Raw genomic sequence first — 576716 nt, 5'->3', positions numbered from 1 at the left:
AAGGTAATGTTGACTTCGGTGCTTGTGTGGACATGCGACTCATTGCTCTACTGTACTAGCATCAAGCACATCAGTACGTAGCATCAACAGGATAGTGTTCATCACGAACGTGGTTTTGCAGTCAGTGCAATGTTTACAAATGCGAAGTTGGCAGATGCCCGTTTGATGTATGGATTAGCACGGGGCAATAGCCGTGGCGCGGTACGTTTGTATCGAGACAGATTTCCAGAACGAAGGTGTCCCGACAGGAAGACGTTCGAAGCAATTGATCTGCGTCTTAGAGAGCACGGAACATTCCAGCCTATGACTCGCGACTGGGGAAGACCTAGAACGACGAGGACACCTGCAATGGACGAGGCAATTCTTCGTGCAGTTGACGATAACCCTAATGTAAGCGTCAGAGAAGTTGCTGCTGTACAAGGTAACGTTGACCACGTCACTGTATGGTGAGTGCTACGGGAGAACCAGTTGTTTCCGTTCCACAGCAGCTGATTGGCCTCCACGGGTACGCTTCTGCGAATGTTTCATCCAACAATGTGTCAATTCTCATTTGAGTGCAAATGTTCTCTTTACGGATGAGGCTTCATTCCAACGTGATCAAATTGTAAATTTTCACAATCAACGTGTGTGGGCTGACGAGAATCCGCACGCAATTGTGCAATCACGTCATCAACACAGATTTTCTGTGAACGTTTGGGCAGGCATTGTTGGTGATGTCTTGATTGGTCCCCATGTTCTTCCACCTACGCTCAATGGAGCACGTTATCATGATTTCATACGGGATACTTTACCTGTGCTGCCAGAACATGTGCCTTCACAAGTACGACACTACATGTGGTTCATGCACGATGGAGCTCCTGCACATTTCAGTCGAAGTGTTCGTACGCTTCTCAACAACAGATTCGGTGACCGATGGATTGGTAGAGGCGGACCAATTCCATGGCCTCCACGCTCTCCTGACCTCAACCCTCTTGACTTTCATTTACGGGGGCATTTGAAAGCTCTTGTCTACGCAACCCCGGTACCAAATGTAGAGACTCTTCGTGCTCGTATTGTGGACGGCTGTGACACAATACGCCATTCTACAGGGCTGCATCAGCGCATCAGGGATTCCATGCGACGGATGGTGGATGCATGTATCCTCGCTAACGGAGGACATTTTGAACATTTCCTGTAACAGTGTTTGAAGTCACACTGGTACGTTTTGTTGCTGTGTGTTTCTATTCCATGATTAACGTGATTTGAAGAGAAGTAATAAAATGAGCTCTAACATGGAAAGTAAGCGTTTCCGGACACATGTCCACATAACGTATTTTCTTTCTTTGTGTGTGAGGAATGTTTCCTGAAAGTTTGGCCGTACCTTTTTGTAACACCCTGTATGTACGAACTGAATATCACAGAAAGTCGCTAATATTATCGCCAAGTACTCTGCACCAAGAACTGCACAGGGCCTTAGTGGCTTGCGATATGGAGTATATATGTAAGGGACGATCAAAAAATCTCTGTTTGAGGGCGTTCCTGCAGCGCATATGCAACGTAGCGTGAGTCCGACGCAGGTTATATAAACACTGACAGGTACGGAATGATTTACTACGGCATTCTTGTCTTTCCGACGAGCGTGCGGTCTAAATATGGGAAAGTGACCTATGGCGACGTTATTACCAAATGCGTCCAAACAGGACCAACGTGCTGTTATTCTTTGCAAAAACAGACATAATGTCTAATGGGATAACCGCAATCAGTGGTTTTACAATGTTACTTATGATCCATCTTGACTGCAAAATGTTTATTTACATGACCGGTTTTGTTTCCTCTAGAACCATCTTCAGATCTGTAGCGATGATGATACTAATTTACTATTTCACGAATGCAAACCTTTTTCATCCTACCCAATCAACATCAAATGTACCAGAACGTACCTGCACTTTCGGTTACCGAAGTAACCCGTCCACACACAGCAACCTATACTTGCTGCGTCACATAAAATTAGTTGGCAGAATGCACGTTGTTTATATTAATTACAACAGTATTGCCGACAGGTGGCGTCTGGTACATTTGTTACATTACGTATGCATATACTGTATTCAGTAGATTTTTGTACTTTACTTTTATCTCTAAAAGTACTTAATTAAAATCTATAGATGCCAAGGTTAAAATCTGTACTTGTCAAAATTAAAATACACAGTAGAACTATCATTTTTATAAGATCTAAAAAGAAAGGGCGATTTCTATGTGCATGGCCGGCCGGTGTGGCCGTGCGGTTAAAGGCGCTTCAGTCTGGAACCGCGTGACCGCTACGGTCGCAGGTTCTAATCCTGCCTCGGGCATGGATGTGTGTGATGTCCTTAGGTTAGTTAGGTGTAAGTAGTTCTAAGTTCTAGGGGACTGATGACCTCAGAAGTTAAGTCCCACAGTGCTCAGAGCCATTTTTTTTTATGGGGAAGCTGGAAGATGCGTGCAGCGCCTGGCGTCGTTGACGGGGCCCTCCTGCGCGGCCCTCTTGCCCACGGCGATGGAATTCAGACGACTGAGCGGATCGCGGCACAACGCCGAAATGGCGGGAACCACGGAAGCAGACAGTGGAGGAAAACAAGTCTGCACCAAGTACAGATTTTAACCTTATCTACAGATTTTAATTACGTATTTTTAGAGATAAAAGTAAATTACAAAAATCTACTGAATAAAGTACATGCATATGTAATGTAACAAATGTACCAGGCGCCACCTGTCGGTAATAGTGTTATAATTCATATCAATGACGTGCATTCTGCCAACTAATTTTATGTGACGCAGCATGTAAAGGTTGCTGTGTGTGGATGGGTTACTTCGGTAACCGAAATTGCAGGTACGTTCTGGTACATTTGATGTTGATTGGGTAGGATGAAAAAGGTTTGCATTCGTGAAATAGTAAATTAGTATTATTATCGTTACAGATATGAAGATGGTTCTAGAGCAACCGAAACCGGTCATGGTGAAAAAACATTTTGCAATCAAGACGGATTATAAGTAACACTCTGCTGTTATTCCTTTCTTGGCTGCCGAAGGATAAACACCGGTAAACATCCATCGGAGAACGAAAAATGTTTATGGGGCAGCATGTCTGTCGAAAACGAGCGCTGTAGAATGGTACGCCAAGTTCCGTGCTGGTCGCGATTCGATACAAGACACCGGTCTTAACGCAGAACTTAGGGTAACCAAAGCGGCAGACACACGAGCAACCGGCCTGTAGTTCTGATCTCTCCCAATCTGTACTGCCTTCGAACGGAAACTTTTTTATCGTCCCATATATATCACAAAAGAACACACACAGAGATGTTTGACACGAAACAGACCACAGAATACAACATAAAGCAGGAATAGGAAAGACAACAAGCGAACACATGCGAAGAATGACGTAGAAAAGATCACGCAAAGAGCAAAAGAAATGAGACCACTGAAAAAGAACACTAAACACTTACGGTGGGTTGCAGAATGAGAAAATGTACTACCTTCCAGACACACAACAGTGAAATATCTCCGCAAAACCTATTTCGCTTTAACGTATATAGAGAACATACAGCAAAACTCATTAAGCAGACCAAGAGAAAGTACATGAAGGTGCAACTAGATACTACAGAGGAAAATTTCTACAACAACAACACGAGAGAATTCTAAAGGAGTTTCACAAGTATAGTTTGTGGGTACGCACTTCAAAACTTATGCTTCAGAAAGCAAGATGGAAAACTCGCATAAAGAGAAAGTAGATGAAGGTGCAACTAGATACTACAGAGGAAAATTTCTACAACAACAACACGAGAGAATTCTAAAGGAGTTTCACAAGTATAGTTCGTGGGTACGCACTTCAAAACTTATGCTTCAGAAAGCAAGATGGAAAACTCGAATTAATTAATCAAAAGAATCGTCAAGAAATGGCACGTTATTTCTTCGATCTCCTGAACTGCACTGAATCTTAAACAAGGTTCACAACACAGGACTGCACCTACACTCACCCACAATCGCTCCCACTAACACGTGAATATATCCACAAAGATATACTTAAATTAAAGAACAACAAGTCATCCGGTGAACATGGCATCATTGCAGAACTACTAAAGAACCTCGGCACCAAGTCTTTACAGCATCTTTCACAAATAATCACAACCATCTGACAAACAGCAAAACTTTCCGATGACTGGAAATCTGCACTTACCCACCCGCTGCACAAGAAGGGAGACAGGGCGAATGCGAAAAACTGCAAAGGAATCTCCCTCCTACAATTCACTGTAAGATGTCTTTTTGTATGATGTTATTGGATGTGTTAATATCTGCAAATGAAAATGATATATTTGAAGAACTGAGGCCAGAGAAACAGTTGTTAGGCAACAATATCTGTGTCTGCGATGGCTGCACTGTGGAGTCGTAGAATATTTGACAGTCTGTAGTGGATAGATGCAGGCGGGGTTTCGTTGAGTGTATAGTGTAATGGATGGACCCATTTTTGGAACTATGTGAGTTGCAGATTTATTAAGAGGAGGAATTGTGACTCAGAACAATGGTTGGATAGCATACTGACATAAAAAATGGTTTTGAAATGAAGAACAAGGTATCGTTTTATGAGGTATTAAGTTTATTTTTATTTTTGTACACTTTTATTGTTGGTCCACTTCACGCTCGTCACAGGCGAGTTTTTGATAATTATTCTAGTAACTGATCTTCTGAGTTAATTTACTGTACCACGGAAGCTATTAGATTAAATAAATTTCCGTATTAGAGTCTATAATTGTTTTCTTTGATAAGTTTCTTCCTAACTGAAATTGCAGCACTTAAAGGTTGAGTCATGTGTTTCATTGGCATTCTGTGTCAAGATTATGAATCCAATTTCCCTGGACCAATTGCAGTCAGTTTTTAGCAATATTTTTTAGCTGTTGGGGATTCATGCTGTGTTGCTGTTTCTGCCAGTACTTCATTTTGCTGGTGGCATTCACAATACGTGACTGCTTCGTTTCCTTTGCGCGATGTGGGTTGTGTCAGTTTCTTTATTTTACCATGGCCATTTGAAGGGCTTATTTCAGTAGAGGTACAAGTCCATTTTTATTCATTTTGAGATACAGAATCCAAAAGTTAAATGAGCGCTGAAAAATCTGCAGTTGAGACACAAGAAATATTCAAGCATATAGCTTCTTGCTAGAGATGAACCTTTCTTTCTGTTTGTTTGGATCATTAATTTCAGAAGCATTATAGGCAAAAAAGTTGAGGTAATGGACGTGTACCACTATTGAAATAAACCCTTCATATGTCAGTGCAGAGATTTTCGTGTGCTTCTAGTACCATTCTTATACAGGTCGACATTACAGTTTTTTTTATAAAGTTACGTTTTTCGTTTTTTAAGAAACATTTCGCACCGGCCAAGTGTACTGAGCGTGAAATTATTGGTTTGATTATTTATTTGCTTATGAATGAGATCGGTTTTCACACACATAGGATTCCTTTCAATTTCATGTAAGTGATGTGGCTTTCAGCTGCATAGTACATCTAGGTGGTCAGTTTCACATTTTCAGGTTTGTATTTACAATAAACACACACACACACACACACAAGTAAAGGTTACTTACTTACCTCACCTACAAATTTTCTCACCGTGCTTACTCCAGAGGACACAAGAACAGTTAGAACACGAAATTGGTGAATACCAGGCAGGCTTCCGCTCTCGTTTTTCACGAACAGAAAAAATCTGTCAGGAATACTCCATTCATTTGCACTTTCATAGATTTCAAGAAAGCATACGATTCTGTTGACGGAAAATCCTTATTCAACATCTTGTAAGAACACAGACTCGACCCAATAACACGACAAATCAAACAGACATTGGTTGCACAACATCGAAACTTAAATTCGTGGGTGAAATCGTAGACCCCTTCATGATCAAGTCGATAGTTTATCCCCACTACTGTTCAACCTAGTCCCGGAAAAAGTAACGAGGGAAAGGGAGAAAGAACCGAAAATCCAAGGACACAGGAAACCAACACGACTAGGACGATCCCGCGACAAGACAGACATCCTAAACCTATCTTTCGCAGACGGCCTGGCCATACTCTCGGACAACGAAGCAACAGCAACCAAACAAATAGAAATACTAACAGAATGCGCAGAAAAAGTTGTTCTGTAAATCTCTTTCCAGAAATCATTCTTCCGCACACAATTAAATACATAAAAATTAGGTACAAAATACGGCAAGGTAAACAGAGTTACACATTTCAAATATATAAGTGAAATCCTCGAACCTACAGGAGGAGAAAAGATCTCACAGAAGAGTCGACTACAAAAAATGAAGAGAGCTTACGGCGGCACTCAAGACATATATAATGAGAAATGCATGTCCATTCAAAGCTCAGACACAGTAATCAAGCCTGAAATACTGTATACAAATGAGACACTAACACTCTACACGAAAGCGACATGGAAAGCATACTGAAGGAAGAACGGAAAATCATTAAAAAAAATTCTTGACCCAAAGCTGACAGGAGAGGGATATAGGTTACACCCAAGAAAAAACCAAATAGAAGATGTCAAACCTTGCAGCAGATGTCCGAAAAAGAACCTTAAGGTTTTATGGCCACATCATCAAGCAAGCACTAACAAGACTCAGCAACGGAATTCTGTCACACAAACAAGAGGTTAAATCAACAATACCATGGATCACACAAGTCAAACTTGACCTAGAAAAATCTTAAATCGGTCCAATAGACATTTGAGACAGGAGCACATACAGAGACAAGATACACAAGTAGAATGTTAGATCAGAGACTGAAGTCCCAAAGAAACCAGAGTGAAAGTGGACCGAGGATAGACAGAGGCTCCACGGAGAAAAGTAAGAGAACCGTGGAAGATCAGAAAGAATGTTGAAATGGGGCAGAATGTTTTACGTGATCCGTTAAGGTTTCACGTAAATAGTATGTGTGTGTGTGAGAGAGAGAGAGAGAGAGAGAGAGAGAGAGAGGGAAAGAGAGACAAGGAGAGAGGGAGAGAGAGAGAGAGAGAGAGAGAGAGAGAGAGAGAGAGAGACAGCGCGAGCGTAAATGTTTAGGGGGTCCATCAAGTCCTGCTATCATTTCAAAAATTCATAACTCGTAAAGTATCAGAGACAGATAACTGTGATTTGTTGTAAAACGTTTAGCAGCTCTCAGAGTTGTTTTTCTTTTGTTGCAGATTTGACTTGGAGTGCATCAAAATGGTCACTGACCACGAGATGACGCAATGTGTCGTGTGGTATGCAGAATTCAAATCTGTGAGAACAGCACTGCGGAACTGTCGCGCAAATATGGGAGGGCAACACAGGCAAAAACAAGCATAGTGAGGTGGTTCAAAAACTTTAAATAGATTGCCAGTGACAAAGACCTTCCTCGAAGTGGACATCCCCTGTGTCTCAAGCACGTGTTTCATCGCAGCCCCCAGAAGTCAATTCACTATGCATCAAGCGAATTGCAGGAAGCAAGATCAAATGCCTCAAATGGCTCTGAGCACTATGGGACTTAACATTTGAGGTCATCAGTCCCCTACAACTTAGAACGTAACTACCCCAAAGACATCACACACATCCATGCCCGAGGCAGGATTCGAACCTGCGACCGTAGCAGTCGCTCGGTTCCGGACTGAAGCGCCTAGAACCGCTCGGCCACCGCGGCCGGCTGAAGCAAGATCAACTGACCGTGAAGTGTTACATAAGCGGTTACGCCTTTTAGCCTAAAAAGTGCTAGTCGTCCACGCACAGCAGCCAAACGATCATACTCTGCAGCTTGCAGTTGCGTGGTCCATTCTGGCGTCCATAGATGCTACAGCGACTACCCGACCAAGTGCTTTCTTTCAGATGAAGCAACGTTCCAGATTTCTGGAAATGTGAATCGCCACAACATTGGGATTTCTGTCCCTGAAAATCCACGCACCCATACAACACACGTGAACACATCCGTGATAGCCCCAAGTTGGTGTGGCCTAGTGCACAACATGATGATAGACTTATATTTCTTCGCAGTGAAAACCTTAACAGGTAATGTTTACCTGTACATGCTCGAACAGATCCTGCTACCACAGATCGAAGAGCTGCAGCCGTCGTCTTCCTGCTTGACGCTACACCCCCACATTGGGGTTCGCGCTCTCCCGATGTCACGCCGTTAGATTTATTTTTGGGGGGTTACAGTAAGGATCATGTGTACACAACAGCAGTCAGTGACATTGTTACGCTTCGTGCACGAATCAATGGAGCAATCAGAACCGTTGATGCTCCAGTCCTGACCAGTACATGGGCAGAACTCGAGTATTCCTTCGATGTTGTAAGAGCAACGAGGGGAGGACACGTTGAAACTCTGGCATAACAGAAAAAACTCTGAGAGCTCGAAACGTATCACGACTCTAATAGTTTCACAGGTTATGATTTTTAGAAATGATAGTGGGACTTTATGAACACCCTGTAGATTGTTGCCATGGGAGTTGCCATAAAAGGGTAGGGGAGAGCAACTGCCTACCCCCTCCCTATCTACCCCATAGAAAAAAAAAATTCGATCACAAATCGCAGTCGCATCCTGCACTACCACACGGGTAGACATATCAGTCCAGTGTCTGTCTGAAGACTGTCAGAACGTGTGATGGACACTGAATAGTAGCAAGTGCGTCTTCAGCCATTTGTCATGACATCACAAATCTATTTCATTGATCGTCGCTATTCTCCTTCCTGCCGGCCGTTGTGGCCGAGCGGTTCTAGGCGCTTCAATCTGGAACCGCGCGACCGCTATGGTCGCAGGTTCGAATCCTGCCTCGGGCATGGATGTGTGTGATGTCCTTAGGTTAGTTAGGTTGAAACGTCCCCTTTAAACAATTATACATGACTGTGCTTAACCTGACACACAATATTTTTAGCGCAACGCAATTTGACTTTCAGAAATCCCTACAAAAGAATGGCCCTGACTAACATTAACCTATACCTTTCACAAATCACTTACCTCACCAAAAATCTTCGTTACTCGAACTACTGTAATACAGCGAGCGCCACTACTGCCAGCTAAATAAAAGATTCAAACTACAGAAGGCACTAACTACTGATAGGCATAGTTAGCAAATGAAAGATTTTAATAGAGAACAAACAATGTTTTTATCTTAATAGTCATAATATATATAGCAGTTCATGACAAATTACAAAACTCCGCCATCTCTCTCCCCGCATCCACCACTGCTGGCGGCTCACCTCCAACTGCGCAACGCTACGTGCTGTTCACATCCAGCTGCCGAACACTACAATGGCGAGTATTACAACAATGCAAAGCAGCCACAGACTGCACACAGCACAGCCAGTGATTCTCACACAAACCGCTACGTAACGTTGCCAATAAGAAAACATAAACAGCCTACTTACATAGCCCCCATACTCCCCACAAAAAATTTTACAAATTGTTTTGGGCACTGGCCAATACAGATTTGAAAAAATTTTTCATAATTACAGTAAGAAAAATATCAAATGCACACACTTATTAATACAATGTTGGTCAAAAGCTAAAATTTTCTCACAGTCCATAAAGACAGTCCTGATCATTCATCACAGTGAAACTGCCGTTTCTTTTCTCAAAGTCTGAGCAGTAAAAGACAATGCACACGGAAGCAGTGGATTTCCATGCAGTCTTGAAGAAGTAGTGTTGTCCTTCCAACGGAAAGACAGTGCTGACTCTTGACATGCTGACAGCTAATTGGCCACAACAGAGCAAACCCACAGCAGAGTCATTCGACGTTTTGAAGAATATTGGTAGGTAGGTCATCACAGAGCAGACCCATTGCAGTCCTTGTAGAGATTACGGTATTGGTGGGCCACCAGAGGTGCAGACCCACTGCAGTCCTTGTAGAAATAATGGTATTGATGGATCATCAAAGATGTAGACCCACTGTAGTCCTTGTAGAGATAATGGTACTGGTGGGTCATCAAAGATGCAGACCCACTCTAGTTCTTGTAGAGATAATGGTACTGGTGGGTCATCAAAGATGCAGACCCACTGTAGTCCTTGTAGAGATGGCCAGCAGCCATCTGTTGTGACTGTGCAGGTGCACAATCACCATTGAAGAGTCTTGTGGATAATATAGCAAGTCCATAACCACCACTTGTGCACTCACAAAGTTTTTGGAATTGTCCTTAGAACCAGCAATGCTGTTATCCAGTCCCTTGCTGAATTATTAACACACGTGCAAACACTAACAGTCCCTACTTCTCACATATTGTCCATATACTATGACCAACAGAAACGTGTGCAGTGAAATGTAACTTACAAGTTAATAATATGATGAACTGGTGACAACTACAATTTTATAACATAAGAATACAATTACAAAGGTACAAAATACATCATTAAAGAACATAACAATACAGATAACATTTGTAGTAACACAGGCTTTACAAAAGAATAGAAATAAACATATACATCAGGTTCACCTCCAACTGCGCAACGCTACGTGCTGTTCACATTCAGCTGCCCAACACTACAATGGCGAGTATTACAACAATGCAAAGCAGCCACAAACTGCACACAGCACAGCCAGTGATTCTCACACAAACCGCTACGTAACGTTGCCAATAAGAAAACATAAACAGCCTACTTACAAGGTTTAAGTAGTTTAAAGTTCTAGGGGACTGATGACCTCTGATGTTAACTCCCATAGTGCTCAGAGCCATTTGAACTATTTTTTTCCTTGCAGCTGTAAATGCCAGATGGCGGTTTTGCTTCATTTCTTTATTTGTTTCTCTTGTCATGAGCCAGGGTCAAAACCTACTAAAATGTGAATGTAGAAAGTATCCGTACGTAATTGAAGATTACCCATCTGACAGCAAAACAATGTGCGGAAATCTCATAAAAAAATACACTTTCTCGGTTAAATACATCCTATGTTTGGCTGTTTTAGACAGTTTTTCAATAGTTGTGAAATTTATTTTGTAAGAGACTGGGGTTCATTTCCTCTTTCCTCCTTCTATCTAAAAATTGATATGAATACATCTTCCGCCACTTATCTCAGATTCTGGGTACTTTCTACATTGTGGCATTCACAGCAAGCCGAGAATTATATACAAAACTCTGTGCGATTATGCAGAAACGTTGAAGGTTGGAGAGATTGTCTGCTCGCACAGCTTAATACCCAACGCACTGACTTGGGAGTTTCGGAATCGATCCAGACGCGGGCGAATTCGCGTGCGGGAGTTACTACGCACGGTCAGGTACACCGGCGACTGGCTTAAATCCAACTTGCACCATAACACTGACATACTGAGGCATTTGTTCCAACGACGCCTGACACAGGAAGTCGGACGCACTGTGCCCGAGCTGTGGGGGATCTTTATCTGTCGATGTATGTCGATGGAGTGTGGCGAACAGCGTCGGTGGCACTGTGACAGCAGCTGCTTTCACAAAGCTCCTGGCAGCGACAGGTGTGCAGGTGATTATTATATTCAGATATAGTCGCACGACTTCCCTCTCAACGCTGGTCATAGCAGCTGATGCTCCGTAGCAAGTCATGTAGCTGCGCGTGTGTTGGGGAACTAGATGTGATTGTCCTCCAGGCTAAATGAAACTTGAAAGGGTCCTGTAGCCACCTTTCATTAGTCCGGTAGCCCATTTTCATTACCATTTCTCTTTCTTTTCCTTGTTTCTCTTTTCTCTTTACTCTCATAGTGGCGTGATTGAATGAATGTGGTTGTGTGTCACGTTGCTTGACGGTGGCGTAGTCTGCTGCAGAAAGTCTGCGATAGTCGTACAGATGCAGCAGCAGTTGTACTGAATAGCCAACTCGCGTAGTGGTCAAATAGGCAAAGAGGTTTTCGCTACTTGTGAGAAATCCACCTGCGTTAGGTTGGTGGCGGAATTGGCATCTTTGGGTTTTCCGGGCCACGCGGAGCGTGGAAGAGGCTGGAGAAGAAGCGGGAGACAGTCGGCCGCCGGTACGGGAAGCGTCCACAGCTGTGCTCCTGTCGGAGAAGGGTGAGTTAGACTGGCCGCGTGGCGCGTTGTTACTTGGCGAGGGGAGAGCTGTTAGCTTTTGGTCTCGCTTTTCAACTCTGAAAGATTGCTTTGCCTTGTCGCAGCAAGGAATGCAAAACTTTGGCAGATGTTTCATTTAGTAAATTTCTATAGCAGACTTGGATCCACCGGAAGAGCGCCACACAAAGGTGTCGATAAGAAGTGAGCAGTTGCTTCTGTATGAATGTCTGTTTGCCTTCAGCTGTGCCTGTATAAGCTTTCATTTTTCTATATATTAATAGCTTTGCCTTCTCGTAAATTTTCCTTGCTTAATGTATCTTTCGTCCGTGGGGAACCGACCACGTGGTTGAACATTAAAGTTTTTCTGGGCTACCGTCATCACTAACTGTGCGGTCTCATGCTTGTTTTAAAGAACTTTAACCGCTCATGATTGTGTGATGTGATATTGTTGCAACTTGGACACGATACCTACGAAGTGCGTCTCCACAAACCACGTGGGCACGCGGGTGTACTGCGAAACTTGTACCGCTTTACGAGTTAATGCGATCAGGCAACAGCAGTGGTATGAATGACTCACACCAATGATTTTAGGAGTAGATTATAACGGCGAATGTATCGATGCTTTTCCTTAATGTCTTAGGAATAAACGATTTTATCCACAATTTTCTCTTGTGTTCCGAGGTTACGTTTTTGCACCTAAGCCACTCACCTCATAGCTTTCCCGTTAGCACATTCAACGCGTTTCCTTACGCACAGGTCCAGTGATTAGTTTCCTCTTTTATTTTAAAACAAGTGTTTTAGATTAAGTCTTATTTTCAGGCGTGTTGCTGTGAGCTGATCTTATGCAGTGTTCATGCATGTTCTATTTTATTTTAAATGTTTGATTGTCGTGAACAGTGCACAATGCACGGGCAATACTATTAATTACATAGTATCCGCTATGAGCGACATCACAACGTAGCATTTTTGTGTGTTTTTGGTCTGTGATCAAATCAATTTATTTTCCGACTCGACCAAACCTTCGATTAGTTGTATGGTTTGAGTCGGTGGCGACCCTAATCTTCTCACGTTAACTTCCCAAGCAATAAGTGTTTACATTCCCAATAATAACGTAATAACCCGTAGAAACAGGTTAGTTACAAACTTCATAAGCAAATTTGTAAAAACGACTTTGGTACAAGTTCTTCAATTACTTACAGATATCTCTAACTTTTTTCTGACAAAATTCACTAGTGTCCAAAATTAAGGCAACGAACCGCTATTTCCCCATCTTGTGTCTATTTCTATGTATAATCATACAAACTGTCAACAGATGCCCGTACAATCGTCTTCCTGCACGGAAAACGGCATTCCGGCCAACGGACAACCACGTCAACGATGACGTCAGGACACCTGTCAAAAGGGGTAATATTTGCCGCTGTGTACAGCGTCAAAGACGTGCGCCTACCAGACTCTCTGCGGTGGAAGGCCATAAGAAGAATGGAAGTAAGCCCGATGGCTTAATGTAAATCGTTCTGTTGTTTTTCGAATGTGGCAACGATTTATAGACACCGAAACAGTATCTCAAAGACCAAGGCGGACCGACCACGTGTGCTGTCAGAAAGATAGGACCATTATTTGGATGTAAGGGCACGATGGTACCGCCTTAACAGAACGCGGTAACTAGCATCTATACTCGCAGCATCCACTGGGCGTGTTGTATCGAGACAAAAGTTGTCCAAAAGGCTTCGGCAGAGTGACCTTTATCGTTCTATGTGTACCAAATCGCTCTGAGCACTATGGGACTTAACTTCTGAGATCATTAGTCCCCTAGAACTTAGAACTACTTAAACCTAACTAACCTAAGGACATCACACACACCCATGCCCGAGGCAGGATTCGAACCTGCGACCGGAGCCGTCGCGCGGTTCCAGACAGTAGCGCCTAGAACCGCTCGGCCACAACGGCCGGCTATGTATACCTCTGATGTGTCTTCACAGAAGGGAATGTCTAGAGCGGAGTCGTCAACATGCCACCTGGTCGGTTGGCCAACGTTCTTTTCACAGGTGAGTCCCGATTTGATCTGGAGAGTGATTGTCGGCGGCTTCACATCTGGAGGGAACGTGGAACACGATTTCGGGATCCAAACATTATGGAAAGAGGCTGATATCGAGGAGGATCCCTAATGTTGTGCGCAGGGACTATGTTGACAACATGAACACCTCTTCATGAAATTGTACAGGTGAATCGGAAAGGTTTGACTGCTGTCAAATATTGTGAAGAGGTCTTGGGACGTCATATGCGGTTGTTCAGAGGTCGTACAGACTTCATACTGATGGACGATGATGATCGACCTCATAGAGCAAAAGCGGATGATGTTTTCTTGGAAACGGAAGATATTGCACACATGGCGTGGCCTGCTCTCTCTTCCGATTTGAATCCCATAGAGCATGTCTGGGGTGCACTAGGAAGATGGATTGCATCGCTTCAGCATCCACCAACCACTCTCCAAGACATTCGAGCAGCTCTCCAGGAAGAATGGGCATTATTGCCTCAACATAAATGTTCAAATGTGTGTGAAATCTTATGGGACTTAACTGCTATGGTCATCAGTCCCTAGCCGGCCGGTGTGGCCGAGCGGTTCTAGGTGCTTCAGTCTGGAACCGCGCGACCGCTACGGTCGCAGGTTCGAATCCTGCCTCGGGCATGGATGTTTGTGTTGTCCTTAGGTTAGTTAGGATTAAGTAGTTGTAAGTTCTAGGGGACTTATGACCTCAGATGTTGAGTCCCATAGTGCTCAGAGTCATTTTTTTTTCATCAGTCCCTAAACTTACACACTACTTAACCTAAATCATCCTAAGGACATACACACACACCCATGCCCGAGGGAGGACTCGAACCTCCGCCGGGACCAGCCGCACAGTCCGTGACTGCATCGCCTAGGACCGCTCGGCTAATCCCGCGCGGCCAACATAAATGGTTCAAATGGCTCTAAGTACCATGGGACTTAACATCTGAGGTCATCAGTCCCCTAAACGTAAAACTACTTAAACCTAACTAACCTAAGGATATCACACAGCCGGCCGCGGTGGTCTAGCGGTTCTAGGCGCGCAGTCCGGAACCGCGCGACTGCTACGGTCGCAGGTTCGAATCCTGCCTCAGGCATGAATGTGTGTGATGTCCTTAGGTTAGTTAGGTTTAAGTAGTTCTAAGTTCTAGGGGACTGCTGACCACAGTAGTTAAGTCCCATAGTGCTCAGAGCCATTTGAACCATTGATATCACACACATCCATGCCCGACGCAGGTTTCGAAACTGCGACCGTAGCAGCCGCGTGGTTCCGGACTGAAGCGCCTAGAACCGCTCAGTCACAACGGCCGGCGCCTCAACATGAGATCACAGCATGCCCCGTCGTTGTCAGGCTTGTATTGCTGCCAGAGGTGGTCACACCCCATACTGAGCGCATTAACCAGTTGTCGGAATATGAGCCTACAAGATGAGGAATATTCAAGTGTTTTTACTTATTCGTTTCGTAAAAATAAATTTGGAGGGATTTCATTGCGAGAGAACCACAATCACATAGTATAATTTTTTTCCAGAGAAGTAGCAGATAACTTCTTTGGGGTGATGGTTACCTCTTGTCAACAACACTATGCCTCACAATGTTAGGATCGGTCTCCCAGATACTGGACACATAACAGACGACAAAATTTTGTTGGTCATTACCTTTGATCAGTCATACACATTGCCTGACAGTCATTAGGCCTGAATGGTTCCAAGTATCTCCATGTAAGCGGAACTGATTTTTTTTTTCTTTTCTGACGAAGTGTTTGTATGGATGATAGGGACTGATGGGTACTTCATTCTCTGTATGCGAAGCACACCAAAGTTGTCTGCTCTAACGAAATTTTTCAAGAGGAAAAAATCAGGAAAGTTGTAAACCAAGGTTTCTCGTGGTCACTACCGCTATTTCGTATATTAAAAAGGCAGAGAGAAAAGCAAGGATCTACCACAACGTGGGAGTTTATTGTTACAGAATAAAAATCAGCACGATGAAGTTCAATGATGACATAACAGTGGTCGTCGAAAGAGAACAGTAATTGCGCCTGGATCCTAATGAAATGGAACGTGTGCTATTTGATGGATGTAGCATGCATGCAAAAAAAGAAAGAAAGAAAACTGGGATAATGGAATTACTGGAACTGCTATGTTAAGCTTCAGTAAGGGATTATTTTAGAGATGAGCGAATTTTGGTACCACGAGAAGTAGCACAGATGAAAAAGGAAGAGGGAAGAAGCCACAGTAGCAAGGATTGTACAAAAAAAAAAAATATTTTCTATACAAAGAAACGGCTTATATCATCAGAATGAGATTTTCACTCTGCAGCGGAGTGTGCGCTGATATGAAACTTCCTGGCAGATTAAAACTGTGTGCCCAACCGAGACTCGAACTCGGGACCTTTGCCTTTCGCGGGCAAGTGCTCTACCACCTTTTTTCTTTTTTTTTGCATTTTGTTCGTTATTGATCGTTGTGTTTAGTCGTTGCGGACGTCGCAAGACATCCTGTTCAAGTTCGATGGTTGATCCTTCCACTCAGTTTTTTTATTACAGAGGCCAACCGGCTGCCATCTGAGCTACAGAAGCACGACTCACGCCCGGTCCTCACAGCTTTACTTCTGCCAGTATCTCGTCTCCTACGTTCCAAACTTTACAGAAGCTCTCTTCGCAAGAGAGCTTCTGTAAAGTTTGGAACGTAGGAGACGAGATACTGGCAGAAGTAAAGCTGTGAGGACCGGGCGTGAGTCGTGCTGCGGTAGCTCAGATGGTAGAGCACTTGCCCGCGAAAGGCAAAGGTCCCGAGTTCGAGTCTCGGTCGGGCACACAGTTTTAATCGGCTTATATCATGACTGAAGAGTGCTGCAACAAATTAACCAGAATAAATGATTAATAAAGTAATTATTAGAAGAATTCGAGAGGACGGTTGAGCACATATAACAAAATGAGTCGTTGCTGAAAAATGTATTTGAAGATATGGAGGAAAGAATCGGAGGAGCAGGCCTAGGTATGAGTAGATTACAGGGTGTTTGTGTCACAGGTTTCTACAGGAGATAATATTGGTCAAATCTACAAGAAATGTTCCTATAATGATATGTCTGGAGATCAGTACCTATTGAGATACTGGCCACTGAAGATCCACAGTTCTGAACTTGCATTTTATTTAAAAACCAGCTGTTACCCGCGGTTGCTCTCGCATATCAGTAGTTTTGTTATGATGAGTGATGGTGTGTAAATAAGCTCTTGTATGCGCAGTCTCCTGTCTCCCCCCCCCCCCCCCCCCCCTCACTTCCAAGCTGTCCCATGGCAGGATACACCGGCAACCGGCATGTGTTTACAGAGGGGTATGGGCAGGAACACCTATCTGTACGCCGTGCTACTGAAGTAGCTATACAGGGTGAAGCGAAATTCACGCACTCGGGCTTCGTAGCGCGACTCCATACATGCCAGCGATAAAAAAATGTCTGTCACAAAATTTCATCGGGCGAGTACACGCAGCAGAAAAAGGACGTTAAAGAGTGGCAATCTGGCAACACTGTAAGCACATGTATGTTAACTACCTCTGCCAGGAATTGTGCTGTGCAGTTGATGCAGTGGATAGAGTTCTGGGTTAGCATGCAGGAGGTCAATGATTCGATCACAGCCAAGATGATTGAAGGATACAAGCCCGCATCAGAAGAAGCGCCGGCCGACACAAGCCACATTCCCTTCAGAATGCGACACGTCAGGCTGCACTACGCCAACAAAAGTTCGTTCTGGACACCCTGGCGAACCCTAGCCACAGAACAGCTGAGAGAATATACTGGGCCTTCAGGGGGAAGCCGGCAGAAAACAAAATTGAACACAAACTCCCGCAATACAATTGGAAACAAATATGACGTTTCAAATGGTAAATCTGAAAACATAGCTACTTGTAACGCCACAGAATGTGGAATAGACACACTAGATAAGAAGTGCTAATCGTAAAACAAGAAGTTGGCCGTTGACTATTTTTTACCACATAGTGCCCATGACTGGATCACACCAAGTATTCTTTATGGGCTTTTTGCAGGAAAAAACCATATTACGTTTTTATTTCCTGAAAAGAGTTTGTCCGTATTTGGTCTACAATTTCGTGAAATTCCAACTGGCAGTCTCCAATCGGCCTTAAGAGCTACGAAATATTATTTCATCTGTAGAAGAAGAAGCAGCGAAGGAAAAACAAATCTTTAGTCAACGCCATAAATTTTTAGTTCAGGCTGATAATACATCAAGTCCAACAGACAAGTTTGAAAAAAGAAAAACTTGTCGAATTTTTCCATATCAAAAAAAGGAGATTCCTCCCAAATAAGATAGCGTAATGCGCTACGATACCTAACCACTAGCAAATGCAGTTGCCTACTATCCATACTAAATTAGGTAGAACTTGTACTCGGATTCAGTTATAAACGTTCAATTTCGGAGCTTGGATTAACAAATGTCGCAAGCAGTAAGAGCAAGAAGTTCCATGTCAGCGAAAGCAGTATTCAGACTCTTGCACTGCCAGTATTTTCCATTCTTAAGAAAGAAAGCCCGACTGCCAATAGCTTTTTGTTATGCAGTATGATTTTCGTAGAGCCTACGTCCCCCAGTAACTGACTACATTCTTCCACACTCCTCTACGCGCAAAAAGCTAGGGACCTTCCTAAGCACTCGGCGTGCCAGTGCTTGCAAACAGTAGCTGTCGCAGTGGTTAGCCTGCACACTTTTAACTACTTCGTAGAATCCGTCACAGTAACTAGCTCAACAGTGCTGTAATGGTAAATAAGACTGAATACTGAAACCAGGAGTTTCGCACTGTAACCTCGTTGCGTTGCACAGTCACAGCCAACCAGCAAAAATTTCCATTCACGCATCCCGGAACATCTTTCAGCCGGAAAGAACCTTTCTTGCTACACATAACTTTTTTCAAAATTTTCTTCTGGTGTGACAATGATGTTTAAGCTACTGTATCCTCTCTTTAAACCATTTACGAGACAGAAAAAGGGTTCATTTTGCATCTGACAGTTATAACTGACAGTTAGGTAAATCTCCTATGACCTTAGGAGCTCATTGCTCTCAGGATTTTTCTCTAAAAGAACGACTGAACTGGATTTCTGTACGGGAGGACGACAGTTCAGATCTGCGAACATCCACATTTAGCAATCCGTGATTTTCGTAAATTCCTAAAGGCTAATGGCGGGATGGTTTCTTCGAAAGGCCAAGGCTCATTTTCTTCACCAGTTCCAGCTCGTGCTCTGTCTCTACTGGTCTTGCTGTCGGCAGAACGTTAAATCCTATCTACTGCTGCACGAAGACGTTAAACTGTCTCGTATCTCAGTGAATAAAATCATATCTATAAAAAAACAGCAGGAGCGCAGCGTGCAGTAACATATGTTGTCACCAGCACACCTGCGTGCGGTCCTGGGAATTTGCCCGATTTTACTGCTCCCAAGTTACGTCATTAGCAAGCTCAACTGTTTTTTGAACTGACAATGCGCAATCAGCAGTGTGCGGTAGTGGTAAAAGCGGAGCGAAAGTGATAGCAGCGTACGTTGTCTTCTGCATTCTTTTATTTCCTTCCTTTCTGAATTGATAAAGCAAACTGTGAGTACCTAAAGCTTAGTTTTAATAGAATACTTTATACCGTAGAACCCACATCTCGGTTCTTTCGTTTAAAAGCACCGATGTATATACCAACGTCCGTATTTCAGTATGACTTTCGAGTGAAATCGGGGGTTTCATAGATGCAAGATATTCGCAGGTGTGGGCGTTTTTTTCGTATTACAGTATGTTTATTGGAAGATCAGATAAGCAGTGGAATTGGACAACAGTTACATGTGTGAAGGAGATAATTATATCAAGCCACTGGTTCAAGCTACAAACAAAAAGTGATGAGCCAAAACTGAAACAGCATTGCACGATATTTTACAATTTGAAGTTTTTCTGTGGAGGTTACTTACCTTTAGCTGAATTTTCATATTGTTGAACGAATAACTGTATAGTTAAATCCAGTTACCATTTACTCAACTTCGGTAAGAGGATACCTTGTCGTAAATGTATTTCCCTTGGCATTCCAGTACTGTATTGGAATAAGTAGAAAGAATTCTACTTTTTTTAAAAATATTAGTGTTTCTTCACCCATCCACATAAACGCTTCTTTATCAATAAGCTATCACTGCAGGACCAATACAATATTATTCGTGTTCTTGTGTATGTTGTACCATCATTCTCTCCCCCATAGAAAAGTAAAGGAATAAAATATGTTCGTGATGCGATTTTACACGATAGCGTGAACGCCATCCCTATGATGCATGGGAACTTGTTGGCAGATGTATATAATAAACTATTTCTTGCAAATACTTGTCAGGAAAAAGAGAAAACAAGTCTAATCGCTTCGGTCGCATATCATTGTAAAGCGAAGTTTTAAAACCAAACAACTTTTTACTTAGATGTGAATATGTGATAGTCACTCTGTTTCTGCTGTTCTTCAGAGCCGGACGTGTTGTACTCTATATCGTGCATAACTTAGTTGTGAATATATGATACTCTGTCTGGTGCGTGCCGGAGAGCCGGACATGTGTATCATATTTCGCAAGTTGGATGGAAAAATTACCATACAATTAAGAAAGCTATGTCGAGTGTCGTAAAAGACAGTGTAAATGTGTGAACACTGAATAATAACCAAATACGACAAATTAACGAGAAGTGTCGCCTATCATCATTGTTTTTGTAAAATTAGGATTAACGGAACACCGATGAAAAAGTGATGCTGAAATATTACTATGCATGTATACTGAATTCCGCATAATGGTAAATGTGTACAGTCGTTGGCAGGAATCAGAATATTAGAAACCCTGAATTTCATTACACAGGCTAAAAGGTACTGTTGTTTACACGTCAACTGTGAACCTGTTCCTTTATATTTTTAACAAGTGCCTTCAATATATTATAGTTGAAGTTTGTATACTGTAATCAGTGTCTTGTCTTTTCTTGAAGTAGTATACTGTAACCATTTAATTGTGCATGGTACTTCTCTTTAGTGAAATCACACGCTTTTATGATAATCATGTCTCACTTGGTTTCATTTGCTCGCCTTGCTGTATATGGCATCGAGCGAACATCGTAGTCAAGGCATCGACTCACACTGCTAAATCACAAATATTGTTGAATACGTACGTTTCGACCCTGTGTTTCTGTACTGTAAATGGAGTCGTATTACAAAATTAAATTTCGATTGTTTAAAGCAGTGAAAATTTTCGGATGTAACGATGCGATCCAGTAGCAGAAATTTGATGAGTACGTTACAGAATCATGAGTACGGTTAGTCACATTAGAATCATACGATTCGGAAAGGCTTGCTAGCTTAAAGTCGCAAATATTTAGGAATAAGCTTAAAGTAAATGCTGATGACTACAATCGTTAAGTCCCATAGTGCTCAGAGCCATTTGAACCATTTTTTGACGTTCTCACCATTTTACTAAATGCAAGTAAACATGTTGAGTACTGGACTGGTAAGTACAAAAAACTGATAACGTTCCTACAGCTTATAGATCGTGATGTGAAGTCACGCGAACGAAGTATACTGGCTTATGATGAATTTCAAGTGTTGAATCTAGCGCTATGTTAATTACGCTTAGCTATTGTCTTTTGTTCATACGTACGATTTTCTAACGGTTTACGGTTTAACAGGTGTATTCAGTGCTTATTTGAGTGACCAAGGACAAATCTAGGCACGTTTCTACAATACATACTTTCAACAGCAGAGATAAATTTGCAGGTAAGCCTATTTTGCCCAGTTTCTTTCAGGTTAAGATTTATTGTAACAACTTTGTAATCGATTATTTTGTTTTGCCTTTGTGCTTCCCAGAGTTCAGTAGATCACTTGCTTGCTATTTAATTATGAAGATGCCAACTAATGCGCAGTTGGCTATCTATGCTGCGGCGTCAGTCGAAAACGGTTATGGCGTGAGAAACTGTTCTTAAATCTTCGATTGGTTACGGTTATTTCAAGAAGTGTTTAATTGAAAATCATCACCGGATTCTTTGCCACCCTAAATCGGGAAGCATATTGTAGGTGTAGTCTTAACCAGAATGGTAAGTTACTTTTGGTGCATAACAGTTTTGTCACATTCGAATGGTTATTTCTTGCAATGTCAAGAACGCTACTTGTCTTTTCACAACTACGGCACTATGATTGTAGGCAACGTTCATAGAGAAAAGCCAGTTCGTGGACAGTTACGACACAGGTACAAATTGCATAGTTATCAATTTTTTTTTCTCAATTTCCAGAACAGTAAATTACATATTCCTCTAGGAACACCAGGCATGCACAAATGAAGCTTAAACAAACGCTTCTACAAGATTGAACGAATCTTTCTCTTCCATATCAAAGTCGTAACACACATAAATATTCATAAACGGCCAAAAGAATCGAGCATTGATTGTCCGCATGTCTTGCATCTTCCTTTTGTGTCACCAAGAGCGATGAATAAGACTTTAAAATGTTTCCAGAATGAGATTTTCACTCTGCAGCGGAGTGTGCGCTGATATGAAACTTCCTGGCAGATTAAAACTGTCTGCCGGACCGAGACTCGAACTCGAGACCTTTGCCTTTCGCGGGCAAGTGCTCTACCAACTTTTTTTTTTTTACCCATTTTGTTCGATATTGTTCATTGTATTTGGTCTGGGCGGACGTCACAAGACATCCGTTCAAGTTGATCGTTGATTCTTTGACTCAGTTCTTTTATTACAGAGAGCACGCAGCCCTCTGACCGAACACGCTGAGCTACCGTGCCGGCGCTCTACCAACTGAGCTACCCAAGCACGAGTAACCCCCCGTCCTCACAGCTTTACTTCTGCCAGTACCTCGTCTCCTACCTTCCAAACTTTACTGAAGCTCTCCTGCGAACCTTGCAGAACTAGCACTCCTGAAAGTAAGGATATTGCGGAGACGTGGCTTAGCCACAGCATCAGCGCACACTCCGCTGCAGAGTGAAAATCTCATTCTGGAAACATCCCCCAGGCTGTGGCTAAGCCATGTCTCCGCAATATCCTTACTTTCAGGAATGCTAGTTCTGCAAGGTTCGCAGGAGAGCTTCTGTGAAGTTTGGAAGGTAGGAGACGAGGTACTGGCAGAAGTAAAGCTGTGAGTACGGGGCGTGAGTCGTGGTTGGGTAGCTCAGTTGGTAGACCAGTTGCCCGCGAAAGGCAAAGGTCCCGAGTTCGAGTCTCGGTCCGGCACACAGTATTAATCTGCCAGGAAGTTTCACTTTGAAATGTCTTCACTGAGACTGTTTTTATTGTAATATTTATAAATAAATGTCATCTCTAGCTGCACGATGCTTGATTGTCACGTCGCGCTTCGGCTAGCAAACTGACATAAATCAGTTTTCCATGAAATGCTCAACTTTCCGTAGGTGGCGCGTATTAGCAGGAAATACAAAACTGACATTATTGCATATAGTATACATGTATGTCAGTAATACTTTCCGAATTGCCTAGTTTATTGTTTTAAGCTGTAGACAATCTGGTAGTGTATTTGTATTTTTTCCATATTCTGCTGCAGATCTGAAGATGGTCATTTTAGACCGAAACCGGTAGTCTGATGACAAAACATTTCTGACCATAGACGTGAAATAGAGGAAATTGACTTTACAATGTAACTGAGCTGTGTTCAGTGTGGAATTTGCTTCCTGAATTTGTCACAATTTGGGTGCCTGTTGAGAGCACCAGTGCAGTTTCATTCAGCTGTCGTAATGATTTACGTTAATTTATTGCTCTACCAGCTTTGGAACGTCCGCTACTGTTCGGAGAACATTATACATCTGCCACAGGCAGTGTGAAATTTCGTAAACTTTTCAAACAGTTTATTTTCGGCTCTGCTTTCAAGCGTAGTTTTTAATCTCCAGAATGGTTAGTGTTATTACATCGCATATTGTTGTAACTACCAGCTTGATGTTTTAACGTGTTATTTACTTTCTGTTCTAGAGTAACTAACTTTCTCAGCAGAAGTCCCTTCGCTTTTGAATTAAAACAATATTAGGGATCAAGACATCTAGAACGCTCTGTAATGTTTACACAGCTGTAAGATTATAGTGAAGTTCCACTTCACTGCTGAGTGAAAAAGGTTCCATTTCACAAAAAGTATAGTTATGCAGGAGACCATTATTTAAGGTTTTTACGTTGATACGTTTCACATGAATAATAAGCTTATTTTGTACGATTAATTACTACTGAATGATTTCTGTTAGGGATAAACTTGAAGAAATCATATAATTCTGGGTTGTTGATGTGTATACTATACAAGTCATTGAAATACAATTGGCACGTTTTCATTTGAACAGGAAGATCGTCTCTCCAACATTTTCTTCACTATCTCTTTCTGTTTACTCCTCACTATCTTCTCTTCCAATTCATATTCCTTCGTTCTCGGCTATAGTTGCTTCTCTCACTAATGTTTTAAATGCGTTATGTAAATTTGAACATCACGTTCCTAACTGTCAAGCATAAATATTTCATTGTCACTTGCAGTTCATCAGCCGTTTAAATGCTGTTTCTTCACATATTCATTTCACTGTAGTTGTTAATGGAACCGAGCAACAAAAGCCGCGGAAACAAGTGAGATTTGAGTTTAACGTGCCGCCACTGACGAAATAATTATTGACGGATTGCAAAATCGGGTTCGGCGAGAATATGCAACGGACACACTTGTACACTTTTCAAAGGAGTCATCGCAGCATTGGCATTAAATCATTTAGAGGAACCACAGGAAGCTTTGATACTGATCACTGGATGGATTGTGAACCAAACACCTGCTGAATTCGGATTCAGTACCTTAACGTCACTGCGCTACTGCGTCCAGTAACGTTCATATGAGAATCATGGGAACGCCTGAACAAATACCGTTTATAAGATGTTGGACCACATTTTATCTAGTTGTACAGCTGCTACTCAACGAGGAATTTATGCGCAAAATTTGTGGTTTATTTTCAGAGCGACTGTAGCTTTTACCAAGCTTAGTCACAAATTGTGTGAGTGTGTGTGTGTGTGTGTGTGTGTGTGTGTGATAGAGAGAGAAAGAGAGAAATACAAGAAGAAAAAAGATAAGAAAATTCTTTTGAACAAATATGTACTCTGTTGGGAAACTGAAACGTGAGGAACCAAGTCCCTACTCTCTCTATCCGACAACCTTACGAGGAAGACCAACAGGCTGTTTCCCAATGTTACGCCATTCTCTCTGCAGCGCGACTAAAAATCATTGGCAACGCAGAGCTCACACACGCCAGGGAGTGTTCAGTTTCCACAAAAGTGTTAACACTACACCGAATTCAGAATCGAGTAACTATATAACTAGCGCGGGAACGCACATCAACAGATTCTACTTGAATCACCGAACACTGCACAGCTAGATGGGAAACTGATTCTTAATCGTTTTTTATGTTTGGTACGTGCATAGAAAATAGATGAATCTTTAAAACTAATACCAAGCGAGGTGACGCAGTGGAACTGACATCGCATTCAGCAAGATATCGGCTGAAATCTTTTGTCTGGTCATCCATGTTTAGCTCTTCGGTTTTCGCCTTAAACTGTTTAAGACGAATGCCGGTATTATTCCTTTGGGAACGATGTAGCCGTTTTAGTTACCCATTGTTCGCCAATCGCAGCCTGTGCTCCCTCTTCGATGATTTCGCTGTCGAAGAGACATTAAGCCCTAATACCCTTTCCTTCAAAACTGATGAGATGACTGTGTCGACTAATACTCAAATACTGATTCTGTTCTTTTGATAATAATCACTGCTTCCCCTCCTCCAAAGAGTTAGCCATGCGTTATGGCAGTGTCTGACGATAAAACCACTTGACACGTTTGCGTCCGCACTGTAGTGGTTTCTAGGAAACCTAAATTTATTTCTGGAGGAGGGCGAGCAGATACTACTACAGGCACAAAGTATTAGATCACCTTATTAAAATTTGGACGAGACAGAATAATTAAGTTGCCAAAATCCGTCTCCACATGAGTGTCAAATGTACTTGTTACTGACGCTAAACTCCATAATTTTATTATTTGACACAAATAGTAGTCTATTCTCTGTGTACAACAGAGAATAAGCTTCGATAATATTCTGACTTTTAATACTACTCGCTCTCCTGGACCAGAATTAAGACAACGCTGTCGTCTTAAACTACACTACTGGCCATTAAAATTGCTACACCAAGAAGAAATGCAGATGATAAACGGATATTCATTCGACAAATATATTATACTAGAACTGACATGTGATTACATTTTCACGCAATTTGGGTGCATAGATCCTGAGAAATCAGTAGCCAGAACAACCACCTCTGGCCGTAATAACGGCCTTGATACGCCTGGGCATTGAGTCAAACAGAGCTTTGATGGCGTGTACAGGTACAGTTGCCCATGCAGCTTCAACACGATACCACAGTTCATCAAGAGTAGTGACTGGAGTACTGTGACGAGCCAGTTGCTCGGCCACCATTGACCAGACGTTTTCAACTGCTGAGAGATCTGGAAAATGGGCTGGCCAGGGCAGCAGTCGAACATTTTCTGTATCCAGAAAGGCCAGTACAGGACCTGCAGCATGCGGTCGTGCATTATCCTGCTGAAATGTAGGGTTTCGCAGGGATCGAATGAAGGGTAGAGACACGGGTCGTAACACATCTTAAATGTAACGTTCACTATTCAAAGTGCCGTCACTGCGAACAAGTGGTGACCGAGACGTGTAACCAATGGCACAACATACCATCACGCCGGGTGATACGCCAGTATGGCGATGACGAATACACGCTTCCAATGTGCGTTCACCGCGATGTCGCCAAACACAGATGCGACCATCATGATGCTGTAAACAGAACCTGGATTCATCCGAAAAAATGACGTTTTGCCATTCGTGCACCCAGGTTCGTCGTTGAGTAACACCATCGCAGGCGCTCCTGTCTGTAATGCAGCGCAAAGGTTACCGCAGCCATGGTCTCCGAGCTGCTGCAAACGTCGTTGAACTGTTCATGCAGATGGTTGTTGTCTTGCGGACGTCCCCATCTGTTGACTCAGGGATCGAGGCGTGGCTGCACGATCCTTTACAGCCATGCGGATAATATGCCTTTCATCTCGACTGCTAGTGATACGAGGTCGTTGGGATCCAGCACGGCGTTCCGTATTACCCTCCTGAACCCACCGATTCCATATTCTGCTAACACTCATTGGATCTCGCCAAACGTGAGTAGCAATGTCGCGCTATGATAAACCGCAATCGCTATAGGCTACAATCCGACCCTTATCAAAGTCGGAAATGTGATGGTACGCATTTCTCCTCCTTACACGAGTCATCACAACAACGTTTCACCAGGCAACGCCGGTCAACTGCTGTTTTTTGTATGAGAAATCGGTTGGAAACTTTCCTCATGTCAGCACGTTGTAGGTGGCGACAACCTTGTGTGAATGCTCTGAAAAGCTAATCATTTGCATATCACAGCATCTTCTTCCTGTCGTTTAAATTTCGCGTCTGTAGCACGTCATCTTCGTGGTGTAGCAATTTTAATGGCCAGTAGTGTATGATTGCAGACTGCGACTGATCAGCACTGCTCTCTGATGCAAGTACTTTCTCCAGCAGCGGTGGCTTATGGAACCTTTTGAGAGGTTGTTTACACCGTCTCATTCGTTGCTGCGTCAGGCAGCCGCTGACCATAATCGTTATTCCGTCGTGAGGTACCAAACTTGTCATGGGACCTCGTTCTTCGGACGACACCACATTTGTACACTAGACACGTTGAACAGGATAAATACTAGACGAGTATCACCGTCATACAAAAGCAGTGTAAGAAATATAACAGTGGGTGTTAATTCTGTATGTTACTTTTTAGTACTGTGAGACCCGTTGGAGGAAGAACCAGCCATAGGCTATCCTCTAAAAGTAGTTAAATTGATCTGAGGAGTAAAGACACAAATTAATCATCAGAATAAAACCGCACTGGCTTCGGGTATTAGCGTGAAGGCAGTGCACGCTATCCGGCGGGCGGCGCGCCGTCTGGTCTCGAGCCTGGGACCTATCGAGTCGCCGCGTCACGCCGCGCCGCGCCGGCCTGGGCCAATTATTGATTAGTGCTACGTGAGACATCTTGACACGTGGCAGCAGTCACGGTTGCCATGGAGACCACAGGCTTACGTCCTCCGTCCTCCTCCGGGAGGGGGTAGCAGCGGACTTGCAGTGCAGTGCGTACCCACCACTGCCCACGGTCCGCTGGAGCCGATTATGCCAAACGCGCTCACATTTCTGCCGTGAATTCTTGTTCTCCTGGAAATCTTTCCCCTAGATTATCGGAATTTTGCACTCTCCGCTCCCCCTCTTCCTCCGTTTCAACACCGTCGCTGCTTCCTGTAGTTAATACACATTTCCACCAAGGTATGGGATCAGTGGCGTCAACGTTATGGATCCCGATGGATTGATAACTATGGCTACTACTTTTTGCAGGTTTTCCCCACTCATTTAATCGAAAGCTATGTGGTTATACCACATGTAATTTTTCGGTGGGCAATAAGTAATCCACGTTTCTGCATCCTGCAGTTAATGCTGACGTGAGTTTGCAGTAGGATTTTTTAGGATAATTATACTTTGTTCGAACATTATCAATTATCTCGAGGAAAATGATCTGTTGACACACAGTCAGCACAGATTCAGAAAATAGCGTTCTTGTGAAACACAACTAACTCTTTATTCTCACGAAGTAATGAGTGCTTCCGAAGGGGATTACAGATTTATTCCAGATTTCTAGATTTCTTGATGGTTTTTGATACCTTTCCCCACAAGCGGCTCCCAGTCAAATTACGAGCCTATGGCATGTCGTCTAACTTGTGCTGCTTGATTCGTGATTTCCTATCAGAAAGATCACAGTTCGTAGTAGCCCCTAATTGACCCAAAGTCACCGTGTAAAACGAAAGTGATATCTGGCGTTCCACCAAGAAAGTGTTATAGGCCCTGTGCTCTTCCTAATCTATACAAACAATTTAGGAGACAATCTGGGCCACCATCTTAGATTGTTTATAGGTGATGTTGTCATTTTCCGCCTAGTAAAAGCATCAGAAGATCAAAACCAATTGAAAAATGATTTAGGCAAGATGTCTTTATGGTGCAGTTGACCCTATATAATGAAAAGTGTGAGGCCGTCGTCATGAGTACTAAAAGGAATCCATTAATTTTCGGTTACAAGATAAATCACACATATCTAAAGGCTGTCAGTTCAACTAAATACCTAGGTATTACAACGACGCACAGCTTTAATTGGAACGATCGCATAGACAATTTTGCGGCGAAGGCGAATCAAAGACTCCTTTTTATTGGCAGAACTCTTAGAAGATGCAGCAGTTCTACTGAAGAGACTAACTACACTGCGCGTATCTGTCCTCTGCTCGAGACTTGCTGTGCTGTCCTTACCAGATTAGATTGACGGAGGACATCTAAAAAGTTCAAAGAAGGGCAGCGTCGTTTTGCATTATTGCGGAATAGGGAGAGAGTTTCACAGATATGATAAGCGATTTGGGGGACAATCGTTAAAACAAAGGCGATTTTCGTTGTGGCGAGATCTTTTCGCCAAATTTCGGTCTCCAACGTTCTTCTCGGAAAGGCGAAAATATTTAGTTGACGCCCACCTACTTGGCGAAAAACGATCATTGTAATAAAATAAGAAAAGTCAGAGCTCACACGGAAAGATTTGTGTGTTGGTTTCCCCGCGCGCTGGGTGTGTGGCAGAGATATAGTGTGAATGTGGTTCAATGAACCCTCTGCTAGGCACTTACGTGTGGACTGAAGAGTAGTCACGCAGATGTAGATTGTAGATGTACACGTTCCCACAATTCCACCGCTCTCGACGCACGATAAGGGAAAGCTTTTATGCGTTATCTTCAATAGACGATGACTACAGCTTTCAGATAGTTGCCAAAAACCATAGTGTCTATGTTCAAAATGGCTCTGAGCACTATGGGACTCAACTGCTGAGGTCATTAGTCCCCTAGAACTTAGAACTAGTTAAACCTAACTAACCTAAGGACATCACGAACATCCATGCCCGAGGCAGGATTCGGACCTGCGACCGTAGCGGTCTTGCGGTTCCAGACTGCAGCGCCTTTAACCGCACGGCCACTTCGGCCGACATATAGTGTCTATGTCTACACCCTTCTGTACATTAGTAATCTTTATTAATACAACCAAGTTCAGTCATATTACAGACCATCTTCAGGTATACAAAGCTAATATTTCAAACATGAGTCTTTATATTTCAAATATGAGTCTGTATCTACAACTATAATCCATAAACCAGTGTATGACAGATGTATTTCTGCTAGCATTATGATTTAACCTCTTTCCCGTTGCAGTCGCGATTCGTGCGTAAGAAAAACCCATATCGGTAAGCATTTCTCTGATATGGTGTCCATTGGTTTACGTAAGACAGTATGGTTGATGCCATTCATTTGGTATGAAAATCTATAGATGCATACTTGAAGAATGTCTCTAATCAGAGTGAACTTGAGTGTATTTACAAGCATTGTGGACATACTGTCGTGTAGAGTGTGACACCTCGACTTTTGGAAAGCTTTTTCTTTTTTGCGAAGTTTCTGACACATTTCAGAAACTTTCCAGTGGTTACAGCACTTAGTCGGTCCCTTAAATATTAACTAGATGAACCTAAATGTGGAACTATAGTAGTTAGACTATAAGAATGACTTCTTAACATAATATCGCCATAATTTTCGGAAGTTCTATAAAGTTCTAGAATGAACTCTATAGAGCAGTGTGCGGTGATTTGAAAACTGACAAATTAAAACTATATACAGGATCGGTACTCGAACTTTGGACCCAGGTCCATGTCTAGATCCGGCACACATTATTAATCTTCCAGGAATATTCTATACAGGTGATTTATACAGAGATTTTTAATTTTCTTCTTGTAAGATTAAAATTCATCTGCTTGGTAAAGGGATCAGGTTTCGATAACCAATCAGGAATTCGAAATTCAAAGCTCAGGTATTTGGGCGCATCTTTTCGATAAATGACACGATGAAATGTGCTTAAAAATAGAGTGGCCCTGTCATATACAGTAAAATTCTACTGATTGTGTCGGTACATTACGTTGCGAAATGGAAACCAGCGTGTCGGTTTTGCTGCAACGTTCTACATGACCTCAATCTATGCACTTACGGCATCAATTTAATTTCATGACTTACCGTGGTCACAAAACCAAAGAATGTTAGTGGCATTGCCTAAGCTTCAAATAAAGTGTTGAACAATCTTAGAAGTGCATGGAATTAAGGACCGAGAAAAACTACGGTTAATGAAGTCTGCTAAAGCCGTACGTTCACAGAGTGATTTGCAACCAAAGATTTAACGAAACATAAATGTGTGAGATTCAAAGTCGTCTCTCTGAAAGGGTATTTTTTGTCTACAGTCATCTAATGGTGGTAATTTGTAGGATCGAATTATGGAGCAGTTAGTATGTATCAGACCACCTACAAAGTACAGTAGTGACCTATTATGAACGAAACTGCTGTTCGGAAACGATGCAATACTTTCGACGAACAAGGTATCGGCGCAAACCTTGCTTCAGGGAATATGGTGCTGAGATTCCCAGATGATTACAACAACGTTACCGATAAGGTATTTGCACAACAGCGACCTCAGCGGTTCAAATTTTATAAAAAGTGGTTACCTGCGGAAGCCCCGCACGATCTGTGACAGTTCTGAGACGGGATACAGATACCCATACTGTGCGTGCAATCACATCTGAACAGTATTTGTGGAGAGATCAGACAAACATATGATTCGTGGAAAAGGGGAGCAGTCTTTTCAATAGTTTCAGGCGCAACATTGTGGATGATTGACTGAACTGGCCTTGTAACATTATCCAACATAGCCTGAAAGCTAGGAGAAGCAAGGGCATGCAGCGCTACTGTTTTGCTTAATGATGATAGCATCCTCTTGGATAAAATATTCCGGAGTTAAAATAGTCCCCCATTCGGATCTCCGGGATGCTGTGATCAGGAAACCAAAATTATTATTCTACGTATCGGAGCGTGGTATGTTAAATCCCTTAATCGGGTAAGTAAGTTAGAAAAATTTGAAAAGCTGAAGGTAGATGTGGTGGAAATTAGTAAAGTGCGATGGCAAGAAGAACAGGACTTCTGGTCAGATCAGCACAGGTTTATCAACACAAAAGGAAATGGATATAATGCAGGGATAGGTCTAATAATGAATAAGAAAATGGAATTGCGATGAAGCTGTTACGTACAATATAGTTGACTTGAATCAGACTTTGCTGATGGAATTAAACTTGAAAATGAGACTCTGTAGGTAGTCGATGAGTTTTGCTGTTTGAGCAGTAGAATAGCTGTCTGTGGCTGAAGTAGAGCGGATATGAAATACAGACTGGCAAATCAAGAAAAGAATTTTTGAAAAGGAGATATTTGCTAGCACCGAAAATAAATTGAAATGTTGAGAAGTCTTGTCTGAAGGCATTTGTCTGCAGTGTTGTCTTGTAGAGAAGTGGAATGTGGCGATAAACTGTTCAGTCAAGAAGAGTATAGCGGCGTTTGAAATATGTTGTTACAGAAGAATTCTGATGATTAGATCAAGTAACTAATGAGGAGGTGCTGATCAAACTGAGGAAAAAATATCTTTATGGCTCGACTTGACTAAAGGGTGAGATCGATTGATAGGACACCTCTTGGAACATGAACGAATCGGCAGTTTGGAAATGGAGAGAAGTGTGCGATTTGAAAATTATAGAGGGAGATCAAGGGATGAATACAGTAAGCACATTCAGGGGAATGTACATCGAGGTTGTTATTCTAAGATAAAACAGGCTGGCACAGGGTAGAGTATCGTGGAGAGCAACATCAAAACAGTCTCCAGACTGAAGACCGCAATAACAATAAAAAAAACGACGACGAAGACATCTGTGGAAGTTACGATCAGAGAAAAGACTTAGAGATTGCTGGAGTTCTCGCTGAATCACACCGTGCCTCGCTGCTGAACGTATTTTACTGCAAGCAATTGTCGAAGTTCGGACTCAGCAGAGTTATTAGGATGCACTCAGTTTATTCTGACGCTGAATAACTGCACGTTACTTACCTGCCCGTTTAACGAATCGTGTAGAGCGTTATTGTGTGAGGTCAGGAGGTTACCAGAACCACATCGTATCTTCAGCTGTGATTGGTGTGCTAGTTCCCCATATTGGTGCCAGAGAACAAGGACATACACCGTTAAAACATTACACAATTAGCAGACATGTTGCTTTAATGGCATTCCTATACTAGGATATAACTGATCGTAAACGTTTTGTGATGTGGACTATGCAAAGGGGAAAACGCTAGGACAAGAAAAAAATATTGGGAGAAGAGTAGTGAGGAAAACGATGTGGATATGCAGTCACTGAGCGATTACATATCATAGGATAACCGACAGCATTGTTTCACTCATTCTTCAGAAAACAGAATAACATGCCTGTTGTCCACTACTGTAAATATTATTGACCACTGCAGCCTAAAACTGACAAATAATCAACCACCGAAGCTTTTGGCTCCAATGAGCGACGTCAATCCGGGCATAGTACAGATTTCCAGCAAACCATCTGAAGGTGTAACATGTAGTAGCCGCGCGAGTGTTCAATAACTTGCGACGCACATCCCCAGCACCCAGCGCTGTCCTTTGTGATACTGCAGCAGGTCAATGGTCGGTCCCACGATACTTAGATTGCGCTAGATATCTTATGCAGTGATGGGACTACACTGCATCCTCGACCGTTACGTCGGCGACTGAATATTTAACTATATACTGGTTATGAGAATGAAAGCATGGTCCAAGTAAGCTGTATTGTTTTTATTTCCCGTGCAGTTAGCCAGTTTCAAAGTGTGATACGTTCAGAAATTGTGACATTGCTTTATACATCAGTTGTTTACAAGCTCTCGCATATAAATGAACTTTATAGCTCAAGTTACGTAATTTAAGCTTCCAGCCTCATTTCACGTTCTAATACATTGCTGGTTCATGTGGACAGGTATATATCGTATTTCTGTGTGTATGTGGCACAAAAAATGGACGAAATCGTATATACTACTGTAGTGTTCTTGTGCTTCATACAAACAGAAGTACATTATATACCTGTCCACATGTACCAGCGACATATTAGAATGTGAAGTAAAGCTGGACAGGACACTTTAGACATGTAAGTAACTTGGCTTATAAAGTATATGTAAACAAAATTTTAAAATATGCTGGTTGCACAGAGCCGTTTCCGCAGGCACTGCTGTGAAGTGAAGATTTGCACTGAAGCGTTCAGACTGACTACCCAAGGATTAAATTCACGATGTATTTAGTTGTGTCGCCCCTCGATAAGTTCTTGTAGTTGCTGTGGGGGGGGGTTTCACACTAACTGTTTTGCCAGTTCAAGAGTTTATCTAATACTGGTCATAAAATTAAGTACACTGGTGTCCAAAATTAAAGCAACAAACGCAAGGAAGCGTTTATTTTGTCACAAAACAGTATAAACAGATGATAGTAAAGTAGAAACAATGTAAAGAATACCGAATGTAATCAACTGCGACAGGCATAACGGTAGATAAACACGTTCTTCGTTTTTTTCCAACTTCACGGATTTTAACACACATTCTGACTACTGATTAATGTGCTCAGTACGGGTAGTGACCACCTCTGGCACCGATACAGGCCTGACAACGATGATATCATCATTCTCATGTTGATGCAATAACGCCCATTCTTCCTGCAGAGCTGCTCACAAGTCTTAGAGAGTGGTTGATGGATGCTGACGTGATGCAACCCGTCTCTAGTGTATCACAGACATGCTCTATGGGATTCAAATCGGAAGAGCGAGCAGGCTACGCGATGCATACAATATCTTCCGAAAAAAAAGTCTGGTCCCACAGCAGCCGGCAACAACCGCGCATGAGATCCCAAGATTTCCTCGCGATGTCTGACAGCAGTTAAATCTTGCTAATTCACCCGTACAATTTCATGAAAAGGTGTGCGGGTGGTCAACATAATCCCTGCCCACACCATTAGGGAGACTTCTCGATATCGACCTCTTTCCCGAAATCGTGTTCCACGTACCCTCCAGATGCGAATCCGTCGAGAATCACTCTCCAGGCCAAATCAGGACTCATTTGTGACAAGAACATAGGCCCACCGGTCGATAGTCCTGGTGGCATGTTGACGGCTCCACTCCAGACGTTCCCTTATGTGAAGACCCGGCAGAGATAAACAGACAGCAGGTCTCCAACAATAAAGGCGACTTTGCGGAAGCCTTCCGTACACCGTTTGCCTCGATACAACACGTCCAGGGGATGCTGCAAGGTCAGATGCCAGCTGCAGTGCAGTACTAAGGCGGTACCGTAATGTCCTTACAGCCAAATAACGGCCCACTCTCTCTGATGTCACACGTGGTCGGCCCTGTCCTGGTCTCCGGGATATAGTTTCGGTCTCTATAAACTGTTGCCACATCCGAGAAACAACAGAACGTTTCACATTAACCATAGGGTTACATCAGTTTGCGACTCTCCTGCTTCCATTCTTCCTACAGCCCTCCACAGCAGAGAGTCTGTAGGCGACTTGTCTGTGCCATATTGCACCGTCTGTGACTGTATACACAGCGATTGTGGATGTGGGACTACCCTGTAAACCTACCCCGCTTGATAGGTGCCCAGATGTCATTGCTGGCGTAGTTGTCCGCTAATTGGAATGCCATCTTCCGTGCAAAACACGATCGGAACGGCGTCTGTTGACATTTTGTATGATTATATCGTGAATTAGACACAGGACGGGGAAACAGCAGTTTGTTGCTTTAATTTTGGACTCCAGTGTACAGTTTTTGGCGTCTGCAAAGTTAATTGGTTCTGTTATTCCCTTGTATCCACTAATTGATGGTGTAATTTTCACAGCGGACAGCTTAAAATCCAGAATTAGCACATCTGTTGGATATATACCAATGCGTAGTCGTTCATTACAATCAGAACTCTTTGGCCCATTTGTAAAGTTGTTCACGAGACATACTGAAATACTGAAGTGCGTCCGTGCTTTCTCCAGCGTCTTAAATTAAATATTCATCCAGGTTATGAGTATGATGAATGATTGTGCCACTAATAACACGGATGTTGTATGAGTTATGAATGTGAAAGGAAAAGACAGTTTTAGTACCCAGATCCTGTCACCGGTTTTCACAATCTTTCGACCTGTGGGAAACTACGGTGAAACTTTCGATCAACACGATACCTTAAAGCATACGGTGGTAGTAAATTTTTTTCCATCACTAGGATTCGAACAGCGTTCTTCTGGGGTAAGGCGCGATAATACTCGCGTATATTAAGAGTCCTACACAGCGGGTACTTCTTGTAGTTACGCATTCTAATACTGCACTTCGCATTGATTATTATATAGATTCCTTTCCTTTTTCAGTTTTATTGGCCTAATAGGGATGTGGTAACATAACACTTGAACTGCTTTATACTGCTGGTATACGCTGCATTATAAGAAGACTGTTTAACATTAGATATCCTGGAAAAAGTATGAAACTCTTACGAATTTTTCTTCTCGCCCTGTAGTAACACTTTGCTCAATGCTTGTCAAAACAGAAAGTAAAGATTACTCAGGGTGCCAGAAGAAATATTCATTACAGCTGTACTCTGGTGCTTCTACTGTTACATTTTACGTGGGAAAGGGTCGGTATTTCTTATCACTCGAAAGGGGAAACTTATCTGCTGTTCTGAAATGGAAATGACACTACGTGTACAATTATGTAACGTTACTTATAAAAGAGAGTACACTTCACAGTTTTTTCTTACTTATATACCTGTGGCATAGAAATTCCGTGTACGGTACTCCTTGGAAAGGGAGCGACCGTTCGCAGGGGTCCCTGTTCTTCCTCCAGCGGAAGGGGTTTTCCCGCGTCTCTACCTACCTGCTTGAGACGGGCCGTTGTATTGTTAAAAATGTTGGGTGCCCCACGGCTTCACCAGCTGGCTCGTTTCTTTGAGAACCTGCGTGGATACCTTTTCCGTAATATGTGTTGCAGATGTCTGCAGTTTCTCACTATTCTCTAATTTTTCGCTTCGTATTTTTTATAACATCCTTATTTTTCTTAAAAACTATCGGCGATCTGTATTTGAAGAACATCTGTGACTAAATTTTTTTTAAGAATTGTCGGTTATGTTCAAGAATTCACAATCCCTTCAAGCACTCATCACACTCATCTACATTGAAGAGAAACGCTAGTAGCACGACAATGACACATTGTGACGGGAAGCTGCTGACATGCACGAAAAAAAGAAATTCTTCCTTTGTGGTGGCCGACCAATGTCAAGAGGTTGTCAATAGAACAACCTTTCATTTTACTTTTTGTACCTTATCCGGAAATAAAGTATCCGAGCTCCGGCAACAAAGAACTCCGTTTGATCCGAATTAGATAATCTTCGCCGGCCGCGGTGGTCTCGCGGTTCTAGGCGCTCAGCCCGGAACCGCGCGACTGCTACGGTCGCAGGTTCGAATCCTGCCTCGGGCATGGATCATTTTTGTTTACGTATTCAAAGCATTTTTGTATCTTGTTGCTGGTATGAGACCGAAGGTTGCTTTACAGAAAGTATAGTAGGCCTACTGTCACAACTGATGGAAGTGTTGCGAAGTCCGACTTCACTCGGACCGCACATTTCCACAAGAAATTTCGATTTGTTAGTATTGTCAGACGTATCCAACCATCATGAAAATTAGTACCGCGGTTTGAATTATTATTTTGTCGACATAAAGAAGGATGATCACACTTCATTTGGCCGCATGCAATGTTTTTCGTCTACAAATACAATTCGTGGAATGGATTCCATTCTTAGCTAGATGAAGTATTTTCTGTTGTCCCATTCTTTTTTATTTATTGGCTTTTAAGTTTCTACGTAAAGTTTCTGACCATTAGCACTAAATTCTTAAAATTTTGTAGCGTGTTTTTTTATCTGGTCTAAGTAGATCTGTTACAACATTTTGGCGTAAGTAACCGTTTTCTAAATGAAGTCGATGACTGATAATGCGGAATTTTGAAAGCATTCCCTTCATTATTTGTGTCAACGCCCGCTGCGTTGTAATTTTGTTTCGTAATTGTAGGCGTTCTTCCTTCTGCCACCATTTTTATTTAATTTCCCTTGTTGTCTAGATTTTCCTTTCTGAATTGATGTTGTTGTTGTGGTCTTCAGTCCAGAGACTGGTTTGATGCAGCTCTCCGTGCTACTCTATCCTGTGCAAGCTTCTTCATCTCCCAATACCTACTGCAACCTACATCCTTCTGAATCTGTTTAGTGTATTCATCTCTTAGTCTCTTTTTACGATTTTTACCCTCCACGCTGCCCTCCAATACCAAATTGGTGATCCCTTGATGCCTCGTAATATGTCCTATCAAGCGATCACTTCTTCTAGCCAAGTTGTGCCACAAATTTCTCTTCTCCCCAATTCTGTTCAGTACCTCCTCATTAGTTATTGATAGCAATCGCTTATTACATTTCCTTATTTGACTTCAAGCAAAAAATGTTCAAATGTGTGTGAAATCTTATGGGACTTAACTGCTAAGGTCATTAGTCCCTAAGCTTACACACTACTTAACCTAAAGTATCCTAAGGACAAACACACACACCCATGTCCGAGGAAGGACTCGAACCTCCGCCGGGACCAGCCGGGACTTCAAGCAAAAGAGATATTATGCAGTATTTCATATCTCTTCTCAACTCTGAAAAAGCTAGAATCGTTGCAGACGGTCATGAAAGTATGTTTTGGTATCTTGTCGAGTAACTGAATAAAACAACATACTGATGCCTAACTATTTCAGTTCAGATGGAAACATCATAAATACCTGTTGTTCTCTGAAAACTGTAGGATGAGCGATCCTGTTATATACTGCAATTAATTTCGTCGCGAAAACACAATACTTGTTGTGAAGGTGTAAATATGTTTATGAACAAGAAACACGTACTCCAGTTGTGATGGTGTAAATATGTTTATGAACAAGAAACACGTACTCCAGCAATAAAACAGATGCGAAACTAAATACGCTGCAGCTCTTCTCAGACGACCTCTTTTCCTCTTAATGAGTACGTGGAAATGGAGACAAAACTGCCGCCTGTGTGTACGATGGAGCCAGCTACTATCTGAACGAAGGCGGGCTACCGGATATAGATAATGGAAAATCGTTGAGTACACACAGGCAACAGAAGCAACACCATAGAAAATTTCCTAGCTATCGCGACGTTGTCTGCCACGTGATTTACATTGTAAGATGGCAAGAACTATGCCCCTTACATGAAGTCATTAAAGATCACCTAACTCACGTTGAGCGAACAGTAGGGGTGAACAAAAATGACTGACAAGGCACAATGCATCTTGTAGAGGGTATAGTATGGACGTATTGGAATAATTAATGTTGGGTGATGGTTTTAAAGTAATTCACACGACATGAAAACTTTGTGGAAATGCGTCGATTCACTGGAGGCTAGTTTATCCCAGGGAAGTACTCATAATTGACCGTGACCGCCGGGGGAGCGGCTAAGGGAAGCGACAATAGACAGCTTAGGGCGGCTCAAGCTCTGAGAAAGCAGTAACGGGGAGCGGCCTCCAGCCGCCTTAAGATGAGTGACAGTGAGTGGGTGGTTGACCCCGACTCCATGCTGGTGTACCGGGAAACAGACGGAGAACTTGTATGCCTGTTGATAAATGTCCGTCATCCCGTTTTCTGTGAAACATGCGAGAAAGCCGCGCAAAGCTACGGTGGAGCGGTCAACAGAGGTCAAAATTTGCGTGTTTGTGACTATAGCAACTTCACGCTGAATTCATGGTCTGCAGAGTCTGAAGCAAATCAGGTGAAGAGCGACAGAATGAAATACGCCGGCCTCCGATGGGAACGTAGGACCAAGGAATTTGAAGTACTCTCCTGGGAGTCAGAATTCCGGAAAACTTGGTGTTGTGCAGACTCTAACCTTGATGGGTGGCCTGGGAGGAGCTAAATAACAGAAGTTGAGAAGAAGGGAAATTTTGTGGGAATTTGTTTACTTCCCAAAGCAGGGATTGGTCGGCGCTGGGAAGTGAAGCATAATAAACGCGACTTGCGCTGCAATTGGCGTAAGTGATTTTGCTGGAGGGGAAAGCGAGGCGAAGAGCGGACTGTGAGAAGTCTCCATAGAGGTCTTTCGTTCCCAGCTTGCCTAGAGTGCGGACGTGCCATTCTTTACTCAGCTTGCCTGGGAAAGAGTGAACATCTCTGCAGTTTAGGACCTAGCAAATGGAACGATTGAGCTTGGAGATAGGAAGTTTTGGTTCAGCTATATACTGAGCATGATAGCTAGGAGTGAATAGACGAGCGCAGCCTTGCAGCACCACGAGGTTGGCCGACGTCTGCACAACGACGACGCTCCTCCAGGCTGTATTCGGTGATATTGCGCCGTCTCTGGCCTCTGATTAATTTGTTGGATCACGTCGGCAAAGTTTCCATGAGGGTTTCATGGGCCGTGTATTGTAGAATTCTTCTCGCACTTCGCATTACACCTGGGTCAGTCGATAGGAATTACTTTTGAGTTATCGCGCTTTACTCCACGCAAACGCAATTTATTACCACTGCCTGATAGGAGAGTCTTGTAATGTTATGATTGAAGGTCAGGAGTTAAAATAAATTTGTGCTAATCGACTGCATCTGTTTTCAATGAAGTAGTTGAAATCCCGAGTCACTTTCTTAATTAATTTTATGTTCAACATTTGCATCTGGTGTTCAATAGCTGAATATAACATCAATGTGCACCCCTTTTTAAGTAAAAGTAATCAATTCTGAATAAATTAATGTCAACACTGTCACCGCAGTTCAATCAGGAGTCACAGGGCCATATTACTTTTTTGCGTTATCCGATATTGCGGCAGTTTAGCACTCTCTGTTGATCTGTTAGTCAATTAGTTGGGGTGAACACACGCCAAAACCAGCTAAGTGACTGGTGGGGTGTTACAACATTATCTGAACTCTAGAAAATTATTACAGTCTCAGTATATTAAGAACCCGGCTGCTTGTGTTTCTCTCAGCAAAGAACAAAGATGATCATTTATCGTGTACCATAAAACTAAATTACCCTCGTCTATGTGGCCCTCGTCTATGCGGTGCACAAATTTCCAGTTCCTTTCTGATCTGTGTGTACTGTCATGTCGGTTAATTACAGTTCAACTCTTACTGTCACAGATTTAAGACGTACATGAGCGAACCTGATATTTTTTTTTTCGAAAATTCAAGATAATACAAAGAGATTTAGTGAGGAGGTACTAAACTACCAGGGGTACAGTTTGTAACACATCATTACTTGCTCCCAAGTAGTATTTCCAGTTTGCCAGTCAAGCCTTATCTTTCGTCTGTGAGTGCGTTTTATTTGTTTCTGATCGTGTGAAATAGGACCACCGAACAAGAGTATGTCAGTAAGAACGCGGAAGAGTCTGAAAGAGACATTTTAGCCTAGATTGTAAACAATGTAATCTATATGACGGTAGAGTATGTTCATAAAATGGTTCAAATGGCTCTGAGCACTATGGGACTCAACTGCTGAGGTCATTAGTCCCCTAGAACTTAGAACTAGTTAAACCTAACTAACCGAAGGACATCACAAACATCCATGCCCGAGGCAGGATTCGAACCTGCGACCGTAGCGGTCTTGCGGTTCCAGACTGCAGCGCCTTTAACCGCACGGCCACTTCGGCCGGCGTATGTTCATATTTTCTGGTCTTATTGAGGTGGTAGTTATGTGTAAACCAGTCTGTTCTGGATAACCATACTCACTGCTCTCATTCGAACCAATGCTGGTTGTATCGACTGCTAATCGATGTCTCCCTAGTTATTTACCAGTTAGTACTAGTTTCATTTCTATTAGTTAAATGTGCCATTCACCTCTTGGTATGCTTCGTATATGTAAAAATATGAAGTTGCACCTTTTTTTTGGGTCCCACGTCCAACTCTCTGTATCTGGCTGACTGAGCCGGTTCTCGAGTCTGAGGAAGACAACGAACGGTACATCACCGAACAAGGGCCATGCCTAGTAAATCACTGCGCTGTTTTCTACTTGAGGACAGCTTCACCACAGGTGTGATAGTTTATAACGGGTGATTATTACAATACCGGTACTCTGGAGCCAAAACCTACATTCAGATAAGATACTTTTGTAAGGACATGCTGCAGACAGAATTTTTAGACAGATTTTATTGGACAGCTGTGAAATACCTAAAAACGAGACACGCTCAGAATGTACATAAAATTTAGAAAACAAATTAACCATGAAGTAATTTAGAAAGTCCGTAGATGACCTAAATCAGAAATTCCTTTTAGTTTCTAATGGAAGAAAGGAAGATGAGGGTTCATAGTCCCGTCGGCGACGTGGTATTTAGATATGGACCATAAGCTCAGATTAGGAAAGGACTGAGATGGGGATCAGCCGTGTAGTTTCAAAGAAATCACCTGAATGTTTACCGTAAGTTATTTAGATGGTCGACGGGGCTTTGAATGCTGTTCCTCCTTTAATATCACCTAGTGACGCTCATTGTCGGTTCTCCCTCACAGTCCTCCACGGTGCGTGAAAACAATAACATTAGTAAAGCATGGACAGCGTTTGAGGCAAAGAGAAAGTATCTGAGAAGTTCATCAGTTTCGCTAGGCAAGCTATTCCAAATGATGCGAACGCAGGTATTTTAAATATTGCACTTGGAATTCGCAGTTGTACATACGGTACCAGCCCGCACCTGTTGCAAGAAACTGAGTTAGGTATGGTAATATGAAGCAGTGGCGGTAACTGTGGCCTGTACGGTTCGTTTCGGGAACTTGTAGCGAGGGAAGTGGCGGTGAAGCGCGCCGCTGGCAGGAGAGAAGAGCAGCCAGGCGCAAATGTCAGCCAAGGAGGCTCGCCAAGCGCAGCTCGTCGCAGAAAGAACAGTTTTGCGACTATTATGAGCTGCGGAACAATATCTAAAAATACGCGCAAGCGGCGCGCGAGACACCTGCCAGTTATTAGGCAGCGCTCGCGCCCTTTGCAGGCGCACCTCCCGCTCTGCATAAAAACTCCAAAATTTAGCCTCCACTTTTTCTCCTTACAAACGTCCACAGGTTTAAAATATTATACTGTGCACGTCGCTAACCGTTATGCAAATAAGGGCCCGGGCACCTAGTAATAATGGTATGCGTATGAATCCGCCGGTGTGTGGAGCTAACGGTTGTCTTGTATAACGTCAGCAGCGGACTCACTTAGAGACGGATCACCAGTAACTTTTGCCGGCGTACGATGGCTTGCTAAGGCTTTTCTGATCTCTGTATGCTTGTCTGAAATGTTACCGTGCGTTTCGTGGTTTTGATCGGAGGAGGTTAGATATAAGGAATGAGAATAGCAGCATGCTGAATTGTGCCGAAAATGCCAACATGAGTAAAGTGACATGCCAGAACTACGTAATATTTACTCCGACGTTGCGAAACGAATAGGATTACATCACTCACGTCCAAGGAAAGTCTTGAACCTGCATCTTTAATTAAATCCAGATGACCAACATCTGGTGTTAAAGATAAATATTGAATAGATTCAAATATAAGAATTAAGAGAAGATTCAAAAAGCGAAATGATTAGAAATATTTTCTACAATTAAAGACATACTGTCGCACTTACGAAGTCGGTGAAGAAACACTCCGCAGTAACCTCGTCCAGAAAAAAAAGAGTAACTACTGTGATTAAGTGTTGCCTTTGACTGGATCTTATGTGCTTGATCTCAGTCTGTTGCTTGTGATGTACTTGAAAGATAGGTAATAATACTACGTAAATCCAACCAAAGGTCTGCATCGTGAAGTAGTGATGGTAGTCTAAAATAAACATCAGGCATTTCGCTGTCGCTCAGTTAGTTAGGTAGCTGGTTGCGTGTTCCATTGATCAGAGTCACGGTACGGAAGCCGTTATGATGTGGAACGTGTCAAGTGCACAAGAAATGCACATATGATACAAGATTTTTTAATATGTATGTATTATAGTACAGTGTTAAAGATTAATATTTCCATTATTTACCCCATTCCCTTAAATGGAAACACCAGTATGAGGGAAAAACTGATGACTCTAGGGTTCCAAGCTTTTACAGTTATTCGATTTTGATACAGGTGGTACTGCGAAAGTAATAAACATCGAAATACTCATCTTACCACGTATTTGTAGCAGAAAGACAGGCAAAATGATATAAATTACAGTAGGAGGTAAGAGACAGCTTTACACTAGAAGAAAAGACAATTCCACGCCTCGCTCGTGAAGGTACATAAAACCACTCGTCATTTAATTAAGACTGTTTACGCTATGTAAACGTTTTCCGCGACTAACAGCGTTTTTCCTATAGTTAAAGTTATACCAACGACGGTTACAAAAGTTTTCATTTTCCAGCATAACTAGCAACAGTTTGCTTTCAAAGTGTCGTGCCAGTCCATCCCACAAACTGCAATGCCAGCAGGGGAATTTTCTGCAGTTCACGGCACTGTCCTTGAGAACGCAAGATTTGTTATGCTTGTTGTACACAATCAACAGCAACGCTTCGGTAAAAAATGGTGTGCTTGTGAACAGTTGTCGCAGATGAGGGGGTGTATGAGCGGCCAGAATCTTTGGACGCAAAGGAACTAGCGTGGTGTTATCGTACTGGGCAGATGGTTTTCGACGTTCTGTAGAATGGTATCCATAGGAACATCATGTGTACTGGACTACATATGACACGTTGTTCGGTTCTGTCACTATTATAGAGAAATCAAGAAGAAACTACTCCCAGAAGACGACAGACACATAGAAATACTGCAATCAAAATGTTGCAACTCCCAATCAGCCAGTGACCAAATGGAAACTTGCAGTAGAAGTGGCACGTGGGCGAACACTAGTGTTCCGTATTTTTACAGTACACGAATAATCTTTCATTCACATGTTCAGTCATGTATGAAAGTTACCAGGAGCAACAAAAATCTAATTTTGATTCGCCAATGATGTCTCGTAAGTCTTGGGATATTATTACATTGCGTAGTTTCGTAAAAAATTCGTAACCGTCGATCTGCAGCAGCTGCTCGTGAAATGCAGCCGAATCGGATGACATGAAATCGAACTCCTCAAAAGATAATTTCGGCGTACCGTCTCGATGGCTGCCGAAAAACGCGCTTATTCAAAGGTACGATCTCGGATACGAGGATCATTCGGCAGAATAAAACGAAAGTTGCTTAGAATTTATGTCTTCGGTCTTAAGTGACCAAATCATTCGACTCCGTTGTTCAAAATACTCCTAACCGCCATTGTGATTTCCTTTATGTGACTTTAGTTTCATCTTACGGGGCAAAGCATTCAATACAAATACATCCCTTACCAATACACTGCCGGCCAGTACGATGTTCCACGCTATGTTGGTAGCAGATGAGTCCTCTCACTGTAAGACATCTGTGTCGCAATTAAATCCGTCATCAGCGTGCAACAGTCGAAATTTAGGTTCATCTGCTCAAGCTAGATTTTTCTAGTCAAGTATTTAGCAATTACTATTTCTACGAGAGGGACGTCTTCCTTTGTGGCTTAGTTTGTAAGGTCAGTCGCGTTGTTGCTGTACTTTATCGTATCCTGTAAACACTAAATGTAGATAAAATGACTTCATTGTAATAGCGATCATTTATGATTGATGGTACCTGATCCAGTACTGTTTGTTTATCAACCCGGACAATTCTGGTCGGCCATCATTTGCCATGATAATTTAACAGGCGCGAGCTACTACGCAGTCGAGGGAGGTAAAGAGTGATGAATTTTCGAACAATTTACAAAATAAAGCGTCTCTTGCAACTAGGATTCCACTTGTAAACTCCAGTCGTTCTTTTCCTATAATGACCTTCACATCAGAGGTCATTTCACAAGACACATAAGAATCTTACGAAAGAATCTGATATCGCTCTGCTTATTAATGCGCATTTGGAGCAATGAGATGCCCATTTCATGATGTGCATGCTGGTAGTCCGTAACTATCGCCTTTTGGTACTTCAGTGTTAATGGTGAGAGCAAATCCTAGCCTAACAGAAACCCGTTAACCTATTTGAGTATAACCAAGGACTGACGGGATCTAATAGATACAAAATTGTAAATGTTTTCTAACTTTTCTGTATATTGCAAAGCGAATGGGTAATTGTTCAGAAGAAAACGCGAGTTCTCTTGTCCTCTGATGGTGAATATTAAATACATGAGATAACATCGATAAGTTTCATTCGCATCTCTGCTCACACTCTTTAGCTACCATCTCTGTTGTTGAGTGAATGTGCAGGGTGGCGCAACGGTTAGTGCACTTCACTCACTTTTGGAAGGACTGTGGTTGAAGTACCTATTCATGCATCAAATATTATAGATTTACCGTGGTTTCCCAAAATCTCTTACGTCTCTTCGTTAGCCAAGTGCCGGGATTTTTTGCTTGTAGATGACATCCTTCCCCTATTCGAAATTGTGCTCCTTCTCAGATGACGTCTCCGTCGACGGGACGTCAAACCTGAGCTTTTTTCCGACCTTTGTATTGAGTGATATCATTCGTTGCTGGTAACCTTCGACACAACTCCCGTTCCAGCCATCCTAATTCAGGTCTTCCATAGTTACCTTTAAATCACTACAGACAAATTAGAACATGGTTCTTGCTATATGGACAGAGCCAATTCGTCGTTATATCTTTGTGAAATGATATCACAATACCTCAGATGGTATCACTGTTGACGGTACCGTACACCCTAACGAAGAAATACATCCGTGAAAATGATATGAAAGAACGTCCCGTCAACGATGAGGTGATTTGAAACGGATAACAAGCTCGGATTGGAGAAGAATACAAAGGTAAAAGTCCATGTACCAATGGAACCACCCCAATTTCTGCCTGAAGAGATTTATGGAAACCAAGAAAATATAAATCTGGATGGGCGAACAGGGTTTTAAACCCCCTTCCTCCCGAACACGTTTCCAGTGTCTTACCACAGCGGAACGTCGCTCGGTAAAACGACATATAGTGGATCAGTACTAATTCAATAAGAGGCCGTGCCCTATATTATTACAAAACTCTGCAAGAAACAGGGACAATAACCTCTGAATCAAGGCCATTATGACACAGATAAGCAGTAAAACAAACCTGTGTATGTATAACGTTCATAACACTGTCAGAAAATTTCAGTTCAAATTCTAATGGAACCTAAATGTGCTAATAGAATGCATCTAGACTCAACGAAACAGATAGTTAGAGATTATATTTTTCTCGTCATTTGTGAATGCGCTGCAGGTTTTTCAAATACCAATAGGAAAATATCTCGGAAGACAGAGATACTACAATCGTCCAGTTTGCTTCTCCGACCTGCCTCTGTAGGTGAAATCAAAAGCAAACCTAACTTTCATTCGTCTGATATTCTAATTTATATCACCAAAGCATTACATTAGTCTACAAAACGTTGTTGTCAAATGCATCAGGAATCTGCAAAAGCCCGCATCTCGTGGTCGTGCGGTAGCGTTCTCGCTTCCCACGCCCGGGTTCCCGGGTTCGATTCCCGGCGGGTCAGGGATTTTCTCTACCTCGTGATGGCTGGGTGTTGTGTGCTGTCCTTAGGTTAGTTAGGTTTAAGTAGTTCTAAGTTCTAGGGGACTTATGACCACAGCAGTTGAGTCCCATAGTGCTCAGAGCCATTTTCAATCTTCAAAAGAAATCAAGCCAGATTAAGGTGTTATGTCCCGTCGACGCGAAGTCATTAGGGACGAAGCAAAACTCCGATTGGGGAAGGAACTCTCTCGTAGCCTAGTCAAGGGAACCAGCCTTGCATTTGACGTAAGACATTTAGGGGATACCATGGAAAATCTAAACGTGGATGGCGGGACAGGGATTTGAATCGCATACTCCAGAATGCGAGCTCTGTATCTTTATCACTGCACCACCTCGCTCAGTTTGAACAATTTGAGGATGAAACAAAGAAGTTTTATTAAGTATCTGAATTACTTGGAATTACGCATCCGAAATCAGAGTTTTCGTGCGAACGACGCCATCAGAAAAAAAACATGTACCCGCGAGTCGTCAACACTGTATTTATTCACCTGGCAGGTTAGTCAGTGCTCCAAGACGTAGACAAAAAGGAATTCTGTCATATCATAAGTTAGTGAATTAAGTTCTATGACTGGGCCGTCAATTGCGCAGGTAAAAATTGTTTTCTCGTATGATGTCAAAAATCATGCTGTCGTACATGTTGGAGTATTCGCGTTCAGCGAATTTCGTAGTAACTGAATTCAAGACCTCCGCACAGAATTCGTCGAGCCATTCGAGACCTCCCAGCGTATCTTGCACCAATTACGAAGTAGGAGTGTTAAAGAACATCCTGCGTGGGTGTAATCGCGAAGACGCCGGTGTGATCGCCGTAATTAAGGCAGCATTTCTGTAGTGGCGGCTGCCCGTGAGATACGAAATCACTCCAGTTCCGCGCTGTGGCTGACAGATAAGGCCGCTGCTATCGGCTCCAGTTCCTAAAGCCCAGGAAGAGCTGTCAGATACACCGCTCCGCCGCGGAATTCCCTTCCTGTCACTAAACATCATGGCCGACACCCAATGAACATTCGGAAATGGCTATTTCGTGAGTCTCTGCTGACAAATAGCTTTCCTTGATCGAATTTTCCAATATAGCTTTCTACCCAGCGTAATTTCCGAACATTGACACTGCAAGTGACGCAGTGGTGTGTGTGTGTGTGTGTGTGTGTGTGTGTGTGTGTGTGTGTGTGTGACAAATACGGTAAAGAAAATGAAAATTGAGCAACTGAATTAGAGGCATGTATCTAGTAGAGTCTAGCTCCCGGTTCACCCTCATCATGGCTGCGTCACGCTGTTGTACTATAATTTCTAACAGACTGAAAGCGTCGGAGGGCCATCCAGCTCCATCAATGCTTAACCACCGTCCGCAACGTTAGTGGATTTATCGGAACTGGCTCCATGGCGCGCATATGTCACTCGGTGCCATCCAAGAGCTGCTCAATAGGACTGAGGTCAGGTGACCTGTGGTGCCAAAGGTGTGTTCCTCGAACCGAACTATTCACACACAGCTCGCGAGCGTTGAGATAGTGGCTGCACTTTTTGAAGGTACAGATGATCGGTGGGGTGCGGCAGGTGGACAAATTGATGCACATGATCAGACAGTATTCTCCTGTATCCTTCGCTGGTGAGACACGATAAAAGACATATTATAGGGCCCATTTCATCCCGTCTGTACATACCCCATACGAGAATACCTCCATCACCTTCATGAACGGTCTCCTATTGGCAAGTTGGATACATCGCGACGTCGGGAGACGTTTTTCAATTCTACGACCGTATAATTGCACCCTTGCTAGTTGCTGTATGCTGTGACGTGTAGTGAGCAAAAGTACACGTGTTGGGACTTCTGCATCCGGTAACGTGGAAAAGTTTCTGCATGATACGGCTGGTCAGTGATTGTATGTCGATGAAGTGGCTGTGATTTTCTGCGATGCAGCCCTTCTATTGGCTGTCATATCTGCAATAGTCGAGGGTGACGCTTGTCATGAACATGTATATGAGGACTCCAGGGTCTAGACTTTCTTTACATTAATTTCTTATCAGCGAGGGTACTTACTAGCAGTTCCGTTGCAGGACACTTTATGGGTACTGGGTTCATAGGAGCAGTCTGTTTCACGAGGGTCCAGGCGTGACAGGCATTTTAATCGAACTTGGCTTCGATGCTCAGACAGCGTCTCGCCAATGTCTGACAAAAGGCTGCACCAAGCTGGTGGCAAATCTATAATACAATAGTTGCTTAAATGAAATCCGAGCTCTCATTTTTAATTGTGTATTTGCATAATAGGTATAGGAAGCGCAATTGTAATAGGGACAGCTACTGTTTGGAGAGGCAAATCGAATAGTTTGGCGACTCTCCTGTCAGGGACGTCGTCACACCTTGAACTGGCCATCGGCTTTACCGTGACAGCGGCGGCGATTTTCGTAAAACGAAATAAATTAAGGTACACGTTTCACACAATGGCATGACTTCGGAAGTGGAGTGTCCCACACGTCGGGCACCCACAGTCTGGCTACTGATAGTGCTCACCGCGCCCATCCTGTCATCATTGTCAAGCCGACGGCCAGCTCAAGGTGTGACGACGTCCCTGACAGGAGAGTCGCTAAACTATTCGATTTGCCTCTCCAAACAGTAGCTGTCCCTATTACAATTGCGCTTCCTATACCTATTATGCAAATACACAATTAAAAATGAGAGCTCGGATTTCATTTAAGCAACTATTTTATTATAGATTTGCCACCAGCTTGGTGCACCTTTTGTCAGACATTGGCGACAAGCCGTCTGAGCATCGAAGCCAAGTTCGGTTAAAATGCCTGCCACGCCTGAACCTCGTGAAACAGACTGCTCCTATGAACCCAGTAACCATAAAAGTGTCCTGCGACGGAATTGCTAGTAAGTACCCCGGCTGATTAGAAATTAATGTAATGAAAATCAAGACCCTGGAGTCCTCATGTACAGAAAAAAAGTGTGAAAACTAACTACGAAATTAAATTCATTGCCCAGAATATTACAGTTTTAATGTTCCAAAAGGCTCCCTCAACTTTGCAAAAACTGAAGCAAATGCAATTTTAAAAAAAAGTAAACCGTACACGAGAACACACCATAATCAGAAAAAATAATTATATTAACGTTCGACTGAAATACTGTTAGGTAAGAACAAAGTAGGAAGGAATAAAGAAATGATGTCGGTTTTTTCGAATTTTTCTAGGTCCCCCTTTTATCATGTTAACACGGAACTTTAGCTTCATGAAAACATTGGAGTGAGGATGACCTCAGATGGTTAAGTGATTTTATTTGTAAGTAAGCTCCTGTTCTCTCTTTTAATTTACTTTAATTAATTTTAGAAATTTTAGCCACGTAGTTCCTTATCTGACATTTCAACCTTGATGATCCCCTCCCACTGTCTTCTAACACAATATTTTCATTATTACAGTTTACACAAGATGAAGGAACTTAAACTGTTCTGAAATCGATCGTGTATACAATAAAAGAATGTTGATTCAGCAACTGTTGTCTGGTTTCTTCATTTTACAATATGGACTTAGCCAGTTGCGGCTGGCCCGTAAGAACTCTTTCCGAAGGAAGAAACATAGCCCAGAGTCCAAGATCCTACACTGGTGAATCTCACAAACACGTATATCCACCATCAAACAAACCCACGTGAGCTAAACCGTAAATAGACAATTCCAAAAGTTTATTACTGACTTGGTGCTGCGTTGCCGTCATTGAAGATGCATCAGCATCCTTTATGAGACAGACAGATGTATATCGTCAGCTGCTTCCCTAAATTTCCAGGAGTCGTCAGCGCAAAAAGTACCGAATTAGGTACCAAGCCCAAGACTGCTTATCGTCGAATAGACCAAACTCTTTCCAACTCTGATGGTAATAAAATAGACCGCCAACTTCTCCCCTCCTAGAATCTGTGCTGCGCTTCTCGACAACCCTCAGAGCCGATTGGAGCGCTGGCTCAAAAGTTACCACTAACAAAAGATTTTACAGTAACATTTCAACTCCCACCGACTTAAAATCTGGGGAAAATCCGATTAGAAGTGTTCACGCGAATAGCAAAAGTAGGCCCAAATCTATTACCAGGCTCTCCGCCAAGGTGTAACTTTCCTCCCCCACAACCAGAGAAAAATCATGTGGCCCTGACTGCTCTTCGCTTTCATGAGACATGCACTATGTGATCAAAAGTATCCGGACACATGGCTGAAAATGACTTACAAGTTCGTGGCGCCTTCCATCGGTAATCCTGGAATTCAGTATAGTGTTGGCCCTCCCTTAGCCTTAATGATAGCTTCCATTCTCGCAGGTATACGTTCAATCAGGTGGTGGAAGGTTTCTTGGGGAATGGCAGCCCACTCTTCACGGAGTGTTGCACTGTTGAGAGATACCGATGTCGGTCGGTCACCAGGCATTCGCCGTACCCACACCCTGCCATCGGATCGTCACCTTGTGTACCGTGATTCGTCACTGCGCACAACGTTTTTCCACTGTTCAATCGTCCAGTGTTTGCAATATACCAAGCGAGGCGTCGTTCGGCATTTACCGGCGTGATGTGTGGCTTATGAACAGCCGTTCGACCATGAAATCCAAGTTTTCTCACCTCCCGCCTAACTGTCATAGTACTTGCAGTGGATCGTGATGCAGTTGTAATTCCTGTGTGATGGTCTGGATAGATTTTTGCCTATTACAGGTTACGACCCTCTTCAACTGTCGGTGGTCTCTGTCAGTCAACAGACGAAGTCGACCTGTACGCTTTTGTGCTGTACGTGTCCCTTCACGAGTCCATTTCACTATCACATCGGAAACAGTAGACCTAGGGATGTTGATGGGTGTGTAAATCTCGTGTACAGACGTATGACACAAGTGACACCCGATCACCTGACCACGTCCGAAGTCCGTGAGTTCCGCGGAGCGCCCCATTCTGCTCCCACACGATGTCTAATAACTACTGAGGTCGCTAATATGGAGTACTCGGCACAAGATGGCAGTCCAATGAATCTAATATGAAAAACGTAGGTTTTTGGGGGTCTCCGGATACTTTTGATCACATAGTGTAGGTATGATATTGTGTGTTCAAAACAGTCCTCAGTCACATTTCTGAGACTCGCCTTTTTAGCAACATAGAGGTGTTCCTGTTTTCTCTCGCTGTAGGGCGTCCTCTGATAACAGATTATATTGCCCAGATGGAGCCCTCGTATTGTCTAAAATCGCTATTCCTGAAAAACCTCAGTCCTGGAGTCAGCAACTCTCTTGTTTCGCTAGCAAGCTACCTGATGACCCCAACGACGTGGTGCCCGTCGCTTCAAACTTGGGCCCAGGCTGAATCTTTAGATGTGTGGCTTCCTGAGAGGTCGGCCCTTGGAACGGGTAAGCTTCAGCTGCAAATACCTCTTTATTCCACTAACACCGGGTCCCACACAGAGCTTCTCAGAAACCATGCAAACTGTAGCGTCAAAGCTATGCACAGAACATATTCGAGATAAAACGAAATAAGTATACAAAATAAACTGAAGAATTAAGTACAGATGAATCTCGTTATCACTCATTACCCCCGCGAAATCAAACTCGTGTTAATAAAACTGATTGGTGCTAAAATTAATATTACTTAAAGAAATAAATGGCAAAAATGTGAAGAGGAAGTCCAGCCTCAGGCTGAAGCCTCTTAATGTATTTCTGCTAGGGTTTAGCTTTGTCAAGTATTCCCTATACCTTTGTAACTTTGTACCAGGATTGTTCGTTCAACAGATTTCTGCAGTTCATTCCTTCTTCCATCTACGACGTTAAAAATCCAGGTTTTATACATGTATACTCTCCTCACTAGAGAATATGCGTAGAACATGAAGACACATGTGCTCCAAATGTACATTCCCAGCATGCCGTCGGGCTAGCGTAGATTTATTTGTCTTGATGTATTTTGTAGCTCCTATTTTCATAAATGATAGATACCTTCTTACGATGGCGCACAGGAACGGCACATATGGTTGACCAAGAGAAAGGAAGCATTTTACTTTCTATGGAAAATGGACTTACAATATTCTAATACAATTTTTTTAATCCATTAAAATGCCTAAATCTTACTCTAATGTACACATAATGTATACATACATGTGTGATGTGTATAGGGTTGTGGTACATCTTTAATTCTCATGATCGAATCTTTTTCGCTACGTAGGTAAGAGAGCCTGTATATAAGAACAAAGCAGCTTTATTCGGGCTAATCACTTGATCAGCGGTAATTTTCAGAGCAGGAATTGAGATTTGTCTATGTCATGAACCACATACATGCAACATACTGGAAAATAACCTGTTGTAAGAATTTAATTTCTTCTAGTGTATGTTTCATCAATTTCAGCAAAATATTGGGATATTAAAGAGATTTGGGAAAGCATTTATTCAGTAAAACGAGTAAAATGAACGAAACAACTTAATTTAAAACATCATGTTCAACTACTGATAAATATTTATAACTCAGGGAATGAGTAATTGTTTGCATTGTTGTATTGTCAGTCGTTCTCGTGCTCCAACCACTTTCTGAAATTTCGATGAAGTCTGGCCCGGAAGTTTGTGCAGAAAATCAATTATTGCTGCTAACTTTGCAATTCTATTTGCTCAAAATAAATTTAAAATATCGTATTTTCAATAACTGATATGTATTCAAAACGCGGATGACGAGTGATTATTTCCATTACTGTAATGCCTTTCGTTCTTATGCGCCAACTATCTTTTGAAGCTTGGGGGTATCAGTCGCTGTAGACTGTCAGAAAATCAACTATATTGCCTTAAAAGGACTTTCGCTGACTTGGCAGTTCTGTTCAATGATTTTAAAGAAATCGAATGTTATTTCATTGTTCTCGGCGATTCCCGTTTTGGTGGATTACGATCTGTTTCTCCATTTCCAACTCACGCAAATTGCACGCAAGCAGATAACTGTGGAAATACGAGACCTGAAACTACACCATTCCCACCCAGCTACTATAAACGACCCTTCTCCTCAATAGGGCAAAAGGCATCAGGGAAGCAATATTTCCGTATTCATTATTTTGACCCGAACGCCGTGACCAATTTACGTGCGTCCTCGACGAAAATAGTAATCTATTTAGGTATACTGAGACGTGGACAACTGTGTTGACCGCTAGTAGTGTGCTCGGTTTTACTGATTTCTGTATAACGGAATGAAAGGAAAGGTGGAAATACGGTGTTGGATATAGCGCGTTCCCTTTCCGAACAGCATGAAAATGGCTTCGGAGCTTACCTTCCCCAGCTATTAACGGCGTCTCATGTCCTCAGTCCGTGCGACACTGTAGAGAGCATTATTAGAAAATGCGCGTAAGTCTGGTGATCAAGATCTGTACGCGCCACCACGTCTCCTGCGTTTGCCGGTAAAGATTGGTGATGAGAATTTCTTCAATCAGCAGGATTTGAACCGGCTACATCCAGTCAGTCGTCGCCTCCTTAGTGTACTTCAACAGCCTCGGCTATGGAGTTGAGTAAGAAGGGTTTACGACCATAGAAGATGGTGACCAAAGGTCATGATGAGTCTTAAGTTCAGCTGACGAAAAGTACGAAAATGTCGAGAATGTGGTTGACACTTTTGGTGGGGAAGCGAATGGTACCACGGTTAATGAAGTCTCGAAATCATTAAGTTATGGAGGTAACCTCTCAGATATGCAGTCACTTTTGGTTGAAGTCATTAAATTATGTATATGATAGAAGGAAGCAGAATAAAGGGATCATGTCTGAATTTTGCTTAGATATATGTGACAAATATGTTCGAACGAGCTGTCGAGGACGGCCCTCGTTGGCTTCCGAGGCCCCGGATTCGAATGGAACAGCGTCGCAGCTTGCACCACTCTAGAATCGGCATTTTTGAAATGAAGAACGCTCCTTTCCTGCTCTGAAAGATCATTGTTGAAAAATTTAAATGACTCGACAGTCTGCTTGTATTATCCACGAGCCGTAGAGAGGAACAGTGATGTTCCACCTATCGTATAGTAGACGGTAGCGTTCGGAAAATGGAGTGTTACACGCGAAAGGTAAGGTCGGGCGTTAAAAAATGTGTAGGGAGGCGGTCGGTGCGGCAGCTGGGTGATCTGTGGCGGGCTGGCGGCTGGCGTTGATTGCTATCCAATTCCAGCAGGCGTCGGCGGCCGTGACTTCCTGTGCGGGTGCCGCTGACCCCGCGCACATGGCGCATACGCCGCCGGCCGCACATTCACCTGCCTCTCGCCTCAGCACTCCCAAAAGCTACACTGCCAGGGAGCTCCCAGTAACTCTACTCATGGATGCTAAGGGAAGGCTTAATTTCATTGCACGAACGCCGTGGCTGCTTCCAGCATTCACCTGACCCGTAGAACACGGTGAGTGGAAAAGTGTGTTAGAATTACATGAATTGTCGTAAAAAATTGTCGGAAGTCTGGATGGGAAGGTAGAAGACAAAAAACCGTTAGCACAGCAAAGATCGTAAAACTTTATGACCCCAGGATCTGGCGTCTCCTGCGCGATAGTAAAAAGAAGAAGTTAGAGAGCTCAGGTTTCAGAAAAGACGTCATACGTCATTGGATTGGAATAACGGGACACGTACACTACCTCTCAAAATTTTTCGATCCCCTACTACACCTTCGGATTTGTGATTAAAACAGTGATTTCGTTTTGAATATTGTCATACGCTCGTTCTGATAACAAAACAAGTATAAAGATGTAAATGCTAAGCACCTCAGTTGTGTGTTTGACTGGTTGTTCACATAGAGGGGCGCTGATGAGTATTTACAAAATCACTGACTTGCTTTTACCGAAGACGGTTCCACTTCAATAGGCCCCAATCCTTCCGTTGTCTGTGTAGCAATCAGTTCGCGTTAGTTATAGGTACTTGTGTGCACCTAGCAGTGTATTTGTATACCTGACCAGGTTCATACCACATTACCTCCTAATCGGACGGAAGCGGGAGAATGTAATTGTAGCCCTGCATCAGGAAGGCTATTCTAGTTGGACAATAGCAGCAAAAGTTAGCGTTAAAGTGGTGTATACACTGCGGCGGATCAAGCAAACTGGTGCCAGAGCAAGTGTTTCGCGATCTGGAAGATCACGAGTAACACCATGCAGGGAGGATCAGTTCATATGTGTACAGAGTAAATGTCAGAGGACTCGCACTGCCCCTGAAATTCATGAGGAAGTAAATAGTACATGAGCAGCTCCAACATCTGTCTCAACAGTGCAACCCATTCTTCGGAAACAAGATTTGAAGTGGTACATAGCGACCAAGAAACCTTTATTGTGCAAACAAAATAAGGTGAAAATACTGCAGAGGCCACATCAGCATATAAACAGGAGCGTGCAGCAATGGTTCAAGGTGCTATTCACGTTCGAATCTGAGTTTGAAGAGTATCGAACCTATTGTCGTATGTCTTTTCGTTCATGGGGAACGTATGAAGATGAAGCATGGTGGAGAGTCGGTCGTGGCGTAGGGATGTTTTTCGGGTGATTAAATCGGTGATCTAGTGAGAATGAATGGAACATTAAAGTAAGAAGGATAATATAGGACACTGATGAACAATGCAGTTCATCAGGCAAGAGACTTATTGATCGTGGGTTTTTTTCTGGAGCAGGACAGTTATCCCAAACATGCTTCTAAATTGTACAGAGGATATATCAGTCGACATGACAAATGTAGGGAACTGAATAATATGATTTGGTCAACCCAATCATCTGACTTAAATCACAAGTTTGTTTGTGTGACCATCCTCCGCAGCAAGCATATAAATACTTGTTTTGTAAATAAAACTACCTTTTCCTGCTGCTAGTTACTTTATTTATCCCATACGCGTTTCGCCTTCTCCTGTTCTAAGGCAGCATCAGTGGGATCTATAACGATACAGTTTTGTTAGTTTTAGATTATTAAACAGTCCACTTCGTGATTTTTTTTGTAAAAAATGTGATTACTCACGATTTGCTGATCTGCGTTTCCTCACATCTGGTCTGGAGGTTGCACTTCCACTTTTACCACTGCCATATAATCACATCTTCGACATCTTTGTGTTCTTGCCTTCCACACGCCGAGAAACATGGTAAACGGTGTGTGGAAGGCGAGAACACAAAGATGTGATTATATGGCAGTGATAAAAGTGGTAGTGTGACCTCCAGACCAGATGTGAGGAAACGTAGATCAGCAAATCGTAAGTAATTACTTTTTTTTTACAAAAAAAATCGCGAAGTGAGCTGTTTAGTAATCTAAAACTAACAAAACTGTATTGTTATAGATCCCACTGATGATGCCGTAGAACAGGAGAAGGCGAAACACGTATGGGATAAATAAAGTAACTAGCAGCAGGAAAAGGCAGTTTTATTTACGAAACATGTATGACTTAAATCACATTGAATTATGGGATGAACTTGACCGGGTGTAAGGAAACTGAGGTCGTCAAATGTTAAAGATCTGTGGAATAATTTACAAATGAGTTAGATTCTAATATCTCGAAAAACACTACAAAATCTTATCTCCAGAATGTCAATAGTTTGTGCAGCTGTTCCTGGGGCAAAGGGTGGATACTCTGAAGAGGCTAAAATCTAAACCATATTTTACTGTACTTTGTGTGAGAGAGAAAATATTTATTTGGTTGGTCTATTTAGTTCTTACATTGTGTTTTTACCTTGAAATAAATATGTAGTTTTTATCACGGGTGATCGAGAACCTTTGACCGATCTGGTCAACATGATCTTGTAGCTGGTATTGAAAGTTGCCTGGTACATAGATAGTTTGTAAAACATGTATCATGTGAAAGAACAGTGTGTACAAAGTGGCCTGTCAGAACGAGACATAATGCAAACGGCAAATATTCCGAAACGTTGTGTATTTGCTTATTAATTTTCCACAATATCTGGTAAACCAAAATAAGAATATGAATTGTTCAGTAGACATAAAAAAATTCTCTGGTCAGCGGGTTCAGTTCGAAGTGGGACTCATCACTGAAGAAAAATTTTCTGCAGTCAATCAGATTCCAGGTCGAAGACAGCGGTAGGATACCAACATGACTGTTGCCCGCCATGCGGCCCGAAAACTAGAGTGATGGTCTGAGGTGCCATTTCTTTTCATAGCTTTGGCTGTTATCCGGGGCACCCTTACAGCACAGCGGTAAATCGACGATATTGCACCCCCAGTTTTGTTGCCCTTAATGGCAACCCATCCTGGGCTTGCATTTCGGCAAGATCGTGCCCGCCTGCCAGGCCGCCGGATCTCTCCCCAGTTGAGAACATTTGGAGCACTATGGGCAGGGCCCTCCAACAAGCTCGGGATTTTGACGATCTAACGCGCCAGTTGGGCAGTGGCACGATATCCCTCAGGAAGATATCCAACAACTATATTAATAAATGCCAAGCCGAATAACTGCTTGCGTAAGTGCCAGAGATGGACCAACGCTTTACTGACTTGCTCATTTTGTGAAGCTCTTCCCGCTGAAAAAATCATTCAGTTGTTCTGATTTGTTTGTCTTTACATGTACATCTCATCTACCAGTTTCCGTCCCATTCGGCTATTTCCTTAGTGATGCATCTTTTTTTTTCTTAGAGTGTATTTATTACGTAAGGGTCGCCTAATCATAGGGAAGTTGTAGGACATCGGGATCTAACTCAGATGAAGAATACAAGACTTTTACATACTCTAATCAAATAAACAAGTGACAAAGGAAAATATAGAGCGTTGTTCTGAAAACTGTTTCAAACTAGACTAAATGTGGCTAAACTCTTTGGGACCCACATTTAATTGAAAGAATGAAGGAAGCAAAAATGAATAAGACTTGCACACCTGGGCAGCTCGCAAAAGCAAGACAAATTAGACATATATTCAACACAAATAACTGAACATACGAGATGCATAACCAAATGAGTTAAATACGAGCTGCTGAGGAGATGGATTGCGCTACTGCCTGAGCGAAACTTACATTCAAGTACAGCGTAAGGGCACCTTTCGACTTGGAGAGGAAATTGAATGCTGATAGTGACGACCGAACATGTTCCCATTTCTACATAAAAACAAGGGAAAGTAGCAGAATCTTCCCACCCAAACATTGCAAAGATCATAATTACGATTCATGATGTTGGTGCTTGTTTCGAACAGTCTCATTGCTGAGCACCGACCGCACCGCGTCTGGTAGCGGGAGCGCTACTTTGGATTGGGCAGTCCCTAATTTTGGAGAGAAGCAACAAACTTTCTCATGACAGGGAAGTACTGGTAGGCGGCCTCCTCTTTGATGTGCGGACAGAGAGGCAAGTTCCACCCTCACGCACAGACTGTTGCGACCTGTGGCACCGGCCCTGTGATAAGCGGATTAGCGCCAGGATGTGTCCGCAAGAAGCATTTCGAGAAACGAAACCATTTGTGCGAAAACTGACTATCATGCAGGAAACGCTCGTTCCCTGCTACGGATACACCGCGAAGGGCCTTCTGCGACCTTACAGGACTGCCGGGTTGTCTGAACCCACTCCCTTCTGACGAAAAGTCGAAGACTTGCCACTACCCAAAAAAAAAAAAATATATTATATATATATATATATATATATATATATATATATATATATATATATATATATATATATATATATCACTAACCACAGTTAATTATGGGGTACATGTGACAGAGCTGAAACAAAGTCGCAAAACGATATGTGACAGTCATGTACAAGAGTGTCCGGTTTTAACATTACTGTACATGAACTCGTGGATATAAGATAGCGAATTTGATACCAGCATCTCGGTGGTCAGTAAGGTTACCAGAAAATGTTGTTTCTAATTTATGAGTCCAAGGCATGAAGCCTCTGGCTTTGGAGAAAGCGCACCACGATCAACATTAATTCTTACACGAGACTACAGTCAACGTACTCAACCTTGTAGTTTTCGTTTATTATTCTCACACCTTTATGTATCTCGAGTGCGGTAAAGTAGTATGTGCATGAAAGTTATAATAAGCACCCTCGCTTTCATATTGCTCCATAAAGATGTAAAGTTTGATGTTATCATATGTTTTTCCAGTACATAGTTGCCATCAGTCCTTTATTTTGTTGTGCAGAATTCACGTTTTTGTGGCCGTTTGAGTCTGTAATGATCTTGGTTCTCTTTCACCTTAGCGACGCAGTAAACCATATTTAGAAATTGTGAATCGAATTTAGACGTTGACTGGAGCCATATTTCGCTGGTGGTTTGTGCCAGCAGCGGCCCTTGACAGGCGAGGACCTGCGATGCGTCACGTGACGTGCAATGAACCGAGAACAGAACGCTCTGACATGCAGGAGCATCAAACCTGAACGTGTTACATTCGAAACAAGGCAGTGAATAGCTGTCAGTTCTGTTACTGGTGAACCATATGAGAGCGTGAATATCATGTACAACTCGAAAACCTCAAAAGTTGTAAGAATGCAACATCATCAATCACGTTAAAATTAAATATAGCGTTGATTTTATTTTTGTGGTTTATTATGAAAATGAAAGTAATGAAACCGATTAAGACAGTGCCTACGACTCGACGTAAGAGTGATGAGACATCTGTTTCTAGAATGATAGATCTTTCCCCCGATCGAATGTTGAACATAAAATTGTTCTACGGAATATTGTGCTTGGCCCCCTGTCGGTATATGGGGTGTACCATGTATCTTGATCTCCCGAATAACGTTTTGTTCAGAAGCAAAATAAAAAAAATGTATTAATCAAATATTGTTTAGCTACCAGGGGAACATTAACCATCATGACTACCTTTTTTGTAACTTTGTTCGTTACGAAGATATGAACAGTATTACATCTTTCTAAAATGGTTCTGAGCACTATGGGACTTAACATCTATGGTCATCAGTCCCCTAGAACTTAGAACTACTTAAACCTATCTAACCTAAGGACATCACACAACACCCAGTCATCACGAGGCAGAGAAAATCCCTGACCCCGCCGGGAATCGAAACCGGGAAACCGGGCGTGGGAAGCGAGAACACTACCGCACGACCACGAGCTGAGGACTTACATCTTTCTCAACTCCAGCAAGTGGACGACTTACGCTGCTGCGGGTACCTGCACTGTATGCTACTACGGGAGAACGAAGTCAGTTCTGTGTTACATTTATAATAACGTCATGTTTACATGAGTGGTACACTGTGATATGTTCAAAAATGGCTCTGAGCACTATGGGACTTTACAACTGAGGTCATCAGTCCCCAAGAACTTAGAACTACTTAAACCTAACTAACCTAAGGACATCACACACATCCATGCCCGAGGCAGGATTCGAACCTGCGACCGTAGCGGTCGCGCGGTTCCAGACTGCAGCGCCTAGAACCGCTCGGCCACCCCGGCCGGCTGTGGTATGTTTTTGAACAGGTCTTGACGAGAGGAAGTTGATTACAGAATAAAAAATATAGGCTACTATTTAAAAAGACGTACTGCTGGTGATATCCTCGTAACGGACGAAGGCACGTGAAAGAACATTATGCTGGCTAATGTCCCCCTGTTGGCTAACATTTTCTTGATACACGTTTTATTTTGCTTCTGGACAAAACGTTACCTTGGGTGGTGAAGATAAATGGGACACTCTCGTACTGTGACAGTTAATATAACTTAAAACATGTTGTTGGGGCGATCTCTGTTTATAGATTTTTTTTTGTGAAAGCCAAAATTCTTGCTTTTAAGACCTTAAAACTATGCGCTTTAACTCTATTGGTGCTATGGATGTTGTCATTTTACCTTTTATTCATTTGACAACACATCTTGGTGCATTCTGTTTTATAAATAGCAAACCATGTGGAATTTTTAAAATGTATTTACACTGTGTTATTGAAATGTCGACGACAGATGTATGTGAACATAACGCAAACCGTAATACCAAACTGAAGATGACAGCACGATTCTGTCGAAACTACTAATTGGAATAAAGATCTTAAAATCAAGTGATTTTGGCTTTCACAAAAAATATATAAAAATATATGAGAACTCAGTCGCACCGAAATCCAAAGATAGTTGCACTCGTAGGTATTTCAGATACATAATCACAATTACCTAGCTTTAAGCACATAGTTGACGTCACAGTTCATTAGTGAATCTCAGTTTCTGCATTTTAAATCTAGGACATTGTGAAAGGATTAGATGAAAGAAGTTTATGGCCGTGTCATTTTTAAGTATCTATAATGGGTAAACAAACCGCGGTAGAAATATTTCAACACACGTGCAAAGAGAACGAGATGATCAGAAAGCGACTCCGTTGGTAAGCTATAACTTCTTCACCGGTAGGCGCAGAAGAACAAACAGCTTTTCACAGAAAGTCGTACATAACATTTTTCATTGAGAACTGAAAGGTTAATCTACGCTTGACGGCAAGACGCGCATCATCTGCTCAGTTCACAGGCCTCTGTTCATCATTCAGGTGAAAAGTACAACAAAGACTACTGCTTCGCGTTCTTGTCTTTACTGTAAATCTGCGCGTGTCCAAAACGTAATTCTTGATAGCTACGAGAAAAATTAGGCAGTTCTGCATTGCTCGCACTGTCCACGATTTACTGTGAGATTGCCATAAGCTTCCTTGGGTGTGGTGGTGTTCTTCACTGCAATGGCCTACTCGTCCGTCTGCCAGTTTTTTAACTCATTCACTTCTGACTTGGGCGTCACGTGCGTAAACAAGGGTCGCTTCGCATTAATGTCCCGCCGCTTTAGACACTCCCATCAATTAAGGAGCTTATGGCGCGCTCTGCTCATTAATTGTCCTCCACGTGCTCACACCTATCTAAATGTCTTTGACGCCATTCAGGCACACTAGGCACAACACGATGTCTTCGCTACAATCTCACTCGTAACAGCAACAAACTCTGTGCAGGTGTTTCCCTGGGTTTTCTTAAAATGTTTTAACGTTGATCTTGTACACCTCTCGAAGACCTTCAACCCATTTACACGCCCACAGTTCCTTGCATTAGGATGGGAGCTATCGTGTTATACTGTGCAATCTTTCACGCCGATAATGGAAAATATATATTCACCTCTGGTGATACAGGTGAATGAAATGCCCTCATTCAGCACTTGCTCGACGTATTATCAGGAAGTAAAAGAAAATCAGACGGCTTTTTAAATTTCCTCACTTCTCAGACAGTGATACTGGCATACTTTGTACAACTAACGTTTCTCCGCTGTCAGTTTATACTCCTGTTCATCACTATCGTTTCCGATCCGACACAGATAACAGATCGACATCACAAGTGTACAGCAACATCTTACGTACAAAACATTGGAAACAGAAATAACAGCTATATTTGACCTTTTTTTCGCTTTTTTGGTCATTTACATTCACACTGAAGTGGTTATTAGTGACGATGTTTTACAGGAAAAACTATAGGCTCCTGGTCATACTAGGTGGGAAGAATGGATAAGTTTGGGTGTTTGGAGAGGGTGTTATAGCAAAGATGTAGGCCTATATAAGGGAAAGTACTGGCGAATGACCGGCCACAGTGACCGAGCGGTTCTAGACGCTACAGTCTGGAACCGCGCGACCGCTACGGTCGCAGGTTCGAATACTGCCTCGGGCATGGATGTGTGCGATGTCCTTAGGTTAGTTAGGTTTAAGTAGTTCTAAGTTCTAGGGGACTGATGACCTCAGAAGTTAAGTCCCATAGTACTCAGAGCCATTTGAACCATTACTGGCGAATGGGATGTAGGTATTATAGAGCAACTAGTATTGCAGCTATGGAGAAAAGACGTGCTGTATCCTTCATTGGCGTGGAAGGAGAAGAGACGGTTATGACTTATACGAAAGTTAGATCTCGAAAATGAGTTCGTGTCTGAAAGGGGGAGGCTACTGAAGTTACGTTGAGAAACGATGTGCAGTATCTGGGTATGAAGGGAATGCTTGATCTACGTGTAATGCTTTGTTAATTTAAGATACTAGAACATACCAAATATGAGGAAGATGTGAATAATTGTGTTATAATTACTTCTTATTGAGAGGTGGCATGCCTTTAGATGCACACAGTGACTTGCCCCTTCTCATATTTATATCTTACTCTGAGTAATTCGATTTGGGGAAGTATGGCCGAGTATTATCATTACAAGGCTAGTATTGAGAACTCAGAGGATATGAATATTTTCCTTTCCAATTGCATGTGGTGAAAAGTTGCTATTGCTTCACACGCGGATTTTCCACGCAGCGTCACTCGTCACCCGGGTGGTCCGGTGACAGGCGGGTTCTGCTGATCTTGAAAGGGTTATGCCGACGGGTGTGAGGGAGTCGAGTGGATGCTTTCCAGACGCTGGCATTGTCATAAGAACCTGGACGACACGCCCAGAGAAGGAGCTGCTGGGGCTAGAGATTCCGTTACTTCGCAGAAACTTAGTGAAAACACTTTCTGACGGGCTGCCAGCGAGGCGTCGGAATGACTGGTGTTCCCAGGCAGTCTTGGCGGGCAAATTCCCGCGTTTTCTGCAAAATCATAACTGTGATTGGCTTGCTCAGGGGACAGCTACGTGACGTAGCAAAATTGGTGCCAAGTATCTCCATTGGTGGAATAATAGTGCTTCGGCAATAGAGTGAAATTTTCCACCGGTTCTCGAGTTGCAGATTGGCACGTTTAACCACGGCCACTGTGGTGCGGGCAGTAATGTTCTGTGTTCGGCTTTTACGGGTGCTCTTGGTAGAGTTGTCTCTCGCTTTTGGTTCGAGTAGGTTACAAGACTGAGCTCTCGCTGCTCTAGTCAGCCAGCCTTCCGTTGGCTGTCTAATATACTTTTATTTAATTGTGACTGTTTGACGAAGTTGCTGAAGTTTCGACTTCAATGTAACTTTCCGAGTACAGTTGGCAATTGAGCTTGCTGCGTACAAGCGGCCCATGTTGTCCGTCTTGAGCAGTTTTGGCTAAAGTTGATTGTATCGGAGTTACTGTGTGACTTAGCTTTTTAAAATCAATCACTGTACTGTCGGTGACTGCGTAGCGAGCCTTCTTCGTCTCCGTCAGAGGCGCATTTGTGTTGCTAGGAAGTCTTTAGTCTGGAACAACCAGACCAGGATAATTTGTTTTGGGCTATATGCGCGACATTATCATCACCACGACGGGACCTCGAAGCAACCAGCCATCGCCTCCGGTATGCCAGATCGTGTCCTTCCAGTTAAGAAGACAGCTTGTTAATGTATGTCCGCAGCACCGGCAGATTAGGGAATTTTGCCATGTGACAATCAGAGCTCAGCAGAGCAAACGTGGTTCTCTCTTGGGTGTTCATTGTCTGAGTTCTCACTACTGTAGCAGCAATTAATGTTGGGTTGGCTGGGTGTTTCTCTTAAGGTTTGAGTTGCAAGGAGCTGGCTCCACATACCACTTGGTCATAAATGTCGCAATCTAGTTTATGGACAACTTCACCTTCACAGCATTTATTTTAATATCCAATTTGACGTATTGTATATGTTTCATGTGTTTTGTTTATTATTTTGAGTTTAGTCATAATAAATCAAATTGTTATTTTGGACAGAACTTTCATTCTGTTGATCGATAGAGCAACCCTTTCATTTCTCACTACGTTAATGAAACTTTCCTTTATCAAATTAAATTATTGCATGTGCCAAACTCTTTTCCACTCCAATTGCAGGGTCGATTACAGTCAGTTCGCGTTTCTTCTTAATCCATGTACAACAGCAAAAGTCGGAGTTAGAAAAGGGGGGGGCCTTAGAGCATCATTTCCATATGAAGATTCTAGAAGAATTTGGTGTTAAATATACTGATAGTCCCGGCGCCTCGCATTATATATCAAATTTTGTGGAAATTGTATCATTTGGAAAGAACTGCGTGAGTAAATCCAAACTCTGAGGATGTTTTGACAATGTGCCAACAATAACTGAGTAAGATTGCTGAGAGATGGTGTACGCAGCGCTCCATTAACGCACTCTCCTGTGTTAGCGGAAAGATAACTATTACACCAAGGTTTGTGTATCAGGAGAGTTTATTTATGAGCAGATACTGTTTGAATTGAAAACGTAAAACAAGTGCCAGTATACCTGCAAGACGTCGAAGGACAGAATGTTAGCATATGAATGCGTCTGCACAGGATAGAATAATCGAGCCCGGGAAGTGGCTTTGTCATATTTTCACACATAATTTGGTATAGGGAATACTGATAGGACTATAATACGTATGTGGAGTGAGATAGAAATTGGTCGTTCGCATTGGTGCGGGTACTGAGTCCAGTAATGTGACCACAGCCGAGGAAAACTACCACTTTTTCTGCATAGCTGTAACGGAACGCACAGATTGGCCCACAATGTTGACCCGAAGGTGGAGCACCGCTGTAGGCGTGGATCTGTACGACGCTGTCTGCTGCGGGCTGGGCTGGTGGCACGCATACCATTGCGTAGGCCTCCATTGTCCAGAAACCACAAACGCCTCAGACTGCAATAGGCACGTGAACTCCGTCGCCGGCGTGCTGGGTGCTGAGCGGCTAACTGTAGAGTTCCGCTTCACTTGTCTTACAGTGACAGCCGCATACGCGCCATAAACGAATGCAGTGGCCGTAGCCTAGAGCGCCACTAGATACGACATACAACCTCGACTCGAACGATTTAGAGACATTTCAGAACAGCAAACTTCCATCGGAGGGTTTTCGGCACCTGAACAGTTCAAAGAAAACTTGTATATCATTTCAAGTAGTTATACCATTCATACAATTACAGTCAGTGGTGACTTCAATGTACCCTCGATATGCTGGAAAAATTAACAGAAAGATCCGTACCAAAGGACTGAAAAAAACACACCAATACCCAAAAAGGTAAATAGGAGTAACAAACCCATATCACTAATGTCGATTTGCAGTGGGGTTTATTGTGTTCGAACATTATGAATTACCTCGAAGAAAACGATTTACTGACACATAGTCAGCACGGGTTCAGAAAATTTCGTTCTTGCGGAACATAACTAGCTCTTTATACTCATGAAGTAATTAGTGCTATCGACAGGGGATGTCAAATTGATTCCATACTTTCAGATTTTCAGAAGGCTTTTCTACACCGTTTCTCACAAGCGTCTTCTAACCAAACTGCATGCTAATGGAATATCGCCTCAGTTTTGCGATTGGATTCGTGATTTCCTGTCAGAAAGGTCACAGTTCGTAGTAATAGACGGAAAGTCGTCGAGGAAAAGCAGAAGTAATATCCGGCGTTCCCAACGAAGTGTTATAGGCCCTCTATTGTTCCTGATCTATATTAACGGCATAGGAGACAATCTGAGTAGTCCTCTTAGACTGTTTGCAGATGATGCTGTCATTTACCGTCCTGCTAAGTCATCAGATGATCAAAACGAATTGCAAACTGATTTAGATGAGATATCTGTGTGGTAAGAAAAGTGGCAGTTGACCCTGAATTAAAATAAAACTGTGAAATTATTCACATGAGTACTAAAAGAAAACCACTAAATTTCGATTACGCGATAAGTCACGTAAATCTGAAGACCGTAAATTCAACTGAATACTTCGGGATTAAAATTACAAATAACCTAAATTGGAAAGGTCAAGTAGATAATGTTGTGCGTAGAGTAAACCAAAGACTGCGATTCTTTGACAAACACTTATAAGGTGCAACAGATCTACTAAAGAGACTGCTTACACCACGCTTGTCCGCCCTATTCTGGAGTATTGTTGTGCGGTGTGGGATCCGCATCAAGTTCAAAGAAGGGCAGCTCGTTCTGTATTATCGCGAGATGGGGGAGACAGTTCCACAGACATGATAAGTGAACTGGAGTGGCAGTCATTAAAACAAAGGCGTTTTTCGTTGCGACGGGATCTTCTCATGAAATTTCAATCACCAGTTTTCTCCTCCGATTGTGAAAACATTCTGTTGGCACACACCTACATAGGGAGAAATGATCATCACGATAAAATAAGAGAAGTCAGTGCTCGAACAAAAATTTAAGTTAACGTTTTTCCCGCGCGTCGTTCGAGAGTGGAACGGTAGAGAGACGGCTTGAAGGTGGTTCATTGAACCCTGCCAGGCACTTTATTGTGAATAGTAGAGTAATCATGAAGGTGTAGATGTTTAGAGCCCGCGATACTACTCCTTCTATGCGGCAAAGGATACGCAAGCCTGCTTCGAAGAAGGAAGGAAGGTTAAAGTTTAACGACCGATAGACGACGTGGTAATTCCGGATGGAGCACGAGCTCCTACTGGGGAAGGAATTTGGCCGTACCCTTTCAAAAGAATCATGCAGGCATATGCCGAAACCGGTTTAGAAAAAATCTTGTAAAACCTAAGTCTGCAATGCCCAATGGGGTCTGAACCGCCATCCTCCTGAATATGAGTTTTATCACTGCGTCACCATCTCGGTAGCCATCTCCGAAGAAAGAACGATGGGAGTCATTGCTTCGCTGGCCCGCACGTTCTCCGGAGAAGTCGCCTACCGAATATACGGGGGCGTGCTGTAAAGTAATGCCTCCTAATTATTTATATGAAAACTCTCAAAGCTTTTTAAATAAAACATTATTAACCATGTACATTGTTATTCTTGATTTCCACATATTTGCAGCCTTCTCCCGGTAGATGGCTCCGAATTATAGCGTGTAACATGGCGATGTGTAATGTAAGTATGTCGTACCGAAGGAAACAGCGTGTTGTAATCGAGTTATCTACATCTACATGTACCCATTTTCATACTACTTCCCTACAATTCAACTCTCGAGTAGCGCGTGGGAAAAAGGAACACCTAAATCTTTCCGTTCGAGCTCTGATTTCTCTTAATTTATTATGATGATCATTTCTCCCTACGTAGGTGGCAGTCAACAAAATATTTTCGCATTGGAAGAGAAAGCTGGTGATTGCAATTTCGTTAATAGATATCGCCGCAAAGAAAACCACCTTTGTTTCAGTGACTGCCACCCCAACTCGCGTATCATATCTGTGACACTCTCACCCCTATTGCGCGATAACACGAAACGAGCTGCCCTTCTTTGCACTTTTTCGATGTCCTCTGTCAATCCTACCTGGTAAGGATCCCACACCGCGCAGCAATATTCCACCAGAGGACGAAAAAGTGTAATATAGGCTGTCACTTTAGTGGGTTTGTCACATCTTCTATGTGTTTTGCCACCAAAGCGCAGTCTTTGTTTCGCCTTCCCCACAATATTATTTATGTGATATTTCCAATTTAAGTTGCTCGTAGTGTAATTCCTAGGTATTTAGTCGAATTGACAGCGCTTTGTGCGATTTATCGTCTACCCAAAATTTATCGGATTTCTTTTCGCACCCATGCGGATGACCTCGCACTTTTCTTTGTCTTGCCATTTTTCGCACCGTACAGAAATTCTCTCTAGATCATTTTGTAATTGGAATTGATCGTCTGATGATTTTACTAGGCAGTAAATTACAGTGTCATCTGCAAACAGTCTAAGGGGGCTGCTCAGATTATCACCTAGATCATTTATGTAAATCAGGAACAGCAGAGGGCCCATGACACTACCCTGCGGAACGCCAGATATCACTACTGTTCTACTCAATTATTTACCGTCTATCACTACGAACTATGACCTCTTCGGATTCGAAGAGTTGGTCCAGTCGTGGAGCTCCATCTCCTTCAGCGTGACAATGTCAGACCGCACACAAGCGCTCCTACATCTGCAACAATCTGACGCCTTGGATTCACTGTCATCGATCATACTCCCAACTTGGTCCCATCCGGTTTTCATCTTTTTCCAAACCACTGAAAAAACATTCGAGAACTTAGATTTGATAGTGATAAAGCGGTACAAGCAAAGGTAAAGTTGTGGCTCCGTCAACAAAATCAAACATTCTACAGTGACAGTATCAACAAACTGGCCTCTCGTTGAGAGAAATGTGTGCGTCGCCAGGGTGACTTCGTTAAGAAATAATTATGTAGATGTAAAAAATAAAGATATAGAATGATAGTAACGTTTGATTTGTTTAAAAAGCTTGAAGGGTTTTCGTATAAAAATTCGGAGACATTACTTTTCAGCACGCCCTAGTATTTATGCTCATCCACTCTCACGTGACACGCTATGTAGAAGTTTGTTGTCGTTATCCACTATATGAATGACCTCTTGTTGTTCCCCTATGCAACTTCCCGTTGAACAGCGGATAGACAAATATATGGAGACACCAAAATCATAACACATTGTCGTATAGGAAAACCGTTGACTTTCAAAACAGCTTCTGGTCGTTTTGAATGGATAGCTACGGCTCCTGTGTAGTTTTCAAGGGAATGTTAAACAATTCTTCCTGCAAAATAGTGACAAGTTCGCGTAACGATAATGGAGGTCGATAGCGATCACGCACACTTCTTCCAAAAGTAGACCACAAAGGCTCAATAAAACTGAGATGTGGTAACTGAGCTGACAAGGGGAGGTGCAACAACTAATCCTCGTGCTCGCGAAACTAGTCCTGGACACTGCGAGTCCGTGTGGACACTGGTCCTGTCGTCTTGGAACACAGCTCACCAGATCGGCCAAAATGGTCAGATAATCCTTCACAGTACTGTGACTTTGCAGAGTAAATATGGAGACCATGGAATACCACGACATAGCTACAAAAATCATCACCGAAAGCCACCCACGTTCTACTCTTACGACGCAAACTAGACTATAAGTTGAAAATAGTGTAAACAAGACTCATACGACCAAAAGATTTCCTTCCAATGTTCCAAAGTGCAGGTTTTATTTCGTCAGCACCACGTTTTCCTGTTACCGGCATTTGCATAATTGATCAGTGGTTTTGGTATTGTAGCTCGCTCTCCAATTCCTTTCTTTTGGATCTTCCTTCCTGTTATTTTGGTGCTGACAGGGTTCGTGAGTGCGACATTCAGTTGTGCAATGACTTTTGCAGTTATCATCGTCCTATTTTTCATCACATTCACCTTCAGTGACCGCCGTCATGACCATTGAATACACTTTCGTCCGCGTTGTGAAGAAGCGAATGATGTTTCTCCGCTTTCCCTGTATGCCGCATAAATCTTCGGTAGGGCGCCTCATGAAACACTAAATACTTCGACTACCGTGGATACGGAAGCACCCACCATGCGAGGGCCAACAATCTACCCACGTTCGAATTCACGTAGCTGCGACATAGTGCACTCACAAGGAACAACCATGAAACATTTTGCAACAGTTTTTACATAATTCCTCATGGGTCCAAATTAGTTCAGTTTCACACAGGTTGTAGTTTTTTTCATGGGACACAGGAAATGGTAATTGACTCAATCGATCAACATGTACCTGTGCCAGCAGATGCGTTAAATGAATCTGAAATCGTGTAAGTCTGCAGATTTTTGTGGCCGTTGTCACTGAAGTTAAAATCTTCTGGATTGTTGGGCCTTGTCATGTTTCTTCTGAAGTGATCGACGTTTCTACCCCAAAACGTTGATCATTTTAGAAGAAGTGTGGCGCGGCCTGGTAGTCCAGATGATTTTAACTTCAGAATCTGAAATCAGTTTCTACAGTGCCTATGTGACTTAGGCCACATGATCTAATGTCGCAGTGAGTGAGTCTACGAAGTGGAAAAAGTGTAGTTGTTCATTTATTAAAGGCTTGAAGTTATTGATTTTACTTTTAAGGAGCTATGGCTTGTGAACATAGAAAGCTTACAGTACAGCAGAAACTGACGATCATCCACGATGCTGATGAGAATCGTGCATACAACATTTCGACATAGCAAATAAATACAGTTTAGCAGCACATTCAAAATTAAGGAAGCATTCTTAAATGTAGAAGCTAACAATTCCTGTGGACAGAAAAGGAAGGACATTCTTATGTCTTCATTCAATGATACAGAAAATATTCTTTTAAAATGGTCTCAAGGAATGAGATGTGGCAGCATTCCTATAAGTGGAAAAGTACTACAAGAGAAGACTTGTGAAAACAACCTGACAGTCGACTTGGAAAGAATCATTAAATTTAAATAACATTATGATGTACTATTACTTCATTATCTGAATGACATGAACTAATCTATGTCGCAAGCATTTAACAGGTCATTGCTACTCTGAACCAGTAGAATGTCATCCACATCATTAGAGTCCAGATGACTGCGATGCTTGGTAACAACCAAACGTGCAGCTCTGAAGCTGTTCTCACTAGATCCTGTTGAGGCTGGAATACACTGCATGCTCTTAGGTACACTTTCCAGAGGAGGTACTGTCTTTTTATGTTCTTTCCACCATCCAAGAATATCAGTTTTCATCTCTGCATCTGTTTTGGTAGCACCAACTGAGAGGTACAGTGATACTTCGCAGTGTTTGTCCACATGGTCCAGACAGTCGTTCTTCCCGCGAACCATACGCGACTGGAACAGAAAAGCGAGGTAATGACAGTGGCACGTAAAGTGCCCTCCGCCACACACCGTTGGGTGGCTTGCGGAGTATAAATGTACATGTACATGTACACAGAACACGGTTCTCACCACGGCTGACACCTGATGCCGTTCGTGCTCAAATATAACAGTGTCACTTGCATGCTTGGCTAGCATCTGCATTTTCGTTCGAGCATGCATTTCTCACGTTGTATCCATAATTTTGACCTGCCGCTGTAGGCTCTTTTCTGCGTCACTTAGACAGTACGAGTAAGTTAACACAACGACTCCATGTCTCCCAAGACAAACATAAATCATTTCCGAGACAACGTGTATTGGAAATTAGAAGTGGGGTGGACGACGAAATATGTAGAGGCCAGTTATTATATTCTTAACATTGGTCGTGGGATAGTTACGAGTATGGCAGTCTTTTGGTTTGTAATCTTCTACAGAGTGCTGTGTTTTCAGGGACAAGTATAGGGATGGGTTCCGCATTTATTCACGAAACACAGTTCAGATCCAGGTTGACAGCATTCGAACATCTCCTACAGATACGGGTGTAGTACGAGCATAAACATTGAGTTTTAAGAATAAACGGATTTGACTGCCACTAATAATTGAGATGTGCAGTTTCTTTTTCTAGTGCGTTTCCACCCAGGAAATGCATGAAGAGAATAATATCGAAATAAATCATAAGTAATTGTGATTAAATTTCGCACCATCCATATAACTGAAGTGATATTTCGGTAATTTCCACTCATTTTCGTCAACCGTCCGAAAACGTCATGTTTTAAGGTAACGGAAACTGAACAAAAAAAGTGTTTTACAAACCGAATACTATTGTCTGATGGCGAAAGAAGATTCCTGACAGTAAAACCTTTTGAGTCCCAACAACATGAAAACAAATATAATTTAAATTTTTTTCACAAATGTGACATTTGTTGGCGTAGTAAGCAACGAATAAAAGAAAAAATTGTCAAAAGGTAAACCCTCAGTTGTTTTAAAGAGAGGGTTTCACTTTGGAATATAATTTTTTAAATTTTTCAGAAAATTTAACAACGAATACGAGAAATTGGCAGAAAGTAAACAGTCAATTGTCTTAAAGAGGTGGTGTCACTTTGGAATCACTTGGACATATTGTTTTCAACACCCAATATTTCGTGAGATGTATTTAAATGCAAATCCGCATTTTTCCAGGACGCAGTTCCATATTCTCGAGGCTTGCGTGAACATGTTGTTGTGCTGGACGAAAATACACTCCCCAGTACAACGGTGGGTTGTTTGGTTTGCTTCGGGAGGAGACCGAGTGGATACTACTAACGCATAACATATTAGTTCACTTTATTACAACGTAGATACGAATTATTTAACTTTGTACAAAACATTTCCACAGGAATGTGAACGTTAACGTATCACTTTATAGAAACAAATTACAAGTATCTCACTCAGAGTACATTTAACAATAACTTTCACACTAAGTTCTGCTTAATACATTGATCACAGTGCTGGCCTGCTAGGAGACGGACTGAGAGGCACTGTGCTTGGCCGTAAGTAGACGAGCGGATACGGCGGCTTAGCGAAACGTTAGTGGGCGTCATTATGCCGGGGTCGCTCATTCGTCGATGCACCTTGCAGCGACCCTCTTTTCGTACGGTTGCGTTGGGAGGTGCCAACGTTGCTTTGGCTCTCGCTCTTCGGACGACACTACACTCATAATGGCTAAAGTGTAGTGCCTAATAACAAGCTAAAATGGGTCCGAAATTTAATAAATTTTGTATCAAAATTGTAAGGGGTATAGCCCGCATCTCGTGGTCGTGCGGTAGCGTTCTCGCTTCCCACGCCCGGGTTCCCGGGTTCGATTCCCGGCGGTGTCAGGGATTTTCTCTGCCTCGTGATGGCTGGGTGTTGTGTGCTGTCCTTAGGTTAGTTAGGTTTAAGTAATTCTAAGTTCTAGGGGACTGATGGCCATAGATGTTAAGTCCCATAGTGATCAGAGCCATTTGAACCATTTTTTTGTAAGGGGTATTCAAAAATTAACGCACTACAGTCCAGAATCGGTATGCCAGTCACGGAAAATCGCCGTGTGCACTGAAGCCATCATCCATCGACGCTCCAGGTTGAAGATACTCGTTTGGTAAAACTCTGCGTCCCTCTTCGTGAAGAAGTCCATAACTGCCTGCTGCACATCCTCGTCAAACAGAAATCGTCGACCTTCCAAGGCCTTTTTTAAGGGATCGAAGGTGTGATAATGACATGGGGAGAGATCAGGACTGTAGAGAAGATGCGCGAGTGTGTCCCACTTGAGTTGGCCTAACTTCTGCGTTAGATTTATGATATGGGGACGTGCGTTATCATGAAACAGCGCCACACTTTGTCGCAGTTTTCCCGGACCATTCCAAAGCGGTGGTTTTAGACAGGCGTGCTGCCCCGTACACGTTCTTCATTCCCCAATGGATGTCGTCCGGTGTTAGTCCTTCGGCAGCCAAGAAAAGAATAAGAGCGAGTTGGTCCTGTTTGGACGCATTTTATAATAACGTCGCCTTAGTCCACGTTTCCGCATATACGGCACGCATGTCGCAAAGACACGGATGCCACACTAATCACTTGCCTACATGTCGCTGCTTATATACCCATATCGGAGTCGCGCTACGTTGCATATACGCTGCAGCAGCGCTCTCAAATTGATTTTTTAAAATTTTCATTTCATTCCCCCATATGGGTACGAACTGGCAGCAGCGATGTAGCCGGCTTGCAACCTACAGTTTTTTTTAACATAACAGTCGTGTTAATAAACATAGAAAGATGAACAAAACTGTGAGTATTGAAATTCTCAGGTTATGCTGATGCGGTGGAGTTGTTGCGTGACGAGCTGCTCAGAGGCTATGAGTTTCAGGAGATGATGCTGATGTTTTTGCTTGATGACCAGCCCCAGGTAATAGACGGAAAAGATCACAGAATCTCGGTGGATAGTGAGACGGAGGATGTGGAGAGAAGCTGCCATCAAAGCTGTGTGGTTGGAAGCGCTGCTCAAGGTTGAACAGGAAAGTATTATTAGACGATGTCGTCTACTCGTGAAAAAAAGAAGTAGGAGTGGTTTTGAGAGTGCATGGCAGTGGCATTTTTAAATAAAGGAATGGGACGCCAGTGTGGCTTGATAAAGGATATGTGGATGCTCAAATGGGTGGAATTTTGAAGGACAGTGGTTATGAAGCGGATGATGTCTTCAGCGGTAGGAGCAGGATGTAGGGAAATGTTTGAGTGAAATGGTGTGCCAATAGGGCGGATTGGGACGGTCACTTCAGATTTGTTGGGAGGTGGTTTGGATGTACACTTACAGGAGTAAGTGGGATGGAACTGGTGGAGAGTGTTACAGATGCGTGGAGATGAAGGTTGGAGTGGTGTTGGTACAGGTGGTTGGCTTTGCAATGGGGACAGGTAGGAGGATTTTTGCAATCAGAAGTTAAATGATCGTTGTAGATGAGGTATTTGTCGCTTGGGCTTGAAATCAAAAAGGCTCTACATTGTGTTTATGGTGATAGATGAAGGCTACATTGTGAAGGAGGTGATCTATGGTTGAGGGTTCTTCAGCAGAGACACAGATAAGGAAAGTAGGACTAGAATAGCGGTGGATACGAAGGGCTTTTCAGATTAGGGAGTCGTAATTGGAATTGAGTTCCCCCTCAACTTACCACACTGTAATCTCAGTGTCAGCCCACTTGATCACAGCAGTAAGAGTCGGTAGGCGGTGGGCCGGTTGCCATTGTATGGGTCGTGGTGGGCGGAGTGAAGATAGGAAGGCATGTGGACCAAAGTTGATGGAAGATAGTATTTGTTGTAGGTGGGTTTGGAAATCAGGATCAGAGGACTTGATGGTAATGGAGCCTTTGTCGGACATGAGTTGTGGTTTGTTGAGGTTTGGAAGGAGCTTTTTTATTTCTGGGGAACATGTGACTGAGGAATTTGACATTCAGATGTGAGAGGATGAAGTAATTTGTTGGTGTAGATGGGGGCTGATGACGCAACTGGCTGGTGCAGATCTGAAATTGGTGGTGGTGATGGATGATGGGTGATGGGTGGTGGGTGGTGGTGGCGGTGGCGGATGTAGCGGCGGCGGTGGCGGCTGTAATTGAGCTGCAGCGCATGCTGGAGTGATGTCATTTACAAGTGAGGAGTCAGTTAAGTCTGGGGTGCAGTGTGTGTGGGTGGTAAGTCGGATGACGTCATCCTAGTAGTGAGGAATGGGTGATAGGTGGGAAGAGCAGTAGGGGTCAGTGAGTCTGGGGTAAAGGAGCAAGTGGAAGTAGGGGTGTAGTACAGGTGCGAATAGATGATTATGGATGTTGCAGTTGTGGGCTGATACATCGTAGGATGATGGCAGAGACGGCAGTGTTAGGCAGGCGATGAAATGGTGGTGTCCGGCTGATGGAGGCGAAGACTGACAGCGAAGATGTGGACTGGCAATCACTAGTGTTGACCAGCGGCGAAGGCAACATCTGACTGCGTGGGTGGTGGTTGGCAGTGAGGACTGCTAGCGAAGGCGACGTACGTCAGCGAAGACGATGATTGGCAGCTAAGGCGATGATGTGCAGTGAGTCCTGGGGGCAATGGTGATGACATAGACGGCGGCACCTGGATTCTTTTCTCTATCGAGATTCCAACCGTGACAAGGGAGTTAGCGCAAGTTGCGATCGCAGTTGCAGTTGGGTTGTGTTTTGTGGATATGTTTGAGGTGATGATTACAAAAATGTGTAAACTAAGTGCCATCGCCAATTACACTGTGAGCTACGATGATGCGATATTCCGCTCACAGTGGACCATACCTAACGTAATAGAGTTGCTTTAGAAACTGTAGTCATCGTAAATAATGTTCCTCTAGTTAGTGCAGTTTTTTGCTGTGTATGCTATGGTCGACACACGCCGTGCCCTGGTTTACTTGATAAAGTGTCCGATATCGGAGAAACAGACAGACATTACGCTTAAGGGCAAGGAAACCAACATAATAGTGACCCCCGTCTGTGTTGATTTAATCTCGGCAGTTAAACCGTCGGTTTGTGGTGTTACCAATTTCGTAGCACGTCACATTACTCTCATTGTCAACGCATTCGTGTCATAATGAATCCTGCAAATATAATGAACACAATTGTTGGTCATTACAGTCACGAAAGAAGGTCCACAGAAATAACAGTAAAGGAGAGAAATATAGTTGCAATCATAATCAACGTGACAAGTGAAACAGTGGCAACCAATGGCAATAATATACGTCACTAAAATACAATAGATTATTTTGAAGAATATGAATACGCAGAAAAAGACTTGTCTGACTGTGAAAAACTTATGGATGATCCAGAACCTGATAGTGAAGAAGAGTTATTACTAAGTGATGGAAGCCAGTCGTCTGCGTATCTGTCAAGCCCACCGGATAACTATACGTGGGGTGATATATCTTTTGAAAAGGCAAAGGAGATTATTATATCCCAGGAGTCTAGGAAAACTAAAATATTAAGCTTAGTACAGTACAGAAACGATATCGTATGGAGCAAGACTTACGTCATCTACGATATTTACATCACGTGGTAGAGAAAGGGGAGAAAAGCTAGCGCTCAAAATTTCATATGCTTGACGATTATGTAACTGAAGGAGGTAATGTCCGTAATGAACACCATGAAACGTATACAGATTTACCATACCTATCAAAGTGGTACACGGAAAGAATTTCACTCAACGCGAACTGTGCACTTCTAGGGAGAGAAGTCGGTAAGAAGTTCGATGCGGAGTGGTCATTCAACAACTCATTCTTACACCATCCATCCCGTTACTTCGGCAAGTGGATACGCGTTTCCAAAGATGCTGGTAATTTACGAGGAACCTGGAGGGCAGTTTGGAGAGCAACACATGCTGAAACCGCAAAATCAGGTTCAAGTTGGCTCGAAGTCCGGCCTACTCACGAAGCAAATACTGACGCGGTTCTTTCTAGATGTCTACTTTTCATATGCAGGAAAGGAGTCTCTTCTTCTGGTTGATTCGCTTGGGACATATCGTGACAGGATTCATACCGATGCTATCCGATCACAAAACATGGTGTATACAGTCAGGATCATCCCTCATGGGTACACATCTTACATTCAGCCATCTGGCAGTTCAATGCGGTGCTGAAACAGGTTGTAGATAACTATCAGTTCACACCATCGTCGAGAGATTCCATTCCGTTGCTGATGTACGGGGTGGTCCATCTGAAGTTTCGGATGAGATTATCTCGAAAACTATACATCGGGTAAAAATAGTAGGTAAGACAAGTTCGTAAGCTCAAAGGGGGAAATCAAATGACCCCCAGCCCGGTGCCCTTGGGTGGGGCAGGGGGCAACTTTTAAATCTTAAATGGAAACACTCATTGGTTATTGCAGATTCGGATTCTCCATAAAAAAGTAATCAAGTTTTGTCTGAAACATTTTTTTAAACCATTGACAGATTGCGCTGAAATCGAAAAAATTAAATTTGGGGGAAGAACTCCGATTTCTTTAGAATGATCCGAGAAGGACGCATCATATCGATAAAAAATGTGCACCAATTCTTTCATTACGCCAAATTAAGCTATTGTTTTACAAAATGTATACTACCCGCCATGTCTGAAACATTTTTTAAACCATTGACAGATTGCGCTGAAATCGAGAAAAATTAAATTTGGGGAAGAACTGCGATTTATTTAGAATGATCCGAGAAGGACGCATCAGATCGAAACAAAATGTTTTTGATGGAGGGAGGGGAATAGTATTAAAATCTCGTTAGGGAACTCTTGACAATTGCATTACTCACCCGACTGTGGCGCTACCGTGGCCAGACTGTGAACTATGACACAGTATAAAGGTCGGTGCAATGCGATCAGACGTCACTTCGCTTTCACATTGTGAACAGTAAACACTAACTGACGGAAGTAAATTATTCTTTAGTGAAACATGGCTTACTATCCTCCTACAGAGATTGTTGATATGATGTTAATTTTAGGTGAATGCCATAACAATTACGCTGCAGCTACGCAATTGTATGCGGATCATTTCACAAACAGACGACGTCCAAGCGAAAACATTATTTGAAATTGCATTCAACGAGCTCGAAATGGATACATGCACTGTCCACCTCGTCATCGCGAATACAATGAAAATGACGCTCGTACCCTTACTGTTCTCACCTGCGATCAACTGGATCCCGAAGTGTGTAGTTGTGCGATTCAGAGACAAACTGGAATACCGAAATCAACTGTTTTTAGGATTTTCAAAATGGTTCAAATGGCTCTGAGCACAGTGGGACTTAACATCTGAGGTCATCAGTCCCCTAGAACTTAGAACTACTTTCAACCTAACTAACCTAAGAATATCACACACATCCATGCCTGAGGCGGGATTCGAACCTGCGTCCGTAGCGGTCGCTCGGTTCCAGACCGAAGCGCCTAGAACCGCTCGGTCACACCGGCCGGCTTTGATGATTTTGAAGGCACATATATACCATGCGTATCATATCATACCGACACAGGCATTAACGCCGAAAGATATGCAAATACGCGTGCATTTCTGCCAATGGGCCTTGGGAATGATAATAGGTGACAATGATTTTTTTTGATACGTTATGTTCACTAATGAAGCCACATTAAAAAATAATGACGAATTAAATCGTCATGATTGTCATTATTGGTCCCCTGTCAATCCACACTGGCACAGACCCGTTGACAATCAACACAAATGGTCGTTTTTTTCAGTTTTATGTAGTCACATTGTGAGGAATATTTCGGTGTTTAGCAGATCGAGAACTTCTACGGAAGTGTGTGCATCAGACACTCAAAATCCTAATAAAAGTTACAACATTCGTATAGGATAACTATATCCCATGACAACGTTTGCTTCAACAACTGCTGATGAAGTTGCAGCGTGTAGGCTTGTTTAGTTTTTAACTGTGCTAATTTTGGCAGACTACGGACTTTAAGGAGATTAGGATTTGATCCAGAGGCTTTCACACTGTCGATATTGAAGGAAATCGATAACAGGAGAATTGACGCAGCTGACATCATTGTTACACAGTTCGAAAATCAAGTTAACCTAAGAGGACAAGCAAAGAAAATATTGCTTGCGGATTAAGAGGAGAATGCATATGGTTTCCACTAGACCACCCAGATAAGGTAAGACCTAATACAAACACTGTCAAATCTTTGATTCATATTTCCCATAACTTACATTTTGGCAACTTTATGTCCGTTTTCCTCACAAACCACCTACATTATAATATTTAAATTTGGCGTTCAATTAGTTAGCACTATAGTGAAACATTATGTAGAAAGAATTTTCATTTACTACAGTGCTAAGCGATTTATATAAAAGAAAAGCTCTAAGATTTGGTAAACTTTTTTCACAGAAATTTTGAGAGTTGTACAATTCTAGCAAAAGAAGATATCAATATTCTGTTCCAAGATATTTGTGATAATGGATGTTAAATTCTGTATAAACATGCATTAAATTCGCTGTGACAGATTTTTCAAAAAACAATATTCGTAGTCACCTTGTTGAAAAAAATTAAGTTGTTTATAATTAGAAACATGTAACTTCAAGAAGCATGAGAACGTATCTGTATATCCTTACAATATTCTTTAACAAGTGGGCCCAATTTAGTTACATTGCCTTGAAAACTTTGGACTTAATCAAAGTATTGCAACTTCGCATACGTCCCCCCTAACGGGAAGTCTGGTATATAATAAAAAAGACACTAAATGGTGAAAATATGTTCAGTTGATGAAATACAAAATAAATTCAGTTTTGCAAAAAACAAGCGAAACCAATTCCTGTAATTAGTCTGGAGCATATTACTAAAAATTTATTGTATCTGTTGCTTCTGCTGTAAGATCTGTTTTGTAGTAATTCTAGTGCAGTAATCCGTGAGCGTGGCATTAGAAGTTATATTATTTTGCCGAGAAAGCCTGAACTTGAAGATGGAGAGGGAATGATTAAGTTTGATGCGTTAGAACATCAAAGGAAGCCACAGTATTTTTTCTTACCATACACCACAATATCACGTGAAAATATATTGTAATGAGTTAGCAAAAAATGGTTCAAATGGCTCTGAGCACTATGGGACTTAACATCTGTGGTCATCAGTCCCCTAGAACTTAGAACTACTTAAACCTAACCAACCTAAGGACATCACACACATCCATGCCCGAGGCAGGATTCGAACCTGCGAAATGAGTTAGCAAGTACAGCTGAAGACGGAGCACGAGCAGAAGAAAGAAGAACTGTGGACAGCTTGTTACGTACACGCGTCCTCGTAAATCGCACCTTTCGGCCGTTTGATTAAGAGCTTAAATTAAGTTTGTTGCTGGAATTACCAACACAGAAATCGAAAATACGGCGCAACGAGTACCGTTGTGTCTCTCAGATTACTGTAAATTTGCTAAACATAAACCGTTGTCCCACTCATGCACAGGTAAGTTTCTTGTTTCCGGAGCTAACCGCCGTCTGTATTTAAACCCCACTCCTCTCTCCCCCTCGCCTAAGCGACATCAGGGTAAGGGGAACGACATTTTAGACACTCTCAGATATCGTGCGTTACCGCAGCTGCATCACGAACTAAGTTTCTGAAAGCCACAAAGCTAACATAACGTTTAGGAATAACCGGAGAATTTTTTCAATATTCGACATCATTATTCTTTGCCAGCACGATCACTGTACGGATTACAAACACTCGAGATTTTTTTGTTGTTGTTTACACTTACTTTGGATATAAATTTCATAACCTAAGGTGTTTCATATGACAGCGTATAAAAAGGTCCTTTTGTTGGAAATCTCTGCGTGTGCTGCAACCAGATTTTTTTTTTCGGCGGGGGGGGGGGGGGGGGGGGGCGGGGGGGACGGGGGGAAGCGATGCGATGCGATACGCCTGACTTAAGGAGTAGCCAGTAAATCCAAACGGTGCGAATTTCATGGGGCACCTGGCAGCAATGTGGATGACAATAATTTTGACATGTGAACTGTCCGGAAAAAGTAATGCAACGAAGTAGATAGCAAAAGAGTGCGACGAATATCAAAAACAGCACTCTGTCACCACGTCTCGAACAACACACGTTTTAAAGGCTACTTTTTCCTACTCGAAACAGGAAACAACAATTTCTCATGTCTACCTTATGTACTCAGAGAGAAGTAGGAGATGCCAATTTTGCTAGATACTCATTTCATAGGCCATTAGTTGTAATAAGTTAAGCTCTCCGTAACATTTACGTAGAGTGCTGTTTCTATTCCACTGACATGCTTAATTTGCTGTTCGTGATGGAACAAGGACGACGCGCTTGTTTCGGCGTGTAACGACTATACTAAACTCTTTTGATGACTCGTTGAATTCATTTTTCTCATTCGGTCTGCTAGTCAGATCTCCAGGTCACGATACTGAGAAACTGCTGATAAATAACAGACTGGGCGAGCACAGCAGCATACAACTTTAAATCGCCGTGAAAAAAATGTCATTTATATTAACAACAATGCACACACACTATTTTTATATTTTCCGACGATTACTGTGAACTACAAACTTCTGACATCGCAATGTGCACGACATATTCCAGATCCTAACCTCACAAACAATTCTGAAATCCTGGCCAAACTACATGCGCTCATGTAGTCTCTTGTTCTGATATTAGATATAGGCGTCGAAGAATTTGCAGACTTGGTTCACGTTATGTTATGGCAGTTTCCTTCTTTACTGCAAATAATCCGCGATTTACAAAAACAGAACGTAAAAATATCTGCAGACTTCGAAAGGTCAGTTTACACTGACTTTGTTCTGCAGAAAGCCTGTTATGTTTCTGCTGACTTTTTTTTATTTTTCTTCCCTCCGAGCCATCGTTTTCCATTTCCGTACTTCACATTCGTTGCTTAGTATACCACAAATCCATACTAATTATATAATTCTTTATTTAGCAAAATATATAATAACATTATTATCGATATAAATCGAATAATGTTGCACATCCCAAACAGTATATCAGTTATTATACACTCACTGAGTAGTAAACCATAAATCCAGACTTTTACATAACTCATTACTTAACAAAATATCTGATAACATTGTTATTTATATAACAGTATATCAGATAATACACATTTTAAGCTGGGCCGATGTGGCCGAGCGGTTCTAGGCGCTACAGTCTGGAACCGCTCGACCGCAGCGGTCGCAGGTTCGAATCCTGCCTCGGGCATGGATGTGTGTGATGTCCATAGGTTAGTTAGGTTTAAGTAGTTCTAAGTTCTAGGGGACTGATGACCTCAGAAGTTAAGTCCCATAATGCTCAGAGCCATTTGAGCCAACACATTTTAAATAAACATTTGGTGACAGGTTTCTTGAAATTTCAAACTTTAGACATTTAAGCATAAAATCTCTCAAATACACTTTTATTGAATTACCAGTTACGAGCAATATACTTAGAATAATCACAGTATTTTCCCCACTGTTCAAACTTTAATATGGAAACATCTGAAATTTCAGATTACAAAGAAAAGCACAAAATCATATATAGGAAAATTGAAACGCACATAGCTACGCGAAGGGCAATGTGCAAAGCCTACAGTAACTGTTACAGTATTATGTTCTCCCAGAATTTCTTCCAGAACCGTTTTAAATTTGGGTCAGATGTAAAGATTGATAGTAAGACAAAAATGGAGAGTCAAGAAACTTGTGTACTAGACAGGGCAGAAATTTAAAATATTAGAAATAGAAAGACCAAAGCCGAAATGTCTTTCGGTGTACTGTAAGGAAGGATTTCTATAAAATACGACGTCTGTCCAAAAAGTTACGAAGCGATTTTATTCCTGACGTGTAAGAGGCGTTAGCGCAGTAACTACGGCGGCAGCATGAACAAACAACTGTGAACAACAGCTGTGCATTCAACCAGTAAGCTGTGAGCAGGCAGTGTGAAGTAGTGGACGTGCGGCCGCCGTGTGTCAACGTTGTTGCGTCACAAGTCGCAATGGAGCGACATCTCTTAATTCAGGTTTTCAAGACATTATCCTGAATGTTATGAAGAAGAGAAAAGTGTATGCAAAGCCTGTCCCGCACACCTTGACTATCGAAGAAACAACGATTTGTGGAAGCCTGCCGTGAACTGATTGAAATGCAAAACGCGGGCTATTCTTTTCTGGAAAAAATCTGCACCGTTGACGAGACTCGGTGGTATCAATACGAACCTACCATAAAAGAACGAATTACAGAAATTCACTTGAGGGAGTCAACGGTTTGACGACATAACCGACATTCAGGCCAATGTGACGCGCGAGATGAACAACATCCCAAAGAAGGACGTTTCTTACGTTTCTTCGTACGAGTATGAATCGTGTGTGCATTGTACCCAAATGCGAGGAGACTATGTAGAACACCCGAAGCATTAAAATCACCATCTCAGCTTTTCTCTATTTTTAATTAATCCAATCTCGAAACTTTGTGGACTGACAGGGTTATTCTGAGTTTAAACTTAATGGCCTACCCGCAGCAAAATTATCTGTTCCATCGAAACCGGGATGGACTTCGGAAAACTTCGCTCTTCTCACTTAATATAGAAGGTCCCATCAACAGAAAAGCAAGATGGATTTGGTGTTTCTCCAGTTTGGTATAGATTTTGACCACACAATGCTGCCTACTGAAGAAAATACACCGAGCGATGTGGTGCAGTGGTTAGCACATTGGATTCGCGTTCGGGAACACGACGGTTCAAATCCGCGACCGGCCATCAAAAATGGTTCAAATGGCTCTAAGCACTATGGGACTTGACATCTGAGGTCATCAGTCCCCTGGACTTAGAACTGCTTAAACCTAACTAACCTCTGGACATCACACACATCCATGCCCGAGGCAGGATTCTAACCTGCGACCGTAGCAGCTGCGTGGTTCCGGACTGAAGCGCCTAGAACCGCTCGACCACAGCGGTCGTCGGCCATCCAGATTTAGGTTTTCGAAGGTTTTCCGAAATTACGGGATGTTTCCTTTGCAAGGGCACGGCCGATTTCTTTCCCCATCCTTAACACAATCCGAACTTGTGCTCCGTCTTTAATGATCTCGATGTCGACGTGACGTTGAACCTAATCTTGCTTTGTTGAAGTAAATACGTTTGTATGGAATATGTAACCTGATTTACAACGTGATTTATTGTTCCTTGGAAGACAAAACTCGCTGCATTGTTGTATGTGGAGAGCCAGCTTGGCATAATAGTAGCCTGGTACCAAGACTAGCGATTAAACTAATTCTTAATATAGAGAAGTTTGAATGTGTGCACTTTACAAAACGTAAAAATGTAACGACCTTGGACTGTATAAGTTATAATTCAGAATTTATGTCGTGCAACTACCTAGGAGATTCAATGTATAATAGATATATGAAGGATCATCTTCGCATGAGTTTACTTAGAGGTAAAGCAAATGACACACTTGAATTTATTGGCATAATACTGGGAAACTAGTGTGTCTTCAAAAGAGATCGCATTCAATACACGTATTCGGTTCATGCTGGAATATTACTTGTATGCGTTTAGTCATAGGGGAAGGACTACTAGTAATTATAGTCGTTTACGAGGAAAGGTGGCTCGAATGATCACATGCTTTTTTTCGACCAGCAGAAGAATGGAAGTGAATTGGTAAAAAATAAACTGACCTTGTAGTCACTGCAAGAAAGATGCCGAATATCTCATGAAAATTTGATTATAAAACGCCAAGGTCTTCCTTTCAGGGCGGCATTTTCGACAATAAAATGTAGTATCAGCAACAAAATTTTATATTCAATCGCGTAGTACAGATGTAGATGGATTCTTCACCCATACAGCGAGATCGGACGCAAGGAATTGTTGTATGTCAGATAATACCTGTGACTGAAGTGTCTTCAGCCAAATCGTCAACTGATCACTAGAAAGTGTTCCGTTATGAAGTGAAACCGTTAAGAGATCGAAATTAGTTTTTCGACTTCTTTTTATTTACATTGTCCGACCCACGCCGTTTGCATATATTTAAAATCCACGTTTGTGACTTGTAGTGTTTGCGTTCTCTGCTGTTTATACTCAGCGATTCATCGTTACCTACTTTATTAACTGGTCATTCTTATCGTTGACTGTAAGTGGACACAAGAGTTTGCGTAAGTTTGTAAAATCGAATACCTTTCATGAGATCATATTTTCATCTTACATTGCGCAAAGGAGGATGAGCAAGTTTTGTACGCCGTGTTCCTACAAGATGTGCGAACTACAAACAGATGTCCTCACACACCAGTTGTTATATTTTATTCAGCTGGTCTTATGGGTCAGGAACACAACATCGAATAAGTCTGAACACACAAGCAAATAACTGCAAGAAAAACAAACACGACAATAAAACTCGGAATTATGAAATGAGAAAATGAAGATAGTTTCAAAACATTAATATTAATACTACACCATTAAGTCTTAGTAGCGTGTAAAGAAAGATAGAGGTGTTGACCATGGTTTAATTAGCAGCCTCCCATCATGTCTTTCACCAAGGTACATCCACATCAGGATCACTGGATCCGGTAACCAAACTTGTATACTCAGCAGGAACAGTTTCGAATTACCCCTACATTTTTACTTACAAGTGAACACATTTAAGTAAACGTAAAGTACTCATACTTGCACAGTATCACCCATATTGCATTCATTTAAATGATTTCACAGTTAACGCAACCAAGCAAAGTTGCATGCAATAAACTACTATTGGGAATAGTAGTAATTCACTAGATGAAAAGGTGTATCTTGGATTTGAATACAAATAGTTTGTCACTAACAGTCTTCCACTCCTGTGGAAGCGTAGTAGAACTGTGTGGTGTAGAGTGGAATACAATTTTTGAGCGATAATAAATATAGTTCTTCTGTCTTGTATTGTCTGAATGCCATCCGGTGTTCCTGTTAAGCAAGTTCATATTATCAGCCACAAATCTCATAAGCGAGTAGGTGTGCTGCGGTGCTGATGTGAGAACTGGTAACTCGTTACCTGGAGCCCTGGTTAACACCACCTGTGGACCGAATACTCGCTTTTGGGCTAAACTGCCTAAATTGAGGTGTCCCTAAACATTGTTTCATAAGGAATCAAGCAATGAAATTACGTAGCGTACGTAGGTTTTAGTGTATCATTAGTGCTGACTAGACAATACTCTAGTCGCATAGGTAGCTGCATTTATGTTGTGCTGGAGATGGTGAATAGATGCTTCCAACAAGTGCTTACCATTTATCCTCACTTCCAGAAATCGGGTGTCCTCTGTTCCACAAATCATGCCAGCACTGTAATAAATATAGACGTTAGCGCAAACAGACTTTTATGTACGGAACGGCATGTACTGTGTCTTCTTTCAACCAACACTGCGTCCATTACCTCTAACCCAAGAGTTGTTTCTCTCCAGAATGTGAGTTGCTATATTAGTGTCTCCCATGTATCTGTAATAATATTACTTGTATCTCCAAAAACAATACACCTTTAGAGTTAACTGCTATAACTGATAGCAATTCATTAATATAAATCAAGGAAAGAAGCGGTTCTATTGTGTAATCCTGTAGAAATCCTCACCTTCGACTACAGCAGTGAGACACATACGCTATAATATGAAAGTGTAAAGTAACCTGCTTTCTACTTTTCAGAAATTGTTGAACTCAACCCAATCTCTTGCTGCTAGGACCTAATATTCTAATTTACTTAATGCCGGCCTCCGTTTTTCATTGATGCTTTCTACTATCATGAAGAAAGAGATATAGTACCGGGTCAACTGAAGAGCCAGTCCTGAAACTAGACTAAGAATCTTGCCAGTTAATTATGCTAAGAGAAACAGGCAATTTCTCCTTTGTATTCTGCCTTAATGAAATTTATGGAAAATATGGGCCGCAATAATATCAACACTATCTCTTTGTCCGTCCTTTACTCATTTCTCAATTAATACTTTCTAACCTTGAGACCACTGCGTCTACGTTTGTAGTAACAGCTTCTACGCCTCCATTAACGAGACTTAAATGAAAACATCTGCTGCTGTACTTCTGCTAGTTTGTGTTCTTGTTGGGAAATCACAGTCGAAAAAATTAAAAAAAATAAGTATTGAAGTACCTACATGCAATTATACTATTATTCTCTTGTAGCTGAAGTTAATATTTTTAACGTGTGCTCAGGAAGATTGTAGGGTTAAATCTGAGGAAATCATCATAACTAAAATTTTGATGACAGTGAATCCAAACATTACTGCACAGCACTCTTAACACATGTTGACTACAAAATAACACATGTTGACTGAAAAATTTTAGAATATCAGTCTGTTTGAATGAAATGTTATCTGCAAAGCATACAAGGGAAAATTCAGTAACGTGAATCTCTGCAATGGAAGCCTCATAATATCTTCACTTCGAAGATATTGTTTCGATAAACATAGTATATCAGAGTCAAGTTCGACTTCTGATCTATTGACAATTACCTGCAGTCCCCAAATATTTTGATAAAATACATGTAATTCTCTGAAGGCGTCATTAAGAAGCCTTTCGTAGGCGGAAATACCTGTTGGCCATCGCAACGAGAATCTTATCCCAGTACAAGAGACACAACATTCCCCATCCGAGGCTTATTTAGGTATAGGCCATACTGTGTAAAGCCCCACCTACTAATTGTTCGAAAGGGCACCAAATCTATGTGGGCAACTTCCAACGGCGTATAACTCGCTACCCAGCAGAGGCTGGTCACGGTAACAAAACATCTCGACGAACCACACATTGCTCGCCATCTTCCCTATGATTACTCACCGTCTCTGAAGAACCATCGCACAGTGGCCCTATGTAATCTGCTAGCGAAACCGGTAATGTTTCGCAATTGCTGACTATGTATGGGAACTGGATGTATGTGTTGATCTCCTTCTCCTCCTTTCCATGTCCGTCTCCTCCCCTCTTCGTCCACTCCCACTCTCCCTCTTTCTGTCCACCACTTCCTCTCCTCTCTCCCTGTCCATCTCCTCCTCCCCCCTCTCTCCATTTATTCTCCCCTCGACTCTTTCCATCTCGTCTTCCCGCCTCTGTCTGAACTTGAGCCTTGTTTATTGTTATTGCAAATTCAGATTTCGTAGTAGTATTTTAATCAGAAGCCGATAAACCATAAATACAACTTTCATGTTTCCTGTTAAAACCGAATGCGAGGAGGAAAACAAAACAGCACGTTATTGGGTATACAGCTTTTGTTCAAAAATGTGTATAATGAGAAAGAAAATGTACGAGAGAAACAATTTGGAAATCGATGTAGAACTTCTAAAGATTTTTGCTAACAACGTTTCCTTAATATATTTATATATAGCTTATGTCCATCCACGCATTTATTTTAGTAACGTTAAAAATTTGCATTTAATCGGAAAGAACTTGTCGAGATTTTTGGTAACTACGTTTCCCCTTATGTGTTATATGTATTTATATATGATGTACTTTTAAAAGTATATAGCCTAGTTTTGTCCAAATATTCATTAGACATTAGCGTTTCGTGTAAGAATTCGAAGCAAATCGGTCAAGTAGTTATAGACATTTTTGATCCGTCTAAATGTGTATTAGAGTATCGTGTGAAAATTTGAAGTAACTCGGTAAAGAGGTTTGCTTGGTAATTACTTTCTAAAGCCAAGGTCGCATAAATATTTATTTTTGACAACTGGTTTCGACAAACTTCGCTGTTATCTTCAGGTCTTCAAAACTTTCTTGTTGCAAAAGGTGTTCGTTGTGAGTTGAAACATCATGCCTAGTTGTCAAATTAGAGGATAAGATGTAGCACATTATCCACTAATATGACAACTTAGCGTGTGGTTCCAACTAACAATGAATACGTTTTGTAACAAAACATTTTTAAAGACCTGAAGATGACAGCAAAGTCCGTCGAAACTGGTCATTGAAAGTAAAGAAATATTTATACGATCTTGGCTTTAAAAGTCTTCTATCGAATAAAACAGATCGTGCCTTCTCATTTCTCAACATGAGAAAATTAGATCAAGCGATTTTCGTGATTTTTGCTAACAACGTACCCCATTTATATATTACATACATATATATATATATATATATATATATATATATATATATATATTTTATGAACCTTCAAAAATATATAGCTGTGTCTGTACGAGAGTTTATTAGAGTATCGTGAAAAAATTGAAGTCAAGTGCTTTTCGATATTTAACGACTAGTCATTGTACTAGTATAGTAGTATAGATTACTTTCTGTTAGCCCAGCACGAGGTGTCAGTACATTAGCAACTTCGTGTTCATCAAAATGGTTCAAATGGCTCTGAGCACTATGGGACTTAACATGCTGTGGTCATCAGTCCCCTAGAACTTAGAACTACTTAAACCTAACTAACCTAAGGACATCACACACATCCATGCCCGAGGCAGGATTCGAACCTGCGACCGTAGCAGTCGCACTCGTGTTCATCTCTTAACATTTACTGCAACTGAACACCTGCATCACGAGCATGGCTACTACCATCTCACTATAGCCGAAATTTGCTACACAGGTGCGTCTACAGGTATTGTATTGTATAGTATGTTAACCGGGGACCTAGAAACGGCGGAGAGGCTCCGTCCCCGCCGCAGCCGCAGTGGTCCACAATCCCATGACGACTACCGCAGTCCGCTTCACCCCTCCGACGCCCCACACCAAACCCAGGGTTATTGTACGGTTCGGCCCCCGGTGGACAACCCCGGGAACGTCTCACACTAGACGAGTGTAACCGCTATGTTTGCGTGGTGGAGTAATGGTGGTGTACGCGTACATGGAGAACTTGTTTGCGCAGCAATCGCCGACATAGGGTATCTGAGGCAGAATAAAAGGAACCAGCCTGCATTCGCCAGGGCAGATGGAAAACCGCCTAAAAACCATCCACAGACTGGCCGGTTCACCGGACCTCGACACAAATCCGCCGGGCGGATTCGTGCCGGGGACCAGGAGCTCCTTGGCGCCCGGAGAGCCGTGCGTTAGACCGCACGGCCAACCGGGCGGGCCATCCTCTACAGGTACTTATGATTCCTCTCCGCTGCCCACTGAGAGCTGTTAGGACCTGTTTTTGATTGTTATTACGAAGCTGTCTAACAGAGGTCTATTTACACACCCTATTGTCCCAGCTGTCAGTTCCCGGCACTTCTGCTCTCTGGTTCTTTCTAAGCCTTATTCTTTCCTGCCGTCCTTCTAACTGTGCCGGAATGTTACACATCTTCCTTCCATTTTTTCTCCTCTCCCAGCCTGTTCATGCAACAATCTCAGTAAAAACAGGAGACAGAATTAATATCCTCTCTTCATACTCCCTGAAATAAAGCTACATCCAATGCATAGCATCAGATTAGTTAACAAACCTACAGCTGCTTCTCCCTTCCTACTGCAAATTCTGCGGAACCAATAAACAACAGAAATTGAAAGTTACAATGATTATTTGACCTTATAGAGAAAAGTATGCCTAATTCATACTTTCTGGACTGCACAAGGTCCAATAGTTAATTGTTCGCCTAAATGAAATTGGAAAACCACTTACGATATAGAGGTGTGCGTTCCAGGCAGAGGGTCGTTAATCTTTCACATGGAGCTGATCAAAGTCTGCCGCACGTCATTTTCCAGGAAGAAAACGTGCTGAACCGCCCGACAGACTAGTTAGGAATAAGTTGCTGCCATTACAAAATACGTTGCGACTTCTTCAGTACGTGGTCAGATATACCTGCTGCCTGTCAGTGATAGAATCAAGGCCGAATTGACAAGTGTTAAGACTGTAATTGGCAAGTAGCGTTAGTAGAAGTTGAATATTGTGAAGCCTTAGTGGAAAGAAAATGAGTAAATATTGTATGAAGAGAGAGAAAGATGATGCGGTGTCCGCGTGGTGCTGCGCGGGTTGCCTGCCTGCAGTAACTGCCGCTGCCGCCTCCGGCAACTGCAGCCTCTGCAGGGGAAGGGGGAACTCAGCCCAGTACTGAGGTTATTACGGACTAGTAATGATAGCAGAGCCAACGGATATTCTTCACAAAATTCATGTGGGGATTTCCTCTCACCACGGGGAACTGAACGAATAGAAAAAGCGACCTCCAAACATTTCATATTTACTACAGGAAATACACACGTACAAAAACTTCGAGCAATATTTTTAAGGCATTACATAGTGCCTTACTTTAACCTTTGTGACGTGTTTTTCTTCCTAACTGCCAAATAGTATCCACAAAAAGTTTTTTCTCTATCAACAGAACGGATTTTTTTCGCTAAAAGTGATTTTCATTAAAATCTGATTTAATTTGTTTACGTACTTTCTTATGTGCAGTACAGTATTTTTCATTGTTCAGGAATTATAAAATCTAAATCATTTCTCGATTTCAGGTATTTCTCCTCTTTGGGTAAACACTTGTAAGATCTTGTGCAATGTGCTACGAAACCAATAAAATGAAGATTAAGTTAACGTAAAATCACAAATCCGCTGTCATTACATGTATTGGTGTGGCGAAAACAGTTTAATTTCCGATGTTTGCCGATGACTACACCTTTCACCGTAAACTTCAAAACTTCGTTACCTGTAAACCTTGACGGTGACGGTCTTTGTGAATGCTATCATTTGAAATGCAGTGTGGAACGTTTTGACCTTCCGTCCCGTTCTTTGACACTCTGTACGAACCCATCGAAAATCAGCATCTGGATATGCAGTTTCTTCACCAACTAATTGTCACTCATTTTATCTTCATTTTGCCCATCTTACCATCGAATGTTGCAAACGTTATGACTTGGAATATCTGTGCCATTAACTTTTAAAAAGACCAAACAATTGGGCAGACACGTATTACGTGCTAATGGTACTGTTAACTGTACGGTATGTACGAACGAGACTCAGAAAGGATGCCCAGAACAATTCTTGGTCTTACTAGTCGAATCCTCAGCCTGTGTTCTGTTTTCAATCTTCCTGTCTGTTCTTAGCCACCGCACCGTGTCCCCCACCCCAGCTGTTCCCAGAAGCAAAATTTGTATTCAAAGTTATTGCAGCTGTTATGCGACCACTCAATTCTCCAAGGTCAGCAACAGTTTCGTCATACAGGCCTAAGATTTCTTGTGGCTACTATTACAATTCAGAAGAATTCGAAATTCACACAAAAATTAAAAAATACAGAATTTTAGTTTACATTACATTACATCAACTTTGCGCAAATGTCACGGTCTATTTCGCGTGTTTCCAGTACGTTTTTGCCATAACAAGAGAAACATGATACATCTCTACATAAGAAACAGGTATTTACTGATCTAAATTAATTGTGGTTCGATACATAGCTAGTCCCTACTCCTCCCATCTGCTTTTTCAGTGCTTATTTATAATACAACATATACAAAAATCGTAAAGAACTTGTACTCAGCAGTTAGGATATATTTAGAGAAAGTCATGATGATGAAATGCATCGACTAAAGGCCGTGTGGATTGGTATTTGCTTGATGACAACCGACCCATCGTCGAGCATTTCGCTAGATCCAATAACTAATATTAATCTAAATGCTAGATACCGCGTCGCCTAATAGCTATTATTTCATGCAGTCGGTGCATTCTCATCACCAAGAGATTTACACAATACTGTATGTGATCCTATGTGTAGTGTACGTAGGACTCACAGTTGAATGTCAGCATACAAAAATATGATGCTATAGAACCTCGAGGAGCCAATACAATGCATGTTTGTGGTACTGGAAAGAAGAAGAGCATGAGACACTGAAATTTACCGATGAGGAAAAAAATCATTCTTCACTAGACGTTAAGAGAACAGGAACTGAATTAGTTTGCTACATATATCTGTTATTGTAATTCAGCTGTGTTAATCCAAGTGTTCTACGTTTTGAAACTGTACGGGTGACAAACATTCATTCGCCATGCTACGGCTGATAAGCTGCTTTCGGTCTCGGTTTGCCTTATTGTGTTTAGTTACTCTACTCCAACGCGACATGATCTTGCTGCAATCATTGTCATCGGGGCCGTTTCATAGCCGTTAACCTTCCGTCGGCAGCTTCCTAACACGTATTGTACTAGTGCGAGAGGCGTCCGTAGTCGTCCGCTTGCGACTTGAGTGTACAGCCGTCCGCGTTTCGCCTCAGCAAGCGGCCCGCCTGGGTGGCAAACCATCAGCCCATTGTGATGCAAGGGGCCCAACCAGTCACATCGTTTATTCCACTACTGACCACTTCCAGCACAGCACTGGGGCCAACTGCGTCATTCGCCCTTGTCTCGAATTGCGTCGAGGCTGTAGACATCTCTAAATAAAACATTCGACAAGAAAAATTCTTCCGTGCTTTAAGGACTGCCGCTGTTAGCAATAACTACGATTTATTTAGAAAAATCATTATGTGCCTGTAATTTCCTTTTGGAATCGTCAAGTCAAATTTAAAAGTTGTTTCTATGCAAAACGACCACAAATATGCTAAAATTAGTATTTTCTGCACTAATTTGACAACATGTCACCATCTGGCAGACTTAGAAATTTTTAAGTGGTGTATACTACATGTCCAAAATTTTAAAATATGTTAAACACACTAGTGTTTTAAAATTTTGGATATGTGGTATACACCATTTAAAATTCTAAAACGTCGAAATTCTGTAGTGTTGAAACTAGTTACAGAACAATAAAAACTGTACCTGCTTTATCGCGATTATACAGAAAAAATTGTGGGTACGTCTTTATGAAGATTTCACGAACTTAAAAACTATTCCACTGTTCTGGTTTGGGTCCGAATTGTGCGGGGAAGAATATTTGGAAACAGTATCTTGGTGTCATTATGGATACGTTTAAAAAGTAATTCATTACATTTCTGGCATGCAGCTGCGCAAATACTACTTCTTCCACTGATATTTCGCCCACGTACCGTCCGGCTTCCAATCTTGAAAATTTTGGAAGAATTCCGTGGTCCTGGTGCTTCAATTAGAAACTCAAGGAGCTCGAAAATTTTGTTCTCTGGTGCGTAATTTGTCGAAACGGTGGACCCATAAACCATCTCCTTCTTGAAGAAGTACTTGATGTGCATTTTAACTTCTCGTGGCGTAATGAGTAATCCATTACATTTCGGGCATGCAGCTGGACCGTACGCGGTCAAAATATCAGTGAAGGAAGTAGTATCTGTGAGTCTGCGTGCCCGAAATCTAATGGATTACTCTTTACGCCGCGAGGAGTTCAAAATGCACACGTTTCAAAAGTTTTTCTTAGAGTATTGGCTGATATGATAGCTAAATTTTATATATAGCTGTTCGACAGAACAGACATCACTTGTAGAACTTTCACTGTGTACAAAGGGTGAGTAGCCTATAATGCTGTCCTCGCAAACTCAGGTTTTACAGGAATGAATGTAAAAACGATGGTAACTGAAAACATATTTTCTAATGTAATAGTTCACAGAAATACTTTAAAAGTGCAATCGACACTTATGATAGACAGTTTTCTGATATTGCCATACGGTAGCACGGTTGAACAGCAGTCATTACTTCTGATAAACATCTGCAGAAAAAAGTGAAACAAAATTCTACTGCATCAAAAAAGGAGAACTCATCACACTAAGTCGGCGCTAGATGCTGACGTCTCAGGTGTATTCCACCCTAATTAAAGTTCGCTGTATTTTACAAGAAAGGGACGTAACAAGTGAGAAGTGTTGTGTTTACTGTCGTTCAAGGGCACAGGATACTGAGTCAAAATCAATAATTTGTACTGGGATAGCTTTTGCTCAACTATGCATTAGAAGACCAGTGCTCACTGTATAAATAATGCACAGCCATTTTCTAATCGTTCGGAAAAAATGTTGATCCGAGCAGAGAAACACTCGCTCGCACCCAGCATATGTGGCAGCTGTTGCCTACGTGCTTCCCGGGCAGCAAGTGCGAAAGAGACAGTGGGAAAAGGCAACCGGGTCCCTTAATCCCACGATGTACGAGAATATCGCATTTCGAATCCGGGGCCGGAGTAGTGGGAGTGGCGGAGAAATCGAGAGCGGCCGTCGCCTTTTTCTCTCTTTGGCGCTCGCCTTGACGTCGACGTCGCAAGCGCAGCTCTTCTCACACATGCAGCAGGGGCATCGTAATTTTCTTTTTATCTGGCTGTTAATGTTCCAGAACTAAAGCGCACGCTGAGAACGCCCGAGTCATCTAAAACCGGCCCTGTACCTGATAATCACTTTTATCAAATGCACGGTCGTAGGTCAGTGACATATGTGCGTAAGGGTACGCCCACGTGTGCATTTGTTTTACCGCCATTGTCTGTGACAATTTAAATCCCCATTAACAAGCAGTAGCAAGATTTTATAATAGGAATAATCTCTTTGTCACAGAGGATCCTGGAACTTCACTAAAACGAAAGATGATTTGAGGAGGAACAAATCAAAGCCCATTCATGCCCAATCTGGTATCTACGTATCTGTAGGTAGCCTTCTAAGTGGATTGCTTAGCTGAAGGACGCATTTGGAAGAGGAAGGAAGGGGAAAGGACAGAAGAAGCAGGCATAGTATTGCAGCTACCTTTTGAGAGGAATGGGTTTTTGGAGGTAGATGGTGAAACGGCAATATTATTGTGGTAGAGGTGGATCGTGGCAAATATAGTAAAGTGAAACATGGACCCCAGCGTGTCTGCCGATTTCCATACCCGGAAGTGATCATCCTGCTTTAATAACGTTCCCACTGCTCTAAAAATAAACATAATTTATTAACATCGCCACATGAGCTAATTGCCTTTATCATGTACAGATTGTTCTAAATCGAAACAAAAGAGAAGTTCAATCGAATAGGAAGATGGTGTAGTGTGTATTTCCTAAACACAGGGTGCGAGGAAGACTGGCCACAACGCACAGCCAGGAAGCTTCTGATCGCGCCCACGACACGGCAGAGGGAATCTGGAGACCGTGGAGAAAGGTGCGACGAACGACGAGCAGTGTACCGCGTTCGTTACGTATATGCGTGCGATGACGCGCCGGCGGGCAGGCTATGAATGAATGCGGGTTCCCGCGGGGCGGGCCGCGTGGAGGCTAGGTGGGGGGAATCACCGCGTGTCGACTCGAGCGTTGCCGACGTAAGCCGAGCGCTCACGAAGTTCGCCGGCGCGGCGCCCCGCAACGCCATCTGTGATGCGCCAGTGAAAACTGGCACAAAAAAAGGAGGGGAGAGATAGATTTTAGGGGAAAGGAAGGATCTGTGTCGGGTCGGCCGCGTGGTAGGGGCGGTGCGCGCAGTGGTGGGGGGGCCACGGTATGCCTCGCGCCTGCGCACTCACACCCGGCGCAGCCCGAGACTTGGCAGTTTCAAATTGGAATGGGTTGAGTGAGTAAGGTTTTTAGCACGGTTATGGATCGAACGGATGGTCTGGGAGGGTTAGAAAGGAGCGAGAAAAAAAGGAGCGCGGAGGAAGGGGAAAGGTAGAATTGGAAGAAAAGAACCGGCGGAGGGGGAGGACCAACTGAGACGGACCTCGCTTTTTCACTCGATTTTCGTGTTTGCCTCAGTTCAAGCCTAGAGGGGTAACGAGGAGGAACAGAAAGGATTGTCCGGGGCATTATTGGGAGTAGATGTCTCCGCAGATGCAGTCGGTCTCTCCTCCTGGCCGCTTGCACACCTCCTCACACCGAACCGGACATACACTGACTTTTCTAATTTGTCGAAAAAATCGTAGTGCCTTTCGTGAAATAAGGCGTTTTGGAGTACGTCGCGTACAGTGCGAAGCTACTGTCAATTTTTAAGAAAAGCGCCAGTTTGCAAATCACTATTTTTTGCGAAAAGTTACACGTCCGCCTGCTGCATTGTTACGTGTATTGTGTTGACGTATGTGATTCCTTAAAGTTCTGGTTGTTGTGATGATACTGCGACATGACATTAGTGACATGTGAAGTAGTGTACCGCAGTAACACCCGGTTTTGAACTTGGCTTCGCCCCGAAATTTCAGCGTCCTGTCCGAAAATCCCGCTATCCTCAGAGCGTCTGAAGAAGCGAGGCGTCTGTGTGTCAAGCAATTGAGAGCCTGTCGAGTCGGTAAGTGACATTCTTTTCCAAAACAATCCGACGTGTTACATTGTTTCGATTGCAACTGCGTCTGTAGTCAGTTAATACTGTTTACATCTACGAATGTCAATGTTGTTTTGTATTTTTAACGCTGTGTGTTACCGAAGAGTGTAAATATGCCCTGCCAAACTTAGCATTTCTGTTGTTTACTGTCACAGCTAACAATTATCAGTAAGAGGATGACAAAACATAGCGTGCGTGTTGCAGAGGAAAGCAGGGAAATTTTCGGCAACTCTTTATATTAGAGTGACACTTCTCTTCATGTGTATTCTTCATAGCAATAGGAAAAACAAATTTTGGGAGCAACAGCTGATGTTTGTGTTTGTGCATGATAGGGTTGCATAAATTTTTTTGCGCATGTAATGTTTTTTAGAAGATCTCGAACAAACGATGTTTGAAAAATCTGTCGAGTGGAATTTAAAATTACAGAATGGTAAATCATAAGTATATATGAAAATAAATTGAAAACCCAATGAATACATACGAATCTTTTAATTGTCTTTGGTTTATGTGTACGTGGAGCGAATAAAAAACTTTGCGATCGCATCACACGACTCGGAGTGTTTTTGCTTGGCGCGTACTTTCAACACACCTGTTGAGTACATGCGTATAAAATATTTTAAAGCGCAACTCTTTCCAGTAACCTGATAACACGTTTTTGTATTGTGAAGTGAATATGAAGGCTCCATACTTCTTTAGTCCTGTTATTTAATAATCACTGAAGACTGATGATTTAAATGACATTTAGCTGAAGTTGCACCATTTTGAAATTAAACACATTCAAAAACTTTTAACTGGAATAAAAACTGACATATGGTCCAGTTAAAAAAACGGATGTGTGTGTATTCTGTGAAGTTTCACGACTTAGAGAGTCTTTACATTTGAGTGGAATAAGAAAATAAATTTGTAGCCCTGTGTCGTGGTGACGCTGAAAGTGTAAGAAGCTCTTATTCGATTGTGGGAGAAATATGAACACAAAATACGTGTAGGGTAAAGTTAAGAGAGTAGCGAGTTGGGAGTTAGCGATGCAAGGCAGCGCGCGAGGCAGATCCCGCCGGGCGTTTGTACTTTGGCGGCAGTCGTAGCACGCGGAAAAAAGAGCAAACCCCGGAAAGCGACGAGGGCGGGCGTGCAACAGTGCGGCTGCAACAATGCGCGCCGGCCGGCGTGGCTGCCGCCGACCACCCCCGCCGCCCCCGAATTTGGCGTGTTTTCGCCAGCGGGCGGCGCGCGCGCCATGCGCTCACTCCCCTTCCTCCCCCCCTTTTTCTGTTTTTATTTTGTTTTTGCCCGCGGAGAAGCGACGCCGGCTCGGCGTACGCCAATTTGCGACGTAATTTGGCAACGGCGCTCCCCTGGCACACAATTTGTATCGTCGTAGGCCTACATCCACATATTGATTGGTGTTGCTCACGAGCTTAGGCAATGGCGGTCCCGCATCTTGAGTACGGCCCCCTCGACGCCCGCTTGTCAGGTAATGCGTTGCAGCCTCGCTACTTTCGCGGCATTCTTGCTGCCTGGCAACCGACGCGAATCCTTTTTTTAAGCGCGTATACAAAGTCGACTTATAAAAAGTAGATCGTATTTCGTGTGCTACTGTCACTAAAACCGACGGCAAGGGCTGTCAATGGCTTTTTGACAAAGTAAACGATAACCAGCTATAAATGAGGTACATAACACTAACAATAAGTTATATATACTCGCAATAAATCATAAGCGTATGTTTTGCGTACTCTGAAATCGAGACACTGTTTGCATTTATCTCATTAAATCCTACGAAAACGGAAATCCGTTGCCACATTTCTCCGAAGAACTACGTCAGGCAGTGAATTCGCGAAGTTGTATACTACATAACAAGGCTTCATGAGGCAATCATTTAATTCTTTTACTTTCCTTACTTATTCGTCTGTCATGTCAAAGAATTGCATCGCGAAGAAAGATAAGAACATCTTCCGTTTTAGAGTTTTAAGATAGCGGCGTTGAAGGGGATAAATTAATAGACACGACTAAACTTTCGCCTTTCAATAAAGGTATATTTTATTTTAATTCCGTGGAGACGTCAGTACAGTCTTAGGCCGTCAAGTAAGAAAACCCATGGAATAATAACGAAAAATAAATGTTAATTATGTTTCAATATTCGGAATACATAAGAGGATAAAACAGTTTTTTATGCATAATTCGTTTTATGTCGTACAACGTTGTCGCTTGTTCTGGCATAATAAAAACTGATTTTTCATATCGTTTATGTTCCGTGTATGATAGTAATTACTTAGCACTAGCGCATATTCCACAGTTACGAAGAATTCGTGATCGAGGCTACGAAGCCGCATTTTTTATTTACTGTAAACATTTCATTAAGAGAGCGACAGTATTTTTACTCTGTCCATATGTATTATGTATGCTGTGAAAGGCGTTTTGTGGCTTTATTTCTTCGACCTTTTTGTCGAATTGTATGATGTTAACATTTTTACTATAAACTGTCGTGTTTTTATTTAAAATAAAGATTTGAAATGGTTGAAAAGTCGTGACTCAATTATTTACCAACTTTTAACGGACACCGAATTGCTCATGAGAAGTAAGAAAACACAGCAGTCCTCATATTTTCGTTATCCTGGCGAATTATAATTTGTCCGTTACCTTTCCTAATTTATAAACAATGAAAAATAAGTGCGATTATGCAGTTGAAGTATTAACATAATATGCGAGACGATACTGATCTCTTCTCAAGATTTTTACATGAAAAAACGTAAGACTCATTGATCACCAAAAACTTGAGCTGACGTTATGACGTCGATTAAATAGTCTGTTTGTTAAAATTGAAGGAACGCTTTTTTAAGTATACATTCGTAATTTTTTAGAATAGTGAAACAAATATTCGTAATTTTGCCACCACGATTTTCGCTGCGAAACAGTGAGCAATTTTGATTTGTAAGTAATTGGTAACTGTAAGTAATTAATAAGTATTGGTTTTCGTCCGCACCCTTTTATGTGAATTTGGTGAAGCAGGAAGTTTTGCAGTAGAAGGACTTTTCAAATAAATTGTGTCTTCTCTAGTTGCTCTTTCCATGTATAATGTGACGGCATCCCTTTTTCTTTAACCTTGTGGGAGTGTGTGAGGAGAGCAACACACTGGAAACTTACGTCTTCCGTTGGATAGTGGGATATGTGCTTAGAAATTTTTTCCGGACTTGAAAATAACAGTTTGGGTGAATTTGTACGTTACTTCATTCGTTTTCGCATCGAAATGGAAGAGAAATCGCATGTTGTTCTTTCTCTGGCAACATGACATGAAACAACAATTTTATAGTTATAGTACAGAAGCCGTCCTTCATCTAGTTAACATAAGCTTTCAGCCTACACAATTAGTAAAGTCTGACCTTAACAACAATTGTTCCTTTAGCCAAATGAATCTGAAAACGAACCGCGTCTCTTTGTGTGTAATATTTATCTATACCATCGTGGAATCGAAAATCCCCAATTACTTACGTTCGCCTTGCGTTAAGAAAAACGTATTGCAGTTATTTCTTTTGGAAAACGCTTCATGTAATTTCATGTGGTAATGTATTGTGAACCACTATGATTTATAATCAGTTTAAATGTTATACACAGTAACACATTAATTCACATTTGTGCCGTAGTATTTGCTATTTTATTCAATTACAAAGCCTGTGGAAACATTTTCCAAATTCTTATGGCACTTGATTCAGAAAATTGAGGGTACCTGCATTCCTTTGCGATAGTTTTAGCATGTACTAGGGGAGAGTATTGTTAAAACGGTGTAAACAAGGCAGTTACTTTTTTCATTTCATAAACGAAAATTTGCTTACAATTTTAGTCACTTCCGATGGTCGCTATAATTACGCCGGCATTTTCCGGTGAACGATTCAAAGTCAAAGGGTAGCAACAGTCGTTCGAACTACGTCGTTTCACTGTCCTTTTGAATCTTTTGCATCGTTTTCTAGTTCCGTGATGAGCGTAAACCCAGAAGCCTTGGGGACTTGGTGAGTATCGTTTGAAAGTTGAGGTCTCAACATGCCGTGCTTCTTCGTCGAAAATTCATTTATTTTACAACCAACATATCAGAATAATGGATGACACCTTTATTATTTTCATTTGAGTGACGTTACTGCAGATCTCAACAGCAGAAGTTTTTAGTAAACCAGAAATGAAACTGTCATATTTCATTACTTAACTTTTTGAGAATTTATTTACGTTCTGCAACGCAGATAGCAATAGCGTCACGTTAAGTGTCGGGTAAAGAACTCCATTCATTTTTAAATACATGTCAGCACATTCACAATGAATTTGAACACCAGTAGTATATTGAATTAAGTATATTTTTGTGTGAAATTCCTGGATCACGTATTGCAGTGTTGCGTTATTGGCTGCAAGCGTGCACTTGCATACGGCTATCATATTAAGAGTATTAGTTTTGAAGTCTGTTCCCAAGACAACGGAGAACTCACTGACGAAAAGCAGTTCATTTTATCGGTATTCCATGTGAAAATCCTTGCAGTCGCTACGCTTACGTTAGAAACAAAGTGTGTCTTCGAATATGACGCTCAGTAAAATGTGGAAGTGATGGGTTACTTCCTTACATTTTGATGTTGTGAAAGCACTGAACCACAGTTAAGTTACTAATTTCATATTCACGTTTTAAACTGGAGGATAAACAAATGTATCTGTCGAATCTACCTTCATTCTGCATTTCAGGTGTCCTTCGACGGGAGAAGATTTTATTGTTTTGTCGTGCTGGCTTGGAAACAATAGTTCATTTTTGTGCTCGCATTCGAAAAAATGAGCACGAGATATCTACTTAAAAAAAAGATAAAAATAAAAAAGCAATGTACCGTGAGTCACTTTTGGCAACAGTGAATGCTCCGCGCATCCTATTATCGGGACTCGAGAATTCATTTACGCGATGTGTCAACTAGTTCCCGTGTGACTGCACGGAATATAACTAAGCTTGACTTTAAGCTGCTATCTCGTCTACCGGGGAACGTGTAGCGAGATGCGTGAGGAGGCACGGCCAGAGAATTCCACACGAGAACTACTCCGGGCTCCCTAGCCGCCTCGTGACAGCAATTTCCGTGTCGGTGAAATAGTTTACCATTCTTAATTAAAATTTAATCATCGCACTGAGCGTGAGCCTATCGACGAAAATCAAGTTCACGTGTTGGGACAGGCGGCCGGCGTTTTTACTGATGCCGTGATCGCCTCCAAGATGGCCGCGCCCAGGAATTGGGAGCCCACCATGCCGCACTTGGTCAGACTCGTCGTCCCGTGGTCCTGCCACACGGATGTAACATTTGGCAGTACCCACTGTTACCCACAGGCATTTTTGGCATTGTATTTTACCAGAGTATGGGGGCATGGTCCACGCTGTCTTCTCCATCAAAGCGACCCTCGAGTTAGCAAATTTTCTTTACTGTAGAGTCTTTCCGGTATTGTACGGCTGCGGCGTCCTCCTGTTGCCTTAGAAGTTTCTCCTCATCAGAGGTAGCTACAGGCAAAGCGCTTAAATGAATTGTGAAATAAACCTTGACGAAGTAGTGCTGCTGGTAATCATTACTTCCATTTTAAAAAATAGGTATTCGTTGTTGTACATTAAGTAGCAGTCATGGGGTGGTTTGTAGCGTTCGGCGTTTCCAGACCCTTCCCGCTTTCGCAAGCCATTTTTTTTTTGTAAATTCTTATAACTGACTTGCTCGAATATAGTGTATTTTCTGCCTGTCAGTCGAAGACGCGTTCGTATTGTGTCGCGTAATGGAAAGTGTAAGGCAATGAGTTGATATCGTGTGATTTTCTCTCTTTCCTATCGTCGTGGTGGCTGATCTATTGGCAATTTCTTGGAGTATCATCTCGTGCGCCTTTGCCAAAATTACTGTCCATGTACGTAACTGTTTTCGTCGTTATTTTCGTAGGTATACATTTATTACTTGAAAACGGTCTCAACAGACAATATTGCCCAATAATTATACGTGAATAAATGTTAATATTTTTCAAAACGTTCACAGTCCACGCGGAACCATGATTTTAATATTAGGTACGAGGACGTGCTGAAAAGTAATGCTTTCGAATTTTTTATGTGAAAAATCTCAAATTTTTTAAAATAAAACTAGCGTTGTTAACATTCTACATCTTTATTCTTCTTGTGTACGTAACTGCAGCCTTTTGCCGCCAAAGGGCTGTGAATTGTACCATATAATATGATGCTTTATAACGTAACTGTCGGTGCGTGAAAAACAGAGTGCTGTAATCGAGTTTCGAATTCGAAGAGTTCGTCCACAAATGGAGCACCCTCTTCTACGGCTTGGCAGTGCTAGGCCACACACGATGCTGCGACATCTGCTACAATCCGACGCCTTGGGTCCATCGATGATCCTCCACACAGTCCCGACCTGGCCCCATACGATTTTCATCTGTTTCGTAAACTTACCTTCCAGGACTTCACGTAGATAGTGACGAAACGGTGCAAGCAGAGACGAGGTTGTGGTTACACCAACAAAATCAAACATTCTTCAGTGGTGGTATCAACAAACTGGTCTCTCGTTGGGAGAAATGAGTTCGCCGCCAAAGTGACTATATTAAGAAATAAATATGTAGAAATGAAGAACAAAGATGTAGAATACGAATAACACGTATTTTATTCAAAAAGATTTAAGATTTTCACATAAAAGAATTCGGAGGCATTACTTTTCAGCACGGCCTCGTAAGAACGTGGAAGTGCGTGCTTAGCACCGAGATGAGAGCTATGCAAGCTATTTTATTAATTCCTGTCCGACTTAGTTCAAATATTGATGTTGAAAAGACATGACCTGATTTTAATAAACGTTTGTGTCCTCTACTTTCAGTTACAAATTTTTTCTTAGCACTTTTCACTCACGCGAGAATATACTGTTGTAACAGCTATTCAGATTCGTTTTATTTCTAGAGGTTTTGGTTTGTGAAAGAATTAAAATCGACAACATTTCACCTGACTTTTGGAAATAGACTTTTCTTGAGACGATTGTGGTTGAAATTTGTGTTTCAAAATCAAGGAATGGAAAAGACAGCATTTAATTATACGACAAAGTAGTTAACAGAGGGAGTTGAACCTCGACTACTACAATGACGAGGAAATAAATCGGTCGTGTAAATCCTTACATTTAAGGCAACGACTGTACAGTAAAATCTCCTCCCGAATATTAGTCTAATGTGTTAATCACTGCGCCATCTCGTTCTGTTTCTGAATTTGCAACTCGTGACAGAGTTCACGATAAAATCTTGAGAGCCAAGGATGCCGTTGATAAATTAGTGACTAACTGTGGATGGTATTATTTTGCAGAATAGATGTACTATGGTATTGCATATCTATAATCCACACGCTTCGAATTTAGTCAAAGTTAGACTAGGACGATTTAAGTATTTCAACACAAGTCGAAAAGAAGTTTTTGTTTTTTTGCGGTATTCATAGCATACATTTATTTAGAGAACTCCTTCGTTTGCTGCTGACAGCGAAAATTTTGCTCGCGCAATTCTTATTAAAATGTTTTACTGACTGACTCCTCTCTAAGTCAGTAACATTTATTTGGAAAACGTACGTAGTAAATAAAAACAGATGGTTTTGCGTTAATTAGCTGGTAAGCAAGATGGTGCATTTCTTTCAGTACTCAGCCATCGTTTCTTACTGGTTAGCGGCTGGTATCACAAGGATGCAAGGTGGCCTCTGGATACATAAAAATCGAATTTTACTTGGCAACGGGAATTTTTCTGCATATTTAAAATCGTATGCCTCGAGATTAAGCAAAGACCGACCATACTTGAGGTCTAGTATAATAAAGTAGCAGATCGCGTCGGTTTAATGAGAAGAATTTAGTGCTCGTAGCTGTATCGAGAGGTGCTATTAGCGGAGAATCCACCGAGAAATATGAGCCAGTAATATTTTATCTTATAAACTGTACAGCTCTGCGCTCGCCAGTATCTTAGTTTATTACGAGGGAACTGTTTGTTTGAGAGTCGAGGACTTGAGGTCTGCCACAATCCGGTACGGAGCTTGGTCACATGTCGGAGTAGTAATGTCCGCTTACCAAAGCTGGGGAATACAAATTTTAACGTCGTCATTTCTTTTCTTTTGTGCTTGCCGGAGAGAACAACAGCTGCTCTTAGCCGTCGTGCCACAGTCTTGTTTTCTAACCCTTATTTCAAGAACTGTGAGCCTGCGATTTTCGGCCGCTTTGTTGGATATATATTGCGTTAAGTTCTTGTCGCGAACTGACAACGTAGACGGGAAATTATACATGTAGCAATGGTGGCATTTGTGGTTATAACTTGCAGCTTCTGAACTGACCTCATATGTTCTTTTGAAAACGTGTATATTGAGAGTTATACTGAGAACGTCAAGGATCAAACTCTGCATTTTTTTTGCGTTCAGATTTTTGCGTTCAGAAGGTGCGTTGTTACGTGCCAAACATACTTGTGCCGTCCGATTTCCTCACTCGCGTCGCTGACACACTTCTTTGTGGAAGGTACAGAAATGCGATTTCTATTGGCAGATTCACGTAGAGGGTACAGCTTTTATATCTTATAGGACACATAGCTGGAGTCCTGTCAGTTTCAGCAATGTAATGTTCCTGAATCTGCTGGTAACTGGTGTAATCTTTACAATATCCATAGAAAAACGTACAGAACGATTAAGAATTCACCATGATCTCTATATACAGTAGTAACATAACGTTGTGTAAACAATAATCAGATAAACTCGACGTTATACTCTGCATGAAGAAATTGTTCTCAGAAACACACCATGTGTTCACTGATTGTTATAAAACAATGGTTTGTAATTATTATAATAATGACATTGGTTTGCAATTATCAACAATAGTCATTATTATTAAAGAACGCATATCTACAAGTGTTGTCTGCAATACTTATAAAACATTGGTTTGTAATTATTATAATAATGACATTGGTTTGCAATTATCAACAATAGTCATTATTATTAAAGAACGCATATCTACAAGTGTTGTCTGCAATACTACAGTTTTTTTTTCAGGAATGAAGCACACTAACGTCAGATTCTCTTTATACAAACATAAAATGCGGCTACATTCTGGATTAAAATATATAATACCAAAAATGAGAACCTAGTACTGATCTCAATTTTTCTTCCCGCATTAAATTTAAGATCACGTTATCTTTAGTAGATTCAACTGCAATTTACGCAAGGCTAATTTTCTTTAATAGAACGCCACGCTGAAATGCTTGTTGATAATATTTTGCCTCAATAGATTTTTAGTTCATAACGTAAAAGGTCTCCAAAATGTTTTGCCTATGTCTGTGAGAGGAGCCCGGAAGCTTTTCTAGTCTTCGTTTTTGTTGAAAAATGTCCTTCGTTTACAACAGGAACGAACGAGTGTACCACAAAAAAAGTATTTCCTTTGCTTCTTCTATCCGTATCCAAACGAGTAATTTTCCATTTTGACTCAAGTTGGCAAGAAGAAAGGGGACTCATATATGTACACAACTACCAGTTGACTCTCACTTCTTACGAAAGTGGGAAAAATAGTGAAATCGACAAGTCTTATATATAATTATGACATCTCAGTCCATGACAACCATACAATGATTCGCGGTTCAAATGGTCGTTTTAAAGAGGCTTTTGTGGAATCTTGCAGTGTTATATCTTTTTATTAGATTGATGTACTGACACGCCAAAGTATTCATATAAGTATATTTCGTTGAAAATATTTTGTTTAACAAACAGGAAAGCGTCACACTTAACTGCCTGCTGAAGCATTCGTTTCGTAAAATGGCAGTTTTCGTTAATACAAACAGATCGTTTCAATTAGTTTTGTGGGTATTGAAATGACATATTTTTGTCTCTAGCAGGAAAACGAATATTAATCAGGTTTGCCTGTGGTGCTATACGGTCCGAAAAGAAGGTATGTTGTGTTGGTTGTTTCAGTGTCTAATTCAACATTCATTTTTAGTGGTTGTACCCCGACGAACTGTGGAAACTGATAGTGTTTCTCTTCGTTATTAGTTATGCTGAAGTCCATTTTTTTCTAAGTGAATCCGTTAGTGAATATTTTCCTGCCAAACAACCAATACTATAATTATCATTTAAGCAAATTTATTTAAAACTCTTTTTCACTTTTATTTCGGCCACACTTCACCTGGAGGAGTAATCACTGTGTGTACAACTACTGGATTTGTTTTTGTCTACGTCTTTCTTTAAGTATTAATAGAACAGTCAGGTCGCACCAGAGGCTTGGATAAAGTACTCATTGCCAGCATACCTTGAAGTGGTAAAACATTTGGCAGCCACTTAGTCAGATATTTTTGTCACTGAGGTGTATGGCAGGCAGTAACACTCTTCGCGTGCTGAAAGCAGCTAAACGAGAGTTACCATACGTGCAGTTTACCTTCCTTTCTTCGGACTCACGATATGTAAAAATACGACACACTGGATTTTGGTTATTCCAATACCTGAACATGTTTCGGCCAGTACAGGAGTCACTCGCAGTATGGCACATGCAAAGCTTCGGAATAATGTGAATTCGAGTCGGCTTTGCGTATAGTTAAATGAAACTTAACTCCAAAAAGTTGGCGGATTTCAAGTAGTTCTGTGACAAGTGGAACCTGATCGTTTAAAACGTGTTTGATGAAACGTTAATGAGAGGAGACAAGTGTAGGAGAGGAAAAATAACCTTAAGTGGGTTTTTTGATTTTTTGCGAAGTAATTTTGCAGAAAAGAACCTGTCTTAGTCGCCAAAGAGGCAAATTACATGTCTAGCACCAATACGTTTGGCAGCTATACATGCATCTTCTCTTTATACGCAAAATCACTAAACCAGAAAGAAAATACAGCCGTGAAAGACATTCCAGAGATGTAGGCAGGATGGTCGTTCTGTTGCATTGTACCTTTACGTAGGAATTCTACTAGAGCATTCTCCAGCTCGGCTCGTCAGTGAATTCAGAGAGCGCAGTCGGAGCGGTAGGAACACAACTACAAAAGTGCGTCACTCGCAGAGGGCGACCGGTGCCGTCGCAGCATGTGTTACGACGGTAAACAATGGGCTTTCCTCCTCAGCAGCTAGAGAGAGCAGGTGCCACTACATATACACGGAAATAAGTAACACTACGGCCAAGTCATTTCTCAGGAGCGTCACTCACTTTGTAGTAAAACCGTAGGGCAATGATAACGGATTCAGCTTTCTTTTTCTTTTTTAATTTGCTGAATCCCGTATGAACGGAATATGTGTGTCACTCTTCTGCACAACTTAACGCAGTGTCGCCGCATTCACTACTTCTACATGTACTCTTTGATGAGCGAACCAGTGAAAGCACCGATTTCTCTACATCCTCTTGCTCTCCTCTCTCTCTCCCTCTCTTTTTCTCTCCCTCCCACCAACCTCTCATTTTGCCTTTACGTCGGCCAAGCCTCATTACACGACGACAAGAAGACCGTCTCTGTGTGTGTGTGTGTGTGTGTGTGTGTGTGTGTGTGTGTAGGTAGCTCTTGCCAGCTCCGCGGGCACCTAAACAGGGAAAGAGACCGGCCTTCGATACATGGATATTTCCCAAAATTATAAGTTGTGAGGCGAGGCGTAATGAGGATCGGCCGGCCGTTTGGGATATTTGATTATCGCGCAGGTGGGCGCCCGTGTCCCCCTTCCGTGGCCTTTCTCTCGCGGGTGTCGGCTTTGCTTTCGGTGGCTTTTGTGAATGATTAATGAAACGCAGCCGTTTTCACTTGCCCGCAACTGCCTGTTCTGTGCGGCGTTAGACGCAGCCTAATTTTTTTGTTATGGAGCAGTCCCAAACTCCTCAGCACAGCGAAATATTTTCAAGTTTGAGACCACGTCGAAGTACCTACCATCGTCTCGACGTTTTCTGTTACATTGTTTAGCATGATTGGATTTCGCAATAAAGAAGAAAGTGCGACAATCGAGGGTTTTTTCGTTTTTTAGACGTTTTCAGTGATCGGCAGAGAGCTGCAGAATATTGCTGTCACTGCTGCGACTGCTTCAGACATTGTGTCTCAGATTGTGCAAGATCTTCTGCTAGAGCCTTCTCTGCGACTTCGAAATCTGTGTGAGACGACAAACGAAATTTTGTACAATTTTGATGTCATATATTAATAAACCTCTGTGGCGTAGTATTAGATAAGTGGCGAAAATGGTCGAGAACAGTGGAAAAAGGTTATGAAAGTCATGGCTCAGCGTACTGTACAAAAACCAAAAGTTTGAACTTGAAACACAAGGTCTATCAAAATGGGCAGAAGTCAGACATACTTAAATAGTTGTAGCACTGACACATCCTCAATAACATCAACAACGGTGTGTCAGGAGTTTGTAGTTTCATCTTATGGTGACACTGGAAGCTGTCTTTTTCTCGCACATAATGCATCACTTGTTGTCATTGTAGAATTATTCTAATTTGTGACCACCTTATCATATGTAACATACGGCAGTCTGATTGACTCACTTAGGAAAGGCTCTCAGTTGTTCCGGTTATGAGCTCCTGAGTCGCCAGTTCCCTTGGTTCTCATTGAAGCTCCCACCGCTAGAATTTGCATTGCGTGAATATTTCCACAGTACAGCAAGTATTGGCATTGTTCTCGCGACCCTACGTATCGCATCCGTTCTGAATCTTGTCTCTAGCTAGGTTGACAGGTTACGGCACGACTTCGGCGTACAGAGCTGTTTTCGGAGAAATTACTGTTGTGTGGCATAAACGTATTGCCGGATATATTTCACGGTCTAGAGACACAAAGCCTCATTTTGTATCGTGACACCATTAGTAGATTCGGGGAGTAGGGACATGTTATTGTCTGCCCTGTCGAATTGGTAGCACACACACACACACACACACACACACACACACATACATACATTCTCGCGCGCTATTTCGAAGTAATTCTGAAATATGTTCACATACGTACCCCCCTTCCCCCCCTTCCCAGGGCGATGTCGCTATGCCGTCACTTTCTCCTGCGCTAATCAACACAAGTATCTGTAGACATATGCAATCTTATGTGAGCACTTACTTGTCTGCTTTCACTGAGCCAGATGGTTATTTCCTCATTTTAAAGGCGTGGCTCATTAAGTTTGAGTGTATGCAAAAGAATCTTGAAATATAATTATCGGAGTGCAATTTCACAGTACACCGCGTGGTTTTCGGGGGTACATGATATTGTTTCGGATGTTGAGGAGACTTAACGGTTTACAGTGTCCAGTCAGTCTCTTACCGTTGTGATGCACATGAAGTGAAAATCTGATCACCTGCTTAGAACCTGAACGGAAGTACGACCCTGTTAAGCTGCTGAGAAACAGCCGTTTCGGTATTTCAGAAGAAATTTCTGAATTTCAGTTTTCTGAATTTTTATTGACTAAACCACATCTTACAAATACTTGCTCCGAAATCACCAGTTTCTTTGTCTCAGTGTCACTCAAACACAGCTGATAGATTTGGCAAAAAATCGCTACTTGTCTACAACTAACAGATATTTTTGTGACATTAACCAAGCCTGTGAATTTCGTATACGCTTTCCAGTTTTCTTAACACAGCGTAAAAGAGCAACCTCATATAACCAGAAACTACCACTGTTTTACTCGTTCGAAGCAGCTAAATTCTAACGGACTCCCAGCTTTGTCAGCGACATGTAAATCGGACTAGACTCTTAGTATGGAGAACACGACCGTCGCCGATTCCTCAGTAGCTGCCTGCGTTTCCAAAGTACCCGCCCTGACTTCAAAAGCGGTTAGGACGTCCTCCACGGAACGAGCGCTAAGAACGGCTTAACGCCGACGTCGTAATTGCGAACTAACGTATTGGCGCATTCTCGATAAAAAGACTAATTGCTCGGCAGAAATTTTCGTACCCTTCTTTCCAGCAGGGGAGTTAGCGAAGACTTGGCGGATGCAGCTCGCAGCGCAGGCTCTGGTGGGACACTACTTACGTACTTTGCTTCTTGCACGCACACACAACTAACACGGAAGGTGATGAATCGCTGAGCTTCGTTGTCAGCTTCGAATGTGCCATAGATGAACGAGGTCGTCCGTGTAAAGCGCACAACAAGTTATAGGCGCTAACGGCACTATTTCGATCACTGTGTAATTTTTGCGGTTCGCATATGGTTATCAATTGAGGCGGACAGATTCCAGATGATTTTCGACGCGAACGGGCGCTTATCACGACAGTCACCTCGCCGCCCTTTCTGCTTTTATCACTTTTCTAGTAACTGACTTAATGCACTTAAAGAGCGTAATCCGATTTTCCTGCAGCATCAAAGCCCAGCAAGTGCAAAATCGCGTTAGGAACAAATTAACATTTAGTTCCCCCTAATGAAGTCGCTCAGGTCACAGTGTTCCTGTACCCCTCCCTTACTCGTTTGAGTAATTCTTCTGAGTCGAAAAATTCTATTTATGTTGATGCAACCAATTCACGACCGTTCATTGTAGCACAGACGGCTGTTGTGCGTACCGGAAAGCCCGGCATTTGGCCGCCAGGCAGATCTTCAGCGGTTCCATCGGTCGCAGATTTTGCAGTCTGGAATTCCAAGGTCGTCGGCGGAAGGTGTCGGTCGCACTGCCAGTTAGAGAAATTTGCGCGGTGGACTCGTTCGTGATAGGCCACGCTGTCCCGCGAACAGTCGAAAACGGTGCGCCCTTGAAACTGGGATCGATTCTAACCGCAGGACGCTCCGCATCAAACTGCTCTCCCTCGGGGCCAAAATTTGTTAAGGTTCAGCCGATCCTCGTCTTTCCGGGGACATCCGTAGATGTATAGTCTTCTTTAGATTCGTAATAGTTCGCCGGAAAGTGTAAGGCTAATTTTGAAAGTGACTGGGGTGCCCGCAACTCCTCTGTATTCCACAGTTCTAAACTAGCGGCAACTTCCGAACACTCGTGAGGCATTGGACTCGCATTATGAAAGAGGGGGTTCGGTTCAAACCCTTGACGAACTTATGCTTTTCCCTGGCTTCATTACATCGCATCTTTTTGACATGGTTTTTGCATATCCGGAAATACTATTTTTGACTTCGAGATCGTTCAATATGGTTCTTTTGGAAAGTACACGACTTACTTTCTTCTCCATCCTTATTCAATTTGAGGTTGTATTCCATCTCTTATGACGTCACAGTCGACAGGACGTTGGCATAATCTTCCTTCCTTCCTTCCTTCCAACGACCTTGCTAACACGCAAGAGTTGATTCATCAACTTCGGAAATATGGTGCGGCCGGAAACATGGTATAACTAGAAGATCATACCAACAACACAAGACAACGATCAAAAAACGATCCTTAAAATGCGAGGATCAAGAAGTTCTGAGAGATAAGCCGTTATTTGATATACATATCTTAGTGAATTTCCATTGAACGAAATATTTGCTTTTGGAAATAATGTTACGGTTTTGGATACCGAGAACAACAAACACATTATGGTGCACAGCCTACTTGAGCGTGTGAGTACGATGTATATTTTTGTTTCATGAAACACAGCTACGTAATCTGTACACTCTGACATATTATACAACGAGATGTTAATAGACATTGTCTAAAACTTGACTTCCAGCAACGTGACAGACTGCAGTATGGAATTTTCTTTTCTTAAGTTGTGTGCCCTCACAGTGAATTTCACTTGGCATGTTCCTCATTTCATTTATCCACTTTAGTAAACGATTCAGATCTAATACTTTTATTCATTTCATTCTCATTGCGAATGTCGTATGAGATGGCTTAACCTGTAGCTTTGCTTCCAGAAATATAATTTGTATTGCATTTCGTTGTTTAATAAGTTCTACAATGGTGCGACAACAACAAAGGCATGCACGCCCTCTGTATTTGTTATTTCGATTATTATTTGTTAAACGATCGCAATACTTCATCTCCATCTGCATACATAAACCATAACCAACTATACGATCCATGGGGGAGGATACCTTGTTCCACTACTAGTCATTCCCTTTCGCGTTCCAATTACAAGGGGAGCGAAGGAAAACGACTGTCTATATGTCTCCATGCGAGCCCTAATTTCTCTTTATCTCGTTTCTTAGAGACATATTGGTGGCAGTAGAATCGTTCTGGTGTCAATCTCAAATGCCGATTCTCTAAACGTTCACAGTAGTGTTTTGCAAAAAGAACTCCATCTTCCTTCCATATGAGTTTACGGGGCGTTTCCGTAATGATCACGTATTGATCAAACCTATTAGTAAAACATGTAGCAGCAAGTCTGTGAAATGCATCGCTATCGCCCTTTAATCCGAACTATTGGAGATCCCAAACGCTTGAGGATTACTCTAAAATGAGGGTTTCAATAAGCGGTCTCCTTTATAAATAAGCTACACATTACTTAAAATTCTCCCAATGAAGCGAAGTCGGCCAATCGTTTTCCCTACTATCGTCCTTACGAGTTCGTTCCATTTCATATCGCTTTGCAACATCACTCCTAGATATTTAATCACCTTGTCTTTGTCAGGCAGCCTGCATTAACTAACATTTTTCTACATTCAGAGCAAGCTGCCACTCGTCATACTAAACATAAATTCTTTGTACGTCATCCATGCTTCTGCAGTGACTCAACGACTATGCTTTTACGTATACTACAGTGTCATCAGCAAAAAGTCGCAAATTGCTGCTCACCTTAACCGTCAGATCCTTTATGTATATGAAGAACAAGGCCGGTCCTATCACACTTCCGTGGGGCACTTCTGACGATACCCGTGTGTAAACCTATACCCAACAATTGCTAGTCAAATTTCTCGCTCAGTCATATAGCGTCTCCAAAGGAGACCTACAGTTCTGTTTACTTTTGCCGGACTTGATCTAGTATGTATTTAACGTTTCCCACGTTACTGCAGCTTTTGATTTCCGGTTTTATTTTTAGGCGGGAACAAATTCAGAGCTGTTTCTGATAGTACATCCAATATTAAATACAATCGGCACAATTCTCGGAACGAAGGTGAGCTGCGGTCTCATTCCGTGCTACATATCCTCTGTATACGCAAGAAGAACAAACCGAGTACTGATGAATAATGGAACATTTTTGTCAACAGTCGGCCCATTGTCAACGAACGGTACGGAGACCGTCACTGCGAAACAATGAACTACGTTTGTGACCTTACTTAAAAGCACTTCCCACATCCAGATTGGTTGTAGCGGGCCTTCCACGGGTTGGAGACAAAGATTTCTTCGCGCGGTATGATGGCGTCCAGCCAAGTCTGATCTCGGAACATTACAGTAACCGTGCTGACGTTTAACGATAAAACAGAAGATCACGTTTATTCATATCTAATTGACTACCACTAATGGGAAACGGCGTCACATTTTGACTTAAAACTGGCTAAAACGACGCTACGGATGAGTCCGTCTCAAGCTGCCTGTCTCAGAGTTTGTGGACCAGTCGGCTTATGGTATGTTAAGATGATGTTGGTAGAGATGGATTATGAACATACATGTCTGTTTCCAAGTTATCTTGGATAATTTAGCATGATACCATCTGGAAGTGCAAAGATTTCGACGCGGAAGCTTTGTTCGTTAACACAGTAACAGAATTAGATTCCTCGAAGGTTCCAATGATTTGCAGAAAGCTATTCATATGTGTTTAAGTTGTTGTGATGAGTCTTTTTATTTGTGTTGTATTAAGATTTATTATCGTGTTTTCAGTATGGTCGTAAAGGCAAAGTACTAGCTGAAGTTTTGTTAAGAAGGGCTGAATGACCTGTGTGGTCTTGCCGGAAAATCCTCCTCAGCACTCACCGAAAGACAGTAAGGGAAAACGGTAATCCTTATAGTGACTATAAACCTGTAACAGAAGGTAATTACAGCGAAATATTATCAGATAGTAGAACAGACATGCGTGCGATGAAGACAGTTCATATTTTCGCTTCATAGTACGATGTGCCGCCCATTTTCTTCTATAGAAAAGCACCCATTCCTGCTGGTTTATATTCAGATAAAACAAAAAAAAAACATCATGTGTTTCAAATTTTAAATCGACTAGGATATACTACGGGATTTGTTGGTACTAACCATTTGTTTGAAGCAGCAGTTTACTTTTCTTACTCGCCATACAGAAGCGTCATCTGTAAATCGTAGAAGTCTTCACAGTGAGAAAGCAGCTGTGATATTAGCTTAACGTTTCTCCTCGGTGATTCGGCAGCGAATACGGTATTGTTACTATGTCACATGGGCGCGGTTTTTACTGAAGGACTGTTTCTATTCTCGTAATGAAAAGAAGTTGTAGAGCGCAGAGGCGGTGGTGCAGAAGAGTGCTACCTACGAGCGAGTTTGCAAAAGATGTGGAGGATATCTCCTGTGCGTATGCAGGCAACAATCAGAACGCTTCAAATAAAAAAAATAAAAATAAAAAAAAACCGAATTTTTTTCTCTCTCTCTCTCTGTTTGACTGTTAACCCAGGAATATGGCGAGCACTTACAGTATCACACAGGACTGCAAAATTTGTCGAGTTTTAGGCCTTCATTCTTTTTGAACAAATACATAGTTTAAAGACTTCTTCATGTATAAAAATTGTCGTCAGGGAATTTTGCAGACGAATCGATTTAAACGTAATAAAAAAAGTAAATTCGTAACTGAAAACTTTTCCCAGTGCTCTAGCAGTTGATGAAAACGTTATATCGGCAGCTTTTAGCACTATAACAAAGGGCTACATTTCGCGACACCCTTTCGGTATTCCCAAGTCCGCTAACTACGCCTCTCTGTGGGCACAGCGCAGACTACGTGTTACGCGTACTAAAGTTTGCGATAACGAACCGCAGACATACTGTCGGAAAAAATTTGGCCAAACTGTTACATTTCCATTTTTGACAATGACGGCAGTCATAAAGTCACGTTGGTTTGGTTTTATACCCGTGACTGTAGCATCTGCTAACTTAAAGAGTGTTATTATCGAGAAACGTATTTAAATAGTTTTAAAATAACTGATCGAGAAGCATTTTGTATTTTGGCGTTTGACGCCTGTGGCTGCGCGTCGCAGCGGGCGGCGTATCGTTGAGTCAAATTTCCTGTTGCGCGTGGGCGCTCACACAGTGTTATCGCTTCTTCGTTGTTTTACGGATAAGTGAATTACGGAGAGAAAGGGAGAAGGAGCCGGAAGGGGGCAGAGGAAACAAACGCCAGATTAATTCTCGAAGCTCGGCCCAGTTCCTGCCCGCGCCGTCCGCCGCCGCGCGCTACGTATTTCAATAGGACGACGCGCGACCGCAATTACAGGCGACCTGCAAACTGCTCGCGGATTCCGCGACATTCGCTGGCGTTTTCCAGCGACAGCTGACCGCCTGCGCTAAGTAAATATTGGCGAACGCTGCGAGCCCGCGCCTCTCCAGGATCTGCACGCCGGCGAGCGCGGCCACCGTTAGCTCCAGCAGCGCCGGGGCTCGCCGCTAGTGGTGAAGGCCTTTCTTAAAGTCTCACAAGTTCACCATCCAAAAGAGTCTTGATATATTTAGCCCTTAAGTGATTCTTCAGAATAGTCCCCAAAGTCTTCTGTGTTTTTTTTTTCTATTGATGCAAAATGTCTCTCTTAAAGTTTATTTCAAAATGAAAGAAATGTGGAACTTAGGCACAGCTTCATTACCTGGTTTCTAAGTAACTCGTTTCAAAAAGCTTTTCGGAAATCCATTCGGAAACAATGTTTATAATAGGTGTCCGTACGCTATCGCGATACAGTATTTAGAATGTTCAACGGAGCGTGGAAGTTTTGGCCTTACACAGTTTTCATCACGTTCTTATGACGTTGGTTTGATGTGACTGCGTGTCCGAACTAATGAAAAATCATTCCTTATATCTCAAAAACTTACAGGATCATAACCTCCCAAACAGATGTCCATAATTTTGAACTCGTTTTATGTGTAATTTAGATGGTATTGGAACACTGAACGGAAATATTTCATGGTGTGTCTTAGGATAGAAACAGTTCGATCGAATTAATTCCTGTTGATTTGATTTTCTTCGTAAGAAAGTTCCCGCCTTGCCTAACAGTATTTAAGTATGAGCAGAACCTTTGTTGGACTTACCAGTATAACTCCAGAGTCATTCCTGTGCAGTGTGAATAGCATGTAATAAAAGTTACAGTGAAGTTCTTTAAGGTATTCGACAACATTCGCAAACAGAGGAGTAGCTTTTTTTCCCTAACGTATTTATCGGTTCAAATGGCTCTGAGCACTATGGGACTTAACATCTGAGGTCATCAGTCCCCTAGAACTTAGAACTACTTAAACCGAACTAACCTAAGGACATCACACTCATTCATGCCCAACACAGGATTCGAACCTGCGACCATAGCAGCAGCGCGGTTCCGGACTGAAGCGCCTAGAACCGCTCGGCCACAACTGCCAGCCGTATGTATTGAAACCTGAGTGTCTTCCAGATTATACATTTCACATACCTTTCGATCTGTGGCAAACGTGGGACGACGCCTCCTACGGAATTATACAGATCGTAGATGACGATTTTTGCACGCGAAAGAAAAATTTCAACTCAGTGTATTATTCAACATGTAGTAACTCGCACAGCTGTTATACTCGCCAAGTTGAAAAGAACAGTTACCATATATGTGTTACACATAAAACCAATAATACAATAATATGTCATAACCGTGTTATAAAAAATTAACTGCCAGATTGTATTGAACAACTCGAATCGGACCAGTGATCCAACTGAACAGACCATTTTAATTCTTGTGAGGCCGGCCAATGTGGCCGAGCGGCTCTAGGCGCTTCAGTCTGGAACAACGCTGCTGCTACGGTCGTAGGTTCGAATCCTGCCTCGGGAATGGATGTGTGTGATGTCGTTAGGTATAAGTAGTTCTACGTCTATGGGACTGATGACCTCAGATGTTAAGTCCCATAGTGCTTAGAGCCATTTGAACCATTTTGAAAGTTCTTGTAAGTCTCTTCCTCTTGTCTCTACGTCCCGTTTTGTTTCTGTACACAACGCAGACCCGAAGCCAGAAATGAATTTATGAGACCATTAGAGAAGTCTTTTTTTCGCTAACATGAAAACATTCAATGAAGATTGTCATTCAGCAGTCGTCTTTATCCACCGCGAACGCTTTTTTCCATATTTCTGTGACACATGTGAGTGCCTTTGCCTGTTTTTGACGTAAATAATGAATATGTAGACTTTCATATAATAGCATATTCTTTCAACAGAATGCCGGCCGAAGTGGCCGAGCGGTTCTAGGCGCTTCAGTCTGGAACCGCGCGACCGCTGTGGTCGCAGGTTCGATTCCTGCCTCGGGCATGGATGTGTGTGATGTCCTTAGGTTAGTTAGGTTTAAGTAGTTCTAAGTTCTAGGGGATTGATGACCTCAGATGTTAAGTCCCATAGTGCTCAGAGCCTTTCAACAGTATGCTCCAATGTGTGTCCAAATTCTTCCGAAGCGAAAGCTTCCCGTTTAGTGGCTTACGCGAAAATCATTCGCTCTGCAAGAGTAACTAACCACTGAACAAAATGTGCGAGTTTACGGCCAAACTATCCATGTTTGCTGCTTCAGCTTTGTGGCTGTATTTGTGATTATTTACTCATAGTCACACATGATCTGAAATATAAACATCGAGGATTGTTTGTAATAAACGTTTCATGGTTCCGTATACACTAAATAGAAAGGTAGTATTGAAACGTTCGTGGGATATTTTTCACGTTAATTTCAATCGATGATCTTATTTTTATCTCTCAGGCATTAAGAAATGCGAAGGAAAAGAAGCATTTATTTTTCTTGTAAGTTTTATCGAAATCAAGCCACAGAACGTAAACAATTACGTTAAGGAACTCCTCAATAGGCAGGCTATTTGCAGTAACGTCAGAGTAAAAGGTAAAAGTACGTTTGTGCTCTTCATTTCACCCATTCGATGATCTAAACAGTAAATGAAACTGATGCATCTCTACCGCCACGCCCGATACAATTTTTCCAGGACAGAGCAATTGACAGTAATCGGTTAAAATGTGTACGAACTTACCGTACCTGTCAGAACGTAATTTATTTGTCTGTTCTACAACAGGGAGACATTGCGTTTTTATGACAATAAACGAAAAATGTTGACTTTGTACTGATCAATTATTTCGGCGTTTGTGTTGTTGTTGTTGTTGATGATTACCTCGAGCAACTAGTTACATTTTTTCAATTTTTCCGATGTTTCCCGTATTTATGATGGATGTAAGTGGTGCAGAAATATGTAATATGACACATATTGTACTAAAATTCAGAGAGGAGAAGAGTTAAATATCCGCTACTGAAATAAACTATTACAAAGAAGCCCCTGACGAAATGACGAGAGAATACGTAACCATTCAGTTATCAGCTACGCGCGTAAAGTCGCAAGTTCACTGAATATGCAGCATCATAAAATTTTCCAGTGCCCACAATGCTGTAAATTTTGTGCCAAGTGCGAAAGTACTTATGCCTTACGACGTAGGACTGAGTATTGTCTTCTTGAAACAACGTAAGGCAAGGCGCCATCAGCTCTTTGTGCAAAAAAAGTTTTGCTTTGATATTATGGAATTCAACATGAAGCTGTGTAGTGAACATTTCCGACTGAGAATCTCTCTGAAAACTGTCTAGAATCGTATTCGTATGGACAGTTTCCATTGGGGAGCATGTCGCGTGGTTCTACATGAAAGCCACGCTTCTTGGATTATGCAGGGCATAGTAGAGCTTCCGGATGCTGCGGCTCGAGCTGGCATTTAGCTCAGAAATCGCGCACGTTTGTTCGTAGGTCTGCAGCCGCGGCCGCGGTTATTGACAAACCCATCAAATTCCGCGACTCCCCCCACCACCACCGTAACGTGTTGAATATGCGCGCCAGTCTTCACGTAATGCGCTCTGGAAAAGAGAGACCTACTTGTATTCGAATAGGTTCCATTTTACTGGGCTATTAAATTTACGCTCAGCCCACTGAAACCTCTATCCGCTACAATTTTCCTTGTTTCCCTTCATACCTAATCGACTTTGCGCTCTGAAATATTGGGGCCAATCAGTGGCATATAGTTTGCCCCCAAATCCCGACTGCTAAATCGTCATAGAGGATCGAAGAAGCCATTATAATTATAAATGACAAACATTGAAAAATAGAGTGAGTCCTCTTATTTCCGCATCTTGTTTAGTCACAAAATTTTAGACGCTGTGCGCTTTACAGTCTTGTAGAGGTTTCCATGCTGACTGTGTTCTCAAAATTGTCACTGCAACTTGAATCCCGCCCGTAATACTAACAGGCAGAAATGACGAAAAGGACGTTAACAAAGAATTTGCAGGAACAAAAGTTTCTCAAGACACAAACTAAGAGTCGGAGGCTTCCAGGGTATGTCATTGCAACATCAGATCGAAGAACTGATGATTAAAGGAAGCGTTTGTTCGCAGGTTTGATCAGTTAGTAATTAATGCAATATTATTTTCCGAATAAGTTGCCTAGTACACATTCGTGCTTTACCATTGTTCCATGAGATCATTCGCGCGAACATTTCCTTTAGTATGCAATTTTCGATCCAGTTGACACGACCTAAACATACCAGAGTAATATTGGGGAAGGATAATTATTATTTGATTCTTGGATTTTAATGAATATATTAACATTGTTTCCAGCTATACAATACCGATGTTTGTCTCTTGGATTTTCTTAATATAACACAATTTATTAATCGCTAGATTTACAATAAATGTACTGCTTATTCCCTTGAGGCCTAGCACATCGCCTACGACAATACAGACACTTGTAAGACGAGGGTGTAGCGCTCGTTTTTTTATCGAAATGTGGTCCGTTTCTTTTAAAGTAAAAATAGCTGCTTATAACCGTGGCATAAAACATGTCTTATCATTTATAATTGCATCAGTTTACAAATGTTGCGCTGGAATCGAAGTATTAGCATACGATGTGTGGTTTTGTCACCTCTTTGGTACCAGACTAGCGATTTGTTGAGAACAGGGTGAAAATTAACGGAGTATTGACTAAGCTTTTCATGATAACGTTGAAATATCCCAAGACGGCTGGAGGAATTCAAGGAAAGAAACTAAATTAGAATAAATGGATCATGATTATAGAGCCTCAATATAAACTGAAGTTTTCATTGATTATAATAAGCTTTCCCAGAAATTTCTCGTCCCCAAAGAAACAAAAATTGTATATAAACAACAAGGGCTTGGCTAGAACTGTTATGCCCTACAATCTTGAGCACATGCCCACTAGTTGAGAACACAGACTCACGTGTCATTACCTCATTTTACTTCAGTGCGTAGTGGTCCGGAGTCGCAATTTATGCTAATTTTAGGGCATTGTTGAGATTTGTTATTCTTGCATTATGTCTGGAATGCAGTTAATGATATTGTTTTTCATCACCTGTGAGGGCGTATCCTGTGACAAGAAGCTGCGATTCAGCAATGAGGAAGTACAGAGTAGTGGTTGATGAGCTTTCGTAACGAGAGCTTGACAGAGTTCACACAAGTTTCAGCGCGCACTTTGCGGAGTGCTGTTGTAGTCATTAGGCACAACCGTCGCACACATGCTCAGACAAGTTGTTAGCGTGCTAGTAAAAATATAGTTGCCTTCTGGGAGAGACTTATTAAAGAAAATTCCGGTACCTCCTGTAGAGACTAGCGCTACCGTTGAACCCTCTGTTAGGCGGACTTGCTTCTTGAGAACGCGAACGCACTGCTCAAAGTACCGAAATAGCCTCCAAGCGCGATCATCGATCCAGCGTAGTGCAAAACTCTCGAGGGAGGAGTTACGTGGAATCGTCGTGTCGTCAGCGTCTTCATTGCTGCGATTGAATTCTGCGAGTAACATAACGCATTAAACTCTTGCCATGACGACCCATTAACGCGTCCGCTAGCTATAACTGCACACGTTTTCCAGTGGAATATACAAGTGCTTTAGTTGTCTTTCCTGGGATGTAGACGAAACACATCAAGCAGTTAAGTACCATTCTTTGCCGTACACTGTTTTATGTGCTCTGTTCATAGTAGGAGTTAGAGATGCAGTCTTCACTTGTGGTGCGTAAGAAACAGAAAATGCGCCCTGTTTCTCATACGTAGCATCTGGTAATGTCTGTGTTTAAATGGCCAACTTACAGCCATTGCGATAGTATGAGATATTGCAGAGTATTTCCTAAATGAACAAAAACGATCCTGTATCGAAGTAAAATGTATTTTCTAGGAAAATGTTGAATTTGAATAGTAAATATATCTGTATATGATTACCTATTATCGCATCCAGAAATCTGATACGAGAACTTTCGGTTGCAATTCTCAGAAGTATTTCGTGTGGCGTGCAGGTATATTCTATAATTTCTGATCACGACTCAAGAAATAATTGTGTATCTTTTATATTTCACGTTACCGTATTACCAAATAACTTACAATCGTTTAGATGAAGTAGTAAAAATGAAGCAAGCGCGAAATGGTTCTATAAGGTAACATATTGTTCTGCCAATTTTAAGTACTTTTTTGAGCGATTGTTTCTATACGTTAGTTTTTTGTACTATTCTATTGTGAATACTTTAGAAGAGAACTGATATTCGTGGAATTCAGAACGTCACAATTGTCCAAGGTAGCACCAGTAACAAGGAGATTAAAGATGTTTTAGTAGCAAGGATACTACCGACAAGTATCCAATAGTTACATCTGAACCTGTTGCATAACTTCAATTTTGGACTTTCAGGGATGGAGTTTAATTTCTTGATGTTTAGATCTCCAAGGATTACCAAAGTAATTCTAGTAAAACAGTGCGAAACATCAAGCGATTTTCCAGAATAAGTTATCTTATACTCAAACTTTTTCACGTAAAATCATTTATGGCAAGATTTAGAACTTGAGTGACTGTCAAACGATTGTAACTCTGCACCGAATGGCTGTTTCAGAGACATTAATGGTGGCAGCGGGCCGCGTCGCGTGAACAGCGAGACGGTATGTACAAACCACATACTGAACATTTCTATTTTTGATTCAGAGAATCCTTCTTAGCTATGCGGTGACAAGGTGCCGTAAGATTTTCCTCCGCTTAGTAGCTCTGGGGTACTTAACGAGCTTTGCTTATTCATTCTCAATTCCGTGTCAAGAAGCTACCTGCAGCCTATACTTTTAGTTGTTTTAGAGTATTTTCCCTTTCTTTTATTCATAAACATTACTTAATATTGTTATGTTACCAATATGTGAACAAGATATCGGTAATATAATGAAAATTCATTTGTGAAGTGTTTGTCACGCATTACTTGCAAACGTTAAAATTCTGGACATTACATAGTCAGCCATCAATTGTTTACGACTGCTTTCGAACAATGATGAACGTAAGGTGGTTGTATGCAATGTGTTCTCTGCAGAATAAATATTACTAACGATTGAGAACTAATTCCGTAATGTGTGTGTTTTATGTCAGAAGAAGGGCACAGTAGACCTAAATGATCACTGATTTTTGTTTTTACATCGGCATCTGTGCTCAGTAAATCACAGTACTGTGTATTGTGAAGGGCACTCAGTGTACCAAAATTATTTGCTCTGTACTCCAGTTCAATTCATGGGTAGTGCGCGAGAAAAAGAATGTCAGAACCCCCTCTCCATACACCCGGCGTTGTTTAATTTTACCTTCAATGTCATTACACAATGTGTAATGTTGGAGTATACAATGTATTTCTTCAGTCGCATTGGAACGTATGGTTCGGATCTTTAAAAGTAAGGTTCTTCGAAGTGCAGAGCACTTTTTTTTAAAATATATATATAGCATCTGCCATTGGAGACCCATGACGATCTCGCATTGACTGTACTAACATCTGACGAAGCGTGTAACTATTTTTGAATATTCTCTGTCCCAATATTTCGTAACTGCCCCAAGCTGATTAACTACACCCACGAATTGGTGGAACAAGGGCTTTCTAAGCCCTCCCCTTAGTGGCTGATTACGCTTCATTAGCATTACTGCCGTAAATCGGTCTAGAATCTACCTTTCTCAAGGTTAGTTCAGCCGTAAATAGCTCGTGAGATGCTTCTAGATTCTGGGCAGTTGTGAATGATTCGAGTGACAGATAGCCGATCGTGTTTTCAAACGATATCTGGCCATTTGGTCAGTTTATTTGCATTATATGACATCATTAAGGTCAACTGTTAGAGACAAATCATTTTCGGGTGTTCCTGCATTTCTGAACATATTTCAGACAGTTTGATTGCCTTTCACGCAACTGCATCAGGTGAAAGCAGTCGCGGAGATGAAACTTTTGTATGCCAGGTCATTTATGTGTATAAAAAACAATAATAGTCCTTTCACACTTCCTTGATGCGTACCGGATGCTACTTTCGCTTCTGACACTGACACTATCTGTGCTTTAAAACTGCTGCACTGCGTTATGTTTGGTATGAAGTTTTCTACCATTTTTCACCTCTGTTCCTGAGCCGTTAATTAAGCGACAGTACAGAACTGTATAGAAGGCTATCCAGAAATGAGAAAACAGGGAATCAACGAGAGCTCCACTGTGTGCATCTTTCTATATATCGTGAACGAATACAGCAAGTTGAGTTTAACGCGTTCGGTGGTTGTACAGTGCCTTCTGAGTCCTACCGAAAAATCGTTGGGTATCCAAAAAAATCCATCATAGAAGGTCATGGTCGATTCTTAGACTTAAATTGTGCCCTCCATAGTATTCCGTCTGCATCGCTGTCGCTGTCGAAGAGACATTAGATACAGAGAAAAAAATTGGAAGTCTCCTGTCATCACATTTTTCTTGTTCCTTAGGAGTAGCTACTTGCAAACAAACTAAGGTTTCCGACGAAACATTGGAGTGTGAGTTAACCGGCTTAAGAGGATACAGCGCACTCGCTGGGCGGAATCCAATAGGATGCCTCGTATTTGGAAGTTATCGGGTAAAATTTCTTGTCATGCGATGTTCGTTGGCGTTGCAAATTTGTTTTTGCGTCCATGCTATTACATTACGTTGAATAATAACGATTTCAATCTCTCTAACAATTCGCCAAGTCTTGAGCCGTCGCGTTCCGTCAGACCAGCTACTGCACTGTTGTCAGTGCACATACGAAAGAAATGCGTAAAGGTTTGTACCATAGAAGGATACAACTTATTCAATAGTATTAATTGCCAAGTATCAGATATTCATATTTTTCGCGGCTCTGTCAGTGGGAAAGGCGTGAAGTGATGGTTTAGACAGGCCGAAGCGTTTACCGCCCTCACAGGCTGCGCGGAACTCCTGTGTGATAACCAGTGCCACATTACAGCCACTCCACTGCGCTGCTTACTCTTATCGCACTGTTTGGTTTCGCTGCTGTTGCTCCCAAGGATCCGCGCCTGTTTGTGTTCTTAATATAATTTTTGCATAATTAAGTGCCTTTTATTTAATGCATATTCGCCGTGTTTCAACTCTGCTTATCGGCCCGGGTATTAACTTTACAACGAGGCGTTACGATGTTGTATTAGCGGAGCCACAACTGTGCTCCCGCCTCATTGTTTTTGTCGCGTGGCCAGAAAACAAGGTTGCCTCCATTGTGGAGGAATGGTTTCTTTTAACGAGAAAAACGCCAACACAATTATAACAGCCCAGCCCCAGCAGAAGTCACGAAAGAAATACTATAGCTTTTGACAAAACATAAAAGTAACCGATCTCTGATAGAAGTATATTAAGAAAAAAAAGCTTCGTTTGCTTCGTTGTGACTGGAGACAGTAATTATTATGTTAGTTTGTTAACAAGCGCAATATATTTCACTTTTTTAGTGTCCATTACATATCTGTTACTCGTAACCTTAAATCTTAACCTACATTATGCCTTTGATCTGTACCTTTTCGTTAAAATAAATTCGTTGCCAAAATAAACAGTGCAGAGAATATAATTCCGAAAGGTTCTCAAATACGTTTACATTTAAATTTATTTGACGGTATAAGTAGTTTCGTGAACTTGTGGATGCCCTTAGCATTGGTAAATCCACACAAGCAAAATATATGTGTCATTTCACGTATGTAACAATTTACTCGATTCTCTTCTTCCGGCAGCGTCTAGCCGTGCTTAGAAACCGTAAAACACATAATAAATCTTTAAAGAAAGAAGAAAAAAAAGTTACTTAATCTTCTTGTACTTGACTGTATAACCACATGTGTAGCAAGAGACGGAACAAACAAGTACTCTTCTAAGTAAATACTCTATGTAGACGTTGGAGAATCCATTATCTACGAAACAAACAGCTTCGAAAACTTCAACGTACAGTTAAGAATGACGTAATCCCTTTGACTACTATATAAATACTTTCGTGTGTAAGAACGCTACGATGTGTTTCTTGCTGTTGTCTCTCAGGGTATCTTGTTCATCTCGTGCTGTTCTGATTTCGTAAGCATTACTTTCTTCAGATTACGACATTTTAGATACGGCTGAACTACATGAAACCGAATGAAGATGGCTTAATTCAAATTTCAGCCTACACTTTAACGCACTGCGCGTTTCCAACAAACCTGCCACAGAGAAGAGCTTGTTTACGCAAGTCTGTCTCTAGATATGTTTTCTGCAATAAAGAAGCACCAAAATTCATGGAGACGAAATTCGTCAAATTAAACGCGTTCCAAAATTTAAATATTTTGGTGAAACCATTCTGGAAAATGGAATCGATACAAAAACAAACAAAATTAGACGCCAAAATATGAACTGCATACCGACTTACTCAAAATATCCACAACAGGATATGTATCGCGAAACAAACAGAACTAAGACATTACAACACAGTAATTAAACCAGAATGCCCTATGGAGTAGAAACGCTTCATTTGAACGAGAAAACAGACATAGAAAACATGGAGAAATAGGAACACAAAACCGTAAGACAAATTCCAGGTCCAAAAATTGCAGACGAAAAATACCGACTCAGAATCAGTCAGGAAGGTAAACAATACACAAATATCAATAGTGTCATTAGAAAACACAGGTTAAAACTCTATGAACACATCAAAAGTATGAACCCAGGAAGACTTACAAAAACAGGTAGTTGATTTTTTTGGCAGTTGGAGGGAGGCCAAGTCGAACATAACGAAATTGGTTGGCTAGATCAAAACTGTTCTGAAATTGGATAGAGTTTCTCCACAAGATATGCGAAAACCGTGAAATCTGCAGATCCAAAATTAACAAATGGTAAGTTGCCCAAGAGGAAAAATCAAAGACGACTGGTTCAGCATGATATGAAGAGAGAAAGGAATCCCACAAGAAGAGAATAAGAGAAATATGCGCACAAATGAAGGCAAATGCCCACCTTCAAGTGCTTCGCGTAGTCCTAATGAAGTTATTAGCAAATAACAGTAATAAAAAATTAATAGTTAATGTAATACTAAATGCCTTCCTTATCTCGAGTCAACAATAGAACAGGTCAATTAAGTAAAAATTGGTCTTCTCTGACAACGTTCTCTACCTGTTATCTTCATGAAGTTTTTGAAGATAATGTTGAAACTTTTGACCGAACATTTTGCGGTCTATTAACCTCAGCAAATAAGTCTTACAATTTTCCTGCCGATATCCAAGAAACTGTTCCATTGTCAACAAAGGTAATGTACTGTGCCCTCATAACCTAAATATGAAAAGCTAATCTATTTGTACAGATTCTCCCTGTTCGTCTGAAATTCGAACATTTTACATCAGACTGACCTGGTTCGCTAAGTTGAGTTTTCAGTTTTAAGGTTTAATTGCACGGTCTGCCGGCTTCCGTTAAAAGTTTTCGTGGTGAAGCTAAAATTATAAATATCCGAGATTCCAGTACGCTTGGAGATGGGATGGGGAAGAAGGGGAATGAGCGAAATATTCTGAATTCTAGACTTTTGTCTCAGCTGAAAGTCAGCTCAAACGCAGTGGCAGTTTGTTGCTGAAAGAGAAGCCGTTTCTTTGAAACCGCTGCGGAAATGTGAGCATGCCGTACGTTGTTTGCATACCTCAAAACGCTTACAATTAGCTTTATAATCTTATGCTGAAGGGAAACATTTTCTTAATATAACGAACTTCTCATTTTACTTCACACCGAGGGAAATAACAATTGGCAAGTGTTTTCTCTCTCTCTCTCTCTCTCTGTCTCCCTCCCTCCCTCCCTCTCCCTCTCTCTCCTCTCTGTTCTTTCCCTCCCCCCCCTTTCTCAACCACTGTTTGTTTCCTCTCCTCCTGCCCCCCCCCCCCCCAACAACACACACACACACACACTCCATCACTCACCATCACACTTCCTTTGGCTTATCTGAATATCTGCTCTCTCTGGTTCTCTCTCTCTCTCTCTCTCTGCATGTGTGTGTGTGTGTGTGTGTGTGTGTGTGTGTGCGCGTGCGCCCGCCTTTCCGTAGTGTATGAAGTTTCTCACAAACGTCTTTATTCCGCCGTCTTCATCTCCGACCTCCTACCTTCTACGAACAAGTTCATTATCAATGCATTACCTGATTTCCTTTTAATACTTAAATGGAGTTGAGACAATTTGATAAATGGAAAAGGAAGGAATTCGTTTTTAAAAGAGCTATCTGAAAAGAAAACAATAGGTATCCATTAATGCTCCATTGTCCGTCGAAACAATGAGATCTGGGATAGGCCTATTGGAATAGCGTCTTGCCATGAGAGAGAGACAGCTCACATACATGCTGGATTCCAGATGTATTTGTCGATGAAAGACCGCCTTCCAACCAAGAAACACTGGCTTGCAGCGTTATATCCTTCTCCATGAAACCTTGCGCTAGAATTCCAGAAACTTGAAACTTTCCGAACAGGCATTGCATTAAATCAGAATTCTTTGTGATTGAATCAACATTCCATTTTAGCTTAATTTCTTTTATTAGTGGTGCTGTGCGAGTGCAGAGAGCTAATTAGGTTTCGAACTTCTCCGCATATCCAAAACAAACGTTGTAGAGAACCGCTTGAAAATGTGTAGCCTACATTGTTGTCACGACATTTCAGCTAATTTTCTAGTATTATCTATTGAGAGCTATTAATCATTTATTTATCCTGCCTAAAAACTTATTTTCCTGGGCATTAACGAACATGTGATGCCGTTGAAGGTTTTGCGTGAGTGCATCACGTCACATCGAGACTACATATCTTTTAGTTTTCTTAAATCACACGCATCATCGTATAATTAATGCAGTTTCAACCACACAGTTCTCCATTTAACCGTAAACGAAAGATGCTTCTCTATGACAACATTTTGCAGACCCTTTCAGCACAAGAAAAGTATATTTCACGCATTTTTTGTTCAAAAGTGTACGTTTCGTATGATTCCTATTTCTGTGGGGTTGACTCACTTGTGTTCACATCACGAATCAGGATACGACCCTAGTTGCATCTTAGATACGAAGTAGATTCAATTTTAGTTACAGTTTATCAGCCCATTAAAATTAAAAAGTAACAGTGACATGAGCAAAAACTATCGCGATGGTTTATTGCGGGACGGCGTAGCTGAGACCACATTTTGTCCTGTTTTCGGCAGATTCTGCATCTGAGTCAGTCTCAATGCGTTCAATAAATACTGTTCAATAAACTACCATATTATATAAATGCTATTTATAAATCTACTGTGTCTCAATTCTCACAGTTAAAGCAAAACTTGTGGAATTATTCAGGACAGGAAAATTCGGTATTGTCGTCTGTGTTAATGCATATCGGTCTATTATCGGAAGTAATAACATGCGGCTAATAATTCTTGTTTGAAATACACACAAAAATTCGTCAAACTATCATACTTGAAAAGAAAATCACAATTAACGAACAGAACGTTAGTATTATACTTCAATCAGTCGATATACGAACGAATCTTAAGATATTTAACTTTTTCCTCAGGTATTCTGCAACTTGCTCTCACAATTGGGTTACTGTTCCATGCACATTCATTTCACCGAGCATACTGAAGATCACTGTAATTTCACCTGCAGCACATAATCAAAATACATTTTAGGGTCTCTTTTTCGTTCCAGTATCTGTCTCATTCTGGAAGTAACTTTAAACGATTACCACGATATACGCTGTTTTTGCTGGGATGAAGGGAGTTGGATTTCTAGAATTGATTGTGATGTGGTAGGCAGGTCGACGCAACACCAAAATTTTGTATCATGTTATCCTAAGTGAAGAAAGAAGCTTCTTGACGACAGAGGCTATTTGCCAAACTTATCCACGGTACTTAACCGCGTCGTAGACTGTAATTAAGGGCGAAAACTAAATTGGTTTTGCAGTGGCACCCGTACTGCAGAAGTGTAGCCCTTAAAGATATTTTCATGTTATTCATCCTTTTGTAGTTCTGTTCTGGAGGTAGTGTCATATTAATCTTTATTGGTGACAAATATGTAGGTCTACTTTTCCCAACAAGGAAACGTGATTGTGGCGCCATTTAATAAAGAATGTCATTATCCTGTAATGTTTGTAAGAAGTATTTTTGTTGATAGTGAAGCACCCACAGTGCAGATAGAGGCTTGTTCTCTGTAAGCACTGTTCTGAAGAGACCATCATCGTCATCATCATCATCTTTACTGGATGAGATATCAACCTCATACAGCGTTACTCGTGTGACGAATTGCTCCGTGGAAGGACGTATCGGATGCCCGCGCTAGAAACGGTATTGTATTCGCTCCTTCGAGTTACAACACCGTCATCTCCGCTTGATTTTCCCAAAGGCCACGAGAACACTGGATCTTTGACACCTCCAGTTAAATACGTTTGTAGGAGGTCACTCGATTTAGAGCAGTCACTTATAACATGCGGCTGGGATGGCGCCCATGTACCATATACGGAATGAACACACAAAGTAATGCTGGGGACCATTTCGATACAAGATGAGAATACACGTGAGTGCCGAGGCAGCCACGCCCTCTACACACATATTTGAGGGCACCACGCCTGCCGCGGCAATCCCGTTGGCGGATACCGCGTTACACGTGCTGCGGCTCGCCCAAATTCTAAGACCCTCTACCAGCTCTGTGACATTTTGTTATCTTGTCTGCGGAGAAAACTGCCGATTCGAGGACGTGCGGCCACAAGGAGAAGTTTTCTTTTTATAACAGCACACATTGTGACCAAAAACTCAGTAAATAAAATTTAATTCATGCGCATAACCTGCATACGCATTGGGGAAATCATCCCTTGAGCGCTGGCACCCGGGTTGCTTTTAGAATTTATTAAGATATGTTTGCCATCCATGTATTCTGACACTTTAGACACATAAAAGTCATTATGCATACTGTAGACATAGTAACAGTACACTGGGGCTGTACGTTATTCGCTAGGGGTGACCTAGAGTACTAGCCGAAATTTCACCCACTGACGCCAACAAGAACGTCAACATCTACATGACTACTCTGCATTTCACACTTATGTGTTTGGCAGAGAATTCGTGGAACCACTTTCAGACTATTTCTCTACCGTTTCATTCCCTAATGTCTGTGCTGATTCTGTAAAGCTGGGAAATCCTCACAGGTCCAGCAGCCAGATTTGTAGACTATTTAGCCGTGATAAAAAATCACGTTGCCCAGGGTGCACCACTGGGAGGCTAGTCTACATTGCACCATATTTCGAAACATGGAGGCTCAGACCTAATACTTCTAAAACCCAAGTCTCCTGTTTCCACCTCAACAACAGACAGGCGAATTATGCACCCCACGTAGAGTTCAGAGGCCAGCTGCTTAACTACAATTCCCTCCCAAAGTATCTGGGAATTACATTGGACCGATCTCTGACGTACAAGGAGCACTTATACAAATGCGCAGCAAAAATCAAAACCAGAAATATTGTCCTACACAAACTCACTGGAAGTAGCTGGGGAGCAAGCGCCACAGTTCTCAGAACATCTGCTCTTGCACTTGTATATTCGGTGGCTGAATACTGCGCTCCGGTCTGGCTAAACAGCACTCATACAGCAACGGTGGATACCCAGCTAAACGGCACCATGAGGCTCATCTCAGGCACTATTAAACCGACGCCCCACCAATGGCTCCAGGTACTGGCTAACATAGCCCCACCTCATCTAAGGCGAAGATCTGCACTGAAAAGGGAATGGCAAAAGTGCGCTAACAACCGTGACCTACCCTTACACGAAGACTGCAAGAATCCCAGCCACAGGCTCAAGTCCCGTAAGTCATCATGGAGATTAGGGCAACAGCTGATCGAGGACAATTATGATATCGACGAAGCCTGGCGTCGGGAATGGGATATGTCTAACCCTGATCACCTTAACTTAGTCTCGGACCCAACCGTACGGCCCGAGGGCTTCGGTCTTCCCAGAAAATCTTGGACAACTTTAAATCGTATCCGAACAGGCTATGGTAGATGTAATTACTGGAAGCACAAATGGGGGCAGACTGACTCACCCAACTGCGACTGTGGGAATCCACAAACTCTACATCATATCGCAATGGACTGCCCTACGAGGAGATTCCCTGGCACAATGCAGGAGCTGCACCTCCTGGAGGGAGATGCTTCTGGCTGGCTGAGGGACTTGGACATACAACCATGAGTCTGGTCTACTCTTCTCCTTCTGAAAAACCTATTACTAGATACTATTACTATAATTTTTGTGTATTTTGTGTTTTACTTCCTTTTTTAGATCTAATAATTGTTTGTTGCCTGTAACATTGATCATTCATTGTTTTTATACGTTGTTTGTGTTACTACTTACTTACTGCTGTGTTCTATTAGCCATACGAAATATATATATTCCCTAATAGCACATGGGAAATATTTCCGTCCGAGCTTCGATTTCTCTTACTTTATTACTATGATCATTTATCCCTGCGTAAGTGGAGTCAACAAAATAAATCAGCACTCGGAGGAGAAAGTTTATGATTGACATTTCGTATGAAATTTCGTGAAACGATCTCTCCGCAACGAGAAACGATTGCCACCGCCACTCGTGTATCATATCATTGACACTCTCTCTACTTTTTGCTATAATACGAAACAGCTGCCCTTCTTTGAACTTTTTCAATGTCCTCGGTCAACTCCGTCTGGTAAGACTCCCATACCACACGGAAGTACTCCAGCAGATGGCGGACAAGCTTAATGTAGGCAATCTCTTTAGTAGATTTGTTGCATCTTTATTGTGTTTTGCCAATAAAACAGTCTTTGGTTCTCCTTCCCCACAACATTTTCTGTTTGATGGTTCCAATTTAAACTGTTCGTAATTTTAATCCTAAAGTATTGAATTGAATTGAAGCGCTTTAAATTTGTGTGATATGTCGTGTGCTGGAAATTTGACGGATTCCTTTCAGTTATCATGTGGATGACCTCGCACTTTTTATTGTTTCGAGACAATCGCCGCTTTTCGCACCATACAGATATCTCGTGTAAATCATTTTGCAATTGGTTTTGATCTTCTGACTACTTTACTAGACGGTGAACGACAGCATCATCTGCGTGCAGTCTAAGAGAGCTGCTCAAACTGCCTCCTAAGTCGTTTATATAGATCCAGAACAGCAACAAACGCACGGGGAACGCCAGATATCACTTCTATTTTACTCGATGGCTTTCCATCAGTTACTACGAACAAGGTACACACAATTCAGGTCAGATATCAAGATACAAACTAGTGTCGTCATGCTTCATGAGGTGTGCTCGGCCCCGTCGATGTCTTTACATTCTCTTGAGGCTTTCCTGTAATGCTGTGATAAGTCTTGTCTATGACAAAGTATTATAAGGGTTATTGTAAAGGATGCTTCTCTTCAACATTATTGCATTAAACGTCAGAGGCAACGTTTATGACACATTATTAGGTAGGTATAAATATGCATTTTGTACTAGTTCTTCGCATGACTCTTTTATAAGTCCGCTCGTTAGGTTATAATAACGATTTTTTTATTTGTAAACGTTGAACCGATCTTTAATTCCAAAATTATTTTGAGTTCATTCAAAATCCCCAGTTGAGCTACTTCATAAAATATTGATTACTCATATTGCTGAACCTGAAGCATTTCGTTTCGTCTAGAAATATTATGCCAACACAGTTTCACGTGGAGTGTACATGATGAAGAGAATTATATTCTTAACCGGAAATTAGACAATAATTTGACAAATTAAAGTTATATATGTCCACCATTAAGAGCACAAGCACGATCGGTGCTATGGTTTCCGTTTTCTACCAGTGCTGAAGTTGGAGGTGTGCATCTGAAGCTGCGTGTTCTGAATCCTTCGGAACTTACGTCTACAGACGGCTTGAGTCTTGAATAGTGAAACGTATCTTTCCCTAGAGTAGCTGAAATGTCTCGCCGGAGTATACAAAAAAACTGTGTAAAATGTCTCGTGTTTCGCTTTTACTGTGTTACTAAAGTACACACGTCTCCCTTTTTCTTCGACTGTTGTAACTGATATTTTCATTTCTTTTTTTTTTCCAATCCAGTGTTTCGTCATTGCAGGAGCAAGCTTGCCTCAATTCCCACCATTTCAGAAACTTGCTTTGTTTTTTTACCTGTTTATAAGATCGAAACTTCTTCTCTTCAACGTTGTCGACCGATTCATAGCATATCGTTTCTACTGTTTCTAAAAAGTTGGTTGGCCATCGACACTCCATGCTGTTTTTTTTAAGCATCGCTGCTTCAAATAAATAACTCCAGGTTTCTAACTAATTCTGAGCCGGATATGTGCTGAAGTTACGCTCGTTTCCGCCATCGAGCTACTTCTTCGCACACGGAGATGTATACAATAAACTTTGGAAAAAAGAACCCGACACTATCCAAAGTTTCGAGAAACGTTTTCGGACGTCCAGACCGGCTGACAGTTTCATTTTAATGTTTCATTTGAGCCGTCAACATGTAAGTTTCAACCCGGTTGGATGTCCGATGATATACCGCGTCAGAAATTTGTACGTTACATGTTTTAGTGCGTGCTCTTTGTTGGCGGTGTAGGGTGAGCCGCCCCGCGCGCCGCCTGCGGGCAGCCTGGGCCAGCCCGCATCACACGCTCCCCAAGCGGCGCCGCGAGCACCTACCACGCTCCTTACACCTAATCGCTTATATTTCTGCACGTCCCCACCTTTTTTGTAGCACTCGCATTCTCTGGCTTCCCATTTCGTTAATTACTCAGCCTGTGGGTAGCTACATTCTGTTCGGCGTTTGAACAGCGCAAAAGGTTTCGTATCCGGAGTGTTTCCTATCCCATTTGTTAACAACAGTGTGAAAGGGCTGATTCCTTCACTATAACGCATAGTAATAACGTAGGTAGCTTCTTGCAAGAGCGTGGAGACTATTTTATCCGTTGTAAAATTCATGACATTTGCCGTTGGCAAAAGAACCATCCCAGGGTTAGTCTGGAGCGATTCGCGGGAACAACAGAGAAAGAAGATGGCCCGACCAATTTTTTTTTTTTTATTCTTCCCCTCCCGAATACGAGTCCAATGCCTTAAACCATTGAGCACGTTGCTCGGTTGGTGCCTTTGTAATCACTGCTTATGTGATCCACTACTGCTGCGGTGATACGCAGTCACACTGTATATTAAAGCAAAGCCATACAAAACTCTTAGTGCTTTGAATCATCTCTTATTCTTTTTCGTGCCTTTGTGGAGTAATCGTACTTAATATCGTTTCCGTAATATCTGCTTCGGCTGGTTGTTGTACGTTTGGCCCCTCAAATTGGTTCAAATGGCTCTGAGCACTATGGGACTTAACATCTGAGGTCATCAGTCCCCTAGAACTTAGAACTACTTAAACCTAACTAACCTAAGGACATCATACACATCCATGCCCGAGGCAGGATTCAAACCTGCGACCGTAGCGGTCACGCGGTTCCAGACTGAAGCGCCTAGAACCGCTCGGCCACAACGGCCGGCTTAGGCCCCTCACTGTCCCTCCGAGGGAAAAGGTGGAATCGGAAATTTCTTGCCCCACAGAGAAATTCTACATTTTACTCTAGTTCCTGAAACTGATAGTGATGATAAAAGCACAGAAAGTAAAATTCACGTGTCAGTGTTGGGATTGCCTAGCGGACAGTAAATTCTAAAGATGTTACCAGATATGCTTATGAACACTTTATTTACTTTTCACGAAAGCTTATCATTTATCTGTAACGAGACCGACGACCTAAATATGACGACCACGGAGTAAGATCAGTCAAAGCCCTGTTATACACAGTGGTCAGAAGCTTTAAGGGTGTTGCAGGGTAAGTTGTACTGAGAAATAACTGTTAAGAAAAATAATTCGATGCGTTGCGCCATTTCCGAGTTAATTAGCATTGAAGTTAGCCAGTCAGGCCGTTGGACGCAATTTAAACGGCCCGCCAGATACAATTAATGTCGCTTGTTCTCATAGCGCAGTAGACTGCGCAGCCTTTGACACGGGTTCGACCCTTACTACCGTTCCATGTCCAGTTTGTGTATCATTCTCGTGTTAGGTTTTAGGAAACCAACGAGGAACATTTTTGGCGACACCGTCTCTGGCGGACCGCTTGAATTTGCGCGCGCAACGGCCTGATTGGCTAACTTCAATGCTAATTAACTCGAAAACGGCATAACGTATCGGTTATTTTCTCAACAATTATTTATGAGCACACTCTAATCTGTAACACACTTACAAGCTTTTCAGACTGTTTCTGACCACCCTGTGTTAGTAAATAAAGCTGAAGTATATTTTCTGCTCGTACAGTGGGATCGCTTTGGTAGCGAAGTAGCCGGCAGTTTACTCGATTCTGATTGAACACGATTTATTCTGTTTATAGCACTATTAATCTCGCATTTTCAGGACTTTTTACTCCTTTGAAGACTGTTGCGCAGTATTACTGATATTCAAAGTTTTCTTGCGTGGGAAAAGTTGGCGAAAGAAGAAATGTAATAGATAATAGAATTGCCCGTTTTCGACCTTTATTGTGCGAAACAGTAACCTCGTTTAATGCCGGAAGGAACTGTGATGGTAAAACGCCAGCCATTTGGAGCTAAAGAAACGGTGTCAATTTTACATAATATTAAATTTCGTGCGAATCATGACGCTGTACTAACCGACAGAAAGGTACCAAAACAGAATCCTGCTCTACTCATCCGTATCAAGAAGTGTGAAATCCAAACACTGATTCTTCAAGAGGTGAGCTTCTTAACGCTGTATTACATGTATACTACTGGCTTTACAACAGGATTCGAGTAACTGAAACAGTCTTCATTAACAGTCTACTTATTGTTCTAAGTAATGAAGCGTGGTTAATTTGCTACAACAGAATGTATATAGTAAAGTTAAAAAGATCAGTGCTGAAGTAATCTCCAGAACGTACTTAAAGGCAGTCGCTCCATTGCGGTATGAGAGTGGGTGTGGCACCTTCAGCTCGTCAACTTGTGGTATCAGCTACTTAGATTCGCTTAAGCTTACAAAAAAGTTCGTTCCTGTCTCCACGTAAATTCCTCATAGTTAATGAGGTAAATTGCCTCATCAACTTCCTGCACAAGAAATTTAAGACTGAGAATATCTAATACGTTATATGCTTTTTCCTTGTATTACCCTGCACTTCTTCACTTGCTGGCGTAATGGCGTTGTCCGTGAAAGTATTTGTCCTGGATTGATGAGCTACTGTTTTGCTATCTCAGCTTAAGATATCGTTTTCAGAAGGAAATATGACAAGTATTACGAAGTGTATCATGAAATTTGAATATAACTTCCGGCCTTCTGTCGAAATTTACCTCGTAAATACGATTAAGTTACTACCTTTTTTACCCTGTTATAAACCGATAACTTCGCATATTTTTTAATAGCCGTCGTAAGAGATATGTCTGATTGCTAGCGTTCGCCATACAGTATCGGAAACACTTCAACAATGTCTGTGAGTGGTTAAGAAATCCACTTTCAATTGCAGTCTATACATTTGTTACTGTCTTAAGAAAGAAAGCAACGAGCAGTTTTTAACGGCGTTATATCAGCCAGCATCACGGTGGATGGAAAATATGTCGCTGGATTTACTTGTGTTGTTAATTGTCTCGTTTATGTTCATGAAAACGAATGGATGCAGGTGGCCGATTCCTTTTCTCTCTCTTTTTCCATTTTTTTCAAAGAATGTATGGGACGTCAGCTGACAACGTGGATGCAGTAATAAAATTGTTAAGAGGACATATACAAAGACTACGCGCATTAGTTCAGAAGTCATTGAAGGCATCTCACACAGTACAATTATCTGCACACGTGTTATATAAAATTTTTTGTATTTCTAAGCAGCATTTCGCGATACTCCTCTTGGCGACCACCTGGGCTACATTCCGCCATTCTTAACACACATTTTACTGTACGTTTCTATAGTTAAATTTCCTCAGTTGGACTAGCATGTCTGGAGTAAAGTAGGCAAACCAGGGAAGTGCTAAATCAAATTGGGCTAGATATCAACCCTGGTCCTCCCAAATATTTATTTAACTTATTTCAGTATCAATGGATCCACCATCCAGAGACTGTAGCGATCGTATATGGTACTCATGTATTCACAAAAACTGACAACTTCTTAAGAATAAAAATTATAATTGGAAACTGAAATCTAAGTGTAATGTACTACTAGCACCAATCTAACCTATTCTGAAAATAACCTACGGGAAGAGTGGGTCAACACACTTAAGAAGGCATCCACACACTCAACATAAGTAGTGACCACTCTGCTCGTTTCCATGACTGCGTCCAATATCATGTGAGAGTGTACTGACTCAGCAATTTTCTCCAAAATTTGAACGTGCCATTAATGTTTCATAACATTACTATACTCCGATTAAAATTATTTTGAGATCGACGTTTCAGCGAGTCGAGTTCTCGGGGCGAGACGCCATCCAATCATAGTTCTTTTTCGAGCGTCATGTGCTCACTGTGTTGCCAGTCTTGTAGGTACCCTGCATCCAGGCCTTGCCTCGTGTAACTGGCTGCCACTGCCCCCCACGAATATATGAATGGCGCGAAAAGTAGCAATTGTCTTCAAGTAAGGAAAAGTGTGACGTCATCCACATCAAAATCCGTTAAATTTCGATTACGCGATAAATCACCCAAATTTAAAGGCTGCCAATTGAACTAAATATGTAGGAATTACAATTACGAACAACTTAAGTTGGAAGAATCACATAGATAATATTGTGGTGAGGCAAAACAAAGATTATGTATTACTGGCAGAAAACTTAGAAGATGCAACAGGTTTACTAAAGAGAATGCGTACACTACGCTTTTTCGTAATCTGCTAGAGTATTGTTGTGCTTTATGATACACTTACCAGACTGGACTGGTGGAGGACAACTAAAAAGTTCAAAGAAGGGCTGTTATTTTTGTGTTGTCTCGAAGTAGGAGAGAGAGTGTCACGGATATGATAAGCGAGTTGGGATGGCAATTAGTGTTTTTCGTTGCGGTGAAATCTTTTCACGAAATTTCAGTCACCAACTTTTTCCTCTGAATGTGAAAATATTTTTCTGTAGCCAACCTACATGGGAAGGAATGACCATCATTATAAAATAAGAGAAATCAGAGCTCGTACAGAAAGATTTAAGTGTTCATTTTTCTCGTGCGAGTGGAACGATAGAGAAATAGTGTGAAGGTGGGTCGAAGAACCCTCTGCCAGGCACTTAAGTGTGAATTGCAGGGTAGTAATGTAGATGTAGATGTACAGTCTGTCAATCATAAACTAATTTTAATTGGAGTATATATGACGTGGGATCTACAGCCTTCTTTTCATTTTTGCAAGCATCTTAGGCACTAGGTAATTATGTACCCATGCAACAGGACAACTGCGTGCAAGGAGCTTCGAACCCAAGACGACAGTTCTAAATCTGTATCGATAAACCTGACATTAAATATATGCTAGTAATTGGAAAGGCTACGGTTGAGTGCGATTAGGACGTAGCATGGATAACATAATCGTTTTGGAGTTTATTGTGTTTTTTGGCCGACTTCAGCCGATCGTCCAACTAGCGACGTATGTCGGCCAGGCAGTCTGTACATTACGGCAAGTGTGTTAATGTTAGAAGAGATTTTCCGCAGGGCAAGCCGTAGCAGCCGAGGGTTAACGGTCTCCGCTGCGGGGAAGTAGGCTCGCGGGAACATGGCAGCGCGGCGAAAATGTGCCAATTCGCGGCCGCGGCCGCCAATATGTTAGCAGCTACAAGGCGTGCGGCTTGTCACTACCATTACCGATATTATCCGTCTCGTATATAACACGGCGCGTGGGTTTCTGCGCTAAGCCGGATGTTTTCGCGGACTCCTCCTCCAGCGTTGTCTGTCCTCTCCGAGCTCTCGCTCCGAGGAACTCTAGCTCGAAAAGTAATCTGCAGCCTGTGCACGAACGTATTCTGCAGTGATCACGGTTCACATTTTTCTATATTCTTGTATTTGTCACACACATAAAAGCCTTTTGTGCCATTATTTTCTGTCACTCTGAAAGATGCACTTAGTAACGCCAGATATATAACCCACATCGTGTCCGACGCGGATATCGAGCCAACGCCTCTGCTATACGAGGCAGCAATAATAATCCGAAAATCAATGCTGCTCGTGTTTCCAAACAAGCAGCGCTGTATTTCCGACCGATAAATGACGTTTTATAACAATAATTGAGACATACCCCTTCACAGGAGGTAAGGCCCCTCTCGTCAGGCAAGGTAAGATCTAAAAGGGTTTTTTCCTCTCGTAACGCACATTGAGCTCGCTGTGGAACTATCAGTATTACTTTCTGTCACCTGTTGATATAGCTATTTTATTAAAAGGCTCAATACTACTGCGACGTGCATTTGTTGTGAAATAGCGTTCAGACGCAACTACCTTTCTAAACGGCTCCACCCATAGGAAGTGTGTCCTGCAATGAACTGACTGGGTACCTTTCGTCTTCGCTTGTATTTTCTGTGTGTGTGTGTATGTGTATGTGTGTGTGTGTGTGTGTGTGTGTGTGTGTGTGTGTGTCGTCTTGGGGATCGACCATTGCCATCATAATAAATATATTGACTCCTCACAAACGATGGCTTGTTATAGAGTTTTTCATTCTACCGACCGGTTTTACGGTTGTTTTCTGAGTAAAGAATTTTTAGTTACGCAAGCGTGCGCTGTGCATACTGATTTTCGCCCATTTCGTTTAATACTTGGACATATTTATTTGTCTCCATAATCCGTCAACCAATAGTTAGGTTTGTGTCGTATTTAGCCTGTAGGACGACTCCTGCGAACAGTGCTTAGAGTAGTGCAAGCTAATCCCGGTTGCGACAACACGCTTTACGAAATTGAGTTCCAGAGCAGTTTCTTGAAAGGGTGATGCAACAGAAGAGAAAATAAATATGCGTCTTTAAACCTACGTTGTATCGTTCTACGGCAGATCTCGACAGGCAGGTTAGAGTGAAGGATTACAGCGACTGTTCAACGTATCCATTTTCTGACTGACTTCTTCGTCAGTCCGCACATAAACACAGAGAAATCAGTTGTGGACAGGGACACCTTTGATAAATATTGCGAACTTCTAATAACTGTCACGAATGAACGTTTCGTTTTTTTTTCTGTCATACGTCCCAGATTTGTACATACCGGGTGTCGCTCCTAAGAGACGTCAGGCGCACTTTCTGTGATGTTTCGGGAGATATTTGCAATTTTGTTTTCGCAGTATGTAGCTGGGGTAGGCCCAAATGTATACTGCTCATCGCATCGTTCGTGCGACTCCCACTGCCGACGACGGAGAGCGTCAGTTTGTTTCCCGTTTCAAGCAAAATTACTTTTAAAGCGAAATGTTACGTGCCCATTCGATAGAGCGGTCCCCAATTAGTCTAGTGTGATATTTGTTTTAGCGGAAAGTATTAACAGGGACAGCAAATACGAAAAATAATCAGTACTCCAGCAGCGACCGAACAGCGCTGCTTGCACGGTGGTAGCACTCTGAGTGGGCCAGGATTATTCTCCGTCGTTTTACTGTCCATATTGACACATATCGTTAAAACAAATGTCACACTAGGCTAATTTTGGACCACTCTATCGAATGGGCACATAAAACTCTGCTCTAAAAGTCGTTTTGTTTGTAACGAGAAGTAAACCGACTCTGTCCGTCGACACTGAGTGTTGCGTGAAACACGCGATGAGCAGTATTTGTAGGGCTGACTGTTACTACACATTGCAAAAATGAAATTGCAAATATCTGCTGAAACACCGGGGAAGATGCACCTGACAACTCTTAGGAGGCATATTTATGATTAATTTACTGAACCAATATCTAGCTGCTTCCGAGTTTAAATTTGAGGTTATTAATAGCTACTAAAATTTTATGAAATTAAGTACTAATTTAATTCAGACGATATTAGAGACGTTTATTGAAGGAAATCGATTCCAATGCCTACGTTGTACTTTATCCACATCGCCTTATGGTGTGTTTTGGCATTCTGTACCGACGACCTTCTCTGTGCGCATGTGTCAGATCTGAAGTTCACCTCTCAGAGCAACGCTCCACTTTTTGTTGTCAGCCGCCTGCTTATTGCCCTGCCTAATCTCAGTCAGCGGAGCGAGATGGTGTAGTGTACGATACTAAACTATCATTCGACAGAACGGCGGTTCTAACTCCCGTCTGGCCATCCAAATTTAGGATTTCCTTGATTTTTTTTAAATTGGTCAAGGCGAATGTCGGTAGGTTTCTTTGAAAAGGAAACGGCAAGTACTTGGAAACTGACAATTATGTACGATATTGTAAGACGCGAAATGAGAGAGCCGAAGGTCAAACTACGTTTTGTACTCCCATAGAGTGCAAAATGGCAATTGCAAAAGCGTAATTTAAGAAGCACATGACGTTATCTGCAGTTAATTAACTGCTGCATGCATCACGATATATTCATAGCTCCTTTATTGATAAGCGTTATGAATCTGTTTCGATCTGTATGCCGCGGTATTCGAATGAACGCGACCATATTTTGTTAAAACAAGTCTGATCCGTGTTTTGAGAAATCACAGTCAAAAAAACCTAGAGAAGGTAAACAAAGAACTAAAAGTAGGTGATGCCATAAACGATTCTTATTCTCACTGCCCCTTTCAGTTAATTTTCTCTCTTAAAACAAGGCTGCTTACATAAAGACTAATGGAAAGTCTGATGCCAACCACGTTCCAATGCCCTTTTAGCCCTTTCGTTTATGTGTGTTTAACATAATTTATATTTTTTTAAGGTGAAACAAAACGTGGTAAAATGTTCACTGCTTTTCCGTATCTGATAGTTCTATTCGCAGGGCTTCATTTATGAAGGAAATATGAAGCTAAGAATAAAAGTATCCTCTTATCGTGCAGCTGTCGAGTCGTACTGTCTCCGGTGTAATCAGAAATTTAATTTCTTTATGCAAGGACAATCCTTGGTAAATGAGGTAGTAGCTCTGATGTTAAACATAAATTACGATAATGGTTTTATCGAATGGCAGAAATTTGTGCCATTTGACGCCAATATGCTGGTTTTGGAGATTCTTCTTTTAAGGTGTCTTACTCGCATTTAACTGAAATAAAATGTATCTCACATCTGAACCACTCTCGTTAACATAAAGCCCGTAGCACCATCCACATTATTAGCCTTAAATAAGTGGGTGTACAGTAGTCGTTATTCACCGTTGTGCTATAATCTTTTCATAAAAAAATAATTTTGTTGCTAAGTCGGCGCTGCTCGCGCAGCCGTACGCTGGGGCTGACGATAGTGATCAAAACGAGAATGTGTGGAAGAGATCGAGCATTCGGATTTTTTTAGGCTTACTGCTTTTTGATTGACTCGTGCAAGCGACCCAGAGAAGTTAAAGAGAGGTAAGCAATGCCTGGCAATCAACTAGACCGGTACGCCACTGACGCTGCTGGAGACGGTCGCTAATGAAGATGTACTCCGCCTGGTGGTTCGTACGGGGCGAACAGTGAGCAGCAGCAGCAGCAGGCGATCACTCGTGAGTCCTGCCACTTTTTGCGGTGGCGCCACGCGATGCGGCTGGACGTGACAGCACGCGCGTCCCCCCCCCCCCCCCCCAAGCACTCTCTACGCCCTCCTCCTCCCGCCGATGACAGCCCGGTCTTGGTTCGAATCCTGGGCCTGGCAGCCGTCCAGCTGCCTTTGTTCTTCGCGCGCTCGGCGACGTTTCTCTTTTGCGCTTCGTGGCAATCGAAAATTGCCGCCCTCCGGTGCATATTAAGATTTTATCTGGCTGGAATATTTTCTTTAATTCTGTACCACCCGTTCCTTTCTTTGTTTTTGTTAGTAGCTCTTTCGTGTGTGTGTGTGTGTGCGTGTGTGTGTGTGTGTGTGTGAGAGAGAGAGAGAGAGAGAGAGAGAGAGAGAGCCTACTTTAAATGCCAGCGGTGCACCTACATGCCAGAGACCCGCTCCAACGAGGTGAGTTTTTGAATTGTTCGAACAGAGCGAAAATCATGACATGTGTGGAAGAACAGATCTATATCTACTTATATATTCATCAAACTGCTGGACTGTACGTACCCGGGAGTAGTTCTTACTGTGCTTATTCGCTCCACTTTCTCATTCAGTTCGGAGACAGAGTGACGAAAAGGAATGTCTGTACTCCAAATCTAATAATATACTTGTACCCTCACATCAAATACGCAATGAAGACAGCAGAATCGTTCTACAACTTACCTCGAATGTTGATTACCTAAATTTACGAAACAACTTCTCGCTGATGGGTGTCGTCAAGTATAAGTCACACTACCGTCACATGCGCGTGCATTCCAGCGTTGTACTTCCAGTAATTCCAAATCTTGATAATCCCTCAACCTACGGCTGATTTTAACTGAAATATTATGGTTGTGATACACCAAAAGTGTATCACTAATGCTACTTTGTTTTTCCTTCTTACCCTGCTAATGTGTATATTACGCTGTGATCATTGTTCGTGAAGAAACAAGGCGAGTATGAAAATTACCCATTGTTGGGGTGTTAATACGTAGAATGACTAGTACTTAACGCCACGTTAATACATAAGTCATTCTTCTCTATTATAAAGAAAGAACAAGTCCTTGAAAATTCTGCTGAATACTAATAGTGATTTGAAGCGCGATTAAGGGTATCGTCAATGGAAAAATTGGAAATTTGTGGTAAGGACTATGGGACCAAACTGCAGACGTCATCGGTCCCTAGACTTACGCACTACTTAATCTAACTTACGCTAAGGACAACACACACACATCCATGCCTGAGGAAGGACTCGAACCTCCGACGGGGGGAGCCGCACGAATCGTGACAAGACGCCTAAGACCGCACGGCTACCCCCGCGCGGCTAACGTCAATAATTGTTCAGTATTAGCCCAAATTATCAAAACGTAATTGCATTTGTAGACCGCGCTAACCCAGCCGAGTATATCACAGAATTATGTCGTGAGAGAAAAACGATAGATTTTTGTTTTAATTGTCGCTAGTTTATTCCTCTTATAGTATGTTTTCTGTCCTCTGTTGCGTAACTTTTTTTTTTTTTCTAAACATGCTTGATGGGAAGAAAAGCATCACTGCCATTTGAGTATCTCAACCGAGAAAATACTAAAAAGTGACGCATAATATGCTCTTAATTTCCCATTAGAATTCACGAACAGTCCGATAACGCTACGTTTGCCGTATCCTTGAATTGCTTTTATTTTCGCAGTGCGATTAATTCCGTACAGTAAATTTTCATAAAGAGATTTAGTGAATTCAGGGAATAATTCCGTACAGCAACCTTTCATTAACAGATTTAGTGAATTCAGAGGAAACATGGGGCTACGCTTGACCAGTACTACGAGTTCTACACGGAAATGACAAAAGTCTTGAGATAGTGAAATGCACATTTACATATTGTAGTGGTATCGCGTACACAAGGTGCACTGGCGGAGCTGTCGTGGTGATTAATGCGAAAAGATTTAAACATGATTGCAGCCGTCCGATGGGAATTAATAGACTTTAAAAGAAATGTAGTTGGAGCTAGACGCATAGGATATTCCAATTCTGAAATCGTTAGGGAATTTAGTATTCCGAGATTCACAGTATCAAGAATGTGCCGAGAACGCCAAATTTCAAGCATTAACTATTACCACGGACAACGCAGCCGTCGACGGCCTTCACTCAACGACCGAGATTGGCGGCGTTTGCGTGAAGTTGTCAGTGCTAACAGACAAGTAACACTGCGCGAAATAACAGCAGAAATCAATATGGGACGTACAACGAACGTATCCGTTTGGACAGTGGCTATGGCAGCAGACGACCGATGCTAGTATCTTTGTTAATAGCACATCGCCTGCAGTGTCTCTCCTGGGCTCGTGACCACATGAGTTGGACCCCAGAGGACAGGACAACCGTCGCCTGATCATATGAGTCCCGATTTCAGTTTGTAAGAGCTAATGGTAGGGTTCGAGTGCGGCAGAAAGCCCACGAAGACATGGGACACAAGTTGTCAAGAAGGCACTGTATAAGCTGGCGGTGGCTCCACAATGGTGTGGGCTGTGTTTACATGGAATGGACTGGGCCCTCTGGTCAAATTGAACAGATTATTGACTGAAAATGGTTATTTTCGGCTACTTGGAGACCATTTGCAGTCATCCGAAACAACGATGGAATTTGTATGGATGACAATGATTCATGTCACCGGGCCACAATTATTCGTGATTCATTTGAAGAACATTCTGGACAATTCGAGCGAATGGTTTGGCCACCTACATGGCTCGATATGAATCCCATCGATTTTTTATGGGACATCATCGAGAGACCAGTTTGTGCACAAAATCGTGCACTGGCAACAGTTTCGCAATTATGGACGGGTATAGAGGCAACATGGCTGAATATTTGGGCATGAGGCCTCCAACGACTTGTTGAGTCCATGCCACGTCGAGTTGCTGCACTATACCGGATAAAAGGAAGTCCAACACAGTATTAGTAGGTATCGTACGACTCTCGTCACCTCAGTTTATTTTTTCTTGGCTGTTCATATAACATAAATGCATTCTTATATATAACATTCTTACATTTAGCATAAGATTTAACGTGATGTTCCCGTCTATAGTTGTGATGTGAATATAAAAAAATCAGGTTATACTGTGGTTTGGATTCCACATACAGCAATAGATGCCCGTAAGAAATAGGTCCTCTTGTAAGTGGCTGGATGAGTCGCTTCTCAGACTGGAGGAAGTGGAGAGTGAAGCACTTTAAGTAGGAACATGTCTTAAAGCATTGAGGTGTTGAGACCACCCTTTCTGTTGATTACAGCTTTACTTTCGGATAAAGAACCTAAAATATTTCCGATATTCTATTATGCATTTGATGAGTTCTTCCATACGGTATCACTTCGACTCATTATGCAAAGCTGACAACGACGTTCAGAGTCCCGAGGATGCTCGTTATGTAAGCCATCATCTATTGACCGAAGGAGGCGGTACAGTGGGAAGTGTGGGGTTTAAATGCCCGTCCGACTATCCAGGTTTAGGTTTCCCGTAGTTTTCTCAAATCGCTGGCGCATGCGTTGGTGGCTTCTGTGCAAAGGACACGCCCGATTTCGTTCCCAATTCTTCACCAATGCGAGCGTGTTAGGCTTTTTAATGACCTCATCTTCGACAGGACGTTCAACCCGAATCTTTCCTCCTTTTTTGTCAGCTCTCGAAAATTGTGTACCTCTGCCTGCGTAAGTATGTGCTGTAAGTGGGTACCGTTCGGTCATATACGCGAACATCCCGTTACATTACTTTATTAGGTAGACTCATAACGGCGGCATTGAAGATTGGTAATTGCCCTACGTGAACAACTTTTACCGCGTGGTTTTGGAAATTTTGGAGCGGCTTTAACTACAGTCACCATTGTGATCGTATTATTCGCGGCAGCACTTGAGGTCAGGCAGACAGGGTCGAGGCGCATTAGCGAGCGTTATCGAGCAAATGTCGATGCGTTTAATAAGCAACATATTAACAAATATAATTAGTTGCCGGCGGTAACGGTTCCCGCCCGTTAGCGTGCGAGAAAGTTGTTGCCAGAATGGCGCGAGTGTGAACACAAACGCGGTTTGTGAAAATAACGACTCAAAGTGTTTTGTTTTTTTCTGCTGGCATGGAGCCCGAGCCGGCTGTGGTCGGGCAAGGGGGAAAGGCCAAAGGGGAGGCGTCGGCCGGATCGCCTGGGAGGTCTTCCGATAATGGACTGCCGCCGCTCAGGTGCTGTCACGTCTGTCACGTTAAGATGCACCGGGTATCCTACCCGTGCACTTACTAAATCGTTGCTCACAACTATTCCCTTTTCTTGTGTCCGTCGTTGTAGCGAGATGCATGAACACTCTAGAACACATCAAACACTATGGGATTAAAACATAATTGTATTCATTCACAATATATTGTGTACGAAGAAACATAAATAGCTTTGTATCTTTGAATCTCTCTCTCTCTGTTCCACTGGATTTAGAATATTCATTAGCAGTCTGAATAGCAATAGCGCTGAGCTAGGTTTGTAAAGTTCTCACTACTTCGTACGATGTTCGTAAGATCTCACTGTCGGTGTGATCGGAGAGTAGTCTGATGATAATCTGCAAGATAATCCGAGGACGGTTTGAGACCGAGTTTGTGTGTGTGTGTGTGTGTTGTGTGATGTCTCCATAGTTCTATCTGTGTGGCCGGACCTCTGGGGTGTGCAGGTGAATGATTCAGAATATTTTTTTTTATTTGTTCGTGTTTGAGTAGGGTCTTGGGCTCAAAGATTCTTAGACCCTACTAGATGGTGGTTTTTTGTCTTTATATTAGTTCCGTTTATTGAGGGCCCTCGAAAATAGCACCAGGTACCTCTGCTTGTGTCACCGTTCTGATACCAGAGCCAGCGCATTCGAGGTGCCTTGATGTGAGGAGAAGATATTCAACTTTGTTGAAAAGTCGTCTGGTTGACGCTTGGAATCTTTTCCTTTATGGTTGACATATTGAGTTCTCTGCGAAGGTCTCGGATCCTAACCCACGTGAGTGCATATGCGGAAGCACATGTTATGGATAGTATGAAGACGTTTCGAGTTTGTGGGGCTGGCAGTGCCCCACGTCGAGCAGCCATGCAGTAGCGCGGGTAGGACCGTTGCAGAGTACTTTCGTAGCTGGCTTCTGGTGTGCGGTTGCGTACTGGCGAACAGTTAGAGGTAGGTTTGTAGCAGTTTCATCCGGTTCCTGCTGACATGTGGTTCGAAAAGCAGCTTGCTGTCTAGGAGACGGAACTCTTCCGTGGCGGCTTAAAAAGACTCGCGGGCCAATCACAACTAGAGACAGGAGATGAGAATTCGGCGTCCTCTGGTGGCGTGTGGAGCACCACCTGACTGCGTGTGGCGAGCCCTCTCTAGCAGCGGCTCGCGGCGGCCGATTTAAAAGTTTCTTCTGCGGAGCTGAAGCGTCGAGTGCGGTCGACGAAGACATCGTCATTCCCGCATCTTCCAGGTTTCATTCGATTGAACAGTAAAGGTCAGTTTCAGATCATCTAAAACATGTGGTATGCATTTGCGTCCGGTAACTCAGATATCTTGGTCACTATGAACAATTCAGGGTAAACTAACTCACGCTACAATAGTAACGGATGTTAGTGTAAGGAATTCAGAAACGAAAACTCACTGATCAGCAAGGGCGACATGTTTGAGAGAATGTCATGGGAGCGTTTCGTACAGGATTCTGGCCGTCTCATCAGCATGTCATATTACCGAAGCCTTTAAAAAATCGTGTAAGTGCCATTGCATTAGGAGATAGCCATATTTACGTGTCGACAAGTAATCTTCCATCGTCAAGCTAGGTTTATGTCATCATCGACGAAAAAAGTTCAAATTCAGAGACAGATTCACGTGAACACCCGAACTTCAATAACTCCTGGCTGCCACTTTAGTTGACAAATTTCTCTTAAGCGGTGGTTTCTTTTCTTTTCTTTTTTTTTTTTTTTTTTTTTACAAAATCCGTTGATATTTTTATAATATTCGGTAACCGCAGCGTAGCCGACCAGTCATTACGCCGGGTATTACCTTTGTCAGGCCGTTATATCAGAGTACGGCCTACACGGAATTAAATTGTTATCTACGTACAGTTGTGCGAGAGTGACGAAAGTACGCTATACTTCCGTCATAGACATGTAATTTTTCTTAGGCGAGGAGGAGCTCTCCTTTTACTTTAGCATTTCATTCGCATCGCGGCTCACAGTGCTCAAGGTGTCAGCGGACAAGTACACCATGTCCACATTCATCATCAGATCAGGTCGGGCCGTTATTCCAAGCGGCTGCCTACTTGCAGGAGTTTGTTTGCAGCACTTTCTCTAATAGGAATGGATGCACTGGAAGACGAAGAGTGTGTTGTCATTAGATGCGCGGACACTATTGTGACGGAAGTAATTAATATGAAAGTAGAAATTTTTGTAACATATTAAAACATGCATGATGTTAAAAGCAGTCAAATCCAGAGTCCTCGGACAGGGCCCTTTTAGTGAACTACTAGATTACGCTTCGTAGGCTTATAACTTCAGTTCACTGCTTTCCCTTATCTGCTAGTCCGTAGAATTTGTTCCTCGTTCCGCGAAGATCGACCGCTCTTGGGATGTAACAGTGACTCGCCTGCAATCTGTGGCCAGTTTCAGAGTAAAGGCTGTCGCTTAACGGAATACGCGGCGATGCGAGTCTGCTGTACGCTTCCGTCCCGAGGGGTACAACATTTCTCGGAAAATATCGCATGGAAGTCGGACGTGTAGTGTAGGGAAGGCACGAGTGTTAGAGTTTCGTGCTAAAGCACCACCCTGGAAGATGTCCCTGTCTGGCGCACAGTCTGAAGGTCGATTCACACTTCACGGAAAGGAATCGACCGTTAATACATTCCATAGTGCGTTTCAAATGGCAGCTTCCACACAGACTGAACGATACGGGACGTTAACGTGAATGTTTCTCAGAAAGAAAGTTTTGTCGTTGATGTTGGTGGGGAAGTGCTGTGCTCACACAACGTATACGAGTGAATTTCGTGCATTTTAGCCTTTATTTTATTCTTTGCTTTGTTTCCGTGAAGACCTGGAAATTTTTCCTACGGTTGTTCCTCCACAAAAGGGGCTAGATATCTGAAATCGAAAACTGATTTAGGTTTTACGATATTCCAGCAAAGAAAGAGCCTACGCTATTCCCAGATAAGAACATAAACAGTTGAAAGAATTTTTATTAATGAATTTAACGTTGAAAAAGTCATCTGTATTGAAGGAGAAAAATACAGATTTTATTGACGTTATTCGGTACTTAGAAAGAAAATCCTCATGGAAAAATCCTCTATGTATTGCCTTCTAAATATTGCTTGATATGTTCAAGTGTACGTATTTTCTCTGGCAACGAAATGTGAATGCTTTAAAAGTCGACAGTTTACCGTACAAACTTTGTCAAGAACATCCGGTTTGCTTTGGCATTAAGAAACTTTATGGAACTCCCTGGCAGATTTTAACTGTGTGCAGGACTGGGACTGTGAGTGTGAGTCGTGGGTCGTTCTCGGGTAGCTCAGTCTGTAGAGCATTTGTGCGCGAAAGGCAAAGATCGCAGGTTCGAGTCCAGCTCCGGCACACGGTTTCAGATCAGCGTACATTCCGATGCAGAGTGAAACTTCGTTCTGGAAGAAGCTTTATCATTCCTAGATCCTTAATTCTGCTCCTACGTGCCGGCTTTGTGCGGTATCTCGGCACTGGGCTAAGCAAAGTGACGTCGTGTTGAAAGTTCCGTCTATTGTGACGGTTAGGTGCTTTCCGTTCCGTTGACCTCCAGAACGAATCGGCCGAGAAGACATAGTGGGTGTTTTTAGGGAATGGGGGCTATGGGGCCACCTGTTGTGGAGAAACTGACCTAGTGTCGGGCGGCGAGCGCCCCCGGTGGGCGGCAGTGGCGGCGGCGGCGGCCCAGCGAGAGGAGCAGCGCCCCTCCCCGGCGCGGAATGCGGTTTACCTTGCGACCTGTGACCGCCGCCGCGCCACCGCCATTCATCAGACGCCAACTTACGTCACGGCGCCCCGCCACCACTGCGCTTCCTGTTTTTCCCCAGTCGCCACCGTCCACTTCCGAAACGAATGCTCCTCTTCATGCCTGAAAGACCGGTGCAATTGCTAACCGAAGGGGCGCAGGTTCGATTCCCGGCCGGGTCAAGGATTTTCTCCGGTAGGGGACTGAGTGCTGTCTTGTCCTCACGTTCGTATCGTCGTAATTGACAGTCCACTATTTAAATGGCTGTATGAACACGTCCTGAAAGCCAGTAATTTTTTTAAAAAATGAAGAAGAAACTTCTTAGTGAAAGTAGCCTACTATCTCATGACGAACTGTATTTTGCTTGAACACAAATGCCAAACGTAATGAGGGCGCAATATGTATGCTCAAAAGTCTGGAACATAATTTTGCTCATCTCAAAGGGAGTGGTCCGTCTCCACAGCCGGAAGGAGCTGGTGCGGAAGGACCTGGGGTCGACTCCCGCTACGTCCTTCGATTGTTTTGTGGTACTGATGTCGGGAACAGGGTCTACTCAGCCTTGTGCGGTCAAATGAGGAGCTGGAGCGTTCACCTACTAGCAGTAACATCTGGAGGGATTGGCGACACGCAGATCGCTTATTCTCCCCGTACTGCCTTGTAGGCAGGAGTCGGCCAGTCAGAACAGCCGTAATGCCTAATCCGTCAAAGAGAACGGCAATTCAGCCGGCCGCGGTGGTCTCGCGGTTCTAGGCGCGCAGTCCGGAACCGTGCGACTGCTACGGTCGCAGGTTCGAATCCTGCCTCGGGCATGGATGTGTGTGATGTCCTTAGGTTAGTTAGGTTTAAGTAGTTCTAAGTTCTAGGGGACTGATGACCACAGCTGTTAAGTCCCATAGCGCTCAGAGCCAGAACGGCAATTCGAATTAATGTACGGCGACAAGTGTTCATAAAAACGGAAAAAAATAAGAAATCACCACAGTCCTACTTTTCTTGCGTTTTTAATTCTCCCTGTTGCCGGTACATTGACCGCTTCGACATTGCTATACATAGGGTGCCTCAGCCTACCATTATTGCGAGGCAGGAACCATAAGAAAATGACCGTATGCTGTGTTACATACGAACATCGCTTTCTCCATTTATAAAACCTGCAGTTGCTGTAGTGTTCGTAAAAGCGACAGAAAACAATTTTCTTATTGTTTCCGCAGTCCTTGACTGCGCAACACGCAGCCGCTGCAGAAGAAGGCCCTGGCGAGATCTGATGACGAAAGCAGACACGTTGTTCTTGTGTGCTGACGCCTATAACATTACGCGCGAGCCACACTGCGAATGAACTGTGTAAGGAAAAAAGGCTGCTTGCTTGCATCAGTAAAGTCCAACTACTGTTCGATGACGGGAGTACGGCGTGATTGCGTCATTGCCGAGCATCCGTACGGTGATGGCAGTTTTTATTCGAACGCAAAGCAGATTACTATCTACCAGGTTTAGATAAAGGTAAGGTAATGTAGCTGTAGTTCGTCTGGTCGAGACCGATTTCTGTGGTAAATTATTGGATAACCATGTTTTTTATCATTTTGGTTTTATCATGGTGTAGCATCGTACAAGTTTTGTTTTATCTTTCTTTCTGTCCCTTCCCAAACACAGCATGTGAAATCATATTTGCAAAAGAGTCAGCAAGAAACAACGATTAGAGTACCCACGGCATTTTGTTTTTGGCTTTCGCTCTTCTCCCTAAAGCTGGAGGCCGCTAAACGTAACCCGCAAAAATCGAGGTCATAGTATATAGAAAAGCAGTTCGCTGAAAAATTTTAAGAAAATAATTTACCTATATTCCTGTTGGATTAGCTGTGACGACATCACCAGATTCCAGTTAATGCTGATGTTTTTTAGTTATGGAAATTCAGAGCACCTATGATTACTGCTGCTAACGGGTAGCCTAATAAATACTGGCACAGTACATATTTTTTGACACAGGAGAAATACGCTGTAGCAATCTGTGAGTGTGTGTGTGTGTGTTTGTATATGATAGAGAGAGAGGATAAACCCTTACCATCTAGTTAACGAGCTGATTATCCAAATCACGTTTAATAGCAGAAAGTACTAGGCTCTAGTGTAGACAATTGTTGCTAACTGAGACACAGAATAACGATAAAAACTCACACAAGTTTCTCCTGCAAGTGCTTTGTGTAGCGTACGGGTCATTGGACTCTATTGCCGAAATTATGTTTGTGCTTAGCGCCATTCATAAGAGATCGCTATCATTGCTAACGTGGCGGTACCTGCCAGCCATAAAACCGATCATCACGCTATGAATTCCTTCTGTTGTTCATTGAAGACATTTCGAGGGACCGACATGTCCGGCAACGCTGTCAGTCGAATGGGAGTTCTCCCTCCCTTAACACTGGACAATACGTCGGCCTAGGTACGCGCGTCATATGCAGTGTGAAAACTTATACTTAGCGAGCTGGTTTTTACTGTTCAGGTTTTGGGTCTATGTTAAAAAATTACCAGTTTTACTATTCTTAATACTTTGCTGGTGTTTCAGGCTTGTCACTATTTCAACAAGCCGGCCGCGGTGGCTGTGCGGTTCTAGGCGCTCCAGTCTGGAGCCGCGCTGCTGCTACGGTCGCAGGTTCGAATCCTGCTTCGGGCATGGGTGTATGTGATGTCCTTAGGTTAGTTAGGTTTAAGTAGTTCTAAGTTGTAGGGGACTGATGACGACAGCAGTTGAGTCCCATAGTGCTCAGAGCCATTTTTTTTATTTCAACAAGTTGCTTATTTTTCATAAGTTGATACGTCTAGCTATTATTAACAGTTCTTATATTTCTGAGACGACGTATAGGCCGTTTTGTTGCCCTGATTGACTTATTCTAAGAAAATGATTCAGTACGCATATCAGCACTCATCCAAGCATCATCATGTAGCCTTTCTTCTGTAATGGTGTCAAAAATGTGGCTAGAAACCTTCTGAAAGTAGTTATGCATTTTTGAGTGATCCTTAGACTTATAACTAGTCCTCGGAAAATGAGTTCGGTAATCCTTGTAGGAAACGTCCGTGAAACGTGCTTCCGACGCAGCTAAATGGCACATTTAGTCGGCTTTCTTTGCTTGTGTGCCCCGGGCCGATGTTCCGATGACAGTTGTGTGGGTAATAAACTCTTAGCGCGCTGACAGTTGCTTGTTATTCGGCCCTCCATCAGTCTCGGCAGCTCGCTTTTTGCTGGGCGCGTGGCGAACACACGCACACCCACCAGCGTGTCCTTTTGTTCTCCCGCACCAGTTTTCTGGATTCGCGTTACTTTACACGATGTACTATGCTGTAGAGCGGAACTGCTGGCGGCGGTAGGTCTAACTGTAAAATAACACCTTACGTACCTCTTCGTACGTCTTTGTAATGGACTGGAAGCGTGCTGACAGCAGCTCTGTTGACAACAGTTTGCGGGTCGCAGTTCGAAAATACTGCTTTCCGCTTTGGTTTATGGAAGAAACAGCCTTCCGATCCCGATCCGATCATCCATAGTTCTTTCACCCAAAACCGCGGTCGATTCGCTGTCGTCTAATCAGTAATTAGAATAAATGTTACCGTAACCATTATACGGACAAATATATAGCCTTTTATGAAAATACCAAGTGAGAAACGGCATCGCCCCGGTATGTATTGCCCCGGTATGTATTTATTCCAGTTCCATTAGTCCATCTCCTCTTTCCCGCTCTTTCTGTCCGTTTCTCAGCCCCCCTCTCTTCCTCTTCCATTTCCTTCTCCCCCCTCTCTCTGTCCACTTCCTCCACCTTCCAGACTTTATCCATCTCCTCCTACCCATCTCTCTGCCCATCTGCTGCATACCATCTTTCTCTCCATCTGTCCCACTCCACCCTCTCCGTCCATGTGCTCCTCCTGCCGTCTGTCCATCTGCTCGCCCGTTGGTCCATCTTCTCCTCCCCCTTCTAAGTCTATCTCCCCCTGCTCCCTCTGTCTTCTCCTCACCACCTCAATCTACTTCCCCCTCTCCCTGTCCATCTCCTTCTCCCCTTCTCTCTGTCCATATCTTCCTCCGCCCTTTCCCTCTACACGTTATCACCCCCACCCGAATAGGACGTTGCTGAATCTTACCCCCATAGTATTTCTTTCGAGACGCTAAGTAAAATGTGTACACCCCAATAGCAGGTTGCTGATTGTTACCCCCACAGTATTTCCTTCGAGACACTAAGCAAAATGTGTACCAAGTTCGGCTGATATTGCTCCAAGGCTTTAGGAAGAGTTCTTAAACCACGGCTTTTGAAGCATACGCACATGCCACGTACATTTCACATGTATTTCACACATATTTGTATACATATTTGAACCCTACTCCTCCCAGATGCGATTATGACGCCGTAAATCAATCCACTATCACACTTCGTAAGACTCGACCAAGTGTATTGTTTTCCTTTTGTGATGAGTCGGCTCCCTCTTGATGCAACACACGAGGACTACGAGTATCGTAATCTGGATGGACGGAAATTTTGGGTTTTGCTCTAGTACATTGATGTACAGTTTGGTGATGAAGATCTGTACTCTTTCTTGCTCCTATACTTCCGACCAAATTTCGGCACGAGGAAGTGTTACCAGAAAAGGAATTTGAAGTCGGAATCGAGCGGCACACCACGGCAGTTGAGCAGCCTGACCCATAGAGGAATTCAATGCATTAAAGATTTTCTTTCTTGAGAAAGGCTTTGCATGTACTTAGAAACAATAAGGGTAACCTGATTGCAAGCAAGCGAACGCTAACCTCCAGAGTTGGGGAATCCTGCGGGCTGCCGTAGCGTGGCTGAGACAGTGGCGCATCCCTCCCCTTTGAGGGGCGGTCGGCGCTTCTGAAATCTCGGGGCGGCGGTGCGCCGTGGGAAATCGATGGCGGCATCTCCCGACTGCCGGCGTAATGGCAAGGCTCGCGTCCGCCCTCCCGGGATAATATCGCCGGGAACATCACAGGCGACATCTGCGCCGCGCCCAATACGCCTGTAAACAACGGCTTTACCGCGCAAAAAAGGAAAACACTGCCGCACAAAGTCTCGAGCGGACCTCGCTAGTGCCCGGGTTACACTCAGCCATCGGCACATTTCCACACACTACCGAGGCAGAGCAAAACTAAATAGCTATTTCCACCATGAACAAACTCGAAGGAACCTTGTGCACGTAACACAATAGACTGCAAACATTCGTAGTGCTCGTATGATTGGGGCTTTGAGACTATCTTCGGGATCACTGAAAACGATTTGGAGAAAAATAAATATAGCTGCCTTTGTCTTTGATGGAACCCTAACCATTGAACTGCGACAACAAGCTCGTCAACTCATGAACTGGGCTAACCACATGCTACTCATAATCTGCCGTTTTGGGACAGATACATACTGAAACATTCTGCGCAAACTCTGTTTAAACGACTCTGTGTACCGAAGAAGGATGGCCACAACATGATGATCGTTTACCTTTCGTGTAATAGCTATTCACGTCCATTATGGCAGCTGTGCATTGCCGTACGCTACAGAAAAAGAATTTGAGCACGTATCTTAATAAGCTTCCTTCAAAGTCTATAGCTCTACTTCTAGTAACCAATGTCTTTTCGGGAAAACAATGATACAAAAGTGCAGAAGCAGCATCGACATCCTTCACGGAGAATGTTATGAAGTGACAGTGTGAGCGTGGGAGCTCGACCTCCTTGCAGACCTGGATCAGAAAATAAGTGATCACTTTCACTCAAAGGTCGGCTCACAATTAAAAAAAAAAAAATGGTTCAAATGGCTCTGAGCACTATGGGACTTAATATCTGAGGTCATCAGTCCCCTAGAACTTAGAACTACTTAAACCTAACTAACCTAAGGACATCACACACAGCCATGCCCGAGGCAGGATTCGAACCTGCGACCGTAGCGGTCGCGCGGTTCCAGACTGAAGCGCCTAGAGCCGCTCGGCCACCACGGCCGGCGGCCCAGAATTTGTTTTGTCGCTCACCCTGGTAGCGGGAAGATTATCTTGTTCGTGTTAGGCTTCCAAGGCGTCACGAATCAGTGGTAGTGTGCTAATTAGTGGTGTTTAGGTCTGTTTGCAACTTTTGAGTGTACGGTTTTGCAATGTGTTGAAATTTCCGTTACGACAGATTTACACAGTAGCAAGATTGCAGCGAAGCTTCATTTTCCCCGCCTCAAAACTACAACGTAACTTACGGAAACAACCATGTCCTGATTGGCCTGAAGTATTTTGAGGAACAAGCGACAACTGAAATCAGAATTTTCCTGCGGGCAAGTATATCCCGCTTGTCTCAGATCCGACTCAGATCTCTTAATCACTGTGTCACCGCTGTAGGTGCGAGGTGGGTACGCAAGTGTTTTGTGATGGGGAATGTGTGTCGCATTCCTGAGTTATATATTGTGCTACATTTTACAGGACTGCCTGAGAGAATAGGTCGCTAACATGATACATGGGAAGACTGAAGATGACGTTTTCTTTTACACAGGCACAAGCAGCCGTTGTACAGCAGCACCAAGTATAGCCGTATTGCTTACTGCAGGGAGAACGTGATTTGGGAAAAGAAATGTTCTGTACAGTAACATCGAAGGTCTCTGGATGTTCCCTGACGTCCGTGGAAAGGCGCAGTTCTCACTGTATTCCATCACTAACGTAACTCGAGGTATTTAACGTCAGCAGAAAGATCTAGTCCAATGATAAATTGATTTCACGAGTCTGTAATGGTCATATAGTGCCTATAATAATAATAATAATAATAAACCAACTGTTTTTTCGGTAGCTTGAGAAACAAATCTTCACTCAGCGGATAGACGTTACCGCTTAGTATGCGCAATAACAGGCATACCCACAAGTTTTTGTAGGCGTCTATAGCATTATTTAAATCAATTAAACAGGCAAGATCGCCGCTTCTTAATTAGTGACTAGACGAGTAGAACCCTAGTTTTTTCATAATTTTAACTAATAAATTTTTAGCACACCTGTGAGATTTTATTTCCTACCATAAAAATGTTAAACTTATCTGGTTGCGAGTTGACTGCTTATCTTCACTATTTTAATACAAAAATAGTACCTTTGTTTCCATTTTGGTCATTGCAGGAACCACATACTAAAAAAGAACTTATGTATAGAAATGCAGAATTATGCTATATTTGGTCAACACAGTGCGCTATCATCATTGTACAGGTGAAACAAATAATAACACAGTTGTATGCTGCCTGAATGACTATACACTGTAATTTACGGAAGTAGCTGGAGAACCATTCTGACTGCCATCCCACAGTGCTCTCTGACTCTTCTGGAGTCTGATGATGCTTGCAACATAACGGGATCTCGACTAATAATTCGACTGTGTGGAAAATTCCAAATGGGGATGTGAGTGGTATTTCGCTTTTAGTTGTAACCCTGTATGTACAATAAATCACTTTGACTTTACATACGACTACATTCAAATGTCACTCATCAAAAGCCCACACAACAGATTTGAACTTGGCACAAAAGATATGTTACTGACTTCGTGGGAAAAAAACCTTCTCAAGAGTTCTACGATCTGCAGAAATGTTGTCACATTTAATACAGATAAAGAACACAAGGTCACACGTGGTCGCGTAGTCATTTCAACGGAAATAATTATCATTATCAGAAGTGCGTATGCATTGCTTATGGGACTGTACCTTCGGTGAAGTGTGGGGGAGCCATCGATTCTCTTTCGCAAGTGTAAGTCTGCTGCGGGCAGCGGAGAGGATTTTATTGCCGGAAGGACAGCACGTGGCGAGCGCGGCTATTGGATCATCCTGTGTATCCGCCTCTGGCCGCCGCCGGCCGCGGGGGAGGGGAACATAAAACAAGCACGGTAATTATGTCTGGTAGTAATTAAAAGTACCCACTACACACTCCCTCATTAATCGCTCGATGGCCGTTTCTGCCCGCGTTTAGCGTGCTTTCCAGGTTAAAATGAATTTATTGGGTGTTGCTTCAAAGCACCGTCTCGAGATATCCTGTCGATCCCTAATAAACTCGGCGATCGACAAAAAATCTCTCCGCACGCGGTATGCATCTTAATGGTCGGAAATTTTCGGCGATTTCATCTTCGTCGCGCCCTCAACGTGGTGACAACTACCGTGACCTCGGTATACATGTACGATTCGGCGAAAGCGCATTAGCACTGTAAATAGGCGATTAGATGGAATTAATTAACGGAATAATTTCCGAGCGAGCCCGCGAACACGCTGCTAATATATTTTAACGTAGCTTTCACGCAGGCGGGCCGGCCTGTAATTAGTTGCAAGTTGTTCCGAGACAAAAGCACTTCCATGTGACCCACATTGAGCAAAGAGGAGCGAGGGTTCGGCTTTCTACTGTTTCGGCCGCCTAAAAGCCGCTCGGCGTTCAGCAAGACAGGCAAGAATCAATAACACTCCTGAGATAGAGAGACATCGCCTCTGCGGCTGCGTCCGGTTTCACGTTTTTGAGGAGCACCACGAACGTGTTGCCCTCCCAACTCAGTCTTCAAAACAGCTGTTTTATCTTCTCCATTCTGATGCTGATGTGAACATGTGCCTTAAGAAGTCTTTATCTAAAGAGAAATTTTCTGACAGGTAAGGCAGGATTAATAATTAACAGCAAATTATGTTGGGAAAGCTATTTTTGTTTTTCCAGGTCGCTGTGAAATGTTTCCGAATAAATTTTGATGCCATATCTCTATTTTTTTGTGTTACCCCTTCTCTATTGTTGTCCGTTGCATGTGAATAATCCAGTTAAGTGGTGTAATGCTACTGGAAAACGTCAAGCCGTTTTCGACTGGACGCTTCTCGTTATTTTCATATGTTAATCTAATCAAGCATCGACCACCGAGCGAGGTGGCGCAGTGGTTAGACACTGGACTCGCATTCGGGAGGACGACGGTTCAATCCCGCGTCCGGCCATCCTGATTTAGGTTTTCCGTGATTTCCCTAAATCGCTCCAGGCAAATGCCGGGATGGTTCCTCTGAAAGGGCACGGCCGACTTCCTTCCCCATTCTTCCCTAATCCGATGAGACCGATGACCACGCTGTCTGGTCTCCTTCCCCAAACACCAACCAACCAAGCATCGACCAAAATCATGTAGGCTGATCAGACTTATTTCTTATTTGAGTTATAGACCGTAGACGTCAAACCACCTTTTTCTTATCGTTATTCTAATTGGCTCTTTATGCATGTAGTGGTGGTTTTTCTTTGATTCGCTTGTGAGTGGAGGATCCTGGGAAAGGTAACTTCCAGCCGCGCAGGGTGAAGCCCTCACGTACCCCATCCAGACACCAGCTAGGTAGGCCACTGGACTCATCATTCAATTACATCGAAAGCTGTTGCAACTGGCAGCAGAATAATGCGTGTGACTTTATAGAAATTTTACTATTTGTAGCACCATTCTCATCACATGCTCCATGTATGCAAATTTAGCACAGAGTGCTTCTAGATGCAGAGAACAATGAATTCCACCTGCAAATCGTAATTTTTTGCTTTTTATTGTCAACTGAATCATTCTGCATGGTATTGGAAAGATGTTTCATCGTAAATTTGTAGTACCCGTCGACTATGCGACTGCATATTAGATATTGAGAATTCTGATCACTCTCTTCCGCCATTCCCACTCATTTTTATAGGTTCGTGACGATACAAATGGGAGTTTTACCAATGAATGTCCTTCGTAGGACGAACAAGTAAAGAAGGGTAAAGAACGCTGGCACCACCATTCTGCCGAACTAAAGAGACTTGCGCAGGCCGAAAATGCCGTATCCCAATAGTAAATGAAACGTCGCGCTGTAACGACTACTTCCGAGGTTGGTGTGAAGCTGATACAGCCGAGCTCCGGCCCGCACGCCTGGTACGGGTGAGGCGTGAGATTTGGCACGCAGTGGCCGGCCCTGATATGTATCATCTGCAGCCTGCTCGCCCACGTTCGGCAACTATAGTGAGAATATCTTGCCGGCATTGGCTTGTTAGGACGGAACGGCGTTTGGAGTTTTTCACCATTTTATTAAATTCAGATAGGCTCACCTGTGACCGGACCCACAGGCACAGTTGCACAGCTAATATCCTTCCTCTTTCTGGCACAATTACACAATCACTCTTCTTTTTCTGCGGCTGTGTGGCATAAATTAATTATGTTAAGAAGGTGATTTCTACCATCCTGCTTCACCATCGCCTAACTTTGCCTAACCTATTGGTGTTGTTACTATTAATTTCATATTAATCAGATGGTCTTTGTCATTACTGTGATTTAATTTCGTGGAATGCTTTTTTTATGACTTGTGCACACTGAATTCTTGTAACAAAGTCCGTGTTCATATTGGCCACATCTTTGATTTCATAGCTAGTGAATCCCTTCAACCAGTTATTAATACTGAATTATGGAAATGTCAACTCCAAGACTCAGTTCTAGGGCCATCCCTTTTCATTAATTGCGTCAGTTAAAATCCGTTACATAACTTTTTTTCAGTAACATCTGAGTTCTGGAGAGAAACCACGTCTCTCAGCAGCCGATTTGATGCACATCATGAAACCATTCCAGAGGGAAGGTTCGGCTAGATTGGCATTTCGCATTATGATTGCGTTGTTATGTATGTTTATGGGGTGAGGAGACAGGAGAGGCTGAGATATAGTTCCTGCACAAGTTTACTCTTCTGTCTTAGCACCCCACGATAACGTCGTCGTCCTAATGACTGATCGCCAGCAACAGTATACACTTCTGACAGCGGGCAAAGGTTTGGAACTGAATCAACGACAAACTGCTAGTAAGTGCAGTACACTTCCAACCTTGCTACACTTCCAACCCTGCTTCCATTGCAGGTAAAATACTAGTGACGCATGTTCCCTCCACTTCCTGAATGCACATCGCCTACCTGTGGGTAGAGCGCTACTATGTTAGTATTATTTAACGATCTCGATCACAGCGATCGACTGCAGGGCAAAAGATCGTTCAGTAGATAGTCAGCCAATGTCTTGTTTGGATCTCGTAATTCAGAGGAACCCGAACTTTTTTCCGTTGGAGGCATAATATTCCTACACAGCTCCATGAGTGAAGCTCCCAAGGGCGTCTTCCCATCTTTACTTTATGCGGTTCTTCCTTTTACCATGTTATTTTAACCATACAGTCAGTGTAGTCCTGCCTAACCGCTTTAGACAAGAGAACTGTGTCGACTAAGATACTGTTACAAGTACAAATGACGTAAACAGTTTTACGTTAACAGCAAATTTTTTAACAATATACATGTATTCTGTGTGTCCTACAGATTTATAATTTGGATGTGAATGGGGGGGGGGGGGGGGAGTAAGGTTCTAAATTCGCATCTGAGAAATATGTTTCTGTCCTTGTTAAACATTCACGTTCTGTTTTCAATTTTACTAAACTGAGAGTGACAAGGACACGTGGAAACTACCAGGTATAGTTAACAAAGAGACATGTAGGACAAACAGTGTGCTATCCTCAGCAGTCTGCTAGAACCATACAACAGTGGAAATGGTTGTGAGGCACTTTAAAATGTGTCCAGCAATCGCGTAACTTATTCCACTAATCAAACCATGTATTTGGTCCTGCCCTTTTATGCACGGTTTCATACAGCGCCGGAAGAAACTTGCACCCCACCCCCCTTCCCTCACACCAATTAAGAATTGTTGTTTAGCGGTTTTTGTTTTGACATGAGGATAGAAGTAAACTTACGAGGGGACCTTGTAAGTGGTAAATGATGCGATTTTGATGCAGAAATGTGAAATTAAGATGGAATCTTCAAAATTTTATGAGCCAAAGTATCAAATTCTCTGAATCGAAAATTAACCCGTAAATTGAAGCAGAGAGATATGACAACCGTTTCTAAAAATTTATTGGTTTCGTCGATGCTACTCTCGATCGAACATTGTGTCTGTGCCTTACACGTTAAATTTGCTACACGTACACTGAAAATTGGACTGACCGAGAAATTGCTGTGTGATAAGCGTTTTCAATAATGCTCACGGACGGTCTATGCCAGGCCGTGACTGTCAGGCGCCCACTGCGCAGGTTAATTGGAAAGCAGTTGGTAACTGATGGCGGTATTTTATCTGTGAAATTGTGTCAGTAGATAGGATAAATTCGTGTGCGTCGTGCAGGGAGATGTCGCTGCTGGGACGTAATAAGTGAGGAAAGAGCGCGCCGGCCGCTCTGCGGTGGACTCGCAAGTTCGCTCTGTGATCGATTAATAAGCGAAAGCGGCGACAGGAAATTGGCTGATAATGGAGGCGAGAAACGTTTTACCTAAGCTCCGAATGTAGAACAAAGGACTAGCTGTAGCACGTAATTTTCTTGTTGCTTGTTGACGAAACTCGGCAAGGCTCTTTTGCTTCTCTCCATTAGCATTCATTTATACCAATATGGGATAATCGTGGATGCTTAGTTAACGTTAGTTAGGGACAAAAATCAGCTCCTGCATTGTGCGCTCGCCTTCGGCCTGCCGCGGCTACTGACAGCTACTAGTCTTGCGTGTTTTATCACTACTCACAATTACGCATTTAAAAATTTTCTCATTTTCGTGGTGATATAACCGCTAAGCTTCACTTGCGCGCGGTAAAAATCTTAAAATACGCGCAATTAAATCGCAGTTGAAGAGTATAAACCTTCAGCTTGTGCTTTAATGGTCATTTCTCCTATTACATTTATTCTGCACTCGTGGCTTTTTTCGTCTTGATTATGTATTATATTAGTAGAAACGCTTAATTGTACGTCCTTCTGTGACTAACGTAGGAATGTGAACACAAAATGAACTTTTTGTGACAAGTGTACATGATAATCAAGACGTTCTTCGTATCAACGGTATTACGTGGAGAATAATATGAATATTTATTGTAACAATATTCACATTTTATATTTCTGTCTCAGAATACTTTATACCAAGTGGGTGAAAATTAAAATTATACTTGAGTTGTTCGACACAGATTTACACTTGATGGTATTTTCGGAACATTCTTTTCTTCCATTTTTTTTTTGTTGTAAAAGGATTAAGACTTGATACTCATCCGCAGGCAATACCAAAAGAAATACGGGAACTGACATAAAGAAACTGCGGTTTCATTTGTTTTTTCATTTGTAATACTGATGCTTCACAACTATTATTTCTTCTTTCGGGAATCAGAGATATTAACGAAAATGCGTCCGTTTTTTCTCTGCGAAAAACAATCTGCCAGTTTTGCAACTCCAGAGAGTATCGCAGTTGTCTGTTTCAGAATGGCGTGACACAAACGCCAGTGTCGTTTGAAACTGGCCGCAGTTCTACGTTTATTACCGAAGTGGAAACTGCGCGCAAATGCAATGACGCTGATCTGTGTTGGCCGTATTGGCTCATGAAGTCAACTATTGGGCTGCCGAATGGTTAGTTTGATGAAAAACTGACAAAACGTATTTGGCGCAGTTCGTTTGGCGGGGAAATCGTGTTGGGAAAATATGATCACTTTCATCGGTGGACGAAAATAGGTCATAAATATCAAGTGATGGCCGTTGTTAAGCAGCGTTTCAGCTGGAATTTGCCATCCCCACTTTGTCAGTTCACTCACACTCCGGTGATTGTCCTCGCACGTACTTTATACTTTCATCTACTGTCTGAATTCAGGACAGGTGCTTTTTTTGACATACGTCATGCCTTGTATAATGCTTTGGTTTACTGCAGTGTTAAGTGGAAACCATAGTATACTTCAGCCTCACTGGTTGTGTCGAATTAATAACTCTGCTAATGTATGTTCCTACAGTGAAATTCTGTAACGTGAGTGAACTAGATAGTATTGATGTAGTGCTTGCGCAGAACCTGCAGTAGATGGCAACTGCTAGTTTACTCATCATAATATTCTGTGATTTTGATCTCTGGTTTCGATTTTCAGTTTGAGTTATAATTTTTAAATGCTCATTAGACAAGAGTGAAGAATTTACACAGAAAAATTAAAACACTCCTACAATGATATTGGGAAAATTTGTGAATGTGTGAACACTGAAAGATTGGCAACATTTTGTTTTTGCTACTACCGAAAAAAAGTAACATTGTAACTCTGTAAGTTGTGTGACACCGATAGAAGTGAAAAATATATCATAAAATAATAACTACGTGGGTCTGATGCAGATATATTACCTCAGTGAAAAGTCATCCCTGGGATTTTGAAGGAGGCGTGCAAAAGAGACTAGAAATCTGTATGACTTACCCTTACGGACGTGTACCACGTCATTAGTGGATGAATATGATAGAAATGCATGCAGTATTATACACAATAACCTGTAACATAGTCTTAGAATAAGTGCGTGGCAACGTTATCACACCGTCAACAGCTACGAGTGGTTTAAGAGAACACACATTTGTTTTACTTATTGGAGCTAATACAGACCTGTGTAGAATCAGACTCACTAAACCGAAACAGTAGTTTAGCATAGGTTCTTTGTGACATTCGACGCAACTTTCATTCGTGGCATTGCTTTGTGTAGGTAAACCAAATAAAGTTGTTCCACGACTCGGATTCCATATTACGCCCCCCATACAGCTGGCTGAGTGAGCTCGTTGTCGGCCCGAAGAAAGGCAGGGGCAGATCGTTGCCTAGCAAAACACCACCGTGCTCAAACGAACTTGAGTGTTTTCCGTAAATTTAAGGTGAATTGTGGGATAGTTCTTTCGAAAAGGTCATAGCCGTTTCATTCCCCTTCCGCAGGCGCGGATGCAGGATTTGGTTTTGGGGTGAGGAGGGGGGAGGGTCACTGTTTGTGTTCGTGTTTCTCACCCTCCCCCCCCCCCCCCAAATCCCTTTTGCAAATAACTTATCACAGACGTGTACGATTTGAACAATAGTAACAATACAATATATAAATGTTATTAGAAGAAGAATTGTTCGATTATCATAAAGTATATAAGTTATTGTAATGTAACGGTAATAATAATAGTAATAATAACTTGCTTACTTCAGTGAATAATGATGCATTAATTTAGCATAACGTCGAAGAAATTGCAGTTTAATTTAGAAAAGAGCAGACTTTGAACCGCATACGTCCGAAGTACATGTGTTACGGAATTAATTTAAAAACTATGATAACAAAACATCTCTCAAATACTTGATAATGTAATGTACACAATACAAATCAAAGTGTACACTCACTATTAACAGTGTTTCGCTTAGCACTGTGTGCGAGCAGCATAAGAGGGGGAGGGGATGGATGCTGTTTCTTTCAGTCGTTTCTGCCCACGTTCGGGAAGTCAGTTTTCCTGTTACGTTTTTTGTTAGTGCTTTCCTACCGTGATCTACCGGTTCTGCCTGTGAACTCACGGACCGGGTCGCATTTGTTGCTGATAGCCTGTGCATATGCGCCTTTCCCTGGCTGGAATGTTCATGCAAGCCGCAAGCCCATCTGAAAAGTATACTGTGTTAAATTTAGCTTGCAATTTCTACACTTCCTCGTCATTTTCGAGACTTGCTAGTTTTCGCGCTACTTTACTTTCCAAAAGTTTCTTCTTCTTGTTATTTCATTCGGGACAGCCAAGGACCACGTCAAGATAACTATTTATTTCTCTTTTCTTTCATCCTCCTCAAAATTTCTTTCATTTTCTCGAAATGACCTCTTTTCCTCTCTTCGGTCGATTCGACTACAGTTGTTTTTCTGTTTGTTTTATCTTCATGAAAACATTTGAATTTCTTGACTTCTAGTCTGAATTTGTCTGTGTTGAGTAAGGTCTCTTGTGCAATCTGCATTTCCGTTCAGGTCCTTTTTTTTGTCTTGCCTCGCCACACATTTTTTTGTCTGTTTTCCTGTTTTGAAAGAATGTTCTCTGTGAATCTGTCTTCGCTCATTCTTTCTAGACGTCCGTAAAGTGTAACACGCCTTTTCCTGGTCTCATTTGTAATTTTAGGACAAAATTAATATATTTCCTAATTTAGACTCTAAGCCCGATTGCCTCATTGTTCTCGATTGAACGCAATATTTTTCGGAAGAGTCTTTTATGTTTCGGCCCGTTGGTGTCCTATTCAAGTTTGCTCTCCAAGTTGAATGATCTCATTGCCGATGAGAGGTAAGGGCCATAACCTACTGATTTCGAACTTTTTGAAATTTTGCTACATCGCTTCAGATCCCTCAACCCTTCCTATTAGTTCCTTCTGAACTAATTTCGCGCCCAGCCGTCAGCGGCCTGTCACCCCGACTAGAAACGAAAAAAAAATAAAACAAAATAAATTTGATACGGTGGTGGCTCATATTAAGCGAGACGTTAATGACACGCGAGGCTCTAGGTGTTGTACTCGTCATTAAGGAAAACCGTAGCAGGAATAGAATGCACGTGTAGTGTGTACGCGGTGTGCTGGCACGGTTTGGAAGGCTGCTATGGCGCGGACGGGGGCGAGGACGGGGGCGGGGGCGGTGTCCAGCGGCGGTGACGGCGCCGGCGGCCACTTTTAAAGGGGAGCTGCCTCGCCCGCATTCTGGCGAGGGCGCCTCCCGGCTGCTGGCTCCTGGCGACTGGCGCGGCCGCGGCCGCGTTCTTCTTCCGCCTCTCGTCAAATGTCTTCTGGGAGCTGCTCTTCCAAAATAACCCACACCCAGTACTGCCGTGCTCTGCCGTCCCTATACAACTTCGCAATTTTTGATCACGATGCGGAAGAGGTTGCCGTAAGGAATCTTCCTGCCGTTAACCTTCAATGATCGCAGTGGAAAGGAAATAAATATTTTGTGCAAATTAGTAGGTAAGGTAAGTATCTGGCGATTTATGGCCGCCAACCTTCTACTTTCGTCGTGAACAAATTAACAGGGATTTTTATTCTTCCTAGTAAGTAGTAAATTACCCTGTATTGTAAATGAGCTGACGAACAGACAGCAACTAAACAACACAGACTAGGTTACTGCCGTAGGGAAACATTGTTATACGTTTCAGCCTCACATCATGCAGTTTCGAATTACTATCCAACCACCATAGAGACAGGAAAGGGGATAGTAAAACACAAGGGAACTAAATTACAAATTTGGAACGGGTCATGTTCGAAACCGTGGTCGTAATTGTGTGCTTTTAATTTGTATTTAGAACTTTTCTTTGTACTTCACACTCTTATCATTGTTATGTTGTAAAAATTGCACTAATGTTAACTTGGCAGCGTTGTACGTACTGCCGGCTGTCTGGTGTTCGTCTTTCAGTGTTTGTGTTGTACATTAAGAACTTACGTTTGTACATCGAACTCTTTTTTTATTGTTCTGCTGTGTAAATTACAACTATGTTAATATGCCACTTTTGTAGCTACTGTTGATTGTATGATCCTTGTTGATCAAAGCCAAAAATAACTAAATACAAAACAAGAACAAAATTACAGATGAAATTACCTTCTATCACTTCTAATTTAAAAATTTTCTCGCAATCCTCAGTGAGTGTGTAGTATGGGCTTTGTCATCAGAGATGTACATATCGTTGTCGTCAGTTCTTTCAAATTAAATGCTTAGTAATTCTATCTTGAACGCTGATGATTTTATTCTACAGAACCACGGAGAGCCGTTCACACTAAGACCGTTGCCATTGCTGCCAAAAAAGGATCTGCCGATGGGTGAACAAATTTCGCCCTACCAAAAATTTGCCGGACTAACGAGATGGCGCGATGATTTCTCTGCTTGCGTAGCAGAGGATTTGAATGCAGGCCACGTTTGACAACCCTCACTTCAAGTTCCCACTATTCTCCGGCAACCTGGATGGTGCCTTTGACTACATCGTTGCCTATTCGCAATTCCAGCATTCCCAAAACGGCGAAGAAAGATCAGTGTTTAGAGATGGCCGAAAGTTGGCCAGTGTTTCGTCTCTAATGATCGACGGAACGATAAACTCGGTCAAAATTGGGTAAGAGGAAAGTGGATGGTGCAGCATGACGCTGTACTAGAACTAAATCACTGCCCGAAAAGTTTTAGGTTAGTTTCGTAAATAGCGACAGCTGAACGTTGGAACAGTTATTCAACAATATCACTGATTCTCACAGTCTTAGCAGAAGCTTTTATACTCTTGGAACAATCGAATAAAAACTACTTCAAAATATGACATGAATATGTATGTGTGTGTGTGTGTGTGTGTGTGTGTGTGTGTGCGTGTGAGAGAGAGAGAGAGAGAGAGAGAGAGAGGAAGCAAGGAAGATAGGAATTTTATTTTCTTATCATAGCTAATTTTCGTGGAGCAGCTCATTTAGCCTCGTACCGGTATTTATTAATGAGTATAAACCACTCGGGTAGGAAAATTGTCCCCGACGCGCGTCTCCAAATATTTAAATAAAGTAGGAAACTTCACTGGCACCATTAAAGTGCTGACTAGTCAGAAAGTTGACGTATTATCGTTAATTTTCGTACGGCGCACTTGTTACTTTTTTCCGTTTGTGACATTGCGCAGCTCGTTAACGCGCACGGTTTTCTCTTCTCTGCCGTTTTATGTTTTAATGCAGCGTAATCTTGTGTTGCTTTTTATCCGATGCTTTCCCCAGGGAGAAATTGTAGCTATGACTCTGCAAATAAAGTTAATGACGTCCCGTGTCAGCTGAATAACGGCGTGGCCCGCCAGTTCGTTCACATCGCGGGTTTCGCTAAAGTCAACAGCTTTCAACCTTCTAGACCTATTTCTCTTTCAATAGCATTCTTCTGCCAAGTAGAATGCGTCAAATGTGCAAAATGGCGTTTGCTTTTGCGATGCGTCATCAGGAGTGAGTAAACGGGGTCGGTATTGCCGCGTCTGCCCGCTCACGTATTTCATATGCTCTTTCAGGATCTGCGTGTTCCCTAAATGTGAGGCCATTGTTCTTCACCGCGTGACAGTGCGTTCACCATTTCTTTCTTCCGAGTGGTTCAAAAATGGCTCTGAGCACTATGGGACTCAACTGCTGAGGTCATTAGTCCCCTAGAACTTAGAACTAGTTAAACCTAACTAACCTAAGGACATCACAAACATCCATCCCCGAGGCAGGATTCGAACCTGCGACCGCAGCGGTCTTGCGGTTCCAGACTGCAGCGCCTTTAACCGCACGGGCACTTCGGCCGGCTCCGAGTGGTTCTACCTTCTTGCAACATGGCGATAATCAGGAACGAATTCACTTAGCTAGAACGTACTTAAATAAAGTGGCATTTTGAGCATAAACTTTTCGCAGAAAATGTAAAACCTGTTTTCGATAAGGCTTAATTCGCTTGCTCAAGCAATGGAAAATGTGCTAAAACAGTCCCCAAGCGACCATATTTGATTTCCGCGGGTTCTCTCTACCGATTAAGACGAATGTCGTGATGCTTCCTTCGAAATCGACACAGTCAGTTTCTTTCCGTGTTTCAAAAATAATGTCGTCATATGAGGAGGTCTTCGTAAAATACAGCACTTGTGCCCCAGAGGTGTTTCAAAAATAATGTCGTCATATGAGGAGGTCTTCGTAAAATACAGCACTTGTGCCCCAGAGGTGTTGCGCTCACATACCAGTGTGATCATTAAAAAATTTTGTTTTCTGTAGCTTGCCTGAAATGCGAATTTGGAGATGTCTTTGTAACCTGCCACGGCCGAGTCCACCTAAAGGAGGTACTGCTTCGTTCCTAAAGACCACTTTGTCAACAGAAGTTGATGCTATAAAGAAACAAATAACTAATTGAATACATGTTCATATCATTAGCACACATGTTTAGCACGGAGCAGGACCACGTAAGTTTGAAAATCGCACTGCAACCAGAACCGGTGGCAGTCTGTCGTAGATAATATAGTTCACTGGCAAATGTTCTACAGAAAGATAAAGCAGCCGCCGTCGGCGTTTTATCATCCAGAAGGTTACTGAGACAACTCACTTTTCTCGTTCCCACGGCTTCCGTTTCGCGTAATACTCTTAGCTGACTCGTTCTCGCACACTGTGTCATAAAATCTGTCTCGTCTCACGCTGCACATTCCCATTTTTACACGTGCCATGTCTTCTTTATTTGCTGTATAGCGCATCTTCTGTAAGCCTTCAAACGTTTTGTCGGTACAGTGTTTTTCAAGCAAAATTTGATCACACTTCAGAGGCCAACCTTATAATCCGTGTTGCATATTAAAGACATTTTTTCATTCTCTGTTTCTTTTCCTGTCTTTATAAACTAGTAACATATTCTGCTCACTGACGTTTAAGCGGATGATCACATATTTGTGTATGTGTGAGTGTGTGTGTGTGTGTGTGTGTGTGTGTGTGTGTGAGAGAGAGAGAGAGAGAGAGAGAGATAGAGGGAGAGAGAAAGAGAGAGAGAGAGAGAGAGAGAGAGAGAGAGAGAAACTTACATTGTCGTAACCTTCTGTTCAGTATTGCCACTTGATTCACTTTGTTGGGTGTGAGGAAAGCGAAGAAGTGTAGTTTCTGTGAAGGCCACACTAACGTTCTTTCATCAGAACTAGTCTAATTCATAAGATATGAAACTTAAAAATTTAGCTTACAGACCCTTTGTAATCATCTTGGAGAATTTTAATTCCTGGTATTTTTGTGTCGACGGTGTTTATGAACTGTTTTGCGCCTTCCTCAGGAGTCACAGTCACGATTCATTTACAGTTAGGGTGCAGTCTCTCGAATTTCACAGCGTCATAAACCTTTGAAAGAACTGTCGTGAGCCATATTGTCCTGTTACTTTATTATTAATATTACATGTCGTATAGACAATACTCAGGGAAGCGACGCCAGATAGCTATCAGTGCATTTGATTTCAGCACATGTCATTCTAGGGCCATGACATTTGACAGATTGCTAGGTACTTCCCCTGTTGTGTAGGTGCTTGGTATCATGAAGTATCCAGCTTGTGACAGACGTGCCTCGTATCAGTATGCGGTACTGCAGCAAGCTGTGGCGACATTTATAACATCACAGCTGCGATACGCGTCGTAGATTTTGAGTTGCTGTTCCTGCCATCGATGTGGCCTTCGTATCCTCTGTTTGGCGGTGTCGGGAACGGAAGCTCGCTACAAACGAACGAGAGTTTCGCAATCCAAATTAATTGCTTCGCCATGTGTTTGGCTCTGCGTATCGATGGACACGTTCTCACAAAGAGACCAATGTGTTTTGATGAAATGACGGTGAAACGTGTTGTGTGTAAGTCATCATCACGCAAGTACAAAAACTCTTGCTTAATGTTCGTTGATTCTTTAACTGATGGTGAACTTATTGTTTTCCCTTATGTTCCGTGTTGCACCAGCGGATCGTGTCACGTTCACGTTGCCAAAAGGAAGTTTGTTTTGTAACTTCAATCGCGAGTGACTCTTTCTGTAAACGTTGAGGCAGGCAGTGAAGTTTACATTTTTGTGTGCTAGGACGGGCCATAAGACGAGTGCCATTTTTCACGAACGGAAGCTTCAACAGTGAAGCTTAACTCCTTCTGTGCTGCTGTCGCATTAGTCTAAAAGCTTATAAATAATAAAGAAAAGGGAGACTAATCCTTCATACGCATTTGTTGTTCTGACACAAGTTTTCTTGTCATTTTTATCAAATATAGGCTATTGACATTCATGCCATTAATAACGACTGCTGTAACTCATTAGTATGGGAAAGGTAAATTTATGGCCTCTTTTAGATGTATTTAATTGTAAGAAGGGTATATGAACTCGAATTTCGCACAGTAGTATAAGTTTTTCATCTTTGTGTGCATGAACGTCCACATACTGCTTTACTAGCAGTGGGTTTTTTTCTTTTCACTCCACAGTTCCAAAGGGTAACGTAGTATATAATTATTATGCTGGAGATAGCACAGAAGATATGTAAATCGTCACGTTTTACTTCAAATAGGGCTAATGTTTTAGTCTCATGCCGCGTTTTCTATAGGATTTTTCCCCGTCTACAGCTGTGTATTGGAAACGCATTGGCTACCAGCTCTGCAGTTACTAATTTCAATCATTATTTCGTTGTTATCATCATTTTCCCGTGGTAATACCGATGTACAATCCCCAACCTCCTTTAGTGTAGTAATTACAGGTTTGTGTCAGGAATTAATTTTGCCTGGGCTAAACGTATTCTTACCGCAATTCGTTGCAAGATATGTAATACCGATACAAACAGCGTTTTCGTCCATTAATCATTAAATCTGAAATGTTTGCGTAACAACGAAAACAGGTCTAGGAGTTTGTGAGGCGTGCATAAGCCATATGATTTTCTCAGAAAACGTGGGAGGCAGGTATACATAACATCGTCGTCCCAATAAATGAATGAAAACAACAGAAAATTAAGTTTTTACGGAAACTATGTATTCCTGATACAACGAGAAATCCTTATTTTAAAACAAACGTGAAGTCACGTAATAATTCGGCAAGCGTCGTTTATTAATTTCAGAAGAGGCAGCGTTTATTAATTTTACAAGAGTTGCGCGGCAATAAGCCGAAACTTGGAAGTCTCGTTAATGAAGTATATGCTCCTCTTTTCTTTTTTTGTTTTTAACTTTTGGCGGAGAGTCGGAAATACGGTAACAGTGGCAAAGGAGTGCGCCGCTAGTGAAGCCCAACTTTGGATTAAATATCGTACTTGGGGTTTTATCTAATTATACCCTGCGCTGTAGAAATGCCTCGCCTCCGGCAACACACAAAACAATCAGACTTTAACGAGATCCCGCGCACTGCCAATAAACAACGGACCTTAGCCTCGCTCTCTTCCCTGCGTTCCGAAAATATAAATAAAAACTGGAAAATAATAACGTTTTATTTGGCTGTATAATTATCACCTGTATCGCCAGGAACGGTGATTCACGAAGCAGACATGACTAATCGAAGTAATTACTGTAGGCCTGTGGGTGCCCTCGGCTTGTTGGAAATATGTGACCTCCACATAAGTCTTCTACCCCCACAGCACAAAGACAATTACAAAATCTAATTTATTTGACTCGGGAGTTTTAACTCGGCTCGATAGTTGTTTCATTTTTTCCTCCTGATGCCGGCCGCGAGATAGGCAGGCCCCGAATTTATTAAGATCGATGCTGAAATTTGGAGGCGAAGCCGCGAGTCGAGGAATTAAAGAGAACTACCCGGAGTGGACACCCGGTCACGTGACGGTCAACAGTTACCGGTAGAGCTCGCGGCGCTGGCAATTTTCATAAACACTCGTTGCAAGTCCGCCCGGAGAGATTTGTAGTTAAGCACGTGTCCGTGAGAGAAAGCGAGGAAAAAGAAGCCTCGTTCCTCAGTCTTTCTTTCTTTTCGTAAGAACGCGAGATGTTCTCACCGTTTTATAAATAAGACTCTTGTGAGACGGAAAGAAAACTCGCGTTCAGCAGTCGTTTGCGCTCGTATAAAATTAATTGAGTACATACATATTGTGTCCCAGGACCCTCGTTGGCGATGCGCGTGGTCGCCGCTACTTCACTTAGAGGAACTTTCGCCTAAAAATATTTGAATACTTAGATTGGAAGCTGCCGCCGTGTTTATATTTAGACCCCTACTGCGTCGAAACAAACACTTTGTGGAATACAATGGACTGGACACCTGTCACTGCCATTCAGATTCACACTAGTCCGATCCTATTCTCGACCATCAATTCTGCCGTCGCGGATGGAGGAACAACTACGGATAAGTCTTACATGCGTTACCGCGTGGGCTTGTGTGCACACTCGGCGGAAAAAAGTGAAGGAATCTTCTAAATGTTGAAGACTGTTGAGTACCATATAGAATGCGAATATTTGACGTGACGCACTGGCTTAAGTGTATGAAATGTAGATGCTAAAAGAAAACAAGAAGGTCTAGTATAGGCACCTTCCTAGATATCCTTTTAGCCATAATTTGTGTTGATTTTGAGATTTTATTGTGTGTGCATGATATTTATAATGTTCCATGGACACCAGTAATACCCTATAAAGGGTTTTAAACATCGAAATTGGTGATCGTACACGTAGTAGCGACAACATGGGGTACAATATTTCAACATATCTTCTTTTTAATTAATAGGCTAACTCCCTGTACATGTCTTTGTCCCATTCATTTAAAGCATATATCTGTAATTAATTAGTTGTTCATCGGTTCTTGGGATTTTTATCTGTGTACTCACTGTATCTTTTGGCTGAGAAACGAATAAATCGCTTCCTGTCAGCTGTGTTATGAAAGAAAAAAATTAACACGAAACACAACTTGTATTGAACTTCTGTTGGGAAGAAAGCGGTCACCAGATTGATTTGTTATTTGGGGTATGAGCGCAAGTAACGTAATACAAAGAACAAAATTAATAAAGATAATTGGTGAAACGAGCTACCTAAATGTCACTCACACTAGTGAATGACTGAATGTGCAGATTCGGAAGTAGCAGCACACGGTTCAACTACAGTGTAACAATTTAAATTTGCGGTGCAAGAGAAAGTAGCTGCTAATTAGACGACATGCAAACTCAGACGAAGAATGTGTACTACGGGACAAATTAAAGACTGTGGACAGTATTTGCCTCTAGAGTTTTAACCCGTAGTCAATTCAAAAGGTACGCATGTCAGAATTTTCAAAGAAGAAAACGTCGTTTAGATTTTGTACTAAATTGTGGTCTTAGCGTTTCCACTATTTGTCTCTACGATTCGTAGAATTTTTGTGTTGTTTGACAGATGTATTGTTGTTCATGTAACGAATCGTCGCCTGAGTAAACTGACTAGAAGAAAATATGCTTGATAGAACCTACTGTTATTGGAAGCGACGAGTCATCAACGGAAATTAGGCTTTCTTGGCATCATATACTGTTCTGAATTATGATTGTGCTCTCGGTAATCATCCCAGGTCTTCCTGCTTGCTACACATAGAATAATTACCAAGTACCATTTCTAGTCATTACAACGAGGCAGGAAATAAGGTGGGAAAGAGTCAATTGTTGACATTGTGCATGTTATAAGGTCATCTCAAACGAAGCGTTTCATTTAAAACTCAAAGATTATTTTATTCTTGCTCTCTGCTTCAAGTAACCAACTGATTTGAGCGTAAAGATTATTTTAATTTGATTTGAGATAAAGTGAAGAAGACGTTAACAGAAGAAACAGAAAGTAGAGGATATGTACGCTAGAATAGGACCAAAAGACGTTCGTGCCATATCGCCTGTCTTTAGTAGTTGTTCTACGGTCTTCCTTATTATAAACACGAAAATTTTGCTACGTGAATTACAGGTGTAACACCGATAATGTAACTAACGAAAATATTTGCTTTCCTTAATTTTCGCCTCTACTAACGGCGCAGCACGTACGAGGCAGGATTTGGAGCTACCATCAGTACCGAAATAGCATTGATGTTCTGATTACGCATCTGCGTTCCATAATGCTCCTATGAACATTCTCACAGCTAAAAGAACGATGCAGAAGCGTTGATGTGCAGTTCGGAAGAAAAATTTCTAGTGAGCATCGAAGAAAGAACACGAAGAGCTCGTAAAGCCGGCTGAGATGATAGCTAGACGAATATGAAGCACACGGATACAAATAATATTGTTAGAGTTGGTAAAGGTTGGTGATCGTTAGAGGATGTGAAATGTTAGATGTCGTGTTATAGTATAGAAGAGAAAATAGTACTAACATAGCTGAAAGATGAACACGGGCTAGATGAGATAGCGCTGGCAAAATTCGGGAGCGGTCCGTGGGTAGGGAGAGAGGGTAATGCGCTCTCTCGTATGCAAATAGAGCGCCACCAGTGTGTTTCCCATTTCATGCCAGATCCCTTCCCTTCCCTGCACCATTTGAATACGTGGCCCATATATCATCTCCCTGTTAGGAATATTTTAATTTTTAGAATGCCCTCATCCGTACGGGGCCGCTTTTCTTATTCATTCCTTATTCGTCCAGTCTCATTGTTCTTTTTAGCCGTAATACTTTTTTCATTTTACTCGAAAATTAATGGTCGTGCGAGTCGTTTTGTATTTGACGAAACAAAAAGAACTGGCAAGGCGCTCCCCTTTGGCGCTCAGCCCCTGCCCGCTCAGGTCGCCTGTCACATGCAAATAACGTATTATGGGGCTGCGCGCGGCGCGCGTTTTGCATATACTGGTCAATTCTTTGTCTAGCCCCACGGTTTTATTTGTATTTCGTCCATTTCCGTGGGACGGATCGATTTCCCAAGCTAATCCGTCGCTGCTTTATCCTTCCCCGCTCCAAACGCGCGCCACACGGCCGCCATGTGCGCGTCCTTTGTTGCCAACTGCTGGAAGTAATGCGATTTCCATAAATTTCGAAATATAATAAGCTGCTTTTAACAACTTGGTTTGAAACTCGCTGTCGCTGCTGTCTGCTGGCGACGGAGGAATTTAGCGTAGCCTCGCGCGCGCAGTGTCAGCCGCGTCGCTTTTTTAATCGTTATGCTAAGTGGTACTAAATGGCAACGAGTCCAGAAACGGTAGCCTTCGAATAGATTGTACCTCCAAAAACGGAAAATCCTAGTCATTTTCACGCTAGGTTTGTCAGGTCGTTTTATTCGGATGCATATCCTGTTAAATGCAAGCATTATGTGCCTCTATGCACCGCTCATTACATCAAATTCTACAAACTTCTGCGCAATACGACCTCATTTCGCGTTTTCCTTATCGTGTAGCACTTTTAGGCTACCCTTTGCCTGTTTGCTGTACAATACGAATAACGTCGTTTCGTCTAACGCACCTCTAAATGCTGCTATTATGATGATGCTTGTGCAAGCAATTTGAAGTCTCGCAGAACACCGGTTTGGGTAACAGGCCGTAGAGTTATTCTAATACGATACAACACACACATCTGTCTCACAAATCGGATGCATCGAAAAGCATTCGCCACATTCGTCTTCCACAGTGTCGTTCTCTGCCGATTCGCTACACCAGTATCCATTAATATCCAATTTATATTTGCCCACCGGAAGCAATTGAATGGTAATGACATTAGAACGTCTTTTTGTGGTTTCAGCATCGATTAGTTCCTAAATGAGTGATGAAAATTTACGTGTTGCCGTAACCTGCGAGTCCTTCGTAATAGAACCATTAAGTAGAAGCATTTGACACCAGTCCATTGTTTTAGAGAGAATCGCAGCCTCAAAAAGTTCTGTACTAAAAATTTGTTAGGCAAATGAGACAAGTTTGCTATTTAAGTGGTATATCTTGACGATATACTGGCGGATTAATGAAAGCGGCGTACCTCGTGTCAGAAGAATACGAGTAGTTGGGTTTAGCCAACTTAAGTTGTTTTTGTTTATTCTTCTTATATTCGATAACGAGAGTACGTTAAGGAAGGACACTGGCCGTATTCAAACTTAGAAGAATGTGAATATCTCAAACTGAAGGTTGTATTTCTTTTATTTTATGCGTCTGAAGATAATTAGTATTGTATTTGAAAGAAAAACTCACGTGATTCTACATAGCGAGACGTTATTTATTCCGCTTTAGAATTCTGAATGAAAATTGTTGTTAGAAATATTACAGATATTAACGAAGATCAACAGATTTCTACCATACATTTTAGGATAAAAAATAGACCTCGCAGGCAAAAACAGTTTATGAAACTTGGAATAAGACATTGACAGGTTGGAATGAAGCTTCCACTAATTATTGAAGTATTCGGCAATGTTAACCTGCGTGACGTCGAGGCTGTATTGTGCACTCAGGCGTAAATCCAAATATTTGCATTTCTCGGTTGCCAGATAACTCGGATTTATGTATGAGCATGACATGAATATATCATTGTAGCCCAAAGAACTCACGACAGACTAGTTTTTAAGCACGTCTTGCCCCTGTTTAGCATTGAGCGTCACATAAAGGGCGAGTAACGTATAAAGTCAGTTGTGCTGTAGCGTTCGTGATGCAGCATGAGCGGACGCGCTCGGGGCCCCAGCCTGTGTGGTGCATTTGGAGTTGGCGACGGCGCACCGCCAGCTTCTAGAAGCATTGCGATGCGCCGAGAAAGCTTCCCCCGCTCCGCCTCTTTTATACGGTGTCACATAATAGCAACACTATTCACCAAAGTGGCCTTCTGTAACGCACTGCCTTTCTGGCAGTTATGCCCGAAAGGATCTCCTGCCATTCTAACCAGTGCGTCATGCTAGGTGTCCAAATTCATTCTGAAAAGTTTCGCTACGTCGCATCCAGATTTCTTTTCTACAGATATAAGGTGTAAGTAGCTCTTACGAGACTGACGGCTTTTGTATTAAATTTTCGCGTCATATGCAGGGTGGGCAAAAAATATTTATGGGACTGACGCGGAAATGACTCCGAAAAACTGCTCATCGCAGAAAATGCTGGAAACTGTGATTTCAGTGCATCAGTCGGTTAGCGCCACTATCTGCACATCCACGTCTCCCAGATGCTCTGTCCCGAGTACCTCGCCGTTTCATACGTTTGAGTGAGTGAGAGGAGCACACGTGCAACATAAAATTGTACTCACAATAAAACACCGCTTAATCATTGTCGAGTGTCGCGCACAGCACAATTCGTGGAAAGCCTGTGCGGAAATGTTTTCACAAGAGTTTAAGACTGGACATGCCTTGGTCAAACTTTCAGCAATGTCTGCAATGCAAAACTTAGTGAGAAAATCGCGTGAAACTGGATCTGTAGCGAACAAAACTGTAACTATCCGAAAAGAAACACCAGCAAACATTGCTCGAGTGAGGGAAAACATGGTACAAATTCCGACGAAATCGCAACGTCTTTCATGGGTGGAATTAGGAATCAAGAGATCGTCGTGCCGAAACGTTATCAAAAAGTACTTGCTCTGTATCTTTACAAATTTGCTGTTGTGCATGAGTTACAGCGTCCAGATGAACTTCGACGTGTTGAGTAGTTTCCGAGTGAAGTAGTATCAGGACTTTTCTCCTCAGTTCTCCACTTCTTCAGATGAGGCCTAGCAGAGACTCTAAGAGTATGTGGGGTCGCAGAACGTGTACCATTATACATTAGAAAATACGCATTAGTACTTTGAAATTCCGTTGCAAAATGTCGATTGGTGTTTCGTTCGCAGAGTGTGGTGTCCACATCGTAAAACGATTCTTTGGCGAAACTGTTAATGCTAAACGACGTATTCAGGAACTTTGTAATCCATATGTGGATCAACTAACAGGATATGAATGACCGTATTTATACCATCAGCTAGACACACCAACATCACACATCGTCTTGACAACCTTCGTCACGAGTGTCTGAGGTGTTAGGTGAGGAAAGGATAATCAGCAGTGGCAGAGCAATCTCCTAACGACCTAGATCGCCTAATCTCTTTCCCCGTGATTTTAACTTGTGGGGTAAACTGTAGGGCCAGGAGCACCCAGATAATCCTCACACACTGGAAGAGCTACAGCAGAGCACTGAAAACTGTCTTGCTGCCACCCCTCCTCGGGCAGGTCTACTAAGCGTGTCTCACAATTTGATGATTCGAGCATAGGGCTCCATCGACGTCAACAGTGGCCGTTTACAGCATGACTGACGCTCTTACCTTAAATGTCTTCTGAGCCAGTTTTAGTTTGCCCACCCTGTAAAACGCTCTGGGGACAAATGTAACCGTTGGTGTTTTTGTGGGTTTAGAATGTCAGCCAACTTCACGGAATATACTCTGGTAGCAAACATTTAGAAAAAAGGAAAAGAAATCAGCAATCAACGCAAATTTTGATTTGAACACCATAGTGCTTGATAAGAAGTAGCTGGTTTGGAGACGGTGATATCTTGCCATCCTCCAACTTGAGAGGAAGGAAGTCTTATAGGTTTCGTCAACTACTGACTACAGTATCCAAAATTAAACCTGCCTCGAGAATGAGTGAGAGATCCAGTTCCGTAGGAACAAATTGAGGAGCAAATCTTCAAGGCCATGGAACATGTCAGTACATGAAATTACAACATAAAAGTAGTAACAGATCAAAATAAAATGTTTATGAACCCGGAAAAAGTCAAGCCATAAGTTTAAGTAAACGCAATCAACAATACAACAAGAATCAGCTTAATTTTTCAAACAACTCCTCGACAGAATAGTAGGAGTGACCCATGAGGAAACTCTTCAGTCTCGATTTGAAAGTGCGTGGATTACTGCTACGATTTTTGAACTCTAGTGGTAGCTTATTGAAAATCAATGCAGCAGTATACTGCACACCTTTCAGCACAAGAGTTAAGGAAGTCCGATCCATATGCAGGTTGGATTTCTGGCGAGTATTAACTGAGTGAAAGCTACTTATTCTTGGGAATAAGGTCATACTGTTAACAAGAAATGACAGTAAGGAATATTGAGAGGTCAATGTCAAAATACTCAAACTCGTGAACAGGGGTCGACAAGAGGTTCGTGAACTTAACACTACTTACTGACCGAACTGCCCGTTTCTGAGCCAAAAATATCCTTTTAGAATGGGAAGAGTTACCCCAAAATATAATACCATACGACATAAGCGAATGAAAATAAGCGAAGTAGACTAATTTTCGTGTCGAACGATCACTCACTTCAGATACCGTTCCAATAATAAAAATAGCAGCATTAAGTCTTTGAACAAGATCCTGAACGTGGGTTTTACACAACAGTTTACTATCTATCTGACCACCTATAAATTTGAATTGTTCAGTTTCACTAATCATATGCCCATTCTCTGAAATTAAAACGTCAGGTTTTGTTGAATTTTGTGTTAGAAACTGTAAAAACTGAGTCTTACTGCGGTTTAGCGTTAGTTTATTTTCTACAAGCCATGAACTTACGTCATGAACTGCACTATTTGAAACGTAGCCAGTGTTGCGCACAATATCCTTTATTACCAAGCTAGTGTCATCAGCAAACATGAGTATTTTAGAGTTACCCATAATACTAGAGGGCATATCGTTTACATAAATAAGGAACAGGGGTGGCCCCAACACTGATCCCTGGGGCACCTTCCACTTGACTGTACCCCACTCAGGGCTCACATCACAGCTATTCTCAACATTGTGAATAACGACCTTTCGCTGTCTGAGGCTAAAGTAAGTGGTGAACTAATTGTGATCTACTCCCTGTATTACGTAATGGTCCAACTTCTGGAACAATATTTTGTGATCAACACAATCAAACGCCTAAGTTAAATCAAAAAATATTCCTAGCGTTCGAAACCGTTTGTTTACTCCATACAGTACCTCATAGAGAAAAGAGAATATAGCATTTTCAGATGTTAAACGACTTCTAAAGCCGAACTGTACATTTGATAGCAAATTGGGTGATACAAAATGATCAATTATCCTTACATACAGAACCTTCTGAATAACTGTAGCAAACACTGGAAACATAGAAATAGGTCTAAAATTGTCTACAGTATAAAAATAATTGGCAACCATTACCTTTCTCCCTTTTTATAAAGCGGCTTTACTACTGAATACTTGATTCGTTCAGAAAACTGACCATTCCTAAAGGAAAAGTTAGAAATATGGCTAAATACAGGGCTAACATGTGCAGCACAGTATTTTAATATTCTGCCAGGCACTCCATCATACCCATGAGAGTCCTTAGTCTCCAGTGATTTAACTGTTGACTCAATCTCCCCCTTGTCTGTATCACAGAGGAGTATTCCAGACATCAATCTCGGAATGGCATTTGCCAAGAAAGTAATATGATTCCCTGTAGAAATTAAATTTTTATTTAATTCACCAGCAATGCTCAGAAAATGATTGTTAAATACTGTACATATATCTGATTTATCAGTAACATAAATATTTTTACTAAAAATTGACTTTATATCATTGACCTTGTGCTGCTGACCAGACACTTCCTTCACAACTAATCATATGATTTTAATTTTATCCTGTGAATTAGCTATTCTAGTCAGCCATCCGGGCTACCTCCTACTGCTAGTACCCAGTTTAGAACGTTCTAGTGGAAAGCAACTCTCAAAGAGCATGAAATATGTGTTAAGGAAAGCATAATATTTGTCATCTATGTCATCGGCACTATAAGCATCCTGCCATTCTTGTTCCTTGATGAGGTTTAGAAAACTCTTTATTGCTATTGGATTAACTTTCCTACATAGTTTGTAATTATATGTGACATTTATTTGAGTGCGAAAGGCTTTAAGTGATAAAATTTGTGCATCAAGGTCTGAAAGCCCATTCACCCTTGTACCTAGTAATGAAGAATGAATAAAGATATTGTCTATGGCTGTGCTACTGTTCCCCTGCACCCTAGTTGAAAAAAAAAAAAAAAAACACACACACACAGTCTGCATCAGATCATATGAATTTAGGAGATCCAACAACATCCTTTTTCTTGCACCGTCATACACAAAATTTATATTGAAGTCACCAATATAACTTATTTCTGGTACTTCGTATAAAACGAATCAAGCAACCTCTCTAGCTTGAGCAGAAATGATCTGAAGTCAGAGTTAGGGGACCTATAAAGAACAACAATTAGAAGTTTAATTTCAGTAAATTCAACTGCCACTGCACAACATTCAAATACCTGTTCAGTGCAGTGCCGTGATACGTCTATGGACATTGCCTATCGTTCAATTTAGTCTCTAGAGCGGGACAGAGGAACTTGCATCAGAGGAGCAGAGTTGAGAAGTATGGTCGTCACTGTGTACGTTGTAAGCCACCGCACGGTCTATGGCGGAGGGTACATATGTGCACTATCATCTCTCTTCGATTCTATTCCAGGGTGGACGTCGGAACACCTCCCCGCGATCCTCGGATCTGTACCGTCGTGATGAGATGAAGTAATATTTCGTGACTTGTAGAATACGTGCCTGCGGATTTTTTAGAGTAAGCCTCTTCACCATTAAGAAAGGGATCACAAAGAAGAGAATCAACAGCGATGTCTTAAAAAAGAACGAAGACCACCGAGTGGAGATTGACGAACTGTCAGGGATGGGCCGATCAAAATTTAGTGGAAATCACCTTGATGCACCTTTGTGTCGATGCTCCCAATGAATCTCAGCGTAGCATCTACATTCTTCACAGCTAGATTTATGTTATTTTTGACGTTTTTGAGCGATTCCACAAATTAGTCGGCCATGGCGTTATCAAACAGTTTCAAGTCTTATCGTTTATTTACTCGCATTACATTAGGTTTGAAGGTTAGCTGCCAGTTTTAGCACAAAGTGTTGATCGCCTTCACGTCTTCCTACACTTCGCAGGAATTTCCCAATGATTCGATCTCTCGGTATAACAAATTGTGTTGTCGGCCAGTAGCCTCAGTGAGCTACCGACACTATCTACCGAGGCATTTGCATTGTGAATAGTAACTCTGTACCAGCAACGCTGGAGGTAAGAACGACAACATCCTGGGTAGGTTCATATGGGTAGGTCAGTAAGGCACGCAGTGCAAACGCGGGAGCGACGCTGCTAGCCGTACGTTACGGCCACTGTCATTGGCCGGTGCGCGCACCAATTATTTACTGGCACAAGTCGGCAGCGGCGGGATTTGACACGAGGCGGCCGTTCCCACAGCCCGGCTGCGTAATGAGTGCGTTTGTTAGCCCGTCCAGCTCCCCTCCAGCCGCTTCTAAATGACACATTCAGTATTTCGTATGCATAGAAAATCCCGTACTAATAAATCAGTCCCCGAAATGCGTCCGTCTATTCATAATGGAAATCTATTTTAATAATGCGTTACGGGCCAGAGCGCGGGTAGCGTTCTCATTTTCTGAAACCGATCATCCGCTCGTCTCTATCCCGGCTACTCATTCGCGCCGCTGTCCTGCGAACGGGCCTTTTGTTCTTCTCGCAGAATCGATGCGACGCCAATGGGCAGATGGTGGATTTTGCATCCACCTTCTCCCACTGCTCTTGCTCGTCGTTAGTGGAATAGGAGTAAAGGAGACGTTTTCGCTGTGCGAAAAATTGTTGAATACATACTTTCCGTTGATTACAAAGACTTCGTCTAGTGACATTTATATTTCAAGAATTCACCGCGCTAAATTTCAGTTTTTGTTAATCAGACCGTTGTTGTGATGTTCAGCCCAAAGACTGGTTTGATGCATCTCTCCGCACTGCTCCACTTTGTGCAAGGTCCTCATCTCCGAATAACAACTGCAACCTACATCCATTTAAACCTGCTTCCTGCATTCATCCCTTCGTCTCCCGTTACAATTTTTGCCCCCGCAGACTTCCCTCCATAGTCAAATTGACAATTCCCTGATACCTTAGAATGTGTCCTATCAACCGATCCCCACTTTAGTCACATTGTGTCAAAAATTTGTATTTTCTCAAAGTCAGTTCAGTACCTACTCATTAGTTGCACGGTATACCACCTAATCTTCAGCATTCTTCTGTGCCACCACATTTCAAGAACTCCAATTCTCTTCTTGTTTGTGCGGCGTCCCTCGTCGGAGGTTCGAGTCCTCCCTCGGGCATGGGTGTGTGTGGGTTGTCCATAGCGTAAGTTAAATTAAGTTAGATTAATAACAATTTGTCCATTTTATTTGGACTGTTAGATGAAGCAGTGTGTAAGCGTAGGGACCGCTGACCTAAGCGGTTTGGTCCCATAAGATCTTACCACAAATTTACAGTTTTTTTTCATCTTGTCTGAACTGCTTATTGTCCAAGTTTCACTCCTGTGGAAGATACACTCCAGACAAATACCATCAGGTAAGACTTCCTGACGCTTAAATTTATATTGACGTAAACCATTCCTCTTTCTCAGAAATGATTTTTGGCGTATACCCAGTGTGCATTTTATATCCTCTCTACGTTGGCCATCATCTGTTATTTTGCTGCCCAAACAGCAAAACTCATCTACTACTTTTCGTGTCTCATTCCATACTCTTAATTCCTTCTGAATCGCCTGGTTTAATTCGACTACATTCCATTTCGATTTTTTACTATCGTCATTATTCATCTTCTGAGATACCTTGTAGGGTCAGTATTGCCTCGCGTGTTTCTACATTCCTCTGGCACACAAACTGATCTTCCCCGAAGTCGGCTTCTACCAGTTTTTCCATTCTTCTGGAAGTCATTCGTGTCAGTATTGTGCAACCATGACTTATTAAACTAATAGTTTGGTAGTATTCACACCTGCCAGCCCCTACATTCTTTGGAATGGGAACTATTACATTACTTTTTGAAATCTGAGGGTATTTAGCCTGTGTCATACCCGGTTGAATAGTTTTGCCGTGATTGGTTCTCCCAGGAATCTCAATAATTTAATCCAGGTATCGTGTTTCTACTTAGGTCTTTGACTCTTGTGTCAAATTCCTATCGCAGCATCTCCCTTTTCATCTTCACCTACCCTCTTCCCGTTCTACAATATTGTCCTCCAGTTCATTTGCCTTGTATATATATATATATATATATATATATATATATATATATATATATATATATATATATTGTCTTCCACCTTTCTGTTTTCCTTTCTTTGTTTCCTTTCTTTGATTAGCAGTGGCTTACCTTCTGATCTTATGATATGCTTACAACTGATTCTCATTTCTCCAAAGATCTCGAATTTTCCTCTAGGCGGTATCTATCTTTCAGCTAGTGATGCATGCTTATACATCCTTGCACTGTTCGTCTAGCCATTCGTACTTTGCCATTTTGCACTTCCTGTCAATTCCATCTTTAGACGCCTGTATTCCCTTTTACCTGTTTGATTTGCAGAATTTTATGTTTTCTTTTTTTGTTACTTTTAATTTAAGAAATTTTTCTTGCATTAGCATATCTTGTGTTCACGTAGCTCATTTTCTTCGCTGTTCGACTACTGTAACTTCATTATATTCAGATAAATAATTTGTCAAGGTTTATAACAAAATCGTAATCGTCATAGCTGCCAAATGTTTACAGAAAATTGTGATGAGTGAATTAACCATCACTTGTTCATTATTTGACTATATTCTGTAATAGCTCAGGTATTGCGTGAACAATATTAAATGGAAATTTTCTCTGTCGAGTTGTAAGAAGTATTTGCGTTTTAGGAACTCTGTATTATCTTTATACAACCACCGGAAAGATACTAACAAGTGACAACACATGAGACATATTGAAATCAAAAAGTTACGGGACGTGAAGAAACCGTACAGCTAGTTGTGTGCTGCAAGGAACGCCAGTCTTACTTTAACTGAACTGTGCTGATCGGCTGTAGCACCAACCGGCACACAAAGTACTCCGAGTATCACAGATTTTGCGTGGACTATGACGTAAATTAATAATTCGACGCGTTGTATAGAGTAGAAATGAACAAAAAAGTGACATATGGTTAATACGTGTTGGGAAGAATTTAAAATTACATGCTATCCAGATCATTAAATGAGCGATCGATACAAATGCAAATCGGTTTCCAGGACACTACTTTCGAGATTAATTGTACGTACACTACGCCTATCTCCTAGATGGTTTTCTTATCCTTTCCTTCTTACAATGATGCCTACCAAGAATTAATATTTAGTTCGGTTTCTTGAAGTATTCGTAACATGCGGTCCTTCCAACTTAAAAAAGTTAAAAATCTACTATATCAGAGTGATTTAGGTGGAGATCGATGGTTATGTCGAGGAACCACGTCGCAGATTTTACAACTTAGGGGTTTCATTAAAGCACAAGACTGGTGTTTGCTCCTCTAGATAATCCTTCTCAGATAACATCTGCGTTGCGAGGTTAAATGGTGACCCGACAAAGCTAAAGCGAGAAGGCAAACCACAAATTATTAAGCAACCTAGCTGTACACTCAGCAGATGTTTTACTTTAAAAAACAATGCGCGGAGTGTGTGTGTGTGCGGCGCTGTTGCTGTTTTGATCGTTTGGCGGAGCCGAGCGTCGTTGACATTTCAGAGATCGTTGGCACGCAGCATTTGTGGAGCAACGCAGTTTGTCCTTTCAACAGCCCTTCGTTACTACCCCTTCCGACACTCCTCGCAGCTCCTTCTTTATAGAGCATTGCCATATAATTTCCACTATGTTTACACTGCATCCTTACCCTAAGAACACAACATTATGTCGAGCAATTTAAGCGTATCGGGAGCACAACGTCGCCATGAATACTTCCCTCGTGGCAGCAATAGCCAAGCCGACGAAAAACTGAGTTTTCAAACGCCTAAGCAATAACAGCGGCGGGACCTGCTCATGAAAAATCTGACATGTTAAGGTGGGTATCTGTCAGCTGGATACTCTCAAGAACAATTCTTGCATTACACAGAATGATCTACTGTTCTAATGAAATCGTGGCACTTGTTTGGAAAGTAAATTGGTTTTTGGAGTTTCGAAAACAGCTAGCCATGCACCACTCCTGTCCAGGCACTTAAGTGTGAATTGCAGAATAGTCACATAGATGTAATAAATAAAAAGCACAAACGCCAGGGGTCACAGCGTTTGAACCATATTGCACCATCTGTCAACATAGAGCACACTGACAACCAGTTACTAGAGTCTATTGTGTTTCAATTAATGTTACATTGAGCTCATCGAAAAAAGAATTTACAGCAAGCATTTGACAAAACGTATTTCAAATATGGCTCTCATCACCAACTGTAACGTCGTAACAAATCGAACGCTCTATTGAGTTGAATCAAAGAAAAAGAAAAAAAGCTTTAAAATCTGAAAATGGTTAGCGGTTGATTTAATACAATAGACATTGATAAAATGCTGTTGAATAATGCATGTTATGCAAAACAATCGCATAAGAGTTCACAAGCATTTCCCTTATGTTGGGAGACCTTCACAGATACACACAACCATATTAGAGAAATGTATAAGTAACGAACGCCACAAAATGTGCTAATGGGAACAATATTTGAGAGAAATTACTAGCTCCTGAAAACATTTTACCTAAATTACAGTGTGAATTGTGACGATGTTCATAAAGACGTTAGCTCACTGTCGAAACTGGTGGTACCAGCTCCAGCACAGACGAAAGTGAATCATTAATTTTCAAACTGTCGAAGTTGGACGCATGATACAGCAAATAACCTCTACTGTAGTAGCTGCTTCTTGAGAAGAAATCATGCTGTTTGCTAGTTCCTTTGCGTTAACAGTTTAGTTTCTGCAAGTTAGACTGTGAGGTTATACAGCAGATCTCCGTCATTGATTTGGATCAGCACTCCTAGCACTCAGAAATTAGTAAGTAGACGGTCTTTCATTTCATCGCAAATGTTTCACCTGCCCATCTGTGGAAAAATGTACCTGAATCTCTCGACTGACCTTCCTTTGTTCTTCCTGGAGATCATCACCTAATCTTGAAAATGACAAAATCATGGTGCAAAAGTACACATCTTATTAAAAAATTCAGGCTGTAATAACAAACGACCAATGGAAGGAGTTTGAAAGTTTCTTGTGGCAAAACGTGCTCAGTAAGGAAAAAATCCAGCTAACCTGCGTAAACATTATCTTTTTTTTTTCAGTTTACTCGTACCACTCTATTAATTTTACACTGCTCGTCCTCAGCAATTATTACATTCTTCTTGAAACCTGAGAGTATTTCGCCGGTCTCATATGTATTACATACCAGGTGGAGCAGCTTTGACGTGGCTGGCTCTTCCATGGATTTCAATAATTTGGCTGTCTTTGTCTTCGCATATATGATAACAAGTTATTTCACATCTGGCTGCAACTACCGACCAATTTTTGACATTGTTTTTAAAACTGATTATCTCTTCTTGTCCACGATTCACTGCCATACAGCGTTGTACCTTTATACTTCTTCGTAATTTAGACCAATATTTGACTTAAGTACATGTCTTTTTCAAGAGGGCTTTCATTGTTCACGCTAGTCTGATTTATTGCCGTCCTGTACATTATGCGTTGGGTAATTTCACCTAAAATTATTTTAATGTCATGCCGTTGTTGTGATCGGTTTTAAAATTACAGCTTCGTATGGCAGTTGTGCAACAGAGTGCTTATTACTTGTGTGGCTAGACAGTGTCTGGAACTGCAGCCTTGCCCGCGGTCTTGGCACCTGATACAAAGATTCTTACATAAGGCAACAGTCCGACGTAAGCTAGGTAAACTCCATAACCGGGCGTGTTTTGTTAGCTCATATTTACCTCAGCGGCAGTCTTCTTCCTTACACGGCACTTACGGTGGATGGAAAAAAGGAAACATCAAAAACACAAAACGTTGCCGTCCCTAATACGGCGTAGGAAAACATATGGCATTCAAAACAGCTTCCAGTCGTCTCGGCATGGAGATATATATATATATATATATATATATATATATATATATATATATATATATATATATATATATATATATATAGGTCCTGTACGGTTTTCAAGGGAATCTGATACCTTTCTTCCTGCAAAATAGTGGCAAATACGGGTGACTATGATGGAGATGGATAGCAATTACGCACCCTTCATCCGAAGTAGACCACAAAGGCCCAATGTTATTGAGGTATGGTGACTGTAGTGGCTAGGGAGATTCGACAGTTCATCCTCGTACTCACAAAACCAGTCGTGGACTAAGTGAACTGTGTTTATGGGAGCCTTGTCGTCTTGGAACACATCACCACCACTGAAGAACAAACATTGTACCGTGGCATGGACCTGATGAGCTGAAATGGTCACGTGATCCTTGACAGTAATGTGACCTTGCTGAGTAACCGTGGGGCCGATGAATTACCGCGATACGTCTGCACAAACCATCACCGAACCTCCTCCACCTTTCACTCTTGGCAGCAAGTTGTCTGCACCGTAGGCTTAGAAGGGTGAGCGCCACACTTCAACTCGACCTGAAGTTGGAAGCAGTGTGAAACAAGACTCATCAGACCAAAGCACTTTCTTCCAGTGCTCCATAGCCCACGTTTTATGGCTTCGCCGCCACGTTTTCCTGTTACGGCCATTTGGATCACTTATGTGTGGTTTTGGAATTTCAGCTCCCCCTGCAATGCCCAGCTTATGGAGCTCGCTTCGTGTTGTTTTGGTGCAGACAGTGTTCGCGAGTGCGAAATTCAGTTCTGCATTGACTTTTGCAGCTGTCGCCCTCTTATTTTTCATCACAGTCCTCGTCAATGACCGTGTCTCACGATCTACCAACACACACCTTCGTCCGCGTTATGACTTAGCTGACGATGTTATCCCATTTTCCCTGTCTGCAGTATAAATCTTTGATTCGACGACTCTTGCAATACCAAATACTTCAGCTTCCTTGATTGCAGAAGCACCGACGGTACGAGCACCAACAATTTGCCCATGTCGAATTCACCTAGTTCGAACTAATGCTCTCACAACTACATAGAACACTGTTCTGACCACGGCTGACACTTGAACGTAATGAGAGCGTTGCCCAAGTGCCGTTCGTGATCAAATACAACAGCGTCACGTGAAGGCCTACCTAGCATCTGCATTTATGTTCAAATTCTGGAGGCCAAAGAAATTAAAGAAATTATGCTCAACGATGCATTTCTCACAGTTTTCCTATATTTTTGTCCAAACGCAGTACGTCTATGAAAAACCATCCATTTTAAGTTCTATAGACCACTATCTTTGGAAGCTGTTGGTTAAAGAAAGCTGCAACTACTACTGATTTTCTTAGATGTGTATGAGCTAGTTGAGAATAGCTATAAACCTGAAGTCAGCCAGCTCTCTATGCCTTTCGCTCTTTGGCAGCTGAAAATTATGCGAATTAAACTATCCTCTTTCCCATCATATTCCTTTTTCTGATTACTGTCTCACCATTTGCCGTAACGTATTGACGTCTAGACGGCGACTTCTAGTGATGATTCTGACGTTGTGTTATACAGTGCGTATATAAGCTGCTCACAAGACCCGGCATAAACTTCAACAAAAAAGTTTCCTGCTACTTAAAAGATTGTGAACTTGTATGCCGCCTGCTTTCGTCAGCAATAAGCAAATTTTTGTGATCCATTATGGCGGCGGAGCTTGTGAAATCGTAAGCCGCAGTCATGTGGCATGTGGCGCGGAGCTGTAAAAACTGCGAGACTGATATTCAGTTTCAAAAACAGTTTACACTTGCATCACATGTTCCCGTACATCTGGTCTTGTGCGAATAGGTACTGAATTCCTTCGCTTTAATGCCTTCGCAGCTCCACCAGCGAATCGACACTTTTTCAGTGTTAGCGAGGATAAAGGGGGAACGAATTGCGCGAGTGAAATACCAGCGTGTGTTCATTTGACATTGGTTCATTATCCTGCACTGTATTCAAATATCACCATTTTCTAGGCTTCCGTGACATTCTCCACACGTTCTGCTTATTTGTGGTTGTCTCGTATTTCACTGTTTGTGGGTGACAAAGGACGTTTTGGACATTTTGCTTATTGTATTTTCAAGTGGGCTACATAAGTGTCTCTCTGGGCTTAGTCACTCATACTATTATGATTAGCATTCAATGGACATGAGTGTTGCAGTTGCAAGAATAGTTGTCATTTGTTACCCGATACTCCAGATAAAAGAAAAAGGTTAGTTCAGAGGATCTTACAATCAACGTGATAGTTTTGGATTTTAAGCAGGTTTAAACGCTCAGATTAGACAAATACTGAGTTAATTAACAATTTCAGTTCGTAAGTCTGTAAAATATAAAGTACCCATTAAGAAACGATATGATAGTTGATAATACCCTCCAGTTTCCTGCCGATTTATATCCTCCGTAGGCTCAGTACTTCGCCAGAATCCTGACATGTTTAGATAATGCAGGAAAACTGCGGCAACACTGATTTTGCAAGATATGCGTTGTACGACATAAATCGACTGGGTCTACGATGAGGTTTTTAGTAAGATGTTCGATAAAGAGAAACAAAATTTAGTTTAACAAGTTTGTATAAATCCACAAGCAAGAACATCACTTACGACGCGAAATGTTTTAAGTAGAAAGTTTTAAAATCGTAAAATAAACTAAACAATATACAGTACATGATTATGTTGGGTACGTGAATTAATTCTGGCTGCTTACTGGACGGAAAACATATGTCTATTTTAATAGAATGGTGTAATTAATTTACGGAAAGTAGTGTCGTTCGGCTGCTACAACCTTTTCCCACTCTTCGGGTAACAAATGGCTTCCACGCTTGAAAAAATTAAGGTTCTCTCGAGTTGATCCACTCATGGAGCCAATTCTATCCACTCACGCAGCCAATTTCGAAATCGCTGAAAGATGCGAAGTGTTGTTCAAAAAGGCCATGGTGCATGGACTGAAATAAATGTCTGGTTCCTCTACTCTGTTGGGGACATGTTGTTTGGAATTGTCATGAAGCAGAATGACTTTTTCATGTCTCTGAACGTACGGAAATGTGCGATTCATTTGAGTAACTGTGCTTCGTACGCCAGTAAGAAGTTATTCCGTCACTGACAGCTATGATTAGTAATTTCTCCCAAAGTTGTTCCATACGAGCAAAAGTATCGAGTTTAAATTTGTTAAGGCCGAAGAAACCAATCAGTGCTGCCAGCAGCGTATCAGAACGAAGGGAAGTCCGTGATAATCCCGACTTCCAGCCATGTTGATTACTACTCGCGACGTATTTCTCTGACACTTCAAGCAAATAACACTGTCCTTTCTTTAGAGAGGTCACTCGCAATCAAACTACGTATTTCTTGTTTTTTGGTGCATTTGTATTAATGCACCATTTAACTATAATTATGTGGTTGGTGATATATTAGAGAGGCAATATGGAATCCGTTCTTCACCATTTGTTACCAGATTAGCGAAGACTTAAGTTCTACAACGCCTATATTAATTACATGGCAGAACTTGAATATATCGCTGCAGAATTTTGAGGCTGATGGTTTATTAATGGAATCCTGTGGGGAAAGTCATGTGAGAAAAACTCGGGAATTCTCAGGGCTGCTACGTTCATTTTCTGTTTGAAAAACTGAAGACATTGCACTAGTGCACTATTTAGAGATTACAATAATGATTACTCGATGGGTGTGTGGAATAATTACTGTGTACGAATATTTTTAACACTGAACGTTTAGGTTGAAAAATTTTCTTCAATACAGCACTGAGTAGCTACGAAAAATATCAAGTAGTCTCGAAGTGATAAAAATGAGGCATTTTTTGAAAAAAGTAATCGCATCTCGAGTCAGATTTTATAGCTAAAAAAATTTTTGGAGCAATTGACCACCTTAATTGATTTCATTGTAAGTCACTGACGGACTGTTTCCAAGAACACGAATCGTGATCACAGCAATATATTGCTGTAAACGGGAGTGTCCTTCAATATATAAAAAATATGAGCGGTGGCATGCCTTTAGATGCACACAGTGACTTGCCCCCTCTCATATTTATATCTTACTCTAAGTAATTCGCCACGCGGGATTAGCCGAGCGGTCTGGGGCGCTGCAGTCATGGACTGTACGGCTGGTCCCGGCGGAGGTTCGAGTCCTTCCACAGGCATGGTCGTGTGTGTTTGTCCTGAGGATAATTTAGGTTACGTAGTGTGTAAGCTTAGGGACTGATAACCTTAGCAGTTAAGTCCCGTAAGATTTCACACACATTTGAATATTTTTCTGAGTAATTCGATTTGGTAAAGTATGGCCGAGTATTGTCATTACAAGGCTAGTGTTGAGAACTCAGAAGATACGAATATTTTCCTCTCTAATTGCATGTGGTGAAAAGATGCTATTGCTTCACACGCGGACTTCCCACGCAACGTCTCTCGTCACCTGGGTGGTCCGGTGACAGGCGGGTTCCGCTGATCTTAAAAGGGTTAAGCCGACGGGTGTGAGGGAGTCGAGTGGATGCCGTCCAGACATCGACATTGTCCTAAGAGCGGGGGCGACACGCCCACAGGGGCCTGAAGGAACGGCTGGGGCTAAAGATTCCGTTACTTCGCAGAAACGTAGTGAAAACACTTTCTGACGGGCTACCAGCGAGGCATGGGAATGACTTGTGTTCCCAGGCAGTCTTCGCGTGCAAATTCCCGCATTTTCTGCAAAATCGTAACTGTGATTGGCTTGCTCAGGGGATAGCTCCGTGACGTAGCAAAATCGGCGCAGAAATTGGCGCCAAGTATCTTCATTGGTGGAATAGTAGTGCTTCGGCAATAGAGTTGAATTTTCCGCCGGTTTTCGAGTCGCTGATTGGAACGTTTAACCACGGCCACTGTCGTGAGGGCGGTAATGTTCTGTGTTCGGATTGTACGGGTGCTCTTGAGAGTGTCGGCTCTCGCCTTCCGGTCGGAGTAGGTTACAAGACTGAGCTCTCGCTGCTCGGGACAGCCTGCCTTCCGTTGGCTGTCTAATATATTTCCATTTAATTGTAACTGTTTAACGAAGTTGCTGAAGTTTCGACTTCAACGTAACTTTCCGAGTACACTTGGCAATTGAGCGTTCTGCGTACAAGCAGCCTATGTTGTCCGTCTTAAGCAGTTTTGGCTAACGTTGACTGTATCGGAGTTACTGTGTGACTTACCTTGTTAAAATCAATCACTGTACCGTCAGTGATTATGTAGCGAGCCGTCTTCGTCTCCCTCAGAGGCGCATGTGTGTTGCTAGGAAGTCTTTAATCTGAAACAACCAGACCAGGATAATTTGTTTCGAGCTATACTCGCGATATTATCATCACCACGACGGGACGTCGAAGCAACCAGCCATCGCCTCCGGTATGCCAGATCGTGTCCTTGCAGTTAAGAAGACAGCTTGGTAATGTGTGTCCGCAGCACCGGCAGATTAGGGAATTTTGCTAGGTGACAATCAGAACTCAGCAGAGCGCGCCTCTTCCCGTCTTTTCTAACGTGGTTCTATCTTGGGTGTTCATTGTCTGATTTCTCAATACTGTAGCAGCAATTAACGTTGGGTTGGCTGGGTGTTTCTCTTAAGATCTGAGTTGCAAGGAATTGGCTCCACATACCACTTGGTCATAAATGTCACAATCTAGTTTATGGACAACTTCACCTTCACAGCATTTATTTGAGTATCCAATTTGACGTATTGTAAATGTTTCATGTCTCTTGTTTATTATTTTGAGTTTAGTAATAATAAATCAAATTGTTATTTTGGACAGAACTTTCATTCTGTTGATCGGTAGAGCAACTCTCATTTCTCACTACGTTAATGAAACTTTCCTTTATCAAATTAATTTCTATCAAATTAAATTATTGCAGGTGCCAAACTCTTTTCTACTGCACTTGCGCGGTCGATTACAGTCAGTTCGCGTTTCTTCTTAATCCATGTGCAACAGCAAAAGTCGGAGTTAGAAAAGGAGGGGCTTAGAGCATCATTTCCATGTGAAGATTCTAGAAGAATTTAGTGTTAAATACAGTGCTAACCCCGGCACCTCGCAAATAAGTGTTAAAATGCTCTAAAGGCAATTTCATAACAGTAGATCATAAATGCTGGCAGAGGCACAAGTAGAAGAGATGCGGCAAAGGACTTTAGCGCCAGCAACGCCCCTCCCGCTGAGCCCCGCTCTTTGCAGCCACGAAGAGTGAACTACCCGTGACGCACCGCACCTATGTATGCCTTCACCACGTAGCCGGACACCTTTCCATGCTTTCGTGCTCGTCCTCTATTCCAGCACGTGGTACATAACCGGCTGCAACAATGTGCTTGCGTACGAGATGGGAATTTGGTGCCCATCTGCCTCAGACTAGTATATAGTCTTCGTACATCTGATTTATGGATGACGGAAGATGGAGACTCGCGAAGGCCACAGTATCAGCAAAATGTCACGGATACATTAAGCTGTGCGTAGATAAGGAATAGACCACAACTAACCAAAAAAAAAAAAATAAAATAAAATAAACGACCAGTCAAAAAACGGTTTAAATGGCTCTAAGCACTATGGGACTTAACGTCTGAGTTCATCAGTCCCCTAGACTTAGAACTACTTAAACCTAACTAACCTAAGGACATCACACACATCCATGCCCGAGGCAGGATGCGAACCTGTGACCGTAGCGGTCGCGCGGTTCCAGACTGTAGCGCCTAGAACCGCTCGGCCACCCCGGCCGGCAATGAATAACAATTTTCACTCATCCTGTTGTGTCAGATGTGTGAGTGATGGATTATCTTGCTGGAGTTGGAATCCAGACGACACGTTTACAAAAACCATCGTCCGCATCATCTGAAATAAACAACTAGATTGGTAGTCAAAATACTATTCTTGAAAATTAAACCGTCATCCCAGCTAGGCACCCGGGCGAGCATGTGAGCTCCACTCTTTTTATATAGGAGACAAGAGTCTTACCCACTGCACCACATCAGCATGTCTTATGATACAAATACGCTCCCAAGAAAGGTATTATTCCTGTTTTCTCAGCCGATCCTCACATGGAGAGTTCACAGCACCTTCCGTTTACTACTGATAGTACACTCCTTGTCTCTGCATTGCTCGTTACTGCCGGCCGGTGTGGCCTTGCGGTTCTAGACGCTTCAGTCTGGAACCGCGTGACCGCTACGGTCGCAGGTTCGAATACTGCCTCGGGCATGGATGTGTGTGATGTCCTTAGGTTAGTTAGGTTTAAGTAGTTCTAAGTTCTAGGGGACTGGTGACCACAGATGTTAAGTCCCATAGTGCTCAGAGCCATTTTGCTCGTTACTGTATCACAACTCTTGCTGCTTATAATACGCGCGTGTATGTGCAGGTAGCGGAATTCCCCGCCTAACGCAGAGTTCCGCTTTAAATGACACGAATCAGCGCGGCGGTAAGAAAAACGGTGGCCCGCATTGCCTTTGTTCCATGACCGCTCTCGCGGCGCCTCCGGCTACATCCGAGGCGGCGCGTTTTTGTTAATAGTTTCGATTGTGTGCAGTAAATACCTGCAGGAAGCAGCCGCGATTGTATGATCTGTCGAGCGCGCTTCTTCTCGGAAATACGCTGCAGACGCGTTTTAACAGCTCTTACGCTGGGAGCAAACCCAATGACAGGAACAAAATAGTGCCACACACTGTCTCCGGGTAAGTCAGAAGACAGTGACACACATTTATTGGTAACTAGCGTACACGACCTGGGGTCCAACTACTCTGCAATAACCGCTGTAAATGTTTTATTATATTTTATGCTTTTGGTTTAAACCATGTCGAAACCACTGATTGTTTTACTTTCTAGTCGAATCTAACATTTTACTTTCAGTTTAGAATATAGTTTGTGCATCGTTAATAAATTGTGTTTGTATGCCAGCAGTGCAGTCTGTTCCCTGTACCACCCCATGCGATGGATTGTACTGTCATCTCCTTTCTGAGCAAGGTTTATGCATAACCGTCCTGTATTGTAACGTCTCGTATCTTAAGAAACGTATTATCACTGTGAAATGGAATTCATTTGCCCTTTGCGGAGTATACGTTTATACCGACTTCATTTAATAAATTAAAACAGCGTGCAGAACAGTGACTCGTATCTATATAACTGCGTCTAGAGAGACAATGCTCTTAGCAGTTACGCGACCCCATCGTGTGTAATCTACTCAAAGCTGTAACTCGCCTCTGATTTCCATCTCAGCAACAATCTTGATGCTGCGGACAAGCAAATATCGGCCGTATTGATCCTGTTGGAGACGTAGGACCCGTGGCATTGTGGACGAGCCTCTGCGTTGTGAAGAGACGGCAGCGACAACTAGGACCTTTCAGTTGGTCCGTGGTGCCTATCTGGGTGGTTAATTCCTAAGGGCGTTGCCGACAAAATATGTCTAGCCACGCTCCGGTACAGTTTTCTCGTATACAGGGTGGTCAGAAATAGTCTGAAAAGATTGTAATGGTTGTGTAGGGTAGGTTGTGCAGAGAAATAATTGTTAACAAAAAATTCGATACGATGCACCGTTTCCGAGTTAATTAGCATTAAAGTTAGCCAATCAGGCCGTTGAGCGATCAAATTCAAGTGGGCCGCCAGAGATGGTCGCCAAACGCGTTCTTCGTTAAGTTTCCTAAAACCGAACAAGAAAGCGATACAAAAATTGGACATGGTACTGTAGTAAGAATCGAACCCGAACCACAGGTTAAGCAGTCTCCTGCGCTCTGCGCTATGAGAACATTTGGCATTAATTGTATCTGGCGGGCCGCTTGAATTTGCGCGCGCAGCGGCCTCATAGGCTAACTTCGGTGCTATTTACCCCGGAAACGGCGCAAGGTATCGAATTTTTTCTGAACATTTCTTCCTCAGCACAACGTAAACGTACCCTACAACACCCTTACAGGCTTTTCAGACTGTTTCTGGCCACCCTGTATAGTCAGAAGCGTGGTACATTAAGATACTTTTTTCTACAGTAACTTACATATTACAGTGTAGGGCAGGTATCAACAAGTAGTTTTAGGAGGGGTGCGGATAATTCTGGAAATTTTTATCGAGGAGAAGAAAGAGCTCATATTCATTACCAATTTTTATTTTTATTTTCAGTCGCAAAATAAAATGAAATGCAATAGACAGGCACCATTGTATTTAAAAATCAATGGGAGAAGTTGCATTTGTCGTCTTGAGCCAGTTTTTTAAAGAAAAGTTCACGTGGGGAGCAGCTTATGCGATGAGTGTCATCAAAGTGGACGGCGGTTAATGTTGAATGATATTGGTTCAAAAACTTCATTTTTGAAAATGAAGTTCACAAAAATATGTGGAGCCAAACACAACTATGTATTTGATCTATCTCTAACCATGTAGGGCGTTACAGAAAGGTCTGAAATATGGACGCTGGTGCTTCTTTTCTCGGTACTAACTTTATGGTAAAGGTTTCTATACCACGATTTGCTCGACGCTGATGGCTTATCCGATATCTGCGAAACATACGATCCCCTACTCAGACGTCAGTGAAATTTTGCTCAAGAAGCACAGATCATACGGTCTGGATGCCATAGGAAATCATGACGGAATTGTCCATCGCCTGAAAGTCGTGCACTCCGTAAGCTTCGGACTACTTGTGCTGAGGAGTACGGCCGGAATAATTTTTATACTGTGAATATAACCCTCTAAAAACGGGCATGTTGTGTCAGTAGAAGTGAGGTAGAGATTCTCGGGAGAACGCACCTTTCCAAAACCGCAAATGACAGCGACCGGAGAGATGCATTAAGCGCAGCGTTTTACTCACAGTCTGACGGCGAGCGCAGATCGAATGGCAACCCTCGAGATTACATGGTTTTAACGAGAAACCAATATTCTGGCGCCAGCAACAGCGACCGGGCTTCGGTGCAACGTCAACTGCGTGGCTATCTCAGAAAACAGCACCCGTGTCCAACAAAAACGATCGGGTGTAGATAGAGTATCTTGTCTTGGCCATTGTGAAGTTGTAGAAGATTTTTAAAATTTATTTATATCTAATTCTGAAAAATGATAAATATCTGGCATTTTGACACTTCTGTAACGGCCGTTATCAGGTTTGACGACCTACGTCAGGATTGGTTTTGTGTTAAAAGATCGTCACTTCGGCAGGGTGTTAATAGGAGATGTATAAAATAAGACATTACGTGAGGTGCCTGCTGCTACAAAACCTTTAGTAATGATTATCATACACCATGAAAGCTCTACCATTGTCAACGTAAACGCCCGAAACTTATTTGTCAGTACATCGCGAAGAGTAACAAAGCACAGTTCAGAAAAAAGGCAAAAGTATCTATGCTGTACGTCAGGAATTTAGTTCTAGGTAATAGTGTACCATAACAGTCAGCTTTAACAACAACAAAATATGTTTTGAGAGAAGGTAGCATCATCAGCGTAAATCAGTTGCAGTGGATAAAATTCATGGTACCGATGGAAACTGCGCCATGTTAGATTGCTGGAATTGCGTAAATTTGTTGCAGTGGGTAAGACGACGTCGTAGTTTGGATTCTGTAATCTCAAAATCCACGTCTGGCCGTCATGATCTGTGTTTTATGTGGTTACCCTGAATAGCTTCAGACGAATGATAGGACAGAAGTGGTTCCCTTACCTACTACGGAACGTTAAATTTTGATCGATCTTCATGGAATTCTTGGTGTCGTGGGTCCGTATCAGACAGGGCAGTCCGAAGTAATTGTGCTTGTAGTTTTCCGAATATTTCAGCATCAAATATTGCTCAATTTTGTTACACATTTTGGTCCTATATCCTGATGCGACACTCAGAAATGTTTACGGAAACAGTCGCATAGCTGATGTAATACCAACCCGCTGTATGTAATGCGATATATTCAAAGAATCTTAAGGTTATACATATCATTTTATTCGACGACCTCAAATTATTGATGCATACATCTGAAGTTTTTTACAGAAATCTTGTCAACCACACATTAAGACTGCTGATGTATCCTGAATACTGATACTATATCGTAATCACAACCAATTACCCTCTGATTCTTTGCTAAAGCGGCTAGAAGGGACATCGAAGTCTAGACGTGGGATTCTTCGTGCTACCGGCAGCGAATTTCGTCACTAGTTTTCGCACATCAGCAGCATAATACGGAGGCAGTCTTCGAAAGAAAAACTTTAGCTGCCAGCTCATCACATTACAGAACGTTGACCGACTACCCGGGCCCGACACCAAATAGGTGCGTTGGCACTTGTGATGTGAGGCTTTTCTTTGTGCCAGGTTTCGCAAGCGAATGCTTACCATTTGGGCAGGACGTGTTGCGCACTCGGCCTGCCCGATTGCAGCGCTTGACTTTGACTCGCCTCCGAACGCGTGACTCGGAATCGGCCTAATTGTTTCCAAAGTTTCCGTTTCCGTGACCGGTTTGCCCTCGAATATTTAGACAGTTTATGGGCGCGCTTTCGGTACTTTAATCAACACTGCGTTGTATAAATTACATTACCACGATTTTTGTTCTTTTGTCACCCTATGTGGTTAATCAGCCTCTCTGGACAGAGGTCAGGGTCAGGTTTCTGGATTTGCAGAGGAGAACATGAGGATATACTTCCGAGACAGACTGTCGCCCATTGGTCTGGAAGATAAAACTACTGATCTGATATCTCAGCAAAGACTTCTGTGTCATAAACACAGCATTACTTTGCAAGGTTACAATAATTTGTTCGTTCCGCAATATTATTTCGGTAGCCCCTAAAGTAACTGCTAAATGCTTAAGATTAACTCATCCCCTATGTTTAAAAGAAACCCATTGTGATTTTTACTGATAATCCCATGTGGTTATAAAATAATCACGCAACTTAAGATAAGGTATTACTGCTGTGTTTCAATTAGATTTGAAATCACGTTGCCGATCGAGTTGTCTCAAGGGTTGATACACTCGGGAAGAACGGGGTACAGACTCCCTGTCTTACGTTTTCCATGCTTTTTCTAAATCAATTCGCGAGACCCCGTTACGGTGTTTTTTAACAAGCCACCCGCCAATTTCACACTTTACCCTATCCCAGTCCAATCAAAGTTCTTGCCTCCTGTGTAATAAATACTCTGTTTTGCCCGTTACACGTTTTAGTTATTGAATATTACGGGCTTCTTCACCGGTATGAAGTTATTTTCAGTTAAACAAGCGCGGCATGACAATCTCAGTGGGATGACACAGTATCCTCATCACATTAAAAATTTGTTAAATTACATAAAATATTATCAATTCTGTTGCTAACCTTTGCTAATAACTAGTGTGTGGAAATGTAAGATACTCCTGAATAATTGCTGCGACGGCAGGGACAGACGTCAGCGATCCTTTTTTTTTTTTTTCTCCTTTTCTTCTTTTAACGTGTTTGTTGCGGAATTTCCCTTGAATGAACTCACGTTTTTCGTTTCAGTGTATTTATTACTAGCCTTATAACCTAACCACAGGTGTTGTCCTTTTGTGTTGCGAAAGAGCTGGTTTCCAAATATCGGCCTTCGCCGCTGATTTGCTGGAGAAAATATGTTTCACCTTCTCGCTTCTGTTTGTGCTGAGACTGCGTACGCATCGTCAGCAAAACGTGTCTTGTTGGGGAACACACCGGCATATCTCTGAAACAATCGTCTTACGTCTTCTTCCGTGTATCCGCAAATGTAGTCGGGGATGTTAATTGATTGGATGTTCGTTGAAGGAAAATTGGGGGGGGGGGGGGAATGTTGATATATGCTTTCAGTTAGTGAGCGCTGCTGGCCAGTACGAGTGATACTACTCGGTTGTGGGAGAATGGGAAGGATATCGTCGATAACTAGGTTATTCGAGACGGAGCACAAGCGCAGATCGGCCATCAATGAACAATAAAGCGGGAAATCTGCCAAGGTCCTGTCGCATCTTATAAACAAATAGCAGTGTTATTTGCCCTCCCTGTTTCACCCAATCTCACTTATAAAAGCGATCATTCTGTACGGTAGTTAGCCGAGAGGGCCTGAATGAAACTCTCTTAGAAAACACTGAGTTTTGTGTGACACGGTAACTACCAAGTTGCCGTTCCGTTTAAGTTTCTTTCCTCTTTTTGTTCCGTAACGGGTATTCGTCGATTGAGGAACGCCTGACAAATTACCGGTTCTTTTGTCCCTGTATTCGTTCCTTGTGTATCACTGTGTTAACACATCTGTGGTGCTTCTTGCGTGTTGTCCTGCAGTCTAATCTTGCTCAGAAACATGTGTGTGTTACGTGTACACTGTTTTGAGGGATTTACCTCGTTGTGCTCATTGAATCTCAGTTGCTTCTGGAAAGTGAATTCGGAACACATGAGACATTAACCCGGTTTTCGTGTAAGCGGCAGTGGGACGGACCTTAGAAGAATCCGTGTTCGAATTCCAGTCCTGCACACAGGTTTAATCAGTCAGCATGTTTTAAATGTTCCATGTTAAAGTGACTTGGTCACCCAGCATTACTCTTCGTAAAGCTTCTCCGAGTGGCGCCGCCATTAGAACATTTTCGTTAAAGTCAGTGGTAGCAGGAATAAAAAGAGAAGGAACTCGTTAGTCTCGAGCAACAGGTTGTCAGCTGCCTCGACTGACTTAAATAGATTTCGTTCGCGTTTATAGGCGTGTTTTCTCCGAGCCAGGCGCAGTATCTGCTGTGTCCTTGCAAGCAGCAATGCGGATCTCGCGAGCGAGGAGGAATTTTGCATTTCTTCGCGCTCGACAGTTAGCAGCGCGATATGCCGAGTCGTCCACGCGGCACCATTTAGTCCTAAAGCCGCCAGGCTGCTGCCATTGCTCCAGCGGACGCTCAAATTTCGGATTCGATGAAGGGAGTTTCCCCTCACGAAGACAAGTGTATGTGTCTGCCGTCGTATGTTGGAATATGTCAGTTGGCAAATATAGCAGTAGTCTTTTCTGCTGCCGAAATGAATGTCGTGGGATGATAAGAAATGTATGAATATGTACACTGGGGTGCAAAACGTAAGGACGAAAGTAACTTCCGCTTGACGTGTCAGTGCCGAGTAAAGCCGGCCGGCGAGGCCGAGCGGTTCTAGGCGCTACAGTCTCAAACTGCGCGACCGCTACGGTCGCAGGTTCGAATCCTGCCTCGGGCATGGATGTGTGTGATGTCCTTAGGTTAGTTAGGTTTAAGTAGTTCTAAGTTCTAGGGGACTGATGACCACAGATGTTATGTCCCATAGTGCTCAGAGCCATTTGAACCACTTTTTTTGCCGAATAAAGTAGCTCGATGAAACTTGGACCACGTGTAGAAATAACTGGTACAGAAGGTAACTGATAGAAATACGCAATGAGACGAAGAGGAATGACGCTTTTATTCAAAACAATAATCACACAAAAGTCACAGCCAATTTTGATGGTCCCCTGCAGATTACAAAAGGCGGGACATAGTTCTCTTAATAGGGTGTGTGATCACCAAGCACATCAGTGCATGCTCTGCAACATGCTCCCATGCTGGCCACAAGGTTGGTAAGGAGTTTTTCTGGTAGGGCATTCCGTTCCTCCCCCACAGCGGTTGACAACTGCTTGATGGGCCTACGTGCATCTGGTCGTGCTGCAATACACCTCCATAACTCATTCCACACGTCTTCAATGGGATTTAAGTCGGAGGAACGGGCAGGCCAGTCCATACGCCGAATATCCTCTCGTCCCAAGACCTCCTTCACCTGCGCTGTTCGATGTGGTCGTGCATTCTCACCCATAAAAATTAAATCAGGGCCGAATGCACCCCTGAGAAGACGCACATGGGGAGGAGTACAGTGTCACAATAATAGTGACCTGTGAAAGTACGTGCTCAGGGAGTTGGAGGTCAATACACCTATACAACAGTATGCCTCCACACATCATAACAAGTGTACCACCAAAGCGATAATGTTCGACAGTGTTCCAGGGTGCATTAAGTGTTCCCACCTCTCACTATATGAGGGCACGTCTAGAATCACTACCCAGACTGAATATTCTCTCATCCGAGTAAAGTACGCGACCACTTGTTGGTCTTGTCGCTGTGCTCATGACACCATCGCAAACGCCGCCCATTTGCAGGTGTCAACGGAACACAACGTACTGGACGTCGGACAAAGTTACCACTCCTAGGCAGTCGCCACGCCACTGTGGAGCGTGAGATCACGAGACTTACAGGCTTCTTAAATGTGGATGCAATTGCACCCGCTGTTTGTCGTGGGTCCCTTCCCTTTTGCATTACGTGGCAGTCATCTGCTGCTGTAGTTGACAGTGGTTGACCGCCTCCTCTGCTTCGGGCAACAGTGCCTGTGGTTCGGAATGTTCCCCGTGCACGTGAAACAAAGTTGTGAGCAATACCAAACTCCTGGACTACATTCGTCACACTTAGTCTCTTCCAGTTTCCCGACGATTCTCCCCGTGTGAACTCAGGCGCTATAGTCAGGGAGGCATCTGGCAACATGCTCCCAGGCTTTCATTCATTTCCACTGAGTTGTTAATTTGTTATGTTACTTTATGTATCTTGTCCGTAAGTTTTGCAGAGCAGTGTACGTTACCTGCCAAAAAAGTGAAGCATAGCGAAGTCACGGTCGAATGTCAGTGTAACTTCGCACTCGTTCGCACCACCGGCGAGTATGTAAATGATAAAGAGTTGCATTTCCCTGTGACGTGTAGAACGGCCACCAGAGTGCATTAGTGTTGCACGTGTTTAGTGTCACTACCAGTCCAGGCAGGGAATTTATAGAGCGTGAATAGCGTCAAATGTTTAGTGATCACCGCCAGGGACACGGAGATGCCGCGTAAGCGTGTGAGACAGCGTTATCCACATCCAACGGAGTTTGAAAGGAGCCCCATTGCTGATTTTTCTTTGGCCGGCTGGTAGAATTGTGCAGTATCCAGGTTTATGGGTCATTAGTATATAACATTGACAAGATGCTGGACTGCATGGGACTGCGAGGGCAGGCACACTGGTCATCAAGGTTTCGGTCGGCCACGTCTGGCCACTGCAGGGGAGGATCGCCGTGTTGTGCTCCAAGCACGTCGTAACCCCTTCACATTTGCGCCTGCTTTCCAGAAACAAGTAATGGATTCCCTACAAAATTCTGTGTCATCCCGCACCATTGGTCGGAGACTAGCAGCAGCCGGATTAGACAGCAGTCGGACAAGGGAACTACCGTCCACGCGTAGGCTGCCTTTAACACCGGAAGCATAGATTGCTGATGAATGACGTCACATTGAGCTCAGTGGTGAACTGCGGAATTGCACTATGCCGAATGACCATAGTCGACGAGTATGGCGGGGACGTGGGTGGAGGTCCTATTCGTGCAATGACTTCGAGAATCAAAGCGGTGCTACTCCTGGCTTCATAGTGCGGGGAGCCATCTGGTACGACTTCAGACCACCGCTGGTAGTGATTGAGGGAACACTGACTGCACAGAGGTACGTGACGGACAACCTACGTCGCGACAGCCTCCTGGTGCCATTTTTCAACAGGTCCTTGCTCGTCCGCACGTCGAGACACGTGTCTCTGTGAAATGTCTGCGTGATGTTGAGGTACTCCCGTGGTCAACAGGATTCTCAGGTCTGTCCACGGTAGACCATGCGTGGGACCAGCTACACATGTTGAGCCACTAACTATTGCCATCTAGAACAACTCAGAAAGTATGGTAGTAGCTGAAAAGTTTGTGGGACAAAAGTTGCATGGGACAACGGGGGCCATACTATGATGTTGGTTTTTTGTTGCTAGGACATGTCCGAAAGAACATACACCATATCCATATAAGTATATCATTCTGGCAATACCGGCCATGACCTTCTTCTTCTGTGCGGATGCACACATATTCCCCGAACTCTTACGGGACTTGGTAAGAATGTCTTCCACAAGTAATGAGTGTGTTGGGGTGGGACACTACGAATGTAGTGTGTGGACATACAAGGTGGGTTTCGCGGGAGGCGTGCGCGAGATAGTACCTGCAGTCGCACTGTCCTCTGTGTCCTCGGTGGCTCAGATGGATAGAGTGTCTGCCATGTAAGCAGGAGATCCTGGGTCCGAGTCCCGGTCGGGGCACACATTTTCACCTGTCCCCGTTGATATAGATCAGCGCCCGTAAACAGCTGAAGGTATTAATATAATTCTAATTTCGTTCTAGGCGGCTGCAGGTCATCAATGGCGTCTGTTCTTTCGGACATGTCCATATAAGTATTTGTGCTGTCAAGAGGACTGCCCGCATCTCGTGGTCGTGCGGTAGCGTTCTCGCTTCCCACGCCCGGGTTCCCGGGTTCGATTCCCGGCGGGGTCAGGGATTTTCTCTGCCTCGTGATGGCTGGGTGTTGTGTGCTGTCCTTAGGTTAGTTAGGTTTAAGTATTTCTAAGTTCTAGGGGACTGATGACCATAGATGTTAAGTCCCATAGTGCTCAGAGCCATTTGAACCATTTGTCAAGAGGACTCGTAACAAAAGCGTACTGTGCACAGCGTAAATCGCATTTTGCGCACACATTCGGTAATGACAAACGACATACCACATCTCCTATTCTGTTGGTAACTAATGTTCACGGATCTCTTTTCAGTTACAGGGCTTTAATTCGGAAGCAGCAGTAGGAAACGGCCATAGCCCTGCATTACTCAAGAATATCAGTCTCTGTTCGAATGCTATCGGTAAATCGAAAACAGCAAAGAATACAGAACGGCACGTGACACACAAAATTCTGTAAACAGACGCCGTAAGACTGTGTTTCGAACCGGTTTTCTTCATTTTTTACTGTTAGAGAGAGCGGATAGTTGCTGCTAAAACTTGTTACTTCCCGCTGTTGCTTTTAAATGCGTCCCTTTCGTTCGTATTTTGTAAAATAACGTTGTTTCCTAGAACGAGCTTTACATGTATTGCTTCAGATGAATAAAATCACCTGACCTAAAGCAAACCTATCGCAATGTTCAAGGATACTAATCACTCAAGAGTTTTGCCCTGAAAACTTGTACAACAGCAATTTAAGGTAATAAAACGGTTCTTAACGACTGTTGCAATCAACTTGCTCCGAAATTTCGGAGCAATTACTGCGCAAGGAAAACCGCTTAAATGTCTGCCGTTCTTGATGTAAACCGAGACATAAAAACGGAAAGTACTAAGAAAAAGAGTTTCGGTGGTCACCGTACACGCGTACACAGAAATATTAGTGTGTATGTGTGCGCGCTTGTCATGTGAGGGGAGGGGAACAGAGCAGTTCTGTGCTAATTTAGAGACGTTCTGTACTGCAGAGGCATTCGCCATAAGGCTAAAGATGGAATCTAAGTGTGACGCCCATCAAGAGCTTGTTTTGGAAGTTGTTTTACGTTCTGATCTTCTCGAATGTCTAAGTCGAGCATAAATAGAGGTTTTATAAATATCACTGACACTTTCAGAAATCCTTCAAACGTCAAGATTCAACAATAATTGTACCTGGTTCAGCAGCGCAACGCGTACTTGGGTAACAGCAAATATGTGACTATCGGTTAGCACCTTTGTGAAGTGGAGGAAGAGGATAAACTTTGTGCCTCGTTAATTGCCACTGTCTTTTTGTGCTACCCGGTGACTAAGCCAGGTATCCCTTATCTCGCGCAGTAAAACAGGCGCTGCATTTACGGATCCTTGACAGTACAGGAGATGAGTTCGCTATCAGGGATGTTTGTAGTTATGAAGCGCTTACCTCTGTCAGTAACTAGTCTTTGTGCCGCTGCAGTGTAAGCGGAGGCGTTTTACCAAAGGTAATTTGCTGTTAACATTGGCTCTGAGCACTATGGGACTTAACGTCTATGGTCATCAGTCCCCTAGAACTTAGAACTACTTAAACCTAACTAACCTAAGGACAGCACACAACACCCAGCCATCACGAGGCAGAGAAAATCCCTGACCCCGCCGGGAATCGAACCCGGGAACCCGGGCGTGGGAAGCGAGAACGCTACCGCACGACCACGAGATGCGGGCGTAATTTGCTGTGCTTCAGGGCAAAGCCATGGTGTCTGCTACGAGGACCTGTTCTTTTGTGTCTGCTCTTGGGTCCGTTGCATAATAAAATGACGAAATAGCGAACTGAAATTCTAGGTTATTGGCAACCGAATGACAGAATTTGCTGGTAGTTATATTTTTTGTCTAATTGCGGTGCTCAGAAGTACATGCACTGTTTTTGTACCTTATGGATACTAATGGTGGCATACTGCACGTGGAAGTTGACGCGCAGGTGGCACATTCTAATTATTGATAGACTGTTCTCTCTTGCTTCTTGCATTCACCTTTATGTTTCTTGAGGTAACTGAGCGCAAGGTTTTACTCCCATTTCTCAAACTGATGTTGCAGGCCTAGTTTAAGGTTTGTTGAATTTACGGTGAACTTGTTTTCAGGAAGAAAAGATTTGTTAGGCGAATATTAAACAGAAATTTCACGGAAACTACCTTTTCACTTTGAGTAACAAAAGAACTTAGGGGATAAATATTACGATATATCCTTGACACATAACTTATTAAGTATGCCTTAGTGGTCCAATGAGGATGGTTAAAGGGATGATGGGATCCGTCATTTCCCCAACGTTTACGAATTTTTTGATGAAATACCCTGGAAGAAATCTCCTAACCCACTTCGCAAAGATTAACAGTTTATCATCGCTACATCGTTCATCATCATGGTCATCATTAGGAAAGTATTCAGTTGAGTGTGTTCTATTTTCTTTTTTTCTGTTTTATGTGGTAGAATCAGGAACATAAATGTAGAAGGAAATGTGTTGGTTAGTTGGTCGATTTGGGGGAGGGGACGAAGCAGCGAGGTCATCGGTCCCACCGGATTAGGGAAGGATGGGGAAGGAAGTAGGCCGTGCCCTTTCAAGGAAACCATCGTGGCATTTGCCTGAAGCGATTTAGGAAAATTGCGGAAAACCTAAATCAGGATGGCCGGACGCACGTTTGAAACGTCGTCTTCCCAAATGCGAGTCCAGTGTGCTAACCACTGCGCCACCTCGCTCGGTAAGGAAATGTGTTTCTAATATTTTGTTAAATTGCGGCACTAAGAGAAAGAAGTGATAACATTGTCAACTGAATCGTGTGAGAGACAGTCAAATGGAAACGAGGCAGATGGAAAAAGTAAGTAAACTATTTATTATTTCAAAAGCAATCCCATAACTGTTGGTACCTTTATCCCACTATGAGACAAGACGGTCAATGCCTTCATGGAAAAATGTTCGTGGTTGCCTACGGAACCATGATTGTACCCAGACGTGCGCCTCTTCGCCAGAAGCAAATTGTCGGCCACGAATTTCATTCTTTAGGACTCCAAAAATATGGAAATCGCATGGGGAGAGATCGGGACTGTATGAAGGATGTGTTAGGGCTTCATAGCGGAACTTCTGCAGCGTACTGGAAACAACCTTGGTAACACGTGGACCCACCCACATCCCCCATACAGTCCCGATCTCTCAGTATGCGGTTTCCATATATAGGAGCCCTGAAAAAAGACTTTCGTGGTTGTCGATTTGCTTTGGTCGACAAGGTGCACCCCTGGGTGTTATCGTAGTTCCGTAGGCAACTGCAAACGTTTTCTACCAAGACGGTGATCATCTTGTCTAACAGCGGGATAAAATGTAGTAACATTTATGGTGATTACTTCTGAAATAATAAAAAGTTTACTTACTTTTTTCATTTTTCTCGTTTTCGTTTGACTGCCTCTTATACTTCTGTGCTGATGCCACAGTGAAAATATTGAAACTAATTATTAATAAGCTGAAAAATGTTCTGCAAGATACTGAATGAGATTATGATGTGCAGCGTTTGGAAATCTGTTAATACTGAAGATAGAGCATTCTTCCTTTTTCGGGATGGCGCGTTCCTCTGCATTGTGATGATATCGGCGCGGTATGTTGTGTCAAACTTCTCCGTTCAGGTTTATCTCCTGACTGCGTATGAGGAGGATTGGTTTTATAAACGTATTTTTCGGTCGCCTGAGAAGAAAAATTATCAGACACAAGCATCCATGTCGTTTTGCAAAGAGTGTATGAGGAGCTCCAGTGACACACATACTGAACCGAACGCACAGAACTGTAGGATGTAGTGTATCATGTTATCGATTGGTCCCCTACATTAACGTGTTTGAAACTTATAATGTTTATGGTTTGAGTAATAGGGGCAGAACTAAGGACGCAAGCCTCACTTTCTTGAAAATTCCTGTGGAAACTACCGGAAACCAACCTGAAAAATTCAGAACGGCTCTTTATATTCAGGAAAATTAACAACGTGTGCACTACGTCGAAATTATTTTGCAGACAATTTTGACGTAGTGAAATATCGTAATATAAAGAAGGCATGCTGTCCTGTCCTATTTTCTGTACCTAGGCATGTTGCATTCGTAAGGGGCAATTATTCTTCCATGGAATTATTCTGTCAAATGCCACCTTATTAATTCGACGAGCAGGCACAAGTCAAGACGTTTGATACTTGTTGATATAATGATTACGAGTTAGTGCCTGTATTTTGAAATCTCATACAAGTGGTTACCGCTACATTAACCAGTGTCGTGGAATAGTCAAGAATGATAAAAATAAATGTCGTGTGACTAGGGCCTCCCGTCGGTTAGACCGTTCACCGGTTGCAAGTCTTTCGATTTGACGCCATTTCGGCGACTTGCGCGTCGATGGGAATGAAATGATGATGATTAGGACAACATAACACCAATTCCCCGAGCGGAGAATCGAACCCGGGCCCTTAGGACTGACATTCTGTCGCGCTGACCACTAAACTACCGGGAGCGGACGTCAAGAATAATGAGACGTTTTCACCGGAGCAAACACATTTCATCTCTCTCTCTCTCTCTCTCTCTCTCTCTTTCTCTGTATCAACCCGTATCGAATCTCCTCCCAGGCTCCATGATTCTTAACTTTTCCGTAGTTTCCCTCCATTTCTTACAACATATGCGTGTATGGGACGTTTGGCAAGGCGACCGTCGATTCCTTCCATCTGCCTCTCTTTGCACATCTTTTCCAGCCGTCTCTAATGAGCACAATACCGATGACGCTCTAAACTCTACCCTTCCCTCCTTTATCGGCGTGTTTGTGTATGCTCGTTATTTTCTGGCTGGCGATATGGTAACGATCTCTCGACCCGTTACGGCGCGTTACATCTTCAATGTCACTTTTATAGTAAAATGTCTTTGGGAAAATTGCATCGGAGACCATATTGTGTACGAACAATGCAATTCCTGAACTGTAGGGCTTGGCATCAGACATGTGACTCACTTATTTCGCGATGACAACGTTAGCTATGACAGTCAGAAATGGGCGTCCGTAGCTTCGACTAGGGGACGACACATACGCTACTTTCAAAATCCAACACGCCTGTGTTACGCGGCTATAAATTTGGACGTCATGCGTTGCGTACGAAATCGTTAGGCTTGGCTATGCGAGTCGCGGACTGCGTCGTGGAATGCTTGTTTCCTTGAGAGCACACTTATGGTGCTAACGAACAATAGGGAAAGTCGTCACAGGACTGCGTGTGCCATGTCGGAAGGATAGCAGCCGTATGTGTAAGGAAGCTCGCAATGGATCCTTACGTACGTACATGGTGTTGGCCATATCGGCAGCTGATTTCTAGCGCGTGACACTGAATAGTAAGCTGATTACAACTTATACGGGCGTGGGAGGGAAGACATGAGTGCTGATGTTTGTTCAGCCTCGAGTCTGCAAATTACCTGACTTTCAGTTGCTTTGTATCCCGACAGACCTCAGTATTTTCTTTAGCTGAAGGGCAAAATTTTTCACAATGTTCAGTGAGTAAGAGGGCCACGCATAATAAGCTTGTCCGTTGCAGTCGTATATTTAGAATCCATTTTTCATGAGTTGATTACTACTACTATGACTTTTTGGTAAATTATCTACCTAGTCCGGGAACTTATTGGTGGAAATATTTGCTGTTAGCGAATTCTTGAAGCGATTCTCTTTTCATGATCAACAGACGATGTTGGTGCGTGCGGTGGTGAAGAATAAGATTGAGATGTCAGACCTTAAAATATTTTTGTCCGAAGAATATGTATACCATTAGCTACAGTGCTGCAGCTTATACGAATATTAAGTACTTTTAAATTTATCAAAAAGATAAGATCATAAAATACACCTGCTCGTGTATCGTGTAAATGAAAACACGGCGAGTGTGAAGCGAACCCAACACAGAAAGTAAATCGTTTGAACATTTCTTCCGATACCTTCTGCTAAATGAAATGAGACCATGATGTAGAAACGTTGGTTAATAGTAGTTATGTACACCGTAAAGTGAGTTATCCTGCTCTTTATTTTGTTACGCTCTGTCTTATGTTTATCGTAGAAATCGTGTTATTTCAGTGTGATGAGCAACTAGACATTCTTTTGTGAAAAAAATCGTGATCTGACTTTGATTTTGGGGCAAACGTTACAAAACAAATACAGAATTAGATCCTCATTTGTTAATTTTCAGTTCGACAGCACGTTCTTACTTTACATTAACAGAAGGTACTAACGGAAAAATTAATTGAGTGAGATATTCCTGAGTTAGTACCAAATGTATAAGGTATGCTCAATTGAAAAGGTATCTTCGCTGTAGTGGCGTTGTATGTAATCTCAGTTGGTGAATATGTTTCCCGAAGGATGACATGGTGGTGGGTATTTCCTGTTGCACAAGTGAAGTTAACGGCTTCACAGCAATTTCCTCATTTCTGGCGAGTTGTTTCTGCAGTTCTTTGCATGATGGATTTCTCCCTATCAGCACAAAAAGCGGTTACCCAATTTCTTCGCGCAGATGGGGAACAGACTTCTCAAATTTATCGCGGGATAAAGATCTGTACGGAGCGCAGTCCCTCGCATGGTGCACAATATTTTGGTGGTGTCAGCGTTATGAGACGGGATATGTAAACATCAAGGACATGCCGGGCGCACGTTACCATCGCCAGTGCCACGATTTCGTAATGGAGGAGTTCATACGGACGAATCGTCGCATCACCACGCATTACATTGCTGTTGAACTGTCGATAAGAAAAGGAACTGTGCATCACATAATCCGTGACAAGCTTCTTTACGGCAAAGTTTGTGCCCAGTGGGTGCCCAAGCATCTTTCAGAGAATCAGAAGACGGCATGAATGAGTTTTTGCCTGACCCATCTCTTGAGATACACGAAGCAACGAACGGATCTCATTGCTCATATTTGTTGAAAAATGGCTCTGAGCACTATGGGAGTTATCATCTGAGGTCATCAGTCCCTTAGACTTACAACTACTTAAACCTAACTAACCTAAGAGCATCACACACATCCATGCCCGAGGCAGGATTCGAACCTGCGACCGTAGCAGCAGCGCGCTTCCGTACTGAAGCACCTAGAACCGCTCGGCCACAGTGGCCGGCCGCTGCTATTGGTGGCATGTGGTTAATGTGGTTTCAGCACTTCGACCCTGCCTCCAATCTGAGGCAAACCCTCGTCCAAAAAAAGCCCATTCTGCCCCGAAGGCCGGAAAAGTGATGTTCATTCCTTTCTCGACGAAGAAGAGCCCCTACTATCGACTGACTACCACGGGATGCAAAAGTTAATGCTGGTCAGTATCGCAACACGTTGGTGAGGCTCAAACAGGCCATCAAGAACAAGCACAGGGGCAAGGCAAGCTCTCGAATGGGATAGTGCATCTCCACACCAACGCTAGGCCTCATGTGGCCACCAGTAAAACCCTCGAGCTTGGGAGGTTCCGGAAAATCCTCCTTACAGTCCCGATACCTCCCCATGTGACTCGCATGTCTTTGGTCTCTTAAACAATCTCTGAAATGTCGGAGGTTCACCTGTTACCAGGAAATGCAGGACATCGTGGAAAGTTGGGTCCGTCAGCAACTTAAGAGTTTCTGCACTAGAACTCCACTCTCTTCCTACGTGCTACGTATGAACTGTAATTATAATATCGTTATTAAAATTTCTTTACAAACAAGTGTAGTCTCCTTTTCATTTGGTCACAAATTATACAATGTGATTGTAGGTCTATTTTTCATACAGGAAACTGCTCACAAGGGAATAAATAATTTATTATATGTTATCTCATTTTCACATATTATTCTGCGCCTGTCGTGGGCAAACTCCACTCCATTCATCCAGCCAAATTTTTTTGTCAGCAAAAACTGATCATTCTTCATTTGTCTGGTAGAAATAAGTTTTCCGGAGGGGACACAACGGACTGAAGTGGTAAAAAACTTAATTCCCTTCTCTCGCTTTCAGGGAGACCACCACCTGACTATCCCGACTTAGTGTTTTCCTTATTTCTCTTAATGTCGAATGTTGAGCTGGCTCGTTTGATATGGCCACTGCCGCATCCTCATTCAACTTAGATACTAGTGACAGCACCGTAGACGTGGCGTTGAACTCTAATGTCCCAGAGAGAGAGAAGAGCATCAGGTTTCGTGTTCGAAAACATAATTTTTTTCTAAGTTGGCTGATCTTACTGCAAAGACGTAGCCAGATTTGTCAAGAATATTCTGCAAAGCCCCATATCTGATCAGAGATCTATACCGAAATATATGTTAACATCGAACGGCTACAGTGGTAGTACCTTCTTGTTACTGCTGCTTCTTCTCAGAGAGCGAAAAAGGAAATCGAAATAGCGCACATCAGATATGAAATTTCAACAGCTTTAGTGATTTAAGCGGTATTTTTAGTGTGTCGTTGTGAGCCATTTCCAACAAGCCCTCAGTGCCTGGAAGTCTCCGGTCTGCGTTACACCCACGCTACCGTTCGCAGAAACGCAACCGGGGCGGAACTGTGGCCAAATGGTGGAGCGCGTTAACAAGCAACTAGCGGTCAGTAATTAGTAATTACTTGCAAATACGCGGTCCTTGAGGTGTGGGCAATGCAGGCGTGACAGTACGTGCTAAATGCTTCGCTCGCTCTGCGCCATTATGGAGAAGTTCTACTCTCAGACGAAGGCAAATGTGCGGTCCTGCTGCCGTAAAATACAGTAACTGTTCCTAGTACGAAGGTTGTGATAGATTTAACCAAGTAGATCATCATAAAATGTTGCAATGTAAGTTATGTGCTTTGAAAGGCATTTGTATCTCATTTTGAATCTCCTCACTCTCACACGCTGGAGGAAATTACAAAAATCGTATATGTGTCTTCAGCAACTGTGCACCTAAATAACAACTGACTGTTTTGTTTTGATGATGTACTAGCAGCGATCACTGTTTCTTTTTACAAATGTCTCTGAGCACTATGGGACATAACTTCTGAGGTCATCAGTCCCCCAGAACTTAGAACTACTTAAACCTAACTAACCTAAGAACATCACAGACATCCATGCCCGAGGCAGGATTCGAACTTGCGACCGTAGCGGTCTCGCGGTTCCAGACTGTAGCGCCTAGAGCCGCACGGCCTTTCTTTTTACATACTATCACATGTTTTCCCTTAGCTTATTGTTATACTCAGTTCCAAAACTCAACGCAGCCTGAGGTCAATGCGGAATCTCATTTGCCTTTCCTGAGTTAGCGCTTAGTGGACGCGTTACTAATTATTGCCTCTCCCTAGCGTGTCGATATTGTGCAAACTGCGTAAATGTAGCGAGCGAGATGCGCGCAGAGGTAAGACTCAAAACACGCATTATGGAGTACGGCAGATCAAATCCCCACCCGACTGTCCAGATTTAGGTTTTACGTAGTGTCCCTAAACAGCTTCAGGCAAATTCCGGGATGATTCATTTGAAAAGGGCAAGGCGTATTTCCTTCCCCAGTCCGAACTTGTGGTCCATCTCTAATGGCCTCGTCGTCGAAGGGACGTTAAACCTCTTGTATAAATCTAATGACTGCTTGTGTCGTGACATATTGTATTTGTGCTGATATGGGTGGATACAGAATAAAAGTAATGGAGAGATTAAAAACGGTACTTGGCACAAATACATACTTCCAGAAAATGCAACAAAAACAGGCTAGTGTCGCGTCACCATCTATAGAGGACGGCGTAGTGTTCCTAAGAAATGTCAGACTGCACTGAGGACACTCGCCGAAAATGCAGAAAGCTCTACAACCGGCTACCACGAGGTCTAAGGTTACCGCGATACTGCGGTCAACTACCTCATCTAGGAGTGTGCTGCCTCGTCCTTCACGACACCACAAATTAGTTGCTGTTATTACAGCAGAATCCTGCACCTAAACATGCAGCATTCTTAAAACTCCCATTTGAAGAAGGTATTTACTTAAAAAAATGTTATATGTTATAAGAAGTAGAAAGCACTGATAAAGGCAATTGGCCGCGTTCTTTCAAACGAACCGTGCCAGCATTTACACTAAGCGATTTAGGAAAACGTATATCTGCATTGCCGAACGGGTATTCGAGCCGCCGTCCTTCCGCGTGCTAGTTGAGTCCTCTACTGCCACCTCGTTCGTTTAATCTTTTCCAGGAACAGGACTAAATCTCATTTAGACTTCTGCTTTCATAACACAGCACTAAATCCCATTTAGAAACAAGGAAAACCATAGGCGTACGTGTTTAACCAGAACTTCATTCCAGAATTTCAGTCTAAACTCTGGTAGCGACGTCAGAAGTAAAGCGTGTTCTGCAACGCTGGTTGAGCTTGACTGGGTGTCCTCTGCTCACAGATTCATTCGTAGCTGTCCGAATTGAGCTCGGATCACTGCCGGCGGGACATTACTATTCAGAAGAGCCGCACGACGTGTTTATAGTAAAAGACTTCTGTGGGAGAATGAATGCGAGCATTTAAGTGCGGCTCCGCTCGCCGAGAGATAGGCTTTAATGCCGACGGCAAGCTTTCATTGGTGGCGCTGCCGTTTACAAGCTGTTAACTGTTGTAGGGCGAGCAGATAGCTGCATACAATAGCGCATCGCCTCCCATATATAAATTTTAATATCCTACATGGGAAGAGTCCACCGGGAAGGGGCTACCCATACACCCGCCAATCGTATCGCGCTTCTGCTTTCATAACCGACACATTTGGCGCGCAATATAATTAGTCAACTTAAGTATATGTAGTTTTTATTCCAAGTGTGTGATAATCACGATGTGAGAAGGAACGATTTCATGATGCTTGGCGCTTCGAAGGTTTATCTATGAACTTCTGACACTCATCTCAACGATAGACTCTTCAAATTAAAAAAGAGTAGTTTCTTTTGTTGATAGTGCCCTCATCCGTTACTGTTGAAATGAATTTTATCCACTCTTCTTCCCTACTTGTTCCTGGCTATAAGGACAACAAACACGGGACTCGATGAGGATTTACAATCTTATGCTTGAAATGTCAGACGGCGTACTATGTAAATTCCAATATCCAAACGTAATAATGTACGTAATGATAGCAAAGTGGAATGGATTATCATTAAAGATCTTTTCGAAGAGCAAAGGTTGAAAAATGCAAGAAACTGCAAAATGGAGAAAAAAGATGTGAAGGTACGCACGGGGCAGTTCCTAGCTCGGATAACGCCTTATATGGCCCAAACGTTTCAACTAACGAGAAAAACAAAAAGATATGACAGAGAAAGCACGCTAGAAGGTAATTGATAAATGCATGAAAGGGCGGGGAGACGCCAGTAATATATTACTGTGTAACAACGGAAGTAATTATGAAGGTGAAAATGTGACAAGTAAGACGAAATATGAAACTGGTGCTGATTTGATGTTGATCACTTACGTGAACCACGGACTGGCCTGTGAAAGAGAACTCTGTGCTTACACGAACCTGTGGCGAGCGTAAGAAGACAGCAAAGCAAAGATACCCCTTAACACGTTTGTTAATAATTCGCGCTATAAGATAGGAAGGAACACTAGGGTTCATTGAATTTGTAATATGATTTGCAAGAGAGCTTTCTCATAAGACAGTGTAGGTTGAACTGAAAGGATATATGTGTGGTATAGCCGGCCGGTGTGGCCGAGCGGTTCTAGGCGCTTCAGTCTGGAACCGCGCGACCGCTACGGTCGCAGGTTCGAATCCTGACTCGGGCATGGATGTGTGTGATGTCCTTAGGTTAGTTAGGTTTAAGTAGTTCTAAGTTCTAGGGAACTGATGACCTCAGAAGTTAAGTCCCATAGTGCTCAGAGTCATTTTATGTGTAGTATAAGAATTTTACGACAGAAACGTAGGTAACGAAAGGCTTCAAATTGAGGGAGAGCAACGTCTTCCAGAGAGTAATTTAAATTTTTTCTGGAAAACCCTACGGAACGGACGCAGTCAGGAAGTCAAGTATATTGCGAGCTATATGCTTATCTCTGATTATAGAAACGATATTTATTATCCGTGAAACTAAAACATAAACTTCGGAATAGACTTCCTTCTCAGAAACCCACAAAACAGTTGTACGACACGAGATAATGCGTAGTGGTTCGATGTCATATCATTTGTTGTGTAAGGTCTAACTGGTGAAAGAATTGCTCACTTTTGTTTACTGTTGCGCAGAAGTATTTCTAAAGAATTTTAACATTACGTGAAATGAAAAAAGAGATCACTGTCTTGGAATTTATTGGCATGCGCTGAAGTCATTTTAGAAAAGTACGGAGAACCTAACATCGTTGTGGCTGGGCGATGATTCGAAATGGACTCCTCACCAGCGGTAGTCGAGTGTCTTAACCAGTACACCAACCAGGTAAATAATAAGTACGTTTTCAACAAATACCCTTATCAGTGTTGTGGGAGGTGATCATACCGGAAAGAATTGAGTGTGTGCGTGGCAAGTTATCTCTTCTCTCGCCCGTTGGGTGGAAGTGAAGGGTGATAGCTAGGAAGTTTACACCCAGATTTGGGGAAATGTGGAAGGACGCCGGACGCCGGCGCCGAAATGCAGAGAAATGCGCTCGGCGGAGCGGCGGGTTATTAACGGCACGTCGTGACTCCTCTCTGAGCGCCGCTCAGCTGCCTCCCCCCACTCACTACCGCACCTTCTGTTGCTTTCTTTGCTTCGATCCTCTCACAATGAGGCCATCATCTCGTCCCCGGCAGACCGAGGCACTTCCATATTTGTAGCTGCAATCTCCGTCGTATTTAGTATATTATTCACGCACGGCAAAGGTTTCCATTGTTCCCCCGCTCAGTCTCTCTGAATCTGTTTAACTGTACAATCAGCGTCGTTGCCGGCGCGGTCTCGCGAGGGATTAGGAATCGGCTAAGCATTCGCGCGGCCGCTGCGCATAATCGCCTCCTCTCTTTATTCTATTTTAATTTTAAATCCTCTTACAGCGTATACTCAGTTTTGATTAGATATACAGTCGACACATTTACAGACCGCTTTTTAGTCGCTGTTTCCCTCCCGCGTCCCCTCGCCGATCAGCGTATGTATATCAGTTTGTCTAATAAGAGCCAATTCCATTGTTTGCCGTGGTGGAGCCTTCTTTTTTTAGGCGCCATTAGGTGATAATACGCGCGGGCTGGGCACTGATTACCACCTCAGCTGGCGACGTGGGCGTCCTCCGGCTGCCCGTTCCTTAATAAGGCCCACACTGATTGTCAAGTTTCGCGCGGCTCCTCGCTAGTTTCTCCGACCCCGATCTCTTGAGAGAAATCAGTCATTTGTATTCACTTATATGGCTCGTAACTTGCCAGAGCTATGGGCGGAAGCGTTCTGTTTCTCCAAAACGAAATGACGGTTTCGCCAGTAGGTCCCCGCTGCCGAGCGTGAGAGCCCCCGGAAAGCCGGACACGGTTCTTCCAGAGAAGTGGAGGACGCTGTCAGTTCCGTGAATCGCCGATGGACGCGCAGTTTGCTACGAAACCCCGTAGCTCAGTTGTGTAACGACTGCAAACCACACTGCCAACACTGATGGAAATTTACCGTAAAAGGAGTCGACATGTGCATAATTACGTCTGCGATGACCTTCATGTCTTTATGGACAAGCTGCCCCATTAGAATACTCAGTCTTCCTTTCAGTAGTATAGTGGTTTGAACAATCTTGCAGTGTCCAGATAATGCAGGACATTCGGTGCATATGTATGTAGAGATTAAGTCATTTCCGCATCTAGGTCATAGGAGACGGGGCACTAGATGAGTTACGTGAATCATGGTGAAAGTGATGGGATGGCACTTTTTTGAAGGAACCATTACCGCATCCGTCTGAAGTAATTTAAGAAAGTACATAACTTTCCATCGGTGTATGCTTGAAGTTAGACACACACACAAAGTTTTCAAAAAAAAATTGTGTGCGAAATCTTATGGGACTTAACTGCTAAGGTCATCAGTCCCTAAGCTTACACACTACTTAACCTAAATTATACAAAGGACAAACACACACACCCATGCCCGAGGCAGGACTCGAACCTCCGCCAGGACCAGCCGCACAGTCCATGACTGCAGCGCCTGAGACCGCTCGGCTAATCCCGCGTGGCACTCACAGTTTTAAAATATCTTTGGTATACAGGTGATCACGTACTACTGACAGAAAAAGAGGGCAACCTTCAAATAGGAATCCGCTTTCTGGAGAAAATGTTTAAGGAATATGAAATGAAATGTTGTTGAAGGAAACGAAAATTGTGGCATTTATCCGAAAATACTCTGAAAGAACAAAAATTGTTGCGAATAACCTAATAATACTGAGAAGTTAATCATCTCAATTACTTAGACTACGACGTTACGTACGACTGAGCAAAGATTTAGAATAACAGCTATCAGTACTCGGCATTATGTCAAGTACAGTAAACATATACCTAAAAGACAGGAACTAACAAGGCTGAAATTTTACAAAACAATGGCGGACCTACACCTTCATGTGGAAGCTAATGATGGGTCACAGGCTGACGAGAAGAGAGCCACATTTAGACATCAGAGGTAACGACTTGGGAATAGCGACGTTAGAATAGCCTTAGACTGAAAACTTAAGATAATAGAACAAATGTGACGAACATATGAATGATGAATGAAAGACTGTCTGTCAAAATGAGGAACTACAAATTATGAGGGCGAAGTAGTGTCGAAAGATCGAGAAAAGGATGGCTGCCCTAAAGGACCCATGCATATTACCTGTAGTGAAGATTAAGATGATTTTGTGCTAAGAAACTTACGTTTGAGAAAGAAGACGTAGAACTCCCAGGTTCTTATAAACGATTTATAGTTTACCCACTGTCGTTGCTCGTTGAAAGTTCCCTTCCGTTACACGTTCGATCTGCTCAGTGATTGGAACCATCTGTAAAGTCTTTGTGGAATCCTTACATTCAGTATTTTCTTTACCAAACAAATTTAAAAATTCAGTACACATAAGCGCATTACCATTCTCTCACAAATTTTTGTAACGTGTCTACTGAAACTAGTTTCTCCCCTTTCGGTACTTTTGTGCGTAGGTAAGTTTTGTACTAGATGGTAAACTGGAAGATTCATGACAAGCAAATTCCTGCGAAACAAGTGGAATGGAGGTGTTTCGACTATAAGAGATTTTTATCGCCGCATTGTAGTTGTTATCCTCAGCATGCCCCTGGCGCACGGAGAGATGACTGTGTACCGGTGCAATAGTGGTGCCTGTCGGGTAGCTCAGCGTCTTCGGTAATAAAAACAACTTGAGTGAAGTTTTTATCGATGGTATCTGAAAGATGCCGTGCGACTTCCGCACAGAGCCACAGACGGAAAACGACAAAGAAACGTGTCGAAAGAAAAAAGACAAAAAGTGGTTGATATTGCTGCCACTGTATGTCGTGATCCCAGGTTCGTTCCCCGACCGGGTCAGATTTTCATCACTCGGGAATTGGGTATTTATGTTCTCCTAATCGTTTCATTTCCTCTTCATCGACACACTAGTCGCCGAAGTGGCGTCAAGTAGAATGTCTTGCAAGAGGCGACCGAGCAACCCACGGCCAATAATCCCATATGATCTTTTCGTTTCATTTGTTGCAGGCTAGGCATGCGGTGAGGCCGCGCCATGTCGACGCTCACGTCTCCCGGCTTGCTGTCGCCTCCAGCTCCCGTCTATATTTGCCTGCAACCTGACGACACGCACCTTCCGGCCAGTCCAACAGGTACACCGCTAGCACCTCTTCCTATTTTATTGCCTGTGTGTTGCCAATTTATTTTTTTGTTTACCTTCTTCTTTTCGCTATATTCCACGTCGAATACACATTTAAGTGGGAAGAAGTCTTTCTTGAAGGTAATTTTCTGGAATGTGGCCTTATATGGACTGAATCGTGGACGATACGTATGTCAGACAAGGATAGAATAGTGGCTTTTGAAATATGGTTTTACCGAAGAATGTTCAAAGTTAAATGGAGAGACCGAATAAGTAATGAGGAGGGACAGAACCGAATTGGAGAAAACAAAATTTATGGCACAACTTGATAGCATACATCCTGAGGTTTCGATGAAGTATGATGGGTAAGAATTGTAAAGGGAGACCAAGACTCGAATGCAGTAAGCTGGTTCATATGGGTGTATGTTGCAGTTGTTATGCAGAGATGGAAAGGCATCCACAGCATGGACAAGGGGGTAGAGCTTCATCGAATTAGTCTTTAAACCGAAGACCTCAAGAGCAAACAACAACACATACCTATTCCACGTACCAACGGTAGTGGGCTAACGGTAGGGGCTGTTTCATTAACTTAACTGGTGTCTGGTTTAATCTGGAAAGCCAGCGCAGCTTATAGAGCTCCTCGAGAATTTATTTTCATTGTAGATATCAAAAGTCCAGAAAATTCAAACAGTCGTAAACACGGAAAATAGTGATGGAAGTGATATGCTTTGTAATAATTTCCACGCTTTAGTCGACCATGGTCAATTATGCTGTAAATGCTTCGAAAAAAATGCGGGTAGTTAGATGCGGGATGGAGTTAGTAACTTTACTAGTCAGTGTTATTAATCCTAGAACATTAAACAGGGGGAAATCTTACGTTATTATTACACCATCATAAATTTTACTAACCCAAATTTTAAACAACGGAAGTCACAATTTATGGGTTAAGCACTAATTAATTACTGTTATTAGATCTCCAGTTATGTGTTACACACAAAATAAGTACAATATGCCCTGTTTTATACCATACAATGACTATTATTCTGCTCAAAAAGTTATGAGAAAAGACGTCATAATTTATGCTATGTACTAGTTACCAATTATTATAATTATTTTGACTCCAAGAGCATTTTACATACAAAATAAGTAGAAAGTCTTTTGCTCTCTTCCACTGTCACCCAGGGATTCTTCATCCCCTTCTTCATTTTCTGATTCAACGCCTGGGTCTACGTCACTGTCAGCTGTACACACAATACTATCTTCTTGAAGTAAATCTTTCTCTCCTCTAAAACTTCCATTGCCTGTGTCTTTATCAGCTTTTTGAAGCAAATCCCACAGTATGTTAATGTCAAAATCAAACTCAGTACCACCCACATCTTTCTACTTTCAGTAGCAAAAGACGAGATCAGCACTGAAAAAGGCCAATATATACGAGGTGCATTCAAGTTCTAAAGCCTCTGATTTTTTTTCTAATTAACTACTCACCCGAAATCGATTAAACTGGCGTTACTTCTCGACGTAATCGCCCTGCAGACGTACACATTTTTCACAACGCTGACGCCATGATTCCATGGCAGCGGCGAAGGCTTCTTTAGGAGTCTGTTTTGACCACTGGAAAATCGCTGAGGCAATATCAGCACGGATGGTGAATGTGCGGCCACAGAGAGTGTTTTTCATTGTTGGAAAAAGCCAAAAGTCACTAGGAGCCAGGTCAGGTGAGTAGGGAGCATGATGAATCACTTCAAAGTTGTTATCACGAAGAAACTGTTGTGTAGCGTTAGCTCGATGTGCGGGTGCGTTGTCTTGGTGAAACAGCACACGCGCAGCCCTTCCCGGACGTTTTTGTTGCAGTGCATGAAGGAATTTGTTCTTCAAAACATTTTCGTAGGATGCACCTGTTACCGTAGTGCACTTTGGAACTCAATGGGTAAAGATTACGCCCTCGCTGTCCCAGAACATGGACACCATCATTTTTTCAGCACTGGCGGTTACCCGAAATTTTTTTTGGCGGCGGTGAATCTGTGTGCTTCCATTGAGCTGACTGGCGCTTTGTTTCTGGATTGAAAAATGGTATCCTCGTCTCATCCATTGTCACAACCGACGAAAAGAAAGTCCCATTCATGCTGTCGTTGCGCGTCAACATTGCTTGGCAACATGCCACACGGGCAGCCATGTGGTCGTCCGTCACCATTCGTGGCACCCACCTGGATGACACTTTCCGCATTTTCAGGTCGTCATGCAGGATTGTGTGCACAGAACCCACAGAAATGTCAACTCTGGAGGCGATCTGTTCAACAGTCATTCGGCGATCCCCCAAAACAATTCTCTCCACTTTCTCGATCATGTCGTCAGACTGGCTTGTGCGAGCCCGAGGTTGTTTCGGTTTGTTGTCACACGATGTTCTGCCTTCATTAAACTGACGCACCCACGAACGTACTTTCGACACTTCCATAACTCCATCACCACATGTCTCCTTCAACTGTCGATGAATTTCAATTGGTTTCACACCACGCAAATTCAGAAAACGAATGATTGCACGCTGTTCAAGTAAGGAAAACGTCGCCATTTTAAGTATTTAAAACAGTTCTTATTCTCGCCGTTGGTGGTAAAATTACATCTCTGGGACGTATTGACAATGAACGCGGCCTCATTTTAAAACAATGCGCATGTTTCTATCTCTTTCCAGTCCAGAGAAAAAAAATCGGAGGCCTTAGAACTTGAATGCACTCGTACAAGCTAATACTCTTCTAACTGTGACTGCTTGATATTTCACGTGCGCTGCTCCACTTGGATAAATTCTGAGCGATAAAAGAAATATCCTGATTATTAGAAAACAGGCACACCATCACTCAGCTAAACATTCCTAATATTTACGACGGGGGAACTATAGTCAGCAAATTGCTGGAGTCAGGCAATAAATAATTCAGCCATTGTTAAAAACTATGTTTTCCGTGAAGGTACTCGAGACCAGATGTTGATAATGTGCCCAGATTGGTGGTAATCCCGAAGAGATGCCCACTGCAGTCCTACATTTTACGAGGTTTTAGTAATCTGGGATTCTGCTAGGAAATGCGCAGTTCAGAAAATGCGTGGCATAAGAACCCGACCCAAAGACTCCGCGTTCGAAAACGACAGCGGCTGCTTTAGCCCTAGATTCAGAACTGTTTGTGCATGTGGGTCGAGCGCCGACACGAAAAATAAGATGGTGGCGCCTAGCGGGGCGATACAGCGAGTAGAAATGGCTTGTTATTCGACGTGTGAGAAATCTGGGGCCGTGAGCGTGTGGCGGGCGGCCAGGCTGCTTCCTCCTTATGCTGCTTCCTGGAACCAGTTGCCGGATGAATGGAAATTTGCACATTCTTACGTCGAGCGGTTGTCGCGGAGAAGGCGGTATCACAGTTTGTTTTAAGACTAATAGATTTCAATGTTCTACGTCTCTGTTGTGCAGCAGCTAGAGTGAACTGCAGCGGTTCTTTGCAGGTAACATTTGTTGACCTAAACCACAACAGCTGGCAGCATTCGTATTTTCGCAGTGATTTTTTCTGTTGAAAGTCTACAGTCATATTGTAGCGAAGTCGCTGACACTTGTCTGCTGCTCGTGGTCTCGCGGTAGCGTTCTCGCTTCCCGAGCACTGGATCCCGGGTTCGACCCCTGGCGTATCAGGGATTTTCGCCTGTTTCGAGATGGCTGGGTGTTTGTGTAGTTCTCGTCATTTCATCATCATTCATGAAAGTGGCGAGATTGGACTGAGCAGACGTTAGGAATTCGTACGGGCGCTGATAACCACGCAGTTGAGCGCCCCACGAACCAGACATCATCGTCATTGATGACACATTGGTCTGGGGTGCTGTTTCGTTTTTCAGTCCTGTTTGTCTTAAGCAGGAACCATGTTCAGTCTGAAGGTTGCTTGTCATGTAGATACACACGTACAGCCATATCACACATTTAGTGAATCTGGAGTAGTAGGAGTAGTTCCGGGACTTCTTAACTCCACATTATGAAATGTTAAGACAGCGACGAACATAGCTTTCAGCAGACAGGGAAATCTGCACTGGATCACTAACCATTAACGTGTGAATTTAATGGGACTGGAGCGAGGCAATCTTCTTATTTTTTAGTGTGTGTAATGTAATTGCACTATTTTATTTTCTCAATGGTATTGTTACGAATGCTGGCAGCTTTCACTCCTGATGCGTTTTTGGATGAGTTTTCAAGGTAACACACCCTGACAAATTATCATTAAGTAAAGCTGCCTTCAATCCGAAGACTGATTTGTGCACCTCAGTTCTTTGGTGGTCATAGTGCTACTTCGAATGGCATACCCTTGTATTCCTCTGTCCTTTGAACTGACCGACCCAGGCAATTACAGGAGGACATACAGTTTTATGTGTGCCGTTGTGTAGACTGAGGACTGAGGGGTAAATGACAAAAAATCCTAGGGCCTACTGACTTAGCCACGCAGTCACACAATTTATCGTGTTACTCGTTGGTTGCTGGTCAACTTTCAATTTTTATTGATCAACTTACCTACTCTTGACACAGCTTAGTGATACCGCAATTAAGATGAATGTTCTTATCAAATGGTTCAAATGGCTCTGAACACTATGAGACTTAACATCTGAGGTCATCAGTCCCCTAGAACTTAGAACTACTTAAACCTAACTAACCTAAGGACTTCACACACATCCATGCCCGATGCAGAATTCGAACCTGCGACCGTAGCGGTCGTGTGGTTCCAGACTGAAGCGCCTTGAACCGCTCGGCCACAACGGCGGGCAATTTTCTTATCCAGCCGGCAAAAATAGAACTGTTTTCCTGTGGGGTTCAGAAAACAATAAAAACGAGAAAATACGTACATATACACACGGATTTATAGTTGAAGAGGTATTTTAGACATTTGACAGGAGTAATTTGTTGTAGTGGCATAACCTTCACGTTGTTCAGTTCTCGCGTCTGTGTAACACTATACATGGCCGCACATGCGTCACAAATTCTCGGTGAGAATGCCAGTGTTAGGGTTCCCGAAGTGAAGCCCAAAAGCAGTTTTAAGCGACACACGGTTATACAGCCAGACAGTAATGTTGCGAAAGCTGCATTACTACTTGCCCTTTCCGCCGGAGACACTAAATTCGACAGTAATATCTGACGTCCGATCTGAGCCCTAGTCCGTTAACTGCATCTGCAGTGCTGATTTACATACCAAAATTGCTTTCCCTTTAGGAGTTCATTCGTCCGCGATCCCTACCGTTGCCCTCATGTCAGTGACCCGTCTTATAATTTTTTTTTCGCACTGTTGCTCAGCATTACGTTGTCCTCCTTTTTTGTCCGGAGTGAAGAAATGGGATTATTTTAAGATTGCAGAATAGCGGGCGGCGGCCATCGCTCGCGTTGCGCCGGCCTTCTTACTGTTCCGTTGAAAAAGACGTTAAACGGGCGCACGCTTGGCAGATTTTTAGGTGCTAAGTGGTAACGGGGCCTCTGGGTAAACACTATGCGGCTGCCTGCACCGTACTCTTCCCGTAATTTGTACAGACGGCTTCTTCGCCGCCTTTCTAGGTTACCAGCTGTCAGCCGTTGCTCGAGTGTCCGAGGCTATCTCGTCATTGCAGTGCTTACACAATCTCACATTTCCCTCCGTAAAAGCATATTTGCTGTTCAGAATTTGTTTGTACGTTGTTCTTCGTATTTATGCTAATTTGGAGCAGGTACACGCCTCAGCAGTTTACTACGCCAGTCTGGAATTCGTAAATAATGTCTATACTGGAGACCCCAATTAAAACTAAATATAATGTCAGTGACTGTCAAAATACCTTCACGATGAGTGTCGAAATACGCATGTTCTCTGGCAGCAGTAATTAACAGCGTTTTACGTCCTTCTTTTTTGTTTTCTTGTCTCTTCCATTTTTGCTCTTGTGATACACCGAGCCTACAGGTAACAATTGCGTGTTTATAGAATCTAATGCAAAGTCGTAGATGATTTAGTGGAGGAGAGCACTGCTCATACATGCCGTGAATACAATGTCTAAGAGTCTCGAAGTCGTATTCAGAGTTCTTTCCGTATACTGACCTAGAGAAACCAGGAGCTTGGCGTCACCTGTTTCTTACGAAATCATGGATACTATTGAGTACACGGTCATCAGGAAACACCTGAGTACACTCTTGCAGTCTTCTCAGCCTGCTGTTACTGTAGCCCAAAACCCATACCAAATGTTGAGATGAAGAAGTTGTTGTTAGTAGAACGAAAAACCAGTCCAGAGTTGCATATTTTACTTTTATGACAAGTTTCGGGCCGAGGCCTATTTTCAAATCATCGTAACATAGTCATAAATGGTATTTCCGATTATGTGAAAACCATTTCAAAAATATGCAACGAATAATTACAGTGCATATATCTTGTATGCGCTGTAACTGTACGTTGTACATTTTCGATATCGGTTTCACATATTCAGAAATATCATTTTTGACTATGTTACGATGATCTGAAAATAGGTCTCCGTCCGAAACTATTCATCGAGTGAATAAAATAGTAAAATTTGCAACTTTGGGCTGGTTTTTCGTTGTACTGATTAACAGAAGTTGCTGACCCACAGCTGTTCCAGCATGCTGGTGGGAGTTCGCTGGTTGTTGTTAGTTGGTTGCACTGTAAAATATATTCACCTTTTTAAACGCTTGTTTAACTTAAAAGCATTTTCTTGAAATTGCAAGGGCACGTTCCAAATTATAGTGGCACCAATAAACGGTCGACTGATGCCAAAAACGTCTATGACTCTGTGGAGCGCAGAAAGCTAAACTTAAATTGAACATGTGAATTGAAGGCATGTGCGGAAAATCGGGTTAAGCCTCAGATGTAAAAAGCTTAGAGATAAGTGTTGCCATCTGTTGCTGGGTACGGGAACTATCAAAGATGACAATGATCTCACTCCTAAATGTCATTTAGAGACTAGTATCTTCAATTCAACTAGAACTGAACAAATTCAGATCAACGTCATCAAGCCTACTTTGGTTCAAATGGTTCTGAGCACTATGGGACTCAACTGCTGAGGTCATTAGTCCCCTAGAACTTAGAACTAGTTAAACCTAACTAACCTAAGAACGTAACAAACATCCATGCCCGAGGCAGGATTCGAACCTGCGACCGTAGCGGTCTTGCGGTTCCAGACTGCAGCGCCTTTAACCGCACGGCCACTTCGGCCGGCAAGCCTACTTTATGAGCAGTAATATTTTCAGTAGTCCATATTATATACAGGGTTATTACAAATGATTGAAGCGATTTCACAGCTCTACAATAACTTTATTGTTTGAGATATTTTCACAATGCTTTGCACACACATACAAAAACAAAACAAGTTTTTTTAGGCATTCACAAATGTTCGATATGTGCCCCTTTAGTGATTCGGCAGACATCAATCCGATAATCAAGTTCCTCCCACACTCAGCGCAGCATGTCCCCATCAATGAGTTCGAAAGCATCGTTGATGCGAGCTCGCAGTTCTGGCACGTTTCTTGGTAGAGGAGGTTTAAACACTGAATCTTTCACATAACCCCACAGAAAGAAATCGCATGGGGTTAAGTCGGGAGAGCGTGGAGGCCATGACATGAATTGCTGATCATGATCTCCACCACGACCGATCCATCGGTTTTCCAATCTCCTGTTTAAGAAATGCCGAACATCATGATGGAAGTGCGGTGGAGCACCATCCTGTTGAAAGATGAAGTCGGCGCTGTCGGTCTCCAGTTGTGGCATGAGCCAATTTTCCAGCATGTCCAGATACACGTGTCCTGTAACGTTTTTTTCGCAGAAGAAAAAGGGGCCGTAAACTTTAAACCGTGAGATTGCACAAAACACGTTAACTTTTGGTGGATTGCGAATTTGCTGCACGATTGCGTGAGGATTCTCTACCGCCCAGATTCGCACATTGTGTCTGTTTACTTCACCATTAAGAAAAAATGTTGCTTCATCACTGAAAACAAGTTTCGCACTGAACGCATCCTCTTCCATGAGCTGTTGCAACCGCGCCGAAAATTCAAAGCGTTTGACTTTGTCATCGGGTGTCAGGGCTTGTAGCAATTGTAAACGGTAAGGCTTCTGCTTTAGCCTTTTCCGTAAGATTTTCCAAACCGTCGGCTGTGGTACGTTTAGCTCCATGCTTGCTTTATTCGTCGACTTCCGCGGGCTACGCGTGAAACTTGCCCGCACGCGTTCAACCGTTTCTTCGCTCACTGCAGGCCGACCCGTTGATTTCCCCTTACAGAGGCATCCAGAAGCTTTAAACTGCGCATACCATCGCCGAATGGAGTTAGCAGTTGTTGGATCTTTGTTGAACTTCGTCCTGAAGTGTCGTTGCACTGTTATGACTGACTGATGTGAGTGCATTTCAAGCACGACATACGCTTTTTCGGCTCCTGTCGCGATTTTGTCTCACTGCGCTCTCGAGCGCTCTGGCGGCAGAAACCTGAAGTGCGGCTTCAGCCGAACAAAACTTTATGAGTTTTTCTACGTATCTGTAGTGTGTCGTGACCATATGTCAATGAATGGAGCTACAGTGAATTTATGAAATCGCTTCAATCATTTGTAATAGCCCTGTATAATATTCATCTGTGTGAAAATCTCTATGAAAGTGCAAACTTTGAAGACCTATGTCACTGCACCGGTGGCACAGTGTGTCTCCAGTCCAAGAAACGATTTTTAAAGAAGTCGTGTGTTTAAATCGTCGGAAATATCCTTCAGGCTTTTTGACGCTGACCTTTTCTCCTGAAAATTTCTGTACGTAACTAGACTTTTTTACTTTTTACCTGACAGAAAGGAGGAGTTTATTTTATTGGGACCTTGCTCTACTCTGAAACACAAAAAAGACTCCAAGACAATATTCCATGCGGAGACATCAACAGAAAAAGACAGACGCTAAAACATAGACAAAGTTAGAAAATTAAAATATACATTCTGCAAAGAGACTCGATTGCCTTCCCAATGGCTAGCTACAACTATCTTAACGATCCCGAAAAACACGTACCTGAACTCTTTAATTATCCACGCCATGCAAATTGCCCAAAATTGTGTTATAATACACGCAGAACGACACACTCCATTGTTAAGAAACAGGTATAACATTTTTTTCCGTCAGTGATTGTCCTTCTACCAGTGACGAAGCAGTTTTGTTTGCTACGATCAAATCAAAAGTCGGAGGCAGAAAAGATTTCTTACTTGTTTTCAGTACAGATTTTGCTTGTAGTGCATGTAGTACCGGTGACTCAAGGTACCCGTTTGAAGCAGCTAGAATATTAAAAATTTCCTTCACTACGAATGAATCCGGGGTACTTTTGGGCATGATAATATTTGCTGAGTGGCACAGACAGCGCGGCATGCACTACATGCCTAATAAGATACAGGCGTAGGGACGCAGCCAGATGGTAAGGCATAAATTTAAATTCATCGAAACAGCGTGAATTGTATTACAAACTATGCTAACGTGACCCTGATACAGCAGTGGTGGCTTATTTTTGTTGAGCCCGTGCCTGATTTTAAAGATGTGTTATTCACCTCGTTAGTAAACCGTAGAAGCTTGAAACATTCTGTAATGTTGAAAGCTGAAGAGGTTTGGCTGATATTATATGCGAATGACACCCAAGATAACTATTCTGAGATAAAGAGAAAACTGAATTAACTTTCCTCATCTTCATGGTAACGAGTGAAAATGTATACATGTAATTTAAAATAGTTTTTGGTACAGTCTTCGCAGAGCGTGTTTCCTTGCTTCTATTAAGTACAGTTCATGACGGTTACCAACAACTAGTTGTTCTTCTTAGTGTTAAGTGGGGCGCCATTATCTGTAACAGCTTTTGTCAGGAGCGTTTTTATTTCATAACAGCATTGTCAGTTAGCTTGTTGCTCCCTCACATTCCACATTCATTTCAGATTCCGACCAGCCAATCCTTTATACAACTGTTCTGCACTTAGCAGCCTTCCTAAAAATCAGAAATTTTATTTTTCACGTTTCATTTTTTCTTTGATTCCGTTGCACGGAAAACTGAGTTGTGTGTAAACTCGGCTGAAAGTAAAAGGGGGAGCCGTAGTCCTTAGGCACCTACGCCCCTACATTTGAAAAAAGCGGAAAATCAATAGAAATCTCGTTTACTTGTTATTTCAAAAATACTACACAGAACTAACTGATTAAGCCGGCCGGTGTGGCCGTGCGGTTAAAGGCGCTTCAGTCTGGAACCGCGTGACCGCTACGGTCGCAGGTTCGAATCCTGCCTCGGGCATGGATGTGTGTGATGTCCTTAGGTTAGTTAGGTTTAAGTAGTTCTAAGTTCTAGGCGACTGATGACCTCAGCAGTTACGTCGCATAGTGCTCAGAGCCATTTGAACCAACTAACTGATTAACTAATTACTTTCAACTTAGTTATTAAATTTATTGTATTAATTGTAATAATTCAACCTATAACTCTACTAACTACATTGTTCTTGGGGTAAATATGATGAATAATTCATGTGTCCTTTTACAAACCTTTATTCTTTGATAAAGTCTCTTTTCCATGCCCTGCAAACCTAAGGCGGTACTCGGATACAGCGTGAAGTTGCTTCTGTTCCTCCTTTTTTGTAAATATTTTTTGTACTTCTCCATGAACTTGACACATTTTTCTGTCAGATTATTTACAACTTTCAGTTTATTGACTAGATGCAGAGCGTTGATGAAATCTTCATCATCACGGTACTGCGAAGATCCTATCTGAAGGAACTCGTTTCTCAAGTCAGCTCTGGTAAGAAGACTTGTTTTGTTAGAAACGAACTGTTCGGTCCAGTTATTGATGGTCTCTGGGATTTGATCGATTCCTACTTGAACCCTTTCAATAATTTCGTCTGATGGTCGTGCCTTTTAAGATCCACTTCATTGAACATTTTCGGTTTTGAATCAAGACAAATTACGATCAAAGAATACAAAGGCGACAGATTCAGGACACGGGTACCATACATGACTTTCCAGTTTTTGTGAAGGCATATGAGAAATATCATAATCGACAACCTCACATTTATGAAGATTGGAAAGAATGTTGAAATCTATATGCTGTGCCTTGTCTGCTTTTGACAGAGAACTACGTGCACACCGACAAAGAAAATGCAAATATCATAAACTGCAATCTCTTCTTGTCGTGATATTTCAGACTCATAACGGAAGACAAATATTTTCAAGAAGTAAATGGCTTCCACCATCCACTTCAGCGATAGATAGCACCTTGAGTAGGGATAGATATCGCATGAGATATCAGTTAATTCTTAAAAATACTCCATAATTCTCTGTAGGTCGCTGTTCTCTAAAAAGAATCTTGAACAAGATCGAGAAATGGAGACACACTGACGTGACAACGTATTTCTTGACTTTTCCATGCTGAATTCCAGTTTGGAATTCATTAAAATCGATTCCAGACCAAACTTTTTGATGTTTTTAAAGAGTGTTGTAGTTGGACCTGTGCTTCTACAGCACATCTTTGTCTCAAGAGAATACTTTTGACAGTGGTTTCATGTAAGTGACGACTGCAAGCTAAATACAAGACGAGGGATTTTTTAAAAACAATTCAGTCATAAAATGTATACCTCTAACGTTGCCATATCTGATGCTTTAACGAAGGACTGAAGCCTCTATTCAGTGAGATAGCCTGCTATGTTCCAGTCGCGACTGCAATGAAGGCATTCTGAGGAATTGCTCAGTACCACGATTTGAAAGAATTCCAGCAAGTTTTTCGACCGTATAGTTACTTTCATGGCTGTTACTAATTTACCATCCCATTGGACGATACTAGTCTGTAATTTCTTATCTTGACTGCAGCAGCCGTTTTCTCACGAAGTTTGTCCCAGGATCGCGAGGAGAACTACCGTTGACTGCAAGATTTTTGGTATCTTGACCTAGTGCTTTGCTTGTAGCTATCAGGATGTGATATGTTTCCTTGTATTCCTTGTCACAGACCTCACATTTATCAAAGTCAGCATAAAGCGTGAAAGTCATTACTGCTTGACGTCCTCTTCTCATTTTTATTTGTGGCGGGGCCGCGCGGGGTAGCCGTGCGGTCTGAGGTGCCTTGTCACGGTCCGCGCGGCTCCCTCCGTCGGAGGTTCGACTTCTCCCTCGGGCATGGGTGTGTGTGTGTTGTCCTTAGTGTAAGTTAGTTTAAGTTAGGTTATGTAGTGAGTACGCTTAGGGACCGATGACCTCAGCAGTTTGGTCCCATAAGATTTTACCACAAATTTCCAATTTGTGCCAATGGAATTTTAGAGACAGCGGAGCCTCGGAATTTACACTCCTGCAATACTTGGACAACAGAATGCTGTCCGTAAACTTCTCAAATTGCGACAACCTTCCCATGAGCAAAGTAGCTGACACGGCTCACGTCCTCTCAGAACCAAAGCCCAAGACGGAAGCCCAAGAGTCGAGCAAGATCGCTCTTTGCCTCTGTTTTCCCCACCAAAACTTTACTCACATCCCTAGAAACGCTCAAAATACCCAGTTTCCCAGCGCCGACCAATGTATGGCCTCGGAATCGAACTATTTTCCACAATCCTTCCCTTCCTACCAAATTTCACGAGTAAACTCCGCTCAAGCCACCTGGGAAGATCCACAGCTGCGGGCAACAACAATTTTTCCGATTCCTAAGGGACACCCGGCCTGCCCCACTTGAATTACTCGAAGGCGTAAAATTAGTGGAACGTAGGCGAGAGCACATCCAGCTAGCCACTGGCCTGCCCCACTTCAATTACTCAAAGGTGTAAAATTTTTTTGTAAACACTTGAGGTTACACACCTGGAGACGCGCTGTCACGCTGCTGGCCGAATGATGTCCCCCGTGCCTAGCATATAATGCATTGACACAAAATCTGATAATTACAAAATCGCGTAATTTTCCCTGTATTACACAGTCAGTGTGTCGATGCGTTTCCACAGACATTTCATACACCGTAATCGAGAGTATTACTCCAATAAACAACAACTAATTATCTACAAAGCGATCGCGCCGCTGTCAGTCGTTTTTATTGACCTAAAGTGCTCGCAAAGTGATTATAGTCACGTTAAATGGATTCATGTAAAGGGCAAGACCGTTGCCACCTTACAAATGTTTTTGTAATTACCTCCATTGTTGATACAAACTTTCTAATTTTCGTATACAGTTTCTCACTTCCTGTGACATAATTCGTTCTTTGTCAGAACTCGTTCTTTTTCCCAATAAATCTATACACAACTAGAGTGGCACTTTGGATCTCAGTTAACTTACACACTCGCAAGGTTTACAAATGGCATTTTGCATCCAGTTATTTCATGAGAGTAATACTCGTGTAGATATAATTTTTTTCCCGTAGACGAACTGAACGCGAAGACGCTGTATGTCAAGCCTGGTACCATCCCACGAAGATGAAAGACTATAAAGGTTGGGTCGGAAAAGGGAATGGCTCAGCTTGCTTTGCCCTCGCTCTGCCTGTCTTGGGAACACTGATAATTCATGGCAGCCAATTAGCATGATCTGAAACATGAAAACGATTTCAGTTAATGGCATTGAAGTAAAAAACTATATACATCGGGGGAATTTTCCGATTGTTAAGGACCGGGGCACTGTTTCCTTTATCTTACTCAGCACAAGTTTCACCCAGCTCATTTCTACATGAAATTGAACCAGACTGGTAGATAGCACAGTAAAAATGATAAACAATTAAATGGAACCAAATAAGAAACTCCCTAATCAATAAAATACAGTCGTCTTCTGATTTTCAACTATGACATTAACTAGCAAGATGCAAGGCTATAGGACAATGAACTTCTACTCCATGGCAAGTTCGGTGAAAGACGGAGCAGCTAAATTAGGTTATTTTTTTCTGGCTTTCCCACAAATGACAGGTACTTCCTGCAATAACAGCTGATTCTCTTCTTCACTCTTCTCTCTTTGTCCAGACTAGACAGTCCTTCACTCTAACGATTTCTATGTGACCAGGGCGTCAAAAACATTTTAGTTGTGAATCCATTTTATCTGCACAAGCCAGTATTACTCGATTATAAGCGTAAAATGGGAACTGAAGACAGATATGTTATTAACGTCAGCTGTCTTCCAACGTATGGAGAAAAATGACTTCTTCCGCAGTGACATATTATAAACCTGATATACAGGGTAACGTTGGTACCATTTAGCTTTTGAGAGACAGTGTATGTATATTTTCTGCTTGTTAATGTGTATTACGTATAGAGTATGTCCGGCAGCTGAAAGTTCGACATGTTCTGCAGATCTGCGACGGGCGCGGGATGCGATGCAAGGCAACGCTGAAGATCTACCCATGCTAGTGGAACGTCGTTATTTCCACGACTCCGATGCGGTAAGTACCGAATATTTTTTCCGCATTTCCATTGCCATAGAATAACATATTTATCGTTTCATGAATAGAGGGAAGAAAAGCATTTGGTTCTAAATAAATTAAAAAAAAGATAGTCGGCAACATGTTTTCCAATGCGTTTATGACATTGGGTCTTAATGTGTAACATACGAGCTATCACAGTTTGATTTCAAAAATTTCGGGTTCGTATCGTGCAATTCCTGTACGGAATGAGCTAGGAGCGACATCACTTCAGGGTCACAGAGTTCTGTTGCGGGACAACTCGACAATATTAAAGTAGTAGAAGTAGACGGAAAGCGATTGTGAAACTTTTAAGCAGCAGGATGATTTTGTCTAGCATGATACTGAACGAAATACTTTTTTTTACTAATAACTGAGGCACTTGCTTATCGGCATTCGTTAGCAGTCGAAAAGAGCGGTACGTCAGTAAACTCAATCTAGTGAAACATTTCTCAAAAATATCCCAGTTATTTGCTGCCTTCACGCCGCAGTTCCACTTCCACGACCATGTTAAATAACATAATGGGCTAAAATTGCACACTGCAGCTAACTTCGGTCTTACGTGATACATATTTCTTGCCTGTTTTATTGGAAAAGGATCTCTGAAAACAATAACAAACCACTTGACGCAGCTGGAAACTCGAAATAGTTTTATTAACCAAAACATTATATTGTTGTACACATTTATTTTAAGAGCAACATATATTCTCTGTTTTGATAGATACGGGGTTACACGCGTTAACTGTACTTAACATGGTTGTGTACCTTCATATTTCCCGGCGCAGTAGTGCTTGCAGTGTGCAACTGTAGAAACTCCTTTTCTTCCAGTGATATTTCAGCATTCCACCTTTCGACCATATAGCGACTGACTGAGGCTACAGAACACGTCTTCATCCATTTAAATCTTTGGGTCGTGCCTCGGCGATTGTGGGCACAAGTACTCATGCCTGAAAGATATTTGCTGGGTGGTAACAAAGTTCACTGTGCTCTCCTAACTGGCCGAGAAGCGGAATACGTGGTCTCACAGTCCAACTACGCCGCAACATAGATACGCGCCTCTGTAGCGTCGTCGTTGAGAGCTACTCAAAGCAAGGACCGGATTCCACGATATTATGAGGTTCAAACTATTATACCTGTTCGTTTGGTGATTCGAATAACAATTTTGTACTGCAAATTTTACAAACGATCCGTAAAAGCAGTTACTGAATTCTAGAATCTTGATGCTATCGTGAAACATAGAATGGCCCGTGTAAATGAAATGTCCTTCGGCTGCTGATTCATCGGCATGTAAGAACCAGGAGTAACGTTGATGTTCAGCGAGTCTGTCACGAATTGTTCACGTCATCCGTCCAATGCTTTACGTGCAGTTGTCTTAGGGTCTCTTGTGAATCCCAGCTTTAAAATTACTCTTGACGGAACCAAGGAAAGTTGCGCTTTGAATAGAGAATGGACTATCGCTTCTACTTTGTGAGGATTCTGTTTATCTTTGAGAAAAGACTTCCTATGCAAGGTGGAAAATCCCTTTACCTGAACGCCTCTACTTCAACTTCCTGATGCCATAGGACCACTTGAGGTTGTATCTATAGCACCTAGGAAATATGTTGTGGAAAACATACATTTGCGTCGAAAACTCTTTTTATATTGCAGACTGATCCTGAAGGCTGTCCTCGTTAGCGATGGTCTGTGTCTTATGATTCCCTTCGCTGGCCAGTTGCAAGAAACGTGCGGTGACGTTATTTGTCGCTCAGCATATATCTCTTAAGGTATAGATACACTATGTGATCAAAAGTTTCCGGACACCTGGCTGAAAATGATTTACAAGTTCGTGGCGCCCTCCATCGGTAATGCTGGAATTCAATACGGTGTTGGCCCACCCTTAGCCTTGATGAAAGCTTCCACTCTCGCAGGCATTCGTTCATTCAGGTGCTGTAAGGTTTCTTGGGGAATGGCAGCCCATTCTTCACGAAGTGCTGCTCTCAGGAGAGGTATCGGTCGGTGAGGCCTGGCACGAACTCGGCATTCCAAAACATCCCAAAGGTGTTCTGTAGGATTCAGGTCTGGACTCTGTGCAGGCCAGTCCATTGTTGTGTAAACACTCCGCCACAGACCGTGTATTATGAACAGGTGCTCGATCGTGTTGAAAGATACAATCGCCATCCCCGAATTGCTCTTCAACGTGGTAAGCAAGAAGGTGCTTAAAACATCAAAAATGGCTCTGAGCACTATGCGACTTAACTTCTGAGGTCATCAGTCGCCTAGAACTTAGAACTAATTAAACCTAATTAACCTAAGGACATCACACACATCCATGCCCGAGGCAGGATTCGAACCTGCGACCGTAGCGGTCGCTCGGTTCCAGACTGTAGCGCCTAGAACCACGCGGCCACTCCGGCCGGCGCTTAAAACATCAATGTAGGCCAGTGCTGTGATAGTGGCACGCAAAATACCAAGGGGTGCAAGCTCCCTCCATGAAAAACACGACCATACCATAACACCACCGCATCCGAATTTTACTGTTTGCACTACACACGCTGGCAGATGACGTTCACCGGGCATTCGCCATACTCACACCCTGCCATCGGAACGCCACAGTGTGTACCGTGATTCGTCACTTCACACAAGGGTTTTCCACTGTTCAATCGTCCAATTTTTACGCTCTTTAGACCAAGCGAGGCGTCGTTTGGCATTTACCGGTGTGATGTGTTGCTTATGAGCAACCACTCGACAATGAAATCCAAGTTTTGTCACCTTCCGGCTAACTCTCATAGTACCTGCAGTGGATCCTGATGCAGTTTGTAATTCCTGTGTGATGGTGTGGATAGATGTCTGCCTATTACACCTTGTCTGCCTATTACACCTTACGACCCTCTTCAACTGTCGGCGGTCTCTGCCAGTCAACAGACTAGGTCGGCTTGTGCGCTTTTGTGCTGTACGTGTCCCTTCACGTTTGCACTTCACTATCACATAGGAAACAGTGGACTTAGGGACGTTTAAGTGACACGCGATCACCTGACCACGTTCGAAGTCCTTGAGTTCCAAGGAACGCCCCATGCTGCTCTCCACGATGTCTAATGACTAGTGAGGTTGCTGATATGGAGTACCTGGCAGTAGATGGCAGCACAATGTACCTAATAAGAAAAACGTACGTTTTTGGGGGTATCCGGATACTTTTGATCACATAGGTCATATGAGGCCGCGTTCGCGGTGGTGCAGTTTCGAATGGTTGGAAGCGTGTCAGTGGGCCGGCACTCCTTGAATTTGGTAGAAAGGTATACTTCCCAAATATTAGTGACATGGGTTTCTACGTCTCCACGTCCTAAACCTAATGGATTGGCAAGGTAGTCGTCTCTTATTACATGCCTAAAGCATTATTACTGTATCTCGAACTATTTACAAAGTATTGGAGTGTGCGACTGTTCACGTTACTCAAGGAACCGTATACAGCATAGGAACTGTTTACAGTGCTCGATGATGTTAAGGCGGTTGTGTTACTTATTGGAGGGAGGAGGAGATTTCCATCTCTGGCTCAGTCAAATACGAGCTGGTGCTGCTCGTTAAATGGTAGCAAACGGAGAGACGAAGGTGTGTATTGTGTTCGCAGGAGATGGCGGCGACAGCGCGCGAGCAACTGTCGCTCTCGCCGGCACAGCCGCAGCCGAAGCGCAACAAACGTAAGAACTTCCAGCCGCGCAACATCGTGTGCGACGCGGCCGAGTCGGACTGCGACTGCGAGGCGGAGGTGCCGACGGCGTCCGCGGCCGGCTGCGGCGAAGCCGAGGTGGACGGCGACGACGACGACGACGACGGCAGCGCCGGCGCGCCCAGCCAGCCGGCGGCGCAGCGCCGCGCGCTCGACCTCAGCTGCTCGCGCACCAGCCCCGAGGACGCGCCCGCCATGAAGGAGTACGCCGAGAACACCATGAAGGAGCTGCTCAGCATCTACGGCCTCAGCGGCGCCGACATGGCCGAGACCATCACCAAGAACGTGCCCATCGCCAACTTCTCCTCGGGTGAGTCGCGCAGCTCACGAGAGATCGTGAACTGCCGGAAGATCAGTATGCCAACTACTTGCCCGCCTACCACTATAAATTAGCGGGAAGATCAGGCTAATTCCTTTTAGAGTGTCAGCGTCCCTCTAGAACGGTGGTAGTCAATGGTCCTTACCTCCAAGTCGGGCGTTCCAGCTTTTATGGTAGGCGGTTGGCGTTAGGGTTTTTAAAAACATTTTTATTAAGTTTTCACAAAATTTTGACATAAAGTGTTTGGTAGGTAATGTTATCACGTACTTCTGTGTGGACCAGCATTCAGATTTCAATCTGGCCATTCTCATTTGAGTTTTCCGAGCTTTCCGTAAGTCAGGTCATTCTAATGCAGGCTTGGATCAATAAATAGGTCAAGTACGCTACTTTCCCCAGTCTGTCTCAAACTTAGCTACTGATACCGACTTTGACGAAGTATTGAGCTCAGGTACGCTTACCGGGGGATGAAAGCAATGACGTCTTTCACAGCCCGTAGCTTGTCGATTGAGGTGCACTGAAAACGTTCGTGTGCGGTTTTGGAATTACAGTTTAAACTGAAACTTACATCTGTAATAATTTAAATCCCTACTTTATACACCTTGAGATCCAGAGTTGGACGTCACAGAAAGAAGTCGACTGTATGTATATAACTACAACACGACAGATGGCCTGATGGCCTAGCTCGCGAAATTGATATTGTGGTGACGATCTTCATTTACGAAAAATACTACGTATTTCTCTATTATTATGTTCTACAATGAAGTGATCGAAACAAGGTCCTTGACAGTTGCAGAGGCTGTTTCGCGCATCTGTTTCAGCCAATCACGTAACGCAATTTTGTATACGTCGCGATGGCAACGTGTTAGTCGTTTCGCAGCTCCATAGAGGACTGCAAAAGCTTTTGCTTCCCAGTTGGAAGCTGGCTACAGCGTTGCCAGGCTGTCAGGAATCTTCTTTTGCCGATTAGACGATAGATAAGCAAATATTCCCCCGCCCCCCCCATCATTTTGTTGATATAAGATTAATCCAACATATTTCACTGTACAAGTTATCACTATAATGAAACTTAAATATTTGTTACGACTTGATGTTAAATTTTCCTTTATCGCAGGTGGAGATCTCACTATGACCTATTAATAGCCATTTTGAGACAGAAATGTTGTTGATTCAGCTGAAAGAAATTATCTTAAATGTAGAGTTTTGAGGTATAGAGTAAAGTATTAACTTCCTTTCTTAGTAAAGAAATCAAATTCAGTACTCGGACTTCGGATATTAAGGTATTATTGTGTAAGGAAGACTAGCATACGTTTATGTTGGTAGAATCAGTTGGCCTTCAGATTACTGACAAAACGTAATTTGAAAGCTAGTCACAACTTAAATTGTATTTTAACTAAGTATAGCGAGAAAGTAGGAACTGAGTGATCGAAACTGCAGTAACTTATAATGTTCACTACTAATGTTACATACCGACTGCAATCCTCTGTTATGCAGCACTTTCGTTTTCACATAAAAACTCAAGCCAAGGAATGATAACCAAAGACACTCCCATTGACGCTACTGACCAAGAAACTTGGTTTAAAAGTTTTAAGGCTCTCGACGGCATGTTCCAGCAAATGTAGAACTTCCTTAACTGGAACGACAACTAAATGCGCTTCTGATCTTTTGCAACAACTTCATAGTCCCTAGTGTCCAAACGTCCCTGTATTTGCGATGTCTGTTGATGGTCCTTCGTCACATCTAGTTGCTTCACTTGTATGTACGAAAAATTTACGATCTCTTACATGTGCCTTTCTCTGCTGCTCCGTAAGAGAATTTGTTTGGCCAGATGCTGACGTTCGTGCCTGCCATGACGAACTTCACACTTTCTTCACAGCTATGTCACGGCCGTAGTTTTCGTATGATGACGGTATTTCCTTCTCGCTCCTCTGCGCTGTTATAAGAAATCCGTGATTGCCTCTGATTCTTCAGTGATTTCAGACTGCCAAACAGTCCAAGTTTCTCCTTTCTTCTTTTCTAATGAAACGATCTTCTTACCGAAGAAAAGTCAACTTTTTTAGATAGCCCTTATAAAGAAGAGAAGTAAAAAATTTGTTGGATGCCAACTTCTTTTGTCTGAGCTTGTTGGTGTTTGTATGTCCACATACTCACCCAAAACACACATGGCGAGCCAAGGGCTAGGATAACTGTTCGGTTCGTCACATAAACCATAAACATTGCTCTATGTATGGTTAGTAAGAGGCTCGAAGTTTTTAGCATTATTTGTCATACCACTGCAGAACGTTAACAGGCTTTTGCTGTTATGGAGCTTGCGCTTTCGGTTTACAGTCTGTCATGTCAGTCTTATCAGCGTGACATGTGAAAAGTGTACTAGCATCTTCCATTATAATTGTATCGAATAATAACAGATAATTGGGACGAACATTTTGTAGACCGTTGTCGTGATATAAGTTTTGACTAATAACACAAAGAAACTAATGTCATCCAATAAGTCGTTGCGTTTTGTACTTTTGCTAAAAGCAGTTACCGGTTGCAGCTTCATTACCTTCGCTATGTAATTAGTATTAGAAATTATTTAAAAACATAGAAATAGCAAAATCCGGCCACTAGTGGCAGAGAGAAAACACGCGAAGCACTTTGTACGTGTAGGAAACGTGCAGCCTGTGTGGTGTGCCTTTGTGGTTGATGCAAAAGCTAATAACCTCGTTTTACTGAGAAACGTTATGCTTTGAAATTACTTCTGTCTGAATTACTACTCATAATTTAGTTTAAAAATGCTCCCCTCAATGCTAAAATGATAACCGACGAAAAACTGTTTCAGTGGAATGTTGAACACGTAGATTTTCGACTGAAATATTAATGTTGATTTGAGAGCGAATATTGAAAAAGTACTTGGACACGAAGTAACAAGTATCTCGAATATGTCGTCTCTGTGTTAGATCTAAGCTACAGTAGCACAGCTCTCGGTGACCTTGTGATTGTGTCTGTGTTCCCAGGAAAGCCCGAGTCCAAGTCCTGGCGGGCCGGCACAAAGTATATCATTGGATATTAGAACGTTTGTGCCCAGTGAATACGACCGTCGGCCACCCCAATTTACTTATTCCAGACAATTTTAATCTCCTGTTCATTTCAGCAGACGGAATTGTTTTTGTGTCGCGTGATATTACGCCCTCAAAGCAAAAACCGCGCCATTCGCTTTTATGTTATTTAATTGGGCATTCTTTAATCTCTAGGTTGTCAGCTTAATGGGACAAGACGTTAACTTAATATTCCTTTCAGCCGTATCCTTTTAATTTAGTCTTTTAAACTGGACTATATTTCGGTGAAACTGTTTCTAAGGTGTGTTTAGATCCGCCGCAAAAAATGTAAATTGATCGAGCCTATTCGTTCTCTTTATAGAGGAAAATAACTGGTTGTAATTGGAACGCCGTTGTATTTCATACACCTCGAAATGCCGAATTACACTCTTTCTGCTGTAATAAAGTATGCAAAAACAAGAAAAAATGTCACTAGGCGGATGGAGGAAAAGAGCAGCTGCAGGGCTGCCCTGGGCTCGAATCCCTGCGGGCGGTAGACTTCTCAGGACAATTCTTTTGCGGCTAGCGATGACCACCTGAATCAGCTGCAGCGTTCCACACACTGACGCACTCGCCCAGAAGAATCTCTCGTATACAATCATCGTTGGTTGCATTAGTATTCAACTTCGTAAATATCCGTTTTCCATTACCACAAATAGGTGGCTAACGGAATTAAAAACGTTTTCTATTCCCAGAAATAGGTGGTTAACGGATTTAAAGACGAACAAGATTTGTTTCCTAACCCCAGTTTCTCTCATTCTTCTACGCGACAGTGGAATTCCTTGCCAATTTTTTTTACTCACCGACACGCTGGTTTTTAACACTTCTGGCATGGGCATCTTCAGCGCTGTCACTTCTGTTGATAGTAGGGCGGTGTTTCTGTAGCAGGTTGGATATAAATGAAACTTCTTTAAATTTTCTGTACTTCCCAGTTTAAATCAGTTTTACAGAATATTATGTTTCTTTAAAACTAATGTTTTTAAAATCGGCACCAGTTTCACGTGTCTTATCGGTGTGTGTGGTCGTGAAAAATTTAGAGAACCCTGAATAAGGCAATTTAATCGTGCATTTATTAGTAACTGCTCAGTGTCTTCCACTGATATTATGAGCACACAGTGATTCTTAACATTGTTTTTTGCTAATCAGAATGAAACGCCCGTCTTTTGAAAGTTTGTAAAGTGGACAGAGCACACATTTCACTTGTGTAAATTATGTTAGTTGTGCCAGTTATGTTATTCAACCATTGTTTAACGATTTCCCAGTTCCACTTTTTATGGACTATACATCTTACAAACACTAAGAACCAAAGCTTCAAATGACTGCCTCACAAGCGGGGTGGTCAGAAATAGTCTGAAAAGCTTCTAACGTTGTTGCAGCATAGGTTGTGCTGAGAAATAATTGTTAAGAAAGAAAATCGAAACGTTGCATCGTTTCTGAGTTAATTAGCATTGAAATTAGCCAATCAGGCCGTTGATCGCGCAAATTCAAGCGGCCCGCCAAATACAATTAGTGTCAGTTGTTGTCATAACGTAGATGACAGCGCAAGAAACTGCTTAGCCTTTGGCTCGGGTTCGATCCTTACTATGGTCTAATGCCCAATTTTTGATCACTCTGTTGTTCCGTTTTAGGAAACAAAATGGAATACACGTTTGGCAACAACATCTCTGGAGGGCCGCTTGAATTCGCGAGTGCAATTGCCTGATTGGCTAACTTGGCCACTTAACTCGTAAATGGTCCAGTGTGTCGAAATTTTTCCTTAATAATTATTTCTCAGCACAACCTACCCTGTAACACCCTTACAACTTTTCAAACTGTTCCTGACCACCCTATATATTTGCGCAGTCTCTACGCTGTTGTGGGTCGAATAATTTCGCAAAAGAAAAGGTTTAGAAACGGTCACTATCTATTAATCCGGAACAGGATGCCCTATCTTCCAGAACTGTGCTTCTCAGTTTTGAAATATTGGTCATGGACTACAGTTAGCACTTTTCATTCCAATGGATAACTCGTCTTTATGCGAGCAACACAGCGGTTGACAGCCTGTGTTCTGCGGGATCGTGAGGAAGCAAGCAAATGTTCCGCGTACGTACAAATTCGTGTCATTTCTATGAGCAACTGTGGCGAAATACTGTCATTGAGCTCTTGTGCGCCTCAAGTCATCCTTCTTATGAGCAGTGTTGTATGGAATGGGGACAGAGAAACATGGGAAAGCAATGTCCGGAATGCAGCTTCTGCCCCCTGAGAATATCAGCTTGCAAAGCAAAAACGTATTCACGATTATTGTTTCAGAAAAAGATACGGAGATGTTCTCGAGGCTTGCGCTTTTTTTTTTTTTGTTTGCAGAGATGAGGTTTACAGCCATCTGATTCACAAATACATGAGCACATCTGGCGGGACTGTTCATCATAAATGAACACATGTGTGATCGGCGTAAGACGTATCATCTCTTTCCGTCAGCACTGCAATTAGCATTTCAAGTGGAGCGTGCGCCCGATAGCTGTTTATGCGACCAGCCTGAAACTTCGCACAAGTTGTGAGCGATGGTAGGAAGTGATGTACTCATTCTATGTATTAATTACCTTTGTGTTCCTGTAGTCGTAAAATGTGACGGGTTATCTGATATTCAGTCGGCATTTTTCCTCCAGTTCTCAAGCATTATATTTATGGTGAAAGTCACATCAGTCAGCCGGCCGCGGTGGTCTAGCGGTTCTAGGCGCTCAGTCCGGAACCGCGCGACTGCTACGGTCGCAGCTTCAAATCCTGCCTCGGGCATGGATGTGTGTGATGTCCTTAGGTTAGTTAGGTTTAAGTTGTTCTAAGTTCTAGGGGACTGATGACCACAGATGTTAAGTCCCATAGTGCTCAGAGCCATTTGAACCATTTGAGTCTGAACAAAACAAATCGTGAGAAAATGTCAGTTTTAGTTTGTTGCCAAAATAGAGGATGTCCCACTCAAAGCTCCCTGATTTCAAGGACCGGGGGAGTAAAACCACAGTAGTAACGTCGTCAGAGTGCAGCATGGTCGCATGAAGCGAAAATGGCGACTTCACAGCAGCGCGCAAGCAGTGGTGTGGTTTGCAGAAACAGAATCGCCGATTACTGTGCAAAGAAATTAATGTCGTGTGTATGAATGTTATCCACCTGATGTGAAAACAATTAAGGAATGGCATAGGAAGTTTCTGGCAACAGGAAGTGTTCTGAAACGTTCTGGCGGTGCACGTTACGGAGTTTCAGAAGAGACAGAGGAGGACATCAGACAAACGTTACTCAGAAGCCCACGTAAGTCAATTCGTCAAGCATCGCATCGTGAATTTCACCAGCGTCTTAGTATGTGTGCTTACAAAGTGCAAATTCTGCAACATGTGACGCCGAACGTCAAACCACACTGACAACAATTTGCTGTGGATATGCTGCAGCATATTGATATGGATGCCAGCTTCCTAGAAAGATGTTTATTCTCAGATGAGGCAACCTTTCATCTATTAGGAAGGGCTAATAGGAATAATGTTCGGATTTGGGGTTCGCAAAATCCGCACGTTGTCGTTGAACATCTTCGTGATAGCCCTAAACTAAACGTTTGGTTTGGGCTAATGTACGACAGGATTGTTGGACCGTTCTTCTTTGCGGAACAAACAGTGAGTGGGTCAGTGTATCTGGACATGTTGGGGCAGTTTGTGTACCCTCAGATACAAGACTTGAAACGCAACATCATTTTTCAACAAGATGGAGCGCCGCTGCATTGGTCAACAGCTGTTTACAAGTTCCTGGATAGGAAATTTCCCAATCGTTCTACATCTTCATCTACATGGATACTCTGCAAATCACATTTACGTGTCTGGCAGAGGATATCGGAACAGAGGACCCATTGCCTGGCCACCACGTTCACCCGACATTACGCCGCTTGATTTCTTCATGTGGGGATTCGTGAAGAACCGCATGTATGTGAACAAAGTGGACGATATTCCTACATTGCGACATCCTATCACTAATGCGATTACAACAATAACAGAGGAAATGTTACAAAGAACTTGGCAAGAAATTGAATATAGACTCAATATTCGTCGTGCTGCAAATGGTTCAAGTGTAAAGGTGTATTGATGATAAATAAATAAATTCTTTGAGATGCTCTACAATGCGGTGCATTTTTCATTGTCGTATCTACTATGATTTTTTTTTCCTGGGTCTTTGGAATCAGGAAGGTTTGAGTGGGACACCCTGTACTATGCTATCATTGCGTCTTCATTACTAATATTCATGAACGACTGTATTACTTCCGTACTGGATTGTGCAGAGGGAACTACATTGCAGTTTTCGTTTGATTTAAGGCACTGTGAAGAACGTAGGTCGCGCATCTCTCTGCTGAATTGGAACACCCTGTAGAAGAATATACAGATCAAATTTACCCCTTTTTGTTCAGGAAGTATTTGGAAGTATTTGGAAGCACAACTGCCGGCCTTTTGCGGTAATAACCAAAGTATGCCAGTGTTGCAGGGAACTTACTTTTTGTGGTCGGATAGCCGCATCTCTGTGGCGCACTTATTCAGTTATGCCAAAAATCTTAAAAACCACAGAGCATCGTATTTAGAACCGGAAGCCTATGTTTCCCCAGTCCATTATTTTCTCACAAAAAATACAGTTTATAAAATAATCCGCGTATCTAATCTGTGTCACGTGGAAACATAAAATCTAGGTTTTCAGGTTGTCTCTATTATGTTGGACAGGGCAGTCGGTTACATTCGTGCCGATAATCGTCGGAAGCTCGAGCGCACTGTTCCGAAATGACACGCTTCAGTTAGAGGAATGCCGGCGAGTTGCTTAGCGCGTGCCCGATGGCAACAGTAAGCGCCAGACGGGACGGAGGCTTCTCAGCGAGGGGCGCATTCGGTCAGTGTCGGCCGTGAGTGCGGAAAATGAGAGAAAAGCCAGCGTGGCGCGCCCGCCGCCGCATTGTCTGAGCCGGACCCCCGCTGCCCGCGCCGCCGCCATCTTGAAATTAACGGGGAAAAATAAATGCGTGCTCATTTCTCAAGACCTATTTTTCTTTGAATCGTTTCGTTTCTCTCTGCTGACATTCTCCCTTTTTTTATTGCCACAACAAAAGTTCCAACGCTGCTCGGCTCTACCTCTCTCTCATTCTGCCTCTTTCTCTCGCTCACTCTCACTACGTTTCTCATTTTTCTGTTTTCCTCTCTCGCTCCCTCTTTCTTCATCACTGGCAAGCCTGTTTGAATTACCACAAGGCTAAATGGATCTCGTAATAAATCTTAGTCAATACTTGTCAGTTAATTTGGAAAAAGTTTATTCGGCACGGTGTGGCGGGCAGGGCATTAGTTTGGCCGTCGTGTCGGCGTTTCTCGCCTCCGTGGAAACGCGCCGCTCTGCCAGATTTGCATTCGCTAAACGCAAGAGTGTGTTCGGGGAACGAAGCCGGATCTCGCGCGACGCGGCCTAATCTTGCAAACGGCCCTCTTCCATGATACGCTATCTTTTTCTATGTCGCCCTAAGTTATTTGCGAGTCCATTTTAAATGGACGCTCTAAATGCCCGCTATATTTCTGCCTCACCTGTCGTTTATAGCGACAAGATGGATTTGTTCATTTCAGCCGCGAGCTGTGCCGCGGACATGAGCGTAATTTATATTCTCGCGACTCTTCCGCAGAATAGGATCGTAGCCACACTACACGCGTGTTCCCCACAGTGGTAGCACTCCCTCCACCGGTTGTACTTTGCTACGGGCCGAACATAGGGGCGTTGTATGTTACAGATATAAATTGATAGCATCTTTTATCAGAATTCATTGCGTTTCTCTGAATGGTATAACCAAGTAAAATTCTCGACCACTTGCTTCTGTAATATCGCAAAACTCGTTTCCCTTTACTTGGACAGCAAGACACATCAATTATAAAGGCGTGGAATCTTCTTTCCGCGATAAGTTGTGTAATTCCCGGGAAACTCTGTGACAAAATTAACTTTACATAGCAATTTTGTAACTTGCGGATTTTATTCCGTTCACATATAACAATGGTATGCCTTATTGAATATTGTGTACTTAAACGTGGAGTAGCTGAATTAACTATATGGAGGTATATAATTCGAGGAAGAGAGCGAGAGTGTTTGTGTTCAAAAAATGCCTCTAAGCACTATGGTACTTAACATCTGAGGTCATCAGTCCCCTAGACTTAGAGCTACTTAAAACCTAACTAGCCTAAGGACATCACACACATACATACCTGAGCCAGGATTCGAACTTGCGACCAGAGCAGCCGTGTGGTTCCGGACTGAAGCGCCTAGAACCGCTCGGTCACTGCAAGAGAGTGTGTGTGAGAGAGAAAGACAGAGAGGCAGAGTGAGATCTGAACTTATAGAAAACAGGCATCAATACTTCCTACGCCGACGTCAGTATTTTGAGAATTTCCCGTTCCTGTGTGTGAATTAAGAGGTTTAATGTCAGTCTGCAAAGTCAAGAGGTTCGATATCCTGTTCTAATACGCCTTAGGAAATTTTGATGTTTTTTACCAGCTGTCCACCCAAACAATGATGCTCGAAAATCTCAGTTCACATTATGACTTAGGTTTATACGTTTAAGTCCCCACCCCCCTTTCCTCCCTATAAACTGACACGAGAATAGCACACCGCCCGAAAGGTCTTTGACAGTAAAGTACTGTCGTGTTCTATCTACTGGATAATAACGATTTGGTTTCAGTATTTTCCATTTCTGCGTGTCGTGGTGTAGTATTGCTGAACGGTAGGTGAAGTACGCCGATGTGAATTATGCTTCGCATTTCATGGCTTCGTTTGGCGTCACAAGAATGTTCAACACAAATCCTGTTCTCACCTAGAGTTGGGAGGTCACAAGCGTTGGAGGGGGCACACTTAACAAAACAACGGGAAGTTGCAGTTTGACGTCTCGTCCATAGCGGTACCTTAAGAAACGGACCACTTGCTTCGTTGGAGAAGGATGAGGGATAGAGTCCAGATCGTGACTTTATCACAGGAACGTGAAAACATTCGCCTCAAATGAGTTTTGGAACGTACATCTTATTGGCTGGATAGGATTTGATTCCCGCTGTTCCGAAGTGCCTTTTCGATGCATTAAACTCTGTGTTTTGTACAGGGATTGGACAAAAACATGGAAGTACCGAGAGAATGCATGATTGAACATATATGCAGATGCTAGCCAAGCTTACTGCTTGTGTGGTGTGTATTTGACCGCGAAGGCACCTGTGCAATGCGATAAGTACGTTGCAAGTGTCACTCGTGATCAGAAAAGTGTTCTGCGTGGTAGTTGAGTGTACTGCTCGGAGCTCAGTGCATTCGAACGTGGGCGAGTCGTTGGTACTCGTGTGGTGGATACTTCCGTACTCAAGGTAGTCCAAGTGTTTGATGTTCCAAGAGGCGCCGCATCGAAGATTTATACCGCATACAGGGAAAGCGGAGAACAACAGCCACTCTTTCACAACACAGATAAAAGCGAGTGTTGAAAGATGGTGACAGGTAGTCATTGAAGACGAGAGTGACGAAAAGCTGCAAATGTCGCTGCAGAAATGAATGTGGCTCTCGCGAACCCTGTCAGCACCAAAACAATACGAAGCGAGCTCCGTAAGCAGGAGACTGCAGGAAGTGTTGGAATTCCGAAACCACTCAGCAGTGATACGAATTCCCCTAACAGGAAAACGTTGCGCCGAAGCCATAAACCCTGAAATATAGAGCAATGGAGCAAGGTCATTTGATCGGATGAGTCTTCTTTTCACGCTGCTTCCAACTTATTTTCGAGTTTACGACTGGGTTACACCGTCCTAAGCCTACGATGGGGATTGCTTGCTGCTCAGAGTGAAACGTGACGGGGTTCAGTGATACTCTGGGTAGCCATATCGTGTATTCCATCGGCCTCATGGTTACTCTGCAAGGTTGCATGATCGTCAAGAATAGTGTGACCATTTGGCTGATTAGGTTCTTCCCATGGTGTAGTGTTTGTTCCCTAATGGTAATGCTGCGTTAAAAGGCGACAGGCCCCCTGTTCGCACAGCTCGCATCGTCCAGGTCTGGTTTTATGGGCACGAGGATGAACTGTCACATCTCCCCTGGCCACCACAATCTCAGTATTAATGAGCCTTTATGGTCTACTTTGTAGGGAAGGGTATGTGATCGCTATCCACCTCCATCATCGTTACCTGAACTTATCACTACTTTGCGCAGAGAACGGTATAAGATTCCCTTGAAAACCATACATGACCTGCATTGATCCATTCCGAGAAAGTGGTTTTGAATGCCAACGGGTGTGCTACACAATATTATGCATGATAATGCGTTGTGTTTTTGCTGTTGCCATATTTTTGGTTCAAATGGCTCTGAGCACTATGGGACTTAAAATCTGAGGTCATCAGTCACCTGGAACTTAAACCTAACTAACCTAAGGACATCACACACATCCATACCTGAGGCAGGATTCGAACCTGCGACCGTAGCGGTCTCGCGGTTCCAGACTGAAGCGCCTAGCACCGCTCGGCCACAGCGGCCGGCGCCATACTTTGGCCAACCCCTGTATATCATAGCGCATCTGCTGTTGACGGAGATGGTGTGTATGGGAAAAGATTTGTATTAGCGCTAAACCACTACATGCTGCAGAGACCGGGTGTACAAATAATAAGGAAGGTGAGAGTTTAAAGTCCGGTCCACAAGTGCAGTCGTTCGCGTTAGAGCACAAGCTCGGATTAATAAAGAATGGCGAAAGAAACCGGCCGTGACCTTTTCGAAGGAACCATCCCTGCATTTGCTTGGAGTGATGATTTAGTGAAATCAAGAAGAACCTTCCTCTGGATGCCCAGACGGGTATCTGAACCGTCGTCCTTCAGATTGCAAAGTCCACTGTGCTAACCACTGCACCACCTCGCTCGGAGAAAGTAGGAAAGTAGAGATTTCTAGATACACATGAGGTCAGAAGGATGAATTGTCTCCAGTCACAGAATTAACGACGCGAAAATGCAGTGAACAACTTTTAGGAAATGCTGTAAACGAACCACGAGAAACACTGTGAAACCGAGCGAGGTGGCGCAGTGGTTAGGCACTGGACTCGCATTCGGGAGGACGACGGTTCAATCCCGCGTCCGGCCATCCTGATTTAGGTTTTCCGTGATTTCCCTAAATCACTCCAGGCAAATGCCGGGATGGTTCCTCTGAAAGGGCACGGCCGACTTCCTTCCCCATCCTTCCCTAATCCGATGAGACCGATGACCACGCTGTCTGGTCTCCTTCCCCAAACCAACCAACCAACCAAACACTGTGAAACTTGCTATGTGCATGAGGTTAACTGAAGTAAATCAGCGAGAGTAAAGTAGTACTCTTTAATAATGGCACGTATTAATTACGTGGCCTTATCTTGGGCGCTGTTCAAATGCCAAAATCGTATAGAAACTTCCAATAAACAGCACGATCGTGAAATGTTCATTCAGACCCCACAGGAGCATCGTACTACAGTTCCCATCGTAAATGGCATACTCTGGAGGGAACGTGTCACATTTAATAACATATTAATGTGGAGTAGGTTTTGGTACATACAGTTCTTCCGTTTGCGTCCTTTAATGACGCCTGTAGGGATTTCAGCTGTATAATCATTGACGCTGTCTCTTTCACTGGGCTCCAGCCGTGTGTGGAGTGCGCAAGAGAGCTGAGATTGCTATGGGTACATGTTCCCATCACTGCACGTTACGTATGTAAAGTTACCATTCTTTTGGTCGGAAAAGCTGGATCGTGATGTGCGACAAGGCGACCACGGGAACTCGTCCCCTAGAACTGGAGTCCAACCGTGCGCCGATTAGCGGAGTAATACGACCCCCTGGTGCAACCGGAGGAGTGCACAGTTAACACTGACGCGAGCGGGAAAACCTGTTCCGGGGAAAGGCGCCTTCTGCGCAAATGCTCGGATAGCGACGAATAAATCTGCGCCAGCCTCAGAGGCAGAACACGCGAGAGTACGCGCGCGTCCTTGGCTGCTGCCTTTCCATTAATTCTCCCAGATTCGGATGAAGGCGCTTCCGTTAGCTCAGTACGTCCGCGTGTCTATAAATCTTGAAGACCCGTCTTCAAGACTGTGACGGCAGTGGTCCGTATACATTCTTTTTCTTAGCACTGTCGTAGTGTGCTCTCTAATGTGTCAAAAAATTCGTAAACCCATTAATTCGTCCGATATTTCGGCAACAGAACGATACGTTCAAAATATGCTCTCAATATAGATGCTGTGACATTCTGATTCATCTATCCATGTCTACTAACATAAATACTGTATATTTCATGTTTCCAATATTTTAAGGAAACATTCCCAAACGTGTAAATAAATGATCTGGATGAAGCATGGTGGGTGTGTAGAGGAGGCAAAGTGATGCAACAAGTATTTTTTTGTTCGTGCCCAGTTTCACTTTTAAGGTGAACAAAATACCCTGAATTGTAATGTGCATTTTAGGTTTCAAAAATGGTTCAAATGGCTCTGAGCACTATGGGACTTAACATCTATGGTCATCAGTCCCCTAGAACTTAGAACTACTTAAACCTAACTAACCTAAGGACATCACACAACACCCAGTCATCACGAGGCCATTTTAGGTTTAGAGAGAATATCTTCGAAACCATAATAAATGTTTCTCATATAAATGTTGATATGTAATTAACGTTGTTGGAAACTGTATAATCAAATTTTGTAATAATTTGAAATTTTGCAAATTATTCTACCATTAACTTACGTTACAACACAAATAAGAAGCTTTCAAGCCACATACTTCCATGTGTAATAAAGCCGGTGTCTGAAATACCTTTTCTGGAAGTAAGCTGTACACAATGTGCTGTAGAATATTTTCAACATACCTAATTAAAGTTTCTAAACATTCACTGTTATTCTATTTATTTTACTTTCGTTTGTTTTATCTTTTAAATTGTTATTTTGCTTTTACATATTTTTTTAATTTGCCATTTCACATGTATGTATTTTGTTAATTGAACATAATAAGTAAATCATTATTATGATACAAAATCATTACAACAATAATAATTATCATTACTGTAAGCAGTAATGATACAGTATTAAATGATAGCATTTATATACAGATTATAATCAGTATATAAATGCTTAAAACATAACATCTTTTTCAACCATATATATAAAATGAATGAAATTTTTTCACATAATATACATGACAGAGAGTACAATGAAAAACAAATTCTGCAGGATTTTAAATTGTCTTGGCTGAGCCTTTAAATGTCCTGATTTGTATCAGGCTTCTTTCAGTACATTGGTAAGCCTTGGCAAAGAGATATAATTAAGTACTTGTGACAACTCCTTGATTATATTGTTTCTCAAGTGGAGATTCAGCATAATTATATCTGCAAATTGTCTCACAAAGTTCTTCCACAATCGAAATCTCTATATGTTCCACGACTGCCCTTTAGGATCACTAGATAAACAAGTTCCCTGCCCTCAGATACAAAGATCTAAACAGTTCTTCAGCACTGACCACCCAAAGAATTTAGGATAATACAGATTCTTCTCCCTCACTGGGAAAGGAAACATGTTTCAAATGTATTTCGATCTGGTCAGATGTTTGTTTATCAGATTTTGATGCTGTCAAAGGTCTTTCGGGGATTCAAAAAAGATTTTTGAATTCTCGACCCAAACTCACCATTAGTTTCTTTTAAAACTATGAAAGTGCAGATGGTCAGTGTGAAAAACACCGCTTTTAGTGTTGTGCCCGAGAACAAGAACTTGTTCATCAGTTGATCCCAAAGCGCTAGACGGTACAGGTACAGTTGTGCGACATATGCAGATTTCGATGTTGGAAGAACTTTGGGAGAAGATTTTCGGATATAGTTTTTTTGAATGATTATAATGTAAATCTCCCCATGAGAAACAATGTAATTAAGCTGCAGTCACTAGTATATAATCAATTATCTTCCCCAAGGCTTATTAATGTAATGAAATAATGCCTGATACAAATCAGGATATTTAGAGGATCACCTGTGACAGTTTGAAATCTTGCTGAATATTGTGTTCTCAGTCATGTTTATGTGAAGAAATTTTGTTCATTTTATCTGCATGGAGAAAAAAAAGCTATGTTTTAAGCATTTCTTTACAGCTCATCGTTGTTATCATGGTTTTGTATCATATTAATAAGTTATTTATTATTTTCAGTTAACAAAATACATTTATGTGAATTGATAAACTAAAAAAACAACAGAGACGTGAATTTAAAACGTAAAATTTTAATTTTAAAACATAAAACAAATATTAGTAAAATAAATACTTAGATTAACAGTAAATGGTAGCTATTTTAATTGGGTATGTTGAAAATACTCTGACAGCACACAGGGTATTTCAGAAATCAGCTTTATTACTTGTGGATGTATGTGGTTTGAAAGCTTCTTTAATTTATGTTGCGACAACAGTTTTCATTTTTCAAAATTAATTAATGGTGGTGAGGTATTTTGCAAAATTTCAAATTGTAAAAATAGTTGATTATACAGTTTTCAGTAATGTAATTATATATCAGCTTTCATATGAAAAACATCTTTCGTGGAGTGTTTCACCTCGTAAAAATGAAATTGGGCACAAACAAAAAAATATATATTGCATTATTTTGTGCCCTCTGTGCACCTGCCAAGTTTCGTAAAGCTCGTTTATTTATACTTGGGAATGTCCCCTTGTTAGATATGAGGTGTGTTTCTAAGGAGGCGTTCACATTATAAGCCTAATACATTTTGTATGTGAACTCCACTTGGGAAAACTCTCGATTATTTGGAGTAAAGAGAAACTGTAATTTAGAGTGCTGTAATATGGAGACGGGGAACACTTCTTCATTTGGTCAAGACACCGAAGGTAGCTGATAAGGCAGTGGTTATGGAAATATTCTGTCAGCAGTCTGAAGTGGTTCAGGAAAACCACAGAAGCCCTACTTCAGTATGTCTGGACGAGAATTTTCATTACACTCAGTGCGTTACAACCGTTTTTGACCCCAGAAATCTGTGGGCTTGTTCAGAAATTAGCTTAGAAGTGCGTGAATATCACACTTGTCAGCCGGGTGCAATCTTGGTTGCAGCATTCCCGCCACTTCTCTCCATTCTAGAAAAACAATGAACTTTTAGTCTGTTACTCTGCTGCATTCCAGTCCCATTAGGTAAACTATGCATACCTGATTTAGTTCTTAATACAAATACCTCGTTCACAATTTTTGTTGTTTCTTCTTTGTTTCACAGTTAGATTATTTTTATCTGTACATCTGTCACAGAATAGTGAGAACTCGATTTTGATTAATATGTATTTCCTTCACTCACATTTATCACTAGCCAGCTGTAACCAGATGCATCAGTTAAAGAAGACAAAATTATATGTTTCACAATTATTTAAAAGAAATCTGGATCTTATGTCTTGCTATATTGGCTTCGTTGAGTTTCATTGGCTAAAGATGTCTCCTCAGTATCCATATCGTAAACTACCATAGGCAAAGCATTAAACGTAATATTTACCACCTTTTTGAACAAAAATTGCCACAGAATGCTTACACAATATATGGTAATAGAATTTTTAATTTCGAGCAAAAGTTCCTCGTATTCTTTCATTTACTTTTATTCTAAACCAGTTTGTCGTGGTAGTATAGGTAAGAGAGTAACTGGTGGTTGTTCGGTGGGAGAGCAGAAATTTTTGCTGGCGTAATTCATTCTTGGTTGCGTGGCTTTCCAGAATCGCTTAAGGCAGATGCTCGGGAATACAAAAGAAAACTCTACAGGTTTCTCTTTTCTACGCACTTTATGAGGTGTAATTGAATACACACGCACTTTTGTTGTTATGAGCAAATATTGTGCGAGCGGCGCTATCCGATGCACAAACAGAGGTCATAATAATTATTTTTTCTCTGCGTCAGCATCACTCGTTTTGGTTTCGAACTTTTTATTTAAGTCTGGAGAGCATTTCTAAATGTCGAGAGCTTGTCTCGTAATAATACAACTCACAATTCTGCACTGTTTCCGGTTAATTTTTCAGCGCACTCCTTAACCCCAAATAGCTGCACAGGAAGTGAAAGCGGCTACCTTTCTCCCGTTTTGAGTGCCGGATGCGAGTCGTGCGCATACGGCGACGCTTCTGTCTAGCGCCTTGCTCGTGGAGGCTATGCAACCGACCTCGCACCGGTTATAAATCACTTATCACGGCGAGGCCACAATTATTCTTGCGAGAAAAAGTCAAGTGTAACAAATTATTGTCTTGCATTTAATAAACCACGCTCGTTTCGGAACGTTGCTCCTTGCTAATTAACGTCTGCCAAAACCTCGTTTTAAGCCGTCGGGTTTTTCTGTGTGACTGCCCGAAAGAAATGGCCTTTCTGCTTCGACTCTGAGTAACACACATTTAAAACTTGCGACTTTGTTTGTGATGTAAGCTACCAAGGTGCCACGTGCTGAATTGCAGCTGAAGAACCCAGGCTTTATAAAAATACTCTAACTCTCCTTGCGATCGATTTGCTTGGAGTGTAAATTGTTTACTTTGGTGTGGAAGAATTTGTTCTATAGCTACTTTTAACCGGCGGTGTCTCATTTTAGTGTGTAATATTTAAGTAACGGACATTTCTTTACATGGTATGATGTGCCTACTATAAACTCAAGCCATGAATCACTTTTTCTATATGTCACTTATTTTTACAAATAAAACATGTCCGTAGATTTCCGAGATTTCGTGGAGAATAGTTCAGTGTGTCTCCTGTCGGGCCTGTTCGCCATATTTTCCTCGTCTTTGTCGTTAAGCCAGTTACGCGTCATTGCCGTTATCAATATTTCATCTTCGAGCAGATACTAGGAAACTTCAAGGTCACAAACTGGACAATGTTGGGTTGATTCATATGCAGTCCAGGTTTCCAATTCTTTGTCATGAAATTACAAAAAAAGTGAAAAAAAGTCATTCAGCCGAAACATTGATAGATTTTATTAGCTTTCTGATCGTGATTTTCGCGTTTACAGTAGGACATAAATAACGGAAGAAAAAAGAGAAAGGACAGAAAGAAATGTTACAGCGCCAATCATCATAAAGTTATATAATTTCTGCCAAAAAAAGGCAAGTAGTGACACAAAGATTAGACTGAAATTTCAAACAAATATGTCTACGCGGCGACAACAGCTAGTGACAGACCTGGTGCACGGGAAACCTGGTTGGTTATGGCATGAAACGTGTCTCGGACGTAAATGTGGCCTTTACAAATTCGAGGTTGCAGAAGAGTGTACCCGGTAGTCGTAGCTGCAGAGATCGCCGATGGTGATTTGCACATGACACTTGTCCTGAACGATTCTCCAAAGCGCATGCTCTAATACGAGCGAGACTCATTGACGTCTGTGCATACGAAGAACAGTAGAAAGCAGTGATGCACAGGTTGGTAGCGAGTTGTGTTTCTGAACGAGATGTATCATTGCTGATGTAAAAGGAAGGGAGAAGGGGTAAACTTCGACGTCTTATTGGCAATGACTTCAGTGGAGACGGAGAACGTTGGCTTACTTACAAGAAGATTTTTGAGGGAAATGTTGTTAGTCTTGCCGAAGGAACCAATCCGGCTGATCTCTCCGATGCTAGTCCACCACGCCACTTCCCTCGAACATTACGGGTTACAATGATGGCCAGACAAGCGTCACGAAATTGTGCTTTCAGTATTCTGCTAAGCCATTTACGAGAAACCCGTGCCGTGCGGAAAAAAATAAACCAGTGAAAAACTGGACGTGATCGTGGCGTGCAAAAGAACACGAGTAGTAGTATTATATTTTATATTTAGCAACAGTGTGCGCATTTGTCGCAATACTCGAATTCAGGAATCGGAGCGAGAGCAGCAGCGCCCACGGCCTCTCGTGCTTGGGCGATCTGATTGGCTGGGCTGCGGGCGGAGGCTTCGCGCAGCGCTCTGGTAGCTGGGCCTCCGGCGCGCCGCCTTCATTTGTTATTCCTCTCGTGATTAATGATCTTACTAAAGTGCGTGCAGGCAAAAAACACTCAAAAACCGAAATAGAAAGGAATACGGTACAGTCGCTTTTGGTATCAAGTGGTCTCTCGATCCTCGGCGCTGGAGGCGCGATTGTGGTCAGCTGGGGGTCACTGGGGAAAACTGTGAGAAGCAACTAGGTGGAGGTGCGCTCGCCGCAGCAGCTGCTGCTGGTTCTGGGAACAGTAACACAGGGCACTTGCACAGGCTTAGTATCACAAACGGACTGCTAGGTTTTCGTCTAGTCCGCAAGCGTGAAACTTTGGAACCAGGGGTGGGCGGCGTGCTCCTATCGAACAAGTTTCAGAGCTGCTGACAGGTTACTTGTGTTTTCTATTTGTGTCGCACTTTGGTGGCCACGGAACCAAGACAGCGAGTGCTTACTGCATATATCAATGGCTCTACAATGTCGCTTATTGAAGATCATTAGATTTCACCATCATAGAATCATAGCAAGTAGGACATTTCATACAGTGACCCAACACTTCAGTAACGACTACACAGTGACGGGTCCATTGAACGGACTTCCGTCATTATTCTGAAGCAAGTGTCATTGAAGGGCATGTTAACTTTGCTAAAATATAATTTTTTACTTAGCTGATTGCTCTGAAGATGGCTCGGTTGTCGTATCTTCAGGATTATGATAATTTCTACAGGCCTTGCTTGTACGAAGAAATAAATTGATTCCAGGATTATGAATCATGAATTACGTAATGAAATAATATTCAACTCTTTCTATTTTGAACTTTTCGAATATTAGGCTGACAAAATCTAACAACCAGTTGTTCCTTTCAACTAAGAATTCCAGCCGAATACGTCTGCCTTCCGCCACATCTCTAACATGACTTGATTCGATTACATCAGAGTTACCGTCAAAAAATGGCTCTGAGCACTATGCGACTTAACTTCTGAGGTCATCAGTCGCCTAGAACTTAGAACTAATTAAACCTAACTAACCTAAGGACATCACACACATCCATGCCCGAGGCAGGATTCGAACCTGCGACCGTAGCGGTCGCTCGGTTCCAGACTGTAGCGCCCAGAACCGCACGGCCACATCGGCCGGCGACTTACCGTCAAGTGGGTGCAAGAAGAAGGACAAAGATAACTTTTGAGCGACTTCGAATCAAAATTCTTACCTATGGACTCAGCTGTGGTACTGGGTTCGTAATTTCCTATCCAAGAGGATAGTAATTGACGGAAAGTCATCGAGTAAAACAGAAATGATTTTTGTCGTTCCCCAAGATAGTGTTATGGACCTTCTGCTGTTACTTATCTATATAAACGATTTAGGAGACAATCTGAGCAGCCGCCTTCAGGTTACAGCAACAAGGCCATGGCCAATTTCCTCCCGTGTCTTTGGTTCATCTGAGCTAGTATGTGTAACTTAAGACTTCGATTTCGAATCGCTTTAAAACATTAAATCTCCCTAGCTCCAAAAGCAATGTTCAAAAAGTTTCCTGATTCATTGTCAGGTTATGAGGTATCTTGCAGTCAATGGCCAACGTAGTTAAGAGACCTGTCGGAAGTTAAATCAGCTGGTGTTGGTGGTCCGTCTAGAGTGCTGCCTGACTTAGTGTTTGCGAGTTCCCTTCCATTTCCTGTTATAGTCATTCGACTCCCATTGACAGTTTCTATACATCACAGCATACGACTATGGTCTAGCCGTTAAATCCAAAATATCGTTTCGCAAAATCAAAGCAGGAGTTATTCAATACAGATTATCACCAAGTTGTCAACCTCTATATATTATAAAATATGTTTGTGTATGTATGTTAAACATGTCCTCCTAAGCCACTGGATCGATTTCAAACAAACTCTGTACGTGCATCACTTCCTGTCTGGAAGGAAGCGCTGTGTGACTAAGAGCCACCATCCTATGAAAAGGGGTGCGATGAGACTGAAATAGAAGCGTAACTAACAGCACACAAACACATTTATTCCATATTTGAGGAGAAGACTTAATGACTAGCAACAAACTTCGCACACTTATTTCTTACCAGACAATATCTTCATACACCACTGACTAGACCTGCAAAATTGTCTCTGTGCGACCCGTACTTAGCAGATGACTACATGACACACTGAGATTCGTGAAAAACTGCCAAATCAGGAATGACGTTTTCATTTCCTGCGTCTTTACTAGAATTCTGTTCGCAACGTATTTTGGAGACGGGATCTATATATATCACTGAATATACCTACAAAATTATATTGTTTTATGACACATAGCTCAGTAGATATGGCATCACAAACACTGAGTCTCGCGAAAAACTAGTTTTTCTTAAAACAGAGCGCAAATTACACGAATTATAATTCTAAACCTTTTCTCGCTTTCCTGCTTCACGCATTAACTGTTTTGTAAAGTAATCTGATGTCTGAAGCTGTTTTGTAAAGGGGAATTCAGTTCTTTAAAGAACTGGAGTTAATTGGTTGCTTACTACCTAGAAAGAATGACTGTGCAGGTAAGAACCACCTACTGTCTCCTAGGGGTGTGAATTAAAAATGTAGGGGGGGAGGGATATACATTAAAGCAGCACTCAGAAATAGTTGGAGCAATTCCAACCAAATGTGTATGGTACATTATTTATTATTTTTATAAATATACTGTGGGAGTAAGATTCTCCAATGCTACTAGCTGTCCGGTGTGGATGAGGAGGGGTGACGTAAAAATGTTCGAAAATGACCTGTTAGATCTAAGATCAAGGCATAGAGCTAAATAGCATTCATGGATTTAACAGTCTCTGTGGATTCGTATGGGGGATGTACATACAGAAAAAATGGGGAGTAGATGGACAGAGAGAGGGGAAGAGGAGATTGACAGAGAGAGAGGAGAGGAAATTGATAGAGTGAGGGGGGAGGAGGTGGAGACGGACTAATGGAAGATTGAAATAAATAAATGCCCGGGCAACGCCGGATTTCTCTGTTAGAACTATAAAAATAACTTATTATCCATTATATCACGTAATACGCTAAGACTCTAAGCGGCCGAAATCAGAAGTTAGTACATTATTAAGATTAAGGGTGTAAACTAAAACTGAAAAAGATGGCGTGCAGCTGAAACTAGTTGCATAGTCATGGTATTGCAGAATGCTGTAAGTTGTGGAAGAGAACTACAGAGATGCTTCAGTGTGACCAGACACGTCACATCGTGTTTACAGACAGAACGAGGTGGCGCAGTCTTTAGCACACAGGACTCGCATTTGGGAGCAGGACGATTCAAATCCGGTCCCGACCATACTGATTTAGGTTTTCCGTGATTTCCCTAAATCGCTCCGGGCGAAACGTGGGTTGGTTCCTTTGAAAGGGCACGACCGATTTCCTTCCCCGTCCTTGAAACAATCCGAGCTTGTACTCCGTCCCTAATGACCTCATGGTCGACAGAACGTTAAATCGTAATCTTCCTTCCTTCCTTTTCCTTATTTACAGTCAGTTGTAGAGATAACAATCCAGGAGCAGTGGTACGGCAGGATTTCTGTTCTCAAATCTACGCCAATGTACTTTCTTCTAGTTGCGTGTACCGTACATCCTGTTTTCAGGGAATGTTGGAATAGAAAATTCTTTGCTAATTGCTCTAGAAACCGCTGTGATAAGTACTTGATTTATGAGAACCACAGCTTTTTGGCATTATACGGATCAGAAAGACACAGAAGTAACTTTCTTAGTCTTTATACGTATGGCTCTACATCCCATGGAGGAAAATGACATCTTTTCAGAAAGTAAGCATAACTGCTAAACTATCCAATGCATTACGTGCTATAAACAAAGTAGGGGCCAACTACCTGCTTGAATCCCTGTGAGAAGGAAGTCGGTGTTGCACAACTTGAAAACATCGCGTTTCGGGGCGTAGGTGATGGTTTGCGCTTGACTCTCGTTTAATTTAGAGGGCGAGTAAGTGAGATGTGGTTTATTTGGTTGGCGGTGAGCGTTGCAGGTATCGATTTCGCTGCGCCCCCGCCCCCGCGCCGCGAGCCCCTCCCCCGCTGGCGTGATTTATTGCGCTCGTCTTGCGCCTCATCTCCACGCACGCTCAGTTTATCTCGGCCGATATTCTTAACAGGCGGCGTCATCGCCCCCATGGCGGGCTTTGTTGCGGTTTTGCGCCGCCCACAGGCCGGCCCGCGCGCCAGACGCACTGGCGCCGCTCCGCATTTTGACCCGTTATTCACGCTAAGTGTTTGAAAAATGACAAGCGAGCGAAATTTGACCATTAAAACCAATTCTCCCAAGTTGGCCTACTGACGTCAAAGCCCTCTCGAGCGGCCCTGATCCCTCAACTCGAGCCGTTTCCATACTCTGAACTTTTCTCCTGGCTGGCTAACAACTTGACGGCATGCGACGCATAGCGGCGATATTCGGTACTATCCTTCTTCGGGTCGCCAGCACGTTCCTTCCAGACACGAGGGGAGATTTAGTATTCGCGTCCCACTGGAGAGCCTTCATTCCTCTGTTAGAAAACATTGTGTTCTGGTTTGCCAGCGGTTCACCTTCGACTGCAATTCTTCTCGTTTCTCCAAATGTTACAAAAATTAGTTTAAGTACTTTAAACACACTCAGGACAAAAATTAACTGTTTGAAATAAACTACAAGAGCATTGATCCATTTACACGGACGTGATATACAGTACCTGATCAAAAGTATCCCGACAGTTGTAGGTAATGCGGAATTGAGCACTAGGTATCACGAGAGGCAGGGAGTATTCTGTTGTCAGTAGAGAAGCAGTAACGGCAGACTGCGTCGCCCAGGAGAGCTCAGTCGCTTCGAACGTGGATGTCACCTGAACAACAAATTCGTCAGGGACATTTCAAGCCTTCTGAAGCTGATCAAGTCGACTCTTGGCGATGTGATTGTAAAGTGGGAACGCGAAGTAACAACAACAGCTACATTAAAAACGGACAGACCTTATGTACTGACGGACATGAACCATCGAGCATATCGGAGGATGGATGTAAAAAATCAGCCTAAGGAATCACGCGTGAGTTCCAAAGTGCTACCGGCAGTCCAGTTAATCATTTGTGCAATCATTGCTAAAGAAGCATGAGGTGGTGTAAAGAGCGACACCACTGAGGAGTGGATGACTGGAAACGAGTGATTTGGAGAGATAAGGCACACTATATCCTGTGGCAGAGGGACGGGTTTGGAAAATGCCTCCATAACGTTACCTGCCATCATGTGTAGTACCAACAATTAAGAAAGGAGCAGGTGGTGATACAGCGTGGAGGTGTCATTCGTAGTTAGGGTGTAGTCGCCTCATTGCTCTCAGGAAAGCGCTAAATGCAGAAGGATACGAACACATCTTACAGCGTTATGCACTGCGTAACAGTACAGGAACAATTCGGACACGATGACTGTTTATGTCGGCATGACGTTGTAGCCTGTCATAAAGCAGCGTTTGTGAGGCGATGACTTAAGGACGATAACATTGCTGAAATGGACTAGCCTGCCCGGAGAGTCAACACCTTTGGAACGAGTTAGAACGTCGACTTCGCTCCAGACCGCCACTTTCAACATCGCTATCTTCTCTGGTTTGGCTTTTGAGGAATATGGGCTGCCATTTCTACACAGCCGTTCAGACACCTCACTAAAAGTGCCCCAGCAAAGTTCAAGCTGTCATATTGGCGAAGGGTCGACATACCCGATATTAATATCCAATCGTAAGTGTCCGGATAGATAGTGTACATATAAAGGAAATTTTAGAAAGTACAATGTCACAAGGATTCCTAATTCATTTTGCTTTTTTTTGTGACTGTATAAGTGTGTGTGGCAGTTGTATCTTCTTCATGATTATGTGATGCAGATTACACTGCTGTCATGTGTTACGTCGTGTAGTGAAACTCATAACTTCTGTACTAAATAGAAAGACACAGTGCCACAAAATTCCCTGATAATATTAACTGCATCAGTATAATTTGTGAAGACTTGCTGCAGAAGGAAATAGAAGCAAATTCAACGTATGCCTACTCATAAGTAGACATGTAAGGCACCCAGTATGCGAGGCGAAGTTCTCCCCTGCAGTGCTTCGGGAACAGATTACTTAACACATCTGACAGGTCTGGCAGATCTTACCGAGAAAGAATACTGTATAATTTCTTTTTTGTGGTGTTAAGAACTATAAGGGACACGGCACCGCTGCTTGCAGAGTTTATTTCGCGAGAACAGAATAATCTCTTGTCATTTGTGTAATTAATAGCCTTTTAGAAATATGGTTGAGGATGTATTGCCAGTACGCCGAAGCGAAACTGCGCTCCCATCCAGAGGAAAGACACCCCTCCGTTTGGGGCACACCATCTCACATTTCCGTCCCGAAGCCGTATGAAATCCGAGCACAAGTGCTTCATCTCGGAGACTTCCGTAACTGAGTAACCCTTAGAAAGAAATTCGCTATACACTTTCAGTAGTTTCATTCTTATTTATGCGGGGAAGTTAATGTTTTCCTAGTCATATCTTGTTCATTTCGTGAATCTGTTTTCGCCCTACTCCTTGATATATCTATACCGGGAAAGTATTCTGCGCTCAGTATTTTAAGCAGGCGAAACGATAGCGAGAATTACGTTAGAAAGAATATTATCTTTCTTTCTCAGATATAACAGTTTCTACGTAACACCACAGAAACAAACATCAGACGGCAGTTAATTGCCGACTACGCATATCGATTGCAGAACTCTTGTGCGCGACCGTACATGCCCAGACGTTTTCGCTTAGGCAACGGAGAAAAAATAACGTAGGTTTCCTCCCAGACAATGCTATCTTTATTTACAAGGCGGCGAGTATTTATCTTTTTTCACATACTCAATGAAAACGAATTTCGTCTTCTAGATGCAAGTCATTGCACGAAATCGTTTCCCCCCATCTGTGGTGTTTTCCGTCTGTGCCTTAATTTGTGAGATAGCTGGGGGGATCGATGACCTTCGACATCGACTGCAAAACCCGTGCGTTGTGTTTGAAGTTACGCTGCTTAACTGCGTTTACAGAACGGGCTAGAGATTGCAGATTTCGGCACACTTGATCTGCCTTAAATTTGAAAATGCTAGAAAGTTAGCAGAACGTCTTCACCTTACTCGAGTTTAACGACCGAAGTATTTTTTTGTTTTCTTGTTCGAATCAGTTGTAGTCTTCATAATCTGTACGCTACATCAGCGTGGCTTAAAAAATTCAACACAGTGAAGGTTATCTAGAAACAACTCTTAGTTAAAACCTCTAACCCTTTCTGTATATTTGTTTGAGATATTGGTCGCTTTTGGGGAGTCGCATCCACGTTTCATATGTATTCCGTTCGGTGTGGCCAATATTTCTCTCGGCTTTACGGAGTATTACATGTTGTTGTGGTCTTAAATCCAGAGAGTGGTTTGATGCATTACATGTAGGCCGTATTGTAACGATATGAGTCTTACAAGCCACTCTGCCCCCCACTTATTCAATAAGCTGAAATAATCCACCACCAACAGCTCTCAGCAGTATAGTTATACTACTGAAGTACCATTAAGATTACAGTGAGGCAGCGGATTTGGGGGTTGCTTCGAATATAATTTGTTTTCCATTGGCTTAATCAGTTCTCTCGAAATTCGAAATACCTGTACTCTCCTAATTACAATTTATTATGCTGTTGTAACCGTCAGATAAACAGTCCTTAGTTGTGTTCATTGTTACCGAGCGCAGTGGTAAGACAGTACACATACGTTCTGGAGGACGGGGTTCAAATCCATTTTCGGCCATACGCATTTCCTTAAATCGCTTAAGATGAACGCACTATGGTTCCTCTGTAAAGGACACGACAGATATCTGTCGTCATCGTTCCCCAGTTGGAGCTTGTGCTCTGTTCCTAATGGCCTCGATGCCGACGGGACTTCAAACTTACTTTGATGTCGTTAAGCACGTATACTAAACAACCATTAGGCTTTTTAGAGACAACTTCTATGTATTATCGTTCGAAATTCAATAAGAAATGTGGGTTATAGTTGAGCGTTGCGAGGACATTGTTACCAGAGACTCATCTACATCACGTTCCGCAAACCACCAAACAGCGTGTGGCTCAGGGTACTTCTGGTACCACTACCTGATCCTACGTTCCCTGTTGCTCTCGCGAATAGCGCATGAGAAGAATAATTGTGGGTAAACCTCTGAATTAGCTCTAATTTCTCGAATTTTCGCGTCTTGGTCATTTCATGAGATGTACGTGGGAGGCGGTAGTATGTAATCCGACGCTTCGCGGAAAGTGCTGACTCGAAATTTCAATAGTAAATCTCGCCCTGATGCACAACGCTTCTCTTGTAACGCCTGACAAAGGAGTTTGTTTAGCATCTCTGTAACGCTCTCGCGCCGACTAACCGAACCCGTGACGAAAAGTGTCGCTCTGCATTCGATCTTCTCTATCTCGTCTATCACTCCTACTTGGTAAAGATCCCTGATTGATGAACAATACTCAAGAATCGGTCGAACAATCGCCATGTAAGCCACATTCTGGGTGGATGAGTTACATTTCCTTACTGTTCGTACGAATCTCAGTCCGGTTCTGCTTTTCCTACTATTTGTTTTATGTGATCTTTCCACTTAAGACTGATTTTTACCTTTACCATGTAATGCATGGTCGTTTGGTGAGAGTAAATGTAGATAAAGATGATGGCCTGTTACTTGTAAGAATTTAAATGAACAGTACCAAGCTAAGGTCACAAAAATTTCATATTGCTGCTTTGTTGCTTAACGGTGGTTTCCGTGAGATATAAATTACCCTGTATATGTCTATGAATAAAATAAAATTTGGGGAACATACCCAGATTTCCTAAAATTCATACTCGCCATGCCTGGCACGTCGATTCGTGCATCCAGTGAATAGCAAACCTGAAACATCCCATCATTCATGTGAAGCCGCTGATGAATGCACACAGCAGGGAGTGTTAGGTATTTCTTTCAGTCCCCTTCTCCTCATCCTGTACGCCCCGCAAGTGGCAAGGATCGCAAGAATCCACGTGAAAACTGTACGCTCGATACTCACGTGGCGAAGCCTTTGGCCAATCAGACCTTACGAAACAAGGGTCAAGAGTCTTTAAGGCCAGCGATGTTAACAGAAACTGTAAGGGGAAAAAGGGGGGGATGTTGCGCGCATTGCTCGGATCGCCGGGTTTAATGGTCGGATGCGAACGACCGTTGCGACATGGGCCGGCTGACAATTGTGTGCTGGTTTCGCAACTGGCGCAGCTTGCACGGGGCCCGGCTACCGCAGATTCCGTGAATTCTGTCGCAGCTGAAACGAAAGCCGGAAACGTGCGAGTTCGTCGCCTCAGCGCTGCACCACTCAGCACCAGGCTAACGACACCCAGCCAGCGGCTCCCCAAATCTTTCGTTCTGAGTACACGCGCTAGCAGTAATTCGAATAGTGAAGGCCTTTGTGAGCCATCCGTGTTCCTCGAAGCTACAGCGTTATTCCCCATAAAAAGTTATAATTCGATTTTGATTGAGATTGGGGCAGTGATTAGCTGTAAACTCGTTGAAGTCCCCTGGCATTGTCCCATGTTGATTTAGGACAACGACAAAGTGCCATATCGAGATTCGTACTTGGATCTCTTACCGTTAGAGCCAAGAATGACAGTACAATGATCCGAGAAATGTTGCGTGCAATGTGATACGGATTTCATAGAAATACATGCTTACAGTTGTCAACATTTCCTCTTACAGTAAGTGAACGTCCCCTAGCCGGCCGGGGTGGCCGAGCGGTTATAGGCTCTTCAGTCTGGAACCGCGTGACCGATACGGTCGCAGGTTCGAATGGATGTGTGTGATGTCCTTAGGTTAGTTTGGTTTAAGTAGTTCTAAGTTCTAGGGGACTGATGACCTCAGATGCTAAGTCCCATGGTGCTCAGAGCCAATAACTTCGGAACTGCTACAAACTGCTTGTCAATGGAAAAGTAAATATTCTATCAACATTTCTTCGTAATTGCTGATACAATGTTACGTGTTTCTCTGATAATTGCTTTGTGCTGCTGTCTCTACTTTTCCTTTGTTCACTTGTTTTGCATTCGGGTCACTCAGTGGAATAAAAGCCCAGAGGGTTTAACATGGTGCTGGCACATATAATGCCTCAGCTGCACATATAATGCCTCAGCTGCTCATAAAAGATTAACTTGTAAGTCATATTAATAGTATCTAAAGTCTGTACGTCTTTAGTTACAAATTTAGTGCAAAAGCTTTGATAGTACTTCTTACCAGAACATTTATTTCGAAGCCGGCCGGTGTGGCCGTGCGGTTCTAGGCGCTTCAGTCTGGAACCACGTGACCGCTATGGTCGCAGGTTCGAACCTGCCTCGGGCATGGATGTGTGTGATGTCCTTAGGTTAGTTAGGTTTAAGTAGTTCTAAGTTCTAGGGGACTGATGACCATAGATGTTAAGTCTCATAGTGCTCAGAGCCATTTGAACCACTTATTTCGAGATGCTTTGTTTCTTATGTTTGATTCAGCATAATTGCCTATTTTTGCAAATATCTCCAGAAGTAAACATGAGATTCAAAACAAAGAGTAAAATTTTTTACATCATTTGTAGGTTAGCCGTCGAAGCGGGGGAAATGGCTAGAATAAAGTCGTCGAAACCACTGTTAGTTAGTTCATAATAATCAAATATAAAGTAAAATAAAATAATTTCCTGCAACTTACTTTCAAGCAATGACCTTCACTGAAACCAGTTCATTAAGTGAGTACTGTCAAAGAAATGTTCCTGTAGCGTTTCATGGTACATCTAGTCGCATGTTGGCAGGACGATGTTTGAGTGCTCGTGCTTCAGTTTGTCAGTGGCCTCCATATACTGACGTCTGTGGTGACCCAATTGATTCGTAAGTCATTTCCATTTAGTCGTGCCTAAGACAGTGCCACTTTGCTGAAAACTGTGACGCTCACGCGACACAATTTACGCAGGCTGACGCTGAATAACAAGACGATAGAGAACAGCAAATAGCGTCAGAGCTATCGGTCACATTATGGTATATTCCCCCCCCCCCCCCCCTCAAGTATTTCGTGCCTTGTTTCCAGGCTCTTTCTGAATCGTCGCGACACAGGAATAAAACTAGCAGATGGATGTTGAAACTCCGTTAAAAGCTGGCAGGTGCGACGCGGAAGAGATCGCGCTGCTGCGCCGACAAATACGAGAGCAATTTGCTGACACAGCAGCAGCTGCCAGCTGCGCCTGCATTAAGCGGTGATTTCATATGGCTAATAAACACGCACTCGTTTCGGAATACAAGAAACATACTCGCAAGATGAGTGAAAGCCGAGCTCTCGCGTCCGCACCTTCGACGAATAGGTTACTGGAGTCAGCACCAGAGTTCACTTTGGAGCAAGGAATACGTCCCGGCGCGTTACTGGAAATTTTCTAGTTTTTACGAGTGGTTTGAGGAAATTTCGAGAAATGTGAGACTTAATGATATAACAAGGACTAGAGCCTAAAATAATAACACAACCGTACCAAAAGGTGCTATTCCTGTCTACACATTCTTTTATAAAAACTACTTCGCCGCCGGCCGGGGTGGCCGAGCGGTTCTAGGCGCTACAGACTGGAAACGCGCGACCGCTACGGTCGCAGGTTCGAATCCTGCCTCGGGCATGGATGTGTGTGATGTCCTTAGGTTAGTTAGGTTCAAGTCGTTCGAAGTCCCATAGTGCTCAGACCCATTTGAGCCATTTGAACTACTTCGCCGTTCCGAAAGAGTGATCGAACATCTGGAAACAGCTATCTCCCCTGTTATACACAGCAGGTGCCGTACAGTTTAATTTCAAAAATAAAATAGTTTGTATTTTCAGAACCGATGCAAAGATCAGCTGTTGAAAGAAATGACAAGATCTACTTTCTTAGTTATATAATGCCCTACATTCGGTGAACAAACAATATTTAACTGCAGATAATGAACGTGAAAAAAGATGATTTGAAAGTGCCATCGCGGCTCTCCTTTGCAGACTAGAAAATGGAAGAGCGGGGTATAAATCCCCATCTGACCACCGAGATTTGTGTTTACCGTGGTTTCCCTGAATCACTAAAGTGAACGACAGGATAATTCACTCAAAACAGACTATTTTGTGCTCCCTCCCTACTTTGTGGTCCGTCTCTAGTTCCAAAGTCACTGACTCTTCCTTCTTTTTCTCCTTTGGATACTTGTTGCCGGATTTTGAATAATTTGTTTTTTGTTCACTACATTGGCTACAAGCATTCACACGTAATTTTCTGCTGGTTTAGGGTTATGTCATAATAATCTGATTACGTGTGGTCCGAGGCCTTTATAAAAATGGAATAAGCAGAAGTGGCGCCTATACGAAGGCATTAAGCGGTGTTTTTCTTCACAGATTTATTTATTTATTCATTCATTCATTTATTCAGGGAACAAATCTTGGCGTTTGCGAATGATATAGTTCGGCCTTGGCATCTTTGCTGTTTATAGTTTCTGTCTTCTGCACATAAGTAACGTAAGATAACCATTCTTTGTATGGGACTGTGTTGTTCCACGCAGCATTATTATTCCGTTCTAAGCACATTAGCTGGATCCTAATCGGCTGTTTCGGCTTCCTGTGCGATTATTCGTTTTTCTCGCAAATGCCCATAATGGCCTTCGTATAAGTGACATCGTTTGCTGTGTAGAGAAGTAATTTGTGGCTTTAGGGCGGAGTATTTCAGAAAGCTTGGGTAATATTTAAAGGATAGCCGTCGCAATGGAAATCGAGTTCAGGGGATGAAAATAAACGAAGTACGGTGAACCACATCGTTTCGTTCGGTCATTGGTTTTCAGTTAATCAAAAGCGCTAAAGAGCTATTAGTGTCCAGCGGTGACGCCTCTCTGTGGCCACAAGATAGCTGGTGTGTTGCTGTAAAATACTTAACTTCTGTTCGCTTTATCTTTTAATTTAGGACCGAAAGCGCGAGCTATCAGGAATTGGATCGGCAACGCGCGTCTGTCAGATAACGTCCTTTATGCGAACATTTCTCGTGACGCACGCAGCCGCGGAGACAGCTTCCGGCCGAACGAGCTAGTGGGGCGTTTCATTTAACGACGAAACTGCGCAAAGGATCGCGTGACTGCGCTCAAAAACACGAGGAAAAGAAAGAGGAGCGCGTCCTTTTTGTTTGGGAATACCTTTGTAATTTGGCATAGTTTGAACAGGACGCCTGGAGCCTCTGCCAATACGGCAGGCTTTATTTTCATATTACATTCCGTAAATAACTTGGCATGGGCCGGGCAGAATGGAGACAGGCCTGGGCGCGCAGCGGCGTATCGGTCCGATTTGGCCCGCAGCGCTCTCATTACCGCTCTCGTCACACAATGACTGCGAGAAACTCTCTTAAAAAGCCCTGTAGCTGCTTCGGCGCTCCGCCTTCGCTATAGAAAGCGGAATATCGCTTGTCAGATACCGTCTTTTGTAATTTATCTCGAACGTCATTTTTTGCACGACGCGAATCGGTCTCGGATACGTCGGCTGCCGTGGGGAATGAAAAGACAACGATTTTTAGATTCGCAATCTGCGCAATTGATTTTCTCGTTAAGCGCGATTATAGAAGCCGTACATGGGATGCGGTCCCCTGGGGGAACTTGAGCGGCCGCTCCGCGCAGTCGATTTTCTTCGGACGGCCCTCTGCCTCCTTGCCATCACGCCGCGTGCACCAATGACTCGTACTTTGAGCAAATCTGCTTTTCAGTTCGTACCACGCCCTCAGCAAGATACATCGGTCACAGCCAGCCGGCGATCTACCTTTTCGGTGATTTCTGTATCGCTGCCGGTAATCGTCGTCCTCGTTACGGCAGCGAGAATACGACAGGTTGTTCGTATCGTAATAGTGTTTCAATAAAAACAAATTTTTATCTTCTTCCCGTTAATCTCGTGTAGTACGGGGTGCACTGCAAGATTTGACAAGTTTATTTTATTTAACTTTGCAGCCCGATGCCACAGCCCTCAGTTACCTGAGGGAGGGAAGCTGTGTGGGCCACCTGCTTGTGAATTGTGTAAACTTTGTTCCTCTACATCTACATGATTATTCTGCAATCCACACTTACGTGCCTGGCAGAGTGTTCTTCGAACCACCTTCAGACTATGTTTCTACCACCTACAGCCGCTGTACCACCTGCGCGGCAGAAATGTGTTGTCGGGCATGTCCGACAGAACAGACACTACATTCCTGTATATTTGTGTACCGTTCCACTCCCTAACAGCGCGTGAAAAGAATGAACACTCAAATCTTTCTGTACAAGGTCTGATTTCTCTTACTTTATTATGATGATCATTTCCCCCTATGTACGATGACTACAACAAAATATTTTCAAATTCAGAGGAGGAAGTTGAAATTACGTCAAAAGATCTCGTGGCAACGAAAAACGCGTTTGTTTTAATGATAGCCATCCCAACTCGCTATTCATATACGTGACTCTCTCTCCCCTATTTCGCGATAATAGAAAACGAGCTGCCCTTCTTTGCACTTTTTCGATGTCCTTTGTAAGTACTATGTGCTATCCCATACAGCACAGCAGTACTCTAGCAGAGGACGAACAAGCGTAGTGGGCAGTGACTTTAGTACATCTGTTGCAGTTTCTAGGCGTTCTGCCAATAAAACGTAGTCTTTGGTTTGCCTCCACCACAACATTATTTATGTAATGTTTCCGATTTAAGTTGTTCGTAAATATAATTCCTATGTATTTAGTAGAATTGACAGCCTTTAAATTTGTGCGATTTATGGTGTAACTGACATTTAACTGATTTCTTTTTGTGCTCATGTGGATGACCTCACAGTTTTTCTGATTGAGAGACAACTGCCGCTTTTCGCACCATACAACTATCGTGTCTCAAGTCGTTTTGCAATTGGTTTTGATCTTCAGGCGACTTTACTAGACGGTACATGACAGCATCATGTACAAACAATTTAAGAAGGCTATTTATATTGTCTCCTAAATCTTTTATATAGATTAGGAACACCAGAGAGCCTGCGACACTTCGCCGGCCGAAGTGGCCGTGCGGTTAAAGGCGCTGCAGTCTGGAACCGCAAGACCGCTACGGTCGCAGGTTCGAATCCTGCCTCGGGCATGGATGTTTGTGATGTCCTTAGGTTAGTTAGGTTTAACTAGTTCTAAGTTCTAGGGGACTAATGACCTCAGCAGTTGAGTCCCATAGTGCTCAGAGCCATTTGAACCATTTTGCAACACTTCCTTGGGGAACGCCGGATATCACTTCTGTTTTATTCGATAATTTCCTGTCGATTAGTACGCACTGTGACCTTTCTGACAGGAAATCAGGAATGCCGTCGCGCAACTGAAGCAATACTCCATAGGCACGCGATTTTATTAGAAGCCTCTTGTGAGGAACGGTATCCGAAGCCTTCTGGGAATCCAGAAATACGGAAAGTTTCAGAGCCCTGTCCGTGTGTGATCCTATTTTAACTGTTTGTGTATCGTATTTTCTGAGGCGGAAATTTATGTAAAGGAGCGCGGCATATTGCTTAGAAACCTCCATCAGGCTGATCGGTGCACCATCTCACGGTCGTTAATCTGCTACACGGATTCGATCCGGAAGCAGTTCACACAGAAGTGGCACGGCGTTCGTTTGTAGCAGCGACTACCGTAAAGATGCGACGTGTGGCGGAGACGTTAAAGTGACGCGTTTACATTAATCAGAAGTGTTAAAATACGAGATGATTGAATTTAACGTAAAGTTTTGTGAAATGGTAGAAAACTATTCTAAATTATACAATCATATTCGTGCAGACCATTGCAATCGTAGTGTGCAAGACAAAAACCGTATAGACATCGCATCGCTGGAGAATTAAACGAATATTTTTTGTAACAGTTATTACACAGTTGCTTATGTTATCTTTGAACAAATTAGCACTATTTTTTTCCTTTTCCTGGACGAACAGTGTTGTATCTGCATAGTAATAACGTTGTACTTCTGAAATACACTGGTTTTCCTGTGTTACTTATTGCAGAAGTAGAAAGCTTATTTTGAGAAAGTTTAAAAACACAGGTCAAAATACAATCTTTATTGCAGTACAAGTGTGCACAAGAATAGCAGAAGACATGGAAAAATTGAACACTATTCCTGTTGCAATTACACTCAGCCCCTACAGTCAGCATTAAATTTTCTGTCCTAAATCAGTACGTTTTGTCAGATAGACGTGAGAATCCACTACCGCGTAGTAGTTGATAACAGAAATTCCTTTTCTAAGCTGGGCTATACTGCCACATGCCAAGTAGGGCTTTCTTCTTGACACTTTTTATTGACAGAAGTTTATCATACAATATAGCAAAACTGAAATATTATTTTCGGCATGTTATAAATGTTCCTCTCCCTTAGTGTAGAAGGATTGTCAGATGAACTGTGTAGCCAGACATACTCAGATATTTTGAGTGAGCATCTGTATAACCCTTGGTCTAGTGCGCTAAGATTCTTGAAATCCTCTGGTTTCATCTTGCAGACAGGGAATCCGTTGTGCTTGGCTTTGGAAATGACTGGAATCCTGTCGGCTGGGTGATACACATTAAAGGACCTTTCGTTCCTCTTTATAATGGCAAAATCTCTATCACATATTAGGAAATTATACCTTGTATCGATGAATTTCTGGTCTACAGAAGTGAAATGTTTACGGACGGTCAGATTTTGCAAAAGTGTCCTAATATTTTGAACATCTCACACAAAATCTGCAATATTTTGCCTTACTTTCAAATGAAAACCATATGAACAATAGGAATTATGATCAAAACATTTCAGTTTTCCATGGATGTTACACTAATGCATTTGAATTCTATAAATATTTAACAGCTAGATATAATCTATTTATGTGCACCATGACGAACGTCTTTTCCATTACCAGCTGCAGTTATAACATTGCTTCACTCACGTTATCAGGTGGCCATTTCTCCGGAACAGGATCATATCTGCTCGGTATACAAAGGCATCGACCATGTTTCTGTGCTTTCCACTCACAAATGTTAACTTCGTATTTCCTAGCTTTATTCAAACGCTTTTGCGCTCCGCGTGTTCTTAGCCGCAACAAAGAATTTTATGGTTCGGAAATGGTAACACGACAGTCGTGCGTCTCTTTGACAGTGACTCCTTAGTGTGCATTGCCCACGTCCCGCCCACGCCACATCCCTGTTTCGCCGCCGCCAGGCATCCGCGCCACGCCATTTCTGTGTGAATTGCGCCCTACTATTACAACCGAGTGAAGTGACGAAGTGGTGAGACACTCGACTCACTCGACAGAGGACCATGGTGCAGTTCTTCGTAAGGTAATCCGGTTTAAGTTTACAGTGGTTTTCCTAAAAAGTATAAGTCAAAAGCCTGGACGGTTTCTTTTGGAAAGGATGCGCCCGACTGCCTTCCCCATCTTTTCCGTGTTTGACTGTTTACTCAGTCTCTAATAATGACCTCTTCATCGATGGGACGTTCAACCCTAATTATCCTTTCTGAATAATTACTGGGGATGGAAGGATAGAGTTTACCAGGTCAGCGACATCGAGCTCATTAGAAGCACTTCATTAGTTAAGTCGGACAAGTGGTAGGGGAGGGAATTAAACGTGACGTTGTAGAGGGAACCACTCCGGCATTCGTCTGAAGAGCGTTATGGAGGTGATGTTAGGAAAACCGCAGGCAACCAAAATCAGGGTTGTTGGAAGGGTATTTCAATAGTCCCTCCCAAATCGAACTTACAACTGCCCCACATAGCTCGGCTCCTAGAATAAAATAGCCAGCTGCAGAAGAAATGACTTTAACCAAGTATGGCTAGTACCATGAAAACTACAATCATCGTAGAAAAGTATCGTACACGTACAGATTAGTTGCTTGCTACACAAGTGTGTCGTTTCCTTCAATCGTTCATATCATTTAATGTCGATTCTTCGTTGAAGTACAAATAATTTCAGACATAGAATAAGTTTTTTTTCTCACCCGGATGGTAGCAAGCCTATAGTAAAAATTGCTGTGCTGCTCGTAACCGCTGTGTTTACAGAATATCTGCCTTTCTAACGGATTTCGGTATATACAGGCGTCAACAGCTGTAGCAGTAGCAAAACTAACAGTTCATCCCACATTCATTTTTCGGCTATAAATATTGAGGATTTAGAGCTCTTTTTTAGACCTTAGTAAAGGCGATCGTGTAGACAGCGACACACTTTAGGCGTCGAAGCGTAGCAGGAAGCTCAGAGACAAGGTGGTAAATCCTCGCTGTCGGCTGGACCGCGTTAATGGAGGGGGCACTCGCCAACCTCTTATCTCAAAAAAACGTCGCTAGCCACGTTAGTGCCACCTTTTGCCGCAGTGACGGCCGGAGGAATGTGACGCGAGCCTCTGGCATTCAGTCGCACTAGGCGCCTACTTTGTGCACGCCGGTCGCGCCCTCATCTCAAAACGGTGTATTTCCCGCTTCAGTCTCATTCTTTGTGTAAAGGAAGAGCTTTCGTAAATTTCTGAATATTAATTTTCTGAAACTCCAACATATTTGTAGGAGAAACAACTTGAAATTTAACGCAACAAGTGCTTGAGAATCCTATTTATTTGCACATACATGGTGATTCAGCAGCCCCTACCGATGTCTTATGCAACCAGCTGTGTTATATCTGACCTTCAAAAGCCCAGCGCGAGATTTTCATATTCCCTGACTTCTGGCTTGCTACGTGCAAACTATCAGCCCTACAGTAAAAGTGAACAAGACGTTTTAGTAGGATATTTTATGTAGTTAAATTTTGTACTGGGATACGTTTTCGCTTGAGGCTTAGTTTTCGAGTTATTCGAGAGAAATGTCCAAAAATAACTTTTCAAACGCACCTCCAACGCACACTCATCCGTCACTAGTCGGGATTTCTAGTAGGTTTTTCTTGGCGCTCCCTCCTACCACAGTACAACACGAACTATTCCCGATATTCGATCTTTTTTGGTCTCTGTTGATTGACCTATCCCAGCATAGTCGGCTCTTTTGTTAACATTGTTAATTTAAAAGTGCCCGTGAGGTAGTGAAAGAAAAACAACTTAAAATTAATTACGTTGACAATTCGATCGAAACTTAATCAGTACAAACACAGTATTTTCGTAGTCGGAAGGCCAGACGAATACGGCAATGTAATTGTTTATTTTTTGCTGCTGAAATTAAAAAAACTGTTAAGTAAAATTTACGCAAACGTCAGTTTCACAATTTGCAAGTACTCGATTAAGCCAGTGGCGTAATAACATTCCAAAATGGATTGATCAGCAGCGTTTGGACGATATTTGAAGAACCCAACTGATTTTGTGCCTGATTTATTACTATGTATAAGACGTATGTACACCACTTCATGCCGCAAAGAAACAAACATGAAGCTAGTCGACAGAAGACAACATCCATCTACTAAAAAATACTAAATCGATTTCGTCTGCCGAAGAGGCAGTGTTTTTTGATATGACAAAGGGATTCTTCTTATGAACTACCTTGTACAGGGTCAAACAGTAACTGTCAAATAGTGCGCAAGTGTTATGGACCAACTGAATGAATAAAATATTCGTGAGAAGAAGCGTGAATTATACAAGAAAAAGTCATCTTCCTTCAGGTTATTACATGTTTCCAAAAACTTGATTTGATATAGGTAAAAGTAAGGGATATCAAGTATAAACTGCTCGAACGACAAGAACACGCCTCAGATTATCGCCTATTTCTACAATAAAGAACTGTCCGTCCCCGGTAGCTGAGTGGTCAGCGCGACAGACTGTCAATCCTAAGGGCCCGGGTTCGATTCCCGGCTGGGATGGAGATTTTCTCCGCTCAGGGACTGGGTGTTGTGTTGTCCTAATCATCATCATTTCATCCCCATTGACGCGCAAGTCGCCGAAGTGGCGTCAAATTGAGAGACTTGCACCAGGCGAGTGGTCTACCCGACAGGAGGCCCTCGTCACACGCCATTATTATTATTATCAGAAGAAATCTGTCGCCGGCCGTGGTGGCCGAGCGGTTCTAGGCGCTACAGTCTGGAACCGTGTGACCGCTACGGTCGCAGGTTCGAATTCAGCCTCGGGTATGGATGTGTGTGATGTCCTTAGGTTAGTTACGTTTAAGTAGTTTTAAGTTCTAGGGGACTGATGACCTCAGAAGTTAAGTCCCATAGTGCTCAAAGCCATTTGAACAATTTTTGAAATCTGTCATTGGAAAACATTTACGAGTCTAATGAAAAGGCTGTGACAACCTAGGATTGTTGTTTTGCTGACTGTCGAGTGACTGAATGTACTTAGTGGAAAAATCTTTGGCATAGTGTGACGAAATGAAAAGGCAATTATGAAGAAAAGTCTACAGTGACCTTGTAGGTATTAAATAGAGGAGCCAAAACATACGACTGCATTCATTTGTAGCAAGAAGTAAAGTAGTCCGACCTTAGAAAAGTACGATTTCAGAATAACAAAGTAAGAACGCCGCTCGAAGCACTTGGTCTGTTGTGACGGCCAGGCAGTGAGGCAACGAAGTGGCTACAAGCACAAGCACCGCTTGGACGCTACCAGCTCATTTCATCTCAGGAAATAACGGGCTGTACTCTTTCCAGCGTGCTCAGATGCTATCGCCGTGCTACCTATTTATCACCTTTTGTGCCTCAAACAGAAATTACGTGTCCCCCGTTTTATTTTATACAAGTTTCTTTCTCGGCCGGTCGAGAAGATAGATGCGTTTCCAGATTTCGTGGCTGTCTTGTGTCGCGCGGAAACATCACTTGGGTATTTCTTTAGCGCTACGTGACTGGTACTTCGTATGCGGAGTACAGTTCCAGTGACGGCGCACATTTACTTTCTGATGTAGTTCGGGACGTCGATTAACGTCGCGTGTATAGCTCTATCTTTGCTTTCTGCCGCAGAGATGTATCTCGTAGAAATTGTTACACGAGACGTTGTACGGAACATTCCTGTATAATTTGAGATCAAATACGAGATTTATGTTAGTGACTTGGCAGGTGGGAAGTATTCCCGCGAAGAACAAATCAGTCTGGTCAACTCACTTTGACAAAAGTTCTTCCTGCCGTGCACAGCTGAAGCGGTAGGAATCAATAATTACAAACGTTTTGGCAAGAAAGTGTAACTATTGTTGTGCACCATATTGATATAAGTTTAGGGTATGGAAGTAAGATATTGCGCCAAGAGAACCTGTAGAGACTCCGAAATTTTATTATCGGCACGTTACTTCGTCAATCTTTCTTTCTCCCTTCAGAAACTGGATCTGCATAGTCCATTGAAGTGCCGTGTATTTGCTCACATTTTGACTGCGAATATACTCCTCAGGTAATTGTGTGATTACTATCTTGTGTAGGATACGATCTTTAATAAACTGCCGCGTAAAACTTGAAAGCGGAGCACGCTGCCGTGAGAGACGTTTTCGCAATAATACGTGTTTACGCAAGCGCCGCTGGCAGTCGCGTCTGTTGTGTTCCTCTGGGACTTCCAGGAATATCTCGTTCTGGAGACTTACCTTCATGCTTTCCCGCAAAAACTGTCAACTTTTGTCCTGATAGTGCATAGAGTTGTTACTTGTTCAATGTAACTGGTGGGCTAGGCAGACATCTCGCAGTGTAACTTCAGGACTACTGCCAGTCAAAGAGACGTGACACAGTATTTACCCTGTGAGCCAAGAGTCGGTAAGATATATGGTAGCAGTTTACTCGTGACATCTAATAAATATCTGTGCCAGAATTGTGTATGCCAGAAGTGTCACACCTGTAAGACAAGACGACATGTAATAATAAATGGATAAACCAAGAAGAAATTGAGGTCACCGTCACTGATGTACTAGTCTTCCAATGTTGCGTTTATATAATTGCTGACAGCTTCGATGTTGGATTTGGTTATTCATGCTTAACTGCATTGAAACCGCCGAAGCCAATCAGGGCGGCAGTGGGAAGCCTTAGAGTTTTGCCGACGTCCTATGCAGCTTAATTTGGCTAGCAGATGGTCGCCAGTCGTCACAAGAACGTATATCCGTCGTTCTTTTAACCCTCTTAGAAAATATCATATCACAGGTAGCTCCGCTGACACACATGACCACTGTACCTGATAATCTGTCAAAATAAAGTTGCCAAATGCGCCCAATATATATCTGCTGATCGGTGATCAATTAAAGCAGAGGCCTTATGCAATTCCTAAGAAAGGTCGAAGTTTCAGAGAAGAGCAGTAAATTTGCTATCAGCGTGTGAAGTTAATTCGAAACACTTGGCTCGTGCCATTTGACAAAAAATACTTATGAGAACCCCACGCCCTAATTACGAGACCACAATAATTAAAATAATAATTGTTTGTGGAAATGAATACATCTCACTGCACCGAAAACTGTACAGTAAAATCGAATTTTTGGTGGTTTACGTAAATCATCATTAGCAAAAAAAAAAAAAAGTGTAGTAAAAGTTGCTGCGTAGCACATAGAGGGGCCCAAAGGGTGTAAATTCTCAAGGAATGGCTGCCATACAGTCATCAAGAATGATTTATAAAATATGTTTGTAGCGATCACAGGTTTGGGCATCTATATCAGACTACAGGCTTTATCGCTAACTCCGTGCTCAGGTTTCTTTCCCTTCACAAAACAGGTCAGAAAGCATGCCACTCTTACAGAATGAACGAACTGCCAAGATCTAGTTCTTTCGGCGTATAATATGACCATATTAGAACCCTGACAGAAAAAATATGGAATTCCAGAATGCTGAACAATTACCAGATAACTGACGAAGGGCTTGGTTGCAAAAGAAATACGAAAGCGAGTACAATTCACAAAGGATACAAAGGTACAGAAAAAGTAAAAGTGGTAAGCACAAATTGGCCTTCTCATGACCGACGATTTCAAAATCCACAATAATTACCATTGAGAGGATTTTTCCTCACTCTTGTCTAATGTTCCCTTAGTAGGATTTAGATAATGTTACAGAGCTGCACACCTCGGCCGCTGTATGAAAAAAGCTGATTCACAAGAACGTGAATGCACTCTCTGGTACTCGAACGCACGACCCTTCGGACGATTCTAGTCTTACCCCCCTCGGGTTCTTATGACGCCGCGACCCACGGGTTTTCACCCTCGCACGGCGCAGGCGACTGTTCGTGGACGTCACTTACAGAAATTTTATCTGGGAACCTCAAAAAGCAAAGTAAATGGCGCTCGTTTGTGTAGCCGCGCGCCCCCTTTATTTGTAGAGATTTTTTTTTTGTGCTTCTGGGAGCGAGTGAGGAAGCACTTCCTGATTAAAGCCTGCGCGCCAGTCGCGTTGAGGGGATTTGTGTGTTTTGATGGGCAGCTGTTGGGAAGGGTTAGGGAGCAGCCGGCGCTATACGCCGTCTTCCAGCTTCCGTCCCTCCCCAAACAACTCTCACGTCTGCGAGAGTATCTTCCCTTAAAGTAGTCTCGCCAGCACCTGGCACCCGGAGTGTCTTAGCTTCATTTTCGGAACACAGTTCATTCCGATTTTAATAGCTATCGTTACAGGTCAAAGACCAAACACAAACGAAGCATATTTGTTACCTGCTGTCGATTGCTTTGCTGCACTGTCAGCACCTGTCGAGCGAGGTGGTACAGTGGTTCAGACACGGGAATCGTATTCAGGAGGGCCGAAGTTCGAATCCCACGCAGCCTCGTTGATTTATTTTTACTGTGTACCCTAAATCATTTCACATGTGCCAGTCGAGTGTTCCTTTATTATATGTTCAATAGAGGCAGAGTTCCGTCTAATTATTTCCACATTGACTTTACGTCAGATTCTAATCCAAAATCCTTCCATCAAGATAGAGATAATTATAAACGGAATAAACCAAGGTTCGACAACGCTTGAAGTAGGAAAAGCATGTAACGCAGTACGTTAATGAAAACTGTTCGTTTTATTGAAAGGTGGAACCTTATTTTTGTTTCCACACATGATGAGTGACACTGCATAACGAAACCGGTCCACGTTCGCTCCAGTTGACGATAGACACCGAAATCAAATGAAACTGTGGTCGAAGGTCGAAATACCATTCTTCTTTTAGCAGATTGAAAGCTGAGTTCAAAGCAACACGTTATAGAAACGTTACGTCAAGGCGTTGTTCGAAGAAGAGCTGCAGTATGATTGCGTTACAGAAATACTCAGTAAGCTGTAGTGGTATAGCGCACAAGAGAGGTACACAAAGAATAGTTCAACATCCACGAACGTGGTTGTACAAAACATGCTCCCCATTACAATTTACGCATCGCGCAGAGGTTACATTATTAAAATTAGAGAGATTACGATGTGTGGAGACTCTAAGGGAATCATTCTTCCCGAAAAGCATCACTGAATGGAGTGGGTAAGTGAGTGAGTGGGTGAGTGAAAAGGGAGGAGAGGGGGATATGCTGGTAGCCACACTTACAATTGTAGTTCTGCACTGGTTCTCAGAGGCTGAATGCACACTCGTGCCCATAAGTTGATGGATCTTCATGACCCTTGCAAAAACATTATGCCATGGCGACATTGTGTGAACTAAACAGTGGCGGGACAACAGACGCTTTAAACATGGTCGTGGTCTGAGACGATATAATGAATGCTGCTACTTTTCTTTTGTTAATACAGCGTCATGCTTGCTGTGGAAATTCATCTCTGAGGAATTGTACATTAACTTGTCAGTTTACGTGTATATTGCATTTTGAAGTACATATAAAAAGTAAAGTAAAAGCTGAATTCTGCAGCGTACAGCCCATGGCCGGGTCACTGGCCTGACCCTATCTAGAGTACAAGAGGGGGAGAGTGGCGGGCCCATTGCCCCGGCCGCCTTTTACCCGTGGCAAAGATTCCCGGTACTAATTCTGTAGGAGGCTGAATAGAGATGTCATCAACCTTTAGGGAGTGAAACGTGGAGCAATCTCCACCCCAATAACGACGAACCCGGGGCCTTCAGGGTCAGAGTGCAGTGTCCTACAAGCTAGAGCACCAGAGCATCACCAAAGTACATAACCATGGGAAAAATTGATCAGTTGTGATTTGATTAAAAGGTCACTGAACGACAAAGTAAGTCAGTTACATAGAAACCACACCACCATGGCAGAAATTCGCAGTGTTGTGCATATGCGTCTCATAAGTGTACAGTGGATACGAGTCAAACTTAGCTCCAAATGACCGCAAGATGTGTGATTGGCGAAGAACATTTCATTAATACACATGAAATCGAAATTAGAACTGATTCTACCAAAATTGTAAAATGTTAAGACAGTTAATAAGTGTATCTCAGTTATAAAATTGAGGATGAGGACCTTACTAACGTTGTGCTTGTTTAGCTCTTACTAATGTCTACTCTGTCTCTAGTAGATGCATATTATCATGCAGACTTGGGTTCGGCAGGATGACTTCGGGAGCGGGAGCACACAAATCGCAATGAGGTCTCAGAATCACTGTAAACTGACTACTTTTTTGTTCTTTGCTGCAGGGACGGAAGGCCGTAAAGAGCACTAAGCGACGTAGCTGGTACGCGTTTCCACACTTTAGTATGGAATCAAACTTGCGTCTGATTCTATAAGCGGTCACCCAAAATACTGGCACTAGTCCAGTTTGGAAGGAAGTCGCCACATTGACCGGCTCGGTCTGATGTATGTGACAGATCATTCATTAAAGTTTTGGAAAAAAGATTGTGCCTTGCCCTATAGTGGAGTGAGCTGGCGAATAAGCGGTCGGTATGCGAGCGTACGGGCAAGACGCATGCGGTATTTGGTTTTTGCTGCTCGTACGTCGTCTGTCTGTTGAGTAGCCTGAGTAAATACCAGGTTATTGAACCCGGGCCGCGCGAAGGGCACTGGTGGACACTTGAGTGCAAGTTGCCAATATTGCATCCAGCTCCAACTGTATTTCCTTTGCGTGTCACCTGCACAGAACCATTCTGAAGTCGGTCAAAAATTAATAAATTAGCTCTGTCACAGCACGGAACCTATTTAGGTTATTTCTTTCTGTAATCGCAAATATAAAATTTATTTTAATTTTATATTCCCCTCTTTTTCTTCTGCTCGCGTAATTTAGTTAGGTAGCGTTTAGACCAACAGGAAGAATTAGATAGAAAACAATAGAGAGAGGGTGAAAAAGCGGATACGTGAAAACAGGTGAAACGCTAGTAAAAATATTTCTCGTGAGGATGCGTTCAAACAATAATTTCTAAAACCCGCAAAGGAAATATATTTTGTGCTAGCTGTAGGTGCTTAGAAGAAAATCGAGCCCTATCACCGGAAATACAAAGTTCTTCGCCACCTTTTTAACATCAGATTTGTACCTTTTTATGATGTTACTTGTGCTTGATTAGAAAAAAAAGAATATCAGAGTTTAACATCTCGTCGACAGCGCGGTCATTAGAGACGAAGCACAAGCTCGTATTACGAAAGGGTGGAGAAGGAAATCAGCTGTTCCCGTTTCAAAGGAACCATCCGGTATTTGCTTGGAGCAATTTAGGAAAATGACGGGAAGCCTAAATCTGGATTGAGGATAACCACAGCATTTATGAAAAGACTGTGTAACATCAGTATAATCTTATCGTGAAAGTGTTTTTGTAATGCCATTTAGCCTGAAGATGAGGTATTCTCTCGAAAGATGTAGCAAAATAAATAAATAATACAATAGTTAACAAAGTTTGTGACTGGTAGCGGTAAATTAAAAAAACATTTACATAGATATTTCTTCCTACGCACACTTAACGAAAACATTGGAAGGTGGACTGCGGACTTTTATTCACAGTGTTCCCTCAGTTACACTTCCACTAGTGATTTGCGGAGTACTTGCGAAGATGCAGATAATAAATTCTGAGCTTAAGTATACTTTGCAGTCATCTGAGAAAAATCACGTCAACTGTACAGACATAAAGCTAGGAGAAAACTTCTCTGATGTTATTGATGATGCTCATTAATACGAGCTCCATCGATACGTAATATGTGGTGATCATATTATACATTAACAACTTAGCAGATGGTATTATTTTCATATCAGGCTTCTTATTCTGTCCGTTAAAAGGAACGTGGTAACATCCTCGCATCTAAATTAGATTCACATGTGACGAATCACGTGGAAACCAGTATGGGTTTAAAGAGACTCATTCAAACCCCCACCCCCCCCCCACCCCCGCCACCCACAGGATCGAATCTTGGAATCTTGAATCTGTGTACCCCATCTGTCTGCGTAAATCACTTGAATCCGTTAACCTTCGGTTACACGATAAATCAGTCAAATCTAAAGGCCGTAAATTCAACTAAACACCTAGGCTAGCCAAAGACTGCCTACACTTCGCTTGTCCGTCCGTCCTCTTTTAGGAGACTGTTGCACCTTGTGGGATTCGTACCAGATAGGATTGACGGAGTACATCGAGAAAGTTTAAAGAGGGGCAGCATGGTTTGTATTATCGCGAAATAGGGGAGAGCCATCGAAATGATACAGGATTTAGGGTGGACATCATTAAAACAAAGGCCTTTTTCGTTGCGGGGAAATCTTCCCACGGAATGTCAAATATCAACTTTCTCTTCCAAGTGCGAAAATATTGTGTTGGCGCCGACCTACACAGGGAGAAAAGATCACCATAACAAAATAGGGAAATCAGAGCTCGCACCGAAAGATACAGGTGTTCGTTTTTTCCGCGTGCTGTACGAAATCGGAATAATAGAGAATTATGGTGAAGGTGGTTCGGTGGACCCTCTGCCAGGCACTTAAATGTGATCTGTAGATATCAGCGCACACTCCGCTGCAGAGTGAAAATTTAACTCTAGAAACATCCCCAAGGCTGTGGCTAAGCCGTGTCTCCACAATATTCTTTCTTCCAGGAGTGCTAGTTCTGCAAGGTTCGCAGGAGAGCTTCTGTGAAGTTTGGAAGGTAGGAGACGAGGTTCTGACGGAATTAAAGCTATGAGGACGGGCGTGAGTCGTGCTTGGGTAGCTCAGTTGGTAGAGCACTTGCCCGCGAAAGGCAAAGGTCCGGAGTTCGAGTCTCGGTCTGGAACACAGTTTTAATCTGCCAGGAAGTTTCGTTGGATGTTATTTATTCAGTGTCTGTCGGAGAGAGGCGGTGGCGAAATTCACCAGAGAAATTTCTCATGACGAACTCACGATAGCCTCTGTTCATTGACTGAATTTAGCAGGAGTTCGTTTTTCACCGTAAAACAAGCATCATTTGTGTGCAGGATGAGACTACACTGAAATGAGACGTAATGTGTTATTTTTCGTGGCAGGCTGCATGCTAGAAGTGCGTGGCGAGGCTATAGGAGCAGCAGGCGCTGGGCGCTGGGGCAGCCCACTTCCCCGACATATGGCGGCCACACACTCGCCCAATATCCGGGATTTAATGACAGCCTTTCATTACCTCCGTAAAAATAATCCCCAGCACTCGCTCTTCTTCATGACTCGCCCCGTTCTTCTGAACCTCATTTACGTTGGAAACAGGGAGCGCAGCGCACGACGAGTAGCGTACGTGCCCAGTGCCTCGTCTACTGTTGACCGAACAAGGACTACTCGTAGTTCTGCATCGGATCGTCCGGCTAACTGTCGGTGCCTCCTCGACATGACAGTACCCAGACGGCATTATGTTGTAAGCCGTCGCTGCTCTCCGTTCTTGTCCCATGAATCCGCTTACGGACTGAAGTACAAGTGGAATGAGTTTTACGGTTCAGAAGTATTACCATGTATCCACTATTAAATCCACTGCTTTCAGTAGGTGGGTAGAAGAGTAGAATCTCACTAATAAATTTTAGGGAGAAGGTGACGAATGGATTGATCCAACTCTCAAATATAGATAAAGTAGACAGAGTAGTAACATTCCCGTGATGCATATATTTCGTGGTAAAAGTCTATGTTCTGGGCGACAGCTTTGATACCGACATAGATCGCTATCACGAGTCGTATTCGAAAAGTAAGGTCCGATTAGGCGCGAAATGGAAGCTGCTGTGAAAATATGATGCAACTTTGCACAGATATGTTGGGCAGTGTCTTTAGTGTCCTTTCGATCGCTTCACGTCGCTCTTTTCAGTTCAGAGCGCAAAGTGATCACGTTGAAATGCCTAAAACAACAGCATCTCCCGCCAAGTATGTGGATCTGGTGAGAGATTTCGCCTGAAGCTATGCACCCCACAAAACATAAATGTCATGCGATTCTTTCTTCAAGACAATTTTCGGTCGCATTCTGCAGGGGCAATGGAGACGCTCCTGCAGCGTTTTCGATGGGTAGTGTTTGATCACCCACAATACAGCCCTTAATTGGCTCCCTCCGTTGTTCATCTCTGCTCACATGAACCGCTGGCTACGAAGACGACATTGTGGTACAAACAACAGATGGCAGAACATCGTAGAGAATTGGCGGAAAGCACAGGCGGCTGATTTCTGTGACGAGGGTAGTGGAACGTTTGTACAACACCACGACAAATGTCTTAAGTAGGACCGGTGACTATTTAGAGAGGTAGCTGGAATGTGTGACTAGCTGTTGCGAATAAAAATTTTTTTATTTTCGCTGTGGCTTTTATTTCGCGGCCGATTGGACCTTACTTCCCGAACAGCCCTCGTTCAATAATTTATTACGTCAGCGTCACCTAATTACTACAATACTCACAATACCAGCTTCGCCAATGTATTGTCACCCTCAACAGTGATAATTAATCCACTAACAGCTCCGTCATGATATATAAAAGTTCAAGTTATTCACTCCGAACAAATTGAAATGGTATATGTCATTAACTTATTACATAACTTGATTTTTATGTGTCATTAAGAAGTTGTTAGTGGATTCATTATCACATCTGACAGCGGAAATAAATTGCCGAAACCCGCTAATGTGAATACTATAGTAACTCGACGAACCTGACAATAAATAATTACATAAAAATTTATAAGTTCGCATCTTTCAGTCTGACAATATCTCAATTTAAAAAAATAAAAAATTGATATTGTCAATTTTTTAAAAAAATAGTTCGTTGCTATTCGATGGCGTATCCAAGCAAGTACATACATTCATTATAACGGCGCTCAGTATTTGGTGTGCAGTAGAATATTCTCTAGTTTGCCGAGATACTTAGCGTCGGCTTGTAGTAGTGTATTGGACAACTGTCACGAGTGTTTCAGTTTCACTGTACGAGGGCGTGCTGAAAAGTAATGCCTCCAAATCTTTTAATAGGAAACTATTTGAGATTTTTAAATGAAATAAACTTTATAACATTCTACATCTTTATTTTCATGCCTAATATTTATTCCATATTTCATATTTATTACATAGTAACCCTGGCGACGAACACAATTCTCCCAACGAGTGACCATTTGGTACTGTCACCTGTGCTTGCGCCGCTTCATCGCTACCAAAGAGAAGTCCTCGAAGGTGTACTTTAAGTTCTGGAAGCAGATGAAAATCGGGGGTGGCCAAGTTGCGACTGTATGGAGAATGACCGATGACAGTGAGCCCCGAGGCGTCGGATTACTGCAGATGTCGCAGTGCTTTTGTGTGGTCTGGTACTGTTATGCTGAAGAACAGGTGCTCCATATGTGGACGAACTCTTCGAATTCGTGATAATCGATTACAGCGTGATGTTCCTGAGACATAAACATAGGTACGTTAAAAAACGTTGTGTTACACGCTGTAATTCGACCTATCTACCGGCAGAGGACTGCAACTTACGTCAGCCAGGCGGGAAAGTCGACTGAGTAGTATACATTCATCTAATACCCACGCTGATATTGAGCACAGAATAATAAATTTAGAGGCATTACTTTTCGGTACACCCTTGTAATATTCTCGTTTAAAATGTACCGAACGACGCGATACAGTGCATAAGACACGAATCTCCTAATCACAAGGGATGGGGTTCAGGTTTCCACCCAGCCATCTTATCCAGGTTTCTGTAAATCACTTCAAGGGAATCTCGAAATGATTCTTCAGCAAGGCCCGGGCCGATTACCTCCGTCGTCCTTGTACAACTGTGCTGATTCTTCGTCTCAAATGACCTCGACGTCGACGACACGTTAAACTCTAAGCTCCTTTTTCGTCCCTTTAAGCACAACTAAGTCAGGGCACCCTTTTCCTTCATTTCACTTCTTTTTATACGCTTGTGCTTCAACATTCCAGAAGCAGCTCTCTAAGCTACTTTTTTCTGGATTGTTTTATTCTAGCTAAACCGACCGTACTCCCTATTCTTCCAAGATGGTATCTAACTAAATGAAGGTGTATGTTGCTGGCAAGTAAGTTTGTATCGACCTTTGTGTTACATAAACAACTTGGCTCTTTCGATAGTCAGCTTGTAGATACCACGCAGGCCGGCCGGACCTGCCCTCTGTGTTTGGGTAACGCGAAATAGTTCGGCACCGAAACAAAGAAATGCTGGTTATTGGTCCCCCTTTCCTCCGTTGTATTGCGCCGGATGCAATTTGAGCTTTGAATTTTATTAATTGTAAGTAATTGGAGGCGCGTCGCGTTTTAATTAAAAATCCGAGTAAAACAGCCGGAAGAATTTGTTATTAATCGGCGGATTCTTTTCAGCGTTTTGATCAGCAGAAACTGGATGTCGAAACGAGTTGTGAGCTGCGGCGTGGGGGGTGTGGGCTGTGCTGCGGCCCTGGACTTGCTCGGTCACTGGGCCCTTTTATTCCCCCATTTCATAGATGGAAATATGGAAATAAAGAAAAAGAACGAGCATTCGCATTTATAGCAGGCTTGCTGTCGCGAACATCTCGTCAAGTTTCTATTTCTCGTGGCGTGGAGGTGGCCGTGGGGAGGGGTGGAGAGGGGGGGGGGGGTCGCAGGCGCCGAAGAGGCTCGAGCGCTTCCCGCGATGCGTCGCAGAGCCGCATGCTAACTCTGGGCCCAGAGGCGATTAGTTGTGGCCTTAAACAATTGTCACGATCTTTATCAGGTTAGCGGCGATACTGAGGCTCACAGCGAAGTGTGCTTCTTCGTTAACTTCACCGCCTCACGCCGCGCCGAAGCAGTAATATGCCTCTCCCTTTGGATAAGAATTTCGGGATTAACATCTATTTTTCTCATTTTCGTTATTCACATCGGCAGTGTAAGTGAATGAAGTGTATGTCTACTTGTTATAGGTCAGAGGTTAACAAAGCAATCAGTTACGTCACAAATTTTATTTGTAGTGTATCGTCATAGTAGCAGAACCTCAATTTCTTCGCTAGCTGCGGCAGTCCTGCCAATTAGAGGGGATAAATTCATCTCCCAGAACTGAGTTGGTCACGACAATAAAGACTTTGTACGTAGTGTTTTAAAAGGTGTTCACTACCATCGAGTGAAAGTTATGTTGCGGTTTCAGTATAATGAAACCAAATACGCAAAGGTACATTAATTGGAGTGGCGTAGAAAATTCCGTTTAAATTTGTCGATACCCTGCCTGTTTAGTTAGAGGTGCATGTGTACTTCGTCTTTCAGAGCAAGGTAAAGGTTATACTTCTATCGTTCACTTACTATTTAGTAAATGAATTTTGCTTTGACCTTCACGTCACTGAAAGAAGTCATTGCCTCTAAAACACATTTCTGTGCATTGTGATGTCGATTCTGTATTATTTCAACGTAAGTGAAACTAGCAGCGCTGTGGAATATTTGACCTTCAATCATCTTAGATCTGTCATAAGAAGAGACTTAAATGACGTAAGTTTCGAGATTCTTTCCGCTTGAGTTGCAGCAAATGTGGATTCGTGGCGACGTCATATCGCCGTTCCCAGTAAGCAGGTTGAATACGTGCCAAGCACGATTCTTTCATTGGCGATTAGGCACGAATGCTAAGCGCAGCGTGTCTTTTCACTATCAGTTTTCCCCACGCACAACAGCTCACTTTTATGCCCCCACTTATTCCTGTGAAACGTATGTCGACCTCAGTATCTTCATGCAGTCTTCCTATTAGTATCATCTCCGAGCGGCAATATTTAGTGTGCTTCTTACAACGAATGTGCGATAAATTAAGAGTTGGTTTTCCCTGAGATAAAACACAAACCAATACATCTATTGCAGAAAATAATCCTCTAATAAATCAACGAAGAGCTAGCGTGGTCGCAAATTCATTTTATTCCCAGTTGATACTGACAATGACTGTTCTAAGTTAGTAGTACTGAATGAAATCGAATTGAGCATTAGTTCTTTATTTTCTCTTGAAGAAGGACCGCTTCAAGCAGTCCAAAACTTGGAAGTTGTTTCTAAAAAAGTAGTTCCTATTTAGTTTTGCAGAATGATGCGTCCTATTGCCCAAAAGTATTCTATTCATGTGTGTGGTTTGTTAACGGTCAACTTCAGTAGCAATGAGGCAGACGAATATACTCCTAACCTGTTGCTATCTGTTTTCTTCCCACGACAGCTAGTGAGATCAGATTACTATTAAAGATCATCCAGAGCAGTTTTCTAGTGTAGAAAGGGAACCGGGATGCTGAATTTTCGTGTTGTTGTTGTGGTCTTCAGTCCTGAGACTGGTTTGATGCAGCTCTCCATGCTACTCTATCCTGCGCAAGCTTCTTCATCTCCGAGTACCTACTGCAACCTACATCCTTCTGAATCTGCTTGGTGTATTCATCTCTTGGTCTCCCTCTACGATTTTTACCCGCCACGCTGCCCTCCTTATGAACCATAAAACCTGAAGTGTGGCGTATAGGCGGTTTACCACATTACAGTACACAGTACTTTTTACTCTCTACGCCAATAAACGCTTCAAAATATATTCAGCGCTATTGTGCTAAGAACGCCATTTCAGAAGAGGTTTATGTGCTGTGGGTTCATTTTATGGTTGAAATTTTCTGTATAGTTGGGGGAGAGAGTGTACCTGGGACCATATGTTGTTTCGTGGTTGGTGTTTCAGTCTGGTGCCGAATTTTAGAATTACATGAAGCAACGTGCTCTAGAGGCCACCATAAGCAGTTTACGGCATTCTCTACTGTATTTGTTGTTGTGCGACGCGTTGTGTTTTGTGCAGCGCTTGTAAATATTCCCCGTTCTAAATGTTTAAGTGCTGTGTAATATATTAAAAATATTTCGAGGATATTGTTAATTCTTCAGTTACAGAGTTTTATGATGGGTAAAATTCTGTATATTTTAAAAATAAGATACATAACGTATGAACAGTTAAGCCATGCTTCGTCAGTCATGCACCATTTTGTACCTTGAAACGGAAGGTCGTTTTACCGTGGAACACGTAATATTTGCCGAAAATGAAATTAATTTCATTAATGTCTTAACAATTTTTCCTATTTTGAAAGCGGAAATATGTGTTAGTTGCCAATTAAATACAGTGCTGATACGATTTTTTCGATTGAAGCACTAAATTTGAATCGAATTCATTGTTCATAGATAAATGACCACTTTTTACGTTGGAACAGTTTTTCACATACGGAAAAACCCTACTTTTCCGGAGTAACTTTTGCAATTTCAGAAAAAGACTGCAACATACACATAGTGAATCCTATCATTTGAAAATGAACTAAGAAGATACGTTAAACTTCTATTACAGGGCTGGATAGAGGCGAAAGTTTGAAAAGTGTTCGAAGGTACAGCTCTCTCCTCTACTATAAGACGCGTTCACCCGTATCTTGTAACACTTCTCGTGGGAGGAAGTCCATGGCAACGAACGTGCACCAGGGCTCACGTACGATTTCATTTAATAATTTATTTTGTCAAATTATTATATGAACACATATAAGGTCGCATGCTTCCATTTGACAATACGTCAATTATTACCACGATTTTATTTTCCCGAGACATCATACTTTACATGCATGTCGACAAAGATCGTAAAAGGCACCAGGACAAGCGAGAAGTTCTTCATATGTGCCAAGGTCAAGTTCATAATATTCTTAGGCTGAAAATCGCACTTCAAATCCAATAATATATAGTTGATCTTTGCCCAGAGGACGCAGTATGGGTTAAGTGGCGTTCCAGGATCTGAAGAAGCGGACCGTGAGAAACCTGGTAAACGCTAAGACGGTGGAGTTTGGCGTGCGTCCACCGTTTAATGATTGAACTGACATCGTTGAAAAATATCAGTCGAGTTTCGTCAACGAAATTTAACCCAATTTTATCTTCAGAAATTTTATCGTTGTTACTGGGCGGCAAGCAGTGCGACCGTATTGGCATAGGCAGGGGCTCCACCTGGCCTCGCAGAAGTGGTCTGTGCAACATGTGGTCGGCTTTCTGCCACCTCCAGATTACACCAGTACGACACAAAACAGATCTTTTTCGAGAGTTTGGGCGAAAGACCGTATAAATATTCTAGTCGGCCGCTTTTTGCCCTGCCAGAATGTTCACATCGGGAACTATTCTACGCGTTCTTTCCACCGGCGTTGCGAGCCATTACTCGAGTATAAAAAGAGGGCTTTCTAGCGCTCGCTGGGTCCGGGCGAGATTTGAAAATTTGTTTCAAGCAGCCATATTACAGATATCACACATCTTAATGCCACGAAACGAATAAATTAGAGGGGTCGTCGAGAGAATATCTCACGGACGTCCGGCGATATGTGGGGAGCAAAGGGGCTAAAACGAGGAAAAAAGGGTTAGTACGCAGGCGCACACAGCAATGCACTCAACGGTTTTTGCCGCGGCGGCGTTAATTTTTCATGAATTCCGTTTTGTGCTGGTCGGCCGCTGTGCTTACTCTGGGCCGCCTGCTCTTCGTCACTGCGGCGCAGAAAAAAAGACGACAGCCGCGGCCAAGGAGAGAAACTCAATTCATTACGAACGCAAACTCTAGCTAATGGTTTCCTGGCAGTTTCTGGCGTGTTTTTACGAAGCATACCGTAGATGAGAGTGCCTTCCGGAGAGTAAGAGCACTGAACGAACTACGTACACTTTTAGAAGCCTAGTTCTTGCGCCTTTACACGATATCCGGGGAGCAGTAAGTGTGCGTTCTGTGTCTTCTTTCTCTTTTGTATTACTTCCGCTATCTAAGGCTACGTTCTGTAACTGTTTCTGACTATTCTTCTTGAGCGCACTTGCGTTTAACTAAACATGTGGTATTGACTAGCTGTTAGACTGAGTTTAAGGCATTTATATCCGAACGACCGGTTAAGTAATATCTTTACGTATATGCTGTTTATTTCTCCCACTTTTTCCGTAAATGTCTCGGATGAACCGTACTTTTCCCTGTGAGGTGCTGAGATATTTTTCCCCACATGGTGTCTAATCAGAAGTCCGCAACTCGTGAAGAGATCGACTCGCTAATTCTGGAAACCCTATCACCGAAAAATATCAAGAGGTTCTAAAATGTGCAACCCTTGTCGTTTAAGATGGGTCGAATTCCGATTAGTGTTTCGTAGACTTTTTCCGTTGTGACATGTTCACTGTGTACATCATTGGGGTCTATTAATACGGTGCGTGGTCCTCATGTTTCTTTCCAAGTGTCCCATTGTTGTTTTTTCGCACTTTGAAATAATATGACATTCACAGAGCTGCTCGGTGCGAGTAATAGCCGAAATTAACGAACTGCTTAAGTCAGTACACAGTCCAAGTTTTGCGATTAATTTTAGATATATATATACTACAGATAAGGATTAGGTACACAGTAAAGCAGCTTCAGTTCCACGAATCGCTCAGATGAAATACGTGGGAAGTCCACTGACGGAGTGCACAGAGTAACTACTTTTCCTGTGCGGTGGGAACCCTTCGCAGCGTTGACGACGCCATAAGCCCGTCGCTTCGTAGAACATACAGGTGACCGTTATTCTTGAGTTGCGCTGTTGGGGTAACAAGGACTCAGCGAAGGGTTGCTGATCAGAACCGGCGTTCGGGAAGAGCGGCGGGGAGTCGGTCGGCACGTTAGGTGCGGTTGATCAGGTGCCGCTGGGTAGACGTTACGTTTCTTTCTCACGGCGCTTTCAGAAGGGTTGAAGACGCTCGCCGCACGATTGAGTCGGCACAGAACGCGAGCACGGGAGCGTGTGCGCCGACAATCGGGGCCTTACGCACACATAGTGCGCTTCCGTATTTGTTGTGGAACAGGTATCGAGCGTCCGCAGTTGATACCCTTCATTGACTCATTTAGCATTGTGAGTCAAACGCCCGTGAAAAAGAGGGTTACGCTTCTATTTTTCCCACTTTTCACCCCAAAAACCTAACTCCTCCCCTGTGGGGCTAGAGGTCCGCATTAATAAATCGCCGCATCCCTCCGGCTGGGGTGCGCCAGATACCGGTCGCGACCCCGTCGCCCGCAAAAAAACAGCCCTACCTGTTGCCGCCGCAGCGGCTGCCTCGCAGCACTTCCCCCGCGCTGCCGCTGGCCACCGCCCGCTCCTGTCTGCCACCGCAATTACAACAGCACAGCTTCCGTAGGATTATTTGCCTGCAATTTGTTTCGTCTTTATCATCAAAAGATTAACACGAAACTATTGCTTTACAGCCGCAGCCTGTCACGACCATTCTAAATTAATCTTCACCCTGCTGACACGCTGCGATACGCAGCAATTAAATGTGTGGCTCCGAAGATGACCTATATCAAAGGTTGGAATCTGTTATCCAAATAAAACGTACAGAGCGACCCAGACAGTGTTTCTTGATCACATTCTAAGTGGATAAACACAGTTACTTTTAATCGGCATTTTCGTGGAGGTTTTGCCCATCGCGTACAGGAAGGGCGACTTCTATACCGTGTTGCTGGCCACTGTGGCCGAGCGGTTCTCGGCGCTTCAGTCTGGAACCGCGCGACCACTACGGTCGCAGGTTCGAATCCTGCCTCGGGCATGGTTGTGTGTGATGTCCTTAGGTTAGTTAGGTTTAAGTAGTTCTAAGTTCTAGGGGACTGATGACCTTATATGTTAAGTCGCATAGTGCTCAGAGCCATTTTTTATACCGTGTTTCCAAAATGAATCTTTCACTCTATAGTGGTATCTACTCTATAATAAGTCTTTAATTATGGAGTATACTCCGCTGTAGAGTCAAATATTCACCCTCGAAGCTACACATAGGTTGTGCCAGACTTCGCCGTGTACGCGGACAGACCCGTAAGATATGTAGGAGAACCTCTGTGAAGTTTGAAGAATTCGGGTGAGGTTTTAACAAATTGAAGTTTTGAGTGAGTCAGTGCGACGTACTTACAAAGCTCTGTTAGTAAGAACATTACCAGTGAAAGAAAATGAAGCGTGTTTGAGTGCCTCTGGAACACACAGATTTAATCTACAAGAAAGTTCAAGCACGGTGTTATTTGCATTCTAAAGTTTATGCCACTGAAGGTTTAAAGTTCTCACATCGTTTTCACGACATAAAGTCTGATCTGTCTCAATTTTCTTATACAGAAAACGTTGAACATTTAACCGCCTAGGTCAGAGTAAATGGAATATCAAACAGTCTCGAATAGCGACACACAGTTGTTGCACTTAACTGGCGCTGGTTCATTTCCGCGTGTCCAGATGACCTTCAACGTTGCAACATCATCTGTGTGTGCGCTGTATGTAGCTACATCAATTCATTTTGTCGTAAAAGTGCGAAATACGTGCCGTGACATGCAGTAAACAACATGTTTTACGGCGTGGTGAGAGTGGATTGGCGTTAACTCTCCATTTGCATTGTGAACAATTCACCGAGAAATGCAGAAGAAGTCGTCCCTGACTTTAATGAGGGAAAGGACTGACCATCTGGATGAGTTTTTCGTAAAATAGCACGAAGGATAGACCGGAGTAGCTGTAGGGAGATTCAAGTAAGTGTTCCCTCTGTTAGAGCCACGTGTGAAGCACATTAAAGTTGCTTCCAGGAAGAAGTAACCTTTTAAAATTCCAGGTGCCATAAACATGTGAAACGCATAGCATAGCCGATGAAAAATCTTTCATTTTTCTTAGCTTGACCTCACCGTGAAAACAAAGTTTGAATAGCTTTCGATGTCTGTCAGTTTGTAATTCTATAGGAACACAGTAGTTTGTCGGACGGAATACGGATATGGAGTAAAAGTTTCATGAAGAAGTAATCATATATCCTAAACAGCATGACTGGCCCTGGCTTTTGTCATGCCACATACGGAGCTGATATAATAAAAATATACTTAAGTTTGTGGAAATTGCTGCACCAAGGAGAATACGTGTGAATGAATTGAACTTAATACCACAGATTGATTACATACACGACAGTTACACGAGATTGATTACATACACGACAGTTACACAAACGATGGGAATTACGCAACTATACATGATCTCACACGTAGATCAGTCAGTATAATGAAGCTTCGCGTCAAATGAAACAACAAGTTTTCTGTTACCAGTCACTGTTTATTTATCTCCAAGACACGTTTCAAAGATGTAAACCTCCATCATCAAGTGGATTAAAATTTTTTAGTATGGTGTGTGTGTGTGTGTGTGTGTGTGTGTGTGTGTGTGTGTGTGGTGTGTGTGTTGTGTTGTGTTATGATTTTTTGGACGAACTTAATGGCGCTGTCTCCAGTGGTCACAGATTCCTTTCACTGTCGTAACACATCACATGTATACTGTCATAACAGTCACGGTAAAGCCTAACCTAAAATGTTCGCATGTAAAGTGAAGCTGCACATATTGAAATTGGAGACTAAAAGTCGTAGTTTGCAAACAAGGAGCGGATGTTTTCATGGGGAATTTCCCTCCACACTGAGCATATTCGATTGGCGACATGCCTGCCGTGCACTGGCCAGGTAAGATACAGGACGTATCTGTAGTATGCTAGCATATTCCTGAACGTACATGGCCTGGCCTTTTCCTGCAGTAATGTGACATCTAAGAGTTCACTGGAGGAAGGGATGAACCTCTGACTAGAAATTTCCCGTTACTGTTAAGATTGCCCTAAATACGCGTTAGTGGAGATCATAACTTGAATCCAGTGATCCCTTCAGGTATACCTGTGTCTGCTATGCCATGGCAACCCTTTTACGCTACCATGACTATCGGGTGAAAATGGGACTCGTTTGAATGCACTACATTTTGCTACCAGGAAGTGAAGCGCATCCCTCCCGCTGCGATTCTAGTGTCTAAGACACTACGCTAACTCTCTCGGTGATTCTTTCGGGTCATTCCTTCCGTGTGTTGCAATTTTCAGTAAGGTCAGTATAAATATTCAGAATCTAGATACCGCGTCACCAGGTTTGCTATTAAGTTAAATGTTCTTTCAATTGAAGCGAGATAATCATAATTCCAATTTAATTTTTGTAGTTGTTTTTGTTGTGAGGAGTGAAACTGTATTATAGTTTTCTTTTTCATTTGGCCTAAATTACAGTATATCTATTGCAAGCAATCTTAGAAGCTGGAAACAATGTTAGTTTTATTAGTCAGAATTGTTTGGGCTATTTTTGTTATGACATCGACACAAAGATCATAGCAGATTAAAATCAAATTCTGTTTTGCATATTTAGAAAAACTTTTAAAGGATTCCGACAAAGTTTTTTTCAAGAAAGTGTACTACCGTTCATCACAAGTGATTAAGTTAATACACTGAAAACCTGTACCAGAACGTTCGAACAAAAATTGAAAGTGACTGTTTGCAGATACGAGTTCACATTAAAAAAAAAAAAAAACGCCTCTTCATCATATAGCTAAATTATATAATAAATATTTGTGAGAAGTCTCCCCTATAGGTGGATGGGTAACTCAGTCCAAGGTCGGAAGAAGACAACATCATATGATGACCAGTAAGGCCGCACGAAGTAAAGCGCTGTGGTGTTCAAATCAGCCTACTGGTTGTGGACAGTTTCGCTTTGATTAGATGAAGGCGGCGCGCGGGCACCTTAGAATAGATGAAATTGTACTAATACCGGGTGTTACAAAAAGGTACGTCCAAACTTTCAGGAAACGTTCCTCACACACAAATAAAGAAAAGATGTTATGTGGACATGTGTCCGGAAACGCTTAATTTCCATGTTAGAGCTCATTTTAGTTTCGTCCACCTACGCTCAGTGGAGCACGTTATCATGATTTCATACGGGATACTCTACCTGTGCTGTTAGAACATGTGCCTTTACAAGTACGACACAACATGTGGTTCATGCACGATGGAGCTCTTGCACATTTCAGTCGAAGTGTTCGTACGCTTCTCAACAACAGATTCGGTGACCGATGGATTGGTAGAGGCGGACCAATTCCATGGCCTCCACGCTCTCCTGACCTCAACCCTCTTGACTTTCATTTATGGGGGCATTTGAAAGCTCTTGTCTATGCAACCCCGGTACCAAATGTAGAAACTCTTCGTGCTCGTATTGTGGACGGCTGTGATACAATACGCCAATCTCCAGGGCTGCATCAGCGCATCAGGGATTCCATGCGACGGAGGGTGGATGCGTGTATCCTCGCAAACGGAGGACATTTTGAACATTTCCTGTAACAAAGGATTTTAAGTCACGCTGGTACGTTCTGTTGCTTTGTATTTCCATTACATGATTAATGTGATTTGAAGAGATAATAAAATGAGCTCTAACATGGAAAGTAAGCGTTTCCGGACACATGTCCACCTAACATATTTTCCTTCTTTGTGTGTGAGGAATGTTTCCTGAAAGTTTGGCCATATCTTTTTGTAACACCCTGTATACCCTTAAACAAACTCTTAAGTCCAAATCCACGGACATCTAAATACCTGGGTGCGGAAGCAATACACACGAGCTTTACGACAATTACCGTCTTAGTAAGGGGTCCGACCTGAAATGCCGCAAAATCAGCTCGCCGGGACACTTTAATGGTGGCGGAGCGTTTTGCGGAATTCTCGCGACACATTATCGCCGTTGGGACGATAAGGCGAGCGCGGGCTGGCGGCTGCATTACATATGCATTAGCCGGGTCATCGGCCGGCTGTTCATTCATTGGGCGGTACGGACCGGTTGCGGGCCCGCCGGCGCCTCCTGTGTACCATCAGCCAGCCTCCAGTGGCCCGCTGCCCTCGCTGCTCAGGCTTCCACTCACATCCAGTCTGGCTTCACAAGGAAGATGCAGAACAAATACTTAAGTGGAATGTCCAAGTGCCAACTCTCGTATGGCCATTTTGTTGGACGAAAGCTCTAAACGACAATAAGTTTCCGGTAGAAGAACCGTCAGTATCTTCCGTATCGGTGACAGAGTACTAGGAGTGACCAGTTTAGATTTGGCAGCGTAAGTGAACTACTATCCGCGGAGAATGATTCAGGAAAATGGAGGAACATCTCAAGCAGATTCGTCAGACCAGGATTTACTCGTAAACATCGCCTCTTCGATGTTCAAATGGCTCTGAGCACTATGGGACTTAACTTCTGAGGTCATCAGTCCCCTAGAACTTAGAACTACTTAAACCTAGCTAACCTAAGGACATCACACACATCCATGCCCGAGGCAGGATTCGAACCTGCGACCGTAGCGGTCGCACGGCTCCAGACTGTAGCGCCTAGAACCGCTCGGCCACCCCGGCCGGCTCTTCCATGTACTAGGGCAAACGTTTGCTCCTGATTATGCTATCTGTTCAGATAAAATATAATCCCAACACGTCTGTCACAGGAGGAGACTGTTGTCAGAGACATATGTTGCAACGTAATATGTAGTCAGTGGTAAGACGAAGAGAACGATTATTAATAGGCTAGAGCTTGGGTTTATTGATACTGTAGTGGTTTCCGGTGATTAAGGGTGGCAGTATGGTGCTGGTGTGCAAGACTCACACTCCCCCTTGGCCATCGAACTTACTTGTAGTTACTTCGCCGATCTTCTTTTCAGGATAGCCGGCTGCGATGTTTTGCCCAACTTTTTCTCCGAAGATAATATGCTGTTTTGGAGGAATTTTCTACTCCGTACACTCGAAAATACTTTGAACTCAGTACCACTGTATTTTCATCACACATAACAGTTTTCATACAACCAAAACATTTCTCGTAAGCTCGACACCTTCCGGTCCGTCAGAAACTATAACATTCATTTTTCCATAAATACAGTCTGCAAATCTCTCCAAGTTTAACAAGGCAACTATCCGGACCTTACGAAAGTAGGTGAATGAATGAATAAGTAATTGTCTCTTCTCTTCTGTCAACAACATTCAGATGTTCACACAATAATGCCTGACGTCGCACGGAGTACGGCGCGTTTATTCCTTGAGCTGAACGTGTAACTTCTTAGGCAGGCTCGGCCCTGCTCGCGCCGATCATTCGTCCGATACACGTCCGTCCTGCGCACACGTAATTGTGGGGCAGTAGACACAGTTCTACTTTACCACACTCATCTCTAAAATAACGCTTGTTCGAGACGGTGGAAATACGAGGGTCTCTAGAATTTACCCCGAAATTCTCGAGGCACTACAATACGTGATACTATTCGTATCCAAATGACCAGGTATTCCATCTAAAGTATCGCCTGCTTTGACGAGACTATGAGTTATTACCACCTGTTCTACATCTACATTCTGTAAGCCACGTTGCGGTGTGTGGCGGAGGGTACTTTGTGTACGACTGTCACTTCTCCCTTTTCTGTTCCAGTCGCGAATGCTGCACAGGAAGAACGATCGCCGGTGAGCGTCCGTGTGCACCCGAATCTCTCTAAGTTTGTTTTCGTTGTCTTTTCCCGAGATATACGTCGCAGGAAGAAATGTATTTATTGAGTCTTCTAGGAACGCTTGGTCTCGGAACTTTAACAGTAAACCACACCGTGATGCAGAAGGCCTCTCTTGCAGCGTCTACCACTGGAATTGGTTGATCATCTCTGTGACGTCTTCGTGCTTACTAAATGAACCTGTAACGAAACGCGCTGCTCGTCTTTGGATCGTCTCTATTTCCTCTATTAATCCTATCTGGAAATTTGTGGTATGTTCCTATGGGACCAAACTGCTGAGGTAGGCTTACACACTACCCACCCATGCCCGCGGGAGGACTCGAACCTCCGACGGGGGGAGGAGGATGGGGGGGGGGGGGGGGGGGAGAGCCGCGCGAACCTTGGCAAGGCGCCTCAGACTCCGCGGCTAATCCTATCTGGTGCGCATCCCATACTTACGAACGATATTCAAGTATTATTCGAATCAGTGTTTTGCAAGCTACTTCCTTTGGTCATGAACTACGTTTCCAGATGTTTCTTCCAGTGAATCTCAGTTTGGCATCTGCCTTTCCTGCGATTAGTTTTGTGTGGTCATTCCTCTTAAAATTGCTCCTAGATATTTTATGGGAGTAGTTGCTTCCAGTGATTCTTCTGCAATCGTGGAATACGAGTCTTTCTTCCTATGTATACGCAACACGTTACATTTATTTATGTTGAGGGTGAAATGTCACTCGCTGCGGAAAGCGTCGATCCCCCGCAGGTCTTGCTGCATTTCGCTGCATGGAGCTTCCGATGTTGTCTACTGTGTGTCATTTATATATGTATTGTGAAAAGTAATGGCCTATGACTTTTCCTTGGGGTACGCCCGAAGTAACTTTTGCATCTGAAGACTTCTCTCCATTGAGAATGACATGCTGTGTTCTGTTTGCTAGAAACACTTCATTCCAGTCGCATAGTTGGTCTCATATTCCATACGCTCGTACTTCGTTCATTAGGCGTCAGTGCGGAACTGTCAAGGAACGTGGCATCCATCTGGGCGCCGTATCTATCGCTTTCAGGGTCTCATGGACGAACAGAGCAAGCTGGGTTACACGATCTTTGTTGTCGGAATACATATTCCTACAGAGGAGATTTTCTACAAACATTTAGGAGCGCACTCCAATAATTTGGCTCAGCTAAATGTAAGCTACGGAGTTAACTGAATCATTTGTGTATTGTCATTCACCCCGAGACAGATAGTGCAATTTTCCAACGCAGAATGGTCATGTTGCTTTTGATTGTCATTCCTTATGATTTCGATGTTCCTCGAAATGATTCATGCGAATGTCGGTGTTGTTACTCCAATGTCATGCAAGTGTCCATGTCCGATGTAAGACCTCGAGTTTTAGAGGAGGCCAGACACCAAACCCACGAATAAGCTCCGTGCCTTCCCGCGCCCGTGGGAACGCTTATGGCAGCTAGCTAAGGCAGGTGGTGGTTAGCTGTCAAGCTCCGTCTGGGGTCGCACCGAAACGTTGTTAATCCTGTAACAGCTTGGCCTGCGAGCTGAAACTTACCAGTCTCGTCGTACCAGACAACGCGCAGTGCAGTTTATACAGGAAATTTCTTCGTTTGAGAACCTGCAGCAGTAGACAGTCTTTCTAGCCCTTCACTGCAAGTGTCTCATACCATCGACAGTAAGATGACTGACCTGTGCTTCGCTTCTGATCTCCGGAATGAAAATTAGTTCTTCGAACCTAAATGTCTTTGGCCGATATGTCGATTAATACCATATGCCACGTTGCCATCTGACAAGACAAAAAACTTTTGTATAAAGTCTGACACAGAATCCGCGCTCATTTACATCGAATTGCTGGTCACTGACCACATGCCAGGACATGAAAATTTAACGTACTTAGGGCGATTTATGTCTTGTAGACGGAGATAGTACTAAAGATGTAAAGAAGTAAAAACTGTGAAGTCCAGGCTCCATACAATCAGAATCAGTGAAGGTTCGCACATTGGTTTCGATCTCCTGTAACTCTTCTGCTTTAAAATATGTAAGTAAAACGTCAAGTAGATATTTTGTTATTACTCGCCAAGAGGAATACGAATATTTTCGGACGACAAAGTTGTCATAGTGCTGTGAAGATAAATTGTTCGTTACTGTAGCTTTAGGGAGGCATTAGGGACTGGAACGTACCGAGACGAAACGGCAAACTCGTTTTCAATACATATCAAACCTATTTCTCGATGTTCCGAAAAACATGCTAGTTCTCATTCAGAGGAAAGGGGTGGTTGTATGACAAGTGTTAATCCGCTGGCAATAAGCCGGATTTCCGGCTTCGGGCGCCTGGACTGTGAAACATACTTTATACACCGTACGTTAGTTCCACTCGTTGACCTATTATATTTAGCGACGTTGGGTGGAGGTTCCTAATGGAAGACCTGTTTGCCATTATGAAACGCAGCCCGTGGTGAAGTAAAGCGGAGGTCGTGGAGTCGAGTCCCAACAGGGGCATGATTGTGAGCTTTAAATGATACATTGCTGTGTTTGTCCTAAATAGGTATGGAATATGAAATGGTGATAAGGAAGGTCATTACTAATGAGCAAAATAGGTATAATATGTGTATTCAAAGACGACTATAACATGGACGAAATGGGTGTGATGCTTTAGAAACTGCATGGACTTTACATAGTTATATATCCTCCCCTAGCCCACCAGTGGGTGGGGGGGGGGGGAAATTTCTTCCATCACCAATATTCGAACCAGCTACCTCTGTATCAATCGCCACCGCGTTAGCGTCCCTGGCCTCGTAGGCGGGTACGCATTAGTCAGCTCTCTCTTTTATCAGCTGTAGCAACAAAAGAAATTAATGGAGTCGACGGTGACGGCGGAACACCTTAAGAGCGAATTCGGAGGGGCCGTGCAGCGCGCATGCGCCGCCGGAGCTCGCAACCTACTTCCCTCTCCTCAAGTTCAATGGGTGCACGCTAGAAAGTAGACATCTTCTCGCCACTGTGAAATATACGGCAGCATTTCTGTGCCGCGTGCCTCGCTCGATTTCGTTACGGAATATTACAAGTAGGTTAACAGCCGCTCCGCACGGTGTGTGTGTGTGTGTGTGTGTGTGTGTGAGCAAAAACGGCTGCCGGCGCGCTGTCGTCGGTTTTCGAGGCGGGGCGCCGACAATGAAAGCCGTGCATGATTATTCTCCACCTGTAGTCACCCCACTATTCCGTGCCGTGGAACAGGCTTCAGTCTGACCATTGCCGTCGACATTATCAAGTAATCAGAGGTTATCGTATTTGACGTTACGCACTCATTAGTGCCCGAAACATCTGATAATCTATCCGGGTATAACAGAAGATGCAGAAAAGTTCTTGTGCAAAACGAGCTTCCCGAACTAATAATTCGAGATGATTCATTCGAATAATATGTATCATCTGTATCACAAATCTCACCCCCCCCCCCCCCTCTCTCTGCATCGTTATATACTCTGAAGAGCCAAAGAAACTGGTACACCTGCCTAATATCGTCTAGGTCCTCCGCAACACGACGTGGGGACTTGATTAATGTCTAAAGTAGTGCTGGAGGTAATTGACACGATGAATCCTGCAGGGCTGTCCATAAATCCCTAAGAGTACGAGGAGGTGGAACACTCTTCTGAACAGCACATTGCAAGGCATCCCAGATATGCTCAGTAATGTTCATGACTGGGAAGTCTGGTGGCCAGCGGAAGTGTTTAAATTCAGAAGAGTGTTCTTGGAGCCACACTGTAGCAATTCTGGACGTGTGGGGTATTGCATTGTCCTACTGGAATTGGCCAAGTCCTTCGAAATGCACAATGGACATGAATTGATGCAGGTGATCAGACAGGATGCTTACATAAGCGTCACCTGTGAGAGTCGTATACAGACCATCAGGGGTCTCGTATCACTCCAACTGCACACGCCTCACACCATTTACAGAGCCTCCACCAGCTTGAACAGTCCCTTGCTTACATGCAGGGTCCATGGATTCATAAGGTTGTCTCCATACCCGTTCACGCCCATCCTCTCGATACAATTTGAAACGAGACTCGTCCGACCAGGCAGTATGTTTCCAGTCATCAACAGTCCAGTGTCGGTGTTGACGGGCCCAGTTGAGGCGTAAAGCTTTGTGTTCGTGCTGCCATCAAACGCATACGTGTGGGTCTCCGGCTCCGAAATCCCATATCGATGACGCTTCGGTGAACGGTTCGCAAGCTGACACTTGTTGATTGTCCAGCATTGAAATCTGCCGCAATTTGCGGAAAGGTCGCACTTCTCTCACGTTCAACGATTCTTTTCAGTCTTCGTTGGTCCCGTTCTTGCAGGATCCTTTTCCGGCCGCAGCGATGTCGGAGATTTGATGTTTTACCGGGTTCCTGATATTCACGATACACTCGTGAAATGGTCGTCCGGAGAATCACCACTTCATCGCTACCTCGGAGATGCTGTGCCTCATCACTCGTGCGCCGACTACAACACCACGTTCAAACTCACTTAAATCTCGATAACTACCATTGTAGTAGTAGTAACCGATCTAACAACTGCGCCAGACACTTGTTGTATTATATATGCGTTGCCGACCGCAGCGCCGTATTCTGCCTATTTACATAGCTCTGTATTTGAGTACACATGCCTATATCAGTTTCTTTGGCGCTTCAGTGTGTGTTAGATGTTCCGTAAATACAGTGACGGAAAAAAATCGCAGCGCAAAAAAAAAAAAATTAATATAGAGTAACGTTATTTCGGGAATACACGTGTCTAGGTAACATATTTTTGTGATTAAGACTGTAAGATCACAGATAAGCCATTGCAAATGTGAAGTGCTGGTACGTTAATAACGGATGTAACCGCCAGAATATGGAATGCAAGCATGCAAACGTGTTGTTCAGGTGCCAGGTGACTGTTTGTGGGACGGATTTACATGCGTATTGCACTTGGCCGGTCAATATAGGGACGGTTAATACGGATTGTGGATGACACTGGAGTTGTCGTCCGATGATGTCCCAAATGTGCTCGATTAGAGACAGATCTGGTGATCGGGCAGGCCAAGGCAACGTACTCTGTAGAGCATGTTGGGTTACAACAGCCGTACGTGGGCGAGCGTTATCCTTTTGGAAAACACCACTGGAATGCTTTTCATGAATGGCAGCATAACATTTCAAATCACCAGATTGACGTACAAGTTTGCAGGATAACCACGAGAGTACTTTTGCTGTTGTAGGTAACCGCACCACAGACCACAACACCATATGTAAAACCACTGTGTCTAGCACGCAGACATGTTAGCAGACCTCCACCCAGCTCTCACGTGAGCTCTCGCTTGATACCGCCGAAGTCACAGACGGCGGTGGTTCGGGGTCAGTGGAATGCGCGCAGTAGGGCGTCTGGTTCGGAGCTGTCGTTGAAGTAACCGATTTGTAACAGTTCGTTGGGTCACTTTGGTGCCAACTGCTGCTCAAATTACTGCTGCAGATGCAGAACGATGCGCCAGAGCCATACGCCGAACGTGATGGTCTTCACTCTCTGTAGTGCCACGTGGCCGTCCGAAGCCCAGTCTTCATACGACAGTACATTCCCGCAACCATCGCTGCCATGTACAATGGCTACATTCCTTCCAAGTCTTTTTACATTATCGCAGAAGGAACATCAAGCTTCTTATAGCCCTTACACGAGCTCTTTCAAACTCAGTGAAGTGATGATAATTGAGTGTTTGTCATCTTAAAGGCATTCATGACTAACACCAACTCACTACGTCCAATCTCATACGTAACTAATGCTCGCTACCGTTACATCGGGTATTTAAAGCAAATCTGATTTGCATCCTGGTAGTGGCGCCACTAGCACCACTCTTAAGCGACTGACACGAAATTTGGATAGACATCTTTCAGATGTAGAAACACGCCTACTAATTTTCGTTTATGTCGCACAGCTCCTTCTAGGTGTTGCGATTTTTTTTCCCGTCAGTTTAAATTGGAAGCCTTTGGTAGCTGAACTGACAGGATACTTGACTTGCCTGGTGGAGGACCAGGGATCGATTCTCGGTACTGCAGGGTGGTTCCTTGCTCGAAGGACTGGAACGGGGTGCACGCAGCCTCGTAAGAACAACTGAGGAGCCACTTTAAGGAGACGTAGCGCGTATCGTAACGTGTTTCGAAAGGCTACGTCATTGGCAAAGGGAGCAGTGTGCTGACCACCTGCCAGTCGCGTACCGCCGTGTAACGACGAATGAAGTAGCCGACGCGGTTCGGAGGACAATTCCCTGCACACATAATAGCACCAAGACTTTTACAGTGACTTCTGTCGAATTTAACTTAATGAGGTACAGGTTTGTTGTCTTTTTTATACTCATGTTATGACGTATATCTGTAAACTAACTAGCTGATATGAAAATTAGAACTGAGCTGAACACAGCGGAAAACAGCCTGAAACGAACAGTAAAAGTGATAAGCACATCCATGTGTAGTTACACTAGAGCCGTCAGGTAATGTCTCCTTCGAAAGGAGAGGTAATTACAAATACGTTTGCTTTCACACAGCAGAGGTAATTACAAATACGACGTTGTTATGGCTTAATTTGTTAGTATTTGTATAGAATCTTCCGTTATGGCTTTTGGAAAAGAGTTGTGCGACCTTTTCCATTGAGTGGTGTAAGGAAATCACATATAAATATTGCAACATTGAGCCAAAAACTGCCCCATTGCACGTTCGGACACTTCTTTAACATCGTATTGACACATTATTTATGTCGTTATTTTTTACACTGTAAAAAATATCTTCTTAAACTGAAAGAGTAGTCTCCGTCTTTTCCTTCTTAGGGTGCTATAACTTCTACTTATTTTATTCTTCTGATACGGCAGGTCATGTTTTGTGTCAGTAACGGAAGTTGATTTTATTACGAGCTTTACTTTCAGCTAGTTCTAATCCCACTCATAAATAATTCTAGAAACGAGTTAATTTTCTTGAAATGGGTACCTATCCTAGCAGTATAAACAGCGAGCCCCTCCCAAAATATCGTGGTGATAAACAAATTCGTAGCGAGGCAGCTGGCAATTGCGACCGAATGCAATCCTCGGTAGAGAGCGTTGTTTCTGAAATTCGCATTTGCTGAAGCGGCTCCAAACCTGTCGGTGTCGCACTTATTCAATTAGTTTACGTCTCGTTTTCGTCGCGATAGCTGGGACTGGAAGGAACGCTGCAAGCAGCTGGAGGTCACAGTAGGTTTCCACGTGACGCAGCGCTTCGTGCTAATGAAACAGCGAGATGCTGTTCATTTGCGCCCTTCTGAGGATCAGCCTCACTGCATACAGTTAAATCCAGTTGGGTGTCAATGCATTCATCAAGCATATACGTGATTCTGAATTGGTGGATGTAAAGTGGAGATCTAGCCGAAGAAAACAGCTAACAACTTATCCCCGCTGAGACCACACCACGATACAGATACAGGCCGTCGTAGGTAGTATGTTTTGCATCGCATCAACTGTAACTTACAGCCAGAAGAAGTTGGGAACAATTCGCTGCTCTCCATTTTTAAGGATACATTTAAAGAATTTTGTAATTTAAATTTTTGTAGCCGCTTTCGTGGCTGACGTCGCCACACTGGCGTATCTCGGAGGCTCTCGATCCAGAGCTCGCCGGATTGAAACCTGGAGGGAAAAAGAAATTTTCATCAGCATAACTTGACTGGAAAAGAGAGATCATCAGTTCCAGATGACCGAATTCTGCACCAGTGGTCCCAGTTAAATTCCAAACTTCAAAAAATGGTTCAAATGGCTCTGAGCACTATGCGACTTCTGAGGTCATCAGTCGCCTAGAACTTAGAACTACTTAAACTTAACTAACCTAAGGACATCACACACATCCATGCCCGAGGCAGGATTCGAACCTGCGACCGTAGCGGTCGCTCGGTTCTATACTGTAGCGCCTAGAACCGCTCGGCCACTCCGGCCGGCTCCAAACTTCACTAAAGAATTTTATAGAGTTGAGAAATCATACCCAATTGACGGTTATGCTCTCCGACAGGGCCTCGGACTCAGTGGAGGTCCACTTCTAACGCGCTGATTTTAATCGATTTCCTCTCAATTTTTTCGTCTCTATTTTTTCATCTTGTCAATGTTCCACAGGATCGTATCGAATGCGCTGAGTTTGTTTAACGGAGGCCAGTAAACTTATCTGAGCGAAGTGGCGTATGTACATTCCACTAAGAGGAACAACGTTCAAATCGAATTCTAGCGCCCTCGATTCAAGAACAGTGACCGTAGTACGAAGAGCATCCCATCTGAAACACAATGCGTCGCCGCTATGGAAGTCCATTGATATTACATTCCAGTGAGGACAGCTCGAAGCGTATTTGTGTGTGTGTGTGTGTGTGAATTAATAAGGGACCAAACTGCTGAGGTCATTGGTTCCTAGACTTACACAGTACTTAAACTAACTTAAGCTAAGAAACACACACACGCACACACACACACACACATATGCCCGAGGGAGGACTCGAACCTCCAGCGGGAGCAGCCGCGCAGTCCGTGACATGGCGCCTCAATGCGTATTGCTGTGAGGATTTATCCTTTAAGTTGTCGCATAATGGTGTGGAATAATGACGAAGATAGCAAGAAAGGAATTTCCACGAGTGGGGAGAGCTTATTAACTTACAGAATTGCTCATAAAACTGTAAATCCTATCTGAACTAGGAATAATCGGTAGTAAGAGACGTGGCAGCTCAAAACATTTCATTCGCAGCCGTAAAAAACAAGGAAAGTAAAATTTGCTCTCATATACAGCAGAAATTGTTTCAGGGAGACTTGGAGTCTCAGGGAAGTGTTTTGACGACGCCTTGATACCAGCGCCGTGTGGTGTTTCAGGCAAGATCCTGGAGACACTGTCGCTGAAACAGCCCGCGCCGCAGCAGGCGAGCCCGCCGACGCCGCCGCGCACGCCCTTCTCGCCGCCGCCGGCCGCCTCCGCCTCCACCTCCGCGTCGTCTGCGTCCTCGTCGTCGGCGTCGGCGTCCAGCTGCGGGCAGCGCAAAGTGGAGCCGGCGGCCGAGGCGGCGGCGGCGGCAGCGACGGCAGCGCCGGCGGCGGCGCACCTCCCGCAGGCGGCGGGCCAGCCGCAGGGCCAGCAGCCGCAGGCGCCGCCTCCGCAGCAGCAGCCGCCGCAGCAGCAGCCCGGCGCCGGCTCGCACCCGCTGCTCGACACGCTGCGCCACAAGGCGGCGCTGCTGCAGCAGCCGCGCCTCTCCAACAACGCCCACCACGTGCCCCAGGTCAGTATAGCCGAGCGTTCAAAATAACTAAGGCAACACTTTTTTCCCTAAAAGCAGGTTGGTTCCCTACTCTTTTGGCTACAAACCCCTATTTTTGATCGTCGGTTAGGCGGCGAGGAGTCCAGCGGGCATACACCTTTGAGTATCCTTTACTGGTGGACGAGTGTGTCAGCACTACCAGCACTGATGTCCAGTTGTACAGCGAGGTGTTTGTGATCCGTCAACCACCTCGAACGAGAGGGTACGCACGTTCCAACACTGCAGGAGCCACAGCTGTGTGCGGCCAGCGGGCACGCGGCAGGTCGGACAGGTTCGCGCGACCTTATTGCGATGATGCCAGACGCCTCGCCCGACAGCTCACCGTGCTTTTGTTCACTGCCATTCAGTGCCAGGTCTCCGTAGACGTTCTGCAAGCGTTTACGAATATCTACGAAAAGAAACTCAAGAACAGCTCTCTGCTTGGAACGCACCTTCTTTTACAGATGCCATTTGAAGCCTACGTATAGCCCCGCTACCTATCGCAACTTCATGAAACTATTGGGCCTGAAGCAGGAATGTTGGATGATGTCCCACAATAGATTCCACACTTTTTTTAACCGGAATTGGACGAGAAAAAAATGTGTACCATTAATTATTCAACACCGCTCGTATGGTTCAAATGGCTCTGAGCACTATGGTACTTAACATCTGAGGTCATCAGTCCCCTAGAACTTAGAACTACTTAAACCTAACTAACCTAAGGACATCACACACATCCATCCCCGAGGCAGGATTCGAACCTGCGACCGTAGCGGTCGCACGGTCCAGACTGAAGCGCCTAGAATCACTCGGCCACAGCGGCCGGCCCGCTCGTATGTTTCTTTTTTAATGAAAAATCGAGAGACTGCCCAAACGAAGTGCTTCATCTTTGTCTTAAAATGCTACAGTCGACCGCCAGCAATGGATAAAGAGTTTCTAAATGTTTTAGTTGTATTGATGGCCACAGCTAGGATACTAGATAAGTGGGAGCTAGTGTTGCAGGTTCGAATCCTGCCTCGGGCGTGGATGTGTATGATGTCCTTAGCTTCGTTAGGTTTAAGTAGTTCTAAGTCCTAGGGGACTGATGACCTCAAATGTTAAGTCCCATAGCGCTCAGAGTCATTTGAACCCATTTTTGAAGCTGGTGTTGCAATTGTAATGAGATGATTGGTACTTGATCTGTGATGCGAGACATTGGGGTGCTTGAACACCGAAGTGTCGATAAACCAGTCACAGCTTATGGTGATCGTGTACGAAGGGTGGTCATCAAGTTTTAATTATCAAATGCACCAGTGCTGCAGACATTTACCTCCACAAAGAACAGTAATTTTGTTTTTTCTTGGTGACAATTAAATAATCATAGTTACCGCCAGTAAGCTGACCACAAGAGATATTACCCACGTCTTTAAAAGAGCATACTGGCCAATTTGGAGCGTTGTGGGTGGTGTGGAACTGGTACTAGGAGGTCGTCTGAGCCTCCACCACTGACGTCAGTCAAGGCAGTGAAGTGATGTGTATGTGCTAGTCGGTTGTGTGGAATCAACTCAGTAAGCTGGGTCAAAGTAGAGTATTGGCAGAATGCCAGAAACAAACTGTCGTGTTTTGATGTACCCATGACCACACCGTGAATGAAGTTGCCTGATTTCTTTATGCACTATCCAACGTGTCTACAAGGAATGGTGTAGCACTCGCAGCCATATAATTGACAGGGACCTGAGACGAGTGTCACGCCTTGTCAACGATTATCAGCTTCAGACATTACAGGAATTATTGTTGCTGTTGCTGCACACAGGCCCTTCTCCTCAAACAGTTTCCGAACGAACATTGCGGAGGGAACTGCATCCAATGGACGTTTTGAGTCCAATACCTCGCAAAAGGCCTTTGCTATATATCCGTTACCAGCCATTACTTTCTTATCTCAAAGTTTTCTGTTCGGGATTCCCTACCACCTATATAATTTTGGCCGTAAAGGTGTAGGATACCATGTATACGATGCGCAACGACGACACACAACCTATCAAAAGTGTCTTCAGATTGGAAGACTTCGTGAGCCACACGACACTTCAATGGTGTATGCTCTCAGCACTTCTATTTCTTTCTCACAGTCCCCAAACAGACTGAGGCTACGAAATCCTTCTAGCTACTTCTTTGCATTGTCTTTGAAGCTCCATTTACCGTTGGAATAACAGGAAAATGAAACATAAAGATAACAATGACAACAAATCAGATTGAGAAATCTTTCTTTTAAGCACCCAAGACTCAAGTGAGTATGCTAATTGTGGATAGCCTCAAAACACTGTCTTTTACCTATTTTTAACGAGAATATTTGCCACCTATAACGATTATCAAAGTAGAAACTATAACCCTTAAGAAAAAAATGAGTATCATTCCCACTATCTTTTATTGCATACCACAGTGTCGTCAGTGAATAATTGTACGTATTTCGAATTTACCTTGTTTCAAACTCGTTTGTGTGAAATACTAGAAGCATTGGCACTGTTGCAAAATTGTTGGTATAGTTGTGATGGCAATAGGTCACCTACCGTTACTATTCACATACTGACAACTGTCATTTAGAAAGACACGCCCAGTCTTGCAGCTACATTTGTCTTAGTTACAGACTTTCATGATCCTGACGATCCAATCCTGAAGTGTGCTATTCCGAGAAAAGTAGGCGCGTTGCTGCATTGTTACCTAGACTGGCGATATGAGCCCGTTCCATTGGAATGTTGTTTCTCCACGACAACGCCTTACAGGTATTGTTTTGAAGAACTGCACACACAAGAGAACAGTGCCAAGACCGGTTCCCGGCGGTTTTAGTGTGTTAGGGAGAGATGGAGAAGGTCAGAATGAGGTTTGAATTCCTTTGGTGTCATAGTGACGATGTTTTAGGATTCCTCAGCAAGAAACCGAGGATAATAGCGTAGCACCGACTCTTACACGAGAGCAGTCGGTTACATGATCCACTCGGCCTGTTCCGAATTAGATTTATCACGTTTCCCAAGAATTTGAGAAACAGTGTTAATTGGTCCTTACACAGGACTTCTCTCGAGTCTTTACTTGGTACTTGACAGCCTGAGTTGTCAAGTTTATCGTAAGTGAAAGCTCAAAAATGGCTGATTGTATTGAGAAAGTAAGTTATTTGAAATTTCAATCGTCGCGTCTCTCGTCTACATCGAGAGTTACGTGCTGTAATTGGGTTTTATCGTGTGTTGATGGCTACAATGTACTATTCTTCTATCTTACTGTCGAGCAGGGAAACTGAACTTCGCAGCAATCACTACGGTTTAGGCAGTGACTCGTATACGAGAGAGGTGCTGGAGTGGACTCATAAATACGAAAACTCTGTTATCAAGACTTTTTCCTAAAATTTATCGAAGTTCGTACGTGATCAGTGACTTTCAAAATATTAATACGTAAGCCGAGAGAGACTGTTCTCGTAGGCCTCAACAACTCACGACTTCTGTAGTTCAGTTTCAACTATATAGCGCCAACTGCAGCTCAGGTTCGGCATTCGCGGGTATTGTGGGAGAGGTGCGATAAAAAAGAGCCTGCAGGAGCTAGCGGTCTGCGGAAGGCGCTTTTCGCGACGGCCCAGTTGTACGTGGATGCGAGCGCCGCTGCCTAACGGTATATCTTATTGACCTTGTTTGCCCTCATTAGCATCTGCGCCGTGTGAAGATAAAGATCGTTTGCTCAGCCTGGCAATTCCTGAGGTGCGTTCGCGATCTCGCCTAATCAATTTGTCTTCATTTTTCTTCACACTCGGATGGAAATGTGTTCTTCGTCTGGCGGTGAGGCTCTCTTCTCTTTTTCTGGCGAGAAAATGCAAATGGGCGACGTCGTCGCCGCCGGCTGTTCTGGCACACTCGTTTGGGGAAGTCCCCGCTCGTTTTTCGAGGAATGTGCGCACGATCCAGTGATGTAAATCTGAATTCGCCTTACTGCCTCTTTTCTGCGCTGGACGAGCGTTATTAAGTATTGCGAAAGCTTTCGGCAGAGCGCGCCTACACCCGAGCACGGTTCTCGTATTTCTCCGCAAACGTGTTCGCTCGTTTTCAACGCTGGCCTTGGTAGACATATAAGGACAGCGGGTAGTCGTCGTGTTTCCTAAATATCAACTGTGAAGTACATGTTTTATTAACCGAGTCTATCTTAAGTTCCTCTGTGCACGAGTTGGACTGTTCGCTTTCAGTTTCTTGCCAAAGGAAATCAACGCTGGCTAATGTAATCGTAATTTATTAGCTCAAAGTTTTCTTAGGACGTTAGGAGCAACAAACATATCAATAAAACTATGAAAGCGGATGTCTGCACTTCGCAGATCTCTGCCTCAAGAAGACTTATGTGTGAATTGAAGAAACAATTGCTGTTTGTAATCTGTTCCAGAATACCTTTTCAACACCTTTACCAGTTCCTGATCGATGTCCCCATCCGTTTCACTCTGTTATCTCACTGGTCCTACTGTTTCCTTCTTTCCCGTATATTTTCTGTTGGTCGTTTTAAGTAGCGGTCTCTTCTTCCTCGCCTCCATTTCAAGTTGTTCTACACCATTCCATTACATTCAAACTCTTCCAGATTCTTGTCATCGTTTCTACAACAATTACGTTTATCCTTTGGCGTTTTTCTGTCACATCTGTCGATCGTAAATCGGGTTAGGTTTAACGATATAGTCTTGCCACTCTCAGACATGAAATGCGATTTTCACAGATTCTCAGATATAGATGTGAATGATGTATCCTTACATTTAACTTTTGTACGTTCTACATTATTGCGCAAATGTTACTAAAAATCTAAAAGAGAGTTACTGTAGCATTCACCAAGTGGAACAAAGATTACTTATGGAAAATAGCCTTATTGCTGAAGGAATTAGCTGTAGTGTTGTTGAAGGAACCATCCCGGTATTCACCTACAATTATTTATTAAAAACAACATAAAATCTAAGTCGAGAAGCTTGGGTCCACCCCACTAACAACGAGTCCGTTGCCTTAAAATCTGGCCCACGCACCTAAATACGAAGAACCTTGCCATAGGTCCGTCAGTTACCCGATGTTTGTTCCGAAGCGGATTAAGTTTCCGATTGTATTTTTATGGCATTCAGCAAATCTTCCACATAGCTTTATAGCTGCGTGACAATTTCAATCATTTTTGAAAAGTCCACAATACACATTTTCCTTGATCGCTGCAACTTTTTGCTCTGTTATTAAGTTTCCAGTCATTATACATGCTTCCGCAACTTGCAAGAATAGAGCACACACATAGTACCTACACCTTAAAATTTGTGCTCATGCCTGGGGCTGGACTCGAACCCGCGATCCTGTTTGTACTTACAAAAGCACATTTGAATTTGAAGCAGTAGTAGAGTGCGAAATATAAGAGATTAAGAGATTTGACACAAGATCTAATACATACTAGGCGACCAGGAAATTTGGGAAGTCCAAGATTTGTTTTATATACGCCGATTGCATTGACTGGTAAATGTGAGGCTGAAGTGAGTTTATAAATAGTGAAGAGAAGGGACTGTAGACTAGTGTGCGATAAGACTGTATTGTACAAAGTTTGCATGCGAAGGAAGCCGCTCTAGAATGCAGGGTAAATAAAATAAAGCCCGAGTGAAATAGAAAGAATTGATCATAAGGTATCCTATTCTTGATTACTCCTTCTCTGTATTGTATAGCGTCAGTCGTGCTTCATTCTGGTTATTAAAAAGTTATGACGTATTGCGTACTCGGCATAATATTAATAGCCCAGTTCTCGAGTCGGTCATTAAGACGAAACCGCCTAACAGCAGGGTATCCTCGTGGTTGACACACCAGGTTCAGGTGGTCGGACACTGGTTCTCTATATTGGCAAGAATAATGAAAGTCGGACCTGCCACCTTAAGGGAATGCGGCTCGTACTGTGAGGTGCAAGTCAGCACCAACCCGGTCACTCGGCAAGTTTTTCGGGCTCTGCCTTATGTAAATGGCGTCCTCTGTGAGGGCCCTCAATGCGTTCGTGTGCGCGTGTTTGCGCCGCGGGACAAAATACGGAATAATTTATGGGCGTGTGTGAAAATGCTGCGCATATCGGATTCAAGGAAACGAACTAGCGCCCAAGTTAATGTTTTGTGTGCAAATGGCGGCACACGGAGTCGTATGGGCAGACGTCAGCGCTGCGGCGTTGCAATCATCGCTGTCTCGGGAACGCGCGCTCCGCCCTTGTGGGTCCGCGGCCAACGCGTGGGTCATTCGTAACAACGCTGCGCAGCTTACACAGGAAGCACATTACCTGCTGGGGACTCAAACAAAAAACAGCAATTCGGGCATGCGAGTATTTAAACACACCAAATTTTGAATGCCGATGCAGGTTCTAATTTACCACGGTAACGCTGCTGTGTCTGCAGATCTGCGGGTCGCATTCTGTTTATTGCTCCAGTTTCGTGGGATATAGCCACTCCTGAAGTGTTGCGAAACTATTTTGCGGATAAAAAAAAGTTTAACATGTCGCCGCCTCGATTCGAAAGCCGCAATTAAACTGAAGGTCTCCGTGGCATTGGGACGTCGCTCGTATATCAAATTGTAATAACGATGGTAATAACCAGGAGTATGTATGTCAGTGGCAAGATACTAAAATCGGCGAATCTTTGTTGAGTAATAGTGCCGAAATGTAACGTGAGTCCTCGGACGCGAAAACAACGTTCGATACAGTGGCAGATTTGTTCATAATATCAAGGAATGTACGGTAACAATCGGCTGACAGCAGTTCAGTGGCACAGAAATAACCGTTAACAGAAAAGTTGTTTCGGCGTAAATTGCAAATAAAAATACACAAAAACATGAATGAAAAATGTCATAAAATAATTGGATGTAAAACAAAAACAATCTTTGCGAACAAAATTTCATTTGCTAGGAAGAATACAGGTCAACCCAAAAAAAAACTGGGAAGTCTTCGTTAGTGTCTATGTACTCGAAAAAGACAAGTGCGAAAGGCCCAAAGCTGTCACTATAGAAGGAGTGCTAAAAAGCGGAAAAACGTTATTGGATCCTGTTAAGGAAAGTTTTTAAAAAAAAGTGGTTCGGTGAACCGTCTGCCAGGCACTGAAGCGCGAATTGCAGAGAAATCATGTATATGTACAAAATGCATGTTGGTGAAGCATAATTTTATCGACACTTCACAAAATAAAAACGTAAAAAAAAGAAATAAACATAACAATACCCCGTCCAGATAAATGTGTTGTGCAGTAAGGAGACATAGTAAGCAAACTTACCGCACTGTGGCAAACTGCCTGTTGGCTTCTATCTCGGATTCTTCGGCCGATGTTCGCCTGATGATTCTTCTGACGTTTCGCCGGCACCAGTGGATGGCACTGTCAAAGTTTCACGCTCCGTTGCTGGAGACGAAGCCAACAGGCAGTTTGTCAACAAGTGGTCACGAAAGCTTTAACACTCATGCATTACCGCACAGCAACACCGTGTACGATGTTTATGGACAGTTCTATCATTGTGGTTGTCACCAGTATTAGCGGCCTTATTTCGGCAGTGTTGATTGTTTGCTCATCCTGCGTAGTCACACTACTCACGGTAACTAGCAACAGTAGCTAAGATACGAATAGCATGCAAAGGACGACGCATGATACTTATCATCTAGGCTCTTTTTGAGTCTGGTTCGTTCCTCGCATGTTCGTTACCACATAGATTCCAGTCCCGGTCCCATCTTTCAAGTTTATACTTGTCTTGATGTTTCGAAATCGGATGTGGTGGACACTGAAGTTCAAAAATGGCTCTGAGTACTATGGGACTTAAAATCTGTGGTCATCAGTTCCCTAGAACTTAGAACTACTTAAACCTAACTAACCTAAGGACATCACACACATCCATGCCCGAGGCAGGATTCGAACCTGCGACCGTAGCGGTCACGCGGTTCCAAACTGAAGCGCTTAGAACCGCACGGCCACACCGGCCGGCACACTGAAGTAAGTCCAAACGGTCAGTTTAGAGTTTGTCATTGCGGAACCCTCCCGTAGCTCTTAAACGGGTTAACAATTACACGATGCAGTCGTGTTAGGGACGCGTGGCGTTCAAATCCCTAGTCGGACTTCCTGATTTAGGTTTTAATAATCTGGATCGGATGACGCTATGGCTCTTTAAACCAGTCCTTGATGCTTCCTTCTCTTAACTGGGTTTATGTTCCGTCTCTTGATGCCGTCGACCACAACGCGACGTTAATTTCAACGTATCTTCCTTCTCTCATTTAACTCCACGTGGCAGTGAAGCAAAGATGTCTTCAGCCCGAAGATGGATTGTACCCGACGCCACTTTACTAGGTATGGATGTATTAGAAGTGGTATGCCCCTGCCTTCTTCCGGCCTTCGAACTGATTTTCGCAGCTAGTTATAGGAGGACTTACAGTTTCACAGGCATACCGAAGCACGGCACAGCTTAACATTATTCATAATATTAACCAATAACTTCCAGTGGGTCAGAGAAGTGATAAGCGAGAGAAAAACTCATAGAATGGACTGGGTATTGAGCGCAGGACCTTTGGATTTGTTGTCTGATACATAGTTAGCTTAGGAGCCACACGAACCCATTTGTATGTTATTTCACTTCATTTCATTCCTGGTTCATCGTCAATCATTCCTTCGTGACAGATGTCAGTAACGACAGTGTCCCTGTTCTGTTTGTGTTGATGGGTGAACGATGGACGTTATTCTTTTTGCCATTGTCGAATGAACTGGCAGGTGCCTGGAATGACTAGCTGCAGCAGAAAGAACAGAAAGACCTTAATCGAAACGGGTGAATGAACGTTCGGTATATCATTTACCTGAATACGTTGTAAGTACCAAACCACCTAACTAGTCTCTGTGCCAACATATTTGTTGACTTCACCAGAGAAACTCGTCCAAATTATTGGTATGAAGCACAATTGAAGACATGCGCGGAAAAACGAGCTAACCCTCAAATGTAAAAACTTACAGATAAGTGTTGCCATCTGTTGTTTGGTACGGGAACTATCAAAATTGACATTGGTCTCACCCCTAAATATCCTAATGTGATATTTAGGTGTGAGACCAACCTCAATTTTGATAGTTCCCCGTACCCAGCAACAGATGGCAGCACTTACTTATATTTAAGCTTTTACATTCGAGGGTTAGCCCGTTTTTCCGCGCATGTCTTCAATTTCACTTCATCATTATCATACTTTTCTATCGACTTCTGTGCCTGTTGTGACACTCTGTACCTCTCGCGAGCGCTTGTCCTTTCAGAATGAAGGCGCGTCCCCATGTTTTGATGTCCACAGTCCCACAATCCACGACGTCGATCACTCGCTGGGACAGCCGGCCGACATATTTGCAATGCTGAATACACGAATTTCACTGATAAATATCTCGACGAGCTCTTGTCGTATTATACGCGAATTTTGGATCCAAATACATTTATAAGCGCAAAATTTTCAGAGGCGATTTACATGATATTTGAATGCTAGAATTTCAATTTTAGATTTCGCGTGTTTGTAAGGGAAATAATTTTGTGGGTGATGGCAGCGACCAGATACAGGGGAATCCTTGCTTTTATTGCCTTTAATACGGACTGTGATTAATGCGGCCGCTGCAGCGCCACCGACGCTGTATTCGTGCATATTATTCACCGCTGCTAAGATTTTCTCGAAAGCTTCGTACCGGTGTGCCGTGCTGGCACTGGTAGCTGCGTTATTATTCATTCCCGTGGGAATAAGTCTAAAAGGACAAGCTAACGGAATGTATAATTTAAATATTTTTTACACATTGTATGCAGATGAGGAGGTCTCTCTCTCTCTCTCTCTCTCTCTGTCTCTCTCTCTCTCTCTCTCTCATTCTCTTCAGTTCAACTGAAGGTGGCCGGGTTATTTGGCAGGCACTTGCAGAAGGCGTCCACTGAAGGATTTTACGTCGCAGCGCTTATGGCATCCGATACCTGTTCGATAACATTGTCGTCTTATATTGTTTGTACCTAGACACGAACCAAACTGGAACAGTTTGTTAGACTTTCTACTGAACTTTCGTCTAGTACCGGTTTCGATTCCAGAGCACGTAATTTCAATCGCTCCTTCTGAGGTTCTCCACCGTAGCTTTGCTAAAGGTATAACTGTAAACGCAAAGTCTTCGGCGACAAGGTTGTTGACTAAACATAAAACCGAGCGAGTTGTACCACAGTGGTTAAGACACTGGACTGTTGCTCGGAGGAGTAATGCATTAGGCATGCTTGGCTCGAGTTCCCTTGTATTTCTTTGAAATTTATTTCTGTTTCTCTAAAATCGCTCACGATCAGTAGAATTACTCTCCTGTGAAAAACGTTTGTGACTTCTCGCTCTAAACTGCCCCTCGACGTATATTCCCCCCGCAACGATTTGATTCCACCGTATTCTGAACTATTCAGAGATCAACGACTAATAATGGAATTCTGTGCTTTATAGATTGTGATTTGCGAGTAGAACAAGTGTAACTGTAACTTAGTGTAAATGTAACTTTCCTTCAGTGGGATTATTTTGAAAAATTATTTTTTTATATTAGCTACAAATTAACGACATTCTCTGTACAGTAATTAACACAGATTTCTGTCTTGTTCCCCGTGACATATGCAGCAATCATTATCACTAATTCACTGATTAATCATGTGATGTGTGTCATGTTAGAGGGTGACTACGGTACTGGAAAGAACAGCCGTCGAGGCTGTATACTCCTCTTTGTTAACGAAACCGGAGAGCCAGGTGAATGAAGACCTGCTCCATGGAGTATTCTTTCAGAGAGCGTACCAATTCTGTGTGTTTGGAAGAGTGTTTACTCTTGTTCTTACGCGCGGCGTGTGCCACGTTCCCGTATACCTAAGTGTCGATTTTTCTTTTTTATCGAGTTCAGCTCGAGATCGAAATTGACGAAGTATCGTAATCACGGTGGTTATCTGGGCACTGCGCCCAGCCGGACGCTGTCATTATAATATGTGGAAAGTATTTTGTCTTCTTCTTGGGCCTAGTGGAGCCGTGCCGTAAAAAAGACTCGCGGTGATGTCCGTTCCTATACCTGCTTAAAAATTACTCTTCCGTCACGTATGCTCAAGAATGTATGTACTTAGGATTTCTACTTTGGAAGCAGTCATTCTTTGCCATGTAACATAAAAAGTGGGTGTGTAATTTCTGCTGGCTGAGAACCTGTAGCACACGCATGCAACCCGGTCATTAGGGAGACTTTCCAAGTTTTTATTCGGAACTTGGGCTTAATTTTCATTTTAAAACTGCCATCGGGCTTTAGTATAAGCGGTTAAAATGCTTATAGTCCTTGATAGGCGGGCGCGTGCTTAACCACAGGTCGGCCGCCGGCGGCAAACGCCACGCATTAGAATCGAACCGAGAACCTGGCCGCCCATTACGCGCCAAGGACTTTAGGAAGACGGGCGCGGCTGCAGGCCTGACACCTCGGGCTTCTCACCGACTTGCATTACGTTTGGCGTGTTTCTTCGTCTGCTGCGGTCACTGAGTTGGAATTAATCCGTCATAGGATGCCGCGTTACAGGTTATTCAGTATCTCTAAACAGATCAGGAAAGGAACGCTGGCTATAAAATAACCTATGAGAATATTCCTGTCACACCATGCATGGTTTAAAAAAAATATAAGAAAGTTTCGCGTGTAATGGTTCCTACGTGATCGCGGCATTACAAATGAAAACCCAGGACAAAATATGTTCTCTCAAGGTGATACAATCGTTAATGCGTGCAAGGGACTAAAATTCTAGAGCAGTAGCGCCCAACCCTTTAGCTTGCCAGGGCCACACTGCAAGAAGACGAGTATTTTACCGGTCGTGCGATAGATGCACATATCTCGGGGCGCTGGATACTTGCTTTGTACCGGCTGCATGCGATCCGTGGGTCGCGTGTTGGACGCATCTCCTCTAGAGGAAGGGAGTTAGTAAAGTGGATCTACATAGACAAAGAATTTGACCTATTTGGGAAATCGCCTAGAAAATACCCAGAGTATCCAGATTCAGGTGTGGCTTACCTCCCTGTCTCATAAACGCTATTCGAATAGGTCATACTTGTATACGTAATAAACGGTTTAGAATATTAAGTGATTCCTCACAGAGAGAAAAGGATTAGTTAGAGTGGACAGTCTGTCTATCAGATACCGTTGTTTTTTTTTCGCTAACAAGATATGATTTGCTTGTTCAAATGGTTCAAATGGCTCTGAGCACTATGCGACTTAACTTCTGAGGTCATCAGTCGCCTAGAACTTAGAACTAATTAAACCTAACTAACCTAAGGACATCACATACATCCATGCCCGAGGCAGGATTCGAACCTGCGACCGTAACGGTCGCTCGGATCCAGACTGTAGCGCCTAGAACCGCACGGCCACTCCGGCCGGCGATTTGCTTGTTCTCTCAGTTTTAAACCGTTGTTCCGAGAGAAGCATGGGGATATTTAAAGTAGCAGTACAGAAGTTGTATCATGCAGCGGCAGCTCCGAATATTATGGCGGCGCCTGGGTGTGCCTTGGCCGCAGCTTCCGGAACTAATGGAAGCAATCAGGGAGACGCGACGTTTCCGCGGCCTGCTCGCATTGTCTCTCCTCTCGCGGCGAAATGAGTTTGGTGTCCCGGGAAGGCCACGTGCAGTGTAACGAGTGACCTTAGCTGGCAGCGTCAGCTGGCAACGAAGGCGGCCGGCTCCCCCGGGCATTGTGAGGGCTTCGCTGCCTATCCGAGTGCGTTCACACGGGCACGCGTGCACACTGTAGCGCTTTTCCCTGTCTCTTCTCGCCGAAATGCCGCTCTCAGTGTAACGTGGAGTTGCAGCGTGCCGAATGTGTCTCATCTCAGGGTAACGGACGTCATCTAGTTAGTCGAAGAAGAAGCATTTCGTACCAGTTGCCATAATTCCATCGTTCTGAAAGTCCTGTTCTCCTTTCTTTAGGACAGAAATTTCGTGGTTTCCTTAGGAGTGGTTACGTGCAGGAGTAGGGAAATGAGCGCAGAAGTCCCCTAGGGTTATGTCCTGCAACTCGAGTTCTGTCGTATTTGTATTAATGATGTAATCATAGAGAGCTGAAAATCGTCTGTCACTCATTACACATGTCCAGGAGACTGCCCAATAAGCTCGACTTCACGGGAAGGATATCTGCTGCGAATCGCTAAAATACAGTATTTCAACCCCCAAATGATTCACAAACTCGCGTGTGGTTTACAAATTAATGAAGAAAGTAATCGAATTTTCACAAACTCTGCTTCTTTACGTCCCGAAGGAAAATTGCCCGAGGGACTGAGGAATATACGCCACACTCTTTATCTGGAGAGAGGTTCCACAAATCCACCTAGTGTTAATGTCGGCACTGTGTATGCTTGTCACCGAGTAACGGGAAAAGGATCGTGGTGGGCACTTTGGTGTATTGGAGGGCAGGCGCAGAGCCACGTGTTGCGTGTCGGGTGTCGGCGGCGCCGGCGCCGGCCCGACGCATTCGCGCCGCGGAGCGCCACCGGAGCGACGAGGATAAAGCAAACAGGCGGGGGCCGACCTCCGCGTCGTGCATTGCAAAGCGGTTTCTTCCCCGTCATCTCGCATTCGCCACCGCCTCGTTCGAATCTGTCACTCTCCATTTCCAAAGACGTCTGCGCGCCGACCGGAAAAACATAGCGGAGAATGGCCTGCCATGTGGTTGGGTCAGCTCTCTTACTGTCTTCAGTACTCGTCTTAAAAAAAAATCTCTCTCCTGTTTTTCCTCTACTGACGTAGCAGTTCCGTACGTGGAAGGTCGTAATTACATTTCGTGTTTGTTTGTTGTACTTTCTCGCCCGGCGACTCGGAACGACGTATGTTGTAACGCTGTAGGTTTTGAAGAATGCGTTGCGAAAGTTATCCAAGGACGTATATCTGGTAAATATATTTATAAAACGTATATTTCACGAAGTTGGGTTATAAACGTGGAGCACGTTTGCAACTCACTTTTCGAGTTTGGGGAAGTGAACTGTGTTTAATTCGATTAAAAATTTGCCCCGATGAAACATAACTTGACAACTGGCCAGAAATTCTAGTCCCCTTGTGAGAGATATTTATTTAGATGGGTTTATTACGAAGTGAATACGCATCATACAGAATGGAAGCATGCGATCTAAAGGTTCACTCCTTTCGTCACTCATTCAGCATATTCCATAAAATAATAGTCAATGAAAAACCCATATTGCCCTGCAAAAAAATCGAAGTCCCGCTGACCCACAAATTTCAAATAATGGGGAGCTATGAATAGTCACTTTAGACAAAGTCATCTGTTAGAAAGTCAAAAGCTGAAAGAGGAATTAAGCGTCATGAGTATCCTCGTGCCGGAGGCGGAGGTATAGCTTCAGTATCCACAAGGAAGACAAGTTGTAAAACGTTCACTTAGTTGCAGTTTACTTACTCTGCCCAACAAACTCCAAGAGAAGTTAATAAAGACAGAATGGAAATCCAGCGTTTAAAGTTCCAACGACTTCGCTACGTACTCGATCAGCGAACCACAAACAGTATTCCACAAGCTTGGAATACTACAAAAGCTCCATTGGGGTTCATTGAAAAAATTCGAGAGCAAATTTTGAAATTTTGTTTATCAAGAAAACAAACTAAAGTAATCGAAGTTGGCTGAACTACAAGAGGAATGCTTGTCAACAAAATAGTGGCGCTGGGAATAAAGGTAACAGACATTACGAAAATCCCGGTCAGGATTGCCGGCAAAACCGAGCAACGGGGTGCAGTGACTAAAGCATTAGACTCGTTTCCAGCAGAATTGGCGTTTAAATCGCTGCCGAACTTCCTAAGTTAGATTTTCTGTTATTTCACTAAACGACACGAGGCGGATTCTAAGATAGTTCGTCGAAAAAAGGCCACCATCATTCCGTTCAGTTATCTCTAATCTTCCTCCCTTCATACTACAGTCCACCCAAGATTTGTCACAGGTACTATGCCAGTTGACATGCGGTTCCTAAAGTGCAATAATCACGACCATTTCAATTCCGGAAGGGACTCTACGAATTGTTTTCGCCCTCCTCTCTTATGACATTACGCCACAATGTATCAACGAAAATCGTGTGGGTGATCTTGTGGTTGAATGTAGTCATTGTTTGCTTTTCTATTTTGAGAGTGACTTCTTATCAGACGTGAGAGGTGATAATCAAAAACGGGTTTAAGGTCCCAAGCCGCTGCTTGGGGCGCCGAGCAGAGAGGGGCGTCAGAGCGCCACGACTGTAAGATTTCTCTACAAGGCATTTGACAATTGGCAGCGGCCGCCTGGGGTCGCCAAGCCTAATTGCAAGATTTTGTGTGTATCAGAATTAGTAGCGAAAACTGACACGGGTGAAAGTATACGAGTGAATAGGAAGAAGGCCGTGGTTGTGGGGTGGAGTGAGGAGAAAATGATAAGTTGCTTATGTAGAAAAATGTTCTCGAATTGGCCCTGGTCGAATAGACCATCAGCCTACATGTTTGTAGGCCACAATGGTGGTGGTATAACTCTGCGCTTCCGCTTTGACGCTGTTCAGTGGCGTGGACAAATTGTTACTTCGTCACCAGTTCCTGTACATTGGGCGCAGATAGCTAAGTGCTGCGGAAATCGTCTTCAACGGCCGAGCGTTCCGAGACCGTTCACCCTTCCAAAAGAAGCTCGCATTAAGCTCGCCGGGCCACAAAAAATACGTTTGGTGGACATCATTAAAGCAGTGGCTCGCTGAGCGCGCAGGCTCACACTTTAATGCAGCCCGCGGGGCACGGCGGCGCTTCCTACCGACCGACGCCTTCCTCTCCGTAGGCAACGCGTGCGCTGATTGGCGTCGCTGCTCTACCGGATACCTGTTCCACCATTAGCTCTGTGACGTGGTGCATGCGGCAAATTTCTGCAAATGCGAACGTTTAGTCAGCACGACACCCTTGAAGATGCCGAAAAATCTTAGATATGAAACCTCCGAACAAACTGTCGAAAGTGTACTGACAAGATATTCAGACTCAGTGTTCGAAACAAGGTGGCGCAGTAGTTAGCACACTGGGCTCGCATTCGGGAGGACGACTGTTCAAACACCCTTCCGGCCACCGGCCATCCAATTAAGCTTTCCTTGATTTCACTAAATCGCTTCAGGCAAATGACGGGATGGTCCTTCGCAAAGGGTACGCTCGATTTCTCTCCCCGTCCTTTCCCAATCCGAGCTTGTGCTCCTGCTCTAATGATTTCGTTGTCGACGGCACATTAAACTCTAATTTTCCTTTCTTCGAGTGTTTTCGTTTTCCGTCTTCATCCAACTGAATTACTGCTCTGTCTGTAACAGTCTCGCTGTCAGCGAGACCCGAATTTACTGCCTTCATTTCTTCCTTCCTTCTCCGTCATAGTCTGCCGCCTTTCCATACGCCAGAGAAACTCAAAAAACTCTAGATCATGATAGCTTGACAAGTATTTGAATGGTAGTATTTCCAATTACGAATGCAGTGTTACATCATTTCGATCAGTGGCCTCTGCGTTGTTTCCCTTTAGAACCACTGTAGATTACATTCATATTTACTAAACAAGACTTGCTACGTACTTAACGACACCAGGTCGAGTTCGAAGCAGGGACTCTCCTATTATCTGTCGGCCATGTGTTCTTCAGAAGCTAACCGTCCATTAACGCTCGCTATTTGTAAGTAAGGGAAGTACCCAGCGGGACAGTTCGCATCCTCAGAGCTATCAATTGTGTTCGCGGTGTTTCAGCTGGGCTGCCGGTAGTCCTGTCTTAGAGGACTACCAGCAGTGTGCCGGCGCTCGTGCCGGAAAATGCGTGAAGCGAGCCGAGTAACGGCGCGCGTCTTCGGCGGCTGCTCGCGTCACCCGGGCATTGTAGTCTCCCGCGGGACCAGGACCCAAACAATGCGCGACGCCGCGCCGACCGGAAAATTAGATCGGTCCACCCAGGCCGGCACGCAACACGTGGCCGGGCCTGCTGTTTGCCTCGCCGCACGAGGCCTCTTCCTCCTACGTCGTTACTCACCTCTCAGTGATTACACGCGCGGAGTTCAAACTCCCTCATAGAGATCACGGCATACTAAAAGTCGCCATCTCCAGATAGGACCGGCATCTCTCTGTGACCTTGACATGTTAGGAACGGCAGAAAACGCGAAGAATCACTTTCGAACTTGCTGGTCGTGATTTCCAAAAGAGGTCAGAACCTTTGCAGTAGTAGTGTCTGGGTTTCACAGTAGGTAATCCGAGAGCAGAGAGATCAAAAAAATTACATACAGTTTTCCACTGCAATTATCCTAACAAGGAAACATCGCTAACCTTACCACAGATTTTAAGCAAGAAAAAAAAAGCAGAATTGCATCATCTTATGTAAGTACAGCTTTTAAACTTCCGCGCGCACCAGTTGTTGCCACTCGATCCACCCCACTGCTATCGTCTAATGACCGAGCAACAAGTACTGTATAGCGGAGTGACAACCAGAGCTCTCCTATTCGAGGGATGTTGAAGGCGAGAGAATAAGAAGGGGGAGTGCAACGTCTGCCCAACGTGTTTTGAAATCTTGTTAGAGAACATGTTATTCTACGCGAAAAGTATAAGTACGTAATGTTTCAACCTTACCCTCATATAGACCTATGTTCAGCATTATTTTAACTGTAGCCTCGTACTGATATTCTGAAATTATATACACGCTCCAAAATCAAAATGAATAAACCTAAGCGATTGCAGAATTATTTTGAAATGCAGTTAATAATTTATCTAAAATTTAACCATGTCTGTCACGTTTAAGAATAGCGCCTCTCTTGAAAATGTACGTCACTTTAACAGTGATAACTTTAAACTCTGAAGAAAATTACGCGCAACAGCGATGTTAATAATTAAACAGCGCTACGCTACTTCTTTAATGACAATAATTCGTTTTATTCGTTTACACTGCATTTGTGAATAGTAAAATAAAAATGTTCAAAGCAAGGAGATCTCTGGTACCGTCTACAGGTTAGAAACAGCACATAGTTTGACACAATGAACAAAAGATGTTAACAGTTTCAAAACAGTAATTCAGATACCTCTAACTCACTCCAGTGCACAATACTTTATTAGCGCTCAGGCATAAGGCAGCTGCAGTGGGGCGGAGCGAATGACAAACATGTGCTGCACGTGGAAATTTAGAAACTGTACTTTCAGAAGGTCAAAACTGCGTACTGTCGAAACTATGACCCAAACTTTCAAGCGGGATCGATTACTGCGGCTGAAAACTTGCAAGTGAGCTTTTTTGTTCTTAATACATTGAATCAGCTTGAAGTGCTGAGTAACGCAGTATCTCAGTCTACACTGAGGTGACAGGAGTCGTGTGATAGCGACTTGCTCATACGCAAATGGCGGTAATATCGCGTACACGACGTGTGAAAGGGCAGTCCATTGGCGGAGCTGTCATTTGTGATCAGGGGATTCACGTGAAAAGGTTTCCGGTGTGATTATGGCCGCACGACAAGAATTAACAGACTCTGAACACGGAATGGTAGTTTGAGCTAGACGCATGGAACATTCCATTTCGGAAATCGTTAGGGTATTCATTATTCCGAGATCCACAGTGTCAAGTGTGTGCCGAGAGAACCAAATTTCTGGCATTAACTCGCACCGCGGACAACACAGTGGCCGACGGCCTTCAGTTAACGACCGACAGCAGTGGCGCTTGCGTACAGTTGTCAGTGCTAAAAGACGAGCGACACTGCGTGAAATAACAGCAGAAATCAGTACTGGACGTGCGACGAACATATCCGTTAGAACAGTGTTGCAAAATTTGGCGTTAATGTGCTATGACAGCAGACGACCGAAGCGAGTGCCTTTGCTAACAGCACGACATAGCATGCAGCTCCTCTCCTGGGGTCGTGACCGTATCAGTTAGACCTCAGACGACTGAGCACCAGTGGCTTGGTCAGGTGAGTCCCGATTTCAGTTGGTAAGAGGTGATGGTAGGGTGCACACCCCACGAAGCCATGGACCCAAGTTATCAACAAGGCACTGTGCAAACTGGTGGTGGTTCCATAATGGTGTGCGCTGTGTTTACATGGAGTGTACTGGGTCCTCTGGTACAACTAAACCGATCATTTCCTGGAAATGGTTGTGTTCGGCTATTTTGAGACCATTTGCAGCCATTCACGTTCCCAAACAACTATGCGCGATGTCACCGGGCCACAAGTGTTCGCGATTGGTTTGAAGAACATTCTGGACATTTCGAGCTAATAAATTGGTCACACAGGTCGTCCGACATGAATGTCATCGAACGTTTGTGGGACTTAATCGAGAAGTCAGTTCATCCACAAAATCTTGCACCGGCAGCACTTTCGTAACAGAGCCAGCATGGTTCAAATGGCTCTGAGCACTATGGGACTCAACATCTTAGGTCATAAGTCTCCTAGAACTTAGAACTACTTAAACCTAACTAACCTTAGGACATCACACACACCCATGCCCGAGGCAGGATTCGAACCTGCGACCGTAGCGGTCCCGCGGTTCCGGACTGCAGCGCCAGAACCGCACGGCCACCGCGGCCGGCAGCCAGCATGACTCAGTATTTCTGCAGGAGACTTCCAACGTCTTGTTGAGTCGAGGAATCAGAAAAGCGTGCGAAAGTCCAGGTGGCTAGCGAATGCGAGAGGTACGTCAGTGTCGATAAGGAAACGACTAACGGCGAAAAACGATTACGTGGCAGGCCCATGGGCACACAGCGGCCAGCCACAGTCCAGACTTGTGTCTTATCTGTTGTAACCCTTTTTATTACTCTGTGTACCCATTGTATTAAAGAGATTGATAACTAACCTACATTTCAATACGAAACACTTGTTACTGTTTTATACCCATATTTTCAAGAAAAATCTATGGCGTGGACTCGAACTGTGCACGCACAATTTTTTCTAAGTATCTGTTAGCGAAATTAACCGTAGTGGTTGCGGAAAATGATTCTCATGCGAAACATCGTTAAAAAATCTTTCTGTTTTAATCACCTTGAATCCACCGACTTCATTGTAGAAATATAACAAAGTCTTACCTTTTATACCTCATGTCGCTACTAGAAGCATGAGAGTTTTCTTCGTAACATTTCTTCACTGGTTACACCCTTGTCTTCTTTTCACATCCTACTTGCTTCACTAATCTTTCTTCCTCTTATTTGTTCTATGAACTGGTCTTTTAGAATGATAGTTCATTACTGTATTTGGTATCTCAGTCTTTGATTCTTGGAATATGGTTTATTAGTTGTTTTATATTTCGTAACCTACTACATGGCAGTTCCTTCTTTCAAAACTAGTCTTTCGGCAGTATAGCACACAAAGAAGTTTTAAATTAATGGACTGTTTCCTAAATGGTCATACACCTACGACAGCTGAAGCTGTTTCAGCTCGGCACCGTATTCTGCCCATCGTAACAGGAGGGTTCGCAGCAGAACTTTCAATTTGCATATTGAATAAAAGATGTTATGCGTGTTTTGTTCGAGCTCAGTTTTTTCATCGTGTAGGAGACACTGCCCCATCTGTCTCGTGAAATCGTCGTTGAAGTTAGTGTGTTGCACTGTTTCAGCAAGGTTGTTTCACAGGCGAAAAACACGTTACCATGATGATACATATGTCAGCTATACAGGCCATGTTTTGGTAGTTCCTTGGAAGCTCTTTGTGTAGGAGGCACCATTAGATATGGTGCAAGAGCGTACGTTATTGAGAAATGGCAATCTTATGCGAGGACATCAAATGCCACTGCTAGCTGAGCGAATTTCGATTGACGGACCTTTTACGCGGCTACTTATAATTCGGTCGAATGTATCGGACGGTAAATGCTGTAGCGTTGTACCATACCGTGCGCATAACGGTACTCTTTAACAGTACGCTTCAGTCCATAGTTCACTGTGATCACACCTTGCATGTACTCTGATATTCATATTTCGTATTGCAATGCGCAATTCATTGCGTTCTCAGCTGTCAAGAATCAATGAGACAATAGAGATTCATTGAATGTGGCCTTTTTCCTCCTGAGCATGATCACTGTTATTTTTACAACTGCAATTGTTGCTCTGTTCTGAGCAGGACTGGCTGTCTCTCCCATTCTACTGGAAGTTTTATCTGGCACATTTTCGCCGAAACTGCAGTGACTGAGAAATTCATAAAGTCGCCAGGCATGTTTTTACGCAGTTACTCACAAAATCAGTCTCTTAGTAATTTTATTTCAGATAAGGGCAAATAACTGACCAGGCAGCTACGCGATCACATCTGTACCGTAATTTGTTAGGAACAGGTAACGATGAACAGGAAGTATGGATGTTCTTCCTAAAATGAAAACATAACTACTTAGTGACCTATTCATGTTAAACTTGTTTTTGCACTCATGATCTGAATTCCTGATTAGACTCAAAATGTTTTGTTAAATAATCCCTATCTTTCCCTGTTGACTTAATAACTGACAGAAACGACAGTGCCTTCTGAGCTGAAGATGAAACCTGCGTCTTCATAGTTAAATGGCCATTACACAAATAGGTAATGTCGCCGTAAGGCACAATATCTGATTTCCTTCTGTCAGACTTCTTACATATTTGTGAAATATGTATTTGCGGCGGAAACGGAGAAGTATTCCGATATTTATGCAGACGAATATCGAGAACTATGTGAAATGTACAGGCAGGCTAGCGGACAAGATTGACTCCATCTGTTAATGCAGTTAGTCGATACGAACCTACCTTTCTCGGCTGCCTCTTGTTCTAGAATGATCGTACACGCCGAAGAAGCTGCAACGTGAGGTCGCAGAAAATACTTAACTCTTATTTGGCAGAATCGGTTTTCAAAGCCCACTCAGGTTTTCCCTGGTTTCCCTACTTCACTTTAGGTAAACACCGGGGCAACTCTTTCAAAAAGCCCATGGTCGATTTCCTTGTTCATCTGTGTACAACTTCGTGCCTTATGGACATCAAAGCCCGCAGCAGGTTAACCCGAACTTTCCGACTTTCCTTGCAAGAACATGTGTAATGCAGAACCGCGACGAAAATCTGAATGTAGTGCGCGAAATCAGCATGTTTCCGCCTTAGCGGTGACCACCAAATACGAGACATTTCTTAAGTCAATCTCCCTTACCTATAGAATTTGTCCGGAATTTACTGTAAAAAAAGAGTTAAAGACACAGGGCATCATTAAAACGTGTGTGCGAAGATTTCATTACAGTGAAATGAGACGTTAAAGCCAGCGAGATTTGTTCGTTGACCTGTTGCGTGTAGCCGACAGGGTTATAAAGATCGGCGTGTTAGTGGCCAGTTTGGAGATTCGGCGACTACTGTTGGCGAGGCGGTGTGAGAGAAGAGAGCCCGAGGTACGTCTCTGTTACGCACAGAAAATGTTGTGCGGCAAGCTCGCGAGATTTAACGTGACTCGTTAAGTTGGAAACACGGGCGTCGCGGTCGCCGCACGCACTTCAGCCGGTTTACAAGTCCGCCACATCTCGTATTATATGCATATTATTAACGGGTTAAATACAGGCAAATGTGTCGTTACGTCGACTTTCAATTTGTAGAAGTCGGTTATCAATTACACGCGCGGCCTGTATTCTGTCTGTACGTACGCAAATTGTCAATTAGCGTAGAGCAGGCAGCGGCCAGCAAATGAGGCAATGGGGACGGGTCGAAGAAATGCAGGAATGCAGGCGTCTCCGAGTGAGACGTGAGCGTCGGCAGCTGCATTTGTCTCTGATTGACAGCGAGGATCGCTTTATTCCGTGGAATTGGTAATGCGCGCGCCGCTTACCATAACGAGTAGTCGCCGGCACAGTGATGGATTTCGTGCGGCCGGGAACGTACGGAAATCTGTGGTCCCCGGCTTTTTCAATAGACATTCACCGGCCGCTAAATGATGATGTCGTCTGGTCCCGAAGCGGCCTACCTTTCAGTACTCGGGAGGTCCCAGTAAGTCGGTGGAATAAAACAGCGAGCCAATTGATGGTTATCAGGCTACTCTGTTCCTCTTGACATATCCAGTTTACTCCCAACATGTCAACAGCCTTGTCGTTTGTGCCGCGCCAGGCGTCATTACTCAGGGTAACAGCCACTAGGTTTGTTCAGCACTCCAGTATCTAATCTACGTAATATAGCAGAGCTTTAGAACTGTTAGCGTCCACAGCACTACAAAATGTGCATCCCGTACAGGACGAAAAAATCAGATACTATTCCATCGTTCGCTGTAAGATAACACGATTAAAAATAAAAACAGTGCGTCACAAGACTTGTCATCATGAACGGTACGAGGGGATCACTGCTAGGGTGAAGGTGCCATCGATGTTAAGGACATCATAGATGGATGGAGGAAAAGAAAGCAGAAGCAAACCCACCCCGCGAGGAACGACAGGTTCTTTAAACGTTAGGTAAATCTGTCATGTGCGTGTGACGTGCTTTTGGCATCATGACGCTACAATAATAATGTAAACAAAGAATCTCCAAGCTAATCTTATTCTACCAAATCGGACTATCGTACTACTATTAGCTAACACGAATCTAGTGCCCATGATACAATGCAATTCTCTAATAGTAAATACAGGTTCAAAATGGCTCTGAGCACTATGGGACTCAACTTCTGAGGTCATCAGTCCCCTAGAACTTAGAACTACTTAAACCTAACTAACCCGGCTGGTCCCGGCGGATTCGAACCTGCGACCGTAGCGGTCTCGGGGTTCCAGACTGTAGCGCCTAGAACCGCACGGCCACTCCGGCCGGCTAAATACAGGTTCAAATTTCGCCAAATTTCTCCAGAGTACGGCATAATGGACACGATTTAAAGTGAGAAATGGATTTTGTTGTCAATTTCTGTTCTTATAAAGCTTTTGTGGGGCTGGGTGTTTTGGAATGCCTCCATTCTATGACGCCAAGTTACAGTGGATTGGACGTCAGTTTAGAAAATCTGTGGGAATATGTGTTGTTGCGTATGTCGGAACAGTGTCATTACGCCCATAACAGTGCAATTCACAATCGTAATTACAAAAATTATAAGCACTACGCGCGTAGTATGAGAAAACGTTCGTACGTCTTCTCCTTCGCAGCAATACGGCGTGCTTTTTTCTTCGCAGAAATACGGCAAAAACTGAGAGTGAAATATGGCGAGAGGGGACGAGCGCAAGACCGTGCGTGTGCAGCAGGGGTTGAGTTTCCCCCTCATTCCGCGCAGGACCCCGGATCTCATTAAACGGGTTCTTCCCTTTTGTCGAGCAAGGATCCCGTCCTTCAACAACAGCTGTCCTCGGCCCTCGTGGGCCCAAGTGCGCAGCGCCGCCGCGCGTCCCGGCCCGGCCGGGGCCGCGTCTACAATTTTGTGCAACTTACACCCCGGGCCCTGTCACCTGCTTCCGTCTCTTTCCTTTACATTTCTGTTGTGAAAGTGCGACCGCCACCCTTCATTTGTTACTTTCCACACGAGGGAATCCCTCGACACCCACTTTATTATCGGCCAGAAATCCTTTCTTCGCTAAGGCTACAAACCATTCTGTAATGCTGAGTTTCTTGAATTTTTCGTACGCACAGCTGAGAAAGGTTAGAAAAGAATGCGAAATGCGTGTAGGAAACGAAACTAACCGTATCTGAAAACGAGGACGAAGATGACGGCTGCTGACCTTCACACAGCCTACGTGGAACACTGCGAAGGAAGAGATATTCGTTTTCTTATTGCTCAGTTGTAGCTTCTTATCTGCGCTTACATTAAAATTTACCGGTAAATTGTAGACAGGAAAGTTAAAATATCGTGAGAAACTAGCAGCAAAACTTCCAAAGTTTCATTTGTAGAAGTACAAGAAGATATTCCTGCATTTTGGAGGGTCAGATTCTTGTTACGGGTAACGTGAGGGCTACAAAATCATTGTTTAAACTGAAGATTACACTAAGCATGTAAATTAGATTGCGTTTTACGTAAGACTGGAAATTTGTCGAGAAGCTTCCTATTTCCTAACAAGTCCTTTCGCTTGTAACATTCTACATAAATGTATTTTTTGCAAATGAATACATCATTTGCCGTTTTGCGAATAATTAAACAGAATGGCTTACAGGTTATTGAAAATGCGCGCTAATTGATATTCTCAAAGCAGGTTTTGTCTTCAGTACAAGGAGACATTTTAATCGTAGATACTGTACAGCCTTTACATGGTTCAAATGGCTCTGAGCACTATGCGACTTAACTTCTGAGGTCATCAGTCGCCTAGAACTTAGAACTAATTAAACCTAACTAACCTAAGGACATCACACACATCCATGCCCGAGGCAGGATTCGAACCTGCGAGTACAGCCTTTAATTTAAATTTTTTTAATACATCAATTTCAGATGTAGAACCTGATTAAGAACTTAACAAACCCATAGTGCACAGTAAAAATTAAAACAAAGTTAACTGTGTGGATGCCATGTGTAGCTGTGATTTTGTTAATTTCTCGCACGTTTGAATAACAAGACAAAATTGTAACGGCTTTCCGTGTAACAATTATTCATTTTTGCCACCATTGATTTTAGTTACAGTGGTGACATAAGGCCCTTCTCCTGCCTGCACTTCCCACTTACTACTTTTATTCGTGTTGCTCATGAACTATGCATTTCATAAACGCATTTTTCAATGTTGTGCCGAAAATGAAGCTGTTGGTATTCTCTTTCGTATCTGGATTATGACAATACATTCATCGTGGAGAAAAAAAACTGCAGTCCAATCATTTGACTTACACAGTCATTAATGGAACTTGAAAAAGCGCTTATTTCTTCAATCCATTACCTGTTTAGTGCATCACGACGTAGGTAAAGTAACACATTAACTATTAAATGAAAATGAGTGAAAGTGCGGGAACGCTTTGTCAGAGGTCTCCCAGTCGTGCACAGATAGCAAGACGACACATGGCTTGAGGTGAGCGTGACTACAGCGCCAAATGGGCTGGTCCCGCAGCACGAGGCAGTTGAAGGAACAGGAAGAGACATTACCGGCCAGCGAACAGTTAACGGTGCGCTGTTGTGGTGTTCTTCACTACAGCATGGCCCGGGGACATCACCGGGATTACTTCACACGGGGAAGATTCATCGGGAAACTGGAAGATGGACCAAATGATACGAGTGTAGACCAGGAGACTGGTGCTACTTACTGCATTGTTTCACGTGCATGAGGAGCTTTCCAAGCCACAGGAACTTCTGTCTGAAGAAGAGGCAATGCTCGACAACTATCAACTATAGCAGCAGATGTCCGCTACAGAGTGCATCAGTCAGGGGGCTACGTCAAACACCTGGTGCAAATGCAACCGCACTCACCAGGACTGCAAGGCACGCAATCTCACGGTCCACAGTGGCACGGCGACTGAGTGGGGGTCGCCATTTTTCCTGACGGCCAGTACGTTGTGTTCCTTTCTCACCCGTAAATTGGCTTCAACGTTTGCGATGCTGGCAAGAGCATAGGAAATGCACTAAAGAGGAGTGGGATTGCTTGCTTTTCTCGGATGAGAGCTGGTTGAGGGGGCCTTCTGGGCATACCCGCAAATGGTTGGAACACTTAATGCACCCGGGAACACAGTCTGACATGATCGTTTTGGTGGTCCAGATGTTGTAGTGTGGGGATTCATAATGCTGCATGGGCGTACTGACCTCCATATCTTTGAACACCGTACACTTACCGGCCACCGTTATTGTTACTCTATACTGCTTCCCTATATGCGTGTTTTCAGGGGTGCGTTCGCCGGCCATTGTGGCCGAGCGGTTCTAGGGGCTTCAGTCCGGAACCGCGCTGCTGCTACAGTCGCAGGTTCGAATCCTGCCTCGGGCATAGATGTGTGTGCTGTCCTTAGGTTCATTGGGTTTAAGTAGTTCTAAGTCTAGGGGAATGATGTCCTCAGATGTTAAGTCCCATAGTGCTCAGAGCCATTTGAACCCTTCAGGGGTGCGTTCGGCTCTGACTTCATTTTTATGGATGAGAATGTGCCACCGCATCGAACAGCGCATGTGGAGGAGCTCTTGGAACGAGAGGATACTCGGCGAATGGACTGGCCTGCCTGTTCCCGTCTTAAATCCCATCGAGCACGTGTGGGGTGCGTTGAGGATTGAAGGAATGGAACACCCCACCACAAGAACTCCTTACCAACCTTATAACCAAAAAGGGAGCACGTCGCAGAGCAAGCACTGCTGTCTGTGGTGATCATACACCCCATTAAGAACCATGTCCCGCCTTTCGTAAATCGCTGTGACGTCAGTGTTATTTCTGTTCCTCTCATTGGATTTCTCTTTCAGCTATCTTCTGTACTATACTGTAGCAGTTATTTCTATGTTTGGTCCAAGTTTCATCTAACTATGTTGCTTCTCAGTGACGCATCATCCGAAAGTTGCTTTTGTCCTTAAGTTTTGCACGCCAGTAGCCTATATATTGGCGTTCCCAGGCATCGCCTGGAGATGAGCGTATGTTGTACGTCTAAGTAGACAATTGAAAGAAGTAAATACTATTTTACTGCTATAGTTAGTAGCTATTGTGAATATAAAGCATCGAAACACAGCATTCGCATTCGGGACGACGGCGGTTCAAATCTTCGTCCGACAAACCACAGTCAAGTTATTTCTTGATTTCCTTAAATCAATTTCCAGGCGAATTGCTTTGAAGGATACGGCCGATTTCCTTCCCTTTCTTCATCAGTGCGAGCTTCGTGACTAACAACACCGTCGTCGACGGGATGTTAAACCCAAATCTCTCAATTCCTCCTCTTGAATTGTTAAAAAAATATATTCCTTGACTTAGTATAGCCATGAGCACGCACCTAGCCTTTCAGCACTATAAAGATCCTTAATTACAAAGCTAAAGGTGTTATTGTTGCTCTTGTTGTGGTCTTCAAAAAAATGGTTCAAATGGCTCTGAGCACTGTGGGACTTAACATCTGAGGTCATCAGTCCTCTAGAATTTAGAACTACTTAAACCTAACCAACCTAAGCGCCTAGAACCGCTCGGCCACCGCGGCCGGCTGTTGTGGTCTCCAGTCTGAAGACAGGTTTGATGCAGCTCTCCTTGCTAGTGTATCCTGTGCAAGCCTTTTCATTTATGAGTAACTACCGCAATCTACATCCTTTTGATGCAACTTACTGTATTCATCTCTCGGTCTTTCTGTACAATTTTACCCAAGCTCTCCCCCCCCCCCCCCCGCTCAGTTCCCCCCCAATACTGAATTGATGATTTCCATGATGTGTCAGAATGTGTCCTATGAACTGGCCCCCCTCTTTCAGTGAAGTTGTGCCACAGATTTATTTTGTCCTCGTTTCTATTCAGTAACTACTCATTAACTACGCGATCTACCCACCCAATCTTCAGCATTCTTCTGTAGCGACACATCTCAAAAGCTTCTATTCTCTGCCGGCCGCGGTGGTCTAGCGGTTCTAGGCGCGCAGTCCGGAACCGCGCGACTGCTACGGTCGCAGGTTCGAATCCTGCCTCGGGCATGGATGTGTGTGATGTCCTTAGGTTAGTTAGGTTTAAGTAGTTCTAAGTTCTAGGGGACTGATGGCCACAGTAGTTACGTCCCATAGTGCTCAGAGCCATTTTTCTATTCTCTTCTTATCTGAACTGCTTATCGTTCAAAGCTACATTCCTGACAAATACGTTCAGAAAAGACTTCATAATATTTACATTCGACCTTAACAAAATTCCGATTTTTCAGAAGTACTTCCGTTGATACAGCCAATGTGCATTTTCTATCCTCTATATTTAGACATCATCAGTTATTTTGCTGCCATCTGATACTTTTAGTGCCTCATTTGCTGACCTAATTCACCCAGTAGAAACACTTCAGTGCCCTACTAAGTAAGGCCCTTATGGGGATGGTGCGTTCTTACTTTTCTCTAGTCTGTGATCCGACTCAGTCATCAGCTTATGAAGTCACCAACACTAACTATTCCCTTATCATGAAATTTCTTTTCTTTTGCGATTGTCTAAATTGAAAGTAGTAAATGTTGTTGCATCATAGGTAACTGCCAGATTAGAAATTCAAATTTTCGGTATTCGATCTCCGCTCTGAAATACATTTTTGGCACTTTCTTTTACTTTCATCTTTTGAAATGCATTTTTTGGGTAAAAATAGCAAGCTCGTAGTGGTTCGGCTTCTACACTAAACTGTAGGTCCCCCAGTGGCCGTCTAGGTGAAGCGCCTCCCAGATCGACGGAAGACAAGTATATACTACCTTCAACAGATCTACACTATCTGCTTAAAAAAAATGATTAGTGGACATTAATACGGGATGTGTCCACCTTTTGCCTTTATGACTCTCTGGTGGGGACACTTTCAGTGGTGTGTTTGAATGTTTGTGGAAGAACGGCATCCCATTCTTCCTCAAGAGCCGAAACCAGAGAAGGCTGTGATGGGGGGTACACAGGGGCTTGGAGCGAAGTCGACGTTAACTTATCCCAAAGGTGTACCATTGGGCTGAGGTCAGTATTCTGGGCAGGCCAATGCATTTCAGCAATGTTATTGCCACCAACCATTGCCTCACAGATGCTTCTGTATATGACAGGCTGTATTGTCATGCTGATATAAAAACCATCATCTCCGAACTATTCCTCTATTGTACGCAGCACACATTGCTGTAATATGTGTTCATATCCTTCCTTATGTAGCGGTTTCTTAAGGCCGATAAGGGGACCACAACCTAATCACGAAAAACACCCCCGTTGCGGTAACAACACGTCGTCTGTACTTCACTGTTGGCACTATGCATGACGGCAGGTGCTGTTCTCCAGATATTCACCGAACCCAAAATCCCTTCATCGGACTGCCACAGAATGTAGCGCGATTCGTAACTGGAAATGACTCGTTTCCAGTCATTCGCTGTCTAGTGGCGTCGCTGGTAATACTTGGTAATTCAGGAGTGATTCCTTCCGTTGATTTCACGTTGTTGTTTTCTTTCCGCAATCCTCAACGGTCCCTATCCGTTAGTACACGATATCTTCCTGGTCTTGATTTATCTGTGGTTGTTTCTTCGCTTTTCCTCTTCACAATTAGACCACCAGTAGTCGACTTGGGCAGCTTTATGGTTCAAATGGCTCTGAGCACTATGGGACTCAACTGCTGAGGTCATTAGTCCCCTAGAACTTAGAACTAGTTAAACCTAACTAACCTAAGGACATCAGAAACATCCATGCCCGAGGCAGGATTCGAACCTGCGACCGTAGCGGTCTTGCGGTTCCAGACTGCAGCGCCTTTAACCGCACGGCCACTTCGGCCGGCTGGGCAGCTTTAGATGGATTGAAATGCCCCTGATGGATTTGTTACCTAGGTGACATCCTGTGTCAAGGATAAGCTAGAAGTCAGTGAGCTCTCCTGACCGAACCACTCTGCTGTTACTGCTTGCCTGCTGGCAACACAATATTCCCCTTCTCCTTTCATAGTGGCGGGTCCGTCCCTCATCACATGTAGTGTCAATTTCGCATTATATAGGGATGTCCGGCTATTTTTGATTAGATAGTGTATGTGTAGTAAGTTGCTGAAGTATTCAGTCCAACTTTTGGTTTGCAGATACCTTCTCTTATTTAAAAAAAAAAAAAAAAAAAAAAAAAACTTCGAATAGAAACGGCATTATGTGATAAGCGAACACTGCAAAGTAAGTAGACACGATCAGATGAGTTATTTAGTGTGAGGACGACGTGTCGGCAGGTGATGCTGCCGCAGGACATGGCGACCATCCTGACGCTGGCGGCGATGCAGGACCAGCAGAAGGCGGCGGCGGCGGCTGCGGCGGCGGCAGCGGCGGCGGCCGTCGTCCCTCACCCCAGCGGCACGCCGCCCTCGCCTTACGTTCTCATGGACCACTCGCCCAAGAACGGTAAGTAACGCTACCTGTGCTGCATAATGCTTTCGACGTCCACCCGATATGCCGACCGCTAAACCTGTGTCTACCTCGGTACCCGCAGACTGCTCTGCCGGGCTCCATAAAGAACGTCGACTCGAATTTTACCGACCTGCCAAAAGCTCACTATTACATCCCTATACAAGAAAAACGAGATTTTAGCTATGAATCAAAATGTAGCTTATTTTTTATACACTGACGGTAAAATCGCACGCAAAAAATAATTAATGTAGAGCACTGAAATTTTGGGAATATATTTGTTTAGGTAATATATTTAAGTGATTAATGTTACAAGATCACAGGTTAATGTAAGCGCGAGATAAGTCATCGTAAATGTGAAATACTGGTACAATAATAACCGATGTTACTTTGAATGGAAACGTGCATGCATCGTGTTGTACAGGTGCCGGATGTAAGTTTGTGGAATGGAGTTCCATACATGTTGCACCTGGTCGGTCAATACAGGGACATGCTGTTTCTGGATGACGCTGGGGTTGTCGTCCGATGATGTCCCATATGGGCAGGACTAGAGACAGATCTGATGATTGAGCAGGCCAAGGCAACATGTCGACACTCTGTAGAGCACAGTGGGTTACAACAGCGGTATGTGGGCGAGCATTATCGTGTTGGAAAACACTCTTCGAATTGTGTTCATGAATGGCAACACAACAGGTCGAGTCACCAGACTGGCGTAAAATTTACAGTTCGGTTGCGTGCGATAACCACGGGAGTGCTCCTGCTTTCAATTAAATCACACCCCAGACCAAAACTACTGGAGCAGTTCTAGTGTGCCAAGTACACAGACAGCTTGGGTGCAGTCCGCCGCTCGTGGTCTCGCGGTAGCGTTCTCGCTTCCCGAGCACGGGGTCCCGGGTTCGATTCCCGGCGGGGTCAGGGATTTTCACCTGCCTCGAGATGACTGGGTGTTTGTGTTGTCCTCATCATTTCATCATCATCCAGGAAAGTGGCGAAATTGGACTGAGCAAAGATTGGATAATTGTACGGGCGCTGATAACCACGCAGTTGAGCGCCCAACATACCAAACATCATCATCATCATCAGCTTGGGTGCAGGTCCTCAACTGATGTCCTTCTAACCAACACACTGCAGTCTCTGGCACCGAGGCGGAACTAGCGTTCATCAGGAAGCAACAGACTTCCACCGTTCCCTCGAATGAGCTCTCGCCTGACTGAAGTCGCAAATGGTGGTGTTTTTCGGTCAGTGGAATGCGCGCTACAGCGCGTCTGGCTCGGAGCTGTCATTGAGGTAACCGGTTTGTAACAGTTCGTTGTGTCACTGTGGTGCCGACTTCTACTCCTGTAGACGCAGTACGAAGCGACACAATGGTCTTCCCTTTCTGTAGTGCCACGTGGCCGTTCGGAGCTCGGTCTTCTTGCGATCGTACATTCTCGTGACCACCGCTGCCAGTACAGTGGCTACTTTCCTTCCAAGCCTTTCTGCAATGTCGCAGAAGGAACGTATAGCTTCTCATAGCCCAGTTGCACGACCTCGTTCAAACTCAGTGAGGTGTTGATAATATCGTCTTTGTCCAACATCGGATCGCCACGTCTAGTCTGACAGGTATCTATCGCTCACGAGCGTTACAGTGCGTATTTAAAGCAAACCTGATTTGCATCCTCATAGTGATGCTACTAGCGCCACTGTTATGGGACTGGCGCGAAGTTTGAATAGATATCATCTTTCAGATATACAAACACGCGCACGAACTTTCGTTTTCGTCGCACATCTCCTTTTTGGTGTTGTGATTTTTTTCTGTCGGTGTATTTCTACAGATTTTGATGAGAATGACTATCTGTGGCAATGGTCAGCCACTGGTGTTCAATATCCTTCTGCGGAGCTGAGAATGAGAATTAGTCAGTTCTCATTCATTCGAAGATCCCTAAGACTGAGACCGAATTTTCTAATTGTGAATCTTAAAATATAATAACCACATTTTACATGGTTTACACAATAGATTTCCACGCTCGCACCTAATTTCCCAGAGGATAGTTTTAATGTAGATAACAATCAGAAGAAAGAAAGAAGTGAGTCCTTTCAGTAGCACATGATGCAGATTTGTTTTTACGTTGGTGCAACCGGAATGGAACTAATATTTGCCACTCGTGGAAACTTCATCGCGTAGTAGTTTTCTCACTACAAAGTATGTACGTAGAGTTGAAAATTACGTATAATTTCCGTAAAGAGTATTCTTCATAATAATTTTCTTTCCAATGATTCATGTATTTGAAGAAGCTGGAATACCAATAAACACCAGTGTGTTTTTAGTTTACATTTTCCGAGTTCTCTGAGGCAGATTGTTTTCATTTACAACCATCCTGGTTTCACTGAGACAGAGAAATAAACGAAGACTTTCGCATTGTAAAACTGATCTGGGGTACTTTCTCTCATATGCACAATTTTCATAAGACATTTTTGGGAACTTTGCTCCAAAGCAACGTCGGGGTTAGAGGCCTTAAACTTTCTTATCCGTCACTGAACAAACTTACTCTCAAGTACGTCGTATTTACAGTGATCTTAGGAGAAAAATGGCCCTAAGATAATGTTGGCATGTGTGCAAGTTTTCCTGTAGCCCCCTTTTTTTTAACAGAATACGGAAAAATAAAAGTATTAGAAAATTCACTATCAATGCTACCCAGCATGTTGAAAGTAGCAGTAGATATCGACAGAAATCTGGAGGCGAGAAGCAGCCTCGAGCAATACGGTAGATGACATAAGCTCGTCAGTGGCTAGTAGTTCAGCGCCAGTCCAGTTCTGCTGAGAGATTTTACGAGATGTCAGAAAGAGTATAACATCGCGCGTGGCAGAGCGTTTCTGACAGATGGAAAGTGGGAACCAGTTGCCGGCCGCAGTGGCCGAGCGGTTCTAGGCGCTCCAGTCCGGAACCGCGCTGCTGCTACGGTCGCAGGTTCGAATCCTGCCTCGGGCATGGATGTGTATGATGTCCTTAGGTTTAAGTAGTTCTAAGTCTAGGGGACTGGTGACCTGAGATGTTGAGTCCCATAGTGCTCAGAGCCATTTGAACCATTTTTTGGGAACCAGTTAATTGGACGCTGCCTCTCTAATACTTTCGACGAGTCTTTATCTTACATTATTGAATCGATCTGAGACTGTATCGCAGTGTGTTTATGACACAGAATAAACAGTGCTTTTGAGAGTCAGTATTGTCTCAGCCAGCTCTCCGTACACCGTGGTCGGGCTAAGAAATTTGATAACAGCAGCAACTTTAGTACTAGCTCAACGCCTCGCTCCCCCACCGCCACTTCCTCGGGTTATCTCTATCCAATACGCAGACTTGTATGAATGAGACAGATATTCCTGGAAATAATTTCATTTTTGAATCGGCATAAATTCCCAGTAGGTATTGTGCATTCTGTTGAAACCTTCCGCATCGTTATCGCCTTGATTTGGTGTTTTTCTTTCTGCTTATAACTCCCGAATACCGGAACTCCCGAATTTTCCATGATTTCTGCGGTGAATGATTGTGTTACTAGGTTACATGTATTAGTAGGCGTACAAAACTGGTGAAAAAAGAGGTCAGAGGTAATAGAATGAAAGGCAGCTACAGAAAGGCTGAAGAAAAGGAAATAGTAGGTTCTACCTGTCTCCCTCCCACCTCCTGAGTAGAGAAACAGAAAAGACTCAAGAGGCTGGTTTCCACTCTTCGCCTCACGGGCGTTTCCCAGGTCTATCCTTGGATGGCTCTCTACATACGTGGTCTCTTTCGAATTAATTAAATGAACATTGTCTTTGGAATCGCATCCATAGGAGAAAACAGAACATCGCTTAGCAAAATACTTATCTAAGGACAAAAGTTAGATGACTTACCTGTGTAAATCTTCAGTTCAGTGCCTGTAATACGTTGACGGTGCAATTCTGCTGTTGCGGTTAGGGAAAGCATGCTCTGTGCGCAGATTGGTATCGGCCAGCTTTCTATATACTCGTTATTACAAAAGGCCTTCCCAGATACCACCACCAGGCTCTTTTCAACTATTTTCCGATGACTGCTTTGCCGCTCGCTTTCATGGATTGGTTCAAATGGCTCTGAGCACTATGGGACTTAACAGCTGTGGTCATCAGTCCCCTAGAACTTAGAACTACTTAAACCTAACTAACCTAAGGACAGAACACACATCCATGCCCGAGGCAGGATTCGAACCTGCGGACGTAGCAGTCGCGCGGTTCCGGACTGCGCGCCTAGAACCGCGAGACCACCGCGGCCGGCGCTTTCATGGAGAAGCAGCTACTTCACACTAAGCAAAATCGTCCCACCTTATGTTAACCAAGAAACTAAACTGCCTGCATTGTGATGATGAAATTTGCAGAATCAGTTCCAACAAGAATGCATCAACAAGACTTGAAATAACATTTCTTCGAAATTTGTCTAGTGATTGTGTGAAAAACATCGTGCTTTGGATCACTCTTGTAACTGCCTGATCGAATCTGTTTCACATGTCAGAGGAAGAAATTATGTATCGTACCCAACAGAATGATGCCTAGTAAAACATTGTGGTGTTCATATCAACGTTTACTTTGAAGAGATACTGTAACATACTGTGTGAGGCGGCCTAGTAATTTAAAACAAGTCACCAGCATTCTAGAGGAACAGGTTTCAAATTTACGTCTGGCCTTCCAGATTTCAGTTTTTTGGGGTTTCTCTAACTCATGTAGGCAAGTAGTGGAATGATTCATCTGAAAAGGACATTTACTCACGAACAACATGAAGGCTCTCCTCAAGTTCTCAACAGCTTCAATTTAGTCGTTTAATAGCAGCAAGTCTCGGTTTGGAAATGGTTGTAACGTTAGTGAATATTACTACTATAACTAACGGCGTTTTTCTCATATACGAAAAACAGTGTATTCCTGTAGAACACGTTGGACAAAGCTTAATAAGAGATGTGTTACGGCATTTCCGTATTCGCTTACCTGCAAGAGAAGCATTCATTTCTTTCTTGAACATAGTGCGCCAGTCACTTCAACGACGATAACACACTGAATTATACTGATGTAAACGTAGTACTTTCGTGAGTTATATGTGGTTCACGAGAATATTTTGGGACATTTGGAAAGTTTGCCTATCGTCATTCATCTTCAGTCACAATTTCACAACATTCATAAGGGTGCCTAAAATTACGGTTGTCATAGAAGGGACATCCGAGCTGAAGTCGGCAGATGTGAGCGAAAAACATATTTTCCAGTATGAGAAGGTGTAAACAAAATTTATCTAGAAATAGTTGTAACAGAACCGTAAACATCTAAATCCACATCTACATAGAGACTCCGCAAGCCACCGTACGGTGCGTGGCGGAGGGTACCCTGTATCACTACTAGTCATTTCCTTTCCTTTTCCACTCGCAAATAGAGCGACGGAAAAATGACTGTCTATATGTCTCCGCATGAGATAACATAGCCCCGTAACAGTCGTCTGAAAATTCACTTGTAATCAATCTACGGCCAGTCTTCCCAATAAGAAAGTAAATATCGCTGTGAAACGAAAACTGAAGATTTTTTCTCTATACTTGGCCAGAGGTATCACTTCTCAACAAGTCAGAAAAAAATACTGAATTCTTTAAGCTATCAGCAAGTTCGAAATGCCCATCAAAGATTCGGAGACGAAAAAAGGAGATCTGTTTGGAAGTAATGACTTGAGTATTCATCACTTGAAAATATCACAGCGGATGAGGGAGAACTGAGTAATGTCCACGTACATATATGGCACAAACTCGACATAAAATTGATGTTCTTATATATGGTGTAAAAAAAACAACATAAACAAAACTTTAGTGTGTTCATAGGAGATAAACGGAAACACTCTTTTTAATGTGACAAAATTGACAGAAGTGCCCCATTTCTCCGCTAGTGTACATGAAGGTTTTGTCGTTAGTGATGTTCAGATGCCGTGTGGTGACTATTGTTTTAGAGCTCTTTCTGACAGTCTGTGGATTTCTTTTTGTGGCGGAAGTTGAAGCGTTTGGTTACGAGACGCCGACAGGCACTCCAGACGAAGTGGTTGCTGGTTTGGCTGAATGTGAGCCATTACTCATGAAACACCTGGTTGCTTTAAGCGCTTTACACAATCATTACCGCCCAGATGCCATTTGTGCCATAATGTAAACAGACAATATATTCAACAATGTATCTAAAACAATATTCACGATAGGCAGTTTTAAGACTGTTTCTGAACATGACTAGCGTCAAACCCTTCGCACACTCGTAACGGGAAAACTGAACTACTGTGACATTTTTGTCATACAAAAAACTGTTTTTGTATCTCCTCAAAACACATTAAATTTTTGTTTACGTAGTTTTTTTATACCCGTGTGTATTTATTTGGAATCTGACTCGCTGTGCCACTAATATACGTATGTAGAATTAAAACGCGTGGAAATAAGAAACTGTAACATTCAATTATAAAGTTACCTACACAATTACAGACTAGTGTTTAGAAAGTCTTTTAGGCATATCAGAAATTCACAGAAGTCACCAAAAAGCATTGCACGTTGATAGAGGATGTGTAATATTATGACGATTCTAACAGCCAAAGGAAATGTGTTTGATATCGTTACGTGTTATAGTAATCGTGACTCAAGGTAGGGTGCGATACGATGTTTCCGAATCTTGTTCGGAAATGATATTTCTCGTGTCGAAACTAATCCACAGTAGTGGATTTGTTTTCTGGTAAATTCATGCCCTCGGTGGTGCACTTTTCTCAGCGAGCTATTAAATTTGCACGACACGGGAGTGGTCGGCCGGCGGGAGAAAGACGAAAGAAAAGCAGAAGCGGCAGCAGCAGCGACGTGGAGCCGTGGAGGCCCTCTTCCCTTCTCTTGCTGTAAATTTAAAGTAATGACCCTCCCCCTCCAGGCTGCTCCAGTCTCCAAGCATCAGCTTTTCAACAGCAATTGCTTCCAATAAAGGATACTCTTTTTATTATCGCGCACAGTATCAGTGGGACTTTTTTAATTTTTATTGGCGGGCCACGCAGTCGGTGCGTTTCGGGTGCGCCTCCGGGCGGCCGCAGCGTGGGAATCTCGACCGTGTCGTTCAAATCGGGCTCTTTATTTTATTAAGTGTGTTATACGGTGGCCCGGCCAGAATGGACCGGAAGCGGGGGACGTGAGCGCCTGCAACGTTGCATCAATTTCTCAAACACGTGCAAGCCCAAGCGGGCGCACAGCTGTGCGGCCGCCGACAAGCATTACGCCCTGACGTATTTCCTGCTGCGCTCGCCCAGCAGCTGAGGTCTCTGCAAAGATTACCTTCCTTCTCTCCAGACTAAACTTCAACCTTTCTCACCAAAAAAGGCCCGTTAAACGAAACTTAGAAATAATCTGTTACAGTTATTCGTGGCAACTAATAGCTAGGCGGAAACGCTACGTTGCTCTTTCGAATAAGCTATCCACGGAGCGAGAAACGTTCTAGCTTATGCCTTAATAGTTTACCAATCAATACGGATTCAAACACCGTAAACGAATACTGAGATGGCTCTTTCAAAAAGGCCACACCCGATTTCTTTCCTCGTCATGTCCTGGTGAGGTAGTGACCAGTCTGACGAGGAGACGTTAAACTCCGATCTCGCTTCCTTTAAGCAATTAAGAAATTCTGTTTTTTCAGTAGTGATATCTCAGACTGCACATTTTCAGACCCGAAATAACCCTTGCCAGCGAATTCAAACCCAAATTCGATTCTTAAAGATCATTCAGTCACTTTCTGAGATGTTTAGTCCGCCTGCCTAGCTGGGCGGTAACGTGCTTGCCTCCCCTGCAAGCGGGCCCGGGTTCGATTCCCGGCCGGGTTGGAGATTTTCTCCGCTAGGGGACTGGGTGTTGGGTTGTCCTCATCATCATTTCATTCTCATTACGGGCGCGCACGTCGCCCAATGTGGCGTCGACTGAAATAAGACTTGCACTTGGCGGCCGAACTTCCTCGGATGGGGCTTCTCGCCCAATGATGCCATACGCTCATTTGATTTGAGATCTTTAATCTCATTTTATTACATTGCGAAGACCAAGGTTATGTGTAACTTATGTTTGTGAGTTCACACATTTGTTACCGCTCAACATGCAAGGGTGTTGATATTTCACCGTGTAGTACAAGATGCGTGCCAAAGAGACAGAATCAAACTAAATTTCAAGTGTTTTCAGTGCAGATCTACCGTCACTTTTCGAACACGGATCAGGTTTTCTCACCACCCCACGTTTCAAATATATATATTACTAAATTTCTGTCATCATTTTACTGCACGGAACCAATTACATTTACATTCTATGGTGTTATTTCTTCATTTTGGTGACTGTGATGATCGTGCACACTGTCGAACAATTCGGATATTTGTTCTGGTACGCCTCATAGGGAACACTTTAATGCACTGTAATGTTTCATATATTCATATCGAGTGCCACAATAATAAAAATGTTATAGGCACATTATATGCTTATTCCAGGAATGCCTTGTATCAGTACTTATCAAAGTCACAAGTTGTTCTGCGAAAACAATTACAGGTATTTTAGTTTGCAAGATGCCTATGAAATTACTTAACTCCGTCTCCAACCCTGCATCATTCATTCGCTATTGCCTTCTAATCATGGAAAATGTGCAGCCCTCCGCTGATAGTTATAACCGTTAAAAAATACCAAGGCGATTCAGTCTACTTTCAGCAGTATTGAAATTCATTTCTCGCCAGTACTGCTAGAAAGTGTACCGATGTCTCAGCGAAGAAACTGACAGTGTAGTACACAGAAAACCGGAAGACAATGATCTATCTCAGTTAATGCAAGTGCCACTGGATAGAAAGCTTTGAAGTTTCGTTGGAATTCGATGCGTTGCATGTATTTAATTTTTTCAGAGAAGAAATGTGTTTGGATAAGATGTATCTGATTCCGACTCTTTCTGAGTCGCGTCATTAGTTTACCACGAAGTAATTAATAATGCTGTCGAAGTTTCAGTGACGTGTCCGTTTAGATCGGAAAGCCACGCCAAGTACAAAGTTTCAGGGCCGCTCGCAAGTATCCTGGAAAGAATCAAATCACATACAACGTTTCGCTGATATTCAGAATTCCTTCGAAGCGGATGTCGAAACCAGCAGTGCGCGTCACGTTTCTGATCATTTATTTTCCCTGGGTAACACCTAAGGCATGTAACTACACATTCTGCTTGGGATCGTGAAAGTTGGCGGGATCAAGATTTCTTAGCAGACCTTCTCGGAAACTTCGTCGTTGCATTTCTCATTCGATTTTAAGGGAAATAACAGGAAAGCACGCCTGCTAAATTCCGGGCAAGAAGCTGTTGGGGTGTCCACCGTTGGTGAGTCATGTTACTCCTCGCGGCGAGCTGCTAGACGGGCGCCACCTTACTGAACCTCTGAGGTTATTTATACCCAAAAAGTAGTAACTAGAAAATGTACCTATTCGATTGATTCTTTGAGTTGTACCCGGACTGCGACGTTGTAGCAGACGTCTTTCGCTGTACATATACCGAGCGCAAGCATCCAGTAACCCCTTTTAAGGTCCAACATAATTCGCATCGTCGTGTTTACTCCGACTAGGATACATCGAATTCTGTCTCCCGGCAATTGAATAGGTCGCGGCCTCATCCTAGTTCGCCTCGATTTCGGCGTGGCAGTATTCCAAGATAGGCGCAGTCCCGACGCGTGAGGGAAAGGTGGCAGCTGTTTTTCGAACAAAAGATGGTATATGTAATTGGATGGCTGCCGTAAGATGTAGGACGGAACACTGTGCGCCGTCCGGAACATATAGTGAGCTCGGCGCCCAGAATCTCAGGCTCGCACAGAAATTAACCGCAATTTCGAAATGTCGCTGGGAATTATTTTTGCCCTTCTCTTTGTCGAGAGTCAGGAATAGGAAAATGAATTAAAAAGACGTTCTTGTCGCTAGGCCAAATTATTTCGGCACCCTCCGGCTGGCAACTAACGGTGGCTTTTCTGACCTACCGCAACTTCCACGAGATGGTCGTTTACTGCTACACCACTCCGGAGCAATTTAATGACACATTTATCGCTCAGGCGTCGGATTTGTATATATTTCTCTATCGAAATTGCTTCTGGTATTTGTTCTAAATAGGCTGATTCACGGAGGTGTGACTGGTATGTGAAATTACTTGTCGTTGAGTCCTATTCGTGTCGTTCAAGACAGTAATCGAACTTAATCGAAATCAAAACTGCGTGTAGTGATGTGCCTCTCTTCCTTGTGCTGAGGAATCTTCAGATTTTCACATGCATTCTTCAAGTAGATGTGAAGAGCTAACTGGGTGACATTTTTTTTTTCTAGCCGATCGAAACTTACTGTGTGTAGGCATACTGTGTGGTATGCGAAGAATTATTTCTCAAGAACTATTTAAAGTGCTTGATGTAATTTGCTGTTGTCTTCAAGCGATATATATGAACAGTATGCATGTGTTTCCGGGATACCCATACATATCTCATGACTCTTCATACCGAGAACGATCTTTAAGAAATTTCTACTTTGTGTGTTGATTCATAGCTTGCTAGACGATGTTCATAGATATGAGAGAAAAGTAACATAGTATTCAATTTCATTTATCATGTGGCGTCTATAGAGGTAATCAATTTCATATAGTCAAATATAAAACATTTATGTACTAAAACTTATACAGCATTGCCAAAAAGGACATGCATTATAAATAAAATTTGAAAGATTCTAAAAGTTTAATGGTGGTTACGTTATGTAAACATTAATTAAAATCTCGTTTTTACATAGCACTTCGTTTTTCGGGTGTGTCTGCTACAGTGCGATTTTCAGTGAGTTCAGCAATTCAGTTACTTCAGTTGTTGCTGTTAGATCGTCCCAAGTCCGTTGGAATTTCCTGTGAGCGTCACGGTCACATTGAGAATTTTGAGACATTTTCCACTTACAGAGCATAGCTTTCGTTCTGGCATGCCCTGTTCTGATTCTGTTAAGGGGGCTCCATGATTTCCAAGGAAAATGCTTTCCTGTAAGTGGTTTGGTTGGATCTATGTAGGCCGTGTAGTTGCGGTTCTGAAAGGGTGCCCTCTCTGATCTCCATTGTTCTTACAAGACAGGTGGGTGAATTGTGGTTCCAGATAGGTTTCCTAGATTTAAGCCTATTATAGGGAAGGAACTCAGTGTTTTATTTATTGGCAGGTCTTTGGAGATCGAGATATAGCTGATCTTGTTCCACTCTCGAATCATCTCGGTTATAAATATGTTACAAGCTTCTGGGCGATGTAGACTTCGCTACATACTTAGGACAATTTTGTGCTTCGGTTCCTCATCGAGTTTTCCTGGAGTAAGAGTTTCAAAAATGCATGACGTGCTGTGAACACTGTAAACGATCCGTCTGATCACTACCAAAATCGTAAGTAGAGAGACAACGTTGTCGCATAAATTTGGAGAACCAGTAACACTGTTGCATACATTTAGAGAAACTGTATTTCAGATCACCTGTAGGACAATTCTAATGCTTTCATTGAATGTTTCGGAAAAGTCATTTAAGAATATGGCAAAGCAGAGAAGGGTATGTCACTTTTTACTATTTTTAGTCGAAGCACAATGACACAGAACACATTCCATATCGAAGGGTCAGTTTTACTATGTTCTCTTCAGTTGGGAGGTATAGGGGAGCAACTCTGGTGTCAAAAAATGATTGAATAGCTCGCATTTTCTCGCGTGTGCGATTAAATTCACCATCTGTCGCTCGACGTCACAACAGTAATGAAATTTTGGCTCGTATAAGAGAGCTTATGGAGGCTGCAGGCGTTTCCTTTCAAATTTCCGTAGTCGGGAGAACGCCGCGAGGCAGGACATATAATCAAACGAAAATACCAGCTTAATATTACATCCCTGCAATCACAGAAGACAATAGAGGAACCTCAAAAACGCGTCAGAATTAAAAACCTCATTACGTAGTGGCTGCGTGCAGACTTAAAACATCTTTTGTTAGCCTTTTGCTCCTGCAAGTATTTCCGTTTGGCAAGATGAGAGAGTAGCCCCCGCTCTTCTTCCCCTCCACATCCCTCCGCAACCCTGAAATAATGAGTGGTGCTAGCAGCCAGCTATGCAGTTTGCGTGCATTACTACCTGATGCGGCGTGCGCGCTATTTCTGAATCAGAATCGTGACATTTCCGATAGTGTGCGGCGCAACCTCCGCAGCCAACTGCAGCCAGAGCTAGCTTCACAATGTCGCGCCCCCCTTTTTGTGCAATCAGAGGAGCTAATGTTTCTCGCGTGTCCTACAAATTATACGTTTCCTTAACTGCTGTCACTCGGGTAGCAGATAGGTAGAGAAGAGCTACCTCTGATATCTGAATAAAACTATGATAGTTAAAACAAAAACGTGTGTTTCGTCATGCATGATTCTCCAACCACAGATGTTGTCCTAATACATTCTGATATGGATTCTGCAGAAAAATAGGAATGCGCTTGATATAGGGCATGGCACTTGGTAGTTAACGGTTCATACACAACTCTTTGCTCGAGTACTGTAGGAAGAAATCAGCAGCAGTTCATACTGTTTCAGTCCGACATAAACACTGAGTTTGAGAAACGACGTTTCTTTAGTTACTTTGGTGTGGGAATAAGAACGATAATATTCTTTTTACAACTGTCTGTGCCTTCTGATTCCCATACGGAGATATACTATAAATGTAATTCGATTGCCATTGTTTTGCTTCAACATGATTAACTGAGCGACTTCGTCCTGTCGATAGTATTATGAACTTCATTATCACAACATTAAGTTTGACTAGCATGAAAATCATGTCAAGAATATTTTAAAATCCTAGCCCCAGCAAGTACCTTCATGATATTCAAGTAGTTACACAAACATAAAACGTTTATCTTGGGTATATGTAGCTCTTGTTTTGCCCTGGTTGCGTAATAATTCCTATGTAATCTGTGGAAGTTCGCCATTTTACAAAGACACAGTACTTTTTTAAAAAAAATACCCAAACATGTTTTGAAATTGTTGTTAAGATCATCTGTGTATTTATTTGATTCTGTGAAAAAAGCGTATATTTGAAATGGGTATGAATAAGATTATAGTGAGAAAAACTACATGAAAGTATTTTTACACTATTTTCTCTACTGTGTAAAATCCTTTGTTAAATTATAAAACTTCTGAAATTTTTTTATTTTGTTTTCCAATACAACTAAGACCAAGAAATCACACACAGATTTCCTTGATCGTGAAGTTTGGATAAACTCGTAACGTAACAGTCAGGGCGCTGGCGTAGAGATTATTCACAGAATATAAAAAATTTGAGAATTAAAGATAAAAGAATATACTATGCCAACACATTTTCTCCGTGGAGCAATTTCGAATTCTTGACATATCGTGTAAAATGTGCCTTGTGCATTTTTCTCAAAATTTGTGCTGGCTTTCTGTACCTGTCATTTTTTAAACAACCATTAAGTTTTGTCCACATACCTGGACATCAAAAAGCTCAAAATTCTCTGTTCCCCAAAAATTTCAGGCAGTTCGTTACATATAGCGAACTTCCACTCGTTTCTCCTCAAAGCAAAACAGAGCTTTCTTGCTAGCGTAAGGTGTAAATGGGTACAACAACTTAATTCAAAATTCTTTCTGGTTAGTTGTCCTGCTAATGGACTCTTTTCTTATGGTGAAATGTGGATATATTTCATAACACAATGAAGCTGCATTATTCGAAGCTTGTAGGGGAATAATAATTTGGTTTACATCATGCAATCGTAGTTACACCGTATTCATTTTGTAGAAAGCAACTGACAGTTCATTTGAGTCAATAGACGGAGTAACTTTGCGAAGAAACGTAATTAATGTCCGATGCAATTGCCGCAATGGATCAAGAACCTTGCTTGCTTTCAGATGCTCGTGTATTGTCAGATCGGTACAGCTGCAAATTGCAGTAGAGCACCACAAACTGAAGTAATAAGTCACTGCACTTGGAGCAGGCTGCTTTGCAGAAATTCGACTACTTTATACAGTAGCGACACTTCTTATGCCGAATGCCATCTTAAAAGCACGAACATCGCGCTGACGTGAGACGAATAATAGCTACCAATAATATTCACGAGTTACATGGACGTACGTAACTCTGTAGTGTGGGCCAACTTTCTTATAATATTGAATTACTAGTACGGTTACTATTATAATGTGGAGATCTTTTGTGTTAAAGTGACACCTAATGTCATAGGCGAAGCATTACTGTGGCCTGATTTGGCAGACGCTCTCGTTACACTTGGCTCTGCAGTGCTCCAACGCGGACGGCGGCAAGAGAAAACACGAACAACTTCTTTTCGAGTGAAGTGACGAGTCGCGAGAAGGCATTTCCTACCAAAACACGTCAAAGTCTTTTCGCCGAAAAGTGCGGTGTGATGGCGGTGAAGACTCGGTGCTTTCACTCAGCCAGGTGGCGGCTAATAAATTACGGGAATATGGCAGGTGACCCACATTCGGACGTCTTGCGCGTTCCTTACACCTCGCCTGTTGTGCGTCGCTTAATTAATATTTTAGCCTGTGGTTTCGAGGCACAGAAACAGTTCACGACTGGCTCCATTAAGGAGCTCCTTCTCACAGAGCACTAGCGGGTTTTGTATAGCATCAGACTTAGCAAGGATTTGATCCTGAAAACACTGCTATTGGTATCTTACTGACGCAAAGGGATTAATGATGTGACCTTTTTGTAAACAGGCCTCTGAGTAGATCAAAAGATTTTATGTTGATTCCAGTATTCTGAGACAAGGAACAACAGGCAGCGAACTTAAATTTTTCAGCGAAGATGTACTGACCTTCAGCGACAGTCGAAGACGATTCAAGATAAAATCCTTGTAAAAAATAATTTCCGTCGACTGTTTCCAGTGAACGCTGCCAAAGTCTTCCCTCCTACGGACATTCAGATGTTAGAAGACGTTCTGATGGTAACGTAGGCAGGATAGCACCATAATTGGTGAGAGATTACGACTGTTGGGAACTCAAACTTTAAAACCTGAGAAACAGTTTTGAGGAAAAATAGAATTCATGTAAAATAAGGGAAATCTTGCCTGTTCCTCCTTTTTATTCCAACGAATTTTCGTCACGAATATTGATTAATGCCAACTACTCACGTTGCGTCAAAACATTTGCCGATAATTTGTCAACAGCTCCACTTACTTCAGCAAACCTACCGTAATACCTATAAACGAGAAAGTTTCTTCCTGTCATCCGATTCCTACAGTATTAGGATTTCGTTTCCGGGAGAGATCTATTTCCGATGTGAACAATTATATTTGACTTCGGGAACTCTATAGAAACTCCTGGACTTAATGAATCAATTCTCCCTGTGCATTGTAACCAACGTGAATCAACGTAAATAAGATCAATTTCGATAAATCGCACCTCACTCAAACAGTTTTGATTAACTTGAATTCATCAAACCTTAGCACTATCTTTGTGACATTGCTTAGAAATGATGCTTTGCGGAGTTCAGGCATATTTCTCCATGAGAACAGCATGGGCTGTAGTGACAACCACTGAAAGTAATGCAATCGACTTTTTAGAGAGCAGAGTAATGTTACCGACTGAATAAGGAAACCAATGAAAAACTAGAATATGATCTTTTTGACCTATCGCTGCTTTTCTTATGTAGTCCGTATATCTTGCTCGTCACAGATAATTCAGTGTTGAATATATTAGTCGACTTATTTGTCAGCTTACATGACTGAACAGTAGCTCTATCTCGGGAACAGGAATTCTGTCCCAAACAGCTACCGTGAAACGAAGTCTAACAAATTTAAACATTTATCGGGCTGAAAATCAACTGCTTTTGTCCAAGAATACTGCACACATTTCTGTGGTGAAATCATTTCTCGCCGTTTACGTTGTACGTATTTTAAGTGTATTGCATATTGCTTCCGTTCACGTAAGCTTCCATTATACTTGAAGAGTTCTAATCACCCACTTCGTTTCTGTAGACAATCAGAAGAAGTAATATAATTTCCAAGTGGAGTTTGTAAGATTACAGCCGAAACGGTGTTGCTCTGCGGTAGACCATTAGTACATGCCTTTAGTGACATACATTAATATATCCGCCATTAGCGCATGTCATTACCCTTTTAAAATCTATACTTTCGTTGCATCCTTTATTTCTACTTGTTTCGATTCATGCAATTGACATGTCATAATTCATGACGTTTCGCTGTAGCACCGATGTCAGAATTACAGCCGACGGCGTGTCCGAGCGGTTCTAGACGCTTCAGTCTGGAACCGCGCGACCGCTACGGTCTCAGGTTCGAATCCTGCCTCGGGCATGGATATGTGTGTGATGTCCTTACGTTAGTTAGGTTTAAGTAGTTCTAAGTTCTAGAGGACTGATGACCTCAGATGTTAAGTCCCATAGTGCTCAGAGCCATTTGAACCATCAGAATTACAGAGAATGTACTTCGACGGTAAAGCTGATATAACACTTCGAAAACTGTGAAATACTTTTGCTTTGCATGTTTTAAAATATGAGTTAGGGCATGCGGTGAGAGTAAGTTCTTATAGGATTTGCCTAAACTTAACATACGATAAGAATGACATTTGTCAAAAGCACTGACACGAAGACTAATTTTTCACATTCTGCTACCCTAACGTCTTAGAACATTCATGAATAGCGCGAATGTCCCGAAGAGAGAGAGAAAAAAATTCTGCCCTTGTCGCCTGAAGTGAATTAGTATATTGGGAAAAGCTGACAGGATTTCCTACTAAAAAAGTATTATCTTTAACTGTCTTTGACTATCATCGGAGGTCAGTGTGGCACCACTGAAAATTTTGCGTTCGTATACTGTTGTCGTATGGCACACAGCTTGACATAGATGACACTCTAAGTGGTTTGCTATGAGGGAGTGCGTCTGTTGTGTGAAAGTACTGTCAACACCTCGCGCTAATTAATCTCTTCGTTATATAAGAGCGACGCACGAACACGTTACTATGGCGACACTTTGTATTTCTGGAAAGTTATAGGTCAGACTGTTCTCAGAAAAGAAACCGTCTTTCACTGGCCTGTTCTTATTTGCGCGCCCTCGTATCCACCTCTTTTCACACCTTCCTCCAAGTGTCGACTTGCTCCGTCTTGCTTTTGTCTTCCTCTGTCTTCAAAGATCTTATTTTAGACTCGAAGGCCTTTGGCTCCCGGTAGAAAATGCTACATTTCCTCGTCCAAAACAAAGTTCTCACATTGCCGCGCTGTGTCATTTCTGACAGCGCTTCTACGTCATTATTATGTAAAAATTGTCACGAGTGCCTTACCTGACGGCGAATTCCGTTTATAGCTATTGTAATGACGACAAGGTTTCACGTGTATCTCTGGCAAAAAGTAGCAGCGTCTTCCGTGCAAGCATTGTGAAACGATCTGAGCCGTTCTTATAGCCGCAGAGGGAGAGGGAATGAGGGTACCGTATTGTTCAATAAGTGGTGCGTGCGTGGTACACATTGGTGTCAGGTTTCGAATTGGATTCTTCTATAACTGGGAAGTTTCAAATAGGTAATCAGAAAATACGAAAAATAAACTAAAGGACTCGTCATAAAACGACGTGGAATCGAACATGTCAAATCAGGGCTTTATGTCAGCTGCTTATCAAATTTTTTTCTCTTCCAAAGAGCGATATGAACGGAATTCGTTTATACAAATATTTCCAGTTGATGTTTCACTTAATCACTGGTCAGGTATCATAGAAAAGTATATTAACTGTGAGATGGTGAGGAGAAAAATAAATAATTTCTGTCAGAAATACAATTAGAATTATTTCACATTCAGTGCAGAAATCCAGTAGAACATGAAAAGCGTAAGAGTACTCTTAAAATGAAGTCATATTGCAGACTTTGCTGGAACGCCAATGTGCAGGTATAGAGACGTGTGATGTAAAGCCGTCTATATGAAGGAGGACTAGCTGGGAATCTACATACTTTTTCTAACTCTTCATTTTTATAAGTCTTGTTAATGAGGATTGAATAAATACTCCAGAAGCGTGTAGAACATAAATAATTCTCAAAAGTAATAGGGGCCCTGTGTAAAGTAACATAGCGTTATTTTGAACATAAGTGATGAGATTTACGCTGTGCACTGTTATTCCTACCAAAATTACTGTGGAATATTTCGGGATAAAGGAGGCTAACTTTGACATCAGAACATTGGTGCAATTGATACGGTTCTAAAGAATGCCACGAAAGTATAGTGTAAACCTAAACGTGACATTTGTCGCTCTTAAATCAAAAACATATAGCTAGAATTTGTGCGTATCTAGTTACAAGATGCAGTTATCTTGTAAAGGAAGTGAAATTATCAGACTAGTCGCGTGTATATTCAGCACAACGTAGTGAAGAGATAATGGAGACTTAAGCTCTTCGATGACGAAATGATTGGCAGTTCTGACCCACTCGCAGAGCCGAAGGTTATCAGACTTACTCGATTGACCGAAACACTAAAATGTGTAAGTTAAGTGACTGGTTTCGATTTTTGTACTAGAATTATTTAAAAAATAAATTTTAAAACTGATTGTTTTTCATATTCGTCCAAAACCTTATACTTGCCATAGAATACTTTTTCAAACTTTAACTGCAGTACTCGAAGTTCCTGTGCAATTTCTTGCAGCCCGTGAAATTAATCTCCATTTGGTTTCTGCATAGTATAAATCGCCACGCAGTCCCTTTGTATTTCTACGTTTTCCGCTCTCCTTTTATTACCGTTAGACCTGGTGGTCTCTTCATGTTATCAGAACTCTCACTTTCACCTGTCTGGATTTGGGTAGTTATAATTGGTTACTTCTCTGAACGACCTAAATACAAGGCGTCTTCCCCCTCCCCCCCCCCCCTTCTTCTTCCCCCCCCCCCAAAAGAATAGACTTTTCTTTGCATATTGTTCGCATTGTAAATAGCAGATTAGATTGACTTCTTCTGTTAATCGTCAACCAGCTGCTTTTATTTACGTCTAACGTCTCAATTCTTTCATAGTATACGTCTTGCCTTCATTTCTCTTAAACCCAGTTACTTCGACATCAGAATATTTGTATTCAAAAATACTATGTACTTTTATCATCACCGTCATCTTCACCAGTTATCTTATCACCTTCTCTTTGGCCTTGTTTTTCATTCGATTCGTGGACGGTGTAGGCAACAATTTTTCATCTTCATTTACAGCAGTTTTCTGCTTTTCTAATATCGAAAGTTGTGTTTTGCACAGAGTTAGTCGTTTGATTCACAAGAAAATCGAGATTCTGAGTATAGTGTATTACCGGGCGAGGGCGCAGGAGGAAATATGATTAGGTATTGCAGATTAAGGAAAGGAGTAAATGTGGTGTAGGAAGAGCAGAGAAGCATCTGCCACGCGGCGCAGCGGGCCAGCGTGGCTGGACACTTAGTTTAATAAAGGAAACGATCCCCTCCACTCGCAGACAATCAGAGCCCGCTTTCAACTAATCTGGTTGAGGGAATTTGGATTTATTTAAAGCAGTTGTAAGAGCATGCAGCTGTAGCGGGCCACCTGTTGCCAGCAGCGCCTGCGCGTTGCCCGCCTTTTATTGTAATCGCTCACTTTAGGCTCCGGGCTTCTGACGGGGGGGCGTACTTCTCGTTTCTCCCAACTTACTGCACGTGCCGTTACAGAACGGCTCCAGGGCGCGTAATGGGTTTCAAATTAAAAAAAAAGATACGTACGGTAGTTTATATCTTAGTTGAATATGGTTTCATGATCTGTTTCATCAACAAGCTAAAATATGAGTTTTGGAGACCATATCTGGATTGGGCGTTATACGATTTGGCCGCGACGGCGCATTAATTAACAACAAAATTATTTGTATGTGTGTGTGTGTGTGTGTGTGTGTGTGTGTTTGTTTGTTGTGTGTCTTTGTATGTGTGGACGATCGTTGTTCGAATCCCAGTCTGGTCGTTTAGATTCATATTTTCTGTGGTTTCTCTAAATAGATCAAGGCAAATTTCGCTATCGTTCCGTTGAAAGGGACATGGCCGATTTACTTCCCCATCTTAGTCTTGTACGAAATTGGCTCCGTTTCTAATGACCTTATCTGTACACGAAGTAAAACCCCAATCTTATTTTCTCTTTTAATCGATCTTGACCTCGCAGAGGAATGTGCTCCTCATAATATAGCCTAAGGTGAAAAGTTACTTTTGAAGGGAAGGGCTGGAGTTGACTCTGCCTAATTCAGATCAATTCCAATGTCTTCACCCGGTATGAAATTAATGAGAGGCTCTCCGTATAAGGAAAGGAATTCCAGCCTGATGACTAGGAGAAAAGATACATAATGCAAAGGAAATAATTCTGCTACCGCTTGAGAAGAATGTACAAACAATGCCGTCCCTATGCCCACTGTACACGTGCATATCGTCCATAGTTGCAATTAATGCGCTTTGAGAAATGAACAGGGACCGTTGTAACGGATCCCAGCGCTAGTAACCCTACCGAGTTTAATTTTTTGTAATTTCATAGTGAATCGGAAACCTGACGGAACATTCACAGCCTAAGTGACCTGCCGGTTAACTTACTGCACGCTGTAATACGTCGAGCATTCAAAAAGTCATTCTGAATAATTCTGCGTTCTTCGAAGCCCTCTTCCCTCGCTAACACTTACGAGGGCAGAGTTGGTTGCGGGGGGTGGTGGAGGGTGGGGTGTGGGGGGCGGGGATAGACACTATATTACTATTTCTTTCGAACGATATAAATGTTAGGCTTGTTAGATGTAAACTTGCTTTCCATGCCGAACAGCAGCGACACGAGACCGCAAAATTGTGGCGACGCTTCTGCTGTAATGATGAAGCACGCTGTACCACTCTGTTTTCCGATAGTAGCAAGAGGTTTAGGAAATTTATAATTGGTAAAGTCACAGTGTGACCGTATTTCTCCTGAAGGCAGTGGTAGTTACAACCGTCAGTTATGAAAGGATTATAATAGCTTGCGCGAGCCACAATTCCCATATTGTTGCTTTTGTGTGCAAACGCGGGCCAATGGAAGAGTTCCAAAATGAAGTTATTGTAGCTTGTGTGCTGCAGCCACCGAGTAAAAGTTCAGGAATGTGCATTGTGCGTGTCATTATCGCTCGTTGTGCGTTGTTTGCAGGGAACCGACTGTGTGATGGAAGCATATCAGTTGTAAACTAACCCTTTGAGAATACTTGTTCCAGCTTGACTGACCAATGAGTACACAGACTACGCGCAAACATGTGCGGTCCACATCGGCACCTGACGTGGTAACATATCCAAATTAAATATTCAACTTTTGATCTGCAACTCTCGTCCTTTCTTTCCGCCTTTGCAGTTAAATTATAGGATATGGGTTCCACCTTTTTGCAAACACACTACTGTTTCTTTTTACCGAAACATGTTTCAGCATCTCCGTGCCATCATCAGTGTTTTTTTTTTTAAATTGAAAAACTGTAAAAAGTGAAAATATCTCAGGTTATAATTGATTTAACAAAGTGAGGCCTGAAGAAAGTTTTCGTTTGTCTTGCTTCTTACCGTGATTTTACATTATATGGTTTTGCAGGACCAACTGTATAGTGTCTTGCACTCATAGCTTGTCATCCGCAAACCAAATATACATCTACATCATTTGGTTTGCAGGCAAGCTATCGGTGCAGGACACTATACAGATGGTCCTGCAAAACGAAATAATGTGAAATCACAGTAAGAAGAAAAACGAACAAAAACTTTCTTTAGGCCTCACTTTGTTAAATCGATTATAACCTGAAATTTTTAACTTTTTACAGTTTTTCAGTAAACAAAAAAACCACTGATGATGGCACAGAGGTGCTGAAACATATTTGGATAAAAAGAAAAAGCAGAATGTTTGCAAAAATGCGGAAGCCATACCATCTAACATCCCAGTTAAAATAGACTGTCGTTATACTTAAATCCTAATTTGACGCAAGTCTGCAAGATGTTAGGCTATCATTGAAGTAAAGGATGAGTGAACGACGTACAAAATGTCACTCTATCAAAGAATCTTGTTAGCGTACTGTAACTGAACTTTGATCAGTTATGTGTCAGATATATCGATGCTGCTAAACATTAAAATATGCTTTTTAAGGGATAAGCACATAACAGAACTGTAGGTCCGCAATCGGTAAATACAAATGTAAAGCGAAAATACGTTCAAAGGAGGCAGGATTTTATCTGGTGTTGTTTGTCAAGATCCTGCATAAAATGACACCAGGGACGGTGTACAGCTCATCGTCAGTGTGAAACCAGCTCTTCGCAAACAAATCCTTTTCCAGATAATGCCAAATTTCTGATAAGTGAGATCAACAGTTTTCGCAACCCTGAAGACCTCTGGTTATCGTTTAATAATAGGCCTCGTGTAAAAACTGGTATCTCTCCGCAGCAGTCATTGAACGCTCCACCAGCGATAGCAGCGGAGTAAAACACGAATCCTTGATAATGTGTATGACAAATCGTCTTCCGAACGCAGATCGAAATACAGTTTTCTGGAGTATCGTTGCATTTACAGAGGTAATGTAGACGTCTGATACTCTATCAGCAAAATAGATACTACACTTGCTTTCAGTACAAGTTTGTATCTTGTTACTTGTCTGAAAATACTGTTTCCAAAAAATTATCCAAACCGCTTTCGTCGCGTTAATGATTCATTTTACCCATGAGACAGATTCACTAACATCTCGCGCCTGTTGGTGGTGGTGTTACGCAGAAATCAGTCAAACGTATAGCACTTGCAACATTTTACGTCACAGGCGTAGAAAAAGTGACACACATTTACATCATCCAGCTGGATGTTTCGGAAGTCCACACAAAAGACATTAAATAGAATTTTACCTATATTGCAAATTTTTACTCGAAAGGTTTCATCAACATCAGAAATTGAAAATTTTGCTACAGCTTGTTTAAAAATCTTAATTTCATATGAGCACTATTTTGGCTTTGTAGGAAATTGTTCGCTCAGTGTTCCAAAATAATAAGTAGGATATTTTACTACAAAATTAGAATGAAAGTAATTTTTTGGTCCCATCCAAAACACGTTTTCGAGTGTCACATATATAAAGCCAAACCTGTGTCGGTTAGATCGCAGACATGACCCTGTCAGCTCTAGCCAGGATGGTATGTTACATTTGCTTCACGAGAAGTTTGCTTCTAATAACATATTTTTGCGTGCCATGGAAAATTTGTTTATGTGGCTAGACACAAGAAACGTAAAAAAATCATAACGATAACAATAAAAATTCTGAAACAACATTGCGCTGTTTGGTCACTGAATTATCTAACGTAGCCAGAATCAAAATATTTCGTTTTAATTTTGAAAATGGGTTTCCAGATCGTCAAGCAGAAAATACTGAGCTGCTAATTTTAGATTCGGCCATCGAGGAATCACGTTTACTAGTGTATAACTTTTGTCTTGCTTACTATGTGCTGAAGTGTCGTTTAAATGAAGTACAGTGTCTACATATCGATTTATGGTAGCTGCAACAATTTTGTACAAATGTTTGAGAACAGAATATTTTCCATGTTATAAATGACTAGCAAGATAGAGAAATTTTCAAGATTATTTTGGAGATAAAAGCCCTCTAGTAATGTCTCGTTCCGCCCGCTGATCATCATAACGTAGATGTAGAACACGCTGCCGAATTGTGTCGCACAGCAGTTTTGCTCGTCTTGAACCCACACGTCTCACGCCACTAGCCCGAAGTTAATTCCACAAATATCTGCTGACCTTTCATAAATCACACTATCAGCCACAAAAAGGCGTTTCATGAAGCGTAGCTCTGACGGCGAGGAAGTTCGCTAACCTCTGCAGTTTTTCTTTTTTTCTTCCCTGTTTTCGGTTTGAAACTGAGAAACTCATATCTTCTCATAGCGACTTGGAAGACGGTTTTCAAATCATTTGTTGTCAATTTGCGTGCTTCTGCATAGAGTATTGTGTAAGGTCATAGTAAATTAACGGTTTGAGGCTTTAGAATCTGTTTTCTGAAGACCCGATCTTGCCTTACTCACTGCCTATTATTTCCGTATTCAGCTACGAAAAAGTTTATAGTTTTATTTTAATTACTGTGTTTGATGCCTAGTCAAACAGATTATGATACGTAAACTTCAATCGTAAGAGCTTTACAGTAAAAACGTCGAAAATTTCACACCTTGTGTTACATGTAATTTAGCTTGAGAATCAGAAACAATAGGATTGTTGTTTCAAATGCTAAAGGAGTTTCTCAATAACTAATGGTCCCTACAGAGTAGCATACAAATGAAGAGCACAAAAATCATTCACTGGCATTACGTATGACAGCCTTAGATTATCTGCAGTTCGTAAATATACTTCAGAATTGTTGTCATTTGTAAAGGGTACCAGCAACTTTATTTGTAGTTGTTGAGTATTCACAATATATTGTATAAGAAAAGAAAAGTTCGTATTATCGCACAGAGATGGGAGATATAGTTTTCACTTTGTGTTGTTGCGTGACCTGACGCACAAGTGCTTTTCACTTTGCGAGCGGACAAGTTACAGAATTTTGAGAAATATCAGCGAGTTACGGAGCGCAAACCGTCGAAGGGAGGGTGGGAGAGTCGTCTTGAGACGACCGCGTCGACGCGGTTCTTCTTTTTTTATTATTTTTTTTAAGCAGACATTCTCCGCTAACGGTTTTCGTGCTTTATGTGTAGGAAAAGGCTTCTTCTTTGAAGCAATCCTTTATTTCCGATCCTCGTCCTTACGAGAGTCCCTCGGCGTAACCCTTTGTGCGTCAAGGGTTAAAAAATGAATAAGGAAAAAAATCCGAGTGAAAAAAAAGCTAAGAATGGAGGGAAACCTGTGTCTGTAATGTGATTCAACTGGTTGAGCCTCTTCCCTTACCCTAAGCCGCGACCCGCGTTCGCGACCTTTAGAAATGCGTTCCTATTTTCTATTCTATATGAAATCTTTTAGTGAGGCTATATAAAAGAGTCCGCAGTATTCTTTTTGATTGCTATTATGTGTGAGAAAATACGGATGTAGGGGTTTTAGAGGAAAATATATTAAACGACGGATCTTGAAATGCGCCCGGAGGGACGGGCTCGGGGGGAGGGGGTGCGGGCTTTTGATAGCGAGGGCCGGGCCCCGGGAGCTGGGAGCAGGGGAGCGCGCGCAGCCCTTCACACATGCAACCCTTCCGCCGGCCGACACCCTCCGTCACAGCAAAACCGAATATTTTAGCCGCGCACAGCTGCGCCGTCTTTGTCATTAACGCCGGCTTCTTCGAATTAATTTCATTTCGTCGCGAGCCGCGCGACACGATGGCCGTTTTCTAGCTAAGGGCACTGGAAATCTTCCGTTATTGAATTCTTTCTCCACACCTTTTTAGACTGGCGTCTCCGTTCCTGCTGCTTATAAGCACGCTTTAGTTGGAATTGGAGATTCATTACCTCGACGATTACTCACACGCAGTGCAGTACCAATAATGTGCCCTACTCTTTTTCTTATTAGTATTTGATGTCCGGCGACACAGTTACGGCAGTACTTATTCGCTTCTGACAACTATCGGGACTTGATGTGTGACGTCAATTGCGGTAGCATACAAGGGATCTCGTTTTTCTGGTAAATCACAGAGAAGTCAGAATCGGTGTGTTAGCAGAACATAACGCACACCAACGCTGCGAAAGGTTGCAATAAATAGGTAAGGCATGTTGACGCTTAAACGACGGTAGAAACAAGAAGGCAAATTGGTAGCCATAGTAGGTAGCAGTGTTCTTTTCTCAGATACGATAGAGCGTGTTGTTTCTCGTAAAAATAATTCAAATTCATTAGAATCCTAGCACCACGACAGTTTTCTTCAAAACGAGCTCTTCGTCCAAGCCCGAGGGATGTCTACCGACCGCCGTGTCATCCTCTGCCCTGCGCTGTCATGTGGACGCGGTGTATAGGGTGATGTGGTCGGCACCCCGCACTCCTGGCCGTTTTGCAGACTTTGCAGAACACGGAGCCACTACTAGTCGGTCAAGTAGCTGCTCAGTTGGCATCACGAGGCTGAGTCCTCCCACCAAGATGAAAGTCTTGGCAGTGCTGGGAGTGCAACCCGTGTCCCTCACATGACAGCCACCTACGCTGGATGCGGACATATTTATTTAACAGGTTTCTCACTTTAATTTCGGTAAATGGTGATCGGTCTGCCAATTTGTTCTTTTGCGATAATGGCTCAATGTGTTAAATACACACGTCGACCCCGAATAATCGCCTCTATTTGCAGAATTAACAGTAGCAGGAACAACCGTATTGGGATGAATCGTTTGTCTAATGGTTACCTGGACATCTTGTTTCTTAAACCATATGTACAGCAGAATGAATTGTTGTAGAATTGAAAAACAGAATAAACAGCTGAATAACTAATGCTCTTACTGAAACAGAAGAGGACGATCTCCCTCGAGGAAACTGTCATGTTTTGACACAGATAGTGATGTAGCCTCATTTGGTAGTTTACGTTGTTTAAAATTTGTCGTGAGAACATCACCTGGCCCATTTATGCCTTAAAATTGTGCAAAAATATTGGAATTAGCATCTCATCTCATTAGTGTTTATTTTGTCATTCGATACTCACTGCGTGTTAAAACATTACCGTGGCAACCATCCACGAAGGAACACACATAATATAAAAATTCTTACGTAGGATCATTAGTATTGTCATTTCGTGGTGTAGCTGGCTCTTCCTTAAAAACGCTATATGGGCAAAGTATAAACGTGATCATCAATTTGACGGACTAATCCTGTCACTTCGTTCTTTAGGGAAGGGTTGATGCTTCGTAATGACCTTGTTGTCGAAAGGGATGAAAATACGCATTAAAAATAGGAAAAATTTCGACCACGTATTTTTTTCCGATGCTGTTGCGTCCGTTAAAGAATCCATAAAATTAACGTTTTCACTTGGTAACCTGATTTTGCACATTTTCTATCAAAAATTATTTATTATTTACTGTATTAAAATTATCTCTTAAAAGCAATTCATTTACGCAAATATGTATCTTAATTTAGGACCACTTGCACCGTAGAGTGCAACCCATCTCGGTACCAAGCTACACACTGTTAATCATTTCAGAGCTAACACAAACACATATGAGTCGTTTATTAAAGGATTTGAAGCGTCTCAGTTGATTTGTCTGTAGCGAAGTAACATTTTATTGTTCTGAAACTTGTAAACGCCTGCAACTGAGGAAAGAAAATAACAAACAGTTTCTGATTCCAGTCACCCTTTATTTAAGAAGTGACGTGGCATTACGTCTTTCAGCTTACTGCATAGCATTACGTATAGCCAGGGCATACATATTATTTTAGGGACCTTTGGTTTTGCAAGATACGGGGACAGCAGCGAGCTGCGCTAATTGTGTGTGAAAGAAAGAGAGAGAGAGAGAGAGAGAGAGAGAGAGAGAGAGAGAGAGTGAGTGATAGATTTGTTTTCCGTTGTACATAAGTATTACGATCTGTTATTTCGGGAAATAGATGTTCCCGAAAATGTGTACGATACATGAGAGGTAAAGGCGATTTCAAGACAATTTCTCGGTTCAATCAGGGCTGCCAGCATCTAGTTCTCTCTTTCCTATTTAGAATAAAAATTTCTCGAAATTTCTTTCAAAATACATCCCACAGTAAAATACAAAAAGTCGGTGGTATTCCACGTCCTCTGTTCGACGCCTTGGATCAGTGCGAAAGACACACGGGCGAACTTCAGGTAAGTAACCTGTTTTTCTAACGGACCCTTCACATCTCAAGCTCTGGAAACGAGAATGAGAATTTCGGCAGTTGCTGGACTCGTATTAATAGGACGGCAGGCGAACGAGGAGACGGTGTGTGAAAAAGACGGGTTTTGAGTTACATTTTTGCTGCGCTGGCGAAGGGGTTGGGTTGTATCTTCCGCGTGTGAGAACAAAGTCGCGGGGCCCCCCCTCGCCGTAAAGGGTGAAACCTAAGCCGGAACTAAAAAGAAACCCAAAGGGGGAGAACACCGATGACGTTTTCCTGCTTTTTTACGTGGCATTTACTGTTCGGACTGGCGTTATTTAACATAACCTCTGCTCGTGAGAAATCCATCCCGCCGCCGACTGCTCAACCGCAGACGGGCTTCCAGTTACTGAAATATCGGTTACGGCAGCCTGCTGTTCAATTGTCGGCCTTTCGTATCCGAGGCGCGAAATATAATCTCTTTCCTGCAACAATTTTTACGTTTGTCATAGGTGGAGTCAGCAAACTGGTTGACTATTTGCGGAACCTCTTGATTTTGTCCATATATAGTTTCTCAAGCCCGATGTGAAATGGCTTCCATTCGTTGCCGGAACATTCAGTCCGCTATTATTCTGCTACGCTGGTAGCCATCGATCTACAGAATTTCCTAATTCTGGTGCCCAATCAATTGGATGTTTTTCTATTTTATTGCATCGTTTTGCAACGTTTCATTGGTTGAAGAGAACGTCAGAACGAAGCCTAAATTTTCCTTTCTTTGGCTGCAACTGTGACTTTAATAATTATAGAGGAGGGAATAAAGATTGAGATTTAACGTCATGTAGTTGACGAGGCGAAGGATAGGAAAGAAAATCAACTTCTTCCTTTTGAAAGGAACCATTCTGGTGTATTGTCTTGCAGAAATCATTCAAAACATAAATGTGGACAGTTGGGCAAGGATTCGAATCGCCACCCTTCAGGATGGGAGTCCAGCACCCTAATCACTATGCCACCTCCCTCAGTAACATTACACAGAGCCTGTTTGGAAGTACTGTAATTTGGTTCATTTTTTTTAAAAAAAGAGAGGTTTATCAACTCTTATATTCAGATGTTCTTAAAAATATGCTGTACTGCTACAAATATTGTATTACAATTCCTTCCATATAGTATGAGGATCTCTTAAAATATTTTGGGTTTTGCTGACAGTTCTTGAAAAAAAGAAGTTAACATTGAATTCCATGGAATCGTAATTACTGACACAAACTCTTTTCTGTGACTTTCACAGGTGTAGTTTTTAAACAGGTTTCTAGGTTTAGCCAGAAGATTCATTGTATCTGAACATTACGTTTCCTTCCATATTTCATTTCAGCATCGTCTCCTTCACTCCCCATTGACAACAGCCCAAATATCAACAAAACAATAGTTATATAAACATCTTTATAAATTACAAATGATAGTGTCATTGCAACACAGTTACAAGCATGAAATATCAGGTAAAAAAATCATATTCAAAATAAACTGTGTGCCATTTTAGTGTAAAAAGTTTAGCTTCTTTGGTTCTAATTTATATTTAGACAACAATGCAAATTTAGTACATCATCAGCTATTTGGTTTTGAATGTAATGATATTTTAGCCAAACTGGAGATGCACAGTGATTTTGTGTTTAGAAAATAATTTATTATTTGGTACAATCACACTAATTACAAAAAAAGACCAATTTGGGCTGTCAATGGTTGTCATTTGATCATAAAACTCATGCTGTGGTTCACTTGTAACACTGTGGAAACCAAATAAAACCCATGTCATGTTTCATTCCCAACACTGCAGAAACCACAATGACAGTGTGGTGTGAGTGAACCACACCATAGGTTTTATAATCAGATGGTGACTGTGCTGAACAGTAAATTATTTTCAAACTGTTTGGTATTATGTAACCCTTGCAATATTCAAGGATAGGTCTCCGCCAAATAGAATATGTACGCTACCAGTCAGTATTTTGTAGTAATTTTGGTTGTCATAAGCAGTAAATATGAATCACTCAGAAATTTTGAAAACAGTTTGAACGGTCAACATAAAGAAAATTTAAGAACTTTGTTGTATGATTGAAAACTGTATACAAGCATTGAAATGTTGTAGAATATAAAATTATTCATGCAAAAGTTTTGTTTGTGATTCAGGTGGAAGTCTCCTTCTGGGTCATCGGATGTCCCCACTAAGCCCCAGTAGAGATGCAACAAGTAATGGAAAGGCTGCCGTGCCTATCGACTATTCCCGATATGTTAAGCGCTTCTCAAGTGCATTAGAATGTGCCAATGCTTACTGCAAAGATCTCAATTACAGGTCAGTGTTTAACTCCAACACATTTATTGTAATGTGACAGTATGATGACAAATTTCATGCTGCATTTGTGCATTTATTTCATGAATGTGTAAAAGGAGTTTTTTAGGGCCTGTTTTCTTTAGTGAGCTGATATTGATATTTCTCTTCTTTAAATGCTCATTATTACTTTGTTGTATGATATGTATTTACTAACCATTTTGAACCTTAAGTGATCTGTTAAAAGTAAAAACTTAGTTAACCAGTACCTATTGAGATCATTCTTGTGACTTACCGTTGTTGCAAACTTCAGGCTGTACTCTTCCATATATTTTGACATGATCATTTCCTGTATTCCACAACAGACATTTTACACAACATCCTGTTCCGAATGAGTTGCCTTCGACCCTACTGGCTGTTCATGTAGGATATTTGATAGCTTTTCATTAATGGAACACTGAGTAAAGTGCCTGTATATCATGATACCCATACAACACTTGATCATGTAGCAAATTTGTTATCTATTTTACAGGGAACATTTCCATTGCCTAGACTGCAATTCCAGGGTGTTTGTGAAGAAAGAGGAAATGATAAGACATTTCAAATGGCACAAGAAACGTGACGAATCTCTGCAACATGGATTTATGAGATACTCTCCAATGGATGATTGCTCAGACAGATACAGAGGGTGCAGCCACAATCGCAAGCAAACTCACTACCATTGCATCAAGGTATCACATCACTTTCAGGTGCCATTTGAACATCAGTTTTTGAAATTTCTGTGGATCTATATAGTAATGTTTTTTCCCAGAATTCATGGATTTATACCTGTTAATCCAGTATCTGTTATGTGTAAAAATATATTTCATTCTTATTACAGAGTTTTCAGTGTCTTTGTTGTGCGATAATGGGACATTGAATTAATTGCCATGGAAAGGGAGCTAGGAGATTAAAAGGATTTAAAACTGATAATTGTTTTAGTTAAATATATTATTTGATAACAATGAACATCGAGAAGGAATTAGCAATGAGAATCTCTTTCAGTGTTGTATGAATCTCATTCCAGCCTCTTTCTAGCAAATGAACATGTGTACTGAGATGCTGTTCATTTCTTAGTTAAATTTGTAATACCTTGTTAATACTGCATCATTGTAGAACAGACTGTTTTTTAATGTTGATACTTTCTCATTGGCTGACGTATTTCAATAAATAACCATAAATGTTACAAGATGCAAATACTACCCACTAAACTTTTAATCGTTGTGAAGCTAAAGTGGAGTATACATATAACAAATTCATTCATTTTGTCTAGTTTTAGTGCCACAATTACAAAATGTTTAAATTCCATTTGATATGGCTTAATGATGGTTCAGTCTTTCAATTTATTGTCACTTTTATTTGCATCTATTTTTTGCATCTGTGAAAAATGTCATCATTTGCGTTCACTGCTAACCTATAAATCTCTTATAAACTGCATTGGTGATCTGGTACTAATGGTTAGGAAGATGGAAGCAGATTGTCTCCTGTAGAACACTCTGGGTTCAACAAACCTCCAGTTTGATTATTTCATGATTCACCCATGTGTGTGGAAATTTCTAATAAATAATTATTTAGCTTTTTTATGCTTTTTGTCTTATAAAAATCATGAGTATTTCTCAGATAGACACAACAGATATTCTTTTAATACATTTTAAAAATACTTGTAATTAATTCTGCTATTTTTCTTGGTGACACATAAGCCATCATTATGATTTTAAATTCCTTAAAAACTATCAAATTTTTAAAAGATTGAAAAATGAAGTTTCCTCCTTTATAATTATCCAGTTTATCCTTTTAATTAAGAATCCTTTCCTGTTCTGACATAAGTATCTAATATTGGTTACTATATGAAGAGAGGAAAAAGAACATGTGACAATAGATGTGTGTTTAATTCTCTTCCAGGAGGGTTGTGACAAAGTCTATATCAGTACATCTGATGTGCAGATGCATGCCAATTATCATAGAAAAGATTCTGCTATTATACAAGAGGGTTTCCAGAGGTTCCGTGCAACGGAAGAATGTGGTGCTGTGTATTGCACCTTCTTTGGACAGAGAACAACACACTTCCATTGCAGGCGTGATAACTGCAAATACACTTTCAAAAATAAAGCTGATATGGGTAATTATTAGAAAACCACCCTTATAATTGTTACAGTGAATTTACTTCTGTTTATTACATCTAAAAGCATTACCACTCTTTGTCTCTTCCTACGCAAATCATTACTTTCACATTAAAATCAGCTGAGTTACATATAAGTAACTTTTTGTATTAAAAAATTCTATATTGTTGTGTTTTTCTTATGATATATTTTTTCACAAAAAACTGTATTTTATTGTAGAGAAACACAAAACATATCATATAAAAGATGAGCAACTGAGCAGAGATGGTTTCAAAAAGTTTATGAAGAATGAAAACTGCCCATTTGAGAGCTGTCGTTTCTCGAGGGTTTGCAACCATATTCACTGCATTCGTGCAGGATGTAACTATGTGTTGCACTCCAGTGGACAGCTGTTCAGTCACAAGCGTAAACATGAGCGCCAGGATTCAGAAATGGCTTACCGCAAATTTAAGTTGGCCCAAAGCATGATAAAAACATTTAGTGAGGGTCAGCAGGCACAACATCTTAGTCCATCTTTCATTCATGCCTTCAGTGACCAGGTAATATTTTAATTTGATAAAATTTTTGATTGTGGTGTGGATCAAGGAGACTTTGAATATTATATCAGTAACTGAAATTCAAGTTCAATGTAGCAATGTTGGAGATTAGTGGTGTTACATTTGACCAAAATTATTTTGTGTTTTCTAAGTATTGTTTACCTAGCACCTGCTACATTATGAAGAATTATTTTCACCTGTTTCCATTACATACATTGTTTCAGCTGACACAACCTTCTGAATCACCTGTGGCCTCAATTCAGACCTCTGTAATACAGCAGGGACCAAGTTCAGTGACAGTTGACAGTGGTATTTGTCAGGCGCAGGGTAATGGTGATACTGGTTCCAGTGATAGTGGGAGAATCACACCAGTCTCTGTTGCTGCTACACCTCCAAGCAAATACAGTAGCACACCATCACAAGGTAAGCACACGTATTACTAACTTGCTTCTTGGATATATTTTTTCAGTGCATCTAATGTTTAATGCTTTCATGTGGCATGAGTACATAAATTACAAGAAATTGCAGAACACACACACACACACACACACACACACACACACACCTACCTGTGTCATCAAAGACTGACAAACTATTCAGCTCCTTATGATGGGTATGGTATTCATAGTTCCTAAAAGAAAGAGAACATTGCTTTTAGTTTTGTTTATAACACTATGTAACAATTCCAAAATAATTCACAAGAATTTCATATAGTACACTAAAAACAGGAAGATTTTTTTTTAAATTCATAACAACATACCGAGAAAAATCACATCACTCCAAATAATTATAAAAGTTTATGAAGGGTGCAGAGACATACTTCTGTTCATTTTGTTATGTAAGTGTTTTTATGTACATGCCAGTGTCATCTACAGCAACTTCAATCAAAATTACTTATGCTTCCACTGTTTTAGTTGTATTGTAGAGAATGTCTGATTCACCTAACACAGTTTTTATTCTCTGTTTTTGGCTAATTTGTTTACCTGTGATTAAGTTGTCATGTATGACATACGAATTTTTAAAACTGTTGGATTCCATAAAAAGATGCAGAACATTACTCACTTTAGAGTATTTGTTGCAATACAAGAATTTTTTAATGAAATTGTTGTTTATGAATCCTTTTCATGCTGACTTCCTACAATTTTTTTAAAACCGTCATATGTTTTAACAGGTATTGAAAGTACAGCAGGTTTGCCTTCAACTCCAGGGCACTACAGTATGTCCTCTCAGGAGCAAGCAAATGCGATGGATCTTAGTAGTGAATCTTTGTCCAGTCAGGGTACATGGCCAAATGAAGACTTCTGGCAAAAATATCTTGCACATTATGGTCCAAATGAGAAATGCATTGGTGGTGGTCAGTGTGAAAATATTTTTAAAGAACATTTCCACTGTGTTGCTGAAGGGTGTGAAATGAGCTTCAGGTAGGGGTTACTGTTCTGTAAACTTGTCATACTACATTAATGTTTCAGGAAATATGCATATTTTTGCTAATTTTGCTTCAAATCTATGTACCTTTTAGTAACAGATGATGTTAAGTGTAAAGTTAATGAATAAAGCCAACATTTTTTACTCTTATTACATTACTACTTTAAACCTCATAATTCATTGTATAGGCAAGAACTTCATAATGACAAGTGTGTGTGTGTGTGTGTGTGTGTGTGTGTGTGTGTATGTGTGGGCGTGCCCGCACACACATTTGTGTGCATGTGTGTAAAGGCTACAGATTCTAAACTTGTCATGTCCTAATTGTTATTTGGAATACTTCTGATAATGTGAAATTGTCAACTCAGGTCAATGGAAGGAGTCCGTGAACATGCACGTAACCATGAACAACAAGAGCAAGTTAGTGAAGCTTTCTATATTACTGTGGAAAGTGGAAATGACTGTCAATGTGAAGAAGAATGCCCATATAAGGGCAAGGACAAACATTACCACTGCACATGGGTAAGTCAGGTTTTCTCTCTAACCCTTTATCCCAATGTCCCTCATAGTAATCCCCAATCCTGTCTTCTGTGCTTTTGCATTGGAGCATGCCAACATCCCTGCATTGATAAAAATTTTTCTTGGCATCCTCCTGTCCTATTTAACTCTCTTCTACCCTATGCTTCTTACAATTCCCCGTTATACTCACCTCAGTCAGTATCACAATTCACCCAAGTCACGCTGAAGGATTAGGGGACAACTCTCTCTCTCTCTCTCTCTCTCTCTCTCTCTCTCTCTCTCTCTCTCTCTCTCTCTCTCTGTGTGTGTGTGTGTGTGTGTGTGTGTGTGTGTGTGTGTGTGTGTGTCACTTGGTTAAACAACATTGAATACTCAGTGAAATCTCCAGTTTTTTAATACTAGTAAATCTTCTGACACAATTTTTGTTATTAATGAACTGTTGTGCAAGGTACTTCCTGTTGGAACTCCCTATTTTATCCTCAGTGACTCTGTCATATGTTCTTTGGTACCCCTCAACACAAATAAATTGTTCTATTAATTGCAGTTGTGATAGCATTCTGTAAACTGTCCAGTTATAATTCTTTGGCTGAGCACAGTCATCACACATTCATTCTGATCGGGCTTCAATACATGTGTTTGTTATAACTTTTAAATAGGCTGTATTACAGCCAGTAGATTCTCCATGATCAATTGACTAAAAACATTACCTTTTTTCCTCAGGAATCTCCAGAATGGTTAGAGGGACTCAGAACATACAGTTAATTTAAAAATTACTCAGTATTGTAAAAGCTTTGTGCAACATACAATTCTCATTTTTTATTATAATCATCCTGTTTTGGAACTTAAATTATGTCCTGAGCAATTTTACTTTATAAATGTATTTTTGTTAGGTAATATATTTATTAAGTATTGGATATATTCCTGTATATCTTCTTCTGTGTCATGCACACTGTGACAAAAGACAGTTTATTACAGTCAATGAAGCGGGGATATTTCTAATGATATTTTTATTTTGTTAAATTCCAGGACAATTGCCGTGAAATCATTCTTCCATCAGATAAACCTTTCCGTCGGTTAGATCATTACAAAATGCATGAATATTCTCGCAAATTAAGCCTGACGAAAGACCCTCTTACAATGACACATCTGGCTACATCCATTGATGGCATGTTCCGCAGAAAGAGAGGAAGGCCACCAAAAAACAGAGTCATTGAGGTTAGTGATGTTTAATACGTTGTTTGTTATGTTTAATAGTAAATAATTGTAGTTACTTAAGATAGAATTAATGTAGTATATTAATGTTTGGGATACAAACTTGTTGTTAAGTCAATAACATTTTGTAATTTAGTAAGTGAGTAAAATTTTCTTCTCCCTTCCTTTTCAGGTGTGGAATGACTATGTAAGTTTCATCTCATATTTTAAATTTCATAAATATTAATTAACACTGATTTACTACATTTAATTTTTTCTGTATTTTTGCACTGCATGATAGTTGTACCTGCCTCATCAATGTAAAGCCGCTATTAAAATTCTGCCTGAAGTAACAAATGTACTTCTAGTATTCTGTCTGCATTTAAGCAACAAAGTAACTAAATTTCTTACATCTGCATGTAAATGGCACTCAAAAAATATATGTTTCTTGCCATACCTTTTAATTATTTGACTGGCTGTGGGATTTAATTTCCAAAACAGTTTTGTTTTCAGAAAACTCCATGACTTATCTGTCTAAGAAAAGATCAGGCAACAGCACAGCTACCAAATCTGTCTTATTCTCAAACCATGTCCTTCAGGCATTATATAGCAAATTTAACTGTACCAGTGATAGCGAAACTAATGTTTCTGATTGTAGTTCACTAATAAGGTGCATGTAATTTCCTGGTTCATTTTTGACAGTTTCAGCCTCTAATGAACGATACTTTGTTTGATGTTGTACTTACCTGACTGCATGAAGTATCTTGTTTAAAATAGTGAGAATGAAATAATATCTGTGAATTTTAAAGTAAACACCATGTATTGTAGTTTTAAGGCTCTGTGATTATCACTTTGTACGAAAGTAAAACAGTGGATATCTATTGCAAGTTGCTTGTTACAAATGATTAAAAACTTATCGTAGGTCATGTAATGTATTAAAAGGTGCAATATTAGATAATTTATGTAAAGAAATTTTCAGTCATAAGTTGAGAATAAACACTACATTTTTCAGTCTACTGTTGGGAAAGTGACTTTTAATTTACATCAGACAAAGTTAGCAGTAATAAAAGGTCCAGAAATGCTGGGGATGTTTTAAGTATGGTAGTATATCATGACAGCCTAGAAAAGGTGATAAAATCTGTAATGGAAAAAAGGTGGCACTGTGCATGAGGCAGAATTATCAGGATTTAGGATTGTAGGGAAAAGATTAGGTGGGAAGTCAAGAAACTAATAAATGGGCCCTGAGTCACAAGCGATGATGTACTTTGATTAGCTGTGGACGTATAATAAAACTTAAATTTTTGTAGCTTTGATTTTCACTATCTACAAAAAGGTGTTCACATGTCACATGTTGACATATCATGAGGGCAACATTAAAATTCTTGGCCTAACAAAGAGATGGTGTTGATAACAATGTAACTACATTTTTCCTATGTTGGTACAAGTGCACAATAATTTAAGTCAGATCTGCAAAGAAGTAGTTGCATTTGAACAACTTTTAAAAATAGTTATGTGTTAGTCAAATGTTAGTTTAATGTCCATGGAAATTAATAATATATTGGTTAAGGTTTATAAGAAGTCTGCTTCTTCACCTTTAGCAGTTATGAAACTGTTTCAGTTTTCTTGAAGATGATCCCAGAACTGCTTCTACTCTTGAAAGCATCAAGAAATGGTGCAACATGACGCTACATACATTAAAGCTGCAGTTAAATAGCTGACAGCCATAAGCACATCAGAAGAAAGAGTAAAATGCAATTTGTGTGAATAATTAATTACAAGAGAAATTTGTGAAACATGGGTACTGCATTTGTTGAATGCTGACAAAAAGTCAATGTGGAACTGACTTTATCATCAATGTTTGAACATTTTAGAAAGAACTAAATTTTCTGCTGTGAATAAGACATTTATCTACCATTTTGTAACTGTAAGTGAAAGGGAAATGGAAGCAATGAGTTTTAAGTCAGTGGTCCTGCAGAAAAGCAAACCTGATTTTGTCTGACAAGTGTTTTCTTGGATGCAAGAAGATTTCTTGTTATTGATAACCATGTAGATGCTAAAACAATATCTAGTGCTACTATAAGTAATATGCTAGACGAGGACTGTGTACTAGTTAAAAGAGATCCGATAGGATTGGGAAAACTTGAGGGGTTGGAAGTATAATTTGTTGGAACATTCACTCTATGACTTATTCCTATGACATATGTGGATATTTTATCTACAATTTTCATTGATTGGCTTAGAAATTCTCACCTTACTCTTGGAAGCCCATTGGAGATAATGTAAGAGAGGGAGAGATAATAAAAGAGAGGGAGAGTCCAAAGAGTTCAACACCCATGAGTGCATTTTTTCATGTTAGCTGAAAAGCCAAGTAGAGGACAAGACTAAGAAATGTTCCGGCAGTGCCATCAACCTGGTCATTCCTAATGTACAATATTAGAACTGCAGTAGCATCTCCAGATGTCTCCTGTTTTACCGAAAAAAGCATATTCATTTAAATTATTTGTATTAGAAATTTTCAATTTTGGTTTGAGAATATTACTCTCTTGCAGCATGCTATTTTTTCATATAAATTACATTAAATTACTTATTTCATTGCAGTTTCCCATGGCTCCTGGCTCTGTGATGGACTCACCACAAGCCATTTTTACTAGCTTCAAGTTGCCAAAGCCATCTACTACCCCTACAATGCCAGGATATGGCACTCAGCAACCAAATTTCACAGTATTAACTGCTGAACAAGTCAATGCAAATATTGCTACATCTCCTAGCAGTCCAGATGAGAGCTCAAAGAGTTCAACACCCGTGAGTCCATTGTTTTATTTGTACTGTGTGTTTGTGTGTATAATATCTGTAATCATTATACAAGGAGTAAATGAAGCTAGAACCTTCTCAGAAATTTGTAGTTATATGTGTGTGTATCAGTATCAAAATGGGAGTAACACTGTGTTTTCCTTCTAGCAGAGGCTTGATTTGCTGCAAGAAGGGTTCTTCTCATATGCTGAAGGGTCTCCCTGTCCTGATGCCCTTTGTCCATTCAATACAAGGGCTCAGCATTTTCACTGCAGTCAACCCAGGTGCTTCTATGTAACAGACCGTGAAGACATTCTGATAATGCACTCCAAAGACTTTCATGATAACATTGATATTATGGAAGGTTTTCTATTCTTTGACAGAACTGTGGACTGTCGCCTGCCTTCTTGCCATAGGTAAGTTTATGAGAATTTTAGCATTTACAGAAATATGACAGTCTGTGTCATAAAGTTAATCAGTTTCTGACAGAAGGGTATCAATATATCCAAAATGCATGAAGAAATAGCTTCAAGGTATCTTGATTCTAATTAGTTGTAGTTTAAAGCCTCAAATCAATAAGGTATTTAGTGACATGCATGACTTACCACATTACAACAGAATTGTATTCTTCAATCAAGTACTTATTATTGTCTCTATTCAGTATTTAATTAGTATTGTGTGATTTTATGCTTGAGTAAGGAAGCTATCTTCATCTCATAGAAATCGCATGATTTAAGGAAGTCACAAATATAGTTGCACATTACAAATAAAAAATAAGTTCAATCAAAATAGTTTACATGGAAAGAAAAACATTTCTAAATTAAAATTTAATTTTATAATCATAATTTTAATGGAAGATTATTTATTTTTGTTTGGTATGGAATGAAAACAGAAACATAAAAAGCACCACATTTAGCTTCACTATGTGTTACTTGATGAGTGAGTTGTTTGACTACAACTTAAGAGTATTGTTTTTGTTTCAAAATAATGTGTTTATTTCTTGCCAATAGCAACAGGGTCAACCGTCATTTTCACTGTATGAGACCTGGCTGTGGCTATTCCTTTGTACGTTATTCAACAATGGCTGTACATGAGAAGAAACACCGTTCTGAGGAAGCAGGGAATGGGGAAGCAGAACCTGAAGGTACTCAGAAGAACAATTGTGAGTCATCTCTATCTGTACAGAACCTAGTGAAGACCAGTGAAAGTGGTAAGTGTTGTTATTACCTGAAAGTTTTTGGAGTCTGCTGAGCTCCACACTTAGATTTCTTGCTTGGAATCTTGTTCAAATTTAATGTGACATGTACACCTAGAACATTATGTATGTATTATTTCCTTGCTTGTTATACATTTCAAACTATTTCTTTTCTCAGTCACCTGTAACAAACACAAATCTCTCCTTTACATAGCTGATGGCATTATCACGGGAAAAATTGATAGTAAAACAATTGATACAGCATGCAAAAGTGTACACAGGATGTTAGTTGAGGATGAAGAGGGGGGGGGGCGACGTGATTCCCATTAGTTTTATGATGAATTACAAAATAGTTTTGTGTTTTCACAACTGTAGGTACACCTGCTAGTGGTCAATATCCAGTACATGTAGATTTATTCAAACTAATGCTAAATTCATGTGTCTGCTTGTTTGGCAGGGCCAGATAAAAGTTTGGTTTGTGAAGTTTTTATTCCTGGTGAGGGAAGGAATGTGGGCAAAAAAAAAAAAGAAAAAAAAAAGTTATCTACTGTGTGCAACAAGCAACACTTAGCAAAAATGACCCATGGCATAAATGAGTGAAAGTTTAGCGTGTAGAAACATGGACGAGTAATAAACCACACATAATGGTGTATAAATAATGCACTAATATATAACTAGTCATTTTTCTATACTATGAGCTCTCAGCAGAACAGTTTAAAGTGAAAATTTAGTCTTTATTTGAAGCATTTTTCAGTAAGGCTCCTCTGAAGATAACTTGCACAAACAAAAGTGAAAAATACCTCGCAAAAATTAGAGAGTTTCAAAATTAGTTCTGTTCAGTTTCTCCTCATTTCGTTCTAAACTTTACTATAAATATTTCATTGGATTTTCCACTGACAATTCTAAGAAGTTTTTTGAATAACTGTAGAATGTACAGATTTGTGCTCTTACCATTTTTTGCTCTGCTGTATGCTAATTGATCCTCAAAGTTAGTGACTGAGATTTAGTAGCTGGTTAAATATTTGACAATACATCAGTTGGCCACTAGGCACTTTGGTCAGAAATGGCACTGCCTTGATACTGATTATATTAGTAGAATATCACACTCTTTTCAGCTGACCAATGACATTAACATCTAAATTTCCTAGTTTTCATTTAAACTAAAAATCTTTTAAAAAATGCAATAACAGACAGTTCTTGATTTATGACTGAAAATAACTGTTCATAGTATATGAGTGATCAAGAAAATTGTAATAATCTTTACATTCATACTGTCTGAAGATTTGTAATCTGTTCCTTGTTGCATGTTGAACAGTGCTGTGACACTATATTTAATTCTCATTCCTGCTAGGTATGTCACCAGTGCACATAAAGTCGGAGGTTGTCAATGAGAACACAGTCCCTGTGAACTGCAGCTCACCTGTAGAGCCAGCTGTGACACAGACATCTGCTCTCACAGTGTCTTCTCCAGAAACATCTTTGAACAGAACTACAGGTATAGTTTGAAAGACAAACCTGAAATTAGTTCTTCGGTATGAAAATAGTAATTCATTATAACTGATTATTGGTTGCAAAAATTTGTTGCCTGGGAAGGGAATATGTAGTTGATTTCAGGACTGTATGAGTGTTTTGAGGTCCTTCCACAGTCAGTTTATTTTTTTATTAAAACTATGCAAATAATATTTTGTAGAGAAAGGGGTATAGTATTTACAGGTTAAAATCTCCCTGCTACTATATTTAAAGCAGCATGTACAATTTAAATTTTTTTATTATTACACTTATCCTCTCTATGAATTACAGTTCTTTTGCACAACTAACATTAACAGTAAGTCACCCAATGCAGCACTTTCATTTTGCCTTAACAATGTCATTTTGTTCCTGTGATCATTGATAGGTATGACTTAGGTGAGTTAAACTGCATGCCTCACAAAGTATTTGGATTGATTATTTCCAGTTACAGAATTTGTCATCTGTAGACTTGCATTTGCTTGCAATTGGTGGTTTTGGAAGTATTGTTGACTTTTGTGGTGTAATACAATTTTTGATAAGAGTCTGTTTAAAATATATACTTGTGTTATCTGTTTGCCTCGGTTTTGGTTTCTCTCCAGTGGTGAAGGCTTCTGGGACTTTTTACCCGCTCTCTGCGTTTTCGTGCGAGCCGGTTGCGGGTGCGGGGGGGAAGGGGGGTGTTCCGAAATCATCCTGGGGCACGTGTCCCTCGTCCCCTCCAGCATCTGCATCCGCCAGGACCGTCAGTGTGCCAGGTGGGTGCCACTCTCCCATCCCTTCCTAGCATGCCCATGCCTAACAGTTTTGACTGACATTTGCACTAAATATTGCCCCAGGATATGAGCCATATGGACATTAACAGTGACAAAAACTTTTTTGTTCTAAATATTCCATAGTCCCCATATTATCCATCTCACCCCTTGAAATCTTTCCTGTGCTGTGTTTATGCTTGAGAGTCTTCTTTTATCTTTGTGATTGGGCAAACCAATTGTTTTTACTCTTAACACAATATGAGAATGCATATCTCATTAACCTATCCAACTTTGTGTTCATATATTGAAAGACAAGTTGAATTCACCTGAATAGCATGTTAGCAAATCACACAAAGTTATGCCGTTTTCAGTGAGTTTTCCTAGAATGTTTTGTGCTCTACCACAGGAAGCTATACTCTCCGTATAATATAAGACAAGACTTTACTAATTGTCATGTGGATTCTGATAACTGCTTCGTCATTGTTGTAGCAAATTTTTGTGGAATGACAAATAATATTTTTTTGTTTAATGAGCCTCAGATTATGTGAATTAATTGATGCCCCATGATTGGACTAGCACATTCAGAAATGCAAAACCAGGTCTGTGTCTGTTTTATATACTTTTATGATTGATGCTTCCATGTACTGGAAGAGAGTCTGCTGGAGTTGTTCAAGTAATGTGAACATTTGATTAAATTAATAAATGGGTTGAATATTATTTGGAAGTTTACATTTGCAGTCAGTAGTTCATGTTCTCTTACTCGCTGAGAATTCCTCATTCATCACTGTTGACATTTGACACTGTATCACATTTGCTGCCAAGACTATTCAAATATTTCCATTAATTTATAGGTAAAGTAAATGTATTTATTATACCACTTTTTATTTTTATGTTACTCACCTTCGATTCTAAGCAGCGCTATTTGTTGACCAACTGCTCAGCAATGTAATTGCATGAGCCAAAAATTAACTATAATATTTCAGAAGTGCACACATGCCCACCAGATTAAATTACTGCATCAGTGATAGTACACTGATAATACAGTTTAGAAACATTTGATACCTGGAACACTTTAAAGCAGCTGAGGCTCACTGTGTAAATATCAGTCTGATGCTTTGAAAATCAGAGGCCAAAGCTCATGCAAAGGCTTATAGTAGGAGAACCTGGGAACACAAACACATATTGAACAATTTATGAATTATAATAATTTTCATGTGGTTACTGTGACCCTGTGTGGAATACAAAGCACTGTTCCGTATTTGGAAAAATAGGAATCTCTGAAAAATCAAAACTAAATTAAAGTGATAGCTTACCAGTCATTTCTTCAGTGAATTACTGTCTTTGGATTTTGAACGTGCTGTTGATCTTCAACATTTATCACACAATTTATAACTATTTTGCAGGAAATGAAGTAACACCTGAGTCATATAATGAGAAAAACAGCTGCCTTTTGCTGCTTATCATGCAATGCACTAATTTGTACCCTTTTTAATCATGGAGTGTGATAAATGGCTGTGAGATGTCACATAGGTCACTAATGTTTTGTGGCTGTCATCAATGTAATCTATTAGATTAGTCTCCCAGGGCTTTATTCCTGTAGTAATTATACTTGCGCCCATTCGATGTTTCTGAGGATTTTCTCACAAGATGGGATCTATGGAACATGATGTGTAAAACTCATTACTTTGTCAAAATTGTACTATCATTTAGTATTAACTTTAGTTTTGTAGCCATCAAATCACAACATTTACATTGCAGTAAACAGCAAATTCAACTTGCATAAATGTCTTACATCAACCTTTGTAAATTGTAAGAAGATATTTCATTGAGTAAATTCATTGCTGTATCCATCCCAACTTTCAATATTGGACTGAAATAATAATAATAATAATAATAATAATAATAATAATAAAAAGAAAAACTGAACAATAAACTTTTTACACAAACCTAATCTCAAAAAAATATGCTTGGTAATTTATCTGTGATGTGTGAATGTTGTGACAGGCAGACAGTAAGTTGGGAACTGCATTTTATGGATTCTGCATACACAATGTGCATACTCTGGGTTCCAAGAAAATTTATTAAGACTGTTTAGGTTGAGTGTCACTCTCTGGCCCCAGGATAATGTTAAAAGTATAACTAAAACATATTTTATGTCCCAATGCTTTTGCATGCTCTGAGCTTTTATTTTTTTCCATTGTGGTGTTACATACATTTCCGGTTTTACGTCTGTGTTTTCTATATTATTTTCTCTTTACGTATGCTTTTTACCTCACCTTGTAGCCTTTACATAAGCTTTCTACCTCATCTTGTAGCCTTTACATATGCTTTTTACTTTATCTTGTAGTCTGGTTGAATGACGATGTATGTCTGCTGTGTATTTTTTAGTGTCCGGTGATTCTGTGTAGAATGAGAAAAAAGTTGTCTTCACAACATTTTATAGTGATGACCATAATTCTAGTTTTGATTACTGACATAGGGAGCCTTTGTAGTACCCCACATTCAAAAATTATTGTAGTGTATGGTGGACAGAAGATACAGGTATTACTTGTCTACTACATATAATGAACTAGAATGACACTGTAGTTGATATGAAGAGAGAAATAGTATCATATAATTAATTAGGGATGTGCTTTTCTAGCCCTGTGTTCAGAATTGTTGCACAGGCTCAAAGTAACATAAACTGGATAGTAGAAAAACCAAATCATTAGTTGCAGAATATTATATTACAGTCCATCAATCCCTTTGGAGAGTATGGCTTGCTTTTTTAAGTTGGGCCAATAGTTTTTTTATTAGGAACTACTGTTATTTCCATTGTGTGTTGAGACAATATGTAATAGTTCATACTATTCCCAAATAAAAGTAGCTAGATTATTTTCACAAAAAGAATGGTCAAAATGTGATATGGAAATTGCTTGTGGCAAGTCTTTAATGATAGCAGCTTATCAAAGAATCCATTGCAGTGGATTTCCTGGAAAGGAGTAAGAGAACCGTTATTAATCTGAAGAATGTTGTTGAAGAAATTCATGACTTAAATATTTTTGCATTGTTGTAAAGTGTGTATCAATGATGAAAGTAATATTGAAACGGGGAATGATTGACGCAGTGATGGTGTTCCAACCAAAAGTACTTATTGTTGTAAATAATTTTGCCATATATAGCATGTTGTGCAAAAATATAAAACTACATTTAGTGTAAAAAGAAGGGAACACAGAGTATATTTGTAATTATGGGTAAAAATTGAGTCACTGAAATAATGCATCATATACTGAATAAAAGATGTAGTCCTTAGCAAAGATTTGGTCTGTAGCTTTTAAGATATTTAAAATTTTTCATCAAGAAAAATGCTTATTGGATTGCCTGCAGAGACTTAAAAAATTAAATATTTATCATTATAGATTAGATTAATGCAGTGAAAACTACTCACTTTACAGAAATTATTTTTTTCTGTTTACAAGTTAAGTATTGATTATTGACTGTACACTCTGTCAACAGATACTACAAAGGGTGAACCCTGCTTTGGAGCTGATACATCAGCGCAGCAGTCACTGACAAGACTTCTGCAGCAGCCACAGATTATGCAGGAATCGCCACCTCGTCCTGACTGGATGCTTCCAGAGCGGCATGTACGTTACGGTCCTGAAAAATCATGTAGTCGGCCATTCTGTAAGCTGAAAAGAAAGGAACACTATCATTGCAATGCATGCAATCAGGTAACTCAGTGTCCCACACAGTACTTGATTATTTGCCTTTGACATAGTCCATCCTAAAAAAAGAGAAAAATCATGAATCACATCTCTCCCAAAAGTTACGAACACCTTTAAATGACAAAGAAGAGACACTCATTATTCAGAATGTTTAGCTGTTTTCTGTGCGTAGCTTCTGAAAAATATTATATCTTAGGTGCCATTTCAGGATGTAGTGCCATCTAACCCTTTGAATCTGTCCAATCAAGTTGTGTAAGTGACCAGTGTCATTTATTAGTTGAAATCATTTATTTTTGAATTTTTCGTTGTATCACATAATTTTTGATGGATTCACATCAGCATCACTACAGATGTCAGAAGCTGAATAGTAAATTATTTTGGTCTTTACACTTATCACACTGAGTTCTCAAGCCTTTATATTTTCTTAATTTGCTCTTAGATTGCACTTGTGTTCGTGCACAACTAGGGTGATATGAAATAAAAGCTTTCATGGCTGCACTTTGTTTTTCTTCAAGAACCTACTTGTGGGTCCATAACCCTTCATTAAAGAATCAGTACAGTTCATCTGTCCCTTTCATGTTGTGACTTCTACATATAAATCATCTGTCTGACTGAGAGGAAATGATTTGCTAATATCATTCAATATTGAATTACACTACTGGCCATTAAAATCGCTACACCAAGAAGAAATGCAGATGATAAACAGGTATTCATTGGACAAATATATTATACTAGATGTGACATGTGATTACATTTTCACGCAATTTGAGTGCATAGATCCTGAAAAATCAGTACCCAGAACAACCACCTTCGGCCGAAATATCGGCCTTGATATGCCTGGGCATTGAGTCAAACAGAGCTTGGATGGCGTGTACAGGTACAGTTGCCCATGCAGCTTCAACACTATACCACAGTTCATCAAGAGTAGTGACTGGAATACTGTGACGAGCCAGTTGTGCGGCCACCATTGACCAGACGTTTTCAATTGGTGAGAGATCTGGAGAATGTGCTGGACAGGGCAGCAGTCGAACATTTTCTGTATCCAGAAAGGCCCGTACAGGACCTGCAACATGCGGTCGTGCATTATCCTGCTGAAATGTAGGGTTTTGCAGGGATCGAATGAAGGGTAGAGCCACGGGTCGTAACATATCTGAAATGTAATGTCCACTGTTCAAAGTGCCGTCAATGCGAACAAGAGGTGAACGAAACGTGTAACCAATGGCACCCCATAGCATCACGCCGGGTGATACAACAGTATGGTGATAACGAATACATGCTTCCAATGTGCGTTCACTGCAATGTCGCCAAACATGGATGCGACCATCAAGATGCTATAAACAGAACCTGGATTCATCTGAAAAAATGATGTTTTGCTATTCGTGCACACAGGTTCGTCGTTGAGTACACCATCACAGGCACCCGTGTCTGTGATGCAGCGTCAAGGGTAACCGCAGCCATGGTCTCCGAGCTGATAGTCCATGCTCCTGCAAACATCATCTTACTGTTTGTGCAGATGGTTGTTGTCTTTCAAACGTCCCCATCTGTTGACTCAGGGATCGAGACATGGCTGCACGATGCGTTACAACCATGCAGATAAGATGCCTATCATCTCGACTGCTAGTGATACAAGGCCGTTGGGATCCAGCACGGTGTTCCGTATTACCCTCCTGAACAAACCAATTCCATATTCTGCTAACAGTCATTGGATCTCGACCAACACGAGCAGCAATGTCGCTATATGATAAACCACAATTGCGATAGGCTACAATCTGACCTTTATCAAAGTCGGAAATATGATGGTATGCATTTCTCCTCCTTACACAAGGCATCTCAACAATGTTTCACCAGGCAACGCCGGTCAACTGCTGTTTGTGTATGAGAAATCAGTTGGAAACTTTCCTCATGTTAGCACGTTGTAGGTGTCGCCACTGGTGCCAACCTTGCGTGAATCCTGTGAAAAGCTAATCATTTGCATATCACAGCATCTTCTTCCTGTTGGTTGAATTTCACGACTGTAGCACATCATCTTCATGGTGTAGCAATTTCAATGGCCAGTAGTGTATTTATAGGAATATTTGCATGTTCATTGGAACCCTCCTTTAACTGACAATGCATGCTTGCACCTTGTAATAATATTGTGGAATAGAAGTTTTATGCTGTAATTAGAAAAGTCTGATTATTTTAATTTATTAAGAAATTTTAGAGGCTTATTGTCCTCTCCCAGAATTTGTCTTCATAATACCAGGCATGTATAGTGCACATAAATATTAGTTTTAGGAAACTAATTTTGTGGACTAAAGAGGAATGAGAGAACAAATGACCCTTTCATTCTGGTAGGAAATCATATGTGAACGTAAGATGTGTGAGAATAAAAGGAAAATTGGATGTAAATCACATAGAAAATTTCCATTGCATTAGAAGAGTTAAACATTCTCAACAGTAAAAGGCACAGGTATTGTATTCTGTATTGTAAAAGAGATTTAAATCCCAGCACCACATTTACAACAAATAATATTGTCCCTACCAGTCTGTGGTTCTCTACTTTCAGTTGTGCCTAATGTTATGTTCCTTCTTTTCAACATCAGGAAGAACAATGCATTTGTTGAGTCTTCTGTGATTGTTATCTGTATCATTATTAACAGTTTTTTGTATGTATTTTTACACTTTTATTGTAAAATTCACTAGTTGGGAATGATCAACTTCTGTATCATTCTTCATGCAATACGTTTGGAGTAGTTGCCTCTGCTGCATATCTCTTATAATCTTTTCCAGTTCATTATTTTCTTTATCGCTATTCTTTTTCAGAAAAATATCAACTAACATGTCTCCTAAGGAATAAATACCACTTTTCATAAAATGACGTCTGCACTTCTTTGAGCTTTCCCAAGCTTGGATAGCCTGTGCACATGATATTAATCATTACATGAAGATATGGACATCAGGAGGCAGATCTTGCAACTTGGCTTTCTCCTATGCTGGCAAATAGAACATAAAATATACGTCCTTCCATTGCAAAAGTGTGTTGACAAAAATAAAGGATCACATCTTCACAGCAGTCCCCACTGTGCATGTGTTCACATTGTCCAAAATGTTGAAAGAAATTGAGTATGGAGTTGAAGCCTGAATTGTGAACCATGACACATGTATATACATTTTGCGTTAGTACTCAAAAACTGAGTGCCTGTTTAATTTAAAGTTTAGAGACCCATGGAGAAATATTTTAGCACTTATCTAGCACATTATTTTTAAATTCAGAAGAACACTGTGAAACACACTGTACACACTTTTCCCAGTCAGAGTTTTCTATGTAGAAACACCATTAATTCCATACGTGACAGTGTCTGGTACAGGATACAGTATCGATATCTGATCTTTATTTTTTATACGAGGGCTATCCACAAAGTACATTATGTTTTGGAATTAAAAATAAATAAAGTATTGGAAATTTTTTTTATTATATACAGATGAAAGCCACACTTAAATACTACTTTTCTACATAGTTGCCATTTAAATGAAGGCACTTATCAAAGCGATGGACGAGCTTGGAAATTCCTTCATCGTAAAATTCGGCCGTTTGCGCCTTCAACCACGTGGTTACCTCTTCTTGAAGCTGTGCGTCATCATCAAAATGCTGCATAGCCAACCACTTCTTCATTGCTGGGAATAAGTGGAAGTCGCTCGGTGCCAGGCCGGGACTGTACGGCAGATGAGGAAACAACTCCCACTTAAAAGATTCGAGAACTTCACGAGTGGCATTTGCCGTGTGGGCCCGGGCGTTGTCGTGAATCAGCAAGATCTTTGAGCCCAACTTTCCCCTGCGCTTGTTTTGTATTGCTCTTCTGAGGTTATGCAGAGTTTGGCAATACCTTTGAGAGTTTATTGTAGTGCCTCTTTCCAGGAAATCTACAAAAATCACACCTTTTCTGTCCCAAAAGACAGTCGCCATCACCTTCCTTGCTGACATTGTCTGCATGCATTTCTTGGGTTTTTGGGGGGAATTTGTGTGCCCCCACTGCATTGACTGCAATTTTGTCTCGCAGTTCACATGCTTAACCCATGTTTCATCACCAGTAACGATGCGATCGAGTAATGAGTCGCCATCTTTCTCGTAAGCGTCCAAAAACGTTAACACTGCAGCCATTCGCTGATTTTTGTGAATCTCTGTCAAGATGTTTGGTATCCATCTCGCACAAGACTTGTGGTAACCAAGCTTTTTGGTAATGATTTCGTGCAAAAAACTTCGTGAAATTTGTGGAAAACTCATAGAGAGTTCCGTTATTGTGAAATTACAGTTTTCACAGACCGCGGCATCAACTTTTTTGACAAGTTCGGCAGTCACTGTGCTGGGTCTTCCACTTCGCTCTTCGTCGTGAATGTTGGTTCAGCCATTTTTAAATTTTATGACCCATTGACGCACTCCACCTTCAGTGATTATGTTGTCCCCATACACTTCACAAAGCTGCCGACAGATTTCTATTGGTGTACGGTTTTTTGCAGTCAGAAACCTTAGTACAGCATGCACTTCACACTTTGCGGCATTTTCAATTAACGCTGACATTTCAAACTGTCACAGTAACTCAACGGAGTACAGCACGAACCTCTCACTAGCACGGCAGGATGCTGACTGAGCAGCGGAATGCCATGACACCAAGATGGCGGTGCTAGCCCTGCCCCTAATGGACACAAACAAAAATTAATATACTTTGTGGATAGCCCTCGTATTTTTGTTATTTATTTACTTGTTGTTCTCCATTGTTCTCATGTTTCTTCCACTTGAGCTGAAGGTAATGGAAAAAACAATTTCTGTCAAAACAATGCAGTTATCAGCACATTTATATTATGTAACTACATACTCTTAAATCCTAAACACACTACATACATACATAACATATGTTTTACATACTCTTATTTCACTAATCAGGTGCATTTTCAATTTTATTTTTTGTTTATTTGATGCTTGTATGTACATTCAAATGAAGTATTTGTTAATAAATTTATTAATAACTGAAATTAATTATTGTTATTTTTATTTGCATCAGGCCTTTTCTGAACTGGAAAGACTTCGACCTCACATAGCGAAGCACAGTTCGGGAGCACTAAGTCCCTCTGTCATCAAGAAAGAAGTAGAAGACAACAACAATGAAGAAAGTAGTGACTCGGGAATCAATTCAGGTAATATTCACAGCACTGGAATATTATAAAAGTGCTAAAATAATTCTGCTGTTTTCATTTACTTTCATGACTTTATGTAATTGACTCTGATTTTTAAATTAAATATTATCAGTTTTTTTTTTTATCCATGCTTAATGGAACAAACATTGTGTGTACTTATCATGACCATGTGGCCCCTTAATTTATCCACATAAATAACTACACATAACATCTGAACGTACAAAATTAACTTTTATTCGTGAAAGTTAAAATACAGGAGCATTCAGCAAAACGCATAGAACCTACAAGTGACAGCAAAGGTAAAAATACACATCAGAGAGGTCACATGTAAGAACCACTGATCTCATAACACACAAGCACAAAAAGTGCATCACTGCCATGCAGCCTTCCCCCCATAGTGTTGAACATCATGAATGTCTTGATGTTTGAAATTGAGCTGGCAATTGGCTGTTGTGTGGGCCAGATCCTGTGGTGGCATCAGAGCTGCCAGTTGCAGGACAGATGTATCTGCTGGTTGTGCATCGGTGTCAGTCAATGTCCTGGAAGTGTGATACAGTGCAGTTCTGAAGTGTGCATTGAAACAGGTTGTGATGGTGATGATATTTATATGGAATAATTTTATACTGTTGTAGTCACTTTTACCAATATTTTATTAGCACAATGCATTTCGGCAGCCTACTGCCGTCATCAGGAGCATTATACAGTTACTTATACATCAGCTGATAGGTTATGTACATCGGCTGTGTGTGCCAGTGGGGTTAAGAACTGAAAAACAAACCTTTGTAGATGTAGATGTAGATGTAGATGTAGATAAATCTGTTACAGTGTGTACATAATGTGAATAGCATAATTTGGTTATGTATATTAATACATTTACTTACACTTTTGTTGACGATTTCATTTTATGGCACACAGAGCACAGTAACAGGTAAATCACAACTTAGCATTTTCATAAACATCTGTTTACAACTTTCCAAAGCATTTTAAAATCTAAGATAAACTACTTACAATTTCAAAGACAGTAATGTGTACCTCTAGTGAAGATGCAAACTTTTATCTAGACTTGTCAGCAATATGGAGAATGTTACATGGATACTTAATGAAAACTATTCTGTCAATGAAATAAACGTTTAATGTTGGAGAAGTTTTTGAAGAAGTTAACATTATTACTTTCAAGCTTATCATTTAATAATACATCTCCATGTGCTGTGCCATGAATGAAGATTTCCAGTTCTTCATATAACTCCATTTAGTGTCCCTTATTCTTTTTATGTAATATATGAAGATCATTCACAATATCATGGAATGGGCAGCCTGTATCTTTTATGTGGGTGGCTATTGCTGATCTGTTATAATTGTTAATGTGGTAAGCATTTATATGTTCATTATATCTTGTTTGGAAATCTCTCCCAGTTTGGCCTGTATAAAGGGATCTGCAGGTATTACATACTATTTTGTAGATGCCTGATTGTGAGTGTTTATCAGTCTGTATGTGTGTATATGGTGTCTCAGTGTGTGTTGCAGATTGTTGTGTGTTGTGTGGTCTGAAAATGTTTGCTATTTTGTAGGAGAGTTTTCCTGTGAAAGGTATGCAAGCCATATGTTTCTTTTTCATTTCATGTATGAATTCATGGACCTCCTTGAACTGGTACTAAACTACAACTATTTTACATTTAATAATAAACTCTACATGCTACATATAGGCCTTGCAGTGGGCTCAAGCATAGCTGGTACTATTGCCAACATATATATTAACCACCTTGATCGCAAAACTCTTGCTAAAAAATCAAGCTTTATGTATAAAATCATCTACTATAAATGTCATTGACAGAATAGTTTTCATTAAGTATCCATGTAACATTCTCCATATTGCCAATACATCTAGATAAAATTTTTCATCTTCATTACAGATATATATTACTGTCTTTGAAATTGTAAGTAGTTTAGCTTAGATTTTATAATTGTTTTGAAAGTTGTAAACAGTCTTTGAAATTGTAAGTAGTTTATCTTAGATTTTAAAACTCTTGTTGTAAACAGACATTTATGAAAATGCTAAGTCGTGATTTACCTGTTACTGTGCTCTGTGTGTCAGAAAATGAAATCACCAACAAAAATGTAAGTAAACGTATTAATATATATTACCTAATCATGCTATTCACATAATGTACACACTGTAACAGATTTATCCTTCTGCACAAGTTTAGTTTTCAATTCTTAACCCCACTGGCACACACATCTAATGTACATAACCTATCAGCTGATGTATAAGTAACTGTATAATGCATGTGATGATGGCAGCATGCTGCCGAAATGCATTGTGCTAATAACATATTAGTAAAAGGGACTGCAGAAGTATAAAATTATTTCACATAATCTTATAATACAGTCACAGACCTCAAACAACATCCATATAATATGGATATATTTAAAATGATTATATTTGGTTTGTGGGGCACTCAACAGCACAGTTATCAGTACCCATACAAATTCCCAATCCTTACACAGTCCAGACCCACCACTTTCACGAATGATGAAAAAATGATGCAGACAACACAAACAACCAGATCCCAAGCAGAGAAAATCCCTGACCTGGCCAGGAATCAAACCCAGGAACCCGTGATCAATAGGCGGCAACACTAGCCACTATATCACGAGCTGGGGCTGATACAGATTGTCTGAGGGAGGTGGATATATGTTCCTCAGAGATGTATGCAGTGTTGATTTTGTGTAAATACATCACAAACAGGGAGACCTGTAGTCCCTGATACTGCTCTGCTACCATGAATGCACTGGCTGCTTGAGTAACTTCATGGTGAAGTACACTTTCTAGTGTGTTGGTCCAAATGTTTGTGATGCCAGTATACCCTGCTGGTGCTGTCCCACTGTCATTATTGTTTTCATGGTGATTATGCCATCTCGAACTGGTCCTCGGTTTGTCTATCAGTTCCCCGTTGTTGCTGCTTCATACACATCTGTGCTACCGGGGCCTCCATTGTAATTCATGAGCTATGGATGTCCTCAGAAACTTTCAGCAAGTGTTGTTTCATGATAGCTGCACAGCATGGAGTTGTCTCCTTGGGTAAGCTCGGTAGGCATCTGTCAGCTCAGGCCAGCCACTGTGCTGGTGTTGTCATTGCAACTGTTGTAGGTGACTCGAGTGTTGTGTAACTCTATCGTGAACCTGCAGCAATTTATGGAGTGATTTATCAGGGCATATTGCCGACACTGTTGTCACTTGTGTTGGTAGTTGTTACTGCCAAATGTATAGTACCAAATTGCCAGAGACTGTGGAGCATCAACTAAATTCTGTAGATGTGGTCACAACTCTGATGGTGTCTTGTCACCATGTTTGTCATGACATATTACACGTCTGCCTTTGAGGTCAGTGGATTCCTCATAGTGAGGAATCAACTCATTTTTACCTTTATGTAAGCCCTGGTGGTGGATGCAGTATAATGTCCTACACCAATGCTATGGGTTGTTGGTCCAAATTGCTTATCACCAAAGTAAATTTCTTATGATCATTGGTTACTTGATGTTGCCAAAATATGTCCTCTATTACTGTGGACCAAGTTTGCACGTGGCTGAGTATAAATGGCAGGGCCCGTAATTCTAAGTGCAGTGTGGATGAACTGCTGGACCCAGCAGATGAATAGCTTGTTGCTTCGAATTGTGATCAGAGTGCTGATGAAGTGCTGAAACTGATGCATGGACATCTCACATGGTCATTGCTCTGTTGTGGAGCTCCTCATTCCACACAGTTGTGGATTGGGAGCACTTCTCTGAGTTTTAAGTCTGGCTTATCATCTTCTTCTCTCTCTCCAGAAATGTTCATTGTGCTGTGATGTGAGTGTGTTGTAGAATTACTGCTATTTCTTTTAGTACTGCATAGGGCTCATATTCAGAATCACCAAGGGAGCAAGCTGCAAAATTTTGGATCATCGTCTAGCTTGTTAATCTTGTCAAAAATGGTGTGGAATAGCCCATTTTCATGATTCATTGTGTTCATGAGTATTTCTGCCATTTGTCAAAAATGACATTCATGTGAAGGCATGCAAGTTCTCACATGGGCCACCAATTATGTGGCATCTTAATTGATCCACATAAATAATTGCTTGTAACCTTTGAATGTACAAAATTAACTTTTGTTCACAAACATTAAAATACAAGAGCATTCAATGAAGACAGATAACTAAAGGCAGAGAACTTACAAATGATGCACGTGAGAGAGGTATGGACTGCAAATCTCACTGCACAGAAGTACAAAATGCATCTCTGCCAAAACCTTGTTGTAAATTATTCATTTTGCATCCTTCCATTGTGTCTGTTTTGATCTACTGAGCTTGAGTATTACCCTTAGGAAACATTCTGAAATGCAATGGAAAAGAATCTTGTAATGTTGTCCTGAAATACTGTCATTACGTGGTCCAGTTTTCATATTTTGTCGCTGGTAGTTAACTACTTCCCAACAGTTTTAGGTTCGCACATTAAATGTACACTGCCATTGTAGAAGGGAACCTCTGTGTTATTTTATCTGATTTGACTACAATGGAGTTTGTCTCATTTTTGGGAAATTTTACGCAGTCACACAGATGAAGTAGTGAAGTGCAAGTGTAACTGTTTCATATTAAAGTTGGGAACTGAATAATACAGTGCATCATGTTTTGGCCAGATGTAAGTCTTGGTTCACAGCTAATGGAAGGACTCATAATTGCAGTAAAACACCCTACATGCAGTTTCTTACACCAAATTGCATGAATGGGTAATTGGTGAAGCAGTGTAGAGCAATAGTCTGGGATTTAGTATAGACGGTATATTCTCACAAAAGTCTCATTCATGACTTTCTTCAGAAGCTGAATGCAGCTACCTTTATTAATACAAGTGAGAACACTCCTACTTCATATACTGCCGAGATATACATACTGTAGTTGTTATTTTTCAGTGTAGTGTTGAAGGGCTATTATTTGTGTTCTAGAACTAGGTACTAAAAAGAATGTTCAAATATAAAGCATTGCGAACATGATGAAAACCTTCAGTGAAGCAACCTGTAAATTTTAATTTCAGCTGCATGTTCTGGTGTTCCGGTATCTGGCAGCAGTACAACTGGCAGCTATGAGCAGGCCCAGATCCTGGGACATAGCAGTTCCAGTTCTGAGCCACCCCAGCCACAGGTCCCACCTCAGCTGCAACCACAGCCCCCAGCCCCTGCAGCGCCTCCTCCTCCACTGCATGCACCAGTCTTCCCACCGCACTCATCAGCTGCAGCTAGCTTCAATGCAGCCATGGCAGCAGCAGCTGCTGCAGGGCAGCAGTTTGCACTGATAACATCACAAGGACTGCCATTCATACAGCCTGGGTTACCTGCCATATATTCATCTCCTGCAGGTGAGTTCTGTTTCCTGGAAATGGACATGTATTTTTTGGACATTGTGTAACCTTTAGGGAACATAGTTTTTAAGAAAATGGTTACCTGATTGCTCTTTGTATTATTTTGGTTTAACCAGTGTTTCATTGCGCAGAGTACTGGATACTTTCATGCTATTTACTGAATTAAATGCTGAATTGGCAAAACTGAAGAGGGAAGGCCAAATCAACCGTAACTTACACCATTTTTTCTTGCCAGTCAGAATTATGCATTTCAATTTAAACACTCCTGAGTTATAAGTTTCTTAACAACATTAACGTTAGTTTTTGTGCCTCCCATCTGCTTTTATCATGCATACATTAGATGTCATCTCATATAATCTCTCCTGATTGCTATTAATGTAATTGAAAACAACTGAATAAAAGGCCCTTATATCTACTGTAGTGTTGAGCTCTTGAGCAGCGAGGAGTAATCAGCAGCTGTAGAAATTATTTTGTACAGAGCATTTAATTTGTAATTATGTTACATGATTATGTGAACTGTGTTTCCATTTTGTCTGTGCTCAGCAGCACTTTTTAATTTCTTTATTTGATTGTATCTTTTATGAGTGTTCATACTGCCCACCAGATTTTAGTAGAGTGCATTAGTTCAGCCTGCCTAACCTAGAATTATTGTCTCCCATTACTTAACACTATTAATTAGTTCTGAGTTCAAAGGAGGGATTGCATGTTCATGATAGCAACATTTTGGAACATTGAGTCCCTCATGTAAACATCAGCTAGATTAAGAAGGAAATCGAGTGTGCACGTGCAGTGATTGCTGGGACCTCATCTGGGATGTGGTAGAGGTTCTGCCAGCCTGCTGCAAGAAGTGATTCAAATCAGCAGTAGTGATGCATCTACTAGGGTCCTGAGGGTATCCTGATAAGCACAGCTTTCAGTTTGTAGGATTGTTGCCAGGACAGGACTTGATTTGGAATCAGCTAGAAGGATTGAATCAGCAGCTCTGTCCATTTTGTAACAATGTTGGATGCAGATTTCTTGACCTGCATTATGGGGGAAAATTGTAGTGTCCACTTTAGTAGGTTAGGCATCATTATCCTCTAAAAGCAGCTACTCATATTTGCATTGCAATATATGTTTGGCATATATGTGAGAGCTTTTAGCTTAGAGAAATCCCTTTGTATACTGGACAAGCAGCTATGAGTAATACACTAGTCATGAGTGAGACACCTGTTGTTTTTATGGAAGTGAACACAGGTCAGAAAAAGAACATTTGAACGTAATGCAATATTATCTGGATTAAGATAAATTTTAAAATAAGGCCTAAAAATGAAATCGTGTATTCATTCATACTGTTTATCACCTTCAGTGTTTATTTTGCCATGCTGTCAGTAATGTTGTAAGAGCTCTGTGCAATGCATACAATCTGACTACATTTAGAATCATCTCTTGCTTTAGGGTCCAGTTTTTTTCATAATTTTGTAAGTTTTTCTCCAGAATGAGTGTAAGCAGACTGATTTACTTCAATGCCTGCACATCTTCAGTGTTACAAACATGAGATTTTATCTCTGTAACATTTCAAGATGTGAAGGATGTTAAGGCTGAACTAATAGAAAAGTCTGAAAAGAGAGATAATGAAAATCTACTGTCCTTTTTTATTGAAGTTTGTAGGACTAGATGAACGAAATGTGACACAGTTTAAAACAGGTCTCTTACAAGATATCTTCAAGAAAATATGGAAATATTTCCATACATATTATTTTTGTTACTTTTAGTGTTAGTTCATTGTTAAAAATTGAGCTTGACAGTGAATTGACTATGGCTTATTATGTATACAATTTAAAATGTAACAGCTGCAAATTGTGGAAACAAATTAATGCCCAATTTGTTGATGTTTCAGTTAGAATGCTACAAGAATTTTTCTCAGCCCTTTCGGCTGTATAATTTTAATTCATAAGATTATGAGAAACCATGTGAACCACAGGTACTTGGTTATGGAATAAGTCACTACATAATTCACAAAAAGTGATTGTGTTTAACAGGTTTAATGTTTGCTGCTCCTGTCCCGCCTCCTCCTGGGCTACACCCACATCATCATCCCAACGGGTTGCTAGAACACCATCCAATGGTTGCAGAATCTGAGCAGGCTATGGCACTGGCAGCTGCTGCTGGCATCAAGCGTTCTATGTCACCACACATTGGTCCTGGAGGGCACACACCTCTCGACATGAGTCCAGAGGCGAAGAAGGCACGTGTTCAGAACACTATGCGTATACTTAAGGATGAACCTGTCCCAGATGGCTATGTCAGATTCAGGTATGTCAACATATTAATCTCTAAAACTTGTAAAATTAGCAAAAATTATATTTGCACTCACCTTCCTTGAATTCAGCAGTCTAGTGAGTAATCTCATATTTTAGATACATCTATGTAATTTTTGTCACCATCTGTAGAGAAAAAAATATCATTCAGTCTTCAATTTCAAATTCATGTGTGCCCCATTCTATAGTTTGATATACTTTTAGTTAATTAAGGGCAATATTTGTTTGTGGAAGTTCCAAATGGCCCATATATTTGTTTGACCAGTGGAGATCATTTAATTTCACAGCTGTTTGTTTCCTGTGTGACCAAAGTATCAGCCTCTGAAATTGTAGAAACAGTGGAACAACATTTCTATGGTGAACTTATTAGCATTATTTTAATTTATCTGTCACCAAGGGGAAAAAATTCTTCAAGAAAGTGCATCCCCACTACCCATATTTCCGAATGTACTTAAATCACCACTGGAATATGTATTTTGTGATTTATTAATTAGTGTATGATAAAGAGAACAACACTGGTTAGCATACTTTATATAAATATGTGTTAAAATGGTAAGAACACAAAGAGAAATATCCACTCTGAGCAACACTTATAATTATTTCATTCATTTACAGGTTTAACGAAGACTGTAAATACCCCCACTGTGGCTACCGAGAACACCAGACCCATTTCCACTGCATGAGATCAGACTGTGGCTACAGTTTTTGTGACAAGACACGCTTTGTGCAACACACAGCGAGGCATGAGCGCCTGGACACACTAATGGGGGGAGATTTTCAACAGTTCCGGGCGAATGTGGCTTGTGGGAGGCAAGAGTGTGTATATACATCAACACTTGGTATGTAATGCATAAGAATACTATGGTGCATTTTTATGTCTGTGTGATATGTACACTGAAGTTGGTAGTGACTTCAATCTACCCTCCATATGTTGGCAGTAATAGATTTTTAAATCCGGCAGTGGGTATAAAACATAGTCTGAAACTGCACTGAATGCTTTCTCAAAACATTATTTTTAACAGTTACTTCAGGAGCCCACTCAAAGTGTAATTGGTTGTGAGAACATACTTGACCTCTTAGCAACAAATAATCCTGAGCAAATAGGAAGCATCATGACAGAGTTTAGTGACCACAAGGCAGTAGTAGGAAGACTGAATACTGCAACGTCCAAACCCACCAACAATAAATGCAAAGACATCTATTTAAAAAGCAGATAAAAATTCGCTTGATGCTTTTCTAAGAGACAGTTTCCACTCCTTCCCACCTGTCTTTGTAAGTGTAGACCAGCTGTGGTTTGAATTCAAAGAAATAGTATCAATGGCAACTGAGATATACACTGAAGAGCCAAAGAAACTGGTACACCTGCCTAATATTGTGTAGAGTCCCTGTGAGCATGCAGAAGTGCTGCAACACAATGTGGCATGGGCTTGACTGATGTCTGAAGTAGTGCTGAAGGGAATTGACACCATGAATCCTGAAGGGCTGTCTATAAATCCGTAAGAGTACGAGGGGGTGGAGATCACTTCTGAAAAGTATGTTGCAAGGAATCGCAGATATGCTCAGTAATGTTCATGTCTGGGGAGTGGTGGTCAGTGGAAGTGTTAAACTCAGAAGAGTGTTCCTAGAGCCACTCTGTAGCAATTCTGGATGTGTGGGGCATCGCATTGTCCTGCTGGAATTGCCCAATGGACATGAATGGTTGCAGGTGATCAGACAGGATGTTTACATATGTGTCACCAGTTAGAGTCATATCTAGACTATCAGGGGTCCCATATCACTCCAACTGCACACACCCCACACCATTACAGAGCCTCCACCAGCTTGAACAGTCTCCTGCTGACATGCAGGGTCGATGGATTCATGAGGTTGTCTTCATACCCATACATGTCCATCTGCTTGATACAGTTTGAAATGAGACTTGTCCGACTGGGTCCTATCATCAACAGTCCAATATTGATGTCGATGGGCCCAGACGAGGCATAAAGCTTTGCGTCATGCAGTCATCAAGGGTACACGAGTGGGCCTTCGGCTCCAAAAGCCCATATCGATGATGTTCCTTTCAATGGTTCACATGCTGACACTTGTTGATAGCTCAGCATTGAAATCTGCAGCAATTTGTGGAAGAGTCGCACTTCTGCCAAGTTGAACAATTCTCTTCAGTCATCATTGGTCCCATTCTTGCAGGATCTTTTTCTGGCCACAGCGATGTAGGGGATTTGATGCTTCACTGGATTCCTGATATTCTCGATACACTTGTGAAATTGTCATACGGGAAAATCCCCACTTCATCTCTACCTCAGAGATGCTGTGTCCCAATGCTCATGTGCCAACTATAACACCCTGTTCAAACTTACTGAAATCTTGATAACCTGCCATTGTAGCAGTAACCGACCTAACAACTGTGCCAGACACTTGTTGTCTTGTTATATATGTGTTGCCGATTGCAGTGCCGTATTCTGGCAGTTTACATATCTTTGTATTGGAATACACATGCCAATACCATTTTCTTTGGCACTTCAGTGTATTTTGCAACCTAAGAATATTAGTTTCCTAACTGCACCTGTTATAAAGGCATATTGAGGATTTTCTAGTTGCTTTAAATTTCAGTTGGCACTGTTATGAAGACTGGATGTGTATGTGTGTTTTTAGAATGTTCGTAAGTAGTGCTAGAACATGTATACAAGGATGTTAATCAATTGTGTGATGAGGAAATAGAAGTGTTTCCTAGATAGAGGCATAGAAGATGGGTAAAGACTGTTGTTATTTGTTGCAGAAATGAATGTGTTGCAAGTTGGGATAATAGTCAGGGGAGTAAAGACAGTAGTGTCTGAGAAAGGTTAACAATGTGTACATTATAACCTTACATACAATGATGCCTATGAATAGAATGTGATTGCCTGCCACTATACTAGTCACTACACATTACCATCATACGTCATACATGATTTGTGGAGATACTCCATCTGGTCTGAGGCCAAGTGCAGGAGTTGAGATTATTTTCTGGTGCTTGGTAGAATCATTGTGCCACCAGCAATGGGATACTGAACATAATGAAACTGAATAAAATTAGTCAAGATTTTACAAAGTGTATCATGAAACATGAAGTTAGGAATCATTTAATTTTGTTAGGAATGTTCGGCATAGAATTTTTTAAATGAATAGGTATTACAGAGACTGCCTTTCACTCAATACTGATTATTTATACATTTATCAGTTCTGTAGTAACTATTTTCTATCAGTAAATTCTTTAATTCTTTTCTCAATGCACAAAACTGTTCTATTTGTTTGATTTTTTTAGGCCAAAGCATTGTTTAAAGGGTGTGTTTTATACAGGGTGTAACAAAAAGATATTGCCATGTTTCAGGAAACATTCCTCACACATGGAGGTAGAAAATGTGTAATATAGACCTGGGCCCAGAAAAATTTTATTTCCATCTTAGAGCCCATTTTGTAGTTCTTTTCATAATCACATTAATGATGGGAAACACAGAGAAATGGAATTTTCCGGCACTACATCAAACATTTTCCTACACAAAATGTTCAAAATACCCTCTTCTTTATGTTTAAGTGGAGTTTGCAGTAAGTTGTAATCCTCGTGTTCACCTCCAGTGTTTGTTGTTCAAATGAAATGAAGGTAATATTGACATGTGACTCACTTCACTGCTTGTGTTGACAAGTGACTCACCTCATTGCTCTACTAGCATCGAACACGTAGCGTCAACAGTTTAGTGTTCATCATGGACTGTGCAAGCATCTAGTATCAATCTTCTATTGTTCATTGTGGTTTGGTTTCCAGTACAGTGCAATGGAAATGTACTCAAATGCAGAGTTGACAGATGCCCATTTTCTTACAGATTAGCAGATGGTAATGACCATGACACTCAATGTTTGTATCAGGAAAGATTTCCAGATCATGGTGCCCCAACAAGAGGATGTTTGAAGTAACTGATTGTTGTCTTAGGGAGCATGAGATATTTAAGCCTACTATTTCCCTGCATGAGTACACTTCTGCAAATGGTTCATTCAACACCGTGTCAATCCTACCTTTAGTGCAAATGTGCTGTTCATGAATGAGGCTTCATTTCATCATGATCAGATCGTAAATTTACACAGTCTAAGCTGTTGAGAATCCTCACAAAGTTGTGCAGTCATTCCATCAACAAAGATCATTTGGACTGACATTGTTGGTGATTGTTTGTTTGGACCTCATGTTCTTCCACCCAAGCTCAACAGAGAAACTTGCCATGTCTTCTTAGAATATTCTGCAAATTCTGCAAGAACATGTGTCTTTACAAGTGCAACAAAACGTGTACTTCATGCACAGTGGAGCTGCTACTCATTTCAGTGTTGATGTTCATAGCCTGCTAAGTTGGATAGGTAGAGGTCTATCAGTTCCTTGGCTTCCATGCTCTCTGGCCCAAAACACACTAGACTTTTATATGTGGGGCATTTGAAAGCTCTTGTATGTGGAATCCAGGTACATGATGCACTGTGTCTTCATGTTCATATTGTGGAAGGCTGTGAAACAATACATAATTCTTCAGTGATAGATCAGTGTGTAAGGGATTCAATGTGAGAGTCAGTTGATGCATGTATCTTTGCTAACAGAGGGCGTTTTGAACCTTTAATTTAGGAAAGTGTTTCATACAGGGCTGATGCTTTTTTTCGTGTGTGTTTCCCATGATTAATGAGTTGAAGAATTGTATAAACTGAGCTCTTAACATGGAAATAAAGTGTTTCCGGACCCATGTCCATACAACATATTTTCTTCTTCTTTGTATAACGAATATTTCCTGAAAGTGCCATACCTTTTTTTAAATTCCTGTACAAGGCACAGGAAATAAAAGTAAAATATGGAATAGGAATTAAAATCCATGGAGAAGAAATAAAAACTTTGAGGTTAGCTGATGACATTGTAATTCTGTCAGACAGCAAAGGACCTAGAAGAGCAGCGGAATGGAATGGACAGTGTCTTGAAAGGAGGAGATTAGTTGAACATCAACAAAAGCAAAATGAGGATAATGGAATGTAGTTGAATTAAACCAGGTGTTGCTGAGGGAATCACATTAGGAAATGAGACACTTGCAGTAGTAGATGAGTTTCTATTTGGGCAGCAAAATAACTGATGATAGTCAAAGTAGAGAGGATATAGAATGTAGATTGGCTATGGCAAGGAAAGTGTTTTGGAAGAAGAGAAATTTGGTAACATCGAGAATAGATTTAAGTGTCAGGAAGTCTTTTCGGAAAGGATTTGTATGGAGTGTAGCCATAAATGGAAGAGAAACATGGATGATAAATAATTTGGACAAGAAAAGAATAGAAGCTTTTGAAATGTGATGCTACAGAAGAACACTGAATATTAGATGGGTAGTTTACGTAAATACTGAGGAGGTACTGTATAGAAATGGGGAGAAGAGAAGTTTGTGGCACAACTTGATTAGAAGGGATCAGTTGGCAGGACACATTTGAGGCATCAAGGGATCACCAATTTAGTGTTGGAGGAAGTGTGGAGGGTAAAAATAGATGAATACACCAAGCAGATTCAGAAGGATGTAGGTTGCAGTAGTTACTTGGAGATGAAGAAGCTTGCAACAGGATAGAGTAGCCCGCAGAGTTGCATCAAACCAGTCTCTGGACTGAAGACCACAACAACATAAACAACAACAAGGGACTTCAGTGAAACAACGCTATCCTTATGCTAAAGTGTCACGATTTTAAGTTGAAAATTTTCCAAGCTGATTCTGTTTGACCAATCTTTATTATGAGTCACACAGATTTCTCCTGGAGCTTTTTTGATTGTTCTAACATGTTTATATTACTCCAGAACACAGTTGCATATGTCAGTAAACTATGTGTGAATGAGTAATGTGCTTGCAATATAATTTCTGTATTACAATATGTAAGGGATCAACAATCCCTTACTCAAAGTTGTTCATGGTGAACTAACACAGGTCACATGTAGGTACAAAGTTCAATTATTGAGGTCAGAGTGTGAAGATTTTTGGGTCAGTGAAATTGTTGCTCATGTAGTAGAGAGAGATTGTTGAAGTTGTGTTGTGGAAGGAGTGTCAATAGCCTATACAGCAGCTGAATTTCTCATCCTCACTGCAGGTGGACCCTCAGTAAAGTGACACAATTATACTCATTGGCAAGAAATATATATCTTTTAATCCTTTGACTGCTGTCAACGTGTTAACTCATCATACTCTGCCACTCCCAAGTTGCTGTGGACAAGTTTGAGCAAGACCTCTGGGTTTTCTTGAAGTGTTGTTGATATGTTTATGTGCCCAATTCTGCCAGCCATCTCACTGCTACAGATGAGTTCAAGTGTGGTCTCTCTAGATATGTTGTCACACAGAGCTGAATTTCCACATTGTTCTTCCAGAGCTCTCCAGAGTTCTGTCTGCATAGTTCAAGTGTGTGTCTGTGTCTGCTGCTGTTTACATTATTGCTGATTTTGACTTTGCTTTGTGTGTTTTCATCAGTGTTACTTTCGCATTCTTCTCTTCAATGACAGAAATGTCTCCTTACTGTGGTTACACAGATAGAACAATCCTGGAGATACTCATTAGAAGTGACAGCGAGTTTCAATATTCTTGTGTCGGTAGCAGTGATGAGTCTTCAAGGGAAACACAAAGTAGTAGTTCTCAGCCCTGTGCATCAGCTGGTACAGCACACTAGTTTGACAGTCCTACGAAAGATGCAGTTGGAAGATATTCGGAATATGAAGATTCAGAAAGCGATAGTGAAACACTTCAGAAAAGAGCATACCATGCTGAAAATTTTCCTTAGAACCAAACCAATTTCCAGCCATTAAACATATGTTTGATGAGTTAGCTTCAGAGCACAAATGTTAACTAGTTAAAGCATTCAGTCATTTTTTTACAATATTTCTTTAAGAAAACATGTTTCAGTTTGTAGCAGATGAAATGAATCAATTTTATGTGTACACCGGGGCAAATACTTCAAAATCTGTGGATTCTCAACCATCAAAGTGGAAAGCTACTAGGAACTTTTATTGCTATTTGTCTTCTAATGGCTCAAGTTAAAAATTGGTCCAGAGATATACTTTTACACACTCCAGTTTTCAGTGAAATAATGTGCTGAGACTGTTTTATTTTACTATTGAGAATGTTACACATTGGTGGCAATGCTGTGAGTACTACAGGTGACAGTTTGTATAAAATTAGGAATATTGTCAACAGAGACCATACGATGTTGCACAGTACATTAGACCACATCAGAAGCTTTGTAGTAGTGATAGTCCCTTGTAGTTCAAAGCTCAATGATCTTTTAACCAAGGCTCAATGATCTTTTAAGCAAGTCATTTGATCCAAGTGAAGTATATTCAGAATAATGACATTTTATTTTCATTGTATATACAGGCACTACATCAGAACTTGTGTTTGACTGTTTAGGAAAAAGTGGTGCATAATGTGCACTGTTGAGACCGTATGTAGAACAGGGACATAATCTGTATGTGGACAATTGGTATGCCAGACCAGGCCTTTTCCTCGGGCTTGCCAACCATGGAATAGCTGCATGTGGCACTGTTCGTAAGAATAGTTGCAGCATGCCAAAAACAGCTAAGGAAACTGGAACAAGGAGAAACAAAGTTAAAGTTAGCTGAAAAAATTATTTCCTATCAAGTTGTATGATAAATGAGAAGTGTGAGTGGTGACCTCATGAAACACTACACAAATGGTTGAAACAGATAGGACTTACAGAAATACTGGTGAAAAAATCAGTTAACTCCAATGTATTGTAGATTACAACTTGAATATGGGTACAGTTGACTGTTGTGACAAGGTGCTGAACTCACGAAGATCAGCACATAAGACTATGAAATGATATAAGAAATATTTTTTCATGTTCTGGATTTGTGCATTTCAAATGCTCATGCTCCTCACTGGTCAGTTACTGTGCAGAAATGGCACTTGTAGTGTTTGGCCTATCTCTTTTGAGGGATGTTGTAGAAGAATATGCAGCAGAATGGAGAAAAGCTGGTAAAGGAATTGTCTAGAGTTTATAGGGAGGCATTTGAGAGATGGTATTGTGAATGAACATTTAAATAAAAATATGCTGTTTTTGTTTTCTATGAAACAGAAAGTGCACCACAAAACTGGATACCAATACAAAACTTGCAAAGTACCGTTATGTGTTGTTCCCTATTTCAAGACCTATCATGCAGAGAAGCTTTACTAATCATTGGGAACCAAACCTGACAGTTCAAATGAATTGACACTTCTGAACAAACTATTTTTAAAAAAAAGCAAGAAATGCAAAAATAGAAAAGACAATATGAAAAGCTATTTTTAACTTTGTCAGTTCCAGTCCAAACCCCAGATCAGAAAGAAGGATAGTAAATAGATATAAATGAAGTAATTCATTGGCAAATGAACAGACACTGCAGTCTATATTCTGTACATAATGTAATTACACAGCATACATTGTGCCAATAAAACAAAACTTGTGCCCTTCCACTTGACTCAGAACAAGGGAGCAACAATCTCTTTTGTGGTCAGTACTGTAGATTCAAGCCTGGTTTTCTCAACCTTCTCTGCCAGTTGCTGGAATAACAGAAGTTGACTTTGGAGTCCAGATGACGGCATCATGTGTTCCAACGTATGCTACAATCTGCAGTGGGCTCCACTCTGTTCCCTTTATGACTGCTGGAATAGCCTGTTCAGCATGTTGAATGAGACCACTAGGCATACACACTGAGTCCATATGTTGCTGCTATTTCCATTATGGGTACCATTATTCACTGTACATTAGAATTGCAGATGATTAATAGACCCCTGCCCCTTTGCATTTGCCTCCCATTGACACGACACAGCACATTTCCCAATAGGTGAAGTGAGTCTCACTGCCACAATTTCAATTTTAGTTTAAGACAGCAACTCAAACTTGCTAGTTAGGGGGATCGGGGTAACATCATGAGTTCTCCCAGGTCCGTGTCTCTGCTGTACAGGGCATCTAGACCTAACACTGACATGCCACTCACAATCAAGTGGATGAGTAATGATACATCCTGGCCTTCATGTAGAAGATACAATATTCACAGGAGAGGCTAATACTTGAAGTGCCTTGGCTGTTTCTGCTACATGACCTCTTAGTAACACTACCAGTACACCCATTCACAGCAGCTTTGAATTGTGTGCCAGTAGTCAGTTCAAATTCCAGCTGCTTATGAACAACAACTAGCTCGTCCAGAGCCCAAAAACAGCACATATAGTAGGGCTGCATTGTGGCCAGTGCAATATTTTGTGTAACAGCAAACAAATAACTTTAAGCTAACCTTATTGAATCTTTTTCAATTTAGGGGTCTAATATGCTACAAGTATTAACAGTAGCCTTTCAGAACTGTAATGATTAACACCCCAAATGCAGTATCTGTTATGACAGCACAAAAACTTTGTATAAAATTTACTGTTCCTCTGAAAATTTTTGAGGTTGTGGTCACTAACAAATTCGACAATAGTGTTAATTTATGATAAATAAAACATTATAAACTCCAGTTAAAAGAGAAAACTAGTGTGACACACTGTATTCGTTATTATTTTACAGTAACTGTAAATCACAAACATCTGTTTACTACTGAATAGTTATGCACATCTACATCTACATGACTAATCTGTAGTTCACACACAAGTGCCTGGCAGAGGGTGCTACAGACTATTTCTCTACTTTTCTATTCTCTAACAATGTATGGGAAAAATGAAACTCTTAAATCTTACTGTACAAGTTCTGATTTCTCTTATTTTATTATAATGATCATATTTCTCTGTGTACATTGATGCCAATAAAATATTTTTGCATTCATAGGCAAAAGTTGGTGAGGGAAATGTTGTGAAAAGATCTCACTGCAATGACAAATTCCATTGTTTTAATGATTGCCACATCAACTCACTTATCATGTATGTGACCCCCTACGCCCCTTTTCACAATAGCACAAAAAAGCTGCCCTCCTTTGGACTTTTTCAATGTTCTCTATCAGTCCTATCAGGTAAGGATCCCATGCTACACAGCTGTACCTGTTGCATTGTCTTAAGTATTCTGCCAATAAAACACAGTATTTGGTTTGCCTTCCTCACTACATTATGTGTGTGATCATTCCAATAATTGTAATTCCTAGATATTTAGTAGAATTGACAGCATTCAGATTTATGAGATTTGTTGTGTAACTGAAATTTAATGGGTTTCTTTTAATAATCATGTGAATGGTCTCACATTTTTCCTTAACTAGAGTCAAGCCACTTTTTGCGCCATACAGATTTTGTATCTAAGTTGTTCTGTAATTGGCTTTAGTCATCTGATTATGTTATTAGATGGTAAATGATAGCATCATATACAAACAATCTTAAAGGGCTGCTCAGACAGTCTCCTAAATCATTTATATAAATTAGGAACAGAGGGCTTATAATACTTCCTTGGTGAATGCCAGATATCACTTGTGTTTTACTCAATGACTTTCCATCTGTTACTATGTATTGTGACTTTCCTGATGGGAAATAATGAATCCAGATGCACAACTGAAATGATATGCCATATAATGCAATTTGTTTAGCAGTCTCTTGTGAGGAACAGTGTCAAAAGCATTCTGGAAATATAGAAATATGGAATCAATTTGAGAGATCCTATAGATAGCAGTCATTACATTTTGAAAATAAAGAGCTCATTGCATTGTTGCTCTTCATGAGTATGCAGCTGGATTTCATTTCCTTGGCGACATGATATTTTGATGGTCCAACTAGTCTCCATCTTCAGGTGAGATCGCAGGTGCACAACCATGCTGCAGCTGAGGTAACATCAGATTATGGAAGCTGCTTTATACCCTGGAAACAGGCCACTGTGTGTGCACAAGAAGCGGAAGTGCTACCCTCTGTGAAGCAAAGAAGTGCATAGCAAATTAAGATGCAGTCAGTCAAAAATCAGATTGTTGTTGTTGTATATCTAAAAGTATTTCGATGGATTCCTGAAGTACACAACCCCAGTAATAAGAAGCCAGAGAAATATTTTGCACCTCTTTAAACGACATATTATGCTCTTCATTGAGACAATGCTCAGAAACGGCAGATTTCTCTGGCTGGAGCAAACGTGTGTGATAGGGAAGTTCCACATATGAGTCATGAACCATATGAATATTCTGTAAAACATAAGCTTTTCTCTAATGACAGGAAATTTTATATACTCCAGGATTTGTTAACCCCAAATAATTTTTGATTGATCCACAAAGGTGTCTAGTTTTGTCCAATTATGACATTATTAATAGAGTTGAAGCCTATTTTATTAGATATAAAACAACACCAGTTTGATTTTCAACCGACTGCATCTGAATTTGCTATTCATTGCTTGTGTTAGTTTCTGCCACCGGCGGTGCTTGATTTCTTCACTTTGCAGAGGGCAGAACTTCCACTTCTCATGCATGCACAGCAGCCTGTTGCTGGGGTATAAAGGAGCTACCATATCTGATGTTGCCTCAGTTACAACTTCATTGTGCACCTGCAGTCTCACCTGAAAATGGCAACCAGTTGGACTATTAAAATGTTGTGTCATCAAGACGATGGAATCTGGCTGCATACTTGTGAAGAGTAACAATGTTTGTTACTCTAGGAAAATCTACATAATCACAGAAATTTAAAACTGTGCACTTAACAAAATGAAAAAAAAGTTCTGTACTATAAATATAATTTCAGTGCGTCATAGGTGGAATTGCTCAACTCATACAACTATCCGAGTGTAACAGTTAGTAGGGATATGAAATGGTGTGATCATGTCTCAGTCATAGGTTAAGCAGGTGGCAGCATGTGGTTCATTGGTAGAATGCTAGGAAATGCAATCAATCTACAAAGGAGACTGCATACAAAACACTAGTGCAACCTATCCTGGAATATTGCAAGTGTGTGTGACGTCTATCAAATAGGCTTAATGGGATATTGAACTGGCAGATGCTTGAAGATAGACAAAACTATCCCACAAAAACCTACTTAGAAAGTTTCTACAATCAGCTGTAAGTGAAAAATCGAAGAATACACTACAACCCCCTAAATTTATTTATTTATTTTTTTATATATGGCATTTAAAAGGCAGTCTTTATCACATATAAACATTTATCTGTAGGGATCATAAAGATAAGATAAGACTAATTATAGTGTGCACAGAGGCCTTTCAGTAATCAATCTTCTGATGTTCCACATGTGAATGCAACAGACTAAAACCCTAATAACTGGTACAATGGGATGTACCCTCTGCTATCCACTTCTCAGTGGCTTGAAGAGTATAAACATAGATGTATACATTGTACAGTGAGGTCACTCTTTTCCCATCCTTTCCTTTCCTGCAATTGTATTGTGCCTGTAATCTTTGTCATATTATTTTAACTATTCATTTTTGAACACTATATTATTAAGTATCATTATAGAATTTGATGATTGTTGTATATCCTGAGCAACCTATATTATGTGTTGATGGCTTGTTCCTTCCCCTTTCTTGTTTAAAGTGTGGGTGTGTCAGAAGAAAATTTATAATTATAGAAGAGTTCTCATTTACATCAGTGCAGCCCTCCATATTCCAGTTTACTTGTTCCAGCAGTGGTAAAAATTTCTCGTATTGTTTTGTGTGACAGGTCTTGTATATTTGTATTTCTGTGTAAACTTGATGTTCTTCAGTGATATGTCCCTTATATCAGTTTTATAGAGGTTTAATCAGAAGGACCTTACCTGTAATCTCAATTTCATATATCTACCACTGCTTATCAAAAAATATCTGGTCACATGTTGTTTCATTTGTGGTGACCACATGTTCATTTCTATTCATGTTATAAGGGATGAAGAGATTGAGGAACTGTTGCCTTCTTTGAGAACTTACTACAAACAATGTACATTTTGGAGTAGTATAAGTAAAGAATCAATTGATGTGTTCCATACCTCAAGGGTTTAAGGATGTTGCTTCACCTACAAGATTCTTATTCTTCTGATGGGGTTGTTACATTGCTCTTTCTCTCTTCTAAATCTAAACGCTGGGCACTTTCTCCATTTTTCATCTTAATATATAAATTTTAGATGGCTCATTGCTGCTAATGTTAGAATTTGAGTAATATTCTGTCTCATGCAATAATAACAACATTTAAGGTGTGGAAAGTAACTGTTTGTGTTTAGTGACATAATCTTTTGTACTTCCTCGAAAGTTAAATTGACTCTGAGCATCTTCTTCATTTGCAGGTGCAATGCAGAATAAGGCATCACACTTTCATTGCCTGAAATGTGAATTTGTATGTACTGACACAAATAAAGTAGTGGCCCATAGACGTCAGCACCAGAAACTTGACTCTATTATGGCAGCTGGCTTTGAGAAATTTACCCCTTCGCAGCCGTGCAGCATAGAATCATGTGCACATTCAGGAAAGCAAACCCACTATCACTGTCTGAGTTGCCAGTATGCTGTTCTTGGATTGTCGCAGATGTCTGCCCACAAATACCGACACATGGAATGATATAGTGACACAGTTCTAATGATTTTTGTAGTGTATGCCCATCCTGGTAGAACAGGATACTCAATTCATGGCAGTGATGTTATTAAAGGAAGAGAAAGTGTAATTAGTGATTTATAAAAATACAATATATCATAAATGGAAATATGATTGATATACTCAAATACTGTAAGTATTTACAGTGAGGAATAAAATCCCAGTCAAAAGGGGATATATTCACAATAAGTGTGATTACTACAAGTGAGTTTTAAGACAACTTACTTTGTGTAATGTGTACTGTCACAGCCACTACCTTTTTGTCTGTGGCTTCAAAAAGACTCCAGTATTACTGTTCTATGTTTGAACATGAGAAACATAATGATTTTTGTATATAATGAAATACAGTGCTAAACATTTTTAAGTTTGTAATGTTTATTTATATATTTGATAACACCAAGACATTACCATTGTAACAGTACTTGTGTGACTGGATATCAGAAAGCATTAAATCAAAGTGATTGTTAATTATTTATGAAAATCTACTGCATTCATTGCAAGTGTATATATTTCATGTTGAGAGAGATATGAGTGAATGAGTTATTGTGATGTGTTAAGTTCATAAGCAGAAGTCATATCATAGCTCTAAGACATTTATTTTTTTGAAATGAGACTGTGTTGTAATCAAACATTTGTGTAGCACAAACTAAAGTGTACAATTAATATTTATGATATGAATGTGGCTTTGATGCCAAAACAGAGACATGAGTTACAAGATAATGGCTTACAAGCTTTCCTACAGCACCACTTATAGGTGTATACATCTTAAGTGTATTGTGTATAAGTCTGTATTAAATAAAAGACATCAGGAAGAGGCAACAGAATGTGAATAAGAAATTGAATCCACTGATAAATGAATGGTTTAGTCATAGTAAAAATGAGCATTATTGCTCATTTATGTATATCTAGGGATCAGAAATACTTTGTAAAGACAACAAATTCATTTTCCATTATGTAGTATTATTAGCAGTTATTTCATTTGAAGTGGTATTTGCCTTATATTTAGGTACATAATTATGATATACACATTATTATGACAGTGTATTAATAAATAATTTGTGCCTTTAGAAAAGACGTGTTGAGATATAACAAAACTGTATCTAGTTTGGTAGAGTTTTTGGGTAGGTAGCAGTTGTGCCTTACAAGATTCGAGATGCCCCCTTTTCCAGGCCCTCTTCTGTAGTGCTTATATTTGTTCCATGTATTAATCTCGTATTCCAGATGTAATATGTTTATTATACAGTAATTGTACACATATGTTAGTCATATTTTTGTTGCTCAGATGTGAATATGTATTGTGAATAGGTAAATGTGATTATTCCATAAAGAAATTCTTGTAAGTAAACATACAACATTTATACTGTGGCATGGATAAATTATATGAGATCACATTTTAAAAATGCTGGCCAACCTTCCAAAAATATAACAATAATATATTGACTGGAATTAAAAATTTTCTAAGATAAATCTAATAGTACAAAAACTGTTTTATAGATGTTTTACTCTAAATTTTATAGTCCAATTTTCTCTTTCAGATATGCATTAATGTGAAAGTGAAAGAAAAAATATTGATTCACAAATTTTAGTGCCTTAAAATCTTTTATCAAAATATGATATAATTTTTCTAGTATTATATGTATAGATGATAGATACAGTTTTGAAGACAGTATTTGTTTAACGTTTTTATAGTTTGGCACTCAGAGTGTCTGAAATTAAAAATTAGAGATGTTTTTTTTAATTTTTTGGGGCCCGCCAGCATACAAATGTTCAGGCAGTGCTTAATTTCATGAGGTCATGAATAAAAATTTGAGACTTGTCATGTGTGTGATACCTGATTGGCTGTTAAATTGCAGTCATGGTTACTGCTGATCAATAACAAAATATATATAGCTATTTAGAATCGGAATCAACATAGGCTATAAGCACATTGACAATGGTTGTTTCAGAAATATGAGAGGAATTTTATCTGAAATCTATATCTGTTAAAAAAGTGAGTTGATTTATAAAACAAGAAGTTACATTGGAAATTTACCACAGTAAACATTTACAACAAGCGTTAACTGTGTGCCTTTTTCCATATTGGCTGTCAAAATTGACCAACATTTATAATCTCAAGTATTAAGAAAAACATGTGAACTTAAGTCTTCAATGTAGATGCATTCCAACATAAATGTTTTCTTCTAATATCAGCCATATTTTGATTTTGCCCATAATAATTGTGTTTTGGGAAATGAGATTTTTTTTACCTGTGCCATATAAATACAACATTGATGTGCAGAGTTTCCATCAGTTACTCATAAAATGCCTAGTCTGCACTGTATCTACTATGTTTGTTTTATAATAATTGTGGCTGCATGTAGGAAATAAGAATAGGTATGGATAATATGTAAGTAATAATTTGAAATGTGAGAAAAACCAAATGATTATTCTTAAAAAAGAAAGTGTCTGTTGTACAAAGATATTTTAAGTATTTCATTCTGTGTAAGGAAAAAAATGTTTATCTTCTTTACCACAGAGATTGGCTTAATTGTTATTCTTTCCTCTTTATTTTCCAAACATGGTTTTGTTTGAAAGTCAAAACATTAATATTTTTGTTTGATTATTTAATCCTATTTTATAATCTTTTATTTAATTACCTGTATTTTAGAGAATATGTACAGAAGTATTCTGGAGTTTCAATCATACATCATTTGTCACTGTATCTGCAGAAGTGCAATACACACATCTTCAGCATTAATCAAGTCCTTTCAGTTTACATCACTCTTTTTAAATTATTTAAATTTTAGAAATCAAAATTAAGTTAAAAATTTTAAATTAGGGAATGCTGTTGAAGCTGAGGGAAAAGTACCCTCATGACTTTCAGACTGTATTTGGAACGTGTGTAGTATAATATGAAAGAGGAACTTAATGACTTTAAATACATCACCATCAGGAAAACAATTATCTCGTTGCATTATTCAGTACTGCATGATTCAACTGAAAAAGAAAAGGTTGTCTGTATAATTTTCAAACATTTGTGCACTGTCAATTGAAATAAATCTTGCTCCTGTGAGATTCACATGTATGTAAGCCAATAACGGCAGTTATGCTTCATGTGATTTACATACACATTCATAATCATGAAAATAAGAACATGATGCTATATTTTCTAAAAACATTTTGGGGAACAGCAATTAATCTGCTTGCATTGGATGAAATTCATATATTTGCCAGAATCTCTAAAAGAGAAAAGATAATAAAAATTCGTGTCCATTAGGTTTTCATATCATACTGCATGTTTGATAGTTGTGAATCATTTGTAAGCATTATTTCTCACTCAGTGAAATGGCCTTACAAACAGTAGCTCTCAGTTATTAGAAAAATGTAGTCTTCAGTAGCCAGTAAAATAGCTCACAACTCTTGAGAGCATGTGCAGTTAAGTGTTCAAAATGACGTTGAGCCATTGTTTTCATTTACATATAACTGTGCATTAATTTTTGGTTTCTCTTATCCTAGGTAAAATGGCATTAACTATGTGTATTAATCCAAATTTCCTCAAATTTTACTTTTTCTTTTCATCATTTTCTTTTGTATACAGCCACACTATGCAATGAGAAATCTTTTCCAATTTTCCAATGATACGTATTACAGTGATATCTGAGACCTGCTATTTCATCTCCAGCAATATCCATTTCTTATTTTAAAGGAGGAAAGTCTTGCTGCATCATTGTCATTCCTCTTTCTTATTTCGTATTTTTATTTATTTGAAGACTATTGCATCACATTTTTCAATTAGATCATTCGTTTTTAGTGAGTGATCTAACCAATATATTGGCAGAGTCATTCTGTTTTAGTTGCAAGATAGTTTTTATTTCACAACATGTTCTGGGAATTGTCGAAGAGAGTTTAAAAATGTTCTAAAGTAAAGTGAAGAAAGGAAAAAGATATGAATTTCTTACTATCATTAACAATGTCTCACTTTTGTAAAGGTATTGATCAGTGTCTTCAGATTTAATTCTGCTGTAACTCGAAGCACTTGTGTTGATAATGCACTTTAGAAAAAAAACTGAATTTTTTTGTAGCTGGTACTTATTGTCTTTCCCTACAGTGCCAATAACTCTGGTCCCCCCCCCCCCCCCCCCCCCACCCCATTATCATTACTGTAAAACTTCCATCACAATTTGGTAAAACCTAAGCAGTATTTAATAATAATTTCCTTGAAATATAAGATAAATGATAGAATTTCTTTTAAATTCTATATAGAGATGACCTATACCATTACATTCAATCATTATATGCAGTTCTGTACCTTTTTAAAAGACTAATTGATGCAAATTTCATTCTTTGAGATGATTACTTCAAGACATCTTCTATTACATACAACTACTCCATTGTAGAACACACTATAAAGTCTTTCTTTTGCTGCTAACTATTGCTCAATGACTTAATTTTTTATTGAAAATACGTTTCAATAGCTGTCGTACATTTATAACTCTTCCTGATGAATTATTTTGTTACCAAAAACTTAATAGATTGTATTGAGCTCTGCCATTATCATTTGCTAAGAGTTACAGCAACTTCTTTCTTTGTGATTTGGTGGCTTAACTGATTGATATGGACAGGTATAACATTGTGCTGTTAAGTTTTTAATTGTTATTTGTTTGTCTCTTCTTTGCATTAAATGTGTGAGACAGTTCATTGTGGCATTTTCTGTGACCATGTAACACTAAAAATATTAGTGAAAATCTTCAGAGAAAAATGTATGACAGTTTCTAAATAATCTTATTTACATATTTAATTCTTCTTGCCCTGGCAGTACCACTCAGTACCTTCTGTCTGTTGATACTTTGTGCTATGTACTGATTTCAACAATCTAATGATTTCAACCAAGTTTTACACTGAGAGACCACGTAGTTGAGTCAGCAATATTATATACATTTCACACTGTAAGTACCATGGTCATTACATTTAATATGTTTTACAGTTTCAGACTTGTAAATTAACTGTTCTTATGGGCCTAAACTCTGAAATTTCTATTTGTTAATGAGTATAATGTTTGTTCTTCTGTTTTTCTACAGTGCCCAAATATTATGTATTATTAACATCTGTTTTACATGAGTTTTAACTGTACATAATTTTTGCAGAATATTTAATACATATTTTTTCCCATCCAATAAAAGCTGTGAGAAACAACCATTAGGGGAGAAGTTGCCACTGTTATCTATACACATTTTTTCTTTTTTATTGGTTCTGCGTGCCTAAGAATAGGCACATTAATGATATTTGTGACAGTATTTGAGATTACAAAATTCATAAACTGCAGCTACTTGTAGGTTCATCCATTAGATTTGTGTTTCACATCTCGAAACTTTCCAGAATACTCTGCATGTGTGTGTGTGTGTGTGTGTGTGTGTGTGTGTGTGTGTGTGTGTGTCAGAGAAAAAGAGAGAAGTGCATATATCACACATCCATAGTTTTACTATGAATAATTCCAGCAGTTATATCATTTTGTAATAAAAATGTATACTGAATGTAATGTATTTTTGTGTATGTATTCATGATGAGAATATATGAAGAATGGAACTTACATTAATATCCTTAGTTTCATGTAGTCTGTGATTTTTTTTCTAAGAAGTGAGTATTTTATTTATATCTGTCAGTAAAAGGATGCATGGTCAAATGTATAATTCACTAAGTTTAAAAATTACCAAATACAATAGGCAATGAAGAACTGAATTTAGTTTTAAATTCACCTTAGTTTCCTATTCCTCAATTGCAATGTTAAAAACACATCTTAAAACTTGCATATACTAATGACAGAAATGTTTTTTGCACATAGGTATATAACGCGAATATGTCATACATGTAAACATTTCTCAGCTACAATGTTACAAAACACACAATCCTGTGTACACATTCACACCCAAGTCGACACAATGTGAGACCTAGTTGCGAAAGTACAGCACAAATTATTTTCATCATACAAATAATGTACTGGGGACTTTGTTTTTACATAATGTTATTACACTTTTAAACTGGCGCTTTCCTCATTACTGTTCTCTGTGGTATTTTCGTTAAAGTACTTGTCTAAATCTAATCCCTGTTTTCCCTTTTAGTTTAATTTATATATGAAAAGTGTCTACGCCATACACACTCTCTCTCTCTCTCTCCACACACACACACACACACACACACACACACACACACACACACACACACACATCTCATTCCCTACCCCCTCCCCTCTGTTACTTTACCTTAATGCTCTGTGATGTATTGGGAGCAGAAATGTTAACTCAGTTTTGACAATGAAAGAAAATGACATAAGGACCCAGCTAGGCCCCGATGAAAACATTGTTAAAGTGTATACTATTATTGGTTTAGCAATAACATATTTCTACATGAATGCTTCACAGGTTCAGTTGTCTACTTGAACTCTTCAGTTATCCATTAATGTCAAGCCACTAATAATTTCTCAAAATGTTGAAGCTTAATGAATGAGTTATACAAAATTCCCATACATTTGTTAATTTATCCATTCATTCACACTCCCTGAAACTATGTAAGTGGCTTAATTGAATGTGAATTGTAGATTGTGATTAATTGTTGCCGTACTAAAGGTGATTGTTGAATCAAGACTATCTTAGATTTATTGACCTGAACAGAGTCAAACACAGATGGAAAGTGAAATTACTGAAAAATCATGTTGGTATTGACAAGATATGCGTAATTTGATGAATAGAGATCAGTAATGAGATTAGAAGCCAAACATTTTATTTAGGTGACATCAGCAATTATGTTCAAATCCATAGCATTTACAATGCAATTTATTTTTGAGGTAGATCATTATCATTTGTGTTGATAATGTTTCTTTATCGCTGTCCACTATTTGAACTTGAAGGCGATCACAGGATGTCAGTGGCTGTTGATGTTTAGGAAATAGGAATCTGTCATGTGCTGTGTATCAAATTATGGCAATTGGAACTGTGCTAGAATATACGACGTAATTTAATACTGAGCTTTTCATGTCTCAGTGTATTTACGGTTTAAAATTGTTTCAGATGTCATATTATGTGCAAGTTCTTCAGAGTTTTATATGTGTGAAACTTTTAATCTACTTTTCCAGTTACTAATATTCAGAATAATGGAAAAACTGGTAAAGGGTGACCTTGGGGAAGATCAGTTTGGGTTCTAAAGGAGGAGCCCACAGGGCAATTACTGCCCCTATGTACTGTCTTAGAAGATGGGATGGAGAAAGGCAAACCTCCATTTACAGCATTTGTAGATATAGAGAAAGCTTTTGACAGTATTGACTGGACTATGCTCTTGGAAACTCTGAAGGTAGCAGAGATAAAATACTGAAAGTGAAAGATTATCTAAAATTTGTACACAAACCAAACAGCAGTTATAAATGAGGTTATGCTGAGGGAATTAGATTAGGAAATAAGACACTACAGGTAGTAGATGTTTTTGTATCTGAGCAGCAAAAACCTTATGATTGTGAATGTAGAATGAATATAAACTGCAGACTGGTAATACCAAGAAAAGAATTTATGAAAAAGAGAAATTTGGTAATTGAATATAAATCTAAATGTTAGGAAATCTGTACTGAAAGTAGGTAGGAGTTAGGCGGCAGCTTCTGTCCATGCAGGATCACAGCAGAGCACACTATTTTGTTTGTGAGAGTTACTTTGATTTTTCTGTGTGCTTTTTGGTTTAAATTCTTAAACTTACTACATTTTTGTGTATTTACTAAGTGCAATGTCACGTTTAACCCTTTCACTGCTACGGATGAACTCTTTGCATTCTGAGCTGAGGCCGCTTTTGTTATGGCTGTACTACTCGCCAAATGCTGGTGCTGGTGCTGGTGTTGGGAGATGGCATTCTGGTGGATATGAAATACTTATCATGTGATTTTTAAGAAAACTATTAGGCAAAAAAATTAATTTTTGCATATCTTAGTCAGAGATCTTCACTCAATAAAGAAATGAATTTCTTTTCATTATCAGTCATATTCCCTGTCCTACATCACATTAAGTCAAAGATTGCCTGTGCTGATAGATGGCATTCTGACCTTTATGAAATTTTTTGCATATTTTGCAGTCTGATATCTGCACTCAATAAAGAAGTGGATGTCCTCTAGTTACCCATCATACTTACTGTGCTGCATCAAATCAAGTAAAACATTGCCTGAAATTTTAAAGAGTTTGCAGAGATAAAAATGCATTGTGTGAACTATGTATATCATTGATTTTAGCTTATACATTGCAGTAAATGAAATGTAGACAAGATATCAAAATTGTATTTAATATTGAGAGCAGAATGATATCTTATTTTGCTCTTGAGTAATTGGGTCTTATATCTCATTGATGGTTCGGGTGTGACGTGCCCACTTCTACATCCACATCTACATAGATACACTGCAAGCCACCATATAGTGCATAGCGGAGGGTGTCCTGTACCACTGCTTGTCATTTCCTTTCCTGTTCCACTCTCAGATAGAGTGAGGGAAAAACAACAGTCTATATGCCTCTGCATGAGCCCCAATTTTTCATATCTTAGTGGTTCTTACACACAAATTTATGTTGGCGGCAGTAGTATCATTCGACAGTCAGCTTCAAATGCTGGTTCTCTATATTTTCTCAATAGTGTTTCTTGAAAAGAACATCACATTTCCTTCAGGGATTCCCATTTGAGTTCCAAAAGCATCTCCATAACACTTACATGTTGTTCGAACCTACCAGTAACAAATATAGTGGCCCGCCTCTGAATGGCTTTGATGTCTTCCTTCAATGTGACCTGGTATGGATCCCAACCACTCCAGTAGTACTCAAGAGTAGGCTGAACCTGCATTCTATATGTGGTCTCCTTTACAGATGAACTACTCTTTCCTAAAATTCTTCCAGTAAACCAAAGCCAACCATTTGCCTTCCCTACCACAGTTCTCACATGCTCGTTCCATCTCATATTGCTTTGCAACATTATGCCTAGATATTTAAATGACTTGACTGTGTCAAGCAGGACACTAGTAATACTGTATCTGAGCATTACAGGCTTTATCTTCCAACTCATCCACATTAACCTACATTTTTCCACATTTAGGACTAGCTGCCATTCATCACACCATTGGAAATTTTGTCTAAGTCATCCTGTATCTTCCTATAGTCACTCAACTTCGACACCTTACCATACACCACAACATCAGTAGCAAACAATTGCAGATTTCCATCCACCCTGTTCACCAAATCATTTATGTATATAGAGTTCAACAGCAGTCCTATCACACTTCCCTGGGGCATTCCTGATGGTACTCTTGTCTCTGATGAGACAGGGTATCCATGTGGACATGCCCGCTGCTATGAAATACTTACCATCTGATTTTTCAGACAAGGTTAGGTGCAAAAATTTGATTTTTGCACATCTTACAGTCTGATATCTTCACTCAATAAAGGGCTGAATTTCTTATTGTTATCCATCATACTTACTGCACTGCACCAAATTAAATAAAACATTGCACAAAATTTTAAAGAGTTGACATAGGTAAAAATGGATTGCATGAACTTCATGTTTATTTGATTTTAGCTTATACATTGCAGTGAATTAAATGTAAACAAGATATCAAAGTTTTATTTAAAGTTGAGACCAGAAGCACATCTCATTTCATTCTAAAGTTATTAGGTTTTATATTTGAAGGGCAGTAGTGTGCAATGTGCCCATTCATGTTCTTGCACATTGTGAACCATGTGGTCATAACAATTATCATATCTCATAAATGATTCAAGAAATTGAAACAAGCTTTCCCGAAAATGATAACATGCAATGAGGCCCATATCTTGTGTGATAAATACTCAAAACTTCTTTATTCACCAAGATATGAAAGTAACTTGTCCACAGCAGTAAGAGTTCAGCAGCTAAGGATGCATTCAGACATTCCTAGGAGTGAAGGAAAATCCAAGCAGCGCACGTATACGCGTCCGCAACGTGGGGGACAGCACAGCAGGATGTGTGTACATGTCCACAGCAGTGAAAGGGTTAGTAACTGTGTAGTGTATAGTTCCTCTCTTTAGAATGCATAGGGATTGTGATTGTTGTGTTTGCATGCAAATTGTGTTGGTGACCCTTTGCTCACAGCTCCACGCAGTGCTGACATCGGTCACACAGCATGAGGCTGTTGTCACAGGGCATCACTGGGGGCTGAATGTAGTGATCCAAGGGACGTCCAGTATGTCCCACATGTTCCCCGCCCCCCCCCTCCCCCCCCCCCCTCTCACCACTATTGTGGCCACCGCAGTTACTATCAGCACTGATGTTGATTCACTCACCCGTAGTTGATTGAGAACTCATTCTGTGATGTGACAGGCAGCATAAGACTTTATGGGGGCCAGGCAAAAGGCTTCTCTGTTCATCTGACAAATAGGTTTGAGGAACTGCCTGTGGGTTATAAAGACGCTGATCCAGATGAAGTCACTTGCCCTGTTTCAGAGGAAGCCTCTCTGCCTGCAAGATCTGGGCATTCACAGAGGGTGTGATTACTGGTAGTTGGCAGTTCCAATGTTAGGGATATGGCTGCCAAGGAGGGGAAGATGATCAATGTCCATTCTGTATGTGTAATGGGGGGAATCGTCCCAGATATGGAATGGGTCCTTCCAGATGCCATCAAGAGTACAGGGTGCCCACCAACTCAGGTGGTGGCTCATGTTGGTATCGATTGGAAGAGATCCTCTCTGGTCTTGGGCGGCTATCTAAAATGGTAAGGACTGCCGTTCTTGCACATGAAATGAAGGCAGAGTTCACGATCTGTAACTTAATTGACAGTACTGACCATAGTGTCATGGGGTTTCAGGTTATGTTTAATAGTTCAGGGGTCCATTACACACAAGAGGCAACTACTCAAGTAGCAGGGCTGTGTGGAGTGGACTGAGCAGTTCTTTTTAGGTTAGAAACACATGATGAGGGCAGACCTAGCAACAATCAATATATTAGTTGCAAATTGATGTAGCTGTGTTGGGAAAGAACCAAAACTCCAAGCATTAATAGAAAGCACTAAAACCAAAATCACTTTAGGTGCTGAAAGGCAACTAAAGCTGGAGCTAACTTCAGAGGATAGATGAAATACAGTTGATGGCAGAGTGTTTCTTGCTGTTAGAAGTAGTTTACCTTGTAGTGAAATTAAGGTAGATAGTTCCTATGAGCTAGTTTTGGGTGGAGATTGTACTTGACATCTTGAATAAATTAATAACTGGTTCCTTATACAATTTCTGAACAGTTCAATGAAGACTTTAGTCTCATTTCATCATAAAGCCAAACATTTCATTCAGACAACAAAAGCAATTATTTTCAAATCCATAGCATTTACTATGCAATTTATTTTCAAAATGGGTCATTATCAATGTATTGTTATTGTCTCTTTATCATTGCCCACTATTTGAGCATGAATGAGGTCACCAGATGTCAGTGACTGTTGATTTCTAGGAAATGGGAATCTGCCACATACCGTGTATGAAATTATGGCAAGTTAACTCACAAATGGGCTCAACAAAAAGACTGCTATATATTAAGCTTTCAGCAAAAGACTTTCTTTTGATGTAGAAAACATACAAATTCATGCAAGCACAACTCACACACACATGATCACTGTCTCTAGCCACTGAGACTGGACTGCTGTGAGCAGCTGCACCCTTCATGGCAGAAGCAATCTGAGGGTGGGTGGATGGGAGGGGGGGGGGTGTTCAAGGAGCAGTCTGGGGCAGGTAGGGGGAGGGATAGAAGAGTGGAGGGGAGGAGGGTGTAGGGTTACTTGTGGGAGCATGCAGGCTCGTGCTGTGGATTGCTAGGAGCAGTCAGGAAGTTTGAGGGTGGGGGAGAAGGGGAGTGGAGAAGGAGAGAAGTAAAAGAGAAAAGAGACTAATAGGTGTGTTGGTGGAATAGAAGGCTGTGTAGTGCTGGATTTAGAGCAGGGAAGGTGACAGGTGGGTGAACAACAGGGACTAGCAAAGGTTGAGGCAAGGGTCATTATAGAAACATAGGCTATATTGCTGGTGAAGTTCCCACCTACAAAATTCAGAAAAGCTGGTATTTGTAGGAAGGATTCAAATGGCACAGGCTATAAAGCAGTCACTGAAGTGAAGTGCATTGTGCTGGGCAGTATGTTCAGCAACAAGGTGACCCAACTGTCTCTAGACCACAGTTTGTCGGTGGACATTCATGTGGACAGACAGCTTTTGGCTGTTGTGCTCACATAGCAAGCAGGATAATGGATGCAGCTTAGTTTGTAGATCACATGACTGCTTTCACACTTAGCTCTGCCTTTGATGGGATAAATGATACCTGTGACTGGACTGGAGTAGGTAGTGTTGGGAGGACGTATGGGATAGGTCTTGTATCTAGCTCTGCTGCAGGGATATGAGCCATGAGGCAAGAGGTGGAGTAGGGATTTACAATGATAAAGTGTAGATTCAGTGCACAGTGGAATATCACTGTGGGAGGAGGGGGAAAGATAATGGTTAGGATATTCCTCATTTCAAAGAATGATGTGGGGTAGTTGAAATGCTGGTGGAGAATGTGATTCAGTTGCTCTAGTTCTTGGTGGTATTGTGTAGTGAGGGAGTGCTCATTCATGGCCAGTTGATGAGAATGTAGGAGGTTGTAGGTGACTGGAGAGACAAGGCATGAGAGATCTGTTTCTGAACAACGCTGGGAGGGTAATTAAGGTCTGTGAAGGCCTCAGTGAAACACTTGGTATATTTGGAGAAGGAATGTTCATCACTATGGAGTGACAGTCACAGGTGACTAGGTTATAAGGAACGGACTTCTTGTTGTGGAATGGGTGACAGCTGTTGAAGTGGAGACATTGCTGGTGGTATTAGGTTTGATATGGACAGAGATACAGATGTAGCCATCTCTGAGGTAGAGGTCAATATCAAGGAAGGCAATGTGTTAGGTTGAGGAGGATGAGGTGCAGTGAACTGGAGAGAAGGTGTTGAGGTTCTGGAGGAATTTGGGTATGCTGTCCTCACCCTCAGTCCAGATCATGAAGATCTCATCAATGAATCTGAGCTAGGTGAGGGGTTTGGGATTTGGAGCAGTTATGAAGGATTCCTCGAAATGGCCCATGGATAGGTTTATTCCTCTAGATGTCCCATGAATAGGTTGGCATAGGATGGTGCCATGTTGCTGCCCATTGCTGTACAATGGATTTGTCTGCAGGAGATGCCTTCAAAGGTGACATAATTGTGGTTGAGGACATAGTTGGTCATGGTGACCAAGGAGAAGGCTGTAGGTTTGAAGTTATGTCAGGCTTTGGGAAAGGTAGCACTCAATAGCGGCAAGGCCATGGGCATTGAGGATGTTAGTGTAGAGGGAGGTGGCATCAGTACAGATGAGGAGGGTGCTGTGTGGTAAAGGAACAGGAACTGTGGAGAATCTTTGGAAGAAATGCTTAGTGTCTTTCATATATGAGGGTAATAATGGGTAATAGTGTGAAGGGGTTGGTCCATGAGAGCAGAAATTCTCTCAGTGGGGGCACACTAACCAGCTGCAATGAGCCATCCTGGGTGGTTGGGTTTGTGGACTTTATGAAGCAAGTAGTAGGTAGGAGTGTGGAGTGTGGTAGTGGTGAAGAGAGAGTCAGACTTAGGGGAGAGGTTCTGGGATGGGCCTAAGTATTTGAGGAGAGACTGGAGAGAATGCTGAATTTCTGGAATGGGATCACTGTTATAAGGGTTTTAGGTGGGTGACTCTTGCAAGCTGGAGAAGTGCTTCTACCAGGTAATCTCTGCAGTTCAAAACCACAGTGGTGGAGCTGTTGTCAACAGGTAGGATATAAGGTTGGGATCAGTGTTTAGGTGGTAGATTGCAGTTCTTTCTGTGGTTGTAAGGTTAGCTTCCATGTTGTGGGATTTGGGGAATGATGGTGAAGCAAGGCTTCAGATTAAGAAATTCTAGAATGTTAACAGGGGATGATTTCGGTGCAGAGGGGTTGATGATGGTTGGATGGAGGAGTGAACTGAGTCAGGCAGGGTTCAACAATGGCTTTGGGTTGACTCTGATGGGTATGTTTGGCAATGAAAAAATGTTTCCAGTGTAGATACCAGGAGAAAGAGAAAAGGTCTTTCACTAGTCCAGTACGATTGAATTTGGGAGTAGGGCAAAAGGTAAGGCTTTTGGAATGGATTGATACTTCTGTGGGACAAAGCCTTAGGAGAAAAAGTTCATATTGTGTTTATGGTCTGTTTAGGTTCTGGATCCTATATAGTGGTGAGAGAGAGTTTCTGAGGTTTTGGTAAATGTAGTATTTTTTTGGGAAACAGGGTTTGTCAGCTATGAGTTGATGTGGGGGAGGTTTGGAGGCTGTTGTAGAGGTGGTGGTTAGTCGTAGACCAAAGTGGGAGTAGGAGCTGAGTAGGTTAGAGAGTTTCTTGGAGGTCGCATTGTGCATCTAGTTCCTGGAGGGCAAGTGTTCCAGTGTGAGAGATGGGATGCAGGAATATGAGATTCCAGAGCAGCAGAATTTTATGGATGGAGAGAAGATACTGCAAGGTGGTTGGTTGGTAGGTTGATCTGGGGGAGGGGACCAACCAGCAAGGTCATTGGTCCCATCAGGTTAGAGAGGGATGGGGAAGGAAGTCGGCTGTGCCCTTTCAAAGGAACCACCCAAACATTTGCCTGAAGCAATTTAGAAGAATCACAGGAAACCTCACTCAGGATGGCCAGATGCGTGTTTGAACTGCAATTTTCCCAAATGCGAGTCCAGTGTGCTAACCACTGTGCCACCTCCCTTGGTCTGCAAGGAGGTGTGGGACTGATTTGGTTCAAATGGCTCTGAGCACTATGCGACTTAACTTCTGAGGTCATCAGTTGCCTACAACTTAGAACTAATTAAACCTAACTAACCTAAGGACATCACACACATCCATGCCCGAGGCAGGATTCGAACCTGCGACCACAGCGGTCGCTCGGTTCCAGACTGTAGTGCCTAGAACCGCACGGCCACTCCGGCTGGCGGGCCTGATTTACATGGTTTTGCAGGATTAGGTTGGTACCATGGAATTTGAACAGATAAAGCTCATTGTTGAAGGAGGAGCGAAGGTAATTTGATGGTAATGTCATCTGGGGGGGGGGGGGGGGGGCATTCCAAGATCTAGGCAACAATTTGGGAACAGTATGTGCGACTGTGTTCTGGCTAGGGATATGGAACTTTTCTGTATTGGCTTGGGTGGAAGGAGCACAGATTCATGCAAAATATGTTAAAATATGTGCAAAACCATACAAAACAATGGACTGGGCGAAGTACAGGGAAAAAAAGAAAAACCTAAGTGAACTACCACCCAGGACTGCAACAGCTGAATCACATTCTCTGCCAGGGTTTGGACAACCTCTCATTGTCCTTTGAAATGAGGAATATCCTATCCACTGGCAGATGTGGACTCTGACCACTATCTATTGGCTGTGAATTGTAGATTAAAACTGAAGAAACTGCAAAAAGGTGGGAATTTAAGGGGAGCCGGAGGTGGTCAAATCCAAAAAAAATACAATTTTATTTATTTTTTTTTGCTACTGAAAATTAATTGGAACATTCCTCTTTAATGTAAACTTTGAATTATTGTTCTGCTCGCCCTATAAGTGGAGTTTTCCCCCACGCCTGCAGAGGAAATGGGCGGCCGCTGAATGCATCTAACACCCTCTCATGACTTCCTGGCGAACAACTTGGGATTTTCTCGGCCTGTTACGCATACAGTGCCTTATGCTACGCATACAGCGAGTGTGCAAGGGTTGGCTACATTGTTTTCTGTGACAAATGAAGCGCTAAGAGTGCGGAACATCGTCTCTTTGCTGTTTACCATTTCGATTTAGTTCAGTGTTGCGCTTGTTGTTGTTGGTATTATACTTCTTGTGTAAAGCGTTGTTCTGGTTACGATGCCACATTTTAGTAACCGTATATATAAGAAGAGGAAGAATGTAGGGAAAAGAAAATTAACACTAATACCAAGTCGCGATACTACAATTACTGAAACAGTGCGTTCTTCTGCTAAGCAACACATGACCGGCCATAGCCCTGTGACATCTTCTAGCAAGAAGCTGACTGGTGGAAGTGACAGATTTCGTGAATATTTTAGTGACAGTGATGATATTAATGAAGAACTGAATATTGGATTATTATCTTCTGTGCTGAAAGAAAGTGTTCTGTGCAAAACGTGTTCAAGTGTAGGAGTGGGACTAGAGATAACAAAGCACTTTGGTTTAGCTTGTGAGATGAAGATAATCTGTGCATGTTGCAAGTATCAAGTGACTTTCTACAATTCACGTGCCAGTCTCTTTGGTGAAAATGGATGATCTAGAGTGTTTGATGTGAATGTTCGACTTGTGTATGGTCTTCGATCCATTGGAAAAGGGTCTGCTGCTGGTAAACTGTTTTGTGGTATTATGAACTTGCCATTGCCTCCAAGCAAATTTGGGTACTACTGTGAACTGGTAGGATCCTCTGTTGAGGATGTGGCTTTGAAAACCATGAAGGAAGGAATGGAGGAATCTGTAGAAATGAACAGTGGTTCTAGGGATTTGGTAGTGGCATTAGATGGTTCCTGGCAAAAGAGGGGTCATAAATTCCTGAATAGGGCTGTAACTGCTACTTGTGGTGATAGTGCAAAAGTGATAGACGTTGCAATATTATCAAAACATTGTAGGTGCAAAAATAAAATCAAAGGAGAGCACAGTGCAACCTGTGAGGCAAATTTTAGTGGATCAAGTGGAGCAATGGAAGTGGATGGAGTGAAACAAATTTTTGAACGTTCAGTTCCCAGATACAACATTAGGTACAAATACTACCTTGGGGATGGTGACTCCAAAGGTTCCAAGACTATAGAGGAACTGAAACCATATGGAAATGAATTTGTAGTTGAAAAGTTGGAATGCATTGGGCATGTGCAAAAGCGTATGGGTGCACGGCTTCGAAGGCTCAAACAAACTTTGGGTTCAAGTAAGCTCAGTGATGGAAAGACAATAGGATGGAGAGGCAGGCTTACTGATGAGGTGACTGAACGTCTACAGAGACACTATGGGTATGCTATAAGGCAAAATACTAGTAATGTTAGTGACATGCGAAAAGCAGTGTGGGCATTGTTCCTTCATATTGCCTCTTCCAATGAATACCCTCAACGCTGGTGCAAATATAATGCAAAAAAGGACTATGATCACAAACATGGTTTGCCAGCAGCTGTGATAAATGCAATAAAACCAATTTTTCATGACTTAGCACAGCCAGAATTGTTACACAAATGTATACATGGAAAGACGCAGAATTCTAATGAGAGCGTAAACAATTTGATTTGGAAAGTGATTCCTAAAACGGTGTTTGTAAGCATAAAAACACTGCACTTTGGCATTTATGATGCAATAGCAACCTACAACCAAGGGAACAGTGTGAAGTGTGAAGTTCTGAAGGCATTAGGATTTACAGCTGGGGTGAACACTGTAGGAGCACTAAGAAATATTGACAGAGAAAGGACAAGAGGAGCAGAAAGAAGAGAAAGGCATATGAAGTATGATGGAACAACAGGCCAGAAAAGAAGACAGAAGAGGAAGCTTTTGGAGGATGAAGAAAAAGACCCTGATAATCCATCCTATAGTGCAGGAATGTATTGAGAAACTTTGATAGCCATTTCCCGTAAATTAGAATTTTTCGAATATAAGGAACATTTTCTCAAAATCCACTCAAACTAGAGAGATGAACTTTTTATACAGCACTCCTAGTGGTCAAACGTACATTGTAACACAGCCATTTGGCAATATGTTCAGTAGTTTCATTTCAGTTTAATTATAAAGCAATTATTTGTAAAAAAATTTGGGTCATTAATAAAAAAAAAATAATTGAAAGGAAACTAGAAAAGATACTCCAAATCCCTGCAATACTAAACCACTCTATATGTAAAAAAAAATTCAAATTTTTCTATTTGGTAGTTTATTCATAAATGTTCCTCAAACTTAGTGATTTTAACATGGGCAGCATAGGCACCTCTGGCTCCCCTTAAGGAGATGGGACCTGGGTAAACTGAAAGAACCAGGGGTTGTAGAGAGTTTCAGAGAGAGCATTAGGGAACAATTGACAAGAACAGGGGAAAGAAATACAGTAGAGAAAAGAATGGGTAGGTTTGAGAGATGAAATAGTGAAGGCAGCAGAGGATCAAGTAGGTAAAACGACAATGGCTAGTAGAAATCCTTGGGTAACAAAAGAGATATTGAATGTAGTTGTGAAAGGAGAAAATATAAAAGTGCAGTAAATGAAGCAGGCAAAAAGGATTACAGATGTCTAAAAAATGAGATTGACAGGAAGTGCTAAATGGCTAAGTAGGGATGACTAGAGGACAAATGTAAAGATCTACAGGCATATATCATTAGGGGTAAGATAGATATTGCCTCCATGAAAATTAAAGAGACCTTTGGAGAAAAGAGAACCACTTGTATGAGTATCAAGATCTCAGATGGAAATGGAAGAGGATGTATATGAAGATGAAATGGGAGATATGAGGTAAAATCCAAAATTTTAGGGGCTGGTGCTGCCATCTGGAAAGTAGGAGTAGTAGATCTTTGCACTGCTAGGTGACAAGAGCTGCATATCTGATGAGTCAGTGTGCTGAGTGGCATTCAGCTGGGAGGATGTGTTGTGTGTCCACAGTGATTTCCGTAATACTCTGTGTTTGGTGTGTGGCGATTTTATGATGGATCCACAAACAGAAAAGTGCATGTGTATCAAATTCTGTGCAAATCTCGAGATAAGTGCTAAGGAGACCCTTGCAATGATTCAACAACTCTCTGGGGGACAGAGCATGAGCCATACATACGTGTGTGTTTGAGTGTCATGCTCGGTTCACGGCTAGCTGTACAGATGTCGAAGATGATCCTCACACTGGAAGGCCCATTAACCACACAACACCAGACATTGTTGCCAAATTTCAACAATTGGTTTGTGCAGATCGACGTCTAACCATTCAAAACCTTGCAGATGAAGTAGGTATTGGTTATTGGACATGTCAATGAATGTTGACTGATGAATTGGGCATGCATCATGTTGCTGCAAAATTTGTGCCAAGGATCTTGACTGCCAATCAGAAGGCACAGCATGTCGAAGTGTGCACCGACCTTCGTCAGACCGCATCTGATCATCCAACCTTCTTGTCATGGGTTATCACTGGTGACAAGAGCTGGATTTACATTTATGACCCAGAGACAAAACAACAATCGTCCCAGTGGGAGATCCCGGGCTCCCTAAGACCCAAAAAAGCAAGACAGGTGAAAAGCAAAGTGAAGAGCATGATCATCAATTTCTTTGATACCAATGGAATTGTGCACAAAGAATTCATCCCACCCAACCAAACAGTGAATACTGCGTACTACTGTGACATTTTGTGATGGCACCATGAAAACGTGCGGCGCCGATGACCCAAACTTTGCTGTCAAGAGAACTGGCTGCTGCATCACAGCAATGTGCTCTGTCACATGTCCTTGCTCACCAGGACCTTTTTGGCAAAAAACAACATGGTGGTTGTACCTCACCCACTGTACTCGCAAGATTTGACACCTTGCGACTTCACGCTATTCCTAAAACTGGAACTCAAGTTAAAAGGCCACCAATTTGACACTGTAGAGAGGATTCAAGAAGCATCGCTGGTGGTGATAAACATTCTCAAAGGAAAGGACTTCCACAGAACGTTTGAACAGTGGCAAAATCGCTGGGACCAGTGTGTACGTGTGGATGGGAACTACTTTGAGGGTGACGGTGACCATTAGTCCAAAGGTAAAGTTTTCAACAGATGGCAGCACCAGTTCTAAAAATTTTGGATAGCACCTCGTAAGATACTGCATGAAGAGTTTGACGGAGCACTGAAAGACCTATGTTGAAACAAGGTGTGAAAATTACTGAACCAGCAGTTTAATAAGTCATGCCTGACAGACAAATGGAAAAACTGGTAAAAGCTGACCTTGGGGAAGATGAGTTTGGATTCTGAAGAAATGTTGGAACACGTGAGGCAATACTGACCCTACGACTTATCTTAGAAGACAGAGTAAGGAAAGGCAAACCTACATTTCCAGCATTTGTAGACTTAGAGAAAGCTTTTGAAAATGTTGACTGGAAAACTCTCTTTCAAATACTGAAGGTGGCAGGGTCAAATGCAGGAGCAAAAGGCTATTTTCATTTTGTGCAGTAACTAGATGGCAGTTATAAAAGGTGAGGGCATGAAAGGGAAGCAGGGGTTGGGAAGGGTGTGGGACATGGTGGAGCAAGCAGTAAAGGAATCAAAAGGAAAATTTGGACTAGGAATTAAAATCCATGGAGAAGAAATAAAAAACAGCAAAGGACCTGGAAGAGCACTTCACTGGAATGGACAGTGCCTTGAAGGGAGGATATAAGATGAACATCAACAAAAGCAAAACAAGGATAATGGAATGTAGTTGAAATAAATCAGGTGATGCTGAGGGAATTAGATTAGGAAATGAGACACTTAAAGTAGTAAATGAGTTTTGCTATTTGGGGAGCAAAATAACTGATGATGGTCAAAGTAGAGAGGATAGAAAATGTAGACTGGCAATGGTAAGAAAAGTGTTTCTGAAGAAGAGAAATTTCTTAACATTGAGTAAAGATTTAAGTGTCAGGAAGTCTTTTCTAAAAGCATTTGTATGGAGTGTAGCCATCTATGGATATGAAACATGGATGATAAATAGATTAGATGAGAATAGAATAGAAGATTTCTCAATGTGGTGCTACAGAAGAATGCTAAAGATTAGATGGGTAGTTTACGTGACTACTGAGAAGGTACTGAATAGAACTGGGGAGAAGAGGAATTTGTGGCACAACTTGTCTAGAAGAAGGTATCAGTTGGTGGGACATGTGCTGAGGCATCAAGGGATCTCCAAGTTAGCGTTGGAGGGCAGTGTGCAGGGTAAAAATCATAGTGGGAGACCAAGAGATGAATACACTAAGCAGATTCAGAAGGATGTAGGGTAGAGTAGTTCCTTGGAGATGAAGAAGCCTGCACAGTATAGAGTAGCATGGAGAGCTGCATCAAACCAGTCTCTGTACTGAAGACCATAATTTTTTGTCTATACATGTACTTTACGTCTACTGATTTCCATACCATTTGGCTAATCTCTTCGTAGAACATTGTTTTCATTTCTTTTTTTCCTTAGAGTGTAATTAATAAGTGATGGTAATAATCCCCAAAACAGGTCAAAGCTGCTGCAGAAGCCTGCCAAATTTAAAAGAATGCAAAATCTCATCAAAGTTTGGTGACGTTTTACGGAAGGTCGAAATTTAGCATGGACTTCAGTGTGAGATGCGTTTAGTACTTTCTGCAACAAAACTCTGTTTCAGAATCTGCCAGAAAATCCAAAGAGATTATGGTTCCATGCAGAGTACATCAGTGGCAAGACACAGTCAATACCTTCACTGAGTGATAGCAGTGGTAATGTTACCAATGACACTGCCTCTAAAGCAGAATTACTAAACACAGTTTTCCAAAATTTCTTCACCATAGAAGACAAAGCAAATATTCTAGAATTTGAATCAACAGCAGCTACCAACACAAGTAACTTAGAAGTTAATATCCTCAGTGTAGTGAAACAGCTTAAATCACTTTACTCAGGCAACTCTTCCTCTCTAGTTTGTGTACCAAATAGGTTCCTTGCAGAATTGCTGATACAATAGCTCCACACTTAGGAGTCCTGTACAAGCACTCACTTGACAGAAGATCTGTACTTAAAGACTGGGAAGTTGCAAAGGTCACAAAAAAGAAAAAGAAAACAGTAATCTGTTTAATTACAGACCCATGTCTCTGATGTGGATTTGCAATAGGATTCTGGAACATATACTGTGTTCAAATACTATGAATTACCTTGATGAAAATGATCTATTGGCAAATAGTCAGCATTCATTCAGAAAATATCATCTTGTGAAACTCAACTAGCTCTCTAATCACATGTAGTAATGAGTGCTATGCACAAATTGAATCTGTATATATAGATTTCCAGAAGGTTTTTGACACCATTCCTCACAACTGACTTCTAATAAACTTGTGTGCCTATGTAATATCATCTTAGTTGTGCAACAGGATTCATTACTTCCTGTCAGAAAGGTCACAGTTCATAGTAACTGGTGGAAAGTCATATTGAGTAAAACAGAAGTATTATATGCCCTCTGCTGTTCCTAGTCTATATAAATAGCTTGGGAGACAATCTGAGTAGCCCTCTTAGACTGTTTGCAGATTATGCTGTCGTTTACCATCTCATTGAGTCACCAGAAGATCAAAATTAATTGTGAAATGATTTAGATATGATATCTATATGGTGCGAAAAGTGGCAGCTGATTCTAAATAATGAAAAGTGTGAGGTCATTCACATGTCTGCTGAAAGGACTCGGTTAAATTTTGGTTACATGATAAATCACACAAATCTAAAAGCTGTCAATTCAACTAAATACTCAGGGATTATGATTATAATTATGAATAACTTAAGTTGGAATGATCACATAGATAATGTTTTGTGCAAAGTGAATAAAAGATTATGCTTTATTGGCAGAATATTTAGAAGATGCAACAGGTCTACTGAAGGGACACATTCTGAGTCAGCAAGGATTCATCAGTTTGATGATGGAGGGAAGTATGGGAGTTACAAATTGTAGTGTGAGACCAAGGTATGAATACAGTAAAAAGGTTCAATTGGATATATGTTGCAGTAGTGATGCTGAGATAAAGAGACATGTATAGGGTAGAATGAGATTTTCACTCTGCAGTGGAGTGTGTGCTGATATGAAACTTCCTGGCAGATTAAAACTGTGTGCCAGACTGAGACTTGAACTCAGGACCTTTACCTTTTGCGGGCAAGTGCTCTACCATTTGAGCTACCCAAGCACGGTTTGTGCCCCATCCTCACAGCTGTACTTCTGCCACTACCTCGTCTCCTATCTTCCAAACTTTACAGAAGCTCTCGCATGTCAAATTGCAATGGAATATTATTGGAGAAGGGGGAAAACATATGGCAGAAGAAAAATAAAGAGTTACAAAATGTAGCAACAGATGGTGCTGTAAGCATCATAATTTAATAGTGGTCGACTACAAATGACAAATATTGGGCGATCAAAAAGCCAATATAAATTTGAAAACTTAATAAACCATGGAATCATGTAGAAAAAAAATTGACACACATGCTTGGAATGACATGGGGTTTTATTAGAACAAAAAAAAAAAAAAAACAAAGTTCACAAAATGTCCAACAGATGGCGCTGGACAGCAAAACGTCAGTGACTGCGCATGACAATCATGTATAAAAGGAGCTGTACTGAGAGAGAAAATAAGATGCACTAGCAGTCGCAGCATGTTGACGTTACCTGAAAAGGTGCTTTTAGTGAATCTGTATTATCAGAATGGGGAATGTGCTAGTTCAGCATTATGATCCTATCGCCATAGGAAGGGGATTCGAATGGGTAAAGGTCCGTTGACAAATGCAGCTGCAACGAGAATGATTTTGAAGTTCGAAGCCAAGGGTTGTTTTGAGGATAGACCCCATAGTGGCCGACCGAGCACAAGGTGTAATGCTGCTGAGACAGTTCAGGAATAAATGGAGACTGTAGCAGGTTTTTCTATGCACGGGGAAGTCAGCGCTCCTGCACTCGCACGTGGCACTGGCATTTCATACACTACTGTTTGGTTGGCACTTAGGCGTACTCTCCAATGCTATCCATACAAAATCCATCAGCATCATGAACTGTTACCACGATTTAGTGAAGCAGAGGGCATTTGCGGTGTGGGCAATTCAAAAGATGGCGGAAGATGACGGTTGGTTGAGTAACATGTTGTGGACCGACGAAGCTCATTTCACGCTCCAAGGGTCTGTCAACGCCCACAACTGCAGAATTTCGGCTACCGAAAATCCCAGAACTGTAGTGGAAACTCCATTGCATGAAGAGAAAGTCACGGTATGGGTTGGATTTACCACATCTACTGTTATTGGGCCTTTTTTCTTCGAGGAAGTGCATGATTCTGGTTTTTTAACTGCTACCGTGATGGGTGAGAGGTACGCCAATATGTTACAGAATCACATCATCCCCAGCCTGGCTGATAAACACCTGCTGGAACGTATGATGTTTATGCAGAATGGCGCTCCACCCCATATTGCTAGACGCATGAAAGATCTCTTGCAAGCATCCTTTGGTGATGATCGTGTTCTCAGCCACCACTTTCATCATGCTTGACCTCCCAGGTCCCCAGACCTGAGTCCGTGCGATTATTGGCTTTGGGGTTACCTGAAGTCGCAAGTGTATCATGATTGACCAACATCTCTAGGGATGCTGAAGGACAACATCTGACACCAATGCCTCACCATAACTCTCGCAGGGTGTTTGATACAGTTCCCCACAGTAATTTAATGAACAAAGTAAGAGCATATGGACTATCAGACCAATTGTGTGATTGGATTGAAGAGTTCCTAGATAACAGAATGCAGCATGTCATTCTCAATGGAGAGAAGTCTTCTGAAGTAAGAGTGATTTCAGGTGTGCCTCAGGGGAGTGTTGTAGGACCGTTGCTATTCACAATATACACTCCTGGAAATTGAAATAAGAACACCGTGAATTCATTGTCCCAGGAAGGGGAAACTTTATTGACACATTCCTGGGGTCAGATACATCACATGATCACACTGACAGAACCACAGGCACATAGACACAGGCAACAGAGCATGCACAATGTCGGCACTAGTACAGTGTATATCCACGTTTCGCAGCAATGCAGGCTGCTATTCTCCCATGGAGACGATCGTAGAGATGCTGGATGTAGTCCTGTGGAACGGCTTGCCATGCCATTTCCACCTGGCGCCTCAGTTGGACCAGCGTTCGTGCTGGACGTGCAGACCGCGTGAGACGACGCTTCATCCAGTCCCAAACATGCTCAATGGGGGACAGATCCGGAGATCTTGCTGGCCAGGGTAGTTGACTTACACCTTCTAGAGCACGTTGGGTGGATACATGCGGACGTGCATTGTCCTGTTGGAACAGCAAGTTCCCTTGCCGGTCTAGGAATGGTAGAACGATGGGTTCGATGACGGTTTGGATGTACCGTGCACAATTCAGTGTCCCCTCGACGATCACCAGTGGTGTACGGCCAGTGTAGGAGATCGCTCCCCACACCATGATGCCGGGTGTTGGCCCTGTGTGCCTCGGTCGTATGCAGTCCTGATTGTGGCGCTCACCTGCACGGTGCCAAACACGCATACGACCATCATTGGCACCAAGGCAGAAGCGACTCTCATCGCTGAAGACGACACGTCTCCATTCGTCCCTCCATTCACGCCTGTCGCGACACCACTGGAGGCGGGCTGCACGATGCTGGGGCGTGAGCGGAAGACGGCTTAACGGTGTGCGGGACCGTAGCCCAGCTTCATGGAGACGGTTGCGAATGGTCCTCGCCGATACCCCAGGAGCAACAGTGTCCCTAATTTGCTGGAAAGTGGCGGTGCGGTCCCCTACGGCACTGCGTAGGATCCTACGGTCTTGGCGTGCATCCGTGCGTCGCTGCGGTCCGGTCCCAGGTCGACGGGCACGTGCACCTTCCGTCGACCACTGGCGACAACATCGATGTACTGTGGAGACCTCACGCCCCACGTGTTGAGCAATTCGGCGGTACGTCCACCCGGCCTCCCGCATGCCCACTATACGCCCTCGCTCAAAGTCCGTCAACTGCACATACGTTTCACGTCCACGCTGTCGCGGCATGCTACCAGTGTTAAAGACTGCGATGGAGCTCCGTATGCCACAGCAAACTGGCTGACACTGACGGCGGCGGTGCACAAATGCTGCGCAGCTAGCGCCATTCGACGGCCAACACCGCGGTTCCTGGTGTGTCCGCTCTGCTGTGCGTGTGATCATTGCTTGTACAGCCCTCTCGCAGTGTCCGGAGCAAGTATGGTGGGTCTGACACACCGGTGTCAATGTGTTCTTTTTTCCATTTCCAGGAGTGTACATAAATGACCTTATGGATAACATCGGAAGTTCACTGAGGCTTTTTGCGGATGATGCTGCGGTATATCGAGAGGTTGTAACAATGGTAAATTGTACTGAAATGCAGGAGGATCTGCAGCGAATTGACACATGGTGCAGGGAATGGCAATTGAATCTCAATGTAGACAAGTGTAATGTGCTGCGAATACATGAAAAGGAAGATCACTTATCATTTAGCTACAATATAGCAGGTCAGCAACTGGAAGCAGTTAATTCCATAAATTATCTGGGAGTACGCATTAGGAGTGATTTAAAATGGAATGATCATATACAGTTGATCATCAGTAAAGCAGATGCCAGACTGAGATTCATTGGAAGAATCCTAAGGAAATGCAATCTGAAAACAAAGGAAGTAGGTTACAGTACACTTGTTCACCCACTGCTTGAATACTGCTCACCAGTGTAGGATCCGTGCCAGATAGGGTTGATAGAAGAGATAGAGAAGATCCAACGGAGAGCAGCGCGCTTTGCTACAGGATCATTTAGTAATCGCGAAAGCATTATGGAGATGACAGATAAACTCCAGTGGAGGACTCTGCAGGAGAGATGCTCAGTAGCTCGGTACGGGCTTTTGTTGAAGTTTCAAGAACATACCTTCACCGAGGAGTCAAGCAGTATATTGCTCCCTCCTACGTATATCTCGCAAAGAGACCATGAGGATAAAATCAGAGAGATTAGAGCCCACACAGAGGCATACCGACAATCCTTCTTTCCACGAACAATACGAGACTGGAATAGAAGGAAGAACCAATAGAGGTACTCAAGGCACCCTCCGCCACATGCCATCAGGTGGCTTGCGGAGTATGGATGTAGATGTAGATGTAGATGTAGACATGCTTTACAGTGCTGTTCACAACATTATTCCTCGACTACAGCTATTGTTGAGGAATGATGGTGGACATTTTGAGCATTTCCTGTAAAGAACATCATTTTTGCTTTGTCTTACTTTGTTGAGCTAATTATTGCTATTCTGATCGGATGTAGTGCCATCTGTCGGACATTTTTTGAACCTTTGTATTTTTTTGGTTCTAATAAAACCCCACGTCATTCCAAGCATGTGTGTCAATTTGTACCTCTCTATCTACATTATTCCATTATTTATTCAGTCTTAAAATTTATACTGACTTTTTAATCACCCGGTAAATCATACAACAATGCCTAAGGTATACGTTTTACATTAAACAAACAGTAAAACTCAGTGTGAATGTGTGTACGGGTGTGATACTGTTAGTTATGTAAGCCCATCCACCACAGAAAGGTCATATCACATTGGATGTGAAAAATTAGTTTTTAATCATGCTGAGGCCAAAAACCACATAAAACACACCAATCAAAATCAAATGGGTTTATTAATTTCCATGTGACTGGCACAAAACATGTTCAATATGATGCCCATCATTTTCTGCAACAAGTTTAAATTGAGAAACAGCATGTTCCACAACTAATTGAAGTGTTTCCGGGGTCACATTCAGAATGTGCCTTCAATGCAGCTAGGTTTGAAATTGGAACACTGAACACAACATCTTTCAGATAGCTCCATAGCCAGAAGTCACATGGCTAAGATCAGGTGATTGGGATGGCCTGGCTGTAGGGAAATGGGGGCTGACAATTCTAGCATTTCTGAAATGGCGCTTCAGCAGCTGTTTAACTGGATTTGCAATGTGTGGAGGTGTGCCATCTTGCATAAAAATGATCCCATCCACATATCCATGCTGTTGGAGAGCTCGAATGAAGTGGTTGTGTAAAAGCCACTCATAGCGCTTACCAGTGACGGTACAGGTAACGGGACTGGAAGCACCTGTCTCTTCGAAAAAATATGGACCTATGGTAAATGATGTCACAAACTTGTGACACACAGTGACCTTTTCAGGATGAAGTGGTACTGGTTGATTTGCATGTGGATTTTAAATTCCCCATATTCAACAATTCTGTGTATTGACATATTTTATGAGATGGAAGCGGGCTTTGTCTGTCCACAAAATTTTCCATGGCTAATCATTGTCCACTTCAATGCAAGCAAGCAATTCTAAACCAAAGGTCTCTCTTGCTGGTAGGCCAATTGGAAGCGACTCATGCACATGAGTAATTGTGAATGGGTAGCAAAGAAGGATGTTTCATAGGATTTTATGCACTGTGCTCATGGGTATGTCCAATGTTCAGGCAATTCTCTGTGCACTACACATTTGCACAACACCACTTGTCTCCTCCTGCACTGGTGCGCCCTCTGTTTCCACAGATGTTGAATCAATTCGTTTCCTCCCTCTGCCAGCTTGCACAACAAAGGGACCCGTCTTTTTGAATTTCTGAGTCATTTTCTCCAGACCCAAGGCAGTCATCGGACCAATGCCATTTTTCAAACCCTTCAGTGTCCGGAACTTCTGCAAGGTGGCATGTGCACAGTCATCATTCCTATAATACAACTTTGCAAGCAGAGCATGGTCTTGCATTGAGACAGTCATGATGAACGTAGCAGACATGAAAGGAGGAAAAGCCATGTACCTGGCATGTTTATACCAACTTTAATGGATTGTCTGCATGACAGGTGTTTTCATTTGTGTATTCTGACACATACAGCGCCATCTATTGATCGATTTTCACAGTATTTTTTTCTTCTGTCATACATTTCCCCCTTGTCTGAGAATATTCTGTTATAATATGACATCATTCTGACCAGTGGTGTTATTTCTACAGAGTTTTGAAAGTTTAACTTTAATTATAATCACACTGTACTTTCAGAAAAGATTTCCTGACACTTAAATCTATACTCAATATTAACAAATTTCTCTTCTTCAGAAACTCTTTGCTTGCCATTGCCAGTCTATACTTTATATCCTCTCTACTTTGACAATCATCAGTTATTTTGCTCCCCAAATAGCAAAACTCATCTACTACTTTAAGTGTCTCATTTCCTAATCTAATTCCCTCAGCATCACCTGACTTAATTCGACTACATTCCATTATCCTCGTTTTGCTTTTGTTGATGTTCATCTTATATCCTCCTTTCAAGACACTATCCATTCCGTTCAACTGTTCTTCCAAGTCCTTTGCTGTCTCTGACAGAATTACAATGTCATCGGCGAACCTCAAAGTTTTTATTTCTTCTCCATTGATTTTAATTCCTACTCCAAATTTTTATTTTGTTTCCTTTACTGCTAGCTCAATATATAGATTGAATAACATTGGAGATAGGCTACAACCCTGTCTCACTCCCTTCTCAACCACTGCTTCCGTTTCGTGCCCCTCAACTCTTATAACTCCCATCTGGTGTCTGTACAAATTGTAAATAGTCTATTGCTCCCTCTATTTGACCCCTGCCACCCTCAGAATTTGAAAGAGAATATTCAAATCAACATTTCCAAAAGCTTTCTCTAAGTCTACAAACGCTTCAAATGTAGGTTTGTTGTCCCTTAATCTATCTTCTAAGATAAGTTGTAGAGTCAGTATTGCCTGGTGTGTACCAACATTTCTATGGAATCGAAACTGATCTTCCCTGAGGTCGGCTTCTACCAGTTTTTCCATTCATCTGTAAAGAATCCGTGTTAGTATTTTACAGGTGTGACTTATTGAACTGATAAAATGAAACTAAACTGTGCCTGAACAGGCCATGAAGGCCCAATGGTTCCGACAGGCCGCTGTGTTATCCTCAGCCCACAGGCCTCATCAGATGTGTATGCAGGGGCGGGGGGGGGGGGGGGGGGGGGAGGGGGGGGGGCTTGTGGTCAGCATACCACTCTCCTGGCCATATGTCAGTTAACAAAACCAGAGCCGCTACTTTTCAAACAAGCAGCTCCTCAGTTTACCTCAAAAGGGCTGAATACACCCTGCTTGCCAACGGCGCTTGGCAGACCGGATGGTCACCCATCCAAGTGCTAGCCCAGCCCGACAGCATTTAACTTCGGTGATCTGACGAGAAATGGTGTTACCACTGGTGCAAGTCCATTGACTTATGAAACTGATAGTTCAGTAATTTTCACATCTTTCAACACTTGCTTTCTTCAGGATTGGAATTATTATATTCTTCTTGAAGTCTGAGGGTATTTCGCCTATCTCATACATCTTGTTCACTAGATGGTAGAGTTTTGTTAGGTCTAGCTCTCCCAAGGCTGTCAGTAGTTCCAATGGAATGTTGTCTACTCCCGGGGCCTTGTTTTGACTTAGGTCTTTCAGTGCTCTGTCAAACTCTTCACGCAGTATCATATCTCCAATTTCATCTTCATATACATCCTTTTCCATTTCCATAATATTGCACTCAAGTACATAGTGCTTGTTGTATAGACCCTCTATAAACTCCTTCCACCTTTCTGCCTTCCCTTCTTTGCTTAGAACTGGTTTTCCATCTCAGCTCTTGATATTCGTACAAGTGGTTCTCTTTTCTTCAAAGGTCTCTTTAATTTTCCTGTAGGCAGTATCTATCTTACCCCTGGTGATATATGCCTGTACATCCTTACATTTGCCTTCTAGTCATCCGTGCTTAGCCATTTTGCATTTCCTGTCGATCTCATTTTTGAGACATGTTTATTCCTTTTTGTCTGCTTCATTTACTGCACTTTTATATTTTCACCTTTCATAAATTAAATTCAATATCTCTTTTGTTACCCAAGATTTCTACTAGCCATTGTCTTTTTACCTACTTGATCCTCTGCTGCCTTCACTATATCATCTCTCAACCTTACCCATTCTTATTCTGCTGTATTTATTTCCCCTGTTATTGTCAATCATTCCCTAATGCTCTCTCTGAAACTCTGTACAACCTCTGGCTCTTTCAGTTTACCCAGGTCCCATCTCCTTAAATTCCCAACCTTTTGCAGTTTCTTCAGCTTTAATCTACCGTTGATAACCAATAGGTAGTGGTCAGAGGCCACATCTGCCCCTGGAAATGTCTTACAATTTAAAACCTGGTTCCTAAATCTTTGTCTTACCATTATATAATCTATCTGAAACTATCCAGTACCTTCAGGCCTCTTCCTCGTATGCAACCTTCTTTCATGATTCTTAAACTAAGTGTTAGATACGATTAAGTTATGTTCTGTGCAAAATAAAGGAAAAGTTAAATGGTAGTAGTCCATGTATCACCCATATTGAATGTATGCAGCTACCACATAAGAGAAATGAGTGATGTATGTGTATAACAGATCAATACAGCACTATTTTAGAAAGGCTTCAAGCTGTATAATGAATTACCAGATCCACAAAAATAATTTTAAATCTGCAGTGAAGGAATTACTTGTTCAAACACTGTTTCTGTACAGTAATGCAGTATCTAGAAAAACAACACTGCAGCACTAATTAAGATTATTGTTGTAAAGTGTAAAGAAACAAAATAGTGTGTAATATTACCTTTTGCTACACTGATGTGTGTAAAAAATAAGTAATGCAACACATTTTTATCCTCAACCAATTTCAATTGAAAAAATGCAGTCTCTTGTGGGACATACAGCTTCATGAAGTTCTGATAGGTGGTTGCATGATACATAACCTTCAAAATTATATCTGTAATAGAGTCGAATTCTAAACAGAGAGCTGCCACTGAGTTTCCTTTGTTGGTAAACTGGAGCATCACAGATATTCATAGGCTCTTACAGAATGTCTACAGAGGCCTGACAGTGAGCAAAAGCATCCTGAGTCATTGGGCAAGATGCCTGTCATCACTGAATCAAGGTCACACAAACCTGTCCAATCTTCTGCATGCTGGGCAGCTGCACGCAGCATTGACTGTCCTGTAAAGTTGTAATGTGCAGACATTTGAGGTGGTCAATGGATCACAATCAAACACCTTGCAGTTCAGCTAGGTGTCTCTGTTGGTAGTGATACACACTTCTTCACCAATTGTGATTCTCACAGGATGGCTCCAACATCAACCAGTATAGTGGTACCACACAGGCATACTGTTTCTCCCAGTAAGGTAGCATAAGGCCACTGCATTACAGAGATTTTGTTGAAAAATCAGGTTTTGTAGTCAAAAGAGTGGGGAATAGTATGGTCCCCTCGACATTACATCCAGATGATGCCATATGATAGAGGAAGACGTGGTAGTACATTGGCATTGTGTTGTACTCTTTGCCTTATCATGGAGTTAGTGTACTGTTTTAAACAAGATAAATGATAATTAACACTGGTTTGCTTTTGTTACTAATAAAGGCATTAGCTGTACTCTGTATTTGTTTCTTTTTGAATAGACCCATTTGAGGAGATTCCCAAAACTGGAACAGAATGAAAACATCGATGAAGAACACAATACAGTGTTAGACAATTGGTGATTATGTTTACAAAATTAATGATGCCATAGGCATATGATAAAAAAGAAAATACTATGTTACATTTAAATGAAACTAACTATGAGATCACTGTGTGCAAGGTGGGTGCCTTGTTTGTTAAACAAGTGAAAATGAATTCCTCAGCGTTCTTTTTACCATTTAAAAAAATAATTAAATGGATTTTACATATTGATTTATTATTGTGAATGAGGTCATAGTTCACCTGTTTACACCAAAAGTAAAACAGCAGTCAAAGCTGTGGCTATAAGATGGTGAGCCTATGTCAAAAGTACTACAGTGATTTCACATGGCTGAAAGTTTATGATGTGTTTTCCTGGCACATAATCCTTCTTAGTGATTATCTCTTTTTTTAAAATATTAATTTATGTGCTCTTTGTATGGAGCCATAAAACTGATGCCTTTTGTAAACATTAGAAACAATATGACTGTGATAATTAAAGTTACAAACTATGTTATATACCATAACTGCTGCATTTTATATTTACTCTATATCTTTATTACTTTATGAGTGTTATGCTACAGGTTTATATCACAAGCAATGTCTTAAATTTCACTGAATAAAAATAAACATTTTTCTTGCAAAGTGATTTTAATTTTCTGTTAAATATCATTCCATTTATACATTTTTACAGAGTTTAGTGGTTTGTTAAACTATACAAAACCAATAGTGAATAGGCTTTGATCTGTCACTTTTAATTTTGCTCCTTGCTGAAAGTAATTGTATTTTTTCTCATTGCTGCATCATGTACATCATTGCACTTGATATGCTTGATTGACCTACAGTAAATGTAAGGAAATTAAACACAATGCCTGACAAAAAAAGTGAAGTACCCAGAAAAGGAGGAGGAAACAAAATGAAACTGCACAGGTTAAAAGAATGTGTAATGTTATTTCATTGATTACAAAACTAAGTGAAAAAAAAAATTGGAAGTGAGATTCCCCTTATCAGGATAACATTGCATCATTTCTGGCCTGAATGCATACATCAGTTCAATTGGAAATGGTGTCATCTAGGACAAATGGGCCCACAACTGTTGCAACTGGTCCCTGATATCCTGGATACTGACACTGCAATGGAGTTGATGTCTTAGCTAGTCCAACACACGTTGTATCAGGGATGGCTCTGACAAACTTGTTAGCCACAGGAGCACTTCAGTATTATTCAGAGAGTTCATAGACACATGTAACATGTGTGGACAAGTTGCTGCCTAGTCTGATGGCTGCTAGTCTCCAAGAAATGGTGTGCCATCACTCAAAATGCTGCAGGGAGTCTATTACTTGTTCACAGATGACAAACATGGATGTGAGGGGGTTACAATGTAATTGGTGAAGAATACAGTGATCCTACATCTACATCTACATTTATACTCCACAAGCCACCCAACGGTGTGTGGTGGAGGGCACTTTACATGCCACTGTCATTACCTCCCTTTCCTGTTCCAGTTGCGTATGGTTAGCGGGAGGAACGACTGCCGAAAAGCCTCCGTGCGTGCTCAAATCTCTCTAATTTTACATTTGTCATCTCCATGGGAGGTATAAGTAGGGGGTAGCAATATATTCAATACCTGGACAGCAAGCTACACCACGATGCAGAGTGCCTCTCTTGCAGAGTCTGCCACTTGAGTTTGCTAAACATCTCCGTAATGCTATCACGCTTACCAAATAACCCTGTGACAAAACGCGCCACTCTTCTTTGGATCTTCTCTATCTCCTCCGTCAACCCGACCTTGTATGGATCCCACACTGATGAGCAATACTCAAGTATAGGTCGAACAAGTGTTTTGTAAGCCACCTCCTTTGTTGATGGACTACATTTCCTAACGACTCTCCCAATGAATCTCAACCTGGTACCTGCCTTACCAACAATTAATTTTATATGATCATTCTACTTCAAATTGTTCCGCACGCACCCTCCCAGATATTTTACAGAAGTAACTGCTACCAGTGTTTGTTCCACTATCATATAATCATAAAATAAAGGATCCTTCTTTCTATGTATTCACAGTACATTACATTTGTCTATGTTAAGGGACAGTTGCCACTTCCTGCACCAAGTGCCTATCCGCTGCAGATCTTCCTGCATTTCGCTGCAATTTTCTAATGCTGCAACTTCTCTGTATACTACAGCATCATCTGCAAAAAGCCGCATGGAACTTCCGACACTATCTACTAGGTCATTTATATATATTGTGAAAAGCAATCGTCCCATAACACTCCCCTGTGGCACACCAGAGTTACTTTAATGTTTGTAGACGCCTCTCCATTGAGAACAACAAGCTGTGTTCTGTTTGCTAAAAACTCTTCAATCCATCCACACAGCTGGCCTGATATTCTGTAGGCTCTTACTTTGTTTATCAGGCAACAGTGCGGAACTGTATCGAACGCCTTCCAGAAGCCAAGGAAAATGGCACCTACCTAGGAGCCTGTATCTAATATTTTCTGGGTCTCATGAGCAAATAAAGCGAATTGGGTCTCACATGATCACTGTTTCCGGAATCCATGTTGATTCCTACAGAGTAGATTCTGGGTTTCCAAAAACAACATGATACGCGAGCAAAAAACGTGTTCTAAAATTCTACAACAGATCGACATCAGAGATATAGGTCTATAGTTTTGCACATCTGCTCGATGACCCTTCTTGAAGACTGTGCTCTTTTCCAATCATTTGGAACCTTCCGTTCCTCTAGGGACTTGCAGCACACGACTGTTAGAAGGGAGGCAAGTTCTTTCGCGTACTCAGTGTAGAATAGAATTGGTATCCCGTCAGGTCCAGTGGACTTTCCTCTGTTGAGTGATTTTAGTTGCTTTTCTATTCCTTGGAAACTTATTTCGATGTGAGCCATTTTCTCATTTTTGCGAGGATTTAGAGAAGGAACTGCAGTGCGGTCTTCCTCTGTGAAACAGCTTTGGAAAAAGGTGTTTAGTATTTCAGCTTTACGCATTTCATCCTCTGTTTCAATGCCATCATCATCCCAAAGTGTCTGGATATGCTGTTTCGAGCCACTTACTAATTTAACGTAAGACCAGAACTTCCTAGGATTTTCTGTCAAGTCAGTACATAGAATTTTGCTTTCGAATTCACTGAACACTTCACGCATAGCCCTCCTTACGCTAACTTTGACATCGTTTAGCTTCTGTTTGTCTGAGAGGTTTTGGCTGGGTTTAAACTTGCAGTGAAGCTCTCTTTGCTTTCGCAGTAGTTTCCTAATTTTGTTGTTGAACCACGGTGGGTTTTTTCCATCCCTCACAGTTTTACTCGGCACGTACCTGTCTAAAACGCATTTTATGATTGCCTTGAACTTTTTCCATAAACACTCAACATTGTCAGTGTCGGAACAGAAATTTTCATTTTGATCTGTTAGGTAGTCTGAAATCTGCCTTCTATTACTCTTGCTAAACAGATAAACCTTCCTCCCTTTTTTTATATTCCTATTTACTTCCATATTCAGAGATGCTGCAATGGCCTTATGATCACTGATTCCCTGTTCTGCGCTCACAGAGTCAAAAAGTACGCGTCTGTTTGTTATCAGTAGGTCCAAGATGTTATCTCCGCAAGTCGGTTCTGTGTTTAATTGCTTGAGGTAATTTTCGGATAGTGCACTCATTATAATGTCACTTGATGCTCTGTCCCTACCACCCGTCCTAAACATCTGAGTGTCCCAGTCTATATCTGGTAAATTGAAATCTCCACCTAAGACTATAACATGCTGAGAAAATGTATGTGAAATGTATTCCAGATTTTCTCTCAGTTGTTCTGCCACTAATGCTGCTGAGTTGGAGGTCGGTAAATGGAGCCAATTATTAACCTAGCTCGGTTGTTGAGTGTAACCTCCACCCATAATAATTCACAGGAACTATCCACTTCTACTTCACTACAGGATAAACTACTACGAACAGCGACAGACATGCCACCTCTGGTTGTATGCAGTCTATCCTATCTAAACACCGTCTGTGCCTTTGTAAAAATTTCAGCAGAATTTATCTCTGGCTTCAGCCAGCTTTCCGTACCTATAACGATTTCAGCTTCGGTGCTTTCTATCAGTGCTTGAAGTTCCGGTACGTTACCAATGCAGCTTCGACAGTTTACAATTACAATACCGATTGCTGCTTGGTCCTCGCATGTCCTGACTTTGCCCCTCACCCTTTGAGGCTGTTGCTCTTTCTGTACTTGCCCGAGGCCATCTAACCTAAAAAAACCACCCAGTCCATGCCACACAACCCCTGCTACCCGTGTAGTCGCCTGCTGTGTGTAGTGGACTCCTGACCTATCCAGCGGAGCCCGAAACTCCACCACCCTATGGCGCAAGTCGAGGAATCTGCAGCCCACACGGTCGGAGAACCGTCTCAGCCTCTGATTCAGGCCCTCCACTCGGCTCTGTACCAAAGGTCCGCAGTCAGCCCCGTCAATGATGCTGCAGATGGTGAGCTCTGCTTTCATCCCGCTAGTCAGACTGGCAGTCTTCACCAAATCAGATAGCCGCCGAAAGCCAGAGAGGATTTCTTCCGATCCATAGCAACACACATCATTGGTGCCGACATGAGCGACCACCTGCAGATGGGTGCCTTTGTGGTGGTCAGATTTGACCAACCAGAACTTTGATGAAGAGTATTCCTGTCCTCTCTTTTGAGTGCAGTCTAAAATGAGCCAAAATAACACTGTCTCTCACAAGTATGTGGCATCTCTGTGTCTTTCACAGTGATCACTCAACATTGTCACTGTTAATGCCCCTAGTATACACTACCAGGCCTAATTAACTAGTTAACACTAAACATGGATATCACACATGCACTCTGGTGGCCATCCTACCTGTCAAAGAGAACTGCAACTCTAATTGTTTACAAACCTGCTGATGGTGGGTATGTGGAAGAAGTTACACTGACTTTTGACCATGTCTTCTGGGTGCTTTAATTTTTTATCAGGCAGTGTATATGTAAGGAATATGTTGATACATGTTTCTACCACAGAAACACTTTGTGAGATGATTCTCTAGAGCTTATCTTATGTATAAGTTTTATTATCCTTTTACGTAATAGAAATTAAGTGAAAAAACAGCTGTGTAGCTCTATAATTCAATCCCAAAGTTAAGATAGCGGGACATCGTTTTACAGCATATTATGTTTAAAGTTTGGTTAGGGACTAGCTTTGTGAGGTGTCTAAGAAGATATAAGCCACTAAGCAGTGTCATCAATATATATGAGGAAGAAAAAGGGCCAAAAATTGAGCCCTGAGGCACATCCTCTAATACTATATCAGTGGTGGGTTGAAAGTTTGTAATCTTATCATCTAAAGTGCACATCAATTTAGGTTGGTTGGTTTGTTGATTAGGGGGTTAAAGGACTAGACAGCAAGGTCATCAGCCCTAGTTCATCTGGAATTAGTTATTTCTGCTAAGTACCTGTTCTGATGGTGAAAGTACATAGGAGGAATTAAAATGAGGCATTGAAGGCAATAGTGATGCCAGAGCTAAGAAAGACTTTATGGAGAAGTGTACAGGCAAGCCTGTACAGGGATCAGAGCTGATGAGGGGTCTGCCAGGGCCCATTGAAAGGCGAGAAAAGCGCCATGCCCACCCAATCCCTGTCAGTCTGATGAAGGGTAATGATGGTTACAGAGCAAATAATATTTTCTAGTTGGAAGATTTGGAACAGTAGAACCAAGAAGACTAAAACTGTAATGACAATCACTTGGATCTTCAATAATGAAAACAAGAAGAGAGAAATAGGTAAAGCAGCCAACAGGCATCCTCATGGCTCTGCATGCAATGGAAGTTGCAGAAAGAAGGCATTCCAACAGGGTGTAGAGCTACTGTCTGTAATGCTCCACAACTATAATGTGGGGGGTGGCTTATTATGTAAAATAATACTATGTGTTAACCTGGTCGAACCAGTGTGGAGGTGACATAGGATGGTGGATTCTTTCTGGGAGGAACATAAGGAAGAGTGCCATGTGACACTAGTCTCCTTGATAGTGCAGAGTTTGTTAGAGGGCGCAGTAGCCAACCAGACGTCATTCCATCTCTGAGTAGAGGTCTTATACGCATCCACAAATCTGCACCTGGGACCATCAAAGTGAATGGGGGATGAGTAACTACTCCTGTAGCCAAAAGGGCAATAAGTTCATTCCCTGAGAAAGCTACATGATTTGGGACCCAGAGAAAGACAACTGAGCACTCCGAATGACTAATTCAGTGAAAAGGTTGTGAAGAGCAGAGACCAGAGGGTAGATTAGATTAGATTAGATTAATACTAGTTCCATGGATCATGAATACGATATTTCGTAATGATGTGGAACGAGTCGAATTTTCCAATACATGACATAATTAGGTTAATTTAACAACATACTTAAGTTAATATAACTACTTTTTTTGTGTTTTTTTATTTTTATTCTTTTATATTTTTTTTTGTTCTTAATTTATATCTAAAAATTCATCTATGGAGTAGAAGGAGTTGTCATTCAGAAATTCTTTTAATTTCTTCTTAAATACTTGTTGGTTATCTGTCAGACTTTTGATACTATTTGGTAAGTGACCAAAGACTTTAGTGCCAGTATAATTCACCCCTTTCTGTGCCAAAGTTAGATTTAGTCTTGAATAGTGAAGATCATCCTTTCTCCTAGTATTGTAGTTATGCACACTGCTATTACTTTTGAATTGGGTTTGGTTGTTAATAACAAATTTCATAAGAGAGTATATATACTGAGAAGCTACTGTGAATATCCCTAGATCCTTAAATAAATGTCTGCAGGATGATCTTGGGTGGACTCCAGCTATTTTTCTGATTACACGCTTCTGTGCAATAAATACTTTATTCCTCAGTGATGAATTACCCCAAAATATGATGCCATATGAAAGCAATGAGTGAAAATAGGCGTAGTAAGCTAATTTACTAAGATGTTTATCACCAAAATTTGCAATGACCCTTATTGCATAAGTAGCTGAACTCAAACGTTTCAGCAGATCATCAATGTGTTTCTTCCAATTTAATCTCTCATCAATGGACATACATAAAAATTTGGAATGTTCTACCTTAGCTATATGCTTCTGATTAAGGTCTATATTTATTAATGGCGTCATACCATTCACTGTACGGAACTGTATGTACTGTGTCTTATCAAAATTCAGTGAGAGTCTGTTTACAAGGAACCACTTAGTAATTTTCTGAAAGACAGTATTGACAATTTCATCAGTTAATTCTTGTTTCTCAGGTGTGATTACTATACTTGTATCATCAGCAAAGAGAACTAACTTTGCCTCTTCATGAATATAGAATGGCAAGTCATTAATATATAATAAAAACAACAAAGGACCCAAGACTGACCCTTGTGGAACCCCATTCTTGATAGTTCCCCAGTTTGAGGAATGTGCTGATCTTTGCATGTTACGAGAACTACTTATTTCAACTTTCTGCACTCTTCCAGTTAGGTACGAATTAAACCATTTGTGCACTGTCCCACTCATGCCACAATACTTGAGCTTGTCTAGCAGAATTTCATGATTTACACAATCAAAAGCCTTTGAGAGATCACAAAAAATCCCAATGGGAGGTGTTCGGTTATTCAGATCATTCAAAATTTGACTGGTGAAAGCATATATGGCATTTTCTGTTGAAAAACCTTTCTGGAAACCAAACTGACATTTTGTTAGTACTTCATTTTTACAGATATGTGAAGCTACTCTTGAATACATTACTTTCTCAAAAATTTTGGATAAAGCTGTTAGAAGGGAGATTGGACGGTAGTTGTTGACATCAGATCTATCCCCCTTTTTATGCAAAGGTATAACAATAGCATATTTCAGTCTATCAGGGAAAATGCCCTGTTCCAGAGAGCTATTACACAGGTGGCTGAGAATCTTACTTATCTGTTGAGAACAAGCTTTTAGTATTTTGCTGGAAATGCCATCAATTCCATGTGAGTTTTTGCTTTTAAGCAAGTTTATTATTTTCCTAATTTCAGAGGGAGAAGTGGGTGAGATTTCAATTGTATCAAATTGCATAGGTATGGCCTCTTCCATTAACATCCTAGCATCTTCTAATGAACACCTGGATCCTACTATATCCACAACATTTAGAAAATGATTATTAAAAATATTTTCAACTTCTGACTTTTTGTTCGTAAAGTTTTCATTCAATTTGATGGTAATACTGTCTTCCTCTGCTCTTGGTTGACCTGTGACAGGAGGAGCACTGGTCAATGGTCTGAGTATTGTTCACTGTGCCACTACATATTGAAATGCCCATTTCATAAAGTGGAGGGCTCTGTTAATAGGTGTCAGCTCCATTGTAAAGACATTACATATTCCTGGTAACAAATGCAGTTCCTGGCTGTCAAAGGATGTAAAAGTGTATCTCACCATATCCATTAGTGTAAAAATGGTAGCACCCTGAAACTCCTGAATAGGTGTACGTAACAGACACGAACAGGTCATGGGGATGACTGAGACTTTACAATCTTGCAATAGATTGGTCCTGATTCACGGCTTGGGCACCAACCAAGAAGGCGTGCATGAGAAAACATGTGCAGAAAATTTCAGGGAGGAAATCCTAGCAGAGGGCTGCAAAGTGCAGTCCAAGTGGTAATCCCACTTGAGGGCAGGTATCTGGAGGTAAACGTTTCTTGTATGCAGAAAGTATGGGATACCTGGGATGATCAGGGAACTGATGAATAGCATTTGCACAGAAGACCAAGAGATAGTCCAATCAGAACTGAAGAGGGAACGTTAACACTTTGACACGGAGATTGTCTGAGGGACTAGTAGATAAGGACCCAGTGACCAAACAAACTCCATGATGATGGACTGGGTCTAACAGTTTCAAAGATGAGGGTGCCACTGAGACATAAACCTTGCAACCATAGTCCAATCAGGATGAGAGCAGGTCCAGGTAAATACACAGAAGAGTAGCATGATTCAAGTCCCAAGAGGTGTGGGCAAGGAAGCAGGGAGCTTTAAGGTTAGGTGATGAATATGAGTCAGCCAAGTCAGCTTATTGTCAAAAAGGAGATACAAAAAAATGGAACTGTGTAACCAAGTGCTTGTGATGTTCACCTGCTTTATTTCTTCATTGATAGCCCTCAGTGTCAACATACTGCATTGTTATACTGGTTGAAAAATGGGGGGGGGGGGGGGGTGGAAGTTCAACACCGACTACAGTAAATGATGTAGCCAACAGTTGCATAATTGCATTTCACAGTTCTTTACTTCCACTGTTCACAACCCTCCAATATTACACAATTCTATGGCCAGTTCACTATTGGTAAATGTTGGTAAGCCTCATTAATATGTTGTAGGCAACATCAGCATACTGCTACAATAGTTTGCTGTTGAACATCTATCAACAGTAAAAACCTAACCACACAGTTCACAGTTCTTGCAGAATAATATGGTATGTGTGACACTATTTTTCAAATAAATTAAACAGACATTGTCATTAATTGTTCTAATACATAGCCTATTTGTGTTACACTTATTTCACTATTAAGTTGATGCATTGTTGTTAATCTAAGCAATACATGTTTCACATCTGAAAATTGGCTGTGGACTGACTGTATCAGGACCAAAAATTGGTCCTTTATATTGTTGTTGTTGTTGTTGTGGTCTTCAGTACAGAGACTGGTTTGATGCAGCTCTCCATGCTACTCTATCCTGTGCAAGCTTCTTCATCTCCCAGTACCTACTGCAACCTACATTCTTCTGAATCTGTTTAGTGCATTCATCTCTTGGTCTCCCTCTACGACTTTTACCCTCCAATACTAAACTGGTGATCCCTTGATACCTCTTAATATGCCCTACCAACCAATCCCTTCTAATCAAGTTGTGCCACAAACTTCTCTTCTCTCCAATTCTATTCAACACCTCCTCATTAGTTATGTGATCCACCCGTCTAATCTTCAACGTTCTTTGGTAGCTCCATATTTCGAAAGCTTTACCGCTTGATCAATATACAGATTAAGTAGTATTGGGGATAGGCTACAACCCTGTCTCACTCCCTTCTCAACCACTGCTTCCCTTTCATGCCCCTCGGCTCTTTTAACTGCCAACAAAATTGTACAAATTGTAAATAGCCTTCTACTCCCTGTATTTTACCCCTGCCACCTTCAGAATTTGAAAGAGAGTATTCCAGTCAACATTGTCAAAAGCTTTCTCTAAGTGTACAAATGCTAGAAACGTAGGTTTACCTTTCCTTAATCTATTTTATAAGATAAGTTGTAGGGTCAGTATTGCCTCATGTGTTCCAACATTTCTACGCAATCCAAACTGATCTTCCTCGAGGTTGGCTTCTACCAGTTTTTCCATTCGTCTGTAAAGAATTCATGTTAGTATTTTCAGCTGTGACTTATTAAACTGATAGTTCAGTAATTTTCACATCTTTCAACACCTGCTTTCTTCAGGATTGGAATTATTATATTCTTCTTGAAGTCTGAGGGTATTTCGCCTATCTCATACATCTTGTTCACTAGATGGTAGAGTTTTGTTAGGTCTAGCTCTCCCAAGGCTGTCAGTAGTTCCAATGGAATGTTGTCTACTCCCGGGGCCTTGTTTTGACTTAGGTCTTTCAGTGCTCTGTCAAACTCTTCACGCAGTATCATATCTCCCATTTCATCTTCATATACATCCTCTTCCATTTCCATAATATTGCACTCAAGTACATAGTGCTTGTTGTATAGACCCTCTATAAACTCCTTCCACCTTTCTGCCTTCCCTTCTTTGCTTGGAACTGGTTTTTCATCTGAGCTCTTGATATTCATGCAAGTGGTTCTCTTTTCTCCAAAGGTCTCTTTAATTTTCCTGTAGGTAGTATCTATCTTACCCCTAGTGATATGCACCTCTACATCCTTACATTTGTCCTCTAGCCATCCCTGCTTAGCCATTTTGCACTTCCTGTCGATCTCATTTTTGAGACATTTGTATTCCTTTTTGCCTGTTTCATTTACTGCATTTTTGTATTTTCTCCTTTCATAAATTAAATTCAATATCTCTTTTGTTACCCAAGGATTTCTACTAGCCATTGTCTTTTTACCTACTTGATCCTCTGCTGCCTTCACTATTTCATCTCACAAAGCTACCCATTCTTCTTCTACTGTATTTCTTGCCCCCATTATTGTCAATCGTTCCCTAATGCTCTCTCTAAACGCTCTACAACCTCTGGTTCTTTCAGTTTATCCAGGTCCCATCTCCTCAGATTCCCACCTTTTCGCAGTTTCTTCAGTTTTAATCTACAGTTCATAACCAATAGATTGTGGTCAGAGTCCACATCTGCTCCTGGAAATGTCTTACAATTTAAAACCTGGTTCCTAAATCTCTGTCTTACCATTATATAATCTATCTGATACCTTCTAGTATCTCCAGGGTTCTTCCATGTATACAACCTTCTTTCATGATTCTTGAACCAAGTGTTAGCTATGATTAAGTTATGCTCTGTGCAAAATTCTACCAGGCGGATTCCTCTTTCATTTCTTAGCCCCAATCCATATTCACCTACTACGTTTCCTTCTCTTCCTTTTCCTACTGTCGAATTTCAGTCACCCATGACTATTAAATTTTCGTCTCCCTTCACTACCTGAATAATTTCTTTTACCTCATCATACATTTCCTCAATTTCTTCATCATCTGCAGAGCTAGTTGGGATATAAACTTGTACTACTGTAGTAGGCGTGGGCTTCGTGTCTATCTTGGCCACAACTATGCATTCACTATGCTGTTTGTAGTAGCTTACCCGCACTCCTATTTTCCTATTCATTATTAAAGCTACTCCTGCATTACCCCTATTTGATTTTGTATTTATAACCATGTGTTCACGTCACCAGAAGTCTTGTTCCTCCTGCAACCAAACTTCACTAATTCCCACTATATCTAACTTTAACCTATCCATTTCCCTTTTTAAATTTTCTAACGTACTTGCCCGATTTAGGGACCTGACATTCCATGCTCCGATCCGTAGAACGCCAGTTTTCTTTCTCCTGATAACAACGTCCTCCTGAGTAATCCCCACCCAGAGATCCAAATGGGGGACTACTTTACCTCCGGAATATTTTACCCAAGAGGACACCATCATCATTTAACCATACAGTAAAGCTGCATGCCCTCGGGAAAAATTATGGCTGTAGTTTCCCCTTGGTTTCAGCCGTTCGCAGTACCAGCACAGCAAGGCCATTTTGGTTAGTGTTACAAGGCCAAATCAGACAATCATCCAGACTGTTGCCCCTGCAACTACTGTAAAGGCTGCTGCCCCTCTTCAGGAACCACACGTTTGACTGGCTTCTCAACAGATACCCCTCTGTTGTGGTTGCAGTTACGGTATGGCTATCTATATCACTGAGGCATGCAAGCCTCCCCACCAACGGCAAGGTCCATGGTTCATGGGGGGGGGGGGGAGGTGTCCTTTATATATCCTCACAGTAATAGGCATGGAAACTATACATTGATCAATGTTTAAATTACAGAAATTACAATTAAAACATAACTAATTCAATTAACTGAATACATCAAAAAATGCCTTCCTTTTAACAATTCCTTCTACCACAAAGGTTAGGCCAAATTATTTGTTTAAATAATGAAATTAACAGCTATAGTTATACAAACAATACTTCTGACAAACCCGGTAATTATCCTGGAATTAATTAAGGGCTGACTTTGCTAATATGTTTTCAAATAGAGCCAAATAAATAGTTTAAGAATCCTAGTAGTTCTTCTTCCAAATGTTTATAATTACTACCAAATTTATATTTGTTTATAAGTCAACAATAGAATCCAAGTCATGAAACAATTACTGATTTCGCTCCATAATGATCTGTAGCAAAAGATATCAACTAAATATTATTAAATAAATTAGGAAATTAATTACATACAGGAAACTAAGCACAAAATTTGACTTGGTTTCCATATTCCATAAGATGGAGGGTAAACCTTTCTCTTTTATGGAAATGCAGATTGTACTCATGTATGTTAATGGTAATTAGGCAAAAATGAAAATAAAATAAATTTAAGGAGGTAGATGGCAAAACAAGAGAGGAAGTAAAGAGATCACAGCAAGAAGAGTTATGGGTCCGAATGGATCGTGATATGATGACAGAAATGAATGAGCCATGTTTCTGCAGCAGAGAATTGGAAAGCATGGGAAAGGGTTCATGTAGAGGCCTGTTAGATGGCACCTTGAAGCTGGTGTTCAGCCAAGGCTGCTGTGCTGTGAGGCAGCTGCACCTAATGCAAAAGTCATCGACCTGTGGCCCAACAGGGGTCACTAGTCCATTGAGGTGATGAAGAAGACTGTGACATTTACGGCAGAGACCTGTGGGATGCTGTTCTCTTGGACCCATAGAGTGCAGTATTAACTTAAACCCAGAGCAACCATTTGGGTAAAAACTGGCAAATAAAACTCAGTAGGGAGCTGTGGGGGTCCCAGTCATGGAGGGTAAGTAAAATGTGATAGCACCAAGTGGTGTCTTAAGCTTTATGTAAGTCAAAAAAGCACTGTTATGATATATTGGCATTTAGAAAAGGCCTGTTGCATTGTTGTTTCCAACCAGACCTGTTGACTAGTTGTGGATCTTCCCTCCTGGTAAACACACTGATAGGGGGATAAAAGGTCCTGAGATTCAAGAACCCAGCATAATCTGGGGACAAGCATCCCTTCAAGCAGTTTTCAGAGCACACTGGTGAGGCCAACTGGTTGGTAGATGTCAAGAGACAATGGATTTTTGCCTGGCTTAAGCATTGAGATGATGATACTATCTCGTTATTGTGAAGTAAAGACACCTTCAGGACAAATACAGCTGAAGACTCTGAGTAGTTGTAGTCCTTGAATAATGTTCAGGTGTTGTATCAGCTGATTATGAACTGAATCACAGCCTGGGACCATATCATGATCAAGACAGAGGACTGAAGCAGTGTCCAGTCAGTGAAAGGTTCGTAATATGACTTGGTTTGGCAGGTGGTTAAACACAGGGGAACATCTTCAACTTGTCATTTCTGCAGTAGAAAGCTAGCTGGATAAGAAGAGGATGCTGATGCTGTTGCAAAGTGGTTCACAAGGCGTTCAGCAAGAAATGACACATCATTGCAAAGACCACCATGAAGGACAAGACTGGAACAGTTATTGATTGTCAGTGGTCCAGAAGACTATGGAGCTTTGCCCACACCTCGGTTGAAGGGGCATACATTCTGAGGGAGGAGACATTGTGCTACTAGCATTCCTTCAATACGAGCTTTAGCATGAGGTTGCTTAAAAGTGATAAGTATGGTCTGCAAAGGATATAGCTTGAAACATTTTAGGGTTTTTCGGTGACCCTGAACAGCTGCTGCAAAGTATTTGGTTCACCATGACACTGGTGAGTGGTGGAGTTGACCTTAAGAAAAGGAAATAGCAGTTCCATCAGTGTGAGTGGCAAGGAAGTGATAGAATCACCGGAAATCAGTCACACCATCAAAGAACTTTATGCAGTGACCAATGCAGTGAAGTCATTAGGCTGGGGAAAGGGATCATTAGATCAGTAACCAATAAGGGGTCATGAGAGGCACTGAAGTGGGTGGAAGTACCATCACTGAGGAGGCACAGATCATGGTCGGTAAGAAGATGGTGAAACAGAAGGTCCCTACCAGATGATGTGGTACTCCCCAACAGGGTGGTGAATATTGAAATCTCCAGGTAGGAGAAAGAGGGAAAAGTTGTTAGATTAAGGTGTTCAATTCAAGAGAAGTAAGTGGCATGCATGGTTCCAACAGAACGCATGATAGCCATGGAGCATTGAGGAATGGTCATCAGTGAAGCACAATTCTTGTAGAGCAATGCAAATTACAGAAGAGAAGGAAATAAGGTATTGTTGTTCTAGAAGATGATGGTAATAATTACTGCAGTTCCACTGAATGATCATGTTATGGGTGTCTAGGTAGGTTACTCGTGAAGGAACCAGAAGGACTAGTCATGCCCACAATCACTGCCTATGACAGATGGTGGCATGGGAGGGGGGGGGGGGGAGGGGGGCGGACAATATCAATGAGCATTTGGTTCAGAAATCAATGGCATGGGATCTGATGCCACTGGGCTCAATTGGGGTGGCCTTGTCCTGATTCTTCTTCTTCTTTGTCTTCTTCTCCTTCTGGTACTTTGCAGCCTTTGGTGGCTGGGATTCTTTCAAGAGCCAATCTGCAGTGAGTGTAGAGTCAGATGAAGAGCTGGCAGCCCTTGTTCATTGGCTGGCATTGGGACTCTGATCTGTGAGTTTTCAGGTACAGATGACCCAAGAGGGAGCCCTGTTACTGTCAGACACTGGAGGAGGAAGCTGCTCCCTAGCTGGGTGCAGGAAGTTGTTCACAAATACAGTGCCATGGGAACCACAAGAGAGGAAGGTTTCAAAAAACTTGAGGTAGTGGGAGCGATGACTGTGACTTTTGCATAATTGGACATCATATCGACAGGATGTAGGCACTCATACTTTTTATGGGCCTCAGTACATGACAAGAGACCAACAGATTTATATTCTTGTATTTCAATTTCTTCCTTAGAATATTTGAGTAGGAAATCACATAACTGGCCCAAAGCTGACGTGTGGCAAAAAGGTTTATGGGTGATGATGAAAACATGTCAGATGAGACCTGGATAGTTCTTGAACCATTGTGCTGCCTATATTTACAGCAGACATTTAAACACCTTGCCACTGCACTGAGTGGCCACAAAGACTGGGCAAATTAGTGAACATGGTTAAAATGTTCTGTGCAATTGACACACAAAGGTGGTTGTTCATGACTATGTTTGTGGAGTGATCATCCATTCTCAGTTACTACATTTTGGATCCAATGAGCAGTGAGATGTCATATGACCAAAGTGCAAGTATTGGTAGCTCCTCATGGGTGGTTCGATGTAAAGTTTCACATCACTTCTGTACACCAAGACTTTAATGTTTTCCTAGATAACATCCCCTTCAAAGGCTAAGATAAGGCACCTGTATCTATTATGTTGTCCTAGGGACCTTTTTGGACACATCATAAAAAATGTGTGCCTTGCTACTCAAGTCTAGCTGGTAAGGTAGCTCCTCATCTGTTTGGAGCACAGGGCCTCAGTGGAAGATGATTTCTCAGACCGTATTCAAACTCTTGCGTGGGGCAGTGCTCATTGGTATGTCACCCAGATGTTCACATGCCTGTAGACTGTGCAGCAGAATAGTGGTCCATTGCACATTTTTCCTAATGACCTAACTTCTCCAAATTTTTCTTCACTGTGTTCCACAAAAAATAATGGCTTTGTCACAGTAAAAGTACCTACATCAGTTCAAGTACATACTAAATCTTGGTTAAATTCTTTTACTCCTAGATGCCTGGCTTGTTCCTCTTCCCACAGGGTAGTCAGGGTACAGAAAGCAGTAGGGTTGCATCTGTCTGCATTGAAGTTTCAGTTTCTGTCTGAAGAGATGGCCAGATCAGAATGGTCATTGTTCTGGTGTAATTTAATATGTTTCATGTGCAAAACATCCACCATGATGCCACCTATTCTGATCAAGGGCTCTGTCCATGGGCACCACCCAGCCACAGCAAAGGCCATCTGGCATACACTCCTTTGCTTGGAGTCCTGATGGCCCAAGATGATCAGCATCTGCTCCTTGGCATGTGTGGGAAGCTAGCAGCTCAGGTATCAGCAGTGTGATCCCTATGCTGACAGGGGACTTGACTGAAAAGATACATAATGACCCCACCTCCTCGCTTTGGCTACCACATTGGCTTTGAAGTGCAAATCTGAGCCTACACAGGTATTGTGTGCAGATGATCTTTAACACTGCATGCAATTGAGTCTATGTAAGTATTTTTCCCTGGTTCGTCCACATTAGAGAAAAATTTGGAAATAAAGGTCAAACCCAGAAGGGGACCACAAATTACTTCAGCCAAAAGGTGTTGAATAAGAAAATGTATCAAGAAAAGAAGGCAGAACCTAGGGAACAGCCACGTCAACATCAAAGCTTGCCACCATTAGAAAGAGAGCAAGTGATGGAGGGATAGTCAAAGATGACATATTGCAGCACAGGAGAAGTAGTACATGCAGCAATATCTTGGGGCCCTGTGCTTACCAGGCTTTGAATCATGAACCCTCTGAGTCGGGTATGTCAGTGTAGTGCTTTGCTTACAATTCAGCATGTATGTGGCTACAAGATGCATGGATGGATCACAGGTACAATATGACTCTAGCATTTTGAAAGTGACATATGGCTTACTGAGTCAAAATCTTTCGTCAGTTGAACCAAGAGACAGTACACTTCATGGGAAAAGTATGTAACCACTGTGGTAGTTCTTAGATCTTTTCTAAATTTGTGCTGAAAATCTATTAGCAGCTTGTGTTATGAGAAGAAAGCACTAATCTGGAACAGAGTAGTACTTTCAGATATCTTACTGAAGGTGGGAATTAATTATATTGGGCTATACTTAGAGACATTTTCCTTATTTCTCTTTTTATATGCTGGTTTCAGAACACTAACAGGGTGTTTCAAAAATGACCGGTATATTTGAAACGGCAATAAAAACTAAACAAGCAGCAATAGAAATACACCGTTCGTTGCAATATGCTTGGGACAACAGTACATTTTCAGGCGGACAAACTTTCGAAATTACAGTAGTTACAATTTTCAACAACAGATGGCGCTGCGGTCTGGAAAACTCTATAGTACGATATTTTCCACATATCCACCATGCGTAGCAATAACATGGCGTAGTCTCTGAATGAAATTACCCGAAACCTTTGACAACGTGTCTGGCGGAATGGCTTCACATGCAGATGAGATGTACTGCTTCAGCTGTTCAATTGTTTCTGGATTCTGGCGGTACACCTGGTCTTTCAAGTGTCCCCACAGAAAGAAGTCACAGGGTTCATGCCTGGCGAATAGGGAGGCCAATCCACGCCGCCTCCTGTATGTTTCGGATAGCCCAAAGCAATCACACGATCATCGAAATATTCATTCAGGAAATTAAAGATGTCGGCCGTGCGATGTGGCCGGGCACCATCTTGCATAAACCACGAGGTGTTCGCAGTGTCGTCTAAGGCAGTTTGTACCGCCACAAATTCATGAAGAATGTCCAGATAGCGTGATGCAGTAATCATTTCGGATCTGAAAAATGGGCCAATGATTCCTTTGGAAGAAATGGCAGCCCAGACCAGTACTTTTTGAGGATGCACGGACGATGGGACTGCAACATGGGGCTTTTCGGTTCCCCATATGCACCAGTTCTGTTTATTGACGAAGCCGTCCAGGTAAAAATAAGCTTCGTCAGTAAACCAAATGCTGCCCACATGCATATCGCCATCATCAATCCTGTCCACTATATCGTTAGCGAATGTCTCTCGTGCAGCAATGGTAGCGGCGCTGAGGGGTTGCCGCGTTTGAATTTTGTATGGATAGAGGTATAAACTCTGGCGCATGAGACGATACGTGGACGTTGGCGTCATTTGGACCGCAGCTGCAACACGGCGAACGGAAACCCGCGGCCGCTGTTGGATCACCTGCTGCACTAGCTGCGCATTGCTCTCTGTGGTTGCCGTACGCGGTCGCTATACCTTTCCAGCACGTTCATCCGTCACGTTCCCAGTCCGTTGAAATTTTTCAAACAGATCCTTTATTGTATCACTTTTCGGTCCTTTGGTTACATTAAACCTCCGTTGAAAACTTCGTCTTGTTGCAACAACACTGCGTTCTAGGCGGTGGAATTCCAACACCAGAAAAATCCTCTGTTCTAAGGAATAAACCGTGTTGTCTACAGCACACTTGCACGTTGTGAACAGCACACGCTTACAGCAGAAAGACGACGTACAGAATGGCGCACCCACAGACTGCGTTGTCTTCTATATCTTTCACATCACTTGCAGCACCATCTGTTGTTGAAAATTGTAACTACTGTAATTTTGAAAGTTTGTCCGCCTGAAAATGTACTGTTGTCCCAAGCATATTGCAACAAACGGTGTATTTCTATCGCTGCTCGTTTAGTTTTTATTGCCGTTTCAAATATACCGGTCATTTTTGAAACACCCTGTATTTTTAGAATGTAGAATACATGTTTTTTCTAATGCTGCAGTTAATCAGGTAGATAAGAGGTTTACAGGTTCATTTAAGTACCTTTTGGAAATTGTGCTGGTTATTCTACCCCATCCAGATGAATATTTTTGTCTTAGGATATGTATAACCTTGCATACTTCCTGGACATGCCGTGAATTCAAACTTGGTACACTGAGTGATGTGATACATGGTCTTGATCTGTACATCTACAATATGGGTGGAGATTGGAGAAGTAAATTGTTACTAAAATAGTACATATAGTATTTAGGACGTTTACATATTATCATCATGTCTAATGCTGAATAGTTCCACATTCATCTTCTGGGAATCTTTAAAATATTTGTCAATTAGCTTCCAAGACTCTTGAAATGAAGCATGTTTAATCCAACCATTTAACATTTTACAGACACTCCACATTATCTTTTTATTGTAATTGAAGAGTTGTGATTGCATCATAAACATACATGTACATGTCAACTTTTCCATTTGGCAAAGTATTTCATATTCTTGTTATTAAAGATGTAATTTCTCCAGTCCTGAACATTGTGAGGAAATTCTTAGCAGGTAAAGTTAATTAGCTTAGGAGATGTCATGATATCAACACACCAAAGATTCATTACTGATACTATGCAAAAACATATGTGTCAGAACTGAAGTTTAAGAACCAACAACCTAGTCATTTTGAAGAATGTGCATTTTCAACTTCTTGCGGAATAATGAATAATCCATTAAATTTCGGGCATGCAGCCGTGCAAATAAAATTTCCTCCACTGATATTTCAGCCGCGTATTGTCCGGCCATCCTCAGAGCGAGTCGCAAGACTGTCGACAAGATGCCAAGCGTGGCCTTATATGCTCCACCGCAGCGGTACTGCGCATGCGGGTCACAGATGCTGGTCGGTGGGAGAGACATATGCTTACACATGTGCCACCTGTGGTGAAGGCGTACAGACATTCGATTCGCTTAACGATGTATGATCGGCGGCGGAGACACGATGATGACTTCTCTGCAGTTTAATTACACCAAGAGCCGGATTCCATGCTTTGTCCAAATTAAAACCATTATCTCTATTTATTAAATTGTTAAGTAATCTAATTTCTATAGCTTCCTTGAAGACAGATTCCCAAAAAGAAGAGGTGGATGTTAAAACCTTCACATCACTGTAATTCATGGAATGACCTATATCAATAAAATGTTCGGCCACAGCTGACTTGTCTGTCTGTAATAAGCGTGTGTATCTTCGGTGCTCCACACACCTCTCATGAATGGTGCATGTTGTTTGACCTATGTATGACTTCTCACAATTTCCGCACCCGCTTTATGAAGCTGTAAATTGTCTTTCACAGAGCCGAGTAAAGCTGCAATCTTCATGGGGGGCCAGAAGATCACCTTAACACAGCGTTTCTCAAGAATACGACCTATCTTCAAGAAAAGAGCACCCACATAGGACAAAAATGCACTAGATCTGAAGGAATTACTGTCTTCTTCCCAATCACATACCTGCTTTTTAGGTTCTGATTCGAATGCTCTACGAATTTGTTGCGGAGAGAATCCATTTGATTTAAAAATGCTCTTGTGGTATGTGAGCTCTTCTTGCAAATTGTCTTTATTGGATATGTGCCTGATGCACTAAGGTCTTAAGGACACCTATGGTCTGTGAAGGGTGATGGCAGCTACTGGCATGAATATATAGATTTGTGTGCGTTAGTTTCCAATATATGGCATTTCCTAATGTGCCATCACTTTTATGGTGAACAACAACATCCAAAAAGGGGAGGCAGCCATCTTTTTCTATTTCCATGGTGCATTTAATGCTAGCATGGATGGAATTTGAATGCTCAAGAAATCGATGTAATTCATCCATTCCATGGGGACATACCACGAATGTGTCATCCACGTACCTCCAGAAGACCGTAGGTTTAAAACTTTCTGAGTCCAGTGGCTTGTCCTCGAAGTCTTCCATGAATAAATTAGCTACCAAAGGGGAGAGGGGGCTTCCCATGCCAACATCATTAATTTGCTCATAAAATTCACCATTAAACTGAAAATAAGATGATCAAAGCACTTGTTCAAATAAGGTCATAATGTTCTTATCAAAATGTTGGCTGATAAGAGATAAAGAGTCCTTTAAAGGTACCTTGGTATATAATGATACCAAGTCAAAGCTAACAAGCACATCTGTACTATTTAGCCTCACATTGCTAAGTCTCTGAATAAAATCCATAGAATTATGAATGTGGTGACTACATTTTCCTACCAATAGTTTTAATAAGGAATGGATGAATTACATCGATTTCTTGAGCATGTGAATTCCATCCATGCTAGAATTAAATTCGCTATGGAAATAGAAAAAGATGGCTGTCTCCCCTTTTTGGATGTTGTCATTCACCGTAAAAGTGATGGCACATTAGGACATGCCGTACATCGGAAACGAACACACACAAATCTATATCTTCATGCCAGTAGCTGCCATCACCCTTCACAGACCATAGGTGTCCTTAAGACCTTAGTGCATTGGGCGCACTGTATATCCAATGAAGACAATTTGCAAGAAGAGCTCACATACCTCAAGAGCATTTTTAAATTGAATGGATTCTCTCCACAACAAATTCGTAGAGCATTTGATGCAGAACCTAAAAAGCAGGTATGTGATGGGGAAGAAGACAGTAATTCCTTCAGATCTAGTGCGTTTTTGTCCTATGTGGGTGCTCTTTCCTTGGAGATAGGCCGTATTCTTGAGAAACACTGTGTTAAGGTGAACTTCCAGCCCCCCATGAAGATTGCAGCTTTACTCGGCACTGTGAAGGACGATTTACAGCTTTGTAAAGCGGGTGTGTATCAGATTCCTTGCGGAAATTGTGAGAAGTCGTACATAGGTCAAACAACACACAATATTCATGAGAGGTGTGTGGAGCATCGAAGATACACACGCTTGTTATCGACAGACAAGACAGCTGTGGCTGAACATTTTATTGATACAGGTCATTCCATGAATTACAGTGATGTGAAGATTATAACATCCACCTCTTCTTTTTGGGAATCTGTCTTCAAGGAAGCTATAGAAATTAGATTAGCTAACAACTTAATAAATAGAGATAATGGTTTTAATTTGGACAAAGCATGGAATCTGGCTCTTGGAGTAATCAAACTGCAGAGAAGTCATCATTGTGTCACTGCCGCCTATCATACATCGATAAGTGAATTGAATGTCTGTATGCCTTCACCACAGGCGGCGCATGTGCAAGCGTATGTCTCTGCCGCCGACCAGCATCTGTGACCCGCATGTGGTGTACTGCTGCGGTGGAGCATATAAGGCCACACTTGGCATCTTGGCGTCAGTCTTGTGACTCACTCTGAGGATGGCCGGATGATACGCGGCCGAAATATCAGTGGAGGAAATTTTATTTGCACATCTGCATGCCCGAAATTCAATGGATTATTTTGAAGAATGATTGTTTCTGATTCAGAGAAAGTAATTAGTTTATCTTAAATTTCTGTAATTCAAATGTTATTAATTAATTAAGATAGAACTTCAAGATATCACCCATTTTTATACCTTGTCATATTTATAAAGTCCATTTTGATAATAACGAAACAGAAAATTTTCTGATCATAGTGATTTTCTTACATTTTCCATAGTTTGGATTTTAAGGTAAATATTCTAAGTTTAAACTTTTGTTGAATAAATTATGAATGGGGGCTATCTTGGAAGCCAGGGAAGTTTTGTTGAACATCAAATTACACTATAAAAAATTAGTGCTGTGTGTTTTTGAAAAACACAATGGTGTGAAAAACTTAATGATAGAACTAAATTTCACATGATGTGCCACTGCCAAGTAACATAGCTCAACGAAACTTCCTCCATACATAGAAAGAACTGCTACAATACAGTACAGACATTAAGCGAAAGAAATATCCAGCGAGATGAACAGAAATGGCATTTTTATTCACGGACAATAGTGACATTGAAATCACCATGATTCATTATGCTCCCCTGGACTTAACAAATGGTGAGACATGTTACTTCATAGGGTGCATGATCACCATGGATGGCCATGTATGCTCTGCAATGAGCTCCTATGGTGGCCACAATTCTGGTACGGAGTTCTTATGCTACGGTGTTCCATTCTTCCACAAGTGCAGTTGACAGTTGCTGGATAGTTGTTAGTGCAAGTGGATATACTGCAATATGTCTTGTGGCAGAATTAAACTGAATTTTGTAGCCCTCCTTGATAGCACCAGTCTTGATCACCAGAAAGCTTGATATCTAACTGTATGTGAGATGGTGTTAATTCATGTATGTATGTCATACCATATTTTTGGTAATATTAACACACACATTTTACTCATGCAAATTTCAGTTATTAATTACTGGTATGGTGACTAATTTTAACACTGTGTACAATTATTAACGCAATTATCCATTTCAGCATGTGCAATGACAGTGGTGAAGTATTCAATTGTGCCACAAAATAATTAGTTCAATTTTGCATAAAATCGTCACTGTTCACAATTAACACTGTCCTACAGTAGAGTGAAGAAGAATGCACTGTAATAGTTCAATTAAGTTTGTCCCTAAAGAGATACACCATGTTGAACAGTCACTGATTTTGATTACAATAATTTTTCACAATATTTGTTAATCATAATGCACTTCAGGCAGAATATTAATTATTTTTACAAATTGAAGTCACTCAAAAGTAATTATATATGGAAGTTCATGAGTTTTTTGGTGACTGGAGCACATATTCTCACATGCAGAATACATATCACAGTGAAATGAATCAGCTATGGGAGCATGTCTGACATAGATGTTCCTCATTTACATTCAAACCATAGACTGATTATTTTGAGTGATGTCTATTTATAGTCAGGTGTATGAACAAAGTATTATTTTGAAAAGTACATAATTTTCTGAAATATGGCTAGGTTGGAATTTACTGTTTTTGTCAAAGTACGTGGACCAATACAGTTTTGGAATGCAGAAAATGTTACTTTTTTACAAATTTAGAAAGATACATGGAACTGTTTTTCTTCTGCAATGTGAATCACCTCATTTACATGAATAGATGCCATTTTGCAAATAATGGTAAATTACTTGAAGTTATTAATTAGTAAGTTAATCAGCCAATGTTGTATGTCAGATGGTCCAGAAAAATTAAGGTAACAAAAGTAAATAATCCAAGTTCAGACTCTAGCAGTGATTCTAATGAAACCTGTGACAGAAACTGTCAGCAGCTTTGAAATCAGAGTTTAATTATTGTAGAAGATAATTAGGTTTTGGCACTTTAAAGTAATTTACAGAAAAATCTGGACTCCTTAGCTTTGAAATGATAGAAGTTACCTGCCTAATGTCTAAGTGTTAACTTATAGGTTTTTTTATGTATCAAATTGTAATGTACTAACATCAGTTAACTGTAACTCTTAATTAACAGTGCCCTAATGAAAACTGATGACACAAATGGAATTGGAACCCTTCAAATAAAATTGTGACTAATAAACTTAAATGAAATTAAGACTACATAGGATTTTGAGATTTTTTGGGTAAATATCAACAGATAAATGTATCAAATATAAGATAAAATTTAGCAAAGAAATCTGTTACTTCTGAGGGTATAAAAACATAACAGATGGGAAGAATCCACATGCTTCATCACATAACCAACACTTTGGTTTATACAGGCAAATTTTGCCAAGCAGCTGAATAATCCACTGTCCAAGCAGTTAATTAATTAGCTTTCAACATGAATCACTGATAAAAGGAGAGTGTAAAAGTTTCATAAAACATGAATTTGCAGTAATATAGATGAAAATGAAGTATATGCCAAAACCAGCCACTGGGAAAAGGTACCAAATTATACATGCCACACAAAGAGACCACAAAGAAGAACAAAATTTTCGAAATATGCTCAAATATGTAACGTCATGTTTCACAAAACAATATATTTACAAGGTGAGTTCTACTTTCATAGAAAAAGAAAAGTTCAGTTACCATTTGACAAAGATACTGTGGCGTAGAGCACCATAAATATCGATATTTGTTCTGTACGTAAGTGTGCTATCTTTGAAGAGAGGGCTTTGGGCAGGATGTTGGATGCTAACGGCAGTTAGCCTCCGGACTTGTATCTGTGTAGAAGCTAAGTGTGAATAAATCTGTATCTGAGAGAATTCCAGTGGTTTACCTACAACTATTCAATATTCCCTCAGTACAAAAGAGAAATACCTTACACTGATCAAACAATTCACAGTTGTTTCAAGCACATAAAGAATTTGTGTAAGCAGTTATGCTGCTACAAATATTGTTTTTATTTCAACTATAGGCCTATTTCAGCTATACAGCCATCATCAGGGTATCTGTAATAGAATATCTTATACATTTTGGTACAGTTGTTGTATTAACATAGTCTCACACCTCACTGAAATTATAAATGAATCTTTTAAGACAGGGATGTTTCCATCAAAACTTAAAATGTCAACTATAAAGCCACTTTACAAGAATGGTGATAAATGTGTAGTAACTTTAGGCCTTTATCAATGTTATCAGGTTTCTCAAAAATAATAGAAAGGAAAATGTATCATAGACTATACTAATTTCTTATTATGAATAGAATACTGGTTAATGCGCAAAATGGTTTCCGTAAAAATAAATCAGCTGAAACAGCTATCTTCAATTTTTTGCAACTTGTTCTAAATTCCATAAATAGAAAGGAATTAAATTGTGGATTGTTTTTAGACTTATCAAAGGCCTTTGATGTCATCGACCATAAGTTACTGCTTAGGAAGTTATATGCCTATGGGATACGTGGAGTTGCCCACAAATGGTTTGAATCATATCTGTAGGACAGGTATCAGAAGGTGGAGATAAGCCATGCAGATAGGACATATCCATCAAGATTCGAGAGAGTTTTGTACGGAGTACCCCAGGTATCTGTATTAGGGCCATTACTGTTTTTAATATTTATCAATGACCTACCAAGTCAACTATCTGAAGCAGAGGCAGTACTGTTTGCTGACGATACAAGTTTGTTTGTTACAGCAAATAGTGAAGCTGACTTACAGGAAAAAGTCACATTAGCAACAGACGAAGCAGACAGATGGTTTAATGAAAACAGACTCATTGTGAATGCCAAAAAAACAACGTGGATCAACTTCAGACATATTACAAATAAAATAAAAACTAACCTTACAGTAGAACTGGGTAAGTGTAAGATTGAACAAGCATCATACACTAAATTCTTGGGAGTATGGTTTGATGAACACTTAAGATGGGAGAAGCATATAATATTATTGAACAAAAAATTAAGTCAAACATGTTATATACTTAGAATGCTTAAAAGCTCATGTAATATTAAAACAGTGTTATGTGTTTATTTCTCATTCATGCACAGTTTATTAAGATACGGTGTACAGTTTTGGGGGAGCAGCAGCGTAACAAAACATTCATTTAGACTACAAAAGAAGGCAGTCAGAATAATAAAAGGTATAGGATATAGAGACTCTTGCAGGCATCCTTTCAAAGAATTAAAAATCATGACACTACCATCCTTATACATAGATGAAAGCATATGTTTCTTAAAAGAACACGAGGAATTTTCTACATTAAACAGAGAATTTCACAACTATAAAACAAGGAATAGGAATGATTTCCACAGAGAAATTCATAAAACAGCTATGTATCACAAAAGTGTACTATACCAACCCAAAATCCTCTACAGTGCTCTCCCCAAAAAACTAAAAATAATACCAAAACTGCACATATTTAAAAGAGAATTAAAAAAAACGTGCTGTTGAGCAATAGTTTTTACAGTATTGAAGAGTTTACGAATCATTGACAATAAAAGTGCAGTTAATATTTTCCTGACATAGTAAATATGTGTAATTGTTCACATTTAAATACTTGCTGTTTCTATGAAAGTGTGAAATGGTGTTAATGTAAGAATGGAAATAATCTTTAATGTGAGAATCACTAGCTTTTTTTCTGTTGTTAACCTACTTGTATATTTTTATGTTAATGTTCTTATAGTTCTATTAAAATTGTAATGTCTAAGTGACAAGTAAATTCAGTTATAAATATTCATGTACATGTATTTTAAATTGTAATGTTTATTGACAAGTCCTATGTCATTTTGATGATGTACTGCAAGGACGCTAATAAATTGAATTGAATGTGAGTTACTTAAGAATACTATGGTTTTACATACATTTTCAAGCCCTGAATTCGATTAAATATCATTGTTTCTGTTGCTGTCTATTTTTTAATGATTATATTTTATGTTAATGTAGCAATAATAATCAATTTTGTAGTATGTTTTGGCTTTTCTTTGAGTAGTGGTTAAGAAATAAATCTTAGTATGTAGTTGACATTTAGTGAGAGCAATCGTGTGGGATGAAAAGTGATTTTCTTATTTCTGTTGCTGTCTATTTGTTTACCGATTATATTCCTTCATAATTATTCTAGTAGTAATCAGTTGTGTGTTATATTTCAAAAGTTCATTGATAATGGCCAGAAATGAACTTAATTTAATAAATTAATTAATTTAATAAACAAATAAATAAATTAAAAATTTTATAACTTTATATTAAATTAAATAAATAAATAAGTTAATTAATTTAATAAACAAATTAAGTTTATGTCTGACCATTATAAATGAAATGTCATAACACAACACACAAATGATCACAGCTAGATGGTAGCAAAGAACTATCATCAGTAAAAAAATACACTCCTGGAGATTGAAATAAGAACACCGTGAATTCATTGTCCCAGGAAGGGGAAACTTTATTGACACATTCCTGGGGTCAGATACATCACATGATCACACTGACAGAACCACAGGCACATAGACACAGGCAACAGAGCATGCACAATGTCGGCACTAGTACAGTGTATATCCACCTTTCGCAGCAATGCAGGCTGCTATTCTCCCATGGAGACGATCATAGAGATGCTGGATGTAGTCCTGTGGAACGGCTTGCCATGCCATTTCCACCTGGCGCCTCAGTTGGACCAGCGTTCGTGCTGGACGTGCAGACCGCGTGAGATGACGCTTCATCCAGTCCCAAACATGCTCAATGGGGGACAGATCCGGAGATCTTGCTGGCCAGGGTAGTTGACTTACACCTTCTAGAGCACGTTGGGTGGCACGGGATACATGCGGACGTGCATTGTCCTGTTGGAACAGCAAGTTCCCTTGCCGGTCTAGGAATGGTAGAACGATGGGTTCGATGACGATTTGGATGTACCGTGCACTATTCAGTGTCCCCTCGACGATCACCAGTGGTGTACGACCAGTGTAGGAGATCGCTCCCCACACCATGATGCCGGGTGTTGGCCCTGTGTGCCTCGGTCGTATGCACTCTTGATTGTGGCGCTCACCTGCACGGTGCCAAACACGCATACGACCATCATTGGCACCAAGGCAGAAGCGACTCTCATCGCTGAAGACGACACGTCTCCATTCGTCCCTCCATTCACGCCTGTCGCGACACCACTGGAGGCGGGCTGCACGATGTTGGGGCGTGAGCGGAAGACGGCCTAACGGTGTGCGGGACCGTAGCCCAGCTTCATGGAGACGGTTGCGAATGGTCCTCGCCGATACCCCAGGAGCAACAGTGTCCCTAATTTGCTGGGAAGTGGCGGTGCGGTCCCCTACGGCACTGTGTAGGATCCTACGGTCTTGGCATGCATCCATGCATCGCTGCGGTCCGGTCCCAGGTCGATGGGCACGTGCACCTTTCGCCGACCACTGGCGACAACATCGATGTACTGTGGAGACCTCACGCCCCACGTGTTGAGCAATTCGGCGGTACGTCCACCCGGCCTCCCGCATGCCCACTATACGCCCTTGCTCAAAGTCCGTCAACTGCACATACGGTTCACGTCCACGCTGTCGCGGCATGCTACCAGTGTTAAAGACTGCGATGGAGCTCCATATGCCACGGCAAACTGGCTGACACTGACGGCGGCGGTGCACAAATGCTGCGCAGCTAGCGCCATTCGACGGCCAACACCGCCATTCCTGGTGTGTCCGCTGTGCCGTGCGTGTGATCATTGCTTGTACAGCCCTCTCGCAGTGTCAGGAGCAAGTATGGTGGGTCTGACACACCGGTGTCAATGTGTTCTTTTTTCCATTTCCAGGAGTGTAGATAGCAACAGAAATAACAAAGTCACTGATCATCTTTCACAACTGCTGTCACTAAATGTCAACTAGAGACTAAGATTTATTTCTTACCACTACTCAAAGAAAAGTCATAACATACTACAAAACTGCTTATTATTCCTATGTCAACATAAACTATAGCCAGTAACAAACAGATAACAAAAAACAGTGATATTGCATGTTAGTTGGGACTTGAAAGCATTTGTAAAATCATATTGTTCATAAGTAACTTCCTTGTAATACAACAAATGTAGCAAAATTTATAAGATGTTATGTTACAGATAACCTGATGATGGCTTATAGTTGAAACACACCCATAGTTCAAATAAAAATAATACTCATAACATTATAACTGGTCATACAAATTCATTATACCCTTGGAAGACATTTATTACACAACAGGCCCAGAGGATCACAGACCTGCAGTTCATTTATTGCTGGCACATTCTACTCAAATACATTGCTGTTACACAATCCGTCACTGGAGATCCAACTCATAGGTCCAACTTCACTCACTGTCACCAGTGTCACTGAATATCATTCCACTCAGTCACTGCTACACAGAAGAAATACAAACAAAATTTTATTTCAGTACATTAGTCTACATCTGCACCTATATCTATACTCCACAAACCACTGTGGAGTGCATGGCAGAGGGTACAACCCCTTGTATCAGTTATTAGGGTTTCTTTCTTTTCATTCATGTATGGAGCATGGGAAGAATGATTGTTTAAATACCTCTGTGTATGCTGTAATTAATCTAATCTTGTTGTCACAATCCCTATATTAGTGATAGGTAGGGAATTGTGTTTATTACTAGAGCAATCACTTAAAACTAGTTTTTGAAACTTTGTAACTAGGCTTTCTCAGGATGATTTACATCTATCTTCAGGAGTCTGCCAGTTCATTTTCTTTGTTATCTTTCTGACAATCTTGCACATGTCAAATAAGCCTGTAACCATTCATACCGCTCTTCTCTGTAAACATTCAATATTACCTGTTATTCCTATCTGGTTAAGGTCCCACACACTTGAGCAATATTCTACAATGGATGTCATGAGTGATTTGTACGCAATCTCCTATGTAGACTGCATTTCCTTGGTATTCTACCAATAAACTAAAGCCTACAACCTACTTCACCCATGGCTGAGACTATGTGATCATTTCATTTCAAATCTCTGCAGAGTGTTACACCCAGGTATTTATATATTGTCTCATAGAAGAAGGCGTAATCAGATGAATGATGAACACTAACTTTACTTAACAAAGGCTTAATCAACACTTGCACATACAAGAGCGTGGAGTGAACTGCCTCTGGCCAGAACACATACGGTATATATTGAGCTACAGAACATGCCTGTACAATGATTCTTGCTATTTGTGGATACTTCTAGAATGTACTGGAACTGAATATAGAAATTAAAATTCTACACTTCAGGTGAGTTTTGGACTCACGACCCTCCAAGCATCACTTTACTATCATAACCACTACACCATGGTGTAACTCAGCTTCTTCTGTGACCTTTCTCCCTCCTTAAGTGAACAGCATCTCGGTGTTACATCGTCCTAGTCCGAGAACAAGTCATCGGTCCTGCATACTCCGACTCCCGATGATTGACGCTCGCCCTGGTGATGATCTTCTTAGAACTTCTTTTGCTCCTATTTTCTTTGTCACCTTCCCAATTGTTGCTTGTCACTAGAGCTTCGAATTTACCCTGTGTGGAAGGATACTTGTAGGGCTTCATTCGAAGGACGTGGACCATATCTGTGACCTTTCGTTGTCTTGTGTCGGGATTGAAATCTTCAACTTCATAAGAAACATCAGACTACTGTCTTAAAACCTTATAAGGTCCAAAGTAGTACCTGAGGAGATTCTCAGAGAGACCAACCTTCCGAACAGGAGTGAAGATCCAGACGAGGTCACCAGGCTGGTAGACAACAGGGCGGTGGCTCGCGTCATAACTCTGGCAATCATTTTCTTGAGCTTGCAGCATGCAGAGTCGACCTAACTGCCAAGCTTCCTCAGCTCTGGTTAACACTTGACTGATGTAGTCATGGTCCATGTCATCAGAATGTAACAGAAACACAGTGTCCATCATCGTAGACTCCTCATGCCCATGCAATAGGAAAAATGGCGGTGTTGTAGGCAAACATCATGGATGGTAGCACCTCATCCCAGTTGCTCTGCTCAGCATTGACGAACATTGATAGCACATTGGCCAAGGTCTTATTAAGGCATTCAGTGAGCCCATTAGTTTGCGGATGGTAGACAGTCATCATGTGATGAGTAATGTTGCACCGACGGTTTATCTCTGTCACAAGATTCGATTTAGAAACTATGCCTTGATCCATAAGTAACGACCTTGGGGCACCATGTTTTAATACAAAGTCTTCCATGATGAATTTAGCTACCTCGGATGCTTTGGCTGTTTTCACGCCTTTTGTAATGGCATAGCATGTCAGATAATCAGTGCAAACTATAAACCATCTATTGCCAATAGTACATGTTGGAAATCATCTGAGGAGGTCAATCCCAACAAGCTGGAAAGGCGATTTGGCTGGTGGAATTGGTATGAGTCAGCCAGGTGGTTTCTGAGGAACTGCCATTCTCCTCTGGTACTCTCGACGGTGCGACACATAGTGACGGAAACTCCTAAATAAACCTGGCTAGAAAAATCTCTTGTGGATTCTATCGTAGGTCTTAATAAATCCTAAATGTCTAGCCTCAGGTGTGTCATGGAATTTCTGTAGAATATCTAAGCGCATGTGTTTAGGAATCACTGGTAGCCATCTCTTTCCAAACAGATCAAAGTTACTCTTGCAAAGTAACCCATTAACTACCTTAAACTGTCCTTTCACATCCTCTGACTGATTTAAGGCAAGCATAATTTGAGATACCTTGGCATCCTTCTCCTACTCAGCAGAGAGATCCTGGAGTGCAGTGAGACAGTCACTATCATCATCAAAGTCTTGATGGTCTTGCACAGGGTTTCTTGAGAGACAATCGGCATCTTGGTGTTTTCTTCCACTTTTTACACTATAGTAATGTCATACTCTTGAAGATGTAGTGCCCACCTGGCAAGTTGTCGTGTTGGATTCTTTAAGACCTGTCAGCCAACAAAGTGAATGATGGCCTGTAACAACTGTGAATGTCCTTCCATAGAGATACTGTCGAAATTTGCACGTGGTCCAGATCACAGCAAGACATTCTCTTTCTGTAGTTGAGTAGTTTCTCTCGGCTTTTGTATGTGTCCTAGAATCATAGGCTATAACCTTCTCTTTTCCATCCGAAATTTGCACCAGAACAGCACTGATCCCATACCCACTGGCATCTGTATGTAGTTCTGTAGGTGCTCTCTCATCACACAGACCAAGTACAGGGTCAGTCATCAGAGCTTTTCACAGCACATCAAAAGAATCTTGTTGAGCACCACCCCAGATAAATTTAGCATCAGCTTTTAACAACTCTTGGAGTGGCCTGGCTTTAATAAAAAAAGTCTTTGATAAAATGATGGTAATAAGAACATAATCTGAGGAAGCTTCTCACATCTCTAACACTTTTAGGAATAGGAAATTCTGTTACAGATTGCACCTTTTCTGAGTCTGGCCTCACACCTTCATTTGATGCAAGGTGTCCAAGTATTTTGATTTCTTTTGCTCCAAAGAGAAACTTCCTTGGATTACGTTTCAGTCTGTCTTGTTGGAGACACTTAAGTACAGCCCTCAGTCGTTTTAAATGTTCATCAAATGTCTCTGAGAACACTATAATGTCATCTAAATAACAAAGGCACATCGTCCACTTGAGGTGATGTAAAAGATTATCCATCATCCGTTCAAAAGTTGCTGGTGCATTACACAAACCAAAAGGCATTACCTTTAACTCATACAGGCCCTCAGGGGTGATGAATTCTGTTTTCTCACAATCTGCCTCATCTACTTCGATTTGCCAGTATCCCGAGTATATGTCCATGGTTGAGAAAAACTTAGCCCCCTTCGGACAATCTAGTGTATTGTCAATTCGTGGAAGGGGGTAAATGTCCTTTTTAGTTATCTTAATAAGCTTCCTGTAATCAATACAAAAGCGCCAACTGCCATCCTTCTTCTAGACGAGGACCACTGGTGATGACCATGGGCTCTGGGAAGGCTGAATGATGTCATTCTTCATCATTTTATCTACCTCATCGCAAATTATTCGATGTTAGGTTGCTGACACGCAGTATGCTCTCTGGCTTACTGGTTGATGGTCTCCAGTGGTAATCCAGTGCTTCAACGTTGATTTGTCTAATTTGCTCTTTACCTGTGGATTGAAGCATTTGGAGAACTCTTGAAGAATGGCAAGTAGATTCTTCTGTTGTTCCTTAGTGAGACATGGTGATAGTCGAGCTAGAAGGTCTTGTCTCATAGTGGCAGCGCTAATTTCACCCACAGACTCAGCGTGGGAGGTTTCTATGATGCTCAGCTTTTCTTCAATTAATGGCTCAGCGTTTGCTATGCACTTGAGTCTCGGAAAGATCTGCAGTTCTCGGCGACAGTTAACTATCAACAATTCAATGCATCCATTCTTAAACGAGATGACAGAGGCTGTAATGACCAAGTTATTCTTCAGTGGTATGCTTCTCTTACATTCCACTACAAGATCCTTGGGTTGATATATGGCACAACACGTGACAGTTACCTTTCTAGTGCTGACTGCAGGAATGATCACTTCATCCAGCACACATAGTCTCCACACACTCGGATGCGCATCTTCCTGTCCACAGTATCTCATCTTGTCTAGCATAATCTTCAAGTGACCACAATCTATAACTGCCTGAGAAGCTTTCAAAAAGTCCCATCCCAGAATGACATCACGACTACACTCTTGTAAGATGATGAATTCTAAGGGCTGTGTATAGCCATTTATACCCACACGAATGGTACATCTTCCTGTAGGTTTGACATATTTCCCATTAGCCACCTTCAGCAGGGATGTTTTACTGCCAACAAATACAGGTTTCTGCAACTGGCTATGGTACTTCTCTCTGGGTCTCGCCTTTTTCACTGTTTTAAAGGGAAATGAAGGACAAGAGATTTGGTTCAACGTCTGTTCCACTTCCTCCCTTATGACCTCTTGAAGTGTCTTGGTTTTTTGCTCTCTGAGCAATCCAACAGCCTTCTGAGCTTCCTCTCTACCACTATCTGACGAAGAACACTTGAGAAATTAGCTGCTTCCTCCATCACAGACATTGATATGACATTTGGAAGCCATTCAAACTTCTTGCATCTAATTCTTTTTTGACGCATTGTCTCGATATACTGGTACAATTTTATGAAGTAATCTGCTGTCAAAACCTCATTCAGGAGTAGGACTTGATATATGTCCTCAGCAACACCATTCATGAGATGTGCAACCCTATCTTCCTCCTTTGTCCTAGGATCTACTATTTTACACAGCTCCAAGACATCTTGAATGTAGGATGCTGTAGTTTCTCCTGGACGCTGTGCCCTGCACTTTAATTTATCTTCAGCCTTGCACTTCTGTTGTTGTGTTTCGCCGAAATACTTGCGTGGTTCCGCCTGGTATACTTCCCAGCATGTGAACTTCTCCTTGTTGTTGTCATACCATTGCTTGGCAGTGACCTCTAAGTAGAAAAATACGTTAGCCAAATGCACGGTGTCATCCCATTTGTTAAATTTGGCTATACGCTCATATACACTCAGCCACTTGTTTGGATCTTGGCCATCATCACCAGAGAACCCTGAATGATCTCTCATGTGGTGGCACACAGTTGCTGTCATCGTAACATCCTCTTCTTCTTCTCTCTCTGATAGATTGCAATCTGTTGACTGTGGCTCGAACTTGCGTTTCTTGCCACGTAAACGGTGGCTCTGTTGTGGCCTGATGGGAGCCACTGTGTCGTCGATAATGTACACTATCAAAAGTTCCAGTACCCAGCACATTCACCAGAATAATATCATGTAGAAGAAGGCATAATTAAATGAACGATGAAAACTAACTTCACTCAATGAAGGTTTAATCAGCACTTGCACATAAAAGAGCACGGAGCAAACTGCCTCCAGCCAGAACACATTCAGTATATATACAGCTACAGAACATTCCAGTACAATGATTCCTGCCATTTGTGGATACTTCTAGAAGTACTGGAAGCGAATATAGAAATTAAAATTGTAGAGGCAAGGTGAGTTTTGAATTCACAACCCTCCATGCAGCAGTTTAGTATCATAACCACGACACCATGCTGCTACTCAGCTTTGTCTGTGGCAATATGTTTGATTCCAACTGTGACTTGATATTATAGTTGTAGGATTCTATGTTTTTTTTTCATTCTGTGATGTGTACAGTTTTACATTACTGAACATTTAAAGCAAGTTGCCAATCTTTGTACACCTTTGGAATATTATTAAGATCTGTTGCATAGGTTCTGAGGCCATTCTCAGCTCATAAAGGCAGCTGATGGAAGTGGTGAAAGCTGCAGGCCTCATGAGTGGGGTACAAGCAGAGCCCACAATTTGCAGCATTGCTCCCAGAGTTGATCAGGGTCCTTTGGTCTTGAGCCAGGTGGAGGGTCTCAAACACAGGATTGAACATCAATTACCATTACATGCTCATCATATTTCACAGTGCTCATTGAGAATTTGTTTGCAGCATAGATGCTCTTGTTCATTTTTTGCACATAGTATCTGCATGGAATAGCACACAAGATTACTTTTCTGTGGACTGCCTTTTGAAGAGAATCAGTTAGGGTGCATTTGAAATCCTCAAATTTTTTGTGATGTCATTTGTCCCACCTAGAATGATCAAACTGTCTTTTTTTGTATATTCTTTCATCTATGTTACAAACAATGTCTCTAACTGAAAGTTAGGTTTTATAACAGAAGAGACATAGTGTTTTGGACTTTCAACATTATTAATAATTTTACCACAGTGACATCCACGACTGTCGGAAAGAATTAATATGTTCTGACTCTTGTTTTAACTGTGTATCCTTTTTCAGGGTAATGGTCAATTGCTTTTTTTACAGTTTTCATTTCTATTAACACTCTTTCTTTTATCAGGGCACATCATAACACAAACACTTGAGTCCATAGCTGAAGTATTTCTTCTTCTGATCCCTTCATTTTGGATTTCTTTCTCACTGTTTAGAGATTTTATAGGTATTGTTTTTAATGGTCCATTTGATTTCAGATAACCTAACAGTTCAGTATTTTCATTCTGAAGTTTTGTTAGATCACTCTTTGAAGTATGATTTGCTGATTGCATATTTACAATGCTTAAATGTTTAATATCAGCTCTACTTTTAGTACATGGCATATTTTCACTTTCAGTGGCTATCTTTCTGTTAGGAGAAACATTGTGCACATCACACTCAGCAGCCATTCTTCCTGTACTTCCAGTTCTACAGTAATTCCCACTGACAGCATATCTTAGCTGATTACTTTAGATCTTGCGTGTTACTTTCAAATACTTCCACATCTTCACATATCCTGGAACACTTTTCTTCTCCATTTACATTACTCTTGACTGAAAGAAATATATTATTACTTAAACCAAATCCTACTCATTGCAACATTCAAAACCAAAATAAAGATAATGCATTATAAAATATTACCACATACTGTAGACATACTGTGTACTGTCCATTCTTCCATTCTCTTATAGTTTCATTACTTTTGATAATTCATACAATATAAACTAGTAACAGCACAAAAGAAACTTTACTCATACACATTCTTATAGCTATGATCATACAAAACTTGAAGGCTACTACTCATTAATTTACAAGCTACTGACAGGATATTAAAAGAGGATATGTGATTCAGGAAATAAGGAGAATGAAATCACCAAGCTCGGAGAAGCATTGACACCACATAATGATTTGTAATAAAATATTATGTAGAACAGTCTAGATTGCATAAAAACACTTTTATTCATAAGTGGTGACTAGTTTCAACCCACTGTGGATCATTTTTGCTTCATACTCTGTAATTTAGAGTATAGTAAAATAGAGCGAAACATGTAATACAATAAGTAGTAGGTTGAACATAAATTATGTGCAGTTACACCCAGTAACGACATCCTCTGAGTTCAACTGTTGACTATATGGTGGTGTCATGAAGTTAAGAAGCAGACGCCCTGTCTCTTGCCTGTCAGCCAAATTCATCTTTGTCCAGTAGGATGCAACATATATGACATATGTCAAACAGCATGAATATTGACCTTAATACTATATTGGATAGTTATTGTGTCTTGTTGTAAATTATAGTCCACCTCCTCAGCTGAGTGAGCAGTGTGTCTGACTGCCATGCAGAGGGACCAGTTTTGATTCCCAAGTCTGAGATTTTCTCTGTTTGGGGACTGGATGTTGTGTTGCCCTCATCATCATTTCATCATCACCAACAGGTAAGTCATCTAACGTGGTGTCAACTGAAAAAACTTCCAGCTCAGTTGCCAATATCCCCAATGGGGATTCCCAGACATCAGTGCCATGTTTATTTCATTTTTTTTTTTTTTCATTTTAGGTTATAGCTAAATAACAATTTATATGTTATACAGTTAAAATTTTATCTAAAATATTGCAAAAAAGCATAATTGACCAGCCAATGGCATAAGTTAATATGATAGCAGGCTGCCATCTGTGGGACTATAAATACACCACAGATGGGCTGCAGGATGCTGCTGGCTGCCTAGTGATTGCCTATTGACATGGATGATTTATCAGTAGTGATCAAAGATGCTATGTCCTTGCCATACAGCATTCTATTCAGCCCTGTATGATCTTTCTATTTGCATCGCTTACCAGTTGCCCTTCAGTGCTTAGCATTACATTTACTTGCCATGTAATACATGATAGAAAACATATATAATGACTGTCCAGTATTACCAATAATATGGACACCTTAATAAAATGCATAGAATGCTGTGTAGTCACTGTTTTGTATTTAACTACAAATAGCTGCTTCAGAAAGTTTTCTACATTAGAGCTAAAAGATATAGGAGGTAGTTTAATATAAAAGTCTTTTATTTATTTATATCCCATAAATCCAATACTGCGAGGTATTCGCATGGATGTAGGACATGTCAGAATTATTACAAATAATACAAAAGGAATACATAAAAGTACCTCTTGCAAGAGGATATTTGGTATAAGACAAAATACACATTAATAGGTACAGAAAAAATTACATTAAAAAATATGGTAGATCTTAATAGCTAAATGAAAGACACAGTAATGTTAACAGTGATTGTGAGTATCGTAATGCACAATAGCACATCAAATTAGTAAATGAACAAATCAATTACAGTTAACTCTACTGAAATATTCTTCTACTGAATAGAAGGCGTTATCTAATAAATACTTTTGAGCTGTTGTTTAAGTTTGGGAAGCTCATGGATAAGTAATTTCAGTGAGGGTGGGAGAGCATTGAACACCTTGCAGCTCATGTAATGGACTCCTTTTTGTACAATAGGAAGGGTTTTTGATTCATAATGGAGGTCCATCTTCCTCCTGGTATTGTGGGTATGGTATGAATCATTGGTTTTGTACGATTGTCCATTTTTACCAATGAAACATAACAGGGAGTAGATATTTCATTAAATACTTGATCATCAATGCATGGAAAAATATAAAAGGAGCAAGCAATTTTTTACAGATGTCATCAAGCAGATTGAGAAAATATCTTTTGTTTAAAATCTGTTTGTTCATCAAGTAGTACAAACCAAATCTTTTTGTGCTGTATGAAAATTTCAATTTAGTCTAATGTATGTTGTCATAGGCCTTTAGGAGCATTATATAAATTTTGAGGTTGTCTTCACTAGATTTGTAAGAGTGTTTATTCTGTATCATATGCTATGCAAATAACAATTTGCTGCTAGTTGTACCTGCTGTGTATTCACCAAATCTGATGTCAAAGTTATATCCTGTTAGCCCAGTATCTTGTTTCTCAAAAGTATCAAATTTTACTTTATAAACTCCAGATATCAAAAAATTTGCTATCACATTTCTTTATGGTGTGTTTTTCATTTATTGTATAAAGTATTGTTAACATTGAACTCCACAGTGACATTAATGTTTTTGAATAATCTATTTATTTTGTCGTTTGCTTTGCCCCTATACATCACACTTGTATATTTCCTCTTATGTTGAGTATTAGCATACATTTTCTGTAATTTTGTAAATAATCGATTTACAATTTTAAATTTTTGCTATTTGCCTTAGTATTTCAATTCTTATGCCTGGATGCGTGACTAGTTCAGCTGTAAGTATTAAGTTGCAATGGACATTATTCAAACTGTTAATAATTGCACCAATCTCATCTTTAGACCCATCGTACAAAATGATGGTATAATCAACAAATCTTTTGTAATGAATGATATTATCCAATATTTCTAGGTTATTATCAAATATTTTGTTTCAATATAATTCATGAAACTATCTGCTGTGGTGTCTGCCAATGAGTTCCTCATTGACAGGCCATCTTTCTGATATATCCTCCATTAAAAGAAAACCCATGGTTCTGGGTGACTTTTCCAAAAGCTAACCTTTTTCCTAGACCTCTCCAATCCTTTTCCTTCACCCTTCTTCCTTCCCCTTCAACCCTTCTGCCTGAAGAAGGAGACACTGGCTCCAAAAGATTGCCAATCACAACAGTCTTTTATGTGTGTGTTCTGCTGCCACTTTGTGAGTAGGTTTTTTGAATGGCTATTTGTATTATATATTTTTGTCTTCAAACTGTTCATCTAGTCTGCAAAACTCACACAGAAATCTACATAGTTTCTATTTCCACACAGTGTTAGTACAATTCCTGGTATATAAATCTGATTACTGTTGTTACAAAAAACTAACTTACTCTTCCTTTTTGTATCTGATGTAAATGAAACTATTGCAAGAGACATTGCAGTGTTATGTGAGAAATTGAAATCTACTACAAAAAATGTTGTGGCATACCATGGGAAAAATGTAAACCTACTGCAAAAGAAATTGAAACTATGGAATCAAATCAAGATGAGGCCACTTTGTAAAGTGGCAACAGACACTTATTCAAAGAGACAGTTACCACAACACAGTTTCAAGAACAATGAGATGTAAATTGTTTTACCAAAACTAATATGGAACTACTTTATGATTTTGCAGTATAAAACTGACTTTTGTTTATGCTTGAGGGATTGAAGGGACACTGAAGTATCATATGCTATAAGTCTCAGTCTTCCTACTGGTTTTTGTTGGAAACGATAATTAAGAGCTTTGCATGGCATTTGTTTATGCATTATGCTATTTAGTTTAATAGAAATGTATGTGAAAATTGATCTTTGTATTATTTGCATTATTATTACGCTTGATAAACAAAGTTTAGGTACCTATATTTGAAAAATATAATACTATCTCGGAATGAACTTCAGATGTTGCAGCTGCAGACTTAAAAATATTTTGGAAAAGTAATGAACTGGTGGTGACTATACATAGCAGATTGACTATCAAGAGTCTTCCTAAACTGCTGCAAAGTTCAATGAGATCATCTTTGACTCAGTCTCTTATCTCTCACCATTGGAATTTTTAGTGAATTCTCATTTCAGTTGTCATGTCAGCCATATCTACAATCACACAGACCTTATTAGTAATTTGCTTCTCAACCTACCTACTCAACATAAATACATCACCATGAAGTCACTCATCATTGAGTACCTGTTACACCCTCCACAAGAGGTGACATCAGCCACAGTGTACAAATTCAAGACAGAACACCTTTGCTGTTGTGGAAACAGCTTCTATAGCAGGTTGGTTCAGAGGACATAAATGATGTAACATTGTGGCCACTGTGGTTCATCAAACTTATTGCTGACCTGCAATGTCAGTTACTTTTGCACGCTGCAAACGTATTGGAATCTGAATGTCGGTTGTCAGATCAGGTGTATCGTATCATCCACCACCGACAGCTTCTCTCTATGGCTGGCTCATTGCAACAAGCTACCTCCCTGCCACTTCCAGACCACCACCTGCACCTTCCAAAACTCAACATGTGGGCATATTTAGATGCCACAGCTCATAGTGATGCTACAGGGCATTGTTACTCACATCAGTCATCCCATATGGTGGCTCCTCCCAGTGGCAGGGTCTACATCTTGGCCTCTGTGAGCAACCTCATGTTTTTGGTCAGTGCTGGGGTGGATGCCAGTATGCTCTTTGCATGGGCAGTGACCTCACCACTTTGCGACCAATCCACATCGTGAGCTGTGCTTCCACGCCCATTGCTCCCTCACCCTCAACCATGTTTCATACAACGCAGGTGAGTGACACTCGAACCATCAATATTTCATGTGGTCAGGGAGTTCCATCTAATGTTGATATGAATTTGTTCCTCCACATATTCTAACTGCTCTCATTGGCATGATTACAAATGTTATCTGCTCTAGGTTATCCATTACAGAAGGCCCTACCACCCATTACAAGGCCCCAGTGCATAACTTCCAAGAAACTTGCACACACACACACACACACACACACACATACATGCAAGTAGTCATTCACAAACCCTTAAATGCTGGAATTGTGCATCCATCAGATGTCAATTGGTCCTCACTCATTCATCTAGTCCCTAAGAAAGACAGTTCATTCCAGCTGTGGTGTGAGTATTGGAAGCTCAACACTCATACTATTATGGACAACTACCCTATTCCTCACTAAAAAGACTCAACAACTCGACAGTGCATGGGTTTTTAGCACTGTTGACAAAATGTATCATCAGATCCCTATGTACAAAGATGATATACCAAAACAGCCATCATTACGCCATTTGGCTTGTCTGAATACTGCTTAACGCCATATGACCTCAAGAACACAACATGAACGTGGCAACTGTTTATTGACTCTTTACTTTTCTCCCTACCCTTTTGCTATGCCTGTCTTGATGACTTTCTCATCTACTCCACCTCCTACAAGTAGCATGAGCTATGCTTAACAAAAGCACTCACCAACCACAGTGTGACGAAAAATCAGAATTTTATCATACTGGTGTTACCTTCCCAGTCACACCATCACCACTGAGGGAATCCATCCATTGCCAGATAGTATCTTATTTATAAATGATCTGCCACTATCAGAGACCTACCATGATATGTGACGATTTCTCAGAATGGTAAATTTTTTCCAACATCATACATCTCACACTGCTTCTCTCCAGGTCCCGCTGATGGATCCCTTGGGGGATAAGAACACTTCTGGGGCATTAAAAGTGCAGTGGTCCACTGACAGGATCTGCACATTTGATGCTCTCAAGACTTCTCACAAATGAAGTTACACTCATGCATCCACTTCATGACACTAACATTTCTATCGTGATGGGCTTGAGTGAATCATTGATCAGCACTGTTCATCTGCAACATGTTGACGATATGACACAACCTCTCCATTTTTCTCACACGAACTCTCCTCTTCTCAACACAAGAGGTAAGCAATCAACTGGGAACACCTTGTGATCTATGAGGCAGTGTGATACTTGTGCAAGGAAAATGAAGGACGTGGAGTCACAATATTCACCAATCACAAACTGCTTGTGGTTGTGCTCCACAACCCTGTCTGTGATATTCCCTGTGAAGTTTCTGTCATATGTTTCTCATTAGTAAATACCCACAGATGGTCACTACATCAAGGGACTGATAATGACACAAATTATATGTCGCATGTGTGCACCATTTCATCTCCCTTAGACTTGAATGAGCTAGCACGCTTGCAAATGGATGACCCAGACATTCAAAATCTGCAACAAGACACTACTTCTGCATTGACAGTGGAATCTCACTGTTTTCCCACCTCTTCACATCTAATGCTGTGCAATACCTCTACAGGTACTCTGTACACCCCCTGGTTGTTTTTTTCTGCCATTCATGATGTGGCACACCCAGAATGAAGGCTACCATATCCATCATGACTGAACATTTCATCTGGCCCGTAGTACGAAACGACTATCATCTTGGATGGGCACACACTTACCTTGCCACATATCAAGGCTGGTTGTCAGTTTCAACTCCCTCTAGTGCAATTTGAAATGCCAAAAGGACAGTTACATCATGTACATCATGACCTCATGGATCACCTTCCCCTTTGGAAGGTTTTAGGCACATGATATTGGTCATCGATCATGCCAGCAGAAGGATGGAGGCTGTTCACATCCCAGACATATCTGCCAATTCGGTCACATGAGCCTTTGTCACTACATGGATCTCCCACATTGGTTGTCCATATTCCATCGTGTCTGACTGAGGGAGACAATCTGAGTCAATCCTCTTTACTAGGTTATGTGACAGTGCAGTATCAATAAATTCCACATGAAGATATACCACCCAAGTATGTTGGTTTTTGGAATTAAAGGGATCAAACTGAGAGGTCATCAGTCCTTTCATCCTATATGTATCGATAGAGGAATAATTCTCAGAGCAAGGATAGAAAAGCCAAATCCTGGAGGCCTGATTGTAACCAAGGTACAATAAGACAGAGATAAAAGCAATTAGAAATAAGAGAGGAGTGAGAGCAAGTGAACTGGGTGAGCTGCCCTGTCGAGAATGCAGTTGGAGGTTCCTGCTGCACAGTTTTCAGTGGGAGACACACCCTCTGCATCCGACCAGCTCTACTTTGCTCTCCATAACGTCAAGAAAATGAGCAGCGTGGGCAAGATGATAAAATATTTGTAAAGACAAAACATTAAAAATGGCAAATATAAAAGAATACAAAAATAAATAAGTGGGAAGGGTAGAAGCTAGGCTGGCCAATGAGAAAGGGTCGCTGTGCATCCCCTAGGCCAGAGCAGCTGAGAGTTGCCCTTCCAACCACTCAGGTGGTCTGTGAGGCCAAAGTGCCCCATCTCACAGTGTTGAGTAAAAACAACCTTCATGGGTGAAACCTAAAACCAGGTCAGCCACTTTGGCATCATCTGCTAGCACCAGATGTAGGGTGTCAGGAAGTTAAATACAGCACTGCGAAGCAGCCAAATTTGGGAAGTCTAGTAGAACAGAGGCCACCGTCAGGTGGGCACATCGGCAGAAAGGCGGGTCCTCATGTTGGAGAATGTGATCATGGATCAGCCAAGAGTAGCCAATGCATTGCTGACAAAGGACAGTGGATTACTAGTGAGAAGCACAAAGGGAAGACTGCCAAATTGTTATGGTCTCCTTTATTGCCATCAGTTTGTCTGAGGAGTCTGGGGTGAACCATTCTGAGTTTCAGGCCTCCAACAATTGATGGCTTAGAGTGGATTAAAGGTCTAGTTCTGGGACCTCCATTTCCAAAATCGGCATCCTGGCAGCCAGCTTTGCCAACTGTTCAGCACATTCATTCCTTGAGATCCTAGTATGTCCAGGGGTCCAAACAAAGATGACCAGCAGTCTAGTTTGATGGAGGTCAGAAAGAAGATCCTGCATAGCCATGACTAATGGGTGATGCGGGTAGCAGTGGCCTACAGCCTGAAGGCTGTTCAGGAAGTTGCTACAGATTAGAAGTATCTTGCAGTGCAAGAATAAGCATGGCTAAGGATTCATTTAAAGGCCACTGATTCAGCAGTGAAGACACTACATTCATTTGGAAAGAAGCATAGTTCACTGCATCTTTCATGTGTGTAGGCAAAACTGATTTGTCCATTGACCATTGAGCTGTCAGTGTATACCAGTTCCAAACCAGGAAGTGCATCAAGAACAGCCAGAAACAGCTGGCAAAAAACAGTGGAGTCAACTGTATCTTTTAGTCCAAGGGATAAATCAAGACAGATCCATGGTCAGTATTGATGTCATGGCGGCATACACAATTGCTTCCTGGCAAGAGGTGACAGTGGGGGAATTTGGAGTTCAGAGCAGAGACACTGTAGTCAAACTGTACTTGTGATCCCCATTCTGGGTCTGCATTGTGCGATGCTGATCTCCCTACTATGGGGGTGGGGGTAGAGAGATAGAGAGAGAGAGAGAGAGAGAGAGAGAGAGAGAGAGAGAGAGAGAGAAACACAGTAGTTGGGGACTGATGACTTGAGATGATAAGTCCCACATTGTGCTCAGAGCCATTTTGACACAGTAGTTCAGATGACTAGGGGAGCTGTTAACACATATAGTATGACTGAGTAGCTGTTGGCACCTAATCCACATTGGAGGAATTCCAGCCTCTCCAAATGTGCTGCTCATAGGACTAGTTCAAAAGGTTCCTGTTGAAAGTTGGACCCCACAGTGGTGTATTGGATCTAGTGACCACAATGCTGATGATCATGCTAAACCATATGATAGACTCCCATAATCAGACAGGACAGGCTCAGGGCTTTGTACAACTGCAGAATGTTAGAGCAGTCTGCGCCCCAGCTGATGTTATTGTGGCAGCAAACTGAATTAAGGTGTAGCCATCACTTTTACTTCAGCTGGTGAAGATGGGGAACCCACATCAGCTGAGCATCAAAGACCAGTCACAAAAAATGATAAGTGTCCACCACATTGATTAATTGTTCGTCAAGGTAAAGCTCTGGTTGTGGATTTACAGTACAACATTGACAGATGTGCATGATGTAAGTCTTGGTGGCTGGAAACTAAAAGCCATGGGTGAAGGCCCTGTGGGATCACATTCTGTTGGATATCGTCTACATCTACATCTATATCTACATCATACTCCGCAAGCCAAATAATAGTGTGTGGTGGAGGGTACTTTCGGTACCATTACCTGATCCCTCCAACCCTGTTCCACTCACCAATAGTGCGTGGGAAGAATGATTGTCAGTAAGCCTCTGTATTGGCTCTAATTTCTCAAATTTTCTCCTCATGGTCAATACATGAGATGTGTGTGGGGTGAAGTAATATGTTGTCTGACTCCTCCTGAAAAGTGCTGTCCTGAAATTTCAACAGTAAATCTCCCCATGATGCACATCTCTCTTGTAACGACTGCCAGTGGAGTTTGTTTAGCATCTCCGTAACACTCTCTTGCCAGCCAAATGATCCCATGACAAAACTCCTCTATTAGCCCTACCCAATAGGGATTCCAGGTAGATAACAATACTCAAGAATTGGGTGAACAAGTGCCTCATAAGCCACTTCCTTTGTGGATGAGTTACATTTCCTTAAGATTCTTCCAATGAATCTGAGTCTTGTGTCTGCTTTTCCCACTATCTGTTTTATATGGTCATTCCACTTAAGGTTGCTCTGGATAGTTAAGCCTAGATATTTTATGGCAGATGCTGTCTCCAGCTGTTTTGCATCAATAGTGTAGCTGTACAGTAGTGGATTTCTTTTCCTATGTAGGTGCAATATGTTACATTTATTTACATTCAGTGTCAACTGCCAGAGTCTGAAACAGTCATCAATTCTCTGCAGGTTGTTCTGCAAATTCTTACTATCTTCTGGCATTGCCACTTTGGTACAAACAACTGCATTATCTGTGAATAGCCTTAAACAGCATCCGACATTTTCTGTTAGATCATTTATTTATATTTTGAACAGCAACAGTCCTATCACACTTCCCTGTGGTACTCTAGATATTACCTTTGCATCTGTTGATTTAGTTCCATCAAGTGTGATGTGTTGAGTTCCATCTGCAAGAAAGTCTTGAATCCAATTGCAGGTCTGCTCTGATACTCTGTAAGCTCATATTTTTTTCATTAAACAGCAATGTGAGATGGTGTCAAAAGCCTTACTGGAATCAAGGAACACTGCATCAGCCTGAGCACCATTGTCCATCGTGCTGTGGAACACATGGAGGAACAGAGTGAGCTGAGTTTTGCAGGATCTCTGTTTGTGGTATCTATGTTGATTTTTATAGAGGAGCTGTTCATTTTCCAAGAATGTCATAATTCTTGAGCATAAAACATGTTCCATAATTCTACCACAGATTGATGTCAACGATACAGGTCTATAATTGTGTGGATCCATCTTACAGCCTTTCTTAAAAACGGGAATTACCTGCACATTTTTCCAGACCTTAGGTACCTTTCATTGCTCAAGCGATCTACAATAAATTACTGCAATAAGGGGAGCAAGTTCATTTGCATATGGGAGGTACAGTGGGAAGCACCAACTTGTACCTAGAAAGTTTGAAAGTATGGTGCGACAAGGAGTTCAGGACAAAAATTGGAAGGAGGTCCCGGAGACCCCGCTTATGTAAGGTAGCGATGATGTGGTGTCACCATGTGAAGTTTTAAGTTGAAGAAGACAGTAACAAGGTGTTGATGTCAGTCAGAAGCTGTCCAAATGGCAGACTCCAGTCAAACCAAATTATCAGCAGTGGAACAGCCTTGGCAAAAACTGCACTGGGACAGAGCCAGAAGGCCCTGAGACTGAAGGAGCCAATAAGGTTGCTGGCTCTCCATGTGTTTGAGCAACTTACAGAGAACATTGGTATGACTAATGGGTGAAATTTGCCCATCTCTAGGGGATGCTTTCAGAGTTTCAGTACTGAGGTGATGATGCTTTTTTGCCGTTCAGATGGGAACTCATCCTTGCTTCAAGATACAGTTGAAAAGCCTAAGGAGATGATGCTGACAATCAACCAATAGATGGATTGGCTGTGGATGTGGTCTGCCCCTTGGGCCATATGAGGACAAACAGCTAGCGCACAGAATAATTCCCCTTCACTGAATGGAGCATTATATGGAACCTGGTGGAGTGTAGTGAAAGATAAATGCATTCGCTCCATCCCCTGTTTGAGGACATAAAAGGCAGGTTGAGAGTTCTCAGATGCAGAGGCTCCAGCATAATGCAGAGCAAAATGTTTGGTGATAGTATCTGGGTCAGTGAAGACAGCACTGTTCAGTAAATTTTAGGTACACATGCTGGGGACTGGTATTCCTAGGGGCATCTGATCTTTGCCCAAACATGCAAAGGAGGCATATGTGGTCCAATGGTTGAAACACACCATTCCCAGAATTTTTGCTTCTGTTTTTTATTAGGTGGCAGATCCGGGCATGGAGCCTTTTAAAGGCACTGAGGTAGTCCATCTATGGATGCCATTTATGGTACTGGAGAGCCCACCCACAATCTCTAATGGTCTCAACAATTTCTGAGATCCACCAAGGTACTGTCTTCTGATGGATATCCTGAAGAACAGGGAATCACTAAGTTGGCTGCCAATAGAATGGCTGCTGTTGCACTCTTGACAGCAATGTCAGTATTTCTAAGCAGTGGGAAGCTAAAAATAACGGCAAAGGTGACAGAATCCCAACTGGCATTGTTGAGACCCCACCTGAGTGGGCTGCCAGGGGAGTGTTGCTGAGTGGTACAGGAATTGAGAAATCGTGACTAACACACAGATCATGGTAGACTCTCCAGTGGATCAATGAGAGAAGACAAGGGCTGCAGACAGAAAGACCAATGGCCAAGTGAGTTCCATGTGCCACACTAAAATATGTGAGGGCACCAGCATTTGAGAGACAAAGTTCACAATCTATCAGTAAGTTTTTGATGTTTTTACTGCAGCCAATGATTGTGGTTCCATTCCACAGAGTGTTATGGGCAAAGAAATCATTCAGGATTAGGAGAGATGGGGGAGCTGAGAAACCTATGCAGACAATATGTTCCAAGGCACTTCACCATCAGTAGGGAGAAAAGCATTACAGATGGTGAAATCCTGAAATGATCTTACCTGAACAGACACAGTCTCTAAAGTTGTATCAGGAGGCACAAGTGTACTGTATACAGAGTCCAGAACACATGTGCAAACACCACCTGACATGGTCAGCACAATTCTTAAAATTTCCCTAGTAGCCCTGAAAGTTAAGGGTCTACATTGCTGAAAACCAAGGTTCCTGAAGGGAAATGCAGAAAGCAGGGGAGGAACTTGAGAGATGTTGTAGTTCAGCCAGTTGGTGGAAAAAAAAAAAAAAGAACCAGAATAGTTCCACTGGAGAAGGGTGTTGTTGGTATATTATGAGGATGAGAAGGGCCCAAGGAGGCAGGTTATGCCAGGGTTAGCTACTGCCACTGGTTGAGAGCTTATGATATCAACACACACATGTTCTTAGACACATTGTGTGGCTCAATCTGGAGCTTCAGGAGCTGTCGGGATCATCACTTCAGCCACAGTAGTGTAACAAATGGTATCTGGTGGCACAGGAGACTTCTTTTTACCTTTCTTCTCCTTAGGGAGTTTAGATGACTGGGAGGGCTTCCATGAGTTAGTTTCAGGGACTGAGGAAGATTGTGAAGCCCTATGATGAGCAGCCTGTGGCTCCTTTAACCCCTAGCTGGTATCTGGTTGCAGGCCAGCAGAAACCTTGGAAGGGAATGTCCTGTGGGACCCCTTTCTGGTGTGAGAAGCCAGATGAAGGTGATGCATCTCCAGCTGGGGGTTGGGGTTTGATGTCTTTGGTGGGTGGAGAGCCATTTCTCCCAAAGTGGGTGTGGGGGAAGCAGCAGGAGAAGAGCCCTGAACCATCAGGGAGAACAGGCATGGTTGAATGGCCCTGAAGGCCCACTTAGGGGACATAATGGGTGAAAGTACCATAGTCATCGACAGTGATGTCATTATAGCTGAAGCATACAACATTGTTATGCATGCAGATGTAGCTGCTCATACTTTTTTTGGCCTATTGTTATGTTATGCTGTCCAGAGTCTTATATTCCTATATTTTTGTCTCTCTCTCTGAAAGGTGGAGAAGTGTGGTGAGCGGGGAGAATGGTGCTCTCCACAGTTGACACAGACAGAGCAAGGCCAGAAGGGGGGGGGGGGGGAGGGAGGGGAGCACAAGGAATGTTTGCACGCAATTTTCGTCCACAGTCCCCACAGATTCAGCTGATTTGGGGGGGGGGGGGGGGGAGGAGACACATGGCTTCACATGAGATTCTTATACCATCACATTGACCTTTCCAGGCAATGAATTGCGCTCAAAGGCCAAGACGAAAGCTCCAGTAGCAACCCTATTGTCTTTTGGCCCACTATGAACACGACAGACAAAGTGTACACCCATCACTCCAAGTTGGCATGCAGCTCATCATCAGGCTACAAGAGATCAAAATGGAAAAATGATGCCTTGACTATATTTGGACTATTATAGGAAGTGATAGTCACTGGAATGTCACCCAATTTGTCACTAGCGAGCAATGCCTTTGACTGTGTAAGGGATGCTGTTTTAATCAAAACTGACCCTCTATTCATTATGGAGACTGCTGCAACTTCCCCAAACTTGTCCTCCATATTCTCTACAAAGAATAAGGGCTTTGTGGCCAAGAAAAGAATCCCCATCTGTCCTTGTACAAACCAGGTATTTGGAGTATTTCTCTGCTTGTCACTTAGCTTGACATTCCTCCCACAGTGTAGCCATGCAAGGAAACATTTTGAGGTTGTTTTTTCTCTGCATTGAATTAGTTCTTCCCTTCTGAAGGGATTGCTGGGACTGTATGACCACCAGTGGGAGAAATCATCATCCGCTTCATATGCAAGTCATCTGCAATGGTGTCTCCCACTCAAAACGGGACTCTCCCTGTGGGTGCCACCCAGTCTCAGCAATTGTTACCTGGCCAGTAACGCATTTCTCAGAGTCCCCAGACCCCACTCATGACAGGCATGTACTCCTTGGCATACTTGGGGAAGTCTGAGCTCAGGCACCAGCAGTGAGATCCCTAAGCAGTCTGGGGCTACTACTGTGTACGTACTTGATAACCACCAGAGTGGGGTTTTGGGCATACTACCTTACTGAAAAGGTAAGGTGCTAACAGGGGAACCTCCCTATCCCACCCCCCTCAGATTTAGTTATAAGTTGGCACAGTGGATAAACCTTGAAAAACTGAACACAGATCAATTGAAAAAACAGGAAGATGTTGTGTGGAACTATGAAAAAAATAATCAAAATATACAAACTGAGTAGTCCATGCACAAGATAGGCAACATCAAGGATGGTGTGAGTGCAGGAGTGCCGTGATCCTGTGCTTAGCGTGAGCAGCTGCGGAACGAGAGGTCTTTGGATCAAGTCTTCCCTCGAGTGAAAAGTTTACTTTCTTTATTTTTGCAAAGTTATGATCTGTCTGTTTGTTCATTGATGTCTCTGTTCACTGTAATAAGTTTAGTGTCTGTGTTTTGCGACCGAACCGCAAAACCGTGCAATTAGTAGATGAAAGGATGTGCCTCTCCAATGGGAACTGAAAAGATTTGATCACAAGGTCATAGGTCAACCGATTCCTCCACAGGAAAACATGTCTGATATATTCTATACGATACTGGTGATGCATCACATGACAGGAATATGTTGTCAACCCACCTAACTTGTACACTTGGTGAATGGGAAAAAGATTCTTCTACCTTGCCCAATTTAGGTTTTCTTGTGGATGTGATAATCACTCCCAAAAAAGTGATGAAAACATAAGAGTTTGTCACATAAACTGCAACAAATGAATGCATCAGTTTCACAGTCGCACATTTTTCCCTGTTCTCTGTCAAAACATAGGTTTTTAACGTTGTTTGGGGAAGGAGACCAGACAGCGAGGTCATCAGACTTATCGGATTAGGGAAGGAAGTTGGCCGTGCCCTTTCAGAGGAACCATCCCAGCATTTTCCTGGAGTGATGCAGGGAAATCACAGAAAACCTAAATCAGGATGGCCGGACGCGGGATTGAACCGTCGTCCTCCTGAATGCGAGTCCAGTGTCTAACCACTGCGTGTTTTTAACGTTTTCAAATTTTTCCATGTGTAGACCATCAAATCCTGCATATGTCCAAGCAAATCTGAACATGTCATGGAATATTGGAGAGCGAAGTTGATTATGTGTGAGTGCCTGAACTTTGATAATTGACACACGATCACGTAAACAATACTGCTCTGTGTACCTGTGCAGCTTCGCAAAATCATAGAATCTTTTCACAAAGTATTTCACTTGCCAAAAACCAAACACGTCTAACGGTTGCACAAGAGGTGTACAATCTGGAGGAATAGTAATCACGTCTACTTCCACACTAAAATTGTCTGAAAATAAAAAAAAAAAAAAAAAACTTTTCACTCGAGTGAAGACTCGACCTCTTGTTCCGCAGATGCTCACGCTAACCCCAGGACCACAGCACTCCTGAGCTCACACCCTCCTTGATGTTGCCTATCTTGCACATGGACTACTCAGTTTGTATATTTTGCTTATTTTTTCATAGTTCCACACAAATTTTTCCTGTTTTCTCGATTGATCTGTGTTAAGTTTTTCAAGGTCTATTCACTGTGCCAACATATAACTAAATCTGAGGAGGGTGCGATGGGGAGGTTCCCTTGTAAGATGGAAAGACACAAGGGTGACCTTCCTTGCACAATCTGCACTTCAGAAAAATTTGGGAAAGTGGTGGCAGGTTAAATCTAACAACAGGGATCATGTATTTATTAATGAAAATGTGTAGACATTGCCAGAAGTGAAATGGAAAACTTGGTTCCTAAATTATGTACCAGGTCCAAGCAGGATCTGCAGCAGGAAGACCATCCAATGGAAAGGCAGAGTGGGAAATAGATAATGGAAGTACAGTCTAGCAACACAGAAAGAGAAGTAGCACTGCAGAGGCTGGGGGCCAGTGGTAGCCATGCACATACTAACAAAAGAGCTGTGAGCCACCTGGGGGCCACCCTCAGAAAAAAGTTCAGGCTGAGTGTTGCACCACACACTTAAAGTGGCCCTCTTGTGTCACTGAGGCTCCTGGTCAGAGGCCCTTCCACCGGTGTTACTCAGCTTCTACACACCCTTTAAATATGACCTAAACTCTTCCTTAGCTGAAATCTTATGTGGCATGTCTTTGATACTTCATGCCAAGTTTGTTGAAGACTCTAAGCTCCCATCTCTCCCTCCCACTCCCTCTTGTTGAGCTCCTGGACTTAGCTGAGAGCGTCTGCTCAAATATTTCTAGCATCCACATTCCATCTCTGCACACTCACACCGTACCATGAGTGCTCACACACAACGACCTAGAACACTGTGAGTTTTTTATGGTCCAAAATGACACAGACTGGGCAACATTACAACCTCCTTACTCTAGCCCACACAGAGTGCTTCACCGAATGAATAACACTGTAAATATTCGCCTCAATGGGAAACAACAGACTGTATTCATTAACCAAGTTAAACCCACTTGGACCCTTGACGAGGGCCCTACACCAACATACGATTCTGAGATGTCATCTGTGGACGTGCCTTCCTATGTGTGCACTGACCAATTATTTTCTGAGTTCACTGCTCCCAATGCATCCATCAATGCCAGTGCTCATGTGACACTTTACTGTGATGAAATAGTTTTGGAATGAAAAGGGTACTATAATGATTTATGTGAAATACTAAATATATTGTTGTTGCTGACTATAAAAATTTAACACCTGCTGAATAAACTTCAAATCTGTCTGACATAATATATACTTAGATGAATGTACATAAAAAGTAGGGGGTGTTCAACACTAAACAAACAAGTGGATTGTTTTGAAAATTTGTGGTAAGGTCTTATGGGACTAAACTGCTGAGGTCATCGATCCCTAGGCTTACACACTACTTAATATAACTTAAACTAACTTTCACTAAGGACAACACACACACCCATGCCTGAGGGAGGACTCAAACCTCTGATGGGGGGAGCTGCCCAGACCATGACAAGGTGCCTTAGACCACGCAGCTACCCCGCGTGGCAAAGAGGTGGTTTCTTCTTATTTAAAAAATCAATGATATTTCATGATTATTATGAATTTAACAAAGGCAGAGTTAACCTCACTGATACATTGGACATTTCTTGTTATACTGTGATGTTACTGAACACAGAAATTAGGATTAATTTGCACTTTTTCTGTGTTACTGTGTCCAGTATGTTCATTTTGGTCAAGATGGGGGATGAAGCCAGTTTTTATGTAATTACTAGTTTATTTGTGAACGTCTGTTGAAGTAAAAAACAAGTACTTTGTCTGTTACTGATAATTTTTTATGTCTTGTTCATAACACTTTGTTCATTTTCTTCTTGTGTCACAAAATATAAAGTAAAAATGCTTGTCACTGGCTGGAGAAGTAATGGTACTCGCAATATTTATTATGTTAACATGAGAATACTCTTGTGTTATTACTTACAACAAAAAGAATTCAAGGAATTTTCACAATGTAATCCATTGTGGACTACAAATATTTTCAAGAATTTCTATAGCAAGTAAATTTTTATATTCTTGTCTTTCAGTTTATTAAACATTTATTTACTTATTCATCCTTTGATCACTTTGGTAGTGATAGTGGATACATTAGGATATACATGGATGTGTTACAGATTACTTTGTAGGTACATAATAAACATAGATTCACACTAATTTTCAAACATTTCTAGAAGTGATTTAGAGTTACACCATATAAATAAGATTACAAACATCCCCACACATATTTGTATCAGACAGAACTAAGAAAAATATTTATAACTACATGTAGATATTGTGGCCAGCAAAATGTCTTCATATTATTTACATGGAATTTGCAGAAGAATATATTATTTAAGAATATTGGGCACTTTCATTTAAGACCTTCCTTACACTGTAACAATAGGCTAAGACCTTCCTTACACTGTAACAATAGGCTGAGACCAGACGCCATATTAGCTTTTGTTTGAAAGCAGATAGTTCTTTGTACTGCTTGAAAGTTTGTTATAAAATATACATCCAGCTACTTTAGGTTATTTGTCTCTTAACTTAAGTCTGTGTAACTACGGTAGTTTCCTTTACACCTATTGCTATAATTATCTATATTTTTGTTCATCGTACCTGTCTTGTTCATTTTTAAGAACATACTTGCTTCATGTATGGACAGAGTAGCCACAGTCAGTATTTTAAATTCTTTGGATTTATTTTGTAGGATTGCCTTGTGACAGGTTTCCAATGCTTCTTATCACTTTCTTTTGCAGTTTAAGCAGTCTACCTATATGTATATTAGCTATACTGCTCCAGCCGGGTATACAATAATAGATGTGCAGATAAATTAAACCATGATACATTTTTAATAAAGTATCTTGATCAACAGTTTGTGACATTTTCCTCATGAGAAATACTTTTTGGCTGATTTTTGAGAATATTTTGTATAACATGTTACACATTAGCCTCAGTTACAACGGAGGCTGATGTGTTACATGTTCAATTATCACAGTTGCTGACAGGACTGCACAATGTTAAAAATTCTTAAATCTTTTGTTATATGAGTCTCCCATGTAAGGGAACCATCCATCACTAAGACCAGAAAATTGTTGCAATGAACTTCTGAAATACTTGTGTACCCTAGCTTGATATCAAGATCACCTGCTTTGATTGTCTTATTTGCGTGTATGCTTATGAAAGTTGTTTTACTTCCTTTTATAAGAAGGCTACATCCCCCAAAATATTTGTATGTCCTATTCATCTTTAAATGTGTCCTCATTGCAAAGTCCTTTGCAGTTTTACTGGTTACTATTGGCATGTGAGTAACTTGTGCATTTGCAATTAGGGTGGGAAAAGAAACTTATGAAAATTTCAAAGAATTTTGAAAATCTCACTCAAATAACTCTTGAATTCTCATAGTTAATAAAATCTTGACGTTCATTAATTTTATGCCTCAAAATTTAATAAGTAACCTTTCTATTATGGTGATTAGGATTTCATTGTCTACGTAAATCATCTGTATGACTTGATTATCTTGTTATGCATTGACCCATATTGATTTTGCTACATATTTAAGATATTTGTCAATTTGTCACCATTTACCTGATATCAATAGTTCAGTTTCAAATACATTTTTCAATGATAAGGTTGCTTATACTACTGTAGGGGCACAACCACAACTCTCTATTCTGCCAAGACTGGTGGGCAGTTGCTGTTTCTTGCTACGCAGTTTATTTTTGAAGGCCTCTCCTTTCATTTCTTACCCTGTTGTTCATTACACAATATTAAAAGACAAATTCCTATTTCAAATATTTTCTCTTTTGTAATTATACTGAACATTTGTTTGACTCAGAATGTGTCATGTACCTGTACTCTGTTGTTACAGACTGTCAAAAGACTATTTCTTAATGTTGTATTATTGATATTTTGTAATTTTGCTATTTGTGAAAAATGAGTATGTCATTTGATTATAAGCTAAACCAAGTTAATTTCTTTTTATTATCTGTAATCCATGATTTTCATTGTCAGTAAATAATTCTAGGTAAGCTTTGTTTGCTTAAAAAATTTCAATCTTTTTTAAATGTTTTAAAAACTGTCATGTAAGATTTCTGTTCAAAAACATATATTTTCAATTCTTTTTATGTTGTAACTAAATAAAGTTTCACATTTAATATCTTACTAAAATTATACATGTAAATGCACAAGTTTTCCATTCGTTGACTAATTTTTGTATGAGTTCCATAAAGTCACACAATCTCATATTCATTGTGTGTTCAACAATGTGTGAAAGGGATATTATAATAAACTAAGGTCTTATGTATTTTTTTCAAATTACTGTAACTTACAATACTTTCTTATTTTCAGCCATGGATTACTTATTTTCTAATATGTAGTATATGGATCATGTTTATGATTATCTACACAGCGATTTATAGTCTGGGGAGATTCTTCCATACATAATGTCAGTCAAGTTCATATATTGATATTTTTTGTGCATCACCGGGTTAAGCTGTAAAAAGTAGTCTTCCTATAAACTCCACAACAAAATGTAAAATAAAACTCTGTTCTCAATTATATTTTAAAAATCAAAATAATGTCATTCATGAAAAATGTCACTTAGTTTTTATTATTTTACAACATATATTATGTTGGTTTTGCGCATTTTCTAAAAACAAGTAATTTATTTTGTTACTTTTGTAAATGTCTTTTATTTTCATTTGTGAAACACACCAACTATTTTGAATTTGTATTAACATGTAAAAGCAGAAATGTGAACAACATTAACTTGATTCATAGAAAGTTCTAGAACATTATCTGATTGATATTGTTGTTGTTGTGGTCTTCAGTCCTGAGACTGGTTTGATGCAGCTCTCCATGCTACTCTATCCTGTGCAAGCTTCTTCATCTCCCAGTACCTACTGCAACCTACATCCTTCTGAATCTGCTTAGTGTATTGATCTCTTGGTCTCCCTCTACGATTTTTACCCTCCACGCTGCCCTCCAATGTGATCCCTTGATGCCTCAAAACATGTCCTACCAACCGATCCCTTCTTCTAGTCAAGTTGTGCCACAAACTTCTCTTCTCCCCAATCCTGTTCAATACCTCCTCATTAGTTACGTGATCTACCCACCTTATCTTCAGCATTCTTCTGTAGCACCACATTTCGAAAGCTTCTATTCTCTTCTTGTCCAAACTGGTTATCGTCCATGTTTCACTTCCATACATGGCTACACTCCATACAAATACTTTCAGAAACGACTTCCTGACACTTAAATCTATACTCGATGTTAACAAATTTCTCTTCTTCAGAAACGATTTCCTTGCCATTGCCAGTCTACATTTTATATCCTCTCTACATCGACCATCATCAGTTATTTTACTCCCTAAATAGCAAAACTCCTTTACTACTTTAAGTGTCTCATTACCTAATCTAATCCCCTCAGCATCACCCGATTTAATTTGACTACATTCCATTATCCTCATTTTGCTTTTGTTGATGTTCATCTTATATCCTCCTCTCAAGACACTGTCCATTCCGTTCAACTGCTCTTCCAAGTCCTTTGCTGTCTCTGACAGAATTACAATGTCATCGGCGAACCTCAAAGTTTTTACTTCTTCTCCATGAATTTTAATACCTACTCCGAATTTTTCTTTTGTTTCCTTTACTGCTTGCTCAATATACAGATTGAATAACATCGGGGAGAGGCTACAACCCTGTCTCACTCCTTTCCCAACCACTGCTTCCCTTTCATGCCCCTCGACTCTTATAACTGCCATCTGGTTTCTGTACAAATTGTAAATAGCCTTTCGCTCCCTGTATTTTACCCCTGCCACCTTCAGAATTTGAAAGAGAGTATTCCAGTTAACGTTGTCAAAAGCTTTCTCTAAGTCTACAAATGCTAGAAACGTAGGTTTGCCTTTTCTTAATCTTTCTTCTAAGGTAAGTCGTAAGGTTAGTATTGCCTCACGTGTTCCAACATTTCTACGGAATCCAAACTGATCTTCCCCGAGGTCCGCTTCTACTAGTTTTTCCATTCGTCTGTAAAGAATTCGGGTTAGTATTTTGCAGCTGTGACTTATTAAACTGATAGTTCGGTAATTTTCAAATCTGTCAACACCTGCTTTCTTTGGGATTGGAATTATTATATTCTTCTTGAAGTCTGGGGGTATTTCGCCTGTCTCATACATCTTGCTCACCAGATGGTAGAGTTTTGTCATGACTGGCTCTCCCAAGGCCATCAGTAGTTCTAATGGAATGTTGTCTACTCCCGGGGCCTTGTTTCGACTCAGGTCTTTCAGTGCTCTGTCAAACTCTTCACGCAGTATCTTATCTCCCATTTCATCTTCATCTACATCCTCTTCCATTTCCATAATATTGTCCTCAAGTACATCGCCCTTGTATAAACCCTCTATATACTCCTTCCACCTTTCTGCCTTCCCTTCTTTGCTTAGAACTGGGTTTCCATCTGAGCTCTTGATATTCATACAAGTGGTTCTCTTCTCTCCAAAGGTCTCTTTAATTTTCCTGTAGGCAGTATCTATCTTACCTCTAGTGAGACAAGCCTCTACATCCTTACATTTGTCCTCCAGCCATCCCTGCTTAGCCATTTTGCACTTCCTGACGATCTCATTTTTGAGACATTTGTATTCCTTTTTGCCTGTTTCATTTACTGCATTTTTATATTTTCTCCTTTCATCAATGAAATTCAATATTTCTTCTGTTACCCAAGGATTTCTATTAGCCCTCGTCTTTTTACCTACTTGATCCTCTGCTGCCTTCACTACTTCATCCCTCAGACCTACCCATTCTTCTTCTACTGTGTTTCTTTCCCCCATTCCTGTCAATTGTTCCCTTATGCTCTCCCTCAAACTCTGTACAACCTCTGGTTCTTTCAGTTTATCCAGGTCCCATCTCCTTAAATTCCCACCTTTTTGAAGTTTCTTCAGTTTCAATCTGCAGTTCATAACCAATATATTGTGGTCAGAATCCACATCTGCCCCTGGAAATGTCTTACAATTTAAAACCTGGTTCCTAAATCTCTGTCTTACCATTATATAATCTATCTGATACCTTTTACTATCTCCAGGATTCTTCCAGCTATACAACCTTCTTTTATGATTCTTGAACCAAGTGTTAGCTATGATTAAGTCATGCTCTGTGCAAAATTCTACAAGGCGGCTTCCTCTTTCATTTCTTCCCCCCAATCCATATTCACCTACTATGTTTCCTTCTCTCCCTTTTCCTACTGACAAATTCCAGTCACCCATGACTATTAAATTTTCGTCTCCCTTCACTACCTGAATAATTTCTTTTATCTCGTCATACATTTCATCAATTTCTTCATCATCTGCAGAGCTAGTTGGCATATAAATTTGTACTACTGTAGTAGGCATGGGCTTTGTGCCTATCTTGGCCACAATAATGCGTTCACTAAGCTGTTTGTAGTAGCTAACCCGCACTCCTATTTTTTTATTCATTATTAAACCTACTCCTGCATTACCCCTATTTGATTTTTGTATTTATAACCCTGTAATCACCTGACCAAAAGTCTTGTTCCTCTTGCCACCGAACTTCACTAATTCCCACTATATCTAACTTTAACCTATCCATTTCCCTTTTTAAATTTTCTAACCTACCTGCCCGATTAAGGGATCTGACATTCCACGCTCCGATCCGTAGAACGCCAGTTTTCTTTCTCCTAATAACGACGTCCTCTTGAGTAGTCCCCGCCCGGAGATCCGAATGGGGGACTATTTTCCCTCCGGAATATTTTACCCAAGAGGACGCCATCATCATTTAATCATACAGTAAAGCTGCATGTCCTCGGGAAAAATTACGGTTGTAGTTTCCCCTTGCTTTCAGCTGTTCGCAGACCCAGCACAGCAAGGCCGTTTTGGTTAGTGTTACAAGGCCAGATCAGTCAATCATCCAGACTGTTGCCCCTGCAACTACTGAAAAGGCTGCTGCCCCTCTTCAGGAACCACATGTTTGTCTGGCCTCTCAACAGATACCCCTCCGTTGTGGTTGCACCTACGGTACGGCCATCTGTATCGCTGAGGCACGCAAGCCTCCCCACCAACGGCAAGGTCCATGGTTCATGGGGGAGGATCTGATTGATATATATACTATGAATTGTCACCAGAAATGACTGTCAGTTCATCATTAATTTTTTTGACCATGCTTGATTACAGTTCCCAACTATCTTTGCTGTTAATATTATGATATACTAAACACACTACCTCAATACAGAAAGAGACTTTGAAGCAACAGATGTAGAAATCAGTGGTGCAAAGGCGGTTCTTGTGGGTATCTATCACTCTTGAAATGGGAACTTTGAGGCATTAAGAATAAACTTGAAACATTACTAAATAGCATACATGTAGACAAGAAATCAATAGTGCTATGTAGGGATTTCAACACTGACTTTCTTGCAACAAGCAGGAGAAAAGAACTGTTGCTCAACCTAACAGATACTTTCAATTTAAAACAAGCAATTACAGCCCAACAAGAATTACAAAAATGTCTGCCATTACTGTGAACCAAATATTTGTTAACACACCCTGTACTGCAAAATGTGTAAATACAAATTTTAGTGATCATGAAATTCAAGTGGTAACCCTCTTGGACTGTTTACTACCCAGACAAAACTATAAAGGGACTGTGACTACATGAAGTTTCAACATACAAAGCATAAAAGTATTCAGTCACTTTTTATCAAGAAAAATGTGAGAAGAAGTTTCCCAGTTGGATGACACCAACAAAAGTTTAAAAAGTTCTCTGATATCTTCAGCTATTATTTTGAAGCAGTGTTTCCTCTCAAAACATGGGTGGTAAGGAACACAAATCTAAAGCAAAGTCATGGATAACAAGAGGCATAAAAGTCTCAAGCAAAACCAAAAGAAAATTGCTCAGTCACAGAAAAAACCACAACATATCCCCTCTCCTCAACAGTTATATCACAAAATATAGTCAGGTGTACAGAAAAGTCATACACCATGCAAAAATAATGGCCAATAATAAGTTTATATCAGAGTCAGAAAATAAAAGAAAAGCAATCTGGAAACTAATGAAGCATGAAGGCAATAGTAGAAAGGAAAATATCACACTGAACTGTGACAACTAGAGAATTTCTGATCAACAGCAGACTGCAAATCTCTTCAGGCAGTATTATGAAGACAACACAAAAAACCTAATAATTAACAATAAGAAAGATAGCCCAATTAACCAACAGAGTAAAATAAATTCTTGCCTCCACTCAATCTACCTCTATGACACATCCCCAAATGAAATCATACACACAGCAAAAACCTTCAGAAAAATGTCCTCAGGAACTGATAGCATTCCAGACTTCATCATAAAGGAATTATTATAAACATAAGAACACCCCTTTCAGAGATAATAAACTTGTCTTTCTCAACTGGAACTGTCCCTGACTATCTTAAAATTGCCAAAGTGATCCCTGTTCATAAAAAAAGCAGACAAAGCAAATTTGGAAAACTATAGATCAGTCTCATTTTGTCAGCTTTTGCTAAACGCATTGAAAGAATCATGTAGAACAGATTAATGGAATTTCTGGATAAGAACAAAATCTTCGTTGACGCCCACATGATTTTCAGAAAAATAAATCTACAACCAGTGCCATATATAATTTCTTACAAAATTCTCTAGAAGCACTGGATAATAAACAATGCTGCTGGTATTTTCTTAGATCTGAGCAAAGCTTTTGACATTCTGGACCACAGAATCCTGTTGAAAAAACTCCAAAAGTATGTCATTAGATGCAGTGCATTAAAATGGTTCTCCTCACACTTGACAAATCGGAAACAAATAGTAGTAATAACATATGAACTAAATGATAGCACTAGAACATATTTTTCAGAGACAGGAATAATTAAAACTGTAGTCCCTCAAGTATCCATTTTTGGGCCTATTCTTTCCCTTCTGTATATAAATGATGTAGATGTAAGCATACAATCACTACTAAATAGTTTGTTTGTAGATTACACAAGCATACTTGTTACAGGGGAAACAAGGCAAAAAGACAAACTCCATGTTCAGTCAGTATGGACAACAGCCCTTAAAACCTCTAGTACAAATAGTACAATACAATTGTACAATAGTCTGCCATATAAAATTAAAGTTATTTCTTCATTTTCTCTGTCTCACAAATCCCTAATGGCATTCTCATTAGATCACTGCTTCTATTCCATGGCAGAATTCTTAAGCCATGTGAAGAACAATAGACATGAAGCAAGAATATGCAAAAACTACTAGTACTGCTAAAGCAAGATCAAATATAATGAATTTACTGTACTATTAAAATAAATATTGAAGTTACATGTAGCCTGTGTGTGCGTGTGTGTGTGTGTGTGTGTGTGTTTGTGTGTGTGTGTGTGTGTGTGTGTGTGATGCAAATGACGCAGTGAAATTCTGCTTTTTGCTCAGAAGAAGTACTACTAGTAGATAGTGTCGGAAGTGTTCCATGCAGCTTTTCGCGGATGATGCTGTAGTATACAGAGAAGTTGCAGCATTAGAAAATTGTAACGAAATGCAGGAAGATCTGCAGCGGATGGGCACTTGGTGCAGGGAGTGGCAACTGTCCCTTAACATAGACAAATGTAATGTATTGCGAATACATAGAAAGAAGGATCCTTTATTGTATGATTATATGATAGCGGAACAAACACTGGTAGCAGTTACTTCTGTAAAATATCTGGGAGTATGCATGCGGAATGATTTGAAGTGGAATGATCATATAAAATTAATTGTTGGTAAGGCGGGTACCAGGTTGAGATTCATTGGGAGATTGCTTAGAAAATGTAGTCCATCAACAAAGGAGGTAGCTTACAAAACACTCGTTCGACCTATACTTGAGTATTGCTCATCAGTGTGGGATCCGTACCAGATCGGTTTGATGGTGGAGATAGAGAAGATCCAAAGAAGAGCGGCGCATTTCGTCACAGGGTTATTTGGTAACCGTGATAGCGTTACGGAGATGTTTAATAAACTCAAGTGGCAGACTCTGCAAGAGAGGCGCTCTGCATCACGATGTAGATTGCTCGCCAGGTTTCGAGAGGGTGCGTTTCTGGATGAGGTATCGAATATATTGCTTCCCCCTACTTATACCTCCCGAGGAGATCACGAATGTAAAATTAGAGAGATTAGAGTGCGCACGGAGGCTTTCAGACAGTCGTTCTTCCCGCGAACCATATGCGACTGGAACAGGAAAGGGAGGTAATGACAGTGGCACGTAAAGTGCCCTCCACCACACACCGTTGGGTGGCTTGCGGAGTATAAATGTAGATGTAGATGTAGATGGAACAGAAACTCTTGAAATGTTAAAATGCCGTAGAAGGATGGTGCTATGGGGAAAATGCAAGTGTTTCAGTGGTTTTGCCATTTCAAAAATGGTGGAATGTCAGTTGATGACAAACCTTGGTCTGGCCACCCTTCCACGTCCTGAGCACAGACCACCAGCGGCGTAGTATGAGGGGAGACTTTGAGACTTAGATTCGTGCTTAAAAAAGATGCAATAGTAATTCATAACAAAAATATAAATAACTTTCTGCTAAGAGCTCTAAATATGCGAAGACATCAGTCTTGTAGCCTGTGCCGCACCCTGAGTATTGGTGTATTTGCCTGCTTGAGACTCGACTGCCCTCAGTCTCTGCCTCCTTCCCTTACCTGGCTGTGTGCGATTGCGCCCCCTCCACTTCCCCTCTTCCACGAAGGCCGGTGCGCTTCACTTGCTAGTAGGTATCGAGACTAGTCTCTCCGCTTCTATCCTGGCTTTTAACACAGAAGTGAACAGTCAGGCGGTTTGTGTTCATAGTCATTCTTGTATGATTTTAGTGCATTTTTTCATTGTGTCGCCAACATGAGTGAGTGATCAACTCAACACCTTATAGAATTTTTATTAAAAACGCCTTTTTCAACATTAACGTACCGTACGAAAAAAAGTGCGAATTGAAGGACAAACGAGCTACTCCTGCACTCAGTGTAGTTTTAAGTGAAGCCAAACAAAACCTCACTTTTCAGACAGCCTGGCACGAAAAGTATACTTGGCTGACTGCGAAAGCAGTTAATAACAGATTATATTGTTATATATGTCTTCTGCTTGGTGGTGAAAAGGAATGGCACAATGAGGGCATTTGTACAATAAAGAACTTTGACAGGAAAGCACCGGAGCATCAGATATCAAAATGTCACCTGCAGAACAAAGAATCATTTCAGTTATTGGGCAAAAGTAGAATTGAGCACGCCCATTCTGAAGCCGCTTGTCTGACAGCAATAAAATGCAACGAACAAGTTGCATCCAACAGGAGAGTATTGGCTTGTATTATTCAGGTCATTGTATTTCTTTGTAAACTAGAACCAGCCTTTTGTGGCCATTGAGAAGATGAATCCTCCAGCTACGAAGGTAACTATCTGGAATTGTTGGATTTACTAGCTCAAGAAGAGCAGTTAATCCAAGACCATCTGTCATCATCTTCAACCTTTAAAGGAACTTCTCCAGATATACAGAATGATGTAATAGAAATGATAACTCTGGCAGCTAATGAGAAAATAAAATCTGAAATTCAGAACTCCAATTTCATTTTGATTCAAGCTGATGAAGTATTAGACGTGTCATGCAAGAGTCAAATGAGTATAGTATTCAGATACTGTATTGCAGACAAAATTGAGCTAAGATTCATTAGATTTTACAGTGTTTCTGGAGATGAAACTGCTGAAGGTTCGTCAGACATTAGTCATGGAGTATTGAAAGAATGGAATGTGGAAAGTGGTTAGTCAAACATATGATGGCGCTTCGGTAATGGTGGACAGATAAAGAGGACTACAACAATTGGTGAAGTAGTTCTGTCCCTATGCGCTGTTTATTCATTGTTACGCACACTAACTGAATTTGGTACTGTTACAAGCCTCCAAAATCATATGACAAGTATGCGTATTTGTTAGTGATTTTACTGCATTCCATTTGTTTTTCAGCAAATCATCAAAACGAACTGTATTGCTAACTGAGAAAGGATATAAACTGCCACGTGCAAGCAACACTCGCTGGAACTTTCATTCCAGGACAGTTTCAACAATATCTAGTCATTTCTCAGAGCTATATAGTGTTTTTAATTATACAATTGATGATACAGACTCTCAGTTGGACCCAGAATTTTTGAACTGTGCTGTGAGAATGAAATGATGGATGGATGATCCTACGTTTGTCTACTTGCTTTGTTTCTACCGAGGGTGCTTTGTTTCTGTTGTTCATTTCTTTAATGTTCTTCAGTCAAAATCTGTCAGTATAACTGCTTGCTATGATGAAATAAGAACTGTTTTGAGAAACTTACAACAACTAAGAATGGAAACATTCGTTTATGAATGCATTAAATGCAGTTTGTGTTTGAATGGCAACTTATCATTCCATGACAGTCAAAAGACATCTCTCAGGGCACTAACTTACGAGATACTGGATTTGCAAATTGTTCAGATGGAAAGAAGGTTTCAAGAGTTTCCCAAATTCAGTTTGTGAACTTTCCTGAACTATCAAAAAGAATTCCCAAAGTTGAAACTGCTTCAGTTATTAGAACAGTACCCTTTTTTTAAACAAGAGCAACTTGAAAGTGCACTGTGTAACATATACGCTGATGTGAAAAAACACTTATCTCCAAGAATCCTCTTAAAGTATCTTGTCAACAATGATTTAGACTCTGTTTATGAAGAAACAACGAAGTTCCTGCTTTTGGTTTTGACCCTACCCGCAACTACAGCAAGCAGTGAACAAAGCATGAGTACTCTTAAACGAGTGAAGAATTATTTGAGGAATTCAATGTCCAACATCCGGATGTCATGTTTGAGCATGTTAGCAATTGAAAAGACACTACTTGGAGAGCTATCCAGTGATCAGATCTTTGTAGACAGAGTTATAGACTCATTCGTGGAAGGAAAAGACAGGAGCATTGCACTTGTGTACAAGAAAATATAAGTGCTTCTTCTCTTGCTGCTGGAGTTTTACAAATTTGTCATCATTTCTTGAACAAGTTAGTTATTATTATTACTATTGGTGGCGGCGGTAGTGGTGGTAGTAGTAGTTGTTGTTGTTTTATTTGATGCATTTTGTTTCATTTCTTTAAATTATTGTATTGTACTATTTTGTCTCCCTATAATAAATGTAGAGTCTCCCCAACCTTTACAACCACGCTACACCACTGCAGACCACTGAAGAAATTGTGGAGCTGGTGGGAGTGACTAGGTGTCCATTGCAGCGAATTTTAGCAGACGATTTGGGAATGAAAAGAGTGGCTGCCAAATTCCTGCCATGTCTGCTGACTGCTGAATAAAAACAAGGTCATGCGGAAGCATGCTGTTATTTGAAAGAAGAGTCATGAAATGATCCAAACTTTTTGCAGAAAATATCACACATTTCAAAACTTGTTGGTATGCCTATTATCATGAAACAATGCAACAATCAAGCCAGTGGAACACTTCAATCTTGCCTCACCACAAGAAACCTTGTAATGTGGAATCAAACATTAAAACAATACGAATTTGTTTTTCCAATGTAAGGGGAGTCATCCATTTAGAGATTGTCCCACAGGGACAAACAGTGTGCAGCAGAGCAGCACGATTTGTGACAGTCAAGTGGCTGGGTTTTCCATCATGACAGTGCCCCTGTTCACACAACACTGTCTGTACAACAATTCTTGATCAAAACTGGTATGATCCCTGTTCCTCACCCTCCCATATTCACCCGACCTCACCCCGAGCAACTTATTTTTGTTTTCTAGAATGAAATAAGACATGAAAGGAAAGTGTTTTGCTGATACTGCTGAGGTGAAGAATACAAGGGCTGAGACGTCGTCAAGCAACACAAAAGACAAATTTAAACAATGCTTTGAAAAATGAAATAAAAGGTTAAACAAGTGTACTACACGAGTGGAGAGTACTTTGAAGGAGATGGAAGATTTGTGCTTAAAGTATGAATAAATAAGTTTAAAAAGTTCAGTTTTTTTGGATAACCTGTCATGTGTTAAAGAAAATTTGAAAAACCAAGAATATGTACTGGATTGATCATAGTTTGAGGGTAGATACACTGTATTCAGAGTACTTCTGCAATGACAAGATGTTAAGTTGAGAATTATATGCTGAAGTGGATTACATGTTTTGATGGTCTTTGTGAAATAATGATGCAATGTTGATATGATGGATAATATTATAATGATGATGCTGTAATGAGATTATAATGATGGTGCTTTTGATGTTGATGGTGATGATTTTGTCAAAGATGATGTAGAAAGTGATAATGATAAGAGCTAAGGAACTTTATTCTGAATTGTGCTGTGTCATGTACATTTATAATGAGTATTTGTTTGCATCAGGAAATGAACTGAAAGTTCATAATATGTGGATCAGACAGCTATGAGAAAAATGCTTATTATGTCTAATAGTTTTGGAGATAAAAATATGCACTGGGATAATAGAGATGGTGAAAATAGTAAATTGTGGAAAATATTTGTAATATAATGATGTATGCTCACTAGTATTTTGCATTGCTAGAGTGTTTCATGAAACAAGTATCAATTATTTAAAAGGAAGTTTCATTAGAAAAGAGACAAAGGAGATTGTCAGATGCTATGAAATGTAAACTGAAGACACAAAATAGTAAACGTTTTTGAAATAGAAAAATTTGTGGAACTGTGAGTACATGCTACTCAATAATAATGAAAATGTAACCATTCTCTGTACTATTCAATTTTATTTCTTGGTGTATAACTAATAACTATTTTCACATTTTGTTTGAATTATGTTAGGTAGAAACATGTGATGATCTTTAAATAAATAAATTTTCATTTACCTATCTTTTGAAGTCATTGTATTGCTAATCTTTGTTAAAAGATACAATTACTATTTTTTTCAAGGTATTTCTGACAAATGTGATTGTTTACAATTTTTTATTACATTGTTTTAGTTGTGTAAATTTTTCAGTGTACTTGGCAGAAATTTGCTAGTTATGTGAATTGTGTTTTGTTCATCTCATGATGTACTTTTGCAATCCATTTTATTTATGTACAGGAGATATGTCAAAAATTTATAATACAATTACAATCATTTTTACACTAATAAATAATAGTACTAAAATAAATAATAACACTTTAGGGATATTTCTTGGAACATGTAACACATTGTATCCAGCTCAAATTTCCAGTTTGTCCTGCATTAATTCATCCACTGAGTGGTAACATTTCAGTGTCAGTGCCTCATATAGCTTTCTTTGAAATGGACCTAAATTCATATGTATTAACTTGTTCCCTTTTAATTTATTACAAATTTCCATTCCCGTGTATTGAGGTCCCTGAGCATACAGTCTGAGGCAGTGGGTGGGGAGCATAAAATTTTCTTTGTCTCTAGTATCATGTGAATGGACAAAATGGTTTCCCTCAAATAATTCAAGTCTGATGTACAAAAATACAATAAACTCATATATGTATAGGGATGGCAGAGTTTATACTTTAAGTTTTCTAAATAATGGATGACATGGTTGCTTATGATTTGCAGTGCACATATTTTGAATGATTTTTTTTCTGTATTTTTAGTATTCACACTATGTTTTTCAAGTTACCCCAAAAAACAACACCACACCTAATAATGGATTCAAAGCAGCTTGTATATGCTGTTTTTCATGTATCCATGTTGGTTGCGGTTGATAATATTTGCATTGCAAAGGCAAAGGTGGTCAGTTTGTTTGCTTTTTCTTTACGGATGTCTCATAACAATATGCAATGAGCAGTTATTTGCCTTATGAGAAAGATGCTAAGTTTTCTAATGTTTCTTTCCAGTTATTGCTATTTGTGGATTAAATGTTTAAAAATGATAAGTATAAATATTTAACAACTCTCAAAATTAAACACTGAGCAGTTCTGTTATGTTATTATCAGAATTTTGCTCACATTAGATGCTTGCAAAATTCTTGGAGGACTGGGGTAACAGAACTGGTCAATGATTCACATTCATTATGTATTGAACAACTCAGTACATTCCATAAATGTGCAATACAGCCCAATAAAGTTCAGATAGTAGTCTCATATTTCGTAAAATTAAAAGTATAAGAAACATGACATAAATGAAATAGTTTGGTGCAAATATATAATGGCTGTGGATAGGGACAGAAATATAACACTTACATTATTAGTTTTTGTAATTTTTAAAAAGTTTGGATTATTTTCCTTAGCTTGAATTTTTTTCCAAAGGAAACAAATTTTATCATACTATAAGTTATTGGTATTGAAACTGTTAACTAAAAACTTTTAGACTAACTTCATAAGAAAGATCACTAAGTAATTCATTTGTTCATGCAAAAATAAAATTTTCTTTGATGTATATTGTATCTTTGTCCTTTTTGGTGGATCAGAGGAAGAAATGAAAGATGGAAGCTAGTTTCTGTATTGCACAAATTGTGTTGTTAGTGTGACTATTCTGTTGCACATTTCCAAAAGATAAAATACAAGCAAAGTGATAAATAGAGAATATAGACATCTGCATCTTTTACTATTAGTATTAATACACAGAATCAAATGAATCCAAGAAAACCTTCTACACCACAAAGGAACAATGTATACATCAATATGAGTAGCATTACTAAGAAGGAGATATAATGTTAATCATTAAACAAGGTAAGTTCAAATAATTACTTACAACTTTGTGACTGAATTTAAGATTCAGGTTATGATCCACGACATTTTGGGTTCATCTCTTTAAACAGTTGAAGAACAGTGAGTCAGACTAATCCAGTGTTAGTGTGAGGTTTGGAACAAATAATATAATGTTGTCTAGAGAGGTGAAGAGGGTTAGAATATTCAGCATTACCATTGTTTCATGAGGAAACATAAAAGAAAAGTTGACAATTTCAAATCGGCACTATTGCAAGAAGTGCTCTATTAAAGGTGTTACACGCTTAAAATGCAAGACTGTGTACACCTACAGCTGCATAAATGTAGGGGAGACTGGGGCACAGTGAGCAACTGATTATACACTGAAGAGCCAAAGAAACTGGTACACCTGCCTAATATCGTGTAGGGCCCCTGAAAGCATGCAGAAGTGCCACAACACAATGTGGCATGGACTTGACAAATGATTGAAATAGTCCTGGAGGGAACTGACATCATGAATCCTGCAGGGCTCTCCATAGATCCGTAAGAGTACAAGGGAATGGAGATCTCTTCTGAACAGCACATTGCAAGGCATCCAAGATATGCTCAATAATGTTCATGTCTGGGAGTTGGTTGGCAGCAAAAGTGTTTAAACTCAGAAGAGTATTCCTGGAGCCACTATGTAGCAATTTTTTATGCGTGGGGTGCTGCATTGTCCTGCTGGAATTGTCCAAGTATGTCAGAATGCACGCTGGACATGAATGGATGCTGGTGATGAGACAGGATGCTTATGTACGTGTCACCTGTAAGAGTCATATCTAAACATATCAGGGGGACACATATCACTCCAACTGCACAAGCTTCACACCATTAGAGAGCCTCCACCAGCTTGAACAGTCCCCTGCTGACATGCAGGGTCCATGAATTCATGAGGTTGCCTCCATACCCACACACGTCCATCTGCTTGATACAATTGAAATGAGACTCGTCTGACCAGGAAACATGTTTCCAGTCATCAACAAACCAATGTCAGTGTTGACAGGACCAGGTGAGGGATAAAGCTTTGTGTTGTGCAGTCATCAAGGGTAAACGAGTGGGCCTTCGGCTCTGAAACCCCATATTGATGATGTTTCATTGAATGGCTCACATGCTGACTATCGTTGATGGCCCAGCATTGAAATCTGAAGGAATTTGCAGAAGGGTTGCCCTTCTGTCATGAATGATTCTCTTCAGCCATCATTGGTTCCGTTCTTGCAGGATCTTTTTCTGGCTGCAGTGATGTTCGAGATTTGATGTTTTACCAGATTCCTGATATTCATGGTACACTCATGAAATGGTTGTACAGAAAAATCCCAACTTTATTACTACCCTGGAGATGCTGAGTCCCATCTCTCATGTACTGACTGTAACACCACATTCACACTCACTTAAATCTTGATAACCCACCATTCTAGCAGCAGTAACCAATCTAACAACTGTGCCAGACACTTCTCGCCTTATACGGGCATTGCTGGCCACAGTGCCATATCGTGCCTGTTTACATATCTCTGTATTTGAATGTGCACGCCTATACCAGTTTCTTTGTAGCTTCAGTGTATAAAACCTATGACTGTCAGTGTACTGTTATAGGTTTGCACATGTAGTCTACATTCTCTGACTGTGAAAAGCAGATGGCTGAATGATGACAGACTATTGAAATTTGACTCTTGTGTTTTACTATCTTCCTCTGCAAATTTTTCCATGTCTGTAGTAATGATTTGTACTTCCTTATTTTGTAGAAAGAAAATATTGAGAAGGTAAGCAGTTTATCAAGGGTATTGTCTCTTCATACCATAGTAAATATGGAATTATAACATCTATATGGGACTGAATAAATATTTTTAATACTGTTGATGGGGTACGTGTCAGAGTGGGCAATTTATTATGGGGCACAGTGAGCATATATGCAGTAAAAAAAAACTGGTTAGATAAAGAGAGAGAAAAATTACTTTTGGTTTAACATCTAACAAATAAGTGATGAAGGCTATGAACAGTGTAATTCAAGATGGCAGAAAAGTTCTGGCAGCAGCAAAAAAATACAGCATCCATAGACAGTCTCCTTAAATGGTTATTTTTACAATGTTATGGTAAAAAAGGTGCAGTAGTTGGAAATGTACCAGAAAATACTGATAATGGCACCATCATGACAGATATAGTGGACACCAACAACCCAAGAACTTCTCTAGTTGTAAGTCTAGCTGCAACTAGTAGCTGTTTCAATAGTTCAAAGCACTTGGGATCACCACAGGAATTTCTACCCCATCCAAAAGCAACTACCTATAAGACAACAGTTCACCATAGAAGAACAAGAGAAGGTACAAGAACTCTTACTGGTAGCCCAGAGAAGCAGACTGGCAGACTAGCTTCAGCTGCCAGAGACTGTGATCATGTGTGTAAGTTGCATTTTGCATGAGTGAGTGTGTGTGTGTGTGAGTGTGTGTGTGTGTGTGTGTGTGTGTGTGTGTGTGTGTGTGAGAGAGAGAGAGAGAGAGAGAGAGAGAGAGAGAGAGAGAGAGAGAGACCTTGTTGGCTGAAAGCTAACTTTCCAACAGTCTTTTTGTTGTGCCTTTCTGTGACTCAGCACCTCTGCTATACGGTGAGTAGCAACTATCCTTTTCATTACATTGTTGTGCATGCTCCTGACATGTGTTGATATTATGGTAACTACCTTTATCTAAATCCAGAGGTCCACACTGTATAGATGAAGATTCATGAGAAGCTACCTCATTAATTTCTGAGATATTCATTTCTATATGGGTCCAGAGCACAATTTTGTTGCTCTGCACTACCCAAATGTTATCTATGGTTTGAAACATAATGTAGTGTCTACATCATGCTCATAGTGGTGGCAGTTTGGGATTGGAAGTATATCAGCACTTTTATTTGAACCCCAAGCCACACACACAATGTGCTTAATAAAAATGATGATAATGAGGTCCATGAAGTGTTGGAATAGGTCATAACCATCTATGTGGTGCATAATACCTGTTCGTTATTTTCTGATTCTAGCTTCATATTAAGTATAAACTTTACAACTGTCAAAATGTAGGTCATAACTATGTAAGTGGTGCATAGTACCTGTTCATTATTTTCTGATTCTAGATTCACGTTAAGTATAAACTTCACAACTGTTGAAAGGTAGGTCATAACTGTGTAAGTGGTGCATAGTACCTGTTCGTTATGTTCGGACTCTAGCTTCATATTAAGTACAAACTTCACAACTGTCAAAAGATGCTATGTCACTAGCCTACATATGGATTTTTGGCAATTAATATTAAAAATAAATGTAATCTTAAAATATTAATTAATATTTTATAACATAAAGTGGGTACATTATTTTTCATAGGAAATATAGGTATCAGAATCAGTCCCTGTCCAAATAATTAGATGCACTGTACATTTTTAATGTTATTTGTAATAATTGTGTGTTGAGTTCTATATTTAATGTGATTAATCAGAAAATTTATGACATTTATTCAGGGCACTTATGTATAATACTTTGTCGACTTTGATTATGAATTACATAATATCGACATCACAACTGATTGTTTAACAGCCAGATATTGCTACCTGTGACCTTTAAAATGGGTAAAAGAGGGGACATTTCATCACTTAAGACAGCTGAGGTCAAAGCCCTTCTTAATATGAAAATGTATACCAGTCGGCGAATTTCACGAAGGTTAGAAATAGCAGAAGCTAGTGTGAGGTGTATAAAGAAGACGACTGATTAAGGTGAAGAATTGAGCCCCAGAAGGGAGAATAAACATGGAAGAAAATCTATTTTCAGCCCAGGTCAGAAAGATTTCTCAAAATAATTTGCCTAGAAAACTGATTTGCTACAATGAAACAGATAAAATCTCAACTGGAAGGGGATAATGTGAATGCATCTGAATGCACTGTTCACAGAAAGTTGAAGGATATTGAATTCAAGGTGTGTTGACCCACCACAAAACCAAAGTTAATAGCCACAATGAAAGCAAAGTGTCTGAAGTGAGCTAAACAGTGGTGTGATAAGGATATGGACTTCTGGAGATCGGTAATTTAACTTTAAAATTATTATTTACGATATGATATAACCTATGTACCTTTATTCATAGTATATTATATTTCTTGATTTTTACATGTATGCTTCAACGATGAAAGCACGTTTGAAATTATAACTAACAAAACTAAGTCTGTGTGCCATCGAACAGGAGAAAAATTTCATCCCAACTGCATTATTCAGACCATAAAATGTGCAACTAAGGTGATGATTTGGTCTGTCATCTGTGACAAGGGTACAGAACGTCTTTACATGGTTAAAGGCATAATGAGGCAAGACCAGTACAAGGAAGTCCTGCAAAAACAGTTAATACCACAGCTCAGAGATCCTTTCTGAAGGAACAAAATATCCCTCTGTTAGACTGGCCAGGTAACGGTCCCAACATGAACCCCATAGAAAATGTATGGGAACTAATGAAGAGGGAGATGGCAAAAGATGCCATTACAACAAAAACACAGCTCTTAGAGATCATCCGTGTGTGGTATCATCATCCACAAATGCAGGACAGAGTACAGTCTTGGATCGACAGTATGCCATGTTGTATTAAGGCTCTCAGAGCTGCAAAAGGTGGCTCAACAAGATATTAAAACTTCACAATATTTTAATTTTTATTGTAATTATTGAAATAAAATAATTTTTAACATATACTACATTTTATTTACTTGTTATATCACCCTACTTATGAAGTAGACTACACATAATCATTTTATCGTAATTTATGTATTAAAAAAACAAATTTTGTTAGACATAGATCAAAATTTGCTTAAAAACTGTAGTTTGTCTAATAAATTGGCCAGGGACTGTAGATGTAGATTTGAGAGGACTCACTGAAATCAAGCATCCTGATGGTGTAGGGACTCAACAAAAGCAGCCCTGAAGAGAACAGAAAACTAAGTTACATTAAATGTAGCTAATTTGCCAGACTTTTAGCATCTAAGTGTAAAAATTCTACTGTAGAACCAAACTATAAAGTTTTAACGATAAAATCAACTGTTTAAAACAAATAGCTTACATGCATGACAAAAATGAGAAGTAGAATCAAATCGACCTGTTATTAATTGAAAAAACTGGAAAAATTGAATTTTGTTGATTACAGCACCATCTGTTCCCTTTACAGCTGATATTGGTGAGGCACAACCACATCAGTACACTTGATTTTGATGAGGCCCCTTGAATGTCACCACCAGGGTAACTGATTTTAGTATGTTATTCTGTCTGACCACTGTAACTCTTATGCTGATTATTGTGCTACCTACCAATGGAAAAAAAGTGTTTCAGATTAACCCTAGTTATTTTTTGGTATAGAATATGAATCTGAAATAAAAGAGGGGGGGAGGGGGGGTGACCAGTTTTAGAACAGACAAATGTCTCCTTTCCAAATATTAATTTTTGATGTGGAACATTTTTTTATTAGTACAGTGCATATACACTCCTGGAAATGGAAAAAAGAACACATTGACACCGGTGTGTCAGACCCACCACACTTGCTCCGGACACTGCGAGAGGGCTGTACAAGCAATGATCACACGCACGGCACGGCGGACACACCACGAACCGCGGTGTTGGCCGTCGAATGGCGCTAGCTGCGCAGCATTTGTGCACCGCCGCCGTCAGTGTCAGCCAGTTTGCCGTGGCATACGGAGCTCCATCGCAGTCTTTAACACTGGTAGCATGCCGCGACAGCGTGGACGTGAACCGTATGTGCAGTTGACGGACTTTGAGCGAGGGCGTATAGTGGGCATGCGGGAGGCCGGGTGGACGTACCGCCGAATTGCTCAACACGTGGGGCGTGAGGTCTCCACAGTACATCGATGTTGTCACCAGTGGTCGGCGGAAGGTGCACGTGCCCGTCGACCTGGGACCGGACCGCAGCGACGCACGGATGCACGCCAAGACCGTAGGATCCTACGCAGTGCCGTAGGGGACCGCACCGCCACTTCCCAGCAAATTAGGGACACTGTTGCTCCTGGGGTATCGGCGAGGACCATTCGCAACCATCTCCATAAAGCTGGGCTACGGTCCCGCACACCGTTAGGCCGTCTTCCGCTCACGCCCCAACATCGTGCAGCCCGCCTCCAGTGGTGTCGCGGCAGGCGTGAATGGAGGGACGAATGGAGACGTGTCGTCTTCAGCGATGAGAGTCGCTTCTGCCTTGGTGCCAATGATGGTCGTATGCGTGTTTGGCGCCGTGCAGGTGAGCGCCACAGTCAGGACTGCATACGACCGAGGCACACAGGGCCAACACCTGTCATCATGGTGTGGGGAGCGATCTCCTACACTGGCCGTACACCACTGGTGATCGTCGAGGGGACACTGAATAGTGCACGGTACATCCAAACCGTCATTGAACCCATCGTTCTACCATTCCTAGACCGGCAAGGGAACTTGCTGTTCCAACAGGACAATGCACGTCCGCATGTATCCCGTGCCACCCAACGTGCTCTAGAAGGTGTAAGTCAACTACCCTGGCCAGCAAGATCTCCGGATCTGTCCCCCATTGAGCATGTTTGGGACTGGATGAAGCGTCGTCTCACGCGGTCTACACGTCCAGCACGAACGCTGGTCCAACTGAGGCGCCAGGTGGAAATGGCATGGCAAGCCGTTCCACAGGACTACATCCAGCATCTCTACGATCGTCTCCATGGGAGAATAGCAGCCTGCATTGCTGCGAAAGGTGGATATACACTGTACTAGTGCCGACATTGTGCATGCTCTGTTGCCTGTGTCTATGTGCCTCTGGTTCTGTCAGTGTGATCATGTGATGTATCTGACCCCAGGAATGTGTCAATAAAGTTTCCCCTTCCTGGGACAATGAATTCACGGTGTTCTTATTTCAATTTCCAGGAGTGTATTTTGAGCTATTTAGTTGTTCCAAGTTAAAACAAACACTCTGTATATACTAAGGTAGCTATTATTTTTCAAGTTTGAATCTTTTGTTTGTGCTATGGCTAGTTTTGTTTAATTGCACAAAAAATAGGTGTGATGTAAGTTCATCTCATCGGGGAAAGGGGAAGGGATGCCTACTGACCCACATATTTAAAAACAATGAAAACTTGTATAAGAATTTCATTAATTTTTTTTAATCTCAAAAATGTTGTACAAAAGTAGCAGTTTAGCAATAACTTTATATTAATTCTTGCTTAATTACTGATAGTGCTGCTTCAATTGTAATAATACAATCTGCAGCACTATTATGTACAGTAACTGCTGTGTTAATATGATGAGAAAATCTCATTTCCAATTAAAACTATTTCTTATGACTAAGTCCCTCCATCTACACCTATAGTCTTCAAACCACTGTGAAATGCATGGAAGGAGGTACTTCCCACTGTACCACTTGTGGAGTTTTGGAAGAATGAATGCTTAATTGTCTCTGTGTGTACTGTAATTACTCTAATATTGTCTTTAGAGATAAACTAGGTTATTAAATTATTTAACAGAATACTTGTCTCCTCTGTACATAACTCAAACTTCAGCAAATGTAGTGCTATAATCCTGTACATCATACTTTAGTACACACCATGGGTGTGGCTGGAGTGCGCTAGATTCAACCACTCCGCCACTGGCATCTGTGTGGGCCAGCCACCAGAAGCCACCCATGACTTGTAAACATGTTACGGCATGGAACATGCTGCACCATATACCAGAGCTTTTCCTGTATAAGGACAGTGTGGCAGGTGCTCATCTTCTGATGAGTTCTGTTGCTTATCATACTGTTTCTATACTTGTGTTTATGTGAATGTGAAATAATAAACTTTTTTTCCCTTCTAATCACGCTATTAATTGTGTCCTACATTATGATGCAACTGGCAGTAAATTGTGGTGTTTACTTCCCTATCCTCAGTTTCTTTGGTTGTTCTCTCAGTTCTTCTTAATGGAGGCAGTGCTCAAGTCTCTTCTTGAGCAGCAACAGTCTCTTACAGTTGTGATTATAAATTTGCCAGCCACATTGACTATGTAGTCTTCTACACTATCGTCACTGCAGTGTGTGTTGAGTTTTATCGTTGTGATAAACAGCCCTGTCAGCCCTACTGGGCTTTGTTGGCCAAACACCATGGCCTCAGTTGCAAATGTCAGGTTGTCATCAATTCCAACCATGATTCCTAGGCTGTTTCCATGATCTGTGATGCCATAATTTGGTTGGCTCCAGACAAGGTGTGTCAACATTCACTACAGTATAAAAACCCATCGTTGGCTGAAATGTTACATGTTGCCCAATCTTTTGAGGTGTCTCATGCTACTGGCAATCACATTCAGGCTTGATGTAACATTTCCCTGGTAGCTCCTGTTCCTGGCCATCAAGTGACAGTTCTCAGGGGGAGGATGACACGGCAGTAGTAGAATCATGGCATTTGCACCATGTTGGATTGTTATGTGCCAAACAACAACAACAACAACAACAGTGGCAGCACTCAGCACTCTCATCTGTACCATACTGTTTCATGCAGCATGGCAGGGCCATGTGCTCAAATGCCGGGCGACCTGCAACACCTGTAGAAAAAAAAGGACATATAGCTTCTATGTGCCATTCCCAGACATCTCCTACAGATATGAACATGGATGTTAGTTGTGTGTCTCCAGTGCTTACACATACTAACAAACTGTTTACTGAAGCATGAGTGATGGATAAAGTGGACACAGATGCAGCTGTGATATTGCTGAACTCACAAATTTATGTGGACCTAGGATCTCTGGCATTGTCTCTTGTTATTCAATGGCTTGTGATTTATAACAAGCAGTATATTCCAATTTGGGGACATTTTATGGTTCCCACTATGTAAAAAATAGGTGGTTTGTTCCTTGACTTTTTTGATAGTATGTGATGCTGGCACTGACAATTTGTTCGGTCTGGATGCTTTTAATGCTTCTTTTTGTTGTTGTGGATGCACTACACCTCATTTCCAACCAGGTCCATTACCGGGAGTTAGGTTCTCTGTGTTCTAAGTTCTCATCTCTCTTTTCAGGGGTTGAAAGCACATACCAACTCACTGGCCTGTTGGCACATGTTTGGGCCTGGAAGCTATATCTATATCTACATGCATACTCTACAAATCACACTTAGGTGCTTGGCAGAGGGTTCATCAAACCATCTTCACAATAATTCTCTGTTATTCCTCTCTCGAATATCATGTGAAAAAAATGAACACTTTTATCTTTCTCTCAGAGTTCTGATTTCCCTATTATGATGATCATTTATCCCTACATAGGTCAGTGTCAACAAAACATTTTTGCATTCGGAGGAGAAAGTCGGTGATTTAAATTTCGTGAGAAGATCTCACCACAATGAGAAACGTCTTTGTTTTGATGATGTTCACCCCAAATCCTGTATCAATAGTGACCTTATGCTTCTTGTTGTGGCTTGCTCTCAAAGTTCAACACAACAGTTGCTGCAATGGACAACACTCTCTACATGCCACACACTGCAGCATCTGTAGGAGTGTGTCCATGTTGATTTCATGGGATGCTTCTACACTTCTTCTTTGTTGTTGGTTGTTGATTCCTTCTCTAAATTTCCACATGTTGTCCACTGTTCTTCAACATCAGCTGTGCCTGCAGTTCAGGCCCGTTCCAAAATTTCTTCTATTGAAGGACTGCTGTTTACACTTGTGATGGATAACAGTCTTCAGTTTGTGTCTTAGATCTTCATCAATTTCTGCACACATCAAGACATTTGCCATGTGTCTGCTCCTCCTTTCCACTCCCAACCTAACAGTGAGGCAGAATGTCTCACCCACACATTCAAGGCTCAAAAGAAGAAGTACCTTGTGGACTCTTTGACAGATGACACCTTGATATTTTCCTTGAGTTCCTACAGGTTTACACTAGTGGGGGATCAGAGTCCAGCTGAGATTCTCTAGGGCAGCCAACCCCACACCCTTCTCCACCTGCTCATGCTGCTCCACCAACATCTGTTGACATGGCCCTCATCATGATTCACTCCTGGCTCTGCAGTCTGGGCACAGGGATTTGGCCACCATCCAAAATGGATTTGGGCCACAGTCCATAGCTGCTGCAGCCACTGCCTCTGTATGGTGTGCACCAGTGATGAGCTAGTAGCATGCCATCACAATCAGATGCATCTTTGCATCATGGAAGAGGCTGTGGTCCAATGCCTCCAGCTCCAAATCCTCCCTCAGTGCCTATCCAGATCTCGTGGGGTGTCCCTGCTGTGGGGATGGACCAGCCCCCATTGTGGATGTTGCCACCTCCCTCCTCTCCTCTGAGGTCCAGCACTCTGACTCCTGCTGTCAGCCATTCCCATGAGGCTCCACTGCTATCTGTGCTTTCCCTGCTGGTTGAACCAGTGCCGTCAGATCCCTCGATGGCATCCTTAACGCCCCTGTCCAAGCAGCTGTTGGCATCACCATCATCATAGCTCCAATACGTTGAGATTCCAGACAATGAGATGCTTCCTTCATAACCTGTCCTCTCTTCTCCTACATTGCAGGAGGGGTGGCTGCTGTTCCTGTCCACGACCACACCACTTCCACCCCTAATCACCATTTCTGGCACAGACTCTCCTTCCGCTGCCACTGTCATCACCTGCAGTGACCACCATAGATCCCGTGGATTTGTCTATGGTTGTCGTGACACCCATGACAGAGGAGCACCCTTTCCCGAAGGGAGGAGGGGTGCTATAACCTTGTACATCATACTTGGATATGCACTGCACATGTGGCCAATGACACACTATGCTCAAACATTCTGCCACTGACCACTAGTGGCTGTCCATGAGTGTGTGCACATGGCACAGCACCCACCACATTGTCTACCAGAGCTCTTTGCAATGCAAGAACACCATGACAGGCACTCATCCTCAGATGTGTTCTACTGCTTAATGTTCTATTTTTAGGCTCATGTGTGCTTGCATCTAGATCAATAAGCTTTTGTTCTTTGTGGATGCACTATTAATTGTGTCTGACATTATGACATGTAGGATAGCTTTTAATTTTGAAACAGAGAGGCTAATGAGATTCCCTTTTAATATCCATGGGTTACAGGTCAACAGACTAGGTAAGACAAAGATTTCATCCAGGTATGCACAAATTGTAAAAAACTATAACAAAGCTCTCTCAATACAGAAAGATCACAATACCCTAACTTCATGAAAAAATCAAAACACTACAAACAGGAAAACTTAACAATACATTCTAATGGGAACAATGCAAAAAAACACAGAAAAAAGCTTATCTTGATAGTTGGCTTAATGGAAGCCAATGTAAACTTTTTTTGGTGAAACCAAAACAGGAAAATACCAATGTGAAAACCGCCAAAAATTATCTATCAACCATGCGCCATGATATTAAATCCTTAATTAGTAAACTTTTAAGTGTAGAAGCATTATTGAGCATTGAGGAGAGCCCAAAGTGATGTCTTTTACTGAACACTGGCTTCATGAACAGGAAACAACTCTGTGTAATCTACAGAACTGTTCAAATAGCATCACACTTTTGTAGGTCAGATTATAGAAATGGTGGCAGTTTTATATACGTCAAAAAATGGTAAAGACAATAGTTGATCCAGTAAAATTCAGTACGGAAAAAGGTTTTGAGTATTCAGCAATTGAAATTGTAATCAACATACAGAATACATCACCAGCAACATTTACTGTTCACCTGACAGTAGTCCCAAGCCGTTTTTAAGAAGAGTAGGTAGTGTGTTAAGTATAAGGCTAGCAGCCATGAAGGAAACAAAAAATTGTACTGTGTGGTGACTTTAACATTAATTATAGTAAGATATCGAAACTGAAAGAGGATCGCTGATACTTCTGATCTCATACAATTTGCATAACACAGTCAGTGACTATACAAGACTAGCTACCAACAGTGCTCCTGTTATAGATTATGTGGTCACTAACATACAGGCAGACAGCAACCAAAAATTATGACTAATCACAAAGGACAAATACTCTCAGTAGAACAAAGTTTGGAACCCAGGAAGCTCTATAGTAAACACCAAGAACTGCATGAGTACAACACGAGTATCTTCAGTCACAATCTGGCAAAAGAATGTTGGACTGACATTAAAAGTGACAAAGGAAGTGTATATAGTTTTGGCTTCTTCAAAACCAAATACTGTGAACATATTAAGGAGGCATTCCCTTACAGAAAATAGAAATGTAACATGCAAAGTAAGACAGAACAAATGGATTAGAAAGGGCATCATTGTTTCAAGCAAAAAGGTTAAAGTACCACACAGAATCATTACATATAAAACTAACTGCTTGCATTTAAGAAGGAATATAAGGAATATAAAAAACTCTACACCAAAGAAATAAAATATTCAAAGAAACTGGATGCCGAACAGGACATTATGAACTCTGGGAACAAGCCGAAAATAGTGTGGATGATCATAAATTCAGAAACAGGAAAGGCAACATATAAAAACCAGTGGAAAAATACTCCTATTGGAGCACAAAAAATATGAATACGTTCCTGTTTATTTAAAAGACTGACTGAGAAGTGAAGTGAAGTACCAGCTGCCTCACTCTACCTTCCTCAGCACCGTCAATAAAAATTTTCCAAAAATTTTGGCATTTGAACATATTCACACTTTTTTTTAATATGCATCTCACCTCAAATTCCACATGCTCCCTTAACTGTAATCACTCACACCCACTAGTCCACTGCTGTAAGTCACTCATACCCATCCACTCCTAATTGCCCTTTCTCACTCACTCATTCAGACCGACTCATCATTATCTCTTTTTATCTCTTTGTCACTGTCTCCTGTGTCACAGTCACAGTCCCCTTCATTGTGTCCTTCTACTTCAGTCTCTGCTCACTGTCACTGTCTCCATCTTACTGCTAATCTGCTAATATCTTTTTCCTTCGTTCCTACTGCTGCTGTCTCTTCTCAATGTCAGTATCTCACTCTTCCTCACTCTCATTGCCATACACCCTGTCTTTCATTATCACTGACTCTCACCCACTTCCACTTTCTCTTTGTCTTTATTCCCCCACCCCCCCTCCCCCATCATTGTCTCTTTCACTATTTTCCTAGCTCTGTTCTTTCACTGTCAGCTGTGTTTCACTGCCACTGTGTCCCTTTCTAGCTCTCACACTGTCATCGTCTCTCTCGCTCTTTCTACAACACAGGCACTGCCGACTATCTTCGGTATTTATTACTTTTCCATCTTTTTGCCACTGCCATTGTCTTGTTCTCTCTCAGTGTAAGAAAGCATGCCAAAATTTTTGGGAAAATTTTAAAGGTGCTGAGGAAGGGAAATATTTGCATTTTTGGTGCTCCTTAGGGAAGGAGAATTTTTCTGCTGGTTCCCTGCTGCAGCAGGGCATGTAATTAATATGGAAAGAAATGTATTGGTCAGTAAAATTTAGATAGTTCACTTATGTGAAATTGAAATAATGCTTAACTAATTTTACACTTCAAACTGGATTTTACATGCAAAAAATTTTGCGTGTGCTTCAGTACTACAACAGGAGGTTCACAGATGATAATGAAGACACTTTACAGCATATTTTCTCATGCTACATTACATTATAAGCTATGTTTTTGCCTCACACAAGATCTTACTTGCATGTTTTACGTGTACAAGTAGAGTAGCTTTGAACCTCGGTATCTTGAAAACAAATAAAGATATGTGGAAAATTTGCAAAGTTTCTTGAGATTAGTATCTTACGAATATATCACAAAAATTTCAAACATTTGGGGTGCATAGCCGTCTCAATATCCTCGGCTGGGATGGGGTCCACTGGTGATGAAAAAAATATACCAGCAGTAAAAAATCTCTTTCTGTGGGGTTTTCTGAAGAACTGCCATGAACTAATGGCGCCTCCATTAGTACCATCAAGCCAACTGTAGACCATATCAAATGCAAAAAGAATCAAATAATTTACTCCATTTGCCTAAACAGGAGGAAGTGTGTAATATTCCTATTTTGAGCATGTACTGTAGGATAGTAACAGTAAGATGATACTTCTGTTGGGTATACAAATGATCCCTAGCCCAAGGGATATCCAAAACAATTCACCCTACCATTTTATCAACAATAGAACCTGAGATACGAGTGCTGGAAAATTCTGTTTTTATGCTTAAAATTTTGGAACATAATAGGTAACGCATGCTGTCACATGTATATCAGTTAAAGATAGTTCTGTCCGCCCTGATAGCTGAGTGGTCAGCGTGACAGATTGTCGCCCTACGGGCCTGGGTTTGATTTCCGGCTGGGTCGGGGATTTTCTCCGCTCAGGGACTGGGTGTTGTGTTGTCTTCATCATCATTTCATCCCCATCTGGTGTGCAAGTTGCCCAATATGGCTTCAAATGTAATAAGACTTGCACCAAGGTGGCCGGACCTGTCCCGTAAGGGGCCTCCCAGCCAATAACAACAAACGCTCATTTCTTTTCCATAGATAAATCTGTCACCTGTAAAAAAGTCTGAGGTTACAATTAATAATGTCTGCACATAATTAATATATAACATGAACAGTAATTGTCCCAACACACTTCACTGGGGTATGCATGACGCTACTTCTAATTTTGCTATTGTCTCTCCATACAAGTTAATATTCTGCATCCTTGCTACCAAGGTATCCTGAATCCAGTCACAAATATCATTTGCTACTACACATGTTCATACTTCCATTGTTTATTTATTTGTGTTCCATAGATCCAGTATACAAGAGAATTGTATGGATTGTGTTGATGTGATACTGAGTCAAATGCCTTTTGAACGTCAAGAAACACTGCATCTACCTCACTGCCTTGATCCACAGCTTACAGGACATCAGTACAAAATGTACAAGTTGGATTTTGCATGACTGACGTTTACAGAATCTCAGAATCCATGCTGGTTGGCACAGGGGTAGTCCAAAAATATGGTTGGTAGCCTTTGGATCACATCTGTTCTCTCTCTCTCTCTCTCTCTCTCTCTCTCTCTCTCTCTCTCTCACACACACACACACACACACTCTTTCTTTCTTTTTTTTTTTAGATGGGTATGGCCTGTGCTTTCTCTCAACTTCTGGGCATCATAATTTATTCTTGGGACACATGATATATTAAGGTTAAGAGAGAGGCTAACTCAGTTAAAGATTCTGTTCAGAATCTAAGAGATTCCATTGGGCCCTGAAGTTTGTCCAATTTTATTCATTTATACTGTTTTTCAATGTCACTGACACTATTATCTGTTATTACTTATGTTTGCCATGTTGTGATGCCATGGAAACCTACAGCAACACTGAGACATCATGTAAAACATACATGGCTTCTGTTTCTCATTTTTGTAAGTAATTTATCATATTCCTTCCTGAACTTGACACCTCTCTAAGCCACATCACTTACAGCTTTCAGTTTAATAACTAAGTATGTAGCATTGGAAAAATTATACTCATTCTGTCTTAAGGAAATCATCACACAAATAAAATCTAGTAAAAATGGTATTTTTTATTAGAAATAAATAGTCAAAGCCTATTATCAATGATTCTGGCGTTTGAATGATTGATACTTTTAATATTCGCACATGCCTCATAATTCAATGCATAGATGATTTTCAGTTTTGACTCAGAAGACAAATTAGAATCACAAAATGCTGAAGTGAGATAACTCCAAACTGGTGCTCTCTGCTGAAAACAAAAATAAGGCAGTATGGAAGATTGTAAAGCAGGAAACTGGTAGGCCTACCAGAAAAATGAATGTGTCAAACTTGAAAATCAAGAGGAAGGGACTCTATCTAATGAAAGACCCAATATACACTCCTGGAAATTGAAATAAGAACACCGTGAATTCATTGTCCCAGGAAGGGGAAACTTTATTGACACATTCCTGGGGTCAGATACATCACATGATCACACTGACAGAACCACAGGCACATAGACACAGGCAACAGAGCATGCACAATGTCGGCACTAGTACAGTGTATATCCACCTTTCGCAGCAATGCAGGCTGCTATTCTCCCATGGAGATGATCGTAGAGATGCTGGATGTAGTCCTGTGGAATGGCTTGCCATGCCATTTCCACCTGGCGCCTCAGTTGGACCAGCGTTCGTGCTGGACGTGCAGACCGCGTGAGACGACGCTTCATCCAGTCCCAAACATGCTCAATGGGGGACAGATCCGGAGATCTTGCTGGCCAGGGTAGTTGACTTACGCCTTCTAGAGCACGTTGGGTGGCACGGGATACATTCGGACATGCATTGTCCTGTTGGAACAGCAAGTTCCCTTGCCGGTCTAGGAATGGTAGAACGATGGGTTCGATGACGGTTTGGATGTACCGTGCACTATTCAGTGTCCCCTCGACGATCACCAGTGGTGTACGGCCAGTGTAGGAGATCGCTCCCCACACCATGATGCCAGGTGTTGGCCCTGTGTGCCTCGGTCGTATGCAGTCCTGATTGTGGCGCTCACCTGCACGGCGCCAAACACGCATACGACCATCATTGGCACCAAGGCAGAAGCGACTCTCATCGCTGAAGACGACACGTCTCCATTCGTCCCTCCATTCACGCCTGCCGCGACACCACTGGAGGCGGGCTGCACGATGTTGGGGCGTGAGCGGAAGACGGCCTAACGGTGTGTGGGACCGTAGCCCAGCTTCATGGAGACGGTTGCGAATGGTCCTCGCCGATACCCCAGGAGCAACAGTGTCCCTAATTTGCTGGGAAGTGGCGGTGCGGTCCCCTACGGCACTGCGTAGGATCCTACGGTCTTGGCGTGCATCCGTGCGTCGCTGCGGTCCGGTCCCAGGTCGACGGGCACGTGCACCTTCCGCCGACCACTGGCGACAACATCGATGTACTGTGGAGGCCTCACGCCCCACGTGTTGAGCAATTCGGCGGTACGTCCACCCGGCCTCCCGCATGCCCACTATACGCCCTCGCTCAAAGTCCGTCAACTGCACATACGGTTCACGTCCACGCTGTCGCTGCATGCTACCAGTGTTAAAGACTGCGATGGAGCTCCATATGCCATGGCAAACTGGCTGACACTGACGGCGGCGGTGCACAAATGCTGCGCAGCTAGCGCCATTCGACGGCCAACACCGCGGTTCCTGGTGTGTCCGCTGTGCCGTGCGTGTGATCATTGCTTGTACAGCCCTCTCGCAGTGTCCGGAGCAAGTATGGTGGGTCTGACACACCGGTGTCAATGTGTTCTTTTTTCCATTTCCAGGAGTGTATTTGGCAAACTATATAAATAATTATTTTAGTAGCACAGGAATAAAATTACAGGAAAATTTTCTAACAGCCCCTCAGGTCAAAAAGCCAAATAACGGTGTGTCACACTCAATTGTGTTAAATAATGGTGTATCACACTCAATGGTGTTATTCCCTACAACACAGGAAGAAGTCTACAAAGCAGTCAGAAAACTGAAAAACAAAACCTCAGCTGGTCTGGATGAAATCCCCATTTTTATAATTAAGGACTGTATCAAGAGCCTACTTCCACCTTTAGTTGATATTATAAATCAATCTTTCAAGCAGGGCTACTTTCCAGACTATTTAAAATATGCTAAATTGCTACCTCGCTTCAAAAAAGGTGATGCAGGGAAAACTGAAAATTATAGGCGAATTTCTCTACTCTCATGCTTTGCAAAAATATTAGAAACTATTATGAAAGATAGTATAATGAATTATTTAAATAAATACAACTTACTGTCTGTTGACCAGTTTGGATTTCGATCAGGGAAAAGCACAGAATCAGCAACAGCACACCTCACAAAACTCATTCTAGAAGCACTAGATAAAGGGAACTACACAACAGTCATATTTCTTGATGTAACTAAAGCGTTTGACACAGTAGACCACAACATATTGGTAAATAAGTTAGATGAACTGGGAATTAGGGGACTTGTGAAAAAGTGGTTCCAGTCATATCTAAAAAATAGAAGACAGATAACGGAAATCTTACATATTTCAAGTTACTCAAACTATATTGTAAAGTATACTTCAGACACAAATTATGTAAATATGGGAGTCCCACAGGGTAGTGTCCTTGGCCCAATACTATTCCTCATTTACATAAATGACTTCCCACAGAGCATCAAGCATGGACAAACAATATTGTTTGCAGATGATTCTAATGTTCTAACCAGTGACAAATCACCAGGTGCACTGAAAGAAAAAGCCGAACAAACACTAAACAGTGTATGTGAGTGGGCATCCAATAATAAACTAACACTAAAATAAAAAAAAATAAAAAAAATGCTGTAACTTCTATGTCTGCCAAAAACCACACTGTAACAACTTTAAGTTAAACGATGAAACTATAGAATGTGTAGACTACACAAAATTTCTTGGTATCCATGTTGACAGTCAGTTAATGTGGGAAGACCATATTAAAATACTTACTAACAGAATCGCTACAGCATGCTATGATCTTAGGATTCTGACTGCACTGTGTGATACTACATGTGTCAGATCTGCATATTTTTCTTATATCCACTCTGTTATTACCTATGGAATAATATTTTGGGGAGTCAACAGTAAAAATATTCAAATAGTTTTCAAATTACAGAGAAGAGCAATTCGCATAATAACCAGGAGTGGCAGTAGAGCTCACTGCCTTGAACATTTCCTTTTCAAAGTATTATGTATGTAAAAAAAATATTGGCTGCTATGTTAAAAATTCTTTAGTACACAGCTATGAAACTAGAAACCAATACAATCTGCATCTAGAGAGGAAAAATAAAGTTAAAACTCACCGGGGCGTGTTGTACAATGCCGTTAAATTATATAATAAATTACCCCAAAATATAAAAGATATTGACACAATTGGACAGTTCAAAACAAAACTAAAAAAAATTTTTTTAAATAGAAGTTATTACACAGAAATGGACTACCTGAATTAAAACATGTAGCGTAATTAAAGTAGCCTGCATTTTAATACATGAGGAAATAATTATAATATGAAATCCAGAATTGTACAGTACTATAAGAAAATTACATAAGGATATAAAACTAATGTAAAATACTTTAGAAATGTGTGTAAATATTTATTTTATGTGTATAAATTGTAGGTATATTGTATTGCATATGATTTTGCTGACAAAATCCACACAATGTAAATTGTTACATGGATTAATAAAGAAATCAATCACTCAATCAATCAATCAATCAATCAGTAACAGATATTGTAAATGATTTTTCAGTTTTTGTGAAGCTGTATGAGAAATATCATGACTAACTGCTTGATATTTATGAAATTTTGAAAGAATTGTGAAATGCAAAGTTTGTCACAAAAGTATGCTCTTAAATACACCGTGACAAGAAAAATACAATTTTCACAAATTGCACTCTCTTGTGGTGAGAATTCAAATCCATCATGATAGATAAAAATTTTCAGACATAAATAGCTTTCAGCATCTACTACCATGATAAATAGCCTCTACAGTTCAACAAGAATAATCATATTTAATTTTAAAAATTCATTTGTGGTTGTCTCCATCAGCACATAAACCCTGTTTTCATGGAAGAAAATTTGTACTATCAAAAGTATCTCAACCTCCTAACAGACAAACTCCTAAAAATATTATAAGTCAGTCCATGCCAGACTATGATGAACATGAAGTATCAGTGTGATGGCTGTTCACCACATAGGGGACAATAACTGTAACTTGACATCTCTGTTTCCAAATTACTGGATTTGCTGAAGGGAACCCATACATTGGCCTGCCCATTCACAAGATTTGACTCCATTGGACTTTTTTCCTCTGGAGAAAGCCAAAAGACACTGGTTACAGGGACATACTGAGAACATCAGATAATATGAAGAAAACATATTACCACTGGCTGCACTGAAATTCCTGATTAAATGCTAGAACATGTGCATCACTGTTTCTATGGCAGACAAGAAGGATGTACTGAAGCTGGTGGTCACTATTTTGAACACCACCTTTGAAGGCCAATTGTCTTCTTCTTCTTCATCTTCTTCTTCTCCTTGAAAATTATAAGTATTTGTTTATTTACTTTTTTCCTTAAGTTAGTGTTGGTATATGGATCAAATAACTGCAAATATTTGCAATTTTCAAACTGTGAATGCTCGTGGAATACTTGTACTAGAATCCTGGGGGAGTTCTAAAGTCTGTGTGTGGGCTGCAATTGTAAGCTCTTTGTTACAGTTGAATTATTTGAAAACAGCACATCAGGATGTGTCTTCAGCCAACATCTGTTAAATGGAATGGGAGCAGTTAATGGGTAGCAGACAGTTTTAATGGCTACTTTTTAAAAACAGCTGAGAATATTGGTGCAAACAGTTCAGAAAATAAAAGCAAAACAGTGCTCAAAGAAGCAGCAAGATCCCCCCAGTGGTATTAAATCTCCTTAAAAGTTTCTCAGTCTCCCTATGTGTTCTCACTAATGCAGTTCCTTGAAGCAGTTCTTTAAATGTATTGATTCCTTCAGATATACAAACAGTCTACCTAAGTGGCTACAAATGGAAGAGCAGGAAGCTAATTTACTTTAAATAAGTGCTGGGATGGCATTACAGTGCATTTAGTGAGAAACGCCATAAAAACTTAGCAGTCACACATTTAGACACAAATAACTTTAAAATAACAGGAAATTGTGAGAATGGTTTTCACAAAGCTCAGGTCTGGTTTGCACCCCAATACTACTGAAGAGACTGGCATGCAACAGTAATCTTTAGTGCTCTTTTTATAATTTCATAATTATTTGTACATTGTTGGCAGAAGAGTAATTGTTATTTTTTCCTTATATAAATTGTTTACTGCATAGTGGCACAGTAGTAGCAAAGCTTTACTAACACTCAGGCTCAGCCTAACATTTAATAGGCCAAGAGAACTCTAACAATTAATATTTGATAAAGAAAATGTCTTAGTTCATACCTAAATGTTGGTGGGCCCACATAATCTAGAATCATCAAGTCAGAGCTACTGTCACAGCTAACTCTAATTCCTCATACCACTGCTGTTGCCAATCTAGATCTACATCTAACCTTCATCTACTACTCAGGAAACCATAGTGAAGGGTGTTGCGGAGTGTGCATCTCATTGTACCAGTTATTAGTGTTTCTTCCCTGCCTGTGCTCCAAATGTGGGAACAGCTTCTTATTCATTGCTATAGCATTCTACATGGCTGCTTACGAAAGTGCATTATTCCTGTTGACTGCAGTGCCCCAACAGAATTTTACAATTAACAAGAAAAACATTATCCAAAATAAGAGGACTGTCACAAAGCAATACAGAAAACATTTATGAGATAAAAATTAATCTCATGCCCCCATCTGAAATAAGGAAGATCATCATGATTCTATAAATTTCATATGGGATCAACAGAGAAAACAGTAAATGATGTTTTTGTGAAAGGTACTGACTGATTTGGCACAAATGGCTAGCTGTAAACTGAAGAAACACAAGTAATCCATTTTTGCACTGTCAAAAGTGTCCCAACTCCTATTAACATAGTATCTGGGGGTGCAAGATTTAGGCAGTTCACCTTGTATATTGTAATAAAATGGCAGAATAATGGCAGGTTCCAGGAATATCATCAACATGTTGAACTAAAAATTGTGAAATATCTATGTGAACAAAATTGTAAAACATTCTGTACAACTTTAACACACTAAGACATCAATACCTATAAAAGTTATGGATTCCAGTGTAAAATTAAAATATGTAAGGATTATTAAGAATATAAAAGATGCATTGAAGATGAAGTTTACAGCCACTCAAAGGAATAATGGAAAGGGAAGCAAAGTTTAGTAATTATATCACATGAACTAAAACTGCTTCAAACATTTGGCTCTTACAGAAACATGAACAGAAAAGAGTCAAATGAATTAAAAGTTGAAAAACGAACTAATGCAATGAAGGAGAGAGAACAAACTAAATCACATGCATAATGCAGCATCTTCAAACAACATTTATGTATGTATTTTTCATCCTTTGGTCCCATTTGGTAGTGATACTGGATACATCAAGATACACATGGATTTGTTACAATGTATTTGGTATTTACATAAAGAAACAAAGATATAATTAGTTTTTCAGCCATATGTAAATGAGATTTAGAGTTTACACAATATAAACAAAATTACATACAGACCTACACAAATTAGTGTAAGACAAAGTTGAGAAAATATGTACAGTTGTGCATACATACAATGGCCAGGACAACATCTTTACATTACTCATATTTACATGGAATTTACAGAAGAATCCCTTAGTTAAGAATTTTGTGTATGTGCATCTAAGAAATCCTTTACACTTTTCTACTTGCATCTAAGAACTCATTTACGTTTTAACAGTTTACGTTCTTTGTCACTTCTACATCTACATCTACATCTATACTCTGCAAACTACCATGAGGTGCATCACAGAGGGTACATCATATTGAACCTGTTATTACTGCTTCTCTCCATTCCATCCACATAGGGAGCCCAGGAAGAATGAGTGTTTGAAAGCCTCTGTGCATGCAGTAATTATTCTAATCTTACCCTCACAATCCCTGTGTGAGCAATACACAGGGGGTTGTAGTACATTCCTAAAGTCATAATTTAAAGCCAGTTCTTGAAACTTTGTTAACAGATTTTCTCAGGATAGTTTATGTCTATCTTCAAGAGTCTTCCAGTTTAGCTCCTTCAATATCTCTCTGACCCCCTACCATGGACCAAACAAACCTGTGCCGTTCATGCTGCCCTTTTCTGTATACATTCAATTCCCTTGTTAGTCCTATTTGGCACAGGTCCCATATACTTGACCAATATTGTAGAACTGGTTGCATGACTGATTTGTATGTGATCTCCTCTGCAGACTGATTGCACTTCCCCAGTATTATACCAATAAACCATAGTCCAACTCTTGCTTCATCCACAACTGAGTCTATGTAATCATTTCATTTCCTGTCTCTACAAAGTGTTACACCCAGGTATTTGTATGCATTAGCCATTTCCAACAGTGATTCATTAATATTATAATCATAGGATATAACTTTTTTATTTTGTGAAGTGCACAATTTTACATTTTTAAACATTTAAAGGAAGTTGCCAATATTTGCACCACTCTGAAATCTTATCAAGAGCTAACTGAATATTTATGAAGCTTTTTCAGACAGTATTTCATCACAGATATCCGCATCATTTACAAAAAGTCTGAGGTTTCTATTAATATTGTCTGCAAGGTCATTAACATACAACATTGGGGCACACCTGAAGTTACTTCTACATCTGACAATGACTCTTCATCCAAGAAAACATGCTGTCCCTTCCATACCAAAAAGTCCTCAATCCAGTCACAAATTTCTCTTGTTATCCCCATATTATTGTACTCTTGACAATAAGTGAAGATATGGTACTGAGTCAAATGCTTTTTGGAAATCAAGAAATATTGTATAAATGTGATGAGTATCTTTACACGCTGTCTTGTAATTGTGTATATTTTTGTTCATCAAAGCTGTGCAGTCTATTTTTAAGAACATTATTACTTCATATTTGTACAGAGCAGACACTGTCAGTATTTGTAATTCTTTCAATTTATTTTTGCAAGACTGCCTTGGTGACAGGTTTGTAATGCACTTTATCTCTTTCTTTTGCAGTTTAAATAGTCTGCATGTATGTGTATTAGCTTCACTGTCCCACAAGGGTATACAATAAGAGATGTGCATATAAATTTGACCATAGTACATTTTTGGTAAAGTGTCATGGACAACAGTTTGTGGCATTTTTCTCAAAAGGACATTTATTTTGTATGAGTCTCCCATGTCATGAAACTGTCTACCATCAATCATGAAACCTAATACAATTAACTTCTGAAATACTTGAATCCCCAAGCTTGATATCAGATCATCCTTTTTGACTGCCTTATTTGCTTGTATTCTCGTGAAAAATGTTTTACTTGTATTTACAAAATGGTTGCACCCCCAAAATGTTTGTATGTCATATCCACTTCTAATCATGTCTTCATTTCAAGCTCCTGTGCCCATTAACTGGTGACTAGAAATGTGTCGCCAGCATACATGATCACTGTCTCATTCACAGCTTCTGGCATACGATTTACATATAGAATAAACAGTAATGGTCACAATACAGAATATTGCAGTACACCATATTTTATCTCTTTGAATGCTGGAGGCACATTTTCCAGTCTGTTGCTTTTTTTTATATGTTATCTCTACACGTTCATTTCTATTTTTAATAAATGTGTTGATAATATTGTTTGCCCTGCCCCTTATGCCATACTAAATTAATTTTTCTAACAGGGTTCTGTGACATTCAAATTCAGAAGGCTTTCATATGTCAAGTAAAAAGACAAACTTGTTCCTGTTTTTCTGATGCCGTGACTACATACACTGTGACAGCTACAACTGCTGTTTTTGTAGATTGACCTTTTCTGCAACCATTCTGTGGCCTATGTATTATGTTATGTTTCTCTATGAAATTTGTTATCCTATACTTTATGGCTATTTCTACAATAATAAACAGAAAAGATGTGATAGTAATAGGTCTGTAATTGCAGGATTCCCTTTGTCTCCTCCTTTAGATATGGGAATTACTTTTATTTTCTTTAAGTAATTTGGAAATCTCCCTTCTTGCAGAATTTCATTTATTGATTATTTTAGAAGACATACCACTCAATCACTCTGAATTTTTGTTTTATAAGGATCTAATTACACTTATGACTTTTGACGTATCCGCAAGTGGCAGGAATTTACAATCTGTCACCTTTTTTGGAACTTCTTGTGTTATTTACTACTTAGATGTTTTGGGTTTTGACCAAACCATCAACTATATCTATGCAGTATTCATTGAAAATTTCACACACTTCAAATTGATTGTTTAGTTGTTCAAATGGTTCAAATGGCTCTGAGCACTATGGGACTTAAAATCTGAGGTCATGAGTCCCCTAGAACTTAGAACTACTTAAACCTAACTAACCTAAGAACATCACAGACGTCCATGCCTGAGGCAGGATTTGAGCCTGCAACCATAGCAGTTGCGTGGTTCCAGACTGAAGCACCTAGAATTGCTCAGCCACACCGGCCGGCTGTTTAGTTGTGTTCCTTCTTTTTTTTAAAGTGTGATGTTAACATGAACTGGCACTTTTGTCTCTTTACTGCCTGTACTTGAGTGTACCCATACAGCTTTGGAGACACTTGAGGAAGTTACAATAATATGTTTAAAATAGCTGGCATCTGTTTCCATTATCATCCTGATACGTACAAAGCCATTGTGGAAATTCTAATGGAGAAACCATTTTCATCACAATAACAAATATAAAAAGGTGGGTGAACATAGCTGAAAGCTTCTTGCTATTTGAAACAGACAAATGAGGAACTACAAAAATAATTTCTTGTGCAAAACAGAAAAGATGAAGGGATTAGATCTGATGCTTATTAAATTATCAAGCTGTTGGCCATGGAGGGCACCAGTGGGGCTCCAACCATCAGCAGAAATTTATCCTACTGGTGCCAATATATAGGATGGGTCATACTTTAATCAAGATATAGGCTCACTTCATTTCTTTTTTCATTTGTTATTTGAACATTCAGTTGTGGTGAACCATCTTTTCATCAAAATTGGGGTGAAACGCGGTTGATGTCAAGTTCCGGACAATATTGCATTACATAAGGATGTAAAATTGCAGAAGTGAATTGGTTGCCACTATTTGTAACGATAGCGAGAGGTAATCCTTCAATGGCAAAAATGTTTGTGACATGTTGCAGGGCTATGTTGGTAATGGTCATGGTGGTGGGTTACATGTTGATCAAAGACAGTAAGCTGGATGGGGCCCCCACCATAAGTAACCACAGTGTTGCAAGGACTCAACCAGCAAAGTTCACAATTGGCATGTTGCTTAGATGAATGGACTGTGTTCTCAATGCCATGGTTAATTTTGGGTCAATAAATGTTCCACTAGCCACATTTTGCAACCAAACTGTGGCAATATTTGCTCATTCAATTTAGCCAGATCATGAAAAACCTAAATTAGATTGGCCAGATGGGGACTTCAAGTCCATTCCTTCCAAATGCAAGTCCAGTGCCTCAACCCCTGGGCACCTTGCTTGGCCTATCACCAAGTGTCCATGTTGTTAAAGATCCAGATCTGAATCATTTGAGGAATGAAAACTTGATATTCATAATACTCTGTATTTAAGAAGGATGATACCTTTCAGGAATGAAAGCTGGTAGTGGAAGATGAAGGAAATGCACACTGAGCTGTTCATAATAGACAGTATGTTGGTGGATCCCCTGTGTTACAAGAATAATGTCAGTTGGGTAACCTAATCTTTTCAGGTAACGATATGAAAATTTTCAAGTGTCCCATGAAAGTTGGCATCCAAGTGAAAATGAACATCTTCCTGAGTGTCAAGCACGAAATCAGGTCTCATACATACTCTATACAACATATCAACATTAAATGCCAGTTTGTGAGTCTGAAATGGGCTATTTTTAGTTATTATAGTCATGAAATCAATTGTTGGAAGCAATATGTTGTTTTCTCTAGTGACCTACAATGTGAACTGAAAATGGCTATCTACATAAAATGTGTTCCCATATAGACATGTGTGAATTTTTTTGCAGTATATATACTCATAATGCCTTAATTCTCTGTTTATGAGTAATTTCATTGGTATAACTTGCCTTAAGAGATATACAATATTTGCTGATCTGTTCTGTCTTATTTGTGAAGTGAAAATATAGCACCATTGCTGTGGTGTGGGGTATCCTCACGAGCAAGAGTTTTTGTGTGCTCAGGTCATTAGGCACAATTCTGACTATATGAGTTGCTTTAGTTTTCCGCAAGCCTGATTGAAATTGAAAGTCAATTAAAAATTGGTGCCTTTCTCTGTATCCTACAAAAATGGAAAGTGACTGATGCTACATACAGAAAGAATTTGGCATAATAGTTTATCTTTCTTAATAAAGAATGCAGATCTTTGAAATTCTTTGAGTTTGGCAATTTCCAGCAGATCCTGTTAATCTGAGGACATACTTGCTCAGGGTGTGTCCTAAATAATCAAAATTTTCTTGGAAGAATTTACACTCATGAATTGAGAGTAGTAGCTGTTCCAAACAATGTGAAAAAAATGTTCCAGTACTATAAGCTGGCAGTGTGTTATTGAAATTTTGACGTCTTAAAAAATTATTTTAAAGTTTTACTCTGTATTTTAAAAGCATGGACACAACATTTATACTGGAAAAAAATAAAGTTGTGTGGTACACATCTCAAAATCTGTGGGTCTGATTTTCTTTTGTCAGAGGTACTTGTGGGTACCATCACAAATCAATCACTGGTTGTAGACAAGCATCAGGGACATCAATTTTGGAAAACCACTTGTCATCACTAAGTTTTGGTAATAGCTCTTCCGGACGGGCTACTGAATGTGTGTAAATTACTGCCCATGTTTTATTCATTGATTTAAATTTCCACAGCAATGGAAATAATGATGTACTGAAAGCAAAGATTGTAGCTGACTTCTTATATTAGACTGTGAAGCAACTGTTAGCACAGGCAAAACAACACACAATAAGATGTCCAACAAAGTTCTAAATAGAAATGGTCAAGCATCAAGAAAAACAAAAAAACCCTAATCTATGCTGATAGCCTCGGAAAATGCCTGTTTCCCTTCATGAAAATATGAACTCAGATTATTTGCTGTTTGCTAAGCTCAAACCTGGAGCTATATACAGCTCTGTGATAGAAAACTTAACCTCCAAAACAAGTGAACTTAACAATGATGATTGTGATTATAGATGATGCCAATAATGGCTACAAAAATAAAAGTAACTCAGCACTGAGAAGTTACAGAAAGTTATTGCCACAATTACATCACACTTATGTTAACATAACAAACATACCAGTATGATATGACCTTCCAGAGTGGTCTTGTGTTAATAGGGAAACTAAAACTCACAATTCAGTGCTACAAAAACTATACGAAAAATTCAGCTATGTAAAGTTAATAGATGTTAGGAAAAAGAACTGAGATGAACACAGCCAGCATGGACTACACCTGAACAGGAAGGGAAAATTAAGGTTAATGAATGAAATAAAAGTTCTCTGTGCCCTATTCACCAACAAGAAGGAACCAATAGCACTAGGTTTTAAACCTGAAGCTTTTTTTGGTGAAAAGAACCATTACAGCTGTGATCAATTAGGCAAACTAGATGTATCTGAGCTCTGTGCACTTGATGTAATCACACATGCAGACAGATAGATAGACAGATAGATATAGATATAGATAGATAGATAGATTGATTGAGGGGGATATGGGACCAAACAGTGAGGTCATCAGCCCACGATTCCAAAGTTACACACAGAAGAGTGAGGTTCTGTTAAAAGGGATAAAAGTGGAGAGGAGTCAAAGTATAAAATGAGGAAGTTAAAACACATGCAGTAGAAGGTATAAAAGGTTAGTCCAGATCTAAAAACTGGTAAAACAGGGGCACGAAAGAGCGGTCTTTGCAAGGGGGAGTGGTCATGGGTCCCAGACCGAGAAAACATGAAGAGAGGCCCTAACCACAACCTCCCTGCCCCTGCTCCAGGAATAAGGTAAAACCTTATATCTGAAAATAAAAATCACTTTCATGGAGGAAACTGAGGACCAGTTCAACCATATGTGAATTGTCTGCCAATATTAAATTTAAGGAATCTGGAAGACAATACTTAGGACAAAGGGCTAAAAGAAGGGGAAATTCCACCAATATATGGGATACCGTCAGTCTGGCTCCACAACCGCATTGTAGGGGTGGTTTGTTGTGCAAGAGGAAACTACGAGTGAGTGTGATATGACCAATGCATAGATGGCATAAGACAGTGGACTTCTTCCGAGAAGAGCAGAAGGAAGAGTGCCAAACTGCAGTAGAGCCCTTGATTGTGTGGAGTTTATTACTATGAGCAGTAGCACACCAGATGTCATTCCACTTTTGGGCAAAGAAAGATTTGATGTAGATCTGCATATTTACAGCTGTAATCATGAAAGGGAATGGGAGGTAAGTATCTGCTTCTCTACCCAAAGAAGACAGCCAGTTCATTCCCTGGGATGCCCACTTGACTTGGGACCCAGAGAAATACAGCTGAGCAAGCAACATGGCCAAGGGCAGACAGAAGGTCATGGATAGTAGAGACCACAGGGTGATGAGAGTAGCATCAGTTGACAGCCTGGAGGCTGCTCATTGAGGCAGTACAAATTAAAACAATGCAGAGGGAGGCCTGAGAAACAAAATTGAGGGCACTGTGAGTGGCTAGGAGCTCTGCTGTGAACACACTAAATGATACTGGCAATAAATGGTGTTGAAAACCAGTTGGAGGTGTGAAAGCGTATCCCACCTTATCTATCATCTTAGAACCATCAGTATAGAAGATGGCAGTGTCCTGGAACTCTGAAAGGATAGAATGTACAAGACACCAGAAAACCATAGACATGACAGAGACCTTAGGACCCTGGAATAGGTCAGTCATAATCCGTGGTCTAGGCACCCTCCAAGGGAGGGTGTGGGAGGAAATGAATTGGGCGCATTCCAGTGAGTAGAGATGGAGATCCTGACAGAGGGAAGTGAGATGTATTCCAACCAACAATCCCACCAATGGGCAGTTATCATGAGGGAGACATTTCTCATTTGCAAAGAGGGCAGGGTACATGGGATGGTCAGGGAATTGGTGAATGGCGACTGCATAAGAAACCAGGACTTGGCTCCATTGTATTTGTAGAGGAGGAATCTCCACTTCTGTGAGGTTACTGTCAATACCCAGATGCACCCCACAATGATGAACACTGTGAAGTATATTCAGAGTGTAAGGAGCCTCTGAGCTGTAAACCTGACAACCATAATCTAGTCTGGACAAGACCAGAGCACACCACAGATGGAGAAGAGTGGCACGGTCTGCACCCCAAGATGGTGGGCCAGGAGCTGGAGAGCATTAGGCTTCCACATACATATAGTCTTTAGGTGGCATAAATGGGGCAGTCATGTCAGCTTTTTTATCAAAAATAAGGCTCAAGAAACAGATCTGTGCTATAACATCAAGGCGCTGGTTGCCTAAATAAAGTTCTGGATCGGGGTGTACTGTGGGTTGATGACAAAAATGCATAATCTGTTTTTGGAGGGAGACAAATGTTGCCTCTGGTTAATGTTCAATTATTGGATCATCTGGTTGTGGATGGAATCCTGGCCTGCGGCCATGTCACATGAAGAGGTAAGAGCCTGCAAGGATTCACATCCAGTGAAGGGTTCATTATAGGGTTCAGACCAGCGTGGGTTGAAACAGAGGGGAGATCTGTTCAACTTGGCATTTCTGCGAGAGAAAGGTAGAGGGATAGTAAGAGGACACTGATGCCATCGCAAAGTGTGCAGTGAGGTATTCTGCAAGGACAAATGGATCAGTGCACAGAGCATCTTTGAGGTTATGACCCTGCAGGGGAACCTGCAATGAAGAGGCATACATCCCCAGGGAGGAAACATAGTGCTCCCAGCATTCCTTTTTACTCTGTTTAATAACATAATGAGCCTTTGCACAGAGATGCTCAAAAGTGAGGAGGTTGGTCTGTGAAGGGTGGTGTTCAAATCACTGAAGCACCCGTCGGCAGTTCTAGACAGCCACCATGGTACGGGCTGACAATGAAGGTGACCTGTGGACAGGGGGACAGCAGTGCCAGCAGCATGAAGAATAGTGGCAGAGACACCTCACATCGCCGCATCAATGCAGTTCAAAAGGGAGGTGCTTAAGTGCACAGCAAACATATATAAGGGCCAATTGGCCCTGCAGAATGCCCAATGTGGGGGTCTGTCTGCCTGGTGGCAGCAGGGGAAAGATAGAATCACCAGAAAGTGGTCACTGTCACGAAGATCATCTTGGGATGACCAATCTAGGGAAGCCATGAGAGCAGGGAGGAGATCGTGAGATCAATAATAGCAAAGGAGCAATGGGTGGCACTGAAATGGGTAGGGAAACCATTATTGAGGAGACACAAATGGAAGTCTGTAATAAGTTGGTCAATTAGGAGACCCCTACCCATTGAAATGGCATTCCCCCACAGTGAGTGGTGAGCATTGAAGTCCCCAAGGAGGAGAAATACTAAAAATCATTGGTACCAATGATGAAGGCACAACTGACACCATGGCCAGTCTGAGAGCCATCAGTGTACACAAAGGTACAATTGCTAAGTTCAAAGTGAAGTGAAACTTACAGTGATAGATCGAATCTGGAGTAGTTGCCTTAGGAAGTGAATGAAGTCCAAAGTGAAAACAGACCACCACGCAAAGCCAAGGTGGTGTAGGGTTCACATCCATCAGGAAAGTGGCAGCTGGCATGAAGTTAAGCTGCCAGAGCATTGGCTGAAAGTGAACTCCAGGTGGTAGCAAGGAAGAGGGATGCACTCCATACTGCCAGTCAAGGGAGTCATTGAAGAATGGGTGGCTGTGCATTGCAGACAAATGGTATGTGTATCTGCTGAGTAGAACATCATGCCAGTATGACAGTAGTAGTTCAGCAGCTTCTTCATAGACACTTTCAACCAGGCTAGTGTAAAAGGCACCAGGGACCAAAGAGATTCCATGACGGTGCATTGTATTTAGATGGCATAAGATGGATGAGGTGCAGATGGCTAAACAAAACACCCATAGTATAGCTTTGAATGGACATGAGATTGGTACAAATGGAGGAAGGTGGTCCAAGTCGCTCGCCAGGATGTACTGCTTAGGACATGTAGGACACTGAGGGACCATGTACAGCAGGCAGCCAGGTAAGATACATGAGAGGACAAAGAAAATTTCCTGTCAATGAATTTCATAGTTTCAGTGAACAGAAGTGCAACAGGCCAAAGATGTGTAAAGGTGGTGGAAGAAACCCACTGTGCTGTTAGAAATTCAAACAAACAGTTTTGTCAGTGGAAAAGCGAAAGCCATTGTGTATGCTCCATGAGTAAAGAAGATTGAGGCATTGCTGAAGATGCCGCTCAAGAAGACAAGTCCGTGGAAAACTAAATTAGGTCACAGAATCATCAACAAAAAGGGAGCCGGAGATGTCCAGTGGGAGACAGGCCATAATAGAGTTAATAGCTGTTGCAAAGAGGATGATGCTCAGGACGGAGCTCTGAGGCACCCTGTTTTCCTGGATATAGGGGTCCGACAAGGCTCAATGCACACATACCTTGAAAAAAATGTCTTTTAAAAATTCCTAAAGGAAATGAGGCAGGTGGCCTCTGAAGCCCCATGTGTAGAGAGTATGGAGAATACCAGCCCTCGAGTAGGTCTCATAGGCGTTCTCCAAATAAGAAACATGGCCACAGTCTGCTATTTCCACAGAAAGCCATTCATAACATGGGTTGACAAAGTGACAAGATAGTCTAATGCAGAACGGTGAGCTCAAAATCCACATTGCACAGTGGTTAGTAAATTGCAAGACTCGAGCCACCATATCAGCTGGGCATGAATCATACATTCCATCACCTTGCAAACACAGCTGGTGAGAGAAATTGGGCAATAGCTAGAAGGAAGGTGTTTGTCCTAACGTGCCCTCTGCCCAGATGCAACTGTATGTATGAAGGAGAAAGTGCTTGACTGCAAGAGAAAGGTGCTGCAACATCTGAATGTGAATGTTGTCTGGCCCTGGGTCAGAAGATTGGTATGAAGTGAGTATGATCTCATAGTAAAGGTGGCATTGTAGCATTCACAATTCTGAGAGAAGAGTACTGCTCGAGTCTCCTCCACTTGTTTCTGATGGAGGAAGGCAGTGTGATAGTGGGTGGAGCTCGAGATCGGCACAAAATAGCGGCCTAACGTTTTGAAGATAGCAGTGAGGTCCACAATGACATCATCTGCTATGGTCAGGCTGGAAAATGAGGAATGGACCTTGGTTACAGAGAGCTGCTGGAGGTTGGTCTACACGATGGAAGAGGGAGTGGAACTATTAAAAGAACTAGTAAATGACATCCAGTTAGCTTGTTTGCTATCCCAAAGAATGCAACTACACTTTGCATGCAACTTTTTATAACAAATAAGATGAACATCAACAAAAGCAAAACGAGGATAATGGAATGTAGTCGAATTAAGTCGGGTGATGCTGAGGGAATTAGATTAGGAAATGAGACACTTAAAGTAGTAAAGGAGTTTTGCTATTTGGGGAGCAAAATAACTGATGATAGTCAAAGTAGAGAGGATATAAAATGTAGACTGGCAATGGCAAGGAAAGCGTTTCTGAAGAAGAGAAATTTGTTAACATCGAGTATAGATTTAAGTGTTAGGAAGTCATTTCTGAAAGTATTTGTATGGAGTGTAGCCATGTATGGAAGTGGAACATGGACGATAAATAGTTTGGACAAGAAGACGAGAGGGACAAGTGCGTGAGAGAGGACTTCCCTATCAATACAAGTGCCTGAGAGGCGACTTTCCTATCAATCTCCTGGATAGTTTTGTTTCTCAGATCAACAGAGTGTGTTATCATGCAGTAGCACAGGGGATGTAGTTTTGTTGCTCGATTTTCTTACACTGCGACCGAAAGGTGTCTAAGTCGTTGGCAACAAATTCCAGCTGTGTTGCACACACCCCTTGGGGCAGAATTCGTAGCCCAAAACACACATTCGGAGCTATCACATGTAAAATATTATGTTCACACAAGTCTTTGCTCGAGTTTACGTCTTTTGGTGGGGCTCAGCCTTTCATTTCTTCTTACAAGGGAACATCCCCATCGCACCCCCCTCAGATTTAGTTATAAGTTGGCACAGTGGATAGGCCTTGAAAAACTGAACACAGATCAATCAAGAAAACAGGAAGAAGTTGTGTGGAACTATGAAAAAATAAGCAAAATATACAAACTGGGTCGTCCATGCTTAAGATAGGCAACATTAAGGGAAATGTGAGGCGGGGAGCGCCGTGATCCCGTGGTTAGCGTGAACATCTGCGGAACGAGAGGTCCTTGGTTCAAATCTGCCCTCGACTCAAAATTTTAACTTTTTATTTTCAGTTTATGTGAAAAACTCTTATGTTTTCATCACTTTTTTTGGAGTGATTATTACATCCACAAGAAAACCTAAATCGGGCAATGTAGAAGAATCTTTTCACCCATTCGCCAAGTGTACTAGTTAGGTGGGTCGACAACATATTCCTGTCATGTGACGCACATGCTGTCACCAGTGTCGTATACAAAATATCAGACGTGTTTTCCTGTGGAGGAATCGGTTGACCTATGACCTTGCGATCAAATGTTTTCGGTTCCCATTGGAGAGGCACGTCCTTTCGTCAACTAATCACACGGTTTTGCGGTGCGGTCGCAAAACACAGACACTAAACTTATTACAGTGAATAGAGACGTCAATGAACGAACGGACAGATCATAACTTTGCGAAAATAAAGAAAGCAAAATCCTCAGTCGCGGGCAGATTTGAACCAAGGACCTCTCGTTCCGGAGACGTTCACGCTAACCACGGGACCACGGCACTCCTTGCCAGACATTGCCCTTAATGTTGCCTATCTTACGCATGGACGACGCAGTTTGTATATTTTGCTTATTTTTTCATAGTTCCACACAAATTCTTCCTGTTTTCTCGATTGATCTGTGTTCAGTTTTTCAAGGCCTATCCACTGTGCCAACTTATAACTAAATCTGAGGGGGGTGCGATGGGGATGTTCCCTTGTTAGGAAGTTAACGATAAAGGCACCCTAACACGTCACCAGTAACAATACTGCATAGGAATGCTCAATGAGCGACCTGATGACGTTCAATAATAGTCACTTCGTTGATTTTTGTTGTTTCGAATTAAAGCATGCAGTACTCCTACACCAGACTTCTGAACTTTGCCTGTTGAATGCAAATGTCGCATGATGGTAAAATGGTAATCTATCACATATATCAGTAGTCGAGACTTGCTTAATGTGGAAAATCATTCATGCCAGAACGATCTTTGTTGAAACAAGAACATCATTTTCTGGCGTATTTTTCCCAAAAGCCCTCGCTCCACACACAGTTCAAATCATTCTAGCTGCCTCCTCTGCATTCACCCCTCTGTTATACTAAAAGTAAACGTTGTGTTGCAGATGTTACACCTTTTTCCACTTGCGACTCAATTTTGCAATGCTTAACTGTAGTTCATGATTTTCAAGTATGCAAAATCCAATGCTTAACTGCAACATGATAACTAGAACTTCACATTCGAAAATGACAGTTGATACATACACTGAGAGCGTGGCGCCGCCTTCACATGGGCGGCGCCGGATTTCAGGCGGCGGGTGGCGTCTGGCCGGTGACCGGTAGCCGCTGCAGCGCGAGGAAACACTCGAGCGTGAGCTGTTACGATCGCGACGCAGCCACGAGCTGTCCTGCGGAATTGTTTCTGGAATACTTGTTCTTGCTGGTGGGTAGAATGTTAAGCGAATTATCTTCGATGTTCAATCAGACTCATGACTTTAGACCGAAATATGGTACAAAAAAAAGTTGGACGCGAACACGCGACTGTAAGTTAAAAATACACGACGATGTCACTTTTTTTACTTTTTTGTTTTTCTACTTTTTTTTAAAAAAAAATCTTAATTTGTAGTTTTTTTTCTTTTGGAACTACCGAAAAAAAACCTAAGTGCCACCGCCACTTTTCATCCCATAACAAAAAAATCTGGTCCACTTCAGGCGTTGGCTCCTGACTAAACCTACTCCAAAGAGCTACCTATATACCAGGCGAAATATGGGAAATCAAGGTTAGGGCTATCCTTACAAATAAAATAATATCTTCCTTTTTCTGAATTTTATTTTTATTTTTATTGTTTTCATTTTTATTTTTTTATTTTTCTTTACCTTTCTTTTTCATATTTTTTTCTTTTTTTTGTGTAATTGATCAGAGGCCTTCTGCGCCCCGCTGGTAATATGTTGAGTCACGTCTTCTCGAAATTGATGTGTTCCGTTAAATTGTTCAGAAATGTTCATTGGTTCAAACAGGAAACCTTCTTCTCTCTTGGCTTAACTCATTCCAGCTGCGAGGCGGGTCGTGGAAAGCACTCCCAAGGAAGTTTGAGAAAAATTGTCTGTATTTTGGGTGACGGACAACGACATAATGGCGATCATTGAGGTATGTCTAAAAATCGAGTACAGAGTCTACAGTTTGTCCAAATAGGTAGTGAATGGCATGTCTGCGAATACAATTCACAGCATTGGTCTTTGTCTGAGGAAAATAGTCACGTTCCGGAAATAATAATGAAAGGGGAGTAATCCGATCCGGAATGTCCCGCGTTAGAAAAGCCACAATACGACGAACCAAGTGCCAAACCTCCGCCGCCGGTCTGCAAACAAACCGATGTTTATCATTGTCTGGCACTCCACACGTGGAACATAGAGGTGATTGGGCTAGGTGGATACGATGAAGGCGAAATTGGTTGATTTGCTTACCATTGACAGTTAGGTACCAGACAGATTGCAACATTCGTGTCAAGGTAACAGGCGAACACCGCGCGCTATACATGACGCCAGTCAACCTGGGGGAACTTTCGTTCAACTGGGTTAGGTGGACGACCTAATTGGAGGACATTGTATACTGCCTTTGTCTTGAGTAAAAGTTGTGTTGGTAAGGTGAGGCGTAGATAACTGAGTTCAAGAAAGAAGTATCGTATATAGTGGAACTGGGCCGGAACATCCGAGATCATCACTGGGGCTGACAGTGAGACCGGCGAATATGCCGACAGGAGGAGACCAGTGAGGCTCGTTGGGCAACGTGTCCATACCGTCATCTGGGAGCTGACAAATAGGGCGCGAGCTCTATCCGGCACGTGAAACAGACCTATCCCACCTCGTTCACGGGGAAGAGTAAGGGTTACATAGTTAACTTTGAACAACAGCCCAGAGCTGACAAAAGATGCCATCGCTGCCAACATGCGACGTGCCACAGTAAGCGGCAAAGATAGAACTTGTGCTACATGGGGAACTCGGGATGCGATATAGATATTGACATATCGAGTTCGTTGGAGAATATCTAGGGATCGAAGGCGATGGTCCATAAGACCTGCTCTGATCCTTAAAAGGAGGCGTCGGCAGTTGATGGTGGTTGAACGCCGGAGATCAGATGAAAAATCTATTCCCAAACAGCGAATGGTATCAACGGTGGTGAGAGGTGTAACGCACTCCACGGGAAGTCCAGCTCCATGAAATAATAAACAGAAAGATCGCATGCGCTGCCCCTACCACGTTTAGAACTGACGATTCTCTTAACCGTTGGAACACGAGACACAAAATATATACGAATAAAACACTTACCTTGTTACTTTGTGACAAAAGATTATTTCAGTACAATAAAAAGTCTTTGGAAATCAACTTTGCACACCTGTCACGAAAAGTAAGATAACAAACACTTTACACCTGGAAATCGATTGCATCTATGTGCAGTCTTGTGATCATACAAGTAGAATTTCATGAATTGCACGAGAATGTAAAAAAATATTGGTGCGAATGGAAGCTGTAAGAAACACAGTTACCTAATTATTCTGTACCACGTAATAATCAATTCATTTGATAATTCAGAAGAGAAGAAACTAAAAATTATGCCCATTAAGACAGAAACTAAAGTGCAGATGCGGGCACTGTGCGGATCTGCCCTTTTTCATCTTCAGATCTATACTAATAATGTTTACTAACCAGCGTATTCATTGCTTTCGTAATGATCCCTCTTGTTTAGTCTTCTTGTGATGAACTGGATCCACACCCATGAGTCTGAATTTTTCTTTGTATCCTTCCATCTACTATCTTTGTGTGTTATTGTTCGGTGTTCAAAAAGCAAAATATTATGCCTGCTCCCACGAGGTATTAAAATGAGGTCGCAAAAAGGCTAACGAATTATAATCAAAATCCAGTGAGACGCCAATTTGTCTGTCGTCATTGTGTTAAGTCGACAGAAATAGTTGGGTGTAATTGCCTTCTCTTATTGAGATTTTCGTATTACCCTGACACAAGACGCCGAGGTAAATGTGTATATTCTCAGTGACGAAACATCCCACATTCCATTCATCCTGATCCATTAGTTACGTGCATCGGCGGCAGTGAGTGATAGGAAAGCTGTTGTTTGGTGACGAATAACAATAACAATGGTAGTAATTACAAATCAATAATCAAGGATGTTTACTGCATTACAGACGATTAACAATATAACTAAGAATGGCTGAATGTTTAATTGGCGCACTGAGTAGGTGTTCTTACCACTTTGTTACTGAATTCTGTTCTAGTTGTTTGCAGAGAGAAAACAAAGAACCCCGTTGCCATACATATCGCTAGTACAACGAGATATTACCTATCAACTATCCTTGCTTTACATCACGAGACGAACATGGCGTCACTGAGCTGATATTTGAAATACATTTCTGTTTTCTCTCTCTGTCTCTCTCTTTTTATTTTTATTTTAATTTTTTGAGGAAAGCATCTAGAAGCGCGATAATAAGCAAGTAGGCGTATAGCCCGCATCTCGTGGTGGTGCGGTAGCGTTCTCGCTTCCCACGCCCGGGTTCCCGGGTTCGATTCCCGGCGGGGTCAGGGATTTTTCTCTGCCTCGTGATGGCTGGGTGTTGTGTGCTGTCCTTAGGTTAGTTAGGTTTAAGTAGTTCTAAGTTCTAGGGGAATGATGACCATAGATGTTAAGTCCCATAGTGCTCAGAGCCATTTTGAAGTAGGCATATAAACTGTTTACAGTTATTTTCATCGGGATACATAATGCAAAAATACGACTTTTAAGTGTGTTATTGCGTAATTCCAGTTATTGACAGTCTATTCGTGCGCTTGCTCGCATTCAGTGGGGTGAAACCTATCACAGAAGCAAGCAAAACACAAATAGGCTATTTCTTGCACCATGCGCAACACATAAACGAAATCTCGCTGCGCTGACGTGTTGTCCAATATATTGCACGGAAAACATATCTAATTCATGTTGCTAAATGCAGCTCTATCAGACATCAATTTCGAAGCGTACCAAGTGTATAAAAGTATATCTTGAAATACGCAGAAAAGCCCGTAGAGGTATTCGATATTTTTTTTTTTTTTTTTTTTTTCTTCAGGCCTCCTTCAGCCCCTACAGAGCGTCCTTCCGCTCGCTGTTTGGCAACTCTGTGATCAACGAGTTACTTCCTGGTGCGCACGGAATTAAGCCTCGAAGTTCTCTTGATTTCTCCTGTCATTTCCATTGAATAATCAGAGTTGTTATCGCTTGAAGTGTAACAGAAGATTGTAAATTTACGGTTTTCAGCCCAGCAAAATCATTGAACGTGGCAATCGCAACTAATCTCGTCCTGTAAATAGGGGTTTACGAGTTCTAGCCACTATTGGCCTCGTAAGAGGAAGGCCAAACCACATCTATCCGCTAGCTCTGTGTTGACGTACTGACATGTGAAAAAGCGACTGTTATGGTTGGCGGTTCTAGACTCGCTGAATATAACGTTTTCATCCCTTCTGTGTAAGAGCTGCAAGCAGTCAGATCAAACATCGATAAGCAAATCGTAAGAAAACACTTTCAGCTCATAGTGCAATGGTGAAAAACTTACAATGCTGCACAACAGGTGCACAGTTTTCGTAAGGTTTCTTTTAGTGTTGTTAAAACAATACTAAACATGAGAGAGAAATTAATCAACAACGATATATGCGAATTCTCTGATGATATCTATAACAGTATGACAATGCACATGCAGTTTATTAATTACATGCATGTAGAAAACGTGTTCTGAGTTAAAGCTATCAAACAAGGTTTGAAGAAGAATAAAATGTAGAAAATACTTTTCTGACTATTTTGGCACGATGCGCTCTCCCTGTACATAATACAAAAGCTTCGAGACGCATCTGCTGCCTGGCCGTCTATTGAACCTGAAAAGAACAAAATGACACAGAAGTTAGCCTTTTTTCCACATGCGACTATTTTGGGTTCAGAAGTGAAGAGAATTATGTTCAAAGTTCCATAAAATTGATAACTTCAGCAGACAGCAGAATGGCGTTTTAAAAAAATGTAGCAGCGAATGTAATAGAACACGCGACATCTTATCAACAGTGCACGACGCTTGCCGTTACGCTACTAGCTGTGACGTAGCTACAGCAGCTCTGGAAGTGAACAACAGTTCCTCCAGAACTTCCGCATTGGACAGTGCTGTGAGATTATGCATATGGCCGGATCTAGACTTCTGAGAGACAGACAGTTATAGCATTTCTTTTGCACTGCACGACGGTTTCAACAAACAGATAGCGCAATAGAGTAGTTCAAATGGAAAGGAACACTTCCTATTTAAATTTCTGCATCCTACAAACCACTACTGGGAGCCTGTGTGTCAGAATTCTCATCTTGTGTGGCGCATCAGTGTTATGATAGAGAAATGAGTCATAGAGAAGAGGTTTTGGTGGTCTGTTGGACTGATGATAGTTTGTCGGCTCTCAGCCGTGGCAGCGTGCGGACGGCCCCGCGCGCCAGCCCCGTGCTCCGCTGCAGGCGTTGTTTACTTCCGCGTCGTAGCTTTAAGGCTTGTGTCCGTCCACCGTGAACAACATGTCGAGCGCTTACCGCCGTGCAACCCTTAAAGTTTCCTTCCCAGCTGAACATGCGCGACCTAGTGCACATGAAGTTGAAACGTTCCTACGTGAGGAAGTTCGTTTAGATCCTAACCACGTTATCGGAACCCATTTTTCGATCACGAGTAGTGTCGTTCATATTAAAATGACAAACACCGAGGTGTGTGAAGATGTTATTCGCCGCCATGCCAAAGCACTTAAGTTCAAATACTCTGATGGTCACGTCGGAGCTGTAACACTTGAACTCGCAGAGTACGGTCAACACACGATTAGGGTGTTTGAACTACCTTTTGAAGTGCCGAAGGACGAAGTTGTCTCTGCGTTACAACCATACGGTAACGTCATCGGTTACGTAGAGGAAAAATGGCAAACCTTCACGACCTACCATGTCCTTAATGGTGTGCGTCAGGTCAAAATTGAACTGAAAAAACATATACCATCATACCTGACAATTGGCGGGGTGCGAGCCATTGTCATGTACGACGGCCAACCCCGAACATGTGCGGGTTGTGGACAAGAAGGCCACGTCAGATCCGCCTGCATGCGACGCCGCCTGATCCAGACGCCGGTCGGCGAGGAAGCGTCCCCAGCGGTGATCACTCAGATTCCTGTCACATATGCCAAGGTTGCCCAGGAAGGTAGCACCTCTACACAGGGTCTTCCTGCTCCGTTGGCGTTGCCTGATCAGGTAGATGCAACCGCTACTGAGATTCATTCTGAGGTGCCACAGACGGCAGTCTGGAACCGCAAGACCGCTACGGTCGCAGGTTCGAATCCTGCCTCGGGCATGGATGTTTGTGATGTCCTTAGGTTAGTTAGGTTTAACTAGTTCTAAGTTCTAGGGGACTAATGACCTCAGCAGTTGAGTCCCACAGTGCTCAGAGCCATTTTTTTTTTTTTTTTTTTTTTTTGCCACAGACGCCAGATCCTGACCTGCCGCATCATCGAAGCACTATGACTGAAAATGCTACTGAGATGGACGTTGATCCGGGACTGGTACCTACTTCTGCTTTCCTTCAGACTGGTCTGGAGTTAGACGAAAGCCACCCGCAATCAGACTCTGAACGACCTGTTCGAAAACAAGGGTCGACACGAAAGAGAAAGAAACGTAGCCGTACACCCCCTGATGAATCCATTCTACAGATGGATACCAGGGATGCACAACCGAAGATAGACGACAAACCGCTCTACGATGACCAAAAGTTTGATGCGAACGACCCGCCACAGGCGACCACTGGCAACGAACACCCCTCCTTACTGGCGCCGTCGCCCCCACAGGTCGACGTTGAAGAGAGTATGTCCGCTGAGCCGAAAACTACGTCTCCTCTCCACAAGGATGATGTACACAGCCGGTACCCTACCGTAGTATCAGTCTCCTGGGCAGACGACGTGGAGATCGAAGGGACTGGGGTGGACGGTGCTGATGATGGGGCGCCCCCATCGGTTGCACCCGCGACCGCAAACTCTCCACAATAGCAGCCTCTTTAGCGGACCGGCAAAGATCGACGACCTCTCGCTCCTGAAGAAGGAGCCCCACCTGTGCCTGTGGGACTCCAACACCAGCATTATCGTATCGCAACGATTAACCTCGCCACCATTCGTGCGCCCCACAAACTAGCGCTGCTCCGTGATATGATTTATGATGCGGACATAGATATTGCGCTTCTTCAGGAAGTGCATGTCGCCGATTTTTCACCACCACATGGCTTCACGGCGCATCTTCCTCCCGCTTCGGACACCGGTAGTGGTGTTGCCATCATCTTACGAGAAGGTCTTCCTGCCGAAGATGTCCTATACCTCCCCAACGGCAGAGGTATGGCCCTTACTCTCTTTGGTGTACGCATCGTCAACACTTATGCGCCGTCGGGCTCCAGCTACCGTCGTGAACGCAATGCCTTCTTTGCGGATGAAGTTACACCCCTTTTTATGGGACCACACGATGACTGGGTCATGGGTGGAGACTTCAACTGCACCCAGCGACCTCAGGATCAATTGCCGCGTCACTCACCATGCGCAGCTCTGGAAACAGTCGTCACGCGGCTACAATTTGTCGACACGTGGAGACATGTTCACGGTGATCTTTCGGGCTTTACTTACTACACTGCGCACTCCTCTAGCCGACTGGATCGCATCTACATCTCTCGATCCCTAATTCAACACACTCGACAGGCTGAAATCTGGCCTGTTGCTTTCTCAGATCATGAGGCTTACTTCTGTGACGTTGTTCTCACAAGACAGTCAGTGTGGCACGGACGTGGTTTATGGAAACTGAACACGGCACTTCTTAATTCACCTGACTGTCGACTTCTAATAGAAGACACTTGGATCACATCTAATAGACGCCGTCCCACGTCTCCGTCTACCATATCCTGGTGGATCCAGTGTGCAAAACCTGCTCTTCGAAAAACTTTGATCCGGTATGGCATAGATGTTGTCGCCTGGAGGAAGAGCACTATGGACTTTTACTACAGGATCCTATGAGAATGCTCCACGATGCCAGCCTCCCCTGAGCGCCATACAAAGATGAACCATGCTAAGGCCCAAATCTCCAATCTCATGCGAAAGCATTTAGAAGGAGCGATAGTACGATCTCGTACTGCTGATCGCATGCCTCATGAACATCCATCGATGTACCATATCATCCAAGAACGCCAACATCGACGCCGAAAATTGATTCCTGTCCTAACAGACCAAGAAGGGCGTCGTTACGTAACCCAATCTGCAATAGGGAATGTGTTTCACGCCCAATACCAGCAGCTCTACGCCGCAATTCCACATTCCCCAGCGTTGATCGAGGAAGACTCACAGCTCAACTTCGGTGGTATCCCAGGAGATGCGGCGATTGACTTGATGTCAGAGGTGACTGATGATGAAGTCCGCGATGCGATCCGGGCAGGAACCATCAATCGCTCGCCAGGACGCGACGGTCTTCCCCTCGAATTTTATCGCACCCTCCGTGACTTGTTGAGTCCACCTTCACCTCCATCTGTCGGGAACTGATGTCTCCGGAAGTAGCTGTGCCGGACGCTTTCATGGAAGGAATTATTATTCCTGTACATAAACCGCATGGTGGCAACAATATCAGTGATTATCGGCCCCTCACCCTGCTTAACAGTGATATGAAAATCTGCAATCGCCTTTTGGCGGCACGACTTAAAAACGTTGCCCGATATGTTGTGTCGCCAGACCAAGCATCTTTGGGAGGGGATAATAATATCCGCAAGGCTTTATGCCGCTACAGGGATATGATCGCCGTTACCCAGGCACAACGGCTCTCTGGGGCACTTGCGTCTTTGGACTTTAGTCAAGCTTTTGATAGGGTTGACCATTCGTTCCTTACGGCCGTTCTCCACCATATGGGTTTCCCGGTCGCCGTTATCACGGTAGTGATGCGCCTTCTGCGGGGTGCCTCATCCAGGATTCTGTACAATGGCAGACTCACTCCTCCGTTAAAAATAGGTCGATCCGTACGTCAAGGTTGCCCTCTATCAGCGAATTTGTACGCCTTTTCCTTGGAATCCTTGCTATGTGGACTCAGACATCGTTTGGTAGGCTTGTCCATAGATCGCTACCGATTCTGTTGCACGGCCTATGCTGACGATGTCGTTATCTGTTTACGTAATGCCGACGAGGTTCGAGCTGTTTTGACGTGGGTAGCGACTTACGGTGAGGCGTCGGGTAGCTCTTTAAACGTACGTAAGTCACAAGTTATGTTCATTGGCACGGGACTTCCCGTGGAGTGCGTTACACCTCTCACCACCGTTGATACCATTCGCTGTTTGGGAATAGATTTTTCATCTGATCTCCGGCGTTCAGCCGCCATCAACTGCCGACGCCTCCTTCTAATGATCAGAGCAGGTCTTATGGACCATCGCCTTCGATCCCTAGATATTCTCCAACGAGCTCGATATGTCAATATCTATATCGCATCCCGAGTACCCCATGTAGCACAAGTTCTACCTTTCCCGCTTACTGTGGCACGTCGCATGTTGGCAGCGATGGCATCTTTCGTCAGCTCTGGGCTGTTGTTCAAAGTTAACTATGCAACCCTTACTCTTCCTCGTGAACGAGGTGGGATAGGTCTGTTTCACGTGCCGGATAGAGCTCGCGCCCTATTTGTCAGCTCCCAGATGACGGTATGGACACGTTGCCCAACGAGCCTCACTGGTCTCCTCCTGTCGGCATATTCGCCAGTCTCACTGTCAGCCCCAGTGATGATCTCGGATGTTCCGGCCCAGTTCCATTATATACGATACTTCTTTCTTGAACTCAGTTATCTACGCCTCACCTTACCAAGACAGCTTTTACTCAAGACAAAGGTAGATTAGATGTAAATTCTAAGCACATTATCAAGACTGCTAAATCAGAGTACAGGAGAGTAGTCAATCAACCAAAAATTGAGTGTTTTAGAAAACTGCTCAAAGATATGAACTGGAAAGATGTTTATAGTGCTCATGACATGAATGAAAAATATAACACATTCATGAACAATGTCAGTACCATGTTTGAAAACTGTTTTCCTCTAAAAGTTACTCAAATTAAACAGAAGTCTATAATAAAACCATGGATTACACAAGGAATAAAGATTTCCTGTAAGACAAAAAGGAAAATGTATCTGTCGACCAAGAATAGCTCCAATGCTGATGATTTAGCTAAATACAAGGAATACTGTAAAACATCAAAAAAAGTAATTCAGACGTCTAAACAAATGCACTACGAGTAGAAGATAGCAACGTCAGGGAACAAAATAAAAACAATATGGGATATAGTGAAAGAGCAGACTGGTAGAACCAGAAAGGAACAGGAGCAAATAGCACTAAGGGTAGACGACACATTAGTAACTGATGGGCATATTGTGGCAAATCTATTTAACAAGTACTTTATATCTGTTACCGATAGAATGGGACTTTCAGGATCAGTAAATAATGCCCTTGATTATCTGAAACTAGCCTTCACAAATAGCTTCAAGTACATGAATATATCACTCACTTCACCAAAAGAAATAACGTCCATAATAAAATCTTTAAAAACAAAGCATTCTAGTGGGTACAATGAAATATCAACAAAGTTAATTAAGGCATGTTCTTGTGAGTTTAGCACAATTCTAAGTTACTTGTGTAACCAGTCAATTATAACTGGGACATTTCCTGACTGGCTAAAATATGCAGATGTTAAGCCTCTATTCAAGAAAGGGGATAAAGAGATACCATCAAACTACAGACCGATTTCACTTTTGCCAGCATTCTCAAAAATTTTAGGAAAAGTAATGTACAGGCAGCTGCTCAACCATCTGACCACAAATAACATATTATCAAGAACACAGTTTGGATTTCTGAAGGGTTCTGCTATCGAGAAGGCTATTTACACCTACAGTGAAAATGTACTTAATTCATTAAATAACAAATTACAAGTAGCAGGTATTTTCTGTGATTTGTCAAAGGCATTTGATTGTGTGAACCACAACATCCTTTTAAGTAAATTAGAATTCTATGGTGTCACGGGCAGTGCTGCAAAATGGTTCAAGTCATACCTCACGAACAGGAAACAAAGGGTGTCAGTGCAAGGGACTAGTGAATTAAGTCATCAGTCATCATCAGAATGGGAAGAAATTACATGTGGTGTCCCACAGGGATCCACCTTAGGGCCACTGCTTTTTCTTGTGTACATTAATGATCTCTCATCAGTTACACTGCCAGAAGCAGAGTTCGTTTTGTTTGCAGATGACACAAGAATTGCAATAAATAGTATGTCAAGTGTAGTTCTAGAAAGATCTGCTAATGATATTTTCATGGATATTAATAAATGGTTTAAAGCCAACTCACTGACATTAAACTTCGAAAAGACTCACTATATGCAATTCAGAACCTGTAAGAGGTTTCCACCCAGCATATGCATAAAATACAAAGAAGAGCAGATAGAAGAGGTTGACAGTCTTAAATTCCTGGGATTACAACTTGATAATGTATACAATGTCCTCCAATTAGGTCGTCCACCTAACATGATTGAACAAAAGTTCCCCCAGGTTGACTGGCGTTATGTATGGCGCGCGGTTTTCGCCTGTTACCTTGACACGAAAGTTCAATCTGTCAATGCTAAGCAAATCAACCAATTTCGCCTTCATCGTATCCACCTCGCCCAATCACCTCTCTGTTCCACGTGTGGAGTGCCAGACAATGATAAACATCGGTTTGTTTGCGGATCGGCGGCGGAGGTTTGGCACTTGATTCGTCGTATTGTCGCTTTTCAAACGCGGGACATTCCGGATCGGATTACTCCCCTTTCATTATTATTTCCGGAACGTGAATATTTTCCTCGGACAAAGACCAATGCTGTGAATTGGATTCGCGGACATGCCATTCACTACCTATTTGGACAAACTGTAAACTCTGTACTCGATTTTTGGACATACCTCACTGACCGTCATTATGTCGTTGTCCTTCACCCAAAATACAGACAATTTTTCTCGAACTTCCTTGGGAGTGTTTTCCACGACCCGCCTCGCAGCTGGAATGTGTTAAGCCAAGAGAGAAGAAGGTTTCCTGTTTGAACCAATGAACATTTCTGAATAATTTAACGGAACACATCAATTTCGAGAAGACGTGACTCAAAATATTACCAGCGGGGCGCAGAAGGCCTCTGATCAATTACACAACAAAACTAAACAAAAAAAAAAAAACATAAAAACAATAAAAATAAAATTCAGGAAAAGGAAGATTTTGTTTTGTTCGTAAGGATAGCCCTAACCTTGATTTCCCATATTTCCCCTGGTATATAGGCAGCTCTCTGGGGTAGGTTTAGTCAGGAGCCAACGCCTGAAGTGGACCAGATTTTTTTTTTGTTATGGGATGAAAAGTGGCGGTGGCAATTGACCTTTTTTCTAAGTTCCATTTTATTAAAGGGTTTTCAAAAAGAAAAGAAAATGTTAAAACAAAGAAAGAAAAAAAGGGTAAAAAAGAAAAAAAAAGAGAAAAAAACAAAAAATAAAAAACAATAAAAAATAGCGCAGTGGCTAGCAAAAAAAGGAAAAAATTAAAAAAGTTGGTTAAAAAAACAAAAAAATAAAATAAAAGAAATAGTTTCATATGATGAAGGTTGGGGTTCGATTCCAACTTCTGCCGATGTTTTTTGATAGGGAATGGCAGATTCTATTCTCTTCTGGCTACGCCAAGTGAAGAAGGTATAATGGCATTGTGGTCTGAAAATCACATTAAACATGATATTTCTTCTCTACCAAGTAGACGTCAGGTGGAGCCACAATAAAGTAAGGAGTGGCGATATGTAGGAACTCTATCTCCAGTGACTTTTCTTATACTAGTTATTTATTTCTAGTGACGAAACAAACCCTGTGTATGGTCACAGCGCACTTATTCCATCTTTTATTTGAGCTTCTGCATGTCAATAAAATTGGTTCTGAACTGGGAATGCAACTCAGACCGCCCTTAACGCAGAATTTGATCCCTTCACGACAATACAGCTCGACTACAACTTGTTGTTTGTTCGCAACTGCAGATTCCTCAACATCTCCACATATTGCGCATGAATGGGTTGGAATCCTGGCCCAGCACTAAAGTTTTCACTATGTATTATCAAGCTCTAGCATGAGAACACCTATCTGCTGGTGGATAATAATTTTAATTTTTAATGGATTTTCATTCGTTGTCAACACTAACGATATCTGACGTTTTTGACTCCCAGTGAGACACAGAAGTATATGCGAGATAACTGTAAGTTCAAGGATGCTATTCCGAGCTGCTGGTGGAGAAAAATTCGGTAACTGTCGTCTCTTTGTGTATAGTCAACAACGATATGTTTTGGGTTCGATTCTCAGTCAGCACTGAACTCTTCGTCATATTATTTCTAGTTCAAACATGCTCACATGTCGCTGCTGGTGTAGCAAACCCATACTTAACGGTCCTTTTCTCTAGAATATAACAGCAATACGTGCCGGGTTGGAGTCCTGGGAAGGAAAAAATTAATGTTTTGTCTCGTCATTTCAGTTAATACATCTAGCTCCTGCCGAGAAAATCCGATATGTCAAAGTTGATTGTGCTTCAATAAAAATCCGATTAGGTTCTGGGTTCGAATCCCTGTCCAACACAAAGCTTTATCTTACTGCATTTCAAATAAGTTTCTTGTGAAGAAGGAATATTTAACATCTCTCGTAGTTCGTTAACAGGGACAATAGATGCTGGGTAGGATTTCGCGTCCGATAAAAATGTTTATGTTATGTAATTTAAAGTTGATATTTGTTAACTGATACTGTCTAAAATTGAGGTATATCTCTGTCTTTATGCTTAGTCAGTAATGACTGTTAATTTCCGTAAGTCACAAAATCTTAGTTTGCATGACCTGGGTTTGAATCCATATGCAGAACAAGGCGGTTCGTCGTGTCATTTGAAGTTCATATATATTCTCAACTAGCTGCTCGTGAATAACGTAAATTTTTAATGACATTTTGTGTTAAATAACAAGTATGGTATGTTACTTTGAAGAGGAAATCATGAACACGACGAACTTACTACGTGCATTACCTATCTGACGTAATAATGAGAGTGCTAACATTTCAGGTATGTCATTTATTGCAATAAATGTGAGCTTACAAGCCTTAAGGACAGTCTTATCTGTGATGCGGTGTTCCCTGATATTTGTAGTATCGTGGTATTACTTTACGTCTTGAGTTATTGCGACACAGAGCAGTGTTTTCTAGTGGTGAACTGTTGGAACCATTTTCAATAGTCAAACGACTGTACCAAGGAGCGATTAGAGGACCTGCTAGACGGCTGCGTTATGTAGGTTGCACGGGAATCAGGCAAATTGCAATTCACGTCGTTCGGATACTTTTGAGCACGACTGTACGTAAAATCAGAAGTTAAATATCAAATGTTTTCACCAATAGCGAGATGCTGGAACCTTAAATGACGATATAATTGTTTTTGCCTGATTGGCATTCGAACCCAGCATCTACTACCGTCGTTTTCTAGCCAGGAACAGACGATAAGTAGCTATTGTTGGTTCACCAGTAGCGATATGGGCGCATGTTTAGCTAGACATCAGGCGACGAAAAGTTCTGTGCTGAATGGAATTCAACCCCCCCCCCCCCCCGCCCCGCCGTGGCCATGAAGAAACTTTAACTATCAAATTCTTTTCGAATAATAGCTAGGAATGGCATGTTTGTACTTTCAGTGATGTGATGGAAAATACTCTGCTGGCTAGAAGTTGAATCCACAACATATCGTCGTTGGTGATCACAACGAACACAACGTCAAACCGAAATCCGTTTTCACCAGTAGGATGGAGAGGAATATTTGAACTTGAAAAGATGTAAGGTAACGTTTGATCTTGTAACGTTGTGATAAAAAGCTCATCATGTGGCTGTGAGTTGAAACGAACACGTTACAGCTGACAATGCACGAAGAGACGTTGAAAATGCAACTATTTTTCACTAGTAGTTCGGAGTGCACATGCTAGGGCTTGAACTGAAATAATGAATATTTTGTGCTGATCAGGATTCGAAACCAGATAGGTACCTTTCGAGGACGCCTAGAAGAGTTTGCAATCTTCGGGACCACTGTGAAATCGAATTCTAATCCCAGTCCAGCACCACAATTTTCAACGTCTCAGTTTCAAATAAAGTAAGAGCCTTGTGAACTTGCATGGCCATTGGTTCATTAAATGCAATACGTTTTCTTGTTTACGATGGCTTGCTGGTGACAGAGTCTCTGCCTTACGGGGTTTCTCCATCTGTCACAGCTCAAACGAATGCCACATTGCCCCAGTCACCAGCGAAGGGATGTTATCTTTACTGGGGATATTGAACTACGGAGCTTACTGGCGTTCTGCACTTGGCGTTACTAGGAGTGAAGGAGAGCTACTTGTGTGTGTTAAAAATCTACGCCTGACGTGAGATGTGAACCTACACGTTTTACACATCAATACAAGATTAATCCACCAGACCACAACTTTTTTTTGTTTCTTTTTTTGTTTCTTTTGTTTTTTTAGAGTTGCCAAACACACCTTGCCTTTTTTTTCTAGACCTCTTCCACTTCAGGCGTTGGCCCCTATCACCCATATCACCCCCAAATCCTATCTAACATAAAAAAAAACAATCTGTTGCCACCGCCACTTTTACCCTAACTTAACCTACTCTCTTTTTATTTTTTTTATTTTTATTTTTTAAATTTTTTTAAATAATATATAAAGAAACTGAATAAATCTTCTTTCCGTGACAAACTGTCCAATACCCGTAAAACAGAAGAACACAAAATCAAGCAAGCACTTCTGATTTGTTTTATGTTACAGCTCCTGGCAAAATTAGTTTTCCTGAGACACTTTGATTGCCGTACTATAAAAATAAATAAATAAATAAATGCCAACTTAATTATAATGTAGCAAAATTAGTATCGACTCGCTGTAGTGTTGTGCATCAACCAAAAATTGCCGCTTCATTATGGCAAAGTGTGAAGTAAGAAAGTTTGAAACAAAACTTTGTATTTCCGACTCGTTTTAAGGTTGTGGTGCTCTTCCATTATATACTGTATGTACTTGTCTATACTCGCATGTGTATTCGTAACTGCATAATATGTAAACTGGCCGATAATCCAAGTGTAGCTATTGTGCTTTGTTGCAGGAAAGAAATGCCATTCTGGTTGAAGTACATCTTTAAGTGTTATAGCAGAGTCTGTAGTTCTAGTAATTATTGGGAATTTTTTTTCTAGTCCAGTTCCATATGTGGTATTGGTCTCGGCAAATGAGTGTGTGTGCCAAGGTATCTACAGTATGGCAATGATCGCAGTATGGACTCTGCTTTATTTTGATATTGTGCAGCTTTTCACCTGTGGGGACCTTCTCGCTTAGAATGTCATACCATGTGGACACTGGAGTGTAGGATGGGATTGTTAATGTTCTTCCAGACGTTACTCCAGTTGACCGCTGGATATTTCGCTTCCATTGGGTTTTGCCTATGGTGTCCCGTGAGGTGGTAATAGGTCCTTCTGGTGTTAAGCAGCTGTGAAGTATCTCGAATATAGCTCATTTCCAGGTAGTAAGTCCGGACGTGATCGAGCTGAGCGCTGATGCGACCAACATCGACTGGGGCCTTTTTGCTCGTTGAGACTAACCTGTTGAATAACGTTTTCGTAATTGTCGGATGGGGTGTCTGCAGTATTTTGCAGGTTCGGTCCATATATATGGCAGTGCATTGGTTCTTGATGTCTTTGACGCCCAAACCACCAGCGGTGCGGGTTAACACTATGGTTGGCATGGTGACTTTAAAGATGTTTCCGCTCCATATGAACCAATACGTAGCAGCTAAAAGCTTTTGCGCTGTATCCTGGGGTACTGGTAACACTGCTGCGATGTGACATATTTTGCTTAGCGCATAGCTGTTAATCAAGAGAGCTCTCTGTATCCGATTGAGCGTTCTGGTTTTGTGTTCACGAAGAGTAGCCCTGAATATATTTAGTTTATGGTCCCAGTTGGCTACTGTCATCTCTCTTGGGTTGGCCATTAGAATCATACCTAAGTGGTTCGTCTTCTCTGTCCTTTGTAGCCATGTTCTTTGAATTGTCTCCATATGGGGTCCAACAGGTAAATTTTTCGATTTGTGTTCATTGAGTTTGGCTCCGGAAGAAGTGGCGTAAGCGTGGATTATTTGTTGAACGACTTCCATTTCTGAGTGCGTGTTAACTACTACACTGATGTCATCAGCATAAGCGTGACACACGGTTTTTGTACCCAACACCTGTAGACCTTGTAACCTGTGATGCAGGGTTAACAGTAACGGTTCTACGGCGATTGCGTATAGTGCCATAGAAAGGGGGCAGCCTTGTCTCACTGACTGCTTGATCGGGACTGATGAACTTAGCTGACCATTAATTTTGATTCGAGAGGAAGTTCCGACTATACATTTGCGTATGATCTGAATAAAATGAGCACTGAATCCCATCCGTTGCATTACAGTTAGTAGAAAGTTGTGGTTGATGCGGTCAAAAGCCTTATCGAAGTCTAAAACATGAGACCAACATTGATTGCATTTACATAACCATGACAAATGTATTATGTCCCTATACTCACATAATGCATTCGACATTGATCTCCCTGGGACAGCACTCATTTCATAAGGACCAAGTACTTTCGGCAGTACCGTCTTCAGTCTACAGTTGATGAGTCGGGTGAAGATTTTATAGTCGGAATTGAGCAGTGTTAGTGGTCGAAAATCCTTCAGCGTAGTGCTACGTGGTTTTTTGGGAATCAGGACAATCAGTCCTTCGGTAAACTGAGATGGCATCTGCACGTCTCCCAATAATTCATTGCATATTTTGGTGAATTCCGGTCCTATGATGTGCCAAAAACAAGCATAAAATTCTATGGGTAGGCAACCTAAACAAGCAGATTTCTTTGTAGGCGAATCTTTGATTATGGCACATACTTCTTCCTCAGTTATGTGGGCTACAAGGTCGGCGTTGTCAGTCGGATGGACCGTGGATTGAATGTCGGACAAAAGCGGCTCACTTGCCGTCGCATCAGTCGCCGACGAGGCGTAAAAGTCTGTATAATGTTGCACCACGTAGTTTTTTACTGTGACTTGTTGATCGTATTCGTTCCCCTGTTCATCACTGAGAGTGTGGATTAACTTTTGTTTACCTCTCTTGGCTTCCCGTATCATGTGATATACGGACGTATTCTCCTGCGTCAGTTCAATCGGAGGACGTGATCGAACTTTTTTCCCCTCTAGTGATTGTCGTACCAACGCCGTTATTCTTGCTTTAGTGCGTTTTATTCTAGGGCTGTTTGCTACTAATCCCATGGGGTTATCATATAGTTCGCGGAGGCAAAGAAAGTGATACTCCAAGGTGCGTTTTCGCCAGTACGCTTTCATGCGACCATATCGTGCGATGCATTTTTTTATCTGTGGTTTCGCAGACTGTAGCCACCACATGATGCGTGCTGGATATCTGGATTGCGTCCGAAGACAACGCTGCCATGTATCATGGATCTCCTGTTTCAGTACTGCGTCCTCCAAAAGTGATTCGTTTAGCTGCCATACGCCCCTTGGTTCAAAAATGGCTCTGAGCACTATGGGACTTAACATCTGTGGTCATCAGTCCCCTAGAACTTAGAACTACTTAAACCTAACTAACCTAAGGACATCACAAACATCCATGCCCGAGGCAGGATTCGAACCTGCGGCCGTAGCAGTCCATACGCCCCTTCCCAGGAATGTTTTTTGTTTCGTGTGCTGCACGGTTATATGAAATGTGCAGTGATCCGAGAAGTTACGAGGCCAAATTTCGCAGTCAGTTACATTATGGATAAATCCTTTCGTTACATACAGCTCGTCTAGTCTGCTTGCCGAAGTACTGGATACGTACGTGTATCCTCGGGTGTGCGGGCGAAGATGGCACCAAGCATCTATCATATCTAGTCCGTTAATTAACATCAACAGCTCCTCACAAAAGTTGAAGTTCGGGACTTGATCTTCTGGACGCAATACGCAGTTAAAATCTCCATCCAAAATTATGTGCAGTCGAGGATCCGTTATTAATGGGACAATTTCGTCCCGGAACAGGTTGCCCCTTGCTCATTTTCCGCTGGATCCAGAGGGAGCATATATATTAACAAGAAGCAGATCATATATTTGTGCAGTGATGCCTCGTCCAGATTCAAGTATTGCTTTCGCTGCACGTGGTATGCCGTGTTTGAACAATATTCCCGTTCCACATTCATTGCCTATGTTTAAGGTCGCCTCATATCCGTACAAATCCGCTATTTTGTTCGTAACTACCTCTTGTAACATCGCTATGTCAAAGTCGGCGGCATATAAGTAGTCCTTCACAGATTGCAACTTTATTTCCAAAACTATTCTGTTTACATTGAGCGAGGTGATTTTATACGCCTGCGTCTTTCGGTAGTCCAACTAAGTGCATTCAGTGTCGTCAGACCATGCTTTCCCCGTATCAGGTCCACAGCGGTCAACAGTGTCCATTGGTTCTTCAATTGGAGGGGCGAGGTTCATCTGTACGTCCTAATTCGGGTTGGGGATGTCTGGTTTTCCGACGTCTGCCACGCCTTGCTTTCCGCTGCGTTCTGTTTTAAGAATTTTTTTGGTACGCGAGAGTTTTTTCTCCAGTTCTTGAATCTCTTCAGGGCTCTGTTTTCGTGTTTGCCGTTTAGGTTTCACCGGCTGCTGTCCGATGTTGTCTTCCTCAGCATTCTTCAAATCTTCTAAGCGGGTGGTGTTTCGAGCCAAATTGTCGACCGTGCTCTTGGTGGATGACGGTGTCAATAGAGAAATCGGTTCACTATGAGGTTGCTCATTCCGGGATGGTTCTTGCATGTCATTCTCGACGGCGGAGGATTCGGAGAATTTGCTGTGGCTCCCAATATCTTTCGGTGCCTGTTGTGTTTAAATCGTTACAGCTGTCACGATTTCCTTAGGTTCGGGTGGTCTAGCTTCTGTTGTGTCAGTAGTGGCAATCTGGGCTTCTTCTCGGGTTGGATGGCTCTCCGCGTTCACATTAGGGCTTGGGGTCAGGTCTTGGCTGCGGGCAGCCGTAGCGTTAAGTCGCTGACAGCGCAGTCATAGCCGGCGGTCGCGGCGCCACGCCAGCCGCCAGCTGCGCCACTCGCCGCTGTAAACACTCCGCGCGGACGTGGCCGGGAGAGTTGCACGCCGCGCACGTCCTCGGCTGGCCGTCGTATTTAACGATACCTCGCTATCCACAGACGCTGATGTATGACGGTACATGTTTGTGCAAATCGACCTTTAATTGTCTCACCCCGTTGAGAACTTGGAATTTGCGCGCGTTGGACCACCGTTCGGCAGCATTGCTGAGAACTTTACCGCACGGCACTACACTGCGTTTATTTGTTCCGCCGGTACTTCGAATGGTAGTTCGAATATCCTGATCGTTCGTATTCCAAACCCTGCATGTGGTACGGTGACTTCGCCTACGTTTCCATCACAATGTTTAAACTTCATAATTCCGTCGCAAGACTCAACTATTTTGTCACATAAGTTAGCATGCCTCAATTTCACAAATACAACGCTGCTCACTATCGAAAGATGCATTCCAATGACATCGTCTGCATCAACTTTCACTTCGTATTCCAACCAATCTTCGATTTCGTGTAGTTTAGGTCGGGCGTAATTACGATCAAACGAGAATTTCAAAGTATCTTGTCTGTTCAAGCGGGCCATCACGAATTCATATTTCAAATTTAAATATGCGTAGAATTTCTGCACCGATGCAAGAAGCACTGCGACCTACCCCGCCGAAGCACAGCAGACCGCGGCGCACGAAACTCAGCACACGTCCGCACAGCACGGCTGACGCGGCGAGACTGACCACAGAACTCCCTGCCAAGCACATAATTATGAATTGCAAATGGTTCAAATGGCTCTGAGCACTATGGGACTCAACTGCTGAGGTCATTAGTCCCCTAGA

The 576716-nt window shown here is 41.7% G+C and overlaps 1 protein-coding gene across 1 annotated transcript; it reads left to right on the top strand.

Annotated features, from left to right (window-relative positions):
- Positions 1–98300: 98300 nt before the first annotated feature.
- LOC124556363 (zinc finger protein castor homolog 1) lies at positions 98301–424312 on the top strand. The gene is made up of 27 exons (XM_047130329.1): positions 98301–98939; positions 225472–225593; positions 239839–239927; positions 243547–243723; positions 243775–243955; positions 315241–315644; positions 346273–346441; positions 376291–376453; positions 376962–377160; positions 378371–378587; positions 378808–379127; positions 379349–379547; positions 380296–380545; positions 380915–381068; positions 382092–382280; positions 382450–382464; positions 384855–385058; positions 385215–385462; positions 386057–386256; positions 387593–387736; positions 388350–388505; positions 391998–392215; positions 397249–397381; positions 402446–402766; positions 404791–405064; positions 405685–405908; positions 418293–424312. The coding sequence occupies exons 2-27, from the start codon at positions 225497–225499 to the stop codon at positions 418562–418564; spliced, it is 5217 nt and encodes a 1738-aa protein (XP_046986285.1). The 5' UTR covers positions 98301–98939; positions 225472–225496; the 3' UTR covers positions 418565–424312.
- The last annotated feature ends 152404 nt before the right edge of the window (positions 424313–576716 follow it).

The sequence above is a fragment of the Schistocerca americana genome, chromosome X (genome assembly GCF_021461395.2).
Source record: "Schistocerca americana isolate TAMUIC-IGC-003095 chromosome X, iqSchAmer2.1, whole genome shotgun sequence".
In the NCBI taxonomy this organism is placed as follows: domain Eukaryota; kingdom Metazoa; phylum Arthropoda; class Insecta; order Orthoptera; family Acrididae; genus Schistocerca; species Schistocerca americana.
This window is presented reverse-complemented; position numbering and strand designations above follow the sequence as displayed.

Bases quoted from the DNA above. Each gene is read 5' to 3' on its own strand.
- LOC124556363 (XM_047130329.1), top strand. From the start codon at position 225,497: ATGTCGACGCTCACGTCTCCCGGCTTGCTGTCGCCTCCAGCTCCCGTC. The intron at 225,594-239,838 runs GTACACCGCTAG...CATGTTCTGCAG, and splicing joins CCTTCCGGCCAGTCCAACAG to ATCTGCGACGGGCGCGGGAT. The intron at 402,767-404,790 runs GTGAGTTCTGTT...TGTGTTTAACAG, and splicing joins CATATATTCATCTCCTGCAG to GTTTAATGTTTGCTGCTCCT.